Below are 429,472 nucleotides of genomic sequence, written 5' to 3' on the forward strand. Positions count from 1 at the left end.
AGCCAAAAGTGCAGAGGTCCATAAATAAAACATTGACTGTGGGTAGACAGTGGGTCTTCTCCAGTCCCTGTTTAACTCCCCCTCTCCTCCTCCTCCACCACAAGGGACTGAATGAGTGCCTGGTCAAAGGTCAGAGTTCATGAACGAGGACTTAAAAGTTCCCACATCGATGAACAGAGGAGGGCGACAGCAAGAAGAGTGTTTTTTTTTTGTCTTTTCTCTAATTCCCTCCTTTCGCTAACAAATACACTCGCAGACGCACAAACGTCAGTCACACAAAGTTGCAAAGTTCATTCTCAGTTAATCACGGCCTGAAGTTCGGAGGCACACATCGAGAAAATGAAGGGGAAGGAGCGAGGGCAATGAGAGGAGGAGGAGAAGAAGGAGGAGGGGGTTACTGCAGGGCACGTAAGGCGGCATGGATCCAGGGTATTTTTTTTTTACTTTGTATTTGAGACACACTTTCCATGCTCAGGCGGAGGTTACAGTAAGGACAGGGGGAGTGTGTACATGTCGCTGAGCCAGGCAGGCAGCAGAGGACGAGAGGGGGAGAATTAAAGCTATCGAAGCGTCAGAATAAAAAAACACTGTCGGCAGGAAGAGAACTGAAGACGAGGGGAGGAGGGGGAGGAGGGCGGGGAGGGAATTATTCATTGAAGGTCTGTGCCACAGTGGTTTGGTGTGTGTCTGTGTGTGTGTGTGTGTGTACATGTGTGTGAAGCCTAAAGGGGCCACAGGAACTAACACACCAGGGGCCTGAATCACGAAGCAAGTCAACCTCCCTCCCTCTTTCTTTCAAGTTTTCTGGCTTTGGTCTCATGAAGCCGGTTTCTGGGTTTTCTTCAAAAGAAAAAGCCGCTGCACGTGTTTGTTTACATGAAACAAGTGTAACAAGAGAGCGATCACATGTCACATTAACAGATTGTTAAGATATATGAGATAAAACTGTCCACGCCTGCAGAGATATCAGGTCGTCGGAGCAGCTAGAGTTGATATATTCAGTCTTGGAAAGTTATAGATGCATTGTAAACATTTAGGAAATATAAATAGGAAATAACTGTATAATCAATAGAGTGAGAATTATGAAACAGTTCACTACTGCAGCCTGGGACAAAGCACTGTGTCCTGCTGATATTAAACAGAATGGACTGAGCAGTGGAAACAGCGCTGCACAAATTTGACTTGAAGTTAATTTGCCAGACTGATAAATTGACACTACTGATCCGCAGTAATGGATCATTAATGCACCAAACAGACCAAACTGGACAAGTCTGAGAGAATTCATCAACTCTAAATGTTAAGTATTGAAAACCGGCCTGAAGTGGGACAGATTTTAATCAAATGAGGATTCGGTATCAAACCTTCTAATCAAAATCTCATTGTAACTTCTTATTTAATCTCACTCAGACCAGTTTTCATCACTTAGCATTTAGTTATAATTAATTAATTACCACTCTGAGATTTAGATCTGTGAGCACCTGCTGTTGAATGTCGAGGAGCTTCTGACAATGAGGTGAAATGTTGTGAGTTCAAGCTGATGAATCGCCCTGGCACTGCAGGCGTATTCATCTTTTGGTATCAGTGTTTCTTGTAAAAAAAAAAGAAATGAGTTTAGTTATCAACTGTAAATCAATATCCATCTCAGAAGTCTTGTATTAGTCAGGCTGTATGCTCTACTGTACTCTACATTAAAAGGCATAAACATATTTAAAAAGAATAACTGATGTGCTACAAATATTCAACTTATGTCTGATATACAGTATTTAGCATGTAAAGCCAAGTGATTCCACTAATGTGACAATGTGTTGCCTTGTGCTCTTTAGTCCTTCATGGGCTTTTGATCAAACCCTCAAATCAGATGCGTCTCTCTGTGAAAGAACCAGCTTCATGAGACCAGTCAGCCTCGGTCACAGTTTCATCATGTCTCAGGCCCCTGAGGAATACATCTGAAATACTCCGGGATAAGAAAAACACAAGGAGTGCTTTGCTTAGCTTATGTTTCTGCTCATCTGTTCTGTTGTAAGATCAAGTGCTGCTTAACTTGGTATCAAACTGACAGTTCAAATACTTAAATCCACTTGAAGAGGGAACCCCCCCCCCCCCCCCCCCCCCGCACTTATCAACAACAACTGTCTCACAAAACACACACACGCACAAAACACAGCTGAACGCAACTGTTACTAGAGCTAATTAATGTAACTACCACAGTAACCTGATGCTCCCTCTTTTAAAAAACACAATCCTAATCTCAGAAAGCAGGAACACAGAAAACATGACCACCATCAGTGAAAGTAGTCCTCTTCGAAATTTCTACAGGGCTCAATGAACAGAAACATCACCGGTAAGAGGACGACAGCCTACGAAGACACTGGAGAAGGAGACGCGGGGATGAACGCCATTAAGACAATACTGGATATTCAGGCATCCCACTTAACACTTGTATCCCCCCGTGGAGGGGGGGGGCGGGGCGTTTTGAGGGGGGTGGGTTCAATCAGTGTGACCATGGCTAAGAGAGCGCACACCACCCCCTCACACTGCAAGGTGCAGGAAAAAGGCACTAGAGTGGGGCTGTTGCTAGCCGTAGAAAAGTAAAAGCGATATACATTCATAGCTCACAGGTTTTCCTTAACCGCAGTGTGGGAATAAATACACAAAATGCACTTGTAGAAAAATAAAATGTAAAAAAGCGTGGCCCCTATTTTTTGTTTTCGTATTTTTTTGGATTCTGGGAGACAAGTATGGCTACTTTTTCACGGCTTATTATTTCTTTAAACCCTCCCACCACTTAGAAGGCAATTCCGGAGTGATCCTCCACTGCTCTGGCCACGAGCAGTCGAGCCCTTTCATGCACGCCAATATGGGAATAAGAGGAGGAGGAGGAGGAGGAGGGAGAGACGAAGGGATGGAGTGAGGGAGCTTCTGAAGGAAAGAAGGGGGTGGGGGTCTGTTGGTAGGAGGTCAAGGCTCAGCTTTCAGTGCGAGGAAGTAGAGGAGGGGGGGAAACTCAACAGAGGAGACGTTTTCAGATGTTCAGACAACAGAGAAGCCTCATCTGAAACAAACACACACACACACACACACACAAACACACACACACCTCAGTATCTTCATGTACAGTGTTAAGTGTAAGGACACTTTCCTTTCACCCCCCCTTGTGTAGCATTGAAAGCACTGAACATATAATAAACACTCTATAATGCAGTTGTTTGAAGGTATAAGAACATTTAAGTGTTTACTAATGTACCATATAATATATATCATTACTGGAGCCTTAAATCAGAAGTTGACCAACACAAAATGAACCAGCAACTGTTTTTAGAATCTTTTCAATAAACTATTTTCAGGCAAAAATCCACAATTTAATTTACTTTCATCTTCCTCAGGAAGAAGATTTGTTCCATGTGTTTGAGGTTTTTAAATTTGATCAAATAAAACAAGCTAATTGAAGGTTACAATGTTCACTTGGAACTTTTTTACAGTAATTGTTCGGAAAAATACATCAGCGGCTAATCGACAATGAAATAATTATTTTCAATGACAAATACCGTGCTAATCCAAATATAAGACTTCATTCTTTCTAAAAATAAAGTTTAAAAAGTGTGGTTTGTCCTTTATTCAAGAACAAGACAATTGTGTCTTTATAACATCAGATATTCTTTACAAATAGAGAGCACCGCTGATACAGCAGCTCCCACAGATTGAGGAAAAGTGTCTTCACGTCTGTTAAGAGTAAGTCAGCGAATAAAGGGTTTATTTAGACTTTCTGCTTCTGGTGGATGGGTTTTAATAAATTCATCACGAGTATTTCATGCTAAACGAACCAGGAAGAAAGATGTGCCCAGCAGCCAAGAATTAACGCTGTCAGAGTAGACGGGCAGCTCGAAGAGGGAAGAAGAAATTCATTATGTCTGCTCACGAGGCCCTGACACAAAAAACTGAGTATCTGACTGATGCTCGGCTTGAATATTAATTTCTGTTTCACTTTTCAGACCGAAGGCTTCAAGGATGTGGACTTCTTTGACGAATGTTTCTTCAAAAAGTCAGTGTTGTCTTATATCTACATCATTGCACTAAACATTAATAACTACTTACAACTGCATTACAGTGTGCTATAAACCGTTTACTTAATATTAGTGTAGTGCCTGTAGTCATAAATGCTCAATCAGAGGGTGGGGTGGGGTGAGGTGGGGGGGATTAAAGTAAAGGTAACCTTTATGTATGTTTTTTCCACGTGTGCTCATGGGAAGGAGGGAAACTGGCTGTTTGTACTCGGGCATCAAGAACAAAGAGAAGTCAGTAACAACAAAAACAACTTGTCCTGTTAAACCTCAGCAGTGCTCGCATGCACACACGTGCACAGACAAAAAACTCACTCACACACTCACACACTCGACAGTATGTCGGGAGAGAAATGAGCTCCAGCTGACAGCAGGGGGAGGGGAACTGGAGTGCTCTGCTGGGTAAGAAGTGTTCGTGTGAAGAGGAGGAGGAGGAGGAGTAGTGGCTTCGCTAAGGCGGTAGCAATATGAGTGCAGTGCAGGAGGATGAGGGGGAGGGGGGGGGTGTGTGGGGTGCATTCCACAGCTCTGCACGGACTCAAAAAAAAAGAGACGTGTGATGAAAATCCTGACTGTAGACGGAGATCAGCGGCTCCCTTCAACGCCTCCGCCACCTCCTCCCGGTTCCTCCCCAGCGTCACGTGAAAGTGGTGTGTCTTCATGTGTGCTCGCGTTTGACCGTGTTTTTCTGTCCGTGTGTTAGTTGTTCAATGTTTCAGTCAGACCTGTGAAACAGCTGCGGCAGATGTGACCACTCGTCACCTCGCCTGCGAGAGGAGAATAGGTGGCGAGTCGACTCCCATCGCTGCTGCCATCCACACGCCGGCGTCCACTTCCTGTCACGTGGCCGTCGCCTCCAGGTAGCTCTGTAGTTTGCGGACAGTGGACTCGTCCAGTGAAAAGAGGTCAAAGTCAAAGGTGGTGTTGGTCACGTTGAAGTGGCCCGTTTCCTCGATCAGGTTGACAATCTGACAGATGACAAGGAGGAGAGGTCAGTTATCATCGGTTATCGTACACTAATGTTGGATGATGCCTTATTAAATATCAAAAACTGCAATATCACAGTTTTGTTTTGGTACAGATGCCATGCAGATGTATCGAGCAAAACAGAAGCATGAACACACACCTGCTGTAGAACATTACGCTCTCTTAAAGCCATCAGTCTGCGATGGAGGTCCACCAGTTCCTCTGTGTAGGCCTGCAGCACGTTTTAGATTAAGATCACAGAGGAGAGTGTACATGGTCAGTTCAGTATTAAGAGACTAGGTTAGCGTAGGTTTGACTGTGAATATCAGAAGGTCAAGATTCAGTGCAGGAACTCAATGCTTTTCTAATTATTTGTCTTCCTTGATTGTTTTTTTTGAATTTTTCTACCTTTTCTAAGTTGACAGGTGACTAATGACTAGCAATGGAAATAGTTGTGCAAGAAATGTGGTAGAGGGGAGTAAAGAGGATGTTAATACTGAGTCATTGGTTTGGGGAAAGTTAAAGAAAGGGCCTGATGCAGATCACCAAATCTGATGTTGGGTAATGGTGGGAGGACTTCGCCATTTTCATATCTGACAGGCAGATGTGAGGGCGTTTACGGCCTCTTCAGGGTAAAACCGGGTTAACCTCAGTATCTTGTATCAGAGAAACCAAACCTCAACACTGTCTTAACTGTTTACAACACAGTTAGGACTCGTATACAATGACAGTGATGATGAGATGTGAGGCATAAGGATTTTCCGTTGAGTCATAATCAGGCGTCGATCACCTGAGCAAACCAAAACCTTTCAAGGTATGAATTTTGAAAACTTCCTCATTTTAGTTTTACTGGAAAACACTTGTACAATTAAGTTTTAGCTTCTAGTTTCTGTGCTGAAAATAGTTAAACTGTTTTGTTTTGAATCTCCATAGTGAAGCAGAACATTCCCTTAAATTCAGCAGATGTTTTAATATGACTTAAATCATCTCATTACCAGGTTTCATAGGTCAGAGTCTGTCTGCACATCTGGATCCATTCATTGTCCACCACTGCATCTTGAGTTCATGAATGACTTGTGTGTGTTTGTGTCTGTGTGAAAGTTAAAAGAATAAAAAAAGTTTGATTTACCCTTCCTACCTTGTCGTATCCCTTCTTCAACACCTTTTCTGAGCGGAAAGAGGAATCTGGACTCTTTCTGCCAGACACCTGCAGAACAGAGACCAGAGAAAGAACAGAGAGCGAGAGAGAGAGAGAGAGAGAGAGAGAGAGAGAGAGAGAGAGAGAGAGAGAGAGAAGTCACAGAGGAGAGAGACAGAGGACGTGATATGAGACCCTGAAACAATCAAGGACACCAGTGACAGTGAAAGCAGCTGAGATGGAGGTGGAGGGTTAAAGGGCTGAAACACGGAGGATTCCATGTCCGTTCACTGAATGGCTTCAGGCTAGTTTGAATAAAGCAATGAGCCAAATAAAAGAATGCAGCAAGTATTTAAATGTAAAATGTCTGTCTAAAAATGGCTTGGTGTGTTGTTTGTCATTGCTTTGATTGTGTTACTCGTACGGGACTTTCTCAAACGCACAAAACAAATTTCCCTTGTTCATTTTAGAGTCAAACCACACTTTTACTCGAGTCGTGTTCACATTGAACACGGACGATTGCACAACATGAATAAAATAAACAATCTAACACTATAATTTTAAGACTATTATATTATATTATTATAGAACCAGGATTGTTATTGGTCTGACTCACTTGGTCTCTTGGTCAACAACAGTAAAAGCCCATGCTTGGTTTAAATACACAAATCATATCAGCTCCTGTCAATATGTCAATCAAAGCAGAGTGTAGAGTGAGAGTGTGACTCACTTTGTTGTTGGAGGAGCTGTGTTTCTGTGGGGGCGGGGCGGGGTCTCGACTGGGGCGGTGCGAGCCGTCACTGCTGTCACTCTCGCTGTCCAAGCTGAGTCTGGGAGGGGGATAAGAGGAGGTCAGAGGTCAATGGCACACACGCAGACTGACAGCCAGAACACATCGTCAACATCAGTCCTGTAATCTCTCAGTGGAGGAGACTACAATAATAAAAATTTGAAAGAGTAAACAAGAATGATGCAAGGCAACAGGTGAGGCTGGCAGGGAATATTAAAGGCTCGTGCACATGGATCCAGAGTGCAACTGTTCTGTATAGATCATAGATTGATGTAACTTCAGAGAAAAGTGACGTGAGCAGAGGGACTGACCGAGAGTCACGGTTTGGGGGGTTCGTCTTGATGGGGGTCTCCTCCTCCGAGCTGCTGTCATCATCATCCGACTCTTCTGACTGGATCTCCTCCACCATGGATCTTAACGGGCCTGGGACAGAATCACACAAACTATAAAACCATTGACCTGAACACTCATTTCCCCTCTGACGATTCTCAGACACAGAGACTCTCAGCAGGGGGGCGTACCAATTTTATTGGAACACGAGCTTATTCAATCAGCCCAACAATTGTACATGTCTGATAACGGACTGTACCTTGCCCTGGTTTCTGTCCCGGCTCAAAGTCTGAGTCTGAACTGGAGTCAGAACTAGAACTGGAGTTGGAAGGACTGGAAGGGGCCGACTGCTGTGGGAGGAGAAGAAGAAAACGATTTATCAAAAAGAGGAAGGAAATGGGATAAGACAAAAATTACCAGTTTCCATGTTTGTCCAGACACGTAATATATGTAGTGAAAACCACGAGGGGAATAAAAGGAAGTAAGTGGATCTTATCATAATGAGTGTATGAACACTTCAGTCAAGGCCCAAAACATCTTTAGTGAGGTCACAGTGCCCTTGACCTTTGACCATCAAATTCTTTTCAGATCATCCTTGGGACAAATTGGACGTTTGAACAATGTGTAATGAAAATCCCTCCTGGATTTCCCGATACATCACATTCACTGGGAATGGGACATATGGGAGATCTAGGACTAGGACGTATGCATGTAGTTACTCACAGATCAACAACTTCAAAACTAAAACATTAATGTAAAAGAAGTAAATTGTCGCGTCTCTACCTCTCGTACCTCTGACTTTGACGAGGCTTCATCTGAATTTGACTCCTCTGACTCTGGAACTTTCTTTGGCTCCTTCAGCTCCTGTGTGTCATTTTTGCCTCTGGCCCAGCGGCCTTTTTCCTTGGAGGGTTTCTTCTCAGCGTAGGACTGGTTAGCTGCAGACGATGAAGAGACACGAGGAGAGGTTCCTGTGAAAGCTCCACTTCCTGGCCCCTTCGGCCCCTCGGAGCTGGCCTTCTTCTGCTTCTTCGCACTGGGTTTTGGAGACTCCACAGTGGCGGGTCGTTTCCCCGGTGCTTTGGATTCTGCTGGGCCTCCCCCGCCTCCTCCTCCTCCTCCTCCCCCGCCGCCCCCTCCACTCCCAGCCCCCCCTCCTTTAGGGGACATGCCCTCCATCTTTGACTCCTTCAGGGTGAGCTTAGGCTCCTTGAATGCCGCCTTGGGTAGAACCTTCACTTCCTCTTTCACTTTGATCTCTGGCGGCTTTTTTGAAGACGTGGACGAGGAAGAGGAAGGATCTCGGCCACCCTTGCTGCTTCCATCTCGGTCGTTGTCTCCTTTTGACGTGGCTTTGCTCTCAGAGTCTTTTCGGGGTCGTTCGCGATGCTCCTTGGTCACCTTGTGTGGTTTCGGTCCCTTGCTTCCACCGCTTCCTTCTTTGCTGGGTTCCTGGAGAGAGAAAACAGCATCAGTGTCATAGGTACTTAACTCTTAATGCATTCAACTCAAGGCCCCATTAAAGGAGAACCAGGCTCAGCTACTCGAAGACCTAGTCAGGAGGTTTAAGGAAGTTGCTCTCTCCTCAGTAATGGAATCAGGCCCTGCCAATAAAGTCTAAGTGGCAGCCAAAATAACAATTTTCTCTCAGCTTTCTTATTTCTCCTGATATGTCCCCTCAACTGGCAAGGAACCATCAGGGCTCCAGATTAACTTTTTAAACTGGTCACACTGGTGAGCCTATTTTCACACCGCCTGTGTGTCAAATAAATTGTCAATGAAGCTGTGATTTCCAGGTTAAAGATTCTGAATGAGAAAGCTGAGATTGCTCAGATGATTTTAACAGGATCACTTTGTAGTCATGTTCAAACCAACCTTTGACACGTGAGAGGTCTTGGTCTTCTTGGGGTCTGAAAAGGCAGAGAGGGGGATGGTGGGGAGCATTGGGTAATCTGGATTGGGTCTTGCTTCAGCCCCCTCTGGAACCACCAATACCTGAAATTAAAGAGACAGCAGTTAAAAATACCAGCATCAACTTAGGACACTTTGCAATTTACTGCAATATACTTCAACTGGGGACACAGAAAGATTTGTACAGCTCTGTCAAGTGTACAGAGACTTTTATAAATAAAATGTTGGTCTTTTATACACCAGGAAACTAAATTCATATATATATATTTTGGGGAAACAGAGTGCTTCAGAACTAGACAGAGTCAACCATAGTTGACTGATACTATCTCCTTCTGACTAAACGTAGTTCTTCAGCAGTCAGTCCAGTCAGTGCGTCATGTGGCCTCACCCCTCCAGCTTTGATCAACTTTCTCCTGAATTCTTTGGTGGGGTTGTTGAAGGTGAGCTTCTCACAGCGCAGGTGGTTAACTGGGGGGTTGCCCTCCAGGTTAAGGAACAGGTCGTAGTTGAAACACACCTTTTTTGGCTCCTCCTGCAAAACAAACACAATATTAAGTTAATATTAATTTTAAGTTAATCTGGGTCATTTTAACATTCTTGTCAAAGCATGTGTGACAGAAAGTCATTTGCCTTTCTGCCCAACAAACAATCACCTCCCAGTACCTTTACATTTCACAACAAAAGATAAAGCTGAATGAATGAACTTTGACCCGGGTCAATAAAACAGAAATATGTCTGGTGCACTGATAAAACACCACTCACATTCCTAAGAAGCTGTGGAGATGAACGCTGGGGACAATTAAAGCTGAGGACATTTTACGAGAGATTTTATATAGAAAATTAACTTTTTATAGATGTGAGTTAACGCAGATTTCTTTCAGCTATGTTCTTGATCAGATTTGTCCAGTGTAAAAGTTAACTGCACATGAAAAGAGGATGCAACAGTTTTTTGGATGCAGTCCACAAGTCTGATATTAAGAAGACCTGCAGGACAGGATGGTGCACCGGAGTTCACATAACTCTTGAGTGTCATCTTGTAGTGAAGAGTTAAGTGGTTGTTTTTTCAAGATTCAAAATTACTGACAGAGGAATAACGTTAGAAAATAACGCGCATTAGTGTTATACTACATCCTCAATGTCACACATTGACCATACACCATCAAGCCGTTTATTAGGTTTTTCTTTCTATCGTAACTTTGTCTACAACCACACAGAATCTAAACTTGTCATCAATTTAAACTCTATCCAGTCAATCTTACCTTGTTCTTGAAGTAGACCTCAATAGGCATGAGGAAGCCTGCGTAGCCCGACTCCTCCACTTTGTATGGAGGTTCCTTGCATACTGTGGACACACAAAGATGTGTCACTGGCATCATGAATTCATAGTAGAGTAGAAAAGTAATAGGAGAAATAAATGTGTTAGTTTATTACCTTAGTTCTTCAAAAAGCATTAATCTGACACAAACAGAAAATATGAACTAGATTTATCTACTAGCTAACTTCCACCTGCAGTCCATGGGCAGCTAAAAATAAACACTGACATAACAAATGACAAGACAAGTTCAAATTATTATTTAGAATCACAGGAAAAAGTATGGAAGTATGGATTTCAAAGCATCAGGGAGAGGATCCATTCATTAATGATCTTAAATGAAAAGGAGGATTGTCCAAAGGCCGTGCTTCTCTTGAGGATTCAACAGGCTGTCGAATCAGCAGAACTTTGAGCTCCTATCATTTCATTCACTAAATGAACTCCAACAAGCAAACAAACAAAAAACTAAAACATCGCTCACAAAATGAGACATTATTAGACAAATGTAGTCCTGTCTAACTTTATACTCCAATTATTGATATGGATAAACATTATATCGACTGGAAATTGTTAATGGAGGCTCTTTGGCTTTTAACAGACACCTTTCATTCTTTTATTTCAATTTATTGACAAATTAATCAAAACGGAAGTAGGCAGATTAAAAGATAATTAAATAATCATCACATAAAGCTTCATTTGTCGTTTGCTCATTTTTTTTAATTTTAATTTATCCCAGACAAGGCTATGTTTGCACTGCTGTTTGTCGGGTTGACTCAAAGACTACTGAACTATGTCAAAGACATTTTGTGGAGAGATGGGGCAAGACCCAAGGAGGAAGAGATTGAATTGTTTTGTTTTCTCACTTTCTTTAACATGGTAAAATGGGACGTTAGCTTTGGTGGAGGAATGGGTTTCCATGTGTCTTAGATGTCTCAATCTGTATTTATTTCATGCCGTATCCGCAGCACAATTAATCCCCCAAGTTAATTAACTATGCTACATTAATAAACCAGACATATCTTGTAGGATTAGTGAGCCTGAGAACATGTGTCTGTGTTCACACATTCATTTCTCTTTGTTTTACCTCTTTTGGGTTTGGGGAAGCTCTCGTGCAGGCGGAACACAACCTTCTCTACAAAGTGCTGGATGTCGCCGGTCTCTGGCCCTCGGACAAACACCATCCAGTCGTGGGTGAAACCTTCTGAGGTAACTTTCTTCCTCAGCTGAGCTCTGTGGCCCAGCTCCAGCTTCACCTGCACTGTGCACTGTAAAGAGATAAGTAGAAATAAAGGTCACAAACTTAGCCTGTAGGCTAGAGGGCATTCAAACACAAGAACAAGCAAGTACTCTGTGAACTACAAGGCCAGGATGTTGGGCAACAGATTAACTCAGATCAGGAAACTAATTATTCTACCATTATCAACACATTGCACATTCTGTGGTGAGCAAAGGAAGGACAGATAAAAGCCTAAAGATTGTCTGCTTGTGTTTAGAAATTCCCCCACAATGAAACGGCCTGGCAACCCTGGTCAATATTTCTACTTGATGTATATAAACGCGAGTTTCCAAAAGGTATTAAGTTGAAGATGACACATTTATTTAATCTTTTAAGGAAGAGAGCCAGACTAAAATGGCCGGAATCAAACGTTTAACCACCCTGCATGGTCAGCAGTTACTGATTCTGTCGCAAATGTCAAAGTTTGTAGGTACTTTTTGTAGACAGATAAGTCTTATGATTACCCTTTCTCCCTTGAAAAATCTTCTCATTCAGTGTGATTCATAGACACTGATCTTTAGAGACATACTTTCTATCCTTTCTAGGACAAGCGGCTGTGAGGGCCATGGCTTGTGCCTCTTGAGGTTTGGGTCATCATCCTGTTGTAGAAGTTGTCCTCTAAAGCTTTTCTGTCTTATTTTATTCACAGGTGTATTATTTGCTGGCATTTAATTGAATTCTTCTCTCTGACAAAGAAATGTCTGCAGTTCCACTCACAACAAAATAACCCAAAGCATCATCGATCCCCCTCAGCACCTAACGACTGGAGAGGTGGTCTTTTTTATCAAATTCTGCTCGTTTATGCCCCAAACACAAGTTGCCTCATTGAACCCAATAGTTGTTTTTTTTACCTCATCATTAAAAGGATGGATGACTACTTCAAGGACATGGTAGTACTGAGAATTTTCCAGAAATCCTTTTATATTACTGCCTATAGCAGACTAAACACATATTTTAAGACTTAATGATCCCCTAAAACCTTTGTTGAAGAAACTGCTTTTTAATCAGGACTTTAAGACAGGCAGAAACCTCAAAACAAAAGCAAACACTGTGGTGATATCAATCTAGGGTTCCCATTATTCATTGGTTTCTGATTCGGTCTTAAACAAAGCCTCTGAATCTCTCCTGTGAGTGTGTGGACTTTATACTGAAGAGGAGAGGTTGGACAAACACAGAGCTGAACTAATGACAGGACGCTCCCTGTGGAATGGGAGTGATTAGGTTCCCGAGCCGACTGATCTCAAAAGGCCAGAAGAAGGGCACAGTGCTGAGCCACCTTGCCCGGCCAACAACAATGACCGTGACAGGACGCGCAAATGACACAACGCTGGTGATTGCCATAGCAAGTGAAGAGGCTATGGAGAGTGCAGAAGGGAATAAGGGATGGGTCGGTGACGGGGACAGGAACAGAAAGGTACTTCATGTCCAGGGGACGACTGAAGAATGTGGGGATTTGGCCCCGGCACTGAGCAGCTCGTGAGCTGGGCCTGAGTGGGGGGATTAGAGGGGACTGGACTGAGATGAGCTGGTCTAGCACTCTCCAACTCACACACACACACACACCTCCCCTGCCTGGCATTCTGCCCGGCCATTCTGTGGCAGTAATGCCCTTAAACTCCAGACTCCACCACACCCACAGTGAGCAGCCATGGAGCGCCCCCCCACCCGACCACCAAATCAACACCCCCCTCCCCCCAAGGCGTTCGTAAAATCAGGAATGTGATAAGGACAACACCAAAAATTGGGAAGATAATGAGCCACAGAGGAAAACAATGATTCTACAACAAATCAAACAATAATCATTGAATAAATCAAACATGTAATTCATACAAAACACTAACAGCCCAGAAGGCAGAGAAAACATTTGGCCTACAACAAAGATTACTATTAGTATTTATTCACATGAATGTTGTTATTACTTGATTACTAGATTCATATTGACCGAGATTATAATACAGGATAAAGAAAATAAAATTTTAAACAAGTTGAAGATATTTGGTCACTTTTGGGGGGATTTTTTTCTCTTCTTTTAATAGATTTTCAAGTAGTTGCCGATTATTTTGTCTACAGATCAATTAGAAAACATTTTACATTCTTGCATTTCCAAGAAAGTCAAAAAGTAAATACCCCTTTTGATTTAGAAGCTAGAGAAAGTTAATCTTTGGCATTTTATAGATAAAAGCATAAATTAATCACATGTGAAAATAGCTGCTGATTAATTTCCTATCATACGACTACATAGCATATTATTATTATTATTACTCACTTTATGTCAGACATTGATGAAATAAATGCCCATTATTTTCTAATATTGTTTTTTTCTGAAACTGTTCAAAACCCCCAAAATGAAAATTATATGAAACTAATGAGAAATTGTTCTGTATTTTCACTCTAATTACAGATTCATCAGCTAATTTCTGAACTGACAGAGTTCAGCTTGAAAATGACAGACAAGCAAAGAAAACCATATGAAAGAGACTGAATGAACTGAGTCAAGCTGTCAAAGCAAGATGTCAGAAACACTTGAGGTTTAGAAACATGCAAAAAAAAATCTGACAATAGTTTCTACCTATAAACACATTGATGGAGATGGCTTTTAATTGAACAGCCTGAAAACACGATGTCCATAAAACAATGGTGTCGTTTCTCAAATGTTACGATCTTCCCGCATCAGATGGACAAAAAGACCAGAAGCGATACTTATTTAACGATCCCTGACTAAAGGCACTGCAGGAGATACACAAACAAATCACACACAAAGCGACAAACACTGAGATGATGTGTGCATCCCCTCTCTCTCTCTCTCTGTGAGAGAGAGAGGGGAGCTCCAATTGAGGGGAAATACAAATTTTGGCAGACACGGCGGCTCCCATGAAAACAATGAACTCCCAGCTGCCATGTAAATACCACCCCTCATGGCCATATTAATCTCTTGCAGCTAATAACTGACTGAAATGAAAAGTCAGAAGGCTTCCCCCAGAAGAGGACACACACACTACCACAAGAGCAGTTGTGCCTAACCCTTCATCATGTCCACCCAACCTTAAGTACCTGGAAGATGATCCAAAAGTTACTGGTGTTGGAAAACGATCAAACCTGGAAGGGTCACAATGGAATCATAATTGGCATATCTGCAGTGACCGAGATAATATCATGCAAATAGGGGTCGTGTGAGTGAGAAAATAACAGGAAGGTGATCGTTAAGTTAAGACTAACATCAGTCCAACATCACAGTTGTGCAAATAAAATCAATTATATAACTGACAAACTACTACAGTATATCTTGTATTATTATACTTAACAATTCCTCTTACAACAAAGCTATTTAATTCAAAGCCATTTACCACGGGGCTGATTCAAAGACTCTCATAACAGTTTAACAGGATAGTAAACATCACAACAGGTTGGGAGGTAGGTTTCAGTGCAAGGCTGATGCATTACACTGCATAGTTTTAACAACATGTAAACTAATGTAAATATTTTACATGCAACAAGAACCTAACAACCTGGTTTACACATGAAGTAGAAGAGTTCCAGTGGAATCACATCCACAGAACTAGTTAAAACTTCAAAAAGGGACCCAACCTGAATGGAGACTAGTTTCAGAAAAGTGGCTGAGCTACCTCCCATGGGTGTGTGTGGTCTGACCATCTGAAATATAGTCCTGAATAACCTCAGGCACTTATAGAGCAACCCATCCGGAAGCAGTGTCTCCCCTGGAGTCAGCAGATATGCAATTCGGAGTTTACCAACTTTCCTGTTTTCTGAAAAATAAATGATGTGGCTTTTTTCATGATGACATAAATCTCAAGGGGGCACATCTGTACGTGCACGAGTATTCAATGTAAATGCATGATCTTGCCAAACACAATGAGTTACGGTCGTTAAAAAGTACACCTTGTATTTCAGGGATCTTTCCTATATATGTTCAGCCCATGCATTGGTGGTCATCATGACTGGATTCAAGTTCAACGTTTGCACGCACACACACACATCAGCTTGCTCCACCATGCTACATGCATGTTGCCCTGCAATCAGAAATGTTCTGCGCAAGAATTACACACAAGGTTTGCAAATAACACTAATATTGTTTGCAGAGGTTCTGAGGTGGTTGCTGTTTGAATGAGCCTCGTAATGTGCTGGGCTTCCAGGCCCCACGGCAGCGGAGGCACCACCCCGCCTCTCCAGCCGACCTGGGCAGGACAAATCTTTTCCCCGGCGCCTTGTAGCGGCTCCTTAGCTTTTAGCCAACGGCCGACACTCTCCTGGAAGGTAGACCAGCTAGCTACGTTAGCTTAGCTGCACAAGAAGCTCGCCCGGGGTGGCTTGTAGTGCGAAACCGGGAGCACCCGCTCGTGGTTAAAACCACAACACGGGGCATCGAACACAAGGTGTGGGTCTCTTTGTGTGGCTTCAGCCGTGGAGCTGAACGGTGCGGTGCACAGAGGCTACAGCTAGCGGTAAATACCGATGTATGAGTGGCCAGCTAGCATAGCTCCAGAGCCAAACAACTACGAGTTCATTAGCAGCGGGTTTTTTCTCCGCTGGCGACCAGAACACAGGACCGATTCCCTGCCCCGCTGCCGGGCTGCCCGCTGCCGCTCCCCCCGGGGAAAGTTCGCATTCCCCCGGGAGACGGAAAAGCCACAGTACCTGGTTCTCCATGTCGCTCCGGCCTCAGTGATTGTAGTATTTATTTACAGCGGTGTTCGCAGCGCGTCTCTCCAGCCTCGGCTCCTCATTGTGTGTCAATCCAGCCCAGAAGCGGAAGCCACACGCGGCCCCGCCCCTTCCCCACGGCCGCTGGCAGACGACCCAAACAGAAAGCTGCAGTGGCCAATCAGGGCCCGGGAGGTTTGAGCACTCTTGAAAGCGGCCAATTGGGACTCCCCGGGGGCGGGCCGTCCCCCCGAGCTGCAAATACAATTAAAGCATTGAGTGGAGGTTTTCTCGAGTGACAGCGGATCTGTCCCAATGGCTGCAGCTCGGTTTCAATTGTAAAATGCACATGACGCTAATTGATTAATCAGGTTATGGCTTTCACGTTGTAAGCATCACTAACAGCTAAATGCAATATCAATAACATGGATAGATGAGGATCCTGTCTGAGTGCGATCTGTCCCACGTGCAGGGTTTTTATGTTAGAGCACAAGTAAAAGAAGGATTCTTCAAGAGTTGAAGTCAACTATTTTAAGTCTACAATTTGAATTTAAATGATTGAAAAGCATGTTCTGACATACATTTTTTTGTATGACTGAATATTTGAATTTGAATTTAATTATTTGGTATTGTCTTGGTGATACATCCCTGTAAACCACTTTGCAGCTTTTTATTGAAAAAAAGAAAGTGTACAATTATTATACATTACGCTGGCTATTTGCCAACATCACATATCAAATGCACTAGAGCTGCACCACTGGGCCTATTAAAAAGTTAGTCAAAGTCAATAAACTGGCAAATCAAATGTCTCATTTTCAGATTTGAGCTTGACCTGCTTTTCTGAGTCATGTGCTTCACCAGTTTAAGACATATTATTGAGTTTTGACTGATAAATAGACAAATCAAAAGACATTTCATTAACATTGTTTAACTGCCTTGTATAGTGTCGGGTAGTTTAGTCCAGGGGTTCCCCAACTACAGGTCAGGCCACTTCAAAGGGTCACCAGATACACCTCAGGTGTCATGAGATGATGAATAGAAAAAGTCAAGGGGAATAAACAAAGTTCTAATCTAAATAACTATATCCGTTTGCACCTTTCTCTAATTTATGATTATATGTGTAAAACATTGGATCATTTGGGTCATAACCATGATTATTAGAGAATGGGCAAAACAGTTCAAATGATATTGTATTTTATATAATTCATGGCACATGTGTTAATTTATGCAAAGAATTAATATACTTCATTGTTCTACCTCCATACTCTTTAGTCACTATACTTCAGTAACTCTGAACCACTGTTTATGACTTATTATCCTCTGTATTTACAAAAGATATAATTTATCTCATTACATAGAATTTCTTTGAGAAGTTCACAGTTTCCTGTTTTTCATGTGCACATTGTGTGTCATTCACAGGTCTTATAAACCCATTATACAATCAGTGAAAAGAAGTGATGGAGAATTACTTCCTACATTAACTCATTTCCATTTTACTTCAACACCAATACAAGTCTTTCATAAATACGGTAATTTATATCCACAACAACTTTAAAAACATCGGATTAGTTTATTAAATATGATGTTTCTGCAGCAGTGCGTCCCCTTGTTGAAGACGTCTCTTTTCTCCAGAGTCAGGGAGTGAGGGCCTTTTGCAGAATAAAGTCTCTGCAGCGCTCGGACTTTGATGTGAGATTATCGGGCCTCAGCTCTGGGACACAAGGTCAGCGCTCTCTCGCTGGCTTTGCTGCCTCCCAAGATTGATCCAGTCTCCCTCTTACTCAAATCTGAGTGAAAGGTTCCACCTGGCTGTCAGACACGATGATGTCCCACTTGTAAAGAGACGTCGACCTTTAAATCCTCCTTTTCAGTCTGTGGATAGAGACATATAAACCAAACAAAGACATGTCCCATAGGTTTCACGCACACAACATACAAGTTTATAACGATTTATTAAGATGTAAAATGATTGAGAATGTTCAGCAGATGTTATCGTACTTAAATATAATTTTACTTTATGAAAAAACTATATTATCTATGTTCAAACTAGCTCGTCATTCATAAAAAGAAAATAAATCCAGTGAGTGGGACTTCACAGTATGAGTTTTTTTAACATGAAAACCACTTGATCCCATAGCAAGCACAGGAATAAATCACCTCATGTGGCTCCAGGGGGCGCTGTTACCCAGTAGAAGTTACATATTGCAGCTTTAAGGCTGTTGACATGTGTTACCAATTTGTTTCTACTGCCCTTCAAGTGGCCCAAAATGTCGAATTTCTGTTCTCTGTATTTATCTATATGTATTGTAATGTTACATTTTAAAGCGGTTTAACTGACAGGCTGATTCATTTCTCATTTAACGATGAAACATTCAATTTGACAGAAACTGAAATACCGTAAAGACGCATAAGTATGTATAGTTTGCCATAAAACAACATTGGATCAGTTTATATAATATGACACATTGTTACTGATTGAATTATAAAACAAACCACTAGCAATCTAATGATCTAATCTAATTTTATAAATGATAGCACCATCCACACAATGCAGACATACACTTATGTAGAACTTAATTACATCTCATCGTAAATGTTGAATTCAGCTTTTTATAAAACCTGAACATATATATTGATATTTTTCTGAATATAGAAATAATCAATCAGTCCTCCACCTTTTTCACTTGTTTTTCATTTTTGACGGACCACTTGTTAAATCCTTAGGATGGACCACAGTCAATCTCGTTGCAGTGCAAGCGGAAAATTCAGGGAATCAAACAATTCGTATAGATTTATCATCAGAGGGGCGTGAATATCTTTATATAGATACAGATTTAACTCCAGTGTCTCTGAACAAAGAAATCAGTTTTCTGTAAAATAATATGACAGGGCAGTGAAAAGCTACAGATAATTAACCCTGGCAGGATTTCATTCTTATCCCTCAGTCTGATCATTAGTTGTCTACATCCTCTTTCTGGACGAACAGCGTTGGCTGCTGTTCAACCTACCCTCAGCCACAGGAGGTCACTGTCGAACACTCAGGAAAAGGGAGCGAGTGCATGTCTTTGTGTAGTGGATCTATTGTTGTTTTGCATTGTGTCCTTCAGGAATGATCATGTGAATGGAGCCCACGGTTTACCTGAATATTCTCAAAACACAACCAATTTATTCAACAAAAAGGTCGTTTTGGTGAATTAGGGTCAGACGTTCAAAAGAAACACAAGATTGTTGTGGAACGCTCATTCACACAAATGCATTTTAGACTCATATTTCAAAGGTCCTGAATGAAGCTGTACATGTTTTACAGAGAAAAAGATGAAAACATTATTTGATATTGACAAATGTGTTTTACTGAAATGTTACAAGAGTCGAAACTACAACTATGTGAAAGTACAGTAATCCAGCATGTAAACATACAGACAATTCAAATTTTGCATAGCTGATGATAGCTTAGTTGAGGTTCCAGCACTGACTCCAATTTTCAATTGCACGTCAAGGTTTATTAGAGTCCATGTAAACACATTTCACCGACAAACTCCCGCACCGTGGAATGACAGCAAAGTCTCATCATAATAAATCATGAACAGTGCGTTAACATATCATTTGTCATGAGCAGGATCGATTGTGCATTGATATCTTGAGAATAAATAACCGCAATGGGTTGATTTAAAAATACAAAAACACATGTTTAACTGTCAGACACAGGCAAAGCTTCAAAAAGAGACGTAAACAGACATTTTATGAAAACCGTTCATGATTTGTAAATTCATAATATTTAACAGTTATTATCTTAAAATCTGAAAACGTCATGTAACCACATCTCAAACTCAGTCAACTAATGGAGCCTCTCGCTGTCTCTCTATAATTGATTAACACTTTCCCGAAAAATTATTCTGAAAACACTGTCATGGCTTGAAAGAGAGACAACAGTGAAGGTTATGGTTACTACAGCGATAATAGCTCTTAATTTGCTATTGTGTCAGAAACGTGAATCATAGGATAACAATTAAATGTAATACTTTTTAACCACGTGGTTTTATTCAAGTATGGATATGAAGTTAGATCTGTGGATGATAAATTAGGGCGGAGCAATAAAACAATAATCCTGAATCAATAGACAAAAACACAAAATATATTTTATGCATAGGCATTGTGCAACCACAGTAAGGACCTAAATTGGTTTTAATGATCTCCCTCAGATTAAAATTTATTTCAAGACCTGGTCATTCTCTGCTCATAAAGAGTTTCAAAACCACAACCTTCACTCAGGAGCAAAAATCTGTCTTAAAAATGGCATGAGACATTTGTGGTGATTACTATCAATTACAAGGGATATGAACATTTTTATCTTAATATACGTTTTAGCCGTATCGCTCAGCCTTATGACAACTAATTATTTTGTGTATATTTGGCAATTCATCTTTGGTGTAAACAATCCTTCAAAAGGATCATAAGAGTGACATAACTTAGATTGGTATTAATCTGTGTATTAAGAGTCAATATGTCAGTAAGTTTGTATTCCTGCGTTCTGAATTCTTGGCTAGCGAGGAAAAGCCTTTGATTCACAGATTGTGTCGTTAGGGTTAAAAACCTCCTGGGCCTAAAATGACCCTGGTGACTTGTCATTAAGGAAATACTGTACAAATGGACTGCACCCATTGAAATGTTCTGAAGGTAGAAACGACCTTGTTAGCACTGTTTGCGTGTTTTGGTTGTGCCTTTCAGGACGATGTGAGGTAATCCAACAGGCCACTCGGCACAGGGCCAGAACTGCAGTCCAGGCAGCGAGTACGGGATCTCATTGGTGGCGTCCAGGTAAGCCATCAGGGTGCTGCCGTAAGCCACCGACATCCCAATGAGAATGTGCCTGGAGGAGACATGGAATAATGATCAATATACCCGACGTGAGCTTTTGAAAGAAATAACCCTGTTGTGTTTATACAGTTTAAAAAAATGTCGTCATCATGTTGATAAGGCATAGGAACGGAAAGGAACACATCTGAGGAAGCACCTACCAGAAACCGTGCATGTAGCAGAAGTTCAGCTCCTGCCAGAAGCTGCAGCCAAAGCGGTCACTGATCCAGCAGGAGATGGCGAGCACCCACAGTGCCACGGCAAACTTGGCCAGACGCAGAACCTTCTGGTCAGTGCAGCTAAGGCACAGGGAAAAGAGGGGTTCATTTTTAAATACAGTGAAACTGCACCACACACACTCACAGGAGCCCGAGAGGCCACAGTGTTCGTACCATCTCATCTCGACTGCCACAGTGTAAACCATGTGGAGGCCAAAGCTGTTCAAAGCGTAGGCGTTGACTGTAGGTTTGACGAATGATGTCACCGTGGTGACGACAGTTACCAACAGGACGAGTCGGGAAAATGTGGACCTGAGGTGGAAAAGACAGAGAGAGAGAGAGACGTTTGTAGACAACAACAGAAAGTCCAATATTAACTCTGAAGCTGTTTCTAGACACGAACTTCGGAGAATGTCCAGACGTTTGGGTCACGACATTTTCCAGAGTTGGCCTTTCACGTATGAAGAAGGCAGCAGGAGAAGGTCTGGGTCAGATGCAACAGGAAAATGTCCAGAACCTTCAGGCAATGGGCGGCGTCTGGGTCGAGCATCAGAGGACAGGACATGACGTATTTATCTCAGGGTTTTTGTCTTCTACTTGTTCATCCTGAGGTATTAGTGTTCTTCCAGTTTCACGTCTTTATATTAGAAACGTCATCAATCTATTCGCCCTACTTTTCCTGCTGTATTCTCACATGGGCTCAGTCACACATTTTCAAAACACTTTTCTAGGGGACAGGGAAAAGTTCTGGATCAACTGCCTCGGACATTTGTGTTCTCACACACTGCCGTTCCAGAAATTTCAAGAAAATGTCTAATGGTGGTCTCTACCAACTCCTGGTGGAAATATCTGGCTCTTCAGCAGCTAAACTGCTCCACTGTGTTCCCCTGGATGTTTTGATATAGTCAATTAATTAGTTTTATTGTAAAATATATCCATTATAAGCACTTAAAAGAGGAGCTATTCCACTCTTCTGCTTTTACTGCATTTTATTTAAATGTTTCTGTTGCCTCAATATTTCATACAGCTGTAAAATGGACAAACTGGAGTAGGTTTTGTTTCGAAAATAATAAGGTGCAAAAAATGTGCTCCCTGTTTAAAGAGATCTTAAGAATCATGATGACCTCTCGGCCCCTGGTCCTGTTCTGTGGAGGCCCTTTCAGTTATCAATTAAAGATATTACTTTTTTAAGGATTAAGTTAATTAGATGGAGGGTTATGGGATTATTTTCAGGTGCTCATGAAAGTTCCATTAATCTTTTCCCCACCTTGTGGTTAAATATTGGATGAGCGGTGAGCGCCCCTGTCTGTCACGTTCAGGTGACGGCAGCAGCCCGTTGTGTCTTTGTGACTCTCGTCGGGGCTGTCGGGCTGGTTCCTCCGCCAGCACAGTTAGGGTTTCAGAGTGGCGTCCCTTTTAAACGGTCTCTCATTGTTCTTTAACCTGTTTTATTGAAGGATTAGTGAGCTGTGTTTTGTTTCCTTAGTAGCACATGGAGATGTGGAGTATAATTTACAATTTGCTGAATGAAAACATAAACAAACTTGGAGTAAATCAGTCGTCTGTTGTTGTGTTGATTTTCACGAGGTCGTCTTACCTTTCTTTTATAAAAGAAGGAAACATCTTGCGGGGGAACCACACTGAATATGCCGCCGCCAACGCCCACACGATTGACAGCTCATCCAACATCTGGCCAACGAAACTAAGAGTCATGTGGAAGTACCATGAGAAGAGTCCTGCAAGAAGAGAACATTCATATGGGTTATACAAATTATGAACACAAAAACAAACACACAAGAATAATAAAAAAAGAACTAATAGGGAGATGGCAGGACATATTGTAAATGTATTCCAAATTGAGAAGCTTGTAGCCTGAAACAAACACATTCACATGAAAACAACTAATGATACAAAACACACAAAAAAGAAAAGAGCAACTGACCTACAAAAATCATCATGATCCAAACCAGGTGGATTGCCAGGTTCCTCTCTTTGGCGTAAGGATGGAGGAGGTAGAGCATGACAGGAGATATGATGAAGAAACTGAAGTTGCTAATCTGTAAGAGAAACAACAGTTATTCAAAAAAAGATATGACGATAACCAGGTCATAAGGAACAGTTTTTATCGATGACTGTAGAACGTACAGTGTTGAAATATTCCACCACATGTTCAGAGTGTTTGTAGTTGTCCTCACACCAGTCGAGATCTGAGCTCTCGTAGGCGAAAGCTCCTGCCATCCGTTCACTGGAGTAGACGCCTGTCAGACACAGAGATGGGAGAACAATAATCACAGCGTTCTCTTTGATGAATAACGCAGAGGGCATCTGGAATCAGAGTTTGACCTCATGTCAGTCGACCGGACAGACGGTTTATGCCTGGCCTGAGCATTTGGATTATGTAAATCAGTTTCCTCTCCCTCTTGGACTTTAGTCCTACTTTATTCAAATGTTTCCTTTGTACCCTCGTTTGTACCCTCTCACAGAATCACGTCTTTTAAATGGACATTTAAATGAACTCTTACTGGTCTGATTTCCAGAGGATTGGTTATCAAACTGAACTTTCCTGATCAAATAAAGAGCTAAGTAAAGTAATAACTATACTGTCAGAGGACTTTCCCAAAACCTGATTAGCCTGTTATGATGTTGACTTTTAATGGATCTATATTATTAACAGTCAATGAGGTCATTAATAACGACTTTAAAATTATATTTGTATAGAAGGTTTAAAAAAGCAAAACATAAATACAGATGTTATAACAGGGACGTTGTATTGATTGATTAGAACACGTTGTACTTGTGTACCTAATATTGTGACTACAGTGGATATTGAGTCACATAAGCACAGTAGATAGAACTTGGTTAATAAAGATTATTATATGGAGCCGTAGTTAATCAAAAAGCTATTATATGAGGAACATCCCAGTGAATAAACTCAGTATTAATCCCCACACACACTCTCTCAGTCCTCTGGGTAAAACAACAGGAATATTCAGGGGATTTTTGTCAAAGGTCCGGTAGTTTCTCACCTTTTCTGATCCATAACAGTTTAAGTATCTCTCAAAATAAAAGTTCTGAATCGATAAGAAGTGAGTGGATCTTACCCCCCATGTTGCTGCTGCTGCTGCCTCGGCCTCAGGGTTGTCAGTGTTGCTCAGCTGCGGGTGGAGCAACAGGTGCTTCTCTCTGGGTGGAGCCTCCAACCGCTCCCTCCTGGTCCTTTGTCATGGAGGGAAAATGTCTGGAATGGACTGATTGTTTACGCTGGATCTTCACAGGTAACATGTTTCACTCCGGAGGAATTCACATCTCCGATTTCTTCATAGAATATGACGAGACGAATACATATTAGCTTTTATTAGATATGACATATGTTTAGAGGGTCAGAAATTATTATATATAGAGAAGTAAGCCGTGTACATACTGATAAAAGAGCCCCGGGTGTTTCAGTCAGCTCGGTGCCCGTCTGTATAATCTCAGGTCTTCTCTGAACCGGAGGCTCATCCCTCATCCTTCAGCCCTCAGCCCTCAGCCTGTCCATCTGCCTCCGCTGCACCAGGCTAACAGCACCCAGCTACTTTTCAAAATAAAAGCAGGAGCGTTCTCAGAGGGCAAAGGGCATGTGTGTGATGAAATGTACCAAAGTAAAGTACAAAATATGTTTTAAATGATAATTTATTCACATTTCACACTACAGTAGACTATATATACTTCGAGCTGAGGAACAGGAAAAAAATGTTCTTCTACTTTTTTATTAGTTATGTATTTATTATTTATTATATAATTATAATAATGTTATTATTATTACTTTGAATAAAACATGTTTAATCATCCATCGATATATCATCTTTATAAAAAAAGAAAGTTTAAAGTTTTAGATAATGATAATAATTATATTTAAGAACAATACATAATAGTGTTAATAGGGGATACCGACATGTGAAAAATTGGTTAGTTAGATTTTATATTCAAAAAAAGATATTTATTGACTGTGAGGGAGTGACACCATTTTACAAAAATCAACCAAAGTTGAACAAAATGTAAAACAGGCAGAAATACCTGTTAGTAATTGATAAACACTTCCTAAATGTTCACTCACCTCTTTCTGTTTGATTATCTCATAACTTACTGATGACACAATCTGGACCAGTGAAAAAGTAATTGAGGTGAAATACTAAAATATATTTCTTTATTGTATTGAAGTGACAAAACAACTGGAAATACATCATACTATTAATAATCAAAGACTAGAAAAATGTTTCAGTGACATCAGCAGTATTGTCTCTAGGAATGGCTTTGATTCATCTGATGCAGGTTCATCATGGTGCAAATGCAAGTTCACATATTTAACACGTTATCTAATACAGAACCAATTGCTACTTAATGGACTTAATCTAGAATACTGATCAGGATCTGGAGTTGCTCTAGAAAAGCTTCAGGCAGATACAAACACTGTAGACAGTACAAAAAAAAAAGCGACGCAGCATTTTCAGGTCACTTAGCTCCTGAGTGTGTGTAACTGAAGCTTTGAGACGTTTTCAGTGGAGTAACAGCTCAAAGGAAGCTGTTGTGGAAGTGCAGGCCCAGTCAGAGATCTTGTTGCTCGGTCATTGTGTCCTCCAGGACAACGCGAGACATCCAAACCTGAGCAGCTCTTTGCACTGGATGTGCATTTTAATGAATCGTGGCAATAATGATGATATTTCCTCTTCTTGCTGAAATGTCAGAGGGGTCTGGCCTTCAGCAGCCCTGTTCTCCATCATGGATGCAGATCTACAACCATGAACTATTCACTGGCAGTTTCCTTCTCAAGCAGAATGTGCTGTTTTCATCAAATTACACATATTTCAGAACAAACACAGACAAGTCCACGAGGAAGACATCAAGTCTTGATCAGATCTTTTCGACATAGTTGCCAGGAAAGAGGCCTTCACTTCCATGAATCCTGCCCCTCCACCATCCCGATGCATCTGCAGAGAAACACACTTTGTTAGAGACTGTGGAACATGTGATATCTGATAATATTTCCAATTATTTCCTATGATCTTTATTAACGTGACATCTTTTTTCTCTCCTCACCTTCTTTGATCAGGTCGAAGACGTCGTTGGCCTCAAAGCTGATCTCATCTGTGTCCTGGCCGACGTATTGATACAGCGCCCGGCAGCGAGGCCCCTGGGATCGAGGCTGATGTTTGGGAGCAGGAGGAGGTCGGTGACTGATGCTCCTTTTCCTCTGCTTCCTGTGACAGAGAGAAAGAAATTACAACAGGGATGAAAGAAGGAGGAGATGACAGGAGCTCGCAAAGGGAGAGTAACGCTGCAGAAAAACCGAGCTGGGGTGTGGGTCCTCTTGAGTTACTACTTTATAGATCAATTATAGATGTAATGTCATAGGATAAATGTGTTTTTATTAAAATTAAAACAAACGCCGATAAGAATGGTTCTAAACTTTGATTTAGGAGCTTTGTATTGAAAAGTTTTTAGTCTGATCAAACAGTGTCTACAATGAAGTCTACCCATAATACCCTTAATCAAGGACCGACTCAGCTAATAGGAGGCCTCCTTAAGGTTTGCATTAATCAATTCATTATGTCAAATGTCATACTTAAATATCATTGCAATATCTAATATATATTTAAGAATAAGTGCATGTAATGTACCAAATAACAAGATTTGATTTCATATATATTTATGAGCCATTAATAAGAACACGTTGTGGGTTTCTAGGTGGAAGGAAATAGTTGTGACTGGTGCTTATTATTTATTTTTTGTAACAATGTTGTCATTTCTTAAAAAATTAAAAAAGTAAAAAAAAGTAAAGATTGGTAATAGGTTATGATTAGTTCATAATCCATTACCATTTTATTAATAATTTTGGTCCATATCCTCAGCAGCACTTTCCATTTTCCATATAAAACTTGAGTAAATTAGTAACAAACCCTTAATGAAGCTATTAGTAAAAAATGATTGTTATGTAATATAAATCTTAATAGTTGATTGTTAAGGAGATGCATCCCGAAGATGTCTGAATGCTTTATTTCCTACATCACATGTTGAAATAAACAGGTTTATCGTTCCTGTCTCACTATTTGGTTTGGTTGGGCTCACTGGGTGCTGAGCCCCACCTTGACAAACCCTGGAACACAACAAACCTGTACGCGCTAATTTCAAGTGACTAAACAAGTCCACCCACACATTCCGCTGTCACAGATTCTTTAGTTTTCAGTGATCTCTCTCACCCTGACATGCCCTGGTCCGGCACATTCAGGAAGTCCATGTTGGCTTGGCTCGGCTGGTTGTGGGCTGGGGCTCTTGGGGCCCTCTGGGAACCCAGTTTGGGCAGAGCGGCGCTGGGTCGCCGGCTCTGTTTGTTCGAAGTGGAATAATGGGTTTCTGACGGTTGAGGCTGAGGAGCTCTTGAAAACTTGGCTGCTCCATTCTGGTGAGCTGAGGAGAGGGACAGTAGAGTCAGAGTCAAATTAACATCCTGAAGTTAAAGCACAAGACCCGAGTACATTTCCTTAAACATCCACCTCTATTGGTCATATTTGACAAGATTTAATTCAATCTTTACTTTGGTTTTAATGTAAGTGAAAAAAATATATTTAAATAATATACTTGAGTACATACTTAGCTATCTTCCACCATCTCTATATAATAATAGAAATGAATACCTCTGTTGGATGTATGATTTCTCCCTCCACCATGAGACTGTGGGAAACTCTTCCTGGTCGGCTCTGAAGAAATGAATGTTCAGTTACAACAATATCTGGACATACAAGAGTCTTTTCATATTTAGTAGCTTTCCCTAAGTATAACTTAACTTTTGCTCAGCTTTCCTTATTTTAACAGTCTGCATCTTTATTTTGTTTTAACTCACTGGAGGACTTGGGTAGACCGTCTCCCACTGTGATCGTGAGGCTCTTCCCGCCAGGTTTGAGCTGGGTCACGTCTCCTTGCCCCCTCTGGAAGATGACCATCCGGGAGCCTCCTCCACCCCAGCCCTCCTTCTTCACCCTGAACTCCAGTCTGAGTCGTGAGGAAAGCAGGTCAGTGGGGTCAGTTTTACAGATTTTCAGATTATCTGTGGACAATGCAGGAGGTCTGAGTGCCAGTGTGCTCCTCTACTTGTCAGTGAAGGAGATGGTCAGTTTTCTCTTGGCCACCTCCTCGTAGCGTTTGGAGAGCAGGCTGAGGAACTCCGTCTTGAAGTTGGACTCCAGCAGGCTGTCGTACTGAGCCTCGTGCACGATGAAGAAATCATCCTGTCTCGTACTGAAAAGAAAAACAAGAACATTGAGAGCTTTTCTCCGGCAAAATGTTTAACTTTTGAAAAGAGGCCAAGAGTCACAACTGATCTCATTTAGCTGCTTCACTTGTCTGTTGTGAAAAAGATCTCTTTGCTCTCTTGCATGAACGCTCACTTCATTTTAAAATGTAACTATAGGTAACAATAATTAAAACCATTTCAATATCTTAACAAGGTCTGTTAAATGTGTAGCACTGAAAAAGCAAGCAAAAGAAAAGGTCAATCATTTTTAAAGTCTGTCTCAAACCAAAAGTTGAGCGTTCATATCAACACTGAAATAGTTTACTCACTGTCGTTCTTCCCTTATTTGTGTTTAAAGGTTTAAGGGACAAAAAACCCACAGTCCTAATTCCTGGTGAAAATATTTTCAATTGTTTCGTTACAAATTATTTGTGTCAACCTGAAACTTATTTCCCTGTAGCAAAGGGATAGTAACAAAAAAAGAGAAGTTTGTATTAAAAGGACAGAAACTTTTCGACTTCTTTTTCTGAATCTTCTTCTTCTCTCTCTTCAGTCTTCTAGCTAACTGTGGGAAACTGCTCTTGCACAGATGGAGAGCTGTGAAGTTTGTCCTCAGTGTATCTTCTGCAAACGGCAGCTCTACCTGAGAGAGACGCCGCTGATGCTTCCAAACTCCATTTTCCGTTTCAGCACCTCCTTTATCAGCCCCTTCTCGGGCCCTTTCTTCACCTTCTCTCGACCAATCAGATAGATGCCCTTCGGGGTCAAGATCAAATCTCTCTTGATAGACTGTGTTGTGAAAAAAAAAAATGCAGAAGTGAGAACTGTGAGCAAAACTAGAGAGAAAGGAGAAGAGGTGAAGTGTGACCTTTCTGTAAAGAGCATGTGGTTGATTTGTCATCGCTCATCTCTAGCACAGCTTTTTCCAGATTCCTTGAGGGATAACAACACATACGTGCTTCTCAAAGCTTCACCTTGAACCTGCGATCAAACTTATTGACTGAATCAGCGAAGTCCACGCGCTCCCTCTTGCCCAGGAACTGCCGCAGCTCGGGCTTCTGCTCCAGGCCGAGGTAGTCGCCGACGAAGTTCCTGTTGATGCTGTTCTTCCTCCGCTCCTTGGAGTTGTACAGGATGTCCGAGGCTGAGAGTTGCAGGGGGGCACACACAGTATATTCAGAGCGGTGACTTGAAACTGGCGTTAGCGAGGAGACAGTACGAGGAGTGTTTGTCTTTTACTCACCCTCCTCTCTCATTTGTTCATACTTCTTCCTGGAGATGAAGCGTCTCCAGGCTTTCTGGATGATCCTGGCGAACGTGTCAAACTTCCTCTCCCTCATCTCCTCCAGAAGAAACAGCTGAGGAACACGGAGCATGTTAAAGTATGTATGTACATGTTTTCAAAAATGTTTTTACATTTCAAAATATACATTCTGATGGCTTCACTCATATTTCACCTTCTGTGTCCGGGAATTTGATGGATTTATGTTCCATATTGAATCTCTTTTAGCTCTGTTTTGGTCAATACCAACTACCAAAGGAAACATCTGGCTCTTTAGCTGGACAACAAATAAGATAAAATAAAGTGTTCTAATCAAAAGTAAAAGTGGTTATTATGTGGAGAATGGTCCCCGTTTTTTATATATTTTATTAACTGATTATTATCTCTTGCCGTTATTTCTGTATTAATGTTTGAGTTGCATTATACTGTAGTTTGATATTTGATAGGGTGTCTCATATTTTATTAGTCTACTATAACATAAATGTAATAGAGCAAGAAACTGCAATACAAAACTACACTCCTGACATGAAACTACCAGAGCAATCCCAACCCGTACCTCAAATTTGTGAGACCCGGAATATAACATGAAAAGTTTGTTACCGATTCAGGGTTCTTGACGAAGATCTTGGTGCGTCCCATCTGATACTGGTCATTGTCCATGTTGACAGAGCGGAGGAGGTGAAGGACCCCCTGCTGCTCTGGACCCCTCCAGCCCGGCCATGTCTCCGCTGTCAGAATGGCGTACCTGGAAAGAGCGCCGAACACACCAAAGGTTCCTTCATTCACAACAAACACACAGAAAATGATGAACCTTTTCTAAATCCCTCGCAGGACGACACTCACCTCATCAGGAACTTGTTGAAGGCCCTGCGGTATGCATATCCAGCTCTTCTCACACGAATGTTTTCCCGCAGTCCAAGGTATTCCACCTGATGTCGCGCCCTACAAACAGAGAACCACTCAGTCAGAAGTGTGTTTCCTATACGTTCTCATATGTGTGTGTGTGTGTGTGACAGTGATGCTGCTGACCTGCTCTCCTCCCAGTCTTTGGGTCTTTTGGTCTCATTGGGTTTGATGCAGCGGATGTAGTGCGGAGTGCACTTCATCAGGGTATTCACCAAGTCATTGGCTTGTTTCTGTGGGAAACATCAATGTGGAATCAGAACAGCTTTGGGAAAACTTAATTTCATGGTTATTTCAGGGGCGGATCCAGAGGTGGGGCTAGGGGGTCGCTGGCCCCCACTAAAATCTGATAGACCCCTGATGTGCCTTCGGTCATTTAAGTATCCTATTTTATTTGAATAAACTAATCATTTAGTTACAATACTAATGATAAATATGACAACCTGTTAAGAATCTTTTATTTTCTTTTGAGGTACAAAAACAATGGCATGTGGCTTTGCTCAAGTCTATAGAATAGAACTGAATCAGGTTTTATGCAAGGATGTTAGACATATAATTGGCCCCTCTTTGTAAATTGTGGCCCGCTTTATGGGCCCTGATCTACCAGCCACTGGGTTACTCTCAGGTTCACCTCTCACCTTGATCTTGGAGCTGGCTGTGGTCGGCCTGCTTTTCTTATCAGGGTCAAAGACTTCAGGGAACAAGCTACGGATGAATTCACTAAGGAAAGAAATTCAGGAGAAGTTTATTTTCATAGTTCTCTTTACTTATAAATACACCACAACTGAAAACATCAGAAAAACGCCGGTGACTCACTACTCGCTGCTCTGCATGAGCTCTATGAGGTCAGGGAAAAGCACATCCCGGTTCCTCTCACAGAAGCCCATGATATCATAAGACACCTGAGATCACCAAAGGTTACGTTTAAGTTTCATGTTCAGGTCATTCGCTTCACAATTTTGTAATTCAAATGTTGTCATGCCAAAAATCTGACCCTAAATCAGAGTCATCCGTCTACAAACATGAAACCGCACCGAGTGAGCTTACCTTGCCGGCGTAGTGATGAATGACGAAGCCAGAGTTCCAGTTGTTGAAATGTTCATGCGTCCCCACGGCGGCTGACAGTTTCTGCAGCAGAGTGCCGTCTGCACCCTCTCCTTTGGCGTGCATAGTGGCACACACATCATCCAGCACACTCATTATACCTGGAGGGTTCTGAAGGAGGGGGGGGGGGGGGTGAAGAAGAAGACGACGTTTATTGAAACTAGAATGTCACTCAGTAGAGCACCAAACTCAACACACTCTAAATATCAGTTTTCCTAAACATGTTAATTATAATTTAAAACAAGATCCAAGAATTATTATCTGAGAAATTAAGGAATCATGTTGAAAATCGCTCAAAGTTAAAGAAAGAAAGAAAAACAACTCCTGGATCCGCCACCTGATACGGATCAACACCAAATTTGAATGGGAAACCAAATCCTTCCACCAAGATTTGTGATAATCCATCATGTAGCTTTTGCATAATCTTTCTTATGAACAATCAAACCTTTTTTATTAAGATTTGGGAAGAATAAAAAAAAAAAAAATATTCATGTTGAGTCAATAATGTACGAGCACGATCTGAGCATCAATTATTTATGGCAGTGGGAAGTTTCTGTTTCCTCTTCTGCACAGTTTCAAAAATAGTTTGCAGTTGCCAGTAAAGGAAGTGCAAGTGAGGAGCTTACCAGTTTATTTTCAATGAGGTCGCACACAATCTTGTTGTTGAAGTAATCAATAGGTGTCCACTTGATGCCCTCCGTGACATACTCTTCCTGTAGGACAGACATGAGACGCCACAGAGAGAAAAGAGCTCAAACATAAAACGTACTGAATTTAATTATAAGAAAGTTGTGTTAACATATTCACAACATTATTTGCACAGAATTGAAAAGAAGCTAAATTCTTGCCTCTAACAAACAGATGCTCATGTAGAGATTAACATCAGTGATAAATGTGTGGTAGCTACCTGCTCAGCCTTCAGTGTGAGTTCAATAAAGATTTGCTGCAGTTTTTCGTTCACAAAGTTGATGCAGAACTGCTCAAAGCCGTTTTTCTGCAGAAGGAGAACCACAAATGTCAGAGAATCACCGCATTAAAAACAAACCTGCTGTGTTGTATCATCTGTAAAGCTGACACCATATTTCAATTATGCTAGCAGTGTACAAACCTTGAATATCTCAAAGCCATAAATGTCGAGAACGCCAATACTGAATTCTTCATCGTGTTTCTGAATGGCTTTATTGATGGCCTGGAGAAGACAGACAAGGACGTGAATATAAAATGAAAACTTTATTTTCAGGATGATAAATCGAGGAATCTCTCATCGGTGCACCTCAACCAGGTAGTCGAAGAGTCGCGCGTAGAGGGCCTTGGCCAGAGCGTCTCGTGTGTAGGTGGCCTGCTCCTGGTTCAGTGTCACGTTGATGGACTCGGTCTTCCCCCCCCACTTCGAGTCCATCTTCCTGCCGGTCAGCTTGTCCTGCAGGCGGCTGGAGTCGATGCCCAGTAGGTAGGCGGGGAAGGCGAGCACTGGAGAAAACGTTAAATGCGTGCACCGTGTCAAACTGTGTCAGACTCAGATATATTCTGCAGTCTATTGTAAATGTTGAAAGTGAAGATGTTTTGAAACAACTTTAATTGAGCCACTCCTGAAAGAGATTGGCTGCTGGTAAAATGTCCACCCTGTAAACGCTAATTATTTATTGAGCAGGGATTCAATGCATAAGATAAACAAGGCTGTACTGATGCTCACAGATTCTCTCAATTTGCACGGTGACTGTCATGGGACTGCTTTTGTCATGGTGAGCTCTAATTTACCCATATTCCTCAGGGGGAACATAGGTAATTACACACTGCTGTGTGTGCCCGGTGGGAGTGTGCACATGCACGTGTTAATCCCTGTGTGTTAGGTGAATGCATGTTCAAGAACGTGTGTGTGTGTGTGTGTGTGTGTGTGTGTGTGTGTGTGTGTGTGTGTGTGTGTGTGTTTGTGTGTGACTCACGGTCCGTGCTCTCCACCTTGCCATAGTTGCCTGCCTCTATGAAGCTGATGTTTCCCAGGTGGAGGATGCCTGCGATGATCTGCAGCACCTGATTTTGGATGTCGCCTGGGATCCCGATCACCTGCATGGCCTCCTAGAGACCATGAAGTAAAAGGGGCGGAGCAACAGGTTGAGGCAGGTGTACCACTGCAGAGGTGTGTGGATCAATCAAGTTTTATCTTATCAGACCTTAAAATCAAGCAGCAAGATCTACATTGATTCCTAAATCAGTTTTTTATTAAATCCTACAACTGCCCAACAAATCGATAGAGATTTGGTTTGTGACCTGTAAAACTACTTTGAAGCTCGGGCTACTTTGCAAACTACGATAACGTTTTTTTTGTCTTTCCATCATGTTTGGACCCCTCTAATCCAGATGATCCCTGTCCCAGGGTCCACCCACAGGATAATCCAGCCATGTGTTCATGCTGGCTCTGTTAAGAAGTAAAAATACATCATACTGAGGATAAACAACTGGATATGTACCATTGTCTCTTGGAAGTCTTTACAATCATTGGTCCCATCCACCTTGTAGGTCCCAGACTGGTTGAGGTAGTAGTAGTAGTCTGGGGTCATGATGCCCAGGCCCTCTTTCTGCTGAGCGTTGGTGCCCTCTATCAGCTGAAGGGCAACAGTGCAGGCGGAGGATGTGGTTACACATGTAGTGTTGCCCACAGTGGGCACCAAAATAAAGAAGTTTGACGTGAGACTGATCAGTGACCCTTCAGGTTTAACAGCCTCTGACCTGATAGTAGATGTGGAAGTTCCTCTCGTTCTCGTTCTGGCTCACCACCCTCGACTTCTCCAGCAGGAAGTTGTAGATTTTGCCTCCATCTGGCTCTCCTCCTCTGCTGAACTGAATCTCAAAGTATTTCCCCTGGGAGATGGAAAATCAGTGCCAACAATATCAGGTGAGATTCTAAAGTCAGAAGTTAAATCAGTCGAATCCGATTAAACTCAACGATTTCCGATCATTGTGCATTTCCTCCTGACAGAAAAAAAACCCACCATCTGCTGTTCAGCGTCAATAGGAAACTCACACATTTTGCACGACATCGACCACATCAACATATCATGTTTGTGTGGTTTACATATGTGAAATGAATTGGCAACCACTGATGGAAAACAACTGAAGTATGAATTAAATGCCCTCGTATCAACACCATTAGCTGAAACTGGGGCATTTCTCTGGTGCATGTTGAATCCTCAATTAATGACTAATTGGTATTGGGTATAGTTAATAGATAATTAGGATAAGATTGTCAAAAAATAAATCTGCATCTATTTTAAAAATCAGTTAATTGTAATTTTTAATAGTTGAGGTCTTTAGATTTGCTGTTTTCTCTGCAAGCGCGATACTTACACATTCATTTTAAGCAGGTATAATATTTACCATGTGCACCAGCTTAGATTATGGTTTTATTAGGGGGTTTATACCAGACTTCCTGCTGGTCACTATATTTGCATAATCTATTTACTGGAAGACACTTGCGATGTAAAGTGACCACGTGATGACCAATGATGTGTTTCAGGAACTTCAGAAGTGAAGCCTTGGTGAGCGGCTCCCTTTATCGCTGACTTTGGGCTTTTTAATTTCACAAAACGTTCAAAAACAATATAACACACCAGAGGGAACAGAAACTGAAGAAACAAAATATATCGCCTTTAAAATTCATCCTCTGGGAACCACGAAATCTCTGCACAAAACATCATGAACTTCCGCCACAGAGGTTAGGTTTATGTTTGTTGTCGGGTTTGTTTGATTACACAAAAACTATTTGTCTCATCAGCCATGAAATTTGGTGGAAGGACGCTGTATGAATCAGGGAAAAGCTCATTAAGCTTTTGTGCTAAATCGGATCCACGTGGAGGATCCAGAATTTTCTTATTTATCACTTTCATAAGAGATCATTTTTTTCTTTTTGACATTTTCATCAATTCAATTCATGGATCTTGATCAAGGAAATCAGGCACATTTAGGGAAGTGATTTTTACGGGTATATTCTATTTGGTGCAGCTGGATTGAATGTAAAGGCCTCGGTGGAGGTTAGCGCTCTACTGACTGCTGCTGTTGTTCGGTCTGGCTTTGCCACCTGAAACTCAGATTTACTGAAAGCGAAAGAGCAAGAGACTTTGGTGAACACAACCACAACTACACGTCTTACTGTAATGCATATGAAGTCAATGAACAGCAGCTGCTGCAGTAGATGCTGAAGAGCTTACTCACAAAACGACTGGAGTTATTGTTGCGTACAGTCTTGGCGTTACCAAAGGCTTCCAGCAAAGGATTGGACTGTAGGATGATGTCTTTCACATGCTGCAACACACACACTAGTACGTCAGAGTGCATGTAAATGTCTTGGTTCATATAGATGAGCAGCAGTGTTGCGTGTTGTCTGTCTCTACCTGCACTTTAGTTCCTCCTCCAGATACTTTGGAAATGTAGCCCATGATGTATTTGGCAGCCACTGTCTTTCCAGCCCCGCTCTCACCACTACAACAACACAAACAATAAGACACAACATGGCCACAAAAACTACACATCGTTACACAAACTTCGCCCAGCGCACACGGCACAGGACAACGCACCTGATGATGACACACTGGTTTTCTCCATCGATCATCATGTTTCTGTACGAGTTATCGGTCAAGGCGTAGACGTGAGGGGGATTCTCATACTGGGCCTGAGGAAAGAAACAGGTCTTGGGTCAGTTCGGGGAAACGGAGGTCGAACTCTTTAGATCTACAGGATGTGGTGAGATAATGAAGAGGGAATTGGACTCACGGCTCCTTGATAAAGTTCGATTTCTCTGTCGGTGAAATAAGGCATCTGCTTGAACGGGTTCACTGAGATCAACACGGGGCCGATGTAAGTCTGAGCAGTGAAGTTCAGGAACATGATGGAGAAATATTCACCTCTTACTAAGAGTATAGAGCTTTAATCACACTGACCTTTTGAGATCAAATATGGTTATTAATATTTGATACTTTAAAGGTTTGATTACAATGAACATGTACATGTTATTCCTACATGAATACATGAACAAACATTTTCTTGTAAGTCTTTAATTAATCTGTTTAATTAAGAACTGACTCTGATATTTTACAATTTAAACAATGGCACTACAGAGTGTAAATAAAGATGGACGACATGACTGCTCCCCAAGTGAAGCCAAATTATCTTGATCGCCCCCTGGTGGATGGCTGCAGCATAGGTCAGAAATGCCTCCTCTTCCATAGTAGTGGATGGGATATGAGTCCAACTAAAGAAGTACACGTGAAAGAAACATCCTGAGTGACAGCTGAGACTGTTTCCTGATTGGTCAAGCGGTGCACCGACAGGACCTTGCTAACACAGATCGATTCAAGCGAATATTTTAGCTTGAATTCAGAACAGTGGCGGAAATAGAGACGCGATCAGTATAGGACCCCTTAAATTGAATCAACCGCACACACATGAAAAGAAGACCAATGTGGAGGTTAAACAGTTAATGGACTTCCTGTTAAAAGGCACAACTCGTCAGCAGGAGATGAACATTACCGTCACAGCTCCTTCCCTTTACTAAGCAGTTTTTAACCTCATGGCTCATCATGATTAGTAATGAGTTAGCCAACAGTAAAGTCATCAGTTATAAATCCAATTTGTCCTGCTGTGACGACAGCTGTTCTTGTTTGCAGATTTGTTTCCACACTCTAAATATGGGTTTGAAGCTCAGCAGAGCTCCACCGAGAAGGAAGTGAGATGTTGAGTCACTCGGCGAATGCAGAAGAGGAAGAGTGGATTCCTTGTTTCTATGCCCATATATGTTTTTGTTTAATTAAATGTTTATATATTATCAGGCCACTTTCTTTCCAGTTTGTAGAAACACTCATTGAGTGTATTCATATAATGACTCCCCTGTTAAACTAGACTGGACCAATCCTCCTATGGTGTAGCCAAAAGTAATTGTAAGTAAGTATTTGTGGCTTGTGAGAATTAAAAAGAGAAGTAAGATAATTCCGACAGCCCGTAGGATACGAAGATGTAGTCGTCCATGTATCTCTTCTTCAGGTTCTCCACGATGGCGTCCTCTGTGATCTTGGACAACAGGACCATGTCGTCCACGCCGCTCTGCTTCACATTCTGACTCTGCCAGTGATACTTGGCCTGAATTACACACAAGAGAGACCAACAAACACATTTCAGCCTGTTCATTCATCTGTGTTTATCATTCAACATTTTAACCATTTGTTATGATGAATGATTCATTCAAAAAACTATTACACTCCACTGTTTTTAATTCTGGAGATGATTCAGAAGTCCAAAAAGAAATGCTGATAATGTCCCAGGGTTATTTGTGCCTGTGAGCTACATGTTCTGAGTTTGACAGACAAAGGCATGTTCTAAATGTAGGCTGAAGTTTTGAAGGGACTAAAAGGCTAAAAGTCTGTATATCAGACTCTGTAGGACACACAGAGTTATCTGGTGAGAAAGACAAACAGCATTAGTGCTGACATTAGTACAGATGTGTTTTTAAAAAGTGTACTAGCGTGGTTTCTATTACAGGAAGCCAGGTCAGGCTGCTAGGCAACAGGTTGCAGAGTAGGTGAACTCATTTTCTATATTGGACAATTTAGAGAAGCAACCCTAAACCAATGAACCAGTCCAAACATGCACCTGATGATAAACAACATGGCGATGACACAGCAGCCTCTGCTTTAATGTGATGTTTTTCTTGATAAATTACTCCTGTGGGTTTGTGAGTCACACTCTCACACGTCATGTTCTTAAAGTCAGCTTACTATAGAGTAATATACTCTATACCATGTACTCTATAATCCATACTCTATACTCTATATACTAATCTACTTGTCTCCTGTGTCTTGGTTTTCCCTTAAGGATGCTGGTCTGTTTGATGTGTGCAGGCTGGCAGGTCTTTCCAGGAGCAGAGTGGTTGTGCTGTGGTCTGGGGCTTTTACAAGCATCCACTGCTTCACTAGAAGGTTACACACATGCCTCTGTCGCAGCGGATCAGGGAGAGGCTGACCAGAAAACAAACCATTTAATAAAAATTCATACTGAGGTAAAGAGGTGAAGGTCCATGACAAACCTATCAAATAGCCAGTCCAGTTTTACTTAATTTCCGTCTCTGTTATTTGATTAGTAAAAAAGTAGAAGTAGAAATACTGAAGTGGAATATTGATGGTGACACTTTACTTTAGGGTCTGGCAATTTCCATTTAGTTTCCTGGAAACTTTGATACTTTACTTAAGAACCTGCTCATGACAGTTTTATTAAGTTTTAAATTGATTCATAAACTCCAACAAGGCAGTGTCCAAAATCCGTCAATTATTCTCGGGGGAAATCAAGGATTAAGTTTCATAACGCCAAAAATCTCCCGTTCCACACTCCTGGATCTGCACCATAATAGAATGGCTTCTCTCCTGGCTCATACTGTGTCCTTCAAACCAGTTTCATGGTCATCCATAGTAGTATTTGCATAATCCTGCCAACTCACAAATAAACAAATGCAGACGAAAAAACATAACCTCCTTGGCATTGGTAAAACATTTCTGAAGCTAACCCTGGGTCCGAAAAAGAAACCAAAATCGAATGGGTTCATTCTTGATCTGCCCCGCATCCTTCCACAAAGTTTCAAGAAATTGAGTTTAGTAGTTTTTGTGTAATCCTGCTCAATGTCAGACTTACAGCATTGAAAACAGAAGCATCAAAGATGAAACAAAAACTTGTTAATTCTTTGTGAGAATGTTGCAAACATGACCTCATCAAACCAGAGCTTTCTGTTCAGTGTTGGCAACATAGAAATTGGGTAAGTTGACCCTTTAACGCATTCTCTCCTCAGATGTTATTCCTCTCAAAGATGTTTTAGAAATTGCTTGTTCTTCGATTTGCTTGTTTGGACAAACTTTTAAAGACTTTCCTTCTATGGTACAACTAAATAATTGACTTTAATAAATTTGTGTGCTGCTGATTGTGTGATTGGGATGTTTGAGGAGACATACTCTTCTGAGCTCAAGGAGGAAGTGTTGTGACAGAAGCTGCAGGCCTCTGCTGCAGTCCACTTCCTCCTCTCACACCTTATTGCTGCCTCTTGTGAAACCTTCGAAACTTTGAACATATGCTAGCCGTTCTCTTCCTGCAACAGACTGCCGCTCGTCTTTGTCACCTTGACTAACACATACAACACATTATTTATAGAGATTTCTTGGTTTGAGTATGTGTGTTTTTAGCGTTTAATGAGTCTCATGAGTCCACGTGTATGATTTCATAGGAAATGGTCACAAAAAGAAGTATGCAGATGTAGAACAATACTGTATTTTGCTGCTTCGAGCTGCTCTGAAAAGGTTTGGCTCGAAAAAGAGGAAACTCGCTCTGCTGCTGCTGAGATGGAGCTCGCTCTCCCTGAAGTGATGGCACTGAACATTATCAACATGTCAAACCTGACTTCACAGCATGAAATCTCATTTTGTTTGTGGAAATGAATAAACTGACATGAAATAAAGATTTCTCATGAGCTATTTTCACCTTCGAAACGAACGCATTTCTTTAAAATGGCTTCTCTGACAGAAAAACAGTTTCTAACTTTTTAAGGTTTGTGTTGGTCAAAATATCAGCAGGCAGATTCAGGAGATACACAAGTTTACTAAGTTTAAGGTTACTACACGAATTCTAGCTGTTTGAGTGAGAACAAAAAAATGAAGGTGTGGTACCATACCATTCTTCCTGTCCTGTGGGCCTCTCCTCCTCAGGGATTCACTGTCCAGATAATGCGTGTGTGTGTGTGTGTGTGTGTGTGTGTGTCGTTTAAATCCACAGGTTGACCTCCTCACAAAGCAGCCATCACACAGCGTCACACAGCAGCCAGCGACCTACAAGACAGCCACTGCAAGATTCAAAAAACCCTCTTCCTCATACTCCGACAGGCTGTGTGTGAAACAAGCGAAACAAGAACTGCTCTCAGATCACACACACACACACACACACACACACAAACACACACACACACACACACACACAGACATTCACACACATAGACACACAGAGACACTCACACATACACCGATGGACTTACCGTGCAATGTTAAGCTGCTACTTCTGTATTTTTGTCACATTCAGACAAAGGATGAAAATCATGATGTGACAGCGTCTGTGTTGGCAGACCCTAACGTGAAAGCCAGACGACCCACTTCATTGTGCACACAGGTGTCGACGGCGATAACAACCACAACTGCACTGTAGTAATTACAGAAATCTGTTGCCAAATGATGGTGTTCAGTTGTGAGCTGCCAGCTCCACCCAGGCTGTGGTTGCCTCACGTTGTGTTTGTTTCATCAGAGCGACTGCTGCTTCCAACGCCCATAATAACTGATGCGGGTTCACACAGTGTGTACATGGTGCTGATAGCACTGTGTGTGGGTGCAGGTTTCAAACTGTGTTGCTTTTTGCTTGTCTGAGTCATTTTGAGTGAGAATGTTTTCAGGTGACAGCACAGCAACTCATTTCATGTAGATCAGGTCTCATACGATCCGGTGTAGAAATGTTTGTTTGGAGGGTGGAGGCCGATCAGAGTATAAAGAAGAGGAGAACTTTTAGCACATTATTAAGTTTGAGATGTGACTCACATTTGAAGCTTCTTCATATCTATGAACTGCATTTTATTAGGGCTGCCAGACGTCAAAGTTTGAAACAGGAAGTCCTTCCAACTTGACTATATTTACCCAATCTGCACCAAACTTCTCCAAATCAGATCCAGCTGAAATTTGGTCCAAAGACCCTCGAGAAAGTGATGAAGATGAATCTTGTACATGTTTTCACTTCTGTTGAACGAATTGCAGATGGCAAATTTGTACTGTGTACTTTTTTACAGTTGATCTCATTTTTCAGAGGCTAAAACATGCATGACAAGTTATGAAATAAGAAGTATATAACAATATGTATTTCATATGGTCAGAGACAAATGACTCGATAGCGCCCCATACAACATTTCTACAAACCTTCAATCTACATGTATAAAAATTGGTAGGTATATGTTTCATGGCCAGACTTACAAGAAAGTATCTTGGACCCACACCCTAAATTGAACAGGAAATTGGTGATTTTTCCAAGGGCCCAAAATGAATGGTACCTCGTTTAAGTTTACAACTGTAACGTGTCATATATCAGATGTTTATTCATTAAAATGTTTGCACAAACACCTAATGATGTAGAACTTTCAATGAGCGGTTTGCTTTGTTCACATGCTACTTTGCTAACATTGCTAATATCTGTGAAAAACAGCCCGACAGTCCGGTTGATTTACGACTTTATGTGAGATAAACCGTGGAGATGTCATCAGCCCAGAAATAGAATAGTCACGGATCATCATTTTCTACCGTACTGTCATTCAATGGCACAAAGGACTGTGTCTGCTTTGATCTTTTTCTTCTCTTTTATCTTTAATTCAGCCTGAGATGCAATGATCTCTTTCAGAATCAGAGAGCTCCTCCAGGAACTGGGCACCAACACAGTAGTTGGTTGTAATCCCACTGGCCAGTAGACTGAGCAAAGCAGAGGAAGAAAAAGAGGACAAATATCCGTCTGACTACAATGCAGAGAATGTAGTTATTATCAATTTACTGGGTGGAGAAAATCCTTTTGACAAGATGGTTTGCCCTCACTGGCTCTGTCCTGTTGCTGGGATAATCCTCCAAACAGTCCCTGGCCTTCTACGATTGAATCAATCGGACACCCAGGAAAGTAACTCGTCACCTGCCAGGCCTCAATACTGTCTATACCAGCCTGAACAAAATCATGTTCCACCAACAAACCAGGAAATGGTGCATGATTATCTCCACCCAGGCCTGAACCTTATCGCTGAACTGAGCTTGTCAAATACGGATGGAATTTACCACAGAACAGATCTTCCTCAACCACTTTGTGATCGCAGAAAAACCGAGGATGGCAGTTCATCAAAGAATTGTGGAATTATCCTCAAAAAACTGAGAGGAACCCTGATGATCCGTTTAATGTCTGATCTGCCAGCATACCAAGATGATTATTTCTACCAAGGACTTGCCTGCATTTCTGCACCAAGCTTGCAAAATGTGAATGGAATAAACCACAGAATGGGGGATTCTGAACAACATCATTATAGCAGAGGAACCCAGACCAGGCAAATCAGTTACTCGTTGGACAAAAGTCATGGCCGGAAACCTGAACAGAGCTCGCCACAGGTGGCAGAGAAGTTCAAAAGATTGGAAGCTGTTAAGAAAAGACTTGAGTTTTTGGAATTTGTATTAAACTATAACGATTTTTGAACTACTACTAAGATTACGAGCTTGGAAGATAAACAAGCCCATTACCCAGAACATTTGTAAGGATGGTGCTGGTTTCCATTTATTTCGACATAACCATTTATTCTGCTGAATTTTTGGATTGCACCTTTCAAAACCTAAGTTACAAAGTGCCTTACAATAATAAAATATTCAAGATTCAGAAACTATAAACATTTTAATGATGTTAAATCAGTTGGGACAATGAAGGCCCTGTCACATGGGCCAGTAGAGATTTTGGAACCACTAGCAGGGAGTTGGAGGATCTCAGGCAGTGCTCAAACTAATTATGTTGTAATTATGATGACTTCGGATTTAGCCTCATCAGATGGTATCTGGACATCCAATATTTAATGTCAGCAATGCAGGACATAGTGCGAGCAACTTCAGTGGGGCCAGGCTTTAACAGGACATACAGCTGGGTGTTATCTGCATAGCAATGGAAATCAATGTCAAAGCCATGCATGATTTGCCCCAGTGGTAGCATGTATATAGTAAATAGTATGGGACCCAAGATAGAGTCCTGTGGGACTACAAAAGAGATAGAAGCACATGAAGTGGAAGCATCTCCCAGCATCACAGAGAAGGAACTTTTTATGTACATGAAAAATACGAGATGAACTAGATCCAGCGCTACATCCCTGACAACAACAACATTCTTCATACGGCTGATCAAAAGCTTTCCTTCGACAGCATGCCTGTGACCATATCGCCATGAAACAGGAAGTTCCACTAAGACTAAGACTATACTTTGTCCAATCTGCTCACACCTTCTTTACTTTAGCGTTGTTTCCTTCTCCTTTTAGTCTGTTATGAAGATTCACACTGAAGACGGACGTGTCAGCCTCAGTGAGACAAAAAGAAGAACCTCTTGCTTGAGCTTTTCCTTTAAAGATGTCTGATCCTGAAATAGACGACCATCCCTGATGATCTCATCCTCCGTCTGGATGCTGAAGCTATTTCAACACAAGTACAGACAAACACTTTTAAATGTATGAAATGTGAAAAATGTAAAGACTCAAATGATTAAACACCATGTTTTTTTTAAATCAACAATGTTTAATCGCTTTAATATTTCCTTTTGAAAAAGATGTACATAGGTGACAAATGGTTTCATCTTCTATAACAAAGTACAGTACATGTCATGTTATAATTAGCACGTGAAAAACAAAAGTCTACCTTCCCTCTTATTTAGTCTGACAACAAGTCCACCACTCAGTGTGAACATTTATTATAGGCCCAGGTAGATGGAGAGAAAAACACTGAAACAGGAGGATCTCTGGCAATTACTCTGGCAAATATCTTCTGAAACTGTAAAATGTGCAACTGAAAATGTCATAAATAATATTTCCACCTTCCTCAGTCCTGAATAACAGCAGGGCAGCTGTACACTCTGATGACACGACTTGACTGAAAATGTCATTGGATTGGCTCGGCTGGCCAAAGCTGAACATATCCAAAAGACTGTTGGAGCACTTGGAAATCCTTTTGTATAATGAACACCAAGAACATTGCATTAACGGAGCACGTTTCTGCCCCTTTAACGGAGTCACGGAATGGAAATTATGATAAAAATGAGCAGACCATCCCAGAGGGCCCCCCGAGCAGCTGCACTCTCCCACCTCAGGCCAGCCCTGGTTCCATTACAACAGGCTCAAACAGTTTTCTAAACAATTAAACTGTTAAAACTACAACTCGGAAACAATGACAACAACAGTGAAGTAATAGCACCAAACCAAACCAAAGCACCGAAAGAAAAAAAAAGGAAGATTGCAGCTCGTCCCCACAGAGACATGCTGTAGCCTTCTCCCTTTACAATGAAATGATGTGACACTAAGTGATCGGTGTGAGAGTCGGCGGCCACAGCTCAGACTTCAGGGCACAGTGGACATGGGAGCAGTGATGTCGTCAGATGTCAGACATTTCTAAGAATACTCTCTGCAGGATGGAGAGACGGCTGAAACAGCAACTTTAAATGCGTCACTACTCCTGAATGAAATCTGTGCCACACGGCACTGGGTCAGGTGACGTCCATCCTACTCAAGAGCATGGAGACCTTATTAGTCAGTCTTTAAAGTTATTTTCAGTTTATTGTTTTTATAAATCCAGCATCCACCAATATGCAAAATGTGTTGATCTGTTAATCCACATGATCAGCAATATTTACCACCACCGAGGAATCTGCATTAGTTAGATTTTTATGCCAAAACTGCTCAAGCGATTTCCATGAGACTTGGTGAAAGGATGCGTTACGAGTCTGAAAAGAACCACTTCAATTGTGGTTCTGCTCTGGATCATGGATCTTGATGAAAGAAAAAATCAGCCATTTTTAGTGGGCTGATGTTTACAAGTGTGTGGAATCTGAAAATGTAGGATCTAGTGAATTAAAATGGGGGTTGATAAGGGGACTGTTGGGCCCAGACGGAGGTGTTAACTCCAATTAGTGACACTGTAGTTTAATATGTCTAATGAAAGTGGTCCATGTGAAAGTGGTCAATGTAATGGGTGGTTTATACCGAGTTTCACGTCGTTCTTTGACTGTCCACTCCACAACTTCTTTGTTTTGCTTCACTCTCACTGTGCCCAAACATTTAAACTCTATAAAACCAACTGTAAACTAGCTGCTCAGCACCAAACAGCAGACGGACACAATTAGTCACTGGCTTGTGAACACAGTGTAGCATTTAGCAGCTGAAAACAGATAATTCCCCTGAGGAGTTGATGGTTATTGGACTTCAGATTCACCGACAGGAATTTAAATTAAAGGTAACGTTGGTCTGTAACTGCTGGATGTGGGAATAAGGAACTTTAAAGGTCCAGTGTGTAAGATTCATGTGAAATTGATCTATTGAAATTTTTGTTGTTTGGAAGGGGAGGGGCATTCTGCAACATGCAACTTCACCACTAGGTGTCACTAAAGTCTACACACTGAACCTTTAAAAACTGCATGTCCCAGCATTCTGAATGTTTTCATCCAGCCTTGATCCGTGCAACTAAGAAATCTGATGTTTAATGTGAGTGTAAATCCATCCTCAGATGAGCGCTCTGTGGATTAAAGGCTGTTTGAAAGCAGTGCGGTCATAGGGGGTCACTCCTCCACACTGGGCCTGTTCCTGCTGGCAGAGACTGGATCGCCGTGTCTCACTGTGCTCTGAGTTTCCACTCATGGTAAGAGTTACAAGAGCTGGTGAGTGAGGGGTTACATGTGGCAAAAACACACTCTCTTCCAATAAAAAAAATAAAATCGACAGCACTGATTGGACCGCTGAAGTATTTTCAGATAATGACACTAAGCCAAGCTGTTGAAGTTCCTTTTTAAAGCCACTGTCTGCAGCCACAACAAAATATAACATCCCATAATGTAAATAAAAAAGTCCAGGTGATGTGAGCACAGGCTCTGCTCACATTACTGAAGGTAGTGTTGATGTGTGAACAAATTAAACCCAAAAAACTGCAAGAGTACGGCAGGTTCACCGCAGTGCGGCGGTTGTAGCTTCCATGTAGACATCAAGTCAAGAACAGACACAAATTCACACGTCCTCTCACTGCTGACACACTGTGCAAATCAAACTCATACTTCAGCTGACTGACAGTGAGGACGTGGTGGATACGATGATACACAACAAAGCAATAGCACAAAACAAAGAGCTCAAGTAACAACTATCAGATAACATGGAGAAATCGTACATTTCATCATATAGCATGTTCCTTTTCATGGCCAAATATATTTGGAAAATCATTTTCTTTACAAAGTGGATTTTGTTTTGTTTTATAATTCATAACTATTCCGATATCACCTGTAAACATACAGGTTTAAGAAAATCAGGCCACTGAGTCAAAGACAACCTGCAACCAGTCCTGTGGCCAAAGACAAATATAAGTAGCACCAAATATTACAAGAGAGAGACGGTTTAGAGAGACAGAGAGAGAGGGTTCATCCTAAAAGACGACGGAGGGAGGTGTCTCCCTCTCTCTGCCTCTCCAGCTCTCAGCAGCCCTGCCTCCAGTGGAATGTTTAACTCTGCTCGGGCTGTTTTTTGGCCCGGCTCGGCCCAGCGAGGCGTCTGGTCTGGATTCTGGCTGGAAAAGGTCCCATCTGACCAGACACAGGACCAGGTCAGTCTGGCAGCACCGCAGCAGTATGGTCTGTCTCTCACTCCTCCGACAGGGGTAGCGTGAGGGCTGCTGCTACACGGCTCAGTGGGAGGTTCTCAGGCGTACTGTGTGTGAGTGTGTACACGACCCGGAGACGGATGCTGCGTGGTTTCATGGTGTCAGTGTCCCTGGCACGTCTTGCAGCACATTTGTCTGAAATATGGCCGGCTGCAGAACTTGAACCTGAGCACCAGGGGGCAGTAGGCCACAGTGTTCACATCTTTACACTCTGTAGGGAAGAAAGACACACAAACACACGCATGCACACACACACACACACACGCACACACACGAAACGTTTAAATGACAGCACCAGAGTAATAGATTTTTTTTCTTACAGAATCAGCAGGTTTTCAAATAAAAATATCAAGAAATTAGTCGCTTTTATCAACCTTGATTGTTCAAAGACTCCCTGAGATCCTCTGACATACGGCCTGTGGATTGAAACATTTATTAATTAACTTCTTGACGCTTGAGAACATCAGATAATTCACACTTGAATAAAAATGTGCAAAGCAATATTTAAAAATGACTTTATATCATTCTATCCTGTCTGTATCCTTCTCTACTTTCACTTCATATTGTTTTCTGTATACGTTAGTGTGTATATTTATGAATACATGTGCGTGTGTATTTGTGTGTGTGTGTGCTTGTGAGTGTATGTGTGTGTCGTATTTAGTCACATCCTCTGTTATTGCATTTTATCTTATATGATAAATAAAATGATGTGAAGCACTTTGTGTGTATGATAGCTGCATCATGTGTAGATGTATACACATACATGTATGTATGTATGTATAGAGTTAAAGAGATTAGATCATTATACAAGTAAACAGTGTAACTGGGTTAGAGTTCCACTGGAGTTTAGTGAAAATTGTCCAAAGACATTCAATTGAAGAGAAACATTAAATGATTTGATTATTACAGCTGTAAACAATAAAAAGAGCTGGCTACAGAATTACTGCTTTATCTTTACTACCTTGTGACTCTGAAGTTAGATATCTGGACGTATGAATTTAATAAAATCCAGTTCATTTTAAAGTCACGGAAAATGTAATTAAAATCTTAATTTGAGCGAGAACATGTTGTTCAAATTCATCGTCTAAGTTGGAAGCTCTTCCTACTTGTCTTATTCTTTCAGCTAAACATAACACTAGAGTGAGTGGTGTTTGACCTCTGACCTTCCGGGTTGTCCGTACTGACGGGCAGACTGAGGTCACATTTGCTCTTGCACTGCTGCATGGCTGCTGGTCGCTGGTGCTCCAGACAGTCCATGGACAGCTGACTGGTGTGAGCAAGACACTGAACTGAACGCATCTCCTGACCCAGGCCACACTTAGCGGAGCACTGGAACACAACAACACAGAACTTTGTATATAACAACAGAACAGACACTGATTTGTATAAACAATGCCGCACTAGACCCATAAACAGCATGTCTCACCTCTCCCCAGGGACCCGTCACCCACTGAGGGGGAGGGCAGCGCTGCAGGTTACAGCGCACCCTGGAGGTGGGCCGGCCGTGCTTGGGACACTTAGACTCTGGCAGCGTGTCCCCGCTCTCCCCGCTCTTACACAAGACCACACGGTGCCTGAAGCCAGGACCACAACTGGGCGTGCACTGCAGACGGAGAGGGAGATGAAAAAAAAAGGAGGGAGAAAGAAAAAAAAGAAGGGAAAACATCAGGTGGGAGGGAGGGCAGGGAGACGGAGGCGATGGGAGGGTGCAGCAGAGGGTCACTGCGGTCACAAGCATGCAAGAAGAAATCTTCTTAATCCATTCAGCAGAGGTCAGCAGCTGTATAAGAAACAGAGTCCAGAGCCCGCTCAGTTCCTGTAAATAAGCCGCACGTAATTCCTCGCCTGCGTGCGTGTGCCATCGCTACGGAGAGAGGCTGAACACTGGAGCGCTTCCACATTTCATTTGGTTTCTATTCGCCCTGAACTGTGAAAACAACATTTAGCTCCAGGAACATAATAAGGTGTCAAGTGAGATACTTTTGAGTTGTAGTTTTAGCAAAGTTCATTGATATTGGAGGAGGAAAAACTCCCCGAGGCTGCTCAAACTTAAGACTAAATTAAACTTGTGTGTGAACGTGCACAACTAACAGTTACTGACACCACTGACTTGTAGTTGTTCTCGTTACAATTTTAGTCTGCTTGGAGGATGCATATGTAGTTGGAGCCCACAGTACGCTCTCTGATGATAAAATCATGCAGCCCCTCTCGACACAGGCTTAATGGTGAGAATAAAAACCAGCCCGGGGGATTTCCCACTTGACAAGTGTAACAGTATGTATTCATGACTGAATCAACATGTTCGTCGTGATGTATTTGTCTGCTCCGTGCCTCTGTTTTTTATTTCATGGTTTAAGTTTCTCTCTCTCTCTCTCTCTCCCTCTCTCTCTCTCTCCTGGCAGATGTTTGGGTTTGTAAGGTTCATCTGGAAGAGAAACGACTCCTCCATTTGAAAGGCATTTTTCAAAACTCCAGTGTTGGTTCAAGTTTTTCCTCCCCAGAGTTGACAGAAAACATTGCAGGAGACGCATGCCGAACACATGCGTGATGGGAGACCGTTCGCAATCTGCCTACCTCTGACCAGTCCAGGGCCAGCCATTCGGGGGGGCAGCTGTGGTTGCTGCAGGGCTCAGTGAGCGAGGGGCGAGTGGGGGTGCAGGCTGAGTCATCCAGGACTTTCTCCTCTGTTGCAGAGATTCTCCTTTTACATAAAACCTCCCGACTCCGCAGGCCTCCGTTACAGCTGCGGCTGCAATCCGACCAGTCTCCTGTCCACCAGCTGGGAGCAGAGAGGAGCGGCACCCTTAGTTTGTGTGCAATGCATTAGATGGAACGTATTGCATTCTATAGTATAATATATATAGTATATTTTAAAGAAGGTAATTAACTGTACAAACAGGAAACTCAGGTAGAAACTGTTGTGCTCACACAAGGGCAATGATAAATGCAATAAACACACAATTGCATATGTGCACAAAAAAGAAGACTTAATAAAGAGAGGTGAATGTGCATCAATGTGAATTATACCGTTTGCATAAGACTAATGTCTCCTAATCAAATATGAAAATACAAATCCATCTAAAAGTAAAGAAAAGGTTCAAATTAAAGCTATAAGTGAGATAAAAACCATATTATCAACAAGAAATGTACAAAACCATTGGAAAATTGAATGTGTGAGAGAGAACTCGCCTCGGGGAGCACGGCTCAGTGTTGCAGGATCTCTTTTTCTCTTTGGGTTTGTTCTTCTTGTCACAGAAGTGGTTGTAGACGACTGAATGATCCGAGTGCTTCCTGCACACCACCTGCTGGATCTGAGCACCTGACATGGGAGACAACACAAGAGCCATGTAAATGAAGCCTGGAAATGGGGAAAACCACTAACCTATAGATAGCTCTGCAAAATATGTGTCAACCAACACCTCCACAGCTCACTGGTTCTGGTTCTGTTTCTGTGTTATACTGGGGGTAAGACTCCCGGGACCTAATCAAAGTCTATGCAGTGACCTAGTAAATGACAACAGCCTGTATGTGTGTAGTTGTGTTTCTACCTCCGGCGCAGACGGACGAGCAGCGGGACCAGGAGTTGTGGTTCCAGGCAAAACCGCTCAGCGGGTCCCTGTTGAGCGGAGGGTTGAAGCGATAGTGGATCCCTGGGTTCTCCTCCCTCACCAGCACCTGCACACATATACGACCGTACACCACAAAAGATTAAACACAACAAGACAAAACTTGATTAAACCTTTTTTTTTTAATTATATGGATATATTTCATATTTACCATGACAATAAGGGTTATGTTTGTCGGCCCCAGAGCTTCAAGAGTTTCTGGTCCGTCAGTGGGCCGCCGGTAGTGAAAGGTGGTACCGGCAATTTCGAACCTGCGCGGTGTGTCGATGGTCAGCTTCCCATTGATGAAATACTGGTCACCTTTACTCTTCAGCACTATGGCACAGAGGAAAGTGACATTAAATAAAGACAGTAAATGGAAAATGTACTGGTTTTTATCAGCATATGTTCTTATACTTATACATATGAGTTTTGTCTCATTTGCTCTGATCACAGGCCCAAACTGATTTGAATCTCGACCTTCAACACGAGTCAACACCCCTCTGAGAATTATCTAGCCCAGGTGCCACAAACACTGCAAACAGGGGAAACAAATATCCTGCATAAAGACAAAAACTGCATAAAGCTCCAGTTAAATGAGATTAATCAACTGCATTTTTATTTAGATGTAACTGTGTTAAACAGCAGCGTTTCCTGATATCTCAGATTCACAATCAAAATAGAGAGAGGATGACGTCAACGGTTTTTCCAACTTGGCAGCTCATTACACATTTCTTCTTCAGTGTAGACGTTTAAACTTTCCAGAAAAGCACAGGTGAAACACATTTAGTTCCATCAGGCATCCCAGTAAACCATGAGCGTGAGCCAGTGTGCAGAACACCAGGATGCTGAAAGTAGCTGATCTAAATGAAATGCCAGTTTCCAGTTGTGACAAGCCAAAATGTCTGCTGCGAGAGAGGTCGATTAAGGTCTGATTGACATGACATGAACGCACCATCGGCGAGACTATGATCTGCTGTACAGACATTTTATAAGGCAGATGTTCCATATTAACAATAAAAATAGCTGCAATGGTTCCACTTTATAGGTTCTGATATGATGAATGCTGGCTCACTGGGAAGTTCCTTACATACTGGAAAAAACAAATTCAGAGGCAGCTTCCCAAGGGGAGCTACTTCCTGCTGGGGTCTAAGCTCTTTTCTCCTTTGTGCCTTTTTAAGTCTCTCCTGATTGAAATCTTATTAGAGGAGCTTGAGCTCTTCCTGCACTCACAGCCCAAAAAAAACTGTTGTTTGAATACAAAAGAGTGCAAAAGTTTTTGATAGTTCCAACGTTAAGTTCTGCAGCAGGTCAACGACCCCAACAAACAGCCAGAGCCATCAAGAACTGTCTTCAGGGACAAGAAGAACATGGAGTGAATGTGAACCTATTGCTATAAATGATGAAAAAGGAGATTCTCATCATCCGGGTCATGGTATCATCAGGAGTTGTATTTGTGTAGTCGCTTGTGTTTCCATTTAAACTCTTATCCAAATCACGTCTTCAATTCAGAACTTGATAATCGATTGTGTCATATTTCAAGCGGCTTCAAAAGTGTCCTTCTATTCCCGAGCAAGGTAGCAGCTAACGATAACAAGCTGGTGACTGTAGGAAATCCTCTTTAGACCAGACCACAGCTGTAAAGACGACATTCGATTCTGAACTGAAGAAGCGTTTTGGATGATTGGTCATTGTAGCAGCAGTTTTGAGGTTCCTGTCATAGTTTTCATATTTCTTTCCCTAGTTCCCTTGAAAGGCTATTACACTTAAAGTTATCGTGAATATCATCTTACCAAGGTAGTTGAGGGAGATGTTGAGCTCTTGTATGTGGAGGAACACTGATCCTTTGGGGATTCGGACCACTTCTTCGTAACCTGAGACACACACACACACACACACACACACACACACACACACACACACACACAGATCAACACAAATCCAAAAAATGAAAACAAAGTGAATGAGGTTTATTCGCTGGGGATCAGGGGAGCGACTTATAAGTGTTTAGCTCTGTGGGACAACGATGGACTGAGCAGAGGCTTGAGGTTCCAGTTGCATTCCTGGGCAGCCGGCCGCAGCCGCTCGGCTCTTTGTTAGAGAGTGATTACCACGCCAAGAGCCGGCTCGTCCCCTCGTCCCCTTCTCTTCTTCTTCTCTCCATCTGTTTAAGTAACTTTTCTTTTTACGCTCATCTCACCTCCACCCTGCCCCGCTCTGCTTTTCTAAGCTCTGCCCTTAAATAACTTCAGCCTCACTGGACGAAAAGGGAACAAAAAAAAAGAAGACTAATATAATTCCTTCCAGTGCTTTGACCACAAGAGGAAAGGAGAGGTTTGGCTTATGACCTCTTTGTGGAGCTCGGAGAGGTCACACTGACTCTGCTCTGGGTTTCAAGATGGAGGCGCGGATGATCAGAGAGGCCAAGTTTGAGGGGGTTTTTGTTGGCTTCACAGAACCGATACACACGGAGCGAGGGTGTGAGGTTCTTCTGTTAACAATCAGAGGAGCTGTGTTGTAAAGCCCTGGCCCATGACACAGCAGTAACCCCTCACCACCTACTACGGCCACAGGCTGGACAGATGGAAAGAGAGTTAAAGGGACATTTTTGCATCTAAGCTGAGATCACAGTGAGAACACAGCATCTTTAAGAAACTTCAAATTTTCACTTTTCTGCGATGGGGAAACTCGGTAAACGATATGAGGATATTGTGCCTCGCTGCATGAGCTTTACTCACGTTCACTCTGCAGCCCTCTCTGCCAGGAGACAGACCATATTTAAATCACTGGAGCAGAGACGAGAGGTGCTTAAGGGGTTCAGCGAAATAAAAACGTTCGCCGTAGACATGATTGATTCTGCCAGTTATGAATCGGCATGAGGTCAGAACTAGCCTTCAGTCCCGGAGGCCTGGAGTTTGAATTTGGATAGAGATGAGATCAGGCTGTACTGTAGCTTGTGACCAAGTTATCTGAGTGTTGGTAAGAGAGTATTTGGGATATTATACACTTGAGCTGCATCAATCAGTCAACTGTTTTTTAAATTTTAGATAGAGAACTTAAATCCCTACTAGGAAATTAAAGTCCATAAATATCTACCCATGTTTCACTTCTTTTGAGAATTCCTTTTTAGCTAGATTCCCTCAAAACGTATGACTAAAATAAGTAGAACAGCCTTCTGTACTATCACAGCCCTGACCACGGACACCCTCCCTCAGACCACCCAAACACGAGACCAAACAACCTACGACTTCAGACTTACTCACTGACTTTTTTCAACCCAGTGACAATGTCAGATATTTTGAGGGTGGTTGAGACTTCAGCTGGGGTTGACAAACTGACCTGGTCACTGTGGTTCAAAGTAAGGCTGCATGCTCAGGGTGTGTCCCCCATGTGGAATCCTGGAAGGGGGTGAGTGGTGTTGACAGTTGGGTGAGAGACTCTAGAGTTTGGTGTTGTGGTGCGAAATGTAACCTAGAATAGATATGGCGGACCGGACCTCAAGCCACACTGGCTGGACCTCACCTAAATCTGTCCTCCACGTGTCTGTGGGTGGCTTCTGGAGATATATTTATATATGCATATATATGCATATAAATATATATTTATACATATATAATGTATATATAAACGTACATACTATGGTATGCATTTGTACATTTTCATGTGTGCTTGTTTATGTAATCTGGTTATTTTTTGTGTTCTTAGAGGTTTCGGGTTCGCTTGAAAATTAATGATGTACATCTGTATATGATATCAATCTGACCTGACTCACTATATATGTTTGTTTATTTCCAAACTATTAGTTTAATCTTAATCTACAGATGTGTGGAGCTTTGTCTAAATTTCCAAACGGTGTCAAACAAGTTAGGTCGTTCTGAACTCTGCTCCGCCTAAATCCTGCTCTAACTTCCAGCTGCGAGTCACATAATTTGACTCAATCTATAATTATAAATAAATTTATAATCCAGTTTTAATTATACTCATGATATAATCTTTGACTTATAATTATCTCTGTAGAATAAGTGGCTTTTCTGTAAAGTGGCCACTTTGACAGACAACATTTCCGGTGTACCTCAAGGTTTGAATCTGGGCCCTATTCTTTTCTCTATTGACATGCTCTCTCTATGTCCCATAAGTAGAAGTCAAAACGTTGAATTTTTTATGCAGAGGATGCATAGGTATAAGTAGATCTCCATGAATAATCTACAAAAAAACTGACTGATGCTTTTCCAAGGCCTGCCAACAAGACGTTAAAGTACTAGCCAGGAATTTATTGACTTTATCTGTAATACAAATTAAATCTGTGCTGCATTAACTCTCAACTGCTGTATATACACATTGTGTATCTCTCAGCATTCATTAGAGTAAAAGAGCTGCTGAACAATGCGGATGTAATTGCTGGTGCAGCTATGTGCTCAATCAAATAAATTGATTGAGCTGCTTCACATGTGAACAGACACACATGTAATATACTTTGAATATTTCGGGGTATCCCAACTCATTGGTTGAGGCAGCTTTCCAAGATGCATTCACAATCCAAAGTATCAGAGTCCAAAGGTTGGATATGCACATGTGTGGCAAAGGAGAATTATGTTGCATAACTTCTCAAGGTAAAGGCCTCATGTTAACGCAATGTGATTCTCAGAAAAGGGGAAACTATTCCAAAGCTGAAGTCAAAAACTGAACCATGTTTCCCAACTGCTTATGAAGGACACATCAAAATCTTCATCTACATGAGCAGAAATGTCTGTGGAAACCGCTCCCAAAAGGTAAATGAATGTGATAACAGGGAGCGTGAGAAAAGGGCCGGTGTGTCTCTACCTCCTTCGGGCAGCGAGTCGTTGAAAAGGCCCTCCACAGTCGTGCAGCTGCTCCCGTCACCTCCACAGATCCGGCAGCGGTCCTCGCGAACGTCAGAGCCGAGGATGCGATCGCAGCCTACGTGCTGCAAGAGGGGAGAGGGGGGTTAGCGGGTAAGGGGGGTCACTCTGGGCCACGGGTGAAGGGGCACAGTCAGTAAGTCGAGAGGTGTCAGGGGCCGGGCTAAGGGATTACATCTAATGTCTTCCAGACCACTTTTCCCCAAACACAGAAATATCAGATGGTGAGTCCAGATGTGTTTTGTGATCCTGTGCAGACATAATGCTCTTCGGTTGCTAAACTCATAGCTGTCGACATAAATAAGTTTCATGATGAGCAAAGCAGGTGTCTTCACTCAAACTCTTTAACAGCGAACCAAACCTAAACAAAATGGCAGAAAATGAAAGGCAACGGCTCTCATACTCATATATTCCTTTGACAGTTGGTTATTGTAGAAAGGGATAATGAGGCTTAAGTTTATTATTACTTTCATGTTGATTAGATCATAATTCAAGACTATATCCGGCATTGAAAGTGTGATTAACCCCTTGTTGCATTTGTGATGTTAAAGATTAAAATGATTAATGGTCAAACCTCATCTATACAGGCAAAATACATAATCTTTATTGAATAGTTAGCATATGAAGTTAGGTGACAGATCACTGCTTTAAAAACTGACTTTCAAACTACATCTTAAGCAATCTTGAGTTGAAAATGTGAGTCTTGTCTTGTGCTCTGGTGGTTAATCGTAATATTTTTATATATTATAAATCAACCCCTAGTGGTGGGTTGCGGAAAAGGTCATAAACCCTATCTCCTCCATGATAGTGACTGGGCCAAACTGAAAAGTTGAATCAAATATATTTCATCTTAACGATGGCTTCTGTCAGTTTAGGTTGTTCTTATCTCACTGATATATGTTCAAGTGTTCGTTTGGGGTTTTTCTATGCAATAAAAATGGGGTGAAACATCATGATTGACAGCTCAGACTGACTGAGAGTGTATCAGCGGAACCTCGAAAGCTCAATCCTCCAATCAGTACTCTGCAGACTCGGGCTCAAAATGACTTCAAGCGAGATGGCAACTTTTTCTACCCACAATATTTTGGCTTCATCTCATCGTCCATCTTTATAAACAGTCTGTGGTTGGAACCCAAGTACATTTTTTGCATATACCAACTTGGAAGAAAGAGACTTGTCATAATCTTGAATAACTTCTCAAACGTACACGAATAAATCAATTTTTGTAATTGGTTAAGAGGAATCAGAATGAATTGCTGCCCCAAAAGAGATTCAAGGACTTGGTTTAATAATCGCTTCCCAGACATTGAAGGAGAAAGTCAAGAGCCTCTGACATTTTAAGCAACATGGAAAATGTGCAAGCCAAAACTATGATTAGAGTATATGTGCACACAATGTGCTGAGCCAGGGACACCGTAAAAGATATTTGAAGCTTTATTGTGCCTGTAAGAAACTCCTTTTAAAAAAGACAGACCAGCAGCAGGAAAAGCTTTTTTTCAACAAAGTCTCGGTTTCACATTTTCTTATCTGTCCGTTACACTGTACAGCTGAGACAGATCAGCAGGTGACATCCCTGTGAGAGCGCAGCCTTCACCTGGATTTACATGGTGCATGAACAGGTGCTCCTCTGTTTTGTACACTCTATATTTTGTCCGACAGATCCAGGAAAAAGTGACTTGAGCTGACAAGCCTTTTGTCTGCCGCGGCATGTTGTGTTCACCCGGACCATCTGTTCCTCTGCCCCTTTTTCTACCACCCTCATTTCTCCCTCTCTCCTTCAGTTTCTCTCTTCTCTCTCATTGGCAGACACCACCTCTTGAACAAATGCCAGCATGAGGCTGCAAACACAAGAGATAGAGATTTCTCCACTGTGCGTTTGAAGTATTGAGTGTGAATAAAACACATGAGAGGTGAGACGAAAGAGGAGAAGAGAAGAAGAGAGGGTGAGGAAGAGGCAGTGAATAGACGGCAGGCAGAGAAACTGGATGAGGGAGGAAGGGGGAAAAGTTGAGGGACAGAGTAAGAAAATGGGAGGAACAGAGAGATGTGGAGTCAGAGAGGGAAAGAGACGGAGATAATAAGAGTGCAGTGAATGAGAGCCAGTCTGCAATGCAGACAGAGGAACAGTTGAGCTTGAGGGTCACTGAGTTCTTGCAGACCAGAACAGAGCAGAGGAGAGAGAAGGAAGAACAGCGAAGGAGTGAAGGAGAGGGGGGGAAAAAGAGAGGGGAGGAAAGAAAGAGGGGATGTTGATAAACAAAATCCTCTCTTTGGAAGAGCCCAGGCATAAGTTAAATTAAGTGAGGGGGCTGAAAATAACATCTTCTGACATCAAGAAAACAGCAAGTTTACTGAAATTAAGTTGATTTATTTTTATGGGAAAGCTTCAACTTATTGTTTTTTTTAGATATAACACAACAGATTGCAAATCAAAAGCGACCACGTAAACAGAGCCGTATTAATATGAGCTGTTTCTTTTTTATCAACATCCCTGAATTGAGTCACGCTGCTGTCACAGTTGGATCCAGGGACATGTTGTAGCTCCAGGTGGTCTCTGCTTCCACCGTGAGACTGTTTGTCTCGCGCCGCCAGAGTTAAGATCATTTTTCATTTCAGCAGCTGATTATGATGATCGTCGGCAGCCCGCGTGTAAAGTCGACAGTGGCGACTGTCCAGAGTCTGGAGAGCGAGTGCGAGCAACGCTATCGCGTGTTGATTCTTATATTCTGCTACTTGAGCTATTTGGCTTGTCAGCTGACATGTGGACATTTCAATTAAAACTTTGCAAAGCTTACCGCCCTGCTGTTGTATGCCTCTGCAGGTTCAGTCTACACACCTTTTTTCCAGACTCATATGAGATCACTGTGACCTTTGACCACTGAACTCTAATCATTCATCTTTTGAGTCCAAGTGACAACTGGTCAGAACTTTAAAGTAATTGCCTGAATGCAGATTTGTGATATTATGTTCAAGAAGACGAAAACCTGTTGTGAGTCCACAGTGACCATCAAAGTTCACTTTACAATATTATAGAAACAATTAAGGACAGATTTTAAAGGATTCTCTCAAAGTGTTCTTGTCACTGTGACCTTGACCTTTAAATACCAAATTCTTATAAGTTCATCCATGACTCCAACTCTAAACTCGTACCAAATTTAAAGAAATTCCCTGAAGGAAGGTATCACGAGGTATCACGTTTACAAGAAAGGGCCGAGCTGAGGGACAACCCAAAACCATAAAGCCTCCGATCTCTGGCTGTAAAAGGCATAAAAAACAACAAGAGCATTCAATCTTCATATCTCACCTTACACTCCCCATTTACGCACACGTCCAGGGAGTCATCTCGGCAGGGCGTGCCGTCCACCACAGCTGGAGCTCGCTCCGTGTAGAAGTTGTAACCTTCGGCCAGGCAGTTGAGAGAACACGACTTCACTCCACCTGGACACGCAGACACGAGTGAATGAAGCGTGTTTCATGTTGACACATTAACTGGTTTTGAGTCTTTGGTCTGCCAAATATGTCCCAATGAATAATAATGAAGAGAGCAGTGAAAAGACTGAGTGAGAGGGAGAGACAGAGTCTGCAGGGGAGTGGGAAATGTTTTTCAGTGCTGACAAATGAGGAACAAGCAGCTGAATGTGATTAGGCCCCGGCTTCTCTTGAACATACTCACACAGACACAAAACTACTGTTAACTGCCACTGCTAAATACATACTGTACAAGAGAGTGGCTGGAATCCACTACTAACCTTACAAAAAGATGTATGAACACATGAAACTAAACTGGCAACACTGACAACCTAAAACTAAATAATAATAAACTAATCTTCAAACGTAAAAATCATTCATAAAATTACTAAACTTGCCAAATCGCAACTCACCAACAGTGAGTTTGTGGAAGTGTCCCAGAGTAAAAATGATATTCATCCCTAATCGCAGTCATATTCCAAACTCACTGACATTTGCTACAGGGGAATATTGATTAGTTCATCAATACAGGTCTCTCTGAGAAGCAGTGGTGATAAAGAGCTCAACAATGCAATCATGTCATATAAAGCACATTATAAGATGCACAACCATTTAAAACAGGGACAACTGATTTTAGGTTTTATAAAGACGTGCACATGCATCTTTTTGTCCTTTACTCTTATATTTTCTCTTTGTCCTCACCATGACACACACACACACACACACACACACACACACACAAAGGTTTTCTCGAGCCAAATGGTATATATCCTTCATTCATCTGTACAGCTCGCCAGCAGCTCCACTATTTGAGAGGCTGTTGACATCAGTCTGGGCCGTGTTTGTTTGTGTTGGCAGCACTGAGGCAGGTACAATGTGTACTGGGAAGGAGGGAGGGGGAGAAAAAGAAAGTGTGAGAGAGAGAGAGAGAGAGAGAGAGAGAGAGAGAGAGAGAGAGAGAGAGAGAGTATCCACTGGCAGGCCTCGAAAACGATAAAGTGGTCAGACCATGGAAAAATACAATTCCCATGGTGCCTAGCTTTGGCAGGGCAGCCATGGCTTGCAGCAGGGTTTGTGTGTGTGTGTGTGTGTGTGTGTGTATGAGTGGGTAATAACTTGCAGGGTATTTTGTATGGAGTGAGGGTTGAATGTGAAGGCCGTTGGACAGAGAACAGCAATGCCAAGCAGCTTGTTTAAAATGTATTTTAATGAGAGTGAAAGACTGTCTCTGTTCTGGTGTCTCAAGAAACAGAAAGTTGAAAAATGGAGAAAGAGATTGCATAACGGTGAACAAAAGTCCGGAGTAAAGAGGGGGAGAAAGGGAGAGGCGTCCTGAGGAAAGAGGACAGGGGGGGTATAAGAGAAGGAGAATGCTTTTCCCTGAGAGAGAAGGTACACGTGAAGGGAGGAAGGAGACTTTGAGGACAGAGAGAGGGCTGCAGAGGACAGAGAAGGGGCTGGGCGCTGTGATCTGGCCTTAACGCAGGGCAGAGTCACTGGCACGGTTCCTATTTTAACAGCTGCAAGGGATTTCCATTGTAAAATCAGCTGACTTGATGAAAGGAGCACTTGTTGCCTGAAGTTAGAATTGGCTGGCCGGCCATCTCTGTAAGCCATTATGTTATTGGAGGGCTAGATTAAAGGCAGTTATGTCGTTGAAACTATTTATCTTTCACGTCCAGTGTAGTGCTCATCAGCAGCAAGGAATTCTTGCAAGGCATTGTGGGATGCGTGGCTGTCTGCAGCCAGCATCTGTGAGCCAGACTGGAGAGAGGCTGCAGCTTTGCTTCACTTTCTCCTCGCGCTGCGCACGAATGGACACATGCACAGAGAGAGAGAGAGAGAGAGAGAGACACAGAGAGAGCGAGAGAGAGAGCCACAGAGAGAGAGAGAAAGAGACAGAAGTACAACGAAACATGTAATGGAAATGATTTTAAATTGGAATGACCCTCAGTAGAACGCATTCCTTCACCAAGGTCCAACAGTCTTATGACCTTATGAAGCCACATTTTAATTCACTAGATCTGGATTTTGATATGGATCTGCACCTACATACAGGAATAAATAGCAGTCTCCTTAACCTACCTGACTTTGTATGTATGCTTGTTGTGTGAATGCACAGAGGGAAAACAGTATCTATCTATCTGTACGCTGGATCCTACCGGCTGAGGACAGTAACATCCTTATGGATGTTTTAATGGTCACTCAGAGACGTAGGTGCTAATGGTCATTCTGGCTGTGACAGACGGTCATTGTGTTTTTTTGTGTGTGAGAGAGAGACAGAAATATAGAAAGAAAGAGAGATGTGTTGAAGGGGGGAGGCCAAGAGCGCTGTTCTTTTTGACGCCCTTCGGATTCAACGCTCACTTAATGGGGGATCCCGAGGTGTTCCCGGGCCAGATGAGATAAGCAATCATTCCAGTGAGTTCTGGGTCTACCCCTGGTTCACATCCCAATTAGGAGTCTAGTAAACCTCCAGTGGAGGCCAACATTTCCAAATCACAGCAATTAATTCAGGGAGTTCAGAGCTGTAACTACAGACAGAGCCAATAAAACCGATGGTTGACAGTGATCCAGAGGTCAAAGAGGCCATTTGTAGGAGACAGTAGACAGGCACACATGTGCAAGCACACACACACACACACACACACACACACACACAAACACACAGTAGGTTTACTAACTCACCTCCTCTGTATGGCTTCCAGGTGTAGAATTTTCCCCGGAAAGGAACGCTGTCAAAGTCGGAGCACTGAATCTCCCTGAAATCCCGAGAGCCTGCGGGGCACTCCTGTAACGCAACCAAACAATATTACACACATTCATATACACACAGTGGCCAGTACAAAAACCATCGTGCTGAACAATTGATGATAATCACGATAAAAAGGATGAAGAGCAGTTATACTCACATCAATATTGCAGGACCTGAAACGCTTTCTCTCCCCCAGACAATACTTTCCACCGATGGTTGGCCTGCACCCAAACAGAGAGAGAATCAGGCCAGTTCGTCACATCTGATCACAATTTAAGAAGATCTAACCTCCATCACATCAGCACACAGCGCTGGCTCCCGATCGCTGCTTTGTCTGCCTTTGTCTGGCTAATGTTTGTTGCTTTATTGTGTATCGTAAACCGTCGCGAAAACAACTTTTTTTTTTTTTAAACAGCTGAGAAGATAGCCAGAGCCACACACCATCAAATGGCTGCTCCTGCTAAACTTTCAACAAATTTAAAGATCACGAGCCAAATGACGCAAAGAAGTGATATAAGAAAAGAGCACAGGCCTCAGATGTGGGTCAATTCATTCTTAGTTTTAATCAGTTCAAGATGAGGAATCTGGGGACTGTGATTCCACAGCAAGTCTGTTAGTAATTTTGTGATGACTCAGATATCAGACATTTTGATATATATTATATATATTTTTATATAAATATATATACAGAGAGAGAGAGGTTCAATTGGAATAAGATTAGTGACAGAATATATCAAATATTCAGTACAATCACTGTCAGCACAAAATACAGATTCACTCTGTTGCATCAGTACGTCACTACAGTTTACTCTTTACTTTTTACTGTGTAGATCATTTTACAGTTTTGATGCTAAACCCACTGGAGCCTGTTCCAAGAAAATGTTATCACTTTCTAGAAAGGACTTTTTCTTTAAATTTTCATATATTTCTCAGAGAAAAAATAATGGACCTTGATGAAAAACATTTAGAGGAATGATTTTTAAGTTTGATATAAGTGTAAATAAGTTGAGCTTCATGAGTCGATCAACAGTTCAGACTGGTCCCAGTTAGGTGTGTACCTGGGGCTGTCACAGTGTCTGACAGAGGAGGAGACTCCACCTCCACAGGTCCTGCTGCACTCCTCCCAGGGCGACCACAAGTCCCAGCCTCCGTCCACGCCCTCCGGACGAGTCCCATACACCACACACAGCCTCTTGTAGCACCACTGTGGTAAAATACACCCATGAACACACAGCACCAATAACAGCTTCACATCTAAGAAAGGACGAGTTTCATTTTTTAATAATGGAAAGAGCTGACCCAAAAGGTCATGGAAAGCTAATACCCTAATATCAGTCCTAATCTCAAAGGGAAAACAGAACTAACAAAGAATAAGAGCAAAGCTCACAGCTCCAGGAACAGAACTTTGTTTTCAAGGGTGATTTTTTTTTCTTCCATTTACAACAGTTCATCTTACAAATATTTTCATTGGAAAACATTTGATCCAAACAAAGCAACAGCCAAGATGAGTCAGGATGAGGACATTAGCAGCAGGACTGGAGCCTCCAGATCCCCCATCCCAACTCCACCACTGACAACCTTTAAAAAGACTAATGCATTAAACAAGTTGTTTTTCAGAGTTCACTCACCCCTTTCTCTATTGTGTTGGTCTGACAGATGGTTCCCTCTGCAGCAGGAATGCTACTGGTGATGCAACGGTTGCTTTTACTCATGCACCATAGTTCACTGCAGACTTCCTGTGTGTGTGTGTGTGTGTGTGTCAGTGAAAGGAGAATAAAACACAGACGATACAGACAGAAAATAAAAGGGAAAGAACAAAGACAATGGTCAGACAACCTGCAGAGTGCTTCTAAATACACTAAGACACACAGGAGCGGATTCGCTGACTCCTCTCTTCAGCCTCTACAGCAATGTCTATAGCACATGGGTTTATTGGGTACATATGCTCTGACCACATAGTATCCATAATAATGATATAAAGCCGTGTGCTGTTCCAGATGTCCATTCACTCAGAGCCATCATTGAGTTGACGCTGTTCAGCAAAGGTACTGCAAGGTCCTTCATATCTTTGTATATGCCAACTATTGTATTTATTTATTTATTAAAACACTTTAAATACATTTTAGAATTTTAAATAAATGTACACTTTTATCCCCACAAAACTGAACAGCTTTTCTATTATGTTTATTGTGTCAGTTAGATATGTATTTGAATATGTAAAAAAAGGCAATAAATGTTCATATACTGTTTATAACAGAATCAAATCAAATCAACCCACCACTGAAAGATAATTCAAACTCTTCAGACTTTTTGTCATCAAGTATCAGATAGCGAACAAAGTCAATAGAGAACAAAGAAGCTGAATGATGAATGAAAAAGTGTGGACAGCTCACTCACCGCGTATTTACATTGTCGAGATCTCATGCCGTACTGGAAGCGGCACTGTTCGTCGGCATCGTATGCCTGACCTGGTGCCGTGGTGGGGTACACAAACTCCTGCTTGGGGGGGACGTTGTTCAGACAGGAGCCCATACCAGAGCTACAACAGGGGGGGAGGGAGGGAGAGTCAAATATAGAATACCTGGTAATGTTTTAATTGGTTTAAACGTTATTGTAACACCTTAGAACCGCACGTGCCCATAACTCTCTTACTGTATTTATTGTTGTTCTATATTGTTGTTTTTATATTGTTGTTTGTACAGTGCACCAACCACATCAAGGCAATTTCCTGTATGTGCAAATATACATGGCAATTAAAAGAATTCTGATTCTGAACAAGCAGGTGATTCAATCTAAGTTGATTTGCCTTCTGTCACGTTCATGTTTCCTCTCACCATCAAAAATGCTACAAGTGACTTCCTCTCCCTGAAACCTCTAATTACCAAATGATTTGTGGTGTTGCAGATTTCTGATAGGCGGACTTACTCCAGGAAGCTTGTGATGTAATCCCGGCTACAGGCCGACCAGATGAACGGGTTAGTTTTCATGGTAATGTGGTCGGCCATCAGCTTGGCGGTCTCCTGGCTGCGGGGGCCGCAGGCGTTCCCCATCCCATCATGGTTCATCCCAAACCTAAAGCCCATGATGATACATCGACAACACTTTGAGGCTTTGTGGACAGGGACAGTGGGAAAAGAAAGATCCCTGTGGATAAACTGAGGGGGATCTAAAGCACAGACGAACTACAGAGTAACATCCACAGCTGTTACAGGTGTTCATCCATATCCATCAGAAATATATGATTTATGACCACATGTTCATTATAAGCATCAGATTAGCATCATAGGACAGTTGTTATAAACTGGGACCAGGATTACTGCTGGTTTTCAACTTGACATCAAATCAGGGACGGATGTACACATTGCAGTGACTTGAAGATTTTCCAGTTTCATCCACCGACCCTCAAAGTGCTTTACAGCACAAGTCACATTCATGCACACCTCCTTGCTATACACTACACTTTTTTTAGATTGTCAATAAGTCTGTCAGGGGAAATCTGGGGTTCAGTATCTACCTCCTGAGCCAAAATAACAAAACAAGACATTTGATGACAGAGAGGACGATGAAACACGTTACTGATGTTTTATTTATACTATTTCTTCACCAAACAATGAATGCATCTATTGAGAAATTGGTTGATCATAAACATAATCATAGTCACAATCACTACTGGCTCAAAATAACGTCAAAAAAGCACCAAAGGGCAGCACCCATATGTAGGTTATAGCGTCATGTTTGTTAACATCCAGGTCAGACAGTGATATCACTCAGTAGCTCTGCTCGAGGCTCATGTGGGTACTCTCCACCACAGACAGGCCTGTATTCAATTTAATCCTGCACTGAGATGTCAAAACAATTTATATGGCAATTATGAACGTCTGTTGATTGTGTTGAGAGTCGGGAAGTGGACTAATACACACACACCAGCACACTGTGTCCCGTCATGCTGGCCCTGAGCCTTCGGGGTCACAGCACTCGACAGCTACCTGCGTTAATCATTACGGAGGCAGGACCCTCTGATGGATCCACCATCTGACCTAAAGCTTCTCACTGCTCGTGCACAAACAATGAAAATGAGCTCTACTCAGTAAACAAACAGTGGTTTGACAGAAATCAAATCAGTGATCCTTGTTGATTTAATGTATTCATAACACAAATGAAGTTTAAAGGAAGCGACAAGTACTAGTTACAGAGTGATCCAGAGCAGCTGCTCTAGGAAATCACCATCACCGAGGAGATCCAGATATGAAAAGCAACAGCTGCTGTTCCAACCACACATGTTCCCAATTCCCCTGGCGAATAAATAGTGTGACTGAAAAGAAAATATACAACTTTTAACACATTCACAACTGATGGAAATGACTCATGGTGCAGGATATTACATAAACTGTCTCTGGAGATGTGGAGGTGTAATCTGAGGACTGTCTCTCTGCGGAGGGGAAGAGAGAACACAGCACCGCACCACAACACTGGAGGACGGGTGTCACTTCGAAAGAAATGTTCATGCGTGTGTATGTGTGTAACTCACGTGTGTCCTATCTCGTGGGCGATAGTAAAGGCTGTTCCCAGACCAATGTCCTCATTGATGCTGCAGCTCCTCTCCGGCTCACACATCCCCCCTACAGGAGCCAGACCTGCCACACACATACACACACACACACACACACACACACACACACAAAAAACACACACAAGAGGACGTTACATTGACTATTAATGAATAAATTACTCTAAGCAAACCCATATCTGAAAACTTCACCACAAACTTTTATAAATGCATTTTGGAGACTTGCAAACTGTAATAATGTGACAGATATTTACACTGAGTTAGGTTGTGTGTGTGCGTGAGTGAGTGAGTGAGTGAGTGAGTGAGTGAGTGAGTGAGTGAGTGAGTTTGTGTGTGTGTGTGTGTGTGTGTGTGTGTGTGTGTGTGTGTGCTTGTGTGTGTGTTACCTAGGGTTTCACATGGCTTGTTTTTTTGGATGCAGATGTCGTACCTGCAGAAGAGAAGGAGATGTGTTTTTTTTTAACTAATACTTGAATCTCACACACATACAAACAGCCTCATTAGCAGTAAATCACACGTACACACTGTGTGCCTACAAACACACACACTCGAAATGGATGCAGTGCATTCACAAACTTACACGCAGACGTTGGGGACAGACAGTGGACGGCAGTGATAACGGACAGATATCATTTTTAAAAGAACAATAGCAGGAAGTCTTGGACGGTCACCGTGGTGTCGTCTGTCTGGACAGCTTCCGTCCTCTGTTTGATGAATGCCATCATAAAAAAAAAAGGTTCTCACAAAGCCACCACAGCCGCAGCTAAAGAAACAGCAATGACATTTATCTGTTTGAATGTTCACCTCCTGCAACACGAGCTGGTCCCACATTCTGCTAGAAAGAAGAATAGGAAAGTATTTGTGGCAGCTCATCCCAGCCCGATCAGATGACTCTGAGCAAACTGTGGCTCTGCTGTTTGCTGATGGACATTCCTCAGTCAATAGCACCAGTGTTTTATCTGTTTAATGTGTGTCTGCCATTGTTGTGTGTGTGTTTCCCCTGCAACACAATCAGCAACAGAGTGGAGTCGGACAAATGACGAGACGACTAAGGTTTAGCAGGGTGTCACATTCAGGTTCAAATCAGATTCAGTTTGATTCCTGCTCCATGTCTCATCCTTTCCGGGTGTATCGCCATCTTCTTTAACCTGTTTTTAATTGTTTCTCGCTTCTTTTTTAGATCTCTCTCTCATTGTCTCCAGATGCTGAGTAACAAAATGGAGATGTGAGCTGGGCAGAGCGGTCCCAGCTCTCGTCACCTCAGTCGGGACAAGACACAGATCAACTCTCCAGGGATACGACTAAATGAAGGCGTGTGAGGAGAAGAGCTGGAGGATCATTAGGTGGAGTTGTATATATTTATAAAGATCTCACAGAACTAAGTGCTACAGCAAACATTCTATTTCACAAATCAACATTTTCAGAGAATCCATATGTTGATGTACCTTGCAGCTGTGCTTTCCACTGATCTACTGCCATGAGACAGTTGTCTGTGCTATGTGCAAGGTGACTTTCAGTTTCGCCCCTCAGAGATTATTGAAGTTTCTTGTTGTGAACTGTCGTATATTGTAGAGTATTGTCAGTAAAGCCTTCCCATTAAGATCTCTAAAGCAAAAAAACAACAAAATAAAAACTCCTTTCTGGTTTGGGCCTAACATGAGATAGGTGTTGTTACCTGGTGATAAGCACGGCCGTGTCGTGGTGTGCGATCCCGTTGTCTGGAATGGCGTTCCCATAGCTGCTCCGGTGTTGGATGTTTTTCTGCCACTTGCAGAAGCTGTCCAAAGACTTCCCAGCATGGTGGTTGATCTCCAGTGTCGGCTGGAGGAGAAGACAAGAGAGGAAACATGGACTCAGGGCAAATCAGGGAAATTCCATTGCTTATTTAAACCTCAAAACACTACAGAGTGGAGATTACAACCGGGCTACAGCAATTTCATGTTTTCGCAAAGATACTTTAATAATGTGAGGTTATTCCAATGTCAACAAAGAGGAGATTTCAACTATCAGACGATAGGCCAACAATGCTATCTTAACCCCAGCCCCAGTCTTCCTGTATTGCACTTTCAGGCTTGTTTTCCAAACCAGTATGGGTTAGTCTTTCTGTTCTGTGAAAACCATGCATCTCAGAAATCCTGAGTTTTCATAAGCTCAGTAAAAACATTTTTTTTACATGTTTCCTTTAATATAAGAATTAAATGAAATGGTAGTTTTCAGTCCCAAATATTTGGAGATAAATGGTTTTCAGTGGACTTTATGAGACCGTATGTCATACATGGGGAGACCACATTTCTAACATTTGGATTCCCTGACTTAGAAAGCTTGAAAAAAAAAAGAACTTCCCTCCACTGTCTCAAAGAGGCTGAAGTGGAGGGAGGATTAGAGGGGAATTGCTTTCTAGTACTATGAGCGTGCCGAGAGAGGAAAGAGAGGAGGGAATGCACCGCTGGCCACAGCTGGCGAGAACTCGTAACCCAGGAATGCATGCGGTGACATAACTAGTAATTGCCTCATCCCACAGTCGCTCGTTCCTGGGCCCACTGCTGGCCGGTGTTTCTCTTCTAGGGGCAGCTCGCCGTTTTCAGACCTGGAAAGCTAAAAGCACCGCTCGACTCAGACTCCTCGCGATTCCATCGCGACCTCAACCTCAACGCTCCATGGAGTAAGAATAACAACATTAATAGAGCCCACCACTAATGGTCCTAACATTGACTTACTCCCTCAGATGACGAACACATCCGAGTGGTGAACTATGGAGCTAAATCTGAGGCATGGCATGAGCTGCATGAATCATAAATGTCCCCTAATAGGATACGTGTGGAAGAAACCTCAAAGCCACAGTCCAGTTTGATTCTTCTGTCAGATTGCAGAGAAGGTCAACGCGGCGATGGAGGCAGCAGCACTGTCTCACCACATGCTGTTGATGGAAGGCTCATAAGGTCATGGACTCTAGGCAGTAGGAAGGCTCTGTCATCTCCTGAGCTGTGCTGGTAAGGTAAGGCACGTTTATCATATCATACGAAGACAGGAGACCACGGCCATGCTAGCCCCTCTGTATTAAGACACAGCTGCACATTGAGCTAAATGCTTACATCAGCATGGTACAAATAAAACCAGAAATCTGTCTCTCTCTCTCTGTCTGTCTTATACGTTTCTAGACATCGCTAAACCGCTAATCAACTTCAAACTTGACAGATGTGTCTCTGAGGACACCAGGAAGCACAGTGTGGACTGTGAAGTGTCCCCCCCTAAGGGGACGGCCACATACGCAACTAGGAATGATTATCAGCTGCCGAGGGCGGTGCAGGATGTGGTGCACACGCAAATTAGTTGTGTGGTCAATAGTCAGTTTGAGGTTGTGGTTTTTGTTGGACGAAGTGAAGTAACAGCTGCTCAACACCTAATACCAGCCATCAACCAACTTGAGTCACTAGGAAAACACCCCCTCGCTCGCACAGAATAGAAGTGAACAGAAGTTTGCCACAGATAGGCTCCAGTGCAGTCAGTCAGAAATTGAACCTGAAGGTAACATGAACATGTTGACCAAATGTTATGCTCATCCAATCAACAGAAAAGGAAACAGGAGAGAATTCATGGAATCGTCTACAGGAGGAACAAAGCCCTAGATTCTGTGTCAATCTATCTGTATAGCTGTCGACATATTGCACTGGATAAGTGAAAAGTTTAACCTGCTGGTGGCGTTCAAGGTTTTACCAGTTGATCACCAAAATCATGAGGATTCATCCAATGAGAAGCATGAAAGTCTCTTTGATAATTCATGACAATCTGAATTTTCCTATTTTATGAGTCTATGGACATTCTTCGAAAAAAAATAGAAACGTCCACCTCATGGTGGCCCTTTTATTCCAGTCTATCCGAGGGTTGTTTGGAAATTTCTGTCTGGACAAAAGCGGTGGAACATCTGACAGTGTGGCAAGGACATATTAGTAAAATCACCAGACCTTGAGGAATCTGGTTAAAAAAAAGGAGGTGATGGTGTTCTCTTGTGCTATAAATGGTGAAACAGATTTAGACGCTGATGTGTTTTACATCAGCGTCTGAATCTCAAGTCACAGCGGGTCAGAGAGGTTACTGTACACCACAGGAACCAGCCAGACAGTCACAGAGCAGTTCTGTCTGACAGGTACAAAACTGCCCTCATTCCCTGACTTTAACGCCTTCCCTAACCCATCACCTTCCTCCAGGCCTCCCTACATCCTCTTGTCCCTTTCATTACCACAGCCGCCATTCACAAGACGCGTTTACGCACTCAGTCCACCGGGGAGTGGTGGAGGAAAAGACACTTAAGCCAATAATTTGACACAAACAAAGAGTGCATAGATGCTGCTCAGAGGGAGAGGAGAGGAGAGGAGAGGAGAGGAGAGGAGAGGAGGAGAAGAGTAGGAGAGGAGGGGAGGAGAAGAGTAGGAGAGGAGGGGAGGAGAAGAGAAGGAGAGGAGGGGAGGAGAAGAGAAGGAGAGGAGGGGAGGAGAAGAGAAGGAGAGGAGGGGAGGAGAGGAGAAGGAGTATTTACCTGGTCTTCCATGAGTAGGATGAGCCGTGTCACCACTATGTTGACTGCATTCCCCAGGCTAGAATCCTGGAACAGTTTGGCAACCTGACCTCCAGGGAAACAAGAAAAGACCAGTCTTAAAAACAGCTGAGACACCAGGAGAGCACATCACACCGGAGTGGAGACAAGATGACAGGTTGACACAAGAGGAACAGTTTCCTTACAAATCTACATTTGCTCTGGATTTTGACAGTTTCCAATATAACTCTGGATAAAGTGAATCTACACCCATATTGAATGAGTTCTTTCCTGACCTATACCTTCCGCCAAGTTTGGTAATAACGCAGGTAGTTTTAGCATAATCCTGCTAAATAACAGACAGACAGACAAATGCAGAGGAAAACATGACTTCCTTGGCGGAGGTCATAAAGATTCATACAGAGAAGTAAAAGAAAACATAATCCCAGTCTTGAAAATGGAATGAATAACATCCACTGCGTGCGAAAATGAAAAGCAGCCTGATTCAGCTGTGATTTTCCTGTTGAGAAGGCAAACATCCCTGTCTCGTGTGTCTGCTGAGATTGATTTTTAAATGATAGCCAAACACTGTATGAAACAGACCAGTGTGAGAGTCTGTAAGCAAGCTGTAAAGTCAGGGCACCACCACAGCAGCACAAGTGCCAGAGGTTATTAAAGAGTTTAAGCACCGACAGTAATAAAAGGTAAAACCACTGCTCCCACTGAGGCAGCTCTCTGACACTTGTCATTACTGGTGTCTGGTGTAGTTTGGCTCCACTTTGCTGCAAACCGCTAAAGAGACGGTTCCTGTGATTCTGCAACCAGTCTGCATGCAACCTGCTTTGTGACAATGGCAGCTGAACAACCCTTCATTAAATACATTCCTAACGTGTGTGTGTGAGTATGAGTGTGTGTAGGTTTAAAGTGATTAACTGGGTGTGAAGTGATCTTCAGTGATAGAAATAGTGCAGATGATGACATACAACTTGAGCCTGTCTGACTAAAACATGTGGCCTCACATTCACATTTGTTTTTCCTTCCTGTCTCTAACCATTATTCTTGAAAATAAATGAGCCTATTTGTGATTTATTTATATTTAATATGCGGTTTCTTGACATTTAAATGTACAAAGTTAATGTCGCACTAACCCTTGTGAGTAGAGACGCACTGAAACGTATTTAAATCCCAGGAGACATTTCTGTTTTTCCTAACTGAGCCTTTAATCTCACATTTAAATTGTTTTTGTAGTTCGTCTCCAAAGACGTTAATTTGTTTTGCACGACGCCAAGTCACCAAGCCGTGACTGGGTGATGGAGGGAAAAACAAATCATAATTTTAACCACATCTTCTCGGCCTGGCTTTGTTTTCGTGTGAAACTTGGCCCTAAGTTTTTGGATAATTCCACCATGTGTGAGAAACGTCCCCCACTGACTCCACCTACTTTTCAACTCATTTGTGCGTGTGAGTCTTTGTTGTGTTGTGAAACTTACAATATTCATGACAGCCAGGATGTACTGCTCGATGTCCCTGCGACCGTGGTAACCCACCATCATCTTATCGGCCACGACCAGCGTCTCCACGTAGCGCTCCCGGCTGACCGAGCGCTTCAGAGGCAGCTGGCCGCGACCGACGTGGTGAGGGGGCGTCTTCAGCGTCCGCTGCCACCATGACGCCCCCTTCATCGGCTTCTCATCTGAGAGACAGCACAGACACACAGCCACACATTTTGAACACATGCAGAATGAGAGAATGCACAACAGCAGAGCCGCCCTTCAGCAGAATCATTCACTGACTATTTTGTATTTGTCATCACTTGATGATTAATGACCTTATGAAACACTTAAACCAGGCGACCAATGACCCTTGAAGACGATTTCCCAGAATGCAGAGCGGAGCTAACGTACGTCATTACAGGGTTGGAAGTTTTGTTTTCGGACCAAACATTACTGCTGCTACTAAAAATCAGAAAATCCCCCCCTCTCACCGATGACGCCGCAGGATAGGCCCTTGTACTGATGGCGAAGCGATGACCGCTTGTAAACCACATGGGGGCGCCCCTCTGCCCTCTCCCCCCTCTCCGTCCTGCTGGTCTGGTTATCTGATGAGACAAGGGGTTCAATCAGGTACTCCTCTCCCCCCGCAACAATCACCCCCTGCTGCAGAGAGACAGATTTGTAGAATAGAAAAAGAATAGAATAGAATAACAGGAACAATTTCTATGATAAAAACATCACAAATATTAAAGACAGTTCAGATCTTAACTAATTATCTCTGTGAAGTGAAGTTAACGGCAATATGTGAAAGTTAACGGCAATATGTGCAATATACAACATGTTCATAAAATCACATCAATCCATCAATGAAAAGGGCTAAAAGCTGTTTTCGATCACTCTGATTATTGACAAATATTGTTAAGTAATAAGAGTGAAGGTCAGGTAAAGATAAATCTCTTCTGAGGGATCCAGGTGCTGATGAGTCAGAAAACCTGCAGAAGAGATTTCATTAAAAATCTTTCACGTTTTAGATGCATCAAATCTTGAAACCAGTAACAGTTACATGTGAGCTTTTAGATTTTCTTGACTTTGACAAAAGCTTGTTTTTCTCTACAGGGACTTAAGCCAATGGCTTTTGATTGAAAGTGGTGATTCAATCGAAAAGGATACTGAGCGTCAGTTTTAAGAATCCAAATTTTAAATCTGATCTCAATATGATTTCAATCTCAAAAGAGAAGAATTGCTTCTTTTCTCTGTTTTCAGTGTTGAACATCAAAACAAGACTTAACCATCAACTCAGCCAATTTTGTATGTTTCATAAACTAAACAATTCTGAGAAACATTCTGCAAGGTAATTGATAAAAATAAATTGCAGCCCTAATATTTGCATAGACATATTCTCTAACAAAGTCTTTGGCACAGACACAGATTTAAATGAACAACAATATACACGTTGTTTGTTTATAATCATGTAATGAGTATTCACCAAGTACAGATCAGTGCATTTAAAAAAAACAAGCCTAGCATGATCATCTATTGCTCTTTTTCCAATGCATCAACAAACTGACTGCGCCTCTTATTGAGCCATCTGATAAACACACACTGATACACACACACAGACACACACACAAAGACAAACACACGTGACATGAAAGAGTGAACGGGAGTGAGAAACATGAGCGGGGGAGGCAGAGAGCGATACGCTAACACTCACGCTTTGATTCCGCTCAGCTGTGCTGGCCTCGGTCAAAGCGAGTGTCTCCCCTCGACTCACTGCGGCAGCTTTCAAAGTGCCTCTAATCCCATAATAAAGTTAGTGATGCCCCTCTGGACACACAGCACGCTCGCTGGTGAATGTGTTCATGCTGGTTTTTGACCAATACTATTACGTGTGCTACTTATTAACGCTCTGCGAACACTTCTAATCCTTCAGCTGTATATACAACCGTTACTGCGGGGACGGCTGATTGGAGTGAGAGGACACACAGATGCACGGTGTCGTGAGCGAGGGAAAACGATGCATCAACAAAACGATGCATTGCGATTCAGAATAACCATTGAAGTGATTCAGACGGAACCATCTGAAGGACGAGGACACATGCGGTGTGTGGAGATGACTTTATGGGAAGTAGAACTGGAAGTAGAACTGGAAGTAGATAACACGTCGTTGATCCTTTGAGATGGACAAAGCAAGTGCGTTTTGAAAAGCTGCTGAGACGTTTCAAATCAGATCCTTAGTTCATATTCTTGCCGCCTCTTGGGACCTTCCTCTTTGACCACAGCTTCGGTTAATAATATCCTACATTTCCCAGACTGCCTTTGAACATGCTAAAACTTGATGCCACAGGCAGATGTTTAAGTCTGCTTCAAAGGAAGTGATTGTTGTGTCGTCTCACAGTGTCGAGCTGTTTTCAGACACCCACTCGAGCCTGGACATTTTCCTGACATTTTTCCAGAGGGGCCGTATGTGAGAATGCAAATGAGCCAGTTGCTCTGAAATGTCCCAAATGTCCAAGTGAACCCGAGTGAGAATACGGCAGGAAAAAGTCAGAGACATGTCGCAGCGTGGCAGTGGGTGTGTCCATGACGGTTCTAACACGTGACATACGAAAAAGACAAATATCTCAAGATGATAAAGAGCCGCTATACACGTAGAAGATGCAGTCGACTTTGAAAGATGAGATATAAGAGCATTTGTTCTAAATTTATACAGTATGTGATGGCTCCTGCAGGCTCCACCCCCAATTTTGGGACATTTTCTGGAGTTCAGGCAGTGTTTGAACTTCTCACTTAAGCTCTCTTCCATCGTTTTCCCAACTCCTTCTGTTACTTAAAGTGTTTAGACCAAGGTTCCTTTGTCAGAGAATTAAACCGGCCACCCAATTTGAATGACTGTTTCTCATGACAGCAGCTTTGTTCATTGGGTTATGCCAGAAAATAGTTAGTTTAAACAATGCGTTGTCTGCCCAAATCGCAAGGCAGAACTGTTTATAGCTATTTGAAAAGGGCCACACTCGAAGGTGGAATGAAAAGCTGCTGACGGAGAGACGCGAGGCACGGAAATGATCTAAAATAGTCTCCACACACCTGACCAATCACAGAGGGCCTATTTTAGGAAGAATCTTTGCTTTAAGCTTCGCTCGAGAAGCACCTGAAGTTTTCCTTCTGGATCATTTCACTTTGAGAACCACAGTGGTTGATTTGGCCGGAGATGAAGACTGGCTTTAAGACTCAAGCTTTGTTAAAGTGTTACGCTTTGATGTCGGAGTCAAGCGCATCTGATCCCTTCTTTGCTGAGGCAGCACTCCTGCTGCTGACCTCACTCAGGGTGGATTAGACCGGGGGGGTTGAGTCTTACCAGGCCGTTGCAGTTGCTCAGGGCCACTTTGCTGGAGTGCGGCTGGTCTTGCAGGTGTCCTATGTAGTGGCAGTGGGGAGAGTACGGGTGACTCCAGGCTAATCTGCCCCTCTTCCAGTACTCGACCCTGAACTGCCGCGACAGCAGGCCTCCCTGCAGCGTCAGGTTGAGCATGAAGTTGTTACGTGATGTGGACAGCTGGTAGAAGAGCTTAGAGACAGAACGAGTGAGTCAATAACCAAGCAAGACAAACAGACAGAGAAGAAGAATTAAATCAAAGAATTCAAGCAAAGTACAGAGTCAGGAGGCTTCTCTTCGGTGCTGCGTCTTCTTCTTCGTTGGTGTTGAGGCGTTTCTGCTTCCAGCGTCTCGCCATTAGGTCCTACACGTACTGGGATGGCGATTTCATACTGGCCCAAACTGGACAGGAAGGCAGCTAGCGAGAGAGAGAGAGAGGGAGAAAGTGAGAAAGGAATGAAGAAGGCATAAAACCACAATACCAGTTTAACTTAATAAAACGTAATTCTACTTAATCCAATTGACTCTAATTAAACACAGATGAGGATTTTGGCGTTGATTCTTTGAATAAAGCTCCTTTTATTGAGAGAGTAACCCAGTTGGCGAAAAGGGACTCTCTGACTTTTTGGCCGAACCCTGACGAGGCTCCACAGTCCTCCACGAGGCCAAAGGGACGTTGCCACAGTTACCCTGAAACTGTATACTTCCTGTCTGTCCCGCTCTGTGCCGGGGCCTGGGGGAGATTTATTGTCCAAACACACACAGCTAACTAATGGGGAAAGGTCACAGGCAAATGAGCTGTTTTTTTTTGTTTCTTTAATCAAACCTTTGGCCTCCGTTGGTGCAGAGGCAGCCCATTCCCACAGAGAGTAAATACCCAGAGATCAGAGTTCCCTGGTACAGACTTGGAGAGCTCTGCACCGGGACATAAAAAAACACACAATTAGAAAAGCTGCCCTCACGTGACTCTGGAGGCAATTTAGCAAAAATACTCTCTGAATACAAATGGTTTCAGTCAAGAGACGGAAGAAAAAGAAAAATGGACAGTGACTTGTTTGTGTTTAAGTTGCTTTTTCTCACATGTTAATTTTTTTAATTTCACGATTTTTGAGCTGAACTCGTACGTTACTGGGTACGGTTCCAGAAGGTGGGAGAGCCTCAGTGGTTTTTATCTCGAGGGCTCACAGGTTTTCTGAAAAACACTGTTAAACAAACTTGGATAATTCAATGATAATGTATAAACAGGGGCAAAAGTCACTCCGAGGATCTGAGCTAGCAGGTGAGATTATCTTTACTGTCCCACAAGGGGAAATTAGTTGTGCAGCAATAGCTCCCAAAGAAACAACAGCATCCACAATAAAAACACTTTTTAAGCGAGTACATGGAAATGGAAAATTCCTACCACTTACAAATATGAAAAACAGATGAAAATTTTTCAGAATGTGCAAAAGAGAACAAAATCTTTTGAAAGTGTTTTTTAAATGGACACCTGAAGGCAAGCTGTCAGCTCTAGTCCTTGGAAGCGTCACCTTCCTAATACCAACAACGCGTCCGTCCTCCTCTAACAAACCACACAAAGGGAATCGGACGGGTGGTTTTCATTACCTTTAAAGTACAGGCAGAACTCCTGGAGAGACAATGAAGGGAGTGTTTTAATAAAGTAGATATGGAAGAAATTAATCAGACCTCACACAGAATAGACTAATAAAAAAAACTGTAAAAAACAAAATGGAACAAGTTTAAACTAGACGATAAAAAGCCACATCCTCTCTGCAGGATTCTCAACTCGATCCTCTCGCTCCCACAGGAGAAAAGAGACATCAAACTGATGAGTCAAATACTACAAGTGTAAAATCATTATCAAGCCAGTGTCCCTCTGATGGTTTACGTTGTTTCCCAGCGTAACAGATACACACCAGATGTTACAGCACCAGTGTTCAGAGCAGCAGCGGGATGTTGATGCTGACAGATTTAAAGGATGTAAAGTGCTGAGTTAATCACATTTGGACGTGTACAGTTTATTGGAAGACAAGACAGGTTTTACAGCCTCGCTTGTTATTTTCACAAATAAAATCTCGTCTTTATTGCATTTTTTTAGTTTTACAACTTTTATTAAAGCAAAATGAGGAATGAGTTTGTAGCGGTGGTCCAACTGCTTTCTATCAAAATGCCTGTTTCTCTCAATTTATGTCTTGTAGAATTACTGTGTGCGGCCGGGGGGTCTTTTAAGAAAACAAATGAAACACAACATATGACAACATGTGTTATTGTTTACATCGCTTCCTGCCAGCTATTAGTCCTGTGTGGTCTGCTGTAGTTGTAAACAGCACAACCTCAAATACATATCTGTCATTTTACCTCCTAAATGGCGGTAACTTGAGGCCATACAGGGAACTTTGCAGTAGCCAACAGTGCAAAGTACAGTGTGCTCAGTGAGTCTGAGTCAGAGTATCGAAGAATAATGAACACACAGAGACTGAGAATGGAAACATGTTTGCTATATTTAGGGGACACTCCCTGGCTAAAAGAGGAGTGAAGAGAAGCTGATACATCTGCCCATGAGCAGGGCATCACCCTGATTTCATTATCACCATATGAGACTAGTGGAAGGAAATACTCTGGATGGAAAAATGTCCCTCCCTCAGACCTCGGGCCAAACGCTGCCAGAAACAGTCAGTATCGCAACTTCACTCTGACTGTGTCTATACATACAGATTTCCACTTTCTAAATAGGTGTGAATGTGAGAGTGAATGGTCTCTGTGCAGGATGTACCCCGCCTCTCCTCGAACTTCAGCTGTGACTGGCTCTGGCCCCCCGTTACCCTCTGAAGATAAGCGCCACAGTTACTGGAGTGGACTGTGTCTGTCTTTCAGCGCCACTATAAGCTCTGCAGTCAATGAATCATACAGGAGCCTGGAAACCAGACCAATCAGTGAGCTCACGTTACTTGCTCGTTCTGGGTTCTGAGATTTAAAGGAAGCAGAGTGACAGACAATTGGAGATAGATAGCAGTGAGGGGTCAAAGGTTAAGGATAGGAAATACACGATCACAGCTTGGTTCTGGGTGACGAGACTCTGACACTCAGGGCATTTGCCATCAGGAGATTTCAGTCGCTTCATCATCAGTGTGTAAGTGAGACTGACACAGACACTGTGAGGTGTGGGGGGGGGGGGGGGGGGGGGCAGGCACATGTCTTTGCCACAGCAACGTAATTTGTGGAAGCAGAGTTCAAGTGCATTCAAGTTCAGACCTGCAGACCTGAGCTGGTCAGACGGCCGTGTCAGTTCCCCAAACATGTTCTACACCTCGTTTCACCCAACTTTTTACCATCTGAACTCTGTGGATGGGAATTACATATAAAAACACTAACAAAGGAACACATGGTGCTCATTAAGATTAATTTATAATCACATATTCTCATTAAACACAAATTTTAAAAAAGGGTATTAAGAGAGGGGTTTTTATTCCCCTTACAGAAATGAGGAACAGATTTCACTCTGGGCACCTTGACCTTCAAATACATGTAAGTACTTTTCCTCGAACGACTGAAAGTAATTTAAAGCAGCCCAGACAATCACAGATCGTAAACCAGAGGTGTTTCCCAATTACTTATACAGGCCTCAAAGAGCAAAGTGGTTTTACACGTGGGTTTAATCCAAAAGGTCTCAGAAAACTCTTCTCCCAACTAGAATTTGTGATTGGTTTGAAAAAATGAACCTGTGTTCTGCTGCCTGGCTTTAGAACGAGGTGGGAAACCAGACACGGCTCAGAGTTCAGTGGGAAAGAGTGAACACACACTTCTATGACAGTAAGATCAAACAATAGAAGATATTTTTACAACTATGATGAAGTATGTTGACTTGTATTCGTTTTTTACCCGGATTAGGTAAATTAAGTCATTAAATAGACAAGTCTCTCACTCTTGTTTACTATACCACAATATTTTCCTCAAGTCCATTCATTTTCTTTCCTCTCCCCACCGACGTCTACCCTGAGGCCTCCAACCAGTTGCACAAGCCCAGAAAACCTCCAAACCTCCAGACCTCAAACCTCACATGTCCAAACCACCTCAGCTGGCTCTTCTTAGACACAAAGGAGCAACGCCTTCTCTCAGGGCTCCCTCAGGAAACCCATTTTGACCACTTGTATGTGTGCTCCTCATCTTCTTACCCAGCACACATAGCTCATTATGGAGGTTTAAGTCGGGTGAATGTTGGAACGTACACTGACCCGTCATTCAAAAACTTGCTTTGAGCGTTCTGTCCACTCTGTCCTATCCTAAATAAATCAAAGACGGGTTAAACATCGATTTAATATCTTGCTTCAAACAGGAGTTCTTGGTCCTAGTCAGTCCTACAGAGCTGAGCTCCTCAGCAGAGTTGATGTTCTGGTGTAGAAGCAGCAGTTATTACAGGATTTGTCTGTTTTAGCCGTGATGAAATGTGTTTCCACTGTAGCTTCACAGCAGGGAACAACTGACAGAGACCGACCTGTGCCGCTCTCTTCCTGTGTCCTTTTACCTCGCAGTGATAGAACAGTTGCACACAAACACACACACACGCAGTAGAAAATCACAATCACACACAAATGAACTACAAATCACAATTGCCTCCTCTCACCTTGCGATTGAGCGAACTCATCCCTGTGACCTCCTGCGACCTCGGCGGCAACCATGAAGGCGATGACAGTGCAGACCAGACCAGTCCTCCGTAGCATTTCCATGGTCACTACAGTAGCTGCTATAGTAACTGAATTCAGTGCAGTGGTTTCCGGGCGTCCGTCCCAACATGTCTCCTGCCCTCTCGGATTGCCCCGTCGCCTAGCAGTGGGACAGCTCGGCGCTCTGTTGGGCCATGGCTGCAGGAGGAGCTGAGGGTTCACGAGGACATAGCAGCCTCTGCAGCGTGTGGGTCAGAGAGTGGGGGATGGAGTCCGGAGAAAGGTCCTCATGGACGTGGAGACAGCCTGGACAGATCTCCCAAGGGGCTCTGGTGGGTTTAGTCTCCTCTCTTTGCCCTGCGGAGGAGAAACTGTTCAGTGAGGAGCAGTTCATCGAGGAAAGGGGGTAAAAGGGAGGAGAGAGACACAGTGAAACACAGGCAGAGAGAGAGAGAGAGAGAGAGAGAGAGAGATGGAGAGAGAGAGAGAGAGATTGAGAGAGAGAGAGAGAGGGAGAGAGAGAAAGCATGAGATCTCTCTGACCCATGCAGTTCCCAGTCTAACAAATACCCAGGTCACATTCGGGATCCAGTGAAGGGCCGCCCAGTCCAGCATTATTCCCTCAGCTAATCAATCTTGTCTCTGGCGAAGGGCAAACACCCTGTCTTTCACTCTGAAGACCAGAGACAACAGCAGGTCCCAACCTGGGGCCCCGGAGGCCCTGCTCTCTAAGCTGCCTGCCCACCGGAAAGAGTTCAAACACAAAAGAAGCCATTGATCTTGTAAAGAGCTGCTGCTTGATGCCCAAACAGGGCTTGGAGTGAGTATTATGTCAGAGGCTCTGGGGGTAAAATGAGCCAATTTGAGAGGAGCAGCAGGTTGCCATCACCGCTACGCTGGCTGACTGCGATGGCTGGCTGTATGGCTGAGTGACTCGCTGGCCGGCTGCCTGACCGTACAGCTCTCTAATTGGCTGGTGTCCAGGGTCACACACGGACAGTTTGAGTGTCTATATGAAGCTGGTTTACATCTGAGACCTCAATATCAACTTTAAACAACCAAACATCCATTATCTAACCAGCTTAGGGTCACCAAGGGGGGTGGGGGGCTGGATCCATCCCAGCTGACATTGGTTGAGGGTACACCCTGGACAGGTCGCCAGAACCTATGGTCAAGTTAGAGTCTCCAATTAACCGCAGACTGCAGGTCTTTGGACCTTGGGAGGAAGCCAGAGGACCAGGAGGAAGCCCAGGCAGACACAGGGAGAACCTGCAAACTCAGAACACACTGAGCCTTCTGGCTGTGAGATTGGTGAACAGATTGTGGCAATTCATTTTTCAAGGACGTGTTAATTCCTGCTGCAAGAGGTCTTTATGAATAACAAGAGATGAGGATGATCATTTAGAGGCAACAGTCAAGTACACATCACAGGTTTAGAACCTGGAAGGACGAACTTTGATCATTTTCCAGACTAATTGTTAGACTGGCCTTGATGTAATTAAACCTTAAGTTACATTAAACTGAGCTCTTTTCCTTCCTTTTAATTTTTTTATACTTAGAGACCAACATAGAACAAGTCTGCTTCATAATAACAACGGAAAATGACTTCCTCTGATCCACAGCGCCCATTATAACAACAGAGCAGTGCCAGAATCAGGAGTAACGGTTTCATGGGTGAACTTCTTGAGTTTCCTGGCTTTGGGTTCCAGTGTCAATGAGAAGAGAAAAAAAAAAGAGCCTTCACTATCCTCCAGTAAAGTCTGCCCACCCAGCTCACTCCTGTCCCTGACTCCCCTCTCTCCCCTGCATCCCTCCCTCAGAGCAGTCTGGGGCGAGGGGAGCGAGAGCGGAGACGCCACACTGGCCCAGATGGCTGGCGGCAAACCAACTGCAGCCAAAGGTAATCGGAAGCAGATGGGAAACTTTTTTCGGTGACGAGAGCAGGGGGGGGGAAACAAGTTGCCTCCTAAAAAGAGGAGGAAGAAAGAAAGAAAAAGACGAGTGCAAAGCCCAGAGGGGATTGAAAGAGAGACGGAGAGAGTGTGAGCTGCTCCAGTGTTTATACCCTGAACCGAGTTTGGGGTAATGAAGTAGAAAAAAATAAACTAACGTGCCTCTAATTTCATTTCAAACAGCAAAGGGGACGGAGCAGTAAAAAGAGAAGTTGCTTAAAAGGCACTGAGGGGTCTTTGTACTGTTGCTGCTCCGACGTGGAACAACCCAAAGTCTTTCTCTCACCCCCTCCCTCAGGCTTTCTCCCAGTCATTTCCTGCACAGGCCAAACTCCCCCCCTCCCTCCCTCCCTTCATTACCCCTGATCCCTCTCGCGATTTATTGTGGGGTTATTATACCTGCATATTGATATCAAGTGCTTTTCATTAGCACTAACTCCCCCCGTGTTTACTTAAACAAGAGAACCAAGGGGATGCTGGACCCCCCCCCCCCACCCCCACCCCAATGCCATCCCTCTGTGCTTTCCAAGTAAAGCTGCTTAAAAAGATTTGTGGACAGTGTTTGAGAAAAGATTCCCAAAACAACGAGCGTGCACTGCTTTCTGGGTAAATTATTGCTCCATCATGAAGCGCACATAAACGCATGTAGATTAAGAGTCGACTGTCTCTCAGAGGCGATGGTGTCGTACATCTTCCACGACGTGTCTGTGTGTCTGTGTGTGTGTGTGTGTGTGTTGTGAAAAACTTTTCCCTCAGGGCTGTATAACTTTTTTGGGGGCGAAAATAGAAGACGTATGTTTGTCAGCAGGCCAAGTGAGCACATACGGCGAATCTCTCCACGGTGTTCTGCTTGGACGAACCGCGATTATCCCGCATGTAGCTGCAAAGAGAAAGAGAAAGAGAGCAAGAGCAAGAGAGAGAGCGAGAGAGAGCGAGAGCAAGAGAGTGAGAGCGAGAGAGAGAGCAGTCCGAGCTGCAGACAGGCCGCACAATCTGCAAAATAGAAAAAGGAGGAGAGGAGGAGCAGACAGAAAGAGGTCGTTGTTGCAACAAGGGACAGAGAAATTGCACCGCTCAGGATAATTAGGTGGGAATTTAAGTGAGGGCCAAATTTGCAATGTAATCAAGCCGGTGGAGCCAGAAGTGTTTTGACACATCTTTTTTTGTTTTGCTTGTTATCTACTAGCGGTGCTCTGCATGAAAAAGATGCACAGTGAGTTTTTTTCTGTTCTTTTCCTCTAATGACTGCAGCTAACTATGCTGTCCTTGTCTCTGACTGTTGCCAGGGAAAGTGGAGGCTATCCGAAAACTAGCAGACTAATCAAAGCCATATGACCGGCTCAAAGTAAAGTCTGTGTGGAGCAAACAGATGCTAAGTGTCCCTCAGCTTAGCTTCGAGTCTAGCTCTCCCCATACTCTCTCTTCCCCACTCTCTCTCTCTCTCTCCTTCTCTCTGCACTTTGATCAGGGACTAGCTCATGAATCAGCTTTAGGTTCAGTTTATTATTTCATTAAAGCTCCGGTGCGGCCTCTCTCTCCTAATAGGACCACGAGGCAGTGGGATCAAATGGCCCACGGGACGAATGTGACAAGTCAGACGCGGCCTCAGCAGCAAATCGCTTCACACAGATCTCCAGATGAAACAGGTGATAGAAATAATACAGAGAGGTTGGGGGGGGGGGATATATCTCAGACTAAACTCTCTGTCTGGTACAAAGGCAGAGAGAAAGAGAGAGAGAGAGCGAGAGAGAGAGAAAGAGAGAGAGAGAGAGGGGCAGGCATTCCTTTCTCTATTTCCCCAAATAAACAGTGTGCAGATGAAAAGTGGGAACGTAAACAGGCCGGAGAACCTCGGATGTGCTCCCCTAACTCCGAAAATGTGCCTCTCAAGTCTGAAACAATATTTAGTGAGGCAGAGAGCTGACTCGACACGAAAGTGAGTCAGCCAGCAGCACTGGGAACAGAGCACAGATGGCGGTGGATGCTTTTCTCTTCTCTGTCTCACATCACATTTGTTTCTGTGCAGTTTTTGATTTGGTTTAGAGCTTCCAGGCGTCCGAAACACTAAAGATACACCACACCAGACAGAGAGAAGTAGCAAGTATTCACATCTGAGAAGAGAGAGTAAGAATGTTCGGCTTTTTTCTCGGGGAAACCGACTTGATGATTGATGATCAAGAGTCGCAATCTGACCCTCTGTGGAATTAACTTGTTTTAGTTTCTGAAATTGTCATTTGGCCCTAAGGGTTCATGATGCCGTCTATCCAGTCTAAACGTACGTTATGTAACTTTGGCCACTAGGGGTCTCTCAATCAAAACAATAACAAAAGACTAAGTTTGATGATGTCATGACGCAGCACGGTATCATGGGAGTTGTCTTTACCGCCACTGCAGAAAAAAATCTATCGGACACGTCATATGGGCAAATCACGTTCACGTATTAGGTCCTTATTCACGTTATGCAGCGAATGGCAACGAATAATCGCGATCGCTTACGAGTGACCAATAGAAACAGAGGAAAGAAAAAACTGCTAAAGGGATAGTTGTGTGTTTTTCCTTCTTCGTACGCAGTTTACCTTGACTGAATTGTGGGATTTCTCTGGGTTTGAACATTGTGGGAAACATATTGAATAACGTGAGTCCGAAATATAAAAAAGGTCCATTTGTTGACATTTTTAAGAAGAATTGTTACATTTTATATCTTTAAACACAGTTTGCAATGAAATTCTGTAGTTTTTGCTTGAACTGTCGGTTCTAACAGCCTCCTAATATGTTCCATTAAGATTGTGCCAATGAGTGAGGACTGCTGAGAATGATTAAACTCACTCAAGTGTAACACAGTGAGTTGTTAGAGAATATGTTTTGCCTTGATGATGACGGTGTCTAGTTTCTCCACACGGGCCAAATAAAAAGATGCATTTATATGGAATTACACAAAGTTTTAGCAAAAACAAAACAGAGTGATTCTGCAACAAAAAAAAAATCAAGAATGCAACACATCAACCTGCAGATTTGTGTCCAATCAGCAGAAGAGCAGCAGGGACCACAGACATGTCTCAAATCTGATAAAACAGACACACTAAAAAGTGACTTTTAAACATCATCTTTGTATATTTCTAATCCCCATAGGTGGCTACACACACTATACATGATTCTCTAGTTGTTTAAAAGTACAGTTCATACTCATACTAGTAAATGTGGCTGTTACAGCTTCTTCTGCATCTGAGAGAAACTGCAAGTTGCTCCCCCATCCGGTGAAGGACTCAATGCCACCCTTCACTCACATACCTGATGTCTGCTGTCGGCCAAATCATCCCTACACACACAGACACACACACTAAACACACACAATAAACACAAACAAACACACACACACACACAGACACACACACACACACACACACTGCCCTGTCATCGGCCAATGAGGAGCTCTCAGCAGTGAGAGCTCTTGAAGAGAAGAGAATATCAGGATAATGTCCAGTAGCAGTTAAAAGAAAGAAAAGAAAGAGGAATTGTGCAACTACTATGAGATGGAATAAAAACCACATACGTGCAAAAACATGAGTCACAATGAAAAAAACAAATTAATCAGAGGCGAAATTCAAAGTCTGTGCAGAACTACTTGCAGAGAAAAGAGTGTGAGAGCAGAGAACAAGCATCAGGTCTCCTCCAGGGTTTGTGCATGGAGAGCTAGAGAGTGTGGCCGGGCTCGGTGACCTACCTTCCCGTGTCCCCGTGCACAAGTGTCCGCTGCGAGGCCCGGTCCTCTGCAGGAGCAGTGGAGGAGCAGTGGAGGAGCAGTGGAGGAGCTGAGAGGAGCTGAGAGGAGGAGGCTCCGGCGGGAGACTGAGGAGACTCGACTCCTTCCACAACCTCAGACCTGCAGAGAGCCGTCAAGGCACTTGTACTACAGCCATCACACTTCCTGTCATGGCCTTCAACTTAAAAGATGCACTGCGAAAGAAGAGTCAATATCATTGATATATGCAAAAGACAAATTCATTTCCACATTTCTGCACATGCTGATCAAAGATGGAAATAAAAACACAGTAAAGGTACTAATCTGCAATATTTGTATTACTGCCGGCATTGTAATGATATTCAACAAATTCTTACAATAGAATGTGTGAATCTTTCGGACTCTAATACTTAAGAGGAGTTCCAGGAGTCTGACCCTGTTACTGCTTGAAGGTTCATTGTGTAAGAGTTAGGTGAAAGGGATCTATTGGCAGAAATTGAATATAAAATAATGTTCATGTTTGGAAGAGGAGGATGATGTGAGGGGGTGATTCAGCTGCAACATGCCACTTTACCACTAGATGTCGCTACATTCTACACACTGAACCTTTAAAGAAAAAATGACTCATTATCAAAAATCTGACCTATGCAACACTTTATTTCTAATTGAAAAAGCGTTAAATGTGAACAAATTAGTCATTCCAATGACAGATGAATCCATTTTTCTTTCTCCATTTGGACACAAGCAATGTTTAAATATTAAAATGCACACAGACAAGTCCTGTCCCTGCACCAGATCAATGTGGTGAATGTACTCTCGGTTATAGAATAAAAGCCAAACAATTAGAACCTTGTTGTGCTTTCCACAGTTTTTTAAGGTGAACTAATAATTTTTTCTCAGCTCAACAAAGTTAATGGTTGTATATATGACATCTGTCGCCACTAGATGATGCACTAACACCAGCATCTTGCACCAAAACAAATGCAGACTAGAATAAAATGGAAGTGTTGTGTCTGGTATCTGTGCTGGATGCACCTGTGTTAACTCTTGCAGCCCCGAGCTCAGCACACTGTCATCAGGCCTTTGTAGCTAAAGACTGTATTAAACCAAGGGGGGAACATTAGTGTATTAATTGATTGTCATGTTTATGTCACCGCTAATTTGATCTGAAGCTTTATAAACACGGAGAGGGCCAGTGGTTTCCCAGGGAGGAACGCACAATAACATGAAAACAGGCCCAAACTGGTACACACACAGAAGGTGGATAACTTCCTGTTCTGTTGAAGATTGTCATTACTCCACTTTGTCTTTCATAGGAATTAGTTATTAGGTGCTTTTTAAATGTTTTGCATATCCTGACTTTATAAAAAACCTCTTCGGAAAAGTGCAAATTTAGATTTACTGACAAATCAAAAAAAAATTGTCTGTAAAACTCTTTCTCCTCAACCAAAGCTCTCTGTAAAAGTGTGTCTGGAGAGCCGTTGCTGGACCAGACTAAAGATGCCTCAAACTCTGACTGAGCCATTAAAAATATACTCTGACAAGGGTCGGTTTTATTTTGAAGGAGCATATTTTCCTCTCTGGTTTTGTCTTCTCTTATTTTATCCAACTTTATTCAGACTGTTCCTGCTGATTGGCTGCCTGATCGGAGAGTGTGAGGAAGCAGCTTCAGCCGGTGTGTGTGCGTGTGCGTGTGTGTGTGTACGTGTTTGTGTGCGTGTGTGAGTGTGTGTGTGTGTCTGCGTGTGTTATATATTATATTATAGTCCGTAATAAAGAAGTATTACACGCATCAAATAGAAAAGTATTTTACCATTAAAAGGTCACTAATTTCTATCCCTAACACATAAATATATATATATATATATATATTTATGTGTTAGGGATAGAAATTATATATATATATATATATATACTCTTACAAGTTTATTTATTTATATGTATATGTGATACATACACATGTTTGGGAACTAGAGTTGAAACTGTTAAATATTTGATGAATCAGTCTGACATAGTCTGAAACTATTTTGGTTTCTTTTGCGTCGTATTATATTTTGGTCTGTTTTGGATTATTGGTCTTATACACAAACATATATGAAAACATCTGGATTCCAGAGAGAGGATCAATTAACATGCTCAGTGTTTTCTGGTTGTACAGAACAAACAATATTGAGTCAATCCTTGTGTTATACATTCTGCAATCAGGATTCAGACAATTACTGTGTATATATTGTCTTATATAAATGCAGCATGTGTGTGTGTGTGTGTGTGTGTGTGTGTGTGTGTGTGTGTATGTGTGGTGCATCACTCTTACCCACACTTGACAGCACGTTGCACCACCGTCAGATGAGCAGATATCCCTTTGTCTGTAACGCAGCAGCATCACAGTTGAACGTGAGTCGATTCTCTTCTTCTATCTGATTTAACACAACACATTTAACACAAAAACTTATCACAATAGGTGACAAAATATAGGTTACAAATATTCCTGAGGGAAAATTATGTACTCAAATGATTCGATAATTCAACAAAAACAGAGCAGAACAGTTTGAAAAATTCAGTTCTCTCTTAAATACTATATTTCAATACTTGTTTTATTGTGCAGTACTTTAATGGTAGTAGTTCCCCATCATGTAAGTGTACGTGTATTCTAACATTTATTGTAGTTCATTAACATCCACTTAGGAAAACTCAACCACAGCTTTAAAAAGACTCTAGATTTGTTTTAATTTAATCTAAACTGAGTCTGTAAACATACAATAATCTGGGATATTTATTTATAATCTTGCTGATCTGTTAAAGTTATGAAACTTTCCCCTGAATATGCACAGCTGTGTCCGGGCTGTGAAGAACGCGTGTGCGCCACAGTCAGGCCGAGCCATTGTTGCTCTGGTTCACAAAATGAGAGATTACTTGTACAATATAAAAATAGCTCCTTTCATTTAGCCTAGGAATAGAAAACCAAAAATGGGTAGGTTTGTTAACACACCCAGGAGCTGTGTGTGCGTGTGCTTGTGTGTGTGTGCGTGTGTGTGTGTGTTTGTGTGTCTTTTATCGCTCGTGACTTTTCTTGAAACGACTGGATGTATTTTGGTTTCTGGGCTGAAGCGTATCTGTGCAATGTTCCAGCCCCAGTCGCACAACACTGGTCTGTTCAACACAAAGAGGGATTCTTACGGGCCGAAATGTGCTTGCTAATTTTCAGCAGGCGTTTGTTTTAAACTTTTTATTAACGGAGGTAAAATGACCCGAGGCCTGAGCTGCTTGTGTTGCTATAGGTCTGAGAGAAAGAGATTCAAAAATGATTTCAGAAATGGCCTCGAACCAAACCTTGACAGTTAGATTTGAACGATTAAACAGGAATCAAAACTGAGAGTTTGTCCGAATGTCACATGTTTCCAATGATGCAGGAATTAATTGTGCAGTTTGGGTAATTCGTGGCCTCGATATGACCCCCCCCCCCTTGTAGGTTGTTTTAAAAGATGTTGTATCTGCTGGTGTGGATGCCAACACACACTCAAGTGTTCATGTTGTACTCTATGTCTTCATGTTGTACTCTGTGTACTCTGTGTACATTCTGTTTCTGATAGCGCAGCCAAAGCGATCATGACCTCAGAACAAATAATCTGCAGAAAACAACTTGTCCTCGTCAGAGAATCAAATCACTTCCGTCATCTCTGGAACTTTCAAGCGTGTGATTCAGTGAAGTGTGAAACGTCTACGTGGAGGAGGTGCGGCGTCGGAAAGACTTTAGGCTGACTTGGTTTTTTTTGTGATTACTCTGTGCCTGCTTGTGTGTGTGTGCGTTGGGGGGGTGTATCACCAGGACTGTCAACATTAGCAGTTGATAGGTTAAAGGTCAAGGGCAACAAAAAGATATATTCTGAGATATCTCCATGAATAATAAGGCTATAGTGAAATTTAAAGCTTATGTTGATACACATGATATCATATGAATAATATGAATAATTTATTTATCTATGCAAACAGCATTATCTCTTTCACAAGGTATCCCACAGGATTATAGAATCTTATGAAGATCTAAAAACCATCCTGGTCATAGGGCATGAATATCATCATCATGAAATCAATATGAAATCACAAAACGGCTTCAATAATTGGTGTTGATATACGTCTTCCACGTGACTCGCATCTTCTACAGGAAACACCTTGTTAGTGGAATACATCTGAGCTCCTGAAATCAATCAGAGAGATTTTTATTAGCACCATTTTTTATCATTTACTTCGCGGCCAGGAGACCAAAGCAATGCCAGAGAAAACTTCACCTCCTCTTCTCTGAGGAGGAGAAACACTCTGGCCTGTAGACGTTGGCCTTCGTCTCTTCTCGTGTGACTCACAGGACTTTTCCCACTGATCACTTGGTCTCCAGCCGCTCACTCGGCAGCATCTCATTTACAAAACGACACGTTTGTGCAGATTAGAGGGATTGTGACACATTTTCAGCCATTTTGCAAAGTTGTTATGGAAGATCCCACGCAGCTCAGTGGGTTCAAAGTTGTCTCTCGTGTGTCACCTCATCATCTCGCTCCACTCCGAGCGTCTGTGGCTCGTGATATACAGCAAAGGAGAAAAGCCATAAAAATCATATTTGGAGAAGAACACGATCTGTGCTGGGACTTGGAGAATATTTGGGTTAGTTGATCCGTGTCATAAATAACACCGGCGTGGATAGTATTCTTGTCATGGTGCGTGGGGGGGGATTGCTGATTTGTAATTAACTTCACTTTTCTCTCGCTGTTTAAGTTTTATCACAGACCTCGGCGGGGAATTCACAGTCGAGTTGGAAAGTTCATCATCGTGGGAGCGTCGCTGCTTCGTGTTTAGCGGGGATTTATATGAAAGTGGAAAAAGGAAACGTAACATCAATTAAGAAACGGAAACTTAAATGGACTGAAGCAAGATGTACTTGAAGTAGTTTTAATGTCAGACATTTTATTATCAGACGAGGAGGTTGTGTTTTCTCCCCAGATGGGAATAAATGGGCCGATCCAGGACTCTTTTACTTTAACATTGTGAGATCAGGCCTTTTATTTATGTATTGTTTGTTTTCTTTGACATTTACACCAGGGAATAAGACACCGATCTTAAACAGACATATTGATATCTATGAGTGTGTGCAATGTGGTGCGGCAGCCTGGTAGAGAGGGGTCCTCCAATAACCACAGTCAGTGGTTCAATCCCCGGCTCCTCCAGTCTGCCAGCTGAAGTGTCTTTGGGCAAGAATGGGTGATTGCACCTTGTACTGTTGAGTGGTCCATAAGACTGGAAAAGGATAAATATATTCCATTTCCCATTTTAGTTACTGGTGCATTAATATGTAAATAGCATTTCACTGTTAAGAAAATATGTCATACACTATTTGGTAGTTGAATCTGCATATTATGCCACATAATCACTTTTTTAACGTAGTATAATAATTCATTCTTATTAGCTAATAAATGTGTTAAAATAAAAACATTTCTCTATGAATGGTTCCTTTACTCCCTCAGATTTGTACTTGATCCTGCATCCTCCGTAAAACACCAGTGCAGTTAAAATGTACAACCAAGTCAAACATTTAAAACACGAGCGGTATCATATACACTTGAAGTTGGATGGTAAACCAACCAAAGCCTTAAATGGAGCACATGGGGTCTTTGTTGTGGTGCGACGGGGGTCAAGTCACAGTGGAGACTCTTGTCTTGTGGCGTGTATGAGTCTCGGCTCAGTTGTCCACTGTGGGTTTGGGCAGCATCACAGGTGTGTGGCCGGGGAACTGAGGTTTTTACACTGTAAAAATATGCAGGTTTAATGTCTCGTTCATGAACTTGCATTTTCCAATCACACAGAAATTGGAAATTGATGGAGGAGGAGGCCAAGGTTGAGGATCGGCTCCGCAAATAGAATTCTGAAAGACGTCTGCCTGCCCACATGATCTCTTCTCTGTGGGCTGACGTGTGTCAACGGTTCCTGATCGCTGTCGAAATTCAAACAGATATTTTCCGTGTAACTTTTCCACCCTGCAGTCAGAGCCTGCTTCATCTTATCTGTACATCCGCACTTCGGCTCAACTTAACTCTGAGTTATTCTATCAACCCCAGTGGGTTTTCCTCCAGTGAAAGATCAATGTGCTGACATCTCTAAAGCAGAGGGAATATTCTCGAACCCAAAAACCACCTGTTCAACGGAAGAGAGCGAGATGCTGGAGAAAGGAGGCTGTGAGGGCGGACTGCGACTTCCTGTTGTGGCTTCTGTCACCAGTGTGTTATTCTGCAAACTTCATGCAGTCTCAGAGTGGGGGTGCTTCTCATTTAGAATCTCATCCCGACGCATGGGACCTTGCAGCTCGTCTGTGTAGAAGACAAACATCGTCCTCTAGTTTGTCCCGGTGTAAAACGTAGAAGCAAAGAGGAGGAGGTGAGGATCTGAAGAGGTTTGGTGTTGGGGTATTTTGTCGCATTGGATGTTTGTTTGATTGTTCACAAGATTACACAAAAATAATAGAACAGATTTACGTGAACATTGGTGGAAGGATATCACATCGGCAAATAAAGAAGCCACACAACTGTGATGAAGATCGGGACAAAGGGGGATTTATTCTTTTTTTTTTTAACAGTGTCAGATTGTTTGCGACATGTCCTTGATTTCTTAGATAAAAATTCGTTCATCCTAATTTATTTTAAATGAGCCACATTTATGGGACTGATATTTAGGAGTGTGTGGAATTTGGTGCAGATCCATAATCAGGAACTAGTGAATTTAAATATGTTTTCAAAAGGGGACTGTTGGGCCTTGGTGGATGTTTGGGCTCTCTGAGGGCCATTCTAGTTTTCTAACTGTTTTGTAATGGTAGTTTGCTAAAAGGTTATAAGGTCAGAGGTCACAGACTGGATTCAAACCTGTGTCACACACTGCTCTTCAGTATAAGCATCCTTTAACATTCTCACTTGGTAAAATTATTATTTCCATCTTTTCCTCTCTGCTTCTCTAGTTGCTCTCCACCATCTCCATCCAGGACACTGAGCTGGAGTCCAGCTGAAGTCTCACCATGTCCACCGACCCTGCGGCCGAGCTGCCCTTCTTCTACGGCAGCATCAGCCGCTCGGATGCCGAGCAGCACCTGAAGCTGGCCGGGATGGTCGACGGCCTCTTCCTGCTCCGGCAGTGTCTCCGCAGCCTGGGAGGCTACGTCCTGTCTGTTGCGTGTAACTTAGAGTTTAACCACTACTCCATAGAGAAGCAGCTGAACGGGACGTACTCCATCCCGGGAGGGAAGCCTCACTGTGGGCCCGCAGAGCTCTGTGAGTTCTACAGCAAGGACGCCGACGGGCTGGTGTGCACCCTGAAGAAACCCTGTCTGCGCTCTCCAGACACGCCGATACAGCCCGGCGTGTTCGACAGCCTGAGAGAAAACATGCTGAGGGAGTACGTGAAACAGGCCTGGAACCTGGAGGTGAGGCTGAAGTGTTCTCAGATACTGCCACTTCGCTTCACTGCACTTGACATAAACACTATTTAATAGATATCCACACATTTTGGTGGACGGACGGGACACAGGCCATTATCTGTAGATTACAAATCTTATTAAATCTTGTGGCGTGTGGTAAAGCGATGCCTCCAGGAAGTCTTCATCACTTTATCTTTAACATAAAGTGTTTTTTGACATTCAGACCAATTCCACTGGGAATCATTTATGGATCTTGATGAATAAATCTGCCACATTCAGAGGATTTATATCTGAGAACTATTCACAGGGAGTGGAGCACAATATGTGATGATAATTTGAGAGAAAGAGCTTTGACTGAGGAAACTGAACCCAACTATTTTGCAGATATTACCTAAATAAATTTGTAAATATGGAAAAAACTTGATACCTACAAATAGGCACAATAATGATAATAACATATAGTCCAAATGTGTGTCCTCTGTTTATTTCCGTGTCTGATTCTCTCTTCAGGGAGAAGCCATGGAACAGGCCATCATCAGCCAAGCTCCTCAGCTGGAGAAGCTGATCGCCACCACGGCCCACGAGAGGATGCCTTGGTATCATGGTAAAATAGCCCGGCAGGAAGGAGAGAGGCGGCTCTACTCTGGAGCCCAACCGGATGGAAAGTTTCTGTAAGATGCTGTGACACGAAACTGTTGAACCACTTTTCGGCCTCGGATTGTTTTATGTGTCATAGGTCTTCTCAAACTTTTGTGTTTTGTGTTTGTCAGAGTGCGAGACAGAGACAAGGCGGGGACCTTTGCTCTCTCAATGATCTATGGCAAAACAGTTTACCACTATCAGATTCTTCAAGAAAAGTCTGGTAAATTCTGCATGCCAGAGGGGACAAAGTTTGACACAATCTGGCAGGTAGATGCTCTATCGCTCCTTAGATGTTGCAGCAAAGCATGATGGTCTTTTCTGAATCAAAATTAAACTCTATCTCAATCTCACCAGCTGGTGGAGTACCTGAAGATGAAGCCTGACGGCCTGGTGACGGTTCTCGGAGAGTCGTGCATGAATGGCAAAGCCGGAAGTAAATAATATTTTATTTTATTCTTAAATTATACATATTTATGATATAATATAATTAAATGCATTCTGTTATTGTTTTAAAAACCACAGAGTTTCCACTTTATTTGAAAGATTCAACAAATAAATCATTTATAATTAAAAATATGAATACAACTTTTATTTGTCTTGTTACTTTGCAGAGATGCCAAGTCTTCCTGCAACGGTGAGTATGAACAACACCCGGCACCGTGATTATTATCATTATTATCATCGTTGTTATTATTTGACATTTATTGTTCTGTCACATTTTCAGAGACGTGTAAATGGATACACACCGCCACCTCGAGGTCAGTATTGTGAAGTACAACCAGTAAAAATCTCTTCCTGCATTTCCAAACACAAACACTGAGCTGCTCTGTTTCATACATTTTGAAAAGTTTATTATATTATTTCTGCAGCATTATTACATGAGAAGAAATTTAGCTGAAGGAAGTGACCTTAATTTTAAATTCTTTATTTATTCTTGGGGGGGGGTTCTAATTCAAAAGAGTGCATTATATTTTACACGGTAATTACATGTTGTGTGTGTAAAGCACTGGAGGGATTAAAATGGGATTAAGTACAATAATCTTAAAGGTCTGAGTGCTGTGTTTGAGTAAATGTATTCAGTTTTATAATTCAAATTTTAAAAAGGAGCTTAAAAGATGCCATCTGTTTAACAGTGTGCACGGGGGGGCATGTGAAAACCTGCCAGCAGATTAACATGTAAACATGGTGGATTGTGCTTTTCCCACATGTGGTTCCTACCTTCACCCCACAGCTGTTTCAGCGTGCTCCGACCCAGTGGCCGAGCGGGATGCTCTGCCCATGGACTGCGCCGGGTTCAACCCGTACCACAACCCCAACGAGGTGAAGAGGTTCAACATCCAGAGGAGTCAGCTGCTGATAGACGAGGTGGAGCTCGGCTGTGGGAACTTTGGCAGCGTCAAGAAGGGAGTTCTCAAGACTGATGCGTGAGGACCGAAACATTATAAAACACAACTATAAGAAGATGGAACCTGTAACACAAACAAATAAGAAATAGGCTATTGTATGATGTATGCACGTTGCATCATGTCTTCACCCAACCCAATGTTTGTTCATTCTGTCTGTCTCCGTTCAGAGGTCAGATAGACGTGGCCATCAAAGTGCTGAAGAATGAAAATGAGAAGATGGTGAAGGAGGAGATGATGAGGGAAGCAGAGATCATGCACCAGCTGAACAACCCCTTCATCGTCCGGATGCTCGGCCTCTGCAACGCCGAGAGCCTCATGCTGGTCATGGAGATGGCAGCTGCTGGACCCCTGCACAAATTCCTCAGCACCAACAAGTGAGATCAGTCGGACTAGAATATCACTCAGTTGAACACAGATATGTCAGATTGTTTTCTTACATAAAGATTCTGACATTTTTTTTAAACCTTGTTAATGGATAAAAACAGAACCCTCGTTTGCAGATTTTTAGCATTCAAACATGATGAGCACGCTAGTAATATTTCTATACATTGAATCTAATTTCACTTTATTTCATTTTAATAACCAAACAAACAGCAAGTAAGTAACAAAATGTACTTAATCTAATTTTCAATGAATCCACAGGGATAACGTCACTGCAGAGAACATTGTGGACCTGATGCACCAGGTGTCGATGGGGATGAAGTATCTGGAGGAGAAGAACTTTGTGCACAGAGACCTGGCAGCTCGTAACGTCCTGCTGGTCTCAAAACAGTTTGCCAAAATCAGTGATTTTGGACTGTCCAAGGCCCTGGGAGCAGATGACAACTACTACAAGGTCCTCGTGATGTGACCACATGTTCTCAAAGTAGTCGCACTGCACTAAAGTGACACAAATGCAGAACAACCAAAGGACGGGGGCGTGAGAGGACATCAGAGTCCCGGCTCACCCGAATAGATAGTGTATCTTATATTGATTACTTTTCTGGGAATGACTGACCTCACACTGCACAAATACTAACTCGACATTATCATCCTAAAAGCTCAGCACGTGCTTCTCTGTGTAAACTAGAGCAAACACTGAATTGATTTCCTTTTTTTCTGGTCTACTGACCCACATCTGGAGGGAAGGCCGTTATCAGAAAACGGCCATGAACGTCTGGCTGTGTCCAGGTGTGGGGTCAAAGTCGGGACGCATTTCTCCTTACCTTAAACTGAACTCAGCCTTATGCCGAAGCCAGCAGTAGAGAAGAGGGTGCGGATCCATTTGGTTTGAAAGCTCCACTGTCCTGATCTGTTCGCCTGTTGTGACTCTTACTGGTAGTTAGGGTTTTGTGACATCATAAATTCTCCCTGTAATCCCACCCACTTTCAACCAAAGCAGAGTTATTAAAAACACCAGGCGAGTATTCCTCTCAAAGGAGCATTAAATAAACAGTATAAGGACAATGCTGGGATATTTCTAAACCTTTATGCTGTCGGCCAATTAATTGATTTAAAGAATGTTGCATTGACCCGTCTTGTATCACCCCAGGGTGCCGCGTCACCCTCACATGGAACCCCCCCGCTTCCCCCTTCCAGCTCTAATCATTAATAGTGACGTAATGTTCCTTTTGGTGACTCATTGACAAGCCGCTCACTGTCGCACATTTTTGTGTTGCACAGGCTCGCACTGCAGGTAAATGGCCTCTGAAGTGGTACGCTCCAGAGTGCATCAACTTCCACAAGTTCTCCAGTAAGAGTGACGTGTGGAGTTTTGGTATCACCATGTGGGAGGCCTTCTCCTACGGAGGGAAGCCTTACAGGGTACAGTACTGTCACCATTAACCTCATCACAGTATTCACACTAACGCAGGATCAGGATTGGTCCTAAACGGGATTGGTCCTAAACGCCCCCCCCCCCCCCCCCCATCTCTTCTTTTAACCTTGTCCAGAAAATGAAAGGACCGGACGTGACACGCTTCATTGAAGCTGGAAACCGGATGGAGTGTCCACCGGCGTGTTCGGAGCGGATGTATGCGGTGATGAACGAGTGCTGGACCTACAAGTGAGAAACTCCTCTGACTGAATGTTGTGCATGTGTTAGATAGTTGATCTTGTGAGTCCCATTGAAATCCAAATCCCTTTTGCGAGAGAGCGCTGAGGACAAATTACACACGTACCATACATGCTGTACTGGCACCTGTCCTGGTGTCATGTTCATTCATTTTAGTATACATAATGTCATAATCCATAGAAGACGGTATGGTTGACTGTATGATATAGATAAATAAATATTACTAAATAATAGATGCTTTACGTTTAACAAGCTATTCTCTGGTAGAAGAACCCAATGAGATTTATTTTGTTTCTGAGCAAGGTGTCAGTTCATTGGGAAAATCAGCTTTCAATAATCTGATAGATTTATTATAATATCATGATGAGTGCTACATTACTGAAGGAGGTCTGGACAGGGCCGGCCCTGGTAATGTTGGAGCCCTAGGCGAGATTTCAGAAATACAAACAAAACCTTATATAATGTTTGACCAGCTTCAGGGGCCGACTGTGGCTCAGGAGGTAGAGCGGGTTGTCCACATACCAAAAGGTTGGTGGTTCAATCGCATTCTCCACCATTATGCGCGCCAACGTGCCATTGGGAAAGTTACTGAACCCCAAAGTAGCCTATCAAATAAATACCATTTAGCATTTATACAGCAAAGTGTCTTCAACTCTACAGCTCTTGTGACATCTTATCTTCCATTGGTCACAACCTTTCAAACGGCTGTTCTCCTCTTCACCAGGCATGAGGACCGTCCGGACTTCAAGAAGGTTGAGGAGACCATGAGGTCGTACCATTACTCCATATCCAACAAGGCCAAGCCTGAGGGAGCCGCGGCCGCGGCCGCTGCCGAGCCTGTCAAGTAGACAAGAAACAAGCCACATTCTGTTCCAGTGCTGCACAAAGCCTCCTTTCAGATGGCCATTAAACAACCAAGACAAAGGGCTTTTTATGAACGGGCCACTCTGACCAGCGTCAGCTACAGTAACCCACACAGCCAAACAGGCCTCAGTGACAATAAATGTGCATTTGTAAATTAAACCTCAGTGTGTTGGCCACGTGAGGAGGGTCTCTGTCTGTTAGTAGCGGTTTGAATGTTAAGTGTTGACGTCATTGCGTTATACAAACTCATTTTATATTCTGATATTTTTGAGTGTAATGAGTTGTTTTTATCCATTGTAGCCTGCCGCCACCTAAGAGAGATTCGTTGTTTGTTTTTTCAATGCCAAATAAAAAGAAACTTTAATGCTGCGATTTCCACATTTCCTGTGAAGTCTGTGATATACAGTGAAAGTTGGATTTACTTCCACACAAAGTTTTTCAATCTGAAAAAGGAACGTTAACTAATCATGCCTGTTAATCATATACAATAGGTCGTCTATGTGGTAACAACAGTAGACTGTATATAACAATACAATGATATAATCATCAATTACTGGTGAGGCCACAGATGATACTTAAAGGAAGAAATGAAAAAAATTCTGTTTGTAAAGAGAAATTTGACAGAAATGTTTGGAGAATAATCATTGAAATCATCTACTGTTAGTAAACTAGTCTTCTGAAATGGAAAACATTGAACAGCAGCTTGTTAGGGAGGGTTATTATAGACAATAAAAAAAATTAGAATCATGTAAACAATTAGTCAGAAATAACAAATAGTTTAAATTGGCATTATGTGCAGTAATACGTATTATGTGCAAGCCCTGCCCTGTCAATAGATTCATGTGCATGTTCAGAAGCCAGATGTTGACTCGGGTTTCACTATCAGTGATTCAAACATGATATTGTGGTTCATTGTAACTGTGTTATTAAGTAAATGGGATTAGTAAGGCTGCCCCCCCCTGCCAGAGGAAGTGACTCTGAGCTGCCAGGCAACACAGAGGGCTACACAACACAGGAAGTTCATAAAGTAGTCTTCAAAATAAAGGCCTCAAAGAGCTCACATAAACCGATTGACCCCTTTTTGTGGCACTGAAGAATAGGTGACGTTAAATTTTATGGGCATTGTTGGAATGGGTTTACAAATCGGTTGTTTAGCTAAATTTGCACAACTAACATGACAAATACTTAATTTAAAATGAGGGCTAGGGACCCCAAGGGCCCATTGTTTTGATCATCCCTGCAGTTAATAATAAGTTAAAGACAGACAGACAGACAGACAGACAGACAGACAGACAGATAAATAGATAGATAGATACTTTATTGATCCTCATATTCCTATACATTGAAGAGATCATCTTTTCTTTCTTTATCACAAAAAGAGGCCATTTCGGGTTCAATGTCTTGCCCATGGACACTTCGGCAGGAGTAATGGCGCTGCCGAGAATTGAGCCTACAACCTATCCCCTGGTTAGCGGACTATCCTCTTTTCCTCCTCAGACCCAGCCATCCCAATGGAGCGTTGGCATTTCTATACATGTGCATGATAAAAACGCATTATGTTATTTTACGGTTTGTCCCTATTGTCTTCTATCGTAACACATAGTACGTGTTAAAAGTATAAAGTTGTACAAAGTGTAAACATGATTCCAGGGAAATAAATACAGTCACCTTGTTTGGATCAGATTTGAGTTTGAATCTTTTTTCAAATTGTCAGTTGGACGTTCACAGCAACACTAACCCAGAAGACTTATTTTGAAGGTTCCCACCGGAAGTACGCGTCAGTGCCTGGTAGAGATTGACCGTGGCTGTACTTTTCGTTCCGCAGGGAGGAGTCCGCCGTTAGTTTCTGTAGGAAAGTGGCGTGTTTCTAGAATTATATGCGATTCCACGACATGTACGGCACCATGTGTCCATAATGTAGTGCGTGTGAGCCGCCTGCGTGAAGCCATCGACCAGTGACCGGGCGATAATCGATCGAACACCGAAGGCAACTGAACGGAACAGGAAGGCGGAACAAGTAAGTTCTTCTGGAAAGTGGCTTTGATCTGAGCGCTATGATCCCCGTCTAATGACCTGTCCGTAACACGCACGGGTTCATTTCACACGAGATGTGATTAAATATGAGTCACGCGGGCTGATTTCGTCCCGTTTGTGTGTTTTTTAAGTTCCCAGGAAGCAACAAGTCGGAGTGAGCTGGTCCCGTCCGCCCGTCACCAGTGAACTAACAGTCGTCATGTGCCCCCGCTCTTTTTAATCTGCGGCTCTTATTCTGCAAAATGCGATAAAAAAACAAAATAAAACACCTAAAAGTTCGCGTTGTGCGGAAGATGGAGGTGCGAGTGTCCGGGTGGAGGTGCGAGCTGATCGGGGGACGGTGTTATCAGCCGGTCACAGACGTTTTATTGTCATTCCGCAGATTCCTGTCGGTGAATGAGAGTCTGAAGTAGGAAGCGGGTGTGTGGTGCGTGACGGTGAATGAGGCCCTTTGTGTTGACACTGCTCATACTTGTACCTGATCACAGACATGGGCTGAATCCACCGGGTCCATCAGCTGATCTCTTCTTCCACACGCATTCCTCCACTCAAACACCTCCATATGGTGTTTTACCTATTACACCTTTGATACATTAAAACATTAAACCAGTTATTATATACACTGAAAACAGTAATACGTCATCAATGGGTAATACACAAGTGAATTAGTTTACCTAACTCAGAGTCAACAAGTTATGGGCACAGTTGCAGTCTTTCATTGGAAAGAACCAAATTAATTTGTGTATTGTGTCATTTTTTAAGTTCTCTGTCTATATCTCTTATGAATGTGTCATGCTAACACAGTGAGACGGAAGGTTCACTCAGAGGCAACAGGCAAAATAATGCAGTTTTTAATCAAAGAGAGCAAATGATTCGGTACAAAATCTCAAATCTATGACACCAGCTAAAATAATACATCGTAATTAAAATGTAATAGCAAAAAAATAAATTTTAAATCATTTGATAAAAGTACATTTGGACACTAGAGTGACGTTTCACTGTGACTTTATCGTGATATTTATCAATATCTACAGATTTTATACATTTTTATCTAAAAGGTTTTGGCCACAGAGGCCAGCAGCTAATGCCATACCACAAGATGTATTCATTTGAATTCACATCAGCCTAAGAAGGTGGATAAGGAGCTTAAACGTCACCACATCCGTGCAAGTTTAGACCCAAGACACTATAAACTGGACCAAATATGCTGTTGTTGCTGCAACTAACGATTATTTTCTTTCATAATTAATTTGCTGATGAGTTTTATGTTGTGTCTAGAAAGAGTTACATGTCAAAAATTAAGTGAAGTCTTGTTAGCAATGACATAAAACAGAGAAAAACATAAAATACTTACATTAAAGTTGGACGAGCAATCATTTTTTTTCTATCTCAACAGCTCCAGTGATGAATTAGTAATCAGAATAGTGGCAGATTAATCTTCTGTCAATAGAATAATTGATGATTTAGTTAATAATTTAGGTGAAGTTTTACTTCCAAGTCAACTCAGATTTTTGTCTGTGAAATTGCGACAGGCATGTGTCGCTGTAGTTTTTATCTATAGAGACCATATCATTAATTTATTCATCAATTAAAAAACCTGAAGCCTAGATTGTAATATTTGGTTTAATAATTCACAGAAAATGTACATATCCAGGCAAGCCGACATTCATTAACCAAACTCTGTCCCTTTCTCTCTGTCCACTTCTTTTATTCTACCCAGGATCACAGAACCACCAACTGACACCGTCCATAACCAAACTCTTCACTGGTTATTTACTCGACCCTTTGACTCTGACAGTAAATAATTCACCTTAAGCGTTCAAACACATCACCGGCCGCTGTAGTCGCCTGCGCACACAACCATGTCCATGGCGCTGAAACAAGTCTTCAACAAAGACAGGACATTCCGGCCCAAGCGTAAGTTTGAGCCCGGCACGCAGCGCTTCGATCTGCACAAGAAGGCCCAGGCCTCACTGAACGCCGGGCTGGACCTGAAGCAGGCGGTGCAGCTGCCCCACGGCGAGGACCTCAACGACTGGGTGGCCGTCCACGTGGTCGACTTTTTCAACCGCATCAACCTCATCTACGGCACCATCAGCGACTCCTGCACCGACCAAACCTGCCCCAACATGTCCGGCGGGCCCAAGTACGAATACCGCTGGCAGGACGAGCACAAGTACAAGAGGCCGACCGCGCTGTCGGCCCCCAAGTACATGAGCCTGCTCATGGATTGGATCGAGGTACAGATCAACAATGAGAACATCTTCCCCACCAATGTCGGTAAGTGCTGCGATTAGACACAGACAGCAAAGACTCAGAATTAGGTTAGCAATTGTTTTTTCTCAGTTCAAGAAATCCAAAGATCTACGTCAAAATGAGTCAGTTAGTGAAGAAACCAAGTCTCCACCCATTCACAGACTCAGTCCACATAGGAACCAGGGCTGTGACCCATCACACAGATGTTCATCTGAAAAGGAAAGTAGATAGAAACATATTTATGCTACATAGAGTTAGGTTCATTTTGTTGGGTCTTCTAAAATACTGATTTTCTTTTTTCTTTTTTGGAAACTCAATAAAGTATCCCCAAAACTATGTCACACCAGACATAGTAGACATATGAAACGGATACGTGTGGGTTGCAAGTAGAGTTAGTTTCGTTTTTGAGGAGTCATAACCTGCAACTCCTGCTGTAACATTGTGTTTTTTAATATGACCTGAAAGAGTTACTGTCCTTTCAGCATGAGTCACATGAAAAAAAGAAAAGATGAAAGCACCTAAAACCCGAAGCCGCTGTTTCTCAGCTACCAGGCAACCAAGTGATGTGTTTTCCATGAAACCTGCGAGGCCACGTTTCTCAGATCACCTTCAGTGCTGCACATTGTACACATAGTCAGTTTATCTCCTCCTGCTGTGGCATTCTAGGAATCTTTCTATCATCTCAGACTGTTGCATCGTCCATGTGAGGACTGAGTGCCCATGAGCCGCCGCTCGGCATCTGACTAACTACAGAAACATCCCAGCAAGGGATTTAAAAATTGGTCACATAATTTACAGTGAGCTATGAATAGACGTGACCTCCGCCACATGCGTCCTCTGGACCGGATTCCTGAAATATTATTGAATTAGTCAAAGCAAAACAAGACCGTAAATGAATCACTTGAGCTGAGGATAATGCCCCCTCCCAGTCAAGCTGTGTCGTGGTGGGTTTTCCATTCACGTAGGAAGGGCCTCCATCCTTAAGTACTCTGTTTTCCAACCTGAGGGTCTCCACGGCTCAGCATCACGTGGGGAATCAGGTGTTAAAGATCCATTTATAACTTTAACCTTGACTTGAACGTCTGTCGTCCCTTATTGACATCTAGTGAACATGTATTTGTGTTCATGTGCCTTGGTTTGAATTTGTGTACTCACAACATTTCCAAAATGGCCTTGTGCAAAATTGGCACATGTGAATGAACCAGCTAATAAAAAAAGCTTGTTTTGTCAATAAAGCTAAGTTTGAACCCATTTAACTATTTAAATGCTTCAATGAAAATGTCCTATATTAAATTTAACATGTTCTGACCAATATCTAATTAATAGGAAATAATCAAGACATATGTCACATGGAGCTTTAACCTTAAAATAGTCACAGACAAAAAAACATGTGACCTCTTTGTCTGAATAAGAAAAAATGGCAGTGAGCTACTTCATTCATTTAACAGATTCAATTATTTAGTATAAAAATATATATTTCCCGTTTTTGAATCAAAGCATGTTTAAATTAATTGTACATCATAAAATAACACAACCAGATCATCACGTTACCCTTGTGTTTAAAAATAATCTAGTGTCGGTCGTCTAGACAGTGAAAGGTCAGAGTGGATTGACCGCCGTGTTCTCATGTGTCCATCTGTCTGTCTCCCAGGTACTCCATTCCCTAAGACCTTCATGCAGGTGGCTAAGAAGATTTTGTCTCGTCTGTTCCGGGTGTTTGTCCACGTCTACATCCACCACTTTGACCGCGTGAGCCAGATGGGGGCGGAGGCTCATGTCAATACCTGCTACAAGCATTTCTATTACTTTGTCGTTGAGTTCAACCTGACTGACCACAAGGAGCTGGAGCCTCTGGTGAGTGGATGTTAAATACGTGTGTGAATATGAGGGGTTAGCCCCAGAGTAGCTGCAGCAGTGTTGAACTTCTAAAGAGGAGACATTTTCTGGATCCAACAAAAGTTGATAGATATTTTCCTGAAGAAATTAGTTGTGTCAGATAAAACTGTATAGGACCCGACAGTGCATATGAAAATGACCGATATGCTACACAGTAAGTAGAGACTAATCTGAGAGGTGGAGCCTGACCCACACTGGATTATACTGGATGAGTCTGATATCACTATTTGAAGGTTTACATTTTTTATTTGTTTTACATGAATACAATAATAAAACAATACACAATTTTTTTTGATGTTTTAGTATTGCTTATATTTGCCTTACTTACATAGTGGCACATACTTAAAAAAATTATAAATCAAACAACCTTCGTAAACATATACAAGGATATTGAGATTGCAGATAAGCTTTTGGTCCTTGGTTATAAAAATGATGACCTAGAGAGGTTTGAGAATTGAATCGAACATTTACACAAATGTAGGGCGTTGTGGGTCTTACAAAAGCACACTTGTGAAGCAGTGTGTTGCAAGAGGCCTCCCAGACGCAAAATTTGTGAGTGACGCCCGTTTATGAAACAGAATGCCACCGCCATTTGTGCTCTGCATCCAAGAAGTGCACAACACTGCATCTTTTTCCTTTTAGGTCAGATTTCATGAGATGTGTTAAATAAGGATCAGTTTGATCTCATTAATCTAGACTAGATTTTTTATTTTCTATATCACAACATCCCAATGAAATACAGCAAAGGGTCGTTGAACCACTGCACAGCCCAAACTGGTTGTTGCACTGACATCGGTCGATGGTGCTGATTAATCGATTGTTAATTAGCTTTGAGAGACTGTGTGTCCTGTGTGTGTTTGGCATGTGTCATCCTCTGAAGTAGGTCAGTGTAAACCAGAGCCTGGACACACATCTGTGGAGGATTTAGATGATTTTTGTATTATGTACCGGAAACAGTACATAAAATACATTTCTACACTCTATGCTTCAGGTTTTAATTTCTGCCTGTTTCTGTGAGCATCGCTAATGCTAATGATGTGTGCTAATGATTACCAGTGTCGGAGCTTAGCACCCCCACCCGCCCGATGTCACAATGCTCCACAGTGCACACCAGTTATATGCCAAGTCAGTAGACGTCGGCCAACACTAATGAGCACAAGTACTTCCTTCACTGCTGTAACACGCTGTACTGTGTCTGTGTGTCCTCCTCAGAAAGAGATGACCTCTCGGATGTGCCACTGAGAGGAGCCCAGCGGAGCCGTGGACTCATGCCGGGCACACACACCCATCCGTCCATCCAGACGACTGCAGCAGAGAACAAACAAATTCAGAAAGAGAGTCTATTTTTGTATTTAAGTACTGTAATCTATTTTAGCCACATACTGTAGGTTTCAACCAAGAACCTTGTCATGTGAGTCGTTCTGTTCCTTTCAAACGTTTTATCAGAGCACAGTATTAAGAGGTCTATGTTTGTGTCGACGTATTTTTGTTTTGTTTTGGCTTGTTTTTCTATTTTTATTTGAATCTCAATCATTCCATGATGCTTCGGTCTTTCTTTCCTTAAAAAAAATGATCTAAAATTAGTATGATTTCTTACTGTAAATCTATAAAATCACTATGTTGCTATATTAAAATGATTACTCTTACTGTTTTATTATATGATTTGAATTTATTAATCACCGTTTGATTGGTTTTCCTTTTCCTAAACTAAACTTAATGTATTGATTTTACTATTCAGTTTTACGGAGTCAGAAAAAGTATTATGTACACACAGTCCCATAATGTTAAACCACAGTGAGCAAATAGCTTTTTCCTTTCTGTTTCATACTTTTTTGCTTTGAATACAAGTGTTTTGAGTTCAGCTGCATTCATGTAAAGGTCATGTGGAAACACAAGTACAGTAGTACAGTGCTGGCGACCCAGACATGATCACGTCTGTGTTATTGTGCACTTTGGGCCTCGTGCCACCGCACAGCTTCTCATATGTCAAACCTGCAGGTGTTCGTTGCGGATGCTGTTGGCAGCTGAAGGTCACACGAGACTCGAAAAACCTCACATGACAAAACTGCTGACGGTGGCGGCACAAAACAAAGCAAAACAATGTTCTATACCGTCCACCAGGGGTCGTCTGACACCACTTTTTTGTAAACTTTTTTTTTCTTTTCAGTGTTGATAAGTAGTGTAAATCCAAGTTAATGTCGCCCTTCTGAAATCTGCTCAATGTCCCAGTTGTGGTCATGAAGAGGCGATGGGGCTACTCGATCAGGGTTAATGATTGGACTCAGCAGCAGGTTATGTAAGAAACAGGCCAGACTGTGCTGTGATGGTGAACACACACAGAGAGCTTTTGTTTTGAATGAGCCTGGCTGGGTCAACGGCATTCATGAACAGGCTCGAGGACAACATAGCTGGTGGGATTTAGAGGCAGTCATTAGTCACAATGGCTCAGATTATGAGGTTAATGAGCAGTAATCTTCCACACAAGAAACACCCATATAAACACACTTACAGGATTAACTGCTACCGTCAAGGGCATCTCTTTTTTCCGTATTGATGCTGCAGGTTTACAGTTTGTCGAGAGGGACGGGGCACTGGGGGAGGAAGTGATTATATTTAAATACTTTATAAGGAGAAAAGATAAGTAAGAGTAAATAGATATTATCAAGGAAATGTTCTCTGAAGTACAAAAGGACTTTTATGCAGAATGAAGGTGGTAAACACACTCAGCTGCACCTTTAATGGGTTCATGTGTACAGTCTGATGCAATAATACAACATGCAATGCTGTGGCATGTGACCTCAGGAAGTTACTTAAATTGATTACATAGATTTAGAGGGGAAATCTGCTAACAACATTTGAATTTGAGTAAGGGCCCTAACTCAAGAAGATCTGCTGGACCTTCTTTAACATTGTGAGACAGGGTGTTTTTCTACAGTTTCCTTCATTATTCAGAGAATAACTTTAAGTAACTCTTAATGATTGTGAGCATTCTAGGAATTCCATCTTGTAAGATTATGTGTTTAAACTTTATCTTTAAAGTATCTTGGAGGAAAAGGTCAGACATGTACTTCTGAATTACCGTTGGGGAGGAGTATAAAGCAGCAGGAAATGAAAGTACTCAAGTACAAGTGACTCAAAGTTGTACTCAAGTACAGTAGGGACTATATTATACTTATACTTAATTTTCCTTCCCATGTGAATAGCTGGGGATGATGTGATCTGTTCTATCAGTAATTAAGTGGAGGTTTCACCTTTTGATCAGTATATTTAAAAAATGTCACGTTATTGTAAAGTTCAATAGACCAACATGATGTAACTCTCTGTCCCATAACATCAACCGATGACTGATGCAACCTGATCCTCTTACAGGATTGTCCCTCCTCGGTCAGTGGAGTCACTTCCTGTAAAACACTGGCAACATGTGCTACGCGTGTTACGTGCTGTGCCCACCTCCCGCTCCTCCCTCCCGCTGGTGTGTTTGTCTCTTTTCTGGAATGTATCAGACAGCCCCCAACGGTCTCAGTGGTTGCAAGAGTCGAAGTGAAGAACTGGAGGGAGGCCAAGAACAAGGGCGGAGAATATCAAGTTGCAGCCAATCAGATTGCAGCTCGTCCAACTGTGTCAGGGTTTATGCAGCAGTGTGGAGCGTGCTGCTTCGATGGCACAGTGTGATTGTTTACATGGAGAGAAAGGGTTTTGGGACACAATTTGAATCAGCAGAAGTCGGATTGAGCCCACACCCTAACGGCTTTGTGGTTTGCCAGTGGGTTGCCTCATGTAGCCAGCAACTACTGCAGCCACGGGGAAGAGAGGCGATTATGAATTCCAGGGCCCACAGTTAATGTGGAGCCCCAAAAGTTTCAGATCATGAATTGGTTATATGTTATCTGCAGTTCAACAAACTTAGAGCATCTCATCTTTAAAGAATGTCACTCAGTAGTGGTCGTACCTCTGCCAAGGCCCAAGAGTAACCTGAAATTCAATCAAGCCGAATTGGACACACTCACGGATTTCAGTCCCATAATTATGCTGAATGATTTTATCATGATACTTGAATTATTACCTGGAAAATTGGAGAAAATGTCAAAGTAAACACCATATCTCTCAAAGGTAAAGAAAGTGATAAAATATTCCCGGATCTGGCCCCTGATCTGGATCTGCCCCTGACTTGAATGGGTTCTTTCATGACCCACACGCCCACATTCTACCAAGCTTCGTGGAAATCTGTCCTGTAGTTTTCTAGGAATTGACTCACAATCAAACAAACCAAACAAAGAGGACAGGGGTGGAAACATAACCTTTTGATTTACATCACACATAATTCAAAAGCAAGTCGTCTGGACTTGGTTGAGTAAAGGAGATGACTTGTCTTTAACACTTCAAGTATACGATAACCTTGAAGACTAAGAATGTCCACAGACATCAAACTAAATTTTCATTATGTGCATTATGGACTCATGGAGACCTTTTTGAGTTTTGCAACTAATCAATAAACAAGTTCATTTAGAAAAGAATCCAAAATAATAATCGACTAATCTTTATTTGCAGCCGTAACTGTAATAAAACTTTGCAGAACAATACAATAAAATCACAGCATCAGCTGTTGTGAAATCGAAATTAAACAATAAAAAGCTTGATGCTGAACTCGATGTTCTAAACTACCGGCTCACTCAGAGGTGAAGTCGCAACACAAACACAAAAACAGCTGAGCCTGAACGTTTCAGCCTCTTGTAGACAAGTCAGCGGTTGCAGCTTCTGGTGTGTTGTTGCTCCATCTGCGAGGAGATTCAAAGGCCTGATTAATTTCAAATTCTTTTTTTATATATGTGGTTATATAACAAAAGCAAAGTTCAGGGGAGAAAAAAAAGAATACAAGGTTTCCCTAAGCACAAATTGAACAAAGTGTGTTGCAAAATTCTTGTTAACGCCTCCTGTGTGAAAGTATTTTTCTGGTTATTGGATTAATTCCAGTGCTCCAGTGGGTTGTCTGTCTCCTGCAATGCCTAGAGGCACTTACATTTTTGGCAGAGGTTTCGTCTGAGTCTTTTTCTCTACGGCAGGTTGCGTCCTTCTAGGAAGTTTGCTCTGGGAATGCTTCTTGGAAAAGGTTCAATCATCGCCATGAGGCCAAGCGACCTTCCTACCTGAGAAATGTACAAAACACATTGTTAGAGTGGAGGACTGCGGGCGCTTCCAGCACTATTATCTTCTTGTGTAAACATATTTACTCACATGTACAGATGCATTGTTTATACAGTTAGGCAACAAATCCCTGCTGGTTTTTATGAGGAGTTCAAAATGTTAAAATTAGAAACACAAATTTTCTTTGAGCAGCTTTGAGGTTGTGCAGACTTTCACATATACAATAAGTGCTTTATTGGCATGTTGCAGGACTTGGTTAAAGTAGCATAAAGTTTACATAAAGTGATGTATTTTTAGCTTGTTCTTTACTATAGCAACATGGCAACAATATACAATGTTATTTAAACTAGAATGTGTGGAACCTGTGAACAATGAGTACAATGATTTGCTATTTTATAAATAACTTTGTGCTGTTTTCGAAACATCTGCAAAAACTATTTAATAATATTATTGCACTTTGCTGTATTGCACAATCAATGAGTAAAGGCTACGATGCAGATGCCAGAACCAAACAGCACACAGGGCTACTCAGTCTGGTTTATACCAGACTGAGTAGCCCTATACCAGTGTGCTCCATACTGCATGTGGACAGTGTAGAAGACTAGAGTTGGTTTGTAGTTTTTGTCATGAAACACCACAACAACAACCACAGAGACACACCTCAGAAATATCATATTTCTCACTAAAATAACCTCCCTCCTGGCTGTGTCCTGGTCGAGGGCCCTTCCTATCAGAAAGTGGGCTGTTGCCGCCTAAAGTTATTTATGATGGCCCATCCCTCTCCCTTTTGACCTGTAGTGACTCAAGCCCACCCCTTGAGCTTTGACGTGTGATCTTGTTTTCCTACTAAAACTGCAGCTACACCATGTGCTCCTGGCTATAGGGCTACTCAGTCTGCCAGCTACTTGCGTAATGTTTGCTACCACTGGGCTTATGTTTGAGGGGCAGAAGGTGAGAGGAGGAGGAGGAGAGGCAGAAAGCCTCCAGTCACAAGACAGGAGCTGCTGAAAACAAACCCTACATGGTTTTAACTAAGACACCCTTGATAAACAATACATTAATATGATACACAGCAAGTCTGCTGACTCTGGCTTACCCTTCATACAGTGATGACAGTTAAACATCACAAGAGGACGTACATTAAAGCAAAGCACATGGCATAATACAGCATGTGCACTTTACATTTAATGCAACACAATACATGCCATTTTTAACATCTGGATTTAATATGGATGATGCATGTACAGCAGCAATAACCAAAGGGATCTAACACTCCTCTCTTGGGCCTTCGTCAGAAATACCTTTGCATTTAATCTCTTCTCACAGAAGAAGCAGGGACATGTCACCTCTATGGCATCTCACAATTAGCAGACGAGTTAAGAGAGTGCACATTTCCACTGGCATCGCAGTTCCTGGATTTCTTTCATTATCACAACCATGAGACACCACCCCCTCCCTCGTCGGAACGTGCCTCCTCACCTGGCTTCAAAATGTGTTAACAATGCTGAAACAGATTTTACATATAAAAAGGAATCAGCAGCCACTAGTGTCAGCATATAACTCTAACAGGAGTAAGTGTCTGCAGTAAGAGTAGCCTATACTTAAATTTGTTTGGATTATAAATACAGGTAGATGCACATCAATCATTCACTAAAACCTAATTTTACTTTGAGATACTGTTGCTTCTACTATGCAACTCATTGCAACACTTCTTCCGACTGGTTCTATACCCACATTACATTGCAGGACAGTGTATAAATAAAGTCATGTCACTGCCCCTGCGATGCGGGGGACAGACGATGCAGGCTGTGACTCAGACGGGGATTTCTTTGAACTCCCATCTGGCCACTGCAATCCATCCCTGGGTGTGAAGCTAACGTTTAGGGCATTGTAAAATGCAATGGAAATGTGATAAGGGACCCAAACTACAAATGCTTTAACATATATATTTGATTTTAAGTAAAAAGTTAAATATTTATATGCGAGTAAAAGGTTAAATATTTGAATGCAAGATATAGTGGAGTAGGAATGTAAAGAAGCATAAAATGGACGAAAACCCACGTGGATATATTTACATATTATGATTGTCATTAATGCAGGTATATTTTGTATAGTAGCCTTTGTAAACCAATATGATTAACTACCATAAATTATATATTGACATTTCACCAAAATTATGGGCAAAAGATGTACAATTTCTACTTATAAAGAAGAAAACCTGATAATAACACTATTGTTGCTAATACAAGTAGAAGTCACTCAATCGTTGTAGTTCAGAGCAGTAATGGAGTAAATGTACTTAGTTACACTTCATCACTGGATGCCTGGTGTATATTGTGACCTTCTCGGGTAATTTGAACTGGATCTTTGTGTATCACTGACAGAACGTTTGTCCATGTGTGTGACACACAGGGGCCGAGGTGTGGTGCAGGTTGTGTCTTCTCACACTCTTTATTTAACCGGATGCTGACCAGTAGATGTTTATGCATGGCTGTTGTTTGTACAGTGACGGCATCAGCTCCACCATCACACGGTGAACTGGTGGATCTGGTCCGTCTGCATGTTGATGCGGGTCCGTCTCCATCTGCATCGACATCCTCTCTCATCGGAACCAGCACGGTGCTGCTGACTGTGCTGATGAGCATGTACTCGCCATTTCGCGCCTGCACGAGTTTCGTCCGAAACAAAATACAGCTCCACGTCCGCGTCCGATTTCGGATCCTCAACACATTCCGTTGCGTGGGGTTTGTTCGGAATAACAATCGATAACATATAAAACCAGCCTCAATAAATGCATTGATAGCTGAGAGTTTTCTTCAGCACGTTACGGGTGGGTAGGGGGGGGTTGCGTGTTTTTAACGTCTACAAGCTTCGCAGAGGAGCGAGGGAGCGAAACGGAACGCGTCCTTTCTAGAACATACTTGACGCATCCAGTGGTGTTGACGTGATCCATGGGGCGGAGCCAAAGGAGTGCGGATGACGAGGAGGAGGAGTCAGGGGCCGAGGAGGTTATAAAAGCCTCCACGCTGTTACTTACCAGCCACCTTCTCCTCCACGCACTTACGATCAGGCGGCTCCCTCCCCCTCCCCGGCGACCGTCCTCTGCGGGCTGTTGAAGCAGCGGGTCAGACAACAACGCCAACACTGGAGCTATAACATTAACAACGGGGTGAGTGGAGGAGAGACGGACACACAAAGAGAAAAACATGGATTTTAACATTGGAAGCGTTGCAATGGCGACTCTTCTCCCCTTTGTTGGTGTCTACGTGACGCGACGCGAACACGGTGACGTTACCGTTTTTAACGCCAGATCCCCGAAGCTTTCTGACGGGGGGGGGGGGCTTTAAAGTTGGATTTCAGCTCGAGCACTATTGCTAGCCAATCAATTGTTAGCCTCCATGATGCTAATGTTTGCTTTCCATGTTTTAACCCCAACACGACGCCCCCACCCCCCCCCTCAAAAAAAATAAAAAATATCCGCATCTTACTTACACGCGCTTTGTTTGACAGTTTTCTCTGCGCTGGCTTCTTAATATGACGTCCTGCATACAGCTAAGCTAGCACTGACTCTATAGGTGGGTGGCGTTGTGCCTAGCAGCTGTCCGTTGTTTTAATCACCACGGACGTGCGATATGTCACAGTTAGGAGCGTCTTTTCGTTTTTAGCGTCGGTCGTGTTTTTTTTAGATCATGTGAGTTTACAGACAACTGGCTCTTTCTACGTGTCGGTACTAAGTTGTCTGTTGTAACGCTGCGGTGTTTTTTTTTTCTCCCCTCTCCCGTGTATTGTCCACAGGGCTCCCGTTCAAAAGCTGACCAGCCAGCGCAGTGTGATCACTTGCGACTCCCTCTGAAACCACCTTCTGTTTCGGAGAAGTGCAAATTGACACCCCCCCCACACCAACCAAAAACTACCAACTGCTGCCGCTGCCGCCGCCGACATCCGCCAGTCAAACACCCAATCTCCACCCAAACCGAAGCCAACATGGTGCAGAACAAGATCACCGAAGTCACCGGATTCCACCGCTCGTTCAAGGTGAGATTTGTGGGCCTCTGGGAAGAGTCTATAGCAGAGCACATTTGTCAGCCTGCAAGTGGGGAGGAGTGGGGGGGCTTCACTTTGCTATATATAAACACATCTGTTGCTCTCTCGCATCCTATGACTGATGAACACTCCACGTGGCTCATGGAAGCATATTTGAGAAGACTATAGCTTTGAAAAGCCAACAAAAACAATACGTTTGTATTTCCTGCTCTAAACATATCCTCTTATGATAATTGACTTGTGTAGCTGTGCATCACACATTCCAGTTTCAAGAGTTTCAGTCCCTCGGGTGTGTTTTTATAATGTAGTTTTAGTTTATTGTTGCACGGTGGGAGATAAGCGGGCCTCTCTTATCTGTCATAACAACTAGTGCATTATGCGTCATTGATGAGATTGCAGACCTTAACTGGCACATTTTTTGTTTCCTCTCAGGGTCAAAATCCCTTTGAATCGGACGACTTCACTAAAAATGGATCCCATCTAATTGATTCGTCCTTTAATTTTGATTCCTCCCCAAGATATGGTGAGTATTCTAACCTGCTGAGTGCAGTTTAAACTGTAACTTATCTGTGTGCGTTGTTGAAGCAATCCTTAATACATTTGGTGCAACGTAGTCTGTTCAGTCAGCTTTCTCCAAATGAAATGTACACTTTTATGTCAACAGATGTAATCGCCCCCAAATTGCATTGTTTTACTTGCTCATAATAATGTGGGCACTCCTGTTTCCACAGACATCCCTTTCAGCCGGCCTATCGACATCCCCGATGCCAAGAAGAGAAACAAGAAGAAGAAGCGTTGCCGGGCAACTGACAGTTTCTCTGGGCGATTTGAGGGTAAAAAGCTTTTAAGCCCAACTTATTATATTGCTATTCTTAACACTCATAATCAAATATTATCTGCAGCAACTTGTGACATCCTCCTTTCATCATGTTTGAATTATCATTTTTCCTCTTTCTGCCACAGATGTCTATAGACTGCAAGATGAGTTACTAGGGGAGGGCGCTTATGCCAGAGTGGAAACATGCATTAACCTCATCACCAACAATGAGTATGCTGTCAAGGTAATACCTTTTTACACACTTATTGGATGACTGGAATATATTAAAACAATATTCAAAATATATGGAGTCTTTATTCCTGCAAATCTTCTCTGCTCTGTAAATGTAGTTGCCATTGTAATGCTTCCTGTCTGTTGGGCACCTTGACTAGTGATCAGTAGGATCTGAGTTGTGCAATTAAATGTCTCTATACAAGAAGGACCCTGTGTCTTAACATGCTGTTTGAGAGTTAAATGGAAGAGAACTAGACTGTGGGATGTGGGTCAATGTGTGCCAGCTGCCTTCTGTTCTCCGGTAATTTTTTAGAAATCTTGTCATGTGAAGTTCTGGTCCTTGGGCCTTGTACTTCTGTTTTTCCCCCACTAGTTCAGCTCTTTACTGGAAAGCTGCAGGCTCTCATCTGTGTTGTGGGGTTTTTTCTTTTTTCCCCTGAGTGTGCAATACGAGCTGCTGCTTACAGGCTCTTCTCCTCACTGTTTTTATAATTTTTCAGCCAATCAGAGGGCTGGGAGGGATATACCCACCCCCTTTCTTTAATCATTTTGCCTACAGAGGACGCTAGTGCTGAGAACATTGTGTACTGGCAACTGTGTCAAAACAAAACCCACAGAGAGGAAGGAGGGGGGATGCTGGGTTAGGGTTGTGACCCAGGGTGTTTACATTGCTTTGTTCTCCTTGCTCGGTACATTTAAACTTTTTAACTTTTCCTCTCCAAATGGGGCGTGGATGCAATCTTGACTCTTTGGCACTTCCCTTTTTGCTTTTATACACTTAATGCCCATTTCCTCATTTTTAGGAACAAAACGGTGTGAAATTATTTAATCTGTGTAAGTGCAGCAAAGTGGGACAAGAGATTTTTATAAAAGTTCTTGGCCTGTAACCTCTAATCCGATTTGGACATAAACAGTGATCTGTCTTCTCGCATCTAATTATTTCAAATTTTCTGGGGTAGTTCTGCTTAAGTTTGGAACAGTTTTGACAGTTTAATGCTTGTTTGACCTGAGAGCAAGTGTCCATGGCATACCATTAATATTTCAGAGGACTAGGAGACCTGATATATGTGACCATGATCTCTTGGTAATGTTTATCCTGAGATGGTGTGGTAGATCCCTTGGGACTTTGCGATTTTGGGGGTGGAGACACAGGGTTTTGCAGTGACTGGAGGTCAGTCGGAGTCGGCGGGGGCTCAGACTGCTCCTGCCAGATGTCTCTCCCCTCCCCCTTCAGACTGGGATGAGATGTATGTGTGGGCTCCTTGTGTTGCAATTGCACAAAAGCGTCAGCACCAAGGACTCACAGGAGGGTGTGCTTTGCAAGCCCTAACTAAAGGTTTATGTTTAAGCCTGCAGTGTGGTTTAGTGACTTGTTTTGCAGCTGGCTGCTGTGCCTCTAATCTGTGCCTTTTTTCTTATTTTTTAAACGACTGTAAATGTACTACCTCACAAGTAACAGCCCTTCCACTTATAATTTTAGTAATTGATTTGATAGCATTGTGTTGCAGATTCTGATTAATCGGCATGTTGGCATCACTTTGATTTGTGTTGTGATTGGGAGAAAGTGAGCTGATCAGGGGCCGTTTGCTCTGCTGACTCAGACTGGAACATTGCAGCGGCTTTGGGCTACTCACAGGCCCCTTGTCTGTGCATTAATCCTAGACATACACTGCAGCCGTGGCCCCAACAGGATTCAATAGCAGCTGTAATCCAGCAACCAGGAAGAGAAACATGCACAGCCTCCCAAGCAGACAATAACTGAGCAGAGCTGGAAAATTCAGGCCTTTTGCTCCGGTGTCAGCAGTCTATCGTTCTGTCACTTTTTGACCTTGCAGCCCGTGGCCCTTCTGTTTATTTCCAGGCAGCATAAAGGTTATTTTTAGGCAGGCTTTCTTGATAGCGTAAACACTTTTAGATTAGCAGATGGGATATACTAATGACTCCTTAAGTGCAATTTAGATTCGCACAAGACTGCTTAATATAGAGATTCTGTGACTGTTCCAGTCTTATTCTGTTATATCTCTGCTATGGCAGCAACCCTTCGAAAGTAGGTTACACTATTCTTGCAACTGTGTCACAGGGTGGGATGAATGTTTGGTCTTTAAGGCGACCAGTTAGAGGGAACTCTATATGGAGTATGTAATCTAGGCTATACCGCCTGCTCTACAGTAAACAGACACGGGTGGTATCTTGCGGTGTACTGTTAGGGGGTGGCCTTCGACGGAATATAAACTCTAACAGATGAGCTAGATTCTTCTGTATTAATCCAAGAGCCATCCTCATTTTCCTTCATCCGACCTCTGTGAAACACATGAATGTTACAGGCTCTCATGTTAAGGTGTCTACTATTAGATAATGAAGCTCAGCCATGACATTGTTTTGTTTCAGATCATCGAGAAAAGACCAGGTCACAGCCGCAGCCGTGTCTTCCGTGAGGTTGAAATGCTCTACCAGTGCCAGGGCCACAGGTAATGTCCCCGGTCATGTCCTGTTAAACATAATTCCACATGATGATGAATGTATAGATATAGACCTGCAGGCTTACCCAATTTGTGGTGGCTGTAATTCCCCAATACTGCCGAGATTGTATGAAAGTTTCCGTTAGAGGATTTAGTTACCAGTGGCTCATTTGACTTTTTTTTCTACTCTAAAGTAACATCCTGGAGCTGGTGGAGTTCTTTGAAGAGGAAGACAAATTCTACCTGGTGTTTGAAAAGCTCAGAGGAGGTGAGTGAATTATACCTGCTGCTGGATGTCTGCATCATTATCCCTGTGTTTATTTAGTAAGATTCCTCTAATGTATGTTTACGGTCTGTGTGTGGTAAGACATTGATTCTATGCTTTTCTCCTTGTAAACCAAGCTGATGTAGTCTTTCATTTCTCCCTGTTAGGTTCAGTCTTGGCACACATTCACAAGAGGCAGCACTTCAGTGAGCAAGAAGCCAGTGTTGTCGTGCAGGACATTGCCAGTGCGTTAGACTTCCTGCATAACAAGGGTAAGACCACTTACACAAAATTGCAAAATGACGAGCAATTAAATTACCTCTATTAATCACCAAATGTCCACAACTGCCCTAAATTAGATTTAGGGATCCCGTTCCTTATATTAGATAAATTGTACACAATGTTATTTCTTGATCAGATTGACCAAGGGACACATAACTTTTCTTTTAACAAGAAAATAGGACTTGCTACATCCTAACAGCTTGGCAAGATGTCGGTGAAAGGAAAATTGACTCATTGTTTTCATTTCTTAGGAATGGCACATAGAGACCTGAAGCCTGAAAACATTCTCTGTGAGAGAGCTGACAAGGTGAGTTTACTGAAACCTTGTTTGAGTCCTAACAGTTCAAAGGGCAACTAATGTGCTGATAAGTTTTATAATTTGCTCATAGATTGTGATAACAAACCACGGGGACGATAAAAGACAGATCAAATATCTGCTCCCTGGAATAGTTTTTAAACGAATATACAAAATCCAAATGATTTGGAATAATCCTGAATTTGTATTTCTTGCCAGATTTCCCCAGTCAAGATCTGTGATTTTGACCTGGGCAGTGGGATCAAGCTGAACAGCGACAGCTCACCCATCTCCACCCCCGAGCTCCTCACTCCTGTAAGTCCAGCTGCTCATTTTTTGTTTTTTTGCCACACAGTTCAACAACCCTAATAAACAGGAGAAAATTGCTGCTCAATGAAGCTAATCTGATTCACGTTTCCCAGTTCGCTCATAAATTCCCGTTTGTGGATAAGAAAGTTGTTTTCAGGCTGTAAAAGTTTATCAAGTCCAACTAGCTGGTTGACTATTGGGCAGCCCTGAGTGGCGCGAGCTGCAGGAGAGCTCGCTGATTGGAGGAGTAAATGCTGTGTTTTAAAGTTAGGGTACTTTAGTATTAGGCGGTTTTCTCTGATATGATGGCTAGGATTGTTTCCTGAATGTCCCGGTTTGACAGCTTGTAACCTCCCTTATCATACTGAAGTATCGGCAGCACTTGGCTATAGACCTCTCAGTTTAATGTCCACGTCCTGTTTCTTATCAGAAACAAATATTTAGGCCCACAGCTTTTGGGGGGGGTCATGTGGGTTTAACCCTCCTGCTGTCGTCACAACACAAAGGTCTTCTAAAGGCACCTGGAAAAGCATGTTTGCAAACTCAGTTAATTGGCGAAGTTGAACTGGCAAGTGTTCTACTTTTGTCAACACAGACTTGTCTGTTGGTTGTCTGGGGGGATGGGGATAGATAGATGGATGGGAGCAGGTGAAGCACAGTGGTTTAGACTGCAGGAGTGCATGCCTGCATGTGTGGGGGGTTTTCAACACTGGTAACTTCATCTTCCTTTAGCAGAACTAAAGAACCGAGAGCCCATCCCTGAACTATTTGAAGGGGGTAACGTTTTGGGGCCTCACTTGTTTAGTCTACAAGGGGCCTCATAGCGGAGCCTGAGTAAATGTCTGTTTTGTGCGGTGCAATGCACCTTTTGGTTTGTCTTCATGTTTCTGTGATTATTTTTATAACCTGTTACATAGGGAATTTTGGAACATACCTACAATACTTGAACTAAACACAATGTGGTAGCCTTGGAATGTAATAAGGCTACAGGGAAAACATTTTTACTTTACAAGGACAGTCCCTTGGTTTGAAGAAGTTGCAATGAAAACAAGACGTACACACTCCTGCTCATTTCCCTTTTCTCTTTGTGGTATGAGAGAAAAACATCCAGCCTCTCTGTTTAGTCTCCGCCCAGTGGCCCCAACCAGAGCTTGTGCTGCTCTGCGCTTTCTTTATGTTCTTTATACAAAGGCTGTGCATAAGGCCTGTTCTAGAAATTGTTAGTCGCTCCTCCCATACCTAGCAACTGAGATGTGATTGGCTGGGCAGTGGGAGGTGGGGGTAAGTGGGAGGGACAAGCACCCAGTCTGCTCATGCGCATTGACTTGTTTTCTTTGCCTTGGTCACAGGGACAATGTTATCTGATTTCCATCTCACTATTGGCATTCTCTCCCTGCCCCCTTCTTTGCCTACATTCCTACAGTTGTTGCGCTATATATAATGTTACATTTATTGCAAAAGTTAATGATCCTACTGAGCGACCTTTTTTTGCCTTAAGTTTGCTGTTAAAGTAATTTTCTGTGGATTTGTTCGTGCAGTCTATAAACGAGGAACGTCAAGGAGAGGAGAGGGACCTTTCTAGGAAAAATGCTAATTTTAGTCTACTGAGAATGCTGCACAAGTGCCTGCCTTGCCCAAGTACTTGGCGTGAGCTGTTCAAATGTCCTCACACAAGTGCTGCAGCTGTGAACTGGGTGCACCACACCGTTTCCCAGTCTGTAGTGGGTTCTTGTGACAGTTGCAGGTACAGCTGGATGATGACAGAACAGGTCCCCTCTCTGTAAGGTTCTTCAGCTAATCCTGCAGTTTACAAACTGCAGAGTTGTGAGTCATCGTGTCTGTTAATATGGTCTCATTTGTCACATACTCACTGGAAAGCCCCAGGTTACAATACCAAGAAATCCTGCGGCAGCACCAGCTGATTATATATCTGCAGCTCACAGGGAGGTTTGCGGTGGATGTGATTGTAAGTGCAGAAGACATTGTCTGGAAGAATAAACCTGAGGTTAGGTTTTTGACCAAAGAATCGCGATTGCTTACGCTCCCCTTGTTTTCAGACCTTATCAGTGGCAGTTGCAGGCAGTGCTGGATTGGCTCTTTATCCTGACTTGTCTTGGATTGGCTGTGTGTCCGGGGCAGCTTTTAAACAAGATTAGCCTTGATAACTGATTTCGATGGGACAGCTATGTTATTGCTCCTCTGTTTTAGGGTACCTTGGAAACCATAGATGTTGTTTGTGTGGGTGGGGGCTTCGATTGGCCTCAATCCTTGAGGCTTGTCTGTGGATGCAGCCGTCACAGACATGATGTCGATTCAATCGTGGGGGTGGGGTGTTCTCTCCCGACAAAAGCAGCTTTGTCTGACTCTAGATTCCTGTGCAGCAGATTTCATTACATAAGGTCGGAGCGGGGTGGAGGAGGAGTCTGGAGACAGCTGGGTTATGGTACTGGGACACAAAAGAGTGAACGAGTCAATGTAAACATGCGCCTCCACAGATGGAAGGGAGGATATCGGATAGGGGGGTTTTGCCAAGATGCAGTTTTTAACTGATGTTTTATACTGACGTGCTTTACCTTGTGCTACAGTTTCGGAAATTGCTGAGATATTCTGACCTTAAACCAGCAGTTTTCTATAGTAGGATCCTCTATAAATCTCAAAGAATCAAAAATCTATTTTTAAGGATGTAAAAGTATTTATGAGGTAATGGTAACATCCTGTCCACAAACATCTGTCCTGCTGAACTACCGACCTGCTCTTTTTTTCAGGATCAAAAAAAGCATTTGTTATGTAACCGGTGAAGTTTCAGCCCAGTCTTCTGCAGGACAGCCAATCCTCTTTTCCCTGCTCAGTGTTTGGCCTAATTTCCTTCTTAGCTACATAACAAGGCATCGTCAGAGCTCAGCCCATCCTGGCCATCAGCCTGTTCAGCCTGGCTTGTGTACAGTTGACTGGTTAAAGCAGTGACTCACCGCTGCTGCCTACCCACACTAACCTGCATCATTATAGCCCAGCTCTTCCCTTCTCCACCCTTTAAATGTAGCTGTACACAATGTTTCTACATCTGTTCTCAAGACATTAAGAAAATCTGTAGAGCTAATTTTGAACAGCCAGCACTGCAGATAAGCATGTGACCATCACATAGGCTGCCCACCTCCCTCCCCAACTGCACAAGCCAAGAGAAGGCATCAGGCTGAATGACTTTGAATCATGAGCTATCAGCTGAATGAAGCAATGTACAGAGGGGCCAGTGTTTCTCTTTGTATTATGTCTCATCCCTGGGGCTGACAAATGTCTTCTTTTGTTCCATGTGTATTTTTACAGTGTGGCTCAGCAGAGTACATGGCACCTGAGGTGGTTGAGGCCTTCAGTGAGGAGGCTACAATTTACGACAAGCGCTGTGACCTGTGGAGCCTTGGAGTCATCCTTTATATCATGCTGAGTGGCTACCCACCATTTGTAGGTCGCTGTGGTGGTGACTGTGGCTGGGAATCGGGGGAGCCCTGCCACACCTGCCAGGTAAAAATCTGTCACTGCTTTCATATATATTTTACAGGACATTAATGAAACTAGGTCAGTGTCATTCAGGTTAAGTTCACTAATTATAGTATTTGTCTCCACTTCCAGAACACTTTATTTGAAAGTATTCAGGAAGGGAAATACGAGTATCCAGAGAAAGACTGGGCTCACATCTCCTCAAGTGCCAAAGACCTGATATCCAAACTTCTGGTTCGGGATGCCAAAAACCGCCTGAGTGCCCGCCAGGTGCTGCAGCACCCCTGGGTGCAGGGGGTACGTCTTCAACTAGGAGTCCATAAAATATCTTTGACACACATTTTTGTTTTTAATGCAGTGTTTTTCAAGGCACTAAAATGTATATTTCCTTTTTCAGGGTGCATGTGACACTTTGCCAACATCCATTTTGCATCAAAGGTGAGATGACTTTAGAATTACATTATTTTAAAAGATTCTATTCATTTTACACTGATTTTAAATATTTGAAGTATATTCAAAGATTTCACATTTTCTGTTCTTGTCCTTTTTAGAACCAGCAATGCCAGGGATCTGACTTTCTTTGCTGGAAAGGCCATGGCTGTGAACCGGCAGCTGGCTGAACAGGACGACATGGAAGATCAGCAGCAGCAGGAAGTCCCATTTGTTGTTACTGCCGCTGGCTCTTCTACTCACCTCTCACCTCCTTCCAACTCCAAGCTGGCCAAGCGCAGGCAGCGAGGCAGCCTGCCCAAGGGAGGGCCTGTCTCTGCTACGGAGCTCCGTCAGCTCTTGGCCCCTCTGGTTATCATGGGAGACTGTGCCTGAATGTCATCAACCCTGACCTCCGACCTCCCATTAAGATTTAAGTCCAGATCTAAGACTGTCCTGAAACTCTCCCTCCCCTTTCCTGGCCACTCTCTCTGATTCTAGCTGGCCTTGATTCCTCTGCCATTCAGGCTTGATTGCCTCGCTGTAAAGGAAGTTGCTGCTTGCAGCTATTCCTCTAAATGCCTTCTGCCCGTCTGCAGCACTTCTGAAGCACATTATCCCTGGGCCTGCACATAGCAAATGTGCACGTCCAGGTTGGGGAGGAGGGCCAGGTAATGGTTTGGGAGATAGATAGATGGAAATATTTTCAAAGCTCTGTTCTGTTTTCTTTTCATACAACTCGGTTCAGAAGAAATCAGAACACTTATCTTCAAAACTAAGCTCAGACACCAAAGGACAACCTGTTGTGCTGCTCCCACGTTACAACTGGATCCACTGTGAATTAAGTTATCTGGAATGTTCTCTTTGCCTGTATGTGTTTGCATGAATGGCCCATACGCAGATACATACAAGCTTATGCAATAGGCCAAGATGAAGGCTGTTCCTGTCTTGAAGGGATAAAGTATACAGGGCTGGGAGGGCTGAAAGTCAATGCTGTCCGTGCCTGGTGCGGTTCATTGTGCGACTGGGGAGGCTTCAAAGATTTTTCTTTCCTCCTTCTTTTAGGATAAATTCCGTACAGCTCTTCTGTAAATGGCTGAAATGAAACACGCCCTTGTCCAGCACTTAATGCTCCGGAAGAATGTTTTTCTGTACCCAGCCAGGTCTGACTTACTGTCGCACCAATTTGATAAGAAGCCAAATCATCAGGGGCCACATCGCTCAGTGTTTATGAGACCGTTAGGCAAGTCTGATAGTATTAAATTAAAACTATTTTTCTTGGGCCATGATGCTTGGCCACTGCAAAATAAAACCTCAGAGGGCGTTCTGAGTTTACCTGGTATGTTGGTACACGCTGGTTATACAGTATATTAATTGGCTAGACAGGTGAAAACAGGCAATTTACTTTACTCTGTAAAAAAATGACCTGCCACAACGAGAACTGGTTTTCCAAATTTTTGGGGTTAATTTTCGTTAAGATTTTTTTTTTTTTACAGATCAAATGATGCATTAGATTTAGAACTTTTGGCAGTAAATGTTAAAGCTCCCATCAGGGGTTTGAAGAACATTTTGGCCAATGTGACAGATTCTCATTTGTTGATCAAATACATTTACCATCATTTGACAAATTTCTCTTACAAAATCAGAGGCAGATGAGATTACTCCCAAAAAAATTTGAAACAGTAAAAAAAAGAAAAACATTCCATAAAAAGAAAAACAACAAAAAAAGTCTTCCAAGGATGTGTAGCTGTATTAAGTTTACTTTATTTTTCATGTTTGAAAACTCCATGTCAATGTGCCACACTGATTATTATTTTTTTTTCCCCTCCCATTTTTGTATGGCTGTTAATAAGCTTCTTTTTTCTATATGGTGATTTCCATGCAGGTGCAGTTAAGTGAACACCAGATGTTTTTCCTCTTTTTTTTTTTTTAAGTTTTCTTTATCCTTTTTTTTTATGTATGTGTTTTTAAAAGTTCGGAGTATGTGGTGTATGAGGTGAGAAGATGGAGTTTGTTTATTTGATCTGGAGCGTTCATGCCCAGTGAAAGCAAGTTTTTAAGTTTAGGTTTTTTTTGTAAGAGTTGGCAATAATCTTTTGGTTGTCGTTTGTTCAGATTAAGTTAAAGCTCATTCTGAAACTGACAGGTAATGGACTCGTGATGAGGTGGTTTCACAACACTGTAGCCATTTCACCAAAGACGGTTCATTGAACTTGTGATCCATCACCTTGCAGTGACAAGTGGGAAACTTCTGATTGTCCATGTCCTGTCGCCAGCACTGGGGCGATGGTACTCTGGAAATGGTGTCACAGGACCCATTATGCTGATAATAGGACACTGTATTAGTTCTAAAAATACCTTTTCTGCAGATGCATCGTTATGGGGTTTTATGTCTTATACTAAGACTTACTTGAATTTGTGTATGCAGCTGTTTCTTCTCCATTTGGGAAACTACTTTGCTCGGTAATCTCAAACCATTAAGCTAATGAACAAGGCAATCTTGGGGTTTTTTGAAAATACCTGTTCACTTCAGTATTCTGCCTTTTTCCCCTTACGAGCATCAGACAAGTTAGTCCCTACTTTTTTTGATAGGGTTGGATACTCCGAAACGCACAGACTTTGGCCATACTCTGTAATATCCTCAATGGTATATGGGAGTTTTCTTGGTCATGACCATTTCTACTTTTTTGTCAAGTGGCAGTCGCTATTTTTTTTTCCGACTGCCCTTTACTGGTGATACTGGGACAAAATGACATCTTAAAGCCTCACAACTTTTATATTGTATGTCATTTTGAAGAAGGAAGTGTTAAAATTCATTCATTCAAATAACCATCATCATCCACCTCCCCATAATTTGAATGTAGCCCAAGGCAAAAGCATTTAACATCCAGCAACACTGATCAAAAGTTTTATAAACTGTTTGTTTCATGGACGTGGTGTGGGGTTTTTCTGTCTAAGTGGATCCAGTCCTCAACATTTTTCCTATTTTTTGTTTTTTTTTGGAACGTACCTTTAACACTGAATCATCCATCGTGTTCATCGGGAAGAAATCTGAGATAAATACATCCTTTAAATACAAAAGATATTTTGATTTAAAATAAGCACTTTACTGTACCATCTGAATGATTGCAGTTCACTCAAGGCAACATTTATGACAGTTGCTACAGATTTTTGTATTGTTTTTCTAAAAAAAAAAAAAAAAAGCAATAAAGCATTTTTGAACTACACACTTTGTCTTGTTTGGTCTCTGTGGTCTCCGAATGTTTAGCCCGAAAGCAGAAAAGCTTCAGTGAAAACGACTGTACTTTCCCTGATAGGATCTCTCGGTTGTATCACTAGTTTCATATTAACCAGTTCTCTTATCTCTTGGCCAAGGTTGAGGTTGTTTCACCTGATTCGTGAGCCGTAAATCCTTCTATCAGGAACACTCCCTGATATCTGAGCTCACTCTGTCACAGATGTCCTTGGCAAGAATGAGATCACCTGTCTCCTCACACACGGAAATGTGACGTACGTGTCCCTTTGCATTGCTCATGCACAGAGAGCGCCGGTGGGGGGCGCTGCAGTCACGGGCCTCATCTGGTGAGACTGATGCAAGCTGCTGCAAGAGCTCCGGCTCCAGCGCGACACCTCCTGATCTCCCTGGGGATACACGATGACTGCTGCCTTGGGAAATGAGTTCCAGTGTATTACTGCAAAACCAGTACGAGTCCGGACGCGTCATCCTGCGGCTGAAACCTGCTGAGTACACGGAAATTATTTCTGTAGAAATATCACTGGTATTTAATGGATTGGTTATTAAAGGGAGAGTTCAAAAATGAAATTCACTATCTACAAAACTACGCGAGCGATGGAGGGGGGAAGCTGAATTGTTTGAGTCCACAAATCACTTTTGGAGTTTCAATACACTTGCATTAACATGTGACACGACATCCGGCATCATTTCCACCATGTTTTCAGCCTAAAAGTCGTTTTGAAGAAGTGGTCGCCATTTACTTAAATTGTGTTTGATTTGGCAGTAACTTTTTTTTCCCCCTGAATCTCCAAAAGTGTTTTCTGGATTTAAACACTTCACCCACTCCGCCATCAGCATACTGGTGACTAAATAATGAGGGATGTCCTTTTTTGGGTGAGCTATCCCTTTAGAGCCAAACGGATATATCCATCACCTGATGTTACCCCGATATATATATCGCATAACACATTCATCAGTACTTTTGTGAAATGGTGAGAATACATAAATACAAAATGCTCTGCAACAACTGTTCATTTCCAATTTCTATTTTAAGTCCCTTGACGTACGTGTGTGTGTGTGTGTACACAATTATCACCTATTAATATTTATGTCGGGAAAGTTTCTCTATTCATCCCATGTAATTGGACTTTTCTTCAGCTTTTACAAAAAACAAAGTTCAAGTTTCTCAACTAATCTCAAAGCAAAACCTGTTTATTGCCCAACTTCTATTTCAGTATTGCAAAAGTCATATGGCAGCAGGAAATGAAATGATGCCACCGCAGTGTTTTCTGTGCAGCCTCCAGGGAAACTTCACGTACATTTGTCTCCCTCTACTGGAGAGATTTCACAACTGCATGTGGCACTACACTGACAGGATTCAAATGAAAGAGTATCATCCCTGTATTTAGCAGAGGTGTGGACTCGAGTCACATGACTTGGACTCGAGTCAGACTCGAGTCATGAATTTGATGACTTTAGACTCGACTTGACAAAATGTAAAGAGACTTGCAACTCGACTTGGACTTCAACATCAATGACTCGTGACTTCACTTGGACTTGAGCCGTTTGACTTGATAAGACTTGCTCCTTTCCCCAAAACACAAAGATTAAAAAGTATGTTATTAAGGAGCGCTCTGTATCTGTCATCGTGTTTGTGTGCTTCTGTGTGTGCAGCGCCGCCGCTCCCAAAACGCCCACTACGCGCTGTGCGTCGGGCACCAAGTCCTGAGGGGGCACCAAAAAAAAGCAACTAAAAAATTATCATAGTTATAATAATTATGTAGCCGAGCGTTTGGTTGTATCATAAGTCCGGCTTCAGCCGACAAAGGACACGAGAGCAGGTCATGCGCTCGAGACAGCACACCCGTTTATTCTCCGTTCATTTTACAACTTCACTCATCACAGCACCCACTTCCTTTAAAACCCCCTTTCAAAATAAGAGTCACTACCAACAACCCACTTAAAACCGGAAATACAAATCAACCCTCAACAATAACGTCATTAAATAAATTAGCTTACAATTATAATGCCGATATTATTTCAGTATAGAAATATTAGGTACCTTTTAGCCATGTATATCACAAAAAAGGCAGAACAAGCGATATATTAAATTGCTCAAAAAAAGTTAAAGAAGATTGACTATTCTTGTTTGTACTTATTGATGATTATTTAATGTAATCATAGAGGAGTTATGCTTAGGGCACCAAAATGGCTCGCAGCGGCACTGGGTGGAATCATACTACGTCCACATCGTGCACAAATGATTGACAGACTTTTGGCAAATTTTTCTTATGCAAATGCAATTCAGCATAGGGCCCTGACATATAAAAAGCACAACCCTGTTCATTGTTATGTTCAAGTATTTGTTATGTTTCTCACATGTACACACACACACAGACAATATGAGGTAAGATAAATGAGATGAGATAAACACAGGATAGGACAGAAATGTTCATGTTCATGTATTTGTTATGTTTCTCACATGTACACACACACACAGACAATATGAGGTGAGATAAATGAGATGAGATAAACACAGGACAGGACAGAAACTGCTGTGGAACTAGTTAAAATGCAAAATACAATGTTAGCACTTTTGTACAAATAATTACGGTTGCACTTGTTTTTTCAAATGTGTTCATTCTGTAGGAGTGGTTTAAAATGAAGAATATTCTTGCAAAATATGAGTCAAATGTTAAAAATGACTGGTTAATAGTGCAATAGGGAAGTGCAATGTTGGCACAATTTTTTTCTGTAATTTCAATTGCACTTGTTTTAATAAATAAATAAATACAGATTTTAAAAGCATACATGATCTGTGTAAATATATTATTACTCAGTGATCAAAAGGACTCGAAAAGACTCGAAACTCAAACTGCAGGACTTGGACTTGACTTGAGACTTGTCAGTCTTGACTTTGGACTTGACTCGGGACTTGCCTGTCTTGACTTGGGACTTGACTCGGGACTTGAGGGCAAAGACTTGAGACTTACTTGGGACTTGCAAAAAAATGACTTGGTCCCACCTCTGGTATTTAGTAATAAATAACTGTCTGATACAGGTGGAGCTGGGTTTGTCTTTGATAATGAAATAAACACATCTTCTTTTCAATGTGACTACATCGAGGTAAATGAGAACAAATGGATCTGGTGTGCGCCACAGATCATGGGATTCCAGGTCATGAGATTGATTCGTGAGATCTTAAGAGAGTCAAGTGAATTATATTTCTGCACTGAACACTGGTTTAGAAAACAGAACAGAGCAGAGCAGTGTGAAGTGAACTGAAAACAACAGTTGACCTGCTGTTGGAGCCTCGGTTCCTGCGTCTGTGATCATCTGAGCAGCACCTGAGGAGGGTGAAGATGATTGGATCACATGTCTGTAATGGAGAGCACAAAAAGCCTGAGCACATGTTGGTGTGAAGTTTGAGAGGCTGACTGTGTGCAGGTAGGCATCAAGAGGTGTTTGAGGAAGCTTTTGTTTGAGGGCATTTCTTAAAGCTGTAAGATTGAGTGTGGTTTATTTTTAATAATTTAAACTTTGAATGTAGACATTTTGCCACTGGTTGCTAAAAATTAAAAAAAGTCACTGATCACATTCACTAACTTTGGATATACGAATACAGTTGGCAGATGCAATGTGGTAAAGGTTCTTAAATTAAGTCACAGTACTAGCCTACGCCTACATGTTTTCTATCTTCCGTGAATGTGTTTTAAGATTTAAAGCAAAAACAACAAATGAGTTCATCTCTAAATCCTGTAACTCTTCTCGAACATGTCATTGAGTTTAGCTTGTGTTCAGGCAAATGTGACTTATGAATAGATCAGAATAGCATTTGAAACAACGGCTGGACTTCTGTGGAAATGTACATATTAACTTTATAGAGGGATTCAGCTCAATATTTGTAAACTGAATGGTATTGATTTTCTCAATTGCTGCTTGGGAAATAATGCAAATAAAAGTGTTTTACCTAAATGATGTAACCGTTCTTTAAATGTTACAGAATTCCCCCTCCCCAAAAGCATGATGGCCGTTCCAGTCTTCAACCAAACTTTTAAAACTGCTGGTGGCGTGGAGCCTTGTTGGTGGGATCTACAGTCCTGGGGTCATTGCTGTGTCCTGTGCACAGCCATCATAGACTAGACACTATTTTTGTCATGTGATATAAAATCAAATGATTATAAAGGTGTTCCCACTGAATTGTCATTGCTGTTGAAGCCATTTAATTTTAGGGGCCCTCAGGTCTCAGTAACACTCCCTGCTTTGCCCTCTCTTCTGAAACGGACCTGCCATGTTTCCACAGCAGTCGACCAGAGGCCGAGAGGAACACCCGCTGGACCCCTGAGAAATAAAAACTTTTAAAAAACACTTGTATCTTTACTTTTTTGACAAACCTGAGCTTCTACATCACAGCCAAGGCACTTCAAGCACTTTGAAGTGTTTCTGTTCACTAATGTTTGAAGTGGTGAGTCACAACAAGTCTATAAATGTGATAAAGTTGAGGAGATGAAACTTAAATCCTCAGCAACTCGTAAACAAATACATGAATGAAGAGCGGCCATCTTTATTTTTTCTAGAAAGTACTGATTTGTCTCTTTAGCTCACATTTAGCAGATTTGTTTGCTTACTGGACAAACCGGAAGTTAACCCAGGGGGTAACCGGTTCATTTCCTGTGTGATGTCAGCGGAAAGAGATGCACGTAACCTAAATGGTAGACACCCCCCCCCCCTCCACCGACGCCCCCCTTCCGCTCCTCTGACTCCTCCCACCGATCCAACATGGCGCCGTAGGGACGTTGTTATTGTTCCGTCGCTCTCTCCGGTTCTTCGCAGCGCCACGAAAAACTACGCAGGCGAAACCACCCGAGCGAGTCCACGCGGGCATGAGCGCAGCACCCGGACGCCATGTTACGCTCCACCGGCTTCTTCCGAGGGATCGACTGCCCGTTTTACGCCGAGTCCGGCGACGCTGGCGGCGGCAGGAATGGGTGTAGCAGAGCCTACTGTCACTTCAGGCACAGCCACCAGCGGCGGCCGTCCTACGGAGCTCCGCCGGCGGATGTGAAGAAGCACCGGGATTCGCTCTCCTCACAGAAAGGTGCTTGTCTGTGGTTTTACTGGGGGTTTGAACTCGACACTGGGACGTCTCAGGCCGCTGGGTCCGGGGGTGAATCCTCCCGAGGACCAGACCTCAGTTTGTCTCTCGGTGTCTCAGTGATTTTCTGTTGTTAGCTTCGTTAACATCGAGCTAAATATCTGCACCGGGTTCATCGGATCCCTCCATGGAGAATGTAAACTGAGAAGTTTTCTAGAAAGTACATGTTTTCTTTATTGTGTTGACCTGCCAGGGAAGTTCAAGTGCACAGTGTCAGATCGTGAGACATTCTTCACACAACATAGCGGATAACCGTTTTAAACTTTAGATTTCTGAAGCCTCCAACTTCACATCCAGTCCAGGGACCATTGTTGTTATACATGTAATAATAATAACGTATCCAAACAAGGTTCCAAAGTGCTTCACTAAAACCAATGATAAGATATTAATCAACTTAAATAAAAGGTCTTCAACTCAGCTCAAAATTAAGCTCCCAATCATATCAAGACATAATAAGGTCAAGACCTTAAAAGTTCAGTTCCCACAATGAGCAGCACTGTGGGAACTGTGGGAGAGAGAGACCTCATTAACTGGATGTGGTGTCGCACTGTCCCTGAAAAATAAACGTTATAGATAAACAGAAATTATAAAGCAAATATACCAGACACTGTTGCCACCAACAAATACTCTCGGTTCTCCATTTATTAGGGACACTTGGACAAAGATGATTCAGTCATATGGTTCAATCAACTCCTCTTTAACACTGTTTCTGCCAAACACAACATTGAAACCTCCAAGAACATTGATACAATAAAATGACTTGTACTGTAAGACGGTAACTTAGTTAATTATAGCCGAGGAAGTGTTTAAAGGTTTAAGAGGCTTTTTTAAGAAGCCAGTGTGAAATTTTGTTGTTGAATGTGGTTTGACAATTCATTTGTTTGTCTGGAGCTTTAAATCACATTTCAATTGCAGCTTGTAACTTATATCGGAGTCAAATTAACATCATAAATCATCTAATGTGCATCGGTCACATCAAACAAGATACCAGCTCCATCTCGGGCTTCTCTATTAGTAAACTCAAATCTTAAACGAGTCTTGGTTCAGTTTGAATACAACCATTTCCCTTGTGTCCCTGCAGAACAAGGTTATGATCCCTTCAACCCAGAAGTGGTGCGGCCCCCCCCGGAGCAGCAGAATGGGAAGCCGGCTGGGTCGGGGGACTTCAGCGGGGCCCTGGAGCAGGTCAAGAGGGCCATTGAGGAGGCGCGCAGTGAGGTGGAGTGGGAGAAGAGGAAGCTCTCTCGAATGGGGGACGAACCATACAATCCCAGTGGGAGTACCAGTTTGTCTTCATCTCGTGCCACGAAAAGTAAAGCTGCGGCTTCACACATGGCCTACGATCCTGGGAGTTATCAGATCACATCAGTTGGTTATAATCCCGCCCCCAGCTGCAGCAAGTACACCTTGGATTCCGATAACCAGGGGAAAAACAGTAACTCTATGGAATATGTTCCTACCTTGAAAAAGCCTCCAACTCGGACAAAAACGTACAAACTCCCCTCTCCCCCTTCCAGCCCAAAGTATTCAATCAGCGCAGTCGCCTCAAAGTGTAAATACACTGTGGACGATTCAAAACCTTCTACAGACATGGAGTATGACCCACTCTCCAACTACACGGCAGGAATCGCTGCGAAAAGCAAGAGGGCAGAGGCCCGGGCTGTCAAGACACACAAGTTACCTGTGCGTGATTTATCCGATGAGGAGTACGTTGTAGCTGTGAAAAAAACACAGCAGCCGAGCGTAGACATGTCCAAATACACTTTTTCTGACTCTGAGGATGAGAGCTCTGGAACGGAGTATCGACCCACCACTCTAAAGAATCTCCAGCAGAGAAAAGGCCACACTGGAACGGCCGGTGTCGTTTTAGCGAAGGAGAAAAAAGAGAGAACTGAAAGTGTAATAAATGCACTGACACAAAGGAATAAAGAGGACTCGGCACAGGACTCGGACGTCCAGGTAGACATTAAGCGAAAGGGTAATCCAGAGAAGAAGAAGCTGGTTAGTCAAATTAGTCATGAGAAAAGTGGCAAATCTGAGAAAATCCATAAATTAGATAAAGAGGCAAAGAAAACATTAAGTAGTAAAAGCGGTAGCAGCAGTCGTAACGACAAAGGTTCAATAAAACACTCTAACCAGGAGTCTGCAAAAAAAGAGAACAAGAGTCTAGGGAAGAAAGATGATAGTAAAAACACGATAACGGATAAGACCAGCGATAAAATTCAGAGGGAGGGAAGAGAAAAGAAGAGGATTGATGGTAAAATCAAAGCTGTGGAAAAAGGTCAAACAGACTCAAGCAAACGACACATAGACACAGAAAATGATTCGAGGGAAAGAAAGAAACCCAAAACATTAGACAAGGAAAAGGAACATGTAAGAAATAAGGACCCCAAACACAGAAATGGTAAACTTGACACGAGTAAAAGAGAAAAGGATGTGAAGAAAATGAACAAAAGCAGTTCTCACGGTGGGAGCAGCAGCAGTCACAGTAAGGGAAGTTCTGCAAGCAGCAATAAGACGAAGCACAACGTCGGCTCGTCAAACGGGAAAAGACCTGAGAAGAAGCGGAAGAGTCTGAGCCACGCAGATCTGTTCGGAGACGAGAGTCCAGAAGAGGCTGATCCGATGGAGGTGGACGACGACAGCGACGACGAGGATGGAGAGGAAGTTTTGGTGAGAAAGTCAGCTGATGCTGTAAAGAGGGCGTGTCTCAACAAGAGGAAAGCGTCCGAGCGGACTCCGTCTTCTTCTGACGACGAGGGTGACGTGGAGGGAGGCAGCGCAGGTCAGGACGAGGGGGAGCATCTCGATATCGACTTCACCGGGTTCCATGACGAGTTCTTTGACTCAGATCCCATGGAGGAGTGTTTGCGGATCTTCAACGAATCCAAGGATGTAAGGAAGGAAGACAAGGGCAGGCAAACCAAACAGGTATGTGCACTTCCACCATGATTTTTCTTACCAGATTCATATTTAGCTAATGCCAGTAGGTGGAATTTGATTTGAATCAACATGCTATGTTGTGCCCTATCAGCCCTCCAGGGATTCAGAGGAGGAGAAAGGCACAGAGACGACTCTCATCCCCGGTCAAAAGAAGAGAGTCTCACATTGTGCTGCCACAGTAAGTGGGCGGTTTTCATCTTTCACCATCACACTATGTCGTAACAAGACGGGCACAAGCCCCGTAAATGTGTTGTGAAACAGTATTAGAAGTTGCAGCAGTTCAGAACATCCCTTTATTCAAAGCGTGCTTGCAAAATGGTATTTAAGAGGTTTAGATAATGTTTTTTTTAAGAATAATTTGATTAAACTTATCAAAGTCCATTTTTTTTCCATGGCAGGAAGCTAGTTACAGTTAACTGTTAAACTCAAAAACATCAGATCTCGATAAAATTTCCTTGTCATAAGTATTTGGTAACAACATCTAAGAAATCGTTGCCAATGTATATTCTCAAGATATATATATTTATCATGTTATTTCCGTATCATGACATTTTTACCCTTACCTCTGCATATCGGTCCAGCTCTACTGCATAACTTAATTTTCTTATTTGGTTACGATGCTTAAGTAAACTGTTGACATTGTAGGATTTGAGTCCTGACTTCATACAGAGTTGGAATGGTTCAGTTCATAGTTTGACTCAAGTAAAATCTGAGTTTACGCTTGAGTAAATGTTTCTGGTCAACTCCGTCTTTATTCTCTGGTCATGAGACACAAACTCAAAGTTGCCATAAGTGATTCTGAACACCTCACAGATTTCACTGAGTAGTTGTGTAACTGTTCTTTGTAGATATATGAGGAAAATAAATGACACAGGGACTGAATAAGAACCTCTCTGCCCGAGGCACGGAGTGCTGAGGCCTGCCGGCAGTTTCAACAAACAAGGAAGTATGATGTGAGAAAACTGTGATCTGAGGCAGAACGCGGAGGTGGTGGGGCTTTCCACTTCATCTGGTTGTGAAAGTGAACCTGCTGTTTCCAAAGGGGCAGTAAGCTAATCAGTCAGCTGATTCATCAGTTAACATACAAAAATACATTAAAGAGAAAAGCTAAATCCGATCAGGATTTGTTTCTTCATGGAATTCCAATCGTACTCGATGAAGATGTGGTCATGTCCTGTGGGTCTCTAACCATTTGCTGCAGGACTCCTTGTTCTGCTTGTCACTGGTGACTGTTCTGCGGCTGTGTGTTGGGGTCGCTGTAGCACTGCAGAAATATTTCGGGAACAATCAGACACCTCCCTGATGGAATATAAAAGATAATAATCTTAACATAAGAGCTTCAATCCTTTGCACACTACCACATAAGCTGTTTAGCTTCCAGCTACTTGCTTTGTCAAAGAGGAATCGCAGCAAATACTTCATATTTGTGTTCTTATTTGCATTAGCAGACTTTCAGTCGGATGCCGCGGTTGGGTAGTTTCCAAAGACAAATAAATACTTGATTGCTCCTGTTTTTCAGAGTGAAGCATCTAATTCTGGGGTACGACCGTACAAGAGAGCCTCGGCCCAGGAGGTCTGCTACCAGCGCATGCAGCTGGCCCAGCATCAAGCTGCTCAGCTCTCTGCCTCAGTCAAAGCTGCCTCACGGAGCTCCAGCTCCATCTTCCCCGGAGAGAGGAAGAGGATAGCACACCGTCCCGGCCCACAGACGTCATCCTCCAAAACAAGTATGGGTGCCTCTGTCACATGGCAGCAGCTTTCAGCTTTGTCTACATGACACTCAGAATTTGAAGTCACATCTGTGTTTGTGTGTGTGTGTTTTGTCTCACTAGGTTCTGCAGATGCTAAACCAGCTGTCAGTCGAGTGTTGTCCCCGACCCAGACGCATCAGACTGTCAAGGCTCAAACCACAGCCGGTATTCTGTCCAAGACTATGTCCACTGTGACGGGGAAGAGGATGGCGCACACTCCCACCATGAAGGTATCAACAGGTTTCTAAAGCCTATTAAACAATAATAGGTATTATCTGCAATGCCTGACGTTTTTTCTCTGTGCTTTCACTTTTTCAGAGTTCCTCGATGAAGCGGCCCATCATCCCCACTGAATTTGGGGCCAAGGTTCCTACCAACGTTCGCCAGCGCTACCTCAACATTTTCATAGACGAGTGTGTCAAATTCTGCCCATCAGAGGACACAGCCTTCCAGATGGTATGAAAAACCTTCCCACAGCACTTCAAACTGGGAACTGACTTGGTGTAGTGGACAAATTTTTTCTCTCTTGTAGCTTGTAACTATGTATAATTCGTAAACTGTTTGGGAGAAGATGCTTCCTACATACAAAGTAAAATGATTTTATTCTGAGGGCCTCTCGATTGTTTCCCAGTAGAACGAGCTGTGGTTCGGACTGTGATAGAGATATTATTCTGGTTTCAGGGCCTCGACGAGGAGAAGCAGGTGTACGACCGCAGTAGCAGTAAGAGCATCTATCTCAATATAGCTGTCAACACGTTGAAGAAGCTCCGCAGCAAGTGCACCTCCCGTCCAACACCTGTCCCCAGTAAGTCACCTCAACACACAGGAAACACAACCTGACCATGACCTGCAGGTTTGCCTTTCGAAGATGCACAACACAGTTCTTCTGCACAGACACATTTGAACCCTCCACATTAGTCATGGTCGAGTTGGAGCAGCCGGTGGCAGCAGGCAGAGGCAGGAAGCAACATATTAGCTCCGCTGTGGAGATCACATGATCTACTGGACATCACAGAGACGCGTCGTCAGCTCTGATCACCACAAACTCTCTTGACATCTTTGTCGGTGTCTTCTAAGTGTGTGTCACCGCTTTGTCACCAAGAGATATTTGTTTTTCTTTGAGTTTTTTTTCCATTTTTGCATCTGTTGTGTTTTAGAAGCACAATCAACCCCCCATCCCCCCACTCGCTCACAGTGAATCCAGCTGGGGATCCACTGCTGTGTTCTCACGGCTTTCACCTTACTTAGATTTACAAGAAATAAATCTTAGGATGCGTCAATGAGCCGAATAAATATAATATATATAATATGATCTACTGGAACACAGAAGCATGGACGTTAGTGAGTTAGTTGTTAACCCCTGTATCTTTGTGTGTTTTTGTTTTGGTGTTTTTACAGAGTACCCGGGGGGGTTCGCTCACAGGAAGGTCCTGTCCCATGAGGAACTCCTCGGGGGGCGGTTGGCTGCTACAACCAGTTTCACTGTCAACAGGATGGGTAAACAGCAGGAGGAGAAACTCACAGGCGAGGGACCATTTCTGTTTTTGTCTTATTCTGGGATGAGCTAACAGTGGAGCGCCTTGGTCACGATGACGTGAACAATCATATTTCAGTGTTAACACGTGTTGCCCTGTTTCTTTGTAGGAGTCACGCTGTACAGGAAACTGAAGGCGTACATGATGACAGAGGAGCAGCTGCAGGAGCACGGATACCCAAGATTTAACCCAGACGCTCCTGGCAAGGCTTTAGTATACAACGTCCCAGAGAAAAAGGCCATCACAGATCGTAAGTGTCTCATTTGTAAATTAAAAACAACATGAATACACAGCATGTGGTCCAGCAGTTATTACCCGTTCAGCTGACAGGTCGTCTCATGCGCCAGATGTAGACTGTTGGTATGAGTCTGCTGTTTGCCATATGTCTCACATGGCATCCTCCCATCCTGTTACTGTTTGCTATAAGAAACAACAACTTCCTCCGAGCTGCCTCGAGAAACCTACACTCCGAAAATAACAAGTTATGACAAGATTTAGATTCTGCAGTCAAACATAAGTTACACGCCTTTGACTGTTTTTTGTTGCTTTTTCTTTTTTAAGAATTTGTGAAATTTGAAGACAGTGATCACTTATCCACTTGTTCAACTAAAACAAGTTCCTCCCTTACAATATTTTGCTGGGGCACCGACGCTGCATCCTGTGCGTAGCGCTGCTCCAGATGATTGGAATTGTTTTAAAGAATTTAAAACAAAGTGTCACCATTCCTACAGTGCAGACTCAGGACTGCGAGGGTTCGGCTGTGTGAGACTAACTGACTTGGCCCTGTTATATTTTCCCAGCCTTGAACAAGATATGCTGTCGATGTGGAGCAGAGTATCGGATCAATGTCAATGGCAACTGTGTACGGAAAGAGGAATGCAGTTTTCACTGGGGACGTCTACGGAAACACAAAGGTAGGTTTGTTTCCTTTTATCATTTATCAGTGTAACTAGTTGTAATTGTCCAATTTTGTAATCAGGTTTGTCTCTGTCTCTTGTGTCCATCAGGCTCTGGAGGCTGGGAGACCAACTACAACTGCTGCGCTGGTGCGGTGGGCGCTCCAGGTTGTCAAGTGTGCAAGGTATCATCAGAACCTCACACAGTGTGAAATGACTGGGCTGGGTTTATTGAGTGTGTGTGTGTCAGTATCAGGAAAACAGTTAAATTAAACTGAAAACAACTTTCCATTCAACCACTAGGGGTCAGTCTCTTTCCTTTATTTCTGTGCCTTCCAGTTGAAAATGTAATTAAACTACTTCCAGGATAAATTTTTGTTTTTCGTATATGCTCCAAGTTCTTTCTTTTCGTAAGATGTCGCCCCTTGAGTTCACTTGTTTCCTGTTCCAACAGCAACATGTTCAGGACGGGCGTAAAGAGTCGTTGGACGGCTACATGTCCACGTTCAGTAAATCTCTACCACCAGATGGCAACGGAGGGGTGTTTGCTTTGGACTGTGAGATGGTGAGTGAGACGAATGATTCCACAACATGAACCTACCGAAAAACTCCAGAGTAAATACAGACTTGGCCTTGAACATGTATTCTGGAGCTAATTTATTGGTGGAACAGTTTTATTATTGTTGGGCGAGTCATTCAGAGCTGAATCTTTTATTAATGCACCTTATTCTTCCATCTGGTGAAATTTGATTCCGAGAAGCTATTTGTCACTTTCAGTGCACTGTGGTGTGTTGTTGTCTTTCCTAAGTTCACAGGGTCAGTGCTGTTTTCATTCTGTCTTGTGTTTTTGTCCTTGTGTAACAGTGCTACACAAAACAAGGCCTGGAACTGACGAGGGTGACGGTCGTTGACGCTGAGATGAAAGTTATCTACGACACCTTCGTCAAACCTATAACCAAAGTGGTGGATTACAACACACGGTGAGTTAGGGCCCTTGGACTAGTTTTAAAGTAACTATCAACAGTTGCCGAGTTATAGATTATTTTAGTCTTTTAAACAACAGTTCCAGGAACAGTTTTGTAAAGGGAGTTTTTGTCTCACACACAGATTTTCAGGAGTGACGCAGGAGGACCTGGAGAACGCCACCATCACCCTGAGAGATGTTCAGGCCGTGCTGCTCAGCATGTTCAGCGCTGAATCCATTCTCATCGGACACAGTCTGGAGAGCGACCTCTTCGCCCTGAAGGTGCCGTGACTCTACATTTATTAACTCTTGAGACGCTCTATTTTTACACTTTTAATTTGTGACGTGAATATGATTCAATCTGGAAGATGTGTCACTGATAACCAGAGAACTGGTTATAATTAGTTACAGTTATAACAGAGCAGTATCTGTAGCTGAATGTTGCTTTTACTGGGAGAAATCCGTTGTTCATTGGCCCTTTGCCCAGTATGAGACACTGTTTTTTATCAGTTTAATAACTCGGCCTCTTCCTGTCTCTCATCTTTTCCAGCTAATCCACAGTTCAGTCGTAGACACGGCCATCGTGTTCCCTCACCGCCTCGGCTTACCCTACAAACGTGCCTTGAGAAACCTGATGGCTGAACACCTCAAACGCATCATCCAGGACAACGGTAAGAGTTGTGTGATCATAACCCATGAGCAGGATCCGAATGAATCAATAAAAGTAATACAGGAAAGTCCGGGCAAAGGGAGTCAATGTTCTAAATGTGTTTATATATTATATCATCTGACTGCAGTGTGGCCATGTCTCCAGCAGATGTCGCTCAACTGCTCTGTGTTTTTGAAAGTCTGAGCATTGAAGCTATTGATTGTACAGTTTGCTGAATTCCCTCATTGAGTCGTTTCTTCATCACTACATTTTACGTTTTCCTGAAATATTAAGGTCTGTCCAGGACTAATGGAAAAACCCTTTACAGTAGTTTAACAATTTACTTCAGCACAATATTTCTTAAGATGCAGCGGTTCCTTTTTTTATCTCTTAAAATCATTTAGTCTCTGTGGCCCTGTCCAGACTTTGAGTTAACATCCGGCCTGAGAGATTTGATCAAGTGTCCTGAATGTGACCACTTGGCATCTGATCTGTCAACCTGCTTATAAATGCAAAATGAACATGTACGTCATTCTCTCATTTCTGTTCACAAAGACCCAACATTGTTTGTACCCAGTCTGAGTTTTCAGTCTTAGTAACTGTTCCTCCGGTGCCATCATCCAGGTCATCTTTATAATTTAGATTAAAAAACTTTGAACAACTATTAACTGCACTGCAAATGGATAATAATTTCTAACATAATTTGCTCCTGTGTTTCCAGTGGAGGGCCACGACTCGAGCGAAGATGCCACCGCCTGCCTGGAGCTGATGATATGGAGGATCAAGGAGGATGCAAAGGGCAAAAGATGACCTCTGACCCCTCTGCTCCACTTTCCGCAGCACAACTTCCTGCGTTCATGTTTGTGAGCAGGAAGTCAGAAGTTCAGGAGGCCTGCACCTGCTCTCAGAGCGTCTGAGTGGTGGAGAGATCAGAACAGAGGGAAGTTTTCATCAGTAAAGTCTGATACCTTCTCTTTCTGAAAAGCAATAGGAGGCGGAATTGACAGTGTTTTCATTTGTTTGTATTTCAGTTCTTAACCACGTTAGTTTCAAAGTATTTCTGTTATTGAGTGGTGTCTTTTAACACCTCGGACAGTCGATGAATAAAAACCTTTCTATAGCAGAACTACTCAACCCGCCGGGGCATTGTCCAATGACCGATAATGATGATATTCACGCCAGGCTCCACCCTCAGCCTAAATTGCACTATAGAAATGCTCTTGTTGTATAGGGCCAAAGTCTGAGTACCTCATCTGTGTTATACTGCATTCACTTCTAACGGATAACACATTGTCTTAGTTACACATAAGTGCATTGATGTCTTAGTCTGTCAAGCATTGCTGTGTAAACGCACTTTTCCCGATGCGCCTCGTCTGGCGTTGCAGATGCTCCGTTCATGCAGCGGCTCTTATCGCCTTCATTATGTCAGTTGGCTCTCAAACCTGAATAATCCTATAATACTTGATCATTTAAGATAAACAAAACCCTCGGCAGACGTTGTAAAGTCTCTGCTGCTACCTGTTTGGTAAAGTTGATGGACGATGTGACTGTAGTTTATAGTTCAGACAAAATACTATATCCGCCACCGTCTCCGTGTCGAACGTTGCATGAGATACAAATATTCTTTCATAAACACAAAAGTAGGCTCAGCATTGTAGAATTAAACCTGGGTTGTGAATTACTGACACTTATCATTTAGTGTGAATCGGCTGTTTTATGTTGAAAATGACAGAAGATTTAACCAAGTGCTGTAAATATGCAGTTTCCTTTTGTATTTTTGGTTGTTCATCTTTTTCTATTAAAAGGTATTAGTAAAAAAAAAAAAAAGAATAAGATGTCAACTTTTTGTTTATGTTCCTCTAGACATCTGCTTTCCTCCTGCTGCCGCCGTCAGCAGCGGAGTCCACAGTGCATGACAGTGTGCTGGTTCCGCTGGCCACAGTAACAGAACCAGGTGGAGTGGTGGGATGTTCCTGTTTAACCTCCACACTTCCCTCTTTCCATAACTTAGCACGTTTGCATTAAGTCACATCTCCATCACTGACTGGGAAACATGTCCGCCCACACAGTCCTGACCTGCTGTGCTGTGTCTGCTCATCCACACGACTTGTGTTCGTCAGTCGACCAGGGTTTTTGCCATTTTCTGCATTTCCAGCGCTCCACTGTTTTTAATGCGTCTGTGACGGCAATGGCGAGCAGCTGGAGACATAATGTAGTCAGGTTGTAAGTCTGTCCGTCCAACCTTTGTAATTTGGGCATCGTGCGGTAAATGGTTACATCTCCCAATTTCTAAAGCTAAAGCTGAGACTTTGCACTTAGACGTTGAAATCCATTATTTTAAATCACATTGTTCGTGCCGGAGCTCAGATCCTGAAGAATAACAAATGTTTTACTTCACGTTCAATCTGGACTGTAAGTGAACTCCGTGTACGCACTGAATCTACATTAGATAACACTTAAAACTAACAGCAGGTTTCCAGTTATACAAAACGCAGATGATTTTGGCTCTAACTAGAGTGAGGATGTTTTCAAAAAGAATATCATTCATGTTCTTTTCTTACCAATGAACTGCATTCAAAGTTAATTAAACAGATTAAATCGTAAATCAAACATTATTTTCTGTCAACACCTTTAAAACAGAGCAGCACTTCCTCACAGTTTTTTAAGGTACACAGCAAATATGTTGATCTAGGAGATAATCTACTAGATATGAAAATTGTACGACATCTGTAAAACTGGTATATGAAGTTGAAGTTCACACTTAATTCCAGTAGTTAAAACTACTACTTATAAGCTACTTATAAGTGAAATATAACAACAAACATCCTTGAGTGTAAGTCTGCGTCACAAACAAGCTTCTGATATTCTATATTCTATAGTACATTTAACGGATGATAATTCTTTACCTTTACTTGAATAATCTAGTAATTTCTTTAGTATTTCCCCACATTTGAATTTCTACCCTTCCTCCAGTAACAGTAAGCTTGGCACACTTCTCCCACCTCTGCTGCACAAATAGTGTTTGACAGTGTGACAGCTTTCTCTCGGTACAGTGCCGGGCCTCTTGCCGTCTATATGTCTCTTTAACAGCAGGTGCAGCGGCCGTAATTCTCCTTTCTTCAGCAGATGTGTAAATTGGGAAAAAATGGGAGAGAAATGCTAAACCGAGAGGCCCATCCTTTCTTCGATGTGTTTGCCTATTAAGCTCGTCCCGTCACATGTCAGGATGCATTTCCCAAGGCCGGGCCGCAGACCCCAGGTATTAAAAGAGCCAGTTAGCCGGGATCAATACCTACACAATGTTCCAGTGACAGGGAGGGGGGCTTCCTAGTGTTTATCGAGTGTTGCAGAGATTTTGAACATGTGGAGCAAAGCAGCTTAGAGATCGTCTTCATTATAGGATTCGATCAGTGCCTCTCTTTCTCTGTCCCCAGTGATCACCTTTGACTGGTGGGGGTCGGGGGGGGGGGGGCTGCGGGCCGGGGGCCTCCACACTGACCCCATGCTGGGAGATGGAGAGCTGCATTATCTCCTGTGAGAGCCTCAGCAAAGAAACAGTTTAACTGGGCTCATCCCAAACAGACGTGAAGCCGTTTATCAATCAGCAGCTCTTCAGAGAAAGTGTTTCATTATCAACAGAGCGTGTTGTTTATCCAGACATCTGAAGACGTCACCTTGAAAACCAAACTTTTCTAAACTTTTCTTTGGACCAATCGATTGACTTTGACCTAAATCAATAGATCTTTCATTTATCATTACTTGCCGCCCTGATCCTGCAGCTCATGGTACTGAAGACTGCAGCTGATTAGTTTACTTTTACTTTCACTTTGACAAACTGTGCAAAAACTTAAAGGTGCTTGTTTTGCTTCATCATATGAGCAGAAGAAAAGCTAAGTTTCGGGTCTAATGTTGTTCGGGGAAAGTTTGTTGGTTTGTCGTTCAAATATCTCAGTAATGGTGACTGAAAACTGAAAGATCTGTTCCAAGAAGTAGATTTAACATTTGATTCTTGATCGGTACCCCTGGTGGCTGGTTGCAACACAGGTCATAAACCAAGCCTCCTCCATGTTAGCAGAAGGGACGAAGCTTAAAATTCAGAGTACATAGTAAATATTTTATGTAGTTCTCATCACACCGATGTTTTTTCAAGTGTTATTTTTTATCTGGTAAGATTTTTAGATTACTTTGATGCTATTAAAATGGCTGAAATACCAGGATTGACAGCTGGGACTGATCGCTACAGCTCAGACCCTAACTTCAAATGTTCAAGATGGTGGCGTTAGGATCCGGGATATTTTGGCTTCACGTATGGGTATTGCGAGTGGAGACACATGTTGTCCATCTGTATTTACAGTGAATATTTTAAATGGATCAGTGAAAAGATACAGGTAAACAGGAGTGGGCATCATCGGATTGAGGATGTTGGATATTTAGAATCTTAAAGCTGTGTACAAATACACATTGACAAGATGACTCTTTCTCAGTCTCATGCAAAATCACTTCTTCGTATCCGGACTTTCCTGTGTTTTCTGAAACTCCAACCTGCTTGGAAGTGGAAGAAAATCATTGTTTACACAGTTCGTATTATCATCAGGCTTAAAAACACCCGGGGTCTGCTTTCTCTCTGTGGCCTGAGTTAAACCCTGCACCCCAGTCTGGCCCGCAGTGGGTACCCCTGACCCCCGCGGATACCCACAGCTGCCTGGCCCTCTCCCTTTCTCATTCTCTCTCTCTCTCTCTCTCTCTCTCTCTCTCTCCCTGTCTTTAATCTATGGCCCTTTCGTCCGACTAAGCGTCTGATCGTTGCTCAGCACCTCAAATTGATCTGCGGGCGGAGCTGCTTATTGCTCTGCTCCCGAGGGCCTTGCAGCAGATCATAAGAATCTAATTGGAAGCTAATAAATCTCTGGGTCTTATAAAAGGGGGGTGAGGGGGGGGGGGTGATTATTGTCCGATGCACGTCTCTCATGATCTTCATTCTAGATCATTAAATTCCCACTAATGGTTCGGTTTCTTCACTTCAAAACCTCGCTCTCTAGCAGTCGTGAAATTACATTCTCCCTCAACCTACACACACACACTGCGAAGCAAAGCCGACTCGGTGTGTGTGTATGTTTGAGATTTCTGTGTGTACTTGTTGTGTTTGCAGCCGGGTCAATGTCACTCTAAGCCCTGAGTGTGTCACAGCCAGTGTCAGGCCTCACAGCGTGATCCTGGCACTCAGAGGGGCTTAAGAAGACCGGCTGACCTGCCGCCCGCTCAACCTGTCCCCCTCAGGTCAAAGGCCAGCCGGGCCCTATTGATGAAGAAGTCTTTAGCTTCTCCAGCCGCTCTCACTGCTCCGGCCCCCACATGCTCCCGGACTCACATCGAGGCCCCCCCGAAAAGGCCTCTCGGTTGTGTAATGCGTGCCAATCGATCCACTTGGTGTCCGAGGGGGCCTTCCTTTGAGATAACTGACAACTACAAAGGTCCCCTCCTGACAGGCCCTTGTCAATACAAATTTCTACTATTGATAAGTAATTAAAGAAAGCCCGAACATAAGGCAGTGCTGCTTTATAAAACATCTGTTAAACAGGGGACATTAACAAAAACGACTGAAGGACAAAAAGAGTAAATAGAGAAAGAGTGAGTCCCCCTGCGTCCTCATTCATCTCAAAAGAATCAGTCTCAATCAATCCGTCTGTCTTTTATCAAATAGAATGAACACACTCAGTGAGAGAGAGAGGATTAATTGATTAGTCAGATGGTTCAAATATTATTTGTCCAGCAACAATTTTATAAAACCTCTCAGTTGTACAACTTGGCTGTTTTTCATTGTTTTTCGTGATCACAGATCACAGATCAATCTATTCTAGTGTCGGGAGCTTTTAACTCCTTATTTTTGATTCAATGCTTTTTTTTCAGTCACCAGGATCCATATCTTTACCCTAAAACCACAAAATGACTGCTCCGACAATGTGATGTGATAGCAGCAGAACTATAGAAGGTCGTATCATTTATTATTCTGTAGGATCCAAGAGCTTCCAAAACGTTCCAGTGACCTGACGCTTAAAGATGGAAACAAGCAGTTTTTCCTCATTATTTGCCCCAGCATATAAAACGAGTGTGAACTTTAATAACTTAATGTTATTTGACACGCTGCAGGATAAACACTGGCTGTTCTGACTGTTCACGCTGCAGGGACGAGTGTTTAATTCCCTCCGCTCTGTGACAACAGCCGGTAAACCTGTGCGAGTTTCACCTGTTCGCCGGTCGTCGGTGATGTGGCTCAGCTTCTTGTCTTTTATTCCCTTTAATCCATGCATGTGTAAGTGGATCCTCTAAGACCAGGATAAGTCCCTTCAAGCAGTTTGAAACACTACAGGAGGGACTAAAATCCAGTATCCTCTCATTTACCCCTGCACCTCACTCCTTTAATGCAACATACTTAGAGTATCTCCTGGTGATTAGACCCAAAGCACCCAGGGCTGCTTCTTAAAACCACTGATTAACTTGGAGACTACGGGAATCTGATGATAGTGTTGATTAGAGTTGCTGTGGGGGGGCGGGGGGGCCTTCTAGGATGAAAGCCCATCCGCAACTTTTGGATGAGTGAGAAGTGAGGAGCTAATTAAAGATTGAACCCTGCTCGTCTTGACGGGTATAGGAGGTGAACCCGGCCCGGGCCCTGCTGGCCTGTAGAAGGGGAAAGGATCCGGATGGGGGGGGGGGGCGTGCAGTGAGTGAGTCGGTGGCAGCGGCTCCGGGGATGGGGAGGGTCACACACAACCACACTCTTTGTGTGCCTCTAATCCCCCCAGCCAACACAGCTTTGGCCAGGTTTCATCATGAAAGTGCCATGAAATAACTACTTTTTTTCTCTCTTCGCAGTAAATCTCCTCTAATCCTGCGGGCTGCGGAGACAAAGGCCTCTGGGACCTAATCCTGGAGCTTTTAGTGGGGCTGAGGGGCTGGCCGACAGAGGCTCTTCTAAATGACTTATTTCTATCGGACACTAATATAGCTTGACAGCCAAGAACAGCGAAAGGAGGCGGAAAAGAAAAAAGCCAGGGGAAAAGGGAGCACAAACATTTTCACATATTTTGGGACTCTGAGCTGTTTATTGTGTGCGAGTGTGAGAGGACGAAGTGAACCGTGGTTATTGGTCTATACACCCTCAAGGTACACAGCACTGGGGACGACTCACATATAGATTTAGAGAAAACAGGTTCCTTATATGCAGCTGATTTCGGTGCAGGAATGTACCTGTAGCTTCTTAATGAGCCGGCCTGTTGGATGAGAATCTGCCTTGAAACTGAACACAGGGAAACAGCTCCACGATAAACAACTTGTCCTGCACTGACTGCAAAGCATTTCTACACCAGATGAGCTTTCCATTACAAACATTAAACGATGGACTAATATGATGGATGTTGTGGTTTGATTTGAGTTTTCTACATATTCATTTGTTTAGACAGATTTCATTTCATCACTGTAGATGTTGAAGTTTTTATTTGGTCACAGACGTTCTTACAAACACATAAGAAACATTAAAAATGGATATGTATGAAAGCAAAGTCTTATTTGAGATTTAATAAATGCTCATTGTGAACTGGGATAGGTTTATTAGTAAATGCAATTACATTTTAAGTTAACTTCACGATAAAGGAAAGACACCTTGAAACTAAATATCTATTCACCTTCATCAAAGGAATTAGTATCATAGACTTTTTTAAACATTTGTTTTATGTTAAAACTTAATATTTGGATATTTCTCTCTTTTCTCAGAAGAAGAACTGATTATCTATGGATGGAGCCTGATGTGTTTGCGACAGATTTGTTTTTTTCAGCTCTTTTCATTGATAAATTAATAAATGTCTTAATTGTAGTTTTATTATTATGAGTGCGTTGAGAGAGGACTAACCAGATCGTCAGGGGGGAAAATACAACAACAACTACTTCTACCTTAAATAACACAGTGTTCAAAGTATTCAGACGAATCTGTCCCCTATAAGTACAATGTTTTTATTAAATGTTGTGTAATAAAACTGCACCTTGTGTGGATGGAAATGCTGTGAAAAGACAAATTGAGAGAACTTCTCCTCTGATGTTTTATTAAAGGTTTTTCTCTTCCTGAGAAACATTTCTAATTTCGCCGGGCTGCGTCTTAAGACCTTGTCCTCATTGAGCAGGCTTCAGATTAACTTCACACGGTGACAGTTTATGGGCAAAATATGGCGCCTGTTAGCAAAACAAACCCTCGGAGAAAACCCCCCTGTGTATGGGAGAAAGAGGGCCGAGAGGGAGAGGACAATCAAAGGCTGTTATTTTAATCTGTGCTGCCTCGGAGATTAGCCGACCACATTGTTTTAATTGTTTTAACGGGGGGAATGAAATGCTCGCTTATAGGGGGGATCCTTGGCATAAATCTCTCAAGTTCAATAGTTTCAAAAACTTGAGCCCCTCGCAGCCCCCCTCTCTTCCCTCATCCCACCTAATCCCGGCTAATACCTTTCTTTCTATTGGCTAATGGCTGAGGGGAGCCTGGGTAAATGCTTCTTAAAGAGTCGTGGGTGAGAATGGTTTCGGGGAATGAGATGTGTGGCTCGACAAAGAGGCGCTGCTGTGTGAGGATTTAAGGCCCAAACTGAGACCAAACCCCGGACCGGCGCTGGACCTCTGTGCGTAAAGACGCACCAGGACCTCGGCCTCTGGAACTCAGGTATCAGCCAAGGGCTAAGAAACTGTGATATCAGAAAGGTTTTCGTGTGTGAGTGAGGGTCCAGCTCTGTTGGGGCCCGTCATTGATTGTAATAAGCTGTTTTTATGGCTAATGGATGGAAAAGAGATGTAAAGCTTAGTGTAAGGTGATTTTAAATTAAAACCTTTAATTTTTAATTTTGTATTTCAATCCCCAATTAATTCAACATCTAGCTGCAGGGGTATAAAAAGAGTGAAGGACCCAATGCTTTGGTTGGTTTTGTTCTGCTCTTACATTCACATTTCTATATCTAAAAATGTTTTAAATGATTCATATGAAAGTCAACATGGTTTCATTTGAGTTTTTATAAACTCAGCAAATGCTCATTGGGACCTATAGCTCACTGGGATAAGATTATGTTTTACTTTCCAGTGAATTATAAATAAACTTTACTATCAATGAATCACACCTCAGATGAATCAGTAGAGTTTTTAAAAACAAAATAACTTCTTTTGTGTCTTTTTATTTTTATGCCACAATAAGTTTGGATTGGTCAGTAAAGAAAAATAAATAAATAAGGGATACAAAAAGAAAAAATGCTCAATTGTGGCCTGATGTTAGTTCCTGTGATCGTTAAATCTCACAGTTATTATTTCTCAGTTTTATAGAATGAATAAATCAGAGCATTATGAAGCCATTTAAAAATAATTTGATGCAAATAACACAGACTTTTGCTTTGAAAAAAGAAACGAGCCCTCAATGTCTCCTTCATATCTTTGGATTTAAAATGGCACCTTTCCCTCTCTGCTTCTCTAGATTCACCATGAACTCCTTGAATTTCTGCGGGACATCCAGAAGTGGAGTGTTTCCTCTCCACGGCGCCAGCTCCATGTTGTTCGACCTGCACCAGCAGATGGCGGAGCAGTACCACGTCTACTCTGCAGCAGGGCCCGCGGTGCACACCCTGTCTGTGGCGGAGCGGCTGGCAGGTGGGTCCCCGGGCTCCGGCTCAGGTGGAATCTAAAAGTTTCACCCACTCCATCCTTTTTAAAGTATATCATCATTAAACAAGCGATGGGATTTTATTTTGTTTTAAATAATCTAAGTATCTTTCGTCCCCAAGTTGGGGGATGGAGAGTGTTGAGGTCACATGAGTAGTGAGGGGGTGTGAAGCTGCTAGAGGAAGGAATACAGCTAACTCACTAAAAACCCAAGAGGAGCAACAGTGGGAAATAAATCTACTCTGAAATAGCCCATTGTAGGCGTCTTGAGATTTGAGGTATTTTTAAGATGCCAACTATTAGATTTTTTATCTTAATATAAATTACTTGTGAGGCTTTTAAAATATCATCTTTATTGATAAACAGTAAATTTAGCAGTTGAAACTAAATCCACCTCAACTATCAGTAAAGTGTAACCTACACGTGAATCCCTCAATCATAATAATCATAATAATCACATAATACAATGTGTAATTGTTTAGAACTTACAGATATTTTTCTGCCTGAGTACTTTTGATACTTTTGATTTTGATACTTAAAAGACTTTTTATGTGCACGACTTTATCTTATATTATATTCACCATTCAGCACAGTATTGCAACTCTGCCTTATAGGTGAAGGACACTTTCGTACATTTTCCTCTACTTCATAAAAGGGCGAAATAATGGTTGAATAGCACTTTTATAACCTATAATAAAAACTAATAGAAATGTTGATTTGTGGATTCTTGCCTCTGACGACTTTCATATAACCGTCATTCATGCAACATAACTTTTATTAATAGATAGAATGATGTACATATGTAAAGATTGTGTCAGACAAAAAAAGGAGGATGAAGTTTATTTTTTAATAGAAAAGATGAAAAGTGAAAATGTGTGAAAACTGCGTGGAACAAAGTCACATTTTTTCATATATGGACAATAAAAACAGACAATTTTAAATTCTACCAATTAATTTAAACTATGAAACATGTATCAATCTATAATTATAACAAAATAGATTAAATGATCAGATTTTAAGTAAAAATACATTGTTGCATTTGTAAAGAAACATTATGGAACGGTCACATCGATTTGAAAATGCAGAGAATTATTAAACTGAACCCACATAATGAATTAACAACACAGCTTTTAAGTCTCATTTAAGCTTGTTGGGCCTACCTCTGGTAAGATGTCCTCAAACAAATGTTTTATAACAATTGACCTGACATGTATGCTACTGACTAATTACACAGGTGGCTCCTTGTCAACCTCAGACAATCTGCTGACTCATGGTGTGATGTAATTTTCCTCTCTCTGTCCCATCAGAGCTGATCCTGGAGGCTCGCTATGGGAACCAGCAGAAGCAGCGTCGCAGCCGCACAGCGTTCACCGTGTCCCAGCTGCAGGCTCTGGAGAAAGCCTTCCAGCAGACACAGTACCCAGACGTGGGCATGAGAGAGAGGCTGGCTGTTTGCATCAACCTGCCCGAGGCTCGTATTCAGGTGAGAGAGCAAACTCCACCCGGCAGCACCTGACTGATCACATGACACCAGTACTGCAGCACTGTTTGTTAATGGGGAACATTTAGCTGGAAAGCATGAAGAAGAAAGCCCTGCTGCAGTTACCTTCTGATACTGATATTGATTATCAATGAGGTGAAGAAAGTGGATAATATGAATAATGGTTACTGCATTATTAAGATGTATTACAATACAGCAAATATATACATATCTAGCTTGCGCCATTTTGATGAACCACTTGGCCAATTCTATACTAGAAAATGAGAGGTTCATAATAGACTTAAACTAAACAGAAAACTAAATTATATATTTTATTGGTTTTTCATTTAAAAAATGTTAACTTAAATTTCACTTATTTCACTTATTTGTGTGTGTGTGTGTGTGTGTGTCTTCATTTTCTGTAAGTAAAATGATTGAATTTCAACTAATAGTCAAGTGATCATAAAAATCTGTATAACTATCTTGTTATTTCCTGCTGCCTTCTGACGTTGTGTTATGTTATTCATTTTCATGTCATTCATTTAGATCAGGTTTTTCCTCTGAATGTTTTTAAATGCACATGTTATCTTTGATTTAATCTTTAAGTAGGTTTTCCAGGTTGTTTTCCAGATTAAATCTCAGTGTAGTAATGAAAAGCTAAATAAATTGAACAGTAACATAAACAAACTTACCTTGGAGGTTTCCTCTCTCTCCTCCAGGTGTGGTTCAAGAACAGGAGGGCCAAGTTTCGTAAAGATCAGAAGTGCTCGTCGCTCTCCAGGGACAACCACGGTCTGGAGGAGACCCCCCACCACAGGAAGTTGGGTCAGGAGGAAGTGAGGCCTGAAGACAAACAGGAAGTCATCACATCATACACTGACAGCCACAGCCCTCCTCCTCCTCCTCCTCCTCCTCCTCCTCCTCGTCCTCCTCCACGTGTCCGGGATGTTCACCCCCCTCTCACCCATTCAGACTCTGATATCTCACAGTGCCCCCTCCGACTACACTCCCCTCCACTGTTCCCTTACATGACGGGGGAGCACTACGGCCTCCCACGTCACCAGCCGCATGTTGGAGTGCTGTCCTCCGACCTCGCCCTCCCCCCGGTGTTCTGGCCCATCATACAACAGCACAGCTCGGCCCTGGGGGTGCCCCCGTCATCACTAACTAAAAACTGTAGCCTGTCCCTTCAGACTGCTTGTTCCAGAAAAGCTATACCTCATCCTCACCTGGGGCTGTAAGGGATGCGGACGTATACAGGCAGATGTTTTCTCTTCTCATGGGACACCTGAAGAAATCCAGTGTGGGAGACAAGATGGAGAAGCCCCTTTCTGCCTTGTTCATGTAAACCGGACCACAGACAGAGCAGAGAATATGATTTCTTATTTAGATTTTTTTCATTGAATGCCTGTCTGTGTAAAGCAAAGTAAAAGCTACAGTCTACATAGTCTCAGACGTGAGTTTAGCAGCCAATCTAATCTGGGTTCTGCTTTAAACAACATGTACACTTTGGTTGAGGTTGGCCTGTTGTTGTTTATTCCATCACAGACAATAAGCAGCGTAAGGACCACATCTAAAGATATTCCCTGTCTCCTTCAGCGTTATTCAACTGGCTACAACGCCAAAAGTAATATTGAGAAAAGCCCCTTATTCTAACAAAGCACTGTAAAATACAAATGTGTAATAAAATTATTTGTTGTAAAATTTCCTGTTGTGTTCTTTTACTTTGACTTAGAATACACTCTGGGACATTTTTAAGAGACCCAAGAATATGAGGGTGTTTTTGGATTGAATATTGAATTAACAATAAATTGTCAAACCAGTTATACAATCATGTGAAAGCTCCATTAAAAAGAGTAATCTAAGGAGCAAAAATAAAGTAGTTAAGTATGAGTAGATGGAACGATAACAAAAATACAAATTAATATAATAAAAGGTTTACTAAATAAATACATATATAGTATATAAAGTAAGAAAAAGCAATGATGGTAAAACAATGGAACATGATCAGAAAAGGTTAATGAATGAAAATAGATTAAATTATATAAATTGATAAACAGGATTATTCAGTGTGAATAGGAGACTATGTCAATATATAGTGTAAATACTTACTATAAGACAAATATAGGTTTTTGAATGGCAAACATATATATGAAGCCATGATAATAATCTAACATCATCATTTTTTATATTTTATAGAATTATAAATCAGTATTTGGTGTTGAATTGTCTGACTAAAAGCAGATACACAACTTGGTCTTACCCAGGTTGTGTGTCTGTGTGTGTCTGTCTTCACGCCATCTGAACCTCTCGTGTGTGTGTGTGTGTGTGTGTGGTGGTGGTGGTGGGGGGGGGGGGGGGGGGGGGGTAAAAAGTTCAGATGTGATCAAACCCATCGATCAGTCTGGCGCAGATGCTTCGCCCGCCCGATGCTGGGACTGATTCACCAAAACCAGTTGCGTCAGTTTTCCAGCGTAGCGCCAGTGACGCCGAGCACCGCTGCGCTTAAAGAGACAACAGCGAAACCACAGCAAGTTGAGGACGAGAGACGAGAAATGAGGCAGAATCTCCACAAACCCAGAAGCACCATGTCTGCGTGTCGGTAGCGCACGTCTGAAGGTAACACGCTTTCCTTAGGGGGGACGGACACTCGCTCGTCCGTTGCTGATTTATTACAGACGCCATGTACAGGGGCGCCCTCCTCGGTGTTTCGTGTGCTAGCTTGCTAAGTGGCTAGCTACCGTGCTAAGCGGTAAGAGATCCCCGGCTGCCGCTGGCGAGCAGTCGCTTGTTCGGGATTAAGGAGTTGCCCGGCGGCGGTCACAGAAACGAACGTAGCCCGGAATCTGAAAAATTACACGCGACACTTTCAGGTAAAACCAATAAACCATTTATTAAAATGTCACTGCAGCGGGAGGCTTTAATAACAACGTCGCCGGGGACGTTGTTATTAAGCATTTACTAACTAAGCACCTAGCATGGGTAATGCCAATCAATGAATAGTTCATGCTGTGTCCCGACCCCCTCCGGTATCGATACTGGTTCAGCAATAGTTATCTTGATGGTGTTGTCATCACACTGGTAAATGTTTCAGTGGCTTTTAATCAGGCGCTGCTGGGGCCGAGGGGACCGCTGTGTTTGGTGGGAAGCTAGCCCGGGTTAGCTGTGTGACATGCCGCCCTAGCTGTAGCAGCAGGATACACCTCTCCTCTGGACCCATTCTCTGCCTTGCTGCGTGTGTTTTTAATCTCAAGAGGTGAGTCGGACAGGAAACGAGCGGGGCTGCGATCGAATGACGCCAGGCGGACTGGAGCTAGCTAACCAGCGCGAGGATAGCCGGAGAACATTTGGCCTTGTCCGCCGAACCAGCTGCGGTAACGTTACCGCTACGTCCCCCCCTACACGCGTATCGACCGGACCGGCTCGTACGGTTTTCAGTATCCATTTCTCACCTCGTATCAGAAAAACTAACTTTGTCCAACCCACGGGGAGAAGTCGGTTACTTTGGAATCCAGCGATCAGTGACGCCTAATGACAGTTGCCAGCCACTAGCCAGGTAGCTAGCAGCTATCTTTAGCCCAAGATCAGGAAGGCAGATATTTAGAACCACGTACGAGGAATATCTGGGGATCTGGCCCTGAGAGCTAGTGTTCGATCTCATGTAGAGTCTTTTTTTAAATGTGTTGTTGTGTTTATATTTCCTCGTTGGACCTCGCCTCGCGTCGTGTTGGTGCTAGCTAGCTGGATTGGAGGATATTTGTAGCAAGACTGTCGAAACGTACTTTTCAGGAGATATTGTTCATAGAGCTTTTGTTTCTGCGTTCATAAAAGCCACCTTTGCACTTCCTGCTTGTATAGATACACACTTGAAGTGTTGTGTATGTGTGTGTTGGCTGATATACCAAATAGCTGAGGCGAAAAAACAAAATACAACTTCCTGAAATGAGTGGTTAGCTTTACTAACACTGCCATTAAGTTAATAGGGTTTAACATCAGTCTGATCTTATTTGGATTCTACTTTCACCTGTTCTCTTCACCAGATCTCAGTTGGTTCCAGATAAAAATTGTCACCTATTCTGACATTACCATTGTATTTTCAATTCCTTAACTGGATTTGGTTTTAGGTTGGTCTCTTGTGATGTCATGCAGTATTTCCATGGTATGAGGAAGACATGACAGTGCAATGATTGACTGCACACCCCGGCTTCTACATGTGTTCTCTTCTTCAGGCGTGCCGAGCCCAGTAGTCAGATTACAGACGTTTTATTCTCAGTGGATCTTTGTGGGCTGTATCGTTGTTTATTTGCTCACACACCAAAAACATGTTGCCTCCTCAAGGGAATGTTATCTCATCCATTATTTGTGGAATAAACCTGTGACAGATTCAAATCACAATGCCATTAAACCCCTGAAATGAATAAATAGCATAAAAGTAACATACACCTGAGCTAGCAGTCGACTAGACTGTATGCAAATCCGTCCAATAATATGCTTCCCAATAATGAAAATGTTACGATGAGATGAGGCATTACAGCAGCCATTGATCCGTGTAAGTGCCTTTCCATAGGAAAAAGTAGCTGCTCATTGCTAGTGCCTGCATTACCTGCACTCTTCAGCACCACCAGCATCTTAGCTCAGGGGCATGGGGGAGTTGGGGGGGGGGGGGGGGGGGAGACATCGCAGTGTGATTGTTTTCAAAAAGCTGCACAGAGATGGTCAAATTACACTCATTGCCAATATGATGTTGTCGGCTGTGCCCGGCAAAGCTTTTATAATAGTGTAGTCTGATTTCTTGTCACTGATTTACCAGTGCACTTTTTGCACCAATAAACATTCAGACACAAGTGAATAAATGTGTGTATATGTTTTCAATCCTGCCATGTGCAGACGTTTATTCACTGTTTAATTTCGGATTTACACACCTAAAGAACAAGCCTGAAACTTGTCCCAGTATCTCACAATATAAGATGCATATGTCTCGTATATTAAAACCCAGCTTATGATCTACAAACTATCCCTCAAAATAGCTTTAATTGCAAAAGAGATAATATTTTTTTTCATGTCTGAGGTCCACTGTTAAATTATAATGCTGTATTGATTGCTTTATTGAATTTGTCTGGAGCTAGATCTCATTTCAGCTTTAGTAAGAAACAGCCACAGTCGACATAATTTGATCTTCGAGTAAAAAATAATTCTGAGAGTTTTAATCTCCTAATGACCATAACGTGTTATTGGCACAAAAAGGATAGATTTGCCCTTTTTAATACATTTTTATTCCAATTTATTGCTTCAGAGAAAATACATGTACACTGGAGTGGCAATCTTATTTGCAGTTAGTAAGCACAGCATTTTCAGATTTTCAACAGGCCGCAAGATATTATGGTTTGCCATGCTTAAGTGTTACAAATGATCCACATGCTACTAAACTACATGAAAACCAGCATCATAACATAGTTTGATTTCTGTCTGTTTTTTTTACTTTTGCAGATATCCAGTACATCAAATCCATCTGTGGCCCGTCCCTCATAGCTGTGCTCTCTCAACTTTGGGTTTCCTCGTCTTTTGTGGCCCTGCAACATGGAGTCTAACCACGTTGTCACCAAAGGCTGACCAGAAGGAATGAGGCACTCCAGGACATGTTTCCAAATCGCCTTGTGGATGCAGTAGCTGGAGTTTGGAGTGCTTTTTTATGACTAGCATTTTATGTGCATCTGTGGGCACAGCATAGCATAACCTGCCTATTCCGCAGGCAGGGAAATGCTACTCTGAGACTGGTGCTGGAAACAAGCACAAGGAAGGAGCCCCTGCAGTAAACGAGGAACCCAAAGACAAAAGGGAACCCTCAGCAAAAGACGCGTCTTCATCGACACACTTCAGCTGTAGTTTGAGCTTGTTTTCTCAATGGTCTTGTGAACCATTGCACATTTTAGCAGCAAACACCTTTCCTCTGTCCTGATTTATCTTCCTCCCTCTCTCTGAAGCCTTCTCAGTCACTGTTATTGGGATTTCTCTGGTTTGCATGGCTGGAGAATAACCGTGGAGAGGCCAGGGTATCACAAGCTTATGGATATTGACAAGAGAGGGGGCAAGGGAGAGACAGAGGAAGGGAAAAAGATGTCTAAGACAGCAGGCAGCAGGACTGGACATGGGGGCCGGAGTTCTGGGACCAATTCTGGAGTTCTTATGGTTGGTCCAAACTTCCGTGTGGGCAAAAAAATTGGCTGTGGGAACTTTGGCGAGCTGCGGCTGGGAAAAAATCTCTATACTAATGAATATGTGGCCATCAAATTGGTAAGTGAATCCTCAGGGATGTTTTATGAACCCATATTTCCATGCATGCAACATATTTATAATGGCATTTATTAAGTCAGGATAAATGTTTATTTTAATGTGCAGCAGAGTCTCTTAGACTCTTTGACCTAAGTCTGACAGACACAGGAAGTACATTTTCCCACAGCTCTGTCTCATGCACTGTTAATGAGTCAACCATGTTCCCCTCTTGCTTATGAAAGAGATGGAAGAAGAGTTCGCTCAGATTAGTCTGAATCTTGATTATTTTCTTGAATAGTGTTTTTACATAGAAATTCATGCATTTCAAAGCAACAGCAAAATTGGTAGTTCCTTAACTTGGCTCTAAATAAGTCGACTAATACTTCCAGGTTTCTCTCGTCGATAGAGACGATATCAAATCATGTGAAATCTCTTCTTCTGATAAGCTCTCACCAGACCCAATGAGCAGTCAGCAATTTACTATGTCTTTATGTTTTGTCTCCGCATGAATCCTTTCTTTCCACAGCGTCTGGTTTAGTAGCATTGAGTCTGAAAACCACATGAAATGTTGAGGCCAGTTTGTTTATCGTTTGTGAGGCGGCAGATGACGGCTCAACCATTTCCTCTGCACACAAACATTTCTCCACATATCTTTTCCTTTACTATAAATGTGTTGCTACCCGTACCACTTTAATCACTGGCAGGTATAACCCCCCGCTGGTAATGACTCAATCTAAGCAAGGCCTAACTCTGACTCGCCCTTGTGAAACTAATGGAAGCAAGGCGTCATCTCCACCACAGCTCCACTGGTCTGTGTATGATTATCCTTACATTTGTATCTCTCAGGGAGGTCATTATCTCCCAATGGGCATCCATTGAAGGCCCTGCTAACCGCATAGAAGGCAGAGGTTAGCAAACAGCTGTAATTGCAGTTCTCCTCTTTTCAAAATCTTTAGTTGTGCTTGCTGCCTCTCCCCCTTTGCCTGTGAACCCTCCCATCTGTTTGGGTATTTTTATCACCCTGGTGTCCAGCTATATCTGGATCTGGCATTAGGGCCATAACCCAGTTCCATAGATCTTGTGGCCCACTGGTCCCAGCATTTATCTGCATGCGCAGGGCGAGAGGAGGAAGTGTGCTACTGGTGTAAACAAGCTTAAAGAGGCCTTGCAAATAGCAGGGCCTGATTGAGAGGAAACAGGTTTATTTAGGATTTCATTTTGAAACTAATCTCTGATGGAGATGTTTTCTTGTTGCTTTTGGAGGTTAAATGATGACGCAAGTTTGTTCCTTTTTAACACTCACAACGATTATCTCTTTTCAATGAACCAGACACATTTCACTTGTGTAATGTACTGGCGCTGCTGAGCCTCACATGGAGAGGGCTTCTCCCCTGTCAGCTCTCAGGCTAACCCAGATTTTAGCACAGTTGTCTGACCACATGTTTCTGTCCCTGGTCTTGCACTTCCCTGGGGTAACTCTGTGAATATGACTGTCTAGCAGGGCATCTGTTTTGTCAGAGGCTGTTATTGAGCTCCTGCTCATGGACTAAGACAAATGACAGCTCTGTCATCTGTGACTGACATGCTTGACATGAGTTGTGACTTCTCGTTGTCCGTCAGTCATTTCACTTGTAAATGTTCAGATGTATAGAACCTAAAACAATAGTCAGTATTGTGAGGTGCCAGGAAGATACAATTGATGGTGTTTATTTATTATAGTGCATTGCCTTTTCAGAATTTTATAAATCATTCAATATTTAACCCTTATCTAATTTCTGATATCGATATCAATAAACCCTATTTGATGCCTGGTCGCTCAGATACTACCGGACTGAAAATTCAGAAGATCACATCAAAGTATCCCTCAACTGGAGAATCAATATTGTTACTGAATTACTTGACTTTAAACAAATAATGCATAAGACATGTAGGCATTGCAAAATAGCACACAGTTTAAACCTTAATATGTCTAACTTTCAATTATTTAATAAGGTAAAAAGTGACAAATGCATTTTAGAAACTGGAAATAAGAGTTTTCATTTTTAGATTGAGTTGATGTCTTCTTATGAATCAAACGCCCAAATTATGCCAATTCTGCCATTAGATGATACTTTTGATTTCACCGGTTGTAACTTGGGTCTGTTTTTGTAACATGTTTATGTGTGGCATGTTACTGACTAAATAATATATTTTTTGAGCAAGAAATAATGGGCAGATTAATTAATAATAAAAAACAACTATTAGTTGCTGTACTTACAGACTAGACTCTTTTAAATACTCCCCTCGTCATTAAAATCAAAACGGACCACAATAAAACTCATTACCTTGTGAATGGATAAATGACCAGATGGTTCTTGGCTTTACCAATGAGTTGATAAAGCAGCAGTATACTAAATATTGAACTTAATTCGGCCCTGGTTGCTTAAATCATCTCTAATGAATCATGGAATTTTGACTCTATTCCATGACACAACTGTTGGTGCGTTATCTGGTGAGTGTCTTGTGTACCGACTTGATCAGTTGGAAATTTGGGTGGAGCTTGTCTGCACCTGGGATAAAGGTGAGTCCCAGTGTCACCCTGCTGTACCGCGTGATCGCAGAGAGCAAGCGAGGGAGAGAGAGAGCTGTGTGGCAGCCCAGTGCTCGGGGTCCTCTGGCAGTGGTCGTGAACTGCTGTGAATGTTGCTGCTGAAAGCAAGAGAGAAGTGGGAAACTGAAAGGTGCTCTTTGTACGTAGGCCTTGTCGACACACAGTGGTTCAGTCTTTGGTTCAGCTGGGCGCTTTCTCACACTGACAAACGCCTGTGTGATGGAGGCAGGACCGTGCAGCCACTGCTGTAAGTACACTGCAGGCTTTACTCCCAAGGGGAGACCCCAGTGCCTTAAAGAAACAGCAGCATTGAGTGTGTGCCTGCTATCGAGGCTCACTGTAGAAAGTCACTGCCCCCACCTCCATCAATACATTCCCTGCAATGCTGATATAAATAATTTTTTGCATATTTCTGATATACTTTACATCATTTTATTTTAGTGCTCTGTTTCTCTTACTATAGTATATTATCTTAATGTTTTTGTTCTATCAAGGTCATCGTCAGCTCCTAACAGCAACATTATTTAGATTGCAAGTCACATGCACACTCCCATTGTTCCTGACATTTTTCCAGCTCGACCCAGAGTTACAAACTTTATAGCTTGTATTACATTATAGCCCCGCTTCATGTCGTTGATCATTCACTGACATGTTAGAGGAGCCTATGAGATGCACCGTCTGCGAAGCTGGTATTATCAGCTGCAAGTAATAAACCAGTTGGAGGCTCCTCTTTGTTGTAATGGCTATCTTTGACTGTGACAAGTGGCCATTATATTTTCCCAGCGAGGGAGCAGAGCAATAATTGAGCGTTATAGTGTTGAGACTTATTGTACAACATGGTTCCTCCCTGTAGCTCACACAGAGGGAGCTCCTATAGGAGTGTCCATCCAGTGAGACGTACACAGTAACCACAGAGACTAATTGTACATTATGTGCCAGACATGTAGATTCAGAACAGGGACTTATCCTATATTGACACTTTGTTCACAGCAGGGATATCTGATTTGAAAATACCATTGTCTTTTGCAACCCAAATATTCATTGGTTGCCTAGGCGTGTTAGATTTAGCCTGCAACCGTGATTGCTCCGGCTGAAATGTGTTGTGGTCAGAGGCGAACTTTATCTGCCGAGGCTAATTTGGGTTAATTACACAAGTTGGACCATCTACTAAATTTAAGTCTGGGTTGTTGTCAGACTTGTAAATCTGTTCTGCTGATGTCTGTACCTTTCATACCGGAGGATAAGGAAATGGCGTTCTCTTACAGAGATGTCAATTTGGCTCTGTCACTGTGTACATGTTGGTACCCTTTACATTCATGAAGGTTAACAGTCATGCCTTGAACAGCCTGTTGTTTAGATTGTTGTGGAGTTCTGCTCCCAGGTGTTAAAACAATAAAGTGGGCTCTAAGTTAATATAATATATTTAGCTTCCGACAGAATACCAATATCATGTATTTGCCACTTTATGTACGGCGATGGGTTGAATTGCCTCTGGTAGTCTTCTTATTTTCCTCCACCTGAGTCACTGATGTGGAGGTGTTAATTTAAGAGAGATCAGATGAGTGAAGCCACACAGTGCCGGTCAGTCGTGATGCTCAGAAGGAAATCTGAGGTGTATCAAACTCTCTCGTCGGCCTCAACACTGTAGCTTGATAAGCATCTCTTGTTGCAGTCTTTACTCAGCAGGTTACACCAGCTTGCCACAAGGCAGTTGCCGAAGGACTGTGCAGCCACAAGAGCTCCATCAGCATGTTTGGTGAGAGTTGAAGTGACATTTTGATGATATTTAGTTCTTCACTGTTGTGTTTGAGTTCTCCAGAGAGCACGGTGGCTACACAGACTGAATAGATCCTTCCATATCAACAGCAGGGTTTTACCTGGTGGGCCACAATCGACTTTTCAAGTGAATCGTAGGGAGCGGGATAAAACTTGCAGAGTTTACATTTGCTGGAATACTCTTGTAGGTATGACTCTGGATACAAGCATGACTCGGCTACATTAAAGCAGACAAGTCTTTATTCAATCCAATTGATGGTGTAAGTACTGCAGCCAAGGCCAGCACGACTGCAGTAAAGTGTCAGGCTCCTAAAAAGATGGAAAATACACCAGCTCCAAAATCAAAAGGATGTTTTTACCAAGTATGGCTTCAATGTTCAAATGGTGATGACGTGGAAAGGTTAATGGAAGAGACACAATGTTCTCTGCCATTTGTGCAACGGCAGGTAGAACAAATGGTTTTACCAAAAGGTCGGTCCCTTTTATAATCCTCTAGACTTGCAGAATATGGTCATTGCTGTGACCGTGCACCAGCTGTTCTACAGTTAAGTGTCATGACCCAGCAGTCTGAGAAGATGATCAAGTTAAAAAGAAACTTATCTCATAGCTGAAAGTTATTTATATTTAGGTAGTTATCTTTTTTATTTTTTTAATGTCAAGTAATTTTTTCTTTATTGCTTAAATTCTGCAATATAAGCGGCACTGAAATAAGTCCAGTCTAAACGGGTCCACCTAAGGAAATCTGCTGAGTCAGTTGTATATCCAGTAGGTTACTGAAGGAGGACCAGGAGCTACCGGGCTCATGTACAAATGTAGGTTCATGTGTATTCTTCTCCAAAAACCAAGTCTAAGTCTATCTGAGTGGTATTATATAAATGTACTGCAGCATTCAATTAGCATGGTGGTGCAGGTTTACTGACAAAATAAAAAATACGTAATTGAAAGGCTAAATCCACCGTCATGACTGAACAGAGATGTCCGGTTGTAAAATTTGTCACGGAGGATGTTTGTTCTGTCGACTAATATTCCGGGGCAGATTCAGGTCCCAACACGTGTGGATGGATTTGAGAAATTGCCGTTTCCAATCAGTAATGTTACTTCTCTTTTCACATTTTGCGTTTTAAAACCCTGACACAATTAAGAGGATGAGACATTGATCAGAAACACTGGGTTCTGCCCCACGGCGGGCTTCTGGAAAACAGCCAATCAGAAGAAAGTGGGTTTTTAGGAAGTGGGGCCTAAAGGAGCCCACTGCTTATATTGCCTGTTTCAGTTAGAGGCTTAACTGAGGGGTTGTGTAACCCGCAGCTTATTTATATGTTTTAAACTGGGAATCACAAAAAGCTACTTCAGCAGAGTCCCAGATTAAAAAGAAAGAGTTGGGGTTTTTGGGGTTTCAGTAATAATGAACCTTTTCTCACATTTTCTGATTAGGGTGTCTGCCATGTATTTACAATAAACTACACTTCACTTAACTTTCTTTATAGCATCAAAATTGAAGATGTGAACTGGAGCCAAAATAACCAAACCAGAATCAGATGACGGTAATTTAAAAAGGGCTGAAGCCAAATTGACCTCAGGTCTATTTTGAGTTGCTGAGGAAGACAAAATGTCCAGGTTTCAGAATGTAAGAGTCGGAATTAAAGCAGCTTTGTAGCGTGTGAGAAATTAAATGATGCTGCTGGATGACCAACGCCTGACAGGACATGACGTCAGGGCAGCTGGAACTTGAAATAAAACCATCTACCTTTATCACAGCAGACATTTAGCTGTGTGCAGTTAATGTTATTAATGAGGGGTTGCAGGAACCTCACTACTTTGTGCTGAGTGTCACAGACAGAATTAAAAGGAACAAATCAATATAATTCAGCTTTCATTTCAGGGTGTAACAGCCACATCAGATGAATGGTAGCGCATCTAACCCCTAATACACAAACATCCCATATTTTAGCCTTTTAATGGATCAATAGACTCGTACAGATGAAAATTGTCTGCTGTGGCTGTTCTCAACCAATCTTTCATTCCGTTTCTCTTCGAGTTATTTTGCTTCCAAACATTGTTCCTCTTATTTTGTTGTGACACTCTTGATGCTGACAACTAGCATTTAAACAAGATTGTTAAATATAAAACCTAATATATGACATTTAACAATGGATAGTACTTGCTGTTCTACTGTTTAGCGTCTGTACTGTGTCATTACTGTCAGGACCCTACAGAACAGTTTATATTGGGTACCGGCTCACAGTTCAACAAACAAGTGAGTACTCAGAACAATACTTTATATATAAGCTCCACCTCGCTCCTGTATTAGATGACAAGGGAGACGTGCGTCTCGTGTTTATGGAACTTCCCATGACTCTGTTTGTCACTGGCATCATTGTGCTGGTGTGTTTGTCATCCGACTATAGCAACTGAGCTCAGCACATTTGTTGTTTCTCAGCCAGACAAACTTTCACAGATTTGTAAAAACCTGTGAATTTGACTGATGCCTTCAAGATGGCTACTATAGTTTTTGTATTGTTGTCATAAAGTAAATGGGTAAAACCTTCTACACTGATACATTACATTGTCAGAGGCCTTTTCAAGTACGTTTCAATACTTTGTTATTATTATTTACATCAGAATGAGAAGAAATTCAGTTTGTATTTACCGTGCATTACAGCTTTTAGTTCCTCCACAGGTCTGATGATGATACCACAATCGAACCTTTGTGGTGGCCTCTTGTCTGTCGCCATTTTCCAGACATGAGCTCTGAGTCAGACCCGTTCACAACAGGAAAATGTCCGTAACATTCAGGCGAGGGATAGGGTCTGGGTTGGTCATGCAGGAGGTGGGACATTACACAGTGGAAATCATATTTAGTTTTTTGTTCACCAAATTGTCTATTGTTTATTTAATTGTTTATTTAATATTTTATTCCAGTGCGTATTAAAAACGTCCTCAGCATGCCCACTCGCTCCCTGTTAATTGTCGGGACGTTTTCCTGCTGTATCCTCTCGTGGGCTCACTCAAAAAATTTTCAGATACTTTTCCAGGGGGGAAACTCTTTTGAGAATAACTAGAGTAACTGTCTCGGACATTTGCGTTTTTCAAATACAACCCCTCCGGATAGTTTATGGTGAATGTCCAGATTTCAGTGCATGTCTGAAACTATCTGTGGATTCATTCAGTTTTACCACTTTCCACCTTCTGAGTTGGCAATGGAATAAACTTAGGTCAAAGGTCATGATTCTCCAACTCCATTATGTACAGAAGTTACCGCAGAACCTACAACCGATGTCTTCTTCTGTCTAATTCTAGCACTGACTGATCACAGTAGGTTTTCGGAGGCAGCTGACGGGCTCATCTGCGTTCGTTGAATCTGAACTGAAACTGGAGAGGGGCTGGACTCAGGCCAGCTGTTGCTCTCGGACAACGCTCCCTCCTTAACACCATCTCCAGACCTTACACACCTCTGATCATAAAGACGGCTTTGATGGAGAAACGCGTGCACAAGGAGTTCCACCCGTCTCCATTTGTTTCGTTGTCACAGTACACGTCACTAATGCCTAATAGAGATGCACTGTGTTGACATTTGGGTTGGTTCTGTCTCAGATGAGATGAGTCACATTGCCGGTTGCATTTTGTGAAATGGTTTACTGGGAGCCAGGCAAAGGTCAGGGTCTATTCTGGTCCTTGGGCGTATTGCTGGATCTGTTGCCTTGGACATGTCACACATGCACACACATGCACACGCGGAATATCACACTTACTTTAACTAAACGACACGTATCATGAGTGTAGTAAAATATTATAATGAAATTCTATTTAATTTGGCTTGCTACAATTTCATGGCCGCTTCTCACCATACAACAATGTAGATGTTGTATACACGCTTGTGTGTAAAAACAGAATAGAGGAGATCAGAACTTCTCTCTTTCATGTGCTCTCCCACTGAGAGAGCTCATAGTCAAGATTTTTATTCTTACTTATAACCAATACTTGTCATGTAGCACTTTGATCTACATAGTTGCTGCATCATGACAAAAAGAAAAAGGAGCTGGATTGATTTATGTTTATTATATTATTAATGTTATCAGGAAGTCATTTTAGTACTGGGATATTTCTACACCCCTATTAAAAAGCAATCTTTTCACTGCTATAGAGGCTAATCCAATATTTGCCGTTAAGTTGATTTAAATATATATCTTGACACTGAAACGACAATTTCAGTCATCAAAAGCTGACGCATCAGTCATCATCACATTACATACTAGACTTGATGTTTCAGGTGGTAGGTTGTAGGTTGAAACTGATCAGCAATATCACCTTGTTGAAATGTCTTTTTTGTTTTTCATTTTGAATTCAAAGTCAAGGTTTTGACCAGACATTCAATTTGGGCTGTGACTGTGGTTGAGTGTATTTTAATTTCCGCAGTCAAACGATGACATCTTATCATTTATATTTTCCCGTTCTGCTTCGTGGTCATTTTCCCCGGCCAGTCACCAAGGTCAGTTCTGATCTTTCTCAGCTGCGTTGGGGCAGAGATCAGATTTAGATGAGATGACATCATATGCAGGGCTGGTTAATCCCACGAAGAGGACTTTATGTGGTGCCGATGGCTCGCTCCATCCCCGCAAGTCTAGGGAGGCTGCCACAGGTTGAAATACACAAACCACCTAATCCACGATGACATAATCACATATTTGTACAAGCTTCAAGTGTTTAACTCTAAGCAGGGCCCTTGAAATGGCATGTAATGTTTCATCTCACACCACCACCAGCGACAGGATTTGATCTTGCTGGAGCAGTATTTGCTGGTTGCGCTTTCATCAACAACAAATCTGTTAGCCTTTTAGCTGTGAGCAGAAGATAGTTAAGTCTGTTATCACTGTTTCTGTGTCCCTCTTGTTCAATCGTCCCTGCAGTGTTTGTCATGATTTGATCGAGGAGGCGGCCAATAATGGCGGATACAGAAATTGTCAGATCTGTTTGGCCTTTGTGCAGTGGGAACGATGGCTCGATGTTTTTTGATGAGGTGTTTCATGTTTATCACCATTTAGTTTTTCAAGTTCAACCTTTCATTTTACCAGAGGCTGCTTTACAAAGTTTGGGAAATAAAAATGAAACAAACAATAGTAGAAATGCCCGGGATGATGAAACTAGTGGTTGAAACCCTTTTGTAACTTAAAAATCTCAGATGTGTTGTCAAACAAAGTGCACAGACTTCATGGGAAACAAACTGGAATCACAGACTTGGATCATTCAATTCAGCTCAGAACATGAAGACATAACTGTTGTATAATGCTACAGAACACATCACAATACACAAATTAAGATTCGCTAGTGTCATGGCAGTACCTGATATAGGTTGATTAAATATTTCTAAACTGGATAAGCTAGAGAGAAGCTCAACCAATCCACTATAACTTGACTTTATTAGCTCTCGTGAAGCTGTAATCGGAATTAAGATTTCCCACTCTGCACACCTCTTCTTGTTGGTTTCACCGCTGTACAAGGGCAGTTTCGTTTCAGACCCATTGATCATCAAGATTAAACAGAGACAGCTGCAGTGTGGAACAGCTGAGGTGGAGAGGTTCCAGTGGCAGCAGGTCAGACAGGAGAGGGCCCTTCTAGCCCCTGGGTCAGCTGTCCTGGACACAGGCCTGCACACTTTGCAAAAAAAGCTGTTCTCTGCATGACACCACACAGGGGAAACCACAACGTCCCCTCCACTTCTTTTATTTCCTAAAAACAAGATGATATTCTGAAACCTGACTCCTGAGGCCGAGGGCCAGGTAATGGTAGCAATGTAGAAAAAGCTGTTTCACTTCCTTTTCATCTGTAAAATGTTGCTGCGCTCTCTTCCTGAACAGGTTGTAATGATTTGTAGATATAAAGGAGGTGAAAGGTGTAGTTTATTTGGTAGAAATAGTCTAAATATACTTAAAATGCTATTCCCTTGTAGCATATTGCTTCTGCACGAGCAGCCTATGCCAGGGACGGCCCACTCATTCTAAACATGTCAGCCCAGAGAGCAGATCAGTGAGTATCTGATGAGAAGTAGCTGAGAAAAATTCTTGTCATGTACAAAGATGTTACATCAGACATTTGCAGCTTGGCCCTGGTCGTTTACACAGGCATAGCTCAGTCCATCTGCTGGGAAAAGAGATGTCTCTTAAGTACGTAAAGCTGCCATAAGCCTCTGTTTCCTATTGTAAGCTGTTTTAAAGGGTCCTGCGGGTTGTGCCATCTGCTTTGACTCATTATTTATATATTTTATATTTTCTTCCCTCCCCTCTCCTCCCTGACATGGCCTGACTTGTGAGAGACGTGCTCACGGTCCGTGTTCAAGTGGGAGATGCATGACACCACAGCAGTTTCCCACTCCGCCTCTCAGACTCGTCACGTGTCCTCCTCCCACCGACTTCCACTCCTCTTTGCCGCCTCCTCTCCCTCACTCAGTTGCTGCCTCCTCACATACTCCCTCCTTACTTCTCTGGCAAGCGTCCTTGTTGGAATCTTATTGGAGCATGACGCTGAAATAATTTTTTCCATAGATTGAAGAAAAACATGTTTGCATGAGTGTGAGATCATCATAGTTTTTTTTGTGGGGATGTTTTGAAGTCTCTTTAATTCTCTCCATTTTCCACTTTGCATCATCATAATCCAGTCATTTTATTATGTGGCTGCTTTTTTGTCGTTTTGTTTACAAACAAAATCAAACTGTCACAATATATAGTTCCTACAGTGTTTGACAGAACCTCAGCATTATTCATAAGAAAAAACGTAAACAAATCCAACCAGGAGCTTATATTTTCAGCCGTGTTTTTGAGAACACGGCTGTTCTCAAAAACAAGACTACAAGGAAAACTTTAGAACCGATTTCCTTGAACCTTTATTGGAGAGGTGGGGCATGACGCAAGGAGGAACCCATTTAATTTGGAGTGGATCCTGTTAAACAGGCAGACCCAGGAATCTTTCCTCTTTCTTTAACGTTGCATTTAATGGGGCGTTAGCTTCGGTCAAGGAATAGCTTCTCCAAGCTTCCTTTTAGTTTTACTATGTTTAAGTGATCTTTTGATTACGATTTACTCTGATACCTGGTCTTTGGATATCAGCACATGCCATGTACCAATCCAATACGAGTGTATTTAACAAAACGCCAACTTGAATAACATGAACTATAACAGTTTTATGCTACTGACCCTGTATGGAAGTGAATATTGCTGTCATTAGATCAGAAAGTCGCAATTTTATCCCGCAGAAGCCTGACTCGGTCATTCTATCAGTATCTGAGGCATTTCCAATATTTGTATCAGAACATCTGTACTGTGATCCAGTCTTGATTCTGTTTTAGAAACATTTCCTTGGATAGTCTAGAGCTGCTCTCACATTCTGATGTTTTCATTGTCTGCAGTGTTGTGGTGTTGGCATTGCAGATTAGCAGTAGATTAATACATCACAGCAAAGTATAAGAGGACTGCATTGTGGCCAGACTCCTGAGTCCATCATACAGTCAGAACACAGCAGATGGTTGTGTAACACTGAAAATCACTGGCCGGTGTGAAAATTAAGAGATGCTGATACTTTCTGAGTTCTTTCTTTATTGAATCAATAATTCTATTGACTCAGTTGGCTGTTATTGTTTCGTAGAAGGCAGACAGGATGAAATGAGGATTGTCTGCGGATTAAAATCCAGAGCTGTGTGAGGGATATTTTGTCAAAGAGATGCAGTAACGCAAAGGTGGTAAATAATTTTGTTTACCACGTCTGCTAAACCATCTTCTGATAAGGTTCTGATCTAAAACCACAGAAAACACTGTATCCGACCGAGAACGGTCATCGTAAAAGGATGGAAAGTCCCTCTGTGTGGAACATGGCTCATACTGTGTGTGTTCACTCCTACACACTCACAGGGCACCAGCACTGAAAGCAATCCTGATTTGATAAAGGCCTAATGGAGTGAATGTGGGAGCTTAACAGCCTTTCGGCTATCAGTTTATGTAATTTAAAATAGAAGTGCTTTGGAATCAGATGCACATGGGAAACAGCTTTTAAGATTAAATCTTACTTCAAGCACCTCTGGAGAAGTTGCTATGCTAAATTAAGTTTGAGGCATTTTTGTATATATAGCGGTAAGTGTAATACACACTCGCAATTAATTTTTCATGAGTTGGGCTGAAACTAGCTTGTGTGTGTGTCGTCGTTTTACTTTTGAAATGTCACCTCATTTACATTTGACTGACGACGAATGATGCGTGTGGCTGCTTCACGATGTCGGACATGGTGCTTAACCCTCTGAAAGTGGAAGTCCCCCTTGGACTCTAACTGCCCACGGGAGATTGTTTTGCATGATCCTGTTCAAATCGATCTAGATCATTAAACCATAATAGGTAGAGCATTCACTCATTCAGTAGAAAACCAGGCCTGTGGTGGAAAAAAATTTCATAACAGAAGTAGCAGAAAAAAATGCACATTAGCCCAAAAATATCTTATGGGATGTTTAGAATTGATTATACATATCATATAAATATTTTTTTATATGTATCTTTGGGATCAATAGTTTAATGCAAGTTTAATGCAAATAGAAGATGCTCCAAGAAATGACATCACAGAAAGCAATAACACCAATGTCCTATTACAGAGATCTGGGTTGAGAGACGGGATAATGTCCATTTTTCATTGGTTGGCCGTGTGTGTGAAAAGGTGTCTGACACTGTACATACTCGCACTGTAGATTAAGGCTTTAACACAGTCTATGGAACAGCTATTGAAGATTAAGGGAAGGATTTAAGTGGGTGTGTTTGTGACCTCCTCTTCATGTTTGTCCATAATGCCCTTGTCATCATGAGAGTTGGGCTAATCAGATTACATTTAGGTTGTAAAGCTGAAGCTAGCAATAAAATGAACAATATGTCCTGGTGGGTTGATTATCAGCCATGTCATCACCAACGCCTGCTGTTCACCGGCTGGAGCTGCTCTTTATCCCATCACATCCCACACGTCTGACCCGAGACTTATGTTCTGCAAGGCAGGAAAATAGGGGAAACATTCTACTGTAGGTATTTAAGTTAATTGCAGGCCGGGGGAATCGTAGTGTTGCGTGTGTGCAAGGTTGTCAATCACAAACCACTTTCTTCCCTTAGGGTAAAACTCTTTACACATTGGTGCAGACTTAATGCTAACTGTTTACATTTTCCATTAATAAAGAAATGTAAAGTATTTTTTTAATAGATGAATCCATCTGTTCATCTGACCCTTTTCTGCTGTTTTTCTACCTCCTACCTCGTGTTTAATGGTTAATAGTTTAATACTGCTTATTCTGCAATCATGTGAATAGTTATCATTATATTTGAAATTATATACTAAATGCATTAAATATGTGCAAAAAATATCAATGAAAACCAGACCTACATACTTTGACCAGTGTAACTGTGGAATTGCATTTTTATAGCTTTGCCTTTAGAATTATTTTACTGCAGAAACGTTGTAAAGAATGTTGACGTTGTGCATTAACTGTTTTTTTCTTTTTATCTTGTCTCTTTCAGGAGCCTATAAAGTCGAGGGCGCCACAGCTCCATTTGGAGTATAGATTTTACAAACAGTTGGGAAACTCAGGTAAGAGGAATTGCAGCTGTAGATTATGAGTCACTGACAAACAGCAATGTAATCTTTTTCGCATGATTGGTTGTGCTGATGTTAAAGAGGGCAATAATATTATCCTCACTGTGATTTTAATGTTGGTTTTAGTCAGTTAAACTGGCTGAAGAGGGGGGGATCTATTTCCCAGCCTGTGTAAGATTCAGCAGGTTGCAGTGGCAGTGTATATATTTTACTTGTGAGGTTACTGGTTCTGTTTTTCAAGGCATACTGGCTGCAAAGACATTACTTTTTATACAGACAAGTGCTTAAATGGGAGACAGAGGATGACAAAGATTTAATCCCTAAAAAACATTTACCCTGTTATGGAGGTGGCTAAGTCAGTTGATTTTACTTGGCTGAGTGGATTTTTTTTTAATACCTCACCATTAGCGAAAGCCGTTGCCACAGGCATTATACTTTTGGGTTGCTCAACCATTTGATTCTCATGAAAGTAATTGTCATCAGGGATTCCTTGAGGAGGTTTTTCCAAATTGACACAATATTTAATTTCATGTTTACATACATGTTCTGCAATTTATTTGTTGTGCAGGTATTGATTTTGTTGTAATAGATTTGTTATGCTTTTTGTGTAGTCCTCAAAATAGAATGGATCATACCTGTAGATAATTCAACTCTGCATTGCAGTGTTATGCCTCTTTTTTGAAGAATCAATCTGGAAAATGTAAATGTTGTTACAAATGAAAACTGCCAGCTGGTGGATCGAAAACAAACCTGGAGAAGAAAGGATACATTTTTAAATGTGTTTGCACAAGTGTTGACAGGTAACATCAGGCAGCAGAGAAATGATAACAACTGTAATTTATGTATGTTTGTTTGCAACCTCTCTCCTAAAACCACCTCCACAGTTCCCAGAGTAGTCACTCTCCCTCAGTACTGCCCAGAACATCCACATGTGTTACGATGCATTACTGTGGCTCCGGGGCAGCAGAATCCCTGATCTGGCCCGGCTGATCAGCTAGTTACGGAGGAGGAGAGAGGTGGAAAGAGTCAGATAGTTACAAGGAACTGGGAGTTGAATTGTTTCACATCACTTCCTGGTTTGCCGTCTGTTTGAAAAGGCTCACCTGTCATGTCCGTGCAAGTGTTTGTAGATGCAAAGTGTTGGTTTGGCAAGCTTACAACACCCACGCTCAGCCGTTTATTCCGACTCATGTGCAAACGTTACTTTGTCAAACTGACTAAAGCAAAAAGTACAGTCTGGTTCTGTTCTTTGTGCAACAACCACATCCACATGTCCAAATCAGTTATTCTTCAATTCAGTCCTTTACGGTCAAATAATTCCAGGCATCAATCCCCAGCTTAGATGACATGATTTACCCTAACTACAGATCAAACTACCAGTTAATGAGTTTAAGTGTATATATGGTAGTATGTCTGTACCATGTTTGAAACTGTTCAGTGTCTTTGAGCAGTGTGGGCATGTTGCAATCAAGGATCTTGGTTTGTCAGACCTATCTGGTCAGACTGGCCATTTTACTGTCCCTAGCTAGCTAGTAGAACTCAACACAACCGTGGTATTCTCTGCTTATGCTCTCTGCGTTCCTGCAGTCCTCAGCAGGCAGTCAGACCTCTGCTTAACACCTGGCCTCTGTTTGCAGTGTAATCACAACAAGCCTGCACCTTTGCCTTTTTCATAATGTTTCATCTGTAGCCTGTGTATTTACTGTATTTCTGCTAGGTTCTCTCTATCTGCTGGAAATGGCCTCATCATGTTGTTACAGTGATCCACTCGTGTGTCTGTAGTGGTCTGATTATGTGACACATCCTTGTGCCAGCCCTCCACTGCTGATAAGGAGGTGGGGCAATGGGGCAGTCCTTGACTATTTATAGATGTCCCTCTTCAAGCAATTGGGCCGTTATGGTGTCTCTAATTGGAGAGCTTCCCTGGCCACAGTACCCTCTGCCTCCCTGGTTGACTTTGTGCTGCCTGCGGGGGGTGCAGGGAAACACTCCAACATGCATTGCTGACAGGGTGTGGCTTATTTTCCTCTACACTGAACTTGTTTTAATCTGATCTGCCTGATCTGTAAGCGTATCTTACACAATGCATCCCACCACACATTCAAAAACCCAACTGTCACTGTAATTGTAATCTCCTGCGATTACTTTGATTACATTAGAGGAGTCCTCCAGTCCAGGCTTGCCTCTCTCTGCCTTTGGTTGTTTCCTCCATTGTATTAAATATGTTCTTATCATCCTCTCTTCCATTTAGTCACTAGTGGCCTTCAGCTTCCCTGTCATTGACCGAGGTCGAGTGGTTGTACCGTATGTATGTGACAGAATGAGAGACAGGCAGTAGCAGTGCACTAGGAGAACAAAGCAATCTGTTGTGTAGATGATCTACAAGATTGACATGAGCCACTTTAGTCATGTAGGCATATCTTCTGTGTAAAACATTATAAATATGAAAATATCATTCAGGAGCAGATAAATAATTAACTATGGTATGTAGTGTTATCTTTACATGTACACACAGTATATGGTTTTCTACTGTGAATCCTTTGAATCTATAGTAAATCTGCACAACCTGTGTCACAGTTATTACATTTAATTTTAGTCTACATTAGATTTGTTGAGACTTGTTGAGGCTACATTGACCTATGTCCAATATGCTTTTGTATTTCTGTCTTACAAAAATGAAAGGATAAAGGTAATACACGTCCATTTTATTTTTGTTGAGGCCTTAAAAACCATTTAACTTTGGAAGAGCTGGTCAGATTTCACTTATTTTGATCATCTGAAAATAAAAACATTCAACAGGAAGTGTGACGTCTACACATAGTGAAGGACACAATAAATGACAGGTTACTCCCTCTGTTTTTATAGCATTTCACTGCCCTCAATTTTGTAAATCAAAAATAAACATCCTACATTTTCAAAAGTAAAATAATCTACAATGGATTCAGATAAGTGAGTCATTTTGATGTAAATATTTTAGACGTGTATTGGCAGGGCCAGAAAGGGAATTGTTTTCAGTAACTTAATAAACTATTATTTATTGCATGCACAATCTGGCCGAGAGGCCTTGTCTCCTGCAGATAATTTGCCACTTCATCATGATATGACAGGATAGCTCACTTGACTGTATAGCTTTAGAGGAATCAAGGCAATAGATTAAATCTACTTATGTTGTCAACTTGGCTAAATGGAGACATGTGACCCTGTTAGTCCTGCATAACCCAGGAGCCTCAAATATGTCACGCCCAGGAGGAGCTTATCTCCACACTGTTAATTCTCTCTTGTCCTGAACACATCCCAGCTGCTGGGAATACTGCCTCTCCAAAATGTTGTGAAAACTCATAATAGACCTGACATTTTAGAGATGGCAAAGCAGGGCTTTCTTTCAAAACCACTCTGTGGGATCTTGGTCAGGGGTAGAGCTTCAGATCTATCCTCCTACACAACTTAGCCCATGCGATCATGCATTCATGATGCATAGATGTTTGAGTAATTACTGTTGCATTCATTTACAAAGAATTTTCCTCAATGTTATTATTCAGCGATGGATTCCAGCATGACTGTGAATATTCATGAGCTACATCAAGGCTTGTGATTGCATGACATGATGAACCAGTGACACAGGATCTATGTTGATCATTTTATTTCATGCAAATCATGGAGTCTTAACCACGACATGTGGATCATTTTAATGAGAACTGTTCATGTGGTTACTCTAGGTTAGATTGATGAGATCATTTTAACAGCTAACCGCTGACGTGCCTTTAGAGCCCACACATAAGACATAATGCAGCATTAACCCTATCTGGGCTTTACTCTGGCAGCCAACCTAGGTAGATTATGTCCAGTACTCACATAAAGGATTCAGTGTAATAAAGCCTATTAGGTCAACAGTTGAACATTACATAAACCATTGTGCTGCTTGATGGAGAATGACAAACACTCTCATGACTAATCTTAAATACAAAGCAACAAGACTAAAAATCTTAACTTAACCTACTTTACACTAGTTTGTACACATGCATGAATATAGAAAGTGCTGTGTAGCATCAGAAAAAACAGAACTGCCCCAGGATGTTCTGAAATCGGACAAATGGTTGCACGACTGAATTCCTGCAGATTGGAGGTTAAAAGCTAAGCTAACCCTAGTATTTGGTGGAATTAGTAATGCATCTATTATGAACAACAGTTTTTTTTATTTATTCCTGATGAGCAGTCAACCCTGTGGCTTCTTGTGGCGTTGTTGTGCTTATATGAGCTATGATGCATTTGTAGCTCCAGGTTCAGTCTGTGCAAGCCCGAGCACTGATCACATTTCAGCCTTGTGAGAACATCTCCAGAGCACTGGGCCTAATGGAAGTTACTTCTCCTCCTCAATGCCCTCCATACCATCATCTAAATCTTTAATACACATTCCCTCTCCTCTCCTCTCCTCTCCTCTCCTCTCCTCTCCTCTCCTCTCCTCTCCTCTATGGCCCTTAATGCAGACATTTCATTGTATGGCCACATTGTCTTCAGTTGCCATGATGCAGCTTCTCCTCGTATACTGTGACGCCCGAGAGGGCCCGCCTGCTGAAACAATAGGTTTGATTGTCTCAAATGCTCAGTACAGTGGGGGTCAGGATATAATTTATGTTGGCCAGCAGTGAAAGCATTTCCTCAGCTATAAGATGTGTTTTATGACTGATTTTATTAGAGCCCAATCCATGTATCAGTTAGGATAAATGTCTTAAATAAATATAATAACTATTCATTATTGGCCAATATTATCACCTATGAGAGTTGATTTGAGTTTGCTGAAATGATTTGGTTGGCATTAAGTTTGTGGAAAGAACACAACTGTTGTCTGATCAACTGTCTGTTTTGGTAGTTTTGGCTGAGTAAGTAAAAGTTGATCAATTCTTCCAAAGCCAATAGCTATAATGGGCGAGCTGTGTCCCAGTATCAGACCAAAATCCCCCCCAGAATGTGCTCTGGGCGTTTTCTTTTTTCCCACCAGTCATTTCTAGACTGGTGCTTACAGCTTCAGTAAAGCACCAGTCTTTACAGATGAAAGATGATAATACACAGTCACACTATGCTCCCCGCTTGTGATGACTATGCTTTGAATGCCCTCTAGATTTGGGCCAAGCTTTGATGAGTCAGCCTCCCAGTGATCTCTTGTCACTGCCTCATCTGTCATTGGCATCATTACCAGGACAGTCCTCGACACCGAAGTTCAGATGGGTGTGTCTTGTTGCCCTGTGAGAGCAACGCTAAGAGTGATCGGGTAAATTAAATTGTTAACTTCCCGTCTCCTGTTTAGCAGCTGATACACACCCAATCCAAACAGAATACTATAGAGCACATAGCGCTCCAAGGTTTTACCTATTGTCAAAACTAATTTAGCTTGTTTTTATTTTAAACATGTTTGCCCATCTCTCAGTTCTTCATTCTGTGTTTCACTCTCTGAGACTCTCCTCCTGTCTGTGTCACTGTCTTTTTCTCTCTGCTCACACACCACGTCAGTGCTGCCACCACAGCAGGCGCAGCAGTACTGATGTGGTAATCCTATGGTTAGTTGGGTTTCAGGGACATGGCTGCCTTGTAGACAGTCCTACGCCTTTGGCAGCACAGAATGGTTCCACGGTCCCAGAATGACTGCCGGATGAGAGAAGCAACTCATCACGGACAGCCTGACCCAGATCTCTGTGAACCTGGGGACCAGAAGGTCGTTCATTTATGTTTGATTGTGTCAGAAGTGAAAGGCTGTTCAACTTCTCTGACAGTGGAATCTGAAATGAATGCATGTCCAGGCTTCCATTTCCTCTGAGTTTCCTTTGGGAAGGGCCGACAGAAATGCCAGTCAAATGAATCATGGCTTTGCGTCTATGTAGCATTATTTTACTTTGGTTCCTAGTAAGATAATACAAGATAAAACATGATGCTGCTGCGTCAGACCCCAGCAGCTTGTTTTATTGCTAGGAGACAGAAATACATTAGATCACAATGAGACAGCTTTTTTGTGGTTTTATCCAACTTTAGTTATTTTTATTGATTGAATGATTCAGTATCAGTCTTTTTGCATTCGTGCCTTTTGTTAATAAGTCGTAGTTAGTTGGTGCATGGTTGTTGAGCAAGATGTTTGTGGGGAACTTGGGCTCATAAACAATGACGTGAATAATTACAGTCCACTTGGTCTAATGACTCAGCTAACTAGCTTACCTTGCCTATCTCTAAGCTGAGTTACGTATTGCAGCCATTAGATAGGAAACACACTCTGAACTCTGAATTTAGTTTGCGTTGGTTGAAGAGATTATCTTCATATACGAGGGCGTGGAAGTCAAACAACTGCTCGGTCTGTTCCTACCCAATAGAAAAAAGATGGCAGCTGCCTGTCCTTGAAGCATCTGCCACCGTCAGTCAATCGGTGGCTTCTTTACTTATTGATGAAACTCCTGTAAGAGGTGAAGGTTTTTTCATGTTCTTGCTCAGGTGTTTTACTCGTGTAGAACAAAAAAACATGAGGTTTCGTGTTTTAGTCCTGTTCATCCTTGGTCCACATTTTTATAACCAGGAAATGTGTTTATGATTCAGACGATGATGTGAACTCTACATAATTTTATAGTCAAAGAAACAACAGTGATGCGTATTAAATTAATGTTTAAGACGTGCAAGCGCTTCACGTTCATCTAATGTAACTGAATCATCAAAAATCGAATCCGATCAAATTCAAATGAATTCATTTTAGATTTTGTGAATTGAAACCAGGTTAAATCAGTGAGAGTGCTTTTTAATATTAAGAAGTTGTATTTTTCAGAGCTGATTTACATGAAGATAAGCTTTAAATATTTCTATTGCGAATTCAGAAACATTCTAGTGTGTGGCTTATTGCTGCATTAGAGGAACATGCGGCCGTGTTTTGTTGCACCTCTGTCCACTATCATTGCATTAGTCATTTTAAACATTCTTCAGAAGTCAGACACACAGCCAAGAAGTGGGTGTGGAGGTTTAAGACTCTTTCCAGTTTGTGATCTTGTGTCATTCACGTTTAACTAATGTTTTTTTTAAGACACCTTGTTTCTGACAAACCTGTTGAGGGAAGCAAACTGAAATGTAATGTGTCACATCTGCTGCAGAGTGAGGGACCAGACTCCTGTGTTTCTTATCAGACACCAGGGCTATGATTCAGCTCAGCAAATGCACCTTGCCCCCAAGTTTCCACTAATATCGTATGTGGCAATACTAAGACATTATAAATAAATATAATAACAGTGATCTTATTTGGTTCATATGTTTTAGAGATGAACAGAAGAAAAAGCAGCTTGTGTGTCAAATTGCAATGAAGACCACACCTCAAAATAGTCGTAGCATATTCCTGGTTCAATTTCAACTTTAAAATGTTGTGCACTTGATTCAATCGGTAGTTATTTGATTCAGTAAAAGGCATTGGTAAACAATAAAGTTGTAGTTATCAATGTATTTAGATTTGACAATTTCTCTAACGTTGTTTGTGTTTGTGTGTCTCCACAGAGGGAATCCCTCAGGTGTATTACTTTGGTCCTTGTGGGAAATACAACGCCATGGTGCTGGAGCTGCTCGGACCCAGTCTAGAGGACCTGTTCGACCTCTGCGACCGCACCTTCTCCCTCAAGACCGTCCTCATGATAGCCATACAGCTGGTGAGGCCTGGAGGAGGGTGAAGGCAAACTTACCTGTAGTTTCAGCTGGCATGTGTGATTTGAACCTGCACAGGAACTGTAGTACAACTTAGAATCTTTGAGTAGAGGAAGGAATGTTCAAGCAAGGAGGAAATTGGTGTGATTGGGGATTTACCTGAAAACACAATGTAAAAAAGCTGTCACGAATTGTTTTAGGTGTAACCTCAGGTAAAATCTTACTGACAATTTGATATTTTATCCCCCTGTAATCTGAATACCTGCTTTTTTTTCAATAACTGCCTGGATGACTGAGTTATTGAAATGACCACAGGCTAATCTTTACTGTTTCTTTGCTCGTGCAGATAACACGGATGGAGTTTGTCCACACCAAGAGTCTGATATACAGAGATGTGAAGCCAGAGAACTTCCTGGTTGGGCGGCCGGGAAGCAAACGGCAGCACACCATTCACATCATCGACTTTGGTCTGGCCAAAGAGTACATAGACCCTGAGACCAAAAAACACATCCCCTACCGGGAGCACAAGAGTCTGACCGGGACGGCACGCTACATGAGCATCAACACACACCTGGGGAAAGGTGAGAGTCTCAGGAAGCCTTTCTCATCCCCCTATCATGTCTCTGATGTATAACTTGTATTACACCTTACTGGTTTTCATCTGTAACAGTGGGCTCCAACCATGTGCCATAGAGAGACTTCAGTCTCCACAATGTAAATTCAACCAATCCCCTCAGGCAGTGATTTCCATGATTAGTTCCTCCCTTCTAGTTAAATAAGTGCTAATGAGTGGGTGGAGTGTTTGTTTGGAATGACAACCTGCAGACTGTTTGTGCTCTTTGACACGTGATGCGGCCACACCTGCTCTACGGCTGAACCATTTGGATAATTGTACAATTGTGCTCTCTTTTCCACTGCCCAGTTACCTGTTTCCCTTCTCAGCTACTTATAAGATTCATTTGTTTGTGGGCTAATTTACAATCTTCTTCTGTTTCTTCCAGAGCAAAGCAGAAGGGATGATTTGGAGGCGCTGGGTCACATGTTTATGTACTTCCTCCGAGGTAGCCTCCCGTGGCAGGGCCTCAAGGTACTGTAGTTTGTTTTGTTACATCCACACGTTGACAAATAATGATTTACATCAGAATGCTTTTATCATTGTAATGCTTAGTTTAGAGCTAGGCCCTTTTCTCTCTCCAGAACATTTTGTCTTTCGTAGTTATTTGCATGACTGTAGGGACAGAGAGCCTCGTGTTTACAGCACCATGCTACATTTCAAGGTGATAACTTTTCAACGCCCCTCCCCCCCCCCCCCCCCCACGGATGTCCATGTTCGTAAAGTCTTCTTTTACTAATATCAGTAGTAAAAGAAGACTTGTATAGTAATTCGATTTTAGTTTTCGTTTATAATATAAGCATTAGACAATATATGGTAAGATACAAATAAGAGAACGTGGGTGCCACCACTGGTACACAAAAAATAACTAGATAGGTTTCATGTCTCTAATAATATGAAACAGATGTTGGTGCCTGAACAGCTTGTAACTGCAGTACCACAGACTGTTGGGGCAACTATTGTTGACATTCCTAATTTTCTTTCCACTCACATCATAGCCACTTGCCAACTAGCCTGCCATATGTCATTGAATCCAATTATTTGCATTATGTAATATGTTTTTGATCATGAAATATGTTCTTCACCTCTCCTCTGCTTGCTAGGACAGCTGGTGGCTTTAAACACAGACTTGAGTTTTAAGTGGCAAAACTGGGTTCTATTATTTATGCCTCAACAAACTTTGTCCCTTTCAACCACTCAGAATCAATACTTCTCAGTGGCCACGATATAACTGTAGATAATGTTGTCTTCCTTCTGTAGATCAGGGCTACACATTAGTTGTGTTTAAGTTGAAATAACGGTATCCGCTAGCGGTGGTAACAGTCACGCACCAGGTGCTACAAAACAAACCCACCTCCACACTTCCAATGTGTCTTTGAACAGTTTACTGAGAAATAACTAAAACACTGTCTTGATCACATGTTCCAGGATGACAGAATGAATGTGTTTTCTTCATTTTGAAAGAATATAAAAGGTGTACAGAGAATAGACGAGGAGACAAGGCACCTCATTCTGAACATTTGTTATGTGGGAGGAAGCTCTTGCTGGATGAATGTGAGAGATGCATGAATGTGGGGGATGTTGGGTGGCATAGGCCAAAACAACAACAGAATACAATGAAGGACCGGAGACCAGATATTTATTAAACCCTGGAAGGAACATTTTCAGTGGTTAGTGTTGGTAAGGGTGTAGCATAAGAGAAATTATGATTCGTCTGGTCTAATGAATCCAGCTTAGATGTTGATAATGCTTGGTTCAATCTGAACAATACAAGACAACAACCCTTGCGGACATGGCGACAGGAGACATGTTCTGCTCATATTAAGATTCATCATCAAATCACTTCAAAATGTTTACATGCTCTAATGCTCAGAAAACACATCACTTTTCACAAGGCGTGTTTTCTTTCTTTACCATGGACTTTGGGCTTTTTAAGCATCATTTGTCTCTAAGTACATTCAGCAATCACACAGTCAGTCTGTTCACAACTAGAGCTTGACAAGGCTGGAGAACCCATGGGTTTAAAAACACCTCAGCTACAGGTCCTTTTCTAAGTCGTTGCCAAAGCTTGTGGCATAATTGTTGTGGCAAAGTGCCACGGCGGACAAAGCTGGTTTTCAGCTTCACAAGGCTCCAGTTCATCTGTGTGACGTTGACTCAAGAATTCAGAAACCAATAAAAGGATTTGCGTGTGTGCAACTCAAGTACACGCTGTAACCTTTGATAATTATACTTAGTCATTTATTCCACATCCAGCTTCTGTAAACATTGTGTAATATTTGTATTTCTTCCTCCAGGCGGACACTTTGAAGGAGCGGTATCAGAAAATCGGAGACACCAAACGAGCGACGCCAATTGAAGTGCTTTGTGAAAGCTTCCCCGGTGAGTGGAACCAACTGGTTTCCTTTTCACCTGCATTAATGAATGGCTCATTGGAATTCCAGTTTTCCCGCATTTGACGTCATGTCGTTTTGTTACAGAAGAGATGGCCACCTACCTGCGCTACGTGAGGAGGCTGGACTTCTTCGAGAAGCCTGATTACGACTACTTGAGAAAGCTCTTCACCGATCTGTTCGACAGGAACAACTACGTCTTTGACTACGAGTACGACTGGGTCGGCAAATCACTTGTGAGTGCCTCTTGGTGAATCCTCTCGTCCTCTTCCTGGTCTCCTTCTGAAATCGTTTGATTGGACCATGACTGCACTTGATTCATTGCTCTTTCATCAGATCATAACCGACTGTTTTTGCAACCACAAAGATATTCTCTTATTTTGTGGAATTCAACGCTGTATTAGTTTTGACACCGCCGTCTTTCCGTCATTTCAGCCCACACCGATAGGCCCCATCCCCAGTGACACGCCCCTGCAGCCCAGCAGAGACAAAGCACAACAGCAGACCAAAAACCAGGTGAGGTCATCATCAGCATCGATAACACAGCAAACACCACACCCGTTCACCAGCGTGTCAGTCTGACAGACCGACCAAACCCCGTCATTCAAGTTCCCTTGCCAGGCTCCACTATCAGCTGTGAGCGACCTCCTGGACAAAATGGCCGCCTTTCAGATCCAGTTCTCCCTCATTCCTGTTCCTTTTCTATCTGCCTGGCTGTGAAGTCATCTTTCTCTCGAAGTCTTTGACAGACAATAAGACTTAAAGTGGCTTCAGTAGTTAGTAGCTGACGTGCACAAGTCCCGAGGCAGAGCTTGAGCTACTGCTGTGGAACAAAGCACTGGTTGGGCTTCAATTAATTCACACCTTAACACCTTGTCACTCTAAGCTCCAGTCATTGCATGCACGAGTTGAAAATGCAAATAGCATTGTTCATACCAGTAATGACAGTCATGCTTAGTGTGTGACAAAATGTACAGTTGATTATTTTTTTTTATTGGCATGCTATCCGAGCCTTGGGTTAGTTTTAAGAGGGTAATAATTCAAGAGTTTTATTATTCTAAAACGACAATGAAATCACTTGACGGACAGAAATCAGGGTCCAAGTCCCGCTGTGATGAGTGGATGGTTCCCGTTCAGCCACACAGGGAGTGAAGGAGGTTTTATGACTTATTACTGTGGACTCTCGCCTCTTTTTACTGCTCTCTATCGGGATGGGCAAAGATCTCTGTACCAGGCTTATTGACTGTAAAACAACAACCTCCAACAACAGCCTGGTCACAACACTTTACCATATCTAACCAAAAAACGAATATCTGCACTGAGAGAGTATCTGTCACATATATGAAGTTATACATGTTTATGTCTGCAATTAATAATAATGTAAAATCATACTGTAAATTTGAAGTTTTGTAAAACTAGGTCATTCATTATAGCCCTATTTTATATTCATCTATCGAAATCAGAAACATGCAAATCCTTATCTGGATCTGCAGCACATTTGACTTATTAATTGATGTGGGCACTTTATACATTTCAGATTTGTTGATAAAGAAATCCGCATTATATCTGAGAAATTTACCCAAAAAGTTTGGTGGGGGGTGCAGGCGCAGGCAGTGCAGGCAGACAAAATAAGCGGATATGCTACCTGATCTGGATCCGCACCAGAATGTAACGGGTTCTTCCCCGACCCTCACTGCACCCCTCCACACCTGGTTCCATAGACTTTGTATTGAATATGCAGTGCTAGCTGAGGGGATCAAGGCTGTTTTCTTTTACTCCTGCATGACCTTACTAGTGTGTTGATCTGTGCTTCACATAAATATATTTGCTTCCCTCTATTTCTCTTATTAACATAGTTTGTCTTAACAAGCCTGCTTCTGCTTGGAAGATGTCTTCTATAATTTTTTTTTTTTTTACTCACTTTCCCTCCACACCTCTCCCCCCTCCCGCCACATTGCCTCACCCCTCGCCCCCCTGACCCCTCAACCCCTCAACCCCTCTCCTCTTCCCTCCTTTCCCCCCTCTCACCACGCTGCCACCACCTGCCTCCACCCTTTTTTTGCTCTTTGCGTCAAGTCTCCCGAGCCCAAAGGAAGTGAGTCTCAGCCCACTCCCGTGACCAATAAGGAGACTCTGGGGTCGCACCTCACAGCTGAGCGGCTGGGGGGCTCTGTTCAGGTACTGCTGCTGCTGCGACTGCTGCTGCTCATATGGCTAATGCATGAAACCACATAGTTCTGTATGTGTATCCCACCCCCGTCCTCCCTCACTGGCTTCCCACTGCCTGCCCCGTCAGGTGCTTTGTCTCAACTCCTGCCTGCATGAAACTCCTTGAATCCCAGTGTGTCAGTGCTCCGCCTGTTCTCTTAACTCTCATTCACCTCATGTGCTGTGGGCTGCTCACAGGGAAAATTACATCAAGCAGCAACTGCAATGCAAACCCCATGAAACACAGATCATTACAAAACGCTAGTTTATGTCTATAGTTTGTTTCGCCAACACAGTCGTTTACCTTTTTGTTTCAGCCCAGACTCATAAACTAAACTGTATTTCCCCCTTTATACATTTAGACAAAACAAAAAAAACATGTCTGTAGCAGGGATTCAGTGCCTTCTATAGTAATAGTGGTACTACTGTGCCACCTACTGTCTGGTGACAGAATTGCAGCTTTTAAAGGAAAGGTTCAGATTTACTCTACAGTATTCAAATACTGTGTTAAATATTATTTGCTGTTAGGATTCCTATTCAAAAATCAGTTTTCAATACATACACATGCAACTAGTGTAAGTGTTGAATCCCCTCAGTTTTTCCAGATGTAATTTTTACATAATTCGATGCCTCAGTGCTTCTGAAGTCCCCCAAAATTCCAGGTGGCTTTGCTCTCACTTTCTGTCCAATTCATCTGAAACCAGCTCCAGGTCTGGAGACTGTGCTGCTCCTCCCTCACGTGAAGCCCCTCTCCGGTTCTTCTATTATAATAATAAACAGTGCTTCTCCTTTGAGTCTTTCGATGCCTAATTTTCTTACATTGCTGTAAGAAAGCTGTAAGTTAATAAATGTAGTGACCTTAACTGTTTTAGGGTCAGTTTACAGCCGACCTCTGGACCTCGAGGGGAAGTTAGTTAAGGACTGTGCATTTTGTCCAAACCCTTTCACTGGTAGCACGTTTTCGAAGGACTCATGATAGCAGTTCAAACAGGATGAAGGATTATAGCCGGTAAAACCTGACGTAAAAAATGTGGACCTGTCCTTTAAATATCTGAGGTTGCTTTAGTTGGGGCAATCCAGGTTCAAGGTTTAACCGCTGTGCGTCTCTGACAGATGATAATCAAGGTTACATATTTTTATATGAATCTGCAACTCCACCCTGCTCCCAGTGGCTTTAAGTCTGTGTGTGTGTGTCAGCAGTTTTGTTTCCTTTTGTCCTCGTGCAGGTGATGAGCTCAACGAATGGCGAGCTGAACACTGACGACGCCACAGCTGTACACTCCAACGCTCCCATCACCGCCCCCACCGAGGTCGAGGTGGCTGACGAAACCAAGTACGAAACAGCCGTCCAGATGCACAGAGAACATCTGTTAGCTCTAGCGTTGGGACTCGTTTGCACTGTACTGGATCCAAGTCCAGCTTTGAGTTGGTCTTTATAATGGTCTTTAGTCCTGAACAGAATAACTTAGAAAATTTGAAAGATCTGATTTGCTGAGAGGGAAGAAAACAGTTCAGTTTTGACAAACGAAATCAGAAGACAAAAAATGCATTTGACAAAAAATGCATTTTGGTTACTTATCTATTATGCTTATGACATAAAAACATTGATGTGTGTAGAAGAGGGAGATTCTGGGGATTTCTTTGCTCTTATGTCGCTCCCTTGTTTGTGTGTTTCCCTGCAGGTGCTGTTGTTTCTTCAAAAGGAGAAAGAGGAAAGCCCTCCAGAGGCACAAGTGAAGAAGAGCACGGAGAGAGAACTTGAAACATTGTGGTCACTGTCAAGTTTTAAATGGAAGCAACTACACAGACCCATCCCCTCGCCTCTTCTCTCTTTCCAGCTTCCCCCCCTCCTCACCTCTTTTCCCCTCTCACCTCCTTTCACTTTGTACCCCCCTCCCTACCCCACCAGGCTCTCTCTTTCCTGTCTCAGTGCTCTCCGGCTACCGGCGAGTTAAAGGAATGTTGCGGATTCCACAACAGACTCTGATTCCTTTTTATCGACGCAGAATAAACGTACATGCATTACAACCGGGGGGGCTTGAGAGAAAACGTTAAAAAAAAAGCTGTAACAATGAAACTCGAATACCGTGGCGTGAATATGAAAAAAGATACTGTTTGAAACAGTTGTTGTATTCTAGATTCCATAACGAACGTGTATTGTTCCAACAGTCAGCTGTTGATCAGGGGGAATCATTCAAGTGGTTCAAGTGAAAGAAACCTGCTCCTTAGGAAAATGTTTTTTCTTTATTTTTCTTTTTTCTTCCTTTGGTGTGTGTTTTTGGGATCAAGGTAAAGAGGAAACGATGAACTATGCTGATGTTAATCTGAGCGACACAGGAAGCATTTCATCTACTGTATGAAACCGAATTTGGAGGATTTTTTATGTATTTTTTTTCCTCTTTTTTTTTTCTTCTTTTGTATTTTGAATCCTCAGTTTTCGAAGTCAAATTCCTGCATTGAAAACTTACTTTTATGTTGTAGTGTTCTGGAGTTCAGTTCTTTTTCCTCACTCTGGCTTTCTTTTTGTCTGTCGACATGGACTTTGTAGCACAGTCACTGGCCTCAGGTACTGTGGAAGATCGAGAGAAACAGATATTAAGCTCTCTTATTATTGTTATTATTATTATTGCACTTTTGGAAAAAAAAAGAATAAGACAAATTACAGTGGAAAACTCTAGGTTTGAAATTAACAATTAAGAAAACAAACTTAATAAAGACTGATCTAGGAAGAGTCCTTCACAACGCTTATATCGGAGTTATGGTCGGGAAAATATGTTGTTGATTTACATGAAAAGAGAAAGATGTCTTTCGATTTTTATTTCTTACATCAAAAATAATTTACCAGGAAATCATAGTTTGTGCCTTTCTAAGTAAAATGTTTAAAGCTCAAGTGAGTGTCCCGCGATGACATTTTATCTAATCTGTTCCAAATGCTCTGGATTACTGTGTGCGTTTGTGTGAGTGTGTTTGCGCATGAACATTTTTTTGTAAGTGAGCTTGACTGTATGACTACACACATCCCCTTATTATCACCACGTCTTATCACAATACTGTGCGTCCTCTTCCTGGGCTGTGACGATCAACACATCTGTACAGTGGTGTGTGTTTCAGAGAGGGAACAGGACTGTGTGTGGTGGGGGGAGGCTCAGACATCCAGCAGATCCCAAATCTGTCTGAGCTACCGTTTCATTTTTGTAAGGAGGTCACAGACTTGTTTATAAGGTGCGTTGTCGTGTCTGTGAAATGATGAGACTGTTTCTAATCAGCAAAAGGGAAAAGTCATATTCCCTGGCTTCCTTGCTGCTGTAAACAACTGCAGCTTCATGTACTTTTTTCTTTTTCGATCATTTTTTAACATGTGCGTCCTTTTTGTGCGACAGCCTGGTGCTCTGTGTTCAGCCAGGTTTAAATCTCCCCTTAAGCCTTTAGAGTCATCAGAGATTGCAACTTGTACGGCCTTGAGTTATTTAAGGGAGTACTCCAGTGATTTTTAATATTTTATTTCCTTAAATGTGGGGGGGGGGCTTGCTTAAATAATCTGATAAAATGAGGCTAACGGGTCAAAGCTGCAGCCGGAGCCAGAGCCAAGATGTCCTGACTTCACCTGCAGCCGGAGACGACCTGCAGCTGTCCGAGGTCCATGGAGCCACGGGCTGAGTTCCACTCCCCACTCCTCAGGACCTGCACTCCGTTTTTGTTGGAGCAGCTCAAGTTTCTAAACTGTGAACTCCACATACAAATGTATATAGACAGTAAATGCTTTTATTCATGGGATAAATTAGTGTTTAATGGTGCATTTTGTTTCTTTCAACCCAATTTCGTTGTGTTTATCTTGGCTGGCTATGGCCTCTGCGTCTCTTCTTGCTCTGATCACCATCACTGTGTTTATAAGGCAGAATAATAATTGGCCTTAAACGTAGCACATTGACCAGCAGCCTTTACTTAAGTTGCTTTGCTGCAAATAGAAAATATAAATTTCCAGTGGTATCATCCTCAGACGTGATCAACACATACAGGCCTCTGACGGCAGCTGTGCAGTGAGATGTGCTGACCAGCACCACAAAACCAATACTGCACTTGACATCAGAAACCAGTGGAAGTGTTATTTCATTATATCTGTTTAGTAAGTTTAAATGTCAACACATTTCCTCCAAAGGACTCATGGAGAAGGAAAATGTTGAAACTTTTAGCGTCTTAAAAAGGGATGAATGAAGGGTACGTGTGTGTGTGTCCATGTTGGAGGACTGAAGAGGAACCAGCTACAATTCATCAGTGAGTTTCTGTGATTTGAAGATGCTCCGAGAAGTTGAAATCAGTTTTTGCTCAACATCTCTTAATGTAGGTATTTGATACCATAGATTCATATTAAAACAGCAGATCTGAAACTGTGCCTGTAGCGCAAACCTCCACAGTCGCAGTAAATTCATTCTGCTCACACATCAGGTCACTGAATGTGCCTGATGGACCTCATCCGTGAATTACTCTTTGGGGAAATGTGTGTGTTTTCATGATATCACTGCTATATCTTTGTTATCAACTATTATTTTAAATCTGTTTCAAGATGTTTCCATTAACAAAGAAAGACACTATGATGAATGAAAACATCTTGATAAGAAAAACTCATGGCTACATTAGTGACCACTCCCCTTCCGTTTCGTCGGCCACACACACACAAAAGCACATCATCTCCTGTCTGGTGGGTGGCGGCGGCTACAGGCTTGCGTAGGTCAGTCACCTGTGAAGACCACCATCATTTACCCCTGAACTAGCGCGGAGAAATGCGGGCCACAGGGATGAGCCAGCCCCACGCCACTACGCTGCCATGGGTGGAACCAGGACACCAGTGGACACAGGAGCTGGGTCCGAACTCATAACTGATTTGGATTAGGGCGAAACAGCTGTTGCACCAGTTGTGTCACTAACATTTCAAAAGAGAGATTCGCCATCTCGACTGTATTCAGGGAATCTTTTCAAATGGAACCGCGCTGTTTGACTCTTAAAACCAGCTTTGTAACTTAACTTTCACAATTCGATCTTCAAACACATTTCACGCAGTCTTTTAAGGTTGTTTTTTAGTTTGTTTTATTTTTATTCATTTATCACCAAATACTTTTCAAAAGCACAACTGAATGCAACACTGTCTCATCTTACTGGGGATAATGGTGCATATTTTCAAATGATAGCAGTCTTATAAAGTAGTTCAGTTTATTAAACTGAGCATAATTCCACCTATCCTTAAAATATACACTCTCTCACTCTGTTAGTTTACTACAATTCAAACTCTTTCCGCTTTAAAATAGGGAAATTACACTTCACCCTAATGCTCTGCAGCATTCATGAGATATCCTTCACCAGAAATCTTTTAATCTGAATCAAAGTGATGGACTGATGGACTGAGAGAGGGATAAAAATGTCGATCAATTTTATTTATTAGGGCCCGAGCACTGACAGACTTGAAAATGTAATGATGATTATAATTATTTTGCAGGCAAATTAATTTAATTTTATTACATTTTTTTATTTTTTTTTATTAAATTAAATTAAATTAAATTAAATTAAATTAAATTAAAAAAAAAAAAAACTGCGCGCGCACATACTGCGCAGAAGTCCACTGCGCACATGTGCGCAGAAGACCATTGCGCACATTCTGCGCAGAAGCCCACTGCGCACATGTGCGCAGAAGACCACTGCGCACATCTGCGCAGAAGACCATTGCGCACATTCTGCGCAGAAGCCCACTGCGCACATGTGCGCAGAAGACCACTGCGCACATCTGCGCAGAAGACCATTGCGCACATTCTGCGCAGAAGCCTACTGCGCACATCTGCGCAGAAGACCATTGCGCACAACCTGCGCACTAGGCTTCTGCGCACATGTGCGCACAAGACCACTGCGCACATCTGCGCAGAAGCCTACTGCGCACATCTGCGCAGAAGACCATTGCGCACAACCTGCGCACTAGGCTTCTGCGCACATGTGCGCACAAGACCATTGCGCACAACCTGCGCAGAAGCCCACTGCGCACATGTGCGCAGAAGCCTACTGCGCACATGTGCGCAGAAGACCATTGCGCACATCCTGCGCAGAAGCCTACTGCGCACATGTGCGCAGAAGCCTAGTGCGCAGGAATTGCGCGCGCAGTTTTTTTTTTTTTTATTAATTTAAAAATATTTTATTTCCCTTTATTTTAGTTTTTGTTTTTATATTTGACTGATTTAATTTAATTTATTACATTAAATCCTACCAATTTTAAGAGTTCATTTCTGGCAAGAAGATAGGAAGGAGTGGGACTCGAACCCGAGACCCTCGTATGTGAAGACCATCACTCTACCACTAGCCCAAAGCGTCAGGTGATTTCGACAAGGAACTAAGCACACAAAGAAGATGGAAATATTATCGTGTGCGTGTGTCTATATTTGACAGCCTTACTTAGAAGTTACTTTTTATATATTGGGATTTTAGATACTGGATGATTTAAAATGCTTTAAAAACCTATTGTTAGAGAATAACCCAGTAGTTTCCAACCTTCTTCGTCTTCTGACGCCTTACAAGAATCACTGTCTGCTGCAGCTTCTTTCCATGTGATGTCCTGAGGCTGCCCCCTGCTGGCTGCTGGGTTCCTCTGCTGCTCCTGCTTGGTTTGTGCAGCTTGTGATTAACTAAAGTTGTCCATGAAAGAAAATCTTTATTATCCCTCAAGGGCAATTTGATGTACAACCAGCAACCAGTGCACGACAAAAATTAACCAATATATACAATGTAAATAAAACACTATATAAAAATCCTATAGACTAAGTAGCAGGGGAAAATTTGCTTTTAATAAATGAATTGATAAGTCGAGCAACAGAAAATTACCCGTCAACTATTTAGATATAGGGTATAGGGTTTAATTTCCTGTTGTGTTTTTAATTATTATTAATGTTGGTGACATTTCCTTGTTAAATGTGTGGAGGTTTTATTACCTCTGCTTTATGTAATAAAGCAGAGATAAACTACTGGAAACTACTGGACCAATAACCACACCACTTGATAGAAGGAAGCTGCATGAATCAGAAATGAATCTATACGGCTGTTGAGCTCTACTGAGTGCCAGTCTATTGTATAAATCTGGAATCTTCTCTCAGAAAACACCCCCCCCCCCCACAGGGTTTGAAGTGTGAAGCTAATGAGGTGTTTTATAAAGATGTGATCGAAAACGTCAGACCAAGTGAATCCACTTTATTTCAACATGAGCAGAAAAAAACGAAGAGAGTTTCATTTCACCGTTAGCAGCACAGCATACTACTGGATTTTTCCTCTCATACGATGAAGGTTAGTCTATCTCTTCAGTTACTAATAACACAGCTCTGTTCAGTTTGTGTGTCTAACTGAACAGAGCTGTCTCTGTTCAGTTAGACACACAAAGGGAGATAAGAACTGGGATTAATGAAAATGCAAGAGATTTCAAAACCAACACAAATTAGTCCTCCTTAAGTTTTATTCAACCTGCGTCTCTGTATGTTTCCCTTCTGTATTTCCAAAAACACTTTTAGCATTTTGACACAAAATACTGGCATGAAAATGAATTAAACATGGCCACTACAGGGGTTTATCAGGCAGTCCATGCCCAACATACTATATTGCCATCTTTCTGATGCACGAACCTGAGAAACAAGAATACATAACACATCAGTATCATTACTTAGGTTTATATGGCTGTGACCAAACAGCTGCACTCCAGCTGTTGTCCTGAATGAGCTGCTAATGAAAGAATACTGCAGTATGCGTTGAGAGCACAGCATCCTGGTTTAAATGTAACTATCAACAAATCTCCTTTGATACTCTGTGTGCAACAAGCATACTGAGTCAGGGTGAACATTTTAATTAATTACACTGCATACAGTACAAGTGACACAAATGTGTTGTACTAACAGGAGAAAACTTCCGTCAAAGTCGAACACAACACGATATGGATGATGGGTACACTGTTGTAGCGATGGTGGATGCTTGTGTATTCAAAACAAATGAGCTGTTGAAAGACCTACTTGACGCTAACCGTCAAGTAGATAAACTACAGGTCTATTAGAAAAATTTAGAAAAACCATTAATATTAGAAGAGAGAATTTCCTTCTCTAACAGAGAAACTGTCTCTGTTTACACCTTAATCCTAATATAGCTTAAAAACCCAAAGCAAAGAATTAAATCATTTCAACATGAATCAGTAGACACTCAATTATCTGAAATAGTTTTAATAAAACATGCACTTGTCAAAGTGTAGGTGTGCTATGTCTTGAAAAACAGCTTCGGATTCCTTTCACTTGTCTGTGCATATGTACTAACTTTCTGGAGGCAAAGTATGAATTACGAAATGTGATAATGGATTTTAAAAAAAGAACTGAAGCATGACAGTTTGCGTTTCTTATAATGTTGGAGGGGCAGGGGTCTTATAGCTCTGATGGTGGAGGGGCAGGGCTCTTATGATGTTGGGGGGGGCAGGGGTCTTATGATGTTGGGGGGCAGGGGTCTTACTTCTATAATGTTGGAGGGGCAGGGGTCTTATAACTCTAAAGATGGAGGGGCAGGGTTCTTATGATGTTGGAGGGGCAGGGGTCTTATAACTCTAAAGATGGAGGGGCAGGGTTCTTATGATGTTGGAGGGGCAGGGGTCTTATAACTCTGATGGTGGAGGGGCAGGGGTCTTGTGATGTTTGGGGGCAGGGGTCCTACTTCTGTAATGTTGGAGGGACAGGGGTCTTATGATGTTGGAGGGGCAGGGGTCTTGTGATGTTAGGGGGGTAGGGGTCATCTTATGTTGGGGGGGTAAGGGGCCCCTTGGTCTCACGCGTCCACCGTGCAAAGGGCGCCCCCCGGCGGCGGCAGCGCGGCGGTGTGGAGGTGTTGTCCGCCCGGGCCTCATCACCGCGGACAGGCGGGACAAAGCACTTGTCCGCAGCGGAAACCGTCGAGTGTGAGTCCGGAGCTTCGAGCGGAGACTCGGGCCCTCTGGTTCTCTCCTGGTTCTCAAGACGCTTCACCTCCATCTTTATTCTCCAGCGGCTTTTTAAACTCTCTTCTTACGGACTTTTCACTTTTTTGTTCCTCCGCGCAGGGAACTTTTCACAGGAAGCAGGGACGAGCCTCGGACTCTTCTCAGGTAACACGAGACTTTAACACACTTTAACTTCTTTAATCCACAGCAGCGCGTGAAGCTCTTTAAAGCGAATAAACCTGTGTTCTTAAAGTCAGAGTCTTCAGCTACACTCACACTGAACTCCGTGTTAATAACGGTCCGTCACTAGTAAGCTGGTAACAGGTGGATCTCGCGTTGTTTCCCAATCACTTCACACGTTGACGCCAATGATCACTGTTTGTTATCGATCAGGAAGGAATCAGATGGATGAACAGCAGAAACCTCACGGGATACAACGAGAAAACCATTATAATCGACCAGTTATTGTCTTAACCACTGTAAAATATGATGCATTTTTGAATGAGCCTTGTTCAAATTCATAATAATGCAACAAATACACGATTAAAGCAGCTTTTACCCTGTGAGGATAAATAGAGAAAAGTAAAGTTAACCCAAAAAGCAAATGAAAAACATGTGTTCAACATCTAACCTGTAATCTGCCCAGGTGGCTGGTTCCAGATCAGGGTGTTGAAGGAAAACACAGCTAAATCCTTTCAAGTCACAATGAAAAACATTCAAAACAGCAGGTTGTGAGCCAAAGTGCGAAGGAAAAGCAACACAAGTTCAGATAAAAGAATATAAACACAATTTGTAGAAGATGTAGAGAAGATGTGCTTAAAACATTGCAGAGTAGTTCCTACTCTTCTTCCATTAGTATAGTTACCACCTTATATTTTATTAGTAAATGATCGACTAGGACAATAAGCCACGCATTTCTCTTATAGTTTCGTGTAATAGCTGCTGTAAGGACTGGTTCATTACAGGTGTCAGTTTATTAGGGACACCCAGCCATCTCCTATACAGCAGCACCCAGTAAACCCAACACCCTCATGAAGGTTATAATGTTTAGCCTTTTGTCTCAGAGGACGATCCAACTATGTTGCACCTGTAGTTGGTAGTTCTGTCTAATGTTAGTGTGTTACACGTTGTCCTCCTGTCATTAGATTGACGTAAATACTAAGGGATGTTTAATGTGAGATATTTCGCAATAGTTTTTTTAATGTTCACAATGTTCCATCGACAGTTCAAATCCCACAGATGTGATCAGTGTTCTGGGAGAGAAACAAAACCAACAGCATTCACAACAGAGAAGGTCGAACAAGTCAGTGTTTGTGTGTTTACTCAGAGAAATGGGGCAAAATATTGTTTGATTTATTGCAGATTAATATTCTGTTAATTGACTAGTCGACCATTTGCTTCAGTTCTGCAAACTGTTAAAATGCAGTTCAATACAACAGCTGCACAAACTGAAGTCTACAACACAAACACAACACTTGTTAACGGTTTGTGTAGTAGTGAGTCGAGCTCCTGTTTCGTTTGATTGCATTTCAAACCAACCTGAGTTTTTTTTTTCTGCTGGATTTACTGAGTTCAGCTTTTTATGATTCAGGAGATTTACCAGCAGGCTTTTTTTTCTTGGCTGACTCCAGTGTGTATGCCAGTGGGTCCCAGTCAACATGGGGCAGGGGCCTAATTGTTTTTGACAGATGTGAGACATGTGACTGGAATTCCTTCATCGGCCGCCGATGATAGAGTCTCTGTGTTGTAGTTGAGCTCAGGCTGCGGCTGGTGGGTGTCTGACCTGACCTGTGACTGTTGTCCAGACTCTCAACTCTCTGCCCGGCTCAAAACCAGATTTCAGAGCCAGATTTAGACAAATACCAGAGTACCACTGCCACCACTACTACTACTACTACTACTACCACTTCTACTACTACTATGTCTCCTGCTGTTGTCACTGTTACTGCTACTCTTGCTACTGCTATTCAGCAGGCGCTTTGAGTACATATACACTCGGTTTCCCCCCAATTAGCAAATATCACAAATAACTCACTTTAACAATCAGTGAGCGAGACACAAGTACACACTAATTTTGTCCAGGTAATGACTTTAATTGTAAAGTCATGCTAGTTATGGTTTTAACTGATCAGTTACATTTTTGTCCATAAAATATTTAAATATTTGGAAAATGACCATCGTAACTTTTAAAACCCCCAATGTAATATCATCAGATGTCTTGTTTTGTGTAATTAATGGTTCTAAAGCCAAACATATTCAGTTTCTAATAATGTTCAAACAATAAGAAGCAGGAAAACCCAGGATTTTTAGAGATCTAACATCACATGTTTCCATTTTTGGAAAAATGTCAGTATGAAACACATTTCTGACTCTACCACCGAGGTTGAACACTCCCTACTTTATTACATTTGTGCAAAGTTTTAAGACCAAACTGCCCGAACTTGTGGACCTGAACAACAGCCAGCATTGGGTTTGAAATATTGCAGATTTCGTAATGTGTGATAAAGTGGAAACTTTCTGAAGGAAGTGTTTTACAGTGTAGTGAGGTCTTTGAAAGTAGATATTTCCTCACTGCCTGGAAGGACCTTGACCCTCAGATTGTTTCCTGCCAGTCAGCGATATAATGACGCTGCAGTAGTAAATAAGACCCGGTGAGTAACAGGACATTCTGTTGATCAACAGAAGAGGACACCTGACACCCGTCCACCTGTCCTCCCCTCTCTCCTGTGCTCCCCCGTCTCCCTCCGCAGCAGCACAGAGGAGCTCTTGTTTGATCCTCCCTGGACAGAAACCCAATTTTACTTGGTCTTTCTTTTCTTTTTTCACTCCAACTCCATGGCAACACAGCTCCTGTGACGAGAAGCCTTGACTCTTGCCCCTCCTGTTCCCGAAACAAAGGCAAGAAGTTATGGAGGGATGGAGGGATGGAGAGATGGAGGGAGGGGGTTGGTGAAGGGGATGAAGGATGTGGAGGAATGAGGGGAGGGGATAATGGGAAGGTGTCTAGGATGGAGGCTCTGAGGCGAGACCTCTGCTGCTGTATGTGCCAGAGCCCCATAAAGAGAGAGGAGTTATTACCCTGTGGGCAGTGCCAAAGACCATTACCCCCCCCCCACAAGACTCACAGAGCTACAGACAGAGAGAAGTGGCTTTGTTTAAAAGAGGACCTGTGGTGCCAGTGGACGACGGGACAGTAGAAGAGGAACTGTGCAATGGAATTCATGAATTGACCAGAATGGAACTCTGTAGAGAGGGAACCTCGGTGCTCTCAGCATCCCAAGGCCCTATGGTCAACTTAGATTCAATCAAGCTGCAACAACTTTCACACAATCATGGAAATCATCAAGATCCATGAATGAATCCCTAGGAAATCAGGGGAAATGCAAATGACAATATTAAAGTAATTTAACAGGTTGTCCCCTGATCCACACTGCATCCTTCCATAAAGTTTGTGGGAAATCAGTCCAGTGGTTTTTGTTGAATCTTGCTTAGAAACAAACAAACATACACAACGTCCTTGACCGATGTAACTACAGCTGGATTTAGAAACCGACAATCTAGGGCCGCTACAAACATTTGTTTTTCAATGATAAAGCTTTCAACTTTCTCTATTAGTCATTTGGTTGATAACATGTAAATAGTTTTTAAAAAGCCCTTCACAGGGGGTAGGTGACATTCAAAAAAAAGTTACAGGGTGTTTCACGAACAAAAATAAACCACGTGCAACAAACAAATACATTGAGTCATTCAAGAATAAAACCCCTTCACATGATAAGCATGACCCCCCTTTATAATAGTAATAAATAGATCAGGGAATACGGTACATAAAACCCCCCATTGAAAATCTTTATATTTCTAATGTCTCAGGCAGAAGATTTATTCATGACTCACCTATTCATTTCTTTAATTTCCATAATATTCTGACAAGTTGAAGACAAACTTTTAAGTATTTCCTTTTTGCAGCCCATGAATCAATGAATCCCTGTTCTGTGGTGTATGAGCAGAGCGCAGTGCTCTCACCATTATGTTCCTATCAGGCTGAGATAACAGTACGAAAACAAGGACAAGGTAAAAGAGGCATTTAGTTCTCATTGTTTGTCCTCCACAGTAACGTTTCCCTCTTGTTTTCACTACGACGTGTAGCCAGCCCACTCCCTGGAGAAGAATGGGCATTGTTGTTAAGTCGTACGCACTGTGGCCTCGGATATTTGTCTGTAAGATATTTGACAGAAAGAAAACAAAAAGTGAAGCAGGAGTGAGAACTGGAAGTGTTCAAAGTCTGGCTGGACATTGCGGAGGCTGAAGGGACAGAAAGAGAGAGAGAGAGAGAGAGAGAGAGACACTCCCACAGCCTGTGAAGAGGCAAAAAATGAGAGTATTGTTGTTTGGCTGCGCTCTCCGTCCTGGCACCGACCTCCCCACAGTGATTCCGCTCTATCTGGTTCAGAGACCTTAAAGCTAAGGTCATTCCACTAATTCGTCTATTTCCTGTTAAGCAGCCTTGTGAGAAATCTAATTTTCTCTACCTGACAGAAAGAGAAAAATTGCACAAACACCCTCAACCTGAACCCTCGTAAATCACACTCCAGTGAAAATGGTCAAACATTTACCCTGCTCTGTTACCAAGCCTCGTTACCAGAGACGGTCACGCCTAACTTTCCCATATCTCTCCAAGTTACATTATTACTCATATCAGGGCTGCTGAAAGGCAGGGGCAGGGAGCTCTCCACCTCTCTCTCCGGCTTGTCCACAAACCCTTCTTGTTTCTGTTGTTTCACAGTTCCCGGGATCTTTTGAGAGATGTTCAACAAGCAGCAGTACGAGAGTCCGCCTGTCTACAGTCCTCCCTTCACCTCTCCATCCAACAACGGCTTTGGCCCCGCAGCCAGCTTCCATGGCCCTCAGAGCGACTACAACGGGTACCCACCTCCACCGGGATCGTACTACGTGGAGGACAAGCCGCAGCACTTCTACAAATGGCTGTCGCCTCCCGGCATCATCAAGGCCATGATGGCTACGGTGATTGTGCTGTGTGTGGCGATATTTGCCTGCGTGGCTTCCACTCTCATGTGGGACATGCAGTATGGTTATGGTGCTGGAATGGGCTACGGTGGAGGCGGAGGATACGGTGGCGGCGGCTATGGAGGCAGCTACGGCGGTGGAGGCTATGGCGGCGGCAGCTACGGTTCAGGATATGGAGGATATGGAGGTTACGGAAACGGCAACTACCAAGGTTCCTACATCTCGCCCTCCTCGGCCAAAGCCGCCATGATCGCCTTGGCAGCCATTAACTTCATCGGAGCGCTGGGGTTCTTCATTGCCAGCTTTTCTAAATCCAACATGGTCCACACCAGGAAGTTCTTCCTGGCCCTCATGATAACCAGCATCATCCTGGCTGCTCTGCAGGTGAACCTCATACAGTTGGAACAGTTTGATTAATGATAACTTCAGATGTTTCCAGTTGATTAGAGTTCTTTGTATTGACAGTATGTTCACTTGGATGATATAAAGACATCGTCTTTGTCATATTTGATTTGAATACTGAGGAGAACTTCTTAAGGTCATTTTTTTAATTTAGAAATATGAGTGTAACTGAACTGATTCTTCCTCAGGGCATCATAAACATTGTCTACATCGTCGGAGTGAACCCCATGGCCCAGGGCTCCTCCAGTATGATGTACAACCCAATGCTCATGATGTGCCAGAACCTGTACCAGAGCGGCTACTCACAGATGGGAGGAGTCGGAGGTTTCCCCATATACAACCAGTACCTCTACCACTACTGCTTCGTGGACCCACAGGAGGTTTGTAGTTTTATGGATGTATGATTAGAACAATGTCATCTACATGTAGTAGTCGAACACTGACCTAAATGGATTGAAACATGAATATTCAGTTGTTGGACAAGTTGTATTACAGCCCCCTGTTTTATTAGTCATGTGCTGTTTTGTAATTGTATCAGTCCTGAACCATTTGTTATATTTCTAGTACATGGAGCCACAAAGAGTGATGTACATTTCCCCCCCCCAGTGACGTGTGCTTCTGTACCTCCTGTACCAGGACAAAGCAGCTTTATCTCCGAGCTTATCTGCTTTAGAACTTTCCAGATTTCATTCCCGTGTTTTTTTGTTTTTTACTTTTTAGGGAGTTGCCATGGTGTGTGGATTCCTGGTCGTGATCGCTCTGGGTGTTGCAGCTTTCTTTGCGCACAAAACCAGGGGGAAGATCTGGCGCTACGGGAAACCAAACATCTACTGGAGGGAGCCTCTGGTCGGGGGGAAGGCCTCGGAGGGCAGAGATGTGGAGGACTGGGTAAGAGACAACAGTGTGGTGGTCACGGTTAAATAAGACTGGGTTCATATGGGATTTATGGATAAAAATCCCATTTGCAGGCAGGACTTGAGGTCAAATGAACCGGGTCGCCGGATCAGACTTTAAATCCAGCCTAAGGAAGGTTGATTGTTTTAAATGTCCACAGACAGATTTGATTCGGTGATGAAATGATCAATGTTGTCTTATATCAAAATATTTGCTTGGCATTTACGTTTGGTGTGAAGTAGGTGAGGAGGTGCGTCATCAGTGAGTCACCAGTTGTAACGACAGGTTGGGGGACTGTGGTGATGCACATGTAGTAAATAGCCGAGCCGAGACTCACACATTCCCATGGTTGGTTGGTCTCGTGGAATGCTATTTTTAAGATAAACCTACGCTCCACGTTCAGGTAGACTTTGAGATGTTTTGCATTAGTTTTACATCTTGTCCTCGCTCATCTTTATGAGATCAAAGTCCTAAAAGTGTCTCATATATATTGATCCTTATCGTTTTATGGGATCGAACAGGGAAACAGTCGAACCGCCGTCCGAGTGTTTCCTCTGACTGACTCACTTTGTTCAGGGTCAGGGCTGATAGCAGTCGGGGGTTGTTTGCTCACGGCCTACCTCCTGGTTTCACTCGAAGTAATCATTAACCACCCGAGAAGATATTAAGCACGCAGGTGGTTTCTAGTGAGGCTGCCTTTGGGTTTTTAAATTTCAACAACACTCCTGTCATATCAGGCTGTTCCCTGAGAAACTGGCTGTTTATTGACCTCTTTTTAAATGATGCCAGTTTCATACGTTGACATCAGAAGCTTGGGTTTGAAATTGAATTGCTGTCATAAACAGCAATAGTCTGACAGTTACATTTGTTAAGGTTAAGTTAGAAACACAAGTGTATCTCTGATTCTAAATAAAAATAGTTCTGTTAGAGCACACATGATTCATTCTCATGCTGTCAATGGTGTTTGTCCAGATTCTGTGTGCAAGAGGTCCACACAAATAAGTAACTGCTGACAAATGGCATGAAATTAATCCATTTTTGAAAATACAAATAAATGAAAAGATTATAATCGAAATTCCTTCAGGCATTAAAGAAAAACAATTATTAAACTAAATACTGTTTGTTTAATCCCCAAACCACCAATCCCCTCATGTATTTGAACATTGCTAACTGCTAGTGAATAGCAGTTAGAAGGACTTTGCTTCATAGTACACATTCACTATACAGCGCTTTCTATCACTCACATCCCATTCTCACACAGATAAATTGTGTTTAGTAACTTGCCCAAGGACATTTTGACCTACGGACTGGAGGAACAACCAAGTTTGACATTAGTGGACAAGCAGTAATTAAAAGTAATGAACCTTGAAAACACAAGTTATTTAAAGTTAATGCTAATTTTCCTTTTTTTGACATCCTTTACTTAAGATTACTCTTGCAGCCGTTTTCTCTTCTGGATTGTATTACCGTCTGGATAATCTAAGCCCTTTTCTATATTTGTCTATAAACATGTCCTGCAGAGTGTAATACTCTATCATTTGGTCAAACAATGTTGCAGTAAGTCGCAGTTTATCTTTTGCACCAACTGAGAAAAGAGGCCCCAAACAGAGGTGGTGTTATGTCGGATTATATAGAGCTGTTTGTTATTGAGTGGCTGTCGTCGTCTGGAACATGGCATCATGCACACAGAGGTGTAACGGCAGGGCCGAGGCCACCAGACAATCCCAGAGTGAATCCTCTGACTCGCGACAGAGTCTAATAATGGAGCCTTGCTCCCTGGTGTCATCACACTTATTGTGATGCACTGCGGTAATTAACTGGACGCTTCTGCTGCAGTTAGAAGCTCAGCACTTTTAACGTAAATACAACTGTTAAAGAAAGAGTGAGGAATATGTTCATGCTTATAAAAGGTTCAGGAAAAGACGGCTGGTCAATGCAAATAGATCATTATTTTATTTATCCTCTCCAAAGTTTCTCTTGTCATCTCAGACCAGCACCTAATTATTTATTCTAAGTTTAAAACGTTTTGTATGTAACAAAGCCCGGCTGAAATCCTTTCTGATACTGATACATATGTATTTTAAAACAAAGTTGACAGTTGTTATCAAACCCTTATGACAAAGAAATGCAATTGAGGCTTTATATTTTACAGTTTAACAATATACTTTATTATAAACAACTATTAATAAGAAGAAAACAAACATGCAACCAAGTTTACAGAACTTGAATCAAAAGAATCCTTTTTACATAAGATGTAAATATGAATGCACATCTTTTTACGACTTTTATTTCAGCAACATAAAGCCAATATATGTCTGTAACAAGCTCATATCGGCCGATACTTTCACCCTGTTATTAAATCAGTCTGGCTGTAGTATGTACTATATACACTGTATGTAGTGTAGGTTGTGAAACATGTAACATAACTTTACTGCCTGAAGACTTTAATCTCTACAAAAGCAAGGTTAGTGTGTCATTATTGAATCATCATATCAACCATATGGCCAATATACGTGTGTTATATCTTTGGAATTAACCATTGCCTGGTGCCACCTTGCTGTGGTTATTTGTTCCATCTTTCCCGTTGCCCCACCTGAATCTGTGCCACAGAATGACTCATGGTGCTGGTTTGGCCAGTGACAGTCTCAGGCAGTGGTTGGTTTGAGACTCGACCCGTCTCTGTGCCTGAGCCCGGGGAGGCCTGGCTTGCTCTGATGACCTCACACACTGGCCTTATTCAGTTCACCCATGACGGGGGCTGGGGCGGTGGTGGGGTGCATTGTGTCTGCTGCATGAGGTCACTAGAGTCGGGTTCTGCAGGGCTGCCTGTGTGCACTGGAAACTCTCAAGTTTGAAGGCATCCGGGGTTTATTTCTATGAAAGGTTTGATTGTTGTGTTTGATTTATGATACTATGAAAATGTATTGTCTTACTGACAGTTAATCCATTTCATACAGTAGTTCCAATTGTTTCTAGGAAGATATCTAATAAGGAATTTTGGTTTGTCTGACCACAAGTGCCATCATTTCCTTCTCTTCATGGCGCTGCTCCGCCTTCAGCTCCCTCACTCGTCCTTTCCCTAAATACAGTATTACTTAGGTTATGATGTTTTCATGAGTTGCTAATAGAATATTCCATTCATAATCCTGTTTACCTATTACAGAGCATAGTCTTATTACTGTACTACCTCAAACATCAAGCAATAAGGAAATGCTGTGTGTTAATTCAATAATTTCTTATACTGAGTTTGACCGTATTTAAGTTAAGGTAATCAGCACAGTCTTATTCAGAATACTATCTTAATATTGGAATATTGGTGTCCATATAAACAAGTTTATTCCGTTTCCATGTCCCTTCTCCTGCCTCTTTTCTTCAGCAGGTTCAGGACTCTAACTCATTACCTCTGTGCTTTCATACTCAGCAGCTGCTGTGCCGCACACTCAGAGGGCATTTTTGGCATTCTTACATGAACCAGGCAAAATAAGGTTCTTCCACAGAAACTCTCCCCCACCCAAACACTCCACCCACAGAGATTATTGTTTTTCGAAGGGATAGGCTGATGTTCAGATCTGCTCCTGCTTCAAGAGGAATTTCTGAGTTTCTTAGTAAAGTATCATCCAAGAAAATAGAGGAAATAATGTTTTGTCTTGGTGCGATGTTGTTGTGAAGTAAGATACTCTCACCTCTAACCAGTGCCCAAAAGAAATGTGTGAGTCTGTGGCCATGTGGCGTGAACTGAAGAGAAGGTACAGCAAATATCCATGCGTCCCTGTGCGAGGACAGTAGAGGTCAGAGTTCTAGAGGACAATAATCCTGCACATCATGCACAGATTTTATGTTTTTAGATCCAATCCTTCTAAATCCGTCATTTTCATAACCATTTATTGATTTCATTTCATATACAAAGGAAGATAAACTGCACCCAGAAGACAATGTAATAGTTTCCTGCTAACATTAAACCAGTTAGCCTTCCAGGTTGCAGAGAAACAACTCAGACCCTTTTGGTAAAGGCAGCTTATGATTGATAAATTTACTGCAGGAAAACAGTGACCACCCCTGTGGCCTTCATTGTGAGGAATTCCCTTGTGTGGCCGCTGACCTCACAGGAAGGGCTTGAATGAAGCCAAACGTATTTGTCTGACGGACAGCGTTTCCGTTTGTTTGAAGGAAGAAAGGAGGAGCTCATCCGTTCCAGGTGTCCATGAAGATGTAGCATAACAAAAAGAAGTGAAAGCAAAACTCTAATCCTTGTCTTTTATCGTCTCTGCGTACGTTATATCGTTATGAGTCATCGTTTTAGGTTATAAGGCAAGAACCAGAGGGGAAAACGCTGTAAACAGAAAAACATCAATGACAGTCTCAAAGATTTTGGTTTATTTGTGGTTAATGTTTGGTGCTTTTTTGTTAATTAGCCTTTAGTCGTTTTTTACTTATGTTCTCCTGACCTTTCCATGCTCGGTGAATCAAGCAGATAACCCATATTTCACTGAGGAGTTGGACCTCTCTCCAATTACATGCCTCACAGCTCTCTCCAACTTTAATAACTGATTACCAAACCTCCCTCTCTGTAGTAGAGACACCTTCTCCTCACCCCTTTAAGTTCACAACTCGGGAAATGAATGAGATTCTAAAACAGGGTGTGCGTCAGAGAAACAAGCCTGTGGTGTGTGTCCTGCCTCCTTGTGAGTGTTTTCGATTGTTTGTTTGTGTTTGCTCAGTCTGTTCCTCCTGTTTTTTCCTTCTTGCTGTAGGTGAACAATGTGGAGGAAAGCCGCAGTGTGCAGGACGCCCCGACCCTGCTGGTGTCAGAGAAGGGAGGCGGGCTCCTCAACGCCTCGGTGAACAGTATCATCTCCTACCCCCCGGCCAAGGTGGACAGCAGCTCCTACAACGGGGAAACATACACCAACAACGAGTAGGTGACACTGGGTTCTCAGCTCCTCTTTTTTATCACACTTACATTTTCATTCGGTTCTGAACAAATCTTTCTCAAGGGTAACTTAGGAATGTACTCTCTTTTCCAGTTAAAGAAAAAACACATCTCTAAATCTCTAAAGTAATAAATCTCTCATCTTAACACTGTCTCACCTACCAGATGTTTATTTAATATAAATAAACCTTGTATAAAAAGATAACCAGCACTCACTGGCAGCAGCATCTGGGACTCATCAACGGTTCAGTGTACTGAGTCGAACTTTGAATAAACAGGTGACCAGCTCAGCAGCAGCCGTGCTGGAGCTTCAGGCTTCTGTGGTTTTGTGATCGGAGCCCAGCAGCAGGTCTTTACTTGCCTTAATTACTGCAGGTCACTTACAGTTTCAGAAAGAAATCAACAACCAGCATCACCACAGGACCAGAAAACAGCCCATTCCACGCAGGCAGGTTTAGAACAGGCACTGCACTAGTTTCCATTACTTCACTCCAAGTGTATAATTACATACAAATCAGATTAAGCACATTTTGGCCGATTCAATTATTCTTGGGAGGTATATTTACTGTATATATGTATTTAGGGATTAACCCGTTGTGCAAAGACCATTTGAATTTATAAATCTATTAATATGCAGCCACAAGCACGAGATAAGCCAACAAAATGATCTTTTCAGAAAGAGAAAAGAGACATTATAATAAACAAATCCACCAAAACTATTCATTTTACATATTTGAGGTATAGACAAGAGACAACAGAACAATTGACACAAGCATGCAGGATTAGAACCCATTTGACTCGTTTCTATTTGTGTCAGTTCACTGCAATGCAAAGACCAGTCGACCTTTCAAACACGTGACCCCCCCCACACACAAGCAATATCTAATCACTGCTCTGTTTGGAAGCTCCTGAAACATATTGTCCTGCTCTCAAAAAGTGAGCTGTGTGTATGTGTGACCTTTGAGCCTGTGTTGGATTAACATGTCCATGTGTTTTTTCTCATATTCATTGAATTCTCTCAGGACGAGAAAAAGCAACATGTTTGTGAACTGATGTATTAACTTTCCTTTAAAGCCAGAAAGGATTTGTTTGTTTTGTATTTCAGCTTGTGTGTGTCGTCCACTGCTGTCGCTCTTTTGAGAAACAAGATCATCTCATGTCGGGAGCACAGCCAGAGAGACCTTACCACTGCTCATACGGTAACAACAGAGCAGTGGAGAACAGAATATTATTAATTTGATGATTTCCTCTTTGACAAAGTAAACATGGCTGTCGTTTCTCATAAGCTGAAGAATGTCAGCCTGAAGACCTGCCGTGGCCTCTGCTGCTGACATGCTGCTTCTGTTTTTCCCACAAACGTGTAATATCTGCTCCACTGGATTTGGATTCCTCTGCAAATCCCCACAAATCTACAAAATTGAGCGTGTCTCCCCCTGTTGTTATTAAAGAGCTGTACCTGCTTCCTGGTCCGAACCCTCCACATGGCACACAGTCAAATTGTCGGGTGTGAGCAAACATAATAATCACTAGTGGTTCAAAATGTCTACCCTCCTCCAACAGTCTCTGTCTGGGCCATATCTGTAAATAATTGTTTTGTTTAGTCACTGTCTCATATCAGCCCATCCATGCACTCCCTGTTGTTATTTGGGTCATGATGTTCTTGGAAGGTTTTTTATTTAAATATGTATGGTACAGACATGACAGTAGTTTCACTTCTCATCCAAATCTCTGCCAGATAGTGAAACATCTATTTCACAAAATATTGAACTGTTCCTTTAAGACCTTTAAAGGTATGTTCCATGTAGAAGTTTCTGATCAGCTCCAAAGAGGAACAGTTGCTGTTCTAGGTCTCTCTCTCACACACACACAAACACACACATCATTTTATTGTGTCTTTGTGTCTTTCCTGCAGGTACTCGGACAGGACCACAAGCCGCCCCTCGGAGGTCTTCTCCCACGGGGGAGGGACCAGCTCCAGCCCTTCAGAGGAGATGAGCAGTGTCCGCAAACCCTCCGCCAACCGGGGCAAGAGACGCAGACGGAACCCAGAGCTGGATGAGTCTCAGTACGAAACCGAGTACACCACGGGAGGAGAGACGGGCAATGAGCTTGATGAAGAAGAGTGGGAGAGGTGAGAGCTGGACATGACTGCACCGCTCTATCTCTGGATTAGAGATGGAAATGTCTCTTTTTTTTAAAGAACCCAGAACGTAGATTACATTTAGATACTGTGGCTCCCTCAGGACCAGACCTCAATTCACTGATCGGAATGAAAATGAAAGCTCAGAAAACCAAGCTCACTTGAGAGGGACTTACAGGAATGTGCAGCTGGAATATCTTTTGGTTTGAAACATGCTTCAGAAATGAATCAGTCATTACTTTGTGGGAAGCAAATGGAAACAGCCGTCAGTTGAAGACACTTTCGCAGCAAACACTGCCATCTTTTAAAATGTCCTGCTCGTGGTTTGAAGAGTGCACTCACATGAGAGTATGTTTGAAAGTCACAATTAAGGAATCTTGTTCACACTACGTACTAAGAACAAATTTGCTAGAATAGAACAGTAAAAAATGAACAGATGCTTAAACAACAAAGGATGGAAAAGTCTACAGTCTTGTGTCCGGGAGAGTGGTTAATCCTCTGAAGCATGCCAGTTCACATGGACTGTGCAGAAGGATAATGAGAGAATTGGGCCAAAGGTACGACACATGAGAGCTAATGTAGTGTATAAGGAAGTATTCTGATTTGTCCACACTGTTACTGAGAGCAGCTCTTACAGTCACACCTCCTTGACCTCTGCAGTGTGTTATCGTGGTTCAGCAGTAAACTTAATAACCTTAAGTTTGAGGGACTGATGCAAGTTTAGCGCTGATGCCAACGTCTTTTTTCTCTTCCTCTCCTCACCCAACCCTGCCTGTGTTCTGTCTCTTTCCTGCTCCTCCCGCTCCTCCTCCTCCTGCAGCTTGTACCCGGTGATAACATCTGATGTGCAGCGTCACGACTACAAGAGGGAGTTCGATTCCGACCTCAAGGACTACAAGCGCCTCTGTGCCGAGATGGACGACATCAACGATCAGATGAACAAACTCAGCCGGCAGTTGGACACACTGGACGACACCTCGGGCAAATACCAGGTCGGACACACACAGCACTCACATCTAGACGTCATGACTTTCATTAGAAAACTCCCAAGTCAAAATATACAGAATCTCCCCCTCACCCATTTACCTTCCCCCTCACTATGTCCAAACAGCTGAGTTAAGATGTTGCTGATGAATCTCAGTCCTCTGGTCTAAGACAGACTCCTTTGAGCCTTTTTTTTTCATTTTGTGATTTCAGGAGACGTGATCTTAACAAATATATGTTCCTCATTTTTCCTCAGGTTGCAGCCGAGGAATATAATCAGCTCAAGGATCTGAAGCAGGTGAGGAAACATCTCCGATGATGACATTTTTAAAGCTCTCTTACTAAAGACCTAAATAGCTGTTTGCAGACACATTTGTTATTATATGTATATTTATATTTATATTTTTCTCATAGATCTTCTGTTACTGTCAATCACAGATCTTTAATTCTCTTTGTATTTATTACATTTTTTGGCTCAGCTTGACATGAAGCCAAACGTGTTCCCATTATTAATTCCACCCAACATGTGTTCTTATGATGAAATCTTAATCATTTCATTAATCCATTATTTTTCTGGTGAAGCTGAGCCCATCCAATCCCCAATAGCTCAGATATTTCACATCAGAGTGGGTGAACCAAGGAACATTCCCAGATCATAGTGTTTTATTCCTGTTTTTTAAGTTATTATTGAATAACTAATTTGTGTTATTGACAATGACAACACACGTTTTGTGCTGTAGCGTTAGATAACTCATCTGTGCTCCCCCTGCTTGCTCTGTAGACACCAGACTACCGGTCTAGGAAGAAGCAGTGTCGCAGGCTGAGATACAAACTGTTCCACATCAAGCGCATGGTGAAGAACTACGACAAGACCCACCCGTGAATCCACTGAGTCCTGTCTCCGCTCTGTGGTCCACACAGACACACACACTCACAGACACATGGGCCAAGATACACTCCAAAACACTGCAAAGACCCTTGGACACACGCTGAGACCAAAGTTACCTTCACAGCACACACCGGATACAGAGGGACCCATTTTAACACACTCGCACTCACACAGGGAACATAATAATAATGGTCTACATTCTGTCTGATCAGAAATGAATCAGTCACTACTTTGTGGGAAGCAAATGGAAACAGAGCCGTCAGTTGAAGCCAATTCTGCAGGAAACACTGCCAATTTTTTTAAAAGGTCCTGCTCGTGGTTTGCAGAGTGCACTCACATGAGAGGTTGTGACTGCCAATTTTTTTAAAAGGTCCTGCTCGTGGTTTGCAGAGTGCACTCACATGAGAGGTTGTTTGAAAGTCACCTCACCTTCAGTCACCTGTGATAACACCAGGGGTTGGGTTTCTGTGGCTCTGTTTGCTCTCCAGATTGCAAAACGTTTCTTTTTTTAATCTCCACAGATAAGAGGTGGTACAGTATTGTAGGGGAACATATGAGGCAGGTCACGAGGATCCATTGCAAGTAAATACTCTGTTTCTTCTAACCCGTGGCTAGACGTTTTCTTTACTGCAAATTAACTGTAGTTGTGCTTTCTTCATCTTTTGCGTCCGTGTTTTGTGACTAACTCCAGTGTCAGTGCATCTTACTGCTCTCTGCCGGGACCAAGAGAATTTCATCTCAACTAAGATATATTTATACCGATTGTCATAAAAGCGAGTGAGACCAAAATCAAAGGGGACAAACTGGCCAATGAGATATGAGTGACGTTGTGTTGTATATATGGTTAATGAATCTTGTTCACTCTACGTACCAAGAACAAATTTAGTGTAACCGTCTGTTAGGTTCAGCAGATTTCTTAGCATTCGTGATGTTATCTGTACATACTTACGATCCATAGAGGCTTGTTTTTGTTTCTTTTGATCAGCTGTCATTCAAATAAGCTAAATCTATGCAAAATTCTAAAAAACACTATACTTTCTTAATATTGTTTATCATGTCTGTTCCTCAACAAACGTCTCTCCCTGTTGCCGACTTTCTGTAAGCTGAGCACATCTTTTCATTTGATTCTTTTCCAGTAAAAAATCATCATCAATGTCTTCAGTAATTGTTTTATATTAATCCACTTCCTCTGCAAAGTGTTGCTATCTGCTGTACCCTTATGAAATCGTAAAGACACACTTTTGATTTGTCTCTCATCTTTATTTTTTATGAAAAACATTGTCGTCCTTTTACAAACCATTTTGCGAGCCATTTATTTTTGTATGAATTTATTTTCTTTGATGCTATTATAAAAGACCATTTTTTGTAACGGTATGCTTCCACATGGAATTATGTCTAAAAAGTATTGAATACAGTAAATAATAAACATTTCTAATTCTCTAAATATGCATGTAGGTCCATATCTTTGTTTTATTCTGTATCTTAGAGATTTGCAGCTGGGTGCATCCGCACTGAGCTTCCAGCAGGGGGAGCAGGAGTACTGGTTGAACCTCTGAGCTAAGCTTTTATCGCCCTCTTTTGGTCAAAATTATTGACATAATTTTACCAAAGCTGAGAGTCGTTAGTAGTTGATAGTGAATATAAAACCTTTTTGGCAAATAAGGAAAAAAGGCTTGAAAGAAATATAAATGGCTTCAACCATTTGTGTTAAAATGAATACACAATCCTTTTCATATTTGCTTGATCAAAATATTTAAACTATTTAATGAGCATCAATATTGACCCATTTTCTGATCCAAATCATCCTGAAGGAACTTGAATATTAAAGAAACAGGGAAAGTGTCTCTGATACTCGCAGCACATGTTCTACACTTAAACACAGAAGTCGTTCACAGAAGAAATGTGCATTCTTTTATTTCCAGAAATGCAAAAATAACCAGTCAGCTATATGAACATCTGTTGCATTAGTTTTTGTTTTTTTTAAAGTTTTGGCATGGTCATAGAAACAAACTTCTTTTAAATGCAAAGCTAAACAGTCAGATCACTAGTTTACATTCCAACAAATAACACAGAGTGATTCAGGGAGAGCACGATGAGCTGCTTCAGGGATTGTGGTCATTGGTACCTTCTTTTTTTAATATGATATAAGAACCGATAAGATTAGGGGATACAAAACTTTAAAAGCCAAAATTGTCTTTCACTCAATTATTGTGGAAAGACCAACACATGTGACACCGAGCCATGAATGTACCTTTTATCTCAGTACCGACAAACAACGTGACCTTTAAACCTCAACACGCGACCTTGCAAGGACCTTGCATAAGTGTAGTCGATGTGACCGCTTTGCACCAGCACACTCTTTTGAAAAGGGGATCGAACATGTGACAAAATGAAGTACCTCTGCCCTTACAAAGGCAAAAGACACAATGTCCAGTCTGCAGAGATTCAGCAGAAAAGCGTGAGAGTAATTTGACTCCGTGCCACTCCCTTTAAAATGATCGGATCAACTTCACGTGCCCTCTTACATCAAACTTTACATTTTTAAAACACTCAAAACATATTTTGGCTGAAGTCTGAAGGACAGACAGGTTTTTTTAAGGGAATATTATTATCTGTGGTTTCTGCGATAGTGATAATTTGATCCCTTTATATTATTAGTACATGAACAGTTCACGATACAATCTTTGATGTATAAAACATGAGGTAATAATGTTGGACAGGGATGTGACTGAGCGAGCCAGGGTGTGTCCGAGCATATTCTCCTCCACTTAACTTTCTACTGGAACAACGTTATCGTGTTCTACATCGAAGGCATAGTTCCGCACTTTGGAAAAATAAAGTTGTTTGCTTTCTTGTTGAGGATGAGAAGATGGATTCCACCCTCAGAGTCAATAGGATGACGGAACCAGCAGCTGTTTAGCTTAGCTTAGCGTAAAGACTGGAAAGACAGGGAAGCAGCTAGCCTCGTTTTGGTCATAGACAAAATATCCGCCGGCATCGCTGCTAAAAAAAAAAGCTGAGAACCTTAACTAGTGTATGCAGAGTTATGTGCAATTGGAAAAAAATGATATAGCATATTAGCTAGCAAGCTTAAGAGTTGCTGGAAGTTATTAGCATCAGCTAGACAGCTAGCCAGCTACTGTACAGACATGGTGTCAGTCTTTGTATCTGACCCTCAGCAAGAGAGCAAATAAACTTAATCCACAAAATGCTTCACTATGCCTTTAAATATATACCATACATAATATTTATTGGTAGTACTCAGTGTTGCCAGATGTACGATAATTAGCGTATTTGTACGATGTTTTGATTACACTTCATGCTCGTGATGACGAACGTGAATCACAAGCACAACGTTAGCGCTCGGCTAAGCTTGTTCCAGCAGGGGGGGAAGGTACATTTCGGAATCTCGACACAGCTTCCAAACGTTGGTATTGAGCGTCCCATCCCTACCCTGGTCACGTACAATAATCTTCCTCAAGATACAATCATTTGAAGCTTCTGGTACGATACTTTAGCATTTCCCATCTGGCACACTGGCAGTACCTTATAGAGTAGAACCTGCAGTACGATGCTCGCACCTCTTCTTTGTTTCAACGCTGTGCAAGGTGACATTTTGCAGTCTTCACAAATACATTTGGTAAAAACGTATGATATTTCATCCACATACCAAACATGAAATAACTTGAAAGATGTCTGTGGAAAGTGGCACCGCTATGGCTTCATTTGGACTCAAACACAAAGCAGAGGGAAAACACTCGGGCCTGGGGTCACACTGAGTCACATATGAGGTGATGTGGAAGGAGGTAGTATAGGCACATGGCCTCATGTTAGAGTCTGAATTTTAATTAAAGCCCTGTTTTTCCTCTATCCAGAGTGAGACCAAGAGAGATCGGAGGACAAAACTGTCAAGTGCGTCAAACAAATGTACATTTTTGTTTTCTGGTGCGACTACCACCAAACTGTACAAGGCTTAAGTGAGGAAAAACTGATCACTTAGTTTGTGTTCATAACATTCACTTTGTACGAGTGTGTCATCTCTGGGAACTTCCTATCTGATCTCAGTCCATCTCACTCTGGTCGTCACCGGGAGTTTACTGTCCCGGGACGTAGGGCCAGCTGATGGAGCTCCCTGATAGCTGCATGTCTCGGATCAGCGTCTCGATGGGCGTCTTGCCCACCAGACGCATGAAGAAGAGCTGAGAGATGAGGTTGGCCGGCACGGCGCGCAGAGCAGGGAGGCGCAGCAGTAACCGGCCGAATCTCTGAGGCTGGTTGGGGTACTGCATTCTCTCATACTCTGTCAGGGCGACCTGGGCCTTCTCCTGCAGGGAATCCACATGGGCCGGGTCAGTCAGACCACATGCATCTGTAGAGCAAAGCAAAAGAGGATATTGTCACCGTTTACATGTCCTGCTTCTGTCCTTTGGCATGTTTATAGTTTGTATCAGAAATGTAAAACTTTCAAATTTTACGCTTGAGTCTTCTTTTCTGTTTTGTGGGCTATTATTAGAAAATTCTCATGATATTTTCATAGACTGCTAAAAAATCACACCTTTAAGTTATTTTATTAGTGTGCCTAAAAGTTAGTAGGTGAGTGTGTTCCCTTGGCTCTGGTCTTTATTCTGTGCTAAGATAACTTGCGGGAGCATCATATTTATTAAACTAACATGAAAGTAGTAAGTAGTAAAGTAGTAATATTTCATGAAACTGCAAAATCAGCAGGAATTTTTTTTTGTATTAAAGCTTTTCTCTTTTCTAACCTTCTGTCAATCAGATTAGAGGTCATACCAGTAAGGTCAGAGGTCATTCTGAGTCAAATCAAAATTCCTCCACCACAGGGATTTAGTCTGTTGACCCAGACACTGACCTTGTTTAATACCACACACAGACAGTTGTGTTTTGGTTTCATATATAAAAGATAGTTTACAGTAAATACATCCAGCTACTGTTGTTCTCATCACTTAGATAACCTTGTGAAAATCAACCAAACCCACCTGGAGAAAACAGTGCGATGGCTTTCAGGCAGCTGTACTCAGCGGAGTCCACCTGCAGCCGGTTCAGCTTGTCCACCTGGTCCTGAAAAACTCTGACCTGGTCCATGAAGGACACCACACGCTCGGCAGACATGGGAGACGAGTGGAAACCAGCCGCGGCCAACAGAGGAGCCATGTGCAGGGGCAGAGCCGACTGAGCCGCATTCAGGATGAAGAGCTCGCTCCAGCTCAGCCTCAGCAGCGCCACCTGTAGGAACAGTTGGAAGTGAGGAAAGGGTCACTTTAGAGTTGAGGGTCTGGAAAGTTGTTTTCACAATAGAAATGAAATGATAATGTTATTGATGTTTGATTCAAATGACCCAGTAAACTATGACATGTGAACAATGTCATGACCCCGAAACCGAAGCATTCCAGCTGTTATGCATTTTATTACTTTGTAATCTCACATCTGTGTGCTCATAATTTGTGAGCATGACGTAAGAGATATAATCGGCTAGGATTTTACATAAAATGTTGGCGATTTTTTTTAAACTATAAATTATGCACAGTAGATGTAACCCGCACTGAAAAGAAACATATGTCTCCTCTGACCTGCTCTGAAACTGGCAGCTCTGGGAAGTATGGGATGTTTCTGGCCCACTCAATGGTGCTGAAGAGGAGCCGGGCGGCCAGCTCACAGATGCTGTCAATGCCCATGACGGAGGCCCCGCTCGCAGAAGTCTGCATCTGTGCCTGGCTGTAGGGGCCCCCGTAACGGCTGCTGGGATATGGCTCAGCCCGGAGGAGCTGGGAGATGAGATCTGAAACCGGCTGCCCGTTGAAATACTCAGCCCCGAGGTGACCGGGCCCCGCACCCCCGACTCCACCTGCCAGGGAGTTGGGGCTGATCCCCGTGTGGGACGGAGGGATACGACCTCGCTGGACAGCTGCAGAGCAAGAGAGGGAGAATCTGATGAAGTGCCTGAAAAATATCAGATTTTTCTTTCACTCTCTACAAACACACATTCAGAATGAAACCATGGGTATTTGAAGCAGGAGACGAGGAGTGAAGCTTAACCACAGTTTCTCAAATACTGTACTAAGGTTAGGGAGGTGTGGATGTTGTGCCTCAAACTTATGTGCTGCATGTCTACCACCACCAATGATTTGTTTCCCTTCCAGGCAATTGTCTTACGTTTTTTTTTATCATTTCATGAATTGCGGTTATGGCACTATTACAAGCTTGTCTGCCTTCAGCTGTATTACACCCAGATGTCTCACTATATTAGAAAAATAAATATATTTTAATATTTTACATGAGCTACATATTATCTTGTGTCAAAAGCAGCCTTAGAAGAGGCACATGCTCTCTGAGCAACGAGTCCTTGTCTCCTCTGAGTGTCGTCTGGTTCTCTTTTGATTCAAGGACATACAGAATTACAGCTGAAAGCTTCAATTTGAATGTTGGTTGTTGAAAGTTATGGAAGATGGGTTTACAATTTTGAAGTAACATTACTGAAAAGGGTTTTTATCTTTACCATTTACACTTTTAAAATACATTTTCTCTGTGTTGCAAGAAATGTTGTCAGCTCTTTGAACAGTGATAATATAAGACGACCTTTGATAGCATCCAGCCTACAATAGCTCCAGGTATTAAATACATTTACTTTCACCACCAATTATAATGAGGTAGAAACAATCATTAGTTAAATACACTGATAATGACATAGCTTTATGTCATTGTAATTCTTAGTGGTTGAAATCTAATACCAGTATCCCAAGGTGAGTGCTCTGTCTTGTGCCAAAAAAAGTGACTGAAGCTGTCAACGTGGCTGCTTCTCTGACAGGGTCAAAGGTGAAACAGACGCTTCCAGGTAATGTGGAAACAATGCCGCCTGCGTCATGGCCACGGTCAGCATGGTTCATTAATAACCAGACCCAATATAACCGCTGGCACGCTGTCACCTCAGAGCACATTATGTATAGGAGAAGTGGAGGTGTCCACTGACACAGACTGAAATACAAGAAGGCTTAGGCTCGGACACAATTACAGACTTCCCTGTCACCAGACTTCTTACAGACATCAGCAGTAACTTAAAACACTTGTGATGTAATGGTAAGACTTGGGTTGTTAATTGAAATGAAAATAATAACACCAGGCCATTCATGGTTCTTGATCAACCCTGCTGAGATGGAGAACATTATAAACTGTAATTAATTTGTCTTATGGCATCAGACCAGTGGGTTTTAACCAGCTTGCAGCAGTTCTGCTCTGTTAATCTATAGAATCAAACATGGACGCCTCCAGTTGGCCCCTCGTCCCTGAAGCACAACAGCTGCAGGGAGTCGAGCACCAGCGTGAAAACATGCTTTGGTTGACAGTATAAATATTGTGCCTGGTCAGTGGCAAATGTCAGCGGCTGTTTCTCTCAAAGAAGAAGGTTTCAGTGTGTGTGTAGGGGTGTGTGTGTGTCCGTGTGGGGTTAGTGTGTGTGTTTGTGTGTGTGTGTGTGGGGTGAGTGTGGACACAATAATAACTGGTGATATTTGACTACTTGTTACAATCCTTTAAGAGTTAATTCATAGTTCTGTTAATGTGGGTTGTATTGTAACTAATCTCACGTACATATTCCCACACTGCACATATCTATCTTGTTTTTATACTGTTTATATTAGTTTTTATTCCATTTATATTTTTCTATATTTTTTACATTACCTTACATTAGACTCTTGCTGCTGTAATACCGCAAATGTCCCCATCGTAGGACTAATATCTATTTTATCTTATTATAAAACTTGTATGCTTGTTTAATGAATATAAATTTTGTATATCATTTAGTCAATTTTATGATTTTTCTCATATTTCATGTATTAATCATATTTTGTTGAGCCGAGTTCCACTAACTAACATGAATTTCCATAATAAAAGCAACATGGCGCCATCAGCGCTCACCTCCGTCCTCCATCTTTCTTCCTGCGTAACTTTCTTTACCGGAAGTTGCACGCGCGCATGCTCCTACAGGTGAGCACGCGGAGTACGGGTTGTTTACTTTATGGCTAACAGCTAAGTGGCTAGCCTAGCTTGTTTCCAGGAACGCTGCCTCCTCCTGTCACGGGGATGTAAGTACACATAGAGAAGTATAAGCGTGTAGAAATGGACGTTAAAGTGTTGTGTTCACCATTTTGGGACATTTCCTGTGTGTTGGTGCTGAGCAGGTTGACCACAGCACTGGTCTGTTAAGCAGGTCGCTGCTACAGGAGGAACGTGCACTGGTGAGTGATGGGAGGAAACCAGAGCAGTGAAGTTGTGCTCTTTAAAAGCCAAAGCCAGCTGAAAGAAGCTCCACAGAGCTGAGTCAGGTGATAAAACCATGACAAACTTTCACTTCATGATTCAGGGCTGGAAGAATTATCCAGAATTGATCTCAAGACCAAAATCTCAAACATTTGTGGATATCAATAATTACCATGGTAGATGTCACATTATTATTTCTTAGTTTATAAACAAGGTTTTGTTCCTGAGTTAAAGTTGTGGTTTAAATCTTGTTTTTATGAGCAGAGACTAACAAACAATTCACATGCAACAAACTAATTTACAATTATGTGTTATACCTCCTCACTGTGCTTACACAATGTATAAGTGTTATATTGATATAAATTGGACTTCTGTCCTATTGCTATCGATGAAACTTATTTTATTGCCCAACCCTGTATTAATTTAACACATAGTTAGGATCAAAATATTGATTATTGCCCCTTTAGGTGAAGAATCTTAAATAAATGCCAAAGGTGGGATCCCGACACTAACCTCGGAGACTAATACGACATGATTCACTGCTTGATTTGTGTGTTAGCTAATCCTGAAAAAGTGTTAGTCTGCTGTTAACATGGAGGACAGAGATCTGATACCTTCTTTTCTCATCCCAACTCGGAAACATTTCTTCAGCCGACAGTATTGGCACTGGTTCCGGTGATGCTGGTCGATCTGGCATTCTCGATTCGATCTGCCCATAGGAAACAAAAGATAAAACGTCAGAGCTCCAAAAAAACCTTTTAACAAGCTGTAATATTTCATGATAGTAATTTGGAAACCAGTCAAAGAGCTTTAAATTATTTCCAACATGAAAGTCTGTCCCCCCTCCCCTTCACGCTGACCCCTGTGATGAGTGAACTGTGCGAGCTGAAAAGCTATCAAGGCTGTGACCTTTGTAAATCATCAGCCACACACGCCCTCGCGTTGCCATTTACAGCAGGACGAGGCCTGGCAACAAGGGAGGCCCTTTTTCTTCAGCCCTGGATGCGACAGAACCTCCACAAAGACACCTTCCATTCAGACAGAGGCTTATTATGTGGAAGAAAATAACTGTACACAGCGGCTGAAGGCTCCATGTGTGAGAGCAGAGTTGTGACATTGTGTTCCTGTGGTGAAGAGTAATGGGAATGTTGACCTTCTGATGCAATCCATCCTCACATGACTGACCCTCAGGGCTTTCGTTTCTTTCTTTTTTTTTCTTTCTATCCTCTCGCTGTTTGTGAGACATGTCCAAGGTTGGAACAAATCATCGGCTGTTTCCTTTGTGAATTTGAATGCCTGTGTAATGGCTTGTTAAGATGTTAACTTGCTCATAAACACACAGTTATTTATTTATGACGCACTTTAATATATTTGTCTGCAGATTTTAGGACTTTAACATTAAGTATTTTTATTCATCTATGAAGACATATTTTATGTTATTAAATATGTCTTTTACTTAAGTATCATATATTATCCATTTTCTGTTTATATGGTAGCATCCACTTATGTGTGTCCACAGGATAAGTTATCATTGTTGTCAAATATATGAATTAACACTTATATGTTCTTAAAACTACATTGCAGGGTATTATTAATAAATTAAACTCTACTGAAACTATTCCGTTTCAGTTTCAGATCCAAAAATAAGATTTTGATTTATTCAATGTGCCTTGTCAAACTCTACGTTAAACATTCATGTAAAAAAAAAAATAATTTTAACATCAACTTCATCTCCCAGCAGCTCATAGCTCCTACCTGCACGAGTAGTTGAGGCTCCGCCTGATGCTCCTCTTGAAGAAGCTCTTACAGCCCTCGCAGGTGAACACGCCGTAGTGCTTCCCACTGGACTTGTCCCCACACACCACACAGTCCACCACGCAGGCCTTGTCCTCGTCCCCGACGTCCACGTCGCTGCTGCCGGCCTGGGGCGATCCGTCCTCTTCCTCCCTCTTCAGGTAAGCCTTCTCCCCCAGTCCATTAGTGTCCCCATTGGGGTTGCCCCATCCCCCGCTCACCATGGCCATATTCTCTGAGACGTGCAGTCCTGTGAATGGATCATTCACAGACCCGCCCTGTGCCCCCAGCTCCTAGTTACCCTCTAAGTCTAAAAATTGCTTCCACACTTGAAGACCGTGGCTCCGGGTTTGTAATTCACGGCAGGTTTTGTCCAAAAACTGTGATGAAAAGTTGTCCCGGCTCCTCCGTGTTGACCTTACGCTCCTCCGCCGTCTGCTGAGACTGACCTGGAGGTCCTTCCCAGTGCGGTTTTCTCTCTCTCTTCTTTAATCCCCCTGCTCGCTCTGCTCTTGTCTTTCACCCCTCTGTTCTCTGCCCTGACCTCCGATCAATGGCTCCCAAGGTCTGAGAAAACTTCAGACACACATTTAGTGGTTCAGAGTTCATGCAGGAGAAAAGGGCGCAGCCTTGCTCTTTTCACAGGAAACAATAAATTACTCCCTCCTTCTCCCTCTCACTTTCTCTCTCTCTATCTCCCCCCCAGGAAGAAGTTAAAAAAAACCTCACCTATCCTTAAGCATAGCGGCAAGGGAGAAAACAAGAGTCAGTCCCCAAAAACAAAAAGAAAGACAGTCTCTCTCTCTCTCTCTCTCTCTCTCTCTCTCTCTCTCTCTCTCTCTCTCTCTCTCTCTCTCTCTCTCTCTCTCTCTCTCTCTCTCTCTCTCTCTCTCTCTCTCTCTCTCTCTCTCTCTCTCTCTCTCTCTCTCTCTCTCTCTCTCTCTCTCTCTCTCTCTCTCTCAGCGCATGACTTTCTCCCAAAAGGACAAGCAAGTAGGAGGGAAATAACACAGGTCTCCTTCAGGCAGGGTTAAACTGCCCTGCCCTCTCTTCCAACTTTTAAACTAGTCCAACCAGTTCCTGCCGTGCAGAGGTGTTATCTGCCGATCTGAGGCAGTTCTAGTCCAGACGCACTCTTGACTTGTCGAGGCTGTAATTGAAGTGATAGCGATGAGAAGGAAGAAATAAGACCTTATTTTATTTTGGAAATTTAATACGAAAAAGAAAAAAAAGTCTGGGGAGTTTTAGAATTGGATTCTGTCCTTGTCTTTGGTTTTCTGAGAGTAAACAAACTTTAGCTTTTATACACAAATAGTAGTTTGGCTCAGAAACACATTTGTGCCCTGAAATGAACCATATGCAGACAATGATCCCCCCCCCCTCTTGATATTCAAATTAGAAGCGTGGTGGGAAAGACAATACCCTCGTTTTTTTTAGTCCTCGAAAATGTGGTTTCTGCAGCAACGGAGTTCGTGAAAGGACTCGGTGCTCTTCTGTTGTCTGTGGTGAAATGACGTTTTCTTGTTGCTCCAGAGTTTGTGGTGTCAGAGGCTCAGATGTCACCGAAAAAACAACAAGCCAAAACAAAAGCCGAGTTCAACACCCTCCTCAGTCATAGGCTCCTCTCTTCTCTCGTTTTGTCAGTGCTTGTCCATCCAGCAGTAACAACCAGAGGCCAGAACCGTTCTGCATTCCCTGTCAGCGAGTCACGGTGTTCTGTTGCACTCTTTTACCATTCCGTCTGTCCTTTTTTTTTCTTCCTCTCCGCCTTTCTTTCTGCCGGCCCCCGCAGGAATAAATTAGGCAAACAGGCGCAGGAAAAACCCGGTCACAGACCTTTTAGTGAAAGCCAGACGATAGCCTCCTCTCCTGCTCCTCTCGATCCCTGCTCACTCGCTCTCTCTCTCTGCGTGTCTCTGCCTCGCTCCCTCCTTTCGAGAGAGTGAGCTGTGTCTGTGTGCTGAGGGATTTGACACTGCTATTCAAGCCCTGCCGTTGCCATGACACTGGATGCCTTATAAGGCCAGAGGAGTCAAAGAGCACAGAGTGGGCTGCAGCCACACACACACACACTCGCGCACACACACACACACACACTGGCTGCCTGTTCTCCCGTTCTCCCCCTGACCTCAGGCCAGCCCGGGAGCAAGGGGTAGTTAACCTCAACACTGCAGAGAGACAAAGAGGGGTGGGGGTCCTCTGGTCGACGTACAGCGAGCGCATGGCACTTGCACTCATGTTCTCCACTCCACTCTAATCCTTGAGACTTCCTCCGATCTTTGTTGACCCAATAATAACAAGGAGGGCCCGCTGTTGTTGAGCAACTTGTCAAAAGGTTATATGATATGGCCACCGGCTCCTTTTCACACCTGCTGCACACACTCACAGGTCAGTGGGAAAGATGCCAGAGATCCTGGGGAGCCGCGGGGTCCTGGATGCTACTGGTTATATTTCTAATAAGCAAGGCAATATGGTTCTGTGTGTCTATAAAGTAGTCTGACTTGTAAGAAGCATATTTGTTTATAGAACGCGTAAAATCAGTGAAGCAGAGATAAAGATATCCTGACTTTTTGCTCAAATCTTTAAAACCTGCCCTTTTACTTATGCATATTGAACAATTCTGTGTTCCATGAAACGCTAGAGCTCAGAGACAATGCAGAATCTGTGCCATAAATGTAGTGAGGCAGAAAGTATTGATGTGGAGATTGCAGAGTGCAGGTCAGACTTTTGTGTAAGAGGCCTCTGATTAGAGGCATGCTAGTCAATTCAGTATTTTATCAACCGTAACCACAATAGCTCCCTAACATTAACAAGATGATTTAGTTACCTATATGTAACCAGATCTTATCTTACCATATTTAATTAGTCATAAACAGATTCTAGGTCAGTGTGATTTATATCCCTAGAATTACATCCATCCATTATCTATACCACTTACCCACTGAGGGTCGCGGGGGGAGTCACTGAGGCTGGTGCCTACGTAGAATTACATGGTCTGTAAATTGTGCTGACAATAGTCCATTGATAGGAAGTTCCCTTTTGGTCACTTGTTCTCACTTCTGCACGTGGACGGGGTTGAAACAACAAAGTGACACCGCACTTTGCCTCCCGAGTCCAGCTTGTGTGTTTCCAGCTTGTTTAACAGCAAAATCCCTTAAAGCCCTGAAAACAGATGATGAGGATTTTGATGAAGTGTTAATAAGCTGAGAATGTTCCGTCCGTACGTTCTGGAAGTGTTTATGATTCTGGAACACTGTCGCCAGTAACTTTTAGTTTCTTTTCAATTTATACTTGAGTTAATTTAGTGGAAGAATCTTGGTACTCACTCTTAATGAACCTCAAGGATGTTTTGCAGGGATGATTTGCTGGGATCAGTGACCTGGATCTGGGGAATGGGCTGTATTGTTATACCATGTTTCTTTAAATTAAGTAGAAACATCTGATTAAAAAAAAACAACTGCATGTTCTTTGCCACATTTTAAGACAATGTTGAGGACAAGAACAGATTAACAAATTAATTCAAATGTAATTTTGACATAGTGCTAATGTGTAAACTGGGCTTAAAACTGGAAGAACAGCCCTTTAACTTAGACTCTGCATTATTCATGTTAACAACAAAAGCATTGTGTTACTGTATATATACTCTCTGTTTCACAAACCCAATTATGATTGTCTTTGTAACTGATCCATCGTCTTGGCAGTAGGCGGTGCTCCTGTGGAATCTCTGGCCTGCTTTGTCTGTCACACCAACAGCACTGTCACATGAAGAACTTCACAAAAACAGGGAGGACAAAATAAACAATCAGAGCCGGCAACCAAGGTTTCCAATAACAGCCTCCGAACGCAGGAGGGGAAAAAACCCACAGAGGAGGTATTCACTGCTGCTTACTAACATGGCTGCTTACAAGAAGCTCTATGTCCCAAAAAGTGTTTGCTCATTACATGGTTTTACAGGAATTCCTCCCAAATGACAAAACATTGTGTCCCCTGGACCTTCAAAGGAATATGATATTTCTCTTTTAAAAAGGGCCCAGATGTCAAAGGAGCATAGAGTTACATACAAAAACAAAGTTTGGCAGGAGAGGAAAGGATTTTAGTTTCTTCACTGAGGTTAATTCAGCCTCTTTAATGTGCGCATAAGGCAACTTTAGCCCACATCCGTCACAGCGAGACTCATTGTGCATGGATAGGCCTTTTGTTTGGTTAAGAGGTTATCAGGGGCCAAGCTAAGCTGCTGCAAGTTGAATTAGTGCTTTCCTTTAAGCCTCTGTCTATGTGTGCTTGCAGCGGTCCGACCATGTGGAGTACTGAGTGATATTTTCTCATGAAACGGTAACAACAACAACGAGGTTTGAAAAATGAGAAAAATCTACAGCATCTGAGGGAAATAAAACAATACATATATACTTATGTATTAAATATATATGTTTTTATAATGCATATATCACAGGTGCATATACAGAGGGAAAATGTTCACAATTGTTTTCATGAGGAAATTTTCGAAAAAACTTGTTGATCTCAAGATATGTTTGCTACTGAGCTTATGATGTAGTGTAACAAAATAAAATTAATCAATCAATCAATCAAATTTTATTTGTATAGCCCATATTCACAAATTACAATAAGTCTCATAGGGCTTTAACAGGGTGTGAAATCCTCTGTCCTTAACCCTCAGCAAGAGTAAGGAAAAACTACTAAAAACCCTTTAACAGGGTAAAAATACGTAGAAACCTCAGAGAGAGCCACATGTGAGGGATCCCTCTCCCAGGACGGACAGAAGTGCAATAGATGCCACGTGCAGGAAAACATCATCAAGATTAACTTGAGTGTTATATGAATACTTCAAAATTTAAAAATCTAGAGATTATGTGATGGGATTGACGGAACATAACGACCAACATGTTGACATTCCAACCCATGAGTCCTGGAGACACCTGTCTTGTAGGCAAACTGCCACTGAGGCTCTTGTGTTTTAGGCTGATACACATCTCAAAGTTTTTTGCGTTATCTTAAAGTCATCTGTAATTACGATGCTTCTCTTTTTTCCTCTGCAGATAGTTCGATTTTATATGTTTGATTCCTCTTAAGCAGTTGATTGAGACAATTAAGGGAATAATTGGAAGAAAATGAAGTGAGTTATGTTATTTGGAAATGTTGTTGTTGTTTAACAAGCACACTTTGTAAAGTTCGGTGTTGTAATCCTGTTTCCAGAGTTAATTTAATCTTTGACACAGTAAAAAGAAAAACAAGACTTCCGCTGCTTCTAAAGCTCAGAGACACGTGGAACAATGTCAGTGAACATTGTGACAGTGACGACCAGTGAAGTAATCAAGGGTGATCGGTTGAAACAGGCAGTGAGAGGAGGACCACATTTCTCCGAGGTCAGATCACTGACCTTTCTGTCCCCACATGTTTCTGTTGCAGGACTTTTCTGCAGGTTTGCAGTGTGAAGTCAGAACAGGACCGTTCATGTTTGCAGCCCGGCAGCAGCTGCAGTGTTTGAAAGAACAGGGTCACAGTCACATTCGTGTCTGACTGTTGTGGCTCAGTTACAGCAATGTTGTGTTGAGTTTTTGAATGTGTGTGTCTTTTTTTGGAAGAACATGCATGTGCCCTTCTGCAAAAATACATATGCCTTACATACCTGGGAGTTGTGCGTGCGTGTGTGCGTGCGTGTGCGCATGCGTGTGTGTGTTGCTCTTTGAACTGCAGGTCAGGAATGCAGCTGCTCTCAGCGTGAAGTCAACTGTGACGGAGTCGGTGCATTTTCTCAACAGTGAGCGCAGAGTGAAGCAGATTAACATTCAGTGTACTCACCTGAACAGTGCACAAATACTGTACACACACAGAGACATGCACATACAGCCCTGGGTAATTCACATTCATCAGCGTCGGGCCTTACCGATAAAGGCTCTCGAATATTGTCTTAAATTCTATTCTATATCATCAACACATCCATTTTAAAAGCGGGCTGCCAGATAGTTCTGGAAGATGTCTGGAGCAACTGACTCAGACATTTGCGTTCTCAGCCGCTCTGGGAACTTTCAGGAAAGACAGTGCATCATGTCTGACACGGAACTTTCATGAGGGCCTGAACCAGTTGAAATCCTGAAGGCTGCTAGAGCTGCTGCGTTGTGATCACCTGTTCAGCAGAGCTTTAGGTCTCTCGTTCTTTAATCTCTTCAACCAAGGAGATTATGCAGGCTTGTGTCAGATGATATTCAAAGTAAACAGTGTATTCAATGAAAAAAAATCCTCCCTGCTTAACTGGTACAAAATCCTCCTGCTGTTTTAGTCCTCTTTTGTTTTGGAGCATTCCCTGAAATTTGACCCTAGTTTGAGAGGATTGAACCAATTCTATGTAAGTGGTGGCCTGTATATTAGTCTGGCAATGTGTTAACTGCATTACCTAAAGTGTAGAGGAATTTGAGAACCGGGGTTAAACTTTAACTCGGAGGAGTAGCTCTGCGTGAACAAGCGAGAGCACATGACTCCCTGCTCCTTCCTCATTAGCCCCGCTGCCCTTTGGCCCAGAAGCCGGAGGAAAAAACATCTTCTCCCCTCTCGCCCTCCTGTCTCTCTGTCCCACCTTCTTCTCACAACACGTTCTCCATCCTCGGGCCTTTGACCTCGAGCGAATGACGGAGCAATTTAAAATAAACAGGGCAGTGGGACCTGCCAAAGAAAAACATCTGCTGGGGTGACTCCGGAGCAACACACGGTGTCCAATCAATATTTGCCCTCGTCCCTGCACAGGACCTGCTGGAGGTGGTGGGAAACTTCCCATTTGGTGCGTTGTGTTGTCATTCAAATCAGCTATCAAGTGTTCACTGTGAACAAGTATACTCCCATTGTTTAAAGAGGAGTCAATAGATGTGTGTACTGTAACGGCAGAGAAGCCTTTTTCCATGTGTTTGCTATAAAGATAAGAAAAGACAGAATGAGGTTAAACAGAGACAATAATCCGTCACTCTTATTTAGCCTTGATCCCTGCTTTTCAATATTACTACATACAATATTGTTTAATACAGTATTAATACATGCAATATTACTCTTTTACTTTCTGTAAGGCTGAATGTTGTTTATTTTGACCTGCTGCTTACTCGCACAGTTTAGCAGCTTATTGTCATTATTCATAATTATTTTTTAACTTTATTTATATTCATTGAGCTTCATACATTGTCACCTGGTGAACTCGGCCAAAGAGGTTATGTTTTCACCCCACTTGTCCGTTAGTAAAGATAGAATTATTTCCCAGGAAACTTTGGGATTTGGGCACGGAAAGAAGCTGTTAAAGTTTGGCATGGATCCGGACAATGTGGTGGATTGTCTTTGTTGTTTCTTTACTTTTTCCCAGGGAATAATTCAGGATCCTAATGGAAACGGTCAGGTATGTATAATTGATTGATAACTGTGAGTTTGCAATTTAGTGCGGATGATTGACGTTGAGGGGGCCGTTGGATGCTCTGGTCTCCTCCCCCACTCCAAAGACATGCAGCTGTGGTTAATTGGATGCTCTAAATTGTCCATTGTGCGAACATTTGCATGGAGGGTTGTTTGTCTCTGTATGTCAGCCCTGTGATGGACTGGTTACCTGTCTAGGGTGTGTCACCCCCCCCCCCCCCCCCTCCCCGCTGAGCTCTTCCAAAGGATAAGCGAGATGGATGAGGGTTGGATTGTTGAGTCTAAAACTTGAAATGCTGCTTGTCCTGTCCAGGTTTCCCTTGAGATACAAGTTGTTTTCCTCATTGCAATTTATCTTGTTAAAAAACGGGAAAATAAATTATCAATCAATTCAGGTTTCGTCTATCAGCCAATTGGGGAACTTCCATAGGTCTTAGCTCTTAAGTTGGCAAATGCTGGACTATTCTTCAGCAGCTGGTCTCTGTTCAGTTCAGTGCTTTTCTTTGGCTATAAGCAGGTTCCCGGCTGACGCACACTGGAACCCTCACCAGGGCAGAGGGCCACTACAGTTCTGGGTGATGATGCTCTGTGGGCTCATCACTACCAGGGACACTTCTCACAGTACATGTGCTCTTCTCATTTGACCTGTTGTTCATATCAAATTACCATGTACCAGCGTTGTTTGACTCCTACGTGAAGTCCTATCTAATTTATGTGAGAGTTCAGGAAAAAAGTAGTTGCAAATTTTGACCTTCTGTCTTCTGTAAAGTTATTGTTCCAGCTTACCATATAAAGTTTTAAATACCAAATGCAAATTTTACTTTGGCCGCACACTAAGCAAAGCAGCTCAGGTCACTTTTATAGATGTTTTCCTTGATTTTTATGGATAAAGACAGAGGCATCATTCATCTGCGGTGCAATGGAGGACTGATTGCGTCACAGTGACACAACTAGATTGTCCTATTTTCTGAGAACAATGGCTGCAACGGGCGAATCCTTCTAGGAATCCGTTTCATTGCGTTTTGGTGAAGAAGTGTTTTTCAAAGAAGTGATGGCACCATCAAGAGACAACAGGAAAACATGTTGAAAAACCAAGGGGCAAAGCAGTTTGGACGGGACATGCTGGTCATGCTGATCCCTGAAACATGCTGTAAACCAAACGGTTATATTTTGGTTCATCCTACGCATTCTAAATGGCCCATGAAGATCGTTTCCCCTGTTCCAAGCCATGGTGTATGAATGTGTTGATTTAATGGTTTGATCTGTAATTGTGTAGACAGTATTAGAGTGTAATCAGCTGAAGAGGTTGCAGAGGTTAGGGTTATTCAAAGCAAACTTTGTAGCTGAATGTTTTCCTCTAGCTTTAAAGTGGTTACTATTGACATGCTGTCAATATATTGTGAGCAGATTACCCGTTTAAAAGATGATCTTCTTTGCATATATTCCACGAAGCCTGACATTTTCAGACAGGGCATTAACGTAACACTTTGCACAGCCACAACAATTTGATCGAGTTACAAATAGCCAACTTAAATCTGTTGTCCAATCTGTGTCCAATCTGTTGCTCCCTGATGTGCCCTCTGCTATTTGCCAGACATTAGTCAACTAAGATGCTGAGGATGACAGAATATTAACCTAATCAGCTCTGTGAAGACGACTAAAATGCTTTAACAGGATTAGGCCCAGGCCACTCCCCCAGCCGCCTTTCCTCCCTAAACACCTTATTGCTGTAATCTACCGCACCAAGCTGAGAAGCTGAGTGACCTCATTAGCTCATCTGCTCTGCAGATTGTTTTTCTTGGACAGGACACTGATCTGTGGTGTGTTTGTCTGAACTGAAAAAGCACTGGCACACTAAGGCTCTTTTCAGACATCAAGTCAATGTCCAGACCTGGGTCCATTCTACCAGGGGGCTGGCAGGGCAAGGTCCAGGAAATGTCGAGAGCAACTGACTCAGATCTTTTTATTCTCTCATACAGCCCCTTCCGGAAAGTATCAGGAAAAGTCTCCGACTTCAGTCTGAAAGCTTCATGACAGTTGAGTGGTAGGATTCAGGCTTGAACACAGGTTCACATGCATTAGTGATGTGTTGTAAACATATGATGAGAAAACAACTTTGACAATTATTAAAAAAAATCCATCTCAATCAATATTCAAGTCTCTGCAAGTAGACTTTTGTGATCTGCTGCAACAGAAAAAACACACATTCCTCTGAAAAGATGGATTGCCCTGGAGGTCTGGAGGTTTAACGCACCAACTAAATACCACAACATCCCTGCTGTGAGTCTGGCTGTGCACGGTGTCACACTCTCTAGTGAAAGCATAGAATATGAAATGAAATCCAAAAAGCTAACAATATTGGATAGCCAGTAAGATTCCTTCATAAATTCTTATAATATATACATATATTTATAATTATTATAATCCCTGCGTCATAGCCTTGAATCTGACTGTGACGCTTCAATCTTCATTTCACGGATAATCTGTTGAATGACGGAAACATTTTACAGGATAATCCTTTCATAGATCATGGTTTAAAGGCCAAGCCCCAGACTGTAATCTCATTTAAGTGTCACAAATTTAAAATGTCAATGTTTCAATTATTACAAATGATAAAAATGTTTTGATGCTTATTGCAGCATCGATCCAACGGGATGCAATTCAGGCATTAAACAATGTACTGACAAGCATGCAATCCTATGCTAGGATCTCGGGCATGAAAATCCCCTTAATGTCACCAGACAACAATGAGATGCAACAAGGTCTCACTCTTTATTTCAGCAATGCTGAGGTGGCCTTTTGGCTCGAGCCGTTTGCCGTCATTATTTAAGTGGGTGAGAGCACAAAGCGGATGTGATAGGCCGTTTGATTGAGGTCAAATCTCTTTCGCACTCGTCCAACGCCGATAGCGCCCCACCGTCCTGACCTCTACACGGGCAGACGGGGTCAGAAGGCTCAGGAGAGAGGTGTCAGGTCAGCATGTCAGCGTCCCGCCGCACAGCGCAGGGAACAGAGAGAGAGAGGTATGGAGAGGAGGAGGAGATGAGAAGGGATATGGAGTGGTTGTGACAGGTGAGCTAATGGCTTTAAGAAAGAAAGGGCACAGGGATGAAGGTACAAGCTATGATCTCTTTATACAGCTTACAGAGGGACAACGTATTAAAATGAGGAACGGATGCAGAGAATAAATGAGTTGACCCTAAACCCCTGGGTCACCATCCCCCCGCCCCCCCAGCTTGTCCTTGTGTGTGTGATTGCTTCCACCCCCACACTGATTGACATCCTCTGTCGCTGTTTAATAATGCTTCGGGTATTTTTCCCAGGCCCTAAAAACACTGCCGGACTGGCTGTAACATGTGGGGGGAGAAATCTGTCCAGAAATGTGGCGAATAGAAGTGAGCACGTCGTTTGTTTCAGCTCTTACACCTTCACAAAAAGACCGACCATTAGAATAACAGAATCATTAAGGCCTCATGCTGTTTAACTTTCTTATCGTCCTCGGTCAGTGGTGCACTGTAACAAACTGTTTTTCAATTCACATTTCTTCACAGGCGGTTTCTTCAGTAACCTTATCAGGAGGGAGATTAGATTAGACCTTCTACACTTTCATGTGGGGTCAAGGTTAAACCAAGGTTACGTTAATGCTACTCAGATGATTTAAAAACATGTTTAAGTGATATTTGTGTTAGAACGATTTATAACAGCTCCGGCAGTTCAATGAGTTCAAGTGATGGATTCATTTACTCAAAAAAGTGATGAAGAGGTTCCACTTTACTTATTTCCACACATTTCAGAATCATTTATACTTAGATTATATACATATATTAGCTGTGGTTGCTAGTTACTTTTCAAGTTACAGTTTGGATGCACAAATCAAATATGGTACTTTTATTGTCATATATAAAACCTCCAGACATTGAGTATATAAGAATGGAAATATGTTTTTTTATTAGCTTTATGAAATTTACTTGTGAAGGTCTTTCTTTCTTTCTGTTAGAGTGCTTTTTGTCTACTCTGTTTTTGGAAGCAATAAAGAATAATATGATAAAAAAACAACAACACTTTCATATACAAGATATTTAATATCCTAAAATGCATACATTTTATATGATTCAAATTAGCTTCACCTCGACCAGATTTAAAAAAAAAAGGCAAAATTATTTTATTTATATATATTAACACTTTTGGTCATATTAATCATCAGCAGTAATATTCTTACAATATGATAGTGCTGTATATCACTCACACATATAATTGAGGTATATATTGTGACAGTTTGGCAGTGAAACTGTTGAAATCATGGCATGGAACGGTAATTATATATCACCACACATGAGGCTGTACTTGATGTTGCACTAAATACTTTCATTCAAGTTAGTTCAATGCTGTTTTGTCTTATTTTACCTTTTTCTGTTCCCTTTGATATAAGACTCATCCTGAGGTTACAGCAGTCCTGTCATCTAAAAAGCTGTGATGAACTCAGAGGCTCATTACAGACCTCAGAGAGAAGACACACAAAATGGACCGATAATTGTATCATCTGCTCTAATGGCAGCTATTACAACAATAGCGATGGTGACCTGGAGGTATGGGGGCAGTGCAGAGGACAGGCCCCGCGCGCTGACCTTTGCTCGGGAAAGGGCAAACTCAGGCAAGAGTCAGGGCTTCAGGGACTCGCCAGATCGTCTGGCACTGTGAACCTTCCATTCACAGGATAACACAACAGCCAGGCATCATTGTGACCCTGTGGGTGTGACACTCAACCTTTGCCTTAACCTCCTGACCGGCGGTCACAGCTGCAGCTGACTGGCTCGGGTAGGTCAGGGCACAGGGTCGGCTGGAGGGGGGAGAGGGGACTGATATGATTGAGAGATGAGCCAGGAGAGAAGATGGGGGTGGAGGGTAAGAGGCAGAGAAATTGAGGTATCAGTGAGATGTAAATAGAAGAAGATGGATATGAGGAGTTGAGAAGCGATAAGCCTTCAAAGGGTTGATTCAAAAACAAACTAGTTCCAGATTCCTCTTGTGGTGTAGATTACTAGGTGTGTCCATGTGTTAAGAGATCTGCATCATTCAAGACCGTCAATTCGAATTGCGTTTGACATTTGTGGTGTACTACATATAACCAGAAGAGCACTTAACAGAGCACATAATGGAATGTAATGTAAAGCACATACCTCTGCCAATTCCCGATAGTCCCCTTAAATTCAATGAAGCTGCACCCAAATGCACACACTTAAATAAATCAGTTATAATATGTCATAATGCTCTATAATGTGCCTCGTTTTTTCAATTTACATGAATGAGGTATTATGTTGGAAATCACTGAAAATGTCAAATTCTTACAGTGTCAAAGAAAGTGATTAAAAAACAAAGTTCCCGGCTCCGCACCAAAATTAAATGGATTCTTCCCTGACCCATTCCAAGATTGTTGGTAATCTGTTTGGTCGTTTTTGTATAATCTTAAATGAGATTACACAAACAAACAAGCAGACTAATGGACAGAGGTATTCTGTCCACGGAGAGGTCATGGTTGTGAAACAAAGCAGTCATGTTATTCAATATTTTCCTGAAATTACCCAAAAAACATTAATGCAGCATTTCCCAACCTGGCGTTCGGGACCCATACGAGGCTGCAGAGACTTTGAAAATTGAAAATGAATTTCTTTCATTTCAATCAGCACATACTGTTGTTTTTTTAGTTTCACTGAATACAACTCACAGACATGCAACCTGTGACAAATCCATGGATTCCAAAGTACATCTGCATGTCTGGATACCACAAGAGAGGGGGGGGGGGGGTTTGTCTTTAATTTGGTTGAACTGACTAGTGAGTGAAGGCAAATAGATCAAGGTGGAGAGAACTATGAAAGTGCAAAGAAGACAAATGGGCTGGCCGTACATTTTGTGTGCACATCAGCCATTGTCCCGGCCTCCATCCCCCTCCTTTCTGGGAGCATTGTCACGGAAGCACAGCCGGCCAGCCGAGGCTTTATTGAGTCAGCTTGTATGGGAAAAAAAGGAAAAGGACATGTGCGCTGTGGAGGTCAGTCCCGCGATCCTCAGTGGTCTCAGACCTTGAGTCAGCCCAACACATTCAAGCCGGCATGACAGCTATTTCTCTGAAATAAGGAATGTGTCTTGTGATGTGTGAGTCCTGCTAGACAAGTTAAGCTCTGGAATCCTGTTTGGTTTATTGGCTACTCTCACAAGGGGTTGAACAGGGGGAATTCACTGCATTTCCATGTTCTACTGCCCAACCTGCTCTATATTTACCCCTCCAGAGCCGATCAATGCCTCAACCGACTGCTTCACATGTCCTCACTGGGTTGACAGAGAGAGGCCAGGAAAAATAATATCCAGTTTGTGTTGTTGGACTCAGTAACAAAGATGTTCCAGCTCTCCCGGTTCGGACAGAGTTGCAAAGGATGCTCTGTGTTTAAAGAGCCCATAGACAAAATAACTTTGATTTTAAACATTCCTGAGAAACAGGTGTGAGCAGCCGAGGTACTAAATCATCCCCAATAAGAAACCGGTTGCTGTTTAAGCCTGCACAGATGAATATCTACACTTACGACTGGTTTGCTAACTCCTGACTCCAGTAAGCTTCTTGATGTCATCAGCCTCAGGGTTCACATGCTTTCTCCACATTGTGAATGTTTGAATGCTTTTATCAACATGGACAAGGAGAATACAAAGCTTCTTGTGTTTTAGTTCAAATAGATTGGGCTTGGTCATAAATGTCCCTTACACCGTCAGTCAAGGCAATTAGCAGGATATACGGATATATAAGAATATAAACTATATATATATATATATATATATATATTTATATGTTGTTTTTAAGTGACTTGAACACAGTAGAAATCTAAACTGTATGACTTGGCTGTGCTGATTCTCTGACTGAATCACAGAACAGTCTCTTCCCTCCTCCACTCCACGGCCTCCCCTGCAGCTTTGGACGCCCCACCCTGATTGCGGTTGCTGTCCGTCATGGCCGCCACTTTCTGCTCCAGCCTCCATACTTGCTCCCGGTACTTCCTGCGAATCTGCCGGTATGAGCTCAAGGCTTTACTGGAACAGAACACACAAGATCAAATTAGTTCTTTTCAGATTCAGTTGGGTTGCATAAGGACGGGGATGAAATACTTTTTTAAGGGCTTTTTACCTGTGAGCCTGTGTGAGCCTTGCAAACTCTCCGCTGTCTCTTCTGTCTGAGAGAGGTGTGTTCGATGAGTCATGGACTAAAGCTAATCTCTTCTTCAGGGCTTGTTCCCTGAAAGCAAACGTAATATTAGATACGACAGAAGAGAGGATGTTCTGTCAAGATGTTTCTGCTTGAGACACAGAAGATATGTCCCCGAAGAAGAGTCGTGAATGTTTTAATGGTGTGTCATTGACCTGCTGAAGACTGTTAACAGCAGCAGCTTTGTTAAGAAGTATTCACAGCTCGAGATCGGATGAGAGAGAGGACGCTCTGTGAAGCGCCTGATTGACAGAATGAATGAGAAGCTGTTTATGTCCAAGGTCTGTGGCTTTGCTGATGTTGTTTCCAAGCAACAGATCGAAACCAGCAGTGTCTACTCGGATGATTCATTTTACACTGAGGACATCCATTAAGTGCATGTTTTGAATCTTAATCAGATTTTATCGGGTGACAATATGTCAGAGAATCTATAAGGACCAAGTTTCTGTCACCTTGTTTAGATTTGTCTCACCTCTCAAATCTTATATAATAATAATATAATAGATTGTATGTTCCCTTTGATAAATTATTTTATTGAAACTATTTCAGCTGGTTGAATTGGGGATGCAGTATTTAGGACAGAATACGTCACCTTTGTAGGACGCCCTGCAGCTCTTTCAGAATGGATCTGGTTCGGGCTTCAACAATGTCCCCGTCACTACCCAGTTTAGCTGTAGCCTCACAGAACCTCTGAAACAGAGCAGACAGATTATCTTCAAACATCAATAAAGTCATTTGCATTCAACCTAACACGAGGAGAGAACGTGGTTTACACAGTCCTCTGAAATTAGTTAAAATAATGATGAAGTAGGAATCAGGAAGTGTACACAACCTGAGATCTGACCATGCGCAGATCAAAACACTTTGTTAAAGAAAATCTGAAAACCAAACCTGTGCGGTGTAAGATCACAGAGAGACAGAAAGTTGTGTTAGCGTTAAGTAGCTGTTCAGTTGTACGTCATTCGACAAAGGTGCTTGGTGCAGCAGAAGACCTTGTGGAACCAAAATACCCTTCATGGCCTGAAGGGATTCTGCTTTGGTAGACGTGTGATTTCCCACGTGGAACAGCCAGATTTGAATCGGGTCGGTCACAGTGGACCGAAGTCCTGCTCCCTCTTGCTCTTTTCACCTTGACTTTGTTTTATTTGAATTAAAACAAAAAAAAAAGCCTCTGTTGCTGCTGCACGAGTGTGTCCTACCTGTTTCTCAGTCTTACGATCCTCCTGCTCCTCTCGGAGACTTTCTGGCACAAAGACTCCAGCTGCTTCCTGAGCTTTCTGGGCCATTAAACTCCACTCAAGGCACCTCAGCTCCTTCTCTTTGAGGCGGATTAGAGATCTCAGATCTGACATCTCTTCCTGAAACAAAACTGTTAAAACATTAACCACAGTGTTTAAAGATTTACAAAGCTGTGAAGGAAGAGCGTCCCCAATGGTGGGCAGATCACAAGATGTAAACTATCAGGTTTTACCTCCATTTCTGAGTCTGAAGTTCAAAGTCCTCAATGCATGTACTATTGTATGATTTTGAACTCATACCATTTAAAAATACATTTTGTATTGTGTTCATGAATTAATCTCTCCCCATTAGCAATACATGAAGGTTTCATTCACTTGAGTCACCACCGCTTCCCCTGATTTGGATCCACAGTATGAGTTCTTTCCTGCCCCTCACTGCATCCCTCCACCAAGTTTCATGGAAACCATCTTCTCGTAATCTGTGTAATCTTGGTTATAACTATACACACAGACAGGAGTGAAACATGACCTCCTTGGTGGCAGTAATCAGGGATCAGTCACTTCATGCTTTACTAGAACTCTCTGACCTCAGAGATGTATCAGCAGTACCAACACGTTCCTGTGTATACCCACATGTGTTTGAGGATTGTGAGACTAAGGGTGGTGTTATTTAGAGCAAAGTTTATTTTGCCTGCAAAGATGATGCAAACGTCAAATTTCCTCTCGTCTGGTCCTTGCAGCAATATTTTAAGAGGTCCTTCTTTTAGTTTTTTGGTCAAGACATCATCTCGACAGTTCATTGTACAAATATAAACACAGACTGTAAGCACACAGCTCCTACCCTGACAGAAATGAGTTCATAGAAGACGGAAGCCTTCTCTTTCTTGGCATCAAGAGGTCTGACGTTGTCTCTGGTCACGTGTCCCCCTCTGGGCCCAGCTCGGTGACTGGTTTCAGTGCTCAGTTGGCTCTCTTGCTGCTGTTTAGGTTTAGGGAGGCTAATGGCCGCCCGCTCCCTCTTCAGACGCTCAATCTGCTGACGGAGAGTAGCCTCTCGATTCGCCAGCTCAGGTGACCTGTGGAGTTACAGGTAGTGACTGATTAGACGAAAACATGGGCCAGGAAATGTTCATATCTGATTTCTTTATTATTTTCTCACTGCACTGAGCCATCTCTAATATCTTTTAGTCTACATAACCGTTAATCTTTGGGTTTCTTTCTCTCTTTTCTAACCAATCCTGTTATGTAGCTTGATTGTGTAACAGTACTTAATGACCTCACCTCTGCCCTGTGTGACTCTGGGTTTCTGTCTCCTCTGTGACCCCTGCTCTAGAGAAGGAGGTGGACAGCTCCTCACTTCCCATGTTTCTCAGCTCAGACGATGGACTGTCGGGCTGCTGACTGTCACTGACCTCTTCTGATGAGAGGGGGAAAAAGCTGTGAGTCCCACTGTGTGTGTGTTTATAACCTGCATTGTTTATGAGTGCAAGCAGTGGTGAAAAGTGGTATTCAAACACCTGCTGGGTCCGTCTGCAGAGGAATGCTCTGCTGCTTCTGGGCTTCATAAAGTGACAGTAGCTCACTGTAGGCCTCTTCACACTCCTCACTGTCAATCATGTCCACAAAAACAAAACAGGTCCTCACAAGATGAGAAAAACTCAACTCAATCTTTTTAGATTGATTGTTAGATTTGTTGTTGTGACACACGTCAAACAACATTGTAAAACTGACAAAGAATAGACCTTTAAACTGGTGTGACAGGTGTATTTTGTGCGAGTACCAGTATTTGAGAGCCGTCTGCAAGGCAGAGCAGTCAGACTCGAGTCTGCTGAGAGTAACGCTGATCTGCTCCGACTCTCCCTTCCTCCGCTCCAGAGCTGCTGTCAGACGCTCGTTTCTGGCCTTCAGCCTCTCGATGTACCTGCACGAGAGGGAGAAGGAACATCTTAAGAGGAAGAGATGGGCTGAATAACTTCACAAATTGATTAATTTGTAATTTCACAAATAATAAAGCAGCTGTGGAAGAAGAAACACTTCAGGACACTACTACTAGATTGGTTGAGCTCACCCTCAGACAATCACTGGTTTCTGGCTTCTGAGACGTTCAGGATGATTATTCCAGCCAAATTGTATTGGCTACTTGTCAAATTGAAACAAAAAAATCCATCAATCATCTATACCACTTATCCTTTAAAGGTCAGGGGGAGCTGGAGCCAATCCCAGCTGACATTGGACCAGAGGGGCTGCGTACATCCAGAACAGGTTGCCATCATATTGAAGGACCAACATACAGAGACAAATAACCATTCACGCTAACATTCATACCCTAGGTATATTTAGAGTCTTCAATCAACCTAACCCCAGTCTACGTCTTTGTGCTGTGGGAGGAGCCAGAGTGAGAGGGGGAGAACATGCGAACTCAAAGAACCTTATAGTTTTGTATTAGGCCTTAAACCTAGTCTACTCTACAAGCTTTACATAATATATGTGGGAGTATATCTACAGTATAAATATAGCTTTAAAAAACCATAGAGAAACAAAAATTGGTTTCCATACACAGTTTTTTCTATTTTACTTATTTACAATATGTAATAAATGCTGGCTGTCATTGGACAGAAAGAATCTATTCAGTCATTTGAATATAAGTCTCCTCAGCATCTGGAAACATCCCGGGCTGCTCCTCACACTCACCTGTTCAGTCGCTCTGTCTCAGTCTCCAGGCTGATGGGGCTGGGACAGGGGCTGCCTGAGTTGACAGAGCCCAGCGGAGAGCCGTCTCCAGCAGCAGACAGAGGTGTAAGAGCTCTTGATGTTCTTCTGCGCAGTAAAGGAGAACCAGGGAAGGAAGGAGAACCGGGGAAGGGAGGAGAGCCCACGTCTGGACTGAGAGCTCCAGTCGTGGACCAGAAGGAAGGAGAGCGGCTGCCTGAACGCCAGGCCTTGTGGAGACTCACCAGCTGGAAGACAAGAGAATTGTCTTGTATTTCAAACAACACTATGACCTCCAGTATCATCTTTCTTTACATTTTTAACCTTATCCTTGTCATAAACGGAGTAGTTCCCACCTTGTTCCTTTCCTCTTCCATCTGGCTGATGGTGCTTTGTGCTCTCCCCAGCTCCTCCTGGTGACTGTGCAAGATGCCTCTGAGAGGAGAGTCGTGTTTCTCCAGATCCAGGATGTCCCCCTGATAAAGTTCCTTCGGTAAGACCGATGGGCAAGAAATCCCAAACTCGTTTTCCATCTCCTCTAATATCTGCAACCAGTGAGACAAAGTTACTTAAGGGGTTGATGGGAGCCTAAAGAGAACCTGAGAATCAGGGTATTTATCTCTAAGACTGATCCATTAAATGTAGTCAAATGGCCAAAACTAATAATTCTGTGGATCAAGTTGCTTTTGAAAGATTCGTCGATGATGTGTGACCTAACAGGTTATTGACTCATGATGTATCAGCACCTGAGTGGCTTTGACCCGGCTCTCCTGAGCTGCTCTCAGATGCTCTTTGTGCCTCTCGTGGTCAGAGGTGGTGATGGGGGCGGCCCAGTTTCTTCTACAGCTGATGGAGTCCTCCACGGATGATAACACCTCCTGCAGCTTTGTCCAGACTACACCACCGCCCACTAGTGGAAGAAAAATAGACATGCAGCCAAACAAAATGAGAGGCAGTTTCCAATTTTTACATGAAGGAATAACATTTTCTTTAACACAAAAGTATGAGAATCTCTTTTGCCGATCTTAACTTACTGTGTGTTTGCTTCTCTTTAAGATAACTTAGTGTATTTTACAGATTTAGAAAGAATATTTGAAAATAATACATCAGTTGTTCTTTCAGACATAAAACATGCTTTTGGGTTCATTTGGTTCTTGTCTTTTCTGGTGGGAGGAAATATAGCACAGGGGCACAGGATTTAAGGATGAGGTTTACTGAACACAGTTAAAGTTATACAGTGCTGGTGCCAACCTCTGTCAGTCAGTGGAGATTTCGATGCGGCAGCAGAAGCAGTTTGTCTCTCTGGGCTTCTTCTGACGAGTCTGTGAGACAGAAGGTCAGGAACCAAAGGCCTGGATAGTCCTGTTGGTCTCAGGTCCCCTGGTTCACTGCAGAGGAAGAGTAGAAACCATTTTTACTCGTAACCACCTCCTAGGCTATAAGCTTTTCATACATCTGATCAGATACTCCATTAATGTTACCTTGGGGGCTTCAATGAGCCCATCTTCTTGTTCAGTTCAGCGATGATGTTGAGCAGGGTCCCTACTTCAGCCTCACACTGAGCCAGTTCTGCTGGTGAGGGCTCGAGGTTTGCTATGGGGTCAGAGCCCTCAATGTCAAAGTTCATGTGGTCAATCACCTCCCTGTTACACCCTGACCCAGCTTCGAGACTGTCACATCTGACCAGGCTGGAGTCCTGCAGGAACATGGGGATGTGACAATCAACCTTTTTAGATCTATTAAAGTAATTCGTTTTTAGCAGTTTTATTCTATTATAATAATATATATTTTTTGCACAGTTCTGCTCATTCGATTACCTACTGCCTGTGTAAAGCCATCCAGGGAAGATTGGCTCTTAATTAAAGGAAGAAAATCCCCCAGAATGCATCCACGTAAAATAGCCTGTAATGCTCTTGGACCAGACATTGTTGCTCTGCTGTTTAGCAGCTATTGTTTAAGCAGCGGAAAGGGGGGAAACTAAAACATCCTGAGATCCAACTTCCTGCTTCGCAAATATTTGTGGACCGAACCATCTTTTGTTATGGACAAATGTCGGCTTCATTTAAATGAAATTATACATACATACAACAAAATGTCTAAAATGTTATACCACCATTAACTGGATATGACATCTTTTAACACATAAATAACAACATGTAGATTATAAATGGCAACATATTTCGAATTTCTAATGCCTACCACCCATCTATTCCCAGTCACATTACAGAGCTTATTGTAGTGTGCACTGGGAAAGGCTTTATCGCTGGTGGTCAACTTTGCTTTACAGGTCGTGCAACACAACGTCCCCGATGTTTAAATGACACATTTTCAAGGTAACACAGAGACATAACTCACCTCCATACTTCTCAATCTCGATCCCAGCAGCAGTGGTTTCTCATACTATGAGGAGGTCTTCGGTTCTGACAGTTTGTTCTGCTGTAATTACATTTTCCAATAGTCAGTCAGTCGTGCGACAGTCTGCTTTCTGCACGTCTGCCCGTCTCGTGTGATCAATGAAGTAAGTGGAAAACACTTAGAAAGTCATCCCCACCCATTCCCTGTCACGCCGTGTCCTTTCCTGTTTTGGCTTCCATGTTTGATTAGTGGCAGACGAGGGCCGATGCTGTGAACTCTGGACATCCTGCTCGCACAAAATGATAAATATGCAGTCTAATGTAATTTCATTAGAAACTTGTTGGTGTGAGAATCACTTTATTAGCATTATTATAATTATTATATATTATAATATAGAATATAATTATTATTATCATTATGAACAGTGGAGTGTTTTAGTTTTATCTTTTTTTTTAAACCAATCAGGAGCAGATCTTTATTTACAAAACCATGTGTGATTATAAGCAGCTATTTTTTTAATGTACTATTAATGTTTCATTGTGTTGTACTCCCGCGGTATAGTAATAATACAAATACTGCAGATAAGGGGGGAATTAGCAGATTTGCGGTTTTAAACTTCATTACCCATAAGCCCATGTGACTGCGTAGTTCCGGGTTTGGTCATTTCCGGTCAGGAAGTTATCGGTTCAAAACAGTTGTTAGCTCGTCTTGGAAATATTTAGCGACTTTCAATGAGTGTCACGTTAATGAAGTCATAGAAGTTTCACACAACCTGTTATTACCGTAAGTCTACGATCTTCATTTAAACCCGACACGTTTCAGACGTCACAACTCGCCTGCTTAATCGTACCTAAAATATGGCCAACTAATGCTAATGCTAGCAGCTCAGATGCTACTGTCACTAACTCTGCTCCACCAGCTGTGATGAATGTGTGTTAGCTCGTGGACTCAGTTTGAGTTTCTATGTGAACTTCTCCTCAATGAATGTGATGGTTCTCTACTTCCGCTTTGAGAATCTTACCTGTATTCTGTCACTAAACAATTCTGTTTAGTGACTTGTTCCTGAAAGTGTGATGATGAACTTTGCATCGACTCAGTGAGTTGAGGTCGTTCCTGCAGCTTCATTGTGATCATGTCATGTGTGGTGCAGTTTAGATTGATCTCGTGTTTAGATTTAGAAGCTAAAACCTTTATTTTATATTTACAACTGTGATTTAACTGTAGCAGGATTTAGGTTTTTTCGTTTATTCAGCTAACAGATCTTTTCAACATGGCTATAAACCAGAATGACATGTTTACATGTATTGGGCCTGATTCTCAGATGGTTCTGTTAGTTTTCTCCCTTCTTGGAATGATCTTTGACCTGTTAATGGATGGGTCAAGAAGGAATGTGTTTCAACAGGTCTGTCAATCTTAGGTACATGTCCATATATAGTCAGAGATCACATGTGTGATGTCATTTTATCTATAGTTTTGAGGTGAACATCTCCCCTGTAAGAAGCCTTGGCAAGCATTGGCAAGGCAGATTTTCACTTTTCTGGTTGTGTTATCTCCGAGTTTCTAGAGCTTGTCCTGACCTGTAATACTTCTGTGTAAGTACTGGGTCCGCGGATTCCTTCCTTCAACCTCATATTTAACAACACTCTGCTGTCTGATGAAAATAAACTAACTAGGAAGTTTAAATGTTCAAGAAATTCCCGTTAAAAGATATTATGCATCGCCACACTCATCCTCTCCACTTCCTCAGTAACCTCTTGAACCATGGAGACCCCAGAGCCCGGGCCAGCGGATGGAGAGGAGCGTCTGGTGGAGCTGCGACCTCGGACACGCTCCAACCCTGAAGGGGCTGAGGACCGCCGCAGCAGCACCGGCAGCCTGGGCGGCAACAACAACAACAACCCGAACATTTCCCAGCCTGCGGTGGGCAGCCGCGTGGAGGGGGAGGGCGAGGCGTCGACCAGCGACAGTCCTCCCAGTTCGACCACAACCACCGTCTCAACAGCCGTCGCTCAGACCGTGGTTCCTCCTGCGGCTGCAGTTGCGGCTGCGGCCGGAGCCGCGGCGCCTCTGACCACCGCAGCTGTTGCAATCAAAGAGAGGCCGAAGCCCCCCCAGCAGCAGCAGCAGCCCACGCTCACAGCCTCCGTCCCTCCGCCTGCAGAGTACCAGCTCCGTGTTCCCCGTGTCAACTGCCCAGAGAAAGTGGTAGGTCCACACTACAGTTATGATTTATGATTCACCACATCAATTAAAAAATATAACTCAGCCCAAAGTTGATTTGAACCTGTGTTGTCTTCCTTGTATCAGATTATCTGCTTAGACCTTTCTGAAGAGATGTCATTGCCGAAGCTTGAATCTTTTAATGGGTAAGTTTCAGTTGGATATATTCATATTTCACTGTTAATGCTTCATGTTTGTGGCCACTGCCTGATTTGACTGACTCTCCCTTTAGGTCTAAAACAAATGCCCTGAACATCTGTCAGAAGATGATCGAGATGTTTGTCAGAACCAAACACAAGATCGACAAAAGACACGAGTTTGCCCTGGTTGTAGTCAATGATGACGCCCTATGGGTGAGTCCTGGAACTCTTTCATCTCTTCCAAATGTTACATGTAATGTCTGTCTGATCTATCTGTGCAATATCCCCCCCCCCCCCCTGCTTGTTTTGACATGTTATCTGTTTCTTCTTGTGTAGCTGTCAGGCTTCACGTCTGACCCCAGGGAGCTGTGCAGCTGTCTCTACGATCTGGAGACTAACATGTGCGAGACCTTCAGTATCCTTTAATTCTTAAACAACTATATTACATTTCATGCCACAGGGACAGTAAAGGAATTACAGCTCTTATCAGTTTGAGCCTTAACTATCTTCCGTAGACCTGGAAGATCTTCTCAGTGTGATGTAAGTACTGTCTGGATAAAATTCTTTGTGGTCTCATAAAACACATGACAGCTGATTTCACAGTGGGTCTTATCGTCTGCTCTTCTTTTTCTAGCCGCCAGAAGATCGAGCTTCCGTTGATGGAGAATGTTCAGACCATCCCGCCGCCGTACGTGGTGCGGACCGTGCTCATCTACAGCCGACAAGCGGGACAGCTTCAGTTCAACCCTTCTGAGGCCGTGAGTGTGAGTACAACACTGCTGATCTGTGCTGAAGTATTCATTTTACTGTTGTCTGCTTTGAGTCGTGACATCCTCTCTTGTTCTTGTGTCCTGCTACAGAAAATGCTGCAGTCTCCATATTTTTTCTTTGATGTGGTTTATCTGCACAACGGGGTGGAGGAGCAGGGCGAGGAGACCAGCTGGAGGGTGAGTGGAACAGCTGCTGGAGTCGGTTTCATCGGTAGTTAGTGACATGACACAATTCAGTAGTTTGGATCAGTTGACTTGTATTTAATCAGGGTGAACGTGGGTCCTTCCACAGACCTTAACAAATATTAAAAGGTCATGAATTCAGATTTAATATGTCAATTTTTCTCTACACTGCCAGTTCCTGTATGCATTTTGCCATTTGTCTGTTTCTAGTCAAGTTTATGTGTAAAGTAAATTCTTTCTAGTCAGCCTGCTGGCTTGTTTATAAACAGGTGGAATGATAAGTGAGAAAGATACTCGTGTTTAAGCCAATTGCGCTGAGTGATAGTGGGAGTTTAACATAAATTAGTTTACATGGAACGAGGATATTTTCACTTTAGTTTTGTTTGTCCATCACTTGTTTGTGGTAAGTCGTGTAAAAAAGGGTTTCAAAAGCATGAAGGGCTGAGTTAAATGTATTTGTTATTTCTCATTTGATTCCCAGATGTGTTTATGCTTCTTTGACACTCAATGAATTTCCATTTTCTGTCTCCAGGACAACTACACCTCTTTCTGCAACCTGGACTCGAAGGGCGTGTGCTATCACTTTGAGGTTTCCCTGAGCGGAGCGGCCATCGAGCTGCACAACTGCATGGCCAAGCTTCTGGCTCACCCCTTACAGAGACCCTTCCAGAGTCATGCGTCCTACAGTCTGCTTGAGGGGGACGACCCCCAGGACATTGAGGCAACAGTCTGAAAAACGGGACGCACTCACAAAGCACTGCTTCCCTGTGAAATGTACACACTGTAGTTCAACAGAAAAGAGCCTGGGGAGGGTTTCCAAGTACAAGTCATTACTGAGGGTTGTTTCCCATTTCCTGTGACAGAGCAACAATTCTAAAGAAGGTGACTATCAACACTATAATGGTGTCACAGTAAATGAGTCATTTATTGTTCTACATGGGGAAATGATAAAACAGTCTTGTTGTTAGCGGGAAAAAAATCATAGTTCTCTGAAGGTGAATGATGAAGAGGATGTCAGAGACTCCAGGAGATGGACACAAGTAAAAAGAGAAGATTAGGAAAGAATAAATACAATAGAAGCATAAAACTTTCTCAAACATACTCCCTTACTGTTTCTTTTTCGAGTTATGATGAACTGAATCATGGAGGCTTCAGTTATATTTCCTTCCCCTTTTTTTCCAACTTTTGTTGCCTTTTTTAAAATCTATTTTTATTTTATTTTATAAGGGGTTGTTTTTAATCACGTGTCACTCCTGTATGTTACACAGACAGTGAAAGTATGTACAGTAATATAAATGTGGCCTCGTTTGATTTAGATTTTTCCCTTGAACTGGGCAGATGGTGAAAAGGCCTCTGGCACAGTCTGTCTAGCTGCACTTGTAACACGTTGTATAGATGAGCTTTTTGAAGCTGTTCCTGGATATTAAACAAACATATGTGTTGAATCAGATTTTTCGTGTCTGTGTACAGTTTGTGTTGAATTTTGTGCTTGCTGATGTTCCGTCAGGAGATGGCAGCAGAATCCCTCGTTAGGGGAAAACCCACTCTGAATTCAAACTCCTCTTCAGCACACTGGTGGTCTGTGGGAGGATGGGTTTTCTTATTTCTATGTACATCTTTTATATTCTATACTGGCCATTTTGATAGAATTAATTTGCTCTGATCAGGGCTGAGGTGATTGAGTTTAGTTTTCCACATAAATCCTCACCTGCTCACTTTGCTGAGTCCAGAGCTCTGCATGACAGAGTGATTAAGCCGCCTTTGCATCTATTGTTGAAAAATAGTATCTCTTATCCACCTATAGCACGAATATTACTTCAGTGTCAACTCTATATTTTCCTGTTCCCCCTAAAGGTCTGTGGACTTAAGAGGGGATTTTATCTCAGGCTACACTCATTAGGTTTCCTGTTTTTGTCCCGAGGTCGATCCGACATCTGTCCCGACTCCTGATAGTCACTCATCTTCTGTCACTCGAACGTACCTTCATAAATTAGTTTTTATCCGGTGAGGACAGGTTGTCACCGGGACAATGGGGAGCAGGAAAACCCTGGGCTCCGAGGACCTTTCCCCTTTCACACCCTTCCCCAGGCAGAGTCCACTGTTCCTCACGTCATCAGTGTGGACAACAGTGCGGAGGGGGGGGGATCCATTACATCTGTAATGCAGGGAGAATTTGTTATTCCCTCATCCCAGAAGAATGACAGGTCCCTATTGTTTTCATTCCTTCACTCCTCCGCAGCCACGACTCCTTTCCGTGCCGGCCTGGAACAGGATATGGTGGCATTTTTGGGGGGGGTTGGTTGTTTTTTTCTCTCCTTCTTCTTTTTGCTTCTTAAATGGTTTACATTGTTCATCTGGAATTCTACAACACTCTGTACCAGCTATATTTAAATGTGAAGTCACGGTTGATCTTTACTTATTGCTGGTTTCTATCACATGCAGACTAGTGGAAAATAACCAGGTACATTTACTCAAGTACTGTATATTTACTACAGTTTTGTCATACTAACTTGAGTATTTACGTTTGATGTAATACCTCTGCTCCACCACAGTTCAGAGGTCAATCATTTTCGCTGTATTTTTCATTCTACTCCAATTATGTGACGATTATAGTCACAAGTTATTTTAAAACTATGATATATTATTATGGACCGAAAACCCCAATTAACCTCTGAGATGCTTCTGTGACAGATCATTTTTTTGGCTCCTCCTTTGTTCTGTGCCCAAGACCCAGTGATCAACCAGTGCTCCTGGAACACTGTGGTCCTGTATGAGCACAGGATAAACTGGAAAGTAAAGTTTGACACAAATAAGGATCAGAACTCTTTATATTAAATTTCAGAGGTACACCTTTTTTGATATATTTGGAATTTGATCAAACCACATACAACCTCAACATCTCAGCATTGTGGAACCACAGAAGACTAACCTTGGACCATTTTATTGGACTTGGTCACACGGCCTCATACTCAATTCAAAAGTTTCAATACAGCACACGTGAGGAAAATTGACTTCTACGGGAGGAGACATCTTTCGTCCAGCAATCAAACTTTTGTAATGAACAATGTTTTCATGTTAAAGATTCCGGCTTTTTCAATGAGAGAGAATGACTAATAATTAATGTATCCATCCATTATCTTCCCCACTCGTAGTTGGGTTCGAGTCGGGGTACACGCATGGGAACAACCTGGACAGATCCACCTGTCCATCACAGGGCCCCAATGCAGAGACAAACAACCATTCACTCTTACAGACAATTTAGATTCTTCAATAAACCAAACCTCCACCTGAATGTCTTTGGAAAAGTGGTGATTTTAATTTTAAAAATGTTTTTTAAGTGTTCAAACCTTGTTAAAGAAAACACCTCCCAGTTACAAATGATCCATGAAATTAATCTATTTGTTCCTCACAGTAGGAAAACGTGTGGTTTGTGCTGGGGTTGAATTGGAGGCAGTAACTGTGACAGAGGTCGGTGAGGGAGGGAGGGGGAGGGGAGGGAGGTGAGGGCTGGGCCAGGATGGCCTGGAAGTGTGCCTCCAGCAGCATTTATAAACATGGCCCCCTGACAGACCTGAGGGTCATTGTTTACATCCATCTTTACGTGCCATTTCTGGCTGTACGTCTCCGGCACCCTGACAGTGCAGCTGCAGGAGACCGTCCAGCTTCCTCCTCTTCTGTGTGACAGTAGTGATCTTCAAGACTCTGGACCTGTTCTCCAGGGAAGAACACATCGGCTGGAAGCAACCAAAACAATTCCTGTTTAGATCTCCTGAACACCCAGTTGCCACCATTTCTCCTCCAGCAGCCATGTACAGCTCCAGCTACTCCCAGGCCAAGTTTGGCCTGGAGGCAAGGGAGCCCCTGCACAAGCACAAAGGAAAGAGCTGTGGCTACTACATGAGGATCATCTTCTTCTTCTCCTCCCTGATCCAATCCCTCATCATCGTGAGTCTGGTGCTTTTCCTCATCTATGGACAGCCAGAGAAGTCTGCAGAGGCGAAGAGGGTCGAGGTCAGTGGTTTTTTTGTTTTTCAGAAAATCTATAAAGATACGAGCAGAGAAATCTCAGTTTGATTATCTTAGATTTTAAAGATCATCTCCTGAAATGTTTTAAGACAAATACTCACATTTGAATTATCCTTTTATAATCTTATATGTTTCTTTTCAGTAACATTACAGTAACAGTATTGTTAGATTTTAAAAGTGAGATGGAATTATTGTCCACCTGTGAAAGAAAGAGAGGGGTGATGATTCTGAGTGATGTGAACGTTCCTCTGAAGGACCTGGAGCAGAACTTCAACAGGCTGAGTGAGAACAACATCCAGCTGAGGAAGGAGAAGGGCGAGCTGGGGGCTCAGCTGGCCGCTTGCACAGGACAGAAAGCTGCTCTGGAGAAGGAGCTGGCAAAGCTGAAGACTGACTCCAACACCACACAACAACAACTGAAGAATAAAGTGGTGAGTAGATGATTAATATGGAAAAGATCTAACAAGAAAAATTATAGAGAAGCCGCAAGTAGTTTTTAACAGGTTTTACCAAACCTTTGAAACAAAAATTAAGGTTATAAGGTTTCGTTGAACTTTACTTTTTAATCCCTAGTTTTCTTTGGGTCACCATGGTTTTAGTTATAAGCCACAAAGCATGATTTTTTGATTTGATTTTTATCTTTTCTTTCATGCTCAGGCTGCCTGTGAGAAAACCAGTGCATCAACATTCCTGCGGTGTTCCACTCCCTCGATCCAGCGCCCAGTTCCCGTCACCAGCAGCAGTATGTCATCCCAGACTAATACTTTGCTGTTTAAAATACACTGACAGACTAATGTGGCAGTAATTCATAAATAAGTGAAACAATGTTAAAACAGAGACTGGACCGAATGATTCTATGGCTGAGTGTTTCAGATACAGATAAATACAACATGAAATGGGTACGACTTTCTAAAGGGTCCAAAGCTTCTAATAAATGTAATTTATTAATTGTTTGTAAATCAGCTTTAAGACAATAATAAGGTTTCGGTCTCAGGTTGGGGAAAATATCTCTGGCTGTTTTTTTATTTATTAATGATTTATTAAGATTTAGATCAATAAATCTGTTGGTTTATTCGAAAAAAAATAAACTTGTGAATTAATTTACTTTAAATAGTAAAGAATTTCTTGTTAATCTGCCATTGCTGATATATAGGGCATTGTTAAATAATTTATTAGAAATTGATAATGCTTTTATTTACAACTTATAAACACTCTGTAAAGTGTGATTTATTAGAAACTGTAACAAGAGTATAATTTTCCCATTTAATGTTTCCTGCGTCCACTGTTCTTCTTCTCTTCAGGTGAATTAAAAACGATGCAGAGCCTCAACGCTCAGCAGAAAGCGATGATCGACCTCATCCAGGCAAACTTCACCCAGAGGGTTCAGTACCTGAGCCAAGAGAGGGACAATGCCCTGAAAGACCGGGACACACACCACCAGGACGCCATCAGCCTGCGCAGGGAGAACACCATGGTGAAGGACCACCTCACCACCTACACCAGGTACAGTGCTGTGTGTGTGTGTGTGTGTGTGTGTGTGTGTCTGTCTGCTTGCTGCGTGTATCATGAAATACTGAGATTAAACTGCTTGTTATCATATGTTTTCTTTTCTCAGGAAGTGCAAAGAGGACTTTGCGAGGTCATTGGACGGGATCACGACGGTGACCAGGGATTTCCTGAACCGCATCAACAACCTGTTCCCGCACCAGCTGACCTTTCACCTCACCTGTGTCAGCCAGCAGGAGCAGATGGAGAAGATACGAAACAGCTGCACCAACCTGTCCAGAGACGTGGAGAACAAGTTCCAGATATATCTGGACAAAGTGGGCAACAAGGTGCGTGCGTGTTTTGTCATTAAAGTGTGTGTGTGTGTGTGTGTGTGTGTGTATGTGTGTGACCCCTGATGTTGTTATTTAGGATAACAGATGGACGGACCAGAAACCTGTTGGTAATGGTCAGAAAAATAGCTCAGTTTTGTATTAATAGAAACTAGATCAACAGTTAGAAGAGGAATTTAGATCCTCAACACCTACTTGGCTATAAGTATGCAAACATCAGCAAAATGTACTTATAGTACCAAAAGTAGAAGTATTGTACTTTTTCTGTGGACATATAGTATGTGATGTATATCGAAATGAGACTAATGCATTCATATATTAAAGACTTTCTACTGCTGATGATGGCAGGGTTGGACCCCTCAGAAGGTCAGAAGGAAAGTCTGAGGGGTCCTGAGAGGATTAACAGGGTAAGAAGGGGATAAAGTTTTATATTTCAAAGTTTTTATTGAGGTTTAAACTGTTTAACTTTAAACACAAGAGAGATTTAAAGGCATTTTAAACAGTATATTTGTTTGTTATTTTCCACTCATGTGTGCAGATGATACAGAGCACAACAGGAAAGATTTCCCATCACTGCTTTTCAACAAAAACAGAAAAATACCACCAACCGAAAAAAAAAAAAAAAAAAATTCCACCATATCCTGTTTAAAACAAGTTCTAGTGACTACATGCTGTTTCTGTTGGCTTAACTGTTCACAGTTGATATTTCTCTCTATCGTGAAAAGCTGGTGGAATATTCCAAACAACCAACTGAATGGGAAACCGGCTCCTCCAGGGAGGAAGTGTGAGCACAGCATCATTCGTGATAAATCTAGTTAAAGAGAGACACATCCTCTGAGGTGAAGTCAGGGTCAAAGCAGAGGTGAAGTGTGTGTCTGTGCTGATACAGCAGCCGTAACACAAACACCTCAGCAAGTAGGTTGGAGCAATATTTCATATGGGTGCAAAACTCACCGAGGGATCAGGAGCTGCTCTTTTCTTTGCTGCTGAAATGTATCTTCACTGTGTTTATCTGGAATCATCTTCATCAGTTATCTTCATGCAGAAAGATCCAAACTGAACTTCAACTTCAACGATCACTTAATCTGTCTCTTGTCTACTTCTTTGTCGGATGAAGATGGTTCTCATGAGCATTTAAAGAAAAAAAAATTATTTATTAATTAATGTTTATTTTTATAGGGAAACATATATAACAACAAACACAAGCAGCACCAGAACATTCATGACTGCCTGACTCTTTTTGATTTCTTTTAACTGTCATGATACATGGACAGAAATTCAACAGTTAAACTTATACCTTATAAAATAAAAATAAAATTATTTTATTTATCTTTTATGTATTGCTTTACATTACTTAAAAGGGTCCGAAAATGTCAATAATCAATTTACAGTGATATATTTTCATACATGTATATTAACGTGATATCATCGAAGCAGCTTGTGATCTAGAAGTTACACAACGACTTTAAATGAAAATGAAATGTAAAAACTATATTTAAAAACAGAATTTTATTTGCCATTGATTTGAATGGTTTTCTTGGTCCAGGTGTCAGAGATCCAGGCGCTGTCCAGTCGTCTGGAGGTGCAGACGGTTCATCTGTCGTCCGATCTGCAGCAGTGTGAAACCAATCGCAGCAGGACCATCGCCGAGGCAGCCAGGGAGCTGCAGCTCAAGCAAAAGACTCATGACGACCAGGTAGATGTGATCTGAGCTGGGTTGTGCAGTGGGTTCAGATGCATGTGTGTGGGGCTGGGAAATGAAGAGATCAGTCTAAAAAGAAATGTTTTCCATTAACACATGAATATTTTGTTCAGGTTGAAAAGTTACTGATGGAGCAGAACAGGTTGAGGGACGAGAAGAAGCTGCAGCAAGAACATTTGGCCCTGAAGGAGAAAGAACTCAAGACCCTGCAGCAAATGCTTCCTGCTCAACCCGCTTCTAAGGTAAAACAAACACAGATGATAAATAAAAAGGACACAGAGGACATATGACCACTTTGTTATTTTGTCTGACGTGAAATTAATGAGGGAGAGGAAGTGCAGAATGAAACTATCATTCACTTATGACTTTTGAAATAAATTTTGGTGCCCAAATAAAGCTGCTTTAATCTTCAGGCTAAATGTCCTGAAAGCACAATCTTAGAAATAAATATCTTCCGTCCGAGGAGCTGTGTCTGCGCGTCATGTTTGATAAAACCATCTTGTCCCTGCAGCTTGGTGTTCCTAAACCGGCAGGCCTTCAGGCTGCGCCCCAGCAGGACAGGCAGACGGTGCCCAACTGGCCGACTAACGGGGCAAACGGCATCAGCAAACCTGCAACGGTAAACTGAAGAGAAGTCTTCAAATCTACTATTCATATTTTTTGTGTTCACTGTTGGAGGCAATCTACACACAACACGATTACAGAGCAAATACACATTCATTCGTGCACATTTGTTTTTTATGCATTGTGGTAAAGAAAATGTTTTTCTGCAAACTCCATCAACTTAAATTCAAGTGTTCTTGATTTGACCCATTTAATTGATGGTTAATCGTGGTTGTGAATGTTTTGTCTTCCAGGGGAGATGAGAGGAAGCAGCCGAGTGTATATATTAATGTCCTGACCCCGCCCACTCCATCAAACACAACCTGTAAATACTCAGCTTCCTCTTTAATGACACAGTTGCTGTGGTGCATGCTTTGTGTAGCTCTGCTTTAAACTGAAGCTTCCTTTGTGTTTTTACTCGTGTTTGAGCTCATTTACTGTGAAAAGTCTTTGTATCTTTTCTCTCAGGTAAATGTAAAAGCAAAAAAAAAGAAAAGGTCAATGACACTGGTGTAAATATTTATTCTCTTGTGTGTCACTCACTGTGATTGATGTGGTTTACTAAATGACACTGGAAATTCTTCTTTTTTCCGTGGAATCAAATAAAAGAAATGAACCGAAACAACTGTTCTGTCCCCGGCGTCTTTGTGTCAGTCAAAATACAACAAAGACTTTGGGCAGCGGCCGCTCACTCGTCTGCTATAAACAGAATATTCTCAAAATAGCTGCATTTGCGTTTCCTGGCGGGTCAAACGTTTGAGTTTCTACCTCAGCCCGGGTGACGATACACACACATCGAGTCGTAAACGCATCATCACAGATCCGTCCTAAACAATGTACAGAGGGAAACAACCAAGAGGAAGAAATCAGGCGTGAATCAGACGGATGGTTTTAGTTTTTATTGCTAACTGAACGACTGCAAGTTTATTCATTGTCTCTTTTATGGAGCATTACAGGACAGTAGCTGTTGTATGAACTGCCCTGAAGCTTTACTACTTCCTTTTCCTCTCATGAGCACAAAACCATGGACACATCCAGTCAGCTGGTGTTTTCTGTTGTATAAATGTGTTTGATCAAAAATAAAACAGATACACATACTTATGGGCGCAACTCGTCGTGTTTATGAGTTTAGAATGATTTTAGTGTCTGAAATGAAATATGCATCACAACTTATGTAAATGTGGGAGGGTTATAAAATCTGTTAGAACCATATAAATACCTGGAGCAGAGGTCTTCAACAGGGGGTCCGCAAACCCTAGGGGGTCCGTGGAGGTACTCATGGGGGGTCGCGAAATTTTTGGTTGAGAATTTTTTTAAATTTTTTTTTGTCTGACAACTTCCATCAGTCCAAGGTTAGATAAGTTGTGTCCACAGATGGCTTGAGGATTCACTGTCTCTTCTACATGTATGTTAAATATAAAAACATGAATCTGTGAATTATTGTAATAGCTCAGTGTTGTATGCAAGATTTATGTTTATGAATTATTTGAATAGTTTAGTATTGAATGCACAATAACAGGGTAGCTATGTTTATACATGGCACTAGGCCCAATTCAATATAAAACACAATTTTTTACATTATATATAGTAGGGGGTCCCTGCTCCATCTCTCCACAAGTTTGGGGGTCCTTGGCCTGAAAAATGTTGAAGACCCCTGACCTAGAGGATCCTCAGAGAGGACGAACAGCACCAGGAACAGGACAGACGAGCACATGGGACGTGTTGACATGGTGAAAGAAAAGGATCCACCCGTTTATCTGGATCTGCTCCAAAACCTGAAGGGTTCTCCTTAGGTCAAGCCAAAACGTAAGAGGAAGTACACACCTCAAATGATGTGACCTGCTTTTAATCATTTTTAAATTCGATATTTTATGTTACACTGACAGCAAGACATGCGGCAAGTAGAGGTAGAATGGGTCATATAAGTTCAGGTTAAATTTCCACTGCAAAGTCAAATATCAAGTGAAAATATAATGGTAATTTATACATTTTTCAAAAGATTTTCAACTTTAGTTTTTTTTTAATTCAATACCATATTTATTGTTTTGCTCAAAACTTTTACTTTGCTTTTATTAGAAAGGTTATTATCTTACGCTATTGACTCCAGCTCCTCCGTGACTCAAAGTATTTTCTGTTGACACTGCTGAACTACAGCCAATGGATGGAAGTCTTACATTGTGAAACTGACGCTAGCAGATATAGAGATATTCATATTTTTGATTTGACCTAACCTAATTGATCATCTCAAGAAAAAACAATGACTGTCAACAGTGGAATACATTTTTTTATGTTAAAGTAATATTTCTGTTCTTTATTTATTTGATCATCTTGTATTTTCTTACTTTATGCCAAAAGTTTGGAATTCCTGAGATCACCTGACGTCTGCACTTTAAAAGTTAGAATTTCCCCAAGCATCAGACATTTTTTATTCTCATTTAGACAGAACAAATATTTGAGATGCCTTCCACGTTGCATAAGAACACATGAGAGTAAACTCACTGTACTGAGTGTTAGAGGTGAGTCAGTCTCCTCTCCTGAGGAAATCCTTTGTTTAACATGAAGTGTTTTCAGTCTCATGAAACACACACACACATACGCACACAGCCCTAGACTCTACATGGGTACAGGGTGGAACTGGTTGTACTGGACCCCACATCTCTAGAGGGACATTAGCCAGTACCACAGGAAACTGACAGGACAGAAACTAACAGCTCCGGCCATTTGTCAGTGCTGAACAACAGTCTGTCACACAAATGGGTCGAGTCAACTCCCATAATATTTATTTTATACATTTAAAATTACAAATGTATTATATTTATTATATAAAACATGTGACATTTGTAAAAGTGAGGAATTAAATAATACACTATCTTTGGTAACAATGCACAAAAGGGAAAAAGTATTGTGTTGTGGTAAACAGAACAATCTGCAGGATATATAACACACAAACGTCACCTTTGAAAGGAACTGGGCCCCAAAATTTACGGCTTCTAATTTGTACGACTGCACGAAACCCTTTTAGCCCGAACTTCCCCCGTGTCGCGATCAATCAGAGGGAGCATGAAAGAGGACGAAACGGCTGACAGGGCAGAGCGGAAAGAGGGAAGGTCAGGTAACAGAGCCGCAGGCGAAGGGGACAGAAAGCCAGGGAGAGAGATGGGCAGTCGAGCTGGTGTACAGTAGGGCCAATGTCGTCAGAGACTGGGAGGCAAGAAACCAACTGGGGAAGAAGGGTGAGGAGGTCAACAGGGAAACATAAATATTTGATTAAGGCCAGATTGACAGGAGAACAAAGGCGACAGAGAGCATCGCCTCCTAAAACAAATCTTTCCCACAGAGGGGACCTGGGTCTGTCCCACTGTCTCCGCACTGTAGGTCTGTTACGTCTCACTCTATGGGGGGGGGGGACAGAAACACATGACCAATGGATGTGTAAGTGTGTAACTTTAAAACTTTGACCATAACAACTATTGATTCGTTACAAAAACACACACAAAACTATTTAAACATCCAGGATCCACTGGGACATTTATTATGTATTAAACATTTCACCAATTTTAAATGGTTAAATATTACATATAATACAACAAATGGCACATTCAATTTCTCATCAAACACACACACACACACAGACACACACTCTGCAAACGATATCTGCTCCCCAAACAAATCCATCATTGTCCTGCAGAGCAAGTAAACATCCAATCATGGAGTGTGTGACCTTCAGAAGTCTGCAGCTGGCTTCACTTTAAATCCTCTTGGCCGCTGTGCTGTGACCCTGGAGCCCAATACATGTATTCACATATCAAAGGGCCTGAAAATCTATTTTTACATTACGACTCAAGACGAGCCAAACACTGGCCCGGCACACGGGGCCTCTGAGGCACCTGTCATCACGCTGGAACTTTTTCAGTCCATTAAAAAAAGCAGAGACAAAACAAACATGTTTGTGTCTTGGGAGAAGAGGCATTTTCTGCAGCCAACAACAAGAGTTTTATTCTCTTCAGTCTGGCACGAAGCCGAGGTCGTGCCCCTTTGTCTCAATGTCTTTACTGGTCCAGCTGGGACGGCAGGAGAGCCCAGCTTTCCTCTCTGAGCAGGCGATTATCACATGTTTTTCATGTGTTTACACCACATCTCATCGGACTATTTTCCGATACAGAAATCTTTGAAGATGATGTCCAGGATCTCCTCGGCCCCGACTCGGCCAGTGATCCGGCCCAGGCTGGTGAGAGCCAACCGGACACCTTCGGCTGCCAGAGCGAGGTCGGTGTCCCGGTACATTTTATACTGAGCCAGGGCCGCCACGCACTGCTGCAGGTGGGCCCTGTGGCGAGCCTGGGTCAGGGTGGGGCCGCCAGACAGGGGGTCGCCACACCTAGAGGGGAAGTCAGGGAACAACATGAAACAGATGAGCAATAAAACCCATTATTTTGCTTTTGGTTTGGAAATGTTGAAAACCAGACTCACACACCACTCTACATAGATCAGATTATCAGATAAAAGGATGAATTTACATCAGAATCATTCTGTCTCTTTAATTTTGTTTTAATTTAAATGTAGCATAGAGCAGGAATAGAGCATATCTGAATTTGGTGTTTGATATCAAACATTTAAAACTTACAGACACTGCACAAACAACTGTGAGGGAGATACAGATATTGTGATTTGGATATAAATGTACGAACTTATCAAGTCTAGTTTTTCATTTCAATGTGATATAAATGTATCTGAGGAGAAATGAGAAGTCCTCTTTGATGAAACTTGTCCTGACACAAGACAACATGATGAATAATGGCTCCTTACAGAGTTTTGACGGAGCTGTGCAGCAGCGTGAGGAAGTCCTGCAGTCCTTCATCAGTGTGACATGAGATGAGACAGACAGGAGGAAGTCCAGGGACCTGTCTCAGCTCCGTGTCCAGCTTCTGTCGCTCAGCTTCAGGCAGCAGATCGGTCTTATTCACCACCAGGAGACACCTGTCTGCAGGAAACGCTTTCACCACACAGGAAAATGATCATGATTAAAAAACTTCAAGTCAAATTGTATATTTTCTTTTCTGCAACACTAACGACTCAGCTATTTCTCCCTCAGGCACATTTCTGTTTGATTATTTAAAGTGACTCCCTGACCTGGATTAACCTACCCTTTAACAATGCTAATGGCACTGAAACTAATTATTTTATTTAGTTTTCTTGTGAAGAGCCTTTAAGTCTCCCTTAGAGTCTCCTCAAACAAAGACACAGCACGATACCTGTGTCAGTCGGCTCCTGGGCGGGCAGCACACTCCTCAGGTGTCCCTGTAGGAAAGCTGCAGCCTGCTGAGCGTCAGTGGGAACGTGAGCACAGTCCACAACCACCAGAGTCAGATCTGCCTGCTCCACCCTGGAAACAAGGATGTGATCACAGAACACGTTTACCTCCCCATGCTGAATATCCATCACGTCTGCTGTGAAGCCAGGAGGTCTGGGTGCTCAGAGGAGAACTGGAATTATACTGACATGAGATAAACCAGAGATAAATATCTTGAGTTTTTAATATCGTATGATTCACCTTCCGTCATTTGAAAGTTAATTTAAAGTTTTCTAAATGAATTAAATCGGAGAAAATGAAACACATCCATCTTATAAGTCGTCGCATGTACATTCCTCATAGTTTTCAGTAAAAGAGTTGATAATGAGTTTTTGGAACATGGAAAATATGAGAGCAGCTGCATTAATGTTTTATATTTGTTCTACGCCAGTGAGACATCTAAGAGCAGTGGTTTGGTGTCTGTCGTCTTATTTCAGAAAAGGACTGTTACAGGCGCAGGATTTGTGTTGATCTGTGGACTCTCTCTGTCAACACACATCACACCACCTTTCACTACAGTAAATAACTGCACCTCTACTGTTGCCTCTGCCATTTTACTCTGGAATGGGCGATACATATTATACCGAGTGATGTATTGACACATTAACGTATAATACAAGTGCTATATATATTTGTGGGAAATGGAAAATAAGACAAATATTGTACTGTTGCTGTTGATGAAGACTTCATAAAGTTTCATTAAAAAAATGAATATACTGTGCACAAACTGTATGAGAGATGGTTTGGATATTTCTCAATTCATATTTTATGAAATACTCTGCAGCTCTGTCTCACTGTGACCCATCAGCAGCAGCAGCAGCAGCAGCAGCAGCAGCGGATGCTTGTACTTACCATGTCCTTCCTGTAGTGACCCAGGTCACGAGTCTGTGACCGGCTCCCTGCACACAACAGTTCCCCACAGAACATAAACTGCCCACCCTTCCTACACTTAACTTAAACAAACAGCCAAAGAATTACTAAATATTTGCACCGAAACTGGTATTTTTGTAATTTGATATTCATCTTCAATATATTTCATTAGTGGTATTTTCAGTGAAGTCATTTCACAAGTCATTGCTGTGTGATGCTTTACCACTTGCCAGAACTGTGGAAAATATTTACCTCTGACCCACTCCTCCGTTTTTGGTATTTATTATGCAATTTATGGTATTATAGTTCATATGAGGTATAATATTTATGATTGTGAGTAGGACTGTTGGGCCTTGGCGGTGGTATGAAGTCTACTTAGTGCCATTGTAGTTCATATTTGTCTATTTTGAAGACGATAATATTTTATTCTGAATATTTACTGAAGAACTTCAGTTCAGAGAGAAACACTGTATTGGTTACACACTTAAATCAACTGTAAATAAAGAAAAGCCTTATTTTCAAACTTGGCGCTGTTTTCCTTTTACAGCTGCAACATTAATGCAACATTCTATAAATACAGGAAACAAGTCACTGAACACGTATCAGAGATGATGCATGTGTGAGTCAGTGTGAACCAGGTTCTACTTGCGTGTTTGCCTGTTTGTGATACAGCCCTGATGACGGGTGCCACAAGCTCAGCTATTCTTCCCTGGTGTAAACAGTGGAAGTAGCTGCTAGTAAATGGCCATATATGTCCTTTTCTCTACATCACACATGAAGAACCTCTCAACGTGAAAAACTCTCCAGCGAGGAAAGGTGGCTCATCGTTACGCAACCTCCTGAGAGTGTTTGTCCCGTGTATTTATAACTGTGGCTCAGCATAAAATAAACTCTGCCGGTTTCACAGACATTACAAAAATATAGCATGATGTACAAGGGAAAACAATTGACTAAGTTCTTCCTTTCTTTGTTCCCAGTGACATATTCCACTGGTCCCCAGTCTCATTTAGTTCTGTTATATTATACACATTCAAACAGTGGCTGAAGCAGCAGAGCAGTTCTCTACACATTTCTATTGTTCTGTGAAGTTACACCGCATCCTGAAGTCAGATATTCAAAATATTATTTGTGATTTCTCAGGATTGTTGGTCGACTTCATCCAAATCTTGAGAAAATGTTATGTTACTGATTAAAACTGTTCACTTTGCTCTCTACCTTTCCCGAGCTCGGCGGACGCCCTCTCTCTCCACCAGGTCCGAGCTGTCTCTGAGGCCTGCCGTGTCACTCAGGAGGACGGGGAAGCCACCGATGTCCAGAGCCGTCTCCACTATGTCCCTGGTGGTCCCAGCAATGGGGGACACAATGGCAGCAGGTCTCTGGCCTGGATTTAAAAAAGGTAAAGGATGAGGTTTAGTTGTTTTATTGGGGGGGGGGGGGGGGGGGAGGATTGGACTCAAATCTCAAATCTTTCTGACTTTCTTTTCACCAAATCTGTGGTTTTCAGCCCTGAGGTCATTTAGCTATTTTGTCTTCTACTGAAGATATACAACTTTAAATAAACCGTTCAAATATGTAAAATTCAATGTTGAAAATACAAAGGTAATTTCCTTTAACAGGAGTAAATAATGTATTTGTTCAAGACTGTTTCCAGCCAAGGAATCATTTTGCACATTTCATGCTCTAGTGAGTATTTCTGAGGACAGTAAAGGTCACTTCAGTCTCCTGTATATAGCCATCATCTATCATGGAATTTAAAGGGGTTCTCACAAAATAGTTGGTTCTGTGTAAATTGTAAACGTAAATTTTCTTAATTTTGTTAATAAATGACGAAGAAAGTTTTTCCCCTTGAGAACAGAACATTAACTCTTCTACTAATATTTTTTAAACAGAAGTTCTGTGCTGTCCAAACACAACAGGGGAGTTCTTCCGTCATCCTTTCCGTTTTTCTTTATTCAGGAACTTCACGGGTCCAAGACGCCAATGAATCCCACATCCACCGCCGCTTACAGCTCATTATTACATGTCTGTGCCGTCTGGCCCCAGGGAAGAATAATCAGCACAGGAAAGGATAACGGCATTTTATCTTGAATTTGATAAATAACCCTATTATTCTGATAGGAAGCTGTGAGGAGCCCCGGCCAAGCCTCCACTCTGGATAGTTTAGATAATGTGCTTCCTAATGATTTCAGGATACAATATCATAGACAAACATAACCTCACACCATAAACAACAGGGGTTTCATTCGGGTCGACACCTAATGACCACAGTGATTTAGAATCAAACAGTTAACATTAACGTTACAACATTAAACAAAGAAAATATTCAGCTTTTGCTATTTTATTTATATACATGTGATACATCTCCAATTCTCCACTTGAACATGGCGAGTAGGATATGGGTAATTATTTTATTCCCAAAAATCCTGATCATTTGGCCTCTACTGTCAACAGATTCTTATTTCAAAGTCAGACTGATGCCTGTTTCTAGATGCATCTCCTGTGTGTGTGTGTGTGTGTGTGTGTTCACTGGTTTGTGTGTGTGTGTTCACTGGTTCCCTTGGTTCTCTTACAGAGTGTGTTGAGGAGGCTACTTTTCCCCGCGTTAGTAGCTCCGGCGATGACCACCTGAACTCCACTGCGAAGCCGCTCGCCCTTCCTCTCGTCCTTCAGGTGTCGCTCCATCTCTGCTCGTAAATAGCTCACCGACGTGTCCACTGTGAGGGGCGAGAGGGAGACAGAGGCGGGAACAGGACATGACGACGGCTTCACGTTCAACTTGACGTTAGTGGCCTTGAAAAAGGAATTTCTGTCCTTTGAAGGAAAAAAGCCCGGCGTCCTGCATCTGACACCCTTCGTCTAGACGATAAATGGGTCACGGACTGAAGCGGAAAAGTGTCTTTGACAATGCACTGCGTCAACAATAAGTCATTTTTCTTAAAGAGAATGAATAAAACTTCTTAAGGATTTAGACTTGAGATAAAACTTCAGATGTGAAGGAAATGACGTGAAATGCAGTTTCTTTGTAGGAGGGAATAGAATGTTTAATGCCAGTTTTTCTATTTACGGATCATAGTCTATTATTATTTGCTCCGGGGGATGAGCCAACATTTCGTGCTACCACAACAAACACTAGTTCCCAGGGTTTATTGTGTCGCAACTTCACAGCTTGTGAGGCTCTGTGAAGAGCAGCGCCAGTGCCAGACAGTAGGCGACGGTCTCAGGGGGGACATCCCTCTTATGTGCACATACACACTCACACACCAGACACACACACACATAAAAAACCTTACATACACTGAAAGCATGGGAAACCTGGCCGTACAGATGATGCTGCTGGCAGCGTTACTCCTGTGAGTGGCATGGCAGGTTCCCTTTGAAGGTGAGACAAATGCTTTTACTGTCCCTCTGCTCCTCCATCCACACATCCTAAAGGAAATTGGCCTGTGAGCAGTTGGATGACTTTAGCTTCTCCCCACTGTGCAGCCAACTCACACGATGGCATTTCAAGATCCAAACAGGAAGACAGCCGGGCTCCTCCTGCTTTAAAGAGAAAGCCCTCGGACCTGCATGCCTCCCTCCAAAGCCCCAGGGACGACAGTCCTGTTATTTTTCTGTTAGGACAACGTGCACACATACCTTGGTTTAAGACCCCGTCCTCAATGAGTTCATCCTCACTGAAGTCAATGAAGGCCTCGACATGAGCCAGACACTGTGACACAAGCAGAGAAGGGAAGAGACATGAGAAGAGGCTGAAACATGTGTCATCCCATTTTAAATTTGAAGCCATTTAAAAAAAAATTGTTTTTTATTTCTACGTTTGTTTTTGTGTTGAAAGACAAGCAGGACTGGCAGTGAACAGGAAACTCATTTAAAATAAGTCTGGATAGCTTACAGTTTACGTAGATTTGTTCTAGTGAAGCAGGTGATACTTAAACACAGGTAACCAATTAATTAACATAACATATTCATAGGCACAGACTAATCATTTTGGGTCTCACAATTTGTATTTCTAAGTGTTCACCAACACATTTATTCAGTGTAGGTACCTGCTGCTATATTATATCTATCTAGATCATCAGTGTATTAACTGATCAGTATCTTGAGTGACACGTCTGGACAGGAACACAACAGTGGTATAGCTGCACAAAAACAGGAAGCGTCAGATTCGTTAATCTTTCCACAGAAGTGGGAAGCCGAAAAAAGCTGCATTGTTTGGTTATTGGATGAGGGTTTGACCCAGAGCATTATACAGATGGTATACTTCCTATGAATTGGATTTCCAGATCTCTGAGATCAAAATAAAGGCCTGTATCCGATTGCTTCTTGGAAGTGTCTTCAGAAAGCTGCTGACAAGCTGCTCAGCAGGGTTTCTCAGGGGAGAAGACCTGGACCACTGTTTCTGATCCGGTGCCAAATTGTTGCAAGACTCCTGGTTCCAAAGATTCTCACAGTGGAGGAGGATTTGGCTGGAATCCACTGAGTTGAGGTCATGTGCGGTCAATGACCTGCTGCTCTTAGGTGACTCAATGAGAGGTAAAGGAACCCTCACCCTCTTTCAGGAGTTGTAAACAAGAAACACCCAACGTCACTGAAGCCATCATATCAGGGTAAAGAGCAGCCTGGAGCTTCGCTGGGAGTCTTATTACTTAAGATGCATTTATCAGTCCCAAACACATGCACAGACATGCAACGGCACACTCGGGAAAATTTGATCTCTACTTTTGACCCATCTGGTGCAGGACACACAGAGCAGTGAGCGACCATGTACGGCGCGCGGGGAGCAGATGTTGGGGGAGTAAGGTGCCTTGCTCAGGGGCACTAGGCAGGGTAGGGAGACTCTTGGACTTTTGGACAGATCAATTCAGGTTCGTCTTTTGTTGTCTCTCCGTGGAGTTGAACCAGAGACGAACCAGAGACCTTCTCTGCCCATAGTCCAAGTTTCTGCCACTAGACCAACGCCTCTCCTAGGCTGAATGTGATGTATTGCACATAAGTTGTCTAACAGTATATATTCAGAAAGTACCAAGTGGTGCAAGACAACCATGCATCTGAGTCTGTTCTTTAAACAGTCTGAAGCATTCAACAACGGTACAAACGCCTCCACTTAATACATTGACATCAACAGTGACCCGCTCTATGCACAGTATATACAGGATACTGTGTAGATAAGAAAAACAATACTGCTGCACAGAACACATCAATATTTTGATTTACTGCCTGCTCTCTGTGAGAGAGTGTGTGTGTGTGTGGGAGAATAATTCATGGATCTTGATGATAACAAAAGTCAGAGGAAGCATATTTAGGGGACTGATAGTTATGAGTGAATGTAAATGTTGTTTGATAAAGGGACTGTTGGGCCTGGGCGGAGGTATGAGCTCTACTGAGTAACATTCAAGGTATCTCTACCTCCTATTGGATTGTATACCTAAAGTTTGTATGGATAAAAAAATGATTCATAAAGATATGGAAGGATAATCCCACTTTTTTATGACATCACGATGACATCATTATGAAATTGCATTAATTAAACCGTTGGGTTTACCTGATTAGAGTTTGTACAGGTCACACAGGGCACATCGCCCCTCTAAGACTTTGCATTCATCTTTAATTCATCCAAAACAATGCGGAGCCAGATGCCCAGAGATGGAAAAAACATTAAAGTCACTTGAGAGAAGGTGGAACAGCAGCGAGTTACATTGCAGGCGATGCTTTTTTAAAACCTCTTGTTCTTTGAAAAGTCAAAAATAGAGCTGAGACACTGGATGCTTACTAGTGGCTTTCCTGAGGAAAGTCCAAATTAACCCCTTGACAGGGTCGCTCAGCAGCTCAAAGGCCAGGACAGTTAAGACCTACACAGAACACGGAGCAGACGTCTCTGACATCATCACATGGCAACTTTCATAAATGAAGTTAATTTGTTCCTTCAGTCATGAAAGGAATCAAACACTATCTTCAGGGACATTTATTTTGATATATGTAAAAACAGGTTTACTGGAAGGGAACAAACAGTAGAGTTGTGGAAAAACATACATGATCAGTTATATTTTACTGTTAAAACCACTGTTCTAAGTTACTACTTAGTAATAATGGTAGCAGTACTAATACTATTCCATTTATTAATGCAAGTAAAAAATCCCAACCTCTGTCAATTGAATCGACTAAAGTTTTTGACATGAAATATTTATTGTAATATATCCTCAATTAATGAAGTAGTCCCATCAGTATGTTACCTGTGTCCTCTTAACTCCAGGCTGGGTTTCCTTTTGTTGAGTAAAGATTTTTTCTTTTCTTTCTTTTATTGTATTTTTCCCTTTGACTTTTGCTTTTGTTTAGTTTGTTTACTGATATTTTTCCAGGGCGGGAGGGGATGTCAGATAAGAATCTACACGTGTATACACATCAGTATTTTGATTCTCAGTATTGAACAGAAAACAGAAACGTGCTTCACGTGTGAGTCACATGAAAACAGGAAGCCTCAGAGCCCTGTTAATTAATCCATCAACAGTGTGGAACAAGAGCAGCTGCAGAGTTACATAAAAAAAAACCAACAGAAAGTATTGTTTGGGTGTGAAAATACTGAGGCCTGACCTACAGTCATGGTACCGACAAGTAATTTCCAAAACACCAGACATGATCATGTCTCTCCAGGGAGAGTTCCAGGATTTGGGCTTGTTGCTGCTGTGAAGCTAACGCACGATTGCACGAAGACAACTGGTAAATCTGTCAGTTCAATGACAACATCTGGCAGAGTCCGCGTCACGTAACAGACCAGAACAAACCCAGTGTGATTAAAGGTCAAAGCCAGAAAGCAAGCAGAGATTCTGAGAAAACAATGATGTGTGATCATCAAACATTCGACTGAAAGACCATTAAATACACAGATTTCTAGAGTAAATATGAAATGACTTAAATATTTATCATATGTAAAAGTTATTCATTAAAATCTCTAAACATAACAAGACGTATGTTGAATATGTTGTTGACTTGTGCACTCTGTCTTTTAAGTGAAGGAAAAACTGCCAGTTAGCCAATAAGGAAGTCGGCTGTTTCTTCCATCCACTGATTGTATAGGTCACTCCTAATGGATCACCACTTTTCATTGACATTTGCTGTGTAATGTGAATAACACTTTAAGAAATTACCTTATCCGTGAACATGATTAGTGCCTGCGTCATGTACATTCTCATCAGTAATCCAGATGAAAACATCTGTCTGCAGGTATATAAACCTCTGTGTCTGTCACATGTCTTTCAGGTCCAAATGCTCGACCTACCCGTTTCAGTCTGTGGCTCCAGTCCTGGTAGAGGCGTCCCAGATCTCCGGACATCTGCCTGAGAGCCTGTCTCCTCTGGGCCTCCGTTTCAGCATGGATCAGATCCCCAAGTCCCTCCACCTTCAAGCAGCATTGTACTCGTTAATATTATAACACCAGAAGTACCTGTTATACATTGTAATGGTTAAATATCAGATAAATAAATACAGATATTTTGAGAAAAATTTTCTCCAATCATCCTCTGGGTTATCAAAACAACTGACTTTTCAACGTTCTTTTGTTTTTACCTAGGGAACTGTTTTCCAACACCCGCGTTTTCCTTCCTTGAGAGGATTATAATTAGGACTATTTTTATTCAATTGTAAAAACGCATTTGCCCATTTATAAAAAAAATATTTAAATGCACTTTATACAGCTAAACATTTAAGATAAGATGACTTTTTATCGTCCCATTACGGAGTCATTTGCTGTTTTACAGCAGCAAATGTGAGAATGAAAAAGTAACCTGAAAACAAAAGGACTGAATAACTAAAACTACTGTATAAACACAATATAAAAAAGAGAGATAATATATCCAATGTAAATAGAATATATATAGAAATCCGAATCATGATAGTGTTAACACTTACAGCTTTATACTTGGCTGCTTTTCAAAAACAACAACAGGAGCTGCTCTGATTCATTCATCAACAGCAAAGGCCAAAAGATGCTAAACAGGACCTTGAATGACCTTGAATTCCCTGAGTGTTTCTGACCCTGTTTATTCCAAATGAAATCTGTAAATTGACTCAGGAAAATTCTAATCTGCACAGATCTGTCTGGGTGTTTTTACATCTTCATCTTGACCGACCTCTGTTAAACCCAGTTTCCCGGCTTGAAACGCTCTCCGCGTGAACTCCCCAGCTTCAGCCGGCCTCATGCCAGGCACGCTTCCTGAGAAACACAAACACAGCATACAAACATAAAAACCTAAATGAGGTCCGAGGAGGCCATGCATCTTACACACAAAGCGTGCATGCACGCGCACGCACACGCACACAAACAGAGGATGATGAAAAACAGGATCAATGTGTCACTCAGGGTTCACGACATCGCAGGTCAAAGAGGTCTTCAGTGTTTTCTCAAACATTTTCCAAGTCTCATCAGGGGGAGACAATGGTGAGCACAGAACCATTCGGCAAATGAAGGTCACGATCTGTTAACAACGATAAAAAATATTCTATCCAACATTCTGCTGGCTGGTTATAACCTCACCAACACTTTGAAAACATTTTAGTTATACAAAATAAGAATCATACACTAAAGTCTTGTGACATCACTTGTGTTTTATTAAACTTTCCAGACCCATGATGTCCTTATATTGAGTGATGGTTATAAACATTTCTTATTATCCAACACTGCCCTCTGGAAGGTCTGTGGGAGAACTGCAGTGAGAATATTACTTGTCAATCACAGGAGGATTGCTACACTTGCCAAGACAAATCTTATAAGCTTCATTGAAACAGGAATGCATGTGTCAGACTCCTCTTTGAAGTCACGGTGATGGACAGCTGAAGGATTCGACTAGAATCTATATTTAGAAGTTTCCTGCAGGCTTGAGAGCTTTGGGCTATAAAGACAAATATACCATCGATGCCTTGCAAAGCAATAAGGTGACTGTTTGTTTGTATTATACTGCATTATGTCAGACTCATTAAGAGAGCTGGATGTTACCTAGAGCTTGTAAGACGGCAGTAATGACAGCAGAACCACCGTGGATGTGGAACTCCACACTGTCCTCTCCCGTGAAACTGTGAGGAGCTGATGACAAGAACACAAGAGACACCAGATTATTTAATTTTTTATAAATACAGCATGTAAAAGTTTAAATGTTTAGAAATACCCTCATTAAACTAAAAGTGGGTGACACTGATAAAACCTCAGATAATCACAAGGTTAAATGATATGATAAGATAAAACAGATCAGTTGTAGCTTGTAGGTTAGTGACATTTTCTAAAGCACAGAAGGAGGGGACCTGACGTTAATATTTAGTAATAGAGATGGTTTGGTTTGACTCAACAAGGTCCTCACACAGGGCTGGAAAGTTTGTATTTTGATTTCAATGTATCATACAATAGCTTAAATATAATGTGTTCCTTCACGGTGGGAGTACATTTACATCAAATCAAGGTTGTTATATTATTGCTAGATTCAAGACAATTCAAAAAGCCACAACTGACACTTGGAAGGTTGCTTGAAAAGGGTTATTTCATGGTTTCATTTAATGTATAATTATCTGTGGAATGACCACAAACATCTAATATTAGACTTATTTTAGTCTAAAACCCAAATCCAGTGTGTTTGTGTGTGTGTGTGTCTGTGTGTGTGTGTGGTCCTAGGGAACAGACCTGGGAACCAGATGACGAGCCCTCGGTCCAACACTTCTTTGCCAATGGGGTCTGTGATGCTGCGCAGCATGGCGGTGCGAGGAGGAGGAAGGCGGTGTGTGAGCCCGGCCATGCACCGCAGTGCTGTCGCTGAGGACGGCCCGCTGACTCGCACCACAGCGACCCCACACCTGCCGTGGCCTGACGACAGTGAAAAGATAGTCTCGGCATCAGCCAGTGCAGATGGGGGGGTGCAGTCCCTTGTGGTCAGTAGCCTGCACGCTGGAGTTCTTCTGCTGGAGAAGAGGAAATAATAAGACGCACTGTAAACTCTGATAACGTGTTAAGCTAATAACGTAAGTCAATGTTTGTTCTTACTTTAGCTTCCAACACATCGTATGAACAAAGAAATACAGGATAATCAGAAGAGTGAAGTAAAAGAAGTCTCATTAAAGGTAAAGATTAACAAGCCTTTCTATTTGATAATAGATTTAAAAATCAAAGGGAAATTTGCTTCTCTTTACACAAGATATCTGCTAATGTTTTTATTTATTCTTGTGATTACGACTAATTTCTAATTTCCACCAGTAGCAACAAATGTTCAATCTATATCAGTGTATTGAGGATGCGTTGTGTAAGTTAATTGACCCAGGATGTACCAATAAAGAGGAGTTTCCACCCACAACCTTCACTCAGGAGCCAAAATCTGTCTGTAAACTCAAAGGAAATAAGAAAGTGACATTTGCTGTGATAGGAATTGATATTGACTTGTGATCTCTGTATGATTGTGGGCTGTATCGTCCAGCTCCAGAATGTAATCAGTTATATTTTTGTCTCGTGATATTTTACTGGCATTCACACTTGTGAGCAGAGGTAGAAGATTTGCAAACAGACCTGCTCGTGAGCGTGAGGACGGCAGCTCTCCACATCCCACGACCCACACGTGGAAACATGACTAAACAGCTCTGACCCCAGACCTGCGACTTGTGGCAGGTTTCAGAGACTAAAGGAGGAAGACAAGCATGATGCACACAGTCCCCCTCCTGCCCCCTGTTCACAACCCGTGGAGCTGAACCCAGCAGCTAAACGGAAACTGTTAAATATCCACATGTGTTTGTTTTTTTATCCTGTGAGAAGTCTTCATTCACAGACTCATGCTTCACTAAAAACTAATTCCGCCTCCACTGTTTACACTTCACCTCATGAGTCCGTTCCTCCCCCCGCTGACTGTGATTGGTCAATCCAACAACAACGGAGAGAGTATTTAGATTCCTATTCGTTGACAACCCGTCAATCTTCTCTAAGAACCGCCTACTGTGCGCAGGTAAATGTCATCCGTGTTACTACTGACACCGTGTTTTTATGTTCCTATCTGATTTTAATAAATTAAAGCTTTTCTGCTGCACCACTGTATATAAATTAATTAACATTAACAAGGTAAACTTAATTAAAAATAACTTAATAATCAAGACTGAAAAATACAAACACATGTACAACTTTAACTTGTATCTAGTTTATTTTTCATGTTCTTTATTTTATTATTTTTATGATTAATTATAAGATTCCAATTTCATTATTAATATTCTCCAATATTTTTCAGTATAAGACATTGATAATTAATTGAGTAATACATTTGATTAAATTGCTCAATAAAGTACAACTTCTGACTAATGTCTGTATGTTTGTTGAAATGTCTTTCTGTCCTTTGTTTCTTGTTACTCCATAGAACAAGGTGATTAGATCAGGTTGTACAATATAATGAAGGACAGGTATCAATCTGTTGGTTCCTTAACAGAGTAGAATAAGATGTGTTCCTGTTATTATCAATTTGTATATAGAAAGGTGGGGATTACCAAGGAACAAAGTGTGCTTCTTCAAATAGGTAATTTTTTGTCTACATGTATATCGTTTTAAACGCGCTAAGTGATTATTTTCAGTTAGATTTTTTTGTATTTAAACTAAATTTAAGAAAACCTCAGGGACTGTTTATGTTATCTCATACAACAAAGAGGGTTGACTAATTATTATAAGCATTTCTCAGTTTAATACTAATAGACGTCAATATCACAAAATTCTTTAAAACTATAATTTATCAAAAAATTAATTATAACCACAATTTTTCACGAGGCCATTGTTAGACCCCATTGTTTTTTACAGTGCACACAAACCGGCCACTGAGTCTACTGTTTGTTTCAATAAATCTATTTTCATTGTTCTGCCATAACCTGCATTTAAAAAAAGATAAATCATCACTTATTGTTTTGTTGTCCGCTGCTCAGATTGTGTTTTTGTGTCTTGTACAGGGGCTATTGTCTGATGTTTTTCATGACCTACACATCATTCAAATCGCAGAATATAAACCATGTGTACTCCACTGCAGCTTCTTGCAACTGTCAGCCCAGAGGCTGGTGAATAAGCACAATTTCTGCTCGCATATAAGACGCTTCTGAGTCCCTCAGCCAGGGGGGAGGGCTGCCAGCCTGTCAGTGTGACTGCACAGGGAAACGCAGCATCCAGGAGGGCGAGCAGCCAAGGAGAGAGACTGTGTGCACGCTGAGGAGGCATTGCTTGAGGCCCGGGGAGCAATCTTTAACCTGGGATCTCAATAATTTATGGACTGTTCAGTGTGTGTGCACAACGCATGACAGCTGCCACCCCACAGCTGTTAAGCACCATCAATACACAAAGATTAGGTTAATCAGGCAATTGATCTGAATACAATGACAATTTCTCTTTGTTAGGAGCAAATGACCCCCACACTCCTTTCACACACACACACACACAAACACACACACGCACACACTGTGGTCATTTATAACAGGGATGCATATATCACCAGTGGAGCATCATCTGGCTTCGTTGTATTTATTTTGAAAAACATATGACAGCTATGATCGGACATGACAACACAGTTAGTTGATGTAGATAAATAGTAAATAAACTGTATTTCTATAACACTTTCTGAGTCTTATAAACCACTCAGTGCTTTACACTACAAGCCACATTCACACACACATGCATACAGTGCTGCTATATGCTGCACTTTTTCTCTCACACACTGTGGGCACAGGCAAGCAGGACAATCTGGGGTTGGGTCTTTCCCAAGGACACTTCGGCAGCCTGGAATTGAACCACCAACCCCCTGGTTTGTGTAGTGTATAGCAGTATAGTATATCAAAGTATATTATATCATAGTAAAGTATAGTATAGTATAGCAACGTACAGCATACAGAATAGCATAGCATAGCATAGCACAGTATAGTATAGTATAGTATAGCATAGTATAGTATAGTATAGTATAGCATAGTATAGTATAGTATAGTATAGTATAGTAGGCCTATAATGATTAATTAATAAAATTAAGCCATATTTTATACAATAAAGATTCATACAGCTGCAGCTTTCTGAGTGTGCATTGTGTCCGGTGCACTGAGAGAAGACATTTCTTGTCCCTGGATTTGTGTCACTGAGGGTTTGATCATATGAAAATATTGTTTTGCATTAATAAATGAGTCATAGTCTATTTAATCTCCGAGCGCATGCATGGTTTAGTGCAGTCCCACTCACAGAGGAGCAGCAGTCTACCTGCTGGACTGATGTGCCCGCTGGTGGAGGGATCACTGCTTTTTAAATTACTAGTAAGAGCAAACTGTAAATCTACGCGGGCGACATGCTGCTAACACATGGATGGGCATGTTTCCAATGAAGCAGGCTAAAGTTATCAGTGTGTAAGCCTTGTATTTTACCTCATGCCGCACAGCAGATTCTATTTCTAGCATCATTTTGCTGACACATGTCACTGCAGGGAGATAGATATGCATTTCTCCTGGAGGACAACGGGACATACAGGACATGCACAGAAACATTAAGCTTCATAGCCCGTTTCCTAAAACTCTGTCGGGTTAAAGCCTTCAAATTAACAGAGCACCACAAACTCTGATTTAACTGAAGTCATATCTTTAGGATATGTAATGTAGATATTCACCCAAAAGCTAAACTAGTTTTGCTGATAAAATGATTAGACATTTTGTGTGTGTTTGTACTTTATCTATGTATGTCTCCATGTGTTGTAGTTCTATCTGAACATTACAGACAAGACCCTTGTTTATTTATAGCTGTAGGGTCTTGTTTTGTTGATGTGGCTGTTTGAGAGGGTTGGTTTTAGTCTTATAGGGTTCAGGTTATAGGTAACATTTATGTTAGAGATAGGTTTGGGTTAGGGTAAGGTTTATGTTAGGCTCAGTCATGTATTTGTGAAGGTTAGGGTACTGGGAATATATTATGCAAATCAGTGCCCTCACCAAAGTATTGTACAAAGAAAAGTGTGTGTGCGTGTGTGTGTGTGTGTGTGTGTGTGTGTGTGTGTGTGTCAGCCAGCCCCCCCTCGCTCCCTCCCTTTCTTTGTCCCTCCTCTCTCGCTCTCCATCTCTCTCTGACTCCCCCCCTCCCTCTCCCTCCCTGTAGCCGCTCGTCCTGCTCCTCAGCCCGGTCAGGATGATCCGCCGCTGCACCGTCACCACCGAAGACCTGCGCCTCGCCGCCACTCTCATTTAACCCCTCACTCGGAGCTCCGCACGCTGACCCCCTCCATGCGCTGCCCTCCTCCTGAGATGCACAATTGGGACACGATTTCCCGAAGCACATCTCCGTCGTGCGTCGCCCCTGCTCGCTGATAGAGAGCATGCCCGACACGGGGACCGCGGCGGCGGCGGCGGCAGCTGCCAGCGGCGCGGCCACCGTCGCCGGCGACGGCCCCGGGAGCAGCCGGCACCGACACCGAGCGCAGCCGGGAGACGCGGAGAGGCCGGAGCCGGGCGCCGCCGCAGCACCAGCCTCCTCCGGCGTACTGGGTGAGTGAGGTCGCCTCCTGTGCTCTGGACGATGCGGTGTTTTTAGGAACAGACGACAGGTGAACGTGGCGCGTGCATCCCACTCCACCGTTCTTTTGTCTGCACGAGGGCGGCTCAGATCCAACCACAGGCCCGTGAATAACCACCAGTACTTTGTGTTGTGAGTTCATTTCCCCGCTGCTCCTCAGGGGAACAGGTGATTTACTGCTCCATCAGGAAAACGTCCTGATTCGGGCTCATCACGCTGTCTGGGTTTGACCTTACTCTCGGTTACCGCACATCACCCTCTGTCATCCCATTGGCAGTTGTGATCATCGCTGCAATAGTTTCCCCACAGCATCCTTATACAGGCTGCTGTGATTGGCTGTTAGTTTTTCTTTATTACCGGGGTCCCTGTGTGATATCTGCCAGCCTCCCCCCTGGTAACCAGATGTGTAAGAACTTCATGATGTCATCCAGGGGTTTCTAAACTACTGACTGACCCAGGCTGATGTGTCTGCTGTCGCCTCCTTGCCTCAGCAGCAGTGGTCTTTCTACTGGAGGTGGGCAGGTGCATGTTTAGTCATTTTGATGGAGGTCAAATCATAAAGGCCTCTGTTAAACTCATGGTTAGATCCAGTGTGTGTCTGTGGTCACATTTAACTAAAATGATACCTTTAGCACGCGGAGCAAACATCTCTGTTTACAATCCATGACACCGATAGTGGATTCAACACCGGCCATATCCTCCTTGGAAGAATTGCGTTAGGCTATTTTTGGAACAGACTACAATATTAGCCCGGGTACAGAGAGCCTCAGCTGCCTGGGATGTTTTCCTGTGTGTGGGGCGCACACTGCACAGACGGCCCCTGTGTGCTCCCTGCGTGCTCTGCTGCAGAGTGATGCAGTGGGCTGTCAGCGGCCGAGCGATCCTGTTCCACACTTGGCCGAGGTAACCTGAGCCGGCTGCTGACGGGGACGAGCAGCCTGATGTCACCAAGTAGAGAGGGTGGCACCCAGCTCTGAGCAGTGACTGGGTTACGGGGTAGAAAAGTGAAGGTTAGGCCTCCCGGGATAAAGATAGTGATTGGGAAGAAGACAACAATCCTCTATACTGATTTAAGACTACCAGTAGCTGACTAAATGTGGGCTATAGTTGTCTAAAACATCAAAATCAAAGTATCTAACGTCACTTCTTTCTTGTTGTTGACCGAAATGTATTTGTATATATGCTACAAAATACCTGGGCAGGTACATAATCTAATTTCCTTATTGTTTGACCAGATAGATCAGATTCATCCTGAGGTCTGAAGTTTGCAAATTTAATCAAGGATACGGTTTTGTTGGCCTGCACGTGTTTGAGACGTCCTTCATTCGAGAGCTTTGTGTCCTTTGGTTTTTATAGAAAATACATGTCTACATTTTTCTAAGAAGGGATTCAGTATACTACTATCCTGTAGTCAGGACAACTCAGGTACTGTCTGTGGTCATAAATGCTTCTTCTGAGGATTCTGTCTCACATGTAAGAATTTTATAAATTTTACCTCCACTAAGGAGGTTCTGTTTTCATCCCTGTCTGTTTGTTTGTTGTTTGGTTTGTTTGTTCGTCAGCAGGATGACACAAAAACTCCTGAATGTATTTCCATGGACGTTGCTGTAATGATATTGCAGAAAATCGATTACATGTTGGTGCAGATCTGCACAAAGAGGATGAGCCAGGCTTTTTATCACTTCCTTTAACATGGTGAGAAAAGCCCTTTAAACGTCGTCACCACTTTCCCAGTGAACAGCTCATGGACCTTGAGGGAGAAAGAAATCAGACTCGTCAAGGGGACTGTTATTTGTGAGTGTGTGAAATTTGGTGCAGCTTGATTGAGTTTGAGATGACTCATGGGCCTTGGTGGAGCTACACACTGCCACTGTAATCATTCATGTTTTGTTTGTTGAAGAATATTGCGTCTGATGGTGACTATGTTTACATGGAAAACAATAATCGGACTCTGGACCTTATTCTGATATTACTCTGATTATGATGTTTACGTGAGTTGCTAATAGAAAATCCCATTCATATTCCTGTCTACATGTCTATGTCCAATGTTTTAAAACCCTAACCGGAAATAGTTAAATGCTTTATTTCAGGTTTTACAAAACCTTCAAATCATAAATTTTCCATCTTGCTTACACTCAAACTCAGGGCATGTGTCATCAAGCAGCTAGTAACTCATACATATCACCAGATGCTATTGGATTAAGAGGTGCCTGTTCTGCCTTCATGAAACTTCATGCCCCCTCTTGTCTTTATATTTCGTTGCATGGGTTATGAGTGAGAAGATTTGGGATTGGGGCTGTCGGTGGGATTACCATGATATCACATAACCGCCCTCACATGTGTCAGTGTCAGTCAGCTGCAGCACAGCACTAAGTCAGGGTGAGTTTTCCATGGGGCTGAGGTTTTGGTTACAGCCTTTAAGGATTTTCCTCACGAGAGGCTCGGGTGCTCGATTGTCTCCGCGCCTCCACCATATTTTCCTAATCCCTCAACAGTAGACTGGAGTGACTCTGATCCCTCTCAGCCTTCTTCCTTCATAGCTCCGGCTCCTCACAAAGCCGGCGTTTCAGAGATTAATTAAGCGCCCATCATTAGAGAAAGAAATGTAAAACTCTCACCAATTAGTTTGCGTTCCCTCCGAGGGCCAGTGTTGATACGATTCTGTGTGCGGGAAATCAGGTCATGTAATTTGTGTTTGCCCTATCACAGCACAGAGGTTTAGGATTGAGGGCATTTGTTATAGGATGTAAGGCGAGAGTCATTTTGACTTTGAGAAACATGACGATAATATGCTGCAGCCCGACATTTTGTTTCTCTGTGTACGTTCCTGTAAATCTAATCTGATTTCGACTTCCCCTGCTATACTTCCTCATGCATGAGTATTCATCACAACAGCTATAACGACAGGCCTTGATCGCCAATCGCAAAACGTTTCAAGATCAAAATGCACTCAGGCTAATTGTAGGTTTCCTCTGAGTAGCTGATACAGAATCGATTCCACAGTATCATATGGAACATAAAAGTCGGGCTGGTACAGGTAAAGTATTGAGTATATACGCATGTTTAAAAAAAAACAGCTAAAGCCACATAAAAATGGTGAGTGACTCCTCTCTTATTGCGATTAGACAGTTGTTTCCCCATCTGAGTCATGGTCCTCACCACAAACGCGTAGGAAACTTAGAAGTATTCTCACCGCGCCGTCTAAACAGTTTTGCATCTTGCACAATACAAACAGTTGTAGCAGGTTGTTCCAGAGAGCTAAAATAAAAAATGCAAAAGGTGCAGCATCAGCTTCTGGACCTCCTGAATGAGGAAGTAGAAATTTGGCAGTTCACCTGGGTGCCATGTTTTAATCACTGCTGATCTGAGCCAGAGCCGATTAAAAACTTGTTGACTGCAGAGTCATTTGACCCCAGAGTAAATTGTATCAATTCCCAGTGCAGACATGAGCCAGATGTTAGTGGGTGTCAGTGGGTGTAAGTGTTTTTTTTGACGAGGAAAAGGGCTTTTTAGTTTAAAAACCTTTTCTCACCTCTGAAAGTGCAAATCTTATCCGAGACAGAGGTGAGATCTGATGGGGCCGTTTTCTATCGATGTAAACGTATAACTCCTTTCTTGATGCCTGGCATTAATAAAAGCACTTTCCAGTCTGCAAAATATATGAGAAACATATATTAAGCAGGGATCTGCACTCATCCACAGACTCCAGGCCGGGGCTCTGCTTCCTCTCTCTCTCTCTGTGTCTCTCTCTCTGTCTCTGCCTCTGAGGCAACTTGAATACCTCAGCTTTGCTTCAGAAAGATTTAGTCAGGTTCAGTGTCACACAGGTTGCTTTAAATACAGCAGTGTAAGGCAAGGTGGTGGGGGGGGGGTGGGTGGGGGGGGCAACAACATCACTGTGAATCTCCTTGAAGAAGAGCTGCATGCATTCTTCCTGAGCCATATGTTTGTGTCTCATACCCCACAGTTTCCTAAATGAAGGAGCTGATGGATATAATGCAGAGTGATATAATGGCAGCAGTGTGTTGTGCCTAATGACTCTGAACTTAATGCATCTCTCTGGATCTCTGCCTGTCTCGCTCTTATTCATTGCACCGATGTATTTCCTGTTCTCCTTCTCTCCTCCTCCTCTACAGTGAGTGCTGAGCTGCACATTAGCTGCATTAGCGATCAAGGAAACTCTCGATGTGGAGGTGACCTTGCTGATGGTAACACCGGAGCTTTATTAACCTTACCTGAGCGGTCAAACATTCAAATGGCAGATTACCTCGGTGAGCCGGCTTTTGATGGGGTGGTGACATTTTCATGCTAACGGAAAGCAGGTTATAAAATGAAATGATCCGCTCTTTACTGTTACAACACCTCGCATTTACAATGAGCAGCTTGCCTTAAATGTGAGATCATTACAGGGAAGCAGGTGCTGGTTAGATGGTGGTAAACACTGCAGTAAGTGCTGCAGTGTTTGTGTGGCCGGTTCTCGTTTCATGTCATTTGCTCGTTGACACAAACGGATGTTTTTGCTGCAAGAAACACAAGAGTTGTCATCTTTTGTTTCCGCCCGGCTTAAAGATGCGTTGAACCATTATAGTGACGTCAGTCCGATCTTATGAAGTGGATCTGAGTATCAGTCATTAAACGACAAGTAAAATCAATCTTCTACATTGTCTCAGTCATGCAGGGCTGTTGACTGAAATCCCTTGTCTTGCTTGATATATTGATGTTTTTGCTGCTGTGCTGTGACCCAGGAGATACACCATGTCATTGATTTATCAGAAGGTCGGTTGTTCGATCCCCTTGGTCCTCAAGTCCAGTCCTGTCCTTGGGCAAGAGAACAGAATGCACGCAAAGATTGGACCACAAGACCGCTCCCAGAAAGTGAAGCCAAAGTATCTTGGTCCCCACTTGGTGGCTGGCTGAGGTATAAGTCATAAATCCAGCCTCCACCATGTAAATGGATGGGACATAAATCAAAATAAAAAGGCGAAGTATTAATCAAATACATTTTTCTCAGAGATGGGTTCTCTCATTTTTGGTAGCTACACACTAATGTACCGTGGCTCCATCCCTCGATCACTACTGCGCAGATCCGGCTGCAAATGAACAAGACAGCAGCGCTTGTATCCAGGGTATTAAATCTTCATTTCTGGATAGTGGAGGCAAGTGTAGACACGTCGTCCATCTTTATAAAGGGTCTATGGGTAGGAACCCCAAAATTGCCCCTGACGGCTGAACCTACAATGTGTGAATGGTGTGTGAAAGCAAAAGTGCCGTATGGGAGGTATGAGACAAGGTCCCATGTGCGTTGTGAGGTTTGCAGATATAACATTTTAGAAACAGAAAGTCTAATATCAGTAGTTCTGAAAAACAATGTAACTAAAAGATTGGATCAGAGTTGCTATCATGTTTTTAATCAGTAGAGTCAAGGACTTATTTCTTGGATCAAGTTAATCCAAAAACAAACAGAGAGCCGCACACTATGTTGAATTCATATCCGTTTAGTGACGGATGAGAGTGGCTGCTCCCTCTATCCAACAGCTGTGTCTTTTTATTACCTGATCCTTGCTGGCTTAATTTTTTTTCCACATGCAGAGATGAACCCGTACATGTACCACCGGTGCTATCAGACACCTTCAGGGGATTATACCCCCCTCATAATTATGCAGCTTTTAGATACATATCCACATATCGTTAGATGTGGGATGCGTTAGGGGGATACGAACATTGTGATAAACCATCTGTTTTCCATGTGGTGATTCACTCGCCCTAGATTCTCAAGTTTTTAAATGGTTTAATCTGATCAACGATAAGGCCTCTTTGCCTCCAGTCAACCATCTTCTAAATCCCCATTTGTGCCCTCTGGAAGTTTACACGTTCCCATTTATAGCCAGGGTGATTATCAAACTGTAAGCAGAAAACGATAATGCACCCTCTGGAGCTTAATGCATTCCAAGCATAGAGAGCTCTGCTGGTGTTGGCCGTCTCCTGCCTTGTGTGGAAGCAGAGACATGTCACAGAGACCGAATCAGTGGGTCTAGGATCCATTCGCTGCGATCGAAGTGGAGTCAATATCCACCCTTGTCCAATGTGGACCTGATATTCCTTTCCGTGAAGGAAAAAGAAGGATTCAAGTGCATTTGGTCACCCTGTCCTTCATGCTCTCCGAGTGTACTGACGAGGCCTGGATTCCATTTCTTTGGTCGCTAAGCTAAGCCGGGAGGAATACAATGACCACGGTAATGTACGCTGTTTTTAGCCCCAGTCGTAGGAAATTGCTCCACATTAGCCACTGTGCAGCCTCTAGAGAAGGTTAAAGGCCTATGAAAGTAGAGCGTACAACACATGGGGGGGAGAAAAGCTTGTTCCCCTGCAGCTAATATCCAGACGTATTATCCATGTCGGTGTTAGAGCGGAGCCAGTCAATGATAAGCAAGGGAGTTTTCAACCACCATCTCACAGATGCTTCCAGGCATGCAGTGAACCCCTTATATTTTCCTGAAATTTTCCAGAGGGGCTGTTTGTGAGGACGGAAATGTCAGAGTCAGGAGCTCCGTTTCCTGGAACCTCTCCCTTCAGCCCCCTAATAAAATGTCCCCATTAAAAACAAATCTCCAGGAGCTCAGAGCTTTTTGATCGGCCAATGCTGGTGACGATGTGCTGTAGACAAAAGTGCAAAAAATGTCCACAGTGGTAATTCATCATGTTCGACCTCCTGCTTGCTCTACCCGGAACCACCCTTCACCTTAATCTTCCTGACAACTTAAGGTTTTAATGAACTCATTTGACTTGGACAATCTCCTGCTGTGTTCTTAAACACTTTTCTGGACACTTTTGCAGAGTTCCTGTCTGAAAAGGCTTCAGACTTGTTTGGCGGGTAGAGTTCAATCAGTCCTCGTCATCTTCTCCTCAATAACCCTCTGCAGCTGGCTGAAGGTCAAAGTTAGACCTTAGCGGTAAGCAGCCAAATCTGTTTGTTCAAAGTAATGCACACTCAAAAAAACTCTGCAGTGAACTCAGCTCTTCTATTGCTTTTCTCTTTTAGTGGATTTCCAGCCTCTTTGTCCTGCTCTGTGTTATTTTGTTTGGTAAAGGCTTCGATCAGGACGGGAGTTTAACGAGGAACAAGATCAGTGTCAGCCTCCGCTCTTTATCACTGAAGCCCTGTTTCTCTGGAGAGGAAGTTTGAAGAGGTTTCTCCCCTGACATTTCAACTTAGTTCATCCATTGAATACTATATTTCCCCTTTTCAAGCCCTTTTCAAGCCCTTTTCTAATTTGTGTTTATTTAAATAATGGATTTACAAGAATCATACAAAGGGAGAAAAGCAATGGCCACAAGCAATTTTTGTATAGGTCCTTAGGGCTTTCTGCAATGTCAGTACCAATACCCTTCACTAAAAATCTATGGTGCCAAGGACCAACCTACCATAGTACTAAAGTATATAGTTTGGAAGAATCAGTTATGCGTAAACTCTCACTACTGTCGACACTATTTTGTTAATGAACTGTAATTCTCCTGCAAACATATATGTGCATTATAATTGTATATACAGATCTTGCTATAAAATGTGTTACTTTTCTGGGAGCAACACCACTACTCACTGCTTTAATTTAGTTCAACATCGCTCCAACTTTTATATTATTAAAGCAAACATACTTTAAGAAATACAAAATGAGGAAATGTTATGAGCAAGATGGTCAAACCCAATGTGCATGTTTTTATAGTTACAGTTTCAGTGGATTTTTGTCAAAACAAATAACAAAATACATTATTTTGTATACTTTTCGCCTAAAACAGACTTGAAAAATGTTGAAATGTTCCCCAGAATTTAAAAATAATTTATGTGTGTTTAAACAAAACTTAGCTACAAAACATGACTCATCCACTGATGAGGCTGATTACTTTGTTTGTCGGAATTATTATGCAAAAAATGCTGAACTGCTTTGAACCAACTTTGCTGACGGGATGGGGCATAAAAAGAATCATTAAGTTGTTTTATCTCCTCTACTGACTGTTGTTAGTGTACAAAGATAGTTTTCACTCTTTTTCTTTTTTTGCACATTTTTGTTCCTTGTCTGAAAAGACTCGTCAGATTCTGGCTCCTGCCTTTAACAGTGATTCGAATGTGCTGAAAGCCTCGCTAGCTGAGGGGGAACATTCTGTTCCAGCTCATATATTTGCACATCGCCAATGTTGACTGATGAAAACCTACAACGGTACAGCTCAGGCTTTTATTGTGGTGCCCCCTCATATATTTCCTCTGCCTTTAACCCCCTGTTACTTCTCACCAGTCCAAACCGTCAGATGCAAAACAACATATGCTAATAAATACATTATGTATCATCAGCATCATCATTTGTTTGTTGGTGACATGTCTTATAATCTTGTCTGGTGTTCTGCAGCTTTTACGGTGAAATGCACTGAGAGGGTTGGGATGTTTCTGATGATGCCTGATGGAATAGGCTTTGAAGGAAAGTCAACTGCTCTGCCACTGCTCCAACAACCATGTTTGCCTTTTGACCGAGAGATGTCAGCACCAGTACTTCTCTTCCTCCTGATCAGTGTTTATTGAAGCAAGAGTCCACAGCCTGTTCTTGTGTGACAGACTTTGAGTGTCTCCATTCAAACAGAGAAGAGTTATTCGTTTGTCTCTTTTTAAACTGGCGAGGCTTATTAGGGTAAAATCTCTTGCTCCAGTTGGGTTGAATTCTCTCAATTCTGCAACACTTTCAAATGATCAGTCACTTTGTAGTTTCAAATAAATCACAAAATGGTTAATTTACACAGCGTGAAAAATGCATTAGTTCGTTCTGTAACCCTTTTACTGACCGCCCGCACATTCTGCAGAAGAATATCCAGAGCAAAGTAAGTCAGGATGAAACACTGCTTTTATCAGGCTTCTTTTTTTCGAAAGGCACCAAAAAATCAAAGTCATTAATTTTCGTCTTCCTCTGCTCGTCATTGAGCGGGGAAGGAAATGGGAGGAACGGTGTGGTAATGTGGGATAATCACTGGTTCCTCCGAGCATTGATCAGACTCGGAGCCTCCCTCCCATCCTTCCTGTGAAGGGGTAGGATATCATTCTGCAGATCAGTGAGTCCATAGCCATCCGACTCAATGACTCACTGCTACAGTATCCCTTCTTTAAAACATTTCTTTCTCAATGGCTGCTGTACCCAGTTTAATTTCAGATGTGAATAGAAATACCCAGTTGCCTGACAGTTATTGGAACGCCCACTAGCATCTGTGAAGCTCACCATAGGAAATGTGTTTATGGTGGTTATCAGTTTTCTCATCCAATCCTCCGTATTTCAACCTGGTCTCTGTTTGTATTTATAAACAAAATAACTCAACAACAACCAACTTCTAGGGAATATTACTTGGGAGGGTTTCTCCAGGTGGTTAACTTTTGGAGCTGGCAATTGCTTTTTCTGGGAATGACACACGGTATGTTCTTTTAGATGACTGCCCATGAGCGGATACAGCAAAAGTGGTATCCACTGAGTTTTCACCAAGATTGCCTGTTTACTGAGGATGGTGAAAACTTAATGGATGTTTTAAAGGGCCGAAGGATTTCTCCCGGTGCTGATGTGTTGTTGAGTGAGATCAAAAGAGAAAGAGAGAGGTCTTTGAAATTATGTTAAAAATTGTTTGTATCATTGTGAAACTGTGGCAGGGGAAATTAAGTATTAAATATATATAAATTTTGCCTATAGAGTATATCATGTGCAGGAGATGTGTCGCCCCTCCAGGATTTTCATTATCTAATTACAGTATTAAGCCAAGTTCAAGCAAAGCTATTGAGCATGTTACCTTTTCAGGAATGGTTTGGCTCTGCAGTGATATTAAGCATTCTTCAGGGAACACAGAAATGACCACTCGTGTATGCTCACATCGTTGTTGGTTGTAATTCATGTCCCATTGTGCTGCATGTTCATCAGAAACCCGTCCTTCCACTTGGGCAGTTGCCGGACGCTCAACAAGGAGGTCTGTTTGCTCCACAATACTGCCATTCACTCTACACGCTATATTCATCCTCACCAATGGCTGATTCATAATTCGTAAAAAAGAAAAGCCAACCCCCCTGCCCTCCCAATCCCACTCAACAATGCTCAATTCAGCCAGTTGGATAACCAGTCTGTGGTAGCTGTCTGGAGGAGTAGTCTGCATCGACCGAGCTTGAAAGGATTCAACACCGTACGTTCATGATTATTACCTGACTGAATAGAGGTCATTATCACTTTCCTGATTTAACCCCGGCTTCCTAGCAAATATGACGGCTCAATCCCTGCTACTTGGCTTCTGCACTAACATAGCTCACACAAATAAACCCGCTTACCAAGAATGTAGCACCCATAACCCGACTTGGCAGAAAGAAAGCTAGAGTGGGAGATGAGAGAGTTAGATTTTTTTAGCCAAGTGAGGAGCGCAGACAATGAGTGATGCAAAGGAGAGAAAGCAGACAGGAAAAGTGATACTTCAACTATTCTGCTGTGAGAGCACTGTGGTGGATTTCTTTCTACATGGTCTTGCCTCGACCTCTTGGCTCTCAGCCATGGGTGGCTCCGGTGTCATATGCAATCTTTGTTATTCTTCAAGCCAAGGACGAGTCCCTGTTATCCTCCCTGTGCCTGTTAATGAGGAAACCAGAGTTCTGACATTCACCAGCATTGACATCTTCATCCCATTTTGTCACAAAGGCAGAACAGGAGCCTCTTATCTCCCTGCTGCGGAAAAAGGTCCTAATCTCACGTGCAGGTTTTCTAATCATGAAGCCGATGTCTCTTGGGATGTTTAAAGCCGGACTGTGCTCGCAGAATGGCTGTAGGGATAGAAATGTCTGTCTGTCCATCACTTTCATCCACAACTTCTGAATGGATTTTATTACTGTTATTATTCCCCTATTGAGGAACATAATTAGATTTTGTAGTTTTTTTTAATCTTGTGCCAGCATTAGGTCAGATTTTTGGGATGGTAGCACTAAAAGATGTTGCACATGATTAACATTTACTTCACTGAAGCATTCTTAGTTTTGTTTCTCTTTCATTTACTGTTCTAAATGAAAGAAACAGTTAAGTTCTAGTTTCTTTTAGAGGACTTACTGAAGCTTTCCTGTGTCTTGTTATAATTGAGGCAGATGTCATGCAAAGTGTGTCTCAGTTGAACTTTTTGACTTCAGTAAATGTGAAAGTAAGGTAAAAAAAGTCACCAGACGTTGGAATGAACAAAAACAGATTAGTAAAAGTCCTCCGGCTAATGCAATACATAATAACTTGTGTAAATGGATGGCAAATAATAAACAGACGTTCACAGCATATAGCATCTGGTGTGCAGTCTGTCAACTGTGAAATATATATGAATATGTGTGTATGTACTGTATGTGTGTGTGTGTATAAACATTTGACTGATTATTATTCATTATGAAAACACCTACACCAAATATTGAACCTTGCTGTCTGGAGCTTGTGTATGAAAGGAATTAGTAAGATCTTTGTTTATCTCCAGTTCTCTCAGTGGCCGTATTTACAACTGAAGCACCAGCGCCGTGTAGACCTCGGTTTATTTAGCACCCCCCCTCTCTTCTTTCCCTAGTTTCAAGACGTCGCCTATAGAAGCTGCATTTGCACAAAGATGTCAAATACCTCTTGAGCCTCTTGAGACAGTTGAGCGAGAGAGGGAGAGGAGAGCATAAGAGAGAAATTAATAAATAAAAAAAAGCAAGGAGAGAAAGAATGACAGCAAAGACTGACTTCTGACTGGGGGGGGCTGAAAGAGAGGATTTGGGTGAGAGAAGGAGGCAGTAATGGTAGTAGTAAAAATATAGAAAGAGAGAGGTGGATGGAGAAAGAGAGGCTTAGGGCTCTGTGGTGTGGAAGAGAGGAGCAGGTGGAGGTAAAGAGAAGCAAAGTGGGCAGTGGGAAGAGGAGCGTTCCTTTCGTCTACAACACATCTGTGTGTGCAGCTGCCAGTGGGAAAGAAAGATGCAATGAGGGATTGGAAGTGTTTGTTGATTTGGAGCCTTCAGTGTACGGCACCGTGCCTCGGGGGGGGGGAGGCGAGGTGGACGTTGGGATTAACGTGCGGCCCTAGTTATGTATGCATTGGATTGTTGCCCATGTTGTTTCTGGTGTGTGTGTCTGTGTGTGTGTTTCAATGTGAGCCTGTATGTAAATCTCTGCTGTGTGTGTTGTGAAGACAGACGTGGAGTTGGGAACAGGTTTGTGTGACTGGGAGAGTGCAGTGTTATTCAAAATCGACAATGGATGGAGATTATTCTAATTAAGGAAATATTACTGATGGAATCGTTCCAACAGGGTCAATTTGTTTCATTCGCACACTCAGTAGACGTGACAATGGAACTCTTTTCTTAGAGTTTGTGATCAAAAACCTTGTCTCTGTTGGATTCGTCTCTCGCTCTGTGTTTCAGTATGGCTGCTTGTTTGTTTCTATCTACCTCTCTCTGCTCTGCCGGATAAATAAAAGTCAAACTTCAATATGACTCGGGGCTGTGAAGATAATAATCAGATCTCCAGCCGCCGACGAAATACATGCTGCTGCCGTCTTTTTGTAGAGGTGCGTTTTGAAAGTACAAATCCTCAGCCAATCTGCACTGCAGGCCTCACCAAGTCAAAGAGGGAAATATTGTGTCCCCCTAAATTATGTTACCCATGTGTTGACATTAATATAATCATAGAGCATTTGTGCTAATTCAGCAGACATGTAATCTCGTGATTGGATAATTGGTGGATCAAATGCAGGACCCTCATCAAGCCCAGTTCATATCCAAGGCTTCTCCCATGTGTAATATTTCATAAAGAACTATACACTTAAAATCTGATGTCTAACTGTTATTATAATATTAATGGGCACTATTGTAATTATCTAAGTGTATGGTCTAAAACATTGCACGTGCCTCGAGGGTGTGTGAAATCCACTCTGCTGGTTAAACAGCATTAAAAAGGTTGCTGCATCAGGAGCATGGTCGTACCGAGTCTCTTAATTAATCATGGGTGTGCAATAAACACACATAAACATAAATCAGAATGTCATATCACACTCCCCTTAAAAGCCACGTGTGCTGGCAGCTTCACTATTCGCTATTAGAGGTTGTTTCTCTGCAGAGGGAGCAGATCTGCTCTAGTGTGACCGAGACCATCTGTGTGTGTTTGTGTGTGTGTGTGTGTGTGTAGGTGCATAGTAGCTATCATCTTGATAATCTTAAAATACCAGTGAAATACTGCACCACCATCTGTACTCCAGGTCGTTATTGGCTGGTGGAGCAATAACTTGCTGCTGCTTCAAGTGAACAAAGGACGACGTGTGCCTGACTCCTCATTTTAGGACCATGGGCACTTAGATACAAGTGTATTTGCTTTTTAAAGATATTTATTTGAATTGCATAATATCAGCTTTATCCATGGCGTAGTCAGACTCAGACTTCTGGGACAACATCAGAAAAACACACTTCTCGCCAGTTAGTTTGATTTGTTTCCTTCCACTGGTTGTATTGGTCACTTGTTATTGTTCAAGATTATTCATTGCAGTTTACATCGCTCCCATAGGTCCGTTGTTATTGTTTAGATTGAGTGACCACTAGTGGCTGAAGTCATATATTGTTGCGTTTAAACAATGTGTGTGACGAACAGGAAATGAAGACACTTGCATTGCGCTTGGCGTTGCTTTGCCTGCTGTGTTGTACAAGGTCTTACCTGGAAAATAAATCCCCTAGTCTATAGGAAGTAATGTGTTCTATAGCTACTGAAGCATCCACAGCAGCTTGTTTGGAAATAATCGGATGAAATGTTCAACCGGAGTCCCCGAGCGGCTCCCGGGCAAAAACCTAAAGCAATTACTCCCCATCTTCAAAATGAATGCCTGGAAAAAGAATAATTAAATGATCACTTCAACTGACACATTTTTTTATTCTCTTACACAAAATACCGCAGAGCTCACTTGTGTTGCTGTGACGATTATGCAGGAACATTCAGTGGAGAACTTTCAACAACTTCTACCTGACTGAGTTAAATCATCACTTGACCCAAGGCGGCTGCAGCCAAGCATAAAGAGCAGCCTGTTATCAAACCCAGTCACACTGCCAGCAAAGGCATCATCCAGTCTGTGACCTTCTTCATTTCCATGTTTGCCTGAGTTTCATAATCACTCGCACCCAATTAATCTCACACTGTGTATCTCAGGCTCACACTCGTGCACACAGACAAATACCTGCATGGTAACGCACAGAGTAAGTACCTCAGAGAAACGCTGAAGAGGGCGACTCAGATCAGAGAAAGACGCCCCGATGGTTACGACTGCCTGGCTGCTGTCTGATAAGCTGAAGCCCTCCAACACATCGCTGTGAAGGCCGTGGGTCGTGCAGGATGTGTCTGTATCACAGCGGCCAACCTCGTCTACACTGACCTGGTTTCCGAAAGGAGCTTTGCAAACACGTTTTTTCTCACGTAAACAACATTTGGGATCATGTGTAGTATGTCCTCTGCAAAGTGCCTAGGAATAATACCTGTCCTGATTTGGTGCTATACAGATAACCTCATACATTATACACAGAGATTTTAACTGTTATTTAAAAGACAGATTCAATATGGAATTTTGAAACTCTTAAAACTGTATATTAGATTTAGTAAAATCCATCTTACGCTGTGTGCAAATTTGTTGTGGCGCTCACTCTTTTCAGAATGAACACTAATGAGGTGAAAGTAGGTGAAAGCCATCAATACAAATTGATTGCTCTTGCTGAATCAATGGAGGGTGGAAATAATGAGACAAATGGGTTAAAGAAGGATTTTATGTAATGGACTGGAAATTAACAAGACGTGTTTTCACTGAACTGCACAAAAACAACTGTTATCGCCTTTTTTTATAAAAAACAATGGATCACATGACTGCTTGTGGGTGGAAACAGAATTATCACCTGACAGATATACAGCTGAGAGGGGGTTTTGTTCGTGGTTTGCAAAGAAACACTCTAAAGTCGTTTCCAGATGTGAACTCCAGAGAATTGTGTGGCGCATTTTCCAGAGATTGCCTTTAACAAGTGAGGAACGCAGCAGGAGATTCTCAAGGTCAGACGTGTTTACAACAGGACAATGTCTGACATCTGCAGATAACTTGCAGGAGGAGATGAATTCAGCAGGAAAAAGCATGCGTTTGTTTGCAGCACATCAGCAAATCGTCAGACCGTTGTTGTCTTTCCAGGTTGACATCTTTGTGGCAAGTTCCCATTCTCTCTTTTTCATCCTGACATATTTTAACTATTTTTGTTGTTTGTTGGTTTCAGTTTTGCGTCGTTGTGTGTTAGAAACATCAACATGCCCAGTCCTCTCACATGGACTCAATTTCCGACATTTTACTGGGGGGCTGGCAGGAAAAGATCCAAAAGAGGTCTAGAGCACCTGACTCTGATATTTGAGTTCGGTGTGTGTCTGAAAAAATACTATACACACAGAGTCACACAAACCTGATAGACAGGCCTGTCCCTGTGCAGTGAAACCTTGAAGGGTGATGTAGGTTGGTGTTCATGCTCAACAACAGAACAAAAGTACAAATGTATTCAAACCATCAGAGTACGCACTTAGAATTAAGTGTTAAAACCAGTCTGCTAACTGTTCCAGGAGAGAGAGAGAGAGACACACACACACACACACAAAGAGAGAGTGTGTGTGTGTGTGTGTGTGTGTGTGTGTTGCCCTCAGCAAATAATACAGTCCTCATTAGAATTGCTGTCATGTCGCAGCACGACCTGCAGCATTTCATTCTGAGCACAGGGAGGCGTCCGGTCTGGTTTCAGGATCCAGGAGAACCACACAAAGTTAGAAAACATATAAAAACTACCGGGCTGTGTTTCGTGTTGGACCCGCTGCGATGCTTGAAGATGTTCTTCGAAGGGGGAGAGCCGTGTGGAACCAGATAAAGTTGTCACAGCCTGTTTGTAAGTACTGAAGAGAAATCCTTTAAATAGTAATGAGACCTCCGAGTCAAGTTCTGTTTCGCTCCTCTGACACGTTTTGATCTTTCCTGACAGAAAATATCATCTCTAGCGAAATCAGTCGGTGGTTGAATTTTATGAAAACGCAGACAAGACGGAGTAGATGCAGAATACTGGGTTTTTATTTTGTTTTGTTGCCAGATGGTTCTACTTTTTACTAAATAGAGTGGAAGGAAATATGAGGAAATAAATTAAGACGAAGGAGAACCTGTTATTTCCCCTGATAGCTTCCCCTACCGAGTGTGAATGATGTGTGATAGAAAAGCACAGTAGACGTTAACACTATTTTAATGCTGCTTTGTATTTGTGTTAAACCACAATTTTTTTGGGATGGTGCATGTCCTGCAAACATGGAGCCACATTAACAGTAAACAGAGTTGTACCTCTGGCCACCTGATGGATGAATTCAATATTCTCTCTCCTTTTAGCTGTTTAGATCTCGACCATCAATCCATTATTTAAACCACTTATCGTTTTAAGCTGACATCGGGAGAGAGGCAGCGTAAACCCTGGTCAGGTCACCAGGATATCACAGGATATGACACACATTTACACCTACGTCCAATTACAATCTACAATTAACCAAAGCCTGTATGTTTTGGGGATTGTGGGAGGAAGTTGGAGAACCCGGAGAGAAACCATACAAACATGGGGAGAAAAGGAAAAACTCCAATAAGAACCCAGGCCAATCTGGGATTTGAACCAAGAAGTCAGGCAACAGAGCTATCCACGACACCCCCATGCCGCCCTGGTGTCGAGCAGGTCCTGAATAAAACATCAGGCTCATGCTTATTCAGCTAAATGCCTCACTGGGTCCCGACACTGACTTTGTCTGCAGGCTGGTGCTGTTCAGGCAGGTTAGCCTGCGTCTATCACAACACTTTAAAAGCAGCTTCCTGCTGTGACTGCAGTGAGCTTAGGGAGCAGAAACCTCCGCATTGATCCTAATAGATAAATCTCTGTTCAGCTGAAGGGTGCCGCAGAGATTTACTGATCATTACCTGTGGGTTCACCACTAATGACCCTCAATTACACTTTGTAGATCTACATTAATGCAGCTATCTGTGCTCACAGATCAGATTTTTCATCAAGTGCAAGAAATTGGCTTGCATTTGCCTTCGACTTTGTTTGTCCATCAGCTTTGTGTTGTGCGTATGCGCATCGTTTTCTGGGAATCTCCCACGTGTCCTTCTTCGTCTCCATTTCCAGGAAGTGTGGGGGGGGGGGATGACGTCCAAAATGATGTTTTTATGTGACATATGTTTATTGGTGCCGCAGAACACGAAGCGAAACAGTTTGATTTACGGCATCAACGGCAGTAGTGCAGGTGTCATGGTTAAATTTACAGCCTGCTGTTGCCATGACCTTCATGGGTGCATGGGTGTGGATTCGCTTCGCTACCTTATCAATCACAGTAAAATCGATATCCATCACTATCCTTTGTAATTTTAGTTTTTGTCTTTCCTATAAACATTAAAATAAACGGTATAGTGCGCGATCTCCTCTCCGCTTCATGTCTCCTCGGACTCGCCACGCCTCGGTGATCACAGGGCTGTTATAGGAGAGGCTTTCTCTCCAGGCCGCTGTCATTAGGATTCAGGAAAGTAAAGGACAGGAACGGTTTCAACAGACTTTTCTCTGACAGCTAAACGTTGTGGTCACAAAATGGCTTTATTCCTGTTTGAACTGTCTGTATCTGCTGCCGCCCTGAGCTACTCGTTGGCGGGAATCTGAGACTCAAGAGGGTCGGTTGCACACGAATCAGGTGTTAAAGTGAAGATAAGGTGAGGATATGGTTATCCAGCCCAGAGGATATATACAGGGTGTGTTATTTACCTTCAGTCTGCTATATGACATATAACTGTGTTATAATGTGAAACTACTGTTAGGCTACAGTGGAGCTATTTAGGGAGTTTTATTAGTACAAGGAAGAGAGACAAGGAAAGAAGAGTTGAACTAGGGGGTCAGGACGTGGCAGAAGACAAGGTGAAATAGCAGGAGTTACGTGATGAGTTGATTGAGCTGTGTGTGTGTGTGTGTGTGTGTGCGTGTGTGTGTGTGTGCGTGCATGTGTTGGTGTGTGTGAGTGTGTGTTACAATACAGAGGGTGTTGGCGTCTGGTGTCTGCAGGGCCAGATTAGTTCTGTTAGTGTCATGTTGTGAGATGAAGGGGCACGACATTTATATCTGTCTCACCAAGGAGGGTCACTCTGTGTGTGTGTGTTTGTTTGTGTGTGTGTGTGTGTGTTTGTTTGTTTGTGTGCGTGTGTGTGTGTGTGTGTGCTTGGCCAGTGGCTCTAAGATTTGGGGGATGTTGTCGGAAATGTCGGAAACGTCATCGCTCCTCAAGCCGTTTTCAAAAGGTGACGTTCTCTCTTCTCTCCTCTCTCTCTCTCAGATAAGCTGTTCGGAAAGCGGCTGCTGCAGGCTGGGAGACACATCATGTCTCATAAGTCTTGGATGAAGACGGTGCCCACTGAGAACTGTGACGTCCTCATGACATTTGCAGGTCAAGCCCTCCACACACAAACACTCACGACTGTTTCTCTATACATGTGAGGACACCCCTGGTCCTTACTTAACCTTAACCTTTACTTATCATACTTCCTTCCCGGACCATAAACTAAACCAGGGATTGCAGGGACTTCTGTTTATTCTTCTACATTTTGTAATGGTTGTTACAAGAATCAATAGTTAGAGGATACTGTTGACAGCAAAAAGGATAACTGCAACTTTAATATTGAGGATATTTGTTTTTTAATGCTGACACTGTGCCCACAGCATAGAGAACCCGACCCAGTCAGAGACCAGGGTTACAATATCATCCCTTAGCCACAGCTTTAACATGAGAGGACCCGGCTTGTGATCAGCTGGAATCAGTGAACCAGCTCAGACGGCAGAGAGGAAAAGTCAATGTCTAGTGTTTGTCAGTACGACACTTCGCCTCCAGCTGCCGCTCAGGAATGAGCAGTGGGAGGATGGAGCAGCTCCTGTGTACCATGATGTGTGGGTATGTTGGAAAATGTTATTTCTCTTCTTCGTTTCCGACCACAGACGCCACAGATGACCACACGCTACTATGGCTACTGAACCACATCCGGCTGGGAATCCCAGAGCTCATCATACAGATTCGACATCACAAGCGCACACGAGTCTACGCGTTCTTCGTCACTGCCACGTATGAAAAGTAAGAAATCTGCCCGTGACTCCCCTTCATCACAGTTTCTTTGTGCAAACCCTCAGAAATAATCCATTTTCAGTTACATAAGAGAGAAGCAGTGTATCCATATGTTAAGGAAGGTGGATTAAGTGAACTGATAAAATTGTTTAAACCTACATTTGACCAGAAATATAAAATAATTTGTTTTCTTATCTGTGAATTAGTGCATTTCACAATATTTGAATGTATTTCTCCACATGGGTAAAGATCTGCAGTCGGTCCACTAAACATGCCTGATGCTTTTCATCAAGATCCATGAGGTATTCTCTGAGAAACCAGGGAACATGTTGGAGAAGGCTCACAATGTTAAAGAAAGGGAAAATCTGGATCCACAACTAAATGGAATGGGTTCTTAGATTGGGTCCCGCCCCACCCCTTCACAAAATTCCATGGAAATGGGTTGAGAAGCTTTTCTCCTGTTATCTAACAAATGAACGCAGACAAAAACAAAACTTCCTTTGCGAAGGTAAAAATATTCCCACGCGATATAAAAAGACTCGACGGCTCCGTATCTATATTTAACTCTGCTGAACACAACCATTTCTGCTTTTCTCTCGTGACCCGCTACAGGTAGCTGCTGTTGAGGCCGTGTTTACTGTAGCTGTGTGAATTAATCACCCTGTCACTCCGGACACGACACAGACCAGAAGTTACAGCTGTAACTTTCCTCCTGAGAGACAGGAAATGAACGCACTGGCTACTGAATAATACAGCAGATCACTTCCTCCAGCAGTTTGAGCTTCAGTTATTTTTAGATGCTTCTGACGGAGTTGGGAAATTGAAGATTAAAATTATCCCTGTTGTTCTGCGCTACAGTAAAATGGTATATTAGTTTGTCATGGTTTTCATACATATATATAAAAATGTATAACTGCAGCTATAAGAAGCAGGGCAGTTTAGCTCCTGCACGGTGGATCATTAGTGAAGCTGCAGTGACGTCAGGTGTATCGGCTCCACTCCTCTGCTGCTGCATGGGCTGCAGGTTGTTTCCAGTGTTGCAGGAAGCCAGAGGCAGGTTAAATAGTGTGTTGATTGTATTCATTGTGATCACAACACACACACGTAGAGTCTTTCCAAAAGAAGATGCCCGGGGGAATCGTGCACAAGCGCAGGGTCGTTTGCATCTCAGCGTTGACTTTGGTGTATAAATACTGAGAAATCCAATCCAGCAGACGAGGGGCAGCACTCACTGTTCCCTATTACATTTCAGCACATGACAAATGTTGAGTCCTCTCTGCTGACTGTGCGTTTAACAATGAGACCGAACCATTCCCCGTGAGTGAAGCAGGAGTGGAGTGATGGCCAGAAGGAAAAGATAGGAGGAAATATACAGAAAATGAAAAAGAAGGGCAGAAGCAGATAGAATAAGTGAGAGGATGAGGGCAGAGAGGACAAAGGAAAGAGTGAGGGAGGTAACGTGGTGGGAGGAGAAAGTAAGAGAGAGAGAGTGAGAGACAGTCAGCCTTAAGAGAAATGCTCAAGGAAAAATTCTTTCAATCTCACTAAGTCTCCTTTCTCTCTCGCTCTCTCTCCTTCTCTCACTGACTATTTCTCCTTTCTCTCTCTCTCTCTCTCTCTCTCTCTCTCTCTCTCTCTCTCTCTCTCTCTCTCTCTCTCACTCACTCTCACACACACACACAAAAATCCACACACACACCTGCTGTCAGATGAGTTGACCTACATTTCATGTGATAGAAAAGTTACCACAGGAAGTATCCCGCCCTCTCACCTTGTATAACTGTTCCTGAAGCTCTGAGGCCTTTCCCTCCCTCTTTAGTCCACTTGCAGATGTTGATAAGTTAAAGGAAAAATATCATTCAAAAGCTTGGCAAAGATTATAGTAATGTGATATTTATCGTGATCATTATTTATATCAAATGTTTGAACATTTTAATCTCGAGATCTTACAGCTCCGCTATCTAATGTCTTTGAAGCAGCCGTGTAAATGTATGTTATTTTGCAATGTGGTTAACTTCTCTCCCCCCCGATGAATAGTGGCCAAATGTAGTCTGGTAGAAACTTTGTCTTTTAACTCGTCTGTATCTGAGAAGACATGCTGAGGGCTCCACGCAGGCATTTCACACTAAGTGCTTGTTCTGAAGGAGCTCAGTAACTAGTGAAGGAATCCTGCGTTGTTCTCATGCACCATCACAGCGAGAGACCTTTTTCAGAATGGCTCTATTTATTAATTAGAAAGCACAGTTGCAATCCATTACTCATTCCACAGCCATGACTGGGCAGTTTGCAGCCATTCTATTTTGCTGAGAGTCTACAACCGGATATATGTTTGTTGAATCGGCATAAACCTCCGAGTTCTGCTGTCTAAGCTCAGCTTTGTCCACATGCTGTGTTTTAATTGCGTCTCCGTATTAGGACGACTGTAAAAGGACGATAACGTTGGTGATCAAATAAGAGAGGGAGGATCTCATTAAGATTCCTGGCAGCAGAAGGAGCCACACACCTCTGAGAGGCCCTGCAGTTATTGGCTTAGATTACTAAACAGTTGGTTTAAACAGATACAGCCCGTTTTTTTGCCTCCTCAGACAAGGACATTGTCTGTAACAGCTGTGCACACTGAACACCAGTCAGGGGTGATGCAGAACCGTACACCTCACATTCCTGCTGCAATCCATCCAATTGCTGAGCTTGTCTCTCTGTCCGGCTCCGCCAAGTGCCTGGAGCTGCATGATGGATGGATGCTACTGGCTAAACTATTCATACATGTACATGTGAGGGAAAGAGAGAGAGAGAGGTGAGCTGTCGGCCTGTGGGGAACAGAGGGCGTGGTGCTGCATTATTACAAAGCTGCTGGGAAGGGCATAAGGAGAGGAGAAAGGGATGATGGGATGAAGAAGGGGAAGGGGGGGTCAATGAGAGAACTCATTGGCATGAAAGGATGGGAAGAGGGGGGATAAGAGGGATGGAGGAGAGAGGTGACAGGGAATGAGGGGGAGGGAGACATGAAAGAGGGGTGTTGGGACATCTATCGACATCTCTACCCCTCTATCTGTCTGTATATCTATCTATCTATCTATCTATCTCTCCATCTATCTATCTATCTATCTATCTACCATTGTTTTCTACGCAGAAGTGTATTTAGAAATGTGTTCATTTACACACAACATTACTGCATTTAACAATTATTAGAATGTTTTCGACAAACTAATTTATAATTTTTTATAAATTTATAAAGGAAATATCAGGTTTTCAAAGCTCTTCTTCAGCCACAGCAGGAGAAGAGCAATAACACAAGATATCAGATGTACCTTTTTTAATCCCCTGTAGGAGAAATCTTTTTAGTTATTATAATAAAAACTTAACCTGAAAATAATAAGTTTAAATAGAAATGTTTTATACAATAACAATATGCAAATAAAATTGTTATTCTATATATCAGCAATAAATACCTTAAATCCAGATTTCTATGTACATAAAGGTATATTTCAATGGTACGCAACCTTTTTTTAACATACATGTGCAATGTGTGCATATCAGTCACTTTCTGAAGCAAATGTTGTCAACACAAGTTGAACCGGGCGTTTAAGGATTGTGGTTTTTTCTTTGTGCTGCAGTTTGTTGCGAGGTGCTGATGAGATGGGACTGAGGAAAGGAGTGAAGTCCGAGTTCGGAGGAGGAACACGCAGCTTCTCCTGCGAGGAGGACTACATCTACGAGAACATCGAGAGCGAGCTGTGCTTCTTCACGTCACAGGTCAGAGTCGCCAACACGCGTATGAACATGTTCTGAAGATACCGTGCATGTCTGACTCCTCTCGTTCACTGCAGGAGAGGCAGAGCATCATTAAATACTGGCTGGAAAATCTACGTGCCAAACAAGGGGAGGTGCTTCACAATATCAACTTCCTGGAGGGCCAGCCAATCAGTAAGCTGCTTCTATCATCAGTGCAATGTTAGGAGAGATTTGGTGATGTTTGTCTTTTTTGAGACTGAGGGCTGTTCCCTGCTCGGCTTTGGAGATAATCCCTCAGTTGGTTTGGGTTTGAGGTCAGGAGGATCTCACAGTTTACTGCAGTTGATCATTTTATTTTCTACTCCTCTCTGATCTCTCTCGATTTCTGTCTTTTGTGCAAATCCAATTAATTTTTCCTCTTGCTCCTCTTATCCTCCGCAGTCCCGGAGCTGAGTGCACGAGGTGTGATCCAGCAGATGTTTCCTCTCCATGAGCAGAGGATCCTGGGTCAGCTGATGAAGTCCTGGGTCCAGGCTGTTTGTGAGAAACAACCTTTAGGTCAGAACCACAAAACATGAGCACAGACTGAGACAATCTAAAGCTTATACTAATCAGTTATTCCCAATTGTTTCATATCATATTTGATAAATTCACCATGAAGAAGTTACAAAGAGCCCAGACAATGTTTTGTGGTATCTCTGCGTCCTATTGGATGACAAACATGACCTGAAGCTTGTATAGATAAAAAATAACTTATAGTCACATGGAAGGAATGATGTCATCATAACATCTCTACAAAGTCAGAAAACGATATAAAGTGTAGTTTAATTATGCATGAACTTTTCCAACCAATAGCCATTAAAGACACTATATACAGTTTATTAGGATTAATCAATAATTTGTCCTCATATGGTAAAAATAACATGCTAATGTCTTGATGATAAAACAACTTTTTTACAAAGTTAAATATTTAGCATTGTCTGACTGGAGTATAAACAGCACACACAGCGTTTTTCTCTTTCTAACTTCTGTTCTTCCCTGTGTCTGTGCAGATGATATCTGTGACTACTTCGGGGTGAAGATCGCCATGTATTTTGCCTGGTTGGGTTTCTACACCACATCCATGTTGTATCCTGCCGTGATCGGCTTTGTGCTGTGGATGCTCACCGAGTCAGATCAGGTGAGTGGGAGATCCTGTCGTGGCCTAAAACATCTCTAATCACCAGCCGAATTTTTTTTTGTATAACCTGATCAGAGATTAAAGCATCTGTTTGTGTTTGTGGGGCTTTCAGACGAGCCGTGACATCTGCTGCGTGGTGTTTGCCCTGTTCAACGTCGTGTGGGCCACTCTGTTTCTGGAGCGGTGGAAGAGGAGGGGGGCCGAGCTGGCGTACAAGTGGGGAACTCTGGACTCGCCGTCTGAATCCCTGGAGGAACCAAGGCCTCAGTTCCGGGTGAGAGAAAGTAAAACCTTCCATCCTCATTTTCCTCCCCTCCTCTATATGAGGTCTGTTCACACTCTTTTTCTCTCTCTCTGCCTCTCTCTGTCTGCAGGGAGTCAAGCGCTGTAGTCCCATAACAGGATGTGAGGAGTTCTACTATCCTCCGTGGAGGAGGCGTGTATTCAGGTGGCTGGTCAGCCTGCCCATCTGTATCCTCTGTCTCTGTTTTGTCTTCCTGGTCATGCTCATCTGCTTTGAGCTGCAGGTCAGTCAGCTGTCAGCATCTGTTGCACACGTCTCCTGCTCGTCTGAACGTAGCACTCATACTTAAAACCTTTTTGAATTGCGTATTTTTGTGGCATGGACCCTGATAGTGAACTTCTCTTTCAAAGAGCTGAGAACCAACATGTGCTTGATGCATTTTTTCCTGGAGATGATGAACAAAAATCTGTGTCCCTGCAGGAATTTGTGATGGGGATCAAGGAAATGCCTCGGCTAGCTCGCTTCATCCCCAAAATAATGCTAGCCATCACTGTGACGGCATGTGACGAGGTGTACAGGAAAATCGCCTGCTGGCTCAACGACATGGGTGAGGATTAATAAAGATCTTTATTATTAAAGATAACGATGCTGTCTTTCTCTACTTGTATTTTTTCTAGTATATTAAATCGTTTATGATTCTTCAAGCGGTGCAAAAAGAGTTTATTCACTGTATCTTGTGTTTCAACAGAAAACTATAGACTCCAGAGTGCCTATGAGAAAAATCTCATCATCAAAATGGTTCTTGTGAGTGGCTTTTCATTACATAACATCTAAACCATATAATCTGAATATTTCCTTTCAAATATGACACCTGGCCTCTCTTTCTCTTGCAGTTTCAGTTTGTAAATTCTTATCTCAGCCTTTTTTACATTGGATTCTACCTCAAAGACATGGAGCGTCTGAAAGAGGTAAGAAACGTCTCTGTGGGTAAATCTCCAGACTCCCAACACGTGTTGTTGTAATCCCTCATTCTTAAAATCCTCTGCTCTCTTTGCTTCCATCCATTGATTCCCATAACCATCCATCCACACATCCATCCATTTGTGCGTCTGTGGAAGATGCTGCTGGTGTTGTCTCTGTTGAGGAGTCTGCAGCGGCAGGTCCGGGTTAACGTGCTGCCCTCCCTCCTCTTCAAGATCAAGATGTATATGGTCTCTGTCCCCTGGTTCTCCAGGGCTTTTCTCAGGTCCAAAGTACGAGCCTGTGTTCATCCTCAGGGTGGGAGATCAAAGGTCAAATCATGGGGGTCCCTTTGCATGGCACTTTTCAACCAGGAATGAATGGATGGATGAACCAGAAGCCCATTGTTTTCATTGTCTGGTGAAGGCTTGCTTTTAAACATTGATTTGTTTTCTATTGGCATTAATGGATTAATATTTACGTTTTAAAAGCTAAAATAAAATTCAGATTTGACGATATCACCTTCTCAAATATAATATGTGTAATTTTGAAACTTCCCAGGCAGCAGTGACACGTGGGCCCGGTTCATGCATTGATATTCTAATCTCAAAATAACTAAGTGTTAAATGAACTGGTGGACGACTGAGAACTCATACCACACCCACAACACACCCTCCCTCCATGAGACCACCTCACCTGCATAGATGGAACATTTTTAGAAATGTGTTTTCCTTCAACATTGGGTGATGTGGAGTGAAAGTGGATATCTTTATTTGTCTTTTCCTCTCAGGCAGTTAATTGTTTCATTACCACTCTCACACTTACATTTCTCACCCAGTCTTGACAGTTTCTGTTCCACTCTCAGCAGGAGTGACACTTCATTCATAAACGGATCATATCACCTGACTTCATTGTTTCTCATGTCGTAGTACCAGCTAATATACTGTACCCACTTCATACTATATATATTGAACACTACATTACCACAGAAGAATAAAAATAAGCAGACATGACTTTTCTCGTATTTTTGTAGTAGGTTCTCGCTGATGTTGTAAAATAAATGGAAAACAAAAGTAAAAATAACCTGGCTAAAAGACTGAACACAGAGAAAACCATCTGCTGTTGTCAGCTTGATTCAAACTCTGACATAGCTGAGCTGACTGTTCCAGTCGGAAGCAGCGGGAGCACACAATCTCCTTTTCTCTGTTTTCCGAGGTCTCCCATCATTGACTGAAATAACATTCTGTCCGTGTCCTTGACTGAGTTTCATTTTGGTTTGGTGTTTGCATCTTGTGCATCAGCATTATTCGACTTGGAGACGAGATGAAACAACAGTAGAGCCTTCATGACGCAGTTCATGACAATGTTCATCCTCTGGGTTTATGTTAACGGCTGAAGAGCAACTCACTGCTTGGTGTTGAGTGTTAAAGGATGGACCTGGTGTATAAGGACATTTTTATCTTTCCATTTCTATTAGCTTAATGTGTATTATTACTTAACCCGCTGGACAAATGGCAAAAAAAAACACACATCAACTTGTTAAAGCTTTATGAGATGTGATTTATTAAGCGGTCAAAGTAAAAATCAACCCAAAATTGTTTGAACAATCAGAGAAAGAAGTAGGAACAGAAGAATAAATCTTAATTTGTTTGCTTAAACTCTGACTTGGTGGAAAGATGTGATATCGGTCTGGAGAGAACTCATTGAATTTTTGTGCAGATACGGATCAGGGGGCAGATGTAGGATTTTACTTATCTTTTCAACATTTTATCGATTTCTCAGAAAATGATTTAAGCTACATTTAAATGAACCAGAGCTGGATTTTTATTTGGATCTGCACCAAATTGCAGATTTTTGTTCTCGTCAAGATCCATTAATTATTTTCTGAGAAATCAATGAAAAGTTTGAAAAACACCCGCGCAATGTTTAAGAAAGTGAGAAAAAAAGATTCCTTATCATGATCCGCATAACCCCAGTTGTAATAAACCAGAAGTATATTCTTAATTAAGAATATTGGTTCTAAAGTGTAGGATTTGCATTTGTTTGGTATGAGAGTTACTGAAAGGCTTCCAATGCTCATGTTCATCAGTGAAATATGCTTTCAGAGGTGTTGGACCAGAATAAGATGCTGTGATGTGGGTTTTTTCAAATATATTACACTTCTGGACACATCCCAAGGAATTCATGACATTTTAATGCTCTGGGAAGCGTTCAGCAGCAGGCCTCTGTCTTACGTGATTTGCTTGTGGATAGAGTCTGCATACATAAGTGTGTTAGGATTGATTTGTTGCATTAAGAGTGTGTCTCCCAGTGCCCCTCTCAGCCTGGGAGTCTATTCTCTCCCCGGTCTTTGTTCCTCTTGCATCCCGAGCAGTTTGCATTTTGTTTTCCAGGGAGGCATTTCTTTAAAATGTTCTGATTAGTCATGACTGTTTCTCTGCGTCCTTCTCAAGATGCTGGCCACTCTGCTCATCATACGCCAGTTCCTTCAAAACGTGAAGGAGGTGCTGCAGCCTTACCTGTATGAGCGCCACAAGCTGGGCGAGCTCTCACTGCGAGCCATGTGGGACCTGCTGCTCTCAGTGCTGCTGAAATATGCCCGGCTGGCCGCTGGGAAAGCCCAGGTCTCTCCCACTGACCAGCACATGCCGGGACCCGGACTGAGGGGCACGCGGCCTGGGGTGGGGCAGCCGGAGAGGAGGTCAGACTCACTACTTACATTACGTTTTACATAAAAATGGGTTCATTTTCTGAATTCAACATCTATATAAAATTAGCTGTATTTGTGTGAAATTAATCCTTTCGGAAAACAACCAATATGAGCCTCTCACAGACATAACCTTGCATCAATATTTATGTTTTCCGATGAGCATATACGATAAATACAAGCTGTCAGTATCCTGCAGAGAAGATGCATTTATATTTGATTTAATGGCAAATATATATATTTTTTTTATGTTGTATTATTCTAAATGTTTTACTCCAAAAATCCATATTGATGGGGCTTAGGACATATACATCCACATTTAAAGTATAAGTCACTGCAGACAGAGCTGCTTGTGTTCAAACTGACAGTTATGATTCACGCTGGATTAGACACTGAGCTTTTGACACACACGTTTTTGTTATTCTTCACACGTTTTGTCTGACGCCTGTTGGTCTCTTCGACTGCTCTCAGGGAGAAGAAGTGTTTGAACGGGGGGTGCGGGGTGCCCGATGAAGAGGAGGGAGGGGAGAGGGACGAGGCCGACAGTGGGAGGTTCAGCGAGGGAGAGACGGAGGAGGAAAGTCTGATCGACTGCGGTTTGAAGCTGAGGAAGGTCAGCTTCATAGAGAAGGTAAAATACACTGTGATAACGTAAATGTGACTTATAATGTTTTTTTTATGTATTTAATATAGTCTTTATTATTAATAGATTTTTTTGCTGATCTTTGATGATGATGCTCAGGTGGACAGAAGGCCCGTCTGCACTGGACCCCCCATGGACAACAGTTTTGTGGATGAAGGGAGCCCCACCATGGTGGAGAAGGGAATGGACCCGGCCTCTATGTTTGAAATGTGTGACGACGACGACGATAATGACATCCATGATGTGAAGGAGACTGGTGGGGGAGGGACAGGGGGGGCGGAGGGAGTTAATGCTGCGGCTGCTGCTGCTGCTGCTGCACTTCCCTCCGGCCCGGAGAGCAGCACGTCACTGCGACAGAGGAGAAGGGGCAGGAGCTCGGAGAGACCCGAGCCCAAAACGAAAAGGGAGTCGTGGATTGACCCCCCCGAAGAGAGGGAGAGCACCACGCTCACTCAGGCTGAGATGGAAAGCTGCATGCAGACTTATGCTGTAAGGAGGAAACACATTTGTCATTTTTCTTTTTGCAGTTCAAACAAACTCGCAAATCATTACTTATCATCATCGCTGCAACTTCTTTAGCAGACGCACAAGGTTAATTGAGTACAAGCCCGAAATCACTATGAGCACAGGGGACACACTCGGGATGTAGATCTACTTTTCTGTGACGTTCCCGGCAGCGAATTCTGTGTTTCATTATGATCAGATTATTTCTGTTGGAGTAGATTATTTGAAAAGCTGATTGACCCTTGTTTTCTAAATGTCTCATAACAGCAGCATGAGAGAAACCCTCAGACTGCCAAATTCATCTGAGCGGTTTTCTATGAAAGTTAGATCGCAGTTAGTTTCTCTGTAGATCAGTCACATTATGACTCCATAACATAATCAGAACAGATAGAAAACAGCTACTAGATGTTGTATAAGTGTAGAAAACTACCTTCTAATGGTGACCCGAGCTGTGGTGCAATGATCTCTTTTGTCCCTCCCAGGACACCTTCCAGGACTACCAGGAGATGTTTGTCCAGTTCGGCTACGTGGTGCTCTTCTCCTCAGCCTTCCCCCTGGCGGCCATGTGCGCGCTCATCAACAACATCATCGAGATCCGCAGCGATGCCTTCAAGCTCTGCACCGGCCTGCAGAGGCCGTTCGGCCTCCGAGTGGAGAGCATCGGCCAGTGGCAGGTGAGTGAAGGGTTGACATGAGCTCATGAGCTTTTTCTGCCAAACCTGAACATCAGCGGAATTTATTGTCACTCAAAGACAACTCGAAATATTGAACCTTGACTAATGTATGTAACAGTGGCATTGGATTTTATCAAGCACTAACTATTATCACCAAATTGCATATACAGTGCATGTATTTAGATCAACATGTATACAGACATTTTCTGCAAATTGCTCACAGTGAACACAGGCAACATATCTATTCTTATATTGTTGAAGGTTTAATATTTGTTACTGTTCAGTACTGAATAAAGATCCGCTCATTTAAAATCCTTATGTTGATTCACAAAATCCACATCATTATCCAAAACTGCACCATATTTCACTTTAGTCATAGATATTAACACTCTGCACTTTATTTTTTTTATAGAGATCTCTGCATTATCTCCTGATAAATTCCCTCACAATTTCAAACAGCCCGATCTCGCAATGTTTTCAAATTCATGGATTCGCCACTTAATGGAATCCACTCCAAAAATCAATGGCTTCTTGTTTGGCCCGCACTCCAACCCTTCCACTGAGTTCCAAGAAAATCAATTCTGGAGTTTCGGTGTAATCCTGCCAACAGTCGGACAAACAGCCACGAACCTGAACTCAATATAAAAGCTCCCTGTGTTCTCAGCAAAGTCGTTTTTTGAAAGAAACAACAAAGCTGCAACCTGCTCTCTTGTTTCATGCACAGACTGCAATGGAAGCCATGGGCCTGATCGCCATCATCGTGAACTGTTACCTGATTGGTCAGTGTGGTCAGCTGCAGCGTCTGTTCCCGTGGCTCAGCCCGGAGATGGCCATCATCTCCATCGTCATCCTCGAGGTTAGTTCCCGCTCGTCACTCAGAAGAACTCCGAGCTTTTTCAAACTTTACCTCTGGAACACTTCCAACACCCCCCCCCCTTTTCTAATGACCCAGCACAAGTCGTACACTAATCAGAGTATGGGCCAGATATTTTGTTCGCAAATCCATTTCCAACTTTATGTTTTCTTTTCTATCTGTAAAGACTTTGGACGATTCATTAAATGCTACAAATATTTTGAAAAGAATGTTAAGAGGAAGATGTGTTGGTTTGTCAAAAATATTCATACCCCATATGTTATATTCTGAACATAGACCATGTTTACTGATTGTCCATAACTGAGTATAAAGCTCCCTCCGTGTTTCTCCTGCTTCTTCAAACATGCTCTGGTTCACGTCGGCTCTATCAGCCGTGCACTCTGTGGCTCTATTTTTGGAAAAGGGTAAACAGCCTGCAGCTCTGTCTTGGCCTGGTAAAGGAGCCGGGCCGATCAGGAGGAGAATCTCACAGCCCAGTGTTTGTTGGGTGCTCTGTTTCTGACCCTGGCTGCACTGAATTAATGTCTTGTTTTTAAGTCTCTGCCTGTTTGTCTGCAGCACTTTGCCATTCTCCTGAAGTACATCATCCACGTGGCCATACCTGACATTCCTACGTGGGTCCGAGAGGAGATGGCTAAACTGGATTATCAGCGCAGGGAGGCCTTCAAGGTAAACGAGGAGACTCATTAATACAAATTTCCATTTAAGGGAGAAAAGGTTCAAGTTCAAGATCTTTTCAGGCAGATTGAAAAAGGCCTCAAAATATAACCTCGTGATTTTACTTTAATGTATTAAAACTAGAATAACACTCAGTAGAGAAAAAGTCTCAACAGTCCCCTGATGAAAACACATTTAAATTGACTAAATCCAGATTTTTATTTTTGTTTGCAGCAAATTGTAAACGATCATATACGTAGGAGATTTTTACAACAAATTATTCTCTGAGAAATCTATGAAAATGTTAAAACATTTCTGGATCTGCACCAAAACTGTATTGGTTCTTCCTTGGGTCATCCCTCACCCGTCCACAAAATGTCAGGCAAATCAGTAAATTAGTTTCTCATAATCCTGCTGACAATCAAATAAACTAATAAACAACTGTACAGACTCAAGATTTAGCAAAATCCATGCACGGATGAAAACATGCATTAAAAAGGAATCGTATGATTACCGACTTGACCTCTTTGTCATAAAACATAGTTTAACAATCCTTCCTCCAGGTTCGGTGGAAATCTGTAAAAATATTTTCTGTGTTATCATCCTGAGAAATAAACCAACAAACTGACACGGATGAAAACATCACCTCCTTGGCAGAAGCAGAAAACCTTCTGTTCTGCGACGCTGCACTTTTCTTTTTTGTTTCATTCTGCTGATACTTTAACAACAACACATTTGAGAAATACAATTTCTACGACATGGCAAAGAGACTAAGGTGTAGTTGTCCCCTGCAGTGCTAATGCTACAGTCAGGTATTTGTTTGATTGTTGGCACTGCAGTATTCTAAAGGTTTGCTGGGTTACTGCTGATTCCGATAAACATATCGTGGCGATGTTTCCCTTCCTCTGCAGAAGCACGAGCGACAGGCGCAGCAGCATTACCAGCAGCTGCAGAGGAGGAAGAGGGAGGAAGAGGAGAGGCAGAGGCAGGCGGAGCACGTGGCCCGGAGGGAGCGGGAGCGGGACGAGAGCAAGGGCGACTCCTCTGGGGATCACCACCATGACAAGAGTCACGGCAGCAAGTCGCGGGCCGGGGGTGGAGGAGGGGGGGGAGGCGGGGGGTCCGACAAACCCAAGAGGCCCAGCTCTCTGCTGGCCAACAACAACGTGATGAAGCTGAAGCAGATCATCCCGATGCAGGGCAAGTTCTCCTCGGCCGGCGCCCGCTCCCCGCAGTCACCCACCAGCAACGAGCCAAAGCTGCCTGGGTTCCTGAGCTTCAAGTTCCTCAAGTCACCTGAGAACAAGAAGGAAGTCGTGGCGTCTGCCGCCTCAGCCAACAACTCCACCGCAGCGGCATCGTCATCATCTTCATCACTAGGTAGCAGCTCTCAGGAGCGTTCTCAGTCACCCAGCAAAGCCTTCAACCCTGGGAAACTGTTCAACTTTGGGAAGTCCGAGGGAGGGGCGTGTGTGAACGGGGCGCCGCTGCCCAGACCCGGGGAGGGGGCCTCGGACAGACACATTTCCAGGTCTGACTTGAACGGCGTTCCAGACGAGATCCCCTCGCCCGGAGGGGAAGACTCTGAGAACGGACCTTCAACAGTCATGGACGGCTCTAAAGTTTAGTCGCTCCAGAGAGAACCAAACTCGTCTCAGCCGAGGAAGCGACGTGTTACCGGTGAGGAGGAGCCTGACCCACCTGCTGAATCCTCCTAGGTGGCGTGTAGACGTACCTGGAGCAGGGAGAGGAAACGATGAGATGATGACAGGTGACTGGTGTGTTGAGTTATTTGAGGGACAAAAAAAAACAGGCTTTGTGAGAAAGACGTTGCTACGATGACCTGATAAACACATATGAACACACACACACACACACACAATCCTTCACACCAACAGACAAACATACAACCACTTCCTTGTCTGCAATACATAAAGAAATGCATGAGCTGCGTTTCTTATATTTTCAAGCCTTTAAAGCAGAGAGCTGTGTTTCATGATTTTTCTTTTTCTAGTCAGAAATTGTAAGGATCTCTGCGTCTCCCACTCGGACATATCAGCTCGCTGCGGAGGAAATAGATTTAAAAACCGTGCTGTGAAAGGATCCACGATTGTACATGCGATTAACTACTGAGAGTGTTCTTTAGCCCTCACAACAGGAATGCTAGGGCCCCTCATGAGTGGGTACAAACAAAAAAGTAAAAGCAATACCAATCAGTGTTTTAATCATTCTTATCAATCATCACCCAAACCCTCCCTTTATGAACATCCCCGATAAATCACCAGCTTTATTTTCAAAGCAGAGGTGATGTCCTCCCTCACGTGGTCCCGGCCTGTGGCAGAGTCCGATTTGTTCCAAGAGAAAGAAGCTGAGCTGTCACATACCAGTGTTTCCCTCAAAAGACGGAGTGAAGGAAAGAGCAGAAAATAAATGATTAGAATAGTGCAGGGGATGGTGATTTTGCAAAAAACAAAAAAAAAGGAAACTTGAGCACAGAGGCCTGAGCGCTGTTCTCCATCCACGCCTGTAGAACATCTAGTAGACAGACGGAGAGCTCCATTCCACACACTCCAACCAGACTTGGCAAAACGAGCGAGTTCAAGAAACAACAACAACATTTGCACTAAACCTCGTGTAGAAGCAAACCTCTCTCCACCGGAGAGAGAGAGAGAGAGAGAGAGCGCTGACACCAGCCTGCCTCCTGACATTATGCAAAAGCTGGATTGTTTGTTCCCCTCCTCTCACCCGTCCCTGCTCTCAGCTACTATGGAACTTTCCTAAATATTCAGAAGAGGCTTTTAGAAAATAACAAAAAAAAAACAAACAAAAAAACAATAGCTGCTCTTATTTTATGTTGAGCTTTATCTTTTTTATACGCATCTTTTGCTGATGATGGGGATTTTCCTTTCTTTTTTTTTTAACCAAAGTGTTATTTCATTCGGATTATACTGTTATCACATCAAGTATTCTCTGTAAATTCTGTTCATCGTGCACTCCGGCGCCGTTTTTAAAATAGATAGAGTACGGAAGCCCATCATCGTCCACCATTCATTAACCGGTATTTCACTTCTTCAGTCTCCCCAGAAGGGGGCGCCACAGTGAACTGCTTCAGCACAAAAAGTCAACAGCGAATTGAAATGAGCGGTTAGTCATCAGACTTGTGTGGTCGCAGCAGGACTGTGAGAGGGAAACGAATCCCGGCGTCTGACACAGCAGCGAAGGAGTCAGTGGCCATCGCCCTCTGGGTTGAGACACAGTAACATTAACTATGCATTTCCACGCCGTCACCTCTGGCAATGATTTTGGCAATAACCGAGTTGTTGAAGACTATTACCCCCCCCAACCACCACCACCACCACCACCTGCAGCACCGCTTCCTTCTGTATCGCCCCGAGCCAGACTCTATGCATCTTTTTGTTTTTTTACCGTCCGGTAAGAGCCCTGCCAGCCCTGTCTCATATTTAATGTGTGGAAACAGTTGATCTCATCGGTCCACAGCTTTGTGTTGACAGAACCGACCCGTCCTCGGCGAGCTGACGACACCGAGCTTCAAACTGGCTTTTATGTTCCCTCGTTGCTTTCATAACTTTACAGTAAGCAAAGTCCGCCTCTTAGTCATGCGCCTAAATAGAATTCCGAAACGTACTTCCACAGAAAGACAAAAATATCTTGCTGACATTGAATGCAATAAGGAAATAGGACTTCTGTGTGGTCGCAGTGTCGTGTGACTGTAAATCTCCAGTGTGTTCTTTTTTATATCTGGAAGTTATTGTTCTCTGTACGTGTAAAATGAGAAGAGAACCTGCTGAAAGACATTTGATATCCCCGGTGTCTCTTAGCTTTGTTCTCACTGGAAAACTTCAGAACAGCAGCTGAGCTTAATTTCATCCAAACCTTTATTCTTGCAGCATCAGGGTCGAATAACTCCATGATGCAACCGAGTGGATTCATCATGGTTTGGATGTTTTTGTAGAGAGGACAAGCCGGTGTCCTGGTGGAGGCAACTGGAGCGAGAGGGCAAACATGAGGGTGTTTGCTGACTCCGGCAAATCGCTGGGGAGTTCAGATCAGGCCTGGATTTGTATCTGGTTCCTCCTCCATCAGGGAGAACTGGGCACAATTAACCAATTTTCATCCTAAAGTTCTTGTTTGCAGCAACAAATTTTGCATATTGTTTTAACAGAGGTCTTTAAATTAGCATGAATTGAAATGAAGTAACAATGTTGTGACTTGGGCCAAGCACAGGCTTCAGCTCAGACTCATCAGTCGTCTTTAATTCACTATCAAAGCAGCAGCTCTTGAAGGAATTTACTCTATCCACACTTTACAAGTCAAATCAGTGGGAAAGGAGTGAATTGAGTCAATGTTCTGTCTACTGGACGATGATAAGTGTCTGTGAACAGGTGAGAGTCTCACCACAGCTCCATTAAAGAAACCTGACCCTCAACCTCGACAGTAAAAGAGAAGTCATCTTTGTGGAAGCCTCACTCACTGAACATCACACGCTCTTCCAATGTACCACTGTACAAAACAAACCTTTTAAAGAAACATACTGGGAAATGGAACTATTTATTTCTTTTAATTTATTTTGTCATATTTTTGTAAGACCTGAAAAATAGTTAATAAAACTATTTCAAATGCATTGTATGTTTTCGTGACTCATTTCATTTTTCTCCCTCGAAGACAAACCTCAAGGTGAGGACATGTAGAAGGATTCCGGAGTTCTGACACATTTCAAAGTACCACACGACAAAGACAAACCCCAGTTTCAATCCAGTTTTATTTCGGCAAAGCTAAAAAGAGCACACGTCTTATCTAACACACATGAGATGGGGGCAAGGCCTGGGGTGGAGTAGTAGAACAGTCGATCAGAGCAGAAGCACAACACGGTTCTTCGCTTCAATAACAGATGGTGTATTTATACTGCAGGTAGGAAGATGACCGTCCACGCTGTCCGCCCACACTGCAGCATCAACCAATAAAAAGGAAAGGACGCTTTAATGGGACTCTGATGTGCGGTAGTAAGAAAAACTATTTTTAAAAGAAAAGAAAAAGCTTCATTCAGTCGTGTACAGTAAGACTGATGCAAAACTGAATCTCTGGAACAAGGCAGGATGGCGACAGCATTTGTCTGTGCATGCTCATTGTGCATTCTATGTCTGAAATTATAACGACACCTTCGACAACCCCCCCCGCCTCCACCCTCATCTTCATCGAAGCCAGTGCTCAGATTCAACCCGTGCGGGGCTGTCATACAGACGGGGCGAACAGAACAGCCATCCCCAGCAAAGAGAGTCTGAACCGCACTGACAGGTTGAAAGGCCTCGAGGCTAAAAACCTCCTGCAGTCACATGAGACAACACCACACCCCTGCTCCCCCCCCCCCACCCCACTCTCATTACTGGTCCACGGATAGGAAACCCAGCCATGAAAACATCAACATGCGAGAAGGGGGTCACGTCCGCTCGGCTCTCAACACTCACAGGGTGGGATTTTCTATTGTATCCACAGGTGTCATATTTTACAAAAAAATGCAGACACAAAAGATATTCCATCTGTTATAGGTAATTATTTACACACAATGTATTCTTTTTAATTTGTCATACATTACTTTACATATTCTTCTTCACTATCTGTGCTGTTGCCGAGTGTTGCAGCTGGAAACCCAACAACACAATAAACACTTTCATATCTGGATGTGACTTTTTCATCCTTAAACTGAAACCCAAGGCCTTTCTTACTCACTACCTTCGACTGGCCAGAAGGTGGTGCTAGATGTAAAAAATATTTCTCAGTCACAGCATAACATTTATCCCACAAAGCACAAGTCCCAGAATAGAACGACGATATGCATATTCACCATAAACACACATCTAAGGGAAACAGTTGCTTCTACTTTGTGCTGCTCTTCACAGTGCGTTCTTGGTTCTGTTGGTTTGGACAGTGTGGAGAAATGTGGCAATGCCCCCGTGTGGCCGCAGAGTGGGCAGTGAAACCGAGAGGGCGGGCACTGTGGCTGGCAGGAAGCTCGTTGCCGTACGTAAAAAATAAAAAGGTATCATAATAAAATTAAAACAGTAACAAAAAATGTTTTCGTTGCACTAATCAGTACAGACTCTCCAGGAGGCAGGAGGCTACACGAGTCATGTATGAGACTGATTTTTGGGGTTAAGTTTCATCTGTGAAGTCCATCGCTCATCCTAAATCTACTCCGACAACAATTTACTCAGCTCTCACACACACACATAGTACAACGCACAATAAACCCACAATCACAGCTCAGCATGCATACAAGCATTTACATTTATACCAGCACACACACAGGGAATAGCCAATATTACTTAACACCCGTATAAGGATCCCTCGCTGATGGTGGTTCTGTTCTGTCGATCTCTTCATGCACTCAAATCTTTACACCAGGAAAAGCTGCTTTGTTGGTAGGAATTCCCCTAATTCTTTGTGTGTGATTCTGGCATCCTGCCATAGTGTTCGGGTCGGATTATCCTTTGAATTTGTTGGTTTGTATTAGCTACACCCTGTGCACACAAACACACACACACACGTTCATTCACACATATATATACACACACACACACACATACACACACGCACATTTACGAGTCCTCATTCATCTCTTGGCTATCTGTCCTGGCGATCTTCCTTGGGGGGGCCGGGCTGTCTCCCTCACTTTGTTCCTGTTCCCTTTTCTTTGCTGCATTCTGTGTGACACAGAGAATCATACAGCAATCGGTAAATTCACAGTTTGTTTTTGTAATAATAATAAAAAACTACCAAACACCACAGATTATTCAAAGTAAGTTAAGACCGAATATTAAAAAGTTACTGCCGATAAATGGAGACTTAGGTTATAAACCTCTAAACCAGTTCACCAGCTCACCTTTTTGTCCCACTGCTGATGGAGGTAACGCAGGAGGATGTTGGTTTTCTCTGTTACAATAACTGTAGAGGAAACAGAGGAAAAAATTATTTTAAGCTGATTGTTCTCCACAAAACAATCATGGTATGGATTTGATAAACAGACATTCATTAAAAATACATCAGTGGTTCTAAATGAATTAAGTATCTATCAATCTCTAACCCACAGTGAAGCTAAAGTATCTTGATCACCTCCTAAAAATCCTATAAGTAAATATATAAGTACAAAATCCTGCCTCCTCTATGTTAGCCGACGGTACATTAGCCGAACTAAAAGGTCAAAGCACACGTTAAATAATTTTTTTCTCCAAGATGATATCTGTGATCATCGGTAGCTCATATCACACTGATGTTTGTTCAAGTGATCATTTATTTCTGGTAAGTTTAATGCAGTAACAACAGGTTGAAACGTCATGATTGACAGTGTTCTTATGTCGGTTAGTTTGGCTTCATTTTCTCTCTCTTAATATAAAGTCTAAGACATATCTGTCCATCTATCCAGGCTATTTACTGTGAGCTTGGTGCTTACTCTGTTCAGAGGGGTATTCACGTGTTGGCAGGTACACAGAAGGCCTTCGATTCTGTAAAACAGGTCAGTAAGAGGTTACAAAGTGCAGCTGTGAGTTCTTCTCAAGCAACGTTTTGTGTATTAACTTAAATAACAAAGCCAGTATCGTTTATTTGATGTGTCGGGAAATAAATATAAAGTTAAACGTATGATCCAAAGCAAATATTCAGTGGACCGAGTGACAGTCTAGTGAAATACATATCATCATAGGATACTCACTGATGCTTTACATACAGAGTCTGCGTGAAATCGGCTGAAGTTGCTCTTATTGTAGACAGGAAGTCCCTTCAAGAAATCCGCCTGTGGGGGGGAGAGAGCGGTTTGATTAGTGTCTTTTTCTTCCATCAGGCAGTTTATGAGAATCTCAACAAGGTGGCAAGTCTCCGGTCATGTGACCTGTGACCTGCACACAGATTAACACCTGTAACAAACAGACTGCTGCCATCCACCTGTGGCAGTGCACATGAACAGTGTGTGTGTACGAGTGTGTGAGAGAGAGGAGGTGTCTAGTACATGTGATTGACAGGTGGAGGTGCCCCTGTTAATGTGGATGGAGGATAACCGGCTCGGTTCTGCTGGGCGTTCCCTCATCCCAGAGACCCCTGCTGGACACGGGGCCCGGCGGCTCTGCCCCTAACCGACAGCCGGCGACAGGAGGTGGCGATGCCCGATGAACTGCACGACGAGCGGCTTCAGATGAGCGGGTCCGAGCCCAGCGGAGACAGATGCCGGCTCGGCCTCGGTACATGCATGTCACACAGGAGGAGCAGGTGTGGCTAGCAGCTAGCTCGCACTTAGCACGTTCGCTGTTCCTACATGATCCAACAGCAGCTGGGAGACATGGTGTGTGTGTTTGTGTGTTATGCAAACCTTCTCCATGATGCCTCCAGGAACGTCGAACCACCGACTCGTGGGCTGTGTCTGTTGTCGTGATGGCAGAGGCGGTGTGTTACAGTTAGCCGCGCTAGCTTCGCGGCTAGCTCACCAATCAGCCTTTCCTGCCGGCTCCTCCTGGCGCACAAGGGCGACGAGCTTCCGTCACACGTTGTCGTTTCCCTCCTCGATCCACGTGTCCGGGAGAATAACGGATCAGACAACGAGGAAGATGAGGAAGAGGATGTCAGCACATGAGTTTAGCAGAGCTGCTTCCACAGGACTCCTGCAGCTAGCATGGTGGTAGCTTCCGCAGCACCGCCCCGAAGGCGCCCATTGGCCTAGGCTGGTGTCCACGTGACGGCAGCTCAACCAGACAGCCAATCAGCGAAGAGACAGACAAGCTGGGTGAATAACTAGGTGATCTGCTCTGCACATGAGGAGCTCCATCACACCGTTTTTCAAGTGCTCTGCTCTATTCTGTTCTGATTTATTATATTCTATGCTATTCTATTTCATCAGGTTCTATTCCATTCTCTTCTATTCTATTCTATTCTCCTCTATTCTTGTTGAGTCTAGTATATTCTCTTCTCTTCTTTTCTCTTCTCTTCTCTTCTCTTCTCTTCTCTTCTAGTCTTAATTTTATTCCAACTGTACAAGAGTACAACCCCCAAAATGATTGAGGCCTTGTGGTCTACTCTGCCTTTGTATTTGTTTGGTTTTCAGAAGTACACAATGACACGTCCTGTAATTTGACTTGGCTCGGTGGCCCATCTGGTGACTTTATGAGAGGTTTTGTGTGTGAGTGGATAAACCAGGTCATCTTGTGAAAGAGAACAACAGTCCTGGAAATTCCCTGTACGTGACAAGAATCAAGCTGTTTGCTTTAAACCTGGAGATTCACCAACATTCAAAAAATATAAGAATATCATTGCATTAGCTAAATGAAATGTAATGTAATGTAACGTATAATGTAATGTAATGCATTAATGACCAATGACCAATTAAAAACTCTCCAGAATCCATATAAAGTAGCAATTATTGTTGATTCTATTACGTTCAAGTACTTCATATGTGCAATGCAGGCTTCATGTTTCTGCAGCTAAGTTGTGTAAGTTGTATACTGGACCAGGACCTGCGTCAAAACTTTATAAATCATGCTGTATATAACTCACCAGAAACTTTCTTAGATTTCAGGTACACACAATCATAAAGATACATTCCCCTTTCACCAGATGGGGCTGAAAATCATCTTTGTCCTGTTAATATATGAAAGTCAAACAACAACAAGCTGAACACAGAGTGGAAGGACCGATACATGATCAAATTTTAAATATTGGGTTCATCATCTGATTTGGGCGAGAGAAAGATTTTTTATTTCATGTGTGTGTAAAGGTTGTCTTTGTCATGCAGCAGCAGGGGGCAGCTGCGGCTTCACACACACACACCAACACTGATACACACACACACACACTGAGGCAAGAGGTAATACTGGGACAACATCAGCTGATGGATTTAAAACAGCCTCCCATCCTGCAGAGCTCCTTCGTGGAGGTGGAGAGCAGGGACCCGCAGCAGCAGCAGCTCTGTGGATCCACTGACAAGCCACAGACAAACACAGAGCTGCTGTCAGTGGACTGGCAGTGTCCGCCATGTGGAGGCTACAACAGAATCCAGATAAATTAGATTATTGGATTGGCTGCTGCAGATTATAGCTCTCCTGCTTCCCCGGTGCCTCTCAAGAAATCCACGTATTTGAAGCTGAGTTTTCTGGACAGCAGAGGTAGGTGTTTTATTTCCTTACTTGTATTTTGTCTTGCATTGTGGTTGTTTTGATCAGGAGGGTCTGATTTTGGAATTATAGGCACAGAATGAAGCTGTTTTCCAACCAGAACAACCAGGGTTTGTGTGTCTATACTGTTAAATACTATGCTAGATTACATGTCATTTCAAATAAACCTTCTGGTACTTGCCTCATTTGCACCATCAGACGACAGTGAGTGGACTATTCAAGTTTTTATTGTGATAGTGAATAGTTGGGGCCATGTGCTTTACTCAGTTTACCAGACACGATTCATCCCCCTAAAATCAGCAACAGGCAGGATGAAGCTGCTCATCCCGCTTTATTATCACCATTATATATGAATATCTTTGCTCCTATTATTATTCTAAATAGCTTTTAAATTTTTCTGAATAAATGTCCATTATGTCTAATTCGTTCAGTTTTGCATGCTCCATATTTAATCCAGCTCCTACAGGATTTAGCATAAAACTATGGCTGAATGATTAAATACATGTTGTGTTGTTTTATTAGTTGGGTCCAGATCATTTGTCTTCATATGTGCAACATTCAGACGTTGGTGATTGACTGGATTTGAGTCATGCACGCAAGTGCAGTCGACTCCCAATAGGATCTCTGAAGGCCTATCAGCAGTGAACTTACAGCTCTGTAGTTGTTTTTTAATCTCCACCGACGTCTCTACTCTGTTCTTGGCATCAGGCCTCCCTGTGATTGTGTCAGACGTGCGGGAATCGTTATATAACAGCCTCCTGCAGCCACTGACAACTGAGGCCACATGTAGAGAATGTAACACAAAGCAAACCCACAGATAGGGCTGATAATAATGTATCATGTGTCACGGAGGAGAAAGATACTACCCACACACATAACACATATGTAACACATCTCTGGGATAAAATGAAGTCAGGGCTGGTGATCGGTTTCGACCCTCAGAACGTCCTGATCAATCTGAGCAGGAGGTGAACGGGAAGCACTTGACTCTCTCTCATCACCTTCCAGTGAGCTGCTCAAAAACAATTCACCACTGCTCCAGTAGAGAAAACACTGGTTGGGCCTATAAGTTGTACTTTGGTGTTGAAAAATAGCGGTTTCCTGTTTGAGGAGACCGCATCTTTGTATGTATTCTGGATTTGTAATGGTGGGGGTTCATAACTGTTATTACAGATATTTTAGATACTCTGTGAAGTTTACCTAAGTTTAAAGAAATCTTAGCTCTGTGATTTGCCAGCTTCAGCTTTCAAACATTTCTTTTACCGCAAAAAAACTCTCCACACCACTTCTACCACTGATTATTAAATAATATATGTGGCCTACATTTAAAAAAGAGACAGTATAACATTCACATCAAAACAACCTCATCACAACACAGTCTCTGTACTATCACCAAAAATAAGTTTAATATTTGTAGTTGATAAAGGTAATATTGCACATTGAAAGTGAGAGTGGATGGATTGATGGATGAGTGGATGAATGGGAGGTTTCAGCTGGTTTATATTGGTGTAGATCACCTTTTAACGCACAATACATATTTATTTATCCCAGTGATTAAATTGAAATGAATTCTATAAATCACAGTATCACTAAAAGGTCGAGGCAGGCGGCCGCTCACCCTGAGTCTGGCTCTAGAGGTTTCTTCCTGTGGAAGAGGAAGTGGTTTTCTCTCCACAGTCTCCAAAGTGCTGCTCATTGTGGGAACTGTTGTGTTTCTCTTTAATCTCGACAATGTAAAGTGCCTGTGAGATAATATATGCTATGATTTGATTGATTTAAATTAAACAGAGCAGAAACAAACATCACATATGGAACAGGTCACATCTTGTTAACTGGATAATGTATGTACTCTGATGTGGGAGCCACGTCAGAGGAGAACGAGTCGTCCCCGGTGGAATCAACACGTCCCGCTCTGCCCTCTCTGCACATCACTGCTGTGTCAGTGGAGGATGTGCACGTACAAGCACAACGAGAACAGCCAGCAAAGCAGGAATGCTGCAATACATTGTGTCCGTGATCCCCGGTTGAAATCAGGAGCTGATGGGCCGCATGTGCAGAAGAAGATGCAACGGATCACACTGAGGCTAGAAGCGTGTTTTGACTGAGGGGAAGGACAGCTTGAGTTGTGTAGACAGGCAGCATAATCCCGTCCAGCAGGGAGGTAGGTTAATGCCACCGGCACAGAGACCTTCAGACCCTGCTTGGCTGCTCTGCTGTTGCCATGGCTGGTAATCAACTGACAACCTGGCATGCACTGTGGAGCAAACACACACCTGTTGTGTGTCTGAGATGTGCAGTGTATTCACCGTCTCGTCCACTCTCTGGATATTAACTTCTCTGGCTGTGAAGGTTTGATGCTTTTGTTTGGATTTCCTGAAAAATACTATTAGAAAGTTATTAAATCCATGTGTATTATTTGTCATTTGTACACATTTTACACTTGAGCACTTTACACGACTTAGACCAGGTGAATGTGTATAAATGTGTTTTCTATATTAGCTGAACAAGTAATCATCTCCTTTCCAGCATGGCAAAATATTAACCTCCACAGATCGAGCCACTGGCTCTGACAGTATGTCGGTGTGTGAGCGCGGCTGCAGAGTGATCACATGGCGGGCAGCTTTAACTCCCAGAGCTATTACTGGCCCCGTCTATTTATACCCCCCCAAGGCCGCACTGACGGTAGATGCTGCTCGCCGGCGTCAGACAGAAAGTCGTGAGGGTTTAAGTTGTAAGTAGACGGCAGATTGTAAAGACACAAGAACTTGTTTACCTCTTTGACTGCTGCAGGGAAGGTTCTCAGACGCTCGGTTTGACGTAGAGTCAAGCAGCTTGATTGAATTGAAGGTGTGACACTCCACTGATTGACGTTCCAGTCGTTTGCTGTTACTTCGCTTTTCCTGTCCTTTCATTAATCTGAACTCTTAAAGAAATACCATTACTGATTATTTCTGTGTAAAACAAAAAGGAAAAAACAGGTTTCCAGTTGTTTCCTACGGATTCCATGGTGCACTTTAAAACTTGCAAGTATTATATAAATACATTAAGATATTTTTTCATATTTGTGATTAACGGTTTTAGGGTTGTGCTGGGACTGGAGTAATCCCAGTTGACATTGGGGAGGGGGTCAGGTTTCACCCTGGAGAGGTCACCAGTCAGAGGGCTAATGTTTAATAGAGGCTCCAGTTAAATAACCTGCATGTCTTTGGACTGTGGGAGGAAGACGGAGGAAGAAACCTGGCCGACATGTTCGAACCCAGAAGCTTCTTTCTTGTGGAAACGATGCTATCCACTGCCCCACCGTGCCGCCCCAATATTGAAATCCATATCAACCTCTGTTGGGGGGTCTCAAATAGAAATAGAAAGAGTGTTTTTTATGTTTCCAGACCTTATTCAAACTTAATAATACATATAAATCAATATGATTGATGTAGTTTATCTTTAGGCTCCATAGAAATATGTTATCATGTTATAGTCTGTATAGTTTTACCTTAAATGAATGTTCCTTTGGATTTCTGTGAACCTTGTTGTTTCATGTTTGTTCTGGTTCTTCTGTCTTCTCTCCAGACTGGCAGCCATGCTGACCAGCTTTTTCGAAGGTCTCCTCTGCTGCCTGACCTCAAAGTCGGCCAACATCGTGGTTCCAGTAGAAACCTCAGAACCCGCCGATGGCTACGAGTTTGTGGAAGTGAAACCAGGCCGCGTCCTGCGGGTTCGACACATCATCCCCGAGCGGCCGGTGGTGGAGGAACCCACCGGGCAGGGTGGCAGTGTCAGCTGCAAACGAAAGATCACAGTGTATCGCAATGGACAACTTTTCATTGAGAACTTGGGCGACACAGCCAGTGCAGAGCTGAAAAATGGCCAGAATGGAAAGACAGAGCCTAACAGCCCAGTAGAGGTTGAACCTGCAGACTGTGTTAAGACCTCACCGCCCGCCAGCCTCCCTCACCCCCGGTCAGACGGCATCACAGCTGGAAACAACGGGGCATCTGAAGCAGGAGCAAGAGACGTGGCACCTGCTGCTGATCAGAACGACCAGTTACAGCAGCCGAGGATGCGCAGGCGGAAACCCAAACGCACTGTGGTGATCGACTGCGAGAGGAAGATCTCGGCCTGTAAAGGGACACACCAGGACGTGGCCCTGTTCTTCATCCACGGAGTGGGAGGCTCTCTGGACATCTGGGGCAGTCAGCTGGACTTCTTCTCTCGGCTGGGCTACGAGGTCATCGCCCCGGACCTGGCGGGTCACGGAGCCAGCTCGGCACCGCAGATCGCTGCAGCGTACACGTTCTACGCCCTGGCTGAGGATATGAGACTCATCTTCAAGAGATACGCACGGAAGAGGAACATTCTCATCGGACATTCCTACGGGTAACGGAAGATCTCAGCACTCACATGAAACCTGGTGAAAGGGATGGAGAGCATGTGGAGGGCTTCAGAAGACGTTCTTAACAAAAGCAGTTGATGTCACTTTGACTTCTGAAAAAGACAAAAATGAGTTACTACTTCAATGAGTCAGGATTTTGTATTTCAGTCATTTATCAAAAACTGGTTTGAATGCATCCATTACTTATTTAAAGTTTTATTCACTTGGTAACCCGGTCAATCCTCCTGTTCTTCTCTCCCAGTGTGTCGTTCTGCACGTTCCTGGCTCACGAGTATCCGGAGCAGATCCACAAGATGGTGATGATCAACGGCGGCGGCCCCACGGCTCTGGAGCCCAGCCTCTGCTCCATCTTCAACCTGCCCACCTGCGTGCTTCACTGTCTGTCGCCGCTGTTCGCCTGGAGCTTTCTCAAGTAAGACATCCTGCAACAGGACGGCTAGCCTCCATGTGTCATGCATGTGGTCCCTCAGTGTTTTTTATGTCCACCACAGTTTTGATGTTTTCGAGCCCTTTGTTATCCGAGTGAATCTCCTCTGCTCTGTCCCGCTGCAGGGCCGGCTTTGCTCGGCAGGGTGCCAAGGAGAAGCAGCTGCTGAAGGAGAACAATGCCTTCAACGTGTCGTCCTTTGTGCTGCGCGCCATGATGAGCGGGCAGTACTGGCCCGAGGGGGACGAGGTCTACCACGCCGAGCTCACCGTGCCCATCCTGCTGGTGCACGGCATGCACGACAAGTTTGTTCCCGTGGAGGAGGACCAGCGCATGGCAGAGGTGAAGAGGTCAAACCCTCAAAAAGTTCAGATCCAAACTGGAAAACTGATCCACTAAAACACTTTCAGGAACTCCCTTTACTGTGGCTTTTCAACTTTGCAAAACTTTTTAGTTACACAAAAAACTTACACAACGCACAAGAGAAAGAGAAACTGTAAAAGCATCAAATGTCTCATTTAAGACATTAAAAAAATGCCCTTTGAATTCTTTAATACATGAGGACGTGTATGGAAAATGAAGGCTCTGAAAAGCAGGAACTCAATAAAACCAACGCTTTGGCCAACAATCAGTAATAAAGTATAAAAAGTGCAAGTTAATAAAAAGTCCAATGAAATAAATCCCCTATGTGCTAACACTAAAGTGCAGTGTTGCAGATCTGGGTCCAACCAGGGACTTTAACCACATTTCATTCCTCATCTCGCTCTCCCTCTGTTTCCTTTCTGTCTCCGGCTGAAATAATAAAATGGCCAAAATTGTGATTTAAAGGATTAAACAGTGCAAAACGACTTGGACCTCAAGGGCTGCTGTGCAGAATGACTTGTTCAGAGACGACAAAAGAACTGAACTCAACAACTTAACACGTCTTGCACTAATATTATCTTTGTTCCACCCAAACTGACTTCACATGATTTCCTCCAGCTGCATTAGAAACTCAGCAGCTTGGTAATTTAGCAAAAGTGTTTCTTTTCTCTCTTCCTCATGCAGCTTCAGTTCTGAGATTCAGAGGTTGTAAGCGGCTCTGGCACAAAATACAAAGTGCTGGGTTCTGCTAATGATTCTTAATCCAAACTTGTCTTTTTTTGTCACATTTTGTCAGATCCTCCTAATGGCCTTCCTGAAGTTGCTGGAGGACGGCAGTCACATGATAATGATGGAGTGTCCCGAGGTCGTCAACACACTCCTGCATGAGTTTTTCCTCTGGGAGCCCGCCACCCCTCCGCCGCCAAAGAAAGAGTCCAAAACCCGTCCGGAGACTGCCAGAGCCAACTCCGACCACGCCAAGGCCTCGCCTGGGCCCGCCAAGGTCCGACCGGCGACCGCCAGGCTATCCTCATCCAACTGCGGCACGGGGGAGAAGCCAGACAGCAGGGCCAAGAAATGACTGAAGACAAAAAGCTGAAGCAGATTAAAACTGAAACGTCCAGCGGTTGTTTCACTAAATCACAGCCGTCCTGGACAACGGAGCTGGCTGGAGCTGTTGAGACTGATGAGGAGCCAAAAGAGCCAGTTCCTCTGAAGGGCTTCAGCTGACTTTGGACACGACACAGACCTCACATCTGATTCCAGGGTTGTCAGCTGACAGACGGAGGAAAGGGAGCTCCAGTAACTTAACAAGACAAAGACGGGCCGTCCCCCCATCCTCAGCAGGGATGAGATGGTTGTGCCTTGAAGTGATGATGAAGTGGTGTTGTGAGAGTGGGTGGAGCAAGAGGCAGAACCATTAGCAAGAACAGTTATCAAGCAGCAAAAGTCAAATGTGACCTCTGTGGACAAAACGTGTCACCTGCTGCACAGAAAGGTTTAAGAGAGATCCATTCTATCATCTTTACCACTTATCCTCAGAGGGTCCGGGGGCAGCTGGAGCCAATCCCAGTCAGGAGTACACCCTGGACCAGTCACCAACGTACCACAGGGCGGACATATAGAGACAAACCAACATTCACCCCCAGCACGGGGGATTTAGAGTCTCCGATAACCAAATCAGTCTTTGGACTGTGGAGGAAGCCGGAGGAAACCCACACAGAAACAAGGAGAACATGTAAACTCCACACAGGACGACCCCCGGGCCATGCTGGGATTCAAACCGACAGCGTGGCAGTGGTGCTGCCCACTGCCTGGCTCGTTGATAAGCCTAATGTACTGGTTTCATCAGGTTTCAATATCAAACCGTGACACACCTAGCCACCTGTGAAGTGTCTACATGGATACATTTGAAACCTCGCTCATTGCAGCGATGATTTAAAAAGACTAAATTAAATATTGTGCTATGCAAAGCGCAACTAAAATGCAAAGATATCCAGTGAATTAAATGTCATTTATTTGTAATCTTTGACACATCTTCGGACTGAGCAATATTATTACTTCTGCACCGTGAGTTAGAAGTTTACAAGATCAGGAGTTATAAATAAAGATATGAAGGGATAGTTCACTGAAAAACTGAACTCGTTATCTCCTCTCCACTCTGCGGATGGAGGGGGGGGGGGGGTCCCCAAAACACTTATTGAGTTTAAGAGGTAAACTTTTGTTGCAGCAGAATCAAATACACTTAAAGTCGATGGTGACTCCCTCTTCAGACGTTATTTAACAACAGAAAAACCATAACATAGCTTGTTTTAATGTTTTTTATGGTTCACACGGAGCAAATAATGTATGCAGCTTTTAATTACATATTTATTATTATTTAAAAATATAACATTTCAGCCACTCTGTGCTCTGAAATCGACCCTAGAATTTTTTATTTATTCTGTAAATAATGATCGTTCATTTTGCATTGAAACTTGAACTGCAATGGTCTTTTTCTACCTAGAGAGGATAAATAGTTACAGTAGTCAGCAAGAAGCTATTAAATCCAAAGCTCCACAATACCCACAATGCAGTAGTGCTTGTGTTTACATTCATTTACATGTTCTTAGCACTTCAATAATTGTATTATTTATGACGTAGGTTCATTGCTTTTTATATTTGTTTTATACTTATAATATGCTTTTTATACGTTCTACATAGATTTGTGATGGATTCTTAGAGATTCACCAGAAGCTGTGTTCAGGGAGGAAGCTGTTCTGATCAGAGAAATGCAGCAGGTTGGTTGTCCTGTTATTTTCATATCTTGTGTCTTATATTTATATTTGTTTGCCTTTGACAATGATGATGTAAATAAACTGCTCATTTGGAGAATTTGAATGAATTTAAGTGAACTATTATTATATTATGTTGGAAATTTTGCTGCTTTATTTTATTTTAACCTTGTGTGGTTTTCTGAATATGACAAATTGAGAAACAGCTTTCTTCACACAGATTTGGCTGATGATTAAAAATGAATTATCATAATTACGATAATAATATGTTTATAAATATATCTAGAATATAATATATAATGTAAGATAACATGTGGTAAGTATCACTCAACACACAACTTTGATTCGGGCCTTTACGATTTCTTAGACAATAATTAAAGTTGGAAAAAAAAAACAGTCTTATTGTAAGTATCTTTTAATCAAATATCACAGTGTTACATTACAAATTTTAAACTAAATTATTTAGATACATCAAATATATATCTGTATAAATGAAGAAAACATAGCATCTGTTTATTTAGCAAGAAAACCAAAATATAAACTAACCCTCTCAGCTGATAATGCATGTTATAGTGGGATATAAAACAATGTATTGTATATTCAAAAATTGCATTCTTGTACCTATCAATATACAGTAAATCCAAAGTCTGGAGTTTGATGACAGCGTTATATATAACCTTTGCTCACATTTGCACCATTACACATTAGCTACTAAAATATGTATAACTTACTCTAACATTATATTTTTCTCTCTTTGTAAATCAAAAGTAAAACATTTGATCAAATTCTTTAACACGTCAGAACCTGAACCACATTGAGTTTAACAGTTTCTATACATTCATGGAGAAACTGAAAAGAAAGCATTGAGCCGCAGCTCCTCAGACATCCAGAGGGACGTCGCTGGTGTCCTCCATCAGCGGGGACTCTTTACCAGGCTCCTCTTCCTTGTCTTCCTTGCCTTCCTCAGCCACCAGGTGAGTGCTCTCTTCCGCCTCCTGCTGCTGGCTGCTGGCGGCGCTGTCTGGCTGCTCGGGTGCTGCGGTTTCACTGATCATCTGGATGGAGTCAGCTGCTGAGGCCTGCACCGCTTTCACTTCCCCATTCTGGACAGGGACGAGCATCTGCACTGTGTCATACAGGAACTGGTACTGCGCCTGAGAGAGACACACAGGAGGAAACATCAACCCACGTCGTTGTGTAAAGATCTCCGAACGGACTTTCCCCCAAATTATCAGAACTAGAGCCGTTTGAAATGATGAGTGATGTGTCAAGACAGACACACTTACATCTGTGCTGAAACCTCTGTGACATAATACATTCACGTGGTGTCGTAACATCAGAAAAATAACTTCCCAAAAGAGAAAATCCGTGATAACGTCATCGCAAGTTGAACAACAACACGAAAGGCTGCAGAACTTTTTGCTGTGAGTTTCTGACGTCAACGCTTGTCAACCAATTAACATCATTTTACAACCAGCTCCAAATATGAGCTTTTAATGTGAACTTGTCAAATGTGTTTGACAGTTGCATTTGATTTTGTTAGACTAGAGGACAAGATGGTGAATATCTCTTGTACGTCTGCACAGTTTAAGTTACCATCTACCAGCGGATGCATGATATTTGTATGCATGTAACATCACAGAACAGTGCCCAGATGATTTTAAAATGTATTTATCAAATGTTTAACTGCTTTTAAAATGAAAATAGTTTTTTTAAATGACTTGTTCTTTAAGGTTTAGATCTTCCATAGTAAATGATGTGCTTGGGTCTTAGAGCCAAAGACTGGGAAGTGAGCTAAGAGTGCTGGGACTTGGTTCTTTCATGGGATTTGTGGCAAATAGCAGAAATAAAGAATAATATCACTCTTAGTGTTAAACCACAAGTCCTGACAGATCCTGAGTTTTCCTTTTTCTTACCAGGCTGGAGATCATGCTCTGTCTCTCCTTGCGTAAAGTTTTGACCACCTGGAAAACATCGATCACTTTCTCGGTGTGAGCGCAGTCCAGCAGATTCCACAGGGCGCAGAAAACCCCGGAGCGGGACGAGCCGTCACTGAAGAGAGGGAGAACACAGACACGTTGATCTTTATATCATTATCATCGCTATTCGGAAAAAGAGAAACATTAGGATTTTCTAAATTGTTATACAATGGGATAAACCCGTGTCATTGGTTGTTCCTGCTGTTATACTTTGGTGTAAATCGTATGTTAGAAACTGTAGAATGATAAATATACTTGTTGCTTATTTGTCAAACTCATCAAATACATTTTCTTTTTACCCATAGTACTTTTTTAGAGGTTTTTCAAGTATTTTTAGAAAAACTTTGAGAATAGTTAACCAAGTGAAAATTAAACCAATTAAAAAGCACATTTTGTATATACTTGTTATTTATATACTTTATTTGAATGTAATATAATTTTAGATCTGTATATTATATTATATTATTGATCAAGCAATAATAACAGAACACAATTTTTCCTTGTCATCTATTAATTTCTTCTTATTCTGATTCAGATTGTCTTTCCTTCCAGGCAGGAATCAGATACATATCTTCCTTTTAATGAGGTGACACTAGAATTTACCCTTAACACATTTTATAAGGATATTTATCATTAATTCAAAATTTAAGTAATTGGTGCATAACTGATGTTTTTTTTCAGTGTCGCCCCAAAGTGACAATTTGAACAGCTAAAATGAAACATCTTCCTTCTAAAAGAGCTCATAGAGGCAACATGGAGCTGTGAGAGTCCTTCTTTCCAGACGTCATGTTTCCAGAGGACTTCTCCTGTGTCTGTTGTCTTACTTGCAGTGGACCACGGTCGTCTGTGATTTGCTGCCTCCACCGCCCTTCTTGATCTCCTTCATCATGTCCGCGAGGCACTGAGGCGTCTCCGGCAGCTCCCTGTTCACCCACTTCAGGAACTGGAACTGCTTCACCGAGCGACTCTCTGTCTTCTGTCGACAGAAGCAATGACCAATGAACTGACAGCTATGGACACAGAGCAGACTCAACTACAGCTGCGGAGGAACTCTTGTGTTACCTTTACATGGCGGATCATCAGATTGCGTCTGATGAAGGTCGGGGTGGCGTCTGTGCTCACCACCTCCACCTCCAAGTCCCCAAATGTCCTCTTGTCCTTATCCCAGTACACAGCCTCAGACTCCTGTGAACATACATGCAAAGGCAATGTGTGATGTATTGTTTTACGTACATGTAAGGTTTATGTAGTGAAGAGTGTGCATGGTAGTTTAGGCACCTTATTCTCCTCTGAGAGCATGACGAGTGTGGACACTTTCTTCTGGTAAACCATCAACCAGAAGTCAGCCATGGTGTCGGGCAGTGGAGTCTGAGCTGCGATGAGGGCACGTGGGCCCCAGTATCCCTGTGAGAGCAACACAAACATCTACTGTTATCTACTGTCGTGCATCAGCCACACAAATAGGATTAGCACTATCACCAACAAAGACTCGGAAAGGGAAGAGCTCATTCAATTTCTTTAACGTTTGGAGATGTGAGGACGTCATTGTCACCAATTTCCCTCCGAAATCGATTTGTGGATCTTGACGAGAAAAATCAGGCACATTGAGAGGACTGATATCTATAAGTGTGTGACATTCAGTGCAGCTTGAATTAAAAGGGACTGCTGGGCCGTGCAGGTGGTGAGTGTCATTCTAGTAACACCTGTTTTAAAAACCAAACAGACTGTATGAAGGAATAGAATCTTCTGGAGCTACTGAGACGACACCTGGAGAGACCGTGACAGGTCAAAAGGGCTCAGGTTATGAGAAACAGGTTATGAGACAAACAAACGGAAAGTGTCCTTAAAATAATCATACATTAATATGGGAGGCATTGATGTATCTACAGGAATCCTCATCCTCTTCGTCTGATGACTCCTCCTCTTCATCCTCAGGGTCACTGTCATGACTGCGTCCTTCATTGTGCTTCAGCAGCACTCGGTTGTAGTCATCTGAGGGTGGATATGTTACCTTGTTATTCTCATGTGTAAAATTAGAAAATAATTCATCTCCGTGGTGAGATGATACTCACATGGGATGACAGACGAAGGGCGGTTCTTCCCCTTGTTCTCCTCACTGATCCCCACATTGACCGTCCTCCATTTATGAAATGTGGGGACTCTCTGGATTGCAAGAGAGTTTTTTCAAATTATCATCAACATATTAAGGATTTAAAACATTAAACTTTTGTGGAAATACAAGTTAGTATGTGGTTGTAGGTGCAAATCTCAGTTCAGTTACTATAAAAAATAGTGATTCACTTTTTTACATCAAACACATTATCTGCTATTATGATCTGGTTTATAGCTGTTTTATACAAAGTTTATTATTACTATTATTATTATTATTATTATTAATGTCCCTACAAATAATAAATAAATAAATAAAGTGCCATACGTCAAACTCCTCCTCCATCAGGGTGGGTTCACTTTCAGAAGTTTTCTCTGTGAGTTGGCTCAGTGTGCTGTGGACCTCGGACAGTGGGATCTCAGTCTCTCCAAACTGGTTGTGCTCCACCAAAGCCTGATGAATCAGGATGTACTGGGCCTACAGGAGGACAAATGTACTTCATATACACATAATACACAAAGGATACACAATTCAAATCATAGTCAATCATAAACTTTGATCAATTAAAAAAGTTCATTCATTACATTTCCATTTTTATAATACTTCTGTAAACTCAGGACTTACTTGTGTGTATTCCTGCCTGTTCATAAATACATTTTCACATATAATCTCTGTATATTTATTAGTTTACTGGACTTTCTGCAGTTTAAATGGATCATCATAAATGTAGCTCTAATCAGAAACACATACTTTCACACAGACGTACACACACGGTACAAAATAGGATTTAAACTGTTATTTCACCTCCACTTGAACCATGAGGCATCTCTGTCTGCGGAGTCTGACCATGTAACCGTAGATGTCCACTCTGCCCTCCACCTCCATAGCCTCCATCATGGCATCAATGCCGATATAAGTCCCTGTTCTACCCACTCCGGCACTGGGAAGGAGAGAACGACACTGTGTTAAACTATTTCATTCATTCCATTAATTCCATTAGTTCTAATAGAGCAATAGAGATGAAATGGTCTAATGAATCTTTTCAGTATAATTCTGGAAGGAGCAAGTACAGAGAGGGAAACAATAAATTAAATAAAAAAATGTAAATTACAAATTACAAATTAAAGCATCTCATAATGTAGATATGAAATGTAACTATTAACGGGGGTAAGATAGTAAAAAAATTGAATATATTTAATGAATTTCTTCCACTGAATGTCGCTCATGATGATAATTGTAATTCTAAAAAGAGTGAGGGGTAGAGCAGCAGCTGGCCACAGAAGTGAGCCTGCATCACGAACCTGCAGTGGACGACGATGGGGCCGCTGAAGAAGTTCTTGAAAGCGTTGACGCGCCTCCTCAGCTTCAGGAGGAGGTGTGGCTCCGATGGGACGCCGTGGTCGGGCCAGCTCATGAACTGGATGTGAGTCACCTCCCTGTCTGAGCTCTTCTCCCTCTTCTGCTCACACACACACACACACACACACACACACACACACACGGACCAAAGCATGCACACAATTATATTTGTTGCATTAAAGATCACACATATCCAGACACATACAAAACATAAACACAATTTTAAATATTCAATTATTTTAATGGAGACTCACGTTCGTTAGGCTGAGGTGACGGATGGTGTAATCCGGACAGATCTCCTCTGAGTTCAGCTTCACCACAAACTCCTCAAAGATCTCGGCCTCCCGATCTGGAGCCGGCCAGTACTGCGAACACTTGACCTGTGACACGTGACAGGAGAGAGAGCGCATTAAATCCTGCTGCTTGAGTATTTTATACTCAGTGAAAATGTGCGTGTGAATTGTTGTCATGTCTTAATCTGATATGTGAGTGGTAGACAGACTCAAACAAGACCGTTATGGGAATACACACATTTTTAAACATACCCACAGTGCATAATTTTCAACTAGTTATGTAAAGAAATCCACTGCATCAATGTAATATCAGTCTTTTAGAGCGTAGGTCTAGTTTGTCTATTTACTTTTATTATTTTTCACTGAGGACACATTGTCTTAAATTGATCCTTATCCAAACATGGATGACAGAACGTTGCTTAAATGCTGAATTATACAAAATCCAGCACATATTTGTGTTATAATACTAACGGATGAATATCATGCTATATTCTGAATTTGAATAAAAGGCTTCGTAGGGCCTGAGGTTGAGTTAAGAAGCCGGATAACAGCTGGATGAAGGTTCTGAATATCTCTGTGAGAGGAAACTCTGAGTTTCCTGGAGACTACACTGAGGTTGTGCCACTAAGGTTTGAACATATTTATCCGATCAAGTCGCTCCACAAGATTAAAACTCCTTTTTTTGACCAACCCGCTCAGATTTGGTGGAAGCAAAACAGCTTTAAACTTGTTAATCTTGCTTCAGAAAAACGTCTCTCCCTCACACCCAATGCCAGCTAAATGTTAAAGTTGTCGTTCTCACCCGGTTTCCCTCTTCACAGCGGGTTACCATGACGATTATAGAGGACTGCTGCTCCCAGACCATCCTCCAGAAGTCCCCCAAAGTCTCATCCTTGGGCCCTACAACACACACACGGAATGTCAATGCACACGGGGAGCCAGGCACTTTGTATCAACCAAAAACACACAGCATCACAAATGTGTTGACTGAGTGAATGACAGACAATGAGAACCTGGGTTTACCTTGAGCTGCAATGTACTTCTTGGCTTCCTTGTATCCCTGCAGTCAGAAAATAAGTAAAATGTTCAGTGACAGAAAGAGAACACAAACTTTGTGTCCACTAAACCCTCAAATCAAAGTTGTAGCTATTAATGTGATATCTCATATTGCTATCATAGTCTGCAGCTCAATCTTCTCCTCAGTCTATGTCACAGCAACACTGGCAGTAACAGGAAAAGCAGTTGTGTTACAATCTCCGTACATCAATGAAGCTGGCGTTGATGTAGTCACATCCTGCTTCGCCGTTTCCTGTGGTCAGCTGGACACGGTTATAATCATCTGGTCCGAGGGAGAAAAAGAAAAATAATTCACATCACAGGGGAAACTTTTATTATATTCAAATACACAATGTGTGTGTGTTTGTGTGTAGGAGATATATGGAGATGACCCAACACATGTGGTTGTTGTGGATATCAAAAAGAGCTTTTATATGTATCATTATATTGTTATATGATAGGATAACATTTATCCAAGACGATGTTTATGGCTATGATTATAATAAATACCTAAATTTCAGGATATAGCTTTGCACTGATTTATCCTGTGAATCCAATGTTGCCATTAAGCAGGATTTTACCACGTTGGCTCAACATATCCAGAGATATTAAAAAGTATATATATATTTATATATATACCACAATGGAAACAATATTAAGATTAATCCATGACAGCAAATTGACAAGTGTTATGAAACTTTATGGAAAAACGAGTTGATAAAATCTCACTCATCTGCTCAGTGTTTTGATCTCTTTTGTTTAAAAAGGCTTCACGTGTTGTTGGACAAGCTCCCACTCACAGGGCAAGATGTCCACGTAGCGGTTCTTGGGGACATTGGAGGACTTCTTGGCCTCTTTCACCGAGTGCCTGGAGAAAATTCTGGGGATGCTCTGTAAGCATAAACAAATGTCATCTAACAGTGAAGGAAAAAGAGAAGAACACCAAAACCCACAAACCAGTCAAAGTACCTGAAACTCAGCCAGGAAGAGTCTGGCCTCATCAGCCAGTTTCCTCTTGTAGGCTTCCAGCAGCAGCTCTGCTGCAATGGGCTCGACGGGCAGCAGGTTCTCCTCATCATCTGACGCAGGAGATAATAAACACGTTAAACACAAAATCTGCTGTTACTCTTAAATATTTGGAAATCATTTTATGAAGGCAACATTAAAAAATTCAACATGCAAAATATCCATCATGTTGACATGTTTTTAAAAACTGCTCAACACTTATTTTCATGATCTTGCTTTTATTGTAATCGTAACATTGTGTTACTGTTTTTTAAATATTGTATTATTTTAACATTTATCGTCTTAATATGTTCTGTTTTAAGCTTCTGTTGTTTTGTTTTATGTAAAACATATTGAGCTGCATGTTATGTGATGAAAAGTATATAATTAAAGTGAATTTATTAAGTTTTGAAATTGAAATATTAATAACTTACTTAACAAGGATTTGTGTTCTGATTGTCAAACAAATTATGAAGTGAAAACAACAGTAAACTGCTAAAATCACATGAAACAAAAATCAGGAGAGTGGAATGAGAGTTGACTTAAATCTACTCACTTGCTGTTGAAATAAGAATCAAGTTCTCACTCAGGTCACTGCAATGAAAAGAGTGAAGGTTGGAAAGATTAGATGATGTGAAAAACAGAGCAGAGTATCAGTGATGCCGTTCCTGTGTGAAGTGCCATCAATTCAAATGCAGTGATTAAACTATTCCTGTAACGTGAATAAGAAGATATTTTCTTATCAGTGGAACAGAATCTGCAGGTTTATTCATCTTAAATAAATAAATGAATATAAACAAAACCCTGAGGCAATCTGACAGAAACACAGATATAAGATTTATGCAGAATCATTCTCACTGGGACTTCCTGCGCCTCATGTCCCAGATCTTGTAGACGACCAGCAGGAGAGCCACAGACGTGAGGATGATGAGGAAGATGAGAAAACCAATGACAGCTTTGTCATTATCTGTAAAATGAGGTGGACGAAGAACAGCATTTACACAATGTATAGAATTAGATGTGTAAAAAAAAAATTAAATCTGTCTGCTTTAACGAAGCAACGTGAGATAAACGGAGGCATTGATTGAAATGGTACATACATTCAGTAGAAATTTGCACTGTGACGGGGTTGCTCTCAAACAGACGGTTGACAGCAGTCACCTGGAAAGATGGAGAATCTGATTAAAGCATTAGAAGAAAAATCAGGAATAAAACAGTGACGGTGAAAAGAAGGAGACTCAAACCTTCACTGTGTAGCTCGTGGAGTACTTCAGGTCCTTGAATTCAAATTCACATTTTGCAAAAATTTTTTCCACAATGCTACTGCCATAAACAAGTTGTGCTTTAAATTTTCCCTCAGGTCCATTGAAGTTTCGAGGAGTTGTGCAGGTGATAGAGATCGTATTGTGGTCTTTAACCTCCAGCTGCAGATTACGTACATCCTCTGGTACTGTAACAAATTCAAGAAAAACGGTTACAACACTGTATGCGTCCTCCAAACAGTGATATTTCAACACTTATTAACAGTATAATGAAGTGAAATAGGGGACTTATATTTCTTTTGGTGCAGATCCAGATAAGAATCCAGATCTAGTGAATTTAAATGTGGTTTCCTAAGAAGTCTGTTGGTCAGGTATTAACTCCACTGAGTGCTGTTCTAGTTGTGCTACAAAAAGTACAACTGGTTTCATTCTGTTTGTCACCGACCTCCAATCAGAGTTTTCTGTTTAACAGATACGGGGTCCCCGACTGGTCTGTAGATGTAGTAGGATCGGACCTCCCTGGGGTAGTAGGGTTGGACCCAGCAGGTGTAGTCCTTGTATGGCATCAGAGCAGTAATGTTGCAGGTTCCTCCTTGTGGCTTATTATAAACTGTGACACAGTTTCACAAGTTGTTAGTTTATGTTCTGGATAACAGATAAAAAATTACAGCAAAATGAAACAGCATTTTGTTTTCTGCTTTTTTGGGGGGGTCAAGTTTCCCATTAAGTAACAACATTTTTCACTAATCAGTTCATTTCATCTATGCAGCCCTGCAAGACTAAACTATTTCAGACAGACAACTCAAGTTTGAAATGTTTTATTTGTGTGTTTGAACGAACAACACAAACCTGCTGAAGTGACAGCTTGAATATTAAAGTCTTGTCTATTTGAGGTGTGATGGTACAGGTGTGTTCTTCCTGTTTGGATGCTCCAAGCACCTGATGTTGAACACCTTGAATAGCCAAGCATCTCATTTTTAGCCACCAGTTGTTTTGTCTTTTTTACAAACGACATTTTACCCACACAACAGTGACTTAACCACTTCCAGCCACTGCTCATTTCATTGTCAACAATTGTTGTAGCTTCTGTATTCGTGTTGTGGCTACTACATCCATGTTGACACTTACTTGGTGTTTGAAAATAAATTCTGTTCAGATAAATTACTAAACAAAACATTTCTTGATTTCTCCACTAATTACAGCAACAACTTAATGAATTTTACACATTAACTTGGCTTTTCTCACTCACCTTTTACTTTGGTATTATCACCTGGAATCACAGAAGAGAAAAAGTGTGTCAACTGTTGCGTTGCAGTTTTTTTATTTGTCATAATTTTTTTTTTCTAAGAAATCTTCATTTGAACTTTTTATTAAAGCATTTCTTCCCATCGGCCAATACAACTCTGGTGGGAATGATCAGGCCAAGAGAGCAAAGCCACCATTTTCCTACTAAGTTGCCTGTGGGAGCTGTAATGTAGTTTATCATTCAGTCTATGATGTTAATGCATAATTGTTAGCATGGAGCAATGATGCATCAAGAAAAGAAATAATCAATTTCACTTACTCCCATGAGGTTTGCCACAGCTGCAGATGTATGAAAGATTCTGAATCACGTCTTTACATCCGTTATTGGTCGTGGTCCAAATCAGCTGAGAGGATGTGTTGGTGGTACTATGACTCGTGAGGTTTATTTTGAGATCTGCTGGGACAAGTTAGACATGTGGAACACAGACCTGAGTACTGACATCACAATCATCCCCTCCCCAGTGTCTGAGGATAAAAGCTGTCATCCAGTGAATGTCTACATACCACAGCTGATCCGGACTTTAACTTCAGTTGTGTTGTATACGTTGTCATTGTTCCCGTCCTTGATGTGACCGGTACAGTTGTAGTCTGTGAAAGGCTCCAGCTCAGACAGATTCTCAGATACTATGTCAATCCGTAAGGGGTGTGGTCCATGTTTATCACCCTTATAGACAAATTCCCTCCATGAGGGGTCTGGTCCATGTTTATCAGCCTCATTGAATCTGTCAAACTCTGGGTTGCGTTGTCGAAGAGGATAGGACATTTTAAGACACATTGATTATGTTATTAATCTTATTATTATACTATCATATAATAATTATAATGGGATAAATTCTATATTCAATAATGTAAAAGTCACTAGAAGGAAACCACTGTTTATTACTTTAAGCAAGGAGTTCAGACAATACGTCATATTTATTTTCACACTCATTTTGAGCATTGATGTTTTTGTGAATAATTAAGAATCTTAGAAAAATGTAGGTAATTTCAGTTTAAAGTTAAACTGGACAGTAGTTAATTGATAATATCCCCTCTTTCAATGTAAGTCTATGTATAATGTTGCAGACACACAAAGAATTTCCACTTACCACGACAGGTGTAATCAATGGAGAGGTTGCATTTTGGAGGTAATTTTGTTTCAAATTCTACAGGAAATTGTGTTGGAGCAGTTTGGTTTATGCTTTTAACATCTAAAAAATCGGTGGAAAAGAAGAGCAGACATAAAACATGAGGAGATAAGTTACAAAAGGACATGCATTTCAAAATAACAGTACAAACTGTTACACATACCGAGGGTGATGCTTCTGTTGAACTGAGAGGAAATGTTGGTGCAGGTTGGCAAGGTGAAAGTTATATTAGAGCAAATGTCATCAAAACCAGGTTTGAAACAGACGGTGTTGTGGCCACATTGCAGATCTGGGATCATAACCGGAGTCGTTTGAAAGGAGTTGATGTCCCATCCAGTTCTGTAACACACGGATTTGCCGCTGGTAGAGCTGCAGTTGGCCTCTTCAATGTCATCTTTCACTGAAATACACAAGGGATTAATAAATATCTGCTTGTTTTACACACAGTTCTATCTTTTAATTTGAAACATTAATTTAACCAAAATAAATTCTTTTGACTCACTTATTCCAATTGTCATGGGAACATTTTCAGTCGTGCAATGGCAGGGCGTTTGTTCGTCTTTATCCACAAGTGTCACTTTAAGCTCATATTTAGTGCACGGCTTCAGCTGTTTGATTTCATGATATGAACTTTGATTGGAATGAGGAGCCCTGGGTATTGCTTCAGTCGCATTTTCCCCTTCTTCATTAATCATTATGGTGGTATGAACAGAGCTAACTGCCGAGCTTGTGATGTCAATCCGGAGGCCAAACTTGATGGATTTTACAGTGTAATTACCTGCAGACAAAATCAAGAGAATACAAATAAAACAGGTCATAGAAAAACACAGACTGCAGATAATAACACTATGATTACCTCTGCCAAGGAGGTTATGTTTTATTTTTTATCTTTAGTATTTTTGATAAATTATGAATCACTGTTTTCTAGAAAATCAAGTACTTTACATACATTATAGGTAAAAAAAATAAAATAATCAAATGTAAGTCAAATAAGAGGAGAACAGATTTTAAGAAACATAAGAACATACTAAAATGACAATTAAAAAAAAGAAAAACAAAAGTAAACAGCAACATTACATTTTAAAAGTTTCTCGAAGAAGAAAATCTAAAAATATAGTTTTGAGCATGTTGGTTCAGAACCAAATAAAAATCCAAATCTGGTGAATTTAAATGTGGTTCCACAAGCGGAGCGAGGTATGTATTCTGCTCAGCGCCATTCCAGCCATTATATAAAATGTTCTAGAGAATATATGATTTCATGAAGTGATACTCACACGTTAGTGGGGGAGCTGTAGTACCACGCTCTTCAAGGAGAAAAGGGGAAAACAAAACATCAGTACATGATCAAGCAACATCTGTGAAATAATCAGTTGTAACTATGACAAAATGTCTTCAACCTCTGAGTCACTTGGAACAGATACTACTCACAGTAACAAGTGCTGCTGTCACTGTCCACTGTCTGTACTCACATTAATACACAATCTCATCACACTCTCACGTTAAAAGAGAAAATTCCAACCTGGGGTGGTGTTATTATTCACTGTGGTGTTGTGCGTGCTGACATTTGTTGGGGTCTTGTGCGAAGTGGTTTCTGTGTCGTTGGTTGAAGCTGAGGCGGTGGTATCATTGGCTGCAGGAAGGAGAGCACGATGGAGGTCACTTTCACTTGACTGCCAACAGTCGTACCTGATATGATGCTTAACTACGGTGGCTGAGATGTCTCACACAAGCGTTTAAACGAATAACACAAACCTGCTGAAAGTGTGTGTAGGTTGTGTCTTCTACATTCGTGTTGTGGCTTTTATAATTGTGTTGTGGCTTCGACATTCATGTTGTGGCTTTTATATTTGTGTTGTGGCTTCTACATACGTGTTTTGGCTTCAAAATTCGTGTTGTGCTTTATATTTGTGTTGAGACTTCTACATAATTGTTGTGGCTTCTATAGTCCAGTTGTGTCTTCAGCATTTGTGTTGAGGGTTACTTAGTGATGCAATTAAATTCTGTTCACAGAATACATAAATAAAACGTTTCTTGATTTCTCGACTAATTACAGAAACAACTAAATTAATTTATAAATTAACTTGGGTTTTCTCACTCACATGATACATCGGTGTCACGACGCACTTCAAGGAGAAAAGGGGGAAACAAAACATCAGTACATGATCAAGCAACATCTATGAAATAATCAGTTGTAACTATGACAAAATGTCTTCAACCTCTGAGTCACTTGGAACAGATACTACTCACAGTAACAAGTGCTGCTGTGACTGTCCGCTGTCTGCACTCACATTAATACACAATCTCATCACACTCTCACGTTAAAAGAGAAAATTCCAACCTCGGGTGGTGAGCTTGGTGTCTTCAGGTGAGGTCAGGGGCGAAGGGCCTTTGTTGTCGTTGGTTGTAGCTGAGGCGGTGGTAGCTTTGGCTGCAGGAAGGAGAGCACGATGGAGGTCACCTTCACTTGACTGCCAACAGTCGTACCTGATACGATGCTTAACTACGGTGGCTGAGATGTCTCACACAAGCGTTTGAACGAATAACACAAACCTGCTGAAAGTGTCGCTGCTTGAATATTAGAGTCTTGTCTATTTGAGGTGTGATGGTACAGGTGTGTTCTTCATGTTCATGTTTGGATGCTCCAAGCACCTGATGTCTAACACCTCAAACAGCCAAGCATCTCATTTTTAGCAGGCAATTGTTTTTGTCTTTTTTACAAACGACTGCTCATTTTACCCAACAGTGAATTAACCACAATTGTTCTAGTTTCTATATTTGTGTTGTGGCTTTACTTTCTTTTTGTGGCTCCAACATCCATGGTATGGCTTCTTTATTTGTGTTGTGGCTTCTACATTCGTGATTTGGCTTCTACATAAATGTTGTGAATTCAATAGTTGTGTTGTGGCTTCTACATTTGTGTTGTGGCTTCTACATACGTGTTGTGGCTTCTACATTCGTGTTGTGCTTTTCATATTTGTGTTGTGACTTCTACTTACGTGTTAGGGCTTCTACATTCGTGTTGTGGCTTTTATATTTGTGTTATGGCTTCTACTTTTGTGTTGTTGCTTCTACATAATTGTTGTGGCTTCTGTATTCATGTTGTGGCTTCTATAGTCCAGTTGTGTCTTCAGCATTTGTGTTGAGGCTTACTTAGGGTTTGCAATTAAATTCTGTTCGCAGAATACATAAATAAAACGTTTCTTGATTTCTCGACTAATTACAGCAACAACTAAATTAATTTTATAAATTAACTTGGGTTTTCTCACTCACATGGTACATCGGTGTCACGACGCACTTCAAGGAGAAAACAAAACATCAGTACATGATCAAGCAACATCTGTGAAATAATCAGTTGTAACTATGACAAAATGTCTTCAACCTCTGAGTCACTTGGAACAGATACTACTCACAGTAACAAGTGCTGCAGTCACTGTCCGCTGTCTGTACTCACATTAATACACAATCTCATCACACTCTCACGTTAAAAGAGAAAATTCCAACCTGGGATGGTGTTATCCACTGTGGCGTTGAGCTTGGTGTCTTCAGGTGAGGCCATGGGCAGAGGGGTTTTCGTGTGGTTGGTTGTAGCTGAGGCGGTGGTAGCTTTGGCTGCAGGAAGGAGAGCACGATGGAGGTCACTTTCACTTGACTGCCAACAGTCGAACCTGAAATGATGCTTAACTACGGTGGCTGAGATGTCTCACACAAGCGTTTAAACGAACAACACAAACCTGCTGAAAGTGTGCATCCATCTTCTACATTCGTGTTGTGGCTTCTATATTTTTGTTGTGGCGTCAGCATTTGTGTTTTGGATTACTTGGTGTTTGCAATTAAATTCTGTTCACAAATACGTAAATAAAACGTTTCTTGATATTTTGACTAATTACAGCAACAATTAAAGTAATTTAACCCATTAACTTGGGTTTTCTCACTCACTTGGTTGATCGGACACTTGAGCTGGAATCACAGAAGAGAAAAAGTGTCTCAATTGTTGCGTTGCAGTTTTTTTTATTATTCGTAATAGTGAAGCTAAATTTAGTAGCGAATATGTCAGATCAGTGATTTTTTCATCAAGTTTTTAGCAGCCAATTTTTTACAAATGACTGCTCACTTTACTCATACAACAGGGACTTGACAACTTTCAGTCACTGTTCATTTCATTGTCAACAATTTTTGTAGCTCCTACATGCCTGTTGTTGCTTCAGAATTTGTGTTTTGGCTTCTACATTCATGTTGTTGCTTCTATATTCGTGTTGTGGCTTCAGCATTTGTGTTGTGGCTTACTTGGTGTTTGCATTTAAATTCTGTTCACAGAATACATAAATAAATCGTTTCTTAATTTCAAGACTTACTACATCAACAACTAAATTAATTGTATACATTAACTTGGGTTTTCTCACTCACCTGTTACATGAGTTGATATATTGGCGTTTTGACCTGGAATCACAGAAGAGAAAAAGTGTGTCAACGTTTGTGATGCAGTTTTTTTATTTGTCATAATAGTGAAGATGAATGTAGTAGAGAATATGACAGATCAGTGTTTTTTGGAAGAAATCTTAATTTTAACTTTTTATTAAAGTATTTTTTTCCAATCGGTCAATAAAACCCTGGTGGGAAGGTTCAGGCCAAAAGAGCAAATCCTCCATTTTCTAACTAAGTCGTCTGTGGGAGGTGGCACAGTGCGACCTGGTTGCCATGACGATGTGGCAAATAGCCTCACTTGCTATTTCAGAAGACAAACCACTTCCTGCCCGACACTAAAACTCAGAGTCCCCCCCCCCCACACTTAAACCGTTTGGACACATCCCTCGCTTTTATAGAACAACAAATTGCCCTTTTCTGTTACATCCTCGTTTTTTAACAAATGAAAAAACCAAGCTTCACAAAGTCTTGTTTAAAATAATATTTGTGCTCTATGGATTGAATGTAAAATTAAAGCAATGAAAAACATTAACAGCTGACTATTTTTCAACATAAGTATATTTCAAATCTATACTTTTTTCTTTTTAAAGTGAAAAGTACAAGATTTAACTTGTTGTTTGTTGTTTTAGAGACGATTTTGGCAACAATTCACATTTCATGAATTATCAAACTAGACAGGCTCAGCATCTTTGTCCACCTTGGTATAAGCTAAATGTGGTGAAGTGATCAAGCTGTGGATTCCTCTGTGTCATTGTCCTGGTATGAACAGAAATGCTCTGCTGTCTAAACATTTGATTTGTTACAAAACTCAGCTTTTAGTTTCGGTTTTTCACGCTGCGTTCGTCAAAAAGATACTTCCCTATTTCTCCTGGTAAACTAATATATGTCAAATTATCTGTATTGATACGTTTTTGGGGGATTATGGTTGACATATAAGCCATGACTAGTTTCTACCACACCCCACATGTATTTTTACTTTTCATTTATTTATCTGTTATTTATCTTGTATGTATGTATTTTCCCTGTGTGAAATAAACTGAAACAACCTTGTGTAGTTTTATGGTTCTCTATGTCAGGAGCAGTGAGTGGGCAGGGGACGGTCGAACAATGAGTGTCAGGATGTGGTTTGGCTCGTTCTTGTTTTACTGCAGAGATGCATGCTCTCTCGCTCTCTCTCTCTCTCTCTGTGCAGGGACATCTCACCGCCCTCTGCAGCCTCTTCAAGCCTCGTGGTGGCAAAAACGACACCGGAAACAGTTCAGTGCTTTGTGAAGCTGTCTCACCACTGATGAGCAGCCGACTTCAGTAACGTCACAAAGCATTGACCTACAGACAGGTTCATCACTCTTTCCCGTTGTCATTTTGTCCCTATTTGCAGCACGTGTCTGTATTAGCTTGTGTTGTGTCCTTCAAATTGATGAAGTCGTGTTTCTTAATTTGCAATGCGTTGGGCTCTCTGGGCTTCCGTAGACATGGATAGGAAAGAAAGGCCAGTGCAACTTCCTCTTTATGAAGTTTTTTTACGTTTCATTTTCAACGTCTTAACCAAAAGTGACACCTTCTCTGTCTTTTGGGTTCTTTCTCTCTCTGGGTCTTCAGGCCAGAGGGTGAAACAAAGTTGTGACATTCACACTTTTTTATCAGACCTCAAACGCCCCATGATCCCCGTCCCTGAATCCATCTACATGTCTGAGGTCCCTTGTGTTTTCTCCGTCAGGGATTTTTCTGTATTTGACGTGTTTTGCATACTTCACAGATCACAGACGACCCCCCCCCCCCCCCTCCCTTTTGTGATAAGCTCTCCCTCCTCCCACAATCTGCTTTAATCGTGCAGCGCGTTTAACATCTCTGACCTCACTTCTTCATTTTGAACGCTGCACTTCCCCTTTTTTATTTTTTTTTTTCCTCTCCAAGCATTCCGAAGTCATCTACCTCGTCTCGGCCTGTTTGGCCCGCGCCGATCTGCTCAGCTCTGCCAGGAAGTGAAGGCAACTCAGAATGGAACACGGAAGTGGTCAAATGTTTGATCACACAACTCCATCCTGCTTCATCTCAAATAGACTGGGGAGAGTTCAGGCAAATGCAACTGGTGCTCACACGCTTTTTGGCTTTTTGGCGCTGATCTGACTTGATACTGAGAAATACGTTCCATGGTCTAATACTTATAATTGTAGTGGTCTGCTATGTAATTATATGGTAAAATCCTATCATATATACTTATTTTCCTATGTCTCTCTTGGTAAAGCAACTTTTATATCTTAGACTTTTATCTGGTTAAGTGATTACATCGATTCAATTTTTGAAAATATACATTTCAAGGCTTTTTTCCCCCTAATATTTACTGCGTTCATAATTTAATGACTTCTGTTCTATTCTTAATAAAATAACTATGAAAATTATTATTTCAGAAACAGCCACAAAACCACTCTGTGAAAATCTGCGCTATACTGTCGTACATTACATAACTGTAAAATATTTATAGGTACATTAAATGTTAGCAAAATCGATATCTAGATAATTAAGATTGTGTGTATACACTGCATCAAAAGGGAAATGCTGATTGTACATTTTTTAAATATTTCTCTGAAAAAGATCTAAAGGAAATGTTGTCGGAGTAGAAACATAATGTTGCATATCACTAAAATACTAAGGTACATTAAATAGTATTAACGTACAGAACTGGAGTAAATGTACCACCACATGCTATTAAAGGTATTTGCTTCAGTTTCGGTGCGGGTTTGATTTATGACAAATAATAGTTCATTAATGAAAAAGTTAAGATGCTTAAATCACACTCGGCCAACGAAGCTGATTGTAATTCTGCTCCTGATTCAGATTCTGATTCATCGCCACTAAATGACCATGATCATCATCATTTAGAACAGGAAGCAGAAACAAGGTGCCATTAAACAGACCAAACAACATGTCAGGTAAACGTAAAGTGAAATGCAAATGTGGAATTGTGTCATTTTTACACTCTGGACAGACAACGACCCCCAAAACTCAAACTAAACTCATTATCACTTAAGGATTCCTCCACGCTTAAATATGAAACTTTCCTTCCTCTCTGTGGAGCACGAGACCCCCCCCCCCCCCCATCTCGGTCCAAAATGCCTGTAACCGACGATGGGTCTGGACATTTCCACCAACTGGTCCCTGTCTAAGAAAGTCTACATCCCAACTATACTCATCCTGCTTTAATGACTATAGGTCAATGTCATTACTAGAGCTCTAATCCTTGAGTCATAGACATTATTATCCATTGGCAGTATCATCATACAACCCTGACGTATCATATTATCTAACATTATCACCCAAATGACTACACTTCCTATTGGATCCCCATCCAATAGGAATATTAGCTTGATCCCTGCGATCACAAGCTAATACAGTTTCTTTTATCTTTACCTGGATGTTGATTGTGAGCTATTCTGAAATAGACAGTGGAGATTGAATGGGAATTCACGGCCTTCTTCTGTAACACTGATCAATTTAACTACACCGTTGGCTTGGATGGGAGCCGGGGCCCCTTTTCTTTAATGCCCTGTCATGAAGCCACGAGCAACACAAGGAAGAGTTCATTTCAGCTCACGTGAACAGATCTCAAGCTGAAAATAGCAGAACATGCTCCAACAGCAGCAGAACTCCGAGTGAGGCTGGAGGCTGTGAGCTGGGTCTCACACACACACACACACACGCATGCATACAAACACACACACACACACACAAACACACACATACATAGACACACACACACACAGCCACTGGGGTTGAAGTGAAGAGCTTCCAGAGACACCCCCCAAAAATACTCATGTCATATCTGTCACACAACCCCCCCCCCAACGAAACATACATACAAACCACCACACACACGCACACACACACACGCACACAGTCGAAGCGGAACAGAAACACGACTGTGTAAGATTCCCACAGCTCTTAACCAAATGAAAGTGTTGTTTAAAGTAGACTTGTCTTATTAACATCAGTGTTTGATTGAAGCACAGCTGCTGCCTCTCTTTGCCAGAGGGGCTCGGGAGCCTGTCACTTTCAGGCTCCTCACATCACAAACACACGCACTTGTTCTGTTTCGTGTTCTTAGGTCTGGAAAGTTTAAGAAAAACGTGAAGTTGCACAAACTCAAAGACGCTAGGTACAGTATGCCTGTCATGCCTGCCCTCAGTTGTCTTACAGTGAGAGTGCTGACAGTCTGAAAGAGAGAAGAAGCTGCTCGACTGACAGGTTCATGTCTGCGTCTCGGGCTCGGAGGGTTTTTCAACATTCCTTCTGAAGACGAGTTCACTCTCAACAACCGAAACTTCAAAAACAGTCAATTTAGGAGTTTAGAACACAAGACCTCCTCGTGTTCAGTTCATTAGCTTGTTTTACGTCATTTACAGATTCATTTCCCCTCTAGATTTTAAAACTTCCATGACACGTGCAAGGACTCAAGTTTACTGTTACATTAAAGATTACTTACATTTGGCCAAACCAATGATTCCAGCCCAGAGCAGCAGGATCGTGACACCACGGAGACCCGCCATATCCAGGAGTCAGGGCGTGTTCCTGCCACGACCACACAGCGCAGTCCTAGAGGGGACCGACCGGCAGCGACCAAGACGCCTGATCGAAGCTTAACTCCAATTCTCGACTCGACTCTAGGAGAGAAGTAAGTTCTCAACGTTGTCTTGTTTTATGCTTCATAAGTTTTCTGTCTTATCAGTTGCCGCAGCTTCCTGGACTTGTTCCCCAAACCCTGAACAACCTCGCTTCTGGTTTCAAGTCGAGCGAGTGCGAGTGATGTCACATCGAAAAGAGGCTGCCTGCACCTTAACGCTCAGTGACAGGAAGCTTCATTTTGGGCTACGCCACCAAGAACAGGAAGTCTTACGTCGGATCCTCACTTGCTTTTTGCTCAAGTGTGAAACTCTTCAGCATAATAAGGAGAAAAGGGAGAAGTTTAGCTTGAATTCAAGGGTTATTTTAGCTGTATCACACTTTTGGAAACATGCTTAATAGCCTGCTTAACATTTTGTAATTCACAGACACTAATGATAGAAACAAATTGTGATTTTAACACAGGGTAATTTTTTCTGTCCTATTAATCTCTGTTCATTTACTAAACTAGGCTCTTAAAACAAGAAATGTGTCGTCTGAGAAACGACATGTTCACCGGGGGGGGGGGGGGGGGGGGGGGACTTCTTCCAGCCCACAGTCGCACAAACACGTAGTCAAAGCCCACGAGTAGCCGGCCCTGCAGCGTGCAAGAAAAGAGATGCTGCCTTTTCCTTTTCTTGTGGCCATTTTCTTCACTTCTGCCGTTCACTCTCTGAGAAACATACATTCATAAGGGATGTTAGATCTCTTCAAAGTCATTGATCGTGTGCGTGGCTGTTTGATCATTGTGCTCTGCCTCGGAGCCCAAAACTGCTTCACTCCTGTTTACATACACGAGAAAATAGGGGGATAAAAGAGGAAGGAGAGGAGCAGACTAATTCCCCAGGGAGTGAGCCTCACACACTGGCTGGTGAGCTGATGTGAATCTGGATGAAACACATGCTCAGCTATTTAACACAGTGATGGAAAAATAATGCATGCAACTAAAGGAGAGTTTTTTTGTTTGGTGCCGAGCTGAAGTTTAACAGCCGTCATAGGGTCGGCCGTCGAGTCGACGAAACAAAGACGAGAACCCAGAGATCAACTCACAGCAAATAGTTCTGTGGAAATAAGTTTGAACCCTTTATAGGAACAGACAATGTTTCCAACAATGACCTCACATTTTTAGGGCGAGGATCTAAATATGGATTTCCTCCTAATACACTGAAACATATGGTATTTGGTTATTTCCACTTCAGAGAGTTTACTGTAGGTTCTTGTAATCAGGAAGTGGCTCTTAAGCAAGCAGCATGATGTTCATGCAATTCACACAAGGCTCTTATTACTCGTTTACCTCCATGTTGCTTAATGTGTGTGTCCAGGTCAAACAACTCTGTACATATATAGTATAAAGTATTTAGAGATCAGACAACTTCATGGTTCTGTTCACCAGTGTCCTGTTTCCAAAGAGTTCATCCTAAACCATCTATACAGTGATTTAAAACATCAAATTTAAGTCATTTTCCACAAGTCCATGTGTCGACTAAATCAAAGATATAATCATCTGCCACAATGTGAAAACTGTAGTGTCAGTATCATGGTCTGTTATCAGTTTAATTTGCACGTATCTAGTGTTAACAGATTGTTAAACTCATACTGCATCCCTACCTTAAGTTTAGATAGTCACTAAACTTAAGGGAGGGAGATTAAACAAACCAACAAACTTTTAAACAAACCAACAAACCAGCACACAAAGGCACGGGGGAATAGCTTCCTCGTTGGAGTTAAAAAGTAAAGTATATATGAACTTCAGCGTCCAGGAAAAAGAATGTTGATTGTTCTGGGTTCAGTCTGAGCAAGTGTCACTAGCAAACAGAGAAACGTGTGGTCATCCTGGACGTGTGGACTGCAGGAGGGACGATCATGTGTTGCTCTGGATCACTGGCCCTCTTTAAAGTGTCTCAGTCCTATCATTAGTATGATTTATGTATTTTCTACAGTGGAGAATTAGGGCCATATGAAGAGAGACAACAGACTCTGGTCTTAATCACATTCTGGCATGACAGTGCTGCAAAGTGTCCTAAGTGTCCATGTGTGTCTCTCGCTGCTGAGTGACAAACTAACCACAAACAGAAAAAGAGAGAGCACACGTGGCCGGACAAACGACGCCGCCTCTGCCAACTATAACCAGGATACCCCCCCCCCCCCCGCAACAATGGTTCCTTTTTTATACTTCTGAAGATAAAAGGTGAATTTTGATATTAACTGGAACTGCAGCTCTGTCATTTAGCAATGTTACAAAAGAAACAGACACAATTAGCATCTTTACTGCATGACCCTCCTTTGACACCTCCACATTCTTACACTCTCTATTCTAGAAAAAAACAGCGACTGGTCATCTGAGCTAAACATGACACTGGTTTCTACATGACCAAGAACCTTTTGGTCTCTTTGCATCATTCTCCAGGTGATGAGCAGAGTGTTTGAGTTCTGTGCGAGGGCGAGATCACACATACACGACTGTGGCAGTGGCCGACCTTTGCTTCCTGTTCAACAGGGTAGCAAGTCTAACGTTTATCTCCTGCGGCTTCTTGAGGACTTCAACTCTGATGAACTTTGACATTCGCCTGCATTCGAGTAATTTGGTGACATCAAAGTGGCTTCCTTCTAGAGGTGTGTTAGATGGACTGTTGCTGGGATGATGTCGAACTGGACAGTCTGCCCTAGGAAGAGTCTTTGTATTTCCAATGTTCTTCCATTCCACAATAGTTTAGGTCTCTGTGCTGCTGGCAAAGACTCACAGGACTAGAAATGGTTTTATAACCTCTAATCTGTGCTTCACCACAGTATAGCTCTGGACCACGGACCGTATCTAAAGATGGACGACATGACAGCTCCTTGAGGGTGATGCCAAACTCTCTAGATCGCCAACTTGTGCCTGGTAGCGATTCAGGTCTCAAATGCTGCCTCCTCAATGTTAGTTGATAGGAATATTTAACAAAACGTTTTTCACATTATAACAAGATTTTCAGAGATATTTCAGGGATTAATCTGTGGATCTAGATAAGAAAAAATAAAGCATATTTAGGACACCGATGTCTATGAGCAAGTGCAATTCGGTGCAATAGGGCGATACACCTGGAGGAACCTCAGGGAGTGTTGGGCCTTGACAGAGGCTGGATTTCTACCGAGCAGTAGTTCTAGTTTAACGGTGATCATCTCCCATCCACCACAGACAAAGCTTGTTAAGATGACGGCTTATTTCAGAGGAAGTTTCTCCTCCCACATTACAGATCTTCCTTTATTTATTAAGAATTCAGGGGGAATTACTGGCCTACAGTATAGTCCCCATGTTACCACAACTGATGTGAGAGGCACGACATAAAGGCGCGTGAAAACTTAAAGTATATCTGGACTTTATTTTAAGCTCTGGAGGTTTATGTAGGCGTTGAGGCATGAGGTGTGGTTTGGATGAGAAGCTGTGTCATAGCTTCCCTTTTTCTGAAATCTTGGGTTGATGCCTTAAAAGTTTCTTCCTCCTCTCCTCTCCTCTCCTCTCCTCTCCTCTCCTCTCCTCTCCTCTCCTCTCCTCTCCTCTCCTCTCCCCTTCTCTCCTCTCCCCTCCTCTCCTCTCCTCTCCTCTCCTCTCCTCTCCTCTCCTCTCCTCTCCTCTCCTCTCCTCTCCTCCTCTCCTCTCCTCTCCTCTCCTCCCCTCCTCTCCTCTCCTCCCCTCCCCTCCTCTCCTCTCCTCTGTGCAGTAGCAGCTGCGACCACGTGGGGGTTGAGGTGAAAGCAGATCACCGGTGATGCATGTTTTTTTTGCACTGCACCATGTTGCATGCAATCTTTGCTCTGCTCTTTGCACCGTGCACCTATGTGGGTTAGGAGTTTCATACAGCGTCATCCTACAGCTCAACATCTGCCTTTCGTGAAAACACCTCCACTACTTTAGAGATGCTTCTATAGATATTACTCTTGTGTATCCATCGGCTTTAAACCACAAATTGTATACAGAGGTTTCTCAGAAGAAAGTAAGTTTTGGCTCAACTTGAAAAGAGAAATTCAATCGTTAGAATAAAAGAATGAACTCCTTTTCTTTTCTTTTTACCTCTAACATAACTGAATCACTATTATTCTGTTTGAAAGTGTTTGTGTGAAATAAAGTTACTGAAGCGGAAAGTATAAGATATTAAAGCTGGGTTTGATATGATGAAAATCAGAAGCTTATAAGAGAAATCGACAGTTTTAAGGTGCGGTGTGGTTGTTGCACATTTAGGCACAGCTCTGGGGTGCATGTGATGAGCTGGCTCTCCTCCTGAAAAGTCTAAAGAAGCTGTCGCTGTTTGAAAGCAATAGTGTGAACATAATAAAATGAAGGAAGTGCCCTTGAAGGCTTGAGTCTTCCTGCAGCGGCCACAAAATGAAGGAAGTGTCTGGTATCAATTCTCACTGAAGGTGAATCCAAATCATCCTCTTTATCATTCACAATGAAAAACACTCACACTCTGATTCTGTCCAGATCTTAAACTTAATAGAGACAACTTGTGTTCATCAGAAGAGTTATAGATTAAAGTCAGAACCACCTCTCTACACTTCCCCTTTCTCCTTCCTGTCTACACTCTCTGGCTCACACACTGTGACTCCGTTACACTGCCAGCATCCCCTCCTCTATCGAAGTCTTTACTACATGAATCTATGCCACCTGGCTTCGTCTAAAAGAGACACTTTGCATCACTTCCTGCTCTCACGTGTCGAAGGTGAACTATAGGCCTCGTGTTAGTTCACCAACAAAATCAAACCTCTAGAGTTTCACATCATCTGGTTTGTCTGCGATGGTGAAGCAGCTACAAACCACCGGAGGGCAGTGTGGCTTCACGCTGCGCCACAGCCGCTTCCCCTCTCTTTCCACAAACATCCCTCCCCTCGGTTGTTTTTTGGGTGAATAGCGAATTGGCTGAATGCATTTTATACACACGCAAACACGTGTACACACACAACACACACACACACACACACACACACCTGCACGGTGCTGCGATTTGGACTCCTTTTGGTTCCTCTCTGCCGATGACTGGCAGGTTCTTAACGAGAGTAGCCTAGAGCGTTTGCCCTGCAGGCCTGTACATCAACCATCAACATACAACACACGCACAAACGCACACACACACACACACACACACACACACACACACACACATACACACTCTGGAGCATTCACGCCCTCTCACATATTTACTGACACGAACATATCACCCACACAAACACACACATCGACTCTGTCTCTCTGCAGACATTCTCTGTCCTCGGCTCAATCAGTCTGTCCATCGCTGGGGGGGGGGGGGGGGGTGTTTGACAGTCACTGGGAGACGCTGTGGCTTTAACACTATTATTAGGTTTCGATGAAGAGGCCTTATCCAACGCAGAAAGAATGTCAGCTGCGCCGCTGTTCAATGAGCTTCAACACAAACACATTACAGAACCACACAATGCTGCTGAGGGCCGACCGACACAGATGTGTGCGTCTGTGTGTGGTTGTTGTGAAGGCCGCAGTGATAAGACGACATAGCTGGGGAGGTGAAGACGGAAACCCAGAGCAGCACATTTTCTGCCCCCCTCTCCGCCCCTTCATGATTCATCCCTCCTCTCACCCCTGTTCTCTCTCCTTTTTTTTTCTGTGGTGGAGAGCAAACCCAATTAAAATACTATGTGGATGGATACGATGAAGAAAGACATACCTCCTCCATGACATTCTCTCTACCCCCCGTGTAGTGACAGATCTGGTGCATTCAAACTGAGGTGAAAAAATGTGCAGGCTCCCGCCCTCCTGCTGCCATTAAATGTTGATGTATAATATCAAAAAAATTATATATATATTTATATATATACAAACAAACACAAACACAAACACACACACACACACTCTCTCACACACACAACATGGGGATTAATGTATAAATCAAAATCGACCACGGATTCACTACACATACATGAATATGCTATATGTGTGTGTGTGTTTGTGTGTTTGTGTGAGAAAGAGAGATTCCCATATGCCAAACAAATACCTGATGTAGCAAGAGGTGTAGGAAGCATCCATTTTTTACATACCCCCCCCACACACACACACACACGTGAATAAAATGTCTTCAATGTTTATCTCTATCTCTCTCCTACTCCTCTTCTCTTCTTCTGTTCGTGTTTTCCTCCTGACCCAACATCCGGCCCTCCCAGGAGATCCTGCTCTCTGCTGCCATGCCACCACACCTGTACACACACACACACACACACACACACACACACACACACACACACACACACACTTTCTCTCTCTCTCGCTCTCTCTCTCTATGGACCCATGAACTGCCAGTCAATCCAGCAGCAGCTCAGTACAGACCTCACATTCTCTGTGGTTGTGGGGGTCAGGGGCTGGAGACCAGGGCATGCTTGTGTGTGTCTGTCGTAGTTTGTGTGTGTGTGTCTGTGTGTGTGTGTTTGGACAGATACAGATAGATAGATACATAGGGAGAGAGAGAGAGAGAGAGAGAGAGAGAGAGAGGGTCAACGGGCTGGAAGAGTGTAAGGACTCTTCTATTCAGGCCTACTAAATTTTGTATGCTGCTGATATTTACCTATTATAGTATAACGACAAAGCCCATCAGGAGTGTGTGTGTGTGTCTGTTCCAGTTTGTGTGTATGCGTGCGTGCCAATCCCCAGCAGAAGGGGCTCAACTCTAACCTCAGTCAGCAGCCATGCACGCAGGTACACAAACATCCCTATTAAACATTTCCCCCCTGTGACGACGCGCTGAAGGGACGTGTTTAACTGCAGCAAACAGAGAGGCCTCGGTGAGAAAGTCCAGAGAGACAGCGGCGACACAGGTCTCACCCCCCCCCCCCCCCACACACACACACACACACACACACACACACACACTTGCACAAATCCAGTGCTGGGCTTTGAGTGGCCATTTAGAAATCTGGACGGCAGTTCACTGACCCAGCACTAACGAGGCAGCTACCCCGGCCTTCGAGGAGCAGCGCCTCTTATCTAGTGACCACACAGCGCCGGCTATCTCCTGGCCGTGTTGGACCAGTGGTTAAACTGATTAGCCTGTCGTCCAGTCGAGCTACAGCCACAGCAACACACCGAAATATACATGCAAACAGAATTTACTGGCTGCAACCGTGGAATGCGAGGCGCATTTTACTCAGGGCAGCTCAGAAGTGTGTGTGTGTCTGCCAGTGTGATATGATAGCAGATATGATAGCAGATACACAACTCTGAGCGCTGAACAGGGGCTCGGTCGCTCCACTTCTATCTGTCCAGTCGGATCGGACAAATGGTCAGTGGTGGGGAAACAGGAGAGGGGACGCGTGATGGCCAAAGTGTCAGGGACTCTGGATTCACCCGTTTAATGAGAATCTATGGCCTGGACTGATGAAGGGCCTGACTGAGAGACTGTGACAAGTCCTAATGCTCACATGTATAAATGATGGGGGGGGGGGGTGTCCTGGTGGGACATGGCTGAGTGAAAATCAGTCCTTAGAGAGAGACACAAGAGGCGACACATGAGAGACGACACGGACACAAAACCACAGAATGTACAGAGCTGAGGAGGGCGAAAAAGAAAATGACAAGAATGCTGAAGTGAAATGAGTCGAACCTTTTGGGAAATAAGCTCAGACTGTTCAGTTAGCCTTTATTAAGAGGCTACCATTGGTTAGCTTAGCTTAGCTTAGCAAAAAGAGCAGAAACCATGGATTGTAAATAAAGATGGACGACATGACACATCCCAGAAGTGAAGCCACATCATCTTGATTAGCGCCCCCTCCCCCTCCCCCCATGTTAGTACACAGGACCTGGACCAAAGGACTCAAAGAGAGTTTCTATGATTTTAGATAATTATCACTATGATGTTATGTTCAAGTGCAGATTTGTCAGTTAGGTTTTGAAAAGTTATTTGATAAAAAAGGGTTGAAACGTCATGATGGACTGAGACTCGCTCCTGAGAGAACACGGAAGATGGATATTCCATCTTGAAATTTCCAAGTTCCAACTTCTAAGCGTTCTGTTTTAATTAAGTGCACTTTGATAATTGAAATATTCTAATATATGAGAGGGAGAGAACAGACGTACTGTCCCTGAATCACAGAAACGAGGAAACGAGTCCAACAGAGACGGGCCTCAGCTACAGAATCTAGAAATGTCCATTCTCTATGAGCGCCACCATTGTTGTGTGACGTCAGAAACCTGCTTCCCTGGAGTCAGGGTAGATGGATTTGCCCCGAGATCCCGAGTCGGAGCTCCGACTTCGAGCGGCGTTCCAAATAAGAAATTTGATGTTGGCTCCACACAACAATCACCAGTGCACAGACAACAGGAGTGTAATCATTGTCATCCATCTTTATATCCAGTCAGGAATCAGCCTAGTTCAGTCAAACAGTATCAAAATCCTACAAACATCTTCCAAGCTCACAAGTTCACAAACAAAACAGAGGAACTAAAACTCAAGTTGCACCTTTTATAGGAGGGGCTGTGCACCAGACTTGCTCTTAGCCAAGATGAGTTGCTGAGCAGCAGGAGTAGATTTCAAGAAACTACTGATCCAGCCCAGCAACCCAGCACACAACCATAAGAGCAAAGGAGCATTTAACTGCATGCATTTGGCTCGATATCATATTCGTTTTTTTTCATTTGTTGGACTATCCCTTTAAGGAACAACTAAATTTGTAAAAAAAAAAAAGTATAAATGAGAAGTGGATAAAATGTAAATTATGGTTTTTATTTTGATTTGTGTTGACTGAAGTGGCACATTTGTACTCCCCTGTGTGACGGCTATTCAAAGGACTACACATCTGAGACAATAATCCAAAAAGTACACACACACGCACACGCACACACACACACACACACACAGACTTTGTTATGTTGAGAGCGTTTGTCTCTGTATGGCTCCAGCAGAGAGGGGTTAAAATCCGATTGAGTCGATATCACTGGAGAATAATACATGCAACACGCAGTCTGTGTGTGTGTGTGTGTATGTGTGTGGGTGTGGGTGTGTGACTGTGTGTGTTTGTGTGTGAGCAACACGGAGCCTAGGGACTTCCTCCATCTCTCTTTGCAGCCCTCAGTTGAAATGGAATTGAATAGTCTGAATCCTCAATGGTAAATGTTCACAAAGTCAATACCAACTGTTAAGTCTCCCCTGCATTGGGGTTAAGGGCATTACCATTTCTGAGACTTCAGGAAAACACACACACACACACACACACACGCACACGCACACGCACACGCACACACACACACACACACACACACACAAACTCACCAGATGCCCCATGAGATGATAAAATATTTTTGAGTCTTTTACAAAATGCTTACTATACATTCTGCTTAAAAATTCCCTTTTGCTGTAAAATATTCATCGAAGGCTTGTTTTCATTTCTGTCGACTAATCTGTGAACAATAATCCTGGTGGGCGTTTTTTAAAGTGACATCAGTGCCTGAGGGACGGTGGTTTCACTGATCTGACTAAGCATCTAATTCAATTCAATTTAACAGTGTTTAAGCACACGGAGGGAAAAAAGACTTAGAATCACATGAGCTGTAGTAAATTCACCATCATGAGAAGTGATGCGGTTTAATATACAACATTCAGGAGAATATGTGAGTGCTTCATTGGGCCTGAGCTGCTCCCAGAGAATAAAACACTACATTTAGTTTAACTTACAGATCGTGTAAATGTATATTTATTATTATGTGGTGTAATACATTGGGCTCTATATTTCCAAAGAGATAACTAAAATTAACAATGCTTTTTTTTATATACAGACTTGTATATATGTAAATGTATATGTGTATACAATATGTTTAATACATGGTTTATAAAGATGGACAAAATGACAGCACCTAAAAGTGAAGCCAATGCGACTTGATGCCACCTGGTGGCTGAATGCAGTATTGGTCAAAAATCCTGCCCACTCCATGTGAATGGTTGGGAGATGGACCAAAACAAAAATCACAAAATACACATCAGATACACTTTTTTTCCCGTTCTTCCAGGTTGTTCCTGTCATATGATGCATGTTCAAGTTTTCATTTCATCAGTAAGTTTTTATACCATACAAATGGGACACTTCTGGATAGTGTGAGAAAGCAACGTCATAAACAGTCTATGGAACTACCTAAAAAATGAACAGAAACCATCTGCTAACATGGAGGAGGTGAGATTAATGACCTTAACTGAAACCAGCCACAGCGGAGCGATCAAGACCCTTTGACTTTTGGGAGCCGTCATGTCGTCCGTTCCGGGCTTCAATACAGAAAAAGGTTCACAGTGACTTCAGACACGTTTTTATTTACTTTTACTTTAAGACCTTCTCTGATGGAAGCAAAGCACTGTGTTTGTTATGTACAGTAGCTGTGTACATGTTCTGGTAGTGACAGAATTGAAGGCCCCATGCTGCCCAGAGATACTTTCTCTTTAGAACGGGTCAGATGCGGGTCAGTACATCATGTGTCTGCGTTCACACGTCTGCCTGGACCCCGTGATAAGTTAGGTTTGGGTGAATTCGCTACCCAGTGTGGTGGCCAGCTTTACGAGTGGCGCAGCCTCTAATTCATCCCGCTGGTCATTAACGTTTGGCCAACGTGGAGCTCCTACACACAGCACAGTGTCTCATCTGAGCAGCGAGCCATGAAACCCCAGGCTCTGTCACTCAGTGTCATTTAAACCGGGAGTGATTGGAACTATCTCTGGCCTTTGCTTTCCCACCTTCCTTCCCCGCTCGCAGTCTTTCGTGGTCGCCTCATGAATAATGAATGAGGATATATGCAGGCTGCAGCTCAGATATTAATGGAGCTGAAAAACAGAGGGAGAACCATCCTTTGTGCTGCCAGCCATCGCTTCCCTCCCTTCCCTCCCGAAGCTGCCCCTTCCCCGCTCGCCCTCCGATTTTTTTTTTCCTTTTTACTTCCTTATTCCTCCTTTCCCTCCATCTGCTGCCAGTGGGCCCAGATGAGATCATGCTCAGTTTCTCTTTCTCTCTCGCCCAGAGGTATGCACTTCTCTCTTGGCTGTCACAACGAGGGCAAGGGGTGGACGCTGACTTTGAAATGATAGAGGCCAACTTTCAGATTTAAAAAAAAGTCGGCGAAACTGTGAAAATGCAAGTGTGGCCATCGGTACCATCGTTCAAGGGCATGGCAGCGAGCATCCTCCTTTGTTTACCCCCATCCTGTCTTCCTTCCAGCCCTTACATGATTTGTCGGCTCTGGCCAGAGAAGCTCCGGCCAAGCTGTGGCGGTCAAGGGCGAGAGGTGCAGTGCAGGGTGGAGGGCGGATGATCCAACACCGGCCTCAGCTCACATTCCCAAGTCCTGTCCCAAATATTTCATCATCATAATAAAAGCGATCAGATTTTAACGAAGAGAAACAGCTCCATTGTTTCATCACCTTGAGATCATCTCATAAAAGCCTGCTGACATTGTACATGAGGCACGAAGGGGCTGGCAGTCGGCAGAGTCTGGCCCCGGGCTGGCACCGTCGCTGCCCATCCTTGGATGACTCGCCCAAACAGGCCAGAGGGCAGACATGATGGGCAGAGTCTTCTCACCCTTTGTTTGTGCCAGAATGTCTCTTCAGCCACGGTACATCCGCACAGTATAGAGTCAAACAGGCAGAGGGTCATTATTCAGTCCAGAGGAACTTTGTGTCGGCCACTGTGGAGAGAGGAGGCACGCGAGCGACCCGGACCAGGCCGACCTCTGACCTCTGACCTGCAGAGCAGCATCACCTCCTGCGTCTCCTGTGTCTCATCCCTCACATTAGTAACGACGATCGGAGATTCTTTAAAATGTTTACTTATCAGCTGCCGGAGCTTCAAATGAATTCTGTTAATATCAGCAGTTTTTGTGATATGATCTTATTTTTCGTACAAACGTCCCAATACTGTACAGTTAATATAACAACTCTATAATGACAGGAGGGTGCACTCGCCCACCAGTCTCCATAGATTCAATGACGTTTCAAACACTACCATAGACATAAGTGTAAATGCCTGATGGTTTCATCATTATCTCATTATATCCTGAGAAATTCACATGAATGTCGAAAAAAACGTTAAAAAAAATCAGTGTTATAGTTTTTGTTCAGTCCGACAAACAAATAGCAGTGACAACACAACCTCCTTCGGCATCGTGCACTCCTCCTCTGGGCAGCATCAGTAAAAATATTAAATATGTAACGTTACCCTACAGTGACTCTGTGACTCTGGTGGTCGTATCCTGCAGCTATATCACAACCTCAACACACGACTTCAACATTATCCCAAAATAAATCCTTCCTGGTTCTTCACCACCACCTCAGGTTCAAAGTCCTCGACATGGAGGTATTATTCTGTGTTCGACCCCTTCACAGCTGCCTTAAAGGGACAGCTCCACGTTTTTTTAAAACCATCGGCCAGTGGATCCAATTACTCTGTCACTCTGTTAGCATGTCATCCATGTGTTTGTGTATCCTCACAGTCGTGCCTTTTTCCATTTGAACACTTTGCACAATTCTAAGTTTCCGCGGCTTGTTAATGGGACTCGCAGGTTGGCAGCACTGTTTCGCTGTCCACGTTCTCCGAAAGACTCCAATAAAATATATTTCCACCGCGAAGCCGGGTTTTTTTGATCTTGGAAGTGAAGTAGTGTGTCAGTGAAAAGACCGTTAAAAAAGGAGTGCGGTTCAAAAAGTTGAGAATTGAACTTTTTTCTGCTTGGCTGGGTGAGCTTCTCAGTTAATTACGCGCAAATCCCCGACGCTCGCTGCTCCAATCCGCCGGCGCCGCTGTCTCGGCAGAGGACAAAGAAAACAAAGGAGACTGACAAACAAACAGTGAGTGAAAAAAAAAATATAAAAGGGAGGGAAGCTTTCTTTCCATATAGCGGCTGAGCTGAGGCGACAGTGGCGTTTAATCAGTTGGTTTTTGCAGCGCCGTCAGCGTGAGCAGCCTCGGCGGTGCAGCTCTCTGATCAGCGCTGGGAGAGGAGCTCCCCGCCGTGCCGCTGCCGCCCCTGAACCACAGGTCAGTCCTCGGTGAGTAGGTTTCATTCTGCTGTCGCCTTCATAGAACCATCTCCTTCTCTCATTAGGATACAGCGTGTGTCTGTACTCGCGTGTGTGTGTGTGTGTGTGTGTGTGCACATGCATGTATTTATGGCCTTGTGTTTGTTTCTGTTTGTTTCTCTCAATGTGTGTGTGTGTGTGTGCGTGTGTGTGTGTGTGCGTGTGTGCATGTGTGTGTGTGCGTGTGTGTGTATGTGTGTGTGTAAATGCACCCCAGGACTAGCCTAAAGGGGATGTGGATTCCCGGCCTCCGCTGAGATCCGGCAGCACAACTAGGATTTCTACCAGTGGGGGGGTTGTGTGGGTGTGTGTGTGCGTGTGTGTGCGTGTGCGTGTGCGTGTGTAAATGTGTGTTGGAGGCAGATGCAAGATGCATCAAGTGACTCGGTGCCTCGGGGTCAGACACACACGCATGCAGAGAAGGAGCTGGTGCTGCGGCGGGGTAAACAAGAGCAGCCTGTTAGATCTCATCAGCCTCATCACACGCTTTATTTTGCTGATTTGGGAGCATACTGTAAACTAATCAGAAATCCAGCAGTCACGGGGGGGCACTCGGCTAAAGGTTAGACATATAGAGAGTCAAACTTGCTCTGCCTCGGAGTTCTGAACTTTTGCATCTTCTTATTTCTCTCCTTCCCGCTCCTCCGCTGGCGCGATGCAGGAGGAACCCGTGGCTGGAAGGTTGAAATCCCCCCCCCCCCCCCGGTTGGAAAGGTTTCGCTTAACGTCTGCCAGGGCTCATTCCAGAGGTGCGGGGGTGATTGACGGGCAACAGGGAACCCAACGTGGACCAAGGAGTTCTGAACGGGAGTCAGAGGAGCCCGGCCTGTCGGTGGCTATATGCTAATGTTGGCCTTTAAACAAATTTACAAAACCCACTCCCAGCCTCGTCTTTGTTCACTTGCATAAATGCATAAGATTCTCGTTCCGCGGCGGAACACCTTTTCCCCGACTTCCACAACAACGCGACAGAGGGAAGTTATAAAGTTCACAGCGTCTATTAATTCTGAGGCATCTGAATAACATCTCGGTGTTTATTGGACCTGGCGGCGCGCTTCACAGGTAATGAATAAAAAACAGTCGCCTCTCGTTGTGTGGACACGACTCTCCGAACTGGAGCTTCTTTGATTCGATGGAGCGTCGCTCCACTCCGCAGCTTCTCCCAACCAGCTCGCGATGGGCGGGAAAACGCACACACAACTTTTTTTTTTTTTTAATGTAGCTTTCTGTCCCGTGCGTGTTCTCGGGCTCCTCGGCGGGGACACATTTAACGAGCGCACGCGGACTCAACGCACACTGGCACCGGAAACGTGGCAGATGAGCGAGTTAGAGAACGAGGGGCGAGCAAGGAGGCAGGCTGGGGAGAGGTGGGAGATTTACCTTTCCCGGTCATGGTGACAGCGGAGGTGTGTGTGTGTGTGGGGGGGATGTTAATTAAGAGTTTTTGCAGCAACTGCGTGTCGTGAGCTTTGCTGCGCACACTGAATAAACCGAAGTGAAAAGGGCCTGGGGATATTTACCCAAGCGCTTTTTGAGGTAGTTCACTTGATTGTATCTATTTTAAATGACTTTATACGTCTACACAACTTTATAATCACATCCAATAATTTAACAAATGTTTTTAAAATGAGAAAAGAAGTTTGAGGCTTCTGTCACAAACGTGAAAAAGTATTAACAACCTGCTAATATCACATATTAGATGTCACAAATATAAATTATTACATAGTGCGACACAGTGGTGCAGTGGGCTCTGGATTTGAATCCCCAATTAGCTGGGAGCCTTTCTGTGTGGATTCAGGCCAAGTCCCCCCCCCCCCAACACACACACACACACACACACACACAACACTAAAAGGATAACATATCAAGAACGCAATAAAAAATACAACATCAAATAAAATAAAACATTGTATAAAAGTGGTGACAGTAAAGAAAAGGATAAAATAAAATATAAGAAATATAAAAAAAAACATTGAAATATGAGTTCACAGCAGACAGTGAGGTTTCAAGCCAATTATTCCACAGGGGCGAGACCTTTTATTCTTAGCTCAGAAAACTTCTACACTTTTTTCCCACCTTCTACTCAAAAGAAGTGTCTTTTGTTTCCACCACTGACGATGACACAGAACACTTCAACGTGCACTCGTGGCCGAACGGAGAGCACAGCGGTTTGAATCCTCACCTGTGTGCAACCGCATATAATCAGCTAGTCCTGAGAGTCTGTCATCGTCAGCCTGTGTTTGTGTGTTTGTGTGTTTGTGTGTTTGTGTTGCCGCGCTCTCTCCTCTGAGGCGCCAGTCTGTCGTTTAGGACTCGGAAACAGGAGTCGAGGGTCGCGCTGCTTTGGTGTCTCCTCTGAGCTGTCAGAGAAAACACGACACACTGGAGAGAGAGACAGAGAGAGACGGAGGAGGACACGTCAAGAGAGAAGGAGGCAGGGCTGAAGTGAGCCGAGGAGGAAAGAGCGGGAGTAGAGTGAAAGAGGAACACAGATCCAAGAAGGACAAAAGTGAGGGGGGACAGATGAAAGAGGACAGGACGGAAGGAAGGAAAGGACAGTGAATCCAAAGACAACCGAACCAAAAATGACGGAGACAAGATAGAGACAAAACAGGGGATGGAAAGAGGGAGAAGGACAAAAGTGGGTAAATCCCTCATAAAGACTAAACACAGGGACACAAAGAGAGGTGAGGATTAACGGTCGACAGAGAAAAATAAACATAAGACAAATACATTTGGAGAGGACACTGTCGGGAGACTAATAATTCTGTATTAGTCCAGCCCGGAATCACACACGACTAAATGTGCATGAAAGACAAAAAGAGGAGGATGACATTGATGAAAACGTGATTGAAACAATAAGTAAAACAGAGGAGAGACAAAATAAAACAAAACACGAGCAGGACGAGAAGAACAAGAAGCAACTTAACAAATGAAATTATCACAGACGTGAACTGCACAACACAACCACAGCGAGAGAAGTCAGATCCACACAACACAACCCAACACACAGTAACACACGGTGTAAGACAGTGGCCAACAAGTTGTGTGATGACCTGCCAGCAAATAACACAACCTTTTGGCTCCTCTCTCTCTGTGATTCCTATAAAAAGTGCTTTGTTTTTACGTGTATGAGTTTTTTTTGTCGGCTTACACACACACACACAGACACACACACACACTCACAGCGCTCACCTGGAGGTGGTGGGTGGGAGTGGGAGGATGGGCTCTGTGTTTAGCTGTGGGCTCTGCAGACAGGGCGATCAAAGGCTCCTCAGTCTTTGTCTGCTAACGTTGAATAGACAACAGTAAAGAGGCTCCTCTTTGATTCCAGCTCACTCTTATTGATCACAGAGGAGAAGGGATTGAAATAAGAGAGACAAGCCTGAACTGGATTCTTCTCCAGCTATTGATTATATCCAGAACAGACAGCGCTTCACAACCATACAAGTTTCTATTTCATCCTCGTCGTCTCCTTTTTAAGTTGCTTTTTTTTTTTCTTTAACTATGAAAAAGTGTGTCTGGCTCCTCGCTCGTCTCTCAGGTGATAAACTCCAACTTCGCCAGACGACGCCTCGTCTCCTCGCTCTCCGGTCCAAGCTGCTGCTCTGACTGGTTGTGGGTGACGTCCAAAACCTATCCAGGACGTGCTAACAGGGACCCCCCCCCCCCCCCTCCTCCCCTCGCTGCCCGTGCTTACCCTCTTTCCTCCGTCCTCTCCACGGAACCTTTAAAGAGCTGTGAGACGGTTTTAGACGAGGTGCCAGTCGGTGTCGTTAGGCCACATGGGGGCATCGGACCGTGGGAACTGGGAGTTATGGGACGACCAGGTACAACATGGCGGGGCCTCATCTCACACCCCCCATCGTCCCTGGGATTCAAACCGCGCTGCCAGAACCTGCGACCTGCAATCAGGTGGGCGCCCCGTGTTTTAACTGTAACGAGGTGAGATGCAGATCTGCCTCCGAGCTCAACTTCCGTGCACGATGGTTTGAATTGAACTTGCACTGAAACAAAAGGAGCCGGCCCCTCGTGGAGCGGTAATGAGAGACAAACAGAAGGTATTATATCATGTTGCTTGACAGGTGGATTCAGACAGCACCTTTAATCAGGACGTGTGTTCAGCTCCAGAACCAAAGAACATTTTAATTTGAACATTTCTGGTTTTAAAAGAGCAGAAGTGTAAATGTCCCTCGTCTTGAGGAAGGAGCTGGTCGTTTCCCGGGATGTCGACTTTCCTCCTTTCCACGGCAGAGATAAGAAATTCCCTGCGACTGCGTCTGTGTGCAGCCGCTGGGATCCCTTCATCTTTAAACGTGACTCTTTAGGGCCTGTTTAAGTTGAGCTGACAGATGTGGTTATTTGGGGACAGCTCACTGGCAAGTTTATGGCCACAGCGCTTATTTTACTGGAGCCGAGCACATGTGCCTGTGACAGTGAGGGAAATCCTTTCGGAAGTCTGGCATACGGTTGAAATAAAGGAGACTTAGGAGGACATAAAACCTGCCTGATGTTTATCGCTATAAAAAAAGAGGAATAAAAAAAAAATGTCAGAGTTCTGTCCGGGAACACGAGATGATGAAGTTTGACTGAGACATTGTTCCTCTCAGAATAAAAGATGGTTTTAAAGCAGGATCTTAATATTTGACAAATGATCACATCCACAACTCACTTCCTCCAGGACTTAAATTCATTGGTTCATTTAAAAATGCAAATGGATTTTATGATTTTCAATGGAAGGTGACTGTGTTTATTAATGCCCTGATATGATTTTAGAGAAAAAAAACAATTAAATTGATATAAAGCAGAATTAAAATGTAATTTAAAGGCAAATATGATTATTTTCACGTTGTTGAGTTTGTGTATCATTGTTGCTGCGTGCATATGAAAAGCTGTTTGGAGTGGATGTGCAGTGTTATGACAACATTATAGCTCTCTCCATATTATTTCTAATATATACAAATACACATTGACTTACTGTGCATACTCTCTCACACTCACACACACACCCACACACACACACACACACACACACTCCTGACATCTTTACAGGCTGTATTCTGCTAACTTTATAGGGGAAGGGGTGGAGTGACTTGAGTCTCACATAGGAAGTAAAAACCAGCAGTTGTGTGTGTGTGTGTGTGTGTGTGTGTGTGTGTGTGTGTGTGTGTGTGTGTGTGTGTGTGTGTGTGTGTGTGTGTGTGTGTGTGTGTGCGTGAATGCGTGTGTGCTTGTGTGTGTGTGTGTGTGCGTTGGGGAGGCCTGTCTACATCTGACACACCCCCAGCCACCTGTAAACTCTTCCTCTGAGGATCACATTTCTTTTGAACAACTTTTAAAGACGGCGTTGGCCTCCAGTCGTTTACGGTTTGTGAAACGCTCGTTCCGGAAGGCCGGGCCGCGGCTGCAGCTTAGTTTTCAGGGACCTTGTTTTACAAACCTCCTGTCAGGCCGCTGGACGGACCAGGGAGAGGCTGGACCGGCCTTTTTAAGAGCCCCTGGCGGGTTTAGTGAGCCACTTGGCTTTTGACTGGGGCTCTGCTCACTGCAGGCTGCTTGTACTTTACTGTCCCCCCCCCCCCCCCCCCCCCCGGGCTGGCCTGGTTATTGCAGATGTAGGACCTGCACAGAGTAAGAGTCGCTCATTACACCGGGGTCCTGTGTGTGTACACATGCTTATTATGTGTGGTGTTTAGCGTGCGTGCGCCTGCCTCCACATGTGTTAGTGTGTCAGGAGCGGGGCTGATGAGTGACGCCGGCTGCGGCCTGCTGGGTGCGGCTTCCATCTGATAAATGACTGCAGGCGGCGTCTGTCTCTACCTGCACCTCGCCGTGTTGTCCCCGGAGAGCGGCGGCTGACAAATATCCCAACCTGAAAAGCCAAGCGAGGCCTACAAGACAACTGTTTCATTCTAAATGTGAGCTTCACCTGTTTAAAGTTACTCAGGTTCAAACAATAGCAGCTTTCAAATGATGAACAGGACTGTGCTGCAGCTCCCGCTCGCGTCTGGAGACTGTCCCTGGTGATTCCACTTCTCCCAGCAAACTAATATGTTTGAAGCTCGGGCTGCCATCGCCAAGGAGGCGCCACAAGCGATTTCAAATGTGCAAAAATATTGATATTCCCGGCTTCTAAAAACAAAACAAACAAACGGGGGGGAAAAGGGAAGATATTTTTTTTTTTCAAGTCAATGTCCTCTGGAATGGCCCCATTCCTACGCCTCAGAACCCACAGATCACCTGGGACAGATGATGAGCTCAGAGAATATTCTGCTCCGTCTTTAATCTACACACACACACACACACACACACACACACACACACACACACACACACACACACACATACAGCGCTTATAAGATCCTGATGTATTTCTGTTCAAACCCTATTTAAAGTACAAGTGTGTGTGTGTGTGTAGTTCAAGTGTGAGCATCTACAGATACAGGGTCCTTTAGCAGCAGACTTTGGTTTCACATTTCAACCTCCAGGAAATCAGTCGTTTCACTAAACAGGTTCAGAACGTTGGATTTATGTTCCCATGTGAAATCTGGTTCATTCACTTTTTCATACTTTTAACGTCCATTGTGGTTTTTGTACATTTACTACATCGGAAAAACACAAGGTGGAATAAATATGTAAAAAGCAACGTTAATCTTTCATTTCGTCACTAATAAAGCTTATTGCCTGCAAGAGGAATAATATACATGTAACTGCTTTTGATAAATAAATAAAATACGAATATTGACGTGTTAAAAGGACTCAGCGGGGAAGAAAACTGCAGTGAAGGCTTTTCACCACAAGATGGACTTAGGTATGAATGGATTTGGGGTGTACAGTAAACAACCGGAAATAATCATCTGCATGCTGCCTAACTTTTTGTTTTAATCATTCCACCCAAAGTGCAGAGCCAGTTTCTGGATATATATAAATATCTCCATACCTTCAGGCCTTCAGGGCCCATCCACGCTGAGAAGCGCCAAACAACTTATGTATTAATTTCAGATATTTACTTTTGTTTGTTTTCACTATGTTCGCGGCTCCATGGGAGCAATTTCTGCCGTGATGAAACTGAACAGCCGTCCCTGTGGAGTTCATTACAGGGAGAGAAACCGGTGCCCCCCCCCCCCCCTCCTCGGCCAAGAGGGATTCAGAGGTCCCTGAGGGACGGGTTAGTTTGGTGGGTGGAGTATATGAAACCTATACTGAATGGAGTGAGGGTGTGACTGGAGGAGGGGGGGTGGTACTCAGGGGAACACTTGGGAGGAAGGAGACCATAAACACTCACGTAATGACCTCAGACACACTAACAACACACTAACAACACAGTCGAAATTAATGAAACGACGCAAATGAGAGAAATTCCCCTCTGGAGCGAATGGCAGAATGTTTTCTTTGTTGACACTCGGAGAAAGGAGACTGTGTGTTGTTTTTTTGTGTATATTTATCGATGGATACTGCAGCGACTTGACTGCAACTTTACTTTTACAGTAAAAACAGGAAGGAGTTAACACTTTAGAAGGAGAAGGAAAATGTTCACTTGCTGCAGGTTTAATGTCTCAAATCTAAATCGCGCAAATCTTGGGACTCCGAGCATTAAGCTGGAGTTAGAAAAATAAAAATACAGTGAAAGTGTGCAGATCAGTCTGAGTTTCAAACCAGAGGCTCAGGCTCGTTTCCAGTTTCCATGAATCATCGTGTTCTTCTCAGTTTGGAATGGACCCGTTCCAACGCCGTCATGACGCAACACCATGTTTCTACAGAGGCCCTGAGTGGACAAACCAAACACAGACACTCACTTATAATCGGAGCATGAATCAAGTGGTACTCAGTTGACTGCAATATGCAACTTCAACACTAGAGGCCACTAAATCCTACATACTGAACTTTTGCTATTATAGGGAAAAAATGCTGAGTAGAAGCTGTGAACTTTTTTCTGTTTTTCTATTAGGGTTATTGCTGTTACCATCTGGTACAAAATAACTAATGTACTTTTATTGTGTAGAAATTAAATAGTTGTAAACATCATTTCTAAGAACCAGAAAACCACTGTAAAATTTGCTAATCATGAAATCCCTGCTACCTTGCTTCCTGTGCTTTATGTGCTACATGACATATAAACATTAATGTTATAAATAAAAGCTGGGATGTGTCTCGGACTTCTGATGTTTCAGGCTTGTTTCTCTTTTTCGATTCCGGGTGATTGGCACAAAGACGTGAAGATGGTAATTATAATGTTTTAATTATTATTCTGTTAGCATTCCTTCACCTCAGCCTCCAGCTACACACTCACACTCCTCTCTTCAAGGCCAACTCCTCCTAACATGTCATACCTCACACAGTGAACATTCCAATGTATTGAAACCATGCAGAGGGAATGTATGGATCATGTATGCTGAATACAACTTTACAGTAATTATAGATTTCATGAGCTTGTGAACCAAAACCTGTCAGTTTCATTCCATGAAAATCGGTTTAATCATCACAGGTGTTAAAAACCTTGTGTGTCATAATCCCCCCCCGCCCAAAATGAAATCACAAAAATAGACAAAGTGTTGCTTCTCCAGCTGCGTTATAGACACATTTTATTCATATGGATAAACTTAACATTACGGTGATATATGAAAACACTTAGATTGTAAACTCAGGGAACATGAAACTTGTGCCGCTGCATGTGACGGCCGACAATGGTTCTGAACTGCAGCTGGGACAGGACAATGTTTTCTGAGATTGGTTTTCGGTAGTTTGAAGAAACATCATCATGTTTGCGTTCAGGTTTTTAATCGATATCCTTAAGTTTACAATTAAAACCTGTGGTGAGTTTAAAAAGCTTGTTCCATCAGATGAGAACACTTCAAAACCTCCAAGAGCTCCAAGCACTCACTCCGATGGCCCAGAGAGATTTCAAAGCTTTATTGCATCTTAGTTAGCATACAAGGCATTCGTGATGATGGTCTATAATTTGACATGAAATGTTCAGAAAACAATCAGACTACCAGAAGAATAAATATTAACCGTAACATTTAATATTTCACTTTCTGGAAAAAAAAGCCTAGGCTCTTGGGAGTGTACAGAAAAGGAAGGTCAGGTGAGGTAAAAACAAAAAAAAGCCGGGACATAGAAGAGCAATGTCATGTTTCATAAAAACATAAAAACACTCAGTATCAAGACACAGACAAAGTGTTAACGTGACTTATTACATGTATACACAGATACACAGAAACAGGGTTTTTGAAAGTCTGCTCTTTGGAAGTCGTGTGTAGAAAATCTTAGTTTTAGTTAAAACGCTGTTTGCATGAGGACGAGCCGCACGAACGAAGAGGAAAAACAAATATCCACATCGTTCGGGCATACAAACTCTCACCTATAAAATAATAATCCTTAAAAAAACGACAGCAGTGCTTTGGAGTCTAAAAAGGGTGTAAACTTAAATCAATCATCGAAGCTCTTAGAAAAGACTGGTTAGATACAGTCAAAGCTCAAACTCGTTTTCCCATCGACCGCCGGAGAATTTATTTTTTGGTATTTTGCTGTAAAATACGACCAATTTATTAAAGAAATTTTGCATAGCGACTAAAACATATAGAAAGTGCTTTGAAGCGATTGCTCCCCTGAAATTACAAAATACTGAAAGGTAACACAGATGTGCTTGTTGAGAGGGTAAAGAGCGAGCGAGAGAGAGAGAGAGAGGGTAAACAGCACAGAGGGTGAAGAGGAACAACAATTAAGGTAGTTATTACATTATTTTAAAGAAATCATTTCATTAGAAGAGAAAAGGAGCAAAAATTAAAGACAATTGCAAACAAAAATTGCAAACACTGTATTTGCACGTCTCAGAAAATATAACTGTAGCAACACACTATCAAAATATTCTGTTAACCATAATAAAATAACTTATTTTCCTGCTCCTACTAGCTTTGATTTAATTAAAAAAAAACAAGAAAAAACTAAAACATGGAGAACATGAGCGATAATTCAACCGACCAGTTAAAAGGCTATTTGATAAGTCATAAGAGACTCAAATAAAGCGTTATCAATCATTGTTTACATGCTGTACCTTCCATGTGGCCTGACTGTCGTTATGTAAACCAGCCCAAGTCAGTGATGGTCGTCTGTGACCCACTGGTGTAAAACTTATACTGTTACAAGAAAAAAATGTGAAAATCTATCACCTCCCTCCAAATGAATAAAGGGTCATCACAACCCTTTGGTATTAAAACTACAGGAGCCTCTTCACTCATCTACAGTAGCAAATAAACCTTATTGGTGCTTGTTTCTTATATTTGTGTTTGTCTGACACATTTCTCATGAAGTTTTAACACACTGTTAATATATATAAGCTGCTCTCTCTACGTGTGACTTTCCTCTTTGGTAACTCAGGAGAAGTTCTGGAGGCGCGCTGGGATTTTTCTCATGAAATGGACGCAACACGAGGCACTGATCTCTTTCAACACATCATAACAACACTGCAAACGGACACAGCAACGTTAACAAGCTGGTGGGTCCATGGAGAACTACGTGTTTAATCATTTCATACTTTGCTATATCATGATTATATCTAATTTTGTTTTTAAACCTGACACTATGTAATAACAGTACACGTTGCTAAAGCTGGGGAGGAGATATTTTGGTGTCGTTGACGAAGGTAAACAGCTTGTGTAACAGTTTCTACCACTCCTTCCAGGCTGTCAAGAAAAAAAAGACACTCTGAATCTTTTCAAAGACAATACATAGGTGTCGACTTGACTTGCATTCAAAGTGTTGTGGAGACATCTGCCCATGTTTCTTCCCCCAGCGCATCTCAAGTCTACCCTGCAGATGATCTTTCCTTTCCTAATACATTCATTAGGCGTGATCGCCCTTCCAGCCTTCTTTTACCAGGATTCGTTTTTTAAAGTGCAACACAACAACACTTCAACCGTCAATACCGCTATGTACGTCTCTCACTTCTTCTGACATTGATTGAGAATCTCTTCACTTCAGAGGTACCGTCGTTCTAAAAGTTTTCACGGTCTGTTTTTTTTTGGGCCATTTGTTGAACACGGGACGCATCAAAACAAAAGATGCTATTTTGAATAATCTTTGCATTGATGAATTGCTTTGAGGACAGCAGGCAACACTGGACATCACACTCTTGTTTGCTAATTTGAACATTTTCTAGTATATCTGCTTTAAACAGAATCTTCCGAGGAATGGCTTTACTTCCTTATGTGAAAATACAACGGACATGCTTTTTAAAGCCACAGCAACAAACACATCAATGAGCTACAAGACACTGATTCTCAGGGGGTGTAACATTGAAACCTAAGGAATGGGAGTTCCACGTGACAAAAAAATTATAATCTCTATAATCTTTATCGTAGGGCAGAAATGGTTTGGGAGTCAGTGGTGTTGTAGACTGTGGCATCACCCTGGAAATATCAATCTGTTTCAGGCTCTAATCATCACAGGGAGCTAAACTCTGGACTAAGTTGTTGTATAAAAGCTGAAAGATGTGTACAAGTCCAACATGAAAAGCGGGGCGGGGGGCGGGGGGGGATTGTCGGGAGAAGTTCTGCAAAGCGGTCAGGTGTGTAACTTTGGGCTTAGCTGCCCTGTGTGTGGTTCTGCATTTGTTTGGCGATGTCGTACACGTAGGTGATGTCCGGCCTCTTCTCTGGGTCGGGGTTGATGCACATATCTACCAAGTTCCTCAGCTGCAGGCAGACGGACAGGAAGGGGGGGGGGAGGTAGAGAGAAAGGATTTAGTCAATGACACTCTAATGAAACTGATTTTTTTTAAAAGAGCAGATCCGCAAATTTTCTCATTAGCAACAGGTAACTGAGACAAAGACGTGGAGATGGGTTAGAGCTCTAATCACTTATTGGTCGGCTGAATCCATTTGTACAAGAGCCCACCGGGCACATCCGCCGGCAAACGTCTGGAATGGGGGCGCACACACACGCACGCACACACCCACACACACACACAGACACACACTGCTGCCACTCCATTGCCATCTTGAAGCTGAGCGAAGCGGCTGATTGGAGCAGATAGATAGACAGGCTTGCTGGCGGAACAGCCACCACCATCATTAAAAAAAGAAGAGAATAAAAGATGGAGAGGAAAGAGGAAAAAAAAACAAATTCTACGCGAGGTCGCTATGGTAACCGTCTACCAACGGCCGTTGTTGCATGGCACCAGCTTGGATGGGTTCTCGTCAGCCGCTGTACACACGTGTGTGTGTGTGTGTGTGTGTGTGTGTGTGTGTGTGCCTGAGCGAGAAAGTGAGAGAAACATGCAAATTCAGACTGAGAATTAGTCCCACAGAATGGCAATGGTGGTGGTGGTGGAGGGGGGGAGGCAGATATGTAAAATATTCATGTGCTTCTTTGCATGGCGAGTGGGGTGGGGGAGTGTCAGGTGGAGGGAGTGGGAGCGAGTGAAGGGAGGCGTGGGGGGGAAGCATAGATGGAGATGGTTAAATGACACAACAAAGATGAGCAGCTGACAGTTTGCTGCCGATCCTTCAGGAGCATTGTTTACATCCCGACAGGCGCTGCAGGCACCCCCCTCATCTCCATCTCTCCATCGCCCTGTCTCCCGCTCTATCATTCCCTCTCTCTTTCGCTTTGTCTCCCTTTCTCCTGGATGGGGGTGACATGTGGGGCAACACAGTAGCTCACTGTGGTGTGTGTCTGTGTGCTTCAATAACAAATATAAAATTTGCACAATATCTGTTGCATACATAAAAATACACATCAGACATCGAGGAGGTTTTACAATTAGCCTCCATCAGCCTAATGGAGTAAATCTCACTGTATCGGCTCTGCAGGGATTAGTGTCTGACCCCGGAGACATGAATTAGGATAGTCACTTAAAATAACACACTGTGGACTGTGTCAGTCCGGATCATAGAAGTAAGTTTCGATTCATTTAAAACTAATATGTCCAAAATGAAACTTAAATAAGACAGTGTGAAGATTTTACTGCTGTTAAGAACTTTATGACATTAAATTTGGATTCAAAGACTGACATTTTCACGTTAACAATCAGAAATGTTATAGTTTGTGGCTTTCATACGTAAAGTTGTGCTAATTTTTCTCTATTTTATGTCACTATAATCTGAATCTGTTTACACACTCACACAATGGGGACTTATTTTCATTATGGGGACAAAATGTAAGTAAAGTGAAGACATGTTTTAAAGAAAGGTTTAGTTTAAAGTTAGGTTGCAGGTTAAGGTCTGAAGGAAATCAATGTAAGTCAAAGTTACGTCCTCTGAAGTCATAGTGTGTGACTGTGTGTGTGTGTGTGTGTGTTAGAGAGAAGAAATGCCACCCACACAATGAGGACATGCAACACAAAGCCATGCACACTCATACACATGTCACCGGCAATCACCAATAAGACAACATTTGACCACAACCCGACTAAATTACATTTTTGGGTGCAGGGATAAGTCAACGCAGAATTACAGCAGATGATTTAACATTTAGTTTAGGGAAACATGACTCTCCAGCCCATTTAGTTTCACCTCACTCTGTAGCACGGCCAGATGCTTTTGATATGTGCGTTTAATTTAAAAATCATAGCCGGCCTTTTGATCACAGGGTAATATCATGGTTCAGACAGTTGGGTGGATTACACTTACATATAAGAAAAATTAATTTGGTCAGTAGAAGTAAAAATCAGCGAACCTCCACAGAGGAGGCGGAACGAGCCACTATTGCTTGGAACAGTAGAGCGTTTGAACATGTTAAATATTTCGACAGTTTCTTCTAAAGGAGCAGAGACGATCGTGAGCTCTTTTAAAAACACTGAGCAGGTCCGTGGCAGGAAAAGACAACTGAGACAGTACTCACCTCCTCTGAGTAGTGATCTGAGGGAAGAGGGGGGTAGTCACACTGTTCTATCTTCTTACAAAGGGAGTAAAGGTTCATCTTATCCCCATAGAACGGGCTCTGTAGAGCTGCCATCTGAAAAATAAAGATGTGAGAGAAAGGAGATGGTGAGATGACAAGAGGCCATGGTATAAGAGGGTGAAGTAAAATTCTCAACAGGTGCTACACAGAAAATAATGTGGTGTACTAAAAGTATTGCCATCAAGCTATTCAACAAAAAGTTTTGTGAACATACACAAATACATGTATGTATTTTTATTCGTAGTGGAATGAGCGATGGTCTAAAATTCAAGTGAACCAAGATAGACAATTCCACGAGAGCCTCCCTTAGCGTCTGTATGTTTTCCTCCAGTTTGTTGGCCCTTTCTGCTGCATTGCTTCCAAAACTTCGAGATGAGAATGAGAGGAAACAAAGATTTGAGGATGGAAAAGAACGAGAGGTGGGGTGCAGGGATGCGGTCGGAGCGAATTTTTCAGTTTGCTGGAGCAGCTCGAAAACTGTATCCTCCTGAAAACAAATGCAAGCAGGCAGAACGGAGGGAGGGCAAATGGGAATGGTAAGGAAGTGTGGAAAGCATGAGACCTTCGCTGGTGAGTGGAAATAGGAGAAAAATCCCCCTCCGCCTCTCTTAGCGTATAAAACATGGCATGCACTTTTGCCAGACTTGTGACTGACTGACTTCCTGTTATTTGAATATGAGTGTGCAAGGTGAAGCTGACAGCAGACCTGCATAAAAAGCACACAGATATTCTTTTTTTTTCCTCTTTCAAAATAAACTGTTGATGCTTATGTGTTGGGCCCAGACAGTCTCAGCAACAGGAACCATTTTCCCTTCCTGATTCCGATAGCTGGTCTTAAATCACGTAGTTTACCGGCTGTATGCTACTAACCCTGAATGATTGCTATGATTGCAATCCTTGTTGTGAGGTTTAATGCTAAGGCTAGCCAGCCCAAAGAGATATCTCACAATTTGACTTGAGGGACTTTCCAGCGTGAAATCAAACAACCAAACTGCTGACATTTTAGCTCTGACTCAGTTATGATACCAGAAATCACTTATTCCACGCTCTACAAAAAGGATATGCTGTGTTGGAGCAGCGAAGAAGAAGTGAGTACCGGTAAAGAAAACTGCAATTTAATCTGGGTGGAAATAATATATTTAAAAGAAGTGGTATTGGATCAGTACAGAGTTTCACATACTCACCGATGCCCAACCAAACATTTCAAGCAGTATCTTGAAAAGTATACACTTTTATCAGCCAACAAATAAATTGGTCAGTCTCTAGTCAACAGGTCTCTCCATCAGCTCATCTGTTAGGTCAGTTATTACTTCTACCTATCCTTACCAAGTCGAGGGTTTCTAGCTCTGTTGCTTGTAGCTTTGAGGGTAACAGACGCTGCCCAAGAAGTGCAGAGCACATCTCCAATTTGTAAACAGCTTCTTCATTTTAGTCTTCACTGAAAAAATGTGTCAGACATTGATGGTGCAGAGAGAGAAAAGTTCCCGCTCCCTATCGGGCTGATTTTGACAGCGTCTCTGTCACAGCTTCCAGTGGGAAGTCAAGATGACAGCAGCATCTCAGCGGGCCATCTCTCTTCTGGACACCATCCACTATCGCTCACTCATCCGCTCAGTTAATCAAACACTCGCATTAATATGATACATCCTCACGAAAAACGCATGGGAACAGTAAGTAAAGAGGATTCCCCTCCCTCTCTCCTTGGACACCCTTTCTCCCTCTGCTCCAGCGATTAATACCGAGACTGGCACAGCAGGTGGGCGACAGTGATGAGGGGCGTGTGGAGACGCTCGTTCCTGTGTGTGTCAGCAATGATGCACTTCTACTGGTAACAAAGCCTCATATCTCTCACCCAAGAGTTCACATCTGATTGTACAGTGATTAAGAAACACACAGATACAAACACTAATCCTACAGACTTTTAAGGACACACTGTTAGAATTAACATATATGGTATCTGGTGCGACATATGGTGTGCCAGACAAAAACAGCTGCAACAGTGTTAAAATGCTTAAGCAGCTCAATTGCCATCAACCAGGTCCTATAAACAAATCCTCAGTTTGTGAGACGGCGGCCCTCATCACTCTCTAATCTCATCGTCTTTTCACTTTGGCAATTTGTCTGCATCTTTTACGTTTATGATTCCTCCTTTTCAACCTGGGATATTTATTTTCAATTAATTTATTTCCAAATTTTGTATTTTCCTGTTGTGCGTATATGTTGCATGTTGGAAAAAATCAACACTCTAACTGGAATATTTTGTAGGACATTTTATAAAGTGTCTGGCAGGAAAAGTAATTGTGCTGAAGACTTAAAGCATCTAAAGGTAGCATTGCACTTTATTTTCTGAAACTCATCACTTCGAAGCGACTACACTTAAAAGCTTTAAAAATGCAATAACAAGATTTTCATTTATTAATTAATATTCTTAACACTTCAATGTTTTCCAAAAGACCACATGTGAAAATACTCTTAACTGATTTAAACAAATATTCTTATACCACTTAGAAGGCAGTGTGTATGTTTGCGGGTTGTGTGTCAGGGCTGCACAGAGCTTCTCAGAAACTCAGTAGGAGGAAAAGGGGGGAGGGACAGAAACAGAGGGAGAAAAGGAAGAAACCCAGCCCGAAGCACCAGGAGGCAAAGGGTTAAACAAGACCCCATCGTATTTTCATGCATCTTCTGCTTTTGACAGATGAAAAATGTCAACTGTCCTGTTTGTATTTGGGAGTTTTTGCACTATTCATCTGCTTCATTAGTGCCTGCTGCTCCGAGCCCCTGACAGCTGCCGGCCCCCTGCTCTCAGCACGCACGCACGCACACACACGCAAACGCATGCCCACAGACACACATTTACTCCTTTTTCAGACATGTCATTGCAGGGTTAGATGATTGACTCACTCTCTGACCTCTGCATCCCTGGTGTGTGATTGTGAGACTGACTGTGTGTGTGTGTGTGTGTGTTTGTGTGTGTGGGTGTGTGTGTTTGTGTGTATGGTTCATTGATATTCGAAAGACATACAATGCACACGCATGCCTGCTGTCTGTCTGAGGGGTGTGAGCTGCTGGTGGCAGAACACACACACCCACACGCACGCACACACGTACACACGCATGCACACACACTCCTTTGTTCCTTAGCACATCTTCAGCTGGCCAGGTTGTGCCCTCCTCAGCCCAGGCATGTAAAGCCAGCATCTCTGTCCATGTACAAGGTCTGGATGGGGTCTTCCAGTTTAATTAACACCGATCCATCTCTTTCTCTCTTCCTCTCTCTTCAGTGTACTTCCCTGTACACCAATTAAAAAAGAGCTACGGAAGGCTCCCGTCTTCCTCTTCTTCCTCCCCCCTTCATCCCTGGAGCCCTTACAGCCTGGGACCAAAGGGCTTCTCTTAAGTTCTCAGTTACTCAATTATAAACACACATACAATTATAGGCATATGCCACATCAAAATAAACATCTAAATGTTAACACACACATACAAGACACATGTATATTTGAATATTTGTATCCCTCAGTCTCCCTTTCTCTTTCTAGCTCTCTCTCTCTCACTCTATCACACACAGACAGACACACACATGCACGCATACACACAACTATATTACTGTAGAAGTGAGCAAAGCATGACTTTTTCATGTTCTCACTGGTCCTTCATGTGGCTTTATGATGATATATTAATCAAGGGGATAAGTCACAGAGCAGGGACAGTCATTAAAAATATACCTACACCCAGTGGAGTCATCACTTCTCTACTTCAACACACTAAAAAGGGAAGAGGGAAAGAAGAAAGAAAGACAAGAAGAAGAAGAATAGACGCATGTGGTAAAAGAGCAAGATTGTTCCGCGAAGCTGAACTTTTGAGGAAGACTGATAATAAGTGTTTCCCCAGTGTCCCCATCTGAGCTGAATGCTGACCTTTGAAATGTGAAACATAAAAGGAAAAAAAAACTATTTGGGAAACTTGTTTATGAGTTAATTGATCCAAATATCGATACCAGTTAGTTGTTGGTTAAATATGAAGCGGCGACCGATTTAGCTTATAACAGCTAAATGACCTGGCTCTTTCTAAACATCTCCCTACCAGCTCCTCCAAAACATCACTACAATGTTTTTCTAGTTTGTTTAATCTGTCCAAAAAAAGTAGGCTTCATTAGTTTGGTATCTAATTTACAACATGCGATTGGTCTTGGTCTTTTCATTTAACTTTTGTTCAAAATATGAAACTAAAATAGTCTTCATTCTTTTAAGACATTTTCTTGGTTTGAGATTATAGAGGTACAACTGAGTTGAATATTTTGTTATTAATAAAAGATAAAAAACCATAAAGTAAGTGTTTCATCAGGATGGGAAGGAGAGAGTGGATAAATAAGAAAGGTTAGGTATCAAGAAATTTATAAAGTGGTAGAAAATAAAATGCTTGAGATACAGCTCAAACGTTGGTTAAACAGTTTGTTGGACATGTCAAGGCCAGACACTGATACTGGTGCGAGGAACGTGGGTGTTAACGCATCAAAAGAGGCACACAGTATGAAAAGGGTTAAAGAACAAGCAGGCTTAGTATGAAAAAAACAACTTCTCTTTTAAAAACATGCAGAGACATAGCCACAGGGGCAGCTCATCACATGTAAAACCCCAGCTCCTGGGAACCCAGCCTTTTTTGGGTCTTGTAAAACCAACAGCAAAACAAGAGAGGGACACGGGTTGAGGCAGGAAGCAGGGGACAGAGGCACAGTGAGAGGTATGGATGAGTGAGTTCCATACAGGAAGGAGACAGATCTTGTAAAGCTTTTCAAGATATTCTACTTCTTTTACGAACCTTTATACAACCACGACACATGCGTACAAAAAGGAGATCAGAGAGTGTGCGTGTAATGCAGAGAGCCGGAGAAATACTGATGTAAATATCTAATAAGACATTTTGATTGGGAGCAAAAGGAGAGACCCCTGCCATCTCCGACTGGCATGCGACCGAAACATTTTCCTTGTCACTCTCGGCAACAACCCTGACGAGTGCAGCGTCCCTGTTTACCTCGCTGAGGAGGCACAGGGCAGTGTCAGGTGATGTAATGAGGTTAGACACGAGGAGAAAGGGATCAAACAGACTGGGAGATGAAGACAGACGCAGATACAATGACCAGGTATTGACATATGGACCCTTAACCAACCCTCAAGCACAAGAATGAAAACTGCAGGCGCTCTCAAACTGAGCCGTTTCACACGTAAGGAACCGAGCTCCCTTGGATGAAAACGCACGTGATCGTGAATGCACACAGGCAAAAACCTCAACACACGAAACCTCGGCCCCCACTGTATGTCCAGAGTGAAATCAATGTGTACCAAAGGGATCAGGCATTGATTTCTATGTGAATTTCTGATGCCTGAAGGTTAAGTGAGGAAAGGGAGGCCTACGGAGGGGAACCTACAAGAGGGGAGGAGAACAGTCTAGAGGGGGATGGAGGAGAGAGTTTGGGAGAGATGGAGGCAAGTTTCCTGACACCAAAATGTAGCACGCAGCCCACTTACCAAGAAGTTGGCAAGCAAGGGTCTGTTCTTCAAAGAGAATATGCATGACGTGGTGAGCCCTCCTCTGGAAACAATGAGGCTGTAAAATCTTTATCTCCACAGGCTCCTTGCATGGCTCACCTTGACCTGGTGGTTGGAGTTCTGTCTCTGCTCATGTACCAACAGTACTTTCTCTCTGAATGAACACCCCCCATCTCTCTCTTCGCTCCAGCAATCTATAACCCTGCTCTTGCTATTTGTTATTTTTCCCTTCCACTTCTCACCCTCTGTTCCCCGTCTGTCTAACCTTCCATCTGCTCTTTCTTCTCATTCTCTCTTAGGACCAAGCCCTCACCCTCCACTAGCTTCCTATATTGTTCCTGTATAGATTCCTAAACTTTTCCACCTTATATCTTCATTCACAGTCCTCTGACCTCCTCAGGGATTAATAGGTTTCCCCTCCATTTTTTCACGTTTGCTCTCCATAGCTCTCTCCTTTGCTCTCCTCATTTCTGGTCTGCATCTTGGCTTTTCTCAGTGTTTCGTCTCTACTGTGACCCCTAGCAGTTCTCCTGTGGTGAAAGGTAAAACAGATCAATGCACCGCGCCGCGACTGAAACTGTAAAACAATCAATGCTAAAACTCCACATGCAGCACCATGACAATTTCAAACTGAGAAGCTCCCCAACAAAATGTTGGAAGGATTTGGGGAAAATGTCAAAATGATGTAATGCCGTCTGATGTTGAAAATGAGAAATGCTGCCCAGCAGCTGTATCCCTCTGTCCGACCAGGCCAGATTCAGTCCCTACAGGTGATCTTAACATGTCACATGTATGGTATGAGGTCACCATGACCTTTGACCACTGAAATCGAATTAGTTAGGGTTTGAACACTGGTTAAAAATTTGAACAAATTACTGAAAAATAAAGATGAGCTATCAAGTGCAAAAGGCCAAAAACATGCTGTGAGGCCACCAGGACACATAATCACCAAAATCTAATCAAATCATCTGTGAGTCCAACTGAGCATTCGTACGAAGTTTGGAATAAATTCTAGGAAGCGTTTCTGAGATAACATGTTCAAAAGGCAGTAACTGGGATTAATAACGTAGTTTTTAAATAAACCTTGATCGTCATATCACTTACAACTAACTCAGTGAAAAATAAACCCATCTCATCCTTACAACATGGCGCACATCGGAATTACCTCATTTTAACTAAACTAATTGGTGCTTGTTTGGTTACACAATCATGACACCTACATCAACTACACAACTGGAGCAGCGTAAAAAAGAAGTCAGATTTTTATTAACAACTCAAGTAGCATCTTCTGTGCAAAACACACGAGTGCACCACAAACACAAAAGTACAAAAACAGACTGTGACCTGCAGCACCCACCGCTGTAAGCCAACCACAGCCGTGCATTACCATAGTGCATTGTGGGGAACTAATTAGCATGAAGGACTGTGGTCTCTGAGCAACCATGACCTGCAAGCTGAGCTCAAAACTTCTTCCGTGCGTTCTCTCCACCTCTATGCCTGGGGCGCTGTAGAGGAGGTGCAGTCACCGGTGCGTTGAAATGCAGCCCAAGTGATCAGCAGCTCAGGGGAGTTGGGAGAGAGCAGGAGAGGAAACTGTGGGTGTTTCCTTGCCCGGCAGTGTGTCTCTGACTTCGTGCATGTCTGTTTGTATTCAGTGCAGGCGAGAGTTGGCAAGGTGAAAAATCAGATTGACTGCTATCATTCATGTCCATCATTATTCAGCTCCTCACTCTCCCCTCTTTGTTCCCTGCGCTGTGTGCTCCTCCCGGGCTTGTCTGCTCTCAGTGTGGTCCGCAGCCCTGTGGTGGTTTACTCCTGACTAATCAAACTAGTCAGTGTCACTGGGCAGCCTTATCTAAAACACATGGCCATGTCAGTTCTCCTCACTCAACAGCTTTTCAACATTCAGCAGGTACCTTGCCTAAAAAACCCAGCCTCAGAGTTGAGCCAGGGACAGAAGCGAGGAACACGAGGGATATGAGGTAAAGAATTATGACACAGCATTCCAAGTTTTAATTATTAAACTGTGACAAAAGAGCGTGCATTGTTTTCCTTTGCATGTCTAGTGATGCTCATTGTAAAAACAGCATCACTCTGTGGGGAAGCGTAAATACCTGTATATATTTTCTTATAGTACTGCCTTATATGTGGGATTGAGGATGGTTTGTTGGTTTGTTTGTTTGTTTGTGTGTGTGTGTGTCCCAGCCGCTGTGTTCTCACGTCACTCCTGCAGTCGACTGCAGGGTGACAGTATGTGCACATATTCCCATAGTTTACCTCATAGAGCAGACATCCTAGCGACCAGATGTCAGATTTGAAGTTGTATCCGTTTTCATGTATCCTCTCCGGTGACATGTAGTAAGGAGTACCCACTGGAACACAGACAAGGGGGGAAGGAGGGGGAGAGGCAGAAGGTGGTGGGGGGTGAGAGGACAGAAGGAGATAGAAGGAGGCAGAAGAGAACAAGACAAAAAGAGAGTGAGTGTTAACACTTTGCATTGCAAACCCCCCCCCAGTTCATCAGCATCACTGACACAGCTCACACAGCCCAGAGAAGCGGGCGAGGAACGGAGGTGTAGTCTCAAACTGTGACACATTCAGGGGCTGCAATACTTTACTGTTTTTTTTAGCTATAGCACAAAAACCATAACAAAACCAACGTAAAAGTGGATTCTCTCTGTTAATTCTAGGTAAGATCAAATTTAATAAGGTTACATTTCATCATGTACACCCATATACAGTGCATGCAATTGTGCAAGTACCACAAAGTTGCAAACATATGTACAGCAGACACACACGCACACACAAAATACACATAAATCAGTTTTGATTACTGGAGCTCGGTAATGATCTGAAACAGTAGTCAGTGAATATGCCTGGGGAGCAGTGGTGGAAACTTAAAAGTTGGCCACTTTCTGGTTCTGGTTTTGAAACTCAAGAATCCCAAACTGCCATGGCGACTGGCGGAGGGCCAATGAATCAGATCTTCATCCGAACGGACACGACAAGGAACCCCAGCTCTCAACATCACATGCACAACGCACCGCAGGAAGCTTTGGAGATTTGCTGCTTTCTTAGCTGAATATGACCAGATGCCTTTTTCCTCCCTGCATTTTCTTTCTGTTTATTGTGATTTCCCATGTAAAAGTCCACCAAGCACATCCAGGAGAGGTTCCACATTAATCGCATAGGGTTTAAGGAAGGAAATCTTAGGAGCTCTTTAACCTGTGCTTGGCAGCTCTCAGGCTTCTATCTCCAAACCCCCTCAAACAAACCTGTGAGTCGAGGGCTTGCTGACTTAGAATGACGACAGCTGCTCGGACAGTGATGCGCTGCTGTACAACTTCCATCAGTAGCATTGCAGCATGCAGAGTGTGTAGGCTGTGTGTCTTATGCTTTAAATGACAAAATAATCAACATCGTCTGGCATTAAATCCACAATGATTATTAACCTTGTATATTTGACAACAATAACCTCACACTGTTCCCTGTTAATTACTAACATTTTCTGCTAATTTAAAATTCTGTGTGTTCGGTGCTGTACAATACTTCTCAGCTTTCCAGTCAAATCAACACCAGCTAATTCTGAGGGTGCATATACTAGTAAAAAAAAATATGAAGTAACTAATGGATTTAAATCTTAAATAGCACTTAACACCACAGAATGAAAGGGCTAACTATGGACTTCCTCATTGATCTGTTGTACATATGAGATCAGACACAATTTGAATTTAAAAGCAGTGTATTTTCAATTTAATCCCTTTTACCCTGTCAGATCTGACCTATAGTGTAGTGATGAGTTTTGATAGAGGGGATCTGATGGTTGTTGCATTTACAGTACACACTCAACAGTTGCAGTGAGATGGCGGGGTGAGAACAGCTCTCAAGTGGAACTCCGAAGGAAAGTCAGCTGGCAGTAATATAGAGGAAAAAAAAAATCCATACTCCATACTCATACGAACTCTCCAGAGCCGCTCTGCACATTAACAGGTTGGAGGAAACTGAACTGATGTAATTGCAATTAACAGAACTAATACAGACTGGGTATTAGATTTGAAGTCTCTGGGAAATGAAATGAAAGGTAGCACTTTTAATTTTGGTGCACATCTAATTGAGTTGAAAAAAACCAAGCTTTTATCTTAAAAGGTGCGGTTTTGAATAATGAAGTGTTACCTGTCATTCCAAAAATAATCAGCATCTGCACAGCCAGAAGCAAGAGAGAGCACGCAGAAGAATAAACTGGGGACTGGGGATTGCCATTTTAATTGGTCATCAGGTTTGTACTGTGGTTTTTTCTTGTGTGTGTATTCGCGTGTGTGTGTTTGTGTATGTGGGTGTGTGTATTCGCTGTGAGATCTCATGGTACGGTCTGAACAAGCTCCCCTAACATTCATTATTAGTTGATTAAAAGAATCAGCCTCTCTTATGCTAATAGTAGCATAAAAAAAAGGCCGCAGCGCCCGACTCTGGCTCCTTCAGCATGCTAAATTAAGGGTACATTACTTATTCATGCAATTAAATTGAAAGCCATGTTGGGATTGAATTCAATTATTGTGGATGTCTATGACAACACTGTATTCTCTGTGTAACAGGGTAAGCGTTACTATATAGGAGGTGAGATCCTATCCAGTGTAAAGAACCCTGCTCTTTTGAAAATTAACAATTTTCACAGTTCCCGTAGTTTAAAATACATTTATTGATATAATTGCACAGACTTGCTGCAATTTCCTGTACACTTAAAGCTTTAAATGGACCATTCAAATATAGTGAAGCATTTCGTGCATAGCACTCATTAAATGTGTTAACGCTCCCTAATCTGTGATCCATCACCAGTTTTACATCTGTGTGTTTTAAACAGGGATGAGACTCTTCTGCTGTGGGGACCTGAAGCTTTTCTGTGTGCAACCACCAAACTAGCGTCTACCGTCTGGATGTAAGGTGTTTAGTGGATGTCTGTGAATTTTAATTACAGATGACCTAGGTTATACACGCTCCCTCCCTGAACTGCATGAATCTCTACATGCACATCAGTCATGATAAATTCTCAATCTTTAATAACACAGTTCTGATTCAGAGCCAGTGCAGGAGTTTTGAAACTGCCACTCCAGAGGGTTTTAACAGACAAAAGATTTCAACTATTAGTCAGGAGCACAGCCAGAAACGATTTATCACCATAGTCAGGGGATGTTTTCTGTATTATCTTATAATTCAATTATGTTTTCCTTGGTGTTCTATACGTCTTGGTGAGCCCTCACTCCCTCTTTGGTCCTCCACCTACGCCTCTTCATTTCATGTCTCGCTTGTTTGGCTTTATAAGTTAATAAAGTCTTCATATACACATTGAAACACATTGAAACAGTCATAATATATTTTTTCAACACATGCCTCTCCTACTCCAGTCTGCTTCCATTTTGTTCGCTCTCCTCCTCTTTTCCTCCATTTCCCCCGGTACTCATCTTCAACACCTTTCTCATTACAGGTGTTAATTATTGGTTTATTATACTACTTATTACTGCCAATTGGCTAGTCTCTCTTTTCTCTAATGATTGCATTAGCTTTCCTGTTACTTCTCATCTTTTGTTCTTTTTTTGCTTTCATCCAACTCTTTCCATAACCCTACATCCTCAACACTGGAAAGCATAACGTGTGTAGTGGGTGTCTTTTGCATGCTTGTGTTTATTTTTGTCTTAAGTCCCAAGTGGATATGTATGATGTATATATGATGATGACTATATGTGAACGGTTATCTGCTCTTTCATATGTATGTTCTTTCGTCCAACCCCCATGTGGATGTACATCTCAACATTCATCTGTATAGGAGACAAAGAGTGTGTGTGTGTGTGTGTGTGTGTGTGTGTGTGTGTGTGTGTGTGTGTGTGTGTGTGTGTGTAAGAGAGTCTGAGTGTCTGCAGGCTGCTGAGCAGCCGAGTTGAAAGCCTAGGAGCTGACAGGCTGTATGCCTGGACCTCCATCTCAGCTCCACCACCCTGCTCTACTGTTCAGCTGGGTGGCTGGGCTCATTACAGACCCACGCTGGCACGTGATTGGGCATGCGAGTACAAAAAATGAGTGAGAGAGGGATAGAAAGAAAGAGTGTGTGTACGTTCGCTTGTGTGCATGCACGCACACACGCGAACGTAAACACACTCTTTCTTTCTATCCCTCTCTCACTCATGTTTTCTCTTTTCTCCTTCATTTTTTTCTGTCACATTGTCATATTCTCTCCTCTTACACTGCTGCAAACTTTGTTTCCTTTCTCTTTGCTTTGTTTTTGTCTCCTCTTCTTTTCATTGTCACTCTGTCACGTTCTCCTCTCTCGCACCCGGCACTCTTTTTTGGTTTCTTTGTCACTCGTTCTTTTTCTCATACACCTTTCTTTTTCTGACATATTGCTTTCTCCCCCCTCTCTCTCTCTATTCCTCTCTCTGTGTGATGTCCTCCATTCTCCAACTCTAGTTTTCTCTCACCTTCTCTCTCTTTCTCCTCCACCTTTGTCTTTCTTTTTGACTAAAAGTCAGGGCGCCAGAGGGAGGGACAGAGGGGAGGAGAAGTGAGGATGAGCAAGATGAAGAAAAAGCAGCAGGAGAGAAGGAAAGGTGACAAAGAAAGAGGAGATCAGCTGTTTAAAACGCACAGCAAGAAATGTCAAGTGGAAAGCCAGTGACGCACTCAGAATCCCTTGTTGACAGGTCACAATAACCTAGGACATCATCCGTCTTGATAGCCCAAGATCATCTTGGAAAACATTCTACCAAACATCCTTTTTTGGTTAAAATATTCTTAAAAGAATACAAATTACTGTAGTGATATAAGAACAAATAAAATTCATCTTTGAAAATAACATATGCATTCTCGTCATACATATAATATCATGTCAAATGCATCTACATATAAAAGAAAAAAAACTGTAAATATTACACTGTGAGCTGTGTAGATTAACAAATCAGTTCTGTTTGCTAGGAATTAATGAGTGGAGTATTCCAGTTGACCCCTCAGCTTGTGGGGCTGCCTCTCCTCCGTCAGCCTAAAGAGGGTGCTGCGGACTCAACGTTTAATGAGCAATCACAGGCACGTTTCACCCCGCTCTGCCAGCACCGCAGGCTGCTTCGCTGATCGAGCTTCTGCTGAGTTCATCATGTGATTCACACTTTCAAAGGCTGGGCTGCGGCTGTACAGGGGCTGCATATAGCGCGCCGCTTGTGGTAATAACAGCGTGAAATAGGGAAGCAAGACAGTGCGAATGACAGCGTATATCTTTGTGTATATACTTTCTAGATTTTTCTGTTCTTGCTTAAAGAGTTTGAATTCAGGGAATGACTTTTTCGTGCTATCAAAATAATATGATTTTTTATTATTTCATGTATAATATCAGTTCTGTTATTATCTTGTACAATAATATATGCAATATAACATTTATTATCATGTGCAATACTTCTCATGTCATTTCAATTACTACTTTTTCTATATGTATATTTTTTAGATTTTTGTACCTTTTATTAGTTGTATTGTTATATATTTAGACATATTTTCTATAAATATTTGTAATACAATAACATCATTTTTTGTGATTGTATCTGGAGCAAGGTTTGGCAGGAAATGCATTCACATTAACAGAGGTCCATCTTATCTTAATCAATGATTGAAAGTGTAAAACACTGAAAATTCTGCTTGTGTTCTGGCATTTTTCCCTCTTCCTTCTTTTAAGGACAGTCTTCGGATATCCCTACATTCTCAAAATGTATCACTGGTTTAAAATGTTCCTTGGAAAACTTCCTAATTTACAGGCTTGAACAGTAAACAGAACATTGAGCTTTTAGTGTTTTTCTTGATTTCTTCCATCTTCTAGTTCATTACAAAATGGTGAATATGCTCCGACTCTTTCTTGACTTTGCCGTATATGCACAGTTAATCACCAGAAAAGGTGCTGGAACAGAGAGACTGAAACAATATGGCACAGTGGTAAAAGGCTGCTAGGAACACACAGTTAACAAATTGTTAAAAATGTAAGCTAGTGTTTTGAACACTCCAACACCCATGAATCGAGGGAGACGAGTGTGTGCATTTGTGTTAAAGCCAGTGTTGTGTGGTAAGTGCAATTTGCTACATGTTTTCCCTGACAAGAAAAAAGCTAGAAGTGGTAGAGTTGTCGGTGTATAATATTTACAAAATCAAGAATTACTAAGTTCTATTTCACTCTCCTCTTGATCCAAAAGGTTTATAGAACTGTCCTTTAACACTGTAAACACCAAAGAATGGATTTTAAACATGTGATATAATTCAATTTGTCAGTTTGTGCAGTCTTAGGTGAAGCAACTCCTTTTTTTGTTACGTCTTAGTTATTGTGGCAAAAAATTTCCCTTCTCTGAAACAAAAAAATATTAGTGTTATATGATTTTATTTCCTACTTGTGACAAACATACCCGAGCACTGCCAATAATAACCCCGATTGTAAAGTTGGCCGGCTTGTTTTATGGCACATAGTCACAATCAGAGCTGTGTTTCAACCCGCCTCTGCCCACTCTTCATCTGTGTTAGGGTTAAAGGTCAAGGCCACAGGAAGTGGCTAAGTGGCCTATGAAGGGGGTGGGTATAGCCCTAGCCAGGCAGCATGACTGTATGACACATGGCTCTGGGCTCACCATGCCTAATGAAACACATCCAACATTGGGTGATTACTAACGGCCGCTCTCGCTCCCTCTCTCTTTCATTGCGTGTGCGTGTGTGTGTGTGTGTGTGTGTGTAGACTGTTGAAAAATACCTAGCGAATGAGCGGCAGTTGTTTTGGAGCTGAAGAATCGTCCAAGTCCCAGGTCTCCTAGTTTCACTACTCCTGTGGCTGTGATGAAAACATTGGCTGGCTTGATATCTGGAGAAGAGAAGTGTGGAGAGGAGTCAGTAAAAGAGAAAAGGAAGGCATTCATGAACTGGTTGAATTTAACTCAGACTGTTTAAGGGCCTAATATAAATTACATATTAGTAACAGAAGCAGCAACAACACCTGTGGTTGGGATAAACTATAGTAAACAAAAACTGCATCTCCACTTAGCCCAGAAAACATGTCAGCGTTATGGAAATAAGTTACACAATGAAATGTTAATCTAAGGTATTTTTGGGTGTTAGCATCCGATTTCTGTTGCCTTTTCAAACTTAACGTAAATGTGACAACGCATCCGCCTTTGAAATTTACTGCTCCCGTATAATTGTAAGCGGCTTTTGAATAGGCGGTCTCTGTCAAGTGGTCATTAAAACTCAGAGCTCAGGGTTCATTATTGTTCCTGTGCCCTAATCAGAGTCAGCCCAACGGAAGTACATCACCTGTAGCTGTTTGTGTGTATGTATGTGTGTGTGTGTGTGTGTGTGTGTGTGTGTGTCTGTGCCTATGTATATGAATCTAGGACTTGACCAGGCCCTATTGAAAGCATGTGGGGCCATAAACACTCTGTTCTCTGGTCTATGTGTTTTTTAAGAGCCTCACTTAAACTTTCTGTCATATGCAACAAGGTCATTCACAGTAAAGAAAACCCAGATTGAAATACAGACATAATGTTCTGTTTTCTGTCAATTTCTGAACCATGACAAGAGATTGTGTTTAATCCAAATCGGGTGATGATATGCTTCAACTTCTTAAAAATGCCAACATTATGCTTTTGAGGTTTCGCGTCTTCCTTTAGTTTGTCATACGTTTGTTGTGCATGTAACAGGTCTGCTAAGTTTAAAACGAGTCCTTCTCTTTCACAGAAAACCCTGCATTCATATAAACCTGGAAATAATTAAGAAGCTCGAGTATTAAAAATCATTGAAAACATACGATTTTCTTCATGCGCAATAAAGAAGAAACATTAAAGATGCAGGAAGTATAAAAGTTACAACACCATCAAGAGATCAATACATCCGTCTTCATTCCCTGAGAGATAGAAATCTCTCTCGTCACAGATACAGATAAATAAAGAATTCAAGACAGCAATCAGCTGTCAAAGGAGGGCTGTCTTGTTGTGGTCTCAGAGGACGAGTAGCAGTTTCTAAACGGCTCCTCAGCCGGGAAACAAGGCCAAACATTTGATGCGGGTTAAGAAGAACTGGCATTTCACTGTGGATGACTGAAAAAAAATAAAACGTCCTATTTACTGATGAATCCAAGTTTGAAATTGCAGGCCGCAACAGAAGAGTGTATAAAGGAGACAAAAATGATAATGATACATCGGTGTATTAGACTGACTGCGAAACATGGTGGAGAGATTATTCAAGTCCGATGGTGTTTCGCCTACTCTGGAGTAGGCACCGAATCGACCACACTCTGTACCACTTCATTCTTCAGACACATGCTGTACTCTGTGGTTTGCATATTTGTGGAGAGAGCAGCAGGACAAAGACCCCAAACACACCTCAAAGCTACAAACTGCCAGAACTACATGAAGACCAAGGAGTCCCGACTGTCATTGCCTTTATTCCACAGTCCCTTGACCCCTTACCCCTGAGACAGCTGAGCCTTCTGTGGCAACACTAAGGTCATTGGGACATTGTGAAATATTTCAGGGATGAATGACTCATCAAATTCCAACGTCCGTTTGTTCCAAGATTCAAAGTTTTACTTAAATTGTTAAGCTCATACAAACATTGAAAAAATTACAAATGCAAAATTCACAAATGCAGCAAATGATAATAGTATTATCTTTAAAAGCGGTTTTGAATAAAAATAAAATATATTGTCAAGGGCTAATGTAAGAGTTCATATCTTTGACTTAATTTTGTCAATAAAAAGTGGTACCTCTGCTTCTGTGTTTTCTTATCCATAAAATTCATAGGAGGTGAGAATAGATCTGAGCAGCATTTCTATAAATCTCTGCATTCAAAATACATAATCCAATACTACTGAAACATTTTTACATTCATGGAGGCTCATTTTATAAGCACAACTTGGTTCAGGTTTTGAGAGATTCTATATATTAAAATAAATCTATGTATTGGTATGTGTGTGGGTTAACATTACCTCTGTGCATGACCCTCCGGGAGTGCATATGTTCGAGCGCACTGCAGAGCTGGACGAAGTACTTCCACACCGTTCTCTCTGGGATAAGCCTCCTCTGCTTCTTAAAGTGCTGAAAAGTAAGAGAGATAATCCTTTATTAGTCACACAGTGGGTAAATTTGCAATGCACGCACACATACACACAAAAAAACAAAGAATCATTAGAGTACCTGAAAAAAAACCACATAAAATACTTTAATAGGGATGGTAAAAGGTCTTGTGTGGCACAGAATACAATTTTAATATTGTAGCAAAAGTTTTTATGTCTGCCTGCGTTTGTGCCGCATCAATCCCCGGCCACAGTCCTCAGCTCTGTGACTCCACTCCTAATGCAACCCAGACCGCTCTCCTCTCGCTCGGTCCTTTTTCCTAACCAAGCTCCATCTCATTTTCTCTATGGCCTACAATGAGAAGCACATGAATTCCCTGAGAACAGAGAGAAGAAATTTGTGGTACCTTCCAAAAGGCTCCCATCTGGCACACAGCAGCTCTTTTGTTAAGTGCAGGTTTTTGGGACGAGGGTTCCAGTTGTTTTCAGTTAATTTATTTATTTATTTCATGGGGGTTGTTCTGGATCATTTAGACTCTGGTCCCTCCCCTAAAAAGCCACACTGATGACAGAGCTTAAACTTGGACATCGTGGCTTTTTGATCCACAAAGACAAAAATCATTTAATGAAAATTGGAGCTCCTCCTCATAGCATTGTCTAAGTATAAGAAGATGTAGGAAATCCGGCTACTGGCAGGATTTTAAAGGGTGTTTTCGTGGTTCTATTTACAGGACGGAAAAGCTTCAACTGGATCCAGCTCCTGCACATGGCAGTTACAGTTTAGACATTTAGCAGAGACTCCTGCGAAAACTTACAAAAACGTATATTTAGTTGTAGTTGTATCTTATAAAACTACGGTTATAATTTTGACAAAGATAGGTGTGATTGTTTGTATTGTATTTAGAAGAACCGATTACAGTTGAAAATATGTAGTAGGAGGTATTTATTATAGAAACAAAGTGAAACATAGTCTCCAGTCAGATCAGTTAGGTCAAGGTAGGGAAAGGATGTGACTATTACAAATACATTAATTCAAATAACAAATAAGAGAAAAGAAACAAACAGATAGAAAGAATGGTGAGGTGATGGCACATTATAAAGAATCAGTAAGTAAAGGATGTCGACGATGGTAAGAGGCACAGAAAACGAGGGATGGTGTGCATGAAAGAGAAGGTTAGAGATAGATGGAGGGATGGAGGGATAGACCTTGGCCTACATCGAGACAAAGCGTCAGTGAGGAGCCATTCTTCCCTTGCCCTCCCATTTCCATATCAGAGGACTGTTTGATGTCAATGGGGGAGCACACCAACACCACCACCACCACCACCACCCTCTTCTCCATGCCTTTAACAGCAAACACTGCACATGCAATATTCTGTAAGTGCATGCAAATCAAGGACCATTTGATTTCATTTGAATTCTGAGATGGTCAGAGAGAGTAATAGAGAATAAGGGAGGAATAGGGGAAAGAGGAGAGAGCAGCAAGAAAGACGAGAAATCAAAAAGAATAAAAAATGTTAAATTCATGCATCGGGGGGGCTGGTGTCTGTTTTACATATGGAAAACTGTACGAATGTGTTTACTTCCCAGTACAGCCAAAGAAGTGGGGCTAAGCCCTGGCATGCACCTCTGGACTGCCACTGTTACATTAGGAAAACAAATCATTTAGAGCGGTGCAGGAGACAAATGCACATGTGCCCTGTGTGGTGTCAGCAGCCATAAGGAGGAGGCACAGTCTGAATGCTCCCAGCATCCTCGCTAGCTTGGCTAACATAGTGACGCTCAGTGGTTTGTTACCTTACCTCCTCAAACTGCCATGTTATGTCTTTGTAAAGTGATCTCTGAACATTTGTGTGGGTGTCTCCATGGCCGTGTCTCGACATACCTTGGAGTAAAGCAAGGCATATGTACAGTATGTGTTCAGTTTGTAGGTGTGTGTCGGCACTGGATATACATACCAGTGTGTGTATGTGTGTGATGAGCCTGCCATGTTCTTCTCTCTTGTACCGCTAATCCTCGCCTCTCCTAATTTGCTGTGTTGAACTATGTGGATGTGGAGCTGCTGAGTATGACTGCAAACAGCTTGTCGAGCTGTGCCGCTACAACGCTGCCGCATCATTTATGCATGGGAGAAGACCAGGGTTTTTACACGCACACCACTAATTTGCTATACTGGCAGGATTTTATCATAACTCTGGATTTTGGTCGAACTACCAAAAACGGATAACAGGAAAAGCCGGGGATGGAATCGCTGTCACTTTTAAACAATAATGTTGCTTCTTCTGCTCCAATTTCAACAGCAACAAATCTGAACAAAAGAAATAAGATTGAGGTCAACTCTACTCACCTATTTGATCAGTCACACATGATATATATATTGTGGCTATATTAAAGCATACAAATGCTTTTATATTGACTAAGTGTTATTTTAATGGTTAAAGCTAGTAAAATGAATGCATCTCCTTTATTAAGGATATCAAACTATGATGAATAACTGGGAAAGTTGATTCCAAAAATATGTGGTCAGTATTTATAGTATAGTGTAATATAGTCTTAAAAAATGATGTACAAGTGAAAAAAAAATTTGAAACCTCAAGTTTTCCCACATCTTCATAAAAATATAACCAGTTGAACTTCAGGATTAATCTGTAAAAGATATGAGTTAAAGTTTTAGATTAAAGCCAGATAAGTTATCGTGGGTAATTGTTTACACCCCCCCCCCCCCAATACAAAAACATGCTGTAACTTCAGAAGAATTAATCATTGTTTGATTTTTAACAACTTCCCTTTCCCAGTCGAGGCACATGTCACCGCAGACCATCAGGATTAAAGGAGTTTGCAGGAGGCCTTATATTATTTGGCTTTGGTTTTATTGTGGAGTGGATGATTCACCGTTACTCAGTGTCCAGGTAGTCAAAATCCTTTTACAGCCGCAAACCACAGACCCCCTGCCACAATTCCTTCAGTCTTAAAAGGCCACGTCAGCAGTTTGTTCCTTCAATACTAACATTTCTTTCAGATAGAAAATGTGAGATACAATGTCGGACCGGTAATTTTTATGTTCAGATATTGTCCCCCAAGGCCAGAACATGAATTAAAACCAGTTATACACCTATTCATCATCATATTAAAGTACTTAGAAATAAATCTCTAATTGCTGACTGCGTTAGTTTTAAGTTCTAAAGATAAGAAGTATGAAGTCAGTGTTAATATTTGTATAAATCACAATAGTTTTCATAACTCAATAATCTGTAAAACCAAAGTGACCACTTTCAAAGCTGGTCTCGGACTTTCCCTTTAAATGCAATAAAATTGCTGTATAATTTCATATCATCTGTGTCCTTCTGGCCTCTTGTGGTTGAGTGTTATAGAAGTTTTCACAGAATCAAATCACTCCTCTATCAGCTTCCTGGACACAAGTGGCAGCTAGAGAGGCAGCTGCTGGGCAGAGCACCTTACCTTGATCATACGTGAGAGGTCCCCGGCATCCGCTAACTCCAGGACTATGTTTAGCTCATTGTCCTCGATAAAGGATGCGTGGTACTTTATCACATTGGGGTGGTTCAATTGCTGTGGGAGAGAAAAAAAAAAAAAAAAAAAAAAAAATCAAGACATGTCATGAGAGAGCTAAAGAAAAAACAGCCACAAGACATGTTGGTGACACTTGTCACATTAAGAGCGTCCTTGGTCACACCATCTAAACCAAGAGTGAAAAATCCTCCCTTGTCAAAACTATGGACTGCAGCGTCTTCTTACAAACCTGTTACACATTCTATATCCAAACAACCGACCAGCTGACAAATAACAGGTTTATTTCATAAGTTGTGCAATCAACTATACTTTCACCACCAATTAAAATAAGACAGTTGGATCCATTTTTGGATTCCATATTTTGTAAATGCGGACTTAATGAGATGCTTTTGTCCTCAAGTGTGACAAAGCTGGGTGATATGTCAAAACAACCCCTCTGTCTGTGGTGACAACAACCCATGTGTGTGAAGCACAGACACACACACACACGGCTGACAGGCTGACATGGCTGGCAGTCAGAAAAACAAGCATCCTGGGTTCATCTCTGCCTGAGATTCCTTCCTGTTGGTTGGCCAATAAGGCAGGAACAGCATTCCCTGTAGTAAGCACAAAGTCTCTATCCATCCAGAGCAAGAGAGGAAAAGGGGGCGAGAGGGAGGAAGGGAGGGAGGGAGAGAGGTGCAATGAAGGGAAAGAAACAAATGACACAGTGACACAGACAAGGAAAAGGAATGATGGAGGCAGAACTGAATGGGGTGACGAGTTTGGAAAAGAGAACAAAGATGAGGGGGAATAGCAAGAGAAGGAGAAGGTGAACAGGGGTGGGGGGGGGAGTGTGATATGTGGAGAGCTGGAGGTGTGGAGCTGGGTGGCGTGGCGATGTGGAGGAGAGGGGGGCCCGTGATGCAAGCAGACGGAGCGGTGTGACAAGCGTCCTCCACTCGGCTCCACTCTGCTTTCTCTGCTGTGATTAAAGAAATGTTCATGCTCTGGATGATCCAGACAAGAGGGGAAAGGAGAGCACAGTACAGTGCACTCCGCTACACTACACTCTCCACTCCATCCCTGCATCCCTCCGCTTTACCATTCCTTCCCCCTTTCCCTCTCATGTCTCCATCTTTCCTTCACCCTCCCGTGTCCGCTCTTGCCAGATGTATTTTTGGCTCAGGGTGGCAGTTCTGCACGGATCCACGCTGTCGCACAGCCAGGGAACGATGACAAGTCCCCTCCTCCACCCGTCCCGACCCACTCCTCTTCCACAACTTCAACCTCGGGCGGAGGATTCAGAGAAATAAAGAGATGTGTTCACGTGCAGATGTTTATGTAAATGATGGATTGGAGCCTCCTGCAGTAAAACAATCATTCATTGGGAAATATCACATAGCGTCTTGCTTGATTATGTAATTACACATGCTGGCTGAGACCTACCAGTGTGTGTAATCACTTAATCATGCAGGACCGTGTGACGTATCTGGTGAGCTGGTGATGTGTTTCAAAGGAAGACAATAGACTGATTAATGCTGATGACTCAAAATTAACCATGATACTAAATTAGATTATAGTTATAAAATTAAATTACATGCTTATAAGCAGCTGATCACAATGATTGATCCAGTGTGCTGATCACCATCACCAGCAGAAATGAATGCCTTGTATTGTCAGATATTCATATTTTAGAGCAAGGAAATTAGTGCATATGGAAATTGGGTTAGTTGAAGGAGATACAGACATTAAAACTGCTACAAGAAATATAGAGCTTATAAACAGACCTAAAGAAGTGCAGTTAGTGTGTGTATCATGTTAAATGAAGCTGCTGGCTGCCAGCTCTTGGTCTTGTCAGTAAACCGCAGGAATAATCTAATCAGAAGCAGAACCCTGACATACACGCTAGAGGCTGGATACAAAGATTAAAACAAAAACAAAACAAGTTCGGTTTCCGTTTGGTCATCTCAGTCAAATAATATTTGAACTTTGTGTGTTAAATCAATCTACCTATAGTCAATATAAATCACTGTCTTTTGACAGTCATTTAAAAGCTGCACACCCACATGTAATCAAGGTAAACAGGCAAGCTGTGACCATGGTAACAACTCCATGACAGGGTAACTTAAACTCAGAGCTTCAGCTGAAATTAATTGCATCATGCTCAGGCATAAAAAACAGAATGCCTGCTTGGTTCGGGTCGGGCTCGTTTACTCTCTCAGACTCGGGTCAGGTTCAGATGAAAATATGCAGCCGTAGCCGCACTCTAATACACACTGACACACACACACACACATTTTTACACAAATACATAAAACGAAGAACACAGACAAGCAAGCAGACAGACATCATTACTGCTCTTCACTGTTAATTTGGGCGGATCATTACTCTTCAGAATACAATCCAGTCTTAATAGTAACCACAAGCGAGAGGAATACACAGCTGTGGGATTTCAAGAATGGTGAAGCTGGCAGATTGGCAGGGAGCGGGCTATTTCTGCAACCAACATTCCTATCAGCGAGGGTTTAGACAAAAGGACCGAGTGAGAAGTGAGATTCTCAAGTTAAAATCATCATGCCAGAACAGGAAAACACAGTTGAATGAGCAGACACAAACACAGACAGACAAACAAACAAATAGGCAGACTGTTGAAAGGCCATGACTGAATGTGTGTATATGTGTTTGTGTGTGTGTGTGTCCATGCACAAGTATGTGTGTCATTCCAGTCGGCCCATGCCAGTGTGCCTCTCATTATTCTGATTTGGCTGTGTCTCCTGTTGGCCTGTCTAGTGGGGATAAGGCAGAAGGACTGTCTCTCTCTCACACTCGGCCCTTTATTATAAGGCTGGCTGGGCAGCATAGGGCCAGGCATAACTTCCATGTTCACTACCAATCAGCTTACACGATAAAAGAAAGGGCACAAAAAAGCTAAAAGCTCTGAGGGGGAAAACGAGAGAAGGAGAGTGAAAGGAGGAGGGGATGGATGGAACTACATGGCAATCGGACGAATAAGGTATAGATCGACGAGAAACGAACAAGCAGAAGAGACAGACAGAGAATGGAACGGAGGAAGAAGATTCATATAATGAGACAAAAGAAGAGGGGGAAAAAAAGGAGATGCATAAAAGGAAATAAGAAATGTAGTCACCTGGCAGAGGGTGACATTTAACCCTGCACTGACCCCTCTTAGGAGGTCAGAGATACGGACCCAGGCGAACTCGGCTGTCTCATGCCGTCAAGTCAGTGATCTGCTACTCAGATTACAGCTCTCTGCTGGATCTCGCTCGCATCTGAGTATCGTTGTCTTTGATTGGCCCGCAGAGCCCCGGGAGCTTCACTGAAGTGTTTGAGTGGCACAAACTAATTGGTTTTGTTTTCTTGTTCTCTCTAATGTGTATGTGTGAGCACGCATATGTGCACAAACCGCCTGCAGTGCGCACTCACACACGCACACAGAGGGGCTGCATATATGGAGGGAGACACTACAAGGGATGCATGAATGCACACAATCAAAACACAAACACACACAACTTTGACACACATCTACAATCTTTCAGACAGGAAATACTGAAGCTGTCATTAGTTGTTCATTAGTATTTGGGAGCAGCCCATTTGACATGTTTAAGATAGTTTGATAAATGAAACCTCTTGGAAAAAAAAAAAGTAAAAAGAAGAATGAGGAACCGGAGGAGGTAAAACATCAAGAAGCACATGAGGGAGGCTGCTAAATTTCCATGCCGATGCTCTGTTGCCCGGCTTTAAACATTACAAAAAGATAAAAAACAATGATTTTGGCATTAAAAAGGGAGTCAATGTGAGCCTGGAGGGATGTAACACTGCTGCACAATACACACGTACTTTAGAGTCACACACACATATTCATTCACTCTTTTTACGTGTGTGCACAAATACAAAAACACCCCCTCTGCATTCATAACCCTGCACACACATGCACAGACCCACGCACACACAACACACATCCAAGCCGTCTGGTGCAGATCAATTGTTTTCCTGTGGTGGAAGGTCTCAGCTGAGGCACCTTAAGAGAACAGAGCGCAGCGCATGACGCTGTCTCCCTCTTCTCTGGTTCTTTACCTTAAGGAGATCTATCTCTTTGATGCAATCTTGCCGAGCTTTGGCATCCATCAAGTCGAATATCTATCAAGAGATCAAAAGGGGGGAGAGAGGGAGAGGAAGAGAGGGGGAGAGAGAGAGAGAGAGAGAGAGAGAGATGGATGGAGAGAGGGAGAGAGAAAGGGGGTGTTATGACATGTTCAAGAAATGGTAAGATTGATGTGTATCTGTAAGTGTAGAGAAAGTGTGTGTGGGGAGGGAATCACTTAACAGAAAACATGGTTGCTGTTATCTAGACAGTGGCGTTGGAGTGACTACAGGTGTTTCACATCATAGTAACACGGACCTATCACTCTGTGTGTGTGTGTGTGTGTGTGTGTGTGTGTGTGTGTGTGTGTGTGTGTACCAAAGAAACTTAACCTCCTGGTTTTGTGAATGTGTTTGAATCTGTAAATATTGTACAGTATCAGTGTATGCGCATAATCAACATGATATCTATTGATAGTTAATTTCATATTTATATTAATTTCTTTAAGTTAATTTGTGTTTCTGTTTACACTTCAATATCAGCAACATCAACATAATAATATCAATGTGTTGATTAAGTTCTAGATAAATCCCAAGTGCTTAACTTCCCTTTATTGTAAGTAAACTTAATTCAGGTTTGACTGGCAATACAACGACAGGTGATAAAAGGTTGTTGGACACAAAAATAGCTGAAATTTCCCTTTTGCTAAAACCACTGGCTGCACTAGGCATTCAAATGGACTTTATATTTATTTATCTGTAACTTACCTGGACCTTCTTCAGGGCCACTGATGTGTTGTCTAGCAGATACCTTGCTCGGTAAACCTCACTGAACTGCCCACGACCAATCTTCTTCTCGATCTGGAAGTTGGCGAGGGAATTATGGCCCATATCTGGCTGCAGTGGTTTCTGAAAGAAGAAAAACTCTATTCAGTTTGTACACAAACACACATTGGGGGTGTCACGAATCGGAACCTGGAAGAGCGTGATTCAAGCAGATGGAAATATTGAAAATATTTTGGAAATTTTAATCACTAAACCCTACTCCATGAATCAGGACTTTTTTGGTCCAATCATGACTGAGTGATCAAATCTGCGGAAAAAGTTAGATTAATTGTTAGTTTAATTGCTACCATGTCCTTCTACAGTTCCAAGACATGCATGTTTCTAAAATGTGGGACTGAAAACCTGCCCGCCTGTGGGTGTTAACATGAGTGTGAATGGTTGTGTCTCGCGACCTGCCCTGTTTGTGCCCCGCCTCTCACGCAAAGTCATCTGAGATTGGTTCCCCCCCCCCACCACCACCACCACCACCACCACGACACTGACAGGATAAGTGACATGGCTCGTGGAATAACTTCTCAACATTACTGGAAGAGGAAATGAATGATAGCTGAAGGATGTGGGTAAAACTGGAGAGGCCCAGCCTCTGTAGTTTGTTTTGCTGAGAGGCTGCTGAAGGCTTCTGATGATTTGACTGGCATCTTGCTGATGTGTCATGCTATGAAAGGTCCTGAGGAATCTGCACAATTTTAACTGTAGCAGCACATCACCTCACTAAAAGCCCAGAGATCCAGGAAACTACAGAATTTCTGTTATTTAATTAACTATCAATTCAAAAGTGTTACTTACATGAATCAAGCCAGCATTAACCTTAAGGCATGCAGTAGGACACCAGACATGTTGGCACCAACTGTTTGATTACAAATTAACACTCAAAATCTAGATTTATTTACACACACACACACACACACACACACACACACACACACACACACACACACACACACACACACACACACACACACACACACACACACACACACACACACACACACACACACACACACACACACACACACACACACACACACACACACACACACACACACACAAATAAATAAATAAACCAGAATGAGCCCCTTGGACATGATGTGAGAGGAACAAAAAGCACAGAGCAGTCTGCATGACCTTTCCAGCCTTTTGTTAAACTTGTACAAGGCGTTGGCGGGAGCAAACAGAAGGTGACAGATATCAGAATGCCACATGTCACCAGTGCCTCTGCCAATGTAGCTGTGGGAGCCGCTCTGGGGCAGGCGACTTAGGACAGACAGAAGGGAGACGAGGAGAGGGGAGAAGGTCAAAAATGAAGTCTCCGGACCACCAAAACACACGCGGAAGGAGTGTCATCACACTTGTTTGCTTCACTTGTGTGCCACTGTTTGACAAAGTTACCATGAAAAGACCAGAGGCTGTTCAGGACTCCTGCAGCTGCCAACTCACTACCAAGGAAGACCAGGTCAAATTCATTGAAGAATTGATGATCGTTTAACTAAACTAGAGTTTAGTAACTAATGACAAATTTATTTTCACTTATAATTCTCACAATATTTTCTTAGTCAATCAAATTAAACTCTAGTCTGCAAAATGTCTGACATTTTTTAAAGCAGCTAACAAAATAATGTTGAATCATGTTGAATCAAGAAAATCAATAATTTCTTGCATGTGAGGTGTTAGGAACTGATTCATAAACTCATAATGAATGATTCCAAGGATTGTTCATCCAAGGCTGGGTTTGGGGGGGTGGGTGGGTGCGGGGTTGGGTAAATAACCAATTTAAGCACGTCATTGTTTTATGTTTGACAGCCAACGGAAGAGGTGCGAGCCAATGAGATGCCCTGTCCAATTAACACTGCTGAGGTGTGTGCATTTTTCAGCATGACACCACCATCATCCAAAGCTGTCTGAGAGTCAGTCTGACAGCGAGCATGACACTCCGCTCCACAGCCCACTGTTTAACATTACCATCGCTCAAAAGAACGGTTGTGTCTCTCTGGTAATAACCCCTGAATGCTTTCAAAACACTATCATAGTTCCAGTGGGGATTTCCTAATAAATGTAACTTGTATTTTAAATGCAAACCTATAAAAAAATCTACAAGGGGCGTGTCATGCAAAAAAAAAGGCTAAATTATGCTAAATAATGACAAACGAAGAGGGATGAACATTTTGGGGAAGAGAAGGGAAGGAGAGAAGAGAGAGAGAGAGACAGAGAGAGAGAGAGAGAGAGAGAGAGATAATGAGTCAAGGAAGAGAGAGAGAATGAGTAAGAGAGAGAGGACAAGGGGGCATTGCTTTCATTCGCTGCGTGGTAGCTTGACAAATGTTAGCATGAACCTCTAAAGCGCTGTGACAACCGCCTGCTGAGAGCACAGTCTCGCTAATGTGTCCTGGCATGCCAGCCCCGTAATCACACATTTACATATGCAATGACCTACATTTGCATGTCAGATCGCACACTGTCCGGCATGATTAACAGTGGGCACCTCCCCGTGTGGAGTCGCCCTGGGTGGCAGCAGAGGCCATGCGAGGGTGGAAGAGAGGGCTGGAGGGAGGGCAGCTTTTTTGGCAGCCAAGGGGCCGGGCTGCCAGGCAGGATTATGTCAGCCAGCAGCCCCGGCATTAGACACTTCATTAGAGCTAATCTGTTTAGCAGTGGGCAGTGTATGTAAACTTCACAGGCCATTTGCGGCACCTCTTCGCCCCCTGGCCTGGCCTTCAAAGGGCAGCCAGGCCGCAGCTGACTGACAGGCCGTCTCATCTGCCGCACACGGGTGTCACACAATCAGAAGCTCCCAGCTGAAACACAAAGCCCTGACAAACACACACCCACACATGCGAGCACACAGGAAGTCACAGGGGAATGACCCTGAAGGACACAGGGTCAGTGTCTTGGCAAAATTGCTAGGGCTACACAGAAAAAAATATCTTAACATGACTTTCAGGTGCATGTTTAATAAGAAGGTTGAGTTAAAGGATGAGGGTATCACAGACCTTTCAGAAGAACAGGTCATGTGTATCATGTTTATCTGAATGAGTTAAGCATCACACAAATGCTGCCATGGCTAAATGTTTTATTCATTCATGGGAAGCATTAAAAAATCTAAAAGAACAAAAAGAAATAATAAGGCAGGTCAGTAAAAGCATCCTATTCAACTCATTTAAAATAATTCTCCCGAAGATTTCAAACAAAGCTGAATATTTACCTGGAATTAATTTATCACTTTACTCAACTTTTATCCACAGCTGGAGCTGAAATCTGCGAATAGTATAAATATAAAAAAATAAAGTCTAAGATCACTATACAAATCTTAAATAAAACATCAGATATCAGAATAGATAATTTACTCCAGGTCTTTACTACAAGTAGAGGTTGAGAAGAAGAAGCAATTACTTTAAGGAGCATTGATTCTTACAGTCTCTTTCTAAATTAGGATTTTGGTGATGCAGACTTTCTTCATCTCTTTCTCACCTCACATTTCTGCCGTGTACAATGTGCTGTGCTCCCTCTTTTCACTCACATCATTCTGGTTGGTGATGGAGACAAGCTGCAGGGGATGGAAATTAGGTGGCAGCCGTGCAAGGAATTATGGGAAAGGTCTTTAAGGGACAGCATGTCTTGGGTATAAAGGTGACACACAACCGCCATCGGCAACTCACTAGCAGGGGGATTGAAAGAGAGAGAAAAAGAGAGAGGGGGGAGAGAGAAGGAGAGCGAGAGACAGGGAGAGCAGACAGACCGCTCGTCGGAGGAAGTGTGATACAGGCTGCCCGATAATGACACCATTGCCAAACAGCTGACAGGACACATGGTGAGTGGAAAAGGGAATGCAGGAGACAGGGAGAGGGAAAGAGGGTGAGAGGGGGGAAGACAAGCAGCAGAGGGAAGAGGGTGTGATGTGACAGCCCAGCAGTGCTAACGGCTGCCACAGAAAGGCCAGCGGCGGCAGAGAGGTGCTGTCTCCCATGGAGAGAGACAGAGGGGGGGATGCAGAAACAGAGAGGGAGAGAGAAACTCAGGGCACGTCCACACTGAGCTGGCTAACCTCGAAAAAAAAATCTTTCGATCGGTGCACACTGAGCATTAAAAAGGTCTGCTGGAATAAACCTGAACACTGTGGTCACATCCTTTGGTTGGTTGAAAATGTTTTGATATCCAATCATAGAAAAATTATCAGAAGTGATTATGATCCCAGACCAGACATGAACGGGGGATGTTGTGTATCATCAATGGTGCCTTGCCCCCTTGGCCACCAGGACGCCTTTGATTACTGATTCAAATGTAAATATGCTCAATCACGCAGTACATGTGTTGACATTGATGTGATGTTGAGCTGCCAATAATCTCATATCCGTATTGACGTCATACCGTAATCCAGACCATGATACAAATTATTTCTTTATTATTGTCGGATCTGGAACAGCAATTGTAATATCCACCTTGGTATATCTTTAACATGTGATGAGAAACTTGAAGAATCCACAAATGAAATTTTGTTGTTTCTCTGTTCTCAGTTTGTCATGATTTTTCTTTAGTAATAAAAGAGGTTTGCGATGTTTGAGACGGTTGCGGTGACTGGTCTGCGACAATCTGCCAAGTGTTTTGGTCCGTGTCAGTATGTAAGAGATCCTCATTTCGTCTCGGTTGGTCAGAGTCCTTCTCATGTTTGGAAATACCGCCCACTGTGTCCCATTCACACTCCTCCATGATTCCTTCATGCAAATTTCCTGCTAGCACCTGTGCCATGTGAAAGAAGGCAGAGCGTCATCCAATTGGAATTGTGTCTTTCATTTTCTTAATGTTTTAGTAAGGACAGGGGCCTCTGTGTGATGTAGTGTGGACAAAAATTATTTTAATACATACAAAGTGTTTACCGTATTAGTGGGACTACTGTGGATGTAGTCTCCAAGACAGACAGGGAGGGATACAGGCAGAAACAGCAACTGGCAAGAAGGGGGGCTCTCTCCCACCCTTTGCAGCAGTCACCAGCCCCCTTGAGCACGGCACCATGCAATATTCATCCTCAGCCAGTCAGCGAGTGAGCCAACCAGGCAGTTAAACCAGCAGGATTCACCCCAAAGGTGCTTCTCGTTCCTCTCCCCTCAATCTGCTCCACAACTGCTCCGCCTTGTCCCAGCGCTTACCGACAGATCTGTGTCTGTCAAACTCTGCAGTGACGATCAAAATCTGATCTGAGGGGGGCCTCCTTGCCAACCCTCCCACTCACTCAAAGAGCAAATGCGGCATTAAAAATGCACACCTTTCCAGCTCATCTGGTTTACCTAATGCATATGCATCATACCTTCGGGACCAAGAGAAATGATATTGCAAGCAATACAGATTTTCCTTTATCGCACATACAATTCAGATTTCTCCAGGAGGCTGGTGGATTTTTTTCTCCGGCGCTGCAAAACAGACTGAACCTTTGGAAAGTGTGAAACAGATAGAGGACTTGTTGAAAGGCAACCATCTGGTTCCTGACTAGACAGCCATCTACATACTAACTGACTCTCTCTCGCTCTCCAGCTCCCACTAAATGGGATATCAGTTCAGACGTGTTCTGTCAGAGTAAAAAAACAGGATGCCACACAGAAAGTTCACTGTGCATTCAATAAAAAAGTAGGCCTGGAAATAAAACTGACGTAAACTGCTAGAAATAGATTGGAAAAACAGAGAGAAGAGAGAAATCATTAAGCCTGAACAATAATACATAATCAACTGCTGGGAGATCCACAGAAGATGTAGTGCCTGTGTGTGTGTAAGCATTGAGGGCTGTTGCCTGAGTCAAATTAATCATTAGAGCTTTTATCTGACTTTCTTCTGTGCACAACCCAATTATCCTTAATTTTCCAATTACAAATCTTAAAATAAATTAACCCCCTTGGCGATTCCAGTGTTAATGTTGCAGCGCCCTTGCATACGCAAGAAAAACAACTACTGAGAGCACCGGCCTATTTTTAGTGTTGTTTCTTTCTGAAAAAAAAATTACTCTGGGGCATATGGATGATCCTCTTTGTTTAAAGTCTATTCAATAGTTATGGAGGCAAAAACATCCTTCTGGAAAGAAATCAATGGGCCTGATGTTGGAGGGCGGTATTAAAATCCAACAATGACCAGAGCTGCACACAAACCTGAGCTGTATTGAACCAAGAGAGGCATGTAGGGAGGCCAGGCTCTGCCAGCTTCCACAGCTCTGATCAATAAAACAACTCAACATTCATCCACTGCTGTCCGTCTCACACACAGTGGTCTGCAGGATGTTTGGACTGTAAGGCACATCTTGATTGACGCAGGCAAAACGGGGGGCAAGGATATTTACAGTTCAAAATGTGAAAGAGGTGGGAAACGATGCTGGCAATGAATGGATGAAGGGATATAGCATCATAAATTATTGAACACTTTCCCTCATAAATTAATCTACAGGAAAAAAAACGATTCATTCCACAATTCCTTTTTCACAAAAATCACACACTTTGAAAAAATAAACCCTTAGTTACAAGGATATTCAAAATAGGTAAAATCTTTTATAGAAGCATTTCTACTTTTAGTATTGTAGTATTGCGTCAATTTAATCTTCAAATGAATTAATTTTACTTTATTTGTCATCCTAAGTCATGGGGCTGGTTTGTCTCATCTCCACGTGTGTGTCCGTGTGTGGGGTTACCTGGGGTTGGAACACTGGCACTGCTGCTTGCTGTCCTTGTGGCTGCGTATCCATATCCATGGTGTCAGGAGCTTGATCCTTTACACCTCTAAGAAACAGAAATGACCATTATCCAACCCAGCAGTCTTTCCCTTAAAAATATTTTAAAAAAACCTTTCACAATGGAAATGAAAAGTACTAATGACCCTAATCAACTAGGCCAATGTTCGTCGTTGTTGTTCAGCAGCTAACTATTGAGTGCTGGTTGCTGCCACAGTGTCCTGTTTCAGCCAAACTGGATCCCACGTCACGCCTGTGGATTGAAACTCATTCTCTGGGTCCTTCTCAAGTTGCAGCATGGCGCAACTACGACAGGCAGCAATATCATTTTGAATGAAGTCGAGACAATGCTACTCTGTTTACGGTGGAATTCTTCCAAAGATTCTTCCTTGGAATTATTGGTTAATCCAGTGTTCAGTCATTTCCACTTCATTCTACGTTTACTGAGAAAACACAGTCCACACAAAGGTAAATGTGTTGGGTGTGGGTGTATGCCATGAAGCTATATACATGCATGTTCTGGCTTGTAGCCTCGAAGCAAACTAATTGCCTAAGATACTCCACCAGCCATTTCAAGGCTTATGAACTCACTTAAATCAGACAGTGGCATAATATTCTACCTGAATGAATAATTTACACAAATCTTTAAGAGAAGTCTGATGAAAAAATGATTTTCACACGTGCAATTAGCTTAGGATTGTAGAATCTGATCTCAACTCATGTACGGGGGAAGAACTCGGATTCTGGCAGATGCTCTGGGATCATTGCCAGTGCACCCTCACTCACAGAATGTGGTTGCATAGCCGAAAAATTAACACTGATTTATCCCTAATTTACACAGGATACAATGCAGTGTGTCATCCTCAAGGAAACACGTATGTGAGGTGAGGTGTTTGCATGTATTCAACATTCAAAATTAGGCTATTGAGATATATTCACACTTTTGATGTGATGTTTGAGAGTGTGAATGTTTGTCTGAGGGTGTTTCTGTCATCTTTGAGTACAAATTTCAGTCTAGGAACCAGTTACTTGAGGATGGCTTGTCCATTTGGGGACAAAAGCCACACCCTTAATAGGGAGAAAGCTGTTATTTGTGTCAGACGTTAGGGTAAGACTACGGAGACAGTATTTTTTAACATACCAAAAAGAGGCAGAGGAGAACATATCTGTGTGTGTCTGCTTTTGTGTAACGGTTGCTCTTCATCGACAGTAAGTCTTAGCATTTACAGCTGGTAGTTGAGTTGTGACTGATAAGGCCCAGTCAGGAAGTGAATGTGGGTGACTGCGTCATTGTTTCCAAATGCCTCGGTGTCTGCCTGTCCAAACTACCAGGCAGCCCAAGAGTATTCAAACTAAAATAGGGCCAGTAGCGTTTCCAAAATTCTTTGTATTAGTTGGCAGGCCATGCTTAAACATAACAGAAGCGATGAGTTTTAAAACTCAAGCCTGTCATTGTCGATGTTGCTGCACTGGAGAAGAGCTGTGTCCCTCCTGTCAGCCCCATTCACTAAAGGTTAATAATGCTAATTAGACACCAGCACTGAGTAAATAAATAATTGCACAGCATTGTTAGAGCTTGTTTGTGTGTATTGAGCGCTTTCATGTGCATGTAAGAAGAATGTAAATGTGCACATGAGCAGGCAACAATTGTGCCAATACTGTGGATGTTTATTTTAGATTAGTTCAGCTATTCTTTCCGGGCGTTCACTGGCCTTGGTGTGAGCTTTGAAGATCAGGAAAATAAGTGTTTGCAGAGTGCTGTCTCTCCTGGGATTATATTGGCTATATTAGGAATATTATTTCCTGAAATTTACATTAAAAGCTTGTTTCAAACAAGTTTAAATCAATTCAGATCTGAAAAGGGTTTACAAATAACACGGCCTTAAAAGCAACCACTGCTGGAGGCAGCAGCGGCAACACTGTAAAATGTCCGGTCCTGAGGATCTTTTTTGCTTCCCATTTTTGACCTAACAAACTCACTAAAGTAAAACAACTTTTGAAAGTGAACTAATGCCACAGCTTTCATAAAAGGTCTAACTCTGGTTAGGCTGAATATACAACATACTCATGTTGATAGATTTTTGGCTGTTTCCTTAAAAGCCACTATAGGGCCTAAACACTGAATGGTACTAGGAAGTCTGCCTTAATTTCAGGCTACCTACAATGCACCATAACAGTGATTCCACACAAGCTTTTCGACGGAGAAACAAAATAATATATAATAAAAGATAAGAAAACTGCTTTTTAGAAACCCAACCAGAGAAATGTACCATTATGTGAAGGTCAGTGTTTACACAGGCAGAAAACCACTAGGACTGAAATTAATCACATTCCCTATAATCGCAGTATATGTTATACACAGGCAAACCCTTAATAAGTAGACAAATGGGTTGAAAATTTAATTTTCCTATAGATAAAGGTTCCAGTCACATACGATGAAAGACCCGTGGTTCAGTAATCTGCTCTAATCTCTATATAATCATCATAACATTTTGAGCATAATCCCGTTAACGTGGATTTTTGTCACGTTAATGAAGGTGTTGCCTGTCAAGTAATTTTTTAAGCATGTTTATCTTCACATGTTAAATGAGTGGTTGGCAGCTTAATGAATTAAGGATGAAAGCTAGCGTCAGAAAAACTGGTTTTGCATATATGTGCAAGGTGATTTACATATTGATTAGATAAATTATTCTATAGTGGACTGGACACCTAAAAAAACTAAAAAATAAAAGCCAATGACATGATGTTCTTTAATTAGCAAGATTTACAAGAGTGTGATTAAAACATGCTGAGGGGTCCATTATGATATTTTAGACCACAGCGATGAGATGATTTTGATGAGTAAGAGGGCATCTATGATTGTTGTGTAAATTATGATCAAATATCTATCAAATTAAATGAAGACTTATAAAAAAACGTTCAAATTGATTAAGTTAAATTGGTTAACAATTGTACAAGCAAGAAATATCCTAATCCTGGAATAAAATGAGTGAAAACATCAGCCACATTAAGCAGTTTGCACTCCAGCCTTTCATACGACTAATAAAACATCCTGGATATGCATGGCGAGCTTAATACCAGGTGAAAAGGGCCTTCTAAGTCAACGCCTAACTGGTTGGCTGACTAACATGGTTATTGTGATTTTGTGGTCATGGGGGACTTGCACGTTATCAACCCAGCCAACGTTCCTGCCTCCTGCCGTGACTCTCTGCACTTCAGCCTTGTGTTTCGTTAGATTGGGGCTGGCACCCTCACTCCTCTCCCTCACCCTCTATTGTTTCTGACTGTCGACATGTCAAAATAACCAGGAGGCATCCGAGGTCCCTGACGGTCTTTTTCCTCCCACATCCCACATTAACGAGATCAATTAAGACTGCCATGTTAGCTTAACGCACGGCGAGGAAGAGCACAATTTACGAAGCTAACTCAATCAAGGGGAGTCAGCGAGGCAAAGTCAGACTAAAACTTTCACCATATTATCCCTGAATCTCCCTGAATCACTCTTTCCACACCCCCACTGCAACATTTCTCTCATCAACCCCCCCCAAAGGTCCTGTTGTCATCACAGGAAAGGAATATTTGACTTCTAAAAGATTTGGCTGACAAAAGAGCAGTGGAAACTCAAGGTACCAGTCTGCCTATGAGAATATGGTGGCTGGCCTGACTGGGATTTTGGCAGCAGAAGGGCAGCAGCAGCTAAAGCCTAAATCCCCTAACTATTCATAGATGCCTGTCAGAGACTAGTATAGAGATTTGGTTTAAGACAGCTGCTGTTTACACCAGGATAAACTCATGTTTGGTATGCGGTAGAGAATCATGTAGCCGAAATATGTTAATGAACAATGTAAAAGTAGTGTTCCTAAAAAAATTTTTTGTTTTTTTACCAGTCAGGAGTTATTGTCTGCTGTGAAGTCTTGTATCTACTGTCATACAATTATATTGTTAAACTTTAAAACAAAAACAGTTCAAACAAATGATCCAGGAACATTCATCCATTGTAGGCTGGCAGGTGTGAATATAAAATAATTTAGCAGATGAATACTGGGGAGATCTACATTATATTAAGAAGCGAAATAGCGAGAACCCCATTTATCTTCCAGAGAAACTGATAGCTGTTTTTCTGCCACCCAGTCCATCACCACTCAGTGTAAACAATGTTTTTTTGTGAAATTATAACCCAACATTGTCACAGCAGGCCCAATCACAACAAGAAAATGATATGATGGACGAGGGAAGGGAGGAACAGAGTGAGGCAGAGCAGGAGGAGGAAAGACAAAGACATTATCAAAGCTATTCAGCAATTTTCTGTGAACAGCGTTCATCTTCCTCCTTGAGCGCACACAAGGATTTGTAGATTTTTATTTGTATTACTTGAAACATGTCCCCAGTCCTCATTTATTTTCTATCATACTCATCTAATCTGTGTTTTTTATTTGCCGGTGACACCGGATCAATTAACCACTGTGTTGTGCAAAACCTTTTGTTTCCTTCTCAACTTAAAAGCTGCTTTCAGACGTGCGCTCTGATCTACGGGAGAAGGCAAATGGTCGAGACAGTTGCACCAGACATTTTCCAGCTCCCTAGTAAAAAGTTTGGAAAATATCTGAGTGAGGCTGTGTGAGAATACAACAGGATATTCAGAAGGATGTGAACCTGGGAAAATAATCAATAGAAGTGCCATGTATGTAGAGGATGCTGACCAAAATTTTTTTAAAGGAATAATACATTTTCTGATTAATGAAAACTATAAGATTCCATAAGAGATATGCAACCTCATAGTTGTCATGGTCTATTCATTAAGAAAAGCAGGTTTTTTTTAATGTTCATTTATTAGTGGATTATTTATTATAATAAATCTTACATCTTATTATTATGCAGAATTTTCCATCTTATTATTTCTCAAATCACTATGAAGCTTTTCTGAGCCTCAAAAAGACATTCTGGAAAAATATGTACAAGTTGGCTTTTTGCAGACACAGTGGACAACAAGGCGTCCAACTTTGATATGAAAGAGCATATCTTCAATCATCTGTGGCAAAACTGAGTGGGAGTAGGGCACAGCAGGGATGAGGTAGGACAGAGTGAGACAGATGCAGAGCCGAGAAAAACGCCAGGAGAGAGAAAAAAGAAGCTTGTTAGCCCTGATGTGCTCCTGGTCGTGTGAGAGACGGTGTGGAGCTGCGCACCACAGAAGTTGGCACTGGCTTTAGCGCCTCTTTAATCCCCATTTCCTCCCTACTGCATTATTCATTTAGAACCGGAGAAGAGGAAAAACAAAGAGCGGCAGCCGATTATGAAAAAAAAGGTGGATCAAGCAAAGCGGGAGGGGGGCGGGGGGATGTATGGGGAAGTGAAGAGGAAGGGTCCTGGAATTAAGCGGTCCCAAATAGAAGAGTGCAAAATCAGCTCTCGATTGAGGACGAGGAATGTGAAAACAGTCTGATGAACTTGGGTCTAAGGAGGAGAGAAAAGAGAGAGGGGCAAGATATGGGGGTGACGAGAGGGGTTTGCGGGGTTATTTAAAAAGGAGAGCGGAAAAATATAATGCGACACTATCCGACCCGGGTGTAGGATGTGAGGGAATCAAAGACACCTTTGAGACGCCAGAAGATGACAGTGAAAGTGCTATAAGAGAGCTGTCCATGATTACAAGAAGTGCAGAAATCTTTGAGTCTCTGCTCATGAAAGGCCACCCCAGGCCTCGTCTGAAACCCCTGCTCGACTAACACTGATGACACAGAAACGGAAAGAGAGGAAGAGAGAAAGAGAGAGCCACTAATGATGGAGGGGTCCAGATACTACAGACGCCGCTCGCTCTCCAATTCATTTTAATCACTATTCAAAATCATTAGCTCAAATGTGCGAGCACTCGTGTTCGTTGGACCGAGAACCGAGAGAGAGTCGCGGAGTGAGAGGGTAGCAATTACACCTCAGCGTGTGCGCCAGTCTTTGAGGACTTTGAGTAAGACGGTCCAAGACTTGATGGAATAGAAAATGAGGAGAGGAAACTATTGTCTCTCAATCTAAAAGAAGAAAAAAAAAAACACAACATGAAGATAAAGGGGGAGGCTTTGAAAATGTGCTTTGCGGAGGCAGCCAAAAACACGACGGAGTCGAAGCATTTGGACTTTTCCGTTTCCCCAAATGTGACTATAAAAGCCTTCAGTTAATCAGGGAGCAGATCACTGAGAGAATATTACAGGATCTCAAACAGTCAGAGGATCCAAACAACAACAGGGACATCAAACAGGATTCATTATTCAACCAGCAGAACATGGCTCTATTAATGACCAGGTCTCTTCAGACTGCATATAGTGTGTGAATGTCTAGTTAATGAGTGTAATGTACAAATAAATGTTTCTGATCAAACCCAGAGTGGCTTTTCAAGCTCTTCCAACTATAGTCTGACCAAAACTGTATTATTATTTTTTTAGGTGAACACAGACAACGATATTCCAAATTATGATGCTCCTGTTGTATTTTACAACGTAAAAGGAGAAATTAGGAGCAGCTGTGGCTCAGGAGATGGAGCAAGTCAAACAATAATCAGGAGGTTGGTGGTTTGATCCCCAGTCATACAGAAGCACTTTGTGACAGTGTGTTCAAATGGCTGAATGTGACTCTGGGTCTAAAATAAGCTAAACAAACTCCATATGAATCCCTTACATTTGGTTATTTAATATCTGTATTTAAAAATAAACTGACAATTATAAATCACTACATGTTTTTGACAGTCGAGGGTGCACCCCACCAGGATTGGCAGTATAGATCATGGATGGATGGATATTTTGGTCTTTTAATGCATTTTCATCCATTCACTGATTACTGCAGCTGCCTGTACCTGTCACATATTCACCAAGCAGACAGCACACCTGGACACCGCAGCATGAAAGCTAGGAGCATTCACAACTTGAAGAATCTCAGTCGACTAAGGGGGTCGGACTGACTGATGACTCAAGTCCTAAACGCTCAGGGGGCAACACACGTGCACAGATGTGCATGTGAATCAAGTTTGTGTTGAAGAGTTTGCAGAACAACTTAAAAACATGTAATCTATGATGTGTCGTGCATTACGTGTTTATGTGCCTGTGAGTCTGTGTGATAATTTCCCCCTCTCCCTTTTGAAGAGAGCACAGCAAAATGATAAAAAATAAAAGGAAATTAAAACAAAGAAAAACCACTCAGGTCCGCTGGGACAACACAAGGCCAGTGATCCATAATGCTGCTTCCCAACTATTTATAGTCCTCCTTTACATTTTTCACTTTCCAATTTTTATAGGCTAATGATTATTTCACTCCAGAAGTAAATAGCACAGCACAAATAGCCTGGGCTTCATGTGCGGCCCAAATTGATTTATTCCCCAACAATCCTAATTAAGTAGCACAGTGCTCCGCTCTGGTGTGTGTACATTTCACCTACTGCAGCTTCTATAAAACATCTGCACTATCATCTGGCCTTTTTATGAACCAGTAAACCCATTAACTACACTGGACCCTGCTCTGTCTTCATCTGTGTGTGTCTGTGCGCGCCCACCTGCACATTTGTATCTGCTTCCATCTCAGTTTTCATTTTACATTCTCAGCCACTATGTATAGTAAACATGTCCGACACTGTGAAAAGAACTCAAGCACATGCAGGTGTCAGCCACTCTCCATCTCCCTCACACTTGTCCTCCCCACCTCCTCCCCAACCCCCTGCTCCTCTGTGCTCTGTTGCTTCTGTGTCTTGTTGACACGAGCTGGCACGTGGTTAAGAGCCCGGGCCACCTCTCTGCTCTATTGTCCTTCCCACTACACTTCGGCACTGATGGCTCTCTTGTGGCGAGGGGCCCTTTGTTGCCAGCCCGTCACTTCAGCAGGTGCCCTACAGCAAAAGGCAGAAACCAGCCAGCCAGCCCGAACCGCTTCGTTAGTGCAGAGGCACCGTTTGATGTGCTCATTTCATCAGCCGGAGACGGCAGCCAAGCAGGATGCTAATAATCACTTGAAAAACAAAAACATTCTACTCAAGCTTGTAAAAGATAAACTCCAATTTAAATGACAAAAGAAGAGTGAAAGACAGCCATGGTAACAGTTGAATAAAAAGACTGCAAACCACACCAACCCGCTCTCTTTTTTCCTTAAAAAAACCCACCTTTTCCGAGGTGAATCCAATTCATACTGTCAGTCACTGAGAATAAACAGGGTACGATGACAAATTGCTGACTGTGTAAGGAAAGACTAAATCATGTGGCTATAGTATGCAAAAACATAGCTGCATTTAAGACAGCTGTGTGATCCCTCGGAAACCCTAGTGAGTGACGGAGCAGGCTGTGTGAAGCAGAGAACCCCCCCAGGCGTGCAGGAGAGGGGACCCTGGGGGTTTGGCCTACACTTGCACACCCTTGCTAAATTCACAGCCCTTCAAGATGCCATCTCAACATCACACCCCAGTTAAAACATATAAAAGACGTGAAAGAACGTCAATGACACTTAATTCATGCTGGCTCATCTAGCTGTAAGTGATGCAATAACTTTTTACGTTTAGGATGACAATGCTTCATTAAATGAAGTGGATCATCACAGAGACAATTTAAACGTACACAGACACTAGAAGGGCACTCAGACTGCACACCTCCGCCAAGGCTAAAGCCCTATCACGCCCTTTAAAGAATATGGGGAGGAGGGGGGGCAAAATCAGACACAACTCCAACATTTAATGGGTTCTTCCTTCACTCGAGTCCCGTCCTTTTATTATCTTGTGAAGCACTTTGTAACTTTGTTTTTAAAAAAGCTACACAAATAAAAAATTATTATATTATAATCAATATCATTATCAGTTCATTTAAACATTTGAAAGAAAATATCCACACCCAGATGTGCACACCACAGCATGACTAGGTCCCAAGGCTTACGGTTGCATTAGTGCCCTGTAGCAACGACTCAGGGTCTTTCACAATGCAAAACAGAGCATTGCACAGCAGAGCAGAGCTCCCAGTGCTCGGGGACCAATAAGGACTTTGTTTGTTAGCCATGTCACTGACTGACCACTAAATTAGCTTCATCACCTCTGGAACAAGGATATCGGATGTGACATTGTGTACCACGGGGCAGGGGCTTTGTTTGTCTGCAAGGCTCCAGGGTGTTTAGTATAAAAAAAGAGAACGATGTAAAATGGGGACAGATGAAGGGATTTTACAAAAACATAAAATAAGGAAATGGAATGTTCACTTTTATTTATTTTTGCACGTTTCTAAATAAAGGATTGTTTTACACAGCCCTGTCAGCAGTTACAGTCTGGTCTTCGTCAGGATGGCTCTGTTTTCTGAAGCCTATAACCTCGTGATCATGATAACAGGAGTCAACAGATGAGAGCATCATCTTCCAAGCAGCGTCTGAAATTACATTACCCTTCTTTGTCCTCTAGCAATATCTATAGAGGAGGAGATGAGGCTGCAAAGGTTGCAGCTTGACATGGCCCATGTTGCCACTGAAAATTGCATAAAAACAAACAACCAACGGCAAAAGAGACTCGACTATCCTGGGATACAGCAGCAAATAATTTGGCAGAACATGGTAAGGACCCTTGCAGACAAGAATCAATTAGTCATTTGTTTTTTGGACAACTAATTCTGTGTGTGTATTTAAAAAGGAGATAAAAAAGCTACTCTTTTATCTTATTCTGATCCATCTCAGGACTCATTTTAACAATGTAAGTGCACTGGTCGAACAAGAATGGTGCCGGTTTGTCAGTGTGAGAATGGGATCTAAATACTTCATACAGATATATCAATATACAAGAGCAGCTTCTGCATGAATGAGTAATTATGACTCCTATTGTAAAGCGCTTTGAGTGGTCGTTGAATAAATGCAGTCCTTTTACCATTTAGGCACCATGGCAGATTCTATTACAAGGGTGGATTGGCCAGGTAGAAAGAGTTCATCTGCAGAGAAAACAGATCTGTGTGTGTAACAAGCAGTAAACATGAGTAGTGCCCATGCCATCCTATTGGGGCGTGTATGACTATTTAGCTCTTAAAATAACAATGAAATGCTGCACCACTGACTTCTGCAACAAATCTGTCAAAAGTCCAATTATTATCAGATCGCCAAAACTTTACCTGACCACACCATGGGCGCTCAAATAGGTGCATTTTCTGTGTTTGTGGGTGCTTGATGAAAAAAAGACAACAGCGTTGCTCTGAAACTAGCAAAGATACTTGCGTCACACTTGGAGTAGCTTTGACCAAATGTAAGCTAGGGCCCCAGAGTTGTTTGAGACAATGAGACCTGTAGTATGATTTTCTCATCTATGAAATGACTATTTAGAAACATCTGGTGAATGTAGTCTATTTTTCCTCCACATAAATCCAGGAGTTTCTCATGCTCCTTTTAAGAAGTCTCCCCCCTCCCTGGACAGTTTGAGACTGTTACCCTGCGTCATCCCCAAAGTTTGTCTAACGGGAAATGTCCAAATCATTAGTAACGTGAGAGGAGCATTTCCCAGGCATGTCTTGTTACATAGTTGAGTGCTAACGTGAGGGCTCACGTTGAGGCTCTACTGAGCCTCAACGATCTCATAGACTGTGAAGGGGGGGGGAGGACCACAACCACTCAGCATCTCCATGGTCAGTATTGGAAATATCAAGATTCTACCAAAACCAACCTGAGCTCAACAGTGTCACACTGAAGAAAGAGTTTCCAAAACATCAAGTTTGGTCAACACATAAATGTGACACACACAAACCCCCAAACAAACATATGCAAATGGATTTAAACAGAATGCATAAAATGAATAAACCCAAATAGTGAGCCCATGGGAGCATGGCTCCACAAAAATCAATCTTTGGTCTGGCTCTGGATCGGTTTCAGCTCGCTGTGGCCTCTGTGGTGGGCCCTGCTGGCTGCCACACACACGCACACACAATCATCTAACCAGGTCCAGAACATTGCTACTCAATCAGAGGTCAAATGAAATACTGATGCTGCACCCGAGTGTGTGTATACACCCATGTTGTTTTCATTCTGCCAAATAGGATGACTCCTATCTATGTAACCAAAAACAACAGGAGTATGTCAGTTGATTCCAGTAGCCTAATTTACCCCGTCCTACATCACATCACACAGAGATGATTCATCTTGACCACATATGTTAATCTACAAAGCAAAGCCAATTTTAGCAGCTAACGGTAGGGTTCTTTTCAAGGTTTTGTTTTACACTTTTGAATTTGGGATTTGAAAAACAGACATTGTGTGATGATTATTATCAGGGGTGCAGACAGGCAAGCATTGTTCATTTCTAGACATATGGTTCAGTCTTGAAGAGTAGGTGTACCTTTGAGGAAAACATTGGCACAGGAAATAAATCAGAAATGGAACGGGTACTTTAGAAAATAAAAATCTTCCATTTCTTACCACTTCTCTATTTCCCATATTCTATGGACAGTAATATTTGTTTTCCTTTGCACAGCAATAGAGTGATAAAATGAGAAAATAAGCTTATTCTTCTGTTTAACTCACTCACTGTTCTGAATGACTTCGGCCAAGAAGTCGAGCGTCTATAAAATGTACATTTCGATACAAATTGTCAGAGAAACCAATGAACTAACATGCATGTGAGCGGGGAGGATGCACAGGCAGACGCACAAATGCACACGCGGGAAGTTAAACGTTTATTTTATTCCTCAGGCACTCATTCTTCTTTGCATGAGTGCATCATCCAGCGCGCTGACAGAGCATCCCCAATATGTGTGCGAGTGTAAGGAGCTGACGATCAGAGAATAACGTTACCCCTTAGGGGTCGCACCTTTCTCTCCATTCTCGCCCTCCTCCCGTAGCCCTCTGCTCAGTGCCTGAAGGGATTTCGTTTTCAGTCCAGGAGAGATGTCAGACCTGTTCCACCATCCCTCACACAGAGACTGGACTCTGTCCTCCATTCACCCAACATCTGTAACCAGCTCCATCAATCAGCCTCAACTCCAGATATCAGCTCGAAATGGGGCTGTACAGATCCACAGCTAAATAAAAACAGGATATAATCATAATGTGATGGGAATAAGGGTCACAGCCCTTTAAACGTTTGCTTTTATACAGCTCATTCTAGCAAGTGCTGTTTTAACCACTCTCTTAACCCTGTCAACAGATCCATCACACTCCATTCTAAAACATCATGACACCAATGCCTATATCCCTTTGAACAAACGGTAAATACACAAAAGAATCCATAACTGTAGAAAAATACATTAAAAAAATTATTGATTGATCAATTATTTAAAACCTAGAATTATTTTGATCAATTTATTGTTTTGAATAAGCTCCTCAAGTGGCAGGATTTGTGGCTACATCTTTGACATACATTTTTGGGAAGAGAGTTAGTTGAACAAAACAAGCCATCACGTTGCAAAATTGTTATTAACATGTGAGAATACATTAGCATTTCTTAGAATTATAATGTTATAAACCAAATGATAAATAAAGACTGATCTGCACTTTAATCAACAATGAGCATATCAACTCAAGCATCACCATCGGTCTTAAGGGAATACCAATCACTGTCTAGCATCCCTTTTAAATGATAAATCAATCACACCTTGATTTCAGGAGCCATTGTGTGACACAACATTTAACACAACCAGAAGTGCAGAGGGTTGATTATATTTCGGAAGATATTTTTACGCTGCAATATTTCCCTGAAAGATTGAAGAGAAGGGGCTGTCAACTGTGTCACATAAAACCTGCTGTATTGCCCGTGTTACCCCCTGCCAGCAAGTCTGGATGGCCGGGGAGCTCCAGAAATATATGGAAATGACCGGCCAGCTGTTCTCCACATTTCCTCCAGCAAAGACCTCTGCTCTTAAGAGATATTCAAGCCAAAACTATGAGATACGAGTCTGAGGAAAGGCTTCTATATCAGGACAGAGCTGACAATATTCAGAAAATGAAAACAGCAGTCATCAAAATTACAAAGAAAGATCGAGGGAAAGAGAGAAAGAGAGTAAGCTAAACCAAAGAGGTCTTCCCTGCCTCCTTCACATATTACAATATTAATATTAATGAGACTTCCTGTTTTTTTCTCCCTCTGTTTTTTTCCCCTTAGACGATTTGAACATGAAAAACTTAAAAAGCGCAAATTCCAGGAGTTGCGTATCACAGTTTGACCTGGAGCCACACAGCAGACACCAACCATGACAGACTCACTGTTCAAAGCAAGCAGGAGCCGCTTTCATCAGGGGATCCTGGTGTTTTTTGTTTTTTTACAGTTTGACACCACCAGCCCATGCCATCTGCCTTCTTCTAAAACCAGAACTTTAAGATGTGCTTTCTGCTTACGCGTTGTTTTTAGGTGGGCTTCACAACCAAAGCCCAGCGTCACGCAGGCTTTTGCGTCTATGCTGCCTGCTGACTGCTGTTTACAGCCAAGCCCCGCAGAGTGGCGCAATGTTGAATATTCACTGTTAAACTGTCTAGCCAGAACTGGTTGGGAACCCAGCCAGGCCTTCACAGTGCAGTGGCGTAGGATTCTTCCTTCCCCCCAAAATGCAACCCGATAAAAATCCATCACTCCTTCTCCAGCGAATCCAGAGTCAGACCAGTCTACTTCCCTCCTCTTACCACACACCCACTTCCTGAAGTGTCTCGCCTCCTGAGGAGAACTTTATTAAGCCCAAATCCTCCTCCATTCTTACTTAAGTACATTTAGTTCATCATAAATAACCTCATACCAATACATTAACACACATATCATTTGCACACTAAAGCCACCTCTCCTCTATATCGGAGCAAGCCTCTGCTGACTCCTGATGCCTGCCTTCAGACATCTGTAAAATATTTTTATTCTGTGCCCCAATACCGCACTGGCAAAGGTCTCTCATCCTTGGCTTGGCAGGACTTCTGACAGAGCCAGCCGGCAGCGCCATACAGGCCTAACCCCTGCTGCTGCAGCTTCCTGCTGCTCCTAGGGAGTCAGGCTGCCTGCCTCCCATTGACAGAGGGCCAGGCTGGGCAGGGAAAATGAGGCTGAGGGGCGGCCCCCGGGAGAGGACCCCCACTAGTGGAGAGCAGAGTCAAGAATTGGGGGACAGAGGCTGAGGGGTGGGCAGAGGCAAGAAGAAGTGGTGAAAACTAAGTAGGGAGACGAATGGCAAGTCAGCAAGAGGAACTAAGGGTCTAATACGCGAGGCAGTCATACAGACATGGGTGGCATGGATGTGGAAAGGGAGCGAGACAAAGGGGCTCGAGGACATGTTCGGCAGCAGGAGTTAAGGGGACCTTCTCATTATGACTGCGCTCCCTCCTTCATGCCCCCAGGCCTTGACCACAACCTCAAAGCCCCAGGCCAGACCAAGGGACCAGGGAAACCAGGGAGGACTGCTGTGAGTCAGGGTATAAATGCAGAGCGAGGAGAGGGGGGGGGGGGGGGGGGGGGGATTTCCACAGCACCCAAACGAGGTGGCTTGAAACAAAGAGACTGAAAATAATCCAGATTTCACAATTAAGGTTGTTTTGTTTCTGTGATCCTAGACTTATGAGATTCATTTTCAGGAAAATGCTCTTTTATAACAATTTTCCTAATTACTTTACTTTATTAAAATTATTAAAAGCCAATCCAGGTTAGAATATATCTGGCAACAACATTGAAAGAAAAGCCTTTATCACAAACTTGTTCTGAAATACTTTCTCATGATATTTATTATTTGGTTGTTTGTTTGAACTCCCAGTAGCATAGCTCCTAACAATGACAATATGAATACAATTGAAACTGCTGTTTGTGCTGTTCAGCAGCTCGGTAGCTTTGTAACACGAACTAAGTAAACTGGATGTTAAAGTACAATGTGTTACAAATAAAGATTCTAGCTTTATAAACCTGAACCAGTTCAATAAAAAGAAAAATCCTTATTCAACCCTAAACTTGATCTTGCAGCTCAATTAGCGACGTCAATAGAAGGTAAAAAAAAAAGAATATTAAACAAAAAAGATTTGCAAGAGAAACTGTCCCTAGTTTTTCCACACTGAAAAGGGGGAGGGCAAAACAGACAGTCTGTCAACACAAAATGCTCTCATACAAATTTGTTCAATTCTGCAGCAAATCCCGTGTGAAACATTAACGCTCATTTGTGGTGAGGCTGGAACAAACGCCCATAGCACAGTCAGCAAGCAACACACAAAAAAAACATTCCTCTCTCATTCCGTTCATGAGAGCAAATTCATTCTGCTTTTGTCTCATCTCATGACAAATGCATACTGTCACTGTCACTGATGTGGTGTTTACACTGGCATCCAGCATCTTGTAATTATTCTGTGAAAGTGAAATTTGTATCCTGAGGGATTTGTATTTTTGCATGTGGATAATCAAAAGAGATAGCGAGGGAGAGGGGACACTTGGAGAGTGATCTCCAATAAAAAAAAAAAAGGAAGATAGAGCTTGAGAGCAATCTTTTCAGTGAAGTTCAAAATATGGCAACATGACTTTCGTATCTGTTTTGATCAAATGTGGACAACATCTGGGGTCCTGGTTGTACAGAGCCCTCAAAACAATTTGACCCTGCCCACAAAACAATTGATTAATACAAAAATACTAAAAAATTCTAAATCCAAACAAATACAATTTGTCTTATGATGGCAATTAATTTTTCTCAGAAAATAACAGCAGATTGTATCCCAACATGTCTTTCAGGGGGTTTCCTTCTCTATGTATAGCCTACCTACAGAAATGGACAAACAATAATGACAGACCATTGGAACTAGTTTGTAGTGATGTGCTCCCACTAATTAAAATGTCCAATCTTGGCAACAAACTGCAGTATAATTCTCAACATGCAGGAACCCACAGAAGCAGTTCACATGGTTCTATAGGTAGAGATACACACAGTATCTACTGTAGAATAAATATACAGGTATTCCACAAACTAAGAGGCTCTTTATGTAGCCTGACTTTGAAAAAAAAAACTCACTGATTACAGTCCTCTATAACATTTGAAGAGTCTGTTTACTTAAACAAATACTTATAACAGCTATATTACACCTATACTCTGTCAAGTCAGCAGCTCCGAACAATGAAAACAGAAAGCTGCAAACTATTTAAGTTCAATATATAGAAATTAATGAAATATCTACACATTTTCTGTGCGGATTTACAACAGTGTTACATAGTAGACCTTGTTTTAACCTTTGTAGTACGCAGTGGATAAAAGGCAGGCATAATGGGGCTATTTTTTTCATCTTTGTTTAAACATTATTTCTACATAAGAATATTTAATGCGAGTGGGAAAACGCTTAAATGTTATTTCTTAAATTAATCCATTATTTTAATAGGTTCATAACTCAATTACACATAAAGAGACTTTTTATAGAGCAGGATTTCAGAATCAAAGCAAAGACAATAACTGTGAAAAAAAAAGAATGAATACAATCTTTTTTTCAGAAACCCTCTGCGGGGAAATGAACCATTGATATTGTGTGGTCATGACACAAGCTGACCAAGGGGCACTGACAGCATTTCATAAACTTTAAGCAGGGTCCTGGGTCAGTAATTTTTGTGTTTGCATGTCTTTGTAGTGTGTTTCCCCCCAGAGCACTATAGAGCCCAATGAGAAAAAGCATCGACGCCACAGTGAAAACGAGAACTTTCACGTGACGTGGGGAGCCGCAAGGCATCCTCCAAGGATATTTGAATGTTTGAAACATCAGTGACCCTTCATAAGATAGAAAGGAGATGGATATGAAAAATATTGATAGGCTGGCTGTTTGAGGGGAGTGTAAAAAGCAGCTCAGACAGCCCACTCTCATTGCCAAAGACCTTACTCTAAACCCTAACCAAACTGAGCCTGGAAAGGATAGACGATGCTTAATTCTTCTGGGAAAAGCTTCTAGTTCGCTGTTTCTTTTTTGAATTTTCTTGCTTTTTATCATCTGATAATCTAACAGATAATTGCAAAGCCCCAACACCAAAGTAGCCCATATCCTAAGCAGTGATCTGCTACTTTTGCCAGCATCGTTTCTGTACAAGGCTTGGCCAAGGTCTTTGACATCATGCAAAAGACAGTGCTTAATGTAGCTCAAAAGTCGCCTAAGGAAGCATCTTGCTTTAAATATGCTTTGTGAAAGAAAAAAAGGCAAGCTTTATTTTTTTGTTCTTTGCGAAAACCCAAAGGCAAGATGACTGTTACAGTGGTCAGATGACAAATGTCTCATCTGATCTTTAATCCAGTGGAAGGGCCAGCTCCGGGGCTAAAACGGGAAACTCTCACAGGATAGAGCGATTTGGTAAATTCCACTGCGCTAAATCACTTCTGTGGGTGCAGTAGTTTCTCTCTCTGCGAATGTCTAAGTAGTAGAAAGCCATTAAAAGTGCACCGACAGAGCAGATATGTACTGAATGGCCTCGGCCAATATTTATGTATCTGAGACCAGGATAAATTACCGAGAGAGAGATATACTTTTTTATCTGTGCTTCCAAGAAGGTAAACAAGTAAAATACAGAAAGAAAATAAAGTCAAGTGAGATGACCAAAATCTGTTGGTAGAAGCAGATAGCACATATTCTGTCAAATTGAATACATTTTTTCTGTGTAAATTGGGATCATGCCTTGGAGGATATAAATCGTCTGGGATTTGTTTTAAGCACTCGACTTTACATTTGTGGCTCTCATCTGTAATTTGACACGTTTCTTGTGTAGGTGGTTGTGGGGACCACTCTGTGGAATAATTTGCAAACTACACTTTTCTGATTTGTGTCAGACTTATACATGCAAGAGAAGTGGCTCCTTTTTTAGGTATGAGCTACGCATTGACTCAGCTGGTAAGAGTCCTTCTCCTTTTGTCACTTACTGTGTTGTGTGTCACAGTCACTTTCTGTAAGTTGTTTTCAAGCAAATTCTCCGCCCGAAAGTGTAAGCTGCAAGTCATCCAAATTAACAAAAAGGTGTGGGTTAAAGTGAAATAAGCATTAGCTAAATATGAGAGAGGTTTTTCAATTGTAGCACAATATACATTGTGACATTGCACAGCCCCAATTAAGTATGATGACAAAAGATCTCTTTCTGAGCTTCTATTTCCGTCGGACTAAACACCATTGCTATTATATCGCTCTGGTTCTGCTGCTTTTATTAAATGATCAAAATCATTAAGTTTTTGCCAAAAGCTGTCAAAAGTAATCCACCTCTCGTCAGCTGAGGTTCAAAGCAGGGTATACTGGCAGAAATCCCTCATCACACAGACTGACAGGAACATTTGGCAGAGATTTGCTGATCATCCGGTTCATGACACATTCCTTGATAGTCAACTTCACAGAGCCAGCCGGTGTTCATCTCCATCACCTGATGACGCTGGCACATTCAAGCCTGTTGTCTTTGACGATCATCGAATGTGGCAACAGAGAAGTGAGTAATAATTGGGTCAACAAGGTATGTCAGTTCCCACTAACTCTCGTCTGAATCATCTCTGTGCAGCGTAGCCAAATGTGATAGTATGACGCCTGAGTTATTTGGCTGTGATAGGCAGCGACAGCAACATGGTATGAGAAACTGTTTTAAACCTTTGTGTGACCTATGAAATGTTCAGGCCAGAGAAGCGTGGCGCTGCCTAAATACCTGTATGGTTCAGCTCTCACCTCATTTTCTTCATTGTTTGTTGAAGCTGTTGGTTACATATCTTCCTCTTATATTATTATTATAATTATCATTTAAGATTTATTGGGATTGTTAATAATCGATACAAGACTTTTTTCAAAATGGGCCAATCAAGTCCATAGCTATGAACTCAATCAGTATGTAAAGGTTTCGGCACAAAAAAAGCACTAAGTCACAAAAGAAAACCCTCCCCCTCCAAAGAAGACTTCTAGATTCATTTTTCATTCAAATAAACCATTTCTACTGGTATTTCTCTTCCAAATAAACCCTGTCCTCCAGGCTATAACTCTTATTGGGATTTAACGGTGTAAAACAGACAGCTGGGAGCAGTGCTTGGGCCAAGTCTCTCCTTTTTCCCAGAGATACAATACACATAAACTTTATGGTTTAGAAAAATATACTGACACAATTCCGGTTGAAATCGAATGGCTGAGAAATGTTTGTCTGGTGGTAAGAATTGGAAAACAGAGCCGTTAGGGTTTAGAAGAAACACACAGTTGTCCTTGTGTTAGAATTTTCATAAAAGAGCATGTTGTTTTAGAATATGTGTGCTTTGGTTTTAGTTAAATAACACTGTATATTGCCACATCACTGACAATTAGAACTGAACTGATAAATACCAAGCTGGTTGAAGTATATATTATTTGATAATAATTTTCCATTGCATTTTTTATTTAAATTAAAGAAATTATTTGATTATAATAACTTAATAAATTAGCAATTTATTCAACATATTTATAGTTCATTAAACTATTTACGCCAACTAACTCTGAAATTCGGCACTGGTTTGAACACCTCACTCTTTTACATAGTGAAATCACATCTTATCATATTAAATTACAATTTAAAGGTCTATTCATCACCTACTTTTACTATCAGGTCTGTATTAAGTTATCAAATTTTTATTCAACCATTCATACTCAACAACAGGTCTCTAATATAATTTAAGTGTCGTACAGTTGAGGAGACACCCTAAGGTTAAGTCACCAATAAGGTTTTGTCCAACCACAGACAGCATGGATATGAGTACAGCTGTAATTGAAGTATCTGCTCTCCATCTGTGAACATCCATAAAATGCTCGTCGTGTCCTACTTTTGTGGTATGTGAGTGAGTTCATTGGATGCAGATGCAACATAAAGTTATACATGTTTTGATACTGGCTGGGGACCAGTGTAGCAAATCATTGCCATTCTCATTCTCTCCTCTTCTCTGTTATTGTTGTTTCCTGTCTGGAAAATTGGGTCCAGATATTTTCAAGGATTTGCCTTTCACATATTTGGATCAGACGTCTTTACAACAACAGGGAAATGTCCAGAGCATTTAGGTGCGCGGGTGGCGCCTGGGTAGAAAATCCAGGAGGCAGGACATGATGTCCAAATGTTCGTGATTCTCGTTTTCTCAATTTGACATCTTCGTTGGCGTCTGCTACTTGTATTGCTCCTCATTAGTATCCTGCGAGATTAGTTTTTATCAGTTTTGCATGCGTTAGAAACATCCTCAACACACCCATTTGCTACCTCTGATATTTTCCAGATATTTTAGCAGAAGGCTGGCATCAAGTGTACATCTGAGAGCAGTCTCCTCACTGCCTACTGCCGAATATAGGTTAAAAGGAAACCTTTAAAAGATCATAATAACATATAGGGGCAAAGAGGGTATACACCCATCAGCCTCTCTCTTTCCTTGAATAGACTCATCAACCAGACAAGCAGCAAATGTGGACAACTAGATCTGAAATTGCTGATTTATCAGGGTTTCTGCAGGTTTCAACAAGTTGACTTGAAGACTTTTAAAAGACATTTGTAGAACCATAATGCAGGAAATTCAGGTCCTATGTCAAGTATGACATGTATGACAAAATAATGGAGTTATTACCTACAACCTCCCAAAGTTATCAATTCAGTTGATTGTTGTATTTTGATCAACTTTATCAATATATGTTTTACACTTCAACAAAACAATAACCCACAACATTAAACAAAACAACGGTCTTGTTTGTAGTTTTGTTTCAGCTGCTGTCTGTAGCTAGAACTACAACACATGGAGACACAAGAAACTATGCGTTTCACCAAAACAAAATACTAATATTTAGGAAACGGGATGCAACGGAATGTACCGTTTATTAAAACGTTCACATGATTGGGACCTACCTACAAGTGTTTTAGGCCCAGTAGGAAATATTTGACCATATTAAAGACGTTGAGGCCTAAAGGTCAGAGTATTGAATTCTAGACTTGTTAAGACCTAGGCCCTCTTTATGATGACCCAGTCTAAAACTGTCTGTTGTGTCCACATGAGGAGAAAGATATCAAAGTGTTTATTTAACTATTAACAGGACCTGACACATTTATAGTCCAAAGTAAACACGGCGGGATGAGTCGATGATTACTGTTAAACCCCTGAGGAGTACTTCAGCTACTTTTTAGATCCGTAAACCACATGAAGAAACACACATGAGCCAACTTACGTGTAACATTGTATACAGAGTAGATAAACCTATTCTGCCAATTCACCTTAAGCAGTAAAACTTATAAATGAAGTAGAATTTGTGTAGCACCGTACCACAACATCACCGTGAGGCTGTAGCGTGATGCTTATTAAGTGTGTAACTGTGCTTCTTTCCACTTCAGGCTGAAAGCTACGTGGAGCTGAGGCTGTTGAAACACACGCTGTTATGCTAATGTTACTGTGACACTGTCAGATCGAAGTGACAGCATCGAACTGCGGCGGCGATAGTTAGCAAGCGGCGTGCTACTAGCAAGCTAACAGGCTAAAGCTAGCTGCGCGAAACTTCGTAGAAACTTTCCCAAAGTGAGCGTCACACAACCAGCGGGCTGAACGTGAGGCTACACAACCGAGTCAAAATGGAGGGGGGGGGGGTACCACTGTATGCTCGCTGTGGTCCACTTTCACGAGCTGGGTGTCAGGTAACGCTGTGTCAGTTCTTACCAGGAAGTGTGGGACTCTTCTGGTTGCTAAGCTGTTACTTCTTCTTCTTCTTCCTCTTCTTCCTCTTCTTCTTCTTCTTCTTCTTCTCCTCCTCGCGGTTATGGCGCACGTCTCTTGTTTTGACTTTCCCTTTTCTCGACAAGGTCGCTCCGGGGGAAGTCGTGTGTCTGCGGCGGCGGGGGCCTCTCGTCTCTCCTGCGTGGCACTGCCGAGTCTGAGCGCCTAACTTTTTTCTTGTGTGTGTGTGTGTGTGTGTGCGTGAAGCGGAGACAGAGGCTGTGTTGTGGAGCCAGTGGAGATGTGTACGTGTTTCACATCTCTCCTCCTCCTCCTCCACCACCGTCATCAGCGGCTCTCCTGACCCGCGTGCCAGTTGTGTCAACACGGCAGCATTCCCGGGAGGGCCCGGTGTCAGAGGAGCGGAGGGAGATTCAACCGGGGAACTCCAGCACAGACCCCCCTCACTCCATTTCCCTGGGGTTTTATTGAAGTCATGTTAAATGTGTGTGAATTTGTGTGTGATAGTGAGTGAGTGTGTGAGTCCATCCTTTAACCAGGAAACAACTTGAGTTCAGTTTTAGTTTCACCAGTGTTGTTCTTCTCTGATCCCAGTGCCCTTCTGGTTTTAAAAGGAATAGTGCCCCTGGAAAATGAAAATGCACTGGTTAACAACTCACCACTGTGCCGATGGAGGTGGTGGGTGAAGTGCTCAAGTCCACAAACAACTTGTGGAGCTTCAGGGATGGAAACAGCGCTGCAGCCAAATCCAACACAATTGAAATGAATGGGGACCACCTCTTCAAATGTAAAACTAAAACATAAAATGGCTCCTTACTGGTCCTGTGGTGTCATCCAAGCCCTGACATTCAAATTTGACTTGAAAGTACTCTCTCCAGTCAGCTTAAGATAGATATGGATTAAGATACATTTATTTATCCCACACACATGCACAGTCACACTCATGCAATTGAGGGAAATTGTCCTCTGCTTTTAACCCATCTGGTGCAGGACACACAGAGCAGTGGGCAGCCATGTGTGGCACCTGGGGAGCGGATGTTGGGGGAGTAAGGTGCCTTGCTCAGGGGCACTAGACAGGGTAGGGAGAATCCTCTTGGATTTTTGGACAGATCCAAGTGTTGTCGATCCAGGTCTGTCATTTTGTTGTTAATCTGTCCAGGTAAGTTTTTTTGTTGATTCTCTTTGGAGTTGAACCAGAGACCTTTTCTGCCCATAGTCCAAGTTTCTGCCACTATTCCACACACTTCCAACTGCAGTTTGTGTTGTTTTTTGTTTTTATAAAGGATGTTTGTTATCTAGGATGATAATGCAAATTCCCTGAATAAATTTGTAATCGTTGAAAAATGACTTAGGTGTTTTGGGGCTTGGGGAGTTATGAGACCACATAAGTTGCTTGCTCTGCCCAGGTAGTCATCCAATCTTGTATTGTGTTATTATTATGGTAAATGGGCTGTGTTTATACTGTGCTTCTCTCGTCTTAATAGAAAGCACTTTACAGCTTAGTCCACCCATTCACACAATATAATGTCATGCATCTCATTCTACTGGCACAGCCATCTGGAGCAGTTTGTGGTGTCAGTGTCATGCCAAAGGACATTTTGTCTTGCGGACCGGAAAAACTGGGAATCCAACTGCCAACCTTCCGACTTGTGCTCTCTCTCCTGAGGCACAGCCCCCACTAGTAGTGATGTATTTTCATTTTAATCAATTGTGAAAAGCAGAGCTCATTTATCTTCTGTGCTTCAAGATTAAAGATTTGGTAGTAATCTGGACTCGGGCCAGTTTCCACTTTCTGGCTTTTTCCACAGCTTTTAACTATCTGCACATAATTGACTCTGATTTCATAGACAAAAGCCAAATACTAAACATAATGTGAGGTCGTTTAATCTATAAACGTGCATCAAACTTTATAAACTGACGCGTTTGCCTTAATGAATTGAAATGGTTTAGAAGTAAAAATGACTTTCTCCACAAATTGAATTTAAGTATTGTAGTGAATGGACTCTTTCACTCACTTTGTGTGACACATACTTGCAACAAAAACAATAAGACTGGTTGATGTAGCTTTGCTCTGATGATTGGTGGAAGGAGTGTAAGCGAGTGTGGGTGTGTACGTGTGAAAGAGGGAGACGGAGCCAGCTCAGGCTTAATGGATTCTGCTGAACACACTCGTATCCACACACATCCACACAGAGCCTCGCTCGCTATTACCATACGCAGATGCAGGCACAGAACCCACACGTCCCATGACACACACCCGCACGCACACGCAGCGGGTAATTGGGTATATCATGAGAATTTATTGACAAAAATGGTATCGCGAATTGACACGCATGGACAGCGAGAGCATCTGGAATTGATCAGCTTACTTTGCTTTGATAGGAGCTGCGGCGCTGATTCCAGACTGACAATTCAAACACTGCTGATACACAAGAAACACATCTGTCTCCTTCCCATCCCCATTGTTAATAATCAACAAGTTAGGTAGGTTTGTGTTTTTTCTCCCTGCTTCAATAGCCTTTCTTGTTAACCTCACTGCAAATACGGAAAAAGGGAGAGATGCCTGGAGTGTAGGATTCCTCCCCCTTTTTTCTTCAACAACAGTTGAAGATTAAAAGAAACGTCTCACGGAAATCTGTCAATTCTGTATGTGAATAATGCTGTGTGGAATTTAATGGCACGAGTTATATTGGGTTTCCTCTACACCCACATTTTCTTTCAATAAGATCAATGGCGCTCAGTGACAGATAGGGACGGTCTTTTGTATCTTCAAATTTCAGGTTTCTGAGGGAATAATTAGATGGATGGATGAAAAGTAATGCATCAGGCTGCGAGGGGAGCTGCACCTGGAGATCCTCTAGTTCAACATGCATGCCTCCACGTCTGTTTGGGAGAAAAACTGTTTAATAATCGTGTCGAATTGCCATTGTTCTAAAAGTGGCTCTCTGCACTGATCTGGCGCTTTAAACCAATGGCAAACTTTTTGTGTTCTTTTTGCTGATATTGTTTATTTAACAGAGAGAGGATTTCCTTTTGCTTTGGGGATATTTTTTTTTTTCCACGTGAAGAGTGTATTGTCATCCATTTCAATCTCTTCCCCTCTTTAAAACTTTCTGGTGGCGCTCGCAGCGAACCCCCCGAATCCAAGGATCTTCCTTCCGGATGCGCTGAGGAAGGTAGAATCGCTGGAGTTACAGTGATGCTTTGGACATTTTACTGTAAGCGTGTCATTTAACTGTGACGGGTTCGATTCTTGATCATATTTTCGTGTGCACAAATGTAATCTGATGACTACTAAGTTGAATTTAATCGTCATCCAGATGCACATTAGGCTCAAATTGATCTTTAGGCTACTTTCAGATCATTTGTAAAACTGCTAAATATTGAAATTGTGAAGAAGAACTGTGATAGTCTGAGAACACATGCACGCCTGCTCAGTTTTTGTTTTTCTTCAAGACACACATTTCACTGCAATTCTACCTGGGCTTTTCATTGCTAAATATGCAGAAGTGTTTGCACCCAGAGGCTGAAAAGCACATTTGAAACACTTAAAAAGGGAGAAAATGTTGATATTCTCACTCATGTCTTTCATATCTCCCTCTGTGTTGTTGATCTGGCTCAGGGGTTAGGTATGACTGCAATGTGGTAGAGACAGAAGCTGCAGTCAAAGCTCCTGTGATCGGGTGCAGACTTCATAGAGACCAGCAGATGGAGGGGAGAGGAGCTGCGTGCATCCTGAAGGTTTCTAGCGAGAACTGAGAGGTTACACTCCGCCAGTACAAAGATGACCTGTCACACACTGAAGCATGCCGTATCAATGCAGACGAGCTTCCTGTTTATCCACCGCACAGAGCGCAGCCATTAGAGCAAGAGAGAGAGAGAGGGATTACAGATGGAAATATGTATGAAATGTTGTCTCTCCCTTCGTATACCCAGACGAACTTGGAGGCAGCGAGCATGTGATGACTGCATTTCCATTTTATTTTCTGCTAATTAATGTTGTTTTGTCTTCAAAGCGCAATTGCAACCCATAGTGATCAGCCTTGATCGCAGCATTTTCAAGGTTGTTTAGATGTGAGCCGTCACAGAACAAACACGCGTAAATATAGAATAACAGCACAACAGAGAAATAGAGGATTTATGGCGTGTGGAGAGCACCGCGCAAATGAGGCACAGGAGAGATAGTCTGCGGTAATGTGAAGGACAAAACTGGCATATTATTTCTGCCTAGATCACTGCAAGAAAATCTATTTCTCAATGGCTGCTTTTGTGTTTCTGCATTTGTGTGTGTGTGTGTGTGCGTGTGAGTGCGTGGATGCATGTGCACAAATGTATCTGTTAGCATATTCCTGCTCTTGGCAAACATCCAGCATAGTGGATCTCTCCACCTGCTCGGCGTCAACCAGAAGGGCAGGCCTCAGTCTCTCACACCAACACACACACACACACACACACACACACATTAGTCACTGTACAGGTCTACAGTGGCTACACACACACATACACACACACCAGTAGAGCTGCGTCTCATTCACATCATCACCCCGCTGACATCTGCCTGTGTGTGTGTGTATGTGTGTGTTTCCTCGTGCCGGTGTGTATTTGTGTTAGCAGGGTAGCTGGTGTGCAAGGTGAGGTTAAATAGGTGCCTAGCAATGAGAGGATGGAACTGAGGTGGAACTGGCAGAATGTCACACACACACACGCACACACACGCACACACACACACACACACACACACACACACACACACACACACACACACACACACACACAGTGACAGTAGAAACAACACCATCAGAGACACATGTAAACTGCAGGTTGAGGCAGAGTGAAGACCTATGCCTCAGTGATCACTCCATACTTTGTTTTGACCCTGTCGCCTGTCACTGTGTGTATGTGTGTCTGTGTGTGTGCAGTGTGTGGTAATGGATGTGTAATACCTTGCAGAGACTTGCTGATCACACAGAAGGGATGTCGTCTTCAGAGTTAATACATGTTTGGGAAAAAATCACACATCTGTTGCTACATGTTGAGAATAACTTTGATTTCTTTTGGAAGACGTTCAAGATGGAATATCTGATGTCCACATTATGAGCAGAGATTTCCTCTGATACACTTCTGTTATGACTGATAAAGTGCTCATACCTTTTAGTTCATCATTTGACCTTTAAGGGTGATGCACTTTTTGAGAAAGATCTTAGAAATAAGATCTTCGGCTTCGGCTGCAAATAACACAAAATTGAGCAGGATTTTAAAACATGACCCTGATGAACTGACATGTATCTGGATCATAGACCCTTTTAATATCATGTGACTCCAGTAAAGGTTTTATCAGCAGTTACAGTATTAGTATTGATTGTCTGTACCAGGATCTAGGATTTTTCTAATTCAGGGGCCGTCAAGGGGCCACAGTTTACACTAAGGGGCCGATAATGTGTCCGACATCCTTGAATTTCCCACGGGATTAATAAAGTATCCACCTATCTATCTATCTATCCACATTACCTGATCAGGAAGGTGCACATTTGATTAATTGTTTGTATAGTTATAGCTTTATAGCTGTGATGAAAGCCACATGTAATCGAATATATTTCGGAAATTGTTCCTTGTTCAAGCACAATGTCTTCTTAATAAGAACTTAAAATTCATTTTAAATTCTTCATTATTATCACTTGTGTATTTAAAAAATACAACTGACAGGTCAAGGACACTTCAGGGCCCAATCAGATTTAAGCTGGGGCCTGAGCCCCCTCCCCTGTCCTCCCCCTGGATCAGCCCCTGGTCTACACATCTGAAGTGTCGCAGAGGGGTTTGAGTTCCTGGCCAACATTTATATGGATATTGAAGCTGAAAAGGTAAAACACAGTGTCACACCTATCACCATAGGATTACTGAAGCTTTATGGACAAACTGCTAGTGTGACACCTCGGATCATCTGGATTGTTTTTGCACAGTCATTGTAAACAGACGCTGTCATTTAACAGGAGGAAGTGGTTGGAGGTGGGAGGAGGACGTGAGCTGGCAGAGACCCTCCTCTCTCCCATGTTGAGGCCTCTACGAGGCGATATTACATATTTATTTATTCATCGATTGATGCAAAAGTAAGGATCAGAGCTTGTAGAGGGATATCGCTCTATAGTTTTCACAGGAAGGTAATTCAACAAATATACATGTGCTCAAATGCTTGTATGTAATAGAGTCCTCATTAGGTCCAACAAGGAGGTTATGTTTCCACCCCTGTCCATTTGTTTGATGGTTTGTTTGTTTGAAAGCAAGATAGCACATAAACATCTGTATGGACACGTAGGAACCCATCACATCCAGGTGCGGATCCAGATCAGGGATTTTTATGGGTTTTTAACATTTTCACAATTCTCCCAATGGAACAATTCATGAATCTTGATGGGAACAATCAGGTACATTTAGGGATCTCATATCTATGAATGGGGTAAAATTTGGTGCAGCTTGATTGAATTTAAGGAAACTGGAGGTAGGTTCTCTACTGAGGACCATTCTAGTTAAGCACCCCCCCCCTCTGTATTTTTCCATTCTCCATATCATTTAATATATCTTTGGAAATACCTGGAAATAGGGTGAAGCAATCCTGCTGGGAAGAAGAAGATGGTTGATCAGACACACACCCACACTCTCACATTCTAGTGTTGTGATAGGCTGCATTCCAGTCACCAACAACAACACCAACAGGCAAACCCCTGAAATTCTTGTCAACACGGGGCCGTGATGTTGTCCAGAATTTTTCATCCCGCAGCTCCAAAGGAGGCAAAAAAAGGAGAAGCTGAGCGGCGCAGGCTGTGTTTGTTTGTGTTTCCTCTCCAGCCCGGCTTCCTGTAGCTCTGTGGTGTCAACCCGCCCACCGTCAGACCCGGGGAACGCCAGCCCGGCTGCCACAGCGCGCAGGCACCCCAGCGACTGAGGTTTCTTCTTGGACTGACTGAAGTGTTTGCTGTTTCCCACATTGTTGGAATTCAACACCAGCCTGTTTACTGGTCCCCATGTGGCTTTAGTCTCTCTCTCTCTCTCTCTCTCTCTCTCTCTTTCCACAACACACCCTCTCCTTACATCACACACATCTTATAAAGCTTATAAATACAAGGTAATGAGACTGTACGCTGCCAAACTCTGAAGATATGTGTGTTCTGTAGTTTGCATATTAACTTCTTCTCCAACCATTTTACTATACATGTCAGATTTGACTTCAATCATAACGATAAAGCTGTGGTTTTTATTGCAAAAAAAACATTTATGTGTGAAAATGTGTGAATTTAGCTTTAAATCCCATTGAGTTTGAAATAGTATTGTTGTG

At 42.4% G+C, this 429,472-nt stretch overlaps 21 protein-coding genes and 2 long non-coding RNA genes across 45 annotated transcripts; 12 read left to right on the forward strand and 11 right to left on the reverse strand.

Annotated features, from left to right (window-relative positions):
* Positions 1-2,106: 2,106 nt before the first annotated feature.
* mllt1a (MLLT1 super elongation complex subunit a) lies at positions 2,107-16,563 on the reverse strand. Of its 3 annotated transcripts, none has more exons than XM_062394997.1 (12): positions 16,435-16,563; positions 11,590-11,770; positions 10,453-10,535; positions 9,582-9,725; positions 9,158-9,277; positions 8,075-8,734; positions 7,542-7,632; positions 7,264-7,375; positions 6,893-6,992; positions 6,154-6,231; positions 5,185-5,256; positions 2,107-5,026 (listed from the first exon to the last, which is right to left on the reverse strand). In XM_062394997.1, the coding sequence occupies exons 1-12, from the start codon at positions 16,444-16,446 to the stop codon at positions 4,898-4,900; spliced, it is 1,782 nt and encodes a 593-aa protein (XP_062250981.1). In that variant the 5' UTR covers positions 16,447-16,563; the 3' UTR covers positions 2,107-4,897. The 3 variants fall into 3 exon arrangements, with proteins under 3 accessions (XP_062250981.1, XP_062250982.1, XP_062250979.1); XM_062394998.1 differs by having other exon boundaries at positions 6,163-6,231; positions 8,066-8,734; XM_062394995.1 differs by having other exon boundaries at positions 8,066-8,734.
* A 3,080-nt stretch (positions 16,564-19,643) lies between these two features.
* Positions 19,644-24,700, reverse strand: acer1 (alkaline ceramidase 1). Its single transcript, XM_062394824.1, has 7 exons — positions 24,614-24,700; positions 23,658-23,770; positions 23,455-23,569; positions 23,110-23,248; positions 21,687-21,824; positions 21,456-21,593; positions 19,644-21,307 (listed from the first exon to the last, which is right to left on the reverse strand). The coding sequence occupies exons 1-7, from the start codon at positions 24,618-24,620 to the stop codon at positions 21,130-21,132; spliced, it is 828 nt and encodes a 275-aa protein (XP_062250808.1). The 5' UTR covers positions 24,621-24,700; the 3' UTR covers positions 19,644-21,129.
* A 970-nt stretch (positions 24,701-25,670) lies between these two features.
* myo1f (myosin IF) lies at positions 25,671-41,265 on the reverse strand. Its single transcript, XM_062395583.1, has 29 exons — positions 41,124-41,265; positions 40,767-40,920; positions 38,069-38,197; positions 36,836-36,925; positions 36,640-36,734; positions 36,457-36,544; positions 36,278-36,367; positions 34,796-34,927; positions 34,537-34,671; positions 34,012-34,144; positions 33,342-33,538; positions 33,177-33,257; positions 32,976-33,062; positions 32,695-32,781; positions 32,012-32,179; positions 31,781-31,866; positions 31,603-31,684; positions 31,091-31,197; positions 30,905-31,003; positions 30,662-30,806; positions 30,023-30,137; positions 29,754-29,923; positions 29,423-29,568; positions 28,638-28,784; positions 28,390-28,538; positions 28,184-28,246; positions 27,749-27,956; positions 26,589-26,749; positions 25,671-26,479 (listed from the first exon to the last, which is right to left on the reverse strand). Exons 2-29 carry the CDS (start codon positions 40,767-40,769, stop codon positions 26,403-26,405), a joined length of 3,270 nt encoding a protein of 1,089 aa, XP_062251567.1. The 5' UTR covers positions 40,770-40,920; positions 41,124-41,265; the 3' UTR covers positions 25,671-26,402.
* A 5,397-nt stretch (positions 41,266-46,662) lies between these two features.
* On the reverse strand, positions 46,663-86,684 carry adamts10 (ADAM metallopeptidase with thrombospondin type 1 motif, 10). The gene is made up of 27 exons (XM_062396112.1): positions 86,545-86,684; positions 80,832-81,228; positions 76,489-76,628; positions 76,193-76,402; positions 73,326-73,497; positions 72,832-73,034; positions 71,345-71,428; positions 68,486-68,631; positions 67,197-67,240; positions 66,772-66,877; positions 65,169-65,315; positions 64,641-64,782; positions 63,872-63,979; positions 63,302-63,447; positions 62,401-62,464; positions 62,177-62,279; positions 59,325-59,458; positions 55,962-56,085; positions 52,934-53,014; positions 51,313-51,476; positions 51,084-51,210; positions 50,725-50,854; positions 50,110-50,314; positions 48,962-49,138; positions 48,699-48,864; positions 47,910-47,951; positions 46,663-47,746 (listed from the first exon to the last, which is right to left on the reverse strand). The coding sequence occupies exons 2-27, from the start codon at positions 80,932-80,934 to the stop codon at positions 47,637-47,639; spliced, it is 3,378 nt and encodes a 1,125-aa protein (XP_062252096.1). The 5' UTR covers positions 80,935-81,228; positions 86,545-86,684; the 3' UTR covers positions 46,663-47,636.
* Positions 86,685-88,888: 2,204 nt separating this feature from the next.
* On the forward strand, positions 88,889-99,346 carry LOC133961154 (tyrosine-protein kinase ZAP-70). Of its 2 annotated transcripts, none has more exons than XM_062396158.1 (13): positions 88,889-88,956; positions 93,554-94,015; positions 94,520-94,680; positions 94,780-94,918; positions 95,006-95,084; positions 95,263-95,285; positions 95,376-95,409; positions 95,883-96,075; positions 96,225-96,431; positions 96,700-96,892; positions 97,720-97,860; positions 97,989-98,101; positions 98,835-99,346. In XM_062396158.1, exons 2-13 carry the CDS (start codon positions 93,611-93,613, stop codon positions 98,956-98,958), a joined length of 1,812 nt encoding a protein of 603 aa, XP_062252142.1. In that variant the 5' UTR covers positions 88,889-88,956; positions 93,554-93,610; the 3' UTR covers positions 98,959-99,346. The 2 variants fall into 2 exon arrangements, with proteins under 2 accessions (XP_062252142.1, XP_062252144.1); XM_062396160.1 differs by lacking the exon at positions 88,889-88,956 and adding an exon at positions 92,869-92,979.
* Positions 99,347-100,763: 1,417 nt separating this feature from the next.
* On the forward strand, positions 100,764-106,806 carry mob3a (MOB kinase activator 3A). Its single transcript, XM_062395712.1, has 4 exons — positions 100,764-100,991; positions 102,729-103,288; positions 104,916-105,118; positions 106,373-106,806. Exons 2-4 carry the CDS (start codon positions 102,871-102,873, stop codon positions 106,400-106,402), a joined length of 651 nt encoding a protein of 216 aa, XP_062251696.1. The 5' UTR covers positions 100,764-100,991; positions 102,729-102,870; the 3' UTR covers positions 106,403-106,806.
* A 2,875-nt stretch (positions 106,807-109,681) lies between these two features.
* On the reverse strand, positions 109,682-110,906 carry LOC133960867 (uncharacterized). Its single transcript, XR_009921945.1, has 2 exons — positions 110,178-110,906; positions 109,682-109,935 (listed from the first exon to the last, which is right to left on the reverse strand). It is a non-coding gene; the product is annotated as an uncharacterized LOC133960867 (long non-coding RNA).
* Positions 110,907-113,330: 2,424 nt separating this feature from the next.
* mknk2b (MAPK interacting serine/threonine kinase 2b) lies at positions 113,331-126,155 on the forward strand. The gene is made up of 14 exons (XM_062395738.1): positions 113,331-113,471; positions 114,098-114,337; positions 114,779-114,869; positions 115,078-115,179; positions 115,310-115,407; positions 117,786-117,865; positions 118,051-118,124; positions 118,289-118,393; positions 118,655-118,710; positions 118,918-119,013; positions 122,329-122,523; positions 122,632-122,796; positions 122,897-122,937; positions 123,051-126,155. Exons 2-14 carry the CDS (start codon positions 114,287-114,289, stop codon positions 123,322-123,324), a joined length of 1,428 nt encoding a protein of 475 aa, XP_062251722.1. The 5' UTR covers positions 113,331-113,471; positions 114,098-114,286; the 3' UTR covers positions 123,325-126,155.
* A 3,175-nt stretch (positions 126,156-129,330) lies between these two features.
* On the forward strand, positions 129,331-130,363 carry LOC133961197 (uncharacterized). The gene is made up of 2 exons (XR_009921971.1): positions 129,331-129,610; positions 130,167-130,363. It is a non-coding gene; the product is annotated as an uncharacterized LOC133961197 (long non-coding RNA).
* A 580-nt stretch (positions 130,364-130,943) lies between these two features.
* Positions 130,944-141,872, forward strand: rexo1 (REX1, RNA exonuclease 1 homolog). The gene is made up of 16 exons (XM_062395845.1): positions 130,944-131,261; positions 132,400-134,249; positions 134,353-134,439; positions 135,781-135,988; positions 136,094-136,242; positions 136,331-136,468; positions 136,694-136,817; positions 137,411-137,536; positions 137,657-137,797; positions 138,348-138,461; positions 138,555-138,628; positions 138,898-139,008; positions 139,308-139,423; positions 139,551-139,689; positions 139,958-140,078; positions 140,778-141,872. The coding sequence occupies exons 1-16, from the start codon at positions 131,069-131,071 to the stop codon at positions 140,864-140,866; spliced, it is 3,780 nt and encodes a 1,259-aa protein (XP_062251829.1). The 5' UTR covers positions 130,944-131,068; the 3' UTR covers positions 140,867-141,872.
* Positions 141,873-149,562: 7,690 nt separating this feature from the next.
* On the forward strand, positions 149,563-152,909 carry zgc:101100 (uncharacterized protein LOC445169 homolog). Its single transcript, XM_062395633.1, has 3 exons — positions 149,563-149,728; positions 151,048-151,223; positions 151,940-152,909. Exons 1-3 carry the CDS (start codon positions 149,563-149,565, stop codon positions 152,459-152,461), a joined length of 864 nt encoding a protein of 287 aa, XP_062251617.1. The 3' UTR covers positions 152,462-152,909.
* Positions 152,910-153,681: 772 nt separating this feature from the next.
* csnk1g2b (casein kinase 1, gamma 2b) lies at positions 153,682-187,653 on the forward strand. Of its 6 annotated transcripts, none has more exons than XM_062395429.1 (12): positions 153,682-153,839; positions 156,708-157,511; positions 171,387-171,456; positions 178,972-179,120; positions 179,462-179,696; positions 180,117-180,202; positions 182,026-182,110; positions 182,209-182,357; positions 182,557-182,637; positions 184,198-184,299; positions 185,556-185,662; positions 186,012-187,653. In XM_062395429.1, exons 2-12 carry the CDS (start codon positions 157,284-157,286, stop codon positions 186,064-186,066), a joined length of 1,347 nt encoding a protein of 448 aa, XP_062251413.1. In that variant the 5' UTR covers positions 153,682-153,839; positions 156,708-157,283; the 3' UTR covers positions 186,067-187,653. The 6 variants fall into 6 exon arrangements, with proteins under 6 accessions (XP_062251413.1, XP_062251417.1, XP_062251418.1 ...); XM_062395433.1 differs by having other exon boundaries at positions 182,212-182,357; XM_062395430.1 differs by lacking the exon at positions 153,682-153,839 and adding an exon at positions 153,927-154,093.
* Positions 187,654-193,211: 5,558 nt separating this feature from the next.
* On the forward strand, positions 193,212-210,006 carry si:ch73-61d6.3 (occludin). Of its 2 annotated transcripts, XM_062395312.1 has the most exons (9): positions 193,212-193,462; positions 198,078-198,703; positions 198,910-199,101; positions 199,442-199,609; positions 204,367-204,530; positions 206,458-206,676; positions 207,506-207,677; positions 207,926-207,967; positions 208,451-210,006. In XM_062395312.1, the coding sequence occupies exons 2-9, from the start codon at positions 198,098-198,100 to the stop codon at positions 208,550-208,552; spliced, it is 1,665 nt and encodes a 554-aa protein (XP_062251296.1). In that variant the 5' UTR covers positions 193,212-193,462; positions 198,078-198,097; the 3' UTR covers positions 208,553-210,006. The 2 variants fall into 2 exon arrangements, with proteins under 2 accessions (XP_062251296.1, XP_062251297.1); XM_062395313.1 differs by lacking the exon at positions 193,212-193,462 and having other exon boundaries at positions 197,791-198,703.
* Positions 210,007-210,456: 450 nt separating this feature from the next.
* Positions 210,457-219,489, reverse strand: LOC133960589 (nuclear receptor subfamily 2 group F member 6-like). Its single transcript, XM_062395315.1, has 5 exons — positions 218,585-219,489; positions 217,444-217,538; positions 214,147-214,481; positions 213,556-213,802; positions 210,457-212,927 (listed from the first exon to the last, which is right to left on the reverse strand). Exons 1-5 carry the CDS (start codon positions 218,851-218,853, stop codon positions 212,653-212,655), a joined length of 1,221 nt encoding a protein of 406 aa, XP_062251299.1. The 5' UTR covers positions 218,854-219,489; the 3' UTR covers positions 210,457-212,652.
* babam1 (BRISC and BRCA1 A complex member 1) lies at positions 218,643-244,338 on the forward strand. 5 transcript variants are annotated; one of them, XM_062395318.1, is made up of 11 exons: positions 218,645-218,784; positions 235,845-235,950; positions 237,628-237,713; positions 241,323-241,780; positions 241,883-241,941; positions 242,028-242,148; positions 242,272-242,350; positions 242,451-242,475; positions 242,570-242,699; positions 242,796-242,882; positions 243,421-244,338. In XM_062395318.1, exons 4-11 carry the CDS (start codon positions 241,337-241,339, stop codon positions 243,619-243,621), a joined length of 1,146 nt encoding a protein of 381 aa, XP_062251302.1. In that variant the 5' UTR covers positions 218,645-218,784; positions 235,845-235,950; positions 237,628-237,713; positions 241,323-241,336; the 3' UTR covers positions 243,622-244,338. The 5 variants fall into 5 exon arrangements, with proteins under 5 accessions (XP_062251303.1, XP_062251302.1, XP_062251304.1 ...); XM_062395320.1 differs by lacking the exon at positions 237,628-237,713; XM_062395317.1 differs by lacking the exons at positions 218,645-218,784; positions 235,845-235,950 and adding an exon at positions 237,390-237,491.
* ushbp1 (Usher syndrome 1C binding protein 1) lies at positions 230,102-239,778 on the reverse strand. Of its 2 annotated transcripts, none has more exons than XM_062395311.1 (14): positions 239,576-239,778; positions 238,702-238,916; positions 238,472-238,608; positions 237,967-238,130; positions 237,577-237,765; positions 237,203-237,468; positions 236,292-236,432; positions 236,029-236,117; positions 235,793-235,925; positions 235,353-235,587; positions 234,473-234,631; positions 233,866-233,963; positions 233,196-233,303; positions 230,102-233,101 (listed from the first exon to the last, which is right to left on the reverse strand). In XM_062395311.1, the coding sequence occupies exons 1-14, from the start codon at positions 239,579-239,581 to the stop codon at positions 232,936-232,938; spliced, it is 2,106 nt and encodes a 701-aa protein (XP_062251295.1). In that variant the 5' UTR covers positions 239,582-239,778; the 3' UTR covers positions 230,102-232,935. The 2 variants fall into 2 exon arrangements, with proteins under 2 accessions (XP_062251295.1, XP_062251294.1); XM_062395310.1 differs by having other exon boundaries at positions 235,793-235,928.
* Positions 244,339-246,476: 2,138 nt separating the features above from the next.
* plvapb (plasmalemma vesicle associated protein b) lies at positions 246,477-251,683 on the forward strand. The gene is made up of 9 exons (XM_062394652.1): positions 246,477-246,899; positions 247,169-247,345; positions 247,572-247,656; positions 248,216-248,417; positions 248,530-248,749; positions 250,299-250,448; positions 250,568-250,696; positions 250,966-251,073; positions 251,312-251,683. The coding sequence occupies exons 1-9, from the start codon at positions 246,696-246,698 to the stop codon at positions 251,318-251,320; spliced, it is 1,284 nt and encodes a 427-aa protein (XP_062250636.1). The 5' UTR covers positions 246,477-246,695; the 3' UTR covers positions 251,321-251,683.
* Positions 251,684-254,558: 2,875 nt separating this feature from the next.
* Positions 254,559-268,116, reverse strand: gtpbp3 (GTP binding protein 3, mitochondrial). Of its 4 annotated transcripts, none has more exons than XM_062396166.1 (11): positions 267,812-268,116; positions 266,939-267,118; positions 266,264-266,350; positions 265,401-265,483; positions 264,551-264,670; positions 260,914-260,986; positions 259,848-259,991; positions 258,493-258,658; positions 256,310-256,440; positions 255,864-256,050; positions 254,559-255,435 (listed from the first exon to the last, which is right to left on the reverse strand). In XM_062396166.1, the coding sequence occupies exons 2-11, from the start codon at positions 267,048-267,050 to the stop codon at positions 255,204-255,206; spliced, it is 1,335 nt and encodes a 444-aa protein (XP_062252150.1). In that variant the 5' UTR covers positions 267,051-267,118; positions 267,812-268,116; the 3' UTR covers positions 254,559-255,203. The 4 variants fall into 4 exon arrangements, with proteins under 4 accessions (XP_062252150.1, XP_062252148.1, XP_062252149.1 ...); XM_062396164.1 differs by having other exon boundaries at positions 266,939-267,210; XM_062396165.1 differs by having other exon boundaries at positions 255,864-256,038; positions 266,939-267,213.
* Positions 268,117-271,390: 3,274 nt separating this feature from the next.
* On the forward strand, positions 271,391-307,790 carry ano8b (anoctamin 8b). The gene is made up of 20 exons (XM_062395494.1): positions 271,391-271,767; positions 290,194-290,304; positions 290,850-290,982; positions 294,588-294,726; positions 294,801-294,897; positions 295,147-295,263; positions 295,758-295,885; positions 295,998-296,159; positions 296,260-296,412; positions 296,610-296,736; positions 296,878-296,933; positions 297,023-297,097; positions 297,248-297,382; positions 299,543-299,790; positions 300,268-300,427; positions 300,539-300,928; positions 301,426-301,617; positions 302,342-302,473; positions 303,050-303,160; positions 304,060-307,790. The coding sequence occupies exons 1-20, from the start codon at positions 271,599-271,601 to the stop codon at positions 304,774-304,776; spliced, it is 3,552 nt and encodes a 1,183-aa protein (XP_062251478.1). The 5' UTR covers positions 271,391-271,598; the 3' UTR covers positions 304,777-307,790.
* Positions 307,791-308,541: 751 nt separating this feature from the next.
* On the reverse strand, positions 308,542-312,460 carry dda1 (DET1 and DDB1 associated 1). 2 transcript variants are annotated; one of them, XM_062395497.1, is made up of 5 exons: positions 311,523-312,460; positions 310,887-310,952; positions 310,614-310,665; positions 310,047-310,108; positions 308,542-309,867 (listed from the first exon to the last, which is right to left on the reverse strand). In XM_062395497.1, exons 1-5 carry the CDS (start codon positions 311,529-311,531, stop codon positions 309,763-309,765), a joined length of 294 nt encoding a protein of 97 aa, XP_062251481.1. In that variant the 5' UTR covers positions 311,532-312,460; the 3' UTR covers positions 308,542-309,762. The 2 variants fall into 2 exon arrangements, with proteins under 2 accessions (XP_062251481.1, XP_062251479.1); XM_062395495.1 differs by having other exon boundaries at positions 310,872-310,952; positions 311,523-312,109.
* A 599-nt stretch (positions 312,461-313,059) lies between these two features.
* Positions 313,060-321,377, forward strand: abhd8b (abhydrolase domain containing 8b). Its single transcript, XM_062395224.1, has 5 exons — positions 313,060-313,308; positions 316,885-317,691; positions 317,949-318,119; positions 318,260-318,476; positions 319,294-321,377. Exons 2-5 carry the CDS (start codon positions 316,895-316,897, stop codon positions 319,576-319,578), a joined length of 1,470 nt encoding a protein of 489 aa, XP_062251208.1. The 5' UTR covers positions 313,060-313,308; positions 316,885-316,894; the 3' UTR covers positions 319,579-321,377.
* A 293-nt stretch (positions 321,378-321,670) lies between these two features.
* Positions 321,671-341,993, reverse strand: ptprc (protein tyrosine phosphatase receptor type C). 3 transcript variants are annotated; one of them, XM_062395221.1, is made up of 36 exons: positions 341,670-341,993; positions 337,172-337,204; positions 336,704-336,724; positions 336,269-336,376; positions 336,038-336,061; positions 335,106-335,195; positions 334,867-334,890; positions 334,287-334,397; positions 334,042-334,071; positions 333,270-333,545; positions 332,931-333,167; positions 332,732-332,830; positions 332,145-332,372; positions 331,900-332,034; positions 331,585-331,605; positions 330,781-330,945; positions 330,318-330,523; positions 330,174-330,234; positions 329,932-330,040; positions 329,630-329,667; positions 329,038-329,147; positions 328,869-328,959; positions 328,275-328,351; positions 328,036-328,072; positions 327,815-327,912; positions 326,974-327,099; positions 326,662-326,819; positions 326,165-326,300; positions 325,688-325,837; positions 325,323-325,413; positions 325,109-325,242; positions 324,529-324,654; positions 324,313-324,435; positions 324,075-324,226; positions 323,188-323,323; positions 321,671-322,425 (listed from the first exon to the last, which is right to left on the reverse strand). In XM_062395221.1, exons 1-36 carry the CDS (start codon positions 341,731-341,733, stop codon positions 322,150-322,152), a joined length of 4,101 nt encoding a protein of 1,366 aa, XP_062251205.1. In that variant the 5' UTR covers positions 341,734-341,993; the 3' UTR covers positions 321,671-322,149. The 3 variants fall into 3 exon arrangements, with proteins under 3 accessions (XP_062251205.1, XP_062251206.1, XP_062251207.1); XM_062395222.1 differs by lacking the exon at positions 336,038-336,061; XM_062395223.1 differs by lacking the exons at positions 336,038-336,061; positions 336,269-336,376; positions 336,704-336,724.
* A 20,224-nt stretch (positions 341,994-362,217) lies between these two features.
* nek7 (NIMA-related kinase 7) lies at positions 362,218-422,599 on the reverse strand. Of its 3 annotated transcripts, none has more exons than XM_062395412.1 (10): positions 422,128-422,599; positions 400,535-400,622; positions 393,799-393,939; positions 393,025-393,087; positions 388,876-388,986; positions 385,330-385,438; positions 383,101-383,208; positions 376,620-376,714; positions 368,737-368,850; positions 362,218-362,659 (listed from the first exon to the last, which is right to left on the reverse strand). In XM_062395412.1, the coding sequence occupies exons 2-10, from the start codon at positions 400,592-400,594 to the stop codon at positions 362,558-362,560; spliced, it is 903 nt and encodes a 300-aa protein (XP_062251396.1). In that variant the 5' UTR covers positions 400,595-400,622; positions 422,128-422,599; the 3' UTR covers positions 362,218-362,557. The 3 variants fall into 3 exon arrangements, with proteins under 3 accessions (XP_062251396.1, XP_062251395.1, XP_062251397.1); XM_062395411.1 differs by lacking the exon at positions 362,218-362,659 and adding an exon at positions 363,790-366,587 and having other exon boundaries at positions 422,128-422,593; XM_062395413.1 differs by lacking the exons at positions 362,218-362,659; positions 400,535-400,622 and adding an exon at positions 363,790-366,587.
* Positions 422,600-429,472: the final 6,873 nt, after the last annotated feature.

This window comes from Platichthys flesus, chromosome 9 (genome assembly GCF_949316205.1).
Source record: "Platichthys flesus chromosome 9, fPlaFle2.1, whole genome shotgun sequence".
NCBI classification, from domain to species: domain Eukaryota; kingdom Metazoa; phylum Chordata; class Actinopteri; order Pleuronectiformes; family Pleuronectidae; genus Platichthys; species Platichthys flesus.

Coding starts and splice junctions, on each gene's coding strand:
- mllt1a (XM_062394995.1), bottom strand. Junction 10,536..11,589: donor CTTCCCCAAACCCAAAAGAG/GTAAAACAAAGA, acceptor GTGTGTCCACAG/TATGCAAGGAACCTCCATAC. Junction 8,735..9,157: donor AGACCTCTCACGTGTCAAAG/GTTGGTTTGAAC, acceptor TTCTCTCTCCAG/GAACCCAGCAAAGAAGGAAG.
- acer1 (XM_062394824.1), bottom strand. Junction 23,570..23,657: donor TGGTGGAATATTTCAACACT/GTACGTTCTACA, acceptor TTTCTCTTACAG/ATTAGCAACTTCAGTTTCTT. Junction 21,594..21,686: donor GTGGCAGTCGAGATGAGATG/GTACGAACACTG, acceptor CCTGTGCCTTAG/CTGCACTGACCAGAAGGTTC.
- myo1f (XM_062395583.1), bottom strand. Junction 31,867..32,011: donor TTCATCACTACGCCGGCAAG/GTAAGCTCACTC, acceptor TGGTGATCTCAG/GTGTCTTATGATATCATGGG. Junction 27,957..28,183: donor AAATCATACATCCAACAGAG/GTATTCATTTCT, acceptor CCCTCTCCTCAG/CTCACCAGAATGGAGCAGCC.
- adamts10 (XM_062396112.1), bottom strand. CDS start 80,934: ATGGAAATGCTACGGAGGACTGGTCTGGTCTGCACTGTCATCGCCTTC. Junction 63,448..63,871: donor CCAACACAATAGAGAAAGGG/GTGAGTGAACTC, acceptor ATTTTACCACAG/TGGTGCTACAAGAGGCTGTG. Junction 49,139..50,109: donor TGGCCCTGGACTGGTCAGAG/GTAGGCAGATTG, acceptor CTCCGTCTGCAG/TGCACGCCCAGTTGTGGTCC.
- LOC133961154 (XM_062396158.1), top strand. CDS start 93,611: ATGTCCACCGACCCTGCGGCCGAGCTGCCCTTCTTCTACGGCAGCATC. Junction 95,286..95,375: donor TGCCAAGTCTTCCTGCAACG/GTGAGTATGAAC, acceptor TCACATTTTCAG/AGACGTGTAAATGGATACAC. Junction 98,102..98,834: donor AACGAGTGCTGGACCTACAA/GTGAGAAACTCC, acceptor CCTCTTCACCAG/GCATGAGGACCGTCCGGACT.
- mob3a (XM_062395712.1), top strand. CDS start 102,871: ATGTCCATGGCGCTGAAACAAGTCTTCAACAAAGACAGGACATTCCGG. Junction 103,289..104,915: donor CATCTTCCCCACCAATGTCG/GTAAGTGCTGCG, acceptor TCTGTCTCCCAG/GTACTCCATTCCCTAAGACC. Junction 105,119..106,372: donor ACAAGGAGCTGGAGCCTCTG/GTGAGTGGATGT, acceptor TGTCCTCCTCAG/AAAGAGATGACCTCTCGGAT.
- mknk2b (XM_062395738.1), top strand. CDS start 114,287: ATGGTGCAGAACAAGATCACCGAAGTCACCGGATTCCACCGCTCGTTC. Junction 118,125..118,288: donor GTTTGAAAAGCTCAGAGGAG/GTGAGTGAATTA, acceptor TCTCCCTGTTAG/GTTCAGTCTTGGCACACATT. Junction 122,524..122,631: donor AGCCCTGCCACACCTGCCAG/GTAAAAATCTGT, acceptor CTCCACTTCCAG/AACACTTTATTTGAAAGTAT.
- rexo1 (XM_062395845.1), top strand. CDS start 131,069: ATGTTACGCTCCACCGGCTTCTTCCGAGGGATCGACTGCCCGTTTTAC. Junction 136,243..136,330: donor CGCACACTCCCACCATGAAG/GTATCAACAGGT, acceptor TCACTTTTTCAG/AGTTCCTCGATGAAGCGGCC. Junction 137,537..137,656: donor GCAGGAGGAGAAACTCACAG/GCGAGGGACCAT, acceptor GTTTCTTTGTAG/GAGTCACGCTGTACAGGAAA.
- zgc:101100 (XM_062395633.1), top strand. CDS start 149,563: ATGAACTCCTTGAATTTCTGCGGGACATCCAGAAGTGGAGTGTTTCCT. Junction 149,729..151,047: donor TGTGGCGGAGCGGCTGGCAG/GTGGGTCCCCGG, acceptor CTGTCCCATCAG/AGCTGATCCTGGAGGCTCGC. Junction 151,224..151,939: donor TGCCCGAGGCTCGTATTCAG/GTGAGAGAGCAA, acceptor TCTCTCCTCCAG/GTGTGGTTCAAGAACAGGAG.
- csnk1g2b (XM_062395429.1), top strand. CDS start 157,284: ATGGATATTGACAAGAGAGGGGGCAAGGGAGAGACAGAGGAAGGGAAA. Junction 180,203..182,025: donor TCCCGTGGCAGGGCCTCAAG/GTACTGTAGTTT, acceptor TTCTTCCTCCAG/GCGGACACTTTGAAGGAGCG. Junction 185,663..186,011: donor GAGGTGGCTGACGAAACCAA/GTACGAAACAGC, acceptor GTTTCCCTGCAG/GTGCTGTTGTTTCTTCAAAA.
- si:ch73-61d6.3 (XM_062395312.1), top strand. CDS start 198,098: ATGTTCAACAAGCAGCAGTACGAGAGTCCGCCTGTCTACAGTCCTCCC. Junction 199,102..199,441: donor GCTTCGTGGACCCACAGGAG/GTTTGTAGTTTT, acceptor TTTACTTTTTAG/GGAGTTGCCATGGTGTGTGG. Junction 207,968..208,450: donor AGCTCAAGGATCTGAAGCAG/GTGAGGAAACAT, acceptor CTTGCTCTGTAG/ACACCAGACTACCGGTCTAG.
- LOC133960589 (XM_062395315.1), bottom strand. CDS start 218,853: ATGGCCATGGTGAGCGGGGGATGGGGCAACCCCAATGGGGACACTAAT. Junction 214,482..217,443: donor AGTTGGGATGAGAAAAGAAG/GTATCAGATCTC, acceptor CTTGCTCTGCAG/CTGTCCAGCGAGGTCGTATC. Junction 213,803..214,146: donor AGCTGCCAGTTTCAGAGCAG/GTCAGAGGAGAC, acceptor CTGTTCCTACAG/GTGGCGCTGCTGAGGCTGAG.
- ushbp1 (XM_062395310.1), bottom strand. Junction 238,131..238,471: donor ATCTCCACTGACTGACAGAG/GTTGGCACCAGC, acceptor TTCTTCCACTAG/TGGGCGGTGGTGTAGTCTGG. Junction 233,304..233,865: donor CTGCAGGGCGTCCTACAAAG/GTGACGTATTCT, acceptor GTTTGCTTTCAG/GGAACAAGCCCTGAAGAAGA.
- babam1 (XM_062395319.1), top strand. CDS start 241,337: ATGGAGACCCCAGAGCCCGGGCCAGCGGATGGAGAGGAGCGTCTGGTG. Junction 241,942..242,027: donor AAGCTTGAATCTTTTAATGG/GTAAGTTTCAGT, acceptor CTCTCCCTTTAG/GTCTAAAACAAATGCCCTGA. Junction 242,351..242,450: donor TAACATGTGCGAGACCTTCA/GTATCCTTTAAT, acceptor TATCTTCCGTAG/ACCTGGAAGATCTTCTCAGT.
- plvapb (XM_062394652.1), top strand. CDS start 246,696: ATGTACAGCTCCAGCTACTCCCAGGCCAAGTTTGGCCTGGAGGCAAGG. Junction 247,657..248,215: donor AGTTCCCGTCACCAGCAGCA/GTATGTCATCCC, acceptor TCTTCTCTTCAG/GTGAATTAAAAACGATGCAG. Junction 248,750..250,298: donor TGGACAAAGTGGGCAACAAG/GTGCGTGCGTGT, acceptor TTCTTGGTCCAG/GTGTCAGAGATCCAGGCGCT.
- gtpbp3 (XM_062396163.1), bottom strand. CDS start 267,870: ATGTTTCCACGTGTGGGTCGTGGGATGTGGAGAGCTGCCGTCCTCACG. Junction 260,987..264,550: donor GGAGCCACAGACTGAAACGG/GTAGGTCGAGCA, acceptor CTTGTGTCACAG/TGTCTGGCTCATGTCGAGGC. Junction 255,436..255,863: donor CACAGCTCCGTCAAAACTCT/GTAAGGAGCCAT, acceptor CTTCCCCTCTAG/GTGTGGCGACCCCCTGTCTG.
- ano8b (XM_062395494.1), top strand. CDS start 271,599: ATGCCCGACACGGGGACCGCGGCGGCGGCGGCGGCAGCTGCCAGCGGC. Junction 296,934..297,022: donor TCATCATCAAAATGGTTCTT/GTGAGTGGCTTT, acceptor TTTCTCTTGCAG/TTTCAGTTTGTAAATTCTTA. Junction 297,098..297,247: donor ACATGGAGCGTCTGAAAGAG/GTAAGAAACGTC, acceptor CGTCTGTGGAAG/ATGCTGCTGGTGTTGTCTCT.
- dda1 (XM_062395495.1), bottom strand. Junction 310,109..310,613: donor TGAATACCCCTCTGAACAGA/GTAAGCACCAAG, acceptor TTTCCTCTACAG/TTATTGTAACAGAGAAAACC. Junction 309,868..310,046: donor ATCAGCAGTGGGACAAAAAG/GTGAGCTGGTGA, acceptor TGTGTCACACAG/AATGCAGCAAAGAAAAGGGA.
- abhd8b (XM_062395224.1), top strand. CDS start 316,895: ATGCTGACCAGCTTTTTCGAAGGTCTCCTCTGCTGCCTGACCTCAAAG. Junction 317,692..317,948: donor CTCATCGGACATTCCTACGG/GTAACGGAAGAT, acceptor CTTCTCTCCCAG/TGTGTCGTTCTGCACGTTCC. Junction 318,120..318,259: donor TTCGCCTGGAGCTTTCTCAA/GTAAGACATCCT, acceptor GTCCCGCTGCAG/GGCCGGCTTTGCTCGGCAGG.
- ptprc (XM_062395221.1), bottom strand. CDS start 341,733: ATGGCGGGTCTCCGTGGTGTCACGATCCTGCTGCTCTGGGCTGGAATC. Junction 329,148..329,629: donor GATTCTTATTTCAACAGCAA/GTGAGTAGATTT, acceptor CTCCTGCGTCAG/ATGATGAGGAGAACCTGCTG. Junction 326,301..326,661: donor CCCATCGTCGTCCACTGCAG/GTTCGTGATGCA, acceptor TCTCCTTCCCAG/TGCCGGAGTGGGTAGAACAG.
- nek7 (XM_062395411.1), bottom strand. CDS start 400,594: ATGGATATGGATACGCAGCCACAAGGACAGCAAGCAGCAGTGCCAGTG. Junction 388,987..393,024: donor AAGAGATAGATCTCCTTAAG/GTAAAGAACCAG, acceptor TCTCTCCCACAG/CAATTGAACCACCCCAATGT. Junction 376,715..383,100: donor AACTGCCGCTCATTCGCTAG/GTATTTTTCAAC, acceptor TCTGTGTTCCAG/TGGGTACTCCTTACTACATG.